This window comes from Schistocerca cancellata, chromosome 1, assembly GCF_023864275.1.
Source record: "Schistocerca cancellata isolate TAMUIC-IGC-003103 chromosome 1, iqSchCanc2.1, whole genome shotgun sequence".
Classification (NCBI taxonomy): domain Eukaryota; kingdom Metazoa; phylum Arthropoda; class Insecta; order Orthoptera; family Acrididae; genus Schistocerca; species Schistocerca cancellata.
In genome coordinates, this window is record NC_064626.1 from 1,018,621,392 (window position 1) to 1,019,166,416 (window position 545,025).

At 40.3% G+C, this 545,025-nt stretch overlaps 2 protein-coding genes across 5 annotated transcripts; one reads left to right on the forward strand and one right to left on the reverse strand.

The window, feature by feature from the left end:
* Positions 1–31,900: 31,900 nt before the first annotated feature.
* LOC126089373 (uncharacterized) lies at positions 31,901–88,330 on the reverse strand. 4 transcript variants are annotated; one of them, XM_049906905.1, is made up of 3 exons: positions 88,119–88,330; positions 77,973–78,158; positions 31,901–33,985 (listed from the first exon to the last, which is right to left on the reverse strand). In XM_049906905.1, the coding sequence occupies exons 1-3, from the start codon at positions 88,155–88,157 to the stop codon at positions 32,993–32,995; spliced, it is 1,218 nt and encodes a 405-aa protein (XP_049762862.1). In that variant the 5' UTR covers positions 88,158–88,330; the 3' UTR covers positions 31,901–32,992. The 4 variants fall into 4 exon arrangements, with proteins under 4 accessions (XP_049762862.1, XP_049762863.1, XP_049762861.1 ...); XM_049906906.1 differs by having other exon boundaries at positions 31,901–33,988; positions 77,973–78,134; positions 88,119–88,329; XM_049906904.1 differs by having other exon boundaries at positions 31,901–33,988; positions 88,119–88,328.
* Positions 88,331–143,397: 55,067 nt separating this feature from the next.
* On the forward strand, positions 143,398–481,333 carry LOC126089419 (ankyrin-1-like). The gene is made up of 17 exons (XM_049906908.1): positions 143,398–143,430; positions 198,397–198,480; positions 201,379–201,585; positions 247,383–247,682; positions 319,991–320,044; positions 327,158–327,466; positions 335,500–335,601; positions 343,770–343,868; positions 343,947–344,039; positions 373,027–373,125; positions 389,922–390,014; positions 427,203–427,322; positions 433,212–433,319; positions 440,432–440,851; positions 446,430–446,735; positions 451,644–451,745; positions 476,617–481,333. The coding sequence occupies exons 2-17, from the start codon at positions 198,421–198,423 to the stop codon at positions 477,073–477,075; spliced, it is 2,931 nt and encodes a 976-aa protein (XP_049762865.1). The 5' UTR covers positions 143,398–143,430; positions 198,397–198,420; the 3' UTR covers positions 477,076–481,333.
* The last annotated feature ends 63,692 nt before the right edge of the window (positions 481,334–545,025 follow it).

Sequence of the window (545,025 nt, forward strand, 5' to 3'; positions counted from 1 at the left end):
TCGTGGAGGGATGATGATGTTTGGTTTGTTTTGTGGGGCGCTCAACTGCGTGGTTATCAGCGCCCGAATCGTAGAGGGAGACCAATAGATGAATACACTAAGCAGATTCAGAAGGATGTAGGTTGCAGTAGGTACTGGGAGATGAAGAAGCTTGCACAGGATAGAATAGCATGGAGAGCTGCATCAAACCAGTCTCAGGACTGAAGACCACAACAACAACAACAACAACAACAACAATAACAACAACAACACCCCTGCACCACTTTTCTCGAAATGTAACCAAGTCTTGGAGCTTATCACACCATATCGATCTATAGTAACAGATCTCAAAGTGTCTTAATTTAATAGCATACTGTTAAGAAGAACAAGAACGGAGCGATATTTATACACAACGTAGTTCGATACATTTTTAAGTAAATCATCCAATCTATCACGTGTAAAGTATTGTTCTAGAGTCCATGATCGGTGCATCGAAGGTTCCGGTAGGAGAGAGAGAGAGAGAGAGAGAGCACACACACACATACACACACACACACACACACACACACACACACACACACACACACACACACACACACCTAAGACTAGAACGTTCAGCACTTAAAAACGAGCAATAACCTTAGATCGCTTACTTTTCCGTCCTGTCAGACATACATCATTCTGCCCGGTCACCCTACGCTGAGCTATCTCTACCCCAATCGTAAAACTTTTCCTTTCTATGATATGAGCCCAATATAGCCCTGCGGGCACACCTAATGCCCAGTGATCACACCAGATCATGAGTCAGAAATAATAGTATTACTCCATCAGGTCCATATAAAAATGATAGTTATTAGCAGCCGGTACATGCTACAAGCAAACAGATACTCATAACAGCAGCGTCCAACATGTGAAAATTACAAGTAATCCCGACACCAACTCTGTAAACACCCGTCTGTCGGGTAAGTGTGTACACACTGATTACAGCCCCTCACAAATACTTACAGCTATGACGCTGAAGTCTCGATTTTACACCAAGCATGCGACAGGGTGCGGATCGCGTAAATCAAAGTGCGTTTAGAGGAATGTGTCAACTCTCATCACACATGAGATGGAAGTCCTCTGATGACCGACGGGTTCACCGTTAACGATCGCAAGTAGACAGTGCTTTAAACCACATACCGAACACGTAGCCGCATACGACTAGAACACTGGCTGTATCACGTGACTAAAGCATCCAAATAGAATACTGGAAAAAAAATCTACCTTCAGCAACTTGTCCTTCTCTAGAATAAATGAGTCAACGTTTGAATCGTACCTAGTTGCAGCTCTGTCTCAATCGATCATCCCGTACACCCTCTGTTATCATTTAACACAGATGTAAGTTTGGATGTGAATGATTCTCTGTCCTCCTGAAAAGCATCAAATACAGTATTGAACTCGCGTGTATCACTGCTACCTCAGTAGACATACACTATAATACGAACTCAACGAGAAAAAATTGACTGCCGTCCTTATTCCGCTTGCTTCCATGTCATCGTTTCCCTGCATTCCTCTTGTTGCCGCATACTTGACTCCATGTACAAATTGCCCCCTGCGAACCAGAAGATAAGCAAATACGTTCTCATTTTCACCGCATTTCGGTGTATATTAGGTTAGTTTATATCTATGCGCTAATCAGTTTTCGCATTTCTTTCGATTTTACGTCAGATCCATCCATGCGAGCGCGACATAAGTTATCGTTCTGTGTTCTAAAATTGCCTCTAAATGTAACCAACGCGTATCCAGTCACCTCCACATTCGGAGAGCGCTTGCTCTGTTTTCTGTATATCTATGAACATGCACGCCTCGCGGAAGGCTCGGGTATTGTATACTGTGGATGTGCATTCGAATACAGCTTCCTACCTTGCACGCGGCGGATCCACCTTCAAACACTACCCCGTGCGCGGCATATTGTGGATCCGCATCTGAATACCGCTCTCGATATAACTCGCGGCGGATCCACATTCGAACGTTAACCCCACTCTACCGCCGGTCCTGGGAGCATACTGATGGACACCTGCAGCCATTAGGATGGACGCCAGGAATGTATGCACGAAAGCATCCGAGTTCTTCTGGCCTGGAGGCAGTCATTTTACCTGCCTTAGAAAACAGGGATATGGCGACAATTCCAGCATCCCACAGCCACAGGGAGTAGCGTACACAAAGCGCTGGGAACTGGCGCGGGGAGGCGTGTGAAAGAAGTCAGCGTTCGTAACATGTTTTCCTCGACAGTGAGAACACTCCTTATATATCACGGACGCCGGCAGATTTTTAGATGGAGTCCAAACATGAGACTGTCCAGGCCTCACGCAGAGAGAGCAGTTATAAAGAAGTGTTGTGTAGCTCTCCCAACAGCCTCGGAATGCAGGAGAACGTCTTAAGACGGTACAGACGGTGTTTAGAAAGAATAGATTGCATGCAGCCGGTGGTGGAGTGTTCGTCGCTGTTAGTAGTAGTTTATCCTGTAGTGAAGTAGAAGTGGATAGTTCCTGTGAATTATTATGGGTGGAGGTTACACTCAACAACCGAGCTAGGTTAATAATTGGCTCCTTTTACCGACCTCCCGACTCAGCAGCATTAGTGGCAGAACAACTGAGAGAAAATTTGGAATACATTTCACATAAATTTTCTCAGCATGTTATAGTCTTAGGTGGAGATTTCAATTTACCAGATATAGACTGGGACACTCAAATGGTTAGGACGGGTGGTAGGGACAGAGCATCGAGTGACATTATACTAAGTGCACTATCCGAAAATTACCTCGAGCAATTAAACAGAGAACCGAATCGTGGAGATAACATCTTGGACCTACTGATAACAAACAGACCCGAACTTTTCGACTCTGTATGTGCAGAACAGGGAATCAGTGATCATAAGGCCGTTGCAGCATCCCTGAATATGGAAGTTAATAGGAATATAAAAAAAGGGAGGAAGGTTTATCTGTTTAGCAAGAGTAATAGAAGGCAGATTTCAGACTACCTAACAGATCAAAACGAAAATTTCTGTTCCGACACTGACAATGTTGAGTGTTTATGGAAAAAGTTCAAGGCAATCGTAAAATGCGTTTTAGACAGGTACGTGCCGAGTAAAACTGTGACGGACGGGAAAAACCCACCGTGGTACAACAACAAAGTTAGGAAACTACTGCGAAAGCAAAGAGAGCTTCACTTAAAGTTTAAACGCAGCCAAAACCTCTCGGACAAACAGAAGCTAAACGATGTCAAAGTTAGCGTAAGGAGGGCTATGTGTGAAGCGTTCAGTGAATTCGAAAGTAAAATTCTATGTACCGACTTGACAGAAAATCCTAGGAAGTTCTGGTCTTACGTTAAATCAGTAAGTGGATCGAAACAGCATATCCAGAGACTCCGGGATGATGAAGGCATTGAAACAGAGGATGACACACGTAAAGCTGAAATACCAAACACCTTTTTCCAAAGCTGTTTCACAGAGGAAGACCGCACTGCAGTTCCTTCTCTAAATCCTCGCACAAACGAAAAAATGGCTGACATCAAAATAAGTGTCCAAGGAATAGAAAAGCAACTGAAATCACTCAACAGAGGAAAGTCCACTGGACCTGACGGGATACCAATTCGATTCTACACAGAGTACGCGAAAGAAATTGCCCCCCTTCTAACAGCCGTGTACCGCAAGTCTCTAGAGGAACGGAAGGTTCCAAATGATTGGAAAAGAGCACAGGTAGTCCCAGTCTTCAAGAAGGGTCGTCGAGCAGATGCGCAAAACTATAGACCTATATCTCTGACATCTATCTGTTGTAGAATTTTAGAACATGTTTTTTTGCTCGCGTATCATGTCGTTTTTGGAAACCCAGAATCTACTATGTAGGAATCAACATGGATTCCGGAAACAGCGACCGTGTGAGACCCAACTCGCTTTATTTGTTCATGAGACCCAGAAAATATTAGATACAGGCTCCCAGGTAGATGCTATTTTCCTTGACTTCCGGAAGGCGTTCGATACAGTTCCGCACTGTCGCCTGATAAACAAAGTAAGAGCCTACGGAATATCAGACCAGCTGTGTGGCTGGATTGAAGAGTTTTTAGCAAACAGAACACAGCATGTTGTTATCAATGGAGAGACGTCTACAGACAAAGTAACCTCTGGCGTGCCACAGGGGAGTGTTATGGGACCATTGCTTTTCACAATTATAAATGACCTAGTAGATAGTGTCGGAAGTTCCATGCGGCTTTTTGCGGATGATGCTGTAGTATACAGAGAAGTTGCAGCGTTAGAAAATTGTAGCGAAATGCAGGAAGATCTGCAGCGGATAGGCACTTGGTGCAGGGAGTGGCAACTGACCCTTAACATAGACAAATGTAATGTATTGCGAATACATAGAAAGAAGGATCATTTATTGTATGATTATATGATAGCAGAGCAAACACTGGTAGCAGTTACTTCTGTAAAATATCTGGGAGTATGCTTGCGGAACGATTTGAAGTGGAATGATCATATAAAATTAATTGTTGGTAAGGCGGGTACCAGGTTGAGATTCATTGGGAGAGTCGTTAGAAAATGTAGTCCATCAACAAAGGAGGTGGCTTACAGAACACTCGTTCGACCTATACTTGAGTATTGCGCATCAGTGTGGGATCCGTACCAGATCGGGTTGACGGAGGAGATAGAGAAGATCCAAAGAAGAGCGGCGCGTTTCGTCACAGGGTTATTTGGTAACCGTGATAGCGTTACGGAGATGTTTAACAAAGTGGCAGACTCTGCAAGAGAGGCGCTCTGCATCGCGGTGTAGCTTGCTCGCCAGGTTTCGAGAGGGTGCGTTTCTGGATGAGGTATCGAATATATTGCTTCCCCCTACTTATACCTCCCGAGGAGATCACGAATGTAAATTAGAGAGATTAGAGCGCGCACAGAGGCTTTCAGACAGTCTTTCTTCCCGCGAACCATACGCGACTGGAACAGGAAAGCGAGGTAATGACAGTGGCACGTAAAGTGCCCTCCGCCACACACCGTTGGGTGGCTTGCGGAGTATAAATGTAGATGTAGATGTAGATGAAGAACGTGAAATCGTGAGAAAGATGCCGATTCAAGAGACAAACGCCAGCCCACACCAGGTAGGAAATTTCCACCCTGCACAGAGAGGCGTCGCTATGAAACGGCGATCTGTCATTGGGTTGCCTTGAAAATGTTGTCCGCCAATGACAACGCTGAAAGGATGAATATTTGGAAGAGGAGTTGAGCTGAGAGATGAAAGAGAAGCGAGGGAAGTCGTGAACAGACGGCGGAAGCGAGAGGACATGAGCACTCTTGCACTCTTCGGCCACGCGACCACCAAGAGTCAGACAATGTGGAGGTCTTACCTGGGACCCGTTGCAAAGCCGCGATTGCTGATGAGGACAGCCTACTCGCGCCGCACAGCTCCGAGGCGACAAGCCGAACTGACGCAGCACCAGCTGCCGACAGCAGTACATGGAGAGCGATAACGAATAATGGCGAAACGATTCATCCCCTCCTCCTTCCCCTTAATACCTGAGTCGTGTCCACGCCCAGTCAAATCGGCCCTGAGAGATATAATTTTGTTTTGATTTGTGGAACAGTACGAAAATAAATACACTTCTTTCGTAGTTTAAATCATATAAGGAACCTTTTACATTAATACATGAACCCCTTAATTTTGTACCCTTTGTATTTGATTTCATTGAATTATTGATATCAATTAATTGTTTGCTCCCAATGTGGAACACTCTCAGTCATCTACTCATCCAATTTCATGTCCGACAGCAGAGAGAATTCTCGAGTTCACTGCAATATTTTGCACATTTTCATTCAGTAACGTCATATGGAATAATGTTCTGGGACAACTCATCTTAAAGAAAGAAAATCTTCAAGAATAATACAGGGTGCTCATCCATGATCATTGGGCATTTGGACCAATTCTTCACAATATTTTTCTTCTTCAATGAAGTTTGTTGTAAATAATCCACTACAGTTCAGAAGGAACACTAAGGTACATAATTACAATCCCAGAAGGAAACATGACATTCATCATTCCATATTAAGGTTGGTGGATTTAAGAGGGGGGGGGGGGGGGGGGGGGCGAAGGGAACAAACGGCGTAGTCATCGGTAGTATTGGGACAACCTGTGTTCTGAGCCACTCTGCATTGTTGTCAAATGTATCTGCGTCGATGACGTCGTCCAAGATGGCGGATTTTGGCAGGAAGTTTGAATTTTGGCGAGAAAGTCTCATGCCCCCTCCCCCCCCCGAAAACAGATTCTATGTCTGTGTTATGTGTTATATCCGTTTTGAATCGCAGTCTATACAGAACGCTGTGTCCTTCAACAAATTCTGTGGGCTACCACCACTAACCTAAGTCACCCGATCACCACTTCCTCCTATGAACTGGTGTCAAGTTTGACAGAGGTCACTTGGGGTTTTTGCTGCTAAGCTAAGAAAATGGCTTGAAAAAAGGAAACTTGTAGTAACCTCAGTCGCCCGACTGCCACCTCCTCCTATGGATTCGTGGGAAAAGGACTTGGACATGAGTCTTTATTTAAAGAATTTCGTGCAGGTGTTTTCACCACGAGTTCCGGACTCCAACTGGCTTAGTACCACCAGAGGGTGCTCTCATATGCGACGTAATCCAAGATGGCTCGCCACGAGTTCTGGGCTCAAACTGACTTAGTACACTGTAGCGGCACCAGAGGGCACTACTGTGACATCAAGTGATGACACAAGAACCGTTATCCAAGATGGAGACATACAATGTGTTCACCACGAGGCCTAGTACATATTGATACCACCAGTGTGCGATACTGTGGACTTGGAATGAGTTTTCGCGAATGCCATGCCCACCTGTACTTGGAAAGAAATAGATAAAGTCTCCACCACGAACCTCAACCGACCGCCTCGTCCCCTTACCAACCCATATTGTTGGACTAACGTGTACTAATGTGCACAGTGCATGAAATCATCCACGATGGTGGGGCAAAATGGTGGGAAAACGACTCTGCCTATGGTGGACATAAGTTTTTATTTTGCAAGCGTTTCTCCAACATGAGATCTAGACTCCAACTGACCTAGTACACATTACTGCCACCAGAGGGTACTGTCATCACTCCTGTAACCTAATCCCAGATGGCTGTCTGCCGGGGAAAAAGGTGCTAAAATGACTCATGCTGCGCTGGGCTGCTGGGGAGAGACAGGAAGGAGTGCAGTATGTTTATTTTGGAACGTTTTATTTAGCGATGGAGTATATTTATCACACTGACACAAAACACTCGCCCTGATGTACTTGGGGTCACAATACACAGGCAGTAGACACGCAAACAACTCCTAATTTTCCGAAATAATTTCAGTACAGACCTGCAAATTGCTCATAACTAATGCAGCACAGTTATGTGCAGACATGCTCCGTACTCATAAACTGTCCAAATAGTGCAGGCTCAGCCTACAGGCCCACTCGCAAAATAATACAATCAACCTGTGCAAGCACCAACCCCCCTCCCCCCCCCGCCACACCCTTTCCACTAGAGTGCGAAGTGATATTGTCATCAGCTGTCAAACCAAGCACAGATGCCTGCATGCATGAGGCAGGGACATCCCTTTCGTACATGGCACCAGAGAAATTCCTATCCGTATACATAATCACTTAGGTGCCGTTGATAATGCGATCGGGTGGGGCAAAGACTTATTTACAGAGCACAGATGCTCCAAGCTGGGCCGAGCGCGAGGGTTTGCCGCTACCCTCCCTCTAAATGTGGTCCAGCAAAGACGCTGCAGAAATCCATTCCAGAATAGCACAAGACGTATGTCTGATGCATCGTCACAATTAACTACTTACCATCGCAAGTGCATCTAGCAACGTTCTGAATGTTACACTCAAGCCACATTGCTATCTAAAATAATCACCAAGTCGAACTCTAGTAAATTGCATAGTGTCTTCAGAAATACATGACGTGTGCTTTTGTTGGAGTTTTCGTCATGTTTCATGCACGGAAATTCTTGCCCTAACACAACCTGCTTACAAAAATAGTGCAGAATAACATCGAATGCACTCTTCCCAGCGGTCCTAACATGATACCTCAGTCCATCACATGTTATCCTTCCTGCTTTGAACACACACACACACACACACACACACACACACACACACACACACACACACACACATTCCCACCGCTATGTAGAGGCACCTATATCCCAGCACAAAGGATGTGTATGAATCGAGCATTATGATTGGCTCTTATCGAATTTAGCCGCCGAATTACTGATACCGCCGATATCGAAGCACTGTCCGCCTTTTTTTCCTTCTGCAGATGACACTTTCAGTGGTTATTTTCCACAGATCGCCATATTGTACTGACAATTAAATCATATACACTACCATACAAATCATCTTACGATAGGAGACACAGTCATCCTCTCTACTCATGCCATAACATAAACATGCAAACTTTACAATACAATATATACACATTTTACACAAACAGTGAAGTTAAATTTATATCGGTACAGCACCCGAAAAAATTATGGTATGCCTACACTCACACAGGCTATAAGTCACGATGCTCCCCAGTCCTAGGGAAGTACCGTCAGCCCTTTCTTTCTTTCTACAGACGTGACATTCGGCACCATATCAAATCACCCCTTTTACATCAGAGCACCCTCAGCGGACCGAAGTCCATGTCAGAACTCTTCTACGAATTGGATTTCGTTTCCCCTCAGCACAAACACGTTACTGTTACTGCTCTCAGCCTGCTCGCTCTTCTACAGTCATCTCCAAACTACAGGATTACAACACACTTATTTTCGCATGGTTCACCATAATATGATACCATTTTTGCTGTACTTCTCGATATCAAGCACTAGGCATCATCCTACCGATCGCTAGCGCAACATAATTCCCAAGATATAGAATTAAAATTATTTCTCTATAAACTCCAAACTTTAGCGAGGTGCAGCGTTCTGTAAACCACCGAGTAACCACAAACAAATAGAGGAAACTGATATTTCCACTCTCGAATACCGAAGTCGGTGATGTAACAGATTCCAAATCACCCCCATAATTTACAAGCCAACTAAGGTCTTTCCCATGTCTAGAGAACAGGCAAACCTGTCTTCCACATGCCACATGCACATACAACAATCGATCTCCTCTCAACTAAATAAAGGCGCGTAATGTGTAGAAAGCAGTCAATCGAACAATTTGCATGGGAGGGAATAACAACCCAGCGCAAACGCACTTCCATACACAATTTTCTCAAATTTCCACTTGATCACTAAAACCATGCAACACATACTGAGTATTAGTTCACTATTTGGTCGTCTAGAGGACGGCAAAGTTAACTCAGATACATTCCTACACTCCAACAGGCCTCTGCATTCGGACAGCTGCTGCAGTTAACGGGAAATGTGAATCGTTCCACCACAGGCCATGCATACACGGAATAATTCCATAAAACAGGTCACTTATATCTTATCATTATACTAACAATTAAATGTTATGATCACGGTCTCAACTGAACGGCATTCGACAATGAGTGAAGTATCGGAAATACACCCTCCTGTTGGCAGTGGCTCTGGAAATAGAAATACCACTACCTTTCTTATGATTTATTATGACTTGACATACTCTTTCCATATCTATTACAGTACTCCAAGTCAAATCGATACCCTCCTAACGGCTGGACATAGTCATTTCCATTCTACAAAGACATACTTTATAAACCTGATGCTCAAATGCGAACATATCATGCATCCCCTACTACTAAGTATAATACTTCGTCAATAACTGATTGCCTACGATACGAAATAATACTGAACGAAAATCAATGACGGGTCGGCATTTCTCTTATGTTTTTCTTGCAAGTGCTACCACTGTGTCTTAGGAATAGAGCCTTAATCGGTCAGATGTTAAAGAAAAATCCGATCGCAAGAACTACCGTATGTTACTGACACAAGCGATCTTGGTTCTACAGGTGCACACAAGTATCCAGGTTAAAAGCTATACCTGCTTTACGAATAGAGATACGACATTACCTGTGAATGAGGTGGTTTTTTCCGGACAAATAGCGTGACGGTGATCGTAGGAGTGTGTAAGCCCATGATGCACCCTCAGGATAAAATTACCTTATTTTGAAAGTGATTCGGCTAAGGAATGTAGTATGTAAGCGGTATTTGCGACTCCCTCACAGCGCCCCAACTAGATAATTCTATAGTATTTCCAGAGCATCTTGTCTGTTCTGCAATATATCTACTGAGGCGATGACTGACTGAGAAGTAACACAAACAGTAGTAGTAGTAGATGATGTGCCGATTAAGGTTGTAAGAAGAAAAAGGTACACTAGCTTCTCAGATCTCTAGTGTTATGCTATCCGCTAGAGATGATGTCAATGATTTGGAATCGGGTCTCTCCATTCAAGCACATACCTGCATCGAATCTCACCCACAAGTGAATCATATTTCTGGCATTCTCATGTCTCGAAATGAGTCGACTTTCCCAAACCTACCAGCTACAGTAAAATTTCAATGTGGCTTTAGTCACTCCCTACACATCTAGCAACTGCTCCCATGTCTACAGCTTCGCGCATGTGATCGTTCCAGTTTAAGTCAGAACTGAGCAGAAGTAGGAGAAAGACATATCCACCACCTTCTGAAAGCTGTGCAGAAACGGAACGACCTGAGTTAGTGCAACAGGACCGTGTTTTGACCATTCGGCGGAAATGCGCGCAATGTGGTACGTCCCCAAACTAGATACAAGTACTACATATCCACATCCATTCGAATCAATCAGCCCAGCATGCTATCATCGTTATTCGCCCCCCCCCCAAACATAGAAAAATTACGAACTGTAAAAGGTCATCCAATTTAGAAGTCAACTAGGCTAGGCACCCATGCTGACGCAATGACGCAAAGCTGCAGTGGACCTCCAGCGCAGAGATGGATATTTCGCAATGCTTCCCAGAATAGCGTGGTGTGCAGCCGTCTAAGCACTGAATTTACACCTCAAACTGCTGCTGCTACTGCTGCCTATTAAATATACAGGCGCCGCAGAGGCTTTAAAGTTTGACCACCTACACTCTAGGCGAATGATCGCATCCCACAGACTATACTAAGTCGCAAGAGACGCTACCTCTGGTCCTGATTCAAACACTGTTTTCTAACACGCTTTTGTACAATGACAAACATTTTGTTTTTCTGCCGCGGCTTAGAGGCCAATGTCAGGATCTAAACTGACATTAAGAAGTTCTGATCCACGGCCTTTTGCAGGAAAGTAGACATTGCAAGGTGTAAATCATATTCTTACAGCAGATAGCATAACACACCACACATCGGTTGATTTTATATAAAAGACACTTACAACATAAGGAAAATGGAAGAGTTCTACGGAGTTGGCGTAGGTCTCCAAACTACAGTCCGAAGGTGATTCACAAGCACTACATTTAAACTCGTCTCTCACACTGACAGAATAACTGATGACTCTGCATTCCCTTTTGACTGATTCCTCATATTGCACTCATGTACACGATCAGTGTTTCGGAGCTATCCACTCCAGAAGTTGCTGTCCATCCACCAAAACTTTTTCCCCAAGCGATATCAGTCAATCATTCTGTGGTAACCAGTGCACGTATGGGATAGAAAAGACACCATCAATGTACTCTAATAATAAGCATCACAGTTGATAGCGCGAACAATTTTACAGTAACTTCAACACCGGCCAATGATGTGACAGTATGTTTCCCCAACTACAGTATCACAGCTAAACCACCCCTTCTCCACTTTGCAAGTATCATTGCGAATGTAGATAGATGACTGCTCAGTACGTCCATTCAGTGTTAATTCTTGAACACATAAATCGTCAAAGTATACCAGACAGCACTCTACATATTTCTAACACCTCGAGCATAGTGCTTAATTTACGATCTACCCCTCTGCATATGAGAGTCACAGAGCATCCTCACTGTCTTAGGGTAAAAGACCCTCCTCACACTGTCATTGACCAAACTGCCCTGCAGCACGATTACCGAATTAATCTGCAACCGACCAGAAGACCGCTACACTCAACCTCTCGTGAAAGAATGGAGCTTTCCAAGTCCTCACCCATCTCGAGACGCGTCCACGTCGAGGTGGTTAGTACTCCTTATCGATGTATAGTAACAGATTTCAAAGTGCCATGATGTAATAGCAGACAGTTAAGAACAAGAAGGCGATGGAGCTCCAGACGGGTTGGAATTCGACGCATTTTTACGTAAATCAACCAAGCTATCAACTCTAAGGTATTGTTCTAGAGTCTAGGATCGGTAACTGGAAGGTATTGGTAAGAGAGAGAGAACATAAACACACGCATTCCTAAGGCTACAACGTTCTGCACTTAAAACGGGCCTATAATGTTAGATCACCTGCGTTTCCAACCTATCAGACATATCGAATGTAGCGTTGTTAATATTCCTTTGCGAGAAATGTACTTCAAGCGCATGACATACATCCTCCTTCCCGGTTTCTCTACAGAAAACCATGTTATCGAACCGTAAAACACTTGCTCTGCATGATACAAGCACAATATAGCTTTCCGGAGACGTATAGTGTCCGCTGTTCACATCTGAACACCGTTCAGAAATTATACAATGCCTGCATCAGAGCTATATAAAATGATCGTTAGTAGCGGGGGATACATCCTACAAGGAACAAATAAACGCATAGCAGCAGTGTCCGACATGTGAAAATCAAAAGTCATTCCGTCAAAAACTCTGCAAACAGCACATCTGTCGGGCAAATGTGTAAATGGGGATTGCAACACCTCACAAGCTTCTATCACTAACTTAGTTATGACGCTGAAGTCTCGATTTTACACCCAAGATGCGATAGGGGGGGATGGAATACATCACATAAATCAAAGTTCGTTTAAAGGAATGTGTCAAGTTTCATCACACATGAGATGGAAGTCCTCTGATGACTGACAGGTTTGCCATTAACGATCGCAAGTAGCCAGTGCTTTAAACCGCATACAGAACTTGTGGCTGTACATGATTAGAACGCAGGCCTGATGCATCTGGAAAGAACACTGGAAAAAAACTGACCTCCAGCAACTTCTCCATCTCTAGAATGAATCAGTCAACCATTAATTCGTACCTCGTTACAGCTCTATCTCAATCGATCACGCCGTCCACTCTCTGTTATCCTTTAACGCAGATGCAAGTAAGTTTAGAGGTGAATGGTTCTCTGTCCTCCTTAAAAGCATCAAATACAGTAGTCAACTCGGCTGTATCACTGGTACCTCAACAGACATACAGTATAATACTGCCTGACCGGAAAAAAATTCACTACCTCCCCGATTCCCATGTAGAAACTGTTCAGCGCGAACCAGAAGATAAGCAAGTACTTCCTCAATTTCACAGCATTTCTGTGCATATTGGGTCAATTTATACCTATTCTCTTGTCATTTTTCGCAATTCTATCGATTTTAGGTCAGATTTATCCATGGAATCACGACATAACATCTCGTTCTGTGTTCTAAAATCGCCTGTAAATGTAACACAGCTGCCAACACCTAGCCCAAATGCACTGATAGGGAGGCGTAATATAGCACTGTACTCGACTGCATCCAGTCACCTGCACATTCGGCGAGCGTTTGCCCTGTTTTCGTAAGGAGGGGATGGATTTGACTTGGAGTACTGTGATAGCAATGGGAAGAGTATGTCGTCATAAGAAAGGTCGTGAAATTTCTATTTCCAGAGCCACTGCCGACAGAAGGGTGTATTTCCGATACTTCGCTCATTGCAGAATGCAATTCAATTGAGACCGTGATCATAAAATTTAATTGTAAGTATAATGATAAAAGATATATGTGACCTGTTTTCTGGGATAATTCCGTGTATGAATGGCCTGTGGTGGGAATGATTCACATTTCCCGTTAACTGCAGCAGCTGTCCGAATGCAGAGGCCTGTTGGAGTGTAGGAATGTATCTGAGTTAACTTTGCCGTCCTCTAGACGACCAAATAGTGAACTAATACTCAGCATGTGTTGCATGGTTTTAGTGATCAAGTGGAAATTTGAGAAAATTGTGTATGGAAGTGCGTTTGCGCTGGATTGTTATTCCCTCCCATGCAAATTGTTCGATTGACTGCTTTCTACACATTACGCGCCTTTATTTAGTTGAGAGGAGATCGATTGTTGTATGTGCATGTGGCATGTGGAAGACAGGTTTACCTGTTCTCTAGACATGGGAAAGACCTTAGTTGGCTTGTAAATTATGGGGGTGATTTGGAATCTGTTACATCACCGACTTCGGTATTCGAGAGTGGAAATATCAGTTTCCTCTATTTGTTTGTAGTTACTCGGTGGTTTACAGAACGCTGCACCTCGCTAAAGTGCTGTACCGATATAAAAGTTAACTGCGCTGTTTGTGTAAAATGTGTATACCGGGTGATCAAAAAGTCAGTATAAATTTTAAAACTTAACAAACCACGGAATAATGTAGATAGAGAGGTAAAAATTGAAACACATGCTTGGAATGACATGGGGTTTTATTAGAATAATAATAAAATAAAAAAAATTGCTTGATGCGTGAAAGATATTTTGCGCGCGTCGTTTGGTGATGATCGTGTGCTCAGCCGCCACTTTCGTCATGCTTGGCCTCCCAGGTCCCCAGACCTCAGTCCGTGCGATTATTGGCTTTGCGGTTACCTGAAGTTGCAAGTATATCGTGATCGACCGACATCTCTAGGGATGCTGAAAGACAACATCCGACGCCAATGCCTCACCATTACTCTGGACATGCTTTACAGTGCTGTTCACAACATTACTTCTCGATTACAGCTATTGTTGAGGAATGATGGTGAACATATTGAGCATTTCCTGTAAAGAACATCATCTTTGCTTTGTCTTACTTTGTTATGCTAATTATTGCTGTTCTGATCAGATGAAGTGCCATCTGTCGGTCATTTTGTGAACTTTTGTATTTTTTTTGGTTCTAATAAAACCCCATGTCATTCCACGAATGTGTGTCAATTTGCATCTCTCTATCTATATTATTCCGTGATTTTTTCAGTTCTCAAATTTATACTGACTTTTTTGATCACCTGGTATATTGTACTGTAAAGTTAGTATAGTTTATGTTATGGCATGAATAGAGAGGATGACTGTGTGTCCTATCGTAAGAGTCTTTCCATGTTTGACGATGTGTATAGTAGTTTGTATGATTTAATTGTCAGTGCAATATGGCGATCTGTGCAAAATAACAGATGACAGTCGCGTCTGCAGAAGGAAAAAAAAAAGACAGTGCTTCGATATCGGCGGTATCAGTAATTCGGCAGGTAAATTCGATAAGAGCCAATCATAGTGCTCAATTTATTCGCATCCTTTGTCGTGGGATATAGGGAATGTTTGTGTGTGTGTGTGTGTGTGTGTGTGTGTGTTGAAAGCAGGAACGGTAACACGAGATGGACTGGGGTATCACGTTAAGACCGTTGGAAATACTGCATTCGATGTTATTCTGCACTATTTTCGTAAACAGGTTGTGTTAGGGCAAGAATTTCCGTGCATACAAGCTGAGACATGACGAAAACTTCTACAAAAGTGTACGTTAAGTTTTTTTGGGATGCTATTCAATTTACTAGAGTTCGACTTGGTTATTATTTTAGATAGCAATGTGGCTTGAGTATAACATTGAGAACGTTGCTTGATGCACTTGCGAAGGTAAGTAGCTACGCGCGGCGATGCATCAACCATTCGTCATGTATAGTCCATTAGGAACTGCTAAGGAGAAAGCAGCTTGTGCTATTCTGGAATGGATTTCTGCAGCATCTTCGCCAGATCGCAGTTAGCAGGAGGGTAGCAGCAAACCCTCACACCCGGCCCAGCTTGGAGCATCTGTGCCCTGTTAATAAGTCTTTGCCCCACCCGATCGCATTATCAACGGCACCTAGGTGATTATGTATACGGATAGGAATTTCTCTGGTGTCATGTACGAAAGGGATGTCCCTGCCTCATGCATGCGGGCATCTGTGCTTGGTTTGACAGCTGATGACCGTATCACTTCACGCTCTAGTGGTCAGGGTGTGGTGGGGTGGGGTGGGGGTGGTGGTGCTTGATTGTGTTGAATGTATTATTTTGCAAGCAGGCCTGTAGTCTGTGCCTGCGCTATTTGGACAGTTTACGTGTACTGAGCATGTCTGCACATAACTGTGCTGCATTAGTTATGAGCAATTTGCAGGTCTGTACTGAAATTATTTCGGAAAATTAGGAGTTGTTTGCGTGTCTACAGGCTGTGTATTGTGACCCCAAATATATGAGGGGAGTGTTTTGTGTCAGTGTGATAAATATACTCCAATGCTAAATAAAATGTTCCAAAATAAACATACTGCACTCCTTCCTTACTCTCCCCAGCAGCCCAGCGCAGCATGAGTCATTTTAGCGCCATTTTCCCCCTACAGACCACCATCTGGGATTAGGTCACAGGAGGGATGATAGTACCCTCTGGTGGCAGTAATGTGTACTAGGTCAGTTGGAGTCTAGATCTCATGGTGGAGAAATGCTTGCAAAATAAAAACTTATGTCCTTTGTAGGCAGAGTCGTTTTCCCGCCATTTCGCCCCACCATCTTGGATGATGCCTTGCGCTGAGCACGTTAGTACACTTTAGTACACGTTAGCCCGACGACATGGGTTGGTAAGGGGATGTGGCTGTCATTTGAGGATCGTAGTGGAGACTTCAACTATTTCCTTCCAAGTCTAGGTGGGTGTGATATTCGCGAAAACTCATTCCAAGTCTACAGTATCACAGAAGGAAAAAAAAGGTGGACAGTGCTTCGATATCGGCGCTATCAGTAATTTGGCAGGTAAATTCGATAAGAGGCAATCATAACGCTCAAATCATTCACATTCTTTGTACTGGGATATAGGAGTCTCTACATAGCAGTGGGAATGTTTGTGTGTGTTGAAAGCAGGTACGGTAACACGTGGTGGACTGGGGTATCATGCTAGGATCACCTGATGTCATGGTAGCACCCTCTGGTGCCGGGTCTGTGAATTAAGTCAGTCTGAGTCCAGATCTCGTGGTGAGCACACTGTTTGCCGCCATCTTGGATTACGTCACATATGAGAGCATCCTCTGGAGGTGGCGATGTGTACCAAGTCAGTTGGAGTCCGGAACTCGTGGTGAACACACCTGCACAAAATTCTTTAAATAAAGACTTATGTCCAAGTCCCTTTCCCACGAATCTGTAGGAGGAGGTGGCAGTCGAGCCATTTTCTTAGCTTAGCAGCAAAACCCCAAGTGACCTTTGTTTCCTGCCAAAATTCAAACTTGGCACCAGTTCATAGGAGGAAGTGGTGATCGGGTGACTTAGATTAGTGGTGGTAGCCCACAGACTTTGTTGAAGGACACAGCATTCTGTATAGAGTGCGATCCAAAATGGATATAACACATAACACAGACATGGAATCTGTTTTTGGGGGGGGGGGGGGAGGGGGCGAGAGACTTTCTCGCCAAAATTCGAACTTCCTGCCAAAATACGCCATCTTGGATGATGTAATCGTCGCAGATACATCTGACAACAATGCAGAGTGGCTCAGAATACAGGTTGTCTCAATACTATCGGTCCCTTATTCCTCAACACCAAGTCCACAAGGGGTACAATAAAACAAAAGACAAATACAGCACAATACTGCAAGGAAAAAAAAAAACGAAGAAAAGGCAACAAACACTAAAAGGAACAAAAGAGGATAAGGAAACAACAGAGACCCAAGAAACAATTAGAAAAGAGTAAAATAATATTACAGTGCCTGGCTGACCACGAGAATAAAAAAGAGAAGGCAGTCACTCTGCAACACATTAAAACTTCCACCCTAAAAGCACTGGGGTGGAGGACACAAGTGGACAAAGGACATGTGCTAAAACTCAGATCAAATGGTAAAATCCACCCTCACAAATAAAACGTAAAATTGGAGCTGCTGTTGATGCATTGTCCCCCAACACCGCAGGTACAGTGCTGGGAAAGTTAAAAGTCCGCCGCAGAGTGGCTAAAAGTGGGCAGTCCAGCAAGAGGTGGACAACCGTTATTTGGGAGCCACAGCGACACTGAGGGGGGTCCTCAAGACGGGGGAGGTAACCGTGTGTGAGCCACGCATGGCCAATGCAGAGTCACAAAGGACAACTGATGCCATATGAGAAACCTGCAGGGAAGACTTCCATACATTTGCAGTCTTCTTAATGACATGAATTTTATTGTGTGTACTGTTATGCCACTCCATCTCCCAAAGCCGAAAAACCTTGGGGCATAAGATAGAATGCAGGTCAATTTCAGAGAGGCTCATCTCCAGAAGCTGTTTCCACGTAGTCTGTTTGGCCAGCCTGTCAGCAAGTTCAGTGCCTGGGATGCCGATGTGTCCTGGGGTCCAGACAAACACCGTGGAACGACTGGACCGTTCCAGGGCATAAATGGATTCCTGGATGGTCGCTACCAAAGGCTGACGAGGGTAGCACAGGTCTATAGCTTGTAAGCTGCTCAGGGAGTCAGTACTGAGGAGACAACTCGCCAGAGCATGAATGTATCTACTCAAGTGTATGAGATAAGGCTACCACATCTGCAGGCAATGCGCTGCAGCCATCAGATAAGGAATACTGTTCAATATGGCCGACGTGAACGTAGGCGAAGCCAACACAAGCATCAGTCATTGGTGTAAATCACTTCATAGCCCCAGAACACTTCAAGAATCGAGAGGAAGTGACAGCAGAGAGCCGCAGGGTTACCAGAGTCCTTAGGGCAACGTGAAAAGTCCAGGCGAAGCTTTGGCCTAGGACTACACCATGGAGGTGTACTTGAATGGACCTCGAGGAGAGGCAAGGCCTCCAGTGCGGACAGGGGCGGCCGCACACAAACCGCAATCATTATCCCTGACCTCGGCCGCCTATCCGGGAGGTGTATCGCTATGGCTGGGTAGAGAAGACGGTAATTATGATGTTCAGGAGAGCTATGAATGTGTGCAACCTAACTGGCGAACAGTTGTGCACGTCTGATCTTCAATGGAGGCACTCCAGCCTCAACCAGTACGCTGTTCACCAGACTCGTCCTAAAAGTTCCTGTCACTAGTTGACCTCCTTAATGGTGCAGTGGGTCGAGCAAACGCAACGTTGATGGCGCCGCCGAACCATAAATAACACTCCCATAGTCAAGGCGGCATTGAACAAGGGCTCTGTAGAGGTGCAGCAGCGTGGAGCAATCTGCACCCCAGTTGGTGTTGCCCAAGCAGCAGAGGGCTTTGAGTTGCTGCCAATATTCCGTTTAAGCTGCCGAAAATGAGGAAGCTAAGTCAAATGAGCGTCGAAAAACAGATCTAAGAATCGGTATGTCTCCACTACAGTTAGTGGATGGTCATTACGGTAAAGTACTGGTTCTGGATGAACGCTATGACGCTGACAGAAATGCGTGACACGTGTCTTCACAGCTGAAAACTGAAAGCCAAGGTCTAGAGCCCATGACTGCGCCTTATGGATGGCTCCCTGTTCACGCCGCTCAGCAACAGCAGTACTGGTGGAGCAGTATGAAATGCAGAAGTCGTCTGCATACAGAGAAGGTGAGATGGATGGCCCTACAGCTGCTGCTAGCCCATTAATAGCCACTAAAAATAAAGATACACTCAATACAGAGCCCTGCAGGAACCCATTCTCCTGGACATGGGAGGCACTAACTTCAACACGGAAAGTATGGAGCGACAGAAAATTTTGGATTATAAATCGGGAGAGGGCCTCAAAGACTCCGCTCGTATAATGCGGCAAGGATATGATGTCGCCAGGTGGTGTCATACAGTTTTCGTAAATCAAAAAATACGGCAACCACGTGTTGGCATCTGGAAAAGGCTGTTCGGATGGCAGACTCGAGGGACACAAGACTATCAGTGGTAGAACGACATTGGCGGAAGTCGCCCCGACATGAAGCCAGTAGGCCACGTGACTCCAGGACCCAACCCAACTGCCAACACACCATACGTTCCAGCAGCTTACAAAGAACGTTGGTGAGGCTGATGGGCCAATACCTATCCACATTAAGCGGGTTTTTACCGGGTTTCACCACCGGAATGATGATGCTCTCCTGCCATTACGATCGAAAGACGCCATCGCACCAGATCTGGTTGAAGATGAGGAGATGTCGCTTGTGTCAGATGAGAGATGTTTAATTATCTGACTGTGGATCTGATCTGGCCCAGGAGCTGTGTCGGGTTAATGTGTAAGGGCACTGACGAGCTCCCACTCTGTACATGGGGCGTTGTAGGATTCACTGTGGCGTGTAGTGAAAGAAACGACTTTCCCTTCCAGCTGGCGTTTAAGAGTGCAAAAGTCTGGGGGGCAATTCACCGACGCAGAGGCTTGAGCACAGTGCCTAGCACAGTGCTTGGCAATCGGGTTTGTGTCAGTAGATAACATGCCATTTATGTTGACACCGAGAACACCTGTTGGGGTCAGGTACCTGAAAACACGATTGATCTTTGTCCAGACTTGGGAAGGTGACATATAGCACACAATTGTCGAGACATATCTCTCCCAACACTCCTGCTTCCGTCGTTTGATAAGTTGACGAATGCGGGCACGGAGCGGTTTAAAGGCTATCGGGTGTTCCAGGGAAGGGTGCCGCTTATGCCGCTGTAGAGCTCCCCGACGCTACTGAATTGCTTCAGAGACTTCCTGCGATCAATAAAGGACTGTCTTTCGCCGGGGGCACCCTAAAGAGAGAGGGATCGCGCTTTCCGCCGCAGTAACGGTTGTTGGAGTCACCTACTCAACCATCACATTGATGTTACCATGTGGAAGAGATCCAATGGTGACTGCAGAGGTGAAAGTTTCCCAGTCCGCTTTGTTTAACACGCATCTAGGAAGGCGTCCTTGGGACTGACGCCAGGGCAGTGGCGGGAAGATGTGGAAGTGGTCCCTGCCACACGGGTCGTCGTGTGCTCTCCAGTGGACAGATGGGGCAAGCCCCAGGCTGCAAAGTGATAAATCAATGGCTGAGTAACAGCAATGAGCCACACTGAAGTGTGTGGCGGCCCCAGTGTTTAGAAGGCAGAGGTCGAACTGAGACAGTAAAGTTTCGACATCTCTGCCTCGGCCAGTAAGAATGGTGCCACCCCACAAGGGACTATAACAGGGTGTATACGGGGACAAGGAAAAAAAAATCTCGGATTATTCCTGGATTTCTCCCGGATATCCCGTTTAAAAAATATGCTTTTTCCCGGGCGAAAAAACATTTTTTCTGTGCTAAGTGACAGTAGGTTTTCCGTAGATTTTCCCTCGGAACTGTAAAACTTATCAATCATTTGAATGGTTAACGTTTTATACAATCACGTAGAACTTCCCGGAAAAAAAAGAAAAGACGGGGCAGAGAAGTTTTTGAGAGACTTTTGATTAAAAAAAGGAGAGAAGTTTTGGAAAGACCTTTGATTTGCAGCAACATATACGCTGCATATTTTCGTATTACGAAAGTATAAATTCGAATTGCACCAAACACAGCGCGTTAGTTTCCTGAGCGTTGAAACCGAGGTTGCGATGTCCTTTTGTAAGAGAGTCATATCTCAAGCCACCACGAGATCTCGCCAGCCAATGACAGCAGCTATTCAAAGCATAGGACACCTGTTATAGTCAGCCAATAGCAAGCTCACTGGTTACATAGCGCGAACACGCAAGACGAAAAGTTAACGGTTTACACTAATGTACACAGTACCGTATATCTACAAGAAAAGCTAAGCTTTCACACATAATTTTGGTCTCCAAGATTAACACGCCACAACAGAAGCTAAGCTTTCACATGTAATATTGATTTTTTTGCGCGTGTTATACTTTAAAAAAGATGCATCACACAAATGTGCCAGTAAATTTAAAATTCTGACGTAAATGTCTCGGCTCGAAATTCTTGTAAGTGGCTGGTCCTCAAACTGTTCAGTTTCGAACGCTCTGTGATTTAGATATCCATCCCACTTTCTCACACGTAACAAAATTCATGTTGCGTAAAAAGAAATTTTCTTCGAAAGTAACACTTTTCTAACCACCGTTCGCAATACTATCCGGAGACTGTTAGAAATAGGTTCGATTTACCAGTTGCCAGAGAACGCCAGGAAACAGGCATTATTGTGCGTGTGCAACTATAGTGGTGTAGGAAGCCCGCATGTTCGTGTGTATAAAGCACTAACAGAGCTTACATTACACCATAAAAGAAGCAGAGCATCAGAGGATACTCCAAAGAGCATCGGAATTTCGTAAACCACACTAAAATGCATAATTCGGCTTGAAGTGCAAATTCGCTTTTTCCAGTTCACAATGAAGTAGGTCCCATCTGATATTAAGCTTTTCAGTGTGGTTTTTGGGATGTAAATTTTCTTGGAGTACCAGTATCTGCGATCTCATTTTAGGTTCTTTATTATGGCATAATGCCATATATGGCAGAAGATGTTAACGTGCACTTGAAATTCAGCGAACAGTTGGAACTAGGCAATACTGTAGAATGAAACACTTCGTTTCAAATAAAATGATTGCCTCAGCGGAAAGATTAATAAAGCCAAATTTCTTTAGCAAACTTGCAAAAATGACTTCACTGTTCTGCAAGGCGATTAATGCTTGACTGCTACTAACTTGGAAATAAAATAAAATCAGAAAACAAATTAATAATATATTTTTGCCCTCCGTAATTATGTGAATGTATTTTAATTCACTTGATAGCTCCCGTCCACAGAAATCCGTTTGTTTTCCCATGACGTGGGAGCTGTACACGAGGAGAAGCAGCGAAATCACGTAAACACGGGTCACGTGGAGATAAACCCCCTCCCCACTACAACCCAGACAACTCTCTGCAAGCGTGAATCTGGCAGCTAGGGCGCGGGAGAAAAATTTTTCTCGTTTGCATCTGGCTGCTTACCGATACAACTAACAGCCAAACTTCAAGTAGCGGGAGAAGGTACTGCTCATACGCGAGTCAAATGCGCTTGCGCAACAGACCGCTGGCAATTGGTCGAACGAACCTAACGTGAACAGTTGTGACGTCATGCTCATAGCAAGCAGTTTATTGTTACGAAGAATTACAGTCTGCGCCCTACGGCCGTTGAAATATTTTTGCTATTTGCAGACGCTTGTGCGTGCACGGTGTTTTGTTGTTGTAAATTGCTCATTTCCTTTGCCACTAAAGTTTTATTTTTTTCCCTCTCGTTTATATTTTATTGCTGCAGTATAATTCTACAGTAGCAGGATACAATAACAATCTTTGCTAGAGAATCAATTCTGCAGTCAAAATTGCAAAAAATTAACTGAAAGCTAAAACAATGAAAAAAAATTCCCGGAATTCCGAAAAATTCCCGCGTTTTGCCCGGGTCGTATACACCCTGTATAAGTTAAAATCTCCCAGTGCGTTCAGGGGTACTGCACCATCCGGAGGAAGATATACGTTGCAGCCAGTTATTTCTTGTGTTGTCCTTATCCTGACAGCCACAGCTTCAAGAGGGGTTTGAACGGGCACAGTTCCACTACAGACTGAGTTTAGAACATAATCGCCAACTCCACCTGACACTCAATTATAGTCGCTACGGTTCCTGTAGTATCCCTTATAGCCATGTAGGGCAAGGGTACAGTTTCTCTGGAGGGCAATGCAGAAAGTAGGTGTAACGCTTAACAGTTGGCGTAACTCAGCCCAGGCAGTGTAAAAAAGCGCCGCAATTTCACTGCAGGATAACATCATCATGAGACTGGGAAGACATGGAACATTCAACGAGGCACGTTATGCCTGAGGGTCACCTGCTGCCACCAACTTATTTCCTGAGCAGTCTATATCCATTGTGTCTGAGCGTCTGGCGAGATCTAGGTCCTTAGCGGACGCCAGAATCTCCACCTCATCCTCAGACACAGAGCCTGTAGATAGCGGTGGTGTGGGTGCCACCGCAGTTTCCTTGTTCTCGCGCTGTTCCTTGCGTTTCTCTAGCTGGGCTTCTTTGATTCAGTCTCCAGGACTGAGGAGGACCATGAAGCCCTATGACCAGCTACCTGTGGCTGCTTTATCCACTGTCGGGGGTCCACTTTCCCACTGGTAGCAACCGAGGAAGGGAGTGACCCAACGAACCCCTTCCTAGCAAGAGGGACCAAAGAAGATTTATGCTTCTCTGGCTTAGAAGTGGAGACTGATGTCCCTAATGGTTGGGGGGGGGGGGGCATGGGAGCAACAGGGAGGAAAGTGCCCCCCACCATCAAGGGGGCAGGTGTAGCCTTACAGCTCTGAGAGCTGACTGGAATTGGTGCAACGGATGGGACTGTAACAGTAGTTATAGCGGCGGCATAAGAGATCATGTACACGGGATGGAGTCTTTCAAATTTTCTTTTAGCCTCAATGTAGGTTAGTCGTATTCCATTATCTTCCTTTCCTTCTCTAGAATCCTACAGTCCGGTGAGCAAGGTGAACGGTGCTCTCCGCAGTTGACACAGATGGGAGGCGGGGCACATTGAGTATTGGGATGGGATGGATGACCATAGTCGTGACATATGCGGCTGGAAGTACAGAGGGAAGACATGTGGCCGCACTTACAGCACCACATCAGGGGATGGATATATGGCTTGACATCACAGCGGTAGACCATCGCCTCGACATTCTCAGGTAATGTGTCACCCTCGAAGGCCAAGATGAAGGCATCGGTGGCAACCTGATTCTCCCTCAGACTGCGGTGGACATGCCAGATGAAATAGACATCTTGTCGCTCTAAGTTGGCATGCAACTAGTCATCGGACTGTAAAGGAAGATCCCTGTGGAAGATAATACCCTGGACCATATTTAAGCTCTTATGGGGCGTGATAGTAACAGAAACATCCCAGAGCTTGTCACAAGTGAGTAATGCCTGTGACTGGGCAGAGGAGGCCGTTTTTATCAAGACTGACTCTGACCGCATTTTGGATGAGCCCTCCACCTCCACAAAAAACTGAGGCGTCATGGGCATGAATGATTCCCCATCAACTCTTGTACATACGAGGTACCGGGGCAAAAAAGCTTCATTGCCATTCTTAGCCTGACGTTCCTCCCGTGGTGTGCCCAGGGAGGGGAATGATTTGGGGTTATACTTTTGTGTGTTGAATTGAGTGCGTGAATGCTGAGAGACCGCTTGTGTTTGACCACCGGCAAGAGATTATGTACAACACTTCATTGCATGTCATCTACCCTGATGCCACCCACTCCGACCAGGGGCCCTTGCCATGGGTGCCACCCGATCGCAGCAAAGGCCACCTGGGAGGATGGCCTTTGTCAGGAGTACCGATGCCCCAGGGTGATAGGAATCTACACCTTGGCATACATGGGGAGTTAATGGTGCAGGCATCAGCAGAGCGATCCCTGTGTGGTCACAGGGCTACAACCAACTGTGTACATGGCGGCCCCACCACAATGGGATGGCTACCATGCTGGATATGTGGTGCAAAGAAGTCCATGGTCATCATCAGCGCAGAAAGCGACACTGCATAGTGCATGGTGGAAAACACACCCAGGAAGGTGTCCTCGCCCAAGAGATGGAGAATGAGCGGGACTGCAATGCAATGACGAGCAAGTGGACTAAAGATCTCAATGCGCGATGGACACAATGCACCATGTAAGGCGCCATTCGCCAATTGGCTAGCTCTTCGAGAAAATTTTGAAGAATGGAGGTCAAAACCTACAGGGGGCCAACACAGAGGCCAAATTGTGAGAGACTCCTTTTAGTCGCCTCTTATGACACGCAGAAATACCTCAGGCCTGTTCTTACCCCTGGACCCATAGAGGAGGGGGGCAGAGGGGGGCGGAGGGGGGGGGGGGGCACAAAATGGGGTGTACAGAGCTGTAACAAAAATTTTATCACTTACCAGTGATATAAAATGTCTGACAGACTGCAAAGTAAAATTTGCTAACAAACTGAGAATGTTCCTCCTTGACAACTGCTTCTATTCCATAGAAGAATTTTTATTACTGTAAAGTGTAAAATACATATGTGTGTGCATTTAAAAACCCCCTCAGAAATCTTCAGAATGTAAATCTTACATACAAATTAATTTGTGATGTGAATGTAAAATGACTTGATCCACATTATGATGTATAGTGCAAAATGATCCTTCGTACATGGAGTTTTTGTGGCATACAATGCTCAAATAATTTACAGGAATGTAGCCAGAAGACATTGTTGACAACTGCCAATATCCTGTTATTTTTAAGCAACAGTACAGCTAGAAAGCACTGTGCAAGGGAATTTAAAACCTTTGTTTGCAGATAAAGTAAGCACTGACCATCACACGACCAAAGATGACCAACATCAGAAGTCAGCAACACGGTTATCAGATAGTGAAATTAATAACAAATGGGGAAGGTAGCATTTAATTCTGTCCCTCAGTTTTTGACAAGGTAGAGAGCAGGATTCCACACACAATTTAAAACAAAAACCTCCATCTCAATTTTTAAGCTTATTTTCCCATTGCTTCCTTGATAACAATATTCCAATAGCTAAAAGTGCTTCCTAGAAGCTCCGTGTTGTAGAGAAACATTGCAATGTGCATCATTTTTGTGGAGTGCTGTGAACAAAATGTTTCTTCCAACATTAGCCAAAGTTGTGCATCATATTAATATGTATGTGTGTGTGTGTGTGTGTGTGTGTGTGTGTGTGTGTGTGTGTGTGTGTGTTGTCGACAAAGGCCATTGGCCAAAAGCTATAAGTGTGAAAATCTCTGTTGTGCCTATCTGAGACCCAGCATGTCCGCTATAATGTGAGTAGCAACTTTCCTTCTCATAATATTGTTCCCTTATTTGAAAATATTTTAATATGCTATACTTTCATGGTATCCTGTTTCTCGTTTGAAGACCTTAACTGAGTCAAATGTGTGTCTACTTATGTTTGCAAAACTCTTTAAATGGGACGTACACAATGGAAACATTGTCCAAATATCAATAATAGGTATCAGAGTAAGAGACTGAGGTCAGATTAACAAAGCAATTGACAGCAACTTGTTCATAGAACAGTTACCAAAGCAATAACCCACGAGACAATGAGATTGGTTATGCATTCCAATCTGTCCTCTATTGTCATATCGCTCTGCCAGCTCAAGTGCTGGTTACCACAGTCAGTTACAGATTAAACTTGTGGCTACTAACATAACAAATGTGATTAATTTCCATTGTTTCCATGTGTCCCATGTACATTTTATATGATAGAATACCCTAAACTAGTTACAAATGTGCACAGGATAATTGGACAATATTGTGGAAAGAATAGATTGCTACTCACCATATGGTGGAAATGTTGAGTCGCGGACAGGCACAACAAAAGTTTGCTGTGTTTGTCTGCGACTCAACATTTCCACCATATGGTGAGTAGTAGTCTATCTTTTTCATAATATTGTCATTATTCTATCCCAATTTGCCAAGGAATAACTGGAATATTCATACAGTAAATAGCTGAGACTGACTTAACAATGTAGGAAAAGATGCACGAGGTGTGCTTGCTTGTGCGTATGAATGATGTGTGTTTCTCTTATGCTGATGAAGACTGTGGCTGAAAGCTTTATGCAAGTGTCTTAATTGTGCCTGTCTGCAACTTAACATGTCTTCTTTATGGTAAGTAGCAATTTATCTTTATCTACATTGTTGATATACCTACCTGGAGTTTCGATTGTTTGAAACTGTCTTATGTGGTTAAACTGGATCAGTGGTGTTGGGCTGATAAAGATAGATGAGGGACAATAAACTGGCTACACAAAAAATGTGGGTAATTTTAGTGACATATAATTTCAGAACACTTATCAAAAATAGTCACATACAGGACACAGTGCATGAATTGGTCTAGGTGCATGGTTCAGTTTAATTACCATCATTACCGTTGTTGTCACCAACGCTGCTGCAAGTCGTCATGCACATGACCCCCAAAACCAAGTGTCTCATTACTAATGGTTACCTGCTTCTCTTACAGCCTGCTGAAGAGGTAGACTGGAGAACTCCTTGATTTGATCCATCCAGCTGGTCCCTGCTCTTCTCCTCTGCTTGTGCCCTCAATGTTTCCTTTCATGATTATTTTCTCTAGATTTTCTCCATCTCCTCTCACAATATGGGCAAATAACTGGAGAATATTTTGGACGACACAAGACTAAAAGGTGCTTGGAGATATGACACTCAATGGACACATTTGTTGTTCTTTCAGTCCATTTTATATGCAGCATCCTGTGCCAGCACCGAAGCTCAAATGCATCACTATGCTGCTTGTCTCCGACCTTAAGGCTTCATGTTTTGCAAGTGTAAAATAAGATGGAAATCAAGAGTGTTTCAACAATCATAGCTACTCAACCTACAGTCATATCATCTTATCTCATCTTCGCAGCTTCCTCCGCTGTAAACGGCTGACCCAAGATGAAAGAATGCACAGTTTCCAGTTTCTTTAATTGACCTGAGAGCTGGACTTGTGCTCCTTTATGAATTATGAGTTTGGACTTGCTGGCAGTGGCAGACTAATATCCTTTACTTTTGTTACTAGCCCAGTAAGTTCATCTTTGCTGCTGGCTGAAAGTTAAAGTGTGGTGCCATCAGGAAATTAGAGGCTGTTTATAGATCTACACCCAATTGAAATGCCTTTAGTCCAACCCTGAAGAGCATTCCTAATGACATGTTCTGACAGGTGTTGTACAGTAGGGTGGGAGGCAGGAGGGAGGAGGGGGAAATATGACAACTCTGCCTGGCACCTTTTGATATGCTGAAGAAATCAGATGTGCCAGCACTTTGTTTCACAGCTGTGAGGTGATTATTGTGGAGACCTGCTGCTATCAAGTGTGAAGGGACACCAAATTCTGCAAGCTCTTGCCACAACTTTTCCCAGAAATCACAGTCAAAGGCCAAGTCAACAAAGCAGTCAATTTAATAACAATCTGAGTATCTGATGTAAAAAAAAAAACCTTTTAATCGTCTGATTGAACACTTTACTTATTCAGGGAAGCAGATTGGGCGTGAAATGTTTACACACTAGAAAGAAAAGGGCAAATAAAACCCACAAAGAAAGGAAAGAACCAAGGCTAGAGTTTAACTTCCTGTTGACAGTGAGGTCATTAGAAAAGGTCACAATCTTGAAAATATGAAAGCATGGGGAATGAAATCAGCCGTGTACCTCTTCAAAGGAACAATCTCAGTATTTGCCTGGCATGATTAACAGAAGTCATGGAAAACCTAAATATGGATGGCCAGATGGGAATTTGAACAGTGGTCCTCCTGAATGTGAGTCTAGTATACTAAACGACTGCGCCATCACTCTCTGTAAACATCCAAGGAAGTTTACAAATGATCAATAACTAAGTGACAATGAACAGTACGAGAACAAATGCCATAAATTTTAGTTTGAAGAAGAAAAATGACACTGATAATTAAATGTAGTCTATGTGTATAAATTGTGTAACAAACACAATTTTTTTTTAAGAATTAACGTTAATTCTCAGCAAAAAGAATATCAACAGCATGTTATGCCCTTTGACCCCTGTCATCAGTGTATAATGTCTTTTAGTTACATGCTGTTCACACATTGTATTGTATTGTATTGTATTGTAGGGAACTGGGGACCTAGAAACTACTGAGCGGCTTCATCCCCGCCGTAGCCTTCAGTGATTCACAACCCCACAACAGGCTACAGCAGTCTACTCGCCCCAATGCTGCCCCACACCAGACCCAGGGTATCTGTGCGGATTGGCCCCCAGTGGACCGCATTGCTAACCAGGCGGGCCTGTTCATACATACTCTTTATTTTTAGCTATGGAATTATTCTCTGATGAAAAAAGGTACAAAATATAAACACAGTGATCCAACTACAGAAAAGGCCATAAGAATAATAATCAAAAATGTAACCTGGATCACTATAAAAAAATTTTCAAAATACTGGAGATTTTAACTAAACCAATGTATCAATTATGTATATTTAACAGTGACGTTGATAATTACTGCATGAACAGCTCTATCTATGGCCACATAAACTGAACAAAGAATAAACACTTACATAAAACTTCGAAAAGTTTTTTTCTACCCACTGAATAAAATTTTATGGTAAGAATCCCAAGGAGATTAAAGAGATTACTAATAAACAAACTTATTTAAAAAGGCAATTACAAGTACCTGTTAAGCAATATATGCTGTATAGTGAAGGATTACTCAGACAAGAAGGGTTTAGTCAAAAAATGTTTCCTTCCACCACGGAAAACATTACGGGAAAGCATTGCAATAGATAACACCAACATCGTATCCTAATTCTGAAATTCACATTTCACACATTATGGAGGGATGCTGACTTAGTTTTTCAGGCACAAATGGGTAGTTGCGGTATTCAAAATGTAAATGAAATACCTCTGTCATGGTGCTGCTGTTAGTTGATAGTATGTATAGTGTGTGCAGTGATTCATGTTGAGAAACGAATGAATGGTATAGCACTAACTTTTTATATTATGAAATAACTTCTTTGGAAGAAGTAAAAAGGAAACAATGTTTTACACTATTGATAGACTGAATCAGATATTTAAGAGGATGAAGGTTCTAATCAGCATCCCACCATTCTGATTTAGTTTTCCATGGTTTCCATAAATAGAACCCAGTACGTTGTCTTCGATGGTGAGTGTTCATCGGAGGTGAGGGTATCATCTGGAGTGCCCCAGGGAAGTGTGGTAGGTCCGCTGTTGTTTTGTATCTACATAAATGATCTTTTGGATAGGGTGGATAGCAATGTGCGGCTGTTTGTTGATGATGCTGTGGTGTACGGGAAGGTGTTGTCGTTGAGTGACTGTAGGAGGATACAAGACGACTTGGACAGGATTTGTGATTGGTGTAAAGAATGGCAGCTAACTCTAAATATAGATAAATGTAAATTAATGAAGATGAATAGGAAAAAGAATCCTGTAATGTTTGAAGACTCCATTAGTAGTGTAGCGCTTGACACAGTCACATCGATTAAATATTTGGGCATAACATTGTAGAGCGATACGAAGTGGGACAAGCATGTAATGGCAGTTGTGGGGAAGGCGGATAGTCATCTTTGGTTCATTGGTAGAATTCTGGGAAGATGTGGTTTATATACAAAGGAGACCGCTTATAAAACACTAATACGACTAGTACTGCTCGAGTGTTTGGGATCCCTATCAGGTCGGATTGAGGGAGGACATGGAAGCAATTCAGAGACAGGCTGCTAGATTTGTTACTGGTAGGTTTGATCATCATGCGAGTGTAACGGAAATGCTTCAGGAACTCGGGTGGGAGTCTCTAGAGGAAAGGAGGCGTTCTTTTCGTGAATCGCTACTGAGGAAATTTAGAGAACCAGCATTTGAGGCTGACTGCAGTACAATTTTACTGCCGCCAACTTACATTTTGCGGAAAGACCACAAAGATAAGAGAGATTAGGGCTCGTACAGAGGCATATAGGCAGTCATTTTTCCCTCATTCTGTTTGGGAGTGGAACAGGGAGAGAAGATGCTAGTTGTGGTACGAGTTACCCTCCGCCACGCACCGTATGGTGGATTGCAGAGTATGTATGTAGATGTAGATGTAGATGCAGATGTAGAATTACTTAGTTAAATCTGAAATGGTTCCTAATACAAGCCCACAGTACACTAGCTGTCCCATCCTTGTCCAGAAGAGCTGCCTGAATAAAGTCTATATACTTAAATTATGTTCTTATAAATGTGATAAATGAAGTAACAAAGCAGCTCTTCCTCCTTCTCCTCTTACTACTACTACTACTACTACTACTACTAGTACTCCAATACTGCTTTCCCTCAGGGTGTTCATGCCAGCATCATTGAACACTGCTGAATGCACCTGCTTTCATTATGAATGCTAAAACATGCATCAGTTTTGCTTCTGTCAGATGAACTCCATATAATTTCATAGGATTTTGTAGATTAAAATCTATTAACAAATCACCTTTGTACAAGCTTAATTTGCTTGCTCTTCGTAAACATTATAACACTTTATTGTGATAAATTTACAGTTTAAATACAATGTGAAAAAGACTGCTAAGATGATAGAAATCAGAATGAAGTTTTTTTGTTTCCAGTGTTGTCTGTCTTTTGTTTAGCAAATATCATTTTAATATATTTCTCCAGCACCCAAATATCATAGCAAAACGATTACAATAAGAGGGCAAAGTAAACTGTTTAGCCCACATGCCAGATGATTTCATTTGCACAAAACATTCACCTCGCAAAGTAGCAAAAGTTGTGGAAGAATAACATGCTACAGAAATACATCATGATTACAAAACACAATATAAGCATTAGTCCTATTATAATATTTGTCCTTTGTGCAATTTCATTTCATAAAGTGGAATAGAATCAATGTGTGATATATGAAACAACAATAATATAGGATGACAAGTTTCTGCATTTTTGCAAGCAATTGTGAATACCTAAATAAATGAAAAACAAAAAGCCGGTAATGACAAAATACAGTATGTGCCACAAAAAAGGTATGCAATCAAATCTTATTTGAAAATCTTGTGATAAATGTAACATGTCTTCATAATAATGTAAACAGGTAAGCTAAGCACAATTAATAAAAGAGCTGTGGTAACATATCCAACACCGATATCTTCACAGTATTTTGCTTTTCTTTTCCATGGGATCAGTATAATGTTATGCTGAGTGTGTCAAGTTTATCTCTGATTACAGCTGAAAATTACACTGAATCACTAATCCAGTACATGATGGTACTAATAGACACAGATTAAACATTATTATCATACACCGTCTAATATTTTTCAGAAATAAAAAGAAAGGATACTGTTCAAATTTGTAATCTAAGATATGATCCTACCTTAGTGCAAATATTTTGTTGTTGTAAAGAAAACTAACAAATAAAACAATATGCACCAATAAAGTATCTTCCTACAGATTCACAAATTGCAGAAAAAATTCTAAAATATATTATTTTCACAACACTGATTCTAGTCAACTCATAAGTATTAAACAATACTCCAAATTTACAGATTTCACAATTTGGAGTAATACTTATCCAGTCAGGGACATGCTCCATTGTGTAATATGTTCAGTGGCAAAGAAATTACATCCTCTGTCAAGCGTGTTATAAGAGCCTGACGTTGATCATTATCAACTTCTTCTCTCCAAATATTGTGCATCACATTTTCTGCTTGCTCCACCACCTTCCTACTGTGCACATTTGGAACACGTAATGTAAAAAGAAATAGGGCCTTTCGAACTACAGGGTTTTCTACATCACATAAGAAATGAAAAGCCATGGCCATTCTGCCAGGAAAATTCTGCAAATTGTTAACTATTACTGAACGGTGTTTCTCAATACGAGGTTTGTAATGGTCTATAATCCACCCATAGTCCCTAGACATATTTTCATTCTGCAACAATTCATCAGGTTTTAAAATGAGAGGAACTTCTTCATCTGATTCTAAGTATTTCATTGCAAGATTACCAATAGCATTTGCCAGGCAAAAAGGTCCCTCACTAGTGTTATTGTGGAGGAGAACAAAAATTGCAGGTTTGGTAGGGTCACTTTCCAATACATTACGTATACCGGCAGAAAGCTGAAACTCAACATCCTCTGGAATATTTTCAAATCGTGACAATGCATTTTTCACTGCTGCAGTTATATTTTCTAAGCCTGTATAACTATTTTCTTCAGAAGAACTTGCAAAAAAAGTTCCATAGACTACACAGAAACCTATTACTAATGAAAAAGCTACAGTCAAAGGCATTTTTAGGTTTCTACTGTCTTTACCTTGCACTGACTCTTTTAAGGCATTGTTTTGTTCATATTTAAGATTCCCATCATCCTGATATTCTGGAACATAAACTTTAGGATGAAATGAGTCATTGCTCTCTCTACAAATCCTGTATTCCTCCGTGACTGCAGCACGCTGATTTATGGGTCTTCTATTCAACACAGGACTTCTCGAGGATTCACGGTATCGATTTCTGCCATCGACTCTATGAAGTTCATAATCAACATATGGTTCCTCATCTTCAGCTTCATACTCCTGCTAAAAAAAAGGACAAGAAAAATTACACAATACACTACACAAACAGATCAATACCCAGTCCACAAAGAGCAAAGGAAATAGGATATGCATCTCTGTACCTGGTAAAAAACCTGAACTGATCTTGAAACTTATGGAGTGCAAAAAGGTGAAAACTCACAAATAAACAGCAAAAGTGGTGGCTGGGACTGTGGAGTTTTAAGTAATGAAAGTACAGTCTAACTTAACTGTGCAGTTTTCCAACTATACATGCTGCATTATTTCTAAGTTGGTAGAAATCTGAACATTTTAAGGTCACAGTATATTTGCTTCAACATCTGCTAACTCAGCTTTGTGTTCAAACAATGCTGTAACAAAAAAAAAAGCAGCCATAGCTCCTTTGTTGAACAAGAGTGAATCATGTGGCATGCAGTGTTACAGTAGCATGTAATTACAGGCACAACTAACATGAAAAGCTTCTCTGCAGCAGTTATGGAAAAAGAAACAAGAGAAGTAAAAGAGCTGGTATTCCTCTTCTCTTGCTACTTCAGCTGCTCTGCATCTCTAAACTGATTGAAAAACTTCACCAAATCCCACCTCAAAAAGAGGAAGGAGAATGTAATTTTTGTCTCACACCCTATAATAACAACAGTGAAGAACAATACTGATAGATATTAATACAAAAATATAACTTTTCTAAACACTGAAGTAACATATAATAACAGATACTATGGTAAGTGTTAACAGTTTTGGAAACTGTTATAAATCTATTACTCCAACATTCCCCCTATTTACACAGTTTATAGTAATTATTCCTTTTAGTTTTCATTATAGTGCACCATTGGAACATTGTCACATGGTCACTGAGCATGTCATTACATTAGGTGACTAAAACACTGGAAGTCAGAATGTTCAAATTTTCACTGCTGTTACACATTAGAACAAAATGTCATATTGGTAAAAATGGAAACTCAAACATTATTTCCAGCACATTACAAATGTGGCACATATGTCACATGTCAAGATGATAATATTATGAGAACGAACGTTGTTACTCACCATATAGCGGAGATGCTGAGTTGCAGATAGGCACAGCAAAAAGGCACAATTAAAGCTTTTGCATCAACAATAGACCCACATAACATGTGTGCGCGCACACACGCATGCGCGCGCACACGCACACTTTGTGGTTTCTGTTGCCCGAGACTGCAGTCTTGTGCGAGAGTTGCATTTGCGCGAGTGCATGTGAGCGCACGTGCGTACATGTGTCTATTGTTGATGAAGGACAATGGCCGAAAGCTTTAATTGTGTGTCTTTTTGTTGTGCCTATCTGTGACTCAGCATCTCCACTGTATGGTGAGATGCAACTTTCCTTCTCATAACATTGTTACATTCCATCCTGGATTCTCCATTGTTTGACATCATCAAGATAATACTCAGACTTGCTAACAAACCCTTCTCTGTCAATCTGTTAGAGAAGTTAAATACAAAAGATTACACTGTAGCCTTGTACTCATGAAGGAATTGTTACTGGCAATGTATTAAAACAGAACACAAGTTCAAAAGCATTGAAATAAGTGGATTTTGCAGAGATTAGCACACAGACATGTGCACTTGTGAATTAATACTGAAAAATATTCCACTTTTAATGGTTACTGTGTATAGATCGCTACTGGGACATTTTTAACTGTTTGTGAGGCATGTTGCATCCTTACTGTGTTGTCTCTCAGAGAGCAACAAGCAGTTAACATTATATGGTGATTACAATGTAAATTTTTGAAAGGATTCTGATAGGAAAAATTATCTAAAACCCATATTTGGATCTTATTATTTAATCTCTGTATTAACTTTCCAACACAGGCAGATAAAGACAGTAGAACTCAAATGTTTTATTTGATGAAGCTCAAAGCAAGAAAATAACTGTATACCCAGTAATAAATTCTCTCTGGTCATGATGCACAATTACTTAGGATAAATAAGACAGTACTTTACAGTACATATTCCCCTCGGTGGAAATCAGTAAGAATAGTTAATGATTCCAAGACAAATATCCAAAACAGTTTACAGGCTGTGTGTAACCTGCGATGAAATTTATAGTAAACCAAATGCTGATATAAAATTGAATCTACTCCATAATAAATTCATATCATTTGAAAACCCTCCCATGAACCATGGACCTTGCCATTGGTGGAGAGGCTTGTGTGCCTCAACGATACAGATAGCCGTACCGTAGGTGCAACCACAATGGAGGGGTATCTGTTGAGAGGCCAGACAAACGTGTGGTTCCTGAAGAGGGGCAGCAGCCTTTTCAGTAGTTGCAGGGGCAACAGTCTGGATGATTGACTGATCTGGCCTTGTAACATTAACCGAAAAGGCCTTGCTGTTGTGGTGCTGCGAACGGCTGAAAGCAAGGGGAAACTACAGCCGTAATTTTTCCTAATGGCATGCAGCTTTACTGTATGGTTAAATGATGATGGCGTCCTCTTGCGTAAAATATTCCGGAGGTAAAATAGTCCCCCATTCGGATCTTCGGGCGGGGACTACTCAAGAGGACGTCGTTATCAGGAGAAAGAAAACTGGCGTTCTACGGATTGGAGCGTGGAATGTCAGATCCCTTAATCGGGCAGATAGGTTAAAAAATTTAAAAAGGGAAATGGATAGGTTAAAGTTAGATATAGTGAGAATTAGTGAAGACCGGTGGCAGGAGGAACAAGATTCTGGTCAGGTGAACACAGGGTTACAAATACAAAATCAAATACGGGTAATGCAGGAGTAGGTTTAATAATGAATAAAAAAATAGGAGTGCGGGTAAGCTACTACAGACAGCATTGTGAACACATTATTGTGGCCAAGATAGACACGAAGATAACGCCTACTACAGTAGTACAAGTTTATATGCCAACTAGCTATGCATATGACGCAGAAATTGAAGAAATGTATGATGAGATAAAAGAATTTATTCAGGTAGTGAAGGGAGACGAAAATTTAATAGTCATGGGTGACTGGAACTCAACAGTAGGAAAAGGGAGAGAAGGAAACATAGTAGGTGAATATGGATTGGGGCTAAGAAATGAAAGAGGAAGCCGTCTGTTAGAATTTTGCACAGAGAATACTAAAAGGTATCAGATAGATTATATAATGGTAAGACAGAGACTTAGGAACCAGGTTTTAAATTTTAGGACATTTCCAGGGGCAGATGTGGACTCTGACCACAATCTATTGGTTATGAACTGTAGATTAAAACTGAAGAAATTGCAAAAAGGTGGGAATTTAAGGAGATGGGACCAGGATAAACTGAAAGAACCAGAGGTTGTACAGAGTTTCAGGGAGAGCATAAGGGAACAATTGACAGGAATGGGGGAAAGAAATACAGTAGAAGAAGAATGGGTAGCTCTGAGGGATGAAGTAGTGAAGACAGCAGAGGATCAAGTAGGTAAAAAGATGAGGGCTAGTAGAAATCCTTGGGTAACAGAAGAAATATTGAATTTAATTGATGAAAGGAGAAAATATAAAAATGCAGTAAATGAAGCAGGCAGAAAGAAATACAAACGTCTCAAAACTGAGATCGACAGGAAGTGCAAAATGGCTAAGCAGGCATGGCTAGAGGAAAAATGTAAGGATGTAGAGGCTTATCTCACTAGGGGTAAGATAGATACAGCCTACAGGAAAATTAAAGAGACCTTTGGAGATAAGAGGGCCACTTGTATGAATATCAAGAGCTCACATGGAAACCCAGTTCTAAGCAAAGAGGGGAAAGCAGAAAGGTGGAAGGAGTATATAGAGGGTCTATACAACGGCGATGTACTTGAGGACAATATTATGGAAATGGAAGAGGATGTAGATGAAGATGAAATGGGAGATACGATACTGCGTGAAGAGTTTGACAGAGCACTGAAAGACCTGAGTCGAAACAAGGCCCCCGGAGTAGACAACATTCCATTAGAACTACTGACAGCCTTGGGAGAGCCAGTCCTGACAAAACTATACCATCTGGTGAGCAAGATGTACGAGACAGGTGAAATACCCTCAGACTTCAAGAAGAATATAATAATTCCAATCCCAAAGAAAGCAGGTGTTGACACATGTGAAAATTACCGAACTATCAGTTTAAGAAGTCACAGCTGCAAAATACTAACACGAATTATTTACAGACGAATGGAAAAACTGGTAGAAGCTGATCTCGGGGAAGATCAGTTTGGCTTCCGAAGAAATGTGGGAACACGTGAGGCAATACTGACCTTACGACTTATCTTAGAAGAAAGATTAAGGAAAGGCAAACATACGTTTCTAGCATTTGTAGACTTAGAGAAAGCTTTTGACAATGTTGACTGGAATACTCTCTTTCAAATTCTGAAGGTGGCAGGGGTAAAATACAGGGAGCGAAAGGCTATTTACAATTTGTACAGAAACCAGATGGCAGTTATAAGAGTCGAGGGGCATGAAAGGGAAGCAGTGGTTGCGAAGGGAGTAAGACAGGGTTGTAGCCTCTCCCTGATGTTATTCTATCTGTATATTGAGCAAGCAGTAAAGGAAACAAAACAAAAATTTGGAGTAGGTATTAAAATCCATGGAGGTTCGCCGATGAGATTGTAATTCTGTCACAGACAGCAAAGGACTTGGAAGAGCAGTTGAACAAAATGGACAGTGTCTTGAAAGGAGGATATAAGATGAACATCAACAAAAGCAAAACGAGGATAATGGAATGTAGTCGAATTAAGTGGGGTGATGCTGAGGGTATTAGATTAGGAAATGAGACACTTAAAGTAGTAAATGAGTTTTGCTATTTGGGGAGCAAAATAACTGATGATGGTCGAAGTAGAGAGGATATAAAATGTAGACTGGCAATGGCAAGGAAAGCGTTTCTGAAGAAGAGAAATTTGTTAACATCGAGTATAGATTTAAGTGTCAGGAAGTCGTTTCTGAAAGTATTTGTATGGAGTGTAGCCATGTATGGAAGTGAAACATGGACGATAAATAGTTTGGACCAGAAGAGAATAGAAGCTTTCGAAATGTGGTGCTACAGAAGAATGTTGAAGATTAGGTGGGTAGATCACATAACTAATGAGGAGGTATTGAATAGAATTGGGGAGAAGAGAAGTTTGTGGCACAACTTGACTAGAGGAAGGGATCGGTTGGTAGGACATGTCCTGAGGCATCAAGGGATCACAAATTTAGCATTGGAGGGCAGTGTGGAGGGTAAAAATCGTAGAGGGAGACCAAGAGATGAATACACTAAGCAGATTCAGAAGGATGTAGGTTGCAGTAGGTACTGGGAGATGAAGGAGCCTGCACAGGATAGATTAGCATGGAGAGCTGCATCAAACCAGTCTCAGGACTGAAGACTACAACAACAACAACAACAACAACAACAACAACATTTGAAAACAGCTTTTCTAATCAGGAATTACATTAAACAACCTTATAAAAAAACCTTGGATTACTAGAGGAATTAAAATATGTGTTGTTGTTGTGGTCTTCAGTCCTGAGACTGGTTTGATGCAGCTCTCCATGCTACTCTATCCTGTGCAAGCTTCTTCATCTCCCAGTACCTACTGCAACCTACATCCTTCTGAATCTGCTTAGTGTATTCATCTCTTGGTCTCCCTCTACGATTTTTACCCTCCACACTGCCCTCCAATGCTAAATTTGTGATCCCTTGATGCCTCAGGACATGTCTCTGACAGAATTACAATGTCATCGGCAAACCTCAAGGTTTTTATTTCTTCTCCATGTATTTTAATACCTACTCCGAATTTTGCTTTTGTTTCCTTTACTGCTTGCTCGATATACAGATTGAATAACATCGGGGAGAGGCTACAACCCTGTCTTACTCCCTTCCCAACCACTGCTTCCCTTTCATGTCCCTCGACTCTTATAACTGCCATCTGGTTTCTGTACAAATTGTAAATAGCCTTTCGCTCCCTGTATTTTACCCCTGCCACCTTCAGAATTTGAAAAAGGGTATTCCAGTTAACATTGTCAAAAGCTTTCTCTAAGTCTACAAATGCTAGAAACGTAGGTTTGCCTTTTCTTAATCTTTCTTCTAAGATAAGTCGTAAGGTCAGTATTGCCTCACGTGTTCCAGTATTTCTACGGAATCCAAACTGATCTTCCCAGAGTTCGGCTTCTACTAGTTTTTCCATTCGTCTGTAAAGAATTTGTTTTAGTATTTTGCAGCTGTGACTTATTAAACTGATTGTTCGGTAATTTTCACATGTGTCAACACCTGCTTTCTTTGGGATTGGAATTATTATATTCTTCAGGAAGTCTGAGGGTATTTCGCCTGTTTCATACATCTTGCTCACCAGATGGTAGAGTTTTGTCAGGACTGGCTCTCCGAAGGCCGTCAGTAGTTCCAATGGAATGTTGTCTACTCCGGGGGCCTTGTTTCGACTCAGGTCTTTCAGTGCTCTGTCAAACTCTTTACGCAGTATCGTATCTCCCATTTCATCTTCATCTACATCCTCTTCCATTTCCATAATATTGTCCTCAAGTACATCGCCCTTGTATAGACCCTCTATATACTCCTTCCACCTCTCTGCTTTCCCTTCTTTGCTTAGAACTGGGTTTCCATCTGAGCTCTTGATGTTCATACAAGTGGTTCTCTTATCTCCAAAGGTCTCTTTAATTTTCCTGTAGGCTGTATCTATCTTACCCCTAGTGAAATAAGCCTCTACATCCTTACATTTGTCCTCTAGCCATCCCTGCTTAGCCATTTTGCACTTCCTGTCAATCTCATTTTTGAAACGTTTGTATTCCTTTTTGCCTGCTTCATTTACTGCAGTTTTATATTTTCTCCTTTCATCAATTAAATTCAATATTTCTTCTGTTACCCAAGGATTTCTAAGAGCCCTGGTCTTTTTACCTACTTGATCCTCTGCTGCCTTCACTACTTCATCCCTCAAAGCTACCCATTCTTCTTCTACTGTATTTCTTTCCCCCATTCCTGTCAATTGTTCCCTTATGCTCTCCCTAAAACTCTGTACAACCTCTGGTTCTTTCAGTTTATCCAGGTCCCATTTCCTTAAATTCCCACCTTTTTGCAGTTTCTTCAGTTTTAATCTACAGGTCATAACCAATAGATTGTGGTCCGAGTCCACATCTGCCCCTGGAAATGTCTTACAATTTAAAACCTGGTTCCTAAATCTGTCTTACCATTATATAATCTATCTGATACCTTCTAGTATCTCCAGGGTTCTTCCATGTATACAACCTTCTATCATGATTCTTAAACCAAGTGTTAGCTATAATTAAGTTGTGCTCTGTGCAAAATTCTACCAGGCGGCTTCCTCTTTCATTTCTTAGCCCCAATCCATATTCACCTACTACGTTTCCTTCTCTCCCTTTTCCTACACTCGAATTCCAGTCACCCATGACTATTAAATTTTCGTCTCCCTTCACTATCTGAATAATTTCTTTTATATCATCATACATTTCTTCAATTTCTTCGTCATCTGCAGAGCTAGTTGGCATATATACTTGTACTACTGTAGTAGGCGTGGGCTTCGTGTCTATCTTGGCCACAATAATGTGTTCACTATGCTGTTTGTAGTAGCTTACCCGCTTTCCTATTTTCCTATTCATTATTAAACTTACTCCTGCATTGCCCCTATTTGATTTTGTGTTTATAACCCTGTAGTCACCTGACCAGAAGTCTTGTTCCTCCTGCCACCGAACTTCACCAATTCCCACTATATCTAACTTTAACCTATCCATTTCCCTTTTTAAATTTTCTAACCTACCTGCCCGATTAAGGGATCTGACATTCCACGCTCCGATCCGTAGGACGCCAGTTTTCTTCCTCCTGATAACGACATCCTCTTGAGTAGTCCCCGCCCGGAGATCCGAATGGGAGACTATTTTACCTCCGGAATATTTTACCCAAGAGGACGCTATCATCATTTAATCATACAGTAAAGCTGCATGCCCTCGGGAAAAATTACGGCCGTAGTTTCCCCTTGCTTTCAGCCGCTCGCAGTACCAGCACAGCAATGCCGTTTTGGTTATTGTTACAAGGCCAGATCAGTCAATCATCCAGTCTGTTGCCCTTGCAACTACTGAAAAGGCTGCTGCCCCTCTTCAGGAACCACACGTTTGTCTGGCCTCTCAACAGATACCCCTCCATTGTGGTTGTACCTACGGTACGGCCATCTGTATCGCTGAGGCACGCAAGCCTCCCCACCAACGGCAAGGTCCATGGTTCATGGGGGGGGCTTAAAATATGTAGTGAAAAAAAAAAAAAAATAGTTCTCTCGGTAAGAACAAGTAAAGAAACCATATATTATGAGAGAAATCAGTAATTCTGACAACAGACTTCAGTCTGTATGGAATGTAGTGAAACAAGAGACAGGGTAACAGAAGTTGAACTGAGAAAAAGTTGATGTTCCGATGACTTCATTTGTCACTGCATTACGCTTGGTAAAATTAACATACTTCACTGACGAAAATATATTTCACATACATGTGTTGGCCCGAGAAAATGAGTTTGCTTTAAGGGTGAGTTTTGCTAGCTCCTATCTTGTGCCATGAATTCAAAAACAGCGCAGCATCTCTTTCTGTTTTGTAAACTGCACACTACTTCTTGAGGACCACTTAACACACTTCTGAGACTAATTTTCATTGTAGTATTAAAGATTGTTCGTTCTCTCTCTCTCTCTCTCTCCCCCCCCCCCCCCCCCCTCTCTCTCTCGCTGGTTGTGCCTTCTTCATTTACCATAATCCGACTAAAAATAATGACTATGCAACTCACTGGAGACTTCTTCAACAACGGAAGTAAGTTTTGAAAATTTTCCGCCACATATTCTTGTAGGTTCATGGTGTGGGTTCCTGTAGTCATGTCCTAGTTCGTGAACCACGGGCAACGTATGAGTGGCCAAGTAAGTGGTCCTGACAGTCGGGATACCAGTTACTTTGGAATAAGGCTGGGCATCTCGGACATATTCTGAGTCGTGGTCACCTTTGTGCTCATACGGCAAAGACTACCAAATCCACCGGTTAGTCCCTCAGCCGTTAGGGGTAAAACCCAATGGGACTCGGGGGCAAGTAAGGCTAGCAACCTGCTTCCCTGGTACTTTAAACATGATGCTGGCAATAATCAGAGCAAAATGCCTCGGACCTTTGGAGGTGACGGAGTACCACCTCTTAACTGACAAACCAGGGACTCCTAAGATACGACTTGGCAAACAAATGGTAATGAGATGGGGAGCTATTAATAGCAATGGGGGCTGCTCTGGGAAGAAGGCAAAGCTGGCAGAGGCTGCAAGTAAGATGGGGCTGGACGCTTTAGCTGTTAGTGACATTCGGGTAAGAGGTGAGAAAGAAGAGGAAGTGGGAGAATACAAGGTCTACCTGTCAGGAGTCAAAGCAGGAATAGCACAATGGGGTGTAGGGCTTTACATCAGGAAAGAAATGGAACCCAGCGTAGTTGCAATAAGGTATGTAAACGAATGACTGATGTGGATAGATGTGACAGTGTCTAGCAAGAAAATTAGGATTGTGTCAGTATATTCGCATTGTGAAGGGGCATATCAAGATAAGATGGATAGTTTTTATGAGGCACTCAGTGATGTAGTTGTTAGAGTAAAGGACAAGGACAGTGTTCTGCTCATGGGTGATTTTAACGCCAGGATTGGAAATCGAACAGAAGGGTATGAAAAGGTTATGGGTAAATTTGGAGAGGATATGGAGGCCAACAGGAACGGGAAACAACTCTTGGATTTCTGTGCCAGTATGGGCTTAGTAATCACAAACTCCTTTTTTAAACATAAGAACATTCACCGGTATACTTGGGAAGGCAGGGGAACCAGATCTGTCATTGACTATATAATAACAGATCAGGAATTCAGGAAGGCTGTGAGGGACACACGTGTATTCAGGGGATTCTTTGATGACACTGATCATTATTTAATCTGCAGTGAAATTGGGATTGTGAGGCCGAAAGTGCAGGAGGTCAGGTCCATATGTAGGAGGATAAGAGTGGAGAAACTTCAGGATAAGGAAATCAGGCACAAGTACATAACAGCGATCTCAGAAAGGTACCAGTTAGTTGAATGTAGTCAATTACAGTCATTGGAAAAGGAATGGACAAGGTACAGGGACACAGTACTAGAAGTGACTAAAGAATGTCTTGGAACAGTAGTGTGTAAAAGTAGGATGAAGCAAACAGCTTGGTGGAATGATACAGTCAAGGCAACCTGTAAAAGGAAAAAGAAGGCGTATCAAAAATGGCTACATACCAGAACCCAGGTAGACAGAGAAAGTTATGTTGAAGAAAGAAACAAAGCCAAACAGATAATTGCAGCACCAAAGAAGAAATCGTGGGAAGACTTTGGAAACAGGTTGGAGACTACGGGTTAAGCTGCTGGAAAACCATTCTGGAGTGTAATTAGCAGTCTTCGAAAGGGAGGTAAGAAGGAAATGACAAGTATTTTGGACAGGTCAGGAAAACTGCTGGTGAATCCTGTGGATGCCTTGGGCAGATGGAGGGAATATTTTGAAGAGTTGCTCAACGTAGGTGAAAATGCGATCAGTAATGTTTCAGATTTCGAGGTAGAATGGGATAGGAATGATGATGGAATAGGATCACATTTGAGGAAGAGGAAAAAATGGTCAATAGATTGCAGTGCAATAAAGCGGCTGGGGTGGATGAAATTAAGGCGGAACTCATAAAATACAGTGGAATGTCAGGTCTTAAATGGCTTCACAGGATAATTGAAATGGCCTGGGAGTCGGGACAGGTTCCATCAGACTAGACAAAAGCAGTAATCACACCAATCTTTAAACATGGAAACAGAAAAGATTGTAACAACTACAGAGGTATCTCTTTAATCAGCGTTGTGGGTAAAATCTTCGCAGGTATTGTTGAAAGGAAAGTGCGAGTATTAGTTGAGGACCAATTGGATGAAAATCAGTGTGGGTTTAGGCCTCTTAGAGGTTGTCAGGACCAGATCTTTAGCTTACGGCAAATAATGGAGAAGTGTTATGAGTGGAACAGGTAATTGTATCTATGCTTTATAGATCTAGAAAAGGCATATGACCGGGTTCCTAGGAGGAAGTTATTGTCTGTTCTACAAGATTATGGAATAGGAGGCAAACTTTTTCAAGCAATTAAAGGTCTTTACATGGATAGTCAGGCAGCAGTTAGAGTTGACGGTAAATTGATTTCATGGTTCAGAGTAGTTTCAGGGGCAAGACAAGGCTGCAACCTGTCTCCACTGTTGTTCATATTATTTATGGATCATATGTTGAAAACAATAGACTGGCTGGGTGAGATTAAGATATTGTTGTTGTTGTGGTCTTCAGTCCTGAGACTGGTTTGATGCAGCTCTCCATGCTACTCTATCCTGTGCAAGCTTCTTCATCTCCCAGTATCTACTGCAACCTACATCCTTCTGAATCTGCTTAGTGTATTCATCTCTTGGTCTCCCTCTACGATTTTTACCCTCCACACTGCCCTCCAATGCTAAATTTGTGATCCCTTGATGCCTCAAAACATGTCCTACCAACCGATCCCTTCTTCTAGTCAAGTTGTGCCACAAACTTCTCTTCTCCCCAATCCTATTCAATACCTCCTCATTAGTTACGTGATCTACCCACCTTATCTTCAGCATTCTTCTGTAGCACCACATTTCGAAAGCTTCTATTCTCTTCTTGTCCAAACTAGTTATCGTCCATGTTTCACTTCCATACATGGCTACACTCCATACAAATACTTTCAGAAACGACTTCCTGACACTTAAATCTATACTCGATGTTAACAAATTCCTCTTCTTGAGAAACGCTTTCCTTGCCATTGCCAGTCTACATTTTATATCCTCTCTACTTCGACCATCATCGGTTATTTTACTCCCTAAATAGCAAAACTCCTTTACTACTTTAAGTGTCTCATTTCCTAATCTAATTCCCTCAGCATCACCCGACTTAATTTGACTACATTCCATTATCCTCGTTTTGCTTTTGTTGATGTTCATCTTATATCCTCCTTTCAAAACACTGTCCATTCCGTTCAACTGCTCTTCCAGGTCCTTTGCTGTCTCTGACAGAATTACAATGTCATCGGCAAACCTCAAGGTTTTTATTTCTTCTCCATGGATTTTAATACCTACTCCGAATTTTTCTTTTGTTTCCTTTACTGCTTGCTCAATATACAGATTGAATAACATCGGGGAGAGGCTACAACCCTGTCTTACTCCTTTCCCAACCACTGCTTCCCTTTCATGCCCCTCGACTCTTATAACTGCCATCTGGTTTCTGTACAAACTGTAAATAGCCTTTCGTTCCCTGTATTTTACCCCTGCCACCTTCAGAATTTGGTTGGTTGGTTGGTTTGGGGGATGAAAGGGACCAGACTGCTACGGTCATCGGTCCCTTTTTCCAAAGACAAAGAACATCCACAGAGAATAAAAACGAGGAACAGAATAGACACAGACGATACAGAACAAAAGAAACGGAGACAAGGACAAGACAAAACGAACTAAAACCACACAGAGTGTGACAGTGGTTGGCCGACCATAGAAATAAAAAAGGAAAAGCCAACCACTTAGAAACACATTAAAAGATCAGTGTAAAATCATAGGCCAAAGGCCAGAATCAAAAGAAAAAATAAAACAAACACTCAGAGGAAAGAATAAAAACTCCCTGCCCGAATAAAACGTAAAACTAAGGCAGCCATAACAGGGTCATCGGATAAAACGGCAGGGAGCGTATCAGGCAGCGCAAATGTCTGCCTGACCACAGCTAAAAGGGGGCAGGCCAACAGAATGTGGGCCACCGTCAAAGCCGCCCCGCAGCGACATACAGGAGGGTCCTCCTGGCGCAGTAAATAACTGTGTGTTAGCCGGGAGTGGCCAATGCGGAGCCGACAAAGGACGACTGAGTCCCTGCGGTTGGCTCGCATGGAGGACCGCCACACAGTCGTCGTCTCCTTAATGGCACGGAGTTTATTGGGTGTAATCCGATCGCGCCATTCAGCGTCCCAAAGCGCAAAAACTTTTCGGCGGAGGACTGCCCGCAAATCAGCCTCTGGGAGGCCAACATCCAGAGATGGTTTATTCGTGGCCTCTTTCGCCAGGCGGTCAACATGTTCATTGCCCGGGATACCGACATGACCGGGGGTCCACACAAAGACCACAGAGCGGCCGCAACGCGCAAGAGTATGCAGGGACTCATGGATAGCCATCACCAGACGAGAACGAGGAAAACACTGGTCGAGAGCTCGTAAACCGCTCAGGGAATCGCTACAGATAACGAAGGACTCACCTGAGCAGGAGCGGATATACTCTAGGGCTCTAAAGATGGCGACTAGCTCAGCAGTGTAAACGCTGCAGCCAGCCGCCAAGGACCGTTGTTCGGAATGGTCCCCTAGAGTTAGCGCATACCCGACACGACCAGCAACCATCGAACCGTCGGTGTAAACAATTCCAGAGCCCTGATACGTGGCCAGGATGGAATAAAAGCGGCGGCGGAAGGCCTCTGGAGGGACCGAGTCCTTCGAGCCCTGTGCCAAGTCGAGCCGAAGGCAAGGGCGAGGAACACACCACGGGGGTGTACGCAGAGGCGCCCGGAAAGGAGGTGGAGCTGGGAAAAACCCAAGCCCACAGAGAAGCTCCTTGACGCGTACGGCGATCGGACAACCCGACCGGGGCCGACGGTCTGGCAGATGGACGACTGACTGCGGGAACAGGACACGATAATTGGGATGCCCGGGCAAGCTTAGAACATGGGCAGCATAAGCGGCCAGCAAACGTTGGCGCCGGAACCGCAGTGGGGGTACACCTGCCTCCACTAGCACACTGTCCACAGGGCTGGTGCGGAAAGCACCAGTGGCAAGGCGTATCCCACTGTGGAGAATTGGGTCCAGCACCCGTAACGCAGATGGGGATGCTGAGCCATAAGCCAGGCTCCCATAATCCAGACGGGACTGGATTAACGCCTGGTAGAGCCGCAACAGGGTAGAGCGGTCGGCGCCCCAGCGGGTGTGGCTCAAGCATCTCACAGCGTTGAGATGCCGCCAACACGTCTGTTTAAGCTGCCGGATATGAGGCAGCCAAGTCAACCGGGCATCGAAAACCACCCCCAAAAACCTGTGGGTCTCCGCCACAGCAAGGAGTTCGTCAGCAAGATAAAGCCGCGGCTCAGGATGGACTGTTCGGCGCCGGCAGAAATGCATAACGCGGGTCTTGGCTGCCGAAAACTGAAACCCATGCGCTACAGCCCAAGACTGCGCCGTACGGATAGCGCCCTGTAGCTGACGTTCAACAGCTGCAATGCCAGTAGAGCTGTAATAAAGGCAGAAGTCGTCAGCATACAGGGAAGCAGAGACAGAATTTCCCACGGCCGCAGCGAGCCCGTTAATGGCTATTAAAAACAGACAGACACTTAAAACAGAACCCTGTGGCACACCGTTCTCCTGGACGTGGGTGGAACTATAGGAGGCTGCGACTTGCACGCGGAAGGTACGATACGACAGGAAATTGCGGATAAAGATCGGCAGAGGGCCCCGAAGACCCCATCCATGAAGCGTAGAAAGGATGTGATGACGCCATGTCGTATCGTACGCCTTCCGCATGTCGAAAAAGACAGCGACCAGGTGCTGACGGCGGGCAAAGGCAGTACGGATGGCCGACTCCAGGCTCACCAGATTGTCGGCGGCGGAGCGGCCTTTCCGGAACCCACCCTGAGACGGAGCCAGAAGGCCCCGAGACTCCAGTACCCAATTTAAGCGCCGGCTCACCATCCGTTCGAGAAGCTTACAAAGAACGTTGGTGAGGCTAATGGGGCGGTAGCTGTCCACCTCCAGAGGGTTCTTTCCAGGTTTCAAAATGGGGATGACAATACTTTCCCGCCATTGCGATGGAAACTCACCCTCGACCCAGAGACGGTTGTAAAGGTCGAGGAGGCGTCGCTTGCAGTCCACTGAAAGGTGTTTCAGCATCTGACAGTGGATGCTATCTGGCCCGGGAGCGGTATCAGGGCAAGCGGCAAGGGCACTCTGAAATTCCCACTCACTGAATGGAGCGTTGTAGGGTTCAGAAGCGTTGGTGCGAAAAGAAAGGCTCCGACGTTCCATCCGCTCTTTAATGGAGCGGAAGGCCTGGCGGTAATTCGCAGAAGCGGAACTCATAGCAAAATGCTCTGCTAAGCGGTTTGCAATGACGTCGGAGTCAGTACAAATTGCTCCATTCAGTGAGAGCGCAGGGACGCTGGCAGGGGTCCGATAGCCGAAGACCCGTCGAATCTTGGCCCAGACCTGCGATGGAGTGACATGGAGTCCAATGGTGGACACATACCGCTCCCAGCACTCCTTCTTGCCTTGGCGGATAAGGAGGCGGGCCCGCGCACGCAGCCGTTTAAAGGCGATAAGGTGGTCCATGGAGGGATGTCGCTTGTGACGCTGGAGTGCCCGCCGGCGATCCTTAATCGCTTCAGCGATCTCAGGCGACCACCAAGGCACAGCCCTCCGCCGAGGGGACCCAGAAGAACGGGGAATGGCAGACTCGGCGGCAGTGACGATGCCGGCGGTGACCGATGTAACCACCACATCAATGGCATCAGTTGAGAGAGGCTCAATAGCGGCAGTGGAGGAGAACAAGTCCCAGTCAGCCTTATTCATAGCCCATCTGCTAGGGCACCCAGAAGAGTGACGCTGTGGTAGTGACAGAAAAATCGGAAAGTGGTCACTACCACACAGGTCGTCATGCACACTCCAGTGGACAGATGGTAAGAGGCTAGGGCTACAGATTGAAAGGTCAATGGCGGAGTAGGTGCCATGCGCCACACTGAAGTGTGTGGAGGCACCATCATTCAAAATCGAGAGATCGAGCTGCGACAATAAATGCTCAACGGTGGCGCCTCGACCTGTTGCCACTGACCCACCCCACAGAGGGTTATGGGCGTTAAAGTCGCCCAGTAATAAAAAAGGTGGCGGCAATTGGGCTATCAGCGCAGCCAGGACATGCTGCGCGACATCACCATCCGGTGGAAGGTAAAGACTGCAGACGGTAACAGCCTGTGGCGTCCACACCCGAACAGCGACAGCCTCTAAAGCTGTTTGGAGAGGGACAGACTCGCTGTGAAGTGAGTTAAGGACATAGATGCAGACGCCACCAGACACCCTTTCATAAGCTGCTCGGTTCTTATAATAACCCCGATAGCCACGGAGGGCGGGGGTGCGCATTGCTGGAAACCAAGTTTCCTGCAGAGCAATGCAGAGGAAAGGGTGAAGGCTGATAAGTTGGCGGAGCTCAGCTAGATGGTGGAAGAAACCGCTGCAGTTCCACTGGAGGATGGTTTTGTCCATGGCTGAGAAAGGCGTGCCGGGACTGGGACGGCAGATTACGCCGCTGGGTCACCTGCTGCCTCCGATTGAGCACCCGTGCTAGTGCTATTGCTATTCACGGCGTCTGAGGGACCGGCGAGATCGAGGTCCTCAGCGGACGCCAGAATCTCCACCGCGTCCTCAGACGCAGAGCTAGAAGGTTGCGATGGGGTGGCTACCACCGCGCGTTCCTTGGGCTTAGAGCTGCTCTTCTTTGATTTCTCACGCTGCTCCTTGGGTTTAACTGGCTGGGAGGGCTTCACTGATTCAGTCTCCGGGACTGAGGAGGATCGGGAAGCCCTTCGACCTGCAGATTGTGGGCACTTACGCCACTGTCTATCGTCAGCCTTCCCGCCGGTGGAAACCTGGGAAGGGAGGGACCCAAGGGACCCCTTGCGAGCGTGAGAAGCCGAAGAAGTTGGACACTTCTCCGGCGTAGAAGCGGGGACCGACGTCCCCGATGGGGGGGATGGTGTTGCTCCTGAGGTAGGTGGCACAGGAGCAATCGGGTGGGTAGAGCCCCCCACTGGCAAGGGGGCAGGAGGAGTTGTACCACTCGTCGATCCGGCCGAAAGGCGCGAAACTGATGGGGCTAGCACAGGTGTTGTAACAGCAGCGTAGGAAGTTGTCATTCTCACTGGATGTAATCGGTCGTATTTCCGTTTGGCCTCAGTATAAGTCAGTCGGTCCAGGGTCTTATATTCCATGATTTTGCGCTCTTTCTGGAATATTCTGCAGTCTGGCGAGCAAGGTGAATGGTGCTCCCCGCAGTTGACGCAGATGGGAGGCGGGGCACATGGAGTATCGGGATGAGATGGGCGTCCGCAATCTCGACATGTGAGGCTGGAAGTGCAGCGGGAAGACATATGGCCGAACTTCCAGCACTTGAAGCACCGCATCGGGGGAGGGATATAGGGCTTGACGTCACATCGGTAGACCATCACCTTGACCTTTTCCGGTAACGTATCACCCTCGAAGGCCAAGATGAAGGCACCGGTAGCAACCTGATTGTCCCTCGGACCCCGATGAACGCGCCGGACGAAATGAACACCTCTACGTTCTAAGTTGGCGCGCAGCTCGTCATCAGACTGCAAAAGGAGGTCCCTATGGAAAATAACACCCTGGACCATATTTAAACTCTTATGTGGAGTAATAGTAACGTTAACATCCCCCAACTTGTCACAAGCAAGTAACCTGCGTGACTGGGCGGAGGATGCCGTTTGTATCAGTACTGAGCCAGAGCGCATTTTAGACAAGCCCTCCACCTCCCCAAACTTGTCCTCTAAATGCTCGACGAAGAACTGAGGCTTTGTGGAGAGAAAAGACTCCCCATCAGCTCTCGTGCAAACTAAGAATCGGGGCGAATAACTGTTACCTCCATCCTGGGACTTACGCTCTTCCCACGGCGTGGCCAGGGAGGGGAACGTTTTCGGATCTTACTTCTGAGCATTAAATTGAGCCCGAGAACGCTTAGAGACTGCTGGCGGCTGGCCGCCAGCGAGAGATGATGTACCACGCTTCATTGCGGGTCATCCGCCCTGATGCCACCTACTCCGACCAAGGGCCCTCCCCACGGGCGCCACCCAGCCACAGCAAAGGCCACCTGGCAGGATGGCCGTTGCCGGGAGTCCTGATACCCCAGGAGGATAGGCATCTACTCCTTGGCATACGTGGGGAGTTAACGGCGCAGGCATCAGTAGAGCGATCCCTGTGTTGTCAGGGGGCTACAACCAAGAGGGTACATGGCGGCCCCACCACAACGGACTGGCTACCGTGCTGGATCTTAGGTGCAAAACTGTCCAAGGTCGTCGCCGCAGTTAAAAGAAACACTGCAGAGGGCAGCGTGGTAATCGCACTCAGGGACGTATCCCCGCCCTAAAGATCGAAAACGAGCGGGACACCATGGCAACGACGTGAAAGCCGGCTAAAGGTCTAATTGCACGACGGATACAATGCACCACGTAAGGCGCCCTTCCCCAATTGGCTCGCTCTTCGGAATAATTTAGAAAGATGGAGGTCAAACCCGAGAGGGGACCATCACATAAGGCCAAAACATGTGAGACTCCTTTTAGTCGCCTCTTACGACAGGCAGGAATACCGCGGGCCTATTCTAACCCCCGAACCCGCAGGGGGGCTTCAGAATTTGAAAGAGAGTATTCCAGTTAACATTGTCAAAAGCTTTCTCTAAGTCTACAAATGCTAGAAACGTAGGTTTGCCTTTTCTTAATCTTTCTTCTAAGATAAGTCGTAAGGTCAGTATTGCCTCACGTGTTCCAACATTTCTACGGAATCCAAACTGATCTTCCCCGAGGTCGGCTTCTACCAGTTTTTCCATTCGTCTGTAAAGAATTCGCGTTAGTATTTTGCAGCTGTGACTTATTAAACTGATAGTTCGGTAATTTTCACATCTGTCAACACCTGCTTTCTTTGGGATTGGAATTATTATATTCTTCTTGAAGTCTGAGGGTATTTCGCCTGTCTCATACATCGTGCTCACCAGATGGTAGAGTTTTGTCATGACTGGCTCTCCCGAGGCCATCAGTAGTTCAAATGGAATGTTGTCTACTCCCGGGGCCTTGTTTCGACTCAGGTCTTTCAGTGCTCTGTCGAACTCTTCACGCAGTATCTTATCTCCCATTTCGTCTTCATCTACATCCTCTTCCATTTCCATAATATTGTCCTCAAGTACATCGCCCTTGTATAAACCCTCTATATACTCCTTCCACCTTTCTGCCTTCCCTTCTTTGCTTAGAACTGGGTTGCCATCTGAGCTCTTGATATTCATAGAAGTGGTTCTCTTCTCTCCAAAGGTCTCTTTAATTTTCCTGTAGGCAGTATCTATCTTACCCCTAGTGAGACAAGCCTCTACATCCTTACATTTGTCCTCTAGCCATCCCTGCTTAGCCATTTTGCACTTCCTGTCGGTATCATTTTTGAGACGTCTGTATTCCTTTTTGCCTGCTTCATTTACTGCATTTTCGTATTTTCTCCTTTCATCAATTAAATTCAATATTTCTTCTGTTACCCAAGGATTTCTATTAGCCCTCGTCTTTTTACCTACTTGATCCTCTGCTGCCTTCACTACTTCATCCCTCAGAGCTACCCATTCTTCTTCTACTGTATTTCTTTCCCCCATTCCTGTCAATTGTTCCCTTATGCTCTCCCTGAAACTCTCTACAACCTCTGGTTCTTTCAGTTTATCCAGGTCCCATCTCCTTAAATTCCCACCTTTTTGCAGTTTCTTCAGTTTCAATCTGCAGTTCATAACCAATAGATTGTGGTCAGAATCCACATCTGCCCCAGGAAATGTCTTACAATTTAAAACCTGGTTCCTAAATCTCTGTCTTACCATTATATAATCTATCTGATACCTACTAGTATCTCCAGGATTCTTCCAGGTATACAACCTTCTTTTATGATTCTTGAACCAAGTGTTGGCTATGATTAAGTTATGCTCTGTGCAAAATTCTACAAGGCGGCTTCCTCTTTCATTCCTTCCCCCCAATCCATATTCACCTACTATGTTTCCTTCTCTCCCTTTTCCTACTGACGAATTCCAGTCACCCATGACTATTAAATTTTCGTCTCCTTTCACTACCTGAATAATTTCTTTTATCTCGTCATACATTTCATCTATTTCTTCATCATCTGCAGAGGTAGTTGGCATATAAACTTGTACTACTGTAGTAGGCATGGGCTTTGTGTCTATCTTGGCCACAATAATGCGTTCACTATGCTGTTTGTAGTAGCTAACCCGCACTCCTATTTTTTTATTCATTATTAAACCTACTCCTGCATTACCCCTATTTGATTTTGTATTTATAACCCTGTAATCACCTGACCAAATGTGAACACAAAATAAGCAGTCTTGCATATGCGGATGACTTAGTTGTGATGGCAGATTCGATTGAAAGTTTGCAAAGTAATATTTCAGAGCTAGATCAGAAATGTAAGGACTATGGTATGAAGATTAGCATCTCCAAAACGAAAGTAATGTCAGTGGGAAAGAAATATAAACGGATTGAGTGCCAAATAGGAGAAACAAAGTTAGAACAGGTGGACGGTTTCAAGTACTTAGGATGCATATTCTCACAGGATGGCAACATAGTGAAAGAACTGGAAGCGAGGTGTAGTAAAGCTAATGCAGTGAGCGCTCAACTACAATCTACTCTCTTCTGCAAGAAGGAAGTCAGTACCAAGACTAAGTTATCTGTGCACCGTTCAATCTTTCGACCAACTTTGTTGTATGGGAGCGAAAGCTGGGTGGATTCAGGTTACCTTATCAACAAGGTTGAGGTTACGGATATAAAGTAGCTAGGATGATTGCAGGTACTAGTAGATGGGAACAATGGAAGGAGGGTGTCCACAATGAGGAAATCAAAGAAAAACTGGGAATGAACTCTATAGATGTAGCAGTCAGGGCGAACAGGCTTAGATGGTGGAGTCATGTTACACGCATGGGAGAAGCAAGGTTACCCAAGAGACTCATGGATTCAGCAGGAGAGGGTAGGAGGAGTCGGTGCAGACCAAGGAGAAGGTACCTGGATTCGGTTAAGAATGATTTTGAAGTAATAGGTTTAACATCAGAAGAGGCACCAATGTTAGCACTGAATAGGGGATCATGGAGGAACTGTATAAGGGGGGCTATGCTCCAGACTGAACGCTGAAAGGCATAATCAGTCTTAAATGATGATGATGATGATGATGATGATGACGTCTTCTTGTTTCAGTTCACAGCAACTTGGGAAATGATTTCCCATATTTAGTTGTTATGTAAACAATATAAGTTTACACAAGAATCCATTAACATCTGCAAACCTATTATAAATAGTGCATTTCTTCCCTTGCAAATGCAAATACAATTCATTTAGATGATTTGTAAAGTCTGTTTGAAATTCTCCCTTTTCTTTTTTTTTTTCTTTTGCTTTTTCTTTAAAAAAAAGAAGAGTGAATCCTTCAGTTTACTCCCAAATTCCGCAGTACCCCATATTACTTGATTACTTCTTTATTTGCAATCTGTAAAAGTTTTTTTTTAAGGTGGGGTGGAGCGGGGATGGTTCCAGATGATTAATGCAAACATCAATACTCCAGAAGCCACCTGACAGAGCAGAGGGTACATACCCAATGCACCATCAATAGACACTGCATAATATTCTTTAAAACCACCAATTTTGTCAACACTGTTTTTGAAAATATCCACACCTTTTGTTCTGAGCAATGGAATTAAAGTGAGTAACACTTCATGCACAGAAAGTCATTTATTATTATTTGAATAAAATTAGCAGCTGACTAAGACCTGTTCAATCAGTACTTCATCCACACAAAGAATAATACCAACAGTTTGCAAATTAAACTGTTCAGTTTCTTTTCTTTTCTTTCTTTTTTGCTAGATCCCATTAGACTTGTGTACAAAGCAGACTTGTGTACAAAGCAGTAGTTTTAAAGTGTTCTTCGGCATAGTCTTAACCAAATGTTTTTGTCATTGTTAGTGCACATTTTTTTTTACACATAATACGTCGCTGAAACGTTTCTGGGCATTTGCTAATTATGAGCAATCAGCATGCAATGTACTTAAAAAATTTTTCTTCTGGACTTGATGGTTCAGGAAACCTTCATTTTATTTTTTATTATTTATTTTGAAGTTATCCAGTAAAGCACACCATTTGTCATGCGAGTAATGCCCGTGTGTTGCTTCATGAAGAGAAATATCGAGAAAGATTGTTTTGATTTATGGTAAGCATTTTGTACATATAGCTATTGGAGTTTTTCGTCAGAATTATTTACAAACGAGTACTTAATCTCCAACTCGTACTGGAATAATATTTTCAGTATTCTTTCTTTTCGCGTTGCCTCACTAGACTGCTGGTGAACAAGTGAATCGAAATACACTCCTGGAAATTGAAATAAGAACACCGTGAATTCATAGTCCCAGGAAGGGGAAACTTTATTGACACATTCCTGGGGTCAGATACATCACATGATCACACTGACAGAACCACAGGCACATAGACACAGGCAACAGAGCATGCACAATGTCGGCACTAGTACAGTGTATATCCACCTTTCGCAGCAATGCAGGCTGCTATTCTCCCATGGAGACGATCGTAGAGATGCTGGATGTAGTCCTGTGGAACGGCTTGCCATGCCATTTCCACCTGGCGCCTCAGTTGGACCAGCGTTCGTGCTGGACGTGCAGACCGCGTGAGACGACGCTTCATCCAGTCCCAAACATGCTCAATGGGGGACAGATCCGGAGATCTTGCTGGCCAGGGTAGTTGACTTACACCTTCTAGAGCACGTTGGGTGGCACGGGATACATGCGGACGTGCATTGTCCTGTTGGAACAGCAAGTTCCCTTGCTGGTCTAGGAATGGTAGAACGATGGGTTCGATGACGGTTTGGATGTACCGTGCACTATTCAGTGTCCCCTCGACGATCACCAGTGGTGTACGGCCAGTGTAGGAGATCGCTCCCCACACCATGATGCCGGGTGTTTGCCCTGTGTGCCTCGGTCGTATGCAGTCCTGATTGTGGCGCTCACCTGCACGGCGCCAAACACGCATACGACCATCATTGGCACCAAGGCAGAAGCGACTCTCATCGCTGAAGACGACACGTCTCCATTCGTCCCTCCATTCACGCCTGTCGCGACACCACTGGAGGCGGGCTGCACGATGTTGGGGCGTGAGCGCAAGGCGGCCTAACGGTGTGCGGGACCGTAGCCCAGCTTCATGGAGACGGTTGCGAATGGTCCTCGCCGATACCCCAGGAGCAACAGTGTCCCTAATTTGCTGGGAAGTGGCGGTGCGGTCCCCTACGGCACTGCGTAGGATCCTACGGTCTTGGCGTGCATCCGTGCGTCGCTGCGGTCCGGTCCCAGGTCGACGGACACGTGCACCTTCCGCCGACCACTGGCGACAACATCGATGTACTGTGGGGACCTCACGCCCCACGTGTTGAGCAATTCGGCGGTACGTCCACCCGGCCTCCCGCATGCCCACTATACGCCCTCGCTCAAAGTCCATCAACTGCACATACGGTTCACGTCCACGCTGTCGCGGCATGCTACCAGTGTTAAAGACTGCGATGGAGCTCCGTATGCCACGGCAAACTGGCTGACACTGACGGCGGCGGTGCACAAATGCTGCGCACCTAGCGCCATTCGACGGCCAACACCGCGGTTCCTGGTGTGTCCGCTGTGCCGTGCGTGTGATCATTGCTTGTACAGCCCTCTCGCAGTGTCTGGAGCAAGTATGGTGGGTCTGACAAACCGGTGTGAATGTGTTCTTTTTTCCATTTCCAGGAGTGTATTTGGTCAGGACATACGACATAGCGTGAGTGGAGTTGGAGGGGGAAGCGCTCAGTGGAGGGGAATGCCTCACGAGCCACGCTTTGCAAGCATACTCTATCTTTGCCAAGCGTGAGGTAATAAAGATTACTACATGACTACAGCAAAACCTGAGGGACGGTATCCATACCCATTCGCAGGATATCTATCTAATAGCTTCCTTATGGATAATAAATGTTTGTTATTCAAAATCCCATATCCCCAGTAAGAGTGACTGCCTGGTAAAAATGTTAAGAAACTTAATCAAAGTGAAACGTATACCTATGACTGATGATTTCCACTTTATTATGAAGCATTCTAAAGTTAATAAACATGGATAACTATTCATTGAAAATGATATATCATTACAATTGTACTGGTACATTACAAAGGCGAATGACATTGATGCTTGTAGTGAGCATGTTACGATGAGTTGGAATTTAAATATTTGTTGTTTGGTTAGCGTTTTGCAGTGGTGATGACATCATTCACCTAATGGGAGTAGTGCAACATATCAGTTTGATGAAGTGATGTGTTGCACAAGCGTTTTTCGAACTGACAAATGATGATCCCAATATGAAAAGTTTATTTCCATAATGTGTTAAATAATCTACTGTTTGGATGTATGGTTTTTTTTAATGTGCATATACCACGAGATGGATGGATAGATGGCCGGGCGGGATACTGCATATGACATCACAGGGACGGGAGGAAACTTGCTACATATTTCACCTTCAAATCAATCCATCCATCCCTCCCTACACATTGGCCCTATCATAATTTGACACCTGTTTCTTCCTTCCTCATGCATGGCAACAGCTTCCGCACAATCAAATATTCCCACGTCACAGAACTACCCTACGGTCACCACTCATTAGCAAAAATTTCTTTCCGCCTTTTCACTCCACAGAACCACTCCCTGTTATCCATAGTTCCCTTTACAACCATTTAACTTATTCAGTCTTCTGGTCCAGACAGTATACCAATTAGGTTCCTTTCAGAGTATCTTGATGCAATATCTCCATACTTAACAATCGTATACTAGCACTTGCTCGATGAAAGATCCATACCCAAAGGCTGGAAAGTTGCACATGTCGCACCAGTATTCAAGAAAGCTAGTATGAGTAATCCACTAAACTGCAGGCCGATATCATTAACGTTGATATGCAGCAGGATTTTGGAGCATATATTGTGTTCAAATATTAAGAATTACCTCAAAGACAATAGTCTATTGACATAGACACACAGACAACACCGAATTATAAAACATTGTTCTTGTGTAACACAACTAGCTCTTTACACACACATTGAGTGCTATTGACAAGGCATTTTAAATTGATTCTGTGTTTCCAAATTTCCAAAAGGCTTTTCACACTCTACCACACAACCAGCTTCTAGTGAAATGCGTGCTTATGGAATATCGCCTCAGTTATGTGAGTGGATCCATGATTTCCTGTCAGAGGGGCCACAGTTTGCAGTAACTGATGGAAAGTCATTGAGTAAAACAGAAGTGATTTCTGGTGTTCCCAATGTAGTGTTATAGGCTGTCTGCTGTTCCTTGTAAATGATTTAGGAGACAATCTGAGCACCCATCTTGGGTTGTTTGCAGAGGATGTGTTGTTTCGCCTATTGAACTCATCAGAAGATCAAGACATATTGCAAAATGATTTAGAAAAGATACCTGAATGGTGCGAAAATTGGCAACTGACCATGAATAGCGAAACAATAAATAATGAAAAGTGTGAGGTTATCCACATGAGGGCTAAAAGGAATCCATTAAACTTCAGTTACATGATAAATCAGTGTAATCTAAAGGCTGTACATTCAACTAAATAATTAAGAATTACAATTACGAACAATTTAAACTGGAAACAGCATACAGAAAATGTTATGGGGAAGGTAAACCAAAGACTGCATTTTATTAGCAGAACACTTAGAAAATGTGACAGATCTACTAAAAAGACTGGCTACAGTACGCTTGTCCATCCTCTTTTGGAGTACTGCTGTGCAGTCTGGTACCTTTAGCAGATAGGATTAATGGAGTACATCGAGAAAGTTCAAAGAAGAGTATCACTTTTGTATTATCACAAAATATGGGAGAGAACTTCACAGACATGATACAGGATTTGGGATACACACCACTAAAACAAAGGCATTTTTCATTGTGACGGAATCTTCTCACGAAATTTCTATCACCAACTTTCTCCTCCGAATGCAAAAATATTTTGTTGACGCTGCCCTACATAGGGAGAAATGATCATCATGATAAATTAAGGAAAATCAGATACAGTTGTTCATTTCTCCATGCACTGATCGAGAGTGGAATAATAGAGAATTATTGCGAAGGTAGTTCGATGAACCCCCTGCCAGGCACTTAAGAATGATTTACAGAGTATCCATGAAGATGTTGATTTCCTGAGCCTACCTCACATTTTCTTATTCAGAAAAGTATCCCCATACCAAACTAAAACCCAGTCCCACATCCTGTTCTCTAAATGCAGCCCCCGAGCTGGGGAACGACTCTTCCTGCCGCCCTCCCCCCCCCCCTCCCTCTGCCCCCCCATTTCATGACCGTACAATGAAAATACTCTTTCCCAGATCCCACCCCTCCTTTTACAATGATTACTGTACTTCAAAATTCCAGCAATGCCTCTTCCTCACAAATCCGGTACTACAGAAACAAATCTCCATGACACAGGGAAATCTCTGCTCCCTCCCAAAGATACTTTTACTGTACACTTCTAACTCCCCACACCACATCTCCCAAAGAGAGAGATTTGCCCTCCAACACCTGGAAGAGCACTTCAGGTACCACCTCCATAAATGATAAAACTTACTGACATCCTACTCCTGCCTTGAAGCACCAGTACCTGTCAACACCTATCCTAACCCCACTGAACCCACTTGTCAATCCCTCATAGAACACAGACTCTGTCTTATGAGCCTTTTCATTTACAACATGCCCCAGAACTATCTTTCAATGTTATACCTAGCTCAGAACCTAAACAATCCCAAAGCAAGGCCAGAAATTTATTCACCAAAACCCGTGTCCTACAGAAGTTTCAGTCCTATCCAACGGCCTCACTTTCACTCCCATACTCAAGTTCAACCTTGTCAATGACCTGCTTCTCCTGATCACTACAGTGGAAACTTGTTTGGTACCAAGCTCTCTAACCAAAGCAAACTTAATCCCAACATTTAACCTTGTCTGCCCCAGTTCATACGCTCAACCAACTGTTTTGTTTTAGGATGCGAAAACACCCCCCCCTCCCCCCCTCTCATACCACCAATCTACTCTTTCGACATCTTCCACAAATTCCTACCTCCAACTTGGACCTTGTCTTCCTTCCCCAGGTCCATTCCCAAGAACAGAAACCTCTCAGCAGAAGAAATAACAGCCATTCACTGCCTCATGACAGGCCCTGATTTAGTCATCCTCCCTGTAGATAAATGCTGCACCACTCTTGTAACGTACCACAGTAACTACTTGACAGAAGGCTTCTGCCCACTGTTTGACTCCTTCACATACAAGGTCTGCCACAGCAATCCTATCCCAGAGTCCAACGTAACCCCCTACTCAAATCCTTAGGCCCATCTCAGAAGCTCTCATTGGAATCCATCTTTCTCCTCACACCAATGATCCCTCATGCACCCAAATTCTACATGCTTCCAAAAATCCTTAAACCCAACAGTCTTGTACACCACTTTCTAGCTGGTTCTGCACTTCACTGAAAGAATCTCCCCTCTCATCGAGGGACACCTCCAACCAATTGCCTGTAGCCTAGCCTCTCACATGAAAGATAGAAACCACTTCCTTCACTGACTGTAACACATTCCCATGCCACCTGAGCCCATTGATGCCACTTTCCTATACACAGAGGATTGTGACTGAAACATAAAAGAATCCTGTTTTTAGTCTAAGTACATTGAAGAGCCAAAGAAACTGGTACACCTGCCTAATATTGTGTAGGGCAGACGCAAGCACGTAGAAGTGCAGCAACATGACTTCGCATGGACTTGACTAATGTCTGACGTAGTGCTGGAGGGAACTGACACCAAGAATCCTGCATGGCTGTCCATAAATCTGTAAGACCATGAGGGAGTAAAGATCTCTTCTCAACAGCATGTTGCAATACATTTCAGATATGCTCAATAATGTTCATGTTTGGGGAGTTTGGTGGCCAGTGGAGGAGGTGTTTACACTAAGAGAAATGTTCCTGGAGCCACTCTGTAGCAATTCTGGATATGTGGGGTGAAGCGTTGTCCTACTGAAATTGCACAAGTCCCTCGGAACACACAATGGACATGAATGAATGCAGGTGATCAGACATGATGCTTACATGTGTGTCAGCTGTCAGTGTAGCATTTAGGCATATCAGGGGTCCCATATCACTCTAACTACACCTGCCCCGCACCATTACAGAGCCTCCACCAGCTTGAGCAGTACCCTGGTGACATGCAGGGTCCAATGATTCATGATGATGTTTTCATACCCATACGCATCCATCCGCTCGAAACAATTTGAAACGAAATTCGTCTGACCAGACAACATGCTTCCAGTCAGAAACACTCCAAAGTTGGTGCTGAAGGGCCCAGGTGAGGCATAAAGCTTTGTGTTGTGCAGCCATCAATGGTACACAGGTGGGTCTTTGGCCCCGAAAGCCCATATCAAAGATGTTTCATTGAATGGTTTGCACACTGATATTTGTTGATGGCCCAACATTGAAATTTGCAGAACGGTTGCACTTCTGTCACAGTGAAGAACCCTCTCCAGTTCTTGTTGGTCCCATTCAAGCAGGATCTTTCTCCAGCAGCAGCGATGTTGGAGATTTTATGTTTTACCGGAATCCTGATATTCATGGTACACTCGTGAAATGGTCATATGGGAAAATCCCCACTTCATCACTACCTCGGAGATGCTGTGCCTCATCGCTCATGCATTGACTATAACATCATGTTCAAATTCACTTAAACCTTGATAACCTGCCATTGTAGCAGCAGTAATTGATCTAACAACTGTGCCAGACACTTGTTGTCTTATATAGGTGTTGCTGACCACAGCGCCGCACTCTGCCTGTTTACGTATCTCTGTATTTGAATATGCATGCCTATACCAGTTTCTTTGGCACTTGAGTGTATATTCCATTGCAATGATTTAGTTAGTTACTTTTTCTTCAAATTACTTCAAATAATTTATGCTGAAATAGATAACAATATACATTTATCCCATGAATGTATGGAATATGCTGTCTGTGTGGATATCACTGTTACACTCACTCAAATTAACAACTTCTCTTTGATCTGTACATTATTTTTCAAATATATATTGTTCCTTTGCAATTATCATTGTTGCCTTTTCTACAAGGCCCCTTCAACATCTGTGTGGTATTGGAAACTCCATACTGCATTTGTAGTGTGTAAAGGAATCTGCTGGCAAACTGCAACTGCTCCACGCTAAATAAGGAATACCTCAAACAAATAACAATACAACACAAAAATTATATACGAATGCTACAATTACTCATTTATATACGACAATGAGGGTACAGAAAACTTTGTTCCTCTGATTCTGGAGGGAAAAGTCCAGAATTTAATTATGTAAAAACTCTGTACCCTCGAACATGCCACCCCATTAAATTAGGGTTGGGAAAAACTGACCGGTTAAATCCAGTATTGGTATTTTAGTTCTGAATATCTGGTATTTTTGGGTATTTCTTTGACCTCACTTATAAGAGGTCTTTTTTTTTATTTTTGCTAATAAATGGGCAAAAATACCAGCATATCAATTTGCCATAGCACAGTTGCTGAAATTTTTTGTTTTTAAATAAAACTTTTTTTTGAAAATGAGTAATGTTTATTTGTAAAATTTCCATTGCTTTGAAAAGTACGATTATTAAAGAAATTGGGAAAAGCAATCAGCACTATTTTAATAACTGCTACAGTTAGAAACCAGCAACAAACAAATGACATAAGAACTGGTATAGCATTGCAGAGCTGATGTACCTGCTGACATGTGGCAAGGCCTATTAAATGGTATACATCTATGTGCAGTGTGGTCTATGGCGTAGTTTTTCCACTTTCATTCTCGGACTTCACTTGTATTGCAGGTGGTCCATCCTTAGTTTGGAAGTATTTCACAAAGCACAGAAGCAGTGAAGTACAATACTTCCTTTGCTTTATAAGATTAAAAAGTGGAGTATGCACAAACTTGCATCACCATATAAGGAGGAAACATCCACTATGGAGAAAACGTCCACAGTGTTCCTTGGAAGAGAACATACATTTTACTGCTATATCTGTAATTCTTTTGAAATGCTACGAATTTGAGATAACAACAGATCCTTTAATTTTGTGGCTGCTTCATGGTGGAAAACTGATACCATCAGAGGGTGATGATGCAAAGAAGTTATCAACTTTAAGACATCTCACTTTTGCTGTCACTGTGCCCATCTCCTTGATTTCTGCAATCTTTGCTGGAGACAATTAGAGCAGCATCAACCACCTATTCATTGTGATCTCCTACCCCTTCCCTCAGCCTTTGTTTGAAGTCCACATTTGTTACTGGAAGCAACAGCAACAAAAAAAACTGAAAATCAGTTATTTCAGAAACCGGTTATTTTGAGCAGTTTTAACACTCAGGTTAAAATGGAGATAAAAAGATCCGGTGTAACAGAAAACTGGTTGTTTCAGCAATAATCATCATCCCTATTGTAAATGAATAAGCGTGCTACTGTTTCTTAATTAATCTAATTCAAATACTGTAATATGAAAATTATTTTCTATATTCATACATATGTACATAATTCATATTTTTATTTCTTTTTCACTAATTAATTATCCTTCTAGTTAATGATTTGCTTCTTATACATACACTGGGTGTCCCTCCTGAGAGTCGTCAGGCACATTTTCTCTGATGTTCCGACAGATATTTGCAATTTTGTTTATGCAACGTGTAGCCAGAGACACCTCAAACAAATACTGCTTATTGTGTCTTTCATGTGATGCCCAGCACTGACAGAAAGCATCAGTTTGATTTCTGTCACAAACAAAATTTTTAAGGTAGCCAATGTGGAGCCAACATAGAACCACAGAGTCCCTGCGAGAGGCCCGCGGGGAGGTCTCCCACACGTTTGTAGTCTCCTTAATGGTATGCAGTTTGCTGTGCGTACTGAGGTTATGCCATTCCGTCTCCCAAAGCCGCAAAATCTTGACGCGTAGTACTGAACGCAGATCAGTTGCAGAGATTCTGATCTCCATAAGCGATTTCCACATAGCCTGTTCGGCCAGCCTGTCGGCAAGTTTGTTGCCTGGGATTCCGATGTGTCCTGAGGTCCAGACAAACACCACTGAATTATTGGATGGTTCCAGAGCATACATGGACTCCTGGATGGTTGCTACCAAGGATGACAAGTGTAGCACTGGTCGATAGCTTGTAGGCTGCTCAAGGAGTCAGTACACAGAAGAAACGACTCCCAGGGCATGAACACATGTGCTCAAGAGCACGAGATATAGCCACCAGCTTGACAGTGAAAACACTGCAGTCATCAGGCAAGGGATGCTGTTCAATATGTCCTCCATGGACATGTGCGAAGCCGACGTGATCATCAGCCATTGAGCCATCGGTGTAAACCACTTCACGGCCTTGGTACATGTCAAGAACCAAGAGGAAGTGGCAGTAGAGAGTAGCAGGGTTATCCGAGTCCTTAGGGCCATGTGAAAAGTCCAAGCGAAGCCGCTGCCTAGGTGTACGCCATGGAGGTGTATGTGAATGGACCTTAAGTATAGATGGTAAAGGCAAGGACTCCAGCCTAGAAAGAAGGGATCGGACACAAACTGCAACTGGAAACCCTGACCTGGGCCACTGATGCAGTAAATGAACTGCTGTGAGTGGGAAAAGGAGACGGTAATTCAGATGCTCAGAACTATGAATGTGTGCAACCTGACTGGCCAGCAGTTGTGCACGCTTCACCTGCAATGGAGGGACTCCAGCCTCCACCAGGATGCTGGTCACCAGACTTGTCCTAAAAGCTCTTGTCACTACACAAATGCCACAGTGGTGCACTGGGTTGAGTAAATGCAACATAGAGGGTGCAGCCGAACTATAAACCAGACTCCCATAGTCAATGCGGGATTGAACAAGGGGTCTGTAGAGCTGCAGCAGAGCAGAGCAATCTGCACCCCCAGTTGGTGGTGCTCAGGCAGTGGAGGACATTGAGGTGCTGCCAGCACTTCTGCTTAAGCTGACAAAGGTGAGGAAGCCAAGTCAATTGGGTGCCAAAAACCAGTGCTAAGAATCGATATGCCTCCACTACAGTGAGTGGATCATCATGAAGGTGAAGTTCTCGTTCCGGATCAACACTACGATTCTGATAGAAGTATATAACACACAACTTTGCAGCCGAAAACTAGAAACCATGGGCTAGAGCCCATGACTGCACTTTGTGGATGGCTCCCTGTAGGCACCGCTCAGCAACACCAGTACTGGCGGAGCAGTAAGAAATGCAGAAGTCGTCTGCCTACAGAGAAGGTGAGACGTATGGCCCTACAGTTGCTGCTAGACCATTAATGGCCACTAAAAATAAAGATACACTCAATACAGAGCCCTGTGGGACCCCATTCTCCTGGATATGGGGGAAATATGGGAGGCACCATCTTGGACACGGAAAGTACGAAGAGTCGGGAAATTTTGGATAAAAATCGGGAGCGGGCCTCTAAGACCCCACTCTTATAATGCGACAAAGATATGTTGTTGCCAGTTCAGATCATATGCTTTTCGTATATTAAAAAAGATAGCAACCAGGTGTTGGCACCTGGAAAAAGCTGTTCAGATGGCAGACTTGAGAGAGACAAGATTATCAATGGTAGAGCAACCCTGGCAGAAGCTGCCCTGACGTGGAGCCAGTATGCCACGGGATGCAGGAGGCGGCTACACGGGTAGCAGGGGCTGTCTGGCAGGGACTGGGCAGTTTTTCAGGTTAGAGGGTTTTGGGAAAACACAAAAAGGGTTTCAGTCACAAAGGGTGCAGGACGAACACAGGAAGAACATAGATACAGCAATCATTGGTATAACAGTTGTAAATTATCGTAGCTGTGTTCCAGAGCTCCAAGAGCTGATAGAAAGCAGTGATGCTCAAATCGTTAAAGGCACTGAAAACTGTCTGAAGCTGGATATAAGCTCAGCCGAAATTTTTGCAAAGAACCTAACGATGTTCTGAAAGGATAGGCTAAACATCGTTGGCAGTGGCATGTTTGCTGCTGTTAGAAGTAGTTTAACTTGTCGTGAAATTGAAGTAGATACTTCCTGTGAGTTAGCATGGGCACAGGTCATTGTTTGCAACTGGAATAAAACAATAACAGGATCCTTTTACCGACCTCTCTATTCAGATGATACAGTTGCTGAAAGGTTGAAAGAAAACTTGAGTTTGATTTCAAACACGTACCTGACTCATATGATGATAGTTGGTGGCAACTTTAATTTAACCTTCATATGTTGGCGAAAATACATGTTTAATTCCGGAGGTACATATAAAATATCATCCGAAATCGTGCTAAATGCATTTTCTGAAAATTATTTCAAGCAGTAAGTTCATGAGCCCACACAAGTAGTAAATGGTTGTGAAAACACGCTTGACCTCTTTGCAACAAATAATCCTGAGTTAATAATGAGCTTCAAAACAGACACAGGGTTACCGTAGCGAAACTGAATACTGTAACCTCCAAATCTTCCAAAAATAAACAAAAAGTAAACCTATTCACAAAAGCAGATAAAAATTCACTTGACACTTTCCTGAGAGACAATCTCTACTCATTCCAAATTAATAAGTGTAGACCAGATGTGGCTTGAATTCAAAGCAAAAGTATCTGCAGCAATTGAGAGATTTATACCAAATAAATTAACAAACAACAGAGCTGATCCTCCTTGGTACACAAAATGGGTTAGAACGCTGCTGCAGAAACAAAGAAACAAACATGCCAAATTTAAACAGGTGCAAAATCCCCAAGATAGGCGATCTTTTACAGTAGCTTGCAATTTAGCGCAGACTTCAATGCGAGATGCATATAACAGTTTCCACAATGAAACTTTGTCTCGAAACCTGGCAGAAAAAAAAAAAAAAAAATCTGCTCATGTGTGAAGTATGTTAGCGGCAAGAAACAATCAATGCCTTCTCTACGCGATAGCAATGGAGATACGATTGAAGACAGTACTGCCAAAGCAGAGTTACTACACACAGCCTTCCGAAACGCCTTCACAAAAGAAGACGAAGTAAATATTCCAGAATTAGAAACCAGAACAGCTGCCAACATAAGTAACATAGAAATTAATATACTCTGAGTAGTGAAGCAACTTAAATCACTTAATGAAAGCAAGTCTTCTGGTCCACACTGTATACCGATTAGGTTCCTTTTGGAGTATGGTGATGCATTACCTCCATACTTAACAATCATATACAATTGTTTGCTTGACAAAGAACCGTACCCAAAGACTGGAAAGTAGCACAGGTCACACCAATTTTCAAGAAAGGCAGTAGGAGTAGTCCACTAAATTACATTAATGTTGATATGCAGCAGGATTTTGGAACATATATTGTGTTCAAACATTATGAATTATCTTTAAGAAAACTGTCTACTGACATACAGTCAACATGGGTTTAGAAATCATCGTTCCTGTGAAACACAACTAGCTCTTTATTCACATGAAGTGTTGAGTGCTACTGACAAGGGATTTCAGATCAATTCCGTATTTTTGGATTTCGGAAGGCTTTTGGCACTGTACCACACAAGCGGCTTGTAGGGAAATTGAGTGCTTATGGAACATAGTCTCAGTTATGTGACTGGATTTGTGATTTGCTGTCAGAGACATCACAGTTTGTAGTAATTGACGAAAAGGCATCGAGTAAAACAGAAATGATTTCTGGCATTCCCCAAGGTAGTGTTATAGGCCCTTTCCTCTTCCTTATCTATATAAACGATTTGGGAGACAATCTGAGGAGCCGTCTTAGGTTGTTTGCAGATGACGCTGTCATTTATCGACTAATAAAGTCATCAGAAGATCAAAATAAATTGTAAAATGATTTCTAAAGATATCTGAATGGTGCGAAAATTGGCAGTTGACCCTAAATGACGAGAAGTGTGAGGCCATCCACATGAGTGCTAAAAGGAATTCGTTATACTTCCGTTACACGATAAATCAGTCTAATCTAAAAGCCGTAAATTCAACTAAATACCTAAGAAATACAATTACGAACAACTTAAATTGGAAGGAACACACAGAAAACGTTGTGGGGAAGGCTAACCATAGGCTGCATTTTATTGACAGGACACTTAGAAAATGTAACAGATCTACTAAGGAGACTGCCTACAATAAGCTTGTCCATCTGCTTTTCGAATAGTGCTGCGCAGTGTGGGGTCCTTACCAGATAGAATTGATGGAGTACATCAAAAAAGTTCAAAGAAGGGCAGCACGTTTTGTATTATCGGGAAATTTGGGAGAGAGTGTCACAGAAATGATACAGGATTTGGGCTAGACATAATTAAAAAAAAAAAAAAAAAGGTATTTTTTGTTGTGACGGAATCTTCTCACGAAATTCCAATCACCAGCTTTCTCCTCCCAACGTGAAAATATTTTGTTGACACTGACCTACATAGGGAGAAATGATCACCACGATAAAATAAGGGAAATCAGAGCTCATATGGAAAGATATATGTGTTCCTTCTTTCTGCGCTATACGAGATTGGACTAATAGAGAATTGTGAAGGTGGTTCGATGAACCCTCTGCCAGGCACTTAAATGTGATTTGCAGAGTATCCATGTAGATTGGTTGGTTGATTGGGGTTGAAGGGACCAAACAGCAAGGTCATCATCAGTACCTTGTTTCAAATGCTGTCCATTCAGACAGTTTGACATCTCAGAAAAGTCAGAACGATAAAAGAGAAAAGGCTAAAAAATGTAAAAGTGCAGTCGTGTTGTCAATGGTAAAAACAAAATGAGGGAAGTCAGCAAGAGAGCAACCCCAAGGCTAGTCTAGAGGCAGGAAATATCCCACCTCTGAAACAGTAGAGGCAAGACCACCTGCTATTACCCTAGAATGTAGAAGTGCGTATGGGAAAAGGAGACTAACCAATTCTAAAAAGTGATAAAAGAATAAAAGGGAAAGAAAAGAGGATCTTGGCCAGGGACGGGAGTCGGGAATCTCCCAACACAGCTTACAGTGGGAGACACCCCAACCCTCACCGTACTGCCCCAACACCAGAGTAAGATTAAAGACCTTAAAACTGAGAATAAAAACCATTTTCACAGAGGAAACTGAGAACCAGTTTGGTTTGACTATCCAGGAACCGTCAGCCAACATTAAAGGTAAAGTGCAGGGAAGTCTGTACTTAGTACGCAGAGCCAAAAGAAGGGGGGGGGGGGGGGCATTCCACCAAAATGTGGGCTACTGACTGGAAGGCTCCACAACCACAAAGTGGGGGTGGCTCATTGCGTGAAAGAAAACCATGGGTCAGCCTGGTATGGCCAATGCGGAGACAACACAGGGTGGTTGAAGTCTTTAGGGAGAGGAGGAAGGAAGAACGCCGTGGGACTGTTGTCACCTTAATCGCACGAAGTTTATTAGACAGGGAGGTAGCCTCCCAAGAGATGGCCCATGATTGTGCAAAGTGGGATTTGATATGAAGCCGTAAATCCGCTGCAGGAGAGGTTACACAGAAAGGGGGGTAAGTGACTGCTCCCCCAGCCAAATGATCAGCAAGCTCATTACCTGGGATACCCACATGGCCAGAGACCCAAAGGAAGTCAGTGGAACAAGCAGCACGGTAAAGATCAGCGAGATGGTTATGGATGGCCGAAACCAAGGGATGGTGAGTAAAACACCAGTCAAAGGCCAGAAGGCCACTCATTGAGTACATAACAAAACGCGGTTGAGTTGGGACTGTTGAATAAAGGTAAGGGCCTGGGAAATTGCCATTAATTCCACAGTAAACACCCCACATGTAGGAAGCAAGAGATGATTTTCCGTGCCAACAGAGGACGCGAAGGCATATCCCACATGATCAGTAGATTTAGAGCTGTCAGTGTAAAAGACAGCAACATCCCGAAACTCCCATAAAATCTGACGAAAAAAACAAATGGAACACCATCGGGGGGAATGGAATCTTTCGGACCTCGGCGGAAATCCATCCGAATTTGGGGCCGAGGAAAAAACCAAGGGGTGGGGTGGGGGGTGCGGGGTGTTGGGGAGGGAGCATCAGTGACAGGACAAAGAAGGAAGCTGAAAATCACAGTGAAGATACGCAAGGCGGAGCCCAACTGGTAAAGCCACCTGAGGGCAGGAATCAGGTGGGTGACGTCCATGGTCCAGGAACAGGATAGAATAGGAAGGATGAGTGGGGCAGGAACAGACAGCGATTGCATAGGACAACAGAAGCTGGGACCGCCAAACAGAAAGGGAGGGTGATCCCAGCTTCAAACAGGAGACTATCAACAGGGCTAGTAGGTAAGGCACCTGTGGCCAAACTGATACCACGATGGTGGACCAGATCCAACAGGTGCAGTGTGGAAGGAGCAGCAGAACCATAAACTTGACAACCATAGTCCAAGCGAGACAGCACTAAAGCCCGATAAATGCGGAGAAGGATGGAGTGGTCCGCACCCCAAGAGGTGTGGGCAAGGAAGCAAAGGACATTGAGTTTACGGAAACATCCTACCTTCAGAAGTCTGATATGAGTCAGCCAAGTGAGCTTGTTGTCGAAAAGTACACCCAGGAAACAAAATTGTGGGACCACAAGTAATCATTGTGCATCGAGTTAGAGCTCCGGATCGGGGTGGATCGTAGTACGGCGACCAAAGTAGCAACCCATGGTTTTAAAGGAGAGAATTTAAACACATGTAATAGGGTCCATGCAGAGGCATGCCATATAGCTCCCTGGAGCTGCCACTCTGCAGAGGCCATCGAAGAGGAACTAACCCAAATGCAGAAATCATCCACATACGGAGCAGGAGCGACCAAAGGACCAACAGAGGCCACAAGTCCATTGATAGCAATAAAGAAAATAAGTACACTCAATATCGAACCCTGTGCGATTCCACTTTCCTGGGTCCATGGAGAACTAAAAACAGTACCAACCCGAACCCTGAATGACCGATTGAACAGGAACTGGCGGATAAAAATCGGGAGTGGGCCCCGAAGACCCCACTGATGAAGTGTAAGTAAGATGTGATGGCGCCAAGCCATCATAGACACTGCAAAGGTCAAAAAATACTGCAACCAAATGGCAGTGCTGGGAAAAAGCCTGCCGAACTGCGGATTCGAAGCAAAGTAAATGATCGATTGGAGACCGTCCCTCTCGGAAGCCACACTGGTAAGGGGACAATAGATCCCGAGATTCGAGGACCCAATTAAACCGATGGGGTACCATCTGTTCAAGTAACTTGCAAACATTTGTCAGACTAATTGGGCAACAGCTTTCAACAAACAGGGTGTTCTTACCAGGCTTAAGGACAGGAACGACGATGCTATCCCTCCACTGAGAAGGGAACTCACCCTGGAGCCAAACACGGTTAAACTCTTGGAGAAGATGTTGCCATTGTGGAGCACCAAGATGTTGAAGCAGTTGGTTATGAATGGAGTCTGGGCCAGGGGCTGTATAATGAGAAAGAAGAAAGTGCGGAAAGAAATTCCCATTCAGTAGAAGGTTCGTTGTAAGATTCTGATTGACAAGGGGTAAAACATAAGGCAGAAGCTTCGGGCTGCTGTTTCTGGTGAAAGAAAGCAGCCGGATAGGAGGCTGATGCTGTTGCAAAATGGGTCACAAGATGTTCTGCGAGAATCAATGGGTCCGTGCAAAGGCCAACTGGGAGGTGAAGGCCTGGGAGGGTAGACTGCCGATGGCAACCTTGGAGAGAGCGAAGTGTAGCCCATACCCGTGACATAGGGACAGTAGAACCGAGGGAAGAAACAAAGCGTTCCCAACACATCCGTTTTCTCTGTTTGATTAAGCAATAGGCTTTAGCGCGAAGGCATTTTGAGGAAGATGGGTGCCTCTTAAGGTGTTGCAAAGCTCGACGGCGATCAAGGATGGCAATGGCAATGATCGTACTCCACCACAGAACTTGCTGAAGGTGAAATGGTCCAGATGAGCGCGGTACAGCAAGGCTAGCAGCGCTAACAATTACGTCAGACACTTCACGTAGGACATCATCAATACAGCCTGACAAAGAGGGAGAAAACACGACCTGTGCAGTATATAGAGGCCAATAGGCGCATTGGAAACACCAACGAGGTAACCTGTCCATCAGGGATTGGGAAGGGAGGGAGAGAATCAAAGGGAAATGGTCACTATCACAAAGGTCTTAGTGTGGTGACCAGTGTAATGAAGGGAGGAGGGAGGGAGGGAGAAGAAACAGAAAGATCAATGGCAGAAAAGGTACCAAGACCAGCACTAAAAAGAGTAGGGGAGCCATCATTAAGAAGGCCGACGTAGTGGTCTGCAAGAAACTGGTCTATGAGAAGAACTCGTCTAGATAGAAATGCACTGCCCCACAAGGGATGATGAGAAGAAGCAACGGAGGAGGAAGTTGCTGAAGAAGGGCAGTTAAGGCAGCAGGTGTAAGAGTCCTGTCAGGAGGGAGATAAAGATTGCAAACTGTAACCTCAGAGTCCAAGTGGACCCTAACAGCAACTGCTTCCAATGTAGTCTGAAGAGGGATCCACATGCTAGCAACATCTGTACTGACCAACGTACAAATGCCACCAGAGGCCCGCAAGGGGCCGACCTGATTTCGATAGAGAACACGGAACCCACAGAGGGTCGGTGAGTGATCATCAGTAAAATGAGATTCCTTTATAACCACACAAGCTGCAGAGTAAGACGAAATAAGGGATTTCAACTCCAGAAGGTGACGGTAATATCCATTACAATTCCATTGGATAACCACAGAATGATGATTCAAATGGGGGTTGAACAGGCTAAAGCCAGTCATGTTGCCGGGTCACCACCCGTCACCGACAAGGAGGTCCATGAACAACAGGTCAGAATCAGGTTGCAAAGGCGGGGATGGGACCTCTGGTGACACCAATGGCTCCTTGTCCTGGGACTTATGTTTCTTCTTCTTTTCTGTTTGAGATTAAGGATGGTTGTGCGGCATAAAGGAGCCAGCTGCAGCAAGACAGGGAACAGAAATAAATTGGGCGACCTGGGGGCCCACAGACTGTGGTTCTCGCAGTTGTCACGTGGCAGCAGATCTTTGGCCTGGAAGGTGCCAGGAAGGGGTATCCCAGGAGGGGTGCCCTTGACCGGTGGATGCCGAAGAAGTGGGACACTTCTCCAGCTGGAGAGGGGGAGCGGCGGCCGGAGGAGAGAGAGTGGGAGATGCAGGGGAGGGGAGGACGAGAGGGGTTTGGGACTGGGGTAAGGAAGGGGGAGGAAGGGGTGAAGATGTAACTAAAACATAACTAGAAGTCATGGATACAGGATGAAGACATGCATACTTCTTATGAGCCTCAGTGTAGGTTAAATGCATAAGGGACTTCTACTCCTGTTATCTTCTTTTCCTTCTTATATACTGGGCAATCTGGTGAATGTGGAGAATGATTGCCATGACAATTAACACACACAGGAGGGGGAACACAGGAACTCCCCTCACGGAGTGGACTTCCACAGTCACCACAGAGTGGGGCCGGCGAACAGCGGGAAGACGTGTCCAAAATGCAAGCACTTAAAACACCTCATAGGAGGTGGGATGTACAGCTTCACATCACATCAATAAACCATAATATTTACTTTCTCAGGGAGGGTAACCCCTTCAAAGGCCAGGATAAAGGCACCAGGATCAAAGCGATTGTCCTTCGGACCCTTCTGAACACGCCGAACAAAGTAAACCCCCTGCCGTCTGAGATTTTCCCGAAGTTCCTCATCAGTGTAAAGGATGAGGTCCCTGTGAAAAATCACACCTCGAACCATATTTATAGACTGTTGGGAGGAGGGGGGGGGGGGGGTAGAGGACATAGGAATTGTGCAAAGATGGTTACAGGCACAAAGGGCCACAGACTGGGCAGCTGAAGCACTTTTGATCAACAATGAACCCAACCGCATCTTCCTCAGAGAGTCCACTTCGCCAAACTTGTCTTCAATGTGTTCCACAAAAAATGAAGGTTTGGTAATGGTGAAAGTATCCCCATCAGTCCTGGTACAAACCAGATAGCGGGGAAAAGGTTTCGCCCCTAGCTGACGGGCCTGATCCTCCTCTCAGGGGGTAGCCATGGAAGGGAAGGCCGAAGCGGCACGAGAAGCAGCACTAAAAGAATCAGTGCCACGCAAAGAGACGGCCGCAGAAGAACAGCCAGAGTTCTGGACCCATTGGCATTTCATTTGCATAGCGTCCACCCTGATACCACCCACCCAGATCAGGGGCTCTCCCCACAGGTGTCACCCAGCCACAGTAAGGGCCGTCTGGCACGGCGACCATTGCCAGGAGTTCCGATGCTCCAGGATGACGAGCAACCACTCCTAGGCTCACATGAGGAGGTCACAGCTCAGGTATCAGAAGTTTGATCCCTGTGTGTTCAGGGGTCTAAACCAAAAGGGTGCATAGCGACTCCACCACACGGGATGGCTACCGTGCTGGCTATGCACCATAGCATCAGACGACGTGAAAGAAAAGGTGGAATGAACTAGGAGGGCACACGTCTGATACACTAGGTAAGGTGCTAATCCTCAAAAGGCTCACATTACAGAATAGAAATTTAGCGATGGAGGTCAAAACCCCAGAGGGGGGCCAGAGAATGCCAAAAAGATGAGGTGATTATGCAACAAAACCAAATTGCAACACCAAGATAACCAGGAGGATAGCCGGGCCAACATAAACAAGGACAGCAAGAGAGGGACAGGAGAGGGCGAAGGGGAAGGAGCAGGTAGAGGAAAGGAGGGGAAGGGCAAGGAAATGCAGCCCTGAAAAGGAAGGAAGGCTGCAATAGCTCAGGGCCCCATGCTCACCATGCACCTACTCACAAAAGAACCGTGAGCCCCCTGGGGGGTATCCATGTAGATGCAGATGCACATGTAGATGTAGACTCCAGGACCCAACCCAACTACCAACACACCATACATTCCAGCAGCTTACAAAGGATGTTGGTGAGGCTGATGCACTGATAGCTACCCACATAAAGTGGATTTTTACCGGGTTTGAGCACCAGAATGATGGTACTCTCCTGCCATTGCGATGGTTGAAGATTATGAGGAGATGTCACTTGTAGTCAGATAAGATATGTTTAATCATCTGACCTTGGATCCGATCTGGTCCAGGAGCAGTGTCTGGGCAATGTGCAAGGGCACTGAGGAGCTCCCACTCTGTAAATGAGGTGTTATAAGATTCACTGTGGTGTGTAGTGAATGAGACGACTTTCCCTTACAACCGCCATTTGAGAGTGAGAAAGGCTGGGAGGTAATTCTCCGATGCAGAGGCTCGAGCCTAGTGTTCGGCAATCACGATTGTGTCGGTAGATAACACACCATTTATGTTATCACCGGGAACACCTGTTGGGGTCTGGTACCCAAAAACACGTTTGATCCTTGCCCAGACTGGAGAAGGTAGTGTATAGCACCCAATGGTCGAGACGTATCTCTATCAACACTCCTGCTTCCAATGTTTGATAAGCTGGCGAATGCAGGCAACAAGCTGTTTAAAGACTATGAGATGCTCCAGGGAAGGGTGCCGCTTATGCCGCTGTAGAGCATGGTGACACTCCTTAATCGCTTCAGGGTCTGTCTTTCGCCGGGGACACCCTAAAGAGTGAGGGATCATGTTTTCTGGCACAGAAATGATTGTTGTAATCACCTGCTCAACCATCACATCAATGTTCCTGTATGGGGGAGATTCAACGGTGACAGCAGAGGTGAAAGTTTCCCAGTCCGCCTTGTTTAAAGCCCATCTGGGCAGGCATCCATGGGCCTGATGCCGGGGCAGTGACAGGAAGATAGGGAAGTGGTCACTACTACACAGGTCGTCATGTGATCTCTAGTGGATAGATGGGAAAAGTCGTGGGATGCAAACTGATAAATCAATGGCCGAGTTACTACCATGAGCCACACTGAAATGTGTGGCGACCACAGTATTTAAGAGACAGAGGTTGAACTGAGACAGTAAAGTTTCGACATCTCTGCCTTGGCCAGTAAGCAAGGTGCCACCCCACAAGGGGTTGTGGGCATTAAAACCTCCCAAAAGTACGAAAGGTTTACGGAGTTGATCAATCAGTGCAAGCTAATACATTCTGGGGTACTGCACCATCTGAAGGAAGATATACATTGCAGACAATTATTTACTGTGTCATCCTTATTCTGGCAGCCACAGCTTCAAGAGGGATATGAAGGGGCACAGTTACACTACAGACTGAGTTTAAGACATAAACGCTAACTCCACCTGACACTCGATTATAGTCGCTACAGTTTCTGTAATATCCCTTATAGTCACGGAGGGCAGGGGTCCGCATTGTCGAGAACCAGGTTTCCTGGAGGGTAATGTAAAAAGCAGTTGTAAAGCTTAACAGTAGCTGTAGCTCAGCCAGGCGGCGGAAAAAACTGCCGCATTTCCACTGGAGGATGATGTCATCTTGAAACTGGGAAGGCATGGAACATTCAATGAGGAAGTTTATGCCTCATGGACACCTGCTGCCACTGACTTATTGCCCGAGCAGTCTATATCCATTGTGTCTGAGGGTCCAGTGAGATATGGGTCCGGCGAGATATAGGTCCTCAGCGGACGCCAGAATCTCTACCTCATCTGCAAATGCAGAACTTGTAGGTAGTGGTGGTATGGATGCCACTGCAATTCCCTTGGTCTTGGGGATCTTCTTTTTGGATTGCTCTCTCTGCTCCTTGGGTTTTCCCTTGCTGGGAGGACTTCACTGATTCAGTCTCCGGGACTGAGGATGAGTGTGAAGCCTTACGACCAGCTGCTTTTGGGCTCCTCTGCCACTGGCAGGTGTCATCTTTCCTATTAGCAGAAACCTGGGAAGGAAGTGACCAAAGAGATCCCTTCCTAGTGAGAGGAGCCGAAGAAGACTTATGCTTCTAGTCAGATGGTAATTAAATGCAGATTACTGAAGATAAAGTTCTTTCAGCAAAAGACCACATCACATTCTTGGACAATCTGAATCTGCAAATTCCACTGATACGTCTTTATGCTCCCTGACAATGGACCATCATTTTTAAAAGTTAACACCCACTCTCCTCAATAGATTCCTGTGAGATGTTGGGAATACTCCTGGCACTGGTAGTCAGCTGCTGGGATTAATGTTTAGTTGACAGCATAATAATGAAATGTGGAAACAAAAACAACATGCTAAAAATTTTGATAACAGAAAGTAGTTTACTTGTGACTCCACAGAAGGATGGGGACTGTCCTCCACTCCATCAACCTCATCCTGGTCTCCATCACAGCTGTTGTCAGACTGCTCAGACCAGTGTAATGGACTGGCACGCACCCCCTGCAAAGGCCCGGCACGCACCTCCTGCATAGGCCTGGCACGCACCTCCTGCATAGGCCTGGCACGCACCTCCTGCAAAGGCCACAACAGTAACTGGAGTTAGCCATAAATATGGTGTGCTGCATACAAAAAAGTGTTTTCCTTCACATCAGATCCGATAAAAGTAACTCAAATTTAATGCCTATCAAACATAAAATGTCAAACAATGGAAACTCCAGGTAGGAGTATCAACAATGAAGGAAAAGGCAGGTTGCTTCTTACTATAAAGAAGACACAATTAAAAGACATTTACACAGTAGAAAGGCCACTGCTATCATCAGTAAAACACACACACACACACACACACACACACAGCAATTTAATGTGTCTGCTGTAAGATAAGCAGCAATCTCTCTTTTCTTACATTGTTAAACGTGAAATGTGTTCTTTCTCATGCATTCACACAACTGTGAATCCCAGAATAAAAACACTACTTTACAGAAATTCTTCAGAAACATTAGCCAAGTCTTAACCTTAATGTGGGATACCACACTTACTGTCACTGGATTTTTAAATTTGCACAACCTGTCAGTTAAGTTCTTTTAACAACAGTAAAGTAGAAAAACTGCTACACAAGTACTGGTACCAATCTAGTGTATCTATGTTATTGGCCCAAATATTGGTGCCCAACTATAAAGTTCTTAGTGCCTACATTTTACAACAGCTGAGTCCAATAGCTTGCAATCCCCATCCCTCCTCTCTCATTACAACCATTGTTACTGAGGGTGTAAGACAGAATATTAATCATAAAAAACTGTTACATTAAAATAGTAAATAATTGCTATGTGTATCTGCATACCACCTGGGGGCAGGGGTGGGTGGGAGAGGGGAGAGAAAGAGAGAGGAGAAAGAGAGAGGGGAAAAGGGGGGGGAGGGGTGAAAGAGGAGAGAGGATATATATATAATTCAGCAATTTATAAAAACAAAAAGCTGTAGAATCTCTGATTTACAGATTGTTTTATAAAAATCACTTAATCACAAGGGAGACAGACATGCAGTAGAAAGGGTAAGGCTCACAGTGATGCTGGGAAGAAAAACACATTCATTTTGTCTCTATTGGTGACCTCTGATTTTGTACCTCTTTAACACTGTAACTAAACATCCAGCACAGTTATAATCTTAAACATTCACATACAAAGAGAAAGTACAGAGATACTGATTGAGTCAAAGGGTACATTTGAGAGAGGCAGCTATTACACACTGTTCCTCTACACTCCACTTCTCACTACCAGTAATGATAGTTTTCTTATCTCATGAATCAATGGCAGTAGTACTGCTATAGCTACCTTTAATGGCTGCAAAACAACAACTTACTCAGTACATGGAAAAGATGCACCTTTCAAAAACTATTTCAGTTGTAATATGCAGCAACACTTTAACTACTGTAGGACACATCACATTTATGTTTGTCAAAATTTACTTATCAAAAAAATTTCTTTTGCTATTGATAAAACACCCACACATCCAAACTTCGGGGTCCTCCACACTGCAGATTTTGGTGAGTAAAAAATTTAGAGGTATATGTTTCCCATCATAGCAATTTTCATAGATGCTGTATATAATAAGCACAAATATATTCACTGGAGATTAATTTACTGCGCAATACCACATTTCTGAATTTACCTTGCAGTTTTAGTGCATTAAATATAGAGTGATCGTAAACCCTCATCTTATCATACCATTCCTTTTAAAGTCCTGTAAAGTTTCTTTGTAGAGAAGATTGCCCATTACACATTTTTCCAAAGAATTTTTTGGTATGCTCATTATATTTCTTCACTTGTAATGGGCATGTCAGAAGTTCTGAAAAAGTATAAAAATCTTTCCTTCATTTCAAGGTCTTTGACAGGCTTCCTTTTCTTTGTTTGGAGCCAATCACAGAGAAGGACAAATGGGAACCTTCCACAATTTCTGTGTGCTTTCAATTAAAGAAAGATACACATTTCGACTGCTGCTAAAAATCTGTAGACAATAACTTTGAACAACGGATGATCTTTAGTAATTAGTGATAGCTCTGTAACTATGTTTGAGCTGTTGTTCTGATCAAATCAGCCTGTAAGGTGTTGTCAGATAAAAATAGTGGCAACGAGTCCGGTAACCCAAGATTTCATCGCTGGGCAAAGTGGGACAGTGAACCAGAATGTGGGCCACTGTCAACTGTGTGCTGCACCGGCACTCAGGTGAGTTTGCACGGTACAGGAGGTAACTGCGGGTTGCCCAAGTGGAGCTGGCAGAGGACAACTGATTCCCTGCGGGAGCCTGCATGGAAGACTTCCACACATTCATAGTCTCCTTAATGACACGCAGTTTGTTTTGTGTACTGTTATGCCATTCCATCTCCCAAAGCCGAAAAACCGTATGGCCTAAATCAGAATGCAGGTCAGGTTCAGAGCTGCCCATCCTCAGAAGCAGTTTCAGCGTAGCCTGTTTGGTCAGCAAGTTCATTGCCGGGGATGCCGACGTGTCCTGGGGTGCCACATAAACACCACTGAACAATGGGACCGGTCCAGGGCATAGACGGACTCCTAGATGGACCTACATGAGGATGGTGAGGGTAGCACTGGTTGATAGCTTGTAGGCTGCTCAAGGAGTCATTACACAAAAGAAACGATTCCCCAGGGCATGAACGGATATACTGAAGTGCACGAGAGATGGCCACCAGCTCTGCTCTGAATGGCCTTTGTGGGTGTAGGCAAAGCCAACATGGCCATTAGCCATGCCACTACTACGAGAACAGTTATCACTCCACCAGTTCCTCGAATTCCTGTCACCTTTCAGAACTGGGAGACTACACCTGGCCCCCTTGATGGTGGGGGCACTTCCCTCACTGTTGCTATGCCACCTACTTTGGGAGAAACACCCCTCCAACCAGCGGGGATTTCAGTCCCCACTTCTGATCCAGAGAAGTGTAAGGCTTCTTCAGCTCATCTTGCTAGGAAGGGGTCCCTTGTGTCACTCACTTCCCAGGTTTCTGCTAGTGGGAAAGGTGACACCCACCAGTGGCTGAAGAGCCCAAAAGCAGCTGGTTTAGGTGTCCTCGCCCACGAGATGGAGAATGGGCAGGACTGCAAAGTAACGACGAGAAAGTGGGCTAAATATCTCAATGCACGATGGACACAATGCACCATGTAAGGCGCCCTTCCCCAATTGGCTCGCTCTTCGGGAAAATTAGGAAAAATGAAGGTCAATAAAAAGGCCGAAACGTGTGAGACTCCTTTTAGTCAAATCTTATGCAGAAATACTTCGGGCCTATTCTAACCCCTGGACCCGCTGGGGGGGGGGGGGGGGGGGATTAGAAGTAGTTCAGGTTATTTTGTTTGGGTTCTTCATGTTTTTTTCTATTTTGAAGGTATGAATGATGTTATTTGTTCATTAAATTACTGTTTGGGTACAGTGTTTAGGAAGGGTATTAGTTGAGGGCGACTGGTGACTTTGAGAGGCGGGAGATGGAACTGGGAGGAAGGGGGATATGTATATTTTATTTTGTTTTTTAATTGTAGTATGTACGGTAAATGTGTTTTTGTGAGTTACTGTGTTTCTTGTATACCAAAACTGGTGTTTATGAATTTTTGAGTTCTGTTGTTGGTTATGGGTTATTATGTTGGCTTGTGACAGTTGGGTAACGTGGAGTTCATTTTACCTACATCAGTGAAGCTACACTTTTGATTTTAGCTATACCAGTGATTGCTGGTTTTGAGATACAGTGAACTTCGCTTTAACTATACGGGTGAAGTGAACTATCTGAGATCAGATTTTTCGTTCTTCTTCTTCTTCTTCTTCTTCTTCTTTTTTTTTTACTGAGGTCTTGTTGAATATTTTGTTTGCTTGACCTCTGCATTACTATTTGTTTTGACATGTCTTTATTATAATGATTGTTGTATATTTAGTTTATCCCTGCCAAAAACCTTCTAATTTCTGTGGCTGCCTTGTTAGTTACACATCATTTCAGCAATTAAATATTTGTGTCTGTTCTTATGGGTAACATATGATGGCATGGTCACCATACTGTGTAAGCTTGAAATACGTGTCTCTGCCATCTTGATGATTTCACAGGTCAAAGTATAGTACCACACATTTTGGTTATTCTAATGAAGGCACCCTTTTAGACAGACAACACAACATATGAAATACATTCACAAGACACACTACTGCTTCACGTTCAGATGAAACAAAGGCCATATGGACTAGTTGGTAGGCTTAACTCCTGAATCTGTTAAATTTTCACCTTATTATGCCATTATCTACCTACTTCCAAAAATAAATAAAGCTGACAATGCAGGTTATCCCATCGCTACTGGCTTCTAATGCTGAAATGAACATATTTCTATGTGGAAAACCATTTGTTTGAAAATTTCCATCATTTACCCAGGACATTAACCACTTACTTGAACTCTTATTCCTACATACTCCTACTGTTGACACATCACAGCATACTAACACTCCACGACTATAAGAAGTGACACAAGCAGTGTGAGGACATGCATTATTCTGTTCCAGGATGATCTTTTCAGGATATCTATTGCTCAACACACAATGGTGTGTGGATGTAGCACACAGCATTTGTGGTTTGTCCATGTTCTAGAAAATCGATCAGAATCTGTTGTTGTGTTCAGTGCAGGCAGTTCAGGGGTGTCTGCTAAGAGGCTTATCATGGGTACCTGTGTTTCCACCTCTGAAATGTTAACCCATGTTAACACTGCTGGCACCCATGTAGATATCTCACTAGGCATGTTTAACTCTGAAGTGAATTTTAGCAGCACATTTTCCACCTTTAACAAAGAATTCAATGACATTATGCAGTCTTAATGAAATATTGATACCTGCCATTTCTGAAGTACTGCTAGTGGTCATTTTATAGACACTGACATCAGAAGATGGGGGACATGTGGTGTAGAATTTTTAGATTAGAATCCTGCAGTCGTATTTGTTATGTTGATGGAATTGGAATTTTAACAATGGGTTCTTGCGAGTTTCAGTTGGTCCTTGTAGCTAACAAAGCAATACCATCCTGATGGACTGATAATATAATTAATGTGACTGGGACACAAGCCTCATGAAACATCCTATGGATGACATCATTAATCACACAAAAACATTATGAGAGAAAAAGTAATGGAACTTCCACAGGAATAGAGAGCTTTCACTTGGGATTGTTTTCATTATGAATGTCTTCAATCAAATAGTTGTTAGCACCAGATCACAATGTGAAAATAGGGATTTTAATCATGGATGAAAATTGAACTGTTGAGTGAGCAATGCATTATCAATTTGGTGGCTTTGCCAACCCACAACAAAATTGTCATCTACCTAATGTGGGCGGTCAGTCTGTCACCGTAACTTCCACAAAATACGTCTGTATAGTGACGTAATTGGTCAAAGCAGAACAGCTGTATCATGGTCTGCAATACACTTATGATCTCAACTAGACCTACACTGATGTAGTAAAGAAAACAAATCAAATTTTCATTCTTCCTCAATGGACAGCCGTAAGTCTAGAGAACTACACGATTCAAATCAGTGACATTGATTTGCAGTAGGATTTTGGAACCTATACTGTGTTCAAAGATTGTGAATTACCTCGAAGAAAAGATCCCTTGTCTGACAGCCAGCATGAGCTCAGAAAATATCATTCTTGTGCAACACAACTAGCTCTTTATTCTCGCGAGGTAATGAGTGCTGTCAACAGATGATCTCAAATTGTTCATGTATTTGTAGATTTCCAGAAGACTTTTGATAACATTCCTCACAAGCAGCTTCTAATCAAATTGCATGCCCATGGAGTATTGTCTCAGTTATACGACTGGATTCACGATTTCCTGTCAAAAGGTAACAGTTCACTGTAACTGATGGAAAGTCATTGAGTAAAACAGAAGTAATATCTGGTGTTCCCCAAGGAAGTGTTATAGAAGCTCTGCTGTTCCTAACCTATATAAATAATTTTGAGACAGTCTGAGGAGCCCTCTTAGATTGTTTGCAGATGATGGTGTCATTTATGGAGTGGTCAATCCATAAGAAGATCAAAGCCCATTGCAAAATGATTTATACAAAATATCTGTATGATGCGAAACATGGCAATTGACACTCAATAATGAAAAGTGTGAAGTCATCCACCTGAGTATGAAGAAGAATCCATTAAATTTCAGTTGTGCAATAAATCGCACAAATCCAAAGTCTGTAAATTCAACTAAATACTTAGGGATAACAGTTACGGACAACTTGGACCGGAACGATCTCACGGGTAATGTTGTGGGGAAGGCAACCCAATGATTGCATTTTATTGGCACAACACTTTAGAAGATGCCACAAATCCACTAAAGATATGCCCACACTACACTTGTCATCCTCTGCTAGAGTACTGCTGTGTGTAGATTACAGAAGTGTCCGTTTCCACCCATCTGCTTTGACCCACGACATCACCAATATGGTGGAAATGACCCTTCTCAACGTCTCCAATATGGCGCCTTTAACATCATTGCATAAATGACAACAAATACGAAAATACATACAAAACCAACCAACACATCTCTCTCCAAAAATATAGTCACACTAACGGGACCAGTGCAGAAAATTGGGGGTTTTTGGGTGGGGACAAACTAAATATAAACACATACAGATGCACACCACAATCCCAAACCACACAAAACTATCACTTCTCTTCTCCTACATAGCTCAACTGCAATTGTCAATACCACAAATTAAGAGACCAACCACTTCAAAAATTATAATCACACCACAATTGTTGATACAACAAAACCAACACCTAAACCAACAAAAATTGGAATCCGACACTTCCCTTGACCTATATAGGTCAACAGCAGCTCACGACAGCAAAACACACACAGCTACGTCACATTGGAATCAGACACTTTCCTTGACCTATATACGTCAACAGCAGCTCACGATACCAAAACACATAACTGTGACGCATTGGAATCTAACACTTCCCTTGAGCTATATAGGTCAACAACAGCTCACAATATCAAAACACAAATAGCTACACTGACAAACTGGAATCAGTCACTTCCCATGAAATATACAGCTGCGATACAACTGACGATACCAAAAAAATTGAAATCGAGTACTCCCCCTAAGATAAATACATCAACCACAAGTGCTGATACGAAAACATCAACCACCAACACATGCAGTAAATAACACCGATCCAACAACACATAAAAACCCCACCCAACATCATAACACGAACAACAGATCCTAAAAAAAACTACTACTTACCATAAAAAAGTTCCAGTGCTACACACTAATCCCCAACTCGCATATTCTACTTGCATACGCCGCATTTCACTATCTCCGTCACAAGCCCAAAAAGTTGCAGAAACTTAATGATGGACAACATGTCATCTCCCATTTCAGCCCACAGACATGCACTATTATACTTAGAAGTCATATCCATACCTAACAAAAGAAGCCACAAATTGAATTAAACGACTTACCACGCGGCAAACAGCAAACCAATAACATCAAACGACACCGTGATAACATAAACACAACGGGAACTTAATTCTTAACTCACTGACACTTTCCATCTTCTATAGCAGTCATGACCGATAAATGCAAACTTCAGGCACCGACACCCAAATGAACCCAGTACATGACACCACTGACCACAACAAGACGACATCTGCAATAACTCAACACACTCAAACTAAACTCTACGCCATCATGACATCACACAACACAACATCCTTACGTCACAGGCCACAGCAGACGCGTGGAATTGGACGCCTCCGTTGATCCGCTGTGTGCTATGGTATCCTTACCATGTAGGATTCAGGGAGGACATCGAAAAGGTTCAAAGAAGTGCAGCTCATTTCTTATTAAGACATAAAGGGGAAAGAGCGTCATGGATATGACATGTGAGTTGGATTGGTTATCATTAAAACAAAGGTGTTTTTTGCTGCAACGAGACCTTTTCATGTAATTTCAATCTCCAAATTTCTCCTCTGAATGGGAAAATATTTTGTTCACGTTCACTTACAGAGGGGCAGGTAATCATTGTCATAAAATATAAGACATGAGACATTGCATGGAAAGAGTTAAATGTTCATTTTTCTCGTGTGTTGTTTGAGAGTGGAAAGGTAGAGAAATAGTGTGAAAATGGTTTAATGAACCCTCTGGGGTATTAACTGTGAACTGCAGACTAAATGTAGATCATGATTCCACACAGACATCTAGGTTGGCCAACCTCTGCTCCCTTCACCCCCCTCCCCCACAAACACCCTATAAAAATAAGACAAGCAGAATCTTCCACAACCTGTACAAATAACTGTAGGTGCTTGATCATAGACAATATTTCTTTGCCATTTCCACAAGAAACGTCCTACTCATATTAATCTCCAACTATAACAGACAAACGGCATTAATAATTCAAAACTCAACAGAGAATCCATCAGCCCAAATACACAAAATCAAAGTAACTGACTAGCAATTTGGCCCAAACGCTTCCAATAACATCTGACACACTCAACTCACAATGTCAAATGACTCACTAACATAACAAACAACTTATAAACATAAACATCCAACATAAAGAACACCCCCAAAAACTGCCACCTAGAAATATGACCCGACTCAAATTGCGATGAATGTGTACGATGATCTGTGATGTTTCTTCAAACTGATTTTGAGGAATACACGTATGCAATGAATCCTCGATGTCTCACTAGGAAATGACAGTTGATGGACAGTTCTGTACAGAAACAAGCCTTGACTTGGCAGGTCCCAAATCAGATTGATAGCAACATTTCTTTGGGGTCCACAAAGGTCAGGGGTCGCTTAAATAAACAAATACCGTTACCAAAGAATGTTATTGTCTACTATTGCACAAGCTGCACAGCATATCCTAAACCCAGTAATGTAACACAACATACAATGGTTTAGAGCATTGGTCAATTGGGGTAGAGAGTGGTGCCACAACTTCTACTAAACATTGATCCAGCATCTGGTCAATCTTGGATCCTCTGCATCACAATCACCTCTGAAATGACAGCAAACTCAATGTGTTCAAAAAAGTACTGTAGTGACTAACCTCAAAGGCTTTAGGAATGCCTACTCATGCTACAGACACAAATATGGCTGCAGTGGAGTGGATGAAACTAATCTTAAATTGAGTTGCATTCCCATGGCATAAATGGGTCAATGTTTTTAACTAAGAAATTTAATTCCCCTAAAGCACACTGAGTTACACACAATTACACACAATTATGGGTTACTTTCTAACTTGCAACCGTATTTATACAGCAATCTGAAAGGTTCATACAGCATAGTTACCATATCTGAGTTCCATCAATTATGTAAATTATATCACACATCATTTTGTAATAATACATGAACATACCACCCCATAACAGTTAGATGTGTGGTAATCCACTGAGACATTCAAACCAATCACCACAGTTAACTGGAATAAAAGTATATGCTGCAAGAAGTTTATGAAGAGAATGAATAACTACTCAATCAATATAATACGTGTGGAACTGGCCAGACACCAGAAATTTTTAAAAAACTGGCCTACTTATCTACAGAAGAACCGACCCAATGCATTTCATCCACATAAATTTACATTACGAACGTACTTATCTCCATTACAATTTCAAAGTGGGTTTCCTATTATCATATTCATGTTACAGACTTATCGGCTACCTAGTAACGTTATAATAGTGTCCGTGAATAAATCCAAACCAGCAGATCAGCTGTCAAATGAAATAAACTGTTATTATAAGAATATATCAGAGAATGAAAACTCTTGCAGTTTCAACGTCACGCATCAACTGAAATAATCACTGGCATTTATTAGACAACTCAGTTTCAAAATAAAATGCATTTTCTTTTGCAACGATACAACCTAATCGAGGCATTTTTTGCAGACAGAAGTTAATTAAATCATATCGTAGTCATCCAGCACATACGTTTGGCTGCATCGCGCAGAGTCGTAGAAGGCCAAATAAATAAATAATAACAACGCACATGTCAACTTACGCGCTCAGGCTGTTCCGTACGAAAGCGATTCCGTGACATTTTACTTCTACTGCTTTGTTTACTTCCACAGGTAATACCAATCTTTCACTATTTCAAGTTTCAACATGTCACAGCACTCCACATTGCATCAGCGAGTGACAGCCGTGAGCCGGGGAAGCACACGAACAGCTGTGTACGCATTGTGCATGTATGGCTGCGTTTCTGATTGGCTGCTGACCATAGCTGAGACTTATGTTTTGATTGTAGCGTCGTCTGCTAGTGACTCGAGCTTACTTTTTCTCGCTGCTCTGGTCTAGGTTATAGTCTGTAGTATCAAATTTTGTGCTGTTTTACCCTTCTTAATCTTCATTTCATTACATAATTTGTTATTGTGTCTCATTGTGCAAGCTGCAGGGGATTTTATGTTTTCCCTCAGTGTACTACCCAAAGATATTCAAAATACGGATATTCCAAAAGATAGACCTATTCTATAGGAAAGAGGCCTTAAGGCCCGTCCACACGCAACGATCTGTCTGCGCAAAAGTCTGCGCACATCACATCTGCGCAGACACATCGTTGCGTGTGGACATAAGATTTGCACCAACCTGAGGTGTGTGCAAGAAGTTGGAGGTTTGAGCGAAACCTCTAAAATCTGTGGGTTCAAACCACATCTGTGCAGACAAGATGGAGCGTGTGGACAGGAGATCGCCGCAAATCTGGCGCGAAACAGCTGTTTGTTCAGTCTAGTGTTTGTATTTGTGCGCACAGGGCATTAAAATGGCTGATACTCGTCAGTGTTCTCGAGAGTTTGTAAGTGAATTCATTGAAATATATAGAAACCACCCATGTTTGTGGAAGATTAAAGTAAAGAATATAGTGACTGAGACAAAAAGACAGCAGCATACAATGCTCTAATTGAAAAATTGCGGGTATTATTTCACTCAACTCTTGTTTCGATATTGCAGTTGAAAATTCCAAATCCTTGTAGCTCCTTCCTGTTGCTAGGAATCTTAATGTTGCCGCCAGCCGTTCATGAGGAGAAATTGCCCTTCTCTATACAAGTATTTTTTTCTCACAATATGAGGGGCTACAACCTTTAAGAGATAATTATAAGTTTCGACATCCATCCGAAAATAATTTTGCCAGTCGTTAGGTTCGCCCTGCAACTCCCGCAGTAAATTTACGTGCGAAAACTGCTTTCGCTTTAGCAGCCACTGTCTACACCATTTTGACCGCATTCTCTGCTTCCTGCGGTTGGTCTGAATGTTTTTTGCAACACAAGTTGCGAACACAGATCACAACAGAACTTCCTCCATCTCTATATTTCAAAATAAGTGAATTAAATTTTTTACGTTTACGGGGAGCGTAGTCGCTTGTTACTGATTTCTTTTCTACACCGACAGCTGGCGGGCGAGTAGTAGATTGGGGTTTGTGTCGTGTGAACACACCACATTTGCAGCGATCTTTTGCATGTACAGACATCTGCGCCGATGTCTGCGCAGACAGATCGTTGCGTGTGGACCGGGCTTTACAATACGGAAACAAATATGAAGCCCACAATATTAAAATAAGGTTGCAAATAGATCAGAATAGTTATGTAACTGAAAATTGGCTCAACAGCAAAACGAGTCAGGCAGAAGAATTACTTATTTTTACGTTGTTTGCCAACTAGAAAGAAAACAAGGTATAAGGATTTACATGGAAAAACACATTTTTCGGCAGCTATTTCATTAATTATTTGTTTTTGCGACATGTGTTTCGGATTGCATAACATAACTGACAAAAATATCATTGAAACAAGTGAAAAATTTTTTTTCTATATTACAATGTTTCATAAAGTACCCACGATGTATTTCATTACAATACACAAAACTGTGCTCTAAAGTTTCATCTCCTGTAATCGGACACGATGATCGCCCAGCCGGGAAGTTATAACTACACAAAGCACCGACCTGTAAAGTCTACATTGCGTAATTAATAAGCACATTTAAATCGATAGAAAGTAGTTTCATGTCACTATTCTTGTTCTTGCAGATCTCAATGCTATGTGGGATTCACCTCAAGAATTTCAAGAACTTTATTCACCATAGATCATTTTACAATGATATTGGCTTCGTCATACAAGATGTACTAGTACATACAGAATAACAAAATAAACTTCTGTCAATACATTATAAATACATTTGAGGCATGGCAGTGTACCAAATTACAAAGGATAGCTTTTAAAAGCTAACACAACAAGCTATCTTATAATCTAATATAAAATGGTATTTTATTGTTTATAGTATAAACTTTGTAATTACACACGATTAACCACAGCACAAAATAATATGTTTAACTACAGACAACTTTTAAATGCTTATATTCTCCTCAGGCATCTCAAAGAATTCTTTAATGTCATAGAATGGATGATTGACAGCCAGCTGTACCACTTAATTTTAAAAGAATTTGTATCCATAGACTGAACATGAATTGGCAGTTTATTGAACATTTTGAGTGGGTTAACTTTGTGGGAATTTCCTGTTCTCGCTAATCTGTGGTGCGATATGTCTAAATTACCATTCGCCCTGGTGTTGTGTTCGTGTATTACCTTTCTGGCAATAAATTCTGAAATATTATTTTTAATATAGAGTACAGACACATAGATGTATAAATTTATAATTGTAAGTATTCTGAGTCTGGAGAAAAGAGGACGACAGTGTTCCCTATGACCTCTTTTACATATTATATGTTTGACTTTTTTTTGTAATTTCAATACGTTTTTGATGTGAGTGGAGTGCCCCCATATAATAAGACCATATGTAATATGTGACTGGAATAGCCCAAAGTATGTCACCCTGAGGTACTCCAAGCTCACTACCTCCCTTAGTTTCAAGAGAAGGTATGCCACTCGAGATATTTTTTCACATACATGATTGACATGTTCCTCCCAATATAGTTTTGAGTCAATGTGAATACCTAAGAGTTTTACCGACTTATTGCCTACTTCATTTGATGTTCCCATTAAAAAATTGTTGTGTTTTGTCAGGGTTGCATAGGAGCTTATTGGCTGCAAACCAGTCCAGGGCCTTATCTAGTGTTTCTTTTGTTAGGTTATTCAGATCTGAAATGTTCTGATGTGTGGTAAGTAGTGTTGTATCGTCAGCATAACACACAACAGGGTGAGCTATATTTTTAGGTAAATCATTAATAGCGACAATGAAGAAGAAGGGTCCAAGGATATACCCTTGTGGTACACCTGTGCTGATTTCCATGATGGAAGAATTTAAATTTCTGACTGAAACGAATTGTTTTCGGTTACTTAAATAAGAATTTATCGCAGATAAAGTGCTCCCTCTCAGCCCATAAAACTCTAGTTTCCCCAGTAGTATGTCAACAGGAATGCAATCGAAAGCTTTGCTTAGGTCACATAATACCAGTGATACCATGTTATTATTTTCAAAAGCTGTTAAGGTTTGGTCAATGATTTCCAAGATGGCCCCTGTTGTGTTCTTCCCCTTTCGAAAGCAAAACTGATTGTTACATAGGATATTGTGTTTTTCAAAGAAGTTGCTTATTTGTGTGTGTATCAGCGCCTCAAATACCTTTGAGAATATTGGAACAATGGAGACTGGTCTGTAGCTTTGGGGGAGATGTTTGTCTCCTTTTTTTAAAAACTAGGACAACTTTTGATACCTTGAGTGCATCCGGAAAAACTGCAAATTCTACACATTTATTAAATATATAAGCTAATGGTTTGGCGATTGAGTGTATTGTCTTTTTAATTATGTTATTTGATAACCAATAACAGTCCATACTTTTAGAACCTGAAAATTTGGATACAGCTTTTATAACATCAGCAGGTGTGACAGCCCTCCATTGAAATGCCAGGTTAACAGGCAGTGGTGTTCCAACAAGGTTCATTGCAGATGAATTTGTTGCTTTGATACTGTTACTTATTTCTTTAACTGAGTTTAAAAAGTACTCGTTTAATTCTTCAGGATCAAGCAGAGCTGTTTCTGTGCATTTCGGTGTATTCTCTTGTTTTATTATTTGCCAGGCTGCCTTTGAATTATTTGGAGCTCTTTCTATATAGTTCTCCACTGCTTGCTTTTATGCCAGAAGAAGTTTAGCTTTATAGTATTTTTTGCATTTCAGATATGGCCTATGAATGTTCACACTCTGTTCTGCCCCTTGATCAGAGGCTTGTTTATGCATCTGGTACAGTATATGCAAGTTTCCTCTAATTTCTACTAGCTCTTGTGTGAACCAGTTCAGACCTTTCTTTTTCATTCCATTTGGATATCTAATTTTTTTTACTGGTGAGCAAGAATACTATAAATCTGTGTACGTTTTAAAGAAGTTACCAAAGCTAATTTCAGCTTCCCTTTTTCCAGATTGACAATTATATATAAAGTCCCAATCTGCACTTCCTAACCTATCAACAAACATATTTATGTACTCTTCCTTCTGTCTTTGTACCACTACTACTTTAGATTCTTCAGTTTTAACTGGCTGCCTCTTACAGAGGGTAAGGAGTAGTGGCTCATGATCTGCAAGTCCACTTCCTGCAAGTCTAACTGTAAAATCCTCCCTATGGAAATTCACAATAATATTGTCTATACAGGCATTCTTACGTGTGGCACAGTTATTTGTACAATAGAGGTCTAATGATCTTAGCATATTCAAAAATGTCCTAGCAACTGGTCTCTGTGTGTTTACCATTTCTATGTTGAAATTACCACATACAGCAATTCTCGTTTTACTCTTCAATATTTTTTAAATTATTAATTCACATTTATCAATAAACAAATTTACATCACCATCTGGCGACCTATATAGACTAACTACCACTATATTTTCATTCATTAGTTTTACACAACTAAACTCCCCATCTAGCTCTGAGGAGTATGTAGATACATCAATTCTGGAAAACATTATTCCTTCTTTGACAAAAATTCCCGCCCCACCATCCTTTCTCTGTTTTCTAAATATCATGTCTCCCACAACATACCCTTGTGGAATGAACATATTTACTTGTTCTTGTGTTAACCAGTGCTCAGATACACATATAACATCTACATGCTCAGTGTTACATAAATGTTCTAATTCTAAAATTTTATTTCTAATACAACATATGTTAACTTGTAGAAAAGTAAGTAGTTTGTCACTGTCTGTATTCCTCTGAGAGCAATTTGACTTTATATTTGAAGTTGTTGGTTCCGTTAATGTCTTTAATCTTGATGCACTGTGATCATGTGTGTTATGATAGTCACATACCTGTTCATCCACTTGATGACTCACTTTGTTAACTGCTTTCGTCTGTGAAACCACAGCTGATCCCACCAAAAATCCTGGTCCCTCGGTTGTGGTTCCTTTTTTCGGGTTGACTCCGTACTCCACGTGTTGGAATTCTCATCCCTTGAGCTTGATTTGCTGTTCTTCTTTTTGCAAGTTGGTCTCTCTTCTTATATGGTGCCTTCTTTCCTGTCACCTCATTTGCTGCTTCTTCAAACTTTTGCACTGTCCTCTTGGGTAAGTTTATTGCTTGAGTAATTGTCCTCTCCCCACAAACAGAGTTCACTTTTAAGGATTCTGTTGTTATTTGTGCTGGAGTTGTGTCAATAACAATTCTCACTGATTCTTTATCTGAGACTTCAGTATCCTTCCATTTAAGTTCTATGTTTTGTACACTTTCCTGTTTGTTTCCATTGATTCATAAATCCTTGTGGCAATTAGTTCTTTACCAGTTGCATTAAGGTGTTGTCCATGTGCTGTATAAAGCTCCTTGTTACTAGGAGTATCAATAAAACAAGTGTTATGGAAGCCTTTCACTGTTTTTTTTTAGTTTTCTGTTTGCAGATTGAATTTCTTGGTTTACACAAGACCATTCAGGCAGGTCATGTCTATGTGGTACACCAACTACAATCACTTTTGTATTTCTATTTTGTAATGCTGACAAGGCTTTATGTAGTGAACGAATTGCCAACTTGGTTTCATTCTTTGCTACATCGTTAGCCCCAACCCAGATAACTGCAAAATCTTCCCTTGTCAACTTATGGAGGTCATTGCATTTTTTTAGTATTACACTAGTGGGGGCACCTGGTATCACCTTCCCTTCAACATCATATTTATTTGAAGCTAAGTTTAAAATGTTCACAGTCTCTGCCATGGCTATCTGAGGCAACGAATAATTTGGGTCTCCTATTCACTGACTGACTCTCAGGAGCAAAGGTTTGCATTTTCATTGCTGCACCCATAGATTGATTTCCTTTTTGAACTGCGTTCTGTGTTGTGGTATGCACACTGTGTTGTGAATCGTGATTTATGTTGGGTGCATCAAATCTGTAGTTTTTGCACATTTCTATCTTGCCTGATTCTCGCTTCTGTAGTTCGTTTGTTAGCAAACATATAATTGTTTTCGAATACTTAAGTTCCTTTCTTACTATTCTGAGTTCATTCTGTAACTTTTCGCACACACACGTTTTTAACGGGTCTGTTTTGATTTCGTCCATATCGTCACCGTCAGTACGAAAACAATCACTGCATTTCCAGCTTTTCACTCTATTTGTTGAATTTACATACGAGTAATGGAATTTCCTGTTACCCTTTACGCAACACACGCCTTTTCTTGCTGTTTTGTTACAGGAACACGGTTTATTCCACGCTTCCTCACTTATTTCGTAAATAGAATTCAAATTTTCCGAACTGGTTCAAAAAATGGCTCTGAGCACTATGCGACTTAACTTCTAAGGTCATCAGTCGCCTAGAACTTAGAACTAATTAAACCTAACTAACCTAAGGACATCACACACATCCATGCCCGAGGCAGGATTCGAACCTGCGACCGTAGCGGTCGCGCGGTACCAGACTGCAGCGCCTTTAACCGCTTGGCCACCACGGCCGGCTTTCCGAACTGGTCGCGGCCTATGATGTAGATCAAGAAAGTCCTTTATGAACTGTACTTTCACTATTAATAAACTCTACTAATATTCCGAGATGCTGACGATCTGCCTCAGCAAATGTCTGTGCACATCACATCTGCGCAGAAAGATCATACTGTGCAGACAGGAGATTCGCGCAGACCTGAAAGTTAGAGTTCGAGGTTTGAGAAAATTGCTCAAATCTGCGAGCTCAAATCACATCGATCCGCACAAAGGACAACACGCAAACAGGAAATCGCTGACAATCTGGTACATGAAATGTGTCTCAATCAGCTGTTTATTCAGTCTAGTGTTTCTTGTCTTTGCGTACACTGTGAACTCTAAAATAGTTTACCTATTTCGAGTTCCATAGATCCATATGTAAACAGTTCACAGGATACAGAATGAGTCGGGTTTTACAAATAATTGTTTAGTGCATAATTACATTGAATTTATGAAATGAAAGATGTAAATAATACGAGGAATAGAAACTTATGAGTTATTTAACATATGAGCTACCACACATTTCTCACTAGGAATAGGCAGATATACATAAATTTGAGTTTAAGTTATGCTGTACATAGACTAGGAATGATATTATGCATGGTGGCTAATAAATTCATCCATACTATAACAACAACCATTTAAAAGTAGCAGCCTTATTTTTTCTGTAAATTTGAGTATGTTTCCAACCGGATCTAATTTGTAATGTAAAGGCTTTACACAATTTTTTTAGATCATACTGGGTAGTAAGCTTCCTCTGGGTGTTGTAATTACAGTATCAGCTATTGATATTGAGTCAGTTGCTGTTTTAATAGCAAAGCACACCAGGGAAGAAATATATTGGGCAGTTGCTGTATAGATATGAATATCTCCAAACATATTTCTGCATGAGTGCCTGGGATGGCTCCTCAAATAATTGTTACAGCTCACCTCCTTGTACAGAGCACTGTTTCGTTTGCTAATGTTAATTTCCGCAAAATTTTATAGCATAGGCCGAAAGCAGATGAAAATAGCTAAATATGCTGTTTTTATTGTGCCTGTTTCCGTATTGTCAGATATAATTCTTAGGACAAATGGTGTTGTGCTTAATCTTTTGCACACGTCTTGAATATGGTATTGTCACTTCAGTTTGCTGTCTATATGCAGAACCAAATACCTGGAGGACTTCAAGACATCATGCTTATACATTTTTAGATTTATTTCGTCTGCAACATCAGTGTTAGAGGAAAAATTAATGTAATATTTCTTTCTAAATTGACTACAAGGTCTTTAATTTCAAACCACCTTACGACATCTACAAATGCGTTATTTACTACTTCACTTAGTATGTTTCTTGAAGGATTATTAATTGATATAGTAGCTTCCTCAGCAAACATGGTAACCTTTCCATGTTCTATGCATAGCGGCAAAACATTTATAAATATCAGAAAAAGCGGTGTGCCTTATGCTGAACCATGAGGCACTCCAAAGGCAGTGGTGGCCTGGTTTGAAGATTTACTGTCATTGTGCATTCCTTCCATGATTATTCTCTGCTTTCTATCTCACAGATAATATTCAAGCCACTTGCCTACTATTCCACTCATTGGTAAGGTTTTGGCTTTATTCAAGAGAATGTGGTGAGCAACACTGCCAAAAACTTTTGATAGCTCACAAAGTACTCCAACTGTCATCAAATCGTCATTTTTGGATCCCAAAACACTGTCAATAAATGCATTTGGTGCATCCTCTGTTGATACCCTTTTTCTGAAAATCAAACTGAATATTGCATAACATGTATTTACTAAGATGCTCAATCATTGTGCTGTGCATAAATTTTTTCTATTGTCTGAGGAAAACCTGAGGGTAATGAAATTGGTCGATAGTTTGTACCATATGTCTTCTCTCCCTTTTTATAAGTTGGCTTTATAAGTCCATATTTTAATCTTTCAGTGATTATTCCTTTCTCAGGTGACATGTTAAAAATATCGCAGATAACTTTACTTATTTATCGACAGTAGTATTTTTAACATTTTACTTGTAATGTTATCAACTTCAGCAGAATTTATATTTTTTAAGGAAACAACTATTTTCTTCTATTTCCTTCACTGTCATTTATCAAATTAGCGTCTGTTTTGTTAATTTGACTGTAAAGTAAGAATTCTGTAGTTTTATTTACAGAACTGAAGCATCCTGCTCGATTTGTACTGTTAAGAAGTGATTGCTGAAAATACTAGCCACCATTTCAGGATCATTAGAAGGAAGGTCAGCGTTGGCCGTAATATTGATGGTTTATTGACAGCAGAGTCGATTTTCAATCACATAGTGATCATCGCCAGTGCTGTAGTGTACAAATTAAACTCATAGGCACTGGCATCAATTTATTATCAGTAACCAAAGCTATGAAACGATCACAGTAACTTGTGATCGTTTCATAGCTTTGGTTACTGATAGTAACTTGAAACTAGTGCTTATGAGTTTAATAACTTGTGATCATTTCATAGCTTTGGTTACTGATAATAACTTGACACCAGTGCCTATGAGTTTAATTTGTACACTACAGCACTGAAGATGATCACTATATGAATGAAAATCGATTTTGCTGTCAATAAACCATCAATATTACGGCCAATGCTGACCTTCCTTCTAATTTCACGTATATGGCCGTTGTGCACGCAGCACTCTATGGAGTCGCCAATCAATTTCAGGATCATCCAGTTTATTGCATCTGTTTATTAAAATAAGCATTTCTTTGGCAGGTGAACTAGTCCCCATCTCATTTTTCACATTTTCCACATGGTCTACGTTTTGTTATTAGAGTTATTAATTTCCTCTTTTTAAAACATGCTTTTGGATTTTGTATCAACTTCCTTAATATCTAGACTACATACTATGTTGCCTCATCATTTGAGCATTGTGAGACATTCAAGCTGATGACACTTTTCTTTTTGTTTTACATGAGGTTTTTATGCCTTAATTAATTCATGGCTTAAACATAGTGTTACGCTGATTTTATCTAAATCTTTTCTTTGGAAATACTTCCTCAAAAAGACTTGATTAATGAATCCATTAAATTATTATTTAACATCTGTTGCATCATATACTTCAGATGCATCAACTAGCTGTAGTTTCTGTCTGTATGTCTTCATTGTTTCTTCGTTTATTACTCTCACTGTTTTCCAAACAGATTTTAATTTAGCTTGAGATTGAATGAAGGGGTAGTAAGAAATACACTATTGTGGTCTGATAGCCGATTTAGGACTTGATTGACTGTCAAGCTGTTGTGCCTAGGAAGATTAAGAAAGTGATATGCATCAGTGTGTTAGGAGTTCATTGCTGAATATATATGAATAATAGGTTTTTGTGGAATGTTAAGACCAAGCATTACAATGAGCGAAATAAGAAGGCAACTGATTATAATAGGTTAATAGAGAAAATAAGAGCTGTTGACTCTACAGCAATCAGAGAAACCGTAATTATAAAAAAAAAGTTGTGAATTCAACCAAAATAATTAGTTTTGCCTACTTTGCACTTAGTAATCTCTCTTATTACATAGACCTGAATAAGAGATACTTTTACTCGATGCTCTCCTATCCCATAACCTTTTGTGGCAGTGTAGATAAAATAAAAATAAAAGTATTTATTCTACCGAAGAGAGCAGTCGGTCTGTTGTGTTGTTAAAGGAACATCTTGAAGTAGTGTCTTCAATGTATTTACTCTTGAACGGAATGTGTAGTGCAGCTGTGGCCATTTGAGCACAGTCTCTGTTGTTGCGAGATGTCCTGCCTCCCCCCTATGATGTCATCAATGACATATTTTGCTGTTGCCAGCTTTCTTCCCCCATGCCTATGATTTCAAAGGAAATTTTCCCTGTGTATAAACTGGTGTAAATTCAAAAATTGGTGGTAAATTCAAAATAGTCCAATTCAGTCACAAGCTTTTTCTCCACTCCTATGACATCACTGCTGGGGTGTAATAGCAGTGCTGAATCTAAAATGGTGAGAAATTTAAAAAATCCAAAATTGGGGACTGTCCTGATGGTGGAAAATCCAAGATGGCAGACTTGGGAATATGAATACAGCCCTAAGACATCTCAATTCAAGATGACTGACCGGGTGTAGCGGGACATTGAATTTCGCCGTGCTGCACTCGTTCCCTCAGACATGAATTGTGCTGTCGCAGTGGTATGAGCGCTCGACGGCAGAGAAAATACTAAAATTGTAACTCTTTTTTGTTTTTCTATCCATTTCATTTGTCTCTCTCGAGAGCGGAAGCTTAATGAAGACGTGATCTGATTAAGACGAAAAAACTTATTAATGTGTAGACATTGTGGAAGTTGTTATGAAATTCGGAGGATGGAGAGAAGAAACTAAAATAAATTCCTGGACAATGAAACTTATTGCAAGATTTCGGAGCAGACTTTTCACGCAGAAATGAAGGAGATCTTTGAAGACCTGGACGCTGCACGAAAGAAGACAAGTTAACCTGGTAAAGGATGAACTCTTATCTACGCCATTTCCCCTGTCAGTTACATTTTGTTATTCTCTGTTCTTTTTCAATAATTTTTGTAGTGGAAATTGGTTTAACTATTGCTCAAAAACGCCACAAGGACCACCCCAACAATAGCTTTTCCGAATCACAAAGTACGATAGCTTTTCTGTAATATGAAGTCCGATTTGCTTTTCATTCCTTCCCTTTTTCACGGTCATTTACGATTTTAAAACCCTCTTTTTACTCTCCATTTCTTCCCACATTTTCAATCTTTTTCTTTTCTTCTCATTTTCTTTTTTATTAACCACTACACTGGCAACATGAGTACGGGCTCTAAGATGTCATGATTCAAGATGGATGACTTGGGAATATTAGCACAGCTCTATGACATCACAATTCAAGATGGCTAACCAAGTTAACTGATGGAATACAAGTGCAGCCCCATGATGTCACAATTCAAGACTGGAGTAAGATTGTAGCCTACATGGTTGCCAGATCACTTGTGCTAAGTACAGAATTTAAGATGGTTGAGTTGAACATATGAGCACAGCCTGCAATGTTGTAATTTCAGTTGGCCCAAGTTTAAAATGATAATAGCGCGAAGTTTAAGTGATACCCCCACCCCTCTGATGTTACATCTTTCACCGTAAGTTAGGAGCTGACTTTCCATAAGTTTAAGTCCACTTGTACTGCATAGGACAGAAAGAGCTGTCTTTATTTAAATGTGAGGGCTTCTTCTGTGGACTCTTGGCTCGCGAAATGTGAAGTCCATCGCTGCCATCGCCAGTGGGACCATTGCTATTGCCATCAGCTGCCTGCATTCGTGCAGTGCCAGAGTACCAAGGCTGCAGCAGTCGCTGCCCTATGCTGTGCTGCGGCAGCTACACTGTGCAGTGAGATATCACATATCTCCACCTGTTCTGAGTTTCCCACCTTCCACCACCCCTCCCTCTCCCCCGCCCAACTGTAGGGATTGTCAGCAGACTCCAACATCTGTCAATGTGCATGTGAAGGCCACCATGGTTGTGTGCTGTACACATTCTGCAGCCTGACTCAGAGTGATAGCTTCCACAGACTGTGAGCCTATAGAGATACTACCTCCACTAGCATATGACACTGGCAGACGCCGTAAGGTGCACCAGATACTTCTGTGACACCTACTGAAGAAAATGCATACTGTATTCACATTCCTATGCATTGAATATCATTGTGCGAAGGCAGGTCAAGGCTGCAACATGCCAGGTCTGCAGTGCTGACAATGATTGCATAGAAATGCGCTGTTGATAGATCCAAGCCACAGCTGTGCAAACAAAACTATCAGAAAACATCTGTGCTCGGAAGTGCTAGTTTATGGATCGAGAGATCTCAGTTTTCAGTCTTATATCAGTCAGTTGTGGGCTTTGTGTCTGTCACGTAGCAGTTCTTTCAGCTCTGTTATGTTTGTTTCTGTAGAGTCGTGCACTGTAGCTATAAATCCTAACTTAATGTCATTTTCTTCTCTAATTAGAGCACTTTATAAATTCTGTAAGATGACTACCGAATTGTAAGTATTGTTAGAGTCAGTGTAATCGATTTCCCCATAGTCTACATCAGGGTTTTCCAAACTGTCTTCTGCTGAATAACATGGTGTTTCCGCTTATTATTTTTAAACTATACTATCTCTGTGTTACTAGCTATGATTTGAAATTGAAGTAATCACTGTTTAAATAAGTTTTTCTCATTTTTCAAAAGTTTTATTAATATTATTAACCTTCAAAATAAGAGGTGTCCCATCAAAGTACCTGGATCCTGAAAGTGTTCCACCAGAGGAAAAGTTTGGGAACCCCCAGTCTACATGTAATTTAACCACTATAATAAAACAAATTGTGATTAATATAGATTTTAAAACTCGGCAAACTGCTTTCCAGCTTACATATGCACACAGTGTTATATTTATAACCCAATGCACACATTGAAGAGCTCTGTTACTCAGTCTGCATCACATAGAAGTATAAAACATAGGATGCATTGCAAATCCTGTTTCTTAATGTGAATAATACCTAACAGCAGTGAGGAATTACAGATAGCAGCTTAACACTATGCTCTTTAGCCACAACACTTTATGAATTTAGTAACATAGGTTCTGAATTGTAAACAGAGCTGCAATCCAACTGTGAGTTCAAAGGCCAGTTGCACTATTTTGTCAATATGTCTGTCAGAGGAAGGAAGGCTACCCCCTCCCCCCTTCCCCAAGTGAAACCCTGAAACCCTGCACCATACTATCGTGTCTGTGTAAAGGACTGTACTATCCTGTCCGTGAAACCAGTTCATTATAACACTGTTTGAGTGCTATCTCCTTCAGGAAAGCATCCCACCATACTGCTCCATCTGGCTACTATCTTCTCCAATAACATATCATACTAACCTGCTCATGAAGTATCACACTGTGCTATGCCACCCGGGTACTATCCTATCCACATAGTGCGTAACTATGACACTTGCTATCCTCCCAAAGACATCTTGATGCACACAAAATAGTGCAATTGGGTTGGGAGTTTACAACTGAATTGCGAGTACAAGAAAATTTAGAAAAAGTGACTGGAAGTGATGTTTGATCACTTGACTGGAGGGCCGTCAACATGGATCTATAGAGTCTATAAGAAGTTTTGACAGCTGATGTTGATTAGTGTTCTGTGATAGTTTAAAATGTCAACATGTCCTAACCTAAATTGCTTAACAGCTTCAACTTCTTGGGAGGAAGACAAGGCCAACTCAAGAACAGTTTCGCTTGTGATTATTATTTGAGAACTTGGGGAGTCTTGTTACTGTCATCTGTATTATAAATTACACTAAAAACTGGACACTTCTTATCAAGAATAATTTTAATGTGTTTACACTCATTACAGAAACATTTGTATTATCTGTATTATAAATTACACTAAAAATGGGACACTTCTTATCAAGAACATTGTAAATGTGCTTATGCCCATTACATAAACATTTTGTGACAATATTATGGTGGTTAAAAATCTGTGATGAATAGAACACCAGGAAAAGGAGAGGAGGAACATCCTGTAATGTTACAGGAGGCAGTGTTGCTTGGTTGATTTGGGGGAGGGGACAAAACAGCGAGGTCATTGGTCCCAATAGGTTAGGGAAGGATGGGGAACGAAGTCAGCCATGCCCTTTAACAGGAACCACCCCAACATTTGCCTGAAGCGATTTAAGGAAATCACAGAAAACCTAAATCAGGATTGCCGAATGTATATGTGAACCATCGTCATCCAGAATGATAATCCAGTGTGCTAACCACTGAGCCACCTCGCTTGGTAGGAGGAAGTGTGTGGGGCATTTAATAGTTATCCACTTGGTGAAATCTGCAAGTTCACCTCTGTGAACATGGTGTCAAGGCAAAAAAACCATTTCTCCTACACAAGAACGACAGTGTGACAGTGAGAGGAATACTGGGAAAAATTGGCAAGGAAGCATAGGAAAATATTTTGAGAAGATATGTAAATCCTATTGCTATATGTATAAAGTGGAATTGGCTGACGCAAAAATAGATATTCTGTTGGATTAACTGCCTGGTGTATTGTAGCGGCTCCATTTAGACTACTGTTACCTTATGTATCTATATTTAACGCAAGATTTTGCTGGTATTTTTAATAAAATGGATGTACATGATTACCTAACATCAAACTACGACCTCTGTGTGGAAAAAGACTATCAAGGACTCAGCACTGTGATTGTGAACAGTGATAAGAAAGTTGGAGCAGACTGTTTAATGTGGATGAACTCCAACTGTAAAGTAGTATAAAAATTTATATGTCAAATCACAAGTCCTTGAGTGAACAAAGGTATTGGTAACAATTTTATCGATTTTATGAAGTGGCCTGTTAAGCATCTATGAAAAACATTTACATCTTACATGGTGAGAGAACATGGTATCACCAGATTGGAATCTATAGTTTATAACTATAGAACTGGTGGAATGTTAAATTCTGTGGAAGACTGTATGGTGTATTAAATGCCACCGAACATTATTTACATTTGTTCTTCTGTACCCTGTGCCAATTCCTTCTATGTGGTGAAAAGTAATGGAGAGCTTACAGAATAACTAACTGTCTCATTTTTAAAAGTATTTTGCAGTTTTTCTATTGGGCCAATTAGAAAACACAAAAACTGAATGGTGAACAAGTAAACTTTTCAGGCAACCAAAACCGAGAAAAGATTTTAAAATATGTTCTGTTTGACTGCAGTTTTAATTATTTCCCTGTAAACTATGTGAAGAGTGTTATCATAGACTAACAAAGGCAGTATAAGCGCTGTATATATATGCTACATCAAGGCTGGAAAAATATTTTTCCCAATCTAGAGCTTTTTCCCTAAAATACGATGTGATAAAGTTACTGTTGAATTAGGATTGGTTCTCACAGATAATGTTATTCCACACGTCGTAAGAAAAGGAACTAAAGTATTGTAGGGGAACTCAACATCGACTTGTAATACACATGACTATGACAGCAGTAAACATATTATTGTATTTACTCACTATACATAGAATACTCAAGTGCACACAATAGAAAACTCAGCCCCATAGTCATTACCAAAGAAGATACGAACATAAGTCATATCATCCAGTACAAAGAAAAATCTAGTTTTTATATCACAGCTATTCATAATGCTTGCACTCACTCCCTATCTACTGACCACTTCAGTCTGCCACATCAACCGCCGCTCTCCACTTTTGGGGGCTGTTGCTTGTCAATTCATGTGTTTAGCGTATTTATTAACATGGTGTGTTGGTCCTCTCATCTGGACTGAACTGAAAATCCCGGCGCCTGCTGGACAAGGGAAGTTGACAAACTGTTTATCTGCCAGACTGTATAAACACAATTCGCTTTTCAATCTGTTCAGGGAGATGAATGTCTCCATCCTTGTCCAACATGTCGTGAGGGGAACATAACAACTGTGATTCTTCATTTCATGGTTTATCAGGACATGTTTTGGAGTGTTTTGCCTTAAGGTGATCAAGAGAAGAAATTTCCAAGGTCATGCAACGTGTCAGTTCGTGGTATTACAGCATAAAATTAATAACAGATAAAAATAAAATGTGTATGAACTCGAAAAAGTCAAGCCATAAGTTTAAGTAAATGCAGACAACAAAATAACACAATAATCAGCTTAATTTTTCAAGGAACTGCTCAACAGAATAGGAGGAGAGACCCCTCAGGAAACTCTTCAGCTTTGATTCGAAAACGCGTGAATTACTGCTAAGATTTTTGAATCTCGTGGTAACTTATTGAAAATGGATGAAGCAGTATACTGCACACCTTTTAGCACAACAGTTAAGGAAGTCTGATCCAAATACAGGTGTGATTTCTGCCGAGTATTAACCAAGTGAAAGCAGCTTATTCATGGGAATAAACTAATATTGGTAACAAGAAAAGACAATAAGGAATATACATATTGAGAGGCCAGTGTCAAAATACCCAGACTCGTGAACAGAGGTCGACAAGAAGTTCGTGAACTCACACCACTTATTTGCCAAACTGCCCGTTTCTGAGCCAAAAATATACTTTTAGAATGGGAAGACTTACCCCAAAATATAATACCATACGACATAAGCAAATCAAAATAAGCAAAGTAGACTAATTTTCGTGTCGAACGATCACTCACTTCTGATGCCATTTGTATAGTAAAAAAGGCAGTATTAAGTCTTTGAACAAGATCCTGAATGTGGGATTTCCACAATAGCTTACTATCTATCTGAACACCTAGAAATTTGAACTGTTCAGTTTCACTAATCATATGCCCGTTCTGTGAAATTAAAATGTCAAATTTTGTTGAATTGTGTGTTAGAAACTGTAAAAACTGAGTCTTACTGTGATTTAGCGTTAGTTTATTTTCTACAACCCATGAACTGAGGCCATGTACTGTACTATTTGAAACTGAGCCAATGTTGCACACAACATCCTTTACTACCAAGCTAGTGTCATTAGTGGCCCCAACACTGATCCCTGGGGCACCTCCCACTTGACAGTAACCTACTCAGACTCCACATCACAGCCGTTATCAACATTGTGAATAATGATCTTTTGCTGCCTGTTGCTAAAGTAAGAGGTGAACCAATTGTGAGCTACTCCCTGTATTCTGTAATGGTCCAACTTCAGGAGTCCACAGAACCTTCCTACTATCGGATGTGTTTTTACCAGTGTGCAGTTTGTTAAGCTGCTCCTACTGCTCTGCCTAATGTGGCTAGTGTCTTCTGTAATAATTTAACATTCCCAGGAAACGTCTAAGGCCTTTATACGTAAAAGGAGAGGGCATGTTAACAATAACTATCACTTCTTCGGGAAGTGGTGAGATACCATGGCGTGAGGGCCAAAGAACTTTACGTCTTATTTTGTAAAAACACATTTGTCCTAATTAATGGTAATAACTTAGCTCTCTCGTCTTTTGAACAAACTGTACAGGCGGTTAATGTGTTCCTCTTCGGTTATCGAGAATACACGCCGTTCATGTAGCAGTGTATAAATGGTAGGCCGTGCAGGACCTCGTGCATGCGATGCTGCCCCGAGAGTGCCCTAGCACAGTCAACAACACTGAAACAGCAAGCATCTTCTAGGTTACCATAAAAGTCAGCAGTGTGAGGCACTAGATAACAGTGCGGGCGTTTAAATCCCAGATCTCCCCGTAAATTCTCCATTATCTGTTTTTCTTTTTTACCGTTTGGAATGAGGCTGCCCACACACTATGCGTTTTTGATATGGCTCCATCAGCGATCATGTTATCGAGTTCCTGTTTTGCTGTGGATAATTTACAGAAAGCCAATCGCCGATGTCTCAAAGCCACTGGCTAACTTTGTGTTGTTCTAATAAAATGTTGAATGGAATGACTTCTGTTGGTCTTGGCCGATACCAGATCCGCCAGCACAGGAAATTCATGCAGCTGCTGTTGGCTGAGGTTAATGCATGATGCACAAGGGGCCTTGGAGAAGGGAGAGGGGGAAGAAGTTTGGCCACCATCTGCCACTGTAGCAACGCAGCGCAGGCGCCGTAGTTGTTCACGTGTGCTCAAAAATTGTTCAAATGGCTCTAAGCAATTTGAGACTTAGCATATGAGGTCATCACTCCCCTAGACATAGAACTACGTAAACACAACTAACCTAAGGACATCACACACATCCATGCCTGAGGCAGGATTCAAACCTGCGTTCAGTCTGGAACGGCGCGACTGCTATGGTCGCAGGTTCGAATGCTGCCTCGAGCATAGATGTGTGTGATGTCCTTAGGTTAGTTAGGTTTAAGTACACTACTGGCCATTAAAATTGCTACACCAAACAGAAATGCAGATGATAAACGGGTATTCATTGGACAAATATATTATACTAGAACTGACATGTGATTACATTTTCACGCAATTTGGTTGCATAGATCCTGAGAAATCAGTACCCAGAACAACCACCTCTGGCCGTAATAACGGCCTTGATACGCCAGGGCATTGAGTCAAACAGAGCTTGAAGGCGTGTACAGGTACAACTGCCCATGCAGCTTCAATACGATACCACAGTTCATCAAGAGTAGTGACTGGCGTATTGTGACCAGCCAGTTGCTCGGCCACCATTGACCAGACGTTTTCAGTTGGTGAGAGATCTGGACAATGTGCTGGCCAGGGAAGCAGTCGAACATTTTCTGTATCCAGAAAGGCCCGTACAGGACCTGCAACATGCGATCGTGCATTATCCTGCTGAAATGTAGGGTTTCGCAGGGATTGAATGAAGGGTAGAGCCACGGGACGTAACACATCTGAAATGTAACGTCCACTGTTCAAAGTGCCGTCAATGCGAACAAGAGGTGACAGAGGCGTGTAACCAATGGCACCCCATACCATCACGCAAGGTGATACACCATTATGGCGATGACGAATACACGCTTCCAATGTGCGTTCACCGCGATGTCGCCAAACACGGATGCGACCATCATGATGCTGTAAACAGAACCTGGATTCATCCGAAAAAATGACGTTTTGCCATTCGTGCACCCAGGTTCGTCGTTGAGTACATCATCGCAGGCGCTCCTGTCTATGATGCTGCGTCAAGGGTAACCGCAGCCATGGTCTCCGAGCTGATAGTCCATGCTGCTGCAAATGTCGTCGAACTGTTCGTGCAGATGGTTGTTGTCTTGCAAACGTCCCCATCTGTTGACTCAGGGATCGAGACGTGGCTGCACGATCCGTTTACAGCCATGCGTATAAGATGCATGTCTTCTCGACTGCTGGTGATACGAGGCCGTTGGGATCCAACACGGCGTTCCGTATTACCCTCCTGAACCCACCGATTCTATATTCTGCTAACAGTCATTGGATCTCGACCAACGTGAGCAGCAATGTCGCGATACGATAAACCGCAAACGCGATAGGCTGCAATCCGATCTTTATCAAAGTCGGAAACGTGGTGGTACGCATTTCTCCTCCTTACACGAGACATCACAACAACGTTTCACCAGGCAACGCCGGTCAACTGCTGTTTGTGCATTAGAAATCGGTTGGAAACTTTCCTCATGTCAGCATGTTGTAGGTGTCGCCACCGGCGTCAACCTTGAGTGAATACTCTGAAGAGTTAATCATTTACATATCACAGCATCTTCTTCCTGCCGGTTAAATTTCGCGTCTGTAGCACGTCATCTTCGTGGTGTAGCATTTTTAAATTGCCAGTAGTGTAGTTCTAAGTTCTTGGGGACTGATGACCTCAGATGTTACGTCCCATAGTGCTCAGAGCCATTTGAACCATTTTTGTTTTTTTCGAACCTGCGGCGGTAGCAGCATCCGTTTCCGGGCTGAAGCGCCTAGAACCGCTCGGCCACAGTAGCCGGCTCACGTGTGCAGTCCAACACTTTTTGCAATACAGAAATTTTCTTTCGCAGTTTAACATTTTCGTCCTATAATTCACGAGCAGTCGACATTTCCGCAGAACACACTCTTTATATCTCAGAAATTTGTGCTTCAAGTATCTTGTAGGTCTCTCGCAACTGTGAATGCTCGATTGTATTATGCAATTAAGTGTTCTGTGTCTTCTCGAGTAAAGCGCATGTGTGTTCTTCGCATTGAGATGGTAGCGATCTCGAATGGCGTATAACTGGCGCAGAAGATGTGCGTAGCCCAGAAATCTTCGCGCAACCGATAGCAGCGGAGTCATGTAGTGCACGTTCCAACGCATTAGTGAGATGGGAGAGAGATGTATTTGCACTAAGCAATGATGCACTAAATCTGGTACAGTTGAAAAATGTCGGAGAAAATCAGCTCCTAAAATTGGCCCAGTCACATCGGCAGCGACAAACGTTAATATAGGGCAGAAGTTGTCATCCAGTTGTAGATTCAAATGGCTCTGAACACTGTGGGACTTAACATCTGATGCCATCAGTCCTCTAGAACTAAGAACTACTTGAACCTAACTAACCTAATGACATCACACACATCCATGCCCGAGACAGGATTAGAACCTGCGACCGCAGAGGTCGCGCGGTTCCAGACTGAAGCGCCTAGAATCGCACGGCCACGGCGGCCGGCCCAGTTGTAGAGTCAGTGATTTGTTCCCATATGTTCTGACTGCAGAATTGTTGGCAGCTGTGACACAAGGAATTTATTCATTTTTGCAAGAACCACTCACCGTTCTCAGATAAACGGTGATTTCTGAACCAGTGGCTACTAGGAAAAATGCACCAGACGTACTTTGGTACGTAATGAGGTGGAGTCCGTAACAGATGATACCACTGCATTCTTTCTGCCTTTTAGGCAATGTAAAGAATCCCGATAAGTGCATACGCCTACTGGCATCCGTAGCTCCTATTAGGCTACATGCAGGGTCTTGTGCACTGCCTCGCTGCAATAGAAAAACTCCTGTTGTACCAACACCACTGCCCCCATCACTGGTTGTTCTTGCCCGTCGTTGTCGGCATTCCTGTATAGCCTAGTATTTAGTTTGGTTAGTTCGTTCATCAACTGTCCCATAGATGGCTCTGCCTGTGGTTCTTGCGTCAGTGTGAGCGTCGGAGCTCCCTGTTGTAGGCAAGTCTTCCGGTCCAGATGGTATACCAATCATGTTCCTTTCAGAGTATGCAGACACAATAGCGCCTTTCTTAGCAATCATATACAACCGCTCACTTGACGAAAGGTCTGTTCCTAAAAACTGGAAACTAGAACAAGTCACGCCAATATTCACGAAAGGAACTAGGAGTAACCCATTGAATCACAGACCCATATCACTGCCATCAATTTGCAGTAGGATTTTGGAGCATATACTGTACTCGAACATTATGAATCATCTTGAAGAAAATTACTTATTGATACATAACCAATACGGATTCAGAAAATATCGTTCTTGTGCAACGCAGCTAGCTCTTTATTCCCATGAAGTAATGAGTGCTGTCGACAAGGGATCTCAGATCGATTCCATATTTCTAGATTACCAGAAGGCTTTTTATAGCGTTCCTCACAAGCGACTATTAATCAAATTGCGTGCATATGGAGTAGCGTCTCAGTTGTGTGACTGTATTCGGTATTTCCTCTCAGAGAGGTCACACTTCGTGGTGATAGACAGTAAATCATCGAGTAGAACAGAAGTGATATCTGGCGTTCCGCAAGGTAGTGTCATAGGCCCTGTGCTGTTCCTGAGTTAAAGAAATGATCTAGATGATAATCTGAGCAGCTCCCTTATATTGTATGCAGATGACGCTGTAATTTACCGTGTAGTAAAATCATCAGACGATCAATTCCAATTACAAAATGATCTAGAGAGGATTTCTGTATGGAGCGAAAAGTGGCAATTGGCACTAAACAAAGAAAAGTGCGAGGTCATCCACGTGGGTACTAAAGGAAATCCAATAAATTTAGGGTATACGATAAATCGCACAAATCTAAGGGCTGTCAATTCGACTAAATACCTAGGAATTACAAGTACGAGCAACTTAAATTGGAAAGACCACATAGATAATATTGTGGGGAAGGCAAAACAAAGACTGCGCTTTGTTGGCAGAACACTTGGAAGATGCGACAAACCACTAAAGAGACAGCCTACATTACACTTGTCTGTCCTCTGCTGGAATATTGCTGCACGGTGTGGGATCCTTATCGGGTAGGATTGACGGAGGACATAGAAAAAGTGCAAAGAAGGGCAGATCGTTTCGTGTTATCGCGCAATAGGGGTGTGTCACTAATATGATACGCGGGTTGGGGTGGCAGTCACTGAAAGAAAGGCGGTTTTCTTTGCGGCGAGATCTATTTACGAAATTTCAATCACCATCTTTCTCTTTCGAATGCGAAAATATTTTGTTGACACTCACCTATGTAGGGGAAATGATCATCATAATAAAATAGGAGAAATTAGAGCTCGAACGGAAAGATTTAGGTGTTCCTTTTTCCCACATGCCTTTCGAGAGTGCAATGGTAGAGAAGTGGTATGAAAATGATTCGAAGAACCCTCTGCCAGGCACTTACGTGTGAATTGCAGAGCAATCATGTAGATGTAGATGTAGATGTAGCTGTAGTAATAATGCGCTGCCTGGGGCCTCCCGCCATAAACTCATTCACAGCGGCGCAGGTTTTATTATCCATGCATGCAATAGTGATCCCATCTGCTTTGTGTGACAATTCGTCAAGGGAGAGATCCATAAAAGCACAAAGAGCAGCCCTCACGTTTTGTGGCAGTCTCTGAAGCCAGAAAAATATTGAAGACTTCTGATAGCAATTCGTTACCCACCATTGAATATAACGGTCAAAGTACTTGGGTTAGGGAATCACTGGCACATGCTTTACTCTCAATGTTTTGTAACTTTGATTCCGGCAGTAGCACAAAATCCTGGAGTACAGCTTCTTTAAATTTTATGTATACAGACAGGGTAGTCCATTGATCGTGACCGGCCCAAATATCTCACGAAATAAGCGTCAAACGAAAAAATACAAAGAGCGAAACTTGTCTAGCTTGAAGGGGGAAACCAGATGGCGCTATGGTTGGCCCCTAGTCCGCAGCTCGTGGTCGTGCGGTAGCGTTCTCGCTTCCCGCACCCGGCTTACCGAGCGAGGTGGCGCAGTGGTTAGACACTGGACTCGCATTCGGAAGGACGACGGTTCAATCCCGCGTCCGGCCATCCTGATTTAGGTTTTCCGTGATTTCACTAAATCACTCCAGGCAAATGCCGGGATGGTTCCTCTGAAAGGGCACGGCCGACTTCCTTCCCCATCCTTCCCTAATCCGATGAGACCGATGACCACGCTGTCTGGTCTCCTTCCCCAAACCAACCAACCAACCAAGCACCCGGGTTCCCGGGTTCGATTCCCGGCGGGGTCAGGGATTTTCTCTGCCTCGTGATGACTGGATGTTGTGTGCTGTCCTTAGGTTAGTAAGGGTTTAAGTAGTTCTAGGGGACTAATGACCACAGATGTTAAGTCCCATAGTGCTCAGAGCCATGGTTGGCCCGCTAGATGGCGCTGCCATACGTCATACGGATATCAACAGCGTTTTTTTAAAATAGGAACCCCCATTTTTATTACATATTCTTGTAGTACGTCAAGAAATATGAATGTTTTAGTTGAACCACATTTTTCGCTTTGTGATGGATGGCTCACAAGTTTAGACGAATAGTTGGTAACAGGTAGGTTTTTTAAATTAAAATACAGAACGTAGGTACGTTTGAACATTTTATTTCGGTTGTTCCAATGTGATACATGTACCTTTGTGAACTTATCATTTCTGAGTATGCATGCTGTTACACCGTGATTACCTGTAAATACCACATTAATGCAATAAGTGCTCAAAATTATGTCCGTCAACCTCAATGCATTTGGCAATACGTGTAACGACATTTCTCTCAACAGCGAGTAGTTCGCCTTCCGTAATGTTCGCACATGCATTGACAATGCGCTGACGCATGATGTCAGGCGTTGACGGTGCATAACGATAGCAAATATCCTTCAACTTTCCCCACAGAAAGAAATCCAGGGACGTCAGATCCGGTGAACGTGCGGGCCATGGTATGGTGCTTCGACGAGCAATCCACGTGTCATGAAATATGCTATTCAATACCGCTTCAACCGCACGCGAGCTATATGCCGGACATCCATCATGTTGGAAGTACATCGCCGTTCTGTCATGCAGTGAAACAACTTGTAGTAACATCGGTAGAACATTACGAAGGAAATCAGCGTACATTGCACCATTTAGATTGCCATCGATAAAATGGGGGCCAATTATCCTTCCTCCCATAATGCCGCACCATACATTAAACCGCCAAGGTCGCTGATGTTCCACTTGTCGCAACCATAGTGGATTTTCCGTTGCCCAATAGTGCATATTATGCCGTTTACGTTACCGCTGTTGGTGGATGACGCTTCGTCGCTAAATAGAACGCGTGCAAAAAATCTGTCATCGTCCCGTAATTTCTCTTGTGCCTAGTGGCCGAACTGTACACGACGTTCGAAGTCGTCGCCACGCAATTCCTGGTGCATAGAAATATGGTACGTGTGCAATCGATGTTGATTTAGCATTCTCAACACCGACGTTTTTGAGATTCCCGATTCTGGCGCAATTTGTCTGCTACTGATGTGCGGATTAGCCGCGACAGCACTAAAACAACTACTTGGGCATCATCATTTGTTGCAGGTCGTGGTTGACGTTTCACATGTAGTTGAACACTTCCTGTATCCTTAAATAACTTAACTATCCGGCGAACGGTCCGGACACTTGGATGATGTCGTCCAGGATAACGAGCAGCATAAATAGCACACGCCAGTTGGGCAATTTGATCACAATAGCCATACATCAACACGATATCGAAATTTCCGCAGTTGGTAAACGGTCCATTTTAACACGGGTAATATATCACGAAGCAATTACCGTCCACACTGGCGGAATGTTACGTGATACCACGTACTTATACGTTTGTGACTATAACAGCGCCATCTATCACAAAACGAAACAAGTGGTACAACCAAAACATTCATATTTCTTTACGTACTACACGAATATGTATTAAGATATGGGGGTTTCTATTGAAAAAAAAAAAACACAGTTGATATTCGTTTGACCTATGGCAGCGCCATCAAGCGGGCCAACCATAGCGTTATCTGGTTTCCACCTTCAACCTAGACGAGCTTCGTTCTTTGTAGTTTTTTCGTTTGTTGCTTATTTCATGATATATTTGGCCTGGTCACTATCAATGGACCAGCCTGTATAGATGAAGCAGCGAGTGAAAATCTGTACCAAGATCGGGACTCAAACCTGGGTCTTCTGCTTAGTAAGCAGGAGCATTAGCCAATAAGCCAGCTTGGCACAGCGGGTCATACAACTGCACGGATTACCCTGGCACAGCTCCCTCCTCGATCCAAATTCTCACTGCTGCCCCAGTTCCCTTTAAATTGCCCGTTACAGATGAACAGCTTTAAATACAGCATAAGCCTGTCGATGTAAAACCTCGTGTAATTGTTCTCTCACATTTAACTTCAACTGTGATATAATCAATGTAAACTGTTCCTTATCAGGTACGAGTCCATGTAACAGATAGCTGGCCTCTACTTGTGTTAGTCAAAGTTGCGCTCAGGTAGGCCAGAAAGGAGGAAATTTTCTGGTGTGGTTGTTGTTGCATTTGCTTAAGTCTGTGTTGAAACACAAAGCAGTTGTCTGCAACATAGTGTTGCTGGCAGATGGCGGGTTATGGCCATTGTTATGTTGGAATCCATGATGCTGCATGCCAAATTGAAGAGAATGATCCTTATTGCTCAGTATGAGGTCACCGCTTTAGACATTACCAAAAAACATAAGAACCTAAGTCATATCGACCAGTTCAAAGATAAATTTAGTTTTTATATCACAGCTATTCATGAATCAATGCTTGCACTCAGTCTATACCGACTGTTACTTTTAGTCAACCACAATATCAAACAGGCTTAAGCTGGTCTCGTTAAAGAAATTACTCGTTCAAGTGCAGTTAATATGTTTTGTGCAGGAAAAAGATAATGAAATGGAAGGGTTTGCTGCCAATAAACGAAAACTCGAATGTTGGATGAAAGCAACTGCCACTGGGAAAAGAACAAGCCATTGAAGATCTGCAAGCAAGACTTACAAATTACTTTAGACACCATAAATGGAAAAAAACCATTATAAGATAAGTTACTGAAAATGGCCACACACTGGTATACTTGCAGAAAATGGTGGATTTGAGGGTGTTTTCTACTTTATAGGATATACGAAAAATCTGTTTATAAACTTCCACTCGCATTTGGATCTGCTTAAAAAGGATGATTATATTGTATCAAAAAATGGTAGACTGGACGAATTTAGAAACCGAAGAGGCTTTTGCAGCGTTTAAAACTGATGAAATAAATAAATTTAACGACTGTTCATTTGCTAAAGTGGTGAACTGAAAGTCCTGTATGTGAATTCCACAAAAATGGGTAGGAGAAGAGCTTTCAATTGACACCTGAGAAGATGTGTAATGCTTTAACAATAGTGTAAAGCAGGGAAAAAAACAGCCGAAATTAAAATTCCCAAAAGCTCTCGGTTAGAGGAATTGAAAGAAGAAATGGAGCTAACTGTTAAGGCCATACAAGAGGTAGTTTATAGGAACAAAATTGGGTATCTAAAAGTTCTAGAACACACCTTCTTTGTTTTTATCGTATAACAGACTGTAGAAAGACTTAAATGATTTGGATGTAGACTTTAATAGTAAGTTAAAAAGTAAGAAGGATGCTTTCTATGTGTAATGCATAATTAAAAACGAATAAAGATTTTGCAGAGGAATATTTGCTTTCTTCATTACCCTACGAAAATCCTAAAATAATATCAACATCTACATTTACATCTATACTCCGCGAGCCACCTTACGGTGTGTGGCGGAGGGTACTTATTGTACCACTATCTGATCCCCCCTTCCCTGTTCCATTCACGAATTGTGCGTGGGAAGAACGACTGCTTGTAAGTCTCCGTATTTGCTCTAATTTCTCGGATCTTTTCGTTGTGATCATTACGCGAGATATATGTGGGCGGTAGTAATATGTTGCCCATCTCTTCCCGGAATGTGCTCTCTCGTAATTTCGATAATAAACCTCTCCGTATTGCGTAACGCCTTTCTTGAAGTGTCCGCCACTGGAGCTTGTTCAGCATCTCCGTAACGCTCTCGCGCTGACTAAATGTCCCCATGACGAATCGCGCTGCTTTTCGCTGGATCATGTCTATCTCTTCTATTAATCCAACCTGGTAAGGGTCCCATACTGATGAGCAATACTCAAGAATCGGACGAACAAGCGTTTTGTAAGCTACTTCTTTCGTCGATGAGTCACATTTTCTTAGAATTCTTCCTATGAATCTCAACCTGGCGCCTGCTTTTCCCACTATTTGTTTTATGTGATCATTCCACTTCAGATCGCTCCGGATAGTAACTCCTAAGTATTTTACGGTCGTTACCGCTTCCAATGATTTACCACCTATGGCATAATCGTACTGGAATGGATTTCTGCCCCTATGTATGCGCATTATATTACATTTATCTACGTTTAGGGAAAGCTGCCAGCTGTCGCACCATGCATTAATCCTCTGCAGGTCTTCCTGGAGTACGTACGAGTCTTCTGATGTTGCTACTTTCTTGTAGACAACCGTGTCATCTGCAAATAGCCTCACGGAGCTACCGATGTTGTCAACTAAGTCATTTATGTATATTGTCAACAATAAAGGTCCTATCACGCTTCCTTGCGGTACTCCCGAAATTACCTCTACATCTGCAGATTTTGAACCGTTAAGAATGATATGTTGTGTTCTTTCTTCTAGGAAATCCTGAATCCAATCACAAACCTGGTCCGATATTCCGTAAGCTCGTATTTTTTTCACTAAACGTAAGTGCGGAACCGTATCAAATGCCTTCCTGAAGTCCAGGAATACGGCATCAATCTGCTCGCCAGTGTCTACGGCACTGTGAATTTCTTGGGCAAATAGGGCGAGCTGAGTTTCACATGATCTCTGTTTGCGGAATCCATGTTGGTTATGATGAAGGAGATTTGTATTATCTAAGAACGTCATAATACGAGAACACAAAACATGTTCCATTATTCTACAACAGATTGACGTAAGCGAAATAGGCCTATAATTATTCGCATCTGATTTATGACCCTTCTTAAAAATGGGAACGACCTGCGCTTTCTTCCAGTCGCTAGGTACTTTACGTTCTTCCAGCGATCTACGATAAATTGCTGATAGAAAGGGGGCAAGTTCTTTAGCATAATCACTGTAGAATCTTAAGGGTATCTCGTCTGGTCCGGATGCTTTTCCGCTACTAAGTGATAGCAGTTGTTTTTCAATTCCGATATCGTTTATTTCAATATTTTCCATTTTGGCGTCCGTGCGACGGCTGAAGTCAGGGACCGTGTTACGATTTTCCGCAGTGAAACAGTTTCGGAACACTGAATTCAGTATTTCTGCCTTTCTTCGGTCGTCCTCTGTTTCGGTGCCATCGTGGTCAACGAGTGACTGAATAGAGGATTTAGATCCGCTTACCGATTTTACATATGACCAAAACTTTTTAGGGTTCTTGTTTAGATTGTTTGCCAATGTTTTATGTTCGAATTCGTTGAATGCTTCTCTCATTGCTCTCTTTACGCTCTTTTTCGCTTCGTTCAGCTTTTCCTTATCAGCTATGATTCGACTACTCTTAAACCTATGATGAAGCTTTCTTTGTTTCCGTAGTACCTTTCGTACATGATTGTTATACCACGGTGGATCTTTCCCCTCGCTTTGGACCTTAGTCGGTACGAACTTATCTAAGGCGTACTGGACGATGTTTCTGAATTTTTTCCATTTTTGTTCCACATCCTCTTCCTCAGAAATGAACGTTTGATGGTGGTCACTCAGATATTCTGCGATTTGTGCCCTATCACTCTTGTTAAGCAAATATATTTTCCTTCCTTTCTTGGCATTTCTTATTACACTTGTAGTCATTGATGCAACCACTGACTTATGATCACTGATACCCTCTTCTACATTCACGGAGTCGAAAAGTTCCGGTCTATTTGTTGCTATGAGGTCTAAAACGTTAGCTTCACGAGTTGGTTCTCTAACTATCTGCTCGAAGTAATTCTCGGACAAGGCAGTCAGGATAATGTCACAAGAGTCTCTGTCCCTGGCTCCAGTTCTGATTGTGTGACTATCCCATTCTATACCTGGTAGATTGAAGTCTCCCCCTATTACAATAGTATGATCACGAAACTTCTTCACGACGTTCTGCAGGTTCTCTCTGAGGCGCTCAACTACTACGGTTGCTGATGCAGGTGGTCTATAGAAGCATCCGACTATCATATCTGACCCACCTTTGATACTTAGCTTAACCCAGATTATTTCACATTCGCATTCGCTAATAACTTCACTGGATATTATTGAATTCTTTACTGCTATAAATACTCCTCCACCATTGGCGTTTATCCTATCCTTGCGGTATATATTCCATTCTGTGTCTAGGATTTCGTTACTGTTCACTTCCGGTTTTAACCAACTTTCCGTTCCTAATACTATATGCGCACTATTTCCTTCAATAAGAGATACTAATTCAGGAACCTTGCCCTGGATACTCCTGCAGTTTACCAATATTACGTTAACTTTTCCTGTTTTTGGTCTCTGAGGACGGACGTTCTTTATCAACGATGATAATGTCCTCTCTGGTAAGCCGTCAGGTATTTTATCGTTTCGCCAAAGGGGGGGTCCCTCTAACCTAAAAAACCCCCGTGTGCACGCCACACGTACTCTGCTACCCTAGTAGCTGCTTCCGGTGTGTAGTGCACGCCTGACCTGTCTAGGGGGGCCCTACAGTTCTCCACCCAATAACGGAGGTCGATGAATTTGCAACCATTATAGTCGCAGAGTCGTCTGAGCCTCTGGTTTAGACCCTCCACACGGCTCCAAACCAGAGGACCGCGATCGACTCTGGGCACTATGCTACAGATATTAAGCTCAGCTTGCACTCCGCGTGCGATGCTGGTTGTCTTCACCAAATCAGCCAGCCGCCGGAAGGAACCAAGGATGGCCTCAGAACCCAAGCGGCAGGCGTCATTCGTTCCGACATGTGCTACTATCTGCAGCCGGTCACACCCAGTGCGTTCAATAGCTGCCGGAAGGGCCTCCTCCACATTACGGACGAGACCCCCCGGCAAGCACACAGAGTGCACACTGGCATTCCTCCCCGACCTACCCGCTATTTTCCTGAGGGGCTCCATAACCCGCCTAACGTTGGAGCTCCCTATAACTAATAGGCCCGCCCTCTGTGACTGTCGGGACCTTGCCGGAGAATCGGCCACTGGCCCAACAGGCGAGGCATCCTGTGGTGGCTCGGAAACGATGTCATCACCACTAGGAAGCACCCCGTACCTGTTGGAAAGGGGTAAGGCAGCTGCCACGCGGCCAGATCCCACCTTCGCCTTTCGGCCAGGCACGCGCGAGCCCACCACTGTCCGCCATTCACCCTGGAGTGATGGCTGACCGGTAAGATGCTCACTGCCGGAAGACGCAGCGACATCAGGGGTTCCATGTGACTCCAAGGCCACCGAAGTAGGCATAGGTCTCACCACAGTTGCCCCAACGCCACTACGAGCCGACGCCTGCGCCTCGAGCTCGATGAGCCTAACAGACAAAGCCTCCACCTGCCCCCGAAGAGTGGCCAATTCTCCTTGCGTCCGCTCACAACAACCACAGTCCCTACACATGACTATGTTTACCCTACTCTGTACGATGACAAATTCCCAAGATAATCTTCTGATGAGCTACTCTGATAATCAAGAAACACTCACTGAAATACGAGACGCGAAAACTACGCTAGGTTTTCCCAGAAAAACTATTTAAAAGCTAAGCGCAGCAAATAAGTACAAAAACGCTTTATACAAACAGTACTCGCTGCTGCTGGTGCTCTCGCTCTGGCTGTCACAAGACAACTGCTGATTCAAGTGACTAGTGGCTAACGGCCGCGAAACAAACAAAAGACGGTTTTAGGGCGCTTTCTGTTCTAAACGATCAAGAAAACACTAAGAAATCTAACACGAAAACTACGTAAAGTTTTATCAAGAACTGTTAGTTACTATGCAGAGCAGATAAACACAAATAGAATCCCTTCCTTAGTGGAAGGTCGTAAACAAAATGCAAAATAAACGCTTTATACAAACAGTACTCGCTGCTGCTGGTGCTTTTTTACCTAGAACTCAGTAGCTACTTTATCAATTTTATAAAGTGCTCTGACATGTGTCTTCTCATCAAAAGAACATTATTTTTCCGGAATGGAAGCTACAGAGAGAATTATAGCTACTATGATTTATCCTACAACTACAATCAATACTTACAATGTACTGCATGTTAGATGACTTTATGTGGTGTTAGCTATAGATCGGTGTTATGAAATGTATCCACTGGTACCATGGTTTTAGGATGGCTTCAGTGTTCTAATGGGAAGTGGTTACTTAGATCTAAACTTAGAAAGCTAGAAACAGTGTTGCTTTCTAATAGATAGCCAGATCTATGCATTCCACCTGATGTGCAGTGGCTGGAGGCGACTACTCTGGTCGAGCAAACTATCCTGACATCAGCTTAGGGGCTGTGGTTGATAGTTGAAAAAATGACACATCTTTGCATGGTTGCACTTGTTACAGCACTTAGAGAACTTGTTACAGTGATAGCATTATCTACTGCTGACGTTTGCGTAATTGAAATAAAACACCCAAATAAATAAAACAATATCCCAATTCTAGAATAAAACGTCAGCCCACATCACCATCCAACAACACATAGTGGCGGTAATTTAAATGAAAGCGATAACTAGCAGAGAACTTGGCGTTTCTCAGGTATTTATTGATAGCTGTGCATCAATGCCCATATCACCAACACCACCACTTAAAGAGAAGGCAGCGGTGCTCTCCGTGTCATGTCACCCCAGTGCACCAGGCATGATGAGGTGCCGCACTGACCAAATCGAGGCACACGCCTTGCAACCTTTCTCAAACGATTTTACAGGATCTATTCGGTATGAAAACTTGATTTCTATGTCACTTGTAGCTTTACATGTCAACTTCATGGTGAAATCCCCATCATTTCTTTAACGGTCGTAGGTATTGTGATATTTCCTATATAAATAACAAATTCGAATACGTTACAGTGAAAGATAGTGGTCCACTGTCAGAGGTATCGGAATGGTTTTCACACATAACTTTCGACTCTGTCGTTTCTGGACCAGGGTCCCTTACCTCAAAGTGATGTATTTACCCTCTCCACCATCCCTGAATGATTGTAAGTTTACCAACGAATCGCTCATCTCTTGGTCTCCCTCTATGATTTTTACCCTCCACACTGCCCTCCAGTACTAAATTTGTGATCCCTTGATGCCTCAGAACATCTCCTACCAACCGATCCCTTCTTCTAGTCAAGTTGTGCCACAAACTCCTCTTCTCCCAAATCCTATTCAATACCTCCTCATTAGTTATGTGATCTACCCATCTAATCTTCAGCATTCCTCTGTAGCACCACATTCGAAAGCTTCTATTTTCTTCTTGTCTAAACCATTTATCGTCCATGTTTCACTTCCATACAAATACTTTTTGAAACGACTTCCTGACATTCAAATTTATACTCGATGTTAACAAATTTCTCTTCTTCAGAAACGCTTTCCTTTCTATTGCCAGTTTACATTTTATATCTTCTCTACTTCGACCATCATCAGTTATTTTGCTCCCCAAATAGCAAAACTCCTTTACTACTTTAAGTGTCTCATTTCCTAATCTAATTCCCTCAGCATCACCCGACTTAATTCGGCTACATTTCATTATCGTCGTTTTTGCTTTTGTTGATGTTCATCTTACACCCTCCTTTCATGACACTGTCCATTCCGTTCAACTGCTCTTCCAAGTCCTTTGCTGTCTCTGACAGAATTACAATCTCATCGGCGATCCTCAAAGTTTTTATTTCTTCTTCATGGATTTTAATACCTACTCCGAATTTTTCTTTTGTTTCCTTCACTGCTTGCTCAATATACAGATTGAATAACATCGGGGATAGGCTACAACCCTGTCTCACTCCCTTCCCAACCACTGCTTCCCTTTCGTGTCCCTCGACTCTTATAACTGCCATCTGCTTTCTGTACAAATTGTAGGTAACCTTTCGCTCCCTGTATTTTACCCCTTACCACCTTCAGAATTTGAAAGAGAGTATTCCAGTCAACATTGTTAAAAGCTTTCTCTAAGTCTACAAATGCTAGAAACGTAGGTTTGCCTTTCCTTAATCTAGCTTCTAAGATAAGTCGCAGGGTCAGTATTGCCTTACGTGTTCCACTATTTCTACGTAATCCAAACTGATCTTCCCCGAGGTCGGCTTCTACCAGTTTTTCCATTCGTCTGTAGAGAATACGCGTTAGTATTTTGTATTCGTGAGCTATTAAACTGATAGTTCGGTAATTTTCATATCTGTCAACACCTGCTTTCTTTGGGATTGGAATTATTATATTCTTCTTGAAGTCTGAGGGTATTTCGCCTGTCTCGTACATCTTGCTCACCAGATGGTGGAGTTTTGTCAGGACTGTCTCTCCCAAGTCCGTCAATAGTTCTAATGGAATGTTGTCTACTCCCGGGGCCTTGTTTCGACTCAGGTCTTTCAGTGCTCTGTCAAACTCTTCACGCAGTATCTCCCATTTCATCTTCATCTACATCCTCTTCCCTTCCTATAACATTGCCCTCAAGTACGTCGTCCTTGTATAGACCCTCTATATACTCCTTCCACCTCTCTGCTTTCCCTTCTTTGCTTACAACTGGGTTTCCATCTGAGCTCTTGATATTCATGTAAGTGGTTCTCTTTTCTCCAAAGGTTTCTTTAATTTTCGTGTAAGCAGTATCTATCTTACCCCTAGTGAGATAGGTCTCTACATCCTTACATTTGTCCTCTAGCCATTCCTGCTTAGCCATTTTGCACTTCCTGTCGATCTCATTTTTGAGACTTTTGTATTCCTTTTTGCCTGCTTCATTTACTGCATTTTTATATTTTCTCCTTCCATCAATTAAATTAAGTATTTCTTCTGTCACCCAAGGATTTCTACCAGCCCTCGTCTCCAAAGCTACCCACTCTTCTTCTACTGTATTTCTTTCCCCCGTTCCTGTCAATTGTTCCCTTATGCTCCCCCTGAAACTGTGTACAACCTCTGGATTAGTCAGTTTATCTAGGTCCCATCTCCTTAAATTCCCACCTTCTTGCAGTTTCCTCAGTTTTAATCTACAGTTCATAACCAATAGATTCTGGTCAGAGTCCATATCTGTCCCTGGAAATGTCTTACAATTTAAAACCTGGTTCCTAAATCTCTGTCTTACCATTATATAATCTATCTGAAACCTTTTAGTATCTCTGGGGTCCTTCCATGTATACAACCTTCTTTCATGATTCTTGAACCAAGTGGCTGTTGATATACTTTCCGGGATGTGTGGTCGTGGTCCAAGAACTTTTCTGCTCCTTACGTGACACAGCATGCAGTGAAAACATCACACTTGCATGCCATCAAAAGTTCATAAATTCCCCAACTGCAGAGAAACTGATATTCATGCTAGTCTTTAACCTATAGGACCCTTTATTATAAGCTTGATGACAAAGGGAACCAAGTGTTAGGTATGATTAAGTTGTGCTCTGTGCAAAATTCTACCAGGTGGCTTCCTCTTTCATTTCTTACACCCAATCAATATTCACCTACTATGTTTCCTTCTCTCCCTTCTCCTACTATCGAATTTCAGTCACCCATGACTATTAAATTTTCGTCTCCCTTCACTATCAGAATAATTTTTTTTTATCTCATCATACATTTCTCCAATTTCTTTGTCATCTGCAGAGCTAGTTGGCATATAGACTTGTACTACTGTCGTAGGCGTGGGCTTCGTGTCTATCTTGGCCACAATAATGCGTTCACTACGTTGTTTGTAGTAGCTTACTCGAACCCCTATTTTTTTATTCATTATTAAACCTACTCCTGCATTACCCCTATTTGATTTTGTATTTATAACCCTGTATTCACCTGACCAAAAGTCTTGTTCCTTCTGCCACCGAACTTCGCTAATTCCCACTATATCTAACTTTAACCTATCCATTTCTCTTTTTAAATTTTCTAACCTACCTGTCCGATTAAGGGATCTGCCATTCCACACACCAATCCGTAGAACGCCTGTTTTCTTTCTCCTGATAACGACGTCCTCTTGAGTAGTCCCCGCCCAGAGATCCGAATGGGGGACTATTTTACCTCCGGAATATTTTACCCAAGAGGACGCCATCATCATTTATCCATACAGTAAAGCTGCATGCCCTTGGGAAAAATTAGGCCGTAGTTCCCCCTTGCTTTCAGCCGTTCACAGTAACAGCACAGCAAGGCCGTTTTGATTAGTGTTACAAAGCCAGATCAGTCAATCATACAGACTGTTGCCCCTGCAACTACTGAAAAGGCTGCTGCCCCTCTTCAGGAACCACACGTTTGTCTGGCCTCTCAACAGATACCCCTCCATTGTGGTTGTACCTACGGTACGGCCATCTGTTTTGCTGAGGCACGCAAGCCTCCCCACCAACGGCAAGGTCTATGTTTCATGGGGTGGCTGGGGGGGGGGGGGCGGGGGGGGGGGGCCGATAAATATTACACAATAATGACAAACACAAATCAGTTAAGGAATGGTATTTGATAGTCAAAGCATACATTGGGCTGGAAGCTATACAAATTCTCCCCTGAATTAATTCTTTTGCAGCGCAATCAGACTTTATTTACGTGAATCCACCGTAGGGCCCATCTCTATTCAAACAGAACCAACTACGACCATCTATATCACAAAAAAACGTTGGTTCACCTGAGAACAGGAAGCTATTAATATTATTTAACAACCCTACACCAATGTAGCAGTACTTTACTCTTTCACCTTGATTCAGGAAGCAGCATAAAACAACGCACTGTGGGTGAGGAGCGGTGTGCTGCGGCAGCTGTAATTTCCTGACATTTCCACAATAATATGCAAACTAAGTGGCCTGGCGTTCTTATTAGCAGAAGGCGGGAAACTTCCCGATCATAGGCCTGAAATCCCGGCAGATTTCAGTGTGAAGTGCACCCATTTGCTGGTGTGGTCAAACCAATTTGACTCACAAGCACTACGGTAAGTGCGAGAGTTGTCATGACGTCAGAGGGCCATCTCAAGACGAATAAGTTCACCCTCATGACACACGATATGTCCGAGATGATATCCAGTTCCACTGTTTGTACAGTTGGAAACTGCCACAGGCTCATAGTCCACCACAAGATACAGACCACAAGACTCACCCACTAAGGGAGACCTGAAGTTCTCCACCAGAGGAGGACCAGAAGACGAGATACTCCGAATCCTCACAACCACTTACCTCCAAGCCTCGGTACAGGAACCAGATTAGCAAAACAAGGCCGTCACCACATTGCACAAACCAAATGAAGTATTCTCCGCTCACTGAATCTCCCCTTAGCCTGGTAGTCAATCCAGACACAGCATCAGGATTCCCACACAGGGAAGCAAGCCTCTACTGCCACCATATCTCTCTTTTATGAAAAAAGAAGGTTGTAAACGCGACAACAGCAGAATTAAAGCCTCCAGTCATAGAAGAAATAAAAGAAATCATAAACGACCTTAAAAATAATAAAGCACCTGGAGAGGATAATATAGGTGCTGAACTATGGAAGTACTCTAGTGAAAACATGATACAACGTCTATCAGAAATACTTAAAGAAATATGGACAACACAAAGCTTACCAGCAGACTGGACATCTACCACATAAAAAAAGAAAGAAAACAGACCCTACCATTTATAGGGGAATCTCCCTCTTACCAGTGACATATAAGATCTTGTCTAAGGCACTTTTAAAAAGAACAGAAGAAATACTTGACAAACAACTAGGAGAGTATCAGGCTGGATTTAGGAAGGGAAGGTCATGTGTATGAAACTTAAAGAACATGACAAAAATGAGGCAAATCAGGAACTTAAAATATGTAATTACTTTTGCGGATTTTGAAAAAGCCTATGATTCAAGTGACAGAAATACACTGCTTGATATATTAAAAGAATTGGGACTTGATACTAAACCGACTGAAATATTTAAAGCAGCTTTGACAAATACAAAATCGAAAGTAAAATTTAGGGGAGAGCTCTCAAAATCTTTTGAAATAAAGTCAGGTGTCCGACAGGGAGATGGTTTGTCACCTCTGCTTTTCAATTGTTTGTTAGAGAAGGTAGTTCGAGAACGGAGTAAGGCCATCAATACTAAAGGGATTCAATTAGGAAGGAATCCAAAAAAGATCACTGTCGACCGTTTAGCCTTCGCAGATGACATGGCATTAATTACAGATTCGCTAGATAATGCCCAAGGACAAACAAGAGAACTGCAAACACAATCAGCCAAAGTAGCACTACAAATATCCTTCGAAAAACCAAAGTTCATGACAAACATCTGTGATGGTCCTCAAAATAATGCAGTTGACAACAATACAATACACAAAACAGATTACATTAAATAACTAGGTGAGTGGATTACATACAATGCAAAAGAAGAGACAGCTATAGAAACTAGAGTGCACAAAATGGAAAGCGTGTTTCATATGACCAAACACGTTTATAACAAAAAATCCTTGTTCTGGAACACGAAATTAAGACAATACCAAACAGTGGCCAGAAACACTTAATCTGACAAGAAATGGAGATCTTGAGAAACTAGAGATGGTCGAAAGAAGAATTTTAAGGAAAATACTGGGAGCTAAAAGAAATGATAATGCTGAATACAGGTTAAGACCAAACAGAGATCTATACTTGAAAACTGGAAAACTAACTGATGTAATGAGGAAGAGAAGACTACAGGTTTTTGGGCGTATATTCAGAATGGATAACAACAGACTAACCAAGCGGATATTCACTTTACTACAAATCCAAGCCCGCATGTTTCATAGGGATTGAAAAGGACATGGAAAACGCTGGAATTACGATAGACACAATAGAAAACAGAACACATTTAAGAAAGGCAGCTCAAAAGGCAGAATTTCAGGAAAGAAAGAAAACAACTAGACGAATGTGGACTCAAGAAGGAAGGGAACAGCACTCTAAAAAGATGAAGGAAATTTGGAAACTAAGGAAATCTAATACAATGAAGGTTAGCAAAAGTTGATTCATCGTGCCCTCCAAATGGGTTATTCGAAAGAAGAAGGCTAGGGAAGGTAAACATGGCCACGGTTTGGCAAAAAACATCTAGCTAAATGGGACCACAGCTGCCATGTACGGAGTGATCTAATCTTTCCAGGTCGACTATTTCCAGTTTCTGGAAGAAGACTGTTAAGCTTCTCAGTCAGTCATGCCCATGAAATATATGTTTTTACCGCTCACTAAAAGAACCTGACGACTTTCTTGTGTCAGAGGGAGTTACAGTCCTACCTCCACTAGATGTTATGCTAGCCACTCTGAGTTTTATGACCTCCCAACAGTTTGCACAAAAGCTCAGTTTACAGCAGTCTGTCTTAAATGACTTTCTCCACTCACTTTCAGCCATCCGGCCATCTTCCATGAGGAACAGGCACTTGACCCAGGTAAAATGTTTTGTGAACCAGAGCCCTGCTGTCCAAGCCTAAGCGGAAGGAGGAGAGAGCTTTGGCCAGAAGTCCCTCTGCAGGTAAGAACTACTGAATATTGTTTCCCAGAATCACTCACGCAGTCAGGTAGCTGCACTCAGCATTTATGGCACCCGATTCATCTCTCTCCCTGTTATTGATCGCTTCTGCTATGGGTCCCTGGGTACAAGCTCTGTACAGGTTACACATGCAGTTATGAGAACATTCTGCCTGCAATTTTCTCATGTAAAGAAAGTCTTTAACTGCAAATAGCAAATGTTGTACTGGGGAACATCGAGATCACGACATGAAATATGGATGTCAATCTGACTGACAATGTGGTCAAAGTGAGAGAGTGGCATGCCACCTCTCACTACCTCCTCGTTATTCAGTAATTTCTTCATGGGGAGTGTCACACTTCAAAGAAGAGGTTATGTGACATGGAGCAGTAGAAATTATGACACTTTAACTGATCTTCGAGAATGATATACTGCAACGTGACTGTTTTGCCAAACATAACTAACCCATTCACACAGAAGCTGAGGTCAGAGATGATTGGTTTCCCGAACCACAACACAGTATCATTGAGCATTGAGCATTCTCTGTCTCATAGATTTTGTTACACCTGCCCAAGCACTAACAGCGATTCAATCCTCCATAGAGACAAATAACATGACAAATTCTATCCAAGCATTCAGGAAATCTAGTCATGTCAAGTGTGTGCTCTTGTGACATGTGTCCTGTTTTAAACTTATTTCATAGTAAGAGGTCTTTCTGTTCTTTTAGTACAACAGAGTAAATCGTGTTAGCACAAAGAAACGACATTTAAATGACATGTGAAATATAGTGATACTTTACACAAATGGCAAAAACAAAATAAAAACATGAGTAAATTTCAAAAGGTGGTTTGAATATTAGTGTATTTGTTGTGTGATGTTTTGTCAATCTTAAATTGACATTGATGTTGTCCCTCATTACACATCTGAAAATGGTGTTGTACCTCATGACAAACTTAGCAGGAAAAAAGTGAAAAATTACGTTTAACCTAATGAAATAAATACAGCAAGGCTCACAAAAATATTTGAAGTCTCCTACTGCCCCCTTCTCAAGGGTCTTTAGGGAGTCCAAAAATTAACTTTACATTAGTCACATGAATAAACACAACACTACACTTATGAGGTGTGTAACATGTTGAACATGGCAGCTATGTGGGATGAACTGGTGGTAAGGGAAGGGTTACCCATTTACTTAACACCATTAGTGGTGACAGTGGCGTCTGTGACAGCGTGTGTCTCCTGTCTATGGCAGCAACAGATAGATATCTGGACTATTGACAGTGAAGAGATAGGTCAGCTGTTGACAGACTGTCGCTCTTCTTGAGGACAGTCCTCCAGTTGTCAGTGTTGTGGCAAGAGTCTGGAGACATCAATCGCTTGGTTCAATCCCGCCTTTCTTGTTTGTTGGCAGTGGCGTTACATTCAGGTGTCAAACAGCGGTCACCTAACGTGGTCGTGTGATGTCAGGGGCAAGCCTCTGTTACCTGCTTGTTGCAGGTGAGGCTCCTCTGCTGATACTTTCAGCCGCAGTGCTGTGAATTCCTTTCCCCCTCTGTTGGCACTTGTGAAAGGGACGAGCAGGACTCAGTGTGCGCCTCTATCGCCTGTGAGCCGCCCCAATGTCGTCACTTCGGCTGGCTTCCTGCCCTGTCCCCTCGGGGGTGCGGGGATGGGTCGCCTGTAACTGACAGATGTCGGTGTGCCATGTGGTGACGTCACATCAGCTGGACGCACACTTCAGGTGGCAGCCATGCAGTGACGTCATGCTGACAGCTGCTTGTGCTGTAGGTCGCCCATCAGGCAAGGTCATATTACATCATGCCAGCAGTGGCATGTTTTCTACAATGAATGTTTACAAAAATACTACATACATAGAAAATCATAAGAAAAATATGACCTGTCTGTAATTGAAACTTTACAATACGATTAATGCAAAGAATCGACATGCCTTACTGCATCCTTTTATTTAAACAATCTTACTACTAAGTTTCTTAAAAAATTTGCAATCCTTTACAGAATTTTTTGATTTTAATAAACTTCGATACTTAATCGCTTGTATAAAAAAATAAACTAATCATTTACTAGTGGTGGAGTCGTGTTTCTGTAGTGTATGTCAGTGTTTTGTTGGTTTCCCAACAACACTCGTGCATCTTAATGGCTAAGCCAGAACAGCCTCCACATTCATACTTCAAGCACTCTCACACTATGCAACACTTAATTCTAATTATATCCTACCCATTACCAAGTCTAGCTACCTCTAACCCTTTCTACTTAACGCTAATCAGGACTTGAAACTTCTCCTGATGCCATCTTATTAGATGATGATACTGATGTGGCTATCTGGCGTAGAATCTGGATCGAATACTGCTCACTGCCATCTGTACACTCCTTACTTTGCTGTCAGGATAGATCAGACTGTGACATGAACTCACCTTTCCCTCTCAAACTGACCTACAACTTTCAAAAATCGACATACAGATATTATCAAATAACAGTTGCTGCAAAGACATAAAATACCGGCTTTTATAATTTGTAATGCATAAGGATATGTGATTATCTTCCGTGTTTATGTGGTCCCATTCACTATTTCCTTCCTATTCATCTAAAAACGTACTACCGTGACTTGCACTCCAGACGCTCACGCCACTTGATACAAAACACGGCCGATGACACGCTTCTGTTGCTAGCGATCCGCAATTGAAAAACCACAAGGCAAACATCATCGTACTACTGGTGATAATCCATGAGTGACAACCACAGACGAAAAAGTACCACCAGCGAAAAATAACGCACCATAGGCGATTATTCACAAGTGTGACCACACTCAAAAACCCATCAACGAGAAAACATCGCTCCACTGGCGATAGCGAAAAAAACATACTTGAACGGCAACGCGCCTCTGGCGTGGGCAACACATATTCACTTCGCAAGATATCACCCTCGGTGCAAAATCCACTAGCGGATCGCAAAACAACTTCTGTGGCACTACTATTGCCTCCTCGCTACGAACTGTGGAACAGGCCGTGCATTTGCCGCACTGGCAAAGCACACAATGTCAAACCAAACCATTACTACATTCTAAGATGAATCTGAGAGTAATTTTGTCTCCAAGACTTGTACAATTATTTCTGAACCAAAAATAAAATTTTCAAGCTGTTCCAATACATACGTTTGCTGTGACGTGACAAGTTACTAATATAGCAATGCTCAAGAGTTAAACGAACCAGTTTTATCATAAACCCAAGAGGTTTCCGCCGAGAAATCGGCACATTCCTGTCCACGAAATAATTTTCTGTCCGTGAAACATGGGAGGATACCAGTATGTCTCAAATTTGCGGTAAATTATGAAAGTGCAAATGCTGTACAGACAACCACGAACACCTAACTCATTTGTCGGATGCCACAGGAGAAGATCTTATCCGCTAATTGTAATATTAAATCACGCAAAAAGCGTAAGGGCAAACAAATGAAGAACAGTGCATTAAATGACTAATTAATGAATGGAAACAAATGATTCTTAACACTAACTTAATGACCGATATTCTGTGCGGCTCCTTTTGGGCTGAGCCAGCAGCGGCCGCCTGTCAGTTCCTACACGGACTACTGCTGTACTGCTGCGGTTCCTCTTTGAGGGGTTATGTGGTCTGATTTCTACTACATCATTCTGGCGATCATGTCCCGGACTTCGCCTACCAGCTGCCTGAATTGGTTAGGATTTTGCTTTTCCCTCCTGTTGCTATTTCTGTTTTCTTGAAAGTCACCACCATACCTCCTCCGTCTACTTCTGTCATTCCACTGAGGCTCATTATTAAATCTTTGGCCTCGATAATGGTTTCTTGTCGCCCAGCTTCTATAAGCATTTTGCCTGTCATTATTTTCATCAGATGCACCTTGCGAATTCTGTTCATTATGTCTCCTTCGGTCCCTCGCGTTTTGTGCTCTCTTTGCAATGTCTAACTCTCTTACGATAAGTCCACAGGATGCCTCTTCCGTCGTACGCAATCGCAGATGCACTGCTATGAAAGGGCATGCACAAAAATTGTCGAGTAAACTCATGTATGCATGGGCGTTCTTGTATCCACACGGTGCCACATTGCACAACCAGTCTGCTGTGAATCCCTTTCTCTGCTTGGGAGCCGTCAGTGTGGCTCCAATTACTACCACAGGTGGTGCAAGTACATGAGAATGTCTTCCATAGCGTAATACTCCTCCCATCAGCCTGCGTTCGTGGCGCGCTGCACATTTCTATTCGCCGTTCACCCGATGATGGTGATTGTGGAGACGACCAGTGACCTAGTGCAGCAAAAATGTTTTTCACCCAGAGAGCCGACACGTTTCCACTGATCGATAGTCGAATCATGATGATCCCGTTCTCACAGCACGATGTCGTTGGGTCAACGTGTGAACGCATAGGAGTGATCTGCTGCGGAGCTCCATGTTCAACAATGTATGATGAACGCTGTGCTCCGAAAGACTTGTGCGTACACCAGCATTGTGCTTTGTTGGAGGAGATGCCACACAGATCACCAACTGTCCTTCTTTATAGAGCAGACAAGCTTCTGACCCCCAAGTTCTGCGAAGAGTCGTGAACGTCCAACTAGTTAGTCCCCAGTGCTAGTTTCACTGTCTACCTCTTTTCATAGATGCTCACGACAATTGCACATGCACATTCGACCGGTTCGCCGGTTTCGAGATACTCGTTCACAGGGTCTACTTAATAATAATCTACCCTTTGTGAAAGTCGCTTGTCTCAATGGATTTCTCCATTTGCAGCCCATACCTTTGGTAGGGTGATCCCCTGTGTGTGACAGTTCCGCTTAAACACACACACACACACACACACACACACACACACACACACACACATATATATATATATATATATATATATATATATATATATATATATATACACTCCTGGAAATTGAAATAAGAACACCGTGAATTCATTGTCCCAGGAAGGGGAAACTTTATTGACACATTCCTGGGGTCAGATACATCACATGATCACACTGACAGAACCACAGGCACATAGACACAGGCAACAGAGCATGCACAATGTCGGCACTAGTACAGTGTATATCCACCTTTCGCAGCAATGCAGGCTGCTATTCTCCCATGGAGACGATCGTAGAGATGCTGGATGTAGTCCTGTGGAACGGCTTGCCATGCCATTTCCACCTGGCGCCTCAGTTGGACCAGCGTTCGTGCTGGACGTGCAGACCGCGTGAGACGACGCTTCATCCAGTCCCAAACATGCTCAATGGGGGACAGATCCGGAGATCTTGCTGGCCAGGGTAGTTGACTTACACCTTCTAGAGCACGTTGGGTGGCACGGGATACATGCGGACGTGCGTTGTCCTGTTGGAACAGCAAGTTCCCTTGCCGGTCTAGGAATGGTAGAACGATGGGTTCGATGACGGTTTGGATGTACCGTGCACTATTCAGTGTCCCCTCGACGATCACCAGTGGTGTACGGCCAGTGTAGGAGATCGCTCCCCACACCATGATGCCGGGTGTTGGCCCTGTGTGCCTCGGTCGTATGCAGTCCTGATTGTGGCGCTCACCTGCACGGCGCCAAACACGCATACGACCATCATTGGCACCAAGGCAGAAGCGACTCTCATCGCTGAAGACGACACGTCTCCATTCGTCCCTCCATTCACGCCTGTCGCGACACCACTGGAGGCGGGCTGCACGATGTTGGGGCGCGAGCGGAAGACGGCCTAACGGTGTGCGGGACCGTAGCCCAGCTTCATAGAGACGGTTGCGAATGGTCCTCGCCGATACCCCAGGAGCAACAGTGTCCCTAATTTGCTGGGAAGTGGCGGTGCGGTCCCCTACGGCACTGCGTAGGATCCTACGGTCTTGGCGTGCATCCGTGCGTCGCTGCGGTCCGGTCCCAGGTCGACGGGCACGTGCACCTTCCGCCGACCACTGGCGACAACATCGATGTACTGTGGAGACCTCACGCCCCACGTGTTGAGCAATTCGGCGGTACGTCCACCCGGCCTCCCGCATGCCCGCTATACGCCCTCGCTCAAAGTCCGTCAACTGCACATACGGTTCACGTCCACGCTGTCGCGGCATGATACCAGTGTTAAAGACTGCGATGGAGCTCCGTATGCCACGGCAAACTGGCTGACACTGACGGCGGCGGTGCACAAATGCTGCGCAGCCAGCGCCATTCGACGGCCAACACCGCGGTTCCTGGTGTGTCCGCTGTGCCGTGCGTGTGATCATTGGTTGTACAGCCCTCTCGCAGTGTCCGGAGCAAGTATGGTGGGTCTGACACACCGGTGTCAATGTGTTCTTTTTTCCATTTCCAGGAGTATATATATATATATATATATATATATATATATATATATATATATATATATATAGTTCGTGCTGCAGTTCGGCGGCATCGTTTGTGTGTGGATGTTAATGGAGAGCATTTCGAACATCTACAGTGATATCTTTAAGTTGGACTTTAAGCTAAACTTTCACCAAAAATGAGACAACTCTGTCGATTAGGTTGCAAGTTATGGACTTTTAAACAGTGGATACATTTTTTTGGACCCCCCCCTCCTCTCTCTCTCTCTCTCTCTCTCTCTCTCTCTATATATATATATATATATATATATATATATATATATATACAAAAAGGTATGGCCAAACTTTCAGGAAACATTCCTCACACACAAAGAAAGAAAATATGTTATGTGGACATGTGTCCGGAAACGCTTACTTTCCATGTTAGAGCTCATTTTAGTACTTCTCTTCAAATCACATTAATCATGGAATGGAAACACACAGCAACAGAACGTACCAGCGTGACTTCAAACACTTTGTTACAGGAAATGTTCAAAATGTCCTCCGTTAGCGAGGATACATGCATCCACCCTCCGTCGCATGGAATCCCTGATGCGCTGATGCAGCCCTGGAGAATGGTGTATAGCAGGGGCGGGCAGGAATCCTGCACGTGTGCGGTGCACTTGCACGCGTGCAGTTAACAGGTGTTCTGCGTGCACACAGGGGCAAGCTGGCCACCCGCGTATCTCCCCTCCCCACCATACCTTCTGTCCGCTCCTTCCTCTGCAATGCGTTTTGTTTCCTAGCTTGCTTTATTGAGTGTAGGAATAAGATTACTAGTAGTAGTGCTTGAAAAATATCGTGGTTTGAAAGAGTACCTATTACCTAAGATACGTTTTATTTAATTATCACAGGTGGAGTGGAACAAAATAAGGTTAGCAGGAGTGCTTGAAAGATGTCGTGTTTTGAAAGAGTACCTATTATCTACGATACGTTTTATTTAATTATCACAGGTGGAGTGGAAGAAAATTTCTACATACAGACAAACGCAACCAGTTACTTAAATTTTCATCACTGATGTTTGCTCTTAACCGACACTTACTAATTCAGCAAATGGTTTTCAAGCTCTCGCTATATTAAGCTCGTACTGCTGGGCTATTATTGTTGTCGTCCTGAAAAATTGAAAACGGTGCTCCATAAAATGTTAAATCAGTTATTATGAGAGACATGACGAAAGGAAGTCGCCGATCTCTCGTGACCACGGCAACTACGACAGATTCATCTAGTATCGTCAGATCGCTCTTCTTAAGCTCAGTCAATTTCCCTATCCGCTCAGAATCGGACAATAAATTGTACTCGTCCTTGTGAAATTTGTTATAATGGCCTTCAATACTAAACTTCCGCTGACCAGCGAGAATACTGCCACATATTAAACATTTTGAATTTTCACGTTTTTGTACAAAGAAAAAATGATTCTCCCATTACTTTTTAAAAGATAGCAAATCTCCACTTCTCCGTTTCCTTGTTTCACTCTGCATTTTCCGGTTCTTGAAATACAACGTTGACTACGTAGTGGTCGCTACGCATCAACGTCCGCAGCTTAGCCTGCTACTACACTGCCGTAACCTGCCGGCTGTCGCCACTGCCCCAGTCGACGATTGCACGCGAGCAGCACACGTGCAGCGCTGTGCACACATGAGCCGCGTGCAACGTTTGCCCGCCCCTGGTGTATAGTATCACAGCTGTCCACAATACGAGCACGAAGAGTCTCTACATTTGGTACCGGGGTTGCGTAGACAAGAGTTTTCAAATGCCTCCATAAATGAAAATCAAGAGGGTTGAGGTCAGGGGAGTGTGGAGGCCATGGAATTGGTCCGCCTCTACCAATCCATCGGTCACCGAATCTGTTGTTGAGAAGCGTACGAACACTTCGATTGAAATGTGCAGGAGCTCCATTGTGTATGAACCACATGTTGTGTCGTACTTGTAAAGGCACATGCTCTAGCAGCACAGGTAGAGTATCTTGTACGAAATCATGATGACGTGCTCCTTTGAGCGTAGGTGGACGAAACTAAAATGAGCTCTAACATGGAAATTAAGCGTTTACGGACACATGTCCACATAACATCTTTTCTTTATTTATGTGTGAGGAATGTTTCCTGAAAGTTTGGCCGTACCTTTTTGTAACACTCCTGGAAATGGAAAAAAGAACACATTCACACCGGTTTGTCAGACCCACCATACTTGCTCCAGACACTGCGAGAGGGCTGTACAAGCAATAATCACACGCACGGCACAGCGGACACACCAGGAACCGCGGTGTTGGCCGTCGAATGGCGCTAGCTGCGCAGCATTTGTGCACCGCCGCCGTCAGTGTCAGCCAGTTTGCCGTGGCATACGGAGCTCCATCGCAGTCTTTAACACTGGTAGCATGTCGTGACAGCGTGGACGTGAACCGTATGTGCAGTTGACGGACTTTGAGCGAGGGCGTATAGTGGGCATGCGGGAGGCCGGGTGGACGTACCGCCGAATTGCTCAACACGTGAGGCGTGAGGTCTCCACAGTACATCGATGTTGTCGCCAGTGGTCGGCGAAAGGTGCACGTGCACGTCGACCTGGGACCGGACCGCAGCGACGCACGGATGCACGCCAAGACCGTAGGATCCTACGCAGTGCCGTAGGGGACCGCACCGCCACTTCCCAGCAAATTAGGGACACTGTTGCTCCTGGGGTATCGGCGAGAACCATTCGCAACCGTCTCCATGAAACTGGGCTACGGTCCCGCACACCGTTAGGCCGTCTTCCGCTCACGCCCCAACATCGTGCAGCCCGCCTCCAGTGGTGTCGCGACAGGCGTGAATGGAGGGACGAATGGAGACGTGTCGTCTTCAGCGATGAGAGTCGCTTCTGCCTTGGTGCCAATGATGGTCGTATGCGTGTTTGGCGCCGTGCAGGTGAGCGCCACAATCGGGACTGCATACGACCGAGGCACACAGGGCCAACACCCGGCATCATGGTGTGGGGAGCGATCTCCTACACTGGCCGTACACCACTGGTGATCGTCGAGGGGACACTGAATAGTGCACGGTACATCCAAACCGTCATCGAACCCATCGTTCTACCATTCCTAGACCGGCAAGGGAACTTGCTGTTCCAACAGGACAATGCACGTCCGCATGTATCCCGTGCCACCCAACGTGCTCTAGAAGGTGTAAGTCAACTACCCTGGCCAGCAAGATCTCCGGATCTGTCCCCCATTGAGCATGTTTGGGACTGGATGAAGCGTCGTCTCACGCGGTCTGCACGTCCAGCACGAACGCTGGTCCAACTGAGGCGCCAGGTGGAAATGGCATGGCAAGCCGTTCCACAGGACTACATCCAGCATCTCTACGATCGTCTCCATGGGAGAATAGCAGCCTGCATTGCTGCGAAAGGTGGATATACACTGTACTAGTGCCGACATTGTGCGTGCTCTGTTGCCTGTGTCTATGTGCCTGTGGTTCTGTCAGTGTGATCATGTGATGTATCTGACCCCAGGAATGTGTCAATAAAGTTTCCCCTTCCTGGGACAATGAATTCACGGTGTTCTTATTTCAATTTCCAGGAGTGTATATTACCGTGCCACATGCCCGCAACGCCACCAGGCGGCATCCAACGTCACGGTGGGCAGTGGTCATAATGTTTTGGCTTATCAGTGTATCCCTTACTTGAACAACGGCTGCATTCATTGTCTTTTTATCCCCTGCTCCCTTGTCACATTTTCTGTTATGAGTGGTGGACGGATGAATGTGAGAACGCAGTCGAGACCAGGAGGAAAGCATGGATGAAATGGCAATCCTGTAAAAAGCAAGAAGACTGGTCGAAATTCCAGAATGCGAGAAAAATTGCTAGCAAAACGATCAGAAATGCCAAGAAAAGTAGTTGGAATGAGAAACTTGAAGGCGCAAACATAGCCTCCAAGAAACACAAATCACGTATCTTTTTCAGAGAAATGGAGAGCAGAATTAAAGGCTTCGAGGCAAAAGAACGCTTCGTAATAGGACAAAATGGCACAATAAAAATTGGCGAGAAAGAGGTGTGCGAGGAAATGGCTAGGTATTTGAGGAATGTGCTGAACGCAGAAGCACCGACAGTGAAGTGGACACACTTACGCTCTAGGGACGAAAGTCAGAATAGTCTAGACCAGGGCTTAACAACTGGCCGGTTTTGAGCGTGAGTACTCGCGTCTGCTCAGGCACGTGCTCGCGAGCAGGTGCAAGGTCGCTGAGTAGGGAGGGAGGGGAGGGAGAGGAAATGCGCGCGCACGTTTGAATGTGATCTCGCGTTCGTAGCAGATTTAACTAGCCATCTGAATGCTTTGAACATTTTACTACAAGGTAAAGATCTGCTAATTACTCATTTCATAGATCGAATACGAGCTTTTAAAATACCGAGCGAGGTGGCGCAGTGGTTAGCACACTGGACTCGCATTCGGGAGGACGACGGTTCAATCCCGTCTCCGGCCATCCTGATTTAGGTTTTCTGTGATTTCCCTAAATCGTTTCAGGCAAATGCCGAGATGGTTCCTTTGAAAGGGCACGGCCGATTTCCTTCCACATCCTTCCGTAACCCGAGCTTGCGCGCTCCGTCTCTAATGACCTCGTTGTCGACGGGACGTTAAACACTAATCACCACCACCACCAGCTTTTAAAATGAAATTGACACTTTGGGTGAGTCAGCTGGAAACAGGAAACCTAGCCCATTTTCCTAAATTATCATCCATGCAAGATGTTCACAGAGACTGTGAACGTTATTCACGTAGTTTAGTTGATCAGCGCTTTCAAGATCTGACAGCACTAGACAGTGATTTTGATCTGTTCTCTCCATATTCAGCGAATATTTAAGAGATTCGTCCTGAGCTGCAGCAAGAAATTATTGACCTGCAGTGTGACAGAAAATACAGAGACAACTTTCAGAACAAGAAAAACATTTTGGAATTCTACAGACACTTCCCTCAGGATAGATTTCCTCGTTTGCACAAACTGGCGGCTACAATAATATCAACGTTCGGTTCCACATATGTTTGTGAACAACTGTTCTCTGCAATGAAATGTAACAAGACGTGCCTGAGAAACGCATTGTCTGATCGAAATTTAAACTGCACGCTGCGCCTAAAATGCGCAAGAACAATTACTCTGAACATAGACGCAATTGTAAAGGGCAAAAAGTACAAGATAACCGAGAATCCCACACTTCAGTGGCACCTTTTATTGTGTAACAGTTCACAAATTAATGCGAATGTAGAGGCATACACTAAGCTAATAAAATTGTGTGGCATGTGTACATTCTCCTTTATTTGTTTCAATTGTCGCAGTAATAATTCGTGAGTGATATCCCAGCAGCTGGCCGCGGATTTACATTGACTGGCGGCAGCTTTTGTGTGCCCCACGTGACTTTCCCCACTCTCCGCTCTGGCCCGGTTGTGGGGGTAGCGTGCTCGCGCTGCTACGTGCTCTCGCCTTGCTTGCTCCGCGAGCACGTATGATGTGAAGCCCTGGTCTAGACAATGTACCCACCAGGCCAGAAGTAGCAGAGGCAATTAAAAACAACAAGGCATCCGGCAATGATGGTATCTGTGCTAAAGAGATCAAGTGGGGTGGACCCGAAATAGAAAGAAGTATGTACAATATAATAATGGATATCTGGAGAAATAAGAAGATACCCATAGACTCTAAAGAAGCCGTTATAATACCACTACACAAGAAAGGGGACAAGAAATACTTGATACCAGAGGAGCATCTCTCTCTTAAACATAGAGAACAAGCTTTTGTCGAGAATCATGCTTAACAAAGTTGAAGAACAACTGGGGTTGACAATAGGAGAGTACCAGTGTGGCTTTAAAAAAGGGAGGAACTGTACAGAAAAGAAATTTGGAATAAAAAGGATAATAGAACACAGACATGGGAAAGGAAAAAAGACAATAGTGACGTTTGTGGACTTTCAAAAGGCCTACGATTCAGTTGACAGAAGTACTCTCTCTGCTTGATGTGTTCGAAGATAGAGAACTGGATGCTACAACACAAGCAGTAATAAAGGAAACGTTAAGCAGTACGCTGTCAGACAGCTTCGAAATAAAAACAGGAGTCCGCCAAGGGGCGGGCTGTCACCAATTTTATTTAACTTGGTTTTGGACGAAGTACTGAGACAATGGAGACAACTGAATAGTAACATGAAGATCAAAGGTGTGCAAGTAGGGTACAAGGTCAAACATAATGCAACAGTGGACTGCCTGGCATTCGCAGATGATATGGCGCTCTTAAATGAGACAGAAGGAGAGGCAAAGAGAGCACCAAAAACTCTAGCCGAAACAGCAGGAAAGGTCGGACTGAAGATTGGATATAAGGAGACCAAGACATTGAACACTGAGTTTGACTGGAAGATAGATGGCCAAGTGGTTGAGAAAGTCAAGAGTTTTCGCTATTTGGGAGAGAAGATAACTGGTGGCATATAGAGCAACAGTAGCGCAGTAGACAGGGCACAGCATTTGCAGAAGCTTCGGTATGCGGTGAAAACAACATATGGCAAGAAAAATGTCATGGAATGCCAAATTGCGACATTACACAGCAACTGTAACAAATGCTGCTCTTTATGCATGAGAAACGATCACACTCGGCAAGAGAGCTTGTATAGAGCTGGAGAAAGAGGAGTGGAAAATTCTGAGAGACATATGGAGCACCAAAAAACATGGGAATATCTGCATATACGGAACACGACAGGAACTGTTTGAAAATATTAAACCCATATCGAGCGAGATACGGAAGAGGAGGTTACGATTTGTTGGACACATCATGAGGATGGACGAGGAGAGATTGACTAAGAAGATATGGAATGCAACATGTCACACGGAAAACAACTGGATGAAGGAAGTCAGAGATGAATGGAAGGCTGTAGGAATAAAAGAAAGGGATCTGCAGGCAATAGTACAGGACAGGGAGAAGTATAAAGGGTTGGTGGTTGGTCACAGGTAGCCGGACACCAAAATCAAAGTTGTCTTAACAGAAGAAGAAAGAAACAGAAGAAGCGAAAGGATGAAGAGGTCTTGGGAAGAAAGAAGACGTGCAAAACAAGCCACACGTGATCCTGAAGGGTCATAATGAAGCAAAAGAAGAAAAAGAAACCTAAAACGCCGCGCGGGTTTAGCCGAGCGGTCTTAGGCGCTGCAGACTGTGCGGCTGATCCCGGCGGAGGTTCGAGTCCTCCCTCGGGCATGGGAGTGTGTGTTTGTCCTTAGGATAATTTAGGTTAAGTAATGTGTAAGCTTAGGGACTGATGACCTTAGCAGGTAAGTCCCATAAGATTTCACACACATTTTAACATTTTTGAAACCTAAAACATTAATAGAAGAACAAATAGAGGAACAGACATACATTAGGAGTTCTAATAAAAAGATAATAACTGCAACTAAAATTCAGTTTGAAAACCAATTCTTAAATAACAGCAAAAGTTATTAAGAAAAAATGGCTACTAGAAAGCAATTCGGATAAGATGACGAACTAGCAAGCTTCTTGTCACCTTACACACCCTGCCACTCGTCGTCTTAACCCACCATTTTGGGTTTCAAATGCTAATTTTTACCCTAGTTTATCGTTAACAACCTACACCATACATTGTTCTTTAAGTTACGAGTTGTATTTTGAGAATAGTTTACGGATGAGCAGAAACAGATTCCCCAAGATGAGAAGTTCCTTATACTGTGAAGTCCAAAAATTACAAACGCACGTAAAGAAGACAGACCTTTGTTGCTGCTGCCAGCAGAACGGTCTGTCCCGACATGCCTTTCATAGAACTTCGTTACTCATCGCCTGAGTCTCAGAAACCGCTTCGACAGGTGCATCTATGAAAGTGTTGAAGAAATACCGTGTTCGTCTTACCCGCTTCGTCACCATAGCTCACCTTACCCCACATATCTCGAGCATAAATAACCAAACGATTTGACTTATTTTCTAAAACGTATACACATACTATTTGGAGCAGTATTTTCCCACACTGACTAAGGAGAGCTACAAAATTCTCTATTTTGAATAATTTTTATGGCTTTTATGGGCAATTCCTAACTTAAATTTTTCTTGCGTATGTTCCCAACTAGAATTTCTCTTGTTTAACAGCGAGCTTTTCAAGACTTGACTGGAAAGTTCACTGCAATAGACTGCTGCTCACATCGAGCAGTAAATGACATGAGGAACTTCAGAAAGTAGATTAGCATGTCCCATGCTAAGACCGTCGCACACCAAGAATGGCGACACATTGTCAGGAGAAAGTTCATGTTCCCGGTTTCCTGCAGCGACAGTTGTGCTGCAGTGCGGGTACTGGGTCCGTGACGAAACTTGCTAAATTCTATGGCACGAGTTGCTAAAACTATGTTTTCTCGTTGTTTCATTCCTGGGGGATGCTGGCGGACAACTAGAGAGTTTATGGACTGAGCTGAGCTTTGTTCATGCATTCGGGCATTTTACCGCTAAAATGGCGTGTAAACTAAGTTATTCTTACACCGTACTGGCTGATGTGCATACTGGAGCTCAAGCACGAATGTTTGAACTTAATGGTAATGCACTGTTTGTATCCCATCCAAACCATTCTCTCATTCTGTGCAACAGTTCATCATGTGTGACTTTATTTGGGGTCTTAGAAAGTTTATAATTAAAACTTCGCCCCAGGTGTCAACCTACTTAGCTACGCCACTGCTGGAAAGGTACTAAAAAGTTGAAATACGCGGACAACTACGATTCTTGTGAGCAAAACATTTAAATTGAACATCTATTCAGCTTGAAATCTGGCGATATATGGACCAAAATGCAATGTCGCGTCCATCCATAGTGAAATGGTGACAACTATTTGACTGAGGCTGCACAGACATGTGTGATGCTGATTGGGAAGCCCAGATTTTGCACTATGAAATTTCTATCTTTACGGCAAGCTGCAAGGAAATCTGTAGAGAAAGACTTTTTTAACGATGAGGATATTCACACAGCAGTTCTCGAATGGCTCCGTGACCAAGGAGCGGGTTTCTTTCGTTGAGTTATTGAACGATTGGTAGAACGTTCCGGGCGTTGCTTACAGATACTGTATTTAGTGACTACGTTGAAAAATAGTGTCATGGATCTGCTTCACCATGACGTGTAGAGCAGCATTCGTTAAAAATAACTTGTACTGCCATAATAATATGGAACTACATAAAGGGGGGCGCGTGAGAGAGAGAGAGAGAGAGTGAGAGAGAGAGAGAAAGATCACTGTTAACATATTTTTTCCTTCGTAATCTTCTTTGTCGGACTAAATTCAGTAGGCCTAACTTTGAAATGTAGCATAAGTATCGAACAAATATTTGTCACAAATTTCTGAAGCAAGAATGAATAGCCAATATCTTCAGAAAACGCGTTATTCCGTTGCAAAAAGTTTTTCGGCTGCAGCTCGAAGCCACTTGGCCGAGAGAGGATGCAGTGGACTTGCATTTGGGAGTATCGAGGCTCGTTTCCTCATCCAGACAATGTGATAGGTTTTGCTAAATAGCGTCAGACGAATGGTGGAATGGTTGCTCGTTCAACAATAGCTTCAACAGTGCGTCACCTGGTTCCTTCTCTTCTTCGCTTCTAATATTAGAAAAGAATATGCAGTCTTATATGCTTGAGCACCTACTTCCCATTCCGGCAATAATCACAGGAATTGTGGCAACTACGTTAATTTTTATGCAATGGATCTTTCTGCTTCATAGTATTTCCGGAAGAGTTGCGCGTGATAGTTTTCACGATCAGCGGGTATTCTTATCCAGTGCTTTCGGCGATGTATCTAAAGATAAGACAAGTCTGTATCGACGTACCGCGTGGATTACAGCAACGCTTGCAACACAAATTACACCATGTGAAGTCACGGAAGAACTCCTACATAAAAACGATTCTCACGTTGTGAAGGTCAGTTTACGTCCTTCCTCGCACACCGCTGGCGCTACAGGACAGACAACGACATCTGGTGAGTACTGCGGCAGGTTTGCAATGATTACTAACTCTCCGACAGATATATTGGCGTATATGGGTCATAATGTTCAATTTGATAGCTGCTGTACTTGAGAGCATGTTGTGCTGTATCAAATTGTCGAAACCAGGACGAAAGTTTTACTTTTTAAGGCAAACCAGAAAATTTCGTAATGTTATGAAACTACGGTATATTAATTCATATGTATGTAACACATATATTTGTGGAATGATGGGTCTTGAGTCTTCAACATGGAACATAAAATATACTTTGCAGTCTTCAGTGACGAACACAGCTGTTATTTTCTTTTAAAAAATCCGCGCATCACAAACAAATGAGTGACCAAAGTGTTCACAGTTCCAGAATTAATTCCATGTAATAAGTAAAATGACGCAATAATAAAAAGGTCTGAACTTTTCTGGAGGATCAAGCCAGTTTGCTTTTCCAGTCCTTTGTACAGCAAAGCCATCAGAGAGAGAATAAGCTCCATTAACAAATTGATCTCTTTCTTTTTAAAGAGCCATTCTGACATTCGCATTTAGAGCGAGGTAAACCACAGAGAACCTAAGGCGTATTCATTACTTAAGAACCGTTGCCGGTAACGTACCCGTTTTTTTCTCATACCTTCGAGATCGACACACAGCGAGAGTAATAGCGGAATTGGGGAAATGAATAAGGTCGAATAACTGCCGTCACACTTTTAGGGATTATAGAAATCTTGGCGCTTCTCTTCGCCACAGCGTCGACGAAGCGTTGAGTTTATATAAATAGAAAATAGCTATTTTGACTGTTATCCATTATTATTCCGCGTAGTGAACGACGAATTCCAGCCTCCTCTGAAATTATTAGTGTACATGGGCACTAAGAAAATCTTGTACGGCACCAATAACTACCCAAAATCTTCTGAATTATTAGGTAGCTTCCTTCCTTTCAATACTCTCCTTATCAAAAATTCGTCTCTGTTGCAGGGATATTCATCATAACTACCTACCGGTATTACTATATTGTGTTCAAAATCACTTTAGGTGACAGCAAATAGTGGGATGCAGGTCTCATGGAAGGTACTGCGCGCATTCAACCAATACTACAAACAGTGGCGAATGTCATGGAGAGGGGGAGCAGATATGGGATTATAGCTGTCCCCCTCCCCCCTCACCCATAATTACACCTGTATTTTCTCTCTCTGTCTCAAACAAATTAACGCAAATACCATTGCTTACTCCAGAGAATTTGGAGAAGCCACAATGATACATAATTTCTTAGCTCACCCCCCCCCCCCCCCCTCAAGATTCGACTCTAACTTGTAACTGTAGCTGCCAACCCTCCTCTGTGACTAAACTGTCATCTGACACTTGTTCTTGTAGGGAGTTGTTGTATGAGATCCATTCAGAGAAATGTTCATCCCTAGTTCGACAAAAGGAAATTAACAAGTTAATAAAAAGAATTATTGCCTGCTTAGTTTGATTTATTTGTGTTTAATTTTAAGAATTTTAAGAATTTTATTCACCATGGATCATTTTACAATGATATTGGCTTCGTCATACAAGATGTATTAGTACATACAGAATAACAAAATAAACTTCTGTAAATACATTATAAATACATTTGAAGCATGGCAGTGTACCAAATTACAAAGGATAGCTTTTTAAAGCTAACGCAACAAGCTATCTTATAATCTAATATAATATGGTATTTTATTGTTTATAGTATAAACTTTGTAATTACACACGATTAACCACAGCACAAAATAATATGTTTAACTACAGACAACTTTTAAATGCTTATATTCTCCTCAGGCATCTCAAAGAATTCTTTAATGTCATAGAATGGATGATCGCACATAGATTGCAGTTTACTTTAATATTAGACATGCTTAATTACAAGTGTTATACAGAATAAACAAAACTGTTTACAAATTTATCTTTTGTAAGACAAAACGACTTTTTTAAAAGTAGTAATTGTGATAACAGATAATCAGCAGTTACCAGATATTTTGGATGTAGCAAAAACACATGTGAAACAAATTTTCTTGGTAACACACAGTAATGACAAACACTAATAGTCTACATTAATTTACCCCTGAGACTGCAGGCTTAAGGAAAATAGACGAAGTTATGCATGTATACAGTTCTGCTGAAAAAATACTAATACATTTATACTTAATTGGAAAAACTATTTTTAAATCATATTTGCACTAATACACAGCATCATAAACACAGTTCCCCACTTGGTCTGTACATTATCTTCTGTATTTTCAGCATGCACTTGGTCTTTCATTTTTCTCTCCCCAGGAAGTTGGTTTTCACCTGAAAAAGAAGTGTTATACACCATTTCCAGTTTTAATTTTATGTTTATTCTGTGAATTACTTGCAAGTACTACTTCACCTTATAGCAACCCCTAGAGATAAGATGCTCCTTCAAAGTACTCATTGCCTCTATGCTCTTTATACTGTGTGACAGTCTGTCATAAAATAAGCTTCATGCATTTGTAGGGTCCCTATCTTATCATTTTCAAACTTTTGCTGCAGATATGGAACTTTATCTAGTTCTTGTGTTGTGGTTATGAAAATTGCAGGATTCCTATGGTGGTAGTTTCACTGTGCCACTGATAACATTCTTTTGAAGTTTTAAAATTCTCTGAATATGTACATCTGCTGACCCTCCCCACAGCGCAATGTGTGTGGGAAATAAGACCGTAGGACTTTTTAACTGAGATTTGTGTATCCACCATTTACAATATTTTCTTCATTAATATTTGTACTTATTTTAGAACAGATTTCATTGATGTGGTTTCCACTGCCAGAGATTTGTCCACATTACTCCTAGAAACTTATTAGAGTTAACTTCTTCTAGGTCTTCATACCAAATGTCCAGAATAAAATCCTCTGAGCAGATAGTTCCATTTGTTACAAATTTTGTAGATTTTGTTTTCTTCCTGTTGATCAACAGATTATTTTCTCAATGGTATGTTTGTATTATTTGCATATTCTCACTGGCTCTCTTCTCCAAATTCTTTACTAAGTCACTACATACTAGTAAGGTTGTGCCATTGATATACATAAATGCTTTTTGGTTTACCACTGTTGGCAAGCCATTTTCATAGAAGACATAGAGCAGAAGTCCTAGTGCTGAACCCTGAGCTACTCTATGTTTTACCTACAGAAAATCAGAGCAGACATTTTTCTCAGTGTTTCCAGCTTAATGTTTTATTTCAACACACAGCTCTCTGTTTTCAACAAAGGTTTTTATATAATGTCCTTGGCTTATTCCCTTATGCCATAGAAGTGCTGTTTCTCTAGAAAAATTCTCTGACACACCCAATCAAAAGCTTAGGAAAAGTCTAAGTATGCACCATAAACTTTTTTCCTCTGATCATCCAGGGCCTTAATTACGATTGTTATGAACATTGTCACTGCAATCTTCATGGAATCTCCCCTTTCTTAACCCATGTTGTGCATTATTTAAGATATTTTGTCTCTTTATGAAGCTTATCTTTCTCTAATTAATTGCTGTTAATAGTACATATTAGACAGAACAGATGTGATAGTTACTGGCCTAGGATTTCCTGGTTCTCATCTCTCCTCTCCTTTAAATACTGGCACTACCTTGCTCCTTGTTAAATATTTTAGGAACACTTCTTTCATTTGCCAAATTTATCTAGAATGTCGAAGGCTCTGCAGGATATATAGCACATTGTTTAACCATTGTTGTTGATATGTCATCCAAATCCTCTCTATTTTTATTTTCAGTGCTTCAATTATTTTGATACATACAGTTCATCTGTAAGGGAAGCCACCCACTTGGGGTTTTCTGTGCTCATTGGTACTCTGTGCTCATTGGTACTGCTATGTTTTGTTTTAGAAGTTGCTTCCTTGTGACTATGATGCTGACTGAAGCTACACTCTAAGAGAAAAAAAAGATGATGCACCACAAATAAATTATTCAAATGGTACAAAATTGATAGATGTGATTTACATGTACAGACAGTCAAATGATTCCAATTTCAGAAAAATAAGACGTTTTATTCAAGAGAAGGAGCTTCATAAACTGGGCAAATCACTAATGTGTTGGTGCACCTCTGGCCCTAATGCAAGCAGTTACTCAGTCTCTGGCCCATATGCAAGCAGTTATTCAGCTTTGCACTGATTGACAGAGTTGTTGAATGTCCTCATGAGGGATATTGTGGCAAATTCTGTCCAATTGATGTGTTAGATAATCAAAATTCTGAGCTGGTTGGAGAGTCCTGCCCACAGTGCTCCAAACATTCTAGCCAAGTAATAGAAACACTTACTGTGTGTGGGCGGGAATTATCTTGCTGAAATGTAACTTCAGGACAGCTTGCCATGATGGGCAACAAAAAGGGGCATAGAATATTGTCAACATAGCACTGTGATGTAAGGGTGCCACAGATGATGACTAAAGGGGGCCTGGTATGAAAAAAAGGGCACCCCAGATCATCATTTCTGGTTGTCAGGCCATATGGCTGACAACAGTCAGGTTGGTATCCCACCAGTGTCCACAGTGTCTCGAGACATGTCTTCAGCCTGTAATCTCATTGACTCGAGTAGTCCTTTGAATTGAGCTCCAATGACAGGGAAGGCATGTGTGGCGAACAGCAGTGGGACACCATACGGTCCAAGAACCACGAGTAATGGTCTGGCGTGCCATTTGTTTCATAGCAGAACCTCTTTAGTTGTCATCTGTGGCACCCTTTCAGCACAATGGCACACTGATAGCACTCTGAGCCATCCTGAGCAAACATTTCAGCAAGATAATGCTCTCCCATAGGAAGCAATAGTTCCCATTGCTTGGCTTCATGTTTGCCAAACCCTACCTTGGCCAACAAGGTCCCTAGATCTCTCACCAATTGAGAATGTTTGGAGCATTATGGGGAGATCTCCAAGCAGCTCAGGATTTTGATGACCTAAGATGCCAGTTGGATGGAATTTGGCACAGTATCCCTCAGGATGACATCCACCAACTCTGTGAATCAATGTCAAACTAAATAACTGCTTGCATAAGAGCCACAAGTGCTGAAACACATTATTTATTTGCTCAGTTTGTGGATGTCCTTCTCTTGAATAAATTGTCCACATTTTCTGAACTTGTAATCATTTTTTTTGGTTTGTAAGAGTACATCTCATCTACCAATTTTCATCCCATTTGGATAATTCCTTTGTAGTGTATATGTATGGTTTTTTTTTTTTTTTTTTTTTTTTTTTTTTTTTTTTTTTGGTCGTAGAGTGTATCACACACCTGTTATGGAACTGTCACTTCTTGTCCATTGCTTGTTAACATCATATTTATATCTTTTAAGACATATGGCTCTTTTCTGTTCTCATTTACATAATTCCAGACTGTTTTAGAGATGTTAGAAGAAGTTTGTATTTTTAGTTTTTGGTAGCTAGCCTTTGCTTCTCTTATCATCCAGGTGCATGCTTTCTTGTAGCACCTGTACGCCTCATTACTTGTGTGTCTTTTGCCTTTCTGGCGAATGTCGTAAAGCACAATCAGTTCGTTTCTTGCTTTTTCATTTTAATAGTCATAAATTTCTTGTTTGTTTTATCACCAGTAGTTCTGTGTACTTCAGGACAAGTTACATTTATGAGGCATCTTAATATGTCACAGAAAGTTTCCCAACTGTGTCACAGAAAGTTTCCCAGCTCTTTTTTACACTGTCCTCTATAAAAGTATCATCTCATTTTTATGGTTTTAGCAAAATTTTCAGCGTTTTATAATGTAAATGAAAACTCTGCTTGAAAATTCACAAGAAAATATGTGAGAAAGAAGAGGAAGCTGGAAAGCAAGGGAAAACAATGTATGGATAAGGGGAGCATCATGATAGATTCATTTGCTGAGTTTCCGGTACATCATCATGTTTAGGACTACTATTGCAAAAAGGATCATTCAATATTCAACAAATAACCAGATAGAATTAAGGAAGCAGATCTGTTTCTAGGTAGCTGCACATTGATATTTTCAGCTGTGCATAACCTGGATTTTCACTACGATTCTGTGGTTGTAAGCTGTTGTTGGAAAGAGAAACTATAGCTGAATGGGTATGCCAATTTGTGAGGCAGATGTGAATGTTGATGAAGGAGTGTGACTATGAAATGTGGAACAGTTCTAGCCATATTCTAAAGAAGAAATGGACAGATGACACACTTAGAGGAACATTGACAATGTTTTCTGACAAGGGAAGCAGACTTATCTTTTGCTGTCAGAAACCTCACAAATTTTCTGTAAAAGTGTCACACACAAGAGTCATACAGAGGTGATGAATGTGAGCAAGCCTTGTAGATGGCAGCTGAATGAACCAAGCCCACTGTTCCCATGTAAACCATGTTGGCAATAAGCATATGCTCATTTATGATGGTTGGTCATGGGTTGAAGACAGGAAAAAGAGGGGTAGGTTAAACTATGTACCTCTCCTGGTTAATTCTTAAATCATCTTTCTTGTTTGTTTTTACAATCCGTTTTTCACCACCCTCTGTGCCTGCATTCTTGCTGGGGCCCATCTTGTTGGCTCTTGGAAAGATGCTGCTGTTCCTGCTTTTTAAATAAAAAAAAGACAGGAGATTATCATTAACAATCATGATATGTTTATTAAGAGGTTCTTATACTCATTAATACCAAATATATGAACACCGTCAATGATTATTGATGGTGCTCCTAACCATTCTGATGACAGGCCACCTCCCATGGTAAAGTGCTAGGGGAGGTGACTGATTTGCTTCAGATTAACAAGGTTGAACTAAGTGAGAATCTTAGAAAGGTGAAGCTTTTTGAATTAACACCTCTCCACAAACCATGGTTCTCCAGATAGATTCTATTAGCTGGCAAAAACATATGTGCATTTGAAAGCTCCTCAGTTGAATTAGAAGAACAAAATATTGTCCTTAGCTCAACCAAAGTTAATGGGTCTTTTACAGAAAGTCAGTAATAACAAAAAGAAAAGGGTTTTAATAGCTGATGATTTCAATACAAATTTATCAAGTGAAACCAGTGACTCAATATGGTTTATGGACCTAATCCAAAAATTTGGGTCAAGGCAAACTTCACAGAATTCACAAGAAAAAATAACAATACAGAAACCTGTATCGATAATATTCTAATAAATTATAAATTCAATAATGCAAGGAAGCTATGTGTAATTTAGGATTTTCGGACCATTCTGCTTTCTTTACTGAAATTACTAATACAAATGAACAAAGTACTAGAAAAACTTCCAACAAAAGACATTTTACTGTTAAAAACGTAAAATTGTTCTTCTCTAAATTAGAAGAGATGGAGTGGCAAGTCCAAGATGAGATGCCAATCTCTGTACATTTCAACATAATTTTTGAAAATTTTTTCCATGTATGTAATGAAATATTTCCACTTAAAGTGTGTCAGACAAAAGTGTTTAATAAGCTAAATTGGCTCACTGCTGGAATAAAAATATCCAGTGAAAAAAAGACAACTGCACAAGGAACTGAAAAACGACAAAGACCCTGTTTCCATTAACTATGTTAAACAGTATAAAAGCATATTTAAAAGCATAGTGAAAGCAGCAACAGAAATTGTTAACAATACATCTCTGCTCATGGAAACAAATCAAAGGCAGCATGGTCCATCGCAAAATCAGAACTGGGCATTAGAACTGACAGCAAAGATATTTCCAAAATTAAGGTGGAATATTTAGTAGAGAAAATGATCACATAATTAAACAACTTTTCATTGTGACTTAAAACGTCTGTTATAGGGATGAGAATAATGTCAATAGAGTTTCCATTGTCACAAAAAAGAAGTGTAGGTAAATTCAGCAGAATGTTTGGAAAGTGTGGCTTACATACCTGCATAGCAAAATTATATTTTCATAATCTCCTTTACTCGGTCCCTTCCAAATAATACAAACTTCTCAACAGGGGGAAGAATAACCACCCATGCCCTGAAGAAAGAACATGGTTTGATCATTCTCTGTGCAAGCAAAATCTTCAACATTGTTGTGATGAAACACAGTGAATACCTGATTGACATCATCTACCAACTGTCTAACTCTTCTACCCACAAACTTGCCCCAGTGATCCCATCTCAGAAGTCCAGCATAACCTCTAATTCCTTCTCAAATCTTTAGGCCAACCTAGAACCTCTTTACTGAATCCATTTCTATCCTCAGTTCATTACCCCTTCTCACCCATTTTCTACATACTTTCCAAAATCCATAAACTAACCATCCTGGTAACCACAGTGTAGGTTTTTATTGCACTCCCATGGAAATAATAATGGCCTTCACTTACCAACACCTCCAAACTCCTTAGAAGAACAGTTCCTGATGGTAGGGACCCTGTATGACATATATGCTCTCCAGGAAATTTCTAAAGAAACAGCAACTACTACACAACAGGTGTGATAGGTCTAAAGAGGCCCTTGACGTGCAGTGTGTGGAGGGTGTAGTTCAGAGGACAGAGGTGGTTTTGTGAAGTTTTGGTTTTGCCATTTCTTCTACATCTTCGTGATGAGTTTTTTGTGAACAGTTCCATCTTCCATGATGACAACAACTGTATTAAAGATCTACATGTATATGTTCCCAAATCAAAAAATGGAAAATCCAGGATGTAATGTGACAATATTATAAAGAGGAAAGTTGCCACTCATCATAGGCCTTACTGGCTGAAAGATTTATTTATTTGTGACAGTCTTTTTGTTGTGCCTATCTGCGACTCAGCATCTCCTCCATATGGTGAGTGACAACATTCCTTTTCGTAATATTGTTCATACATTATTGGCTTGACAAATGCACTGTCATGCCTTGACTGGCTCACTAAATCATCCAATCTCCATTCCACAGGAAATTTGTGGGACTGTATGCATCATTGGGTAAAATGTAGAGGTCATCATCCCTGCAATGTGGTAGATCTTTGAGTTCTTTTAATCATTGAATGCCAGAATGAATTTTTCATGCAGCAATGAAGGGTGTACTTGTATGAAACATACTGGCAAATTAAAACTGTGTGCCAGACTGAGACTTGAACTGGGGATCCTTGCCCTTCGTGGGAATGTGCTCTACTGATTGAGCTACCCAAGGACAACTCATGACCCATCCTCACAGCTTTACTTTCACTGATATCTCATCTCCTATCTTCAGAACTAAGCTATGTCTGTGCATTATTCATTCTTTCAGGATTGCTAGTTCTGCAAGTTATACTGAAGAACTTCTGTGAAGTTTGTGGAAGATAGCAGATGAGGTAATGGCAAAGTAAAGCTGTGAAGACAGGTCATGAGTCATACCTGGGTAGCTCAGTTGGTACAGCACTTTCTTGCCGAAGCCAGTCATGAGTTCAAATAGCAGTCTGGTGCACAGTTTTAATCAGCCAGGAAGTTTCATACAGTGTTTACTCTGGTACAAAGTGAAAAATTCATTTTGGAAATATCCCCCAGGCTGTAGCTAAGCCATGTACTACACTATCCCTTCTTCCAGGAGAGCTGATCCCACAAGCTATGCACGAGGAAGTTTTGGAAGGTAGGAGATGATGTACTGGTAGAATTAAAGCTGTGGAGATGGGTGATGAGTTGTGCTTGTGTAGCTGTCAGCAGAGTACTTGCACACAAAAGGCAAACATCCTGATTTCGAGTCTCAGTTTTAATCTGCCAGGAAGTTTCAATCAGTGAGTGGTCTGAGCTGGATATGGTGTACCAATAGATCCTCTAATACTCTTCCTCACCAAACCAAGGCTGTTATGACACAGTATGACCATGTTTCTCCTGGGGGTCACTATTTTTGTTTGTTTGGTAAACTAACATGATCTGTTGAAACAAAGATCATGTAACTCAAATAACATGGCGTGAGAATCCTATGCATGAATGACATAGGGCTGTGCAAGATTTGGGATTTTAACATTATCACTACACTAGCATGCAAAGATTAGAGCTAAAAGAATAACAAACTGGAATTCTGCAACTGGCTGTTGCATCAATGCAGTAAACAGCAATATTTACTGATGAGTGTACTTTGGACTGATGAAGCTATACCAGGAAAGATATTGTGAACATATACAAGACACATTTCTAGGCATCAGAAAACCATTCTTTAGATTGTGAATAAGGATTTCAAATCTGAAGATCCATTAAAATATGGGCTGGAATTTTGAAAAACTCAAAAATTGGTCCAGTTTGTATTTGCTTAATGAGACTGAATTATATTCACTTCTGTGTTCTCCTTAGAGATGATCTTTCTGTTCTATCATATACCCTTATATCATGGATGTGTTGTGTGACATTGTTTACGTAATGGAAGGTGACTGAAGGATCAGTTGTGATATTCCTGTTTCTTGTTCAACAAGATCTTATGATTTACCTCCAGGGGAGTTCTTCTGTGGGATCCAATCTAACCTCAGGAATGCACAGACAAAATGAACACAACACATTATTACATCTAGGAATAACTTGTACAAAACACTTGCCACAGAGTGGCTACACTATTAGTCCAATAATCCTACTCAAAAGTCAACCTGTAACTGAGGACATAGTTGCTTTCGCGTTTACTAATATAAGTGTGGAAGCATAGATGAAACACATTGAAGATTGTATAGTCATTGTATTTATTACGCTGAATCAGATCATGTAGCACATATCAGCCAATAAAGCACTTTCACAAATAAGAGAAAGAGGTAAATAGCTTGTTCAAAGAGTGAATATTATTTCCTAATACATTTAATATTTCTCAAATCAATAAATATTTTGTAACACATACATTCTCAAGTAGCCGATGTTCGTACTCATGGTTGACGCTATCTCCATACTAAATTTCTTCGAACTCACTTCTGTGGTTCAGTCATGAAAACGTTACAGACAGAGTTACTTTTGCACTTGTGATACCAGTGTGGATAAAATTTTAACTGTTGTTGTTGTTGTTGTTGTTGTGGTCTTCAGTCCTGAGACTGGTTTGATGCAGCTCTCAGTGCTACTCTATCCTGTGCAAGCTTCTTCATCTCCCAGTACCTACTGCAGCCTACATCCTTCTGAATCTGCTTAGTGAATTCATCTCTTGGTCTCCCTCTATGATTTTTACCCTCCAATACTAAATTGGTGATCCCTCGATGTCTCAGAACATGTACTACCAACCGATCCCTTCTTCTAGTCATGTTGTGCCACAAGCTCCTCTTCTCCCCAATTCTATTCAATACCTCCTCATTAGTTATGTGATCTACCCATCTAATCTTCAGGATTCTTCTGTAGCACCACATTTCAAAAGCTTCTATTCTCTTCTTGTACAAACTATTTATCGTCCATGTTTCACTTTCATACATGGCTACACTCCATACAAATACTTTCAGAAACGACTTCCTGACATTTAAATCTATACTCGATGTTAACAAATTTCTCTTCTTCAGAAACGCTTTCCTACCCGTTGCCAGACTTGCTGTCTCTGACAGAATTACAATGTCATCAGCGAACCTCAAAGTTTTTATTTCTTCTCCATGGATTTTAATACCTACTCCAAACTTTTCTTTTGTTTCCTTTATTGCTTGCTCAATATACAGATTGAATAACATCAGGGAGAGGCTACAACCCTGTCTCACTCCCTTCCCAACCACTGCTTCCCTTTCATGTCCCTCGACTCTTATAACTGCCATCTGATTTCTGTACAAATTGTAAATAGCCTTTCGCTCCCTGTATTTCACCCCTGCCACCTTCAGAATTTGAAAGAGAATATTCCAGCCAACATTGTCTAAAGCTTTCTCTAAGTCTACAAATGCTAGAAATGTAGGTTTGCCTTTACTTAATCTTTCTGCTAAGATAAGCCATAGGGTCAGTATTGCCTCACGTGTTCCCGCATTTCTACGAATCCAAACTGATCTTCTCCGAGGTCAGCTTCTATCAGTTTTTCCATTTGTCTGTAAAGAATTCACATTAGTATTTTGCAGCTGTGACTTATTAAACTGATAGTTCAGTAATTTTGACATCTGTCAACACCTGCTTTCTTTGGGATTGGAATTATTATATTCTTCTTGAAGTCTGAGGGGATTTCGCCTGTCTTGTACATCTTGCTCACCAGATGGTAGAGTTTAGTCAGGGCTGGCTCTCCCAAGGCCATCAGTATCTATCTTACCCCTAGTGAGATAAGCCTCTACATCCTTAAATTTGTCCTCTAGCCATGCCTGCTTAGCCATTTTGCACTTCCTGTCGATCTCATTTTTGAGACGTTTGTATTCCTTTTTGCCTGCTTCATTTACTGCATTTTTATATTTTCTCCTTTCATCAATTAAATTCAATATTTCTTCTGTTACCCAAGGGTTTCTACTAGCCCTCGTCTTTTTACCTATTTGATCCTCTGCTGCCTACACTATTTCATCCCTCAAAGCTACCCATTCTTCTTCTACTGTATTTCTTTCCCTCATTCCTGTCAATTGTTCCCTTATGCTCTCCCTGAAACTCTGTACAACCTCTGGTTCTTTCAGTTTATCCAGGTCCCATCTTCTTAATTTCCCACCTTTTTGCAGTTTCTTCAGTTTTAGTCTACAGTTCATAACCAATAGATTGTGGTCAGAGTCCACATCTGCCCCTGGAAATGTCTTATAATTTAAAACCTGGTTCCTAAACCTCTATCTTACCATTACATAATCTATCTGATGCCTTTCAGTATCTCCAGGGTTCTTCCATGTGTACAACCTTCGTTCATGATTCTTAAACCAAGTGTTAGCTATGATTAAGTTATGCTCTGCGCAAAATTCTACCAGGCGGCTTCCTCTTTCATTTTCATATTCACCTACTATGTTTCCTTCTCTCACTTTTCCTACTCTTGAACTCCAGTCACCTATGACTATTAAATTTTCGTCTCTCTTCAGTACCTGAATAATTTCTTTTATCTCATCACACATTTCATCAATTTCTTCGTCATCTGCAGAGCTAGTTGGCATACAAACTTGCACTACTGTAGTAGGCGTGGGCTTCATGTATATCTTGGCCACAATAATGCATTCACTATGCTGTTTGTAGTAGATTACCCACACTCCTATTTTTTTTATTCATTATTAAACCTACTCCTGCATTACCCCTGTTTGATTTTGTATTTATGACCCTGTATTCACCTGACCAAAAGTCTTGTTCCTCCTGCCACCGAACTTCACTAATTCCCACTATATCCAACTTTAACCTATCCATTTCCCTTTTTAAATTTTCTAATCTACCTGCCCGATTAATGGATCTGACATTCCACGCTCTGATCCGTAGAATGCCAGTTTTCTTTCTCCTGATAACAACGTCCTCTTGAGTAGTCCCTGCCCAGAGATCCGAATGGGGGACTATTTTACCTCCTGAATATTTTACCCAAGAGGATGCCATCATCATTTAATCATACAGTAAAGCTGCATGCCCTCGGGAAAAATTATGGCTGTAGTTTCCCCTTGCTTTCAGCCGTTCGCAGTACCAGAACAGCAAGGCCATTTTGTTTAATGTTACAAAGCCAGATCAGTCAATCATCCAGACTGTTGCCCCTGCAACTACTGAAAAGGCTGCTGCCCCTCTTCAGGAACCACACGTTTGTCTGGCCTCTCAACAGATACCCCTCCGTTGTGGTTGCACCTACAGTACGGCTATCTGTATCGTTGAGGCACGCAAGCCTCCCCACCAATGGCAAGGTCCATGGTTCATGGTACTGCATAAATAGAATAGCTAATTCACAGGATAAAGTTAAAACCATATGGCCAGTTGTGAAGGAAGTGTTTGGTCAGTAGCACAAAGTCGACGATATAAAGTCAGTTTGTAATAAAAATATTTATGTTACCCATAAATCAAATATATGTGCAGTATTTAACAATCATTTGCTGAGCATTGCTGCTGAATTAAATAAACATTTAGTTTCTACAGAGAATCATGTAACTCTCTTGGAAAATGCCTTTCCGAGACTGATGTATGAAATATTCCTCTGTAATACTGACAGGGGAGAGATTGAGTCAATAATTGAATCACTGAAGACTAAGGACTCTCACGAATATAATGGAGTGCCTAGCAGATTATTAAAGTACTGTGCTGCACATGTTAGCCTCGTACTCAGCCATATTTATAATTTTTCCTCTAGGAATGGTCAGTTTAAAGTATTCAGTAGTAAAGATGCTTTACAAAAAGGGAGAAAGGGATAATGAAGGCAATTTCAGACCTGTGTCTATGCCATCAGTGTTTGCTAAAGTTATTGAAATGGCTGTGTATGTAAGGATAATTGATCATTTTATATCACGTAATTTGCTATCAGATGTACAGTTCGGCTTTAGAAGTGATTTAACAACTGAAAATGCTATATTGTCTATTCTCTGTGGGGTACTGGAGGGTTAAGCAAAAGGTTTTGAACTCCAGGCATATTTTTTGATTTGACTAAGGTGTTGATCACAAAATATTGCTCCAGAAGTTGGACCATTATGGTATATGGGGAGTAGCTCGCAATTGGTTCACCTCTTACTTTAACAGGCAACAAGAAGTAATTATTCACAGTGTTGAGAGTGGCTGTAATATGGGGTCTGAGTGGGGTATGGTCAAATAGGGGGTGCCCCAGGGATCAGTGTTGGGGCCACTCCTGTTCCTTATTTATATAAATGATATGCCCTCCAGTATTACGGCTAACTCTAAAATATAACTGTTTGCTGATGACACTAGCTTGGTAGTAAAGTATGCTGTGTGCAACATTGGCTCAGTTTCAAACAGTGCAGTTCATGACATAAGTACACAGCTTGCAGAAAGTAAACTAATGCTAAATCACAGTAAGAGTCAGTTTTTATAGTTTATAACTCATAATTCAACAAAACCTGACGTTTTAATTTTGCAGAATGGGCATATGATTAGTGAAACTGAACAGTTCAGATTTATAGGTGTTCGTATAGATAGTAAACTGTTGTGGAAAGCCCACATTCAAGATTTTCTTCTAAGACTTTATGCTGCCTTTTTTACTATCATTTCTTGTTTGAAATATCAGTGTATTCCCAAGAATAAGCAGCTTTCACTCAGTTAATACTTGGCAGAAATCCAACCTGCATTTGGACTGGACTTCCTTAATTCCTGTGCAGAAAGATGTGCAGTATATTGCTGCATCCATTTTCAATAAGCTACCACAAGAATTCAAAAATCTTAGCAGTAATCCACGCACTTTCAAATTGAAACTGAAGAGTTTGCTCATGGGTCACTCCTTCTATTCTGTCGAGGATTCCTCAAAAAATTAAACTGATTCTTATATTATATTGTTGATTGCATTTACTGAAGCTTATGGCTTGACTTTCTTTGGGTTCATAAACATTTTATTTTCATCTGTTATTACTTTTATGTTGTAATTTCATGTACTGACACATTCTATGACCTTGGAGATTTGCTCCTCAATTTGGTCCTACAGAACTCGACATATAAATAAATAAAGATACGATAGTGGGTGAGATCCCTGACAGAAGAGATTGAACATTGTTCTCACGTAGCACTCATGAAGAAGCTCTGCAGGACTATCGAAACCAGTAGGAGTCGTCCGGGTGGCTGTTAGAAAAAACTGTTACACCTCTTTGGTGGGGAAGTCCTGCAAATATTTTTTCACCTGGGTCTTAAATATATGAATCATGCACTTGGCTTCCTCATTAGATTGGAGGCTAAAGGGAGGGGAGCGAACATGGCAAATGACTGACCCTCACACAGAAATGATAAAACACCTGGGACAGTAACTCAGGTCTGTCGTCAGAAATGGGAGTAACCAGGAGACACTCCTCAGATTTTTTTTTTTTTTGAGAGAGCCTGAATAGTGACTTCAGTTTTGGCTGAGGAGCACATAAGCATGTAGGGAAAATGCAAAAATGCATCAATGATAATCAGCCAAAACACATTCAGAAACAGACCACAAAAATTCACATGGCTGCAATCCCAGAGCTGGATTGCTGGAGACCATGGGGTGAAGGAAGCCTTGGAAGCCACCTGTCGACTAGCACTTAGGCGACATGTTACAACCAAATACTTCACCTCCTGGTCAATGATGGGCTGATACACATCTTTGAGCCAAGGTTTCAATGTGACAAATCCCCAGTGACCCTCAAGTAACAGCTGTAAGACCTCCCACTGCAAATTGCGAGGAATAATCACCGTGGGAGCTGTGTCATCCATGGAACAGAAGAGGACCCCATCTAAGACTGAGAGATGATGGTGTAAGACAAAGTAGTTATGAAGTGTATCGGGAGTATTGCATGGAAGATGAGAAGACCAACCCTGCTGAACGAGGTGGACTATCTGCTTGAGAACAGGCCATGGCAACTCAGCCACTATGATTAGAAACCCATTGATCACATGGTGGGAGAAGATATCAAAATGAAAACACATGAGCTTCTCTTGATCAAACTCAGGGTCTGGGCCAACGGGCATCCAGGATAAAGCATCCCCATTGGAATAGTGCCCAGTGTGGCGAAAATGAATGACATATTTGTATTTGGGGAGGAACAATTCCCACCTTATCAGGAACACAGGCAGATGGACTAAATAAGAAAACTAACAGCTTGTGGTCCTTAATGAGTTGAAATTTGGTGCCATACAACAAAACCTGAAATTTGGTGACTGCTTACTCAATGGTCAGAGCCTCCTTCTCGATCTAAGAGTAGTGGACCTTTGCTGGACTGAGAGTTTTGGATGCAAACCCCGGTGGTCACTCCAAGACATCTGCATTTGAATGGGTGAGTACTGTCCCCATGCCATACTGTGAGGTGTCTGTAGCCAGAACCAATGATTTGTCAGGATCAAAAATAGCTAGACATGGCACTGACCTGAGGTGTTCAGAAGGGTGAAGGCCTGGTCTCACACCAGAGACCAGACAAAGGAAGCACACTTGTGGACAAGGAGATAAAGAGGGCATGTAATGTTGTATGCCCCAGGAATGAACCAATAGTAATAGGCAATTTTACTGATGAAAGCCTGCAGTTCTTACAATGACTAGGGACATAGCAGGTCTGTAATGGTCCTGACAGGACCCTCCTTGGAGATGATGCTTTGCCACAATGTGGTGTGGTCCAGATAGTCAATAGATGGTTGGAAAAACTTGTACTTCTGCACATTGCAATGCAGACTCACGGGCTAGAGTTCTTGAACAAAAGGGCCTGGAGATTGTGCATACAGTTGCTCATAGTAGGACTGGTAATGACAATGGTCCAGATAGTTGAAACAGTATGGAATATTGGACATGATCTGTTCCATAGAGCACTGAAAAAATGTAGGAGCATTTTCCACCCCAAACATCAACTGCTGGTATTGATATACAAGATGAAAGGCATATTAAGGAACATGATATGGTTGGATTCCTCATCCGGGGGTAACTGGTGTTATGCTTGGGAAAGCTCAAGTTTGGAGAAGAATTGACCCCTGCTAAGCATGTGAACAGTTCATCTGGATTTTGCAATGGGGATGTGTCAACAACGGACTGTGGATTCACTGTGACCTTAAAATGGCCACAAATCTGCAATTTACCAGAAGGTTTCTTTATAATGACAAGGGGTGTGGCCCATTCACTAGAGGAAGTGTGTACTACAACCACGAGAAAGGCAAGTCAGTCCAGCTCCTCTTGAGTTGGGAATGTAGGGCTATAGGAATCTACCTAACAAAAAAAAATAGTATGTGCTGACTGCTTCAAGGTCATGTGTGCTAGGCCTTCTGCAAAGATACACTAAAATTCTGAGCACAGAGATTCCAATTTCAATAGGAGACTTCGGCAGAGAGCAACTGCACGCATTCCGTGACTGAAAAGCCAAAAGCCTGAAAAGTGCCAAACCCCAAAAGGTTTGCTTCACTAGCATCATGGATGTCAATAAAGGTAACAGATCAAGACACTGATTTATAAGTGGCCATCAAATGGGTAAGCATGGGGAGTTGCTGTTTACCATATTCCTGGAGGCACCTGTTTACTGGTGACAGCAGTGGAGAGCTGAGATCTGAATATGTTTGGACGTTAAGCAGGGAAACTACTGTGCCAGTGTCTACACACAGGTGCAGCTCTCATGAGAGAACCAAAACCTCAATAAAAAAGATTGTTGGAAACCTGATTGGGAACTGGTCCTGACGACAAAAATTCTTGAATATCCATGTCCAAATGTTGCATTTTGAACAGTTTAATGGCAGACTACTGCAATGTGGCCTTTTTTTCAATATTTACCACAGTTAGCCCAATAATGGGGACACAGTGATCAGTCATATTGGGAGTATCAAGACACATGTAATGGCAACAGAGAGTAGCAGCTGGAACGCTGTTTACACATTGTGTGGAAGCTACTGGAATGGCTGGTTTGCTTCTGCTATTTCGTCCTTGGTAAATGCAGTGAATGCAGCTGGTCCACCCTGTACTGCTGCGACATTGCACCAGGCTTCCAGCTGCCGACTAGTGGCATCTGAGACATCATACAGCAGGGCAGTTGACAAAACCTCATTGAGGGAAGGGTTCTCTAATTGTAGGGCCCATTGCCAGACCTCCTTATCTGGGGCAGAGCACTGATAGCATCATGAACCCTGACATTCACATATGAGACTTGGCCATGGAGTTGCAGCTCAGGCATGATACAACTGATGGGGGTGCTTCTTGCATTGGAGAATTCAACCTTAGCTGCCATAACAGCAATAATAGGAAGGCAACTACAAACATAAATTGTTAAACGACAATGAGGAAGGTTCCTGCAATGGGGCCAACTGTCGCAACACCTGATACGTGGTGGGAGAAATCCACAACAGAAATGGTGCACAACATATCTCCACAGCCATAATGTGCAAGGCATGGAAATGTTGCTGTAGGCAGTGTTTGCACACTTCCCAATCCAATCCCCACCACAAACAGCAGGAGAGGATGGGGAAACAGTGTTCACACACTTCCCAATCTTCCCCCATCTCATACAGTGGAAGTGGAGGGGGAAACAAAGCTAGAGATGAAGCTTTAGGGAGCAATGCTGGCAAAGCCTGTTGCATGACTGTGATTCAATTCTTCTGTTATTGCACCAGTGTCTGAAGCAGAGACTCCATGTCACAACATGATGCGAAAAGCAACCTCACAATGAAAAAGACATGAAAATACAACTCTCCTTGACAACAGTGTGTGCTAACCACAAGAACTCACAGACAATAATGGACACAACACCTTGTACGAGAAGGCACTAGCCATGTGTTGCTACATTACAAGTCCAATAATCCTATTCAGAATGTCAACATGTAACTGACAGCAAGGCTGGCCAGGCCTAACTCTGTAAGCTGTCGGCCAGCCAATAGAGTGGACAGAGGAGACACTGTGTGTGCATCCATGAGTGGTGGTCTCTGATCGTTCTAGCATTGCCAACTTCTGTAGTGTGCCTTACAACTGTGCACTTGGATCTCATGTGTGGGATCTATGTGGGTCCCTATAGGATCACAAGAAGCTATAGTATATGATGGGAAGCAGTTGACATTGTTGATTAAGTTGATGGGTCTCCTCCATGCAGCCATGACTACAAATGGCATTAAAAAGTAGCAGAATGTTCACATTCAGAATACCAAAGCCAAACAGGCTCTGACAGGGGAAACCATTTTGAAAAATGATCATGAATTTGAAGTAATTAAACAATGGAAACTCCTGGTAGGAATATCAACTGTGTAGCAAAAGATAGATTGCTACTTACCCTAAAGATATCACATTAAGTTTTAGACATTCCACATAAGCTTTCAGCCACAGCCTTCATCAAAAATAGAGAAACATACACCATTCATTCACACTAACAAGCACACCTCACGCATACATGACCGCCAACTCCAGCAGCTTGGGCCAGAATGCTACTATCAAGTGGGGTGGATGCAGCAATCTGCAGGGGGTGAGGAAAGAGAAGGGGAAGGGATAGTAGTGTGCAGGGACTAGAATGCCAACAGGCACAGCATCAGGAGGTTGCAGGGAAGGGAGGTGGGGAAACCGGAGTGAAAAAGAAGAGCAAGGAAAGATGGGCAGGTGTGTTGGTAGAGGGTGGCAAACAAAGAGCATGGGAGACGAGAATAGGGAGGAGGTGATAGCATAGTGGGAGAAGGAAACTGTTGGGCAGACAGTAGGTGGAGATGGTAAGTTACCATTGATTGGAAGTGGAGAATGTGTTGTAAGGATAACTTCCATCTGCACTGTTCAGAAAAGCTGGTGTGGAGGAGAGGATCAAGATGACTTGGGTAGCAATGCAGCCATTGAAATCGAGTATTTTATCTTCAGTTGCCTGTCGTGCCACAGGGTATTCTTCTTTGCTCTTGATCACAGTTTGTCGGACAGCTGGTTGGTAGTCATACCAATATAAAAAGCTGTGCAATGATTGCAATAGAGCTGGTAAATGACATGGCTACTTTCAGAGGTGGCCCAGCCCCTGATGGGGTAGGGTAAATCTGTGACAGGGCAGGAATAGGAAGTGCTGGGTGAGTGGATTGGGGAGTTCTTGCACGTGGATCTACCATGGGATAGAAGCCTTGCGGCAAGGGATTGGGATTGGGAGTGACATAGGGATGGACTAGGATGTGTGGAGAGTAGTTGTGGGTTAGGATAAACTTAGTAAAGTGTATGAGGATTGAGTTAGTGGGTTTGGAGTCTGAAGGTGAGTGACTGCGTGTGAGATCGCTCTCTAAGTTTTCATATATTTTTAGGTTTCAGATACATATTTTAACGGTTTTTGTGATAATATTTACTATATAAGTGTCGTATTAGTGGTTTCTTCATTCACCTCTGCCTTTCTTGTGTTGTGACCTGATATTTGTGAGTGTTTCGTATCGAGCAACTTAACCTCTTGCCTGTGTTTACATTCCGCGCTGACCAGTTGCAGCTGTAGCGGCGCATCGAAAGCTAAGTACTAATTAATTGTTTGTGTATAGTGGTTTATTTAGGAACATTAGTAGTCTTCAACCGGTGTTCTTGGTGTTTTCTGGTGAAATAATTTCAGAAGAACCTTTTGGGAACTGTTTTCAGCTTTGTTACTGTGTCAGTAGACGTTTGATTCTCTTTCTGTATTAGTTTTTTGTTATATTCACATTTGTTGTTTATTAATATTGTTAATAGTAGTAGTTACTTCCCTTGTAGAGTAAGTTTGTGATTATTGTAGTCAGGTTTTTAACATCTTCTTATTGTAGTAGCGGAACTTAGAAAAGGAAAATTTTACCGTGAGTGAGAAGTGTGGGCTTTGCCGTAGGTTCATGAGTAGTGGATTGCGGTGTGAGACTTGTTCGAAGTATTTTCACTGGGGGGAATGCAGTGGGGAAGCCAGTGGGCATTTCGGTGAGATCCTCTCCTGGAACTGCAGGTTATGTAGCAAGAGTAAGTTGATAGAGGAGCAGGAGCATAAGATCTGTGCCCTTCAGGTGCAGTTGAAAAATGTGCAGGAGGAGCTAGATAGGATGAGGAGGGAGAAGGGGGTTGGGGAATGGGAGCTGGCTGTTGGCAAGAGATCTGCTAGGAGAAGAAGATTTTCAGATAGTTTTACGATTGGTGTTTACAATAGATATGACCAACTGTCAGAGTCTAGTGGAGAGGAATCTCTAGTAGCTGTAGATGTAGGAAGTATGCAGCAGACCTCTGTAGTTACTGTGCCTAGAACAGTTGCAAAGTCGAAGAGGAAGAAGAAGGTTCTGCTGTTAGGTAGTTCCCATGGCAGAGGTGTAGGCCAGCAGTTGCAGGAAGTGCTGGGGAGTGAGTACCAGGTCACCAGCATTGTGAAGCCTAATGCAGGGTTGGCTCAGGTGACTGTTAACATAGGGGGGTTAAGTAGGGATTTTACTAAAGAGGATTAGGTAGTGATTGTGGGTGGGGCTGGTAATAGTATTGATAGGGATGGGGAGTATAACATAGATGGTGACCTGGGAAAGATAGCCACTCAGACTGGCAACACGAATGTGCATTTCATGGAACTGTTTCATCGTCACGATCGGCCTCATCTTAATACAGCCATCAGGCGTAATAACATGAGACTTGGGGGTGCACTGATGACAGAAAGCATGGGTCACATTTCAGTGGTGTCGGTGGAGTCTATCAGCAGGACGGGTTTCACTAGACATGGCCTGCACCTCAACAGGTGTGGGAAGGGGAGGTTGGCAAAGCTTATAGGTGACAGCATAGGTGGGGTTGGTGGGATCACTCATGGGAAAATTCCTGCAGTAGTGGGTGTTAGAGCTGCACCTTTTTTAGATTGAAGTCAGCTGATAGGTATTCCTGCTTAAGGGAAGTCTCTCTAACAAGGGAATCACTTTTGACAGAGCTTAGGTATCTGAGTAATGAGGAAATTAGTATATTTCATCAAAATTACAAGGTATTAGAGATAAAGTTAGTGAACTGCTTATAGATGTTGACTCCAAAATTATTGGTGTATCTGAACACTTCTTAAATAAGGAGATAATTCAGAGGCTTACTTTACCAGGATACAGGTTGGCTGGCTGCTTTTCAAGGAGCTCTTTGTGGTGTGGAGGAGTAGCCATGTATGTGAACAGGGTGTATACGACCCGGGACAACCGGGAAATCCGGGAAAAACCCGGGAATTTTTTCATCCGGGAGAAAACCGGGAAAAACCCGGGAATTTTTCGGAATTCCGGGAATTTTTCATTGTTTTAGCTTTCAGTTAAATTTTTGTAATTTTGACTGCAGAATAGATTCTCTAGCAAAGAATGTTATTATATCCTGCTACTGTAGAATGATACTGCAACAGTAAAATATAAGCGAGAGGGAAAAAAATAAAACTTTAGTGGCAAAGGAAATGTGCAATTTACAACAACAAAAAGCCGTGCACGCACAAGCGTCTGCAAATAGCAAAAATATGTCAAATGCCGTAGGGCGCAGACTGTAGTTCTTCGTAACAATAAACTGCTTGCTATGAGCATGACGTCACAACTGTTCACATTAGGTTCGTTGCCAGCGGTCTGTTGCGCATGCGCATTTGACTCGCGTATTAAGCAGTACCTTCTCCCGCTACTTGAAGTTTGGCTGTTAGCTGTATCGGTAGTAGCAGCAAGCAGCCAGATGCAAACGAGAAAAATTTTTCTCGCGCGCCCTAGCTGCCAGATTCACGCTTGCACAGAGTTGTCTGAGTTGTAGTGGGGAGGGGGTTAACCTCCACGTTAGCCGTGTTAACGTTAAGTGATTTCGCTGCGTCTCTTCGTGTACAGCTCACATGTCAAATGAAAACAAAACGGATTTCTGTGGCCGGGAGCTATCAAGCGAATTAAAATACATTCACGTAATTACGGAGGGCAAAAATATATTATTAATTTCAGTTTTCTGATTTTATTTTGTTTCCAAGTTAGTAGCAGTCAAATATTTGCAGAACAGTGAAGTTATTTTTGCAAGTTTGCTAAAGAAATTTGGCTTTATTAATCTTTCGGCCGAGCAGTCATTTTATTTGAAACGAAGTGTTTCATTCTACAGTATTGGCTAGTTCAAAGTGTTCGCTGAATTTCAAGTTCACGTTATCATCTTCTGCCATATATGGCATTATGCCGTAATAAAGAACCAAAAATGAGAGCGTAGAGTACTGGTACTCCAAGAAAATTTACATCCCAAAAACCACACTGAAAAGCTTAATATCAGATGGGACCTACTTCATTGTGAATCTGGAAAAAGCCAATTTGCACTTCAAGCCGAATTATGCATTTTAGTATGGTTTACGAAATTCCGATGCTCTTTGGAGTATCCTCTGATGCACTGTTTGCCTGTTTCTTTTATGGTGTAATATAAGCTCTCTTAGTGCTTTATACATACGAACATACGGGCTTCCTACACCACTGCAGTTGCACACGCACAATAATGCCCGTTTTCTGGCGCTCTCTGGCAACTGGTAAATCGAACCTATTTCTAACAGTCTCCGGATAGTATTACGAACGGTAGTTAGAAAAGCGTTACTTTCAAAGTAAATTTCTTTTTACGCAAGATGAATTGTGTTACGTGTGAGAAAGTGGGATGGATATCAAAATCACAGAGCGTTCGAAACTGAACAGTTTGAGGACCATCCACTTACAAGAATTTGGAGCCGAGACATTTATGTCATAATTTAAAATTTTTCTGGCACATTTGTGTGATGTGTCTTAAAGTATAACACACGCAAAAAAAGATCAATATTACATGTGAAAGCTTAGGTTCTGTTGTAGCGTGTTAATCTTAGAGACTAACATTATATGTGAAAGCTTAGCTTTTCTTGTAGATACACGGTACTGTGTACATTAATGTAAACCGTTAACTTTTCCTCTTGCGTGTTCGCGCTATGTAACCAGTGATCTTGCTGTTGGCTGACTATAACACGTGCCATATGCTCTGAATAGCTGCTGCCATCGGCTGACGAGATCTCGTGGATTGAGATATGACTCGCTTACAAAAGAACATCGCAACCTCGGTTTGAACGCCCCGGAAACTAACGCCCTGTGTTTGGTGCAATTCGCATTTATACTTTCATAATACGAAAATATGCAATGTATATTTTGCTGCAAATCAAAGGTCTTTCCAAAACTTCTCTCCTCTTTTTTTAATTAAAAGTCTCTCCAAAACTTCTTTGCCCCGTCTTTTCTTTTTTTCCGGGAAGTTCTATGCGATTGTATAAAACGTTAACCATTCAAAGGATTGATAAGTTTTACAGTTCCGAGGGAAAATCTTCGGAAAACCTACTGTCACTTAGAACAGAAAAAGTGTATTTTCACCCGGGAAAAAGCATACTTTTTAAACGGGATATCCGGGAGAAATCCGGGAATAATCCGGGAATTTTTTTTCCTTGTCCCCGTATACACTCTGGTGAAAAACGGCATCGCATTTGAGTCAATTGATGTTTCAAAGTACTGCACTGAAAAGGTGTTTGAATGTTGTGCAGGTGTGGTTAAATTTAATGGAGCTAAACTTGTAACTGTTGTTATTTATAGATCCCCAGACTCCGATTTCACAAGATTTTTGCTAAAGCTAGAGGAGGTTCTTGGTTCACTTTATAGGAAATACAAAAAGTTAGTTATATGTGGTGACTTCAATATTAATTGTATAAGTGATTGTGCAAGGAAGAGGATGCTGGTAGACCTCTTTAATTCATATAATCTTATGCAAACCGTATTCTTTCCAACGAGAGTGCAAGGGAACAGTAGAACAACCATAGACAACATTTTTGTTCATTCCTCATTACTAGAAGGGCATTCTGTTAGCAAAAAGGTGAATGGCCTTTCAGATCATGATGCGCAAATTTTAACTTTAAAAGATTTTTATGCTGCAACACATGTTAAATACAGTCATCAGCTGTTCAGGAAAGCTGATCCAGTTGCTGTAGAGACCTTTGTAAACCTTATAAAGGAACAAGAGTGGCAAGATGTTTATAGCGCTGATACAGTAGACGATAAATATAATGCTTTTCTCAAGACTTTTCTCATGCTCTTTGAAAGTTGCTTTCCATTAGAATGTTTAAAACAGGGTACTAGCACAAACAGGCAGCCTGGGTGGCTGACTAGAGGGATAAGAATATCTTGTAGAACAAAGTGGCAATTATATCAAAACGTTAGAAACAGTCAAAATCTAAATGCAGTAGCCCATTACGAACAGTATTGTAAGGTGCTTAAAAATGTTATTAGGAAGGCAAAAAGTATGTGGTATGCAGATAGAATAGCTAAGTCTCAGGATAAAATTAAAACCATATGGTCAGTCGTAAAGGAAGTTGCTGGTCTGCAGAGACAGGTCGAGGATATAGAATCAGTGCGTAGTGGGAATGTCCGTGTTACTGATAAGTCACATATATTTACAGTATTTAATAATCACTTTCTGAATATAGCAGGTGAACTAAATAGAAACCTAGTCCCAACAGGGAATCATATAGCACTCTTAGAAAAAAGTGTTCCGAGACTGTTACCTGAAATGCTCCTCCATGATACTGACAAGAGGGAGATTGAATTAATAATTAAATCACTAAAGACCAAGAACTCTCATGGATATGACGGGGTATCTAGCAGAATACTGAAGTATTGTTCTATGTATGTTAGCCCAGTTCTCAGCCATATCTGTAACTTTTCCTTTAGGAGTGGTCGGTTTCCTGTCCGATGTAAGTACTCGGCAGTGAAGCCACTTTATAAAAAGGGAGACATTGATAATGTTGACAATTTTAGACCTATTTCTATGCCATCGGTGTTTTCTAAAGTTATCAAGAAGGTTGTATATACAAGGTTACTGGAGCATTTAAATTCACATAATTTGCTGTCAAATGTTCAGTTTGGTTTTAGAAATGGTTTAACAACTGAAAATGCTATATTCTCTGTTCTCTGTGAGGTTTTGGATGGATTAAATAAAAGGTTGCAAACGCTAGGTGTTTTCTTTGATTTAACGAAGGCTTTTGACTGTGTTGATCACAAAATATTACTGCAGAAGTTGGACCATTATGGAGTAAGGGGAGTAGCTTACAATTGGTTCGCCTCTTACTTTAAGAACAGAAAGCAGAGGATAATTCTCTGCAATATTGAGAGTGGTAGTGATGTTCAGTCCCAATGGGGCACTGTTAAGTGGGGCGTTCCCCAAGGGTCGGTGCTGGGGCCACTGCTGTTTCTTATTTATATAAATGATATGCCTTCTAGTATTACAGGTGATTCAAAAATATTTCTGTTTGCTGATGACACCAGCTTGATAGTGAAGGATCTTGTGTGTAATACTGAAACAGTAACAAATAATGTAGTTCATGAAATAAGTTCGTGGCGTGTGGAAAATAATTTGATGCTAAATCACAGTAAGACTCAGTTTTTACAGTTTCTAACTCACAATTCAACAAGAACCGATATTTTGATCAGACAGAATGGGCATATTATAAGCGAGACAGAACAGTTCAAATTCCTAGGCGTTCGGATAGATAGTAAGCTGTTGTGGAAAGCCCATGTCCAGGATCTTGTTCAGAAGCTAAATGCTGCTTTATTTACCATTAGAACAGTATCTGAAATAAGTGACACTTCAACACGAAAAGTAGTCTACTTCGCATATTTTCATACGCTTATGTCATATGGTATTATTCTTTGGGGTAATTCTTCTGATTCAAAAAGGGTATTTTTGGCTCAAAAACGGGCTGTTCGGGCTATATGTGGTGTAAGTTCGAGAACCTCTAGTCGACCCCTATTCAAAAATCTGGGAATTCTGACATTGTCCTCACAGTATATATTTTCTTTAATGTCTTTTGTGGTTAGCAATATTAGCCTATTCCCAAGAGTTAGCAGCTTTCACTCAGTTAATACTAGGCAGAAATCAAATCTGCATGTAGAATGCACTTCCTTGACTCTTGTGCAGAAAGGAGTGCAGTATTCTGCTGCATCCATTTTCAATAAGCTACCACAAGAACTCAAAAATCTTAGCAGTAGCCCAACCTCTTTTAAGTCTAAACTGAAGAGTTTCCTCATGGCTCACTCCTCCTATTCTGTCGAGGAGCTCCTGGAAGAGCTAAAAAATTAAGCAAATTCCAGTGTTACATTGTTGATTTTCTTCATTTAAACTTACGACTTGTCACATGAATATGTTTTTTTTATATTTCATTTTATCTGTTTCTAATATCGTGTTATAATTTCATGTATTGACTCGTTCCATGACCATGGAGACTTCTCCTTAATTTGGTCCCACGGAACAATAAATAAATAAATAAATAAATAAATAAATAAATAAATAAAAGGACATTGGGAAAGGGCATGTTCCATAGTGGTAAGACCATAGGCACGAGGTGTATTGGTGGATAGGGAGATGGTGGCAACAGTGATGAGTAGGGACCCAGGAGGTAAAGGGCTGGGGATGATGGAGAGTTAGTGAAGGAAGTGGTTAGTATCTTTGATGTGGCAGTTTATTGGAGGTGTCAGTCAATGAGTTCAGAAATTCTTTCAGTGGGGGTGCAGTAATCAGCCACAGTGGGGCATCTAGGATTGTTGGGTTTGTGGACTTTGGGAAGCAGGCAGAAGGCGGGTATGTGGAGTATCATAGAGATGAGGAGAGAAATGGACACAACATCCTAGTCCATCCCTATGCCACTCCCAATTGCAACCCCTTGCAGCAAAGTTCATATTCCTGTGGAAGACTGAGGCGTAACACATGACCAATCCACCCACCCAGCACTTCTTACTCTAGTTCTGTCACAGGAATGTCCTACCCCTTCAGGGGCTGGGCCACATGTTAAAGCAGACATGTCATTTACCAACTCTACTACAGTCATTGTACAGCTTTATAGATTGATATGACTACCAACCAACTGTCCACCAGGATGAACGGCCACTGCCAAACTAGGCAAGAGCAAAATAGACCATCCTGTGGCACAACACGCAACTAAAAATAAATTTCTTGATTTTAGTGGCTGCATTACTACCCAAGCCATCTGGATCCTCCCCTCCACCACCAGATTTCTGAACTGCACAGATGGGAGTTATCCTTAAAACAAATTCTCTGGTCCCATAAGTATCCCAACCTCAACCTATGGTAACATACTTCTCCACATATTGTTCACCCAACAGTTTCCACCCCCTCTGTGCTATCACCTCCTCCCATTCTTATCTTCCACCTCTCCGTTTGCCACCCTCTGCCAACATACCTGCCCATCTTTCCATGCTCCTCTCCTTTTTTACTCTGTTTTCCCCATTTTCCCACCCCACAACCTCCTGATGCTGTGACTGTTGGCATTCTAGACCCTGCACACTCTGCCAGACAGTGCTCCTCACTTCCCCCACTTGTACACTGCTATCCCTTCCCCTTTCCCTTCCCATTCCCCTTCCCGTTCCCCTTCCCCTTCTCCTTCTGCTCCCCCTCCCCTTCCCCTTTCCCTGCCCCCTTCAGATTACTGCTTCCATCCCACTTGATAGTTGCATTCTGGCCTGAGCTGTTGGAGTTGTCAGCCTTCTCTATGTAAGGTGTGTTTGCTACTGTGAATGAATGGTGTGTGTTTCTCTATTTCTGAAAGAGGCTGTGGGCGAAAGCTTATTTCTATCTTTTAATTGCACCTGTCTGCAACTTAGTGTGTTAATTAAAAGTAGTTGTTAGATACATAGAAATTGAAAACCATAAATTAATGCCAATACGTTCAGTGATTTCCATTGTGATGTTGTGATAATAGCAATATCGGACCTGATATTGTGTTAAGTCTTAGATCTCACCAACAGAGAATCATAGAGTGTCTTTCATTGTTAACTCAATTAATCTTTTTAATTTGTCATAGATGCCTATTCACATACCTGACTTGATTGCATCATTGTTATACCTTTCCTTCCTATTTTTCATCATACTATTCAGTATCAAGTTAAACAGAACTGCAGAAAGACCATCACACTATTTCACTCCAGTTGTAAAGTTAAAGCTTTTTGTCATGCTTCAGTTCCTTTATTTTTGTCTTTGTACCTTTCATTGTTAACTAACATTCTCATTTTGGCATGGATTCTAAGTTCTTTTAGTGCTTTATATAATGCTGGCCCGTGAATATCATCAAAAGCTTGTTAAAAATAAAAAAAAGGGCAAGAAATGAAGACCTGTGTCATATTTATAATTTTTTTCTATTATTTGTCTAGTGACAAACAGCTAATCTGAAGTACCTCTATTTGACGGAAAACTATATTCGTATTCAGTGCACTTTTTTATACTTGCATTTGACACATATATAAAATCCTTGTAAGTGGTCCCCAGTAATGTAAGGAAACCTTTACAGTTTTCACAAAATAACTTTTCTTCTTTCTCATGTATAAGGCATATTATTCCAGTTTTACAGCCCTCTGGGATGCTTTCATTGTCCCATATGTTATTTGTTAATGTGTATATTTAATGTATTAGGGGTTGAACACCATCCTTTTTGTAATTTGTGGTGCTATCCCATTTTTGCCAGATGTGTAAGTGTTTTACAATCTATGTATCACTGACTCAACCTCTTGCATTATTCCTCTTTTTACTTCTTCCCCTTCCTCTTATTTTACCTTGATATTCTTCTCCTGTTGTTGTGGTTCCCTTGATACATGGTCTGAGCTGATATTCAGTATACTTTTTAAATATACTCTCTATCTCAGCACTATTTTTTTTGCCTCTACTTATATCACCATTTCTATTTATACATGCATTTAGTGTTAACTGAAATTTTTCCACGTCTCTCCTTCTGTTGTCTACTTTTGTGTACTGTTCATAACCGATGTTTCACTTCCAAATAAGGCTATACTTGTGATAAACACTGCACTACATCATACATACATACACGTAAAATCAGTACTGAGGAAGGAAAATGGAAGGCTAAGATTTGTCGGAAGCGTTCTCTTAAGGTGCAGAACATTTTTAATATAAATTTAATACAAGATACTAGTGTGGTCAGTTCTGGAGTATTCTACATCTACATCTACATCCATACTCTGCAAACCACCATGAAATGCATGGCAGAGGGTACATCCTATTGTATCAGGTATTAGTATTACCTCCCATTGCATTCATATATGGAATGCAGGAAGAATGATTGTTTGAACTCCTCTGCTCATGCTGTAATTAATCTGATCTTGTCCTCATTATCTCTACGTGAGTGATACTTATGGGGTTGTAGTATATTCCTAGAGTCATCATTTAAAGCTGGTTCTTGAAATTTTGTTAGTAGACTTTCTCGAGATAGTTTATGTCTACCTTCAAGAGTCTGCCAGTTCAGTTTCTACAACATCGCTGTAACACTCCCTCTTGGGCCAGATAAACCTGTGATCATTAATTATACCCTTCTTTGTATACATTCAGTATCCCCTCGTATCTCCTGATAGTCCTGTCTGGTATGGATCCCACACACTCGAGCAATATTCTAAAATAGGTTGCGTGAGTCATTTGTAAGCAGTCTCCTTTGCAGACTGATTGCACTTGCCCAGTATTCTACCAATAAACTGAAGTCTACCACCTGCTTTACCCACAACAGAGCCTGTTTCATCATTCTATTTCATATCTCCACAGAGTGTTACACCCAGGTATTTGTATGAGTTAGCTGATTCCAACTGTGACTCATTGATATTATAGCCACAGTATACTACATTTTATCATTTTGTGTAGTGCACAGTTGTACATTTCTAAACATTTAAAGCTAGTTGCCAATCCTCACACCACTTTGAAATCTTATCAAGATCTGACTGAATATTTATGCAGCTTTTTTCAGACAGTCCTTCATTATAGATAACTGTATCATTTGGAAAAAGTCTGAGGTTACTATTAATATTGTCCACAAGGTCACTAATATACAACATCAACAACAAGGGTCACATCATGCTTCCGTGGGGCACACCTGACATTACTTCTACATGTCATGACAAAAAGTCCTCAATCCAGTCACAAATTTCATGTGATACCCCATATTATTGAACTTTTGACAGTAAGTGTAGGTGTGGTACTGAGTCAAATGATTTTCAGAAATCAAAACTATTTCATCTGCCTAATTGCCTTGATCCAAAGCTTTCAGTATGTCGTGTGAGAAAAGCACAAGTTGAGTTCCACATGATTGATGTTTTTGGAATCCATACTGATTGGTGTGGAAGAGGTCATTCTGTTTGAGATATGTCATTATGTTCAACAAATCTATGTCAAAGATATTGGATGAAAGTTTAGCGGATCCTTTCTACCACCCTTCATGTAGAAGGATATTACCTGTGCTTTCTTCCAAGTACTGGGCATGTTTTTTTGTTTGAGGGATCTTTGATAGATTATAGTTAGAAGAGGGGCTAACTCAGCTGAAAATTAATATAGAATCTGATAGGGATCCGATCGGGCCCTGGAGATTTGCTTGATTTTAGTGATTTTGGCTGTTTCTCAACCCCACTGACACTAATACTGATTTCGCTCATCTTTTTAGTGGTGTGGGGATTGAATAGCAGCAGTTCTTCTGGGTTTTCCTTTTCGAAGGAACAAGCATTTGAGCTTTCAATTTGCTACCCTCAGGTTCATTTCCTCTCTCATTTTCTAAGGACTGGGCACTAAGTTTGGTGTCACTAAAACCCTTTGCATACGACCAGGATTTCTTTGGTTTTGTGAAAGATCATTTGACAATATTCTGCTGTGGTAGTCACTGAAGGCTTCATGCATTGCCCTCTCACAGCCAGATGTGTTTTATACAGCATCTCTCTATGAATAGTCCTATGCTTTGTTTTACACCTATTATGTAGTAGTCTCTGTTTCTTTAGAAGTTCCTTCACTGTGACTGTATACCATGGAGGGTCTCTCCCATTATGAACTGTTCTGCTGGGTACACATCTATTCAGTGCATGATGGAATATTATTTTAAACTTGAGCCTTGCTTCCTCTACATGCCCCTGCCCTATGCTGAAAGATTCAAGTTCCTCTTTGAGATATGACACTGCCAATTTTTGTACGAGGATAATCCCAAAAGTAAAGTCTCCTATTTTTCTATAAGTACATAGACCTGTTTATTTCTACAATGGTTTACATCAGTTTACAACTTGAACATTTAGCTATTTTTTGACATAATCACCATTTCTGTCAATGCATTTTTGTAGACACTGCGGCAGTTTTTGTATGCCCATGTCATACCAACTCACTGCCATGCTGTTCAGAAAGGTACGAACCTCTTCTTTCACCTCATCGTCAGAGCTGAATTGCTTTCTGGTCAAATGTTCTTTTAACCTAGGGAACAGGTGATAGTCACTGGCTGCCAAGTCAGGGTGGGTGGGTGATTAAGTTCCACTGAAACTGGTGCAGGAGAGCAACAGTTTGCCGAGTGATGTGTGGGCGAGCGTTGTCATGGAGAATGTGTACGCCCTTGCTCAACATTACTCTTCTCCATTTCTGAATTGCCCGTTTGAGTTTTTTCAGAGTCTCACAGTACCTATCAGCATTAATTGTGGTGCCAGTGGGCATAAAGTCGACCAACAATAACCCTTTCCGATCCCAAAAAATGGTTGTCATGACCAGCTGCAAACTCTCTAAACCACTTACGAACATTTTTGACGTCCATGCACGACTCACTTCCATCAATTGGTGATGGATTTCAATCAGCTCAGTGCCCTTTGTGTTCAAAAACCAAATAACTGTACGCATTTCGCACTTGGTGGTAACATCCAATGGGAACTCCATTCTCAATGGCTGCAAGCCAAGGCTGAGCGCCTCAGCGCAGCATGCGCATGTTTACACACAGCGTGCGAAGCAATGTTCATAAGAGTGTGACCAACTGCCACACAAACAGGGTTCTGTACTTATAAAAAATAGGAGACCTTACTTTTGGGATTACTCTCGTATCTAGTTTTTTGAAAAAAAAAAAAAAAAAAAAAAAAAAAAAAAAATATATATATATATATATATATATATATATATATATATATATATATATATATATATATATATATATATAATAGAGGGAAACATTCCACGTGGGAAAAATATATATATATATATATGATGATTGAATATAATAGAGGGAAACATTCCACGTGGGAGAAAGATATCTAAAAAGAAAGATGAGACTTACCAAACAAAAGCGCTGGCAGGTCGATAGACACACAAACAAACACAAACATACACAAAATTCTAGCTTTCGCAACCAACGGTTGCCTCGTCAGGAAAGAGGGAAGGAGAGGGAAAGACAAAAGGATTTGGGTTTTAAGGGAGAGGGTAAGGAGTCATTCCAATCCTGGGAGCGGAAAGACTTACCTTGGGGGAAAAAAGGACAGGTATACACTCGCACACACACACATATCCATCCGCATATACACAGACACAAGCGGACATTTGTAAAGGCAAAGAGTTTGGGCAGAGATGTCAGTCGGGGCGGAAGTACAGAGGCAAAGATGATGTTGAAAGACAGGTGAGGTATGAGCGGCGGCAAATTGAAATTAGAAATTAGCGGAGATTGAGGCCTGGCGGATAGTGAGAAGAGAGGATATGTTGAAGGGCAAGTTCCCATCTCCGGAGTTCTGACAGGTTGGTGTTAGTGGGAAGTATCCAGATAACCCAGATGGTGTAACACTGTGCCAAGATGTGCTGGCCGTGCACCAAGGCATGTTTAGCCACAGGGTGATCCTCATTACCAACAAACACTGTCTGCCTGTGTCCATTCATGCGAATGGACAGTTTATTGCTGGTCATTCCCACATAGAATGCGTCACAGTGTAGGCAGGTCAGTTGGTAAATCACGTGGGTGCTTTCACACGTGGCTCTGCCTTTGATCGTGTACACCTTCCGGGTTACAGGACTGGAGTAGGTGGTGGTGGGAGGGTGCATGGGACAGGTTTTACACCAGGGGCGGTTACAAGGGTAGGAGCCAGAGGATAGGGAAGGTGGTTTGGGGGTTTCATAGGGATGAACTAAGAGGTTATGAAGGTTAGGTGGATGGCGGAAAGACGCTCTAGGTGGAGTGGGGAGGATTTCATGAAGGATGGTCTCATTTCAGGGCAGGATTTCAGAAAGTCGTATCCCTGCTGGAGAGCCACATTCAGAATCTGATCCAGTCCCGGAAAGTATCCTGTCACAAGTGGGGCACTTTTGGGGTTCTTCTGTGGAAGGTTCTGGGTTTGAGGAGATGAGGAAGTGGCTCTGGTTATTTGCTTCTGTACCAGGTCGGGAGGGTAGTTACGGGATGCGAAAGCTGTTTTCAGGTTGTTGGTGTAATGGTTCAAGGATTCCGGACTGGTGCAGATTCGTTTGCCACGAAGACCTAGGCTGTAGGGAAGGGACCGTTTGATGTGGAATGGGTGGCAGCTGTCATAATGGAGGTACTGTTGCTTGTTGGTGGGTTTGATGTGGACGGACGTGTGAAGCTGGCCATTGGACAGGTGGAGGTCAACATCAAGGAAAGTGGCATGGGATTTGAGTAGGACCAGGTGAATCTGATGGAACCAAAGGAGTTGAGGTTGGAGAGGAAATTCTGGAGTTCTTCTTCACTGTGAGTCCAGATCATGAAAATGTCATCAATAAATCTGTACCAAACTTTGGGTTGGCAGGCCTGGGTAACCAAGAAGGCTTCCTCTAAGCGACCCATGAATAGGTTGGCGTACGAGGGGGCCATCCTTGTACCCATGGCTGTTCCCTTTAATTGTTGGTATGTCTGGCCTTCGAAAGTGAAGAAGTTGTGGGTCAGGATGAAGCTGGCTAAGGTTATGAGGAAAGAGGTTTTAGGTAGGGTGGCAGGTGATCGGCATGAAAGGAAGTGCTCCATCGCAGCGAGGCCCTGGACATGCGGAATATTTGTGTATAAGGAAGTGGCATCAATGGTTACAAGGATGGTTTCCGAGGGTAACAGACTGGGTAGGGATTCCAGGCATTCGAGAAAGTGGTTGGTGTCTTTGATGAAGGATGGGAGACTGCATGTAATGGGTTGAAGGTGTTGATCTACGTAGGCAGAGATATCGACCTGCCAGCGCTTTTGTTTGGTAAGTCTCATCATCTTTGTTTTTAGATATATTTTTCCCATGTGGAATGTTTCCCATATATATATATTCTCTGCTTCTTTTGGTTGCCCTTCATACTTTAGTAGTTATTGTTGCTGTAACAGCGCTATAAACACTGATAACACTTTTGATGTGGACATCCCCCAAAGAGGTCAGGTCTATTGGTAGCCATTAGATCCAGTATATCTTCATCATGAGTGGGGTTCCAAACTATCTAGTCTATGTAGTTTTCAGAGGAGACATTTAGTAATGTTTCACAGGATGTGTTATCATGTGCACCACTAACAAAACTGTAATTTTCCTAATTGGTTGTTGGATGATTAAAGTCGCCACTGATGATTACAGTACGACTGGGGAACTTACATACAAGTGAAATGAGGTATTTCTAAAGTTTTCAGTTACATCAGGAGATGACTCTGATGGGCAATAGAAGGATCCAATTACCACTTTATGCTCACCCATGATATTGAGTCCTGCCCAAACAGTTTCACTTGTAGCTTCAATTTCTGTTGATGGATTTGAGTTTCTTGTCTACTGCAGCAAATACACCACTCCATTCCCCATTAGCCTATCATTTTGATATACACTTATTTTCCCCAAAAATCTCACTGCTATCAATTCCAGGTTTCAATCAGCTTTCTGTACCCATGTGAGCTTCATTGCTTTTCAGGAGTGCTTTGAACTCTGGCATTTTGTTGTGAGTGCTTCGGCAGTTAACCACTAGTATTTTAATACTCTCACCTGTGGGAGACATTTCTTTCCATTTTGCACTGATATGTATGGATTTCCTACAACTATCATTTAACTGTATTGGATGGAGAGTCGCCTTATCTAAAAAAATCCCTGTGTGCATTCCATGCACAGTCAGCTAGGAGGGGAGCAGTCTGTGATATGTAGTACACACGTGATCCAATTAGGGGCACCCTGCAGTTCTCAACCCTATGGCACACATCCAGGAAGTTGCAGTCTAGTTTGACACAGAACTTTTGAAGCCTCGTGTTGTCCTTCCACTCAGCTCAGAACCACGGGGCCACACTCCGTTCTATGGAAAATGCTGCAAATTGTGAGCATTGTCGGAACTCAATGCACAGGGCTGGTCTTCTCAACCTGTCATTTGAATGACCCAAGTATGACCATGGAGTCCAGACAATAGGAAGCATTTGTTCTAACATGCACCACAATCTGCAGCTGCTTGCACCCTGTTCCCTTAATAGCTGCCAGAATATCCCCTTCAACATGTTGAATGAGAAGCCAAGGCATTTGTCATACATGTGAACAGCCCACAGTTGATAGACCCCTTCCCTTTTGCTTTTGCCTCCTCTTGACACTGAACAAAACGGTTTTGCCAAAATAGGTAAAATGAGTCCCACTGCCTCAGTTTCAGTTTCAGTGAAAGAAGCAACTTGTACTTGTTGGTTGGGGGGATCAATACAACATGCTGAGACCTCCCTGGTCCCCATCCACACTGTATAGTAGGCCTAGATAATTTCAAACTTCCTGGCAGATTAAAACTGTGTGCCCGACCGAGACTCGAACTCGGGACCTTTGCCTTTCGCGGGCAAGTGCTCTACCAACTGAGCTACCGAAGCACGACTCACGCCCGGTACTCACAGCTTTACTTCTGCCAGTATCTCGTCTCCTACCTTCCAAACTTTACAGAAGCTCTTCTGCGAACCTTGCAGAACTAGCACTCCTGAAAGAAAGGATACTGCGGAGACATGGCTTAGCCACAGCCTGGGGGATGTTTCAAGAATGAGATTCTCACTCTGCAGCGGAGTGTGCGCTGATATGAAACTTCCTGGCAGATTAAAACTGTGTGCCCAACCGATACTCGAACTCGGGACCTTTGCCTTTCGCGGGGAAGTGCACTACCAACTGAGCTACTGAAGCACGACTCACGCCCAGTACTCACAGCTTTACTTCTGCCAGTATCTCGTCTCCTACCTTCCAAACTTTACAGAAGCTCTTCTGCGAACCTTACAGAACTAGCACTTGTGAAAGAAAGGATACTGCGGAGACATGGCTTAGCCACAGCCTGGGGGATGTTTCCAGAATGAGATTCTCACTCTGCAGCGGAGTGTGTGCTGATATGAAACTTCCTGGCAGATTGAAACTGTGTGCCCGACCGAGACTCGAACTCGGGACCTTTGCCTTTCGCGGGCAAGTGCTCTACCAACTGAGCTACCGAAGCACGACTCACGCCCGGTACTCACAGCTTTACTTCTGCCAGTATCTCGTCTCCTACCTTCCAAACTTTACAGAAGCTCTTCTGCGAACCTTGCAGAACTAGCACTCCTGAAAGAAAGGATACTGCGGAGACATGGCTTAGCCACAGCCTGTAAAGTTTGGAAGGTAGGAGACGAGATACTGGCAGAAGTAAAGCTGTGAGTACCGGGCGTGAGTCATGCTTCGGTAGCTCAGTTGGTAGAGCACTTGCCCGCGAAAGGTAAAGGTCCCGAGTTCGAGTCTCGGTCGGGCACACAGTTTTAATCTGCCAGGAAGTTTCATATCTGCGCACACTCCGCTGCAGAGTGAGAATCTCATTCTGGAAACATCCCCCAGGCTGTGGCTAAGCCATGTCTCCGCAGTATCCTTTCTTTCAGGAGTGCTAGTTCTGCAAGGTTCGCAGAAGAGCTTCTGTAAAGTTTGGAAGGTAGGAGACGAGATACTGGCAGAAGTAAAGCTGTGAGTACCGGGCGTGAGTCGTGCTTCGGTGGCTCAGTTGGTAGAGCACTTGCCCGCGAAAGGTAAAGGTCCTGAGTTCGAGTCTCGGTTGGGCACACAGTTTTAATCTGCCAGGAAGTTTCATATCAGCGCACACTCCGCTGCAGAGTGAGAATCTCATTCTGGAAACATCCCCCAGGCTGTGGCTAAGCCATGTCTCCGCAGTATCCTTTCTTTCACAAGTGCTAGTTCTGCAAGGTTCGCAGAAGAGCTTCTGTAAAGTTTGGAAGGTAGGAGACGAGATACTGGCAGAAGTAAAGCTGTGAGTACTGGGCGTGAGTCATGCTTCGGTAGCTCAGTTGGTAGAGCACTTGCCCGCAAAATGCAAAGGTCCCGAGTTCGAGTCTCGGTCGGGCACACAGTTTTAATCTGTCAGGAAGTTTCATATCAGCGCACACTCCGCTGCAGAGTGAGAATCTCATTCTGGAAACATCCCCCAGGCTGTGGCTAAGCCATGTCTCCGCAGTATCCTTTCTTTCAGGAGTGCTAGTTCTGCAAGGTTTGCAGAAGAGCTTCTGTAAAGTTTGGAAGGTAGGAGACGAGATACTGGCAGAAGTAAAGCTGTGAGTACCGGGCGTGAGTCGTGCTTCGGTAGCTCAGTTGGTAGAGCACTTGCCAGCGAAAGGCAAAGGTCCCGAGTTTGAGTCTCGCTCGGGCACACAGTTTTAATCTGCCAGGAAGTTTCATATCAGCGCACACTCCGCTGCAGAGTGAGAATCTCATTCTAGATAATTTCAGTTTACAGGCCACTTCTCAAGTAAGCATGACAATAGAATCAAAGAAATTAAAACACATACTGCTACGATTGGAGAGCATAGTCCAAATGTGTGTGGTGTAACTGTAATGCTCTGGGAACTTAAATGGGAATTCTTGTAAAACCCTGAACTGTATAATTTAGGTAACTTGTATTTGAGGAATACTTTACAACCATTTTGCTGCCATCACTGTGTATTTCATATAGGGTTTTAGAATAAGATAAAGAGAGACTGGAGTGCAACATGGTGTACAGGCAGTCGTTTCTGCTCAATACGCAAATTCAGTACGATGAAAACTGTTAATTGCAAGGTAGATGCTACTATGCAATGTACCATGGCTTGCAGATTATGTATGTAATTTAATTGGATAGATAAAAAAACTACTCACAAAGCAGCGGCAGAACACACATGTAAAAGGAGCTTATAATTAGGCAAGCTTTTGGAGCCAGTGGCTCCTTCTTCAGGCAGAAGGGTTGAAGGGAAAGGAAGAGGGGTGGAGGAAAAGGCCCAGTGAGGTCTAGGAAAGGGGTAGATTTTGGGAAAGACACCCAGAACCATGGGTCAGGGGAGACTTACTGGACGGGATGAGAAGGAAAGACTGATTGTTGGAGACTGTGTGTGTTCTGCTGCCACTTAGTAGATTTTTTATCCATCCAATTAAATTATTCTGTCAATAATGGTGAGTATATATGTACCAGGCCTCAATCTCCACTAATTTCAAGTTGCCGCCCCTCGTACATCACTTGTCACTCAACAACGTCTTGCCTCTGTACTTCCACCTTGACTGACATCTCTGCCCAAACTCTTTGCCTTTACATATGTCTGCCTGTGTCTGTATATGTGCGGATGGATATGTGTGTGTGTGTGTGTGTGAGTGTATACCTGTCCCTTTTTCCCCCTAAGGTAAGTCTTTCCGCTCCCGGGATTGGAATGACTCCTTACCTTCTCCCTTAAAACCCACATCCTTTCGTCTTTCTCTCTCCTTCCCTCTTTCCTGATGAAGCAACCGTGGGTTGCGAAAGCTTGAAATTTGTGTGTGTGTTTGTGTGTTTTTTATTGTGTCTATGTACCAGCGCTTTCTTGTTTGGTAAGTCACAGCATCTTTGTTTTTAATATATTTTTCCCATGTGGAATGTTTCTTTCTATTATATTCAGAGTATATATGTAGATTTATATGTATATTAGTCACTCTCAGACGGAATGTGTCTGACATTTATTATTGGAAAAATCCTCTGGGCTGCATATTTTCAAAGAAAGACATACCAACCCTAAGCTAAGTTTTAAATCAGAACTTCTAGCTCTTTGGAAACACATACACAGTGATGCAATAGCATAGTCAGTAAGTGTATGCTGTACCTCCTGAAAACACATAAACAATGACCATAAAAATTTACTAACACAAGAGGGAAAACAATAAATGTGAAACATGAAGTTCAATTGATTCAAGCCCCCAAAAACGTTTGTAATGAATTTTTGCTCTCCATCAGAATATGTGCTAATTTGAAACTTCATGGAAGAGTAAAAGATTAAAACTGTGTGCTAGATAAGAATCCAAGCCTGGGATCTTTGTCCTTCTTAGGCAAGTGCTCTACTGAACAGCTATCCAATTGTGACTCACAACCCAATGAGAAGCCTAGAGTAGATGACATTTTGTCAGAATTACTGAGTTCCTTAGGAGAGCCAGCTTTATGAAAACTATTCCACCTGGTGTGCAAGACTTATGAGACAGGCAAAATGCCCACACACTTCACAAAGAATTGAACTCCAAAGAAGGCAGGTGCTGACAATTGTGCCATCAGTCATGAGCCCAAAATACTGACATGAATTGTTTATACAAGAATGGAAAAACTGGTGGAAGCCAACTTGGGGAAGATAAATATGGAGTCTGGAAAAATGTAAGAACTCATGAGACAGTACTGACCATATGACTTATATTACAAGATAGGTTAAGGAAGGGTAAACCTATGTTTATAGCATTTGTAGATTCAGAGAAAGCTTTTAACAATGTTGACTGGAATACACCCTTTGAAATTCTAAAGATAACAGGGATAAAAAGAAGGGAGTGAAAGGGTATTTACAGCTTGTAAAGAAACCAGACTGCCGTTCTATGAGTCTAAGAGTATTAAAGGCAAGCAGTGGTTCAGAAAGGAGTGAGGTGGGGTTGTAGCTTATCCCTGATGTTATTCAGTCTGTACATTGAGCAAGCTGTGTAGGGTACCAAGGGGGGGGGGGGGGGGAATTAGAGTTCACGGGAAAGAAATTAAAACTTTGAAGTTTTCTGAGGGCACTTAATTCTGTCAGTAACAGCGAAAGAAATGGAAGAGAAGTTAAATGGGATGGATAGTGTCTTGAAAACAGGTTATAAGATCAATGTCAGAAAAAGTAAAACAAATGTAATGGAATGTAGCCATTTTAAATCAGCAGTCCTGAGGGGAGTATTAGGAAATGAGACACTAAAAGTAGTGGATGAGGTTTGCTATTCGGGCAGCAAAATAATTGATGATTGCCAAAGTAGAGGGGAAATGAAACACAGACTGGCAACAGCAAGAAAATAATTTCCAAAAAAGAGGAATTTGTTGACATATAAATTTAATTGTTAGTAATTATTTTCTGAAGATATGTGTATGGAATGTGGCCTAATAGGTAAGAGAAATGTGGATGGTAAGCAGTTCACTTGAGAAGAGAATGGAAGCTTTTGAAATGTGTGATTGCAGAAGAATGCTGAAGATTAGGTGGATAGATCAAATAACTGATGAAGAGGTATTGAATCAAATTGTTGAAAAGGCAATTTTTGGCACAACTGGACTAAAACTAGGGATTGGTTGATAGATTCATACTGAGGCATCAGCGAATGGTCAGTTTCGTAATGGAGGATAGTGTGGGAGTACAAAGAGGAAGACCAAGGCTTGACTTCAGTAAGCAGGTTCAAGTTGATGTAAGTTGCAGTAGTTATATAGTTATAAAGAGACTTGCAACAGTTTTTGGACTGGAGATAACAACAACAACAATCACACCTTGAAAAGAAAATAGTGCAAATTAACAATGATATCTTAGAACTGCTTTACATTTTATTGTATTTATTGCAGTTGAAGATGACAGATAGACGGACAGGAATGAAATAAACAGAGGAGTATAAATGGTCTGGAATGATTTTGGTAAATGAAAGAGAGTTTTCAAATCTAAGTTACAGAATGTCTAAGTGCTCAAAATGAAATTTTAACGGTCTGTTTGTGTTATGAGACTGAATTGTGGCAGTGAGAAATAGCCTATTGATTCAGCAAGCGCTAAAAGACAGAAGGTTTCTCTAAAATGAAAAGGGAAAAGCACTTTTGACATTACTGGTAGAGTAATTATCTCTATAATTAAAATTATCAAACAGTGGAAAATCTGAATGGAATGTAAAAAAATTATGAAAAGGAAAGTTGCCACTCACCATATAGTGGAAATGCTGGGTTGCAGGTAGGCACAACAAAAAGACTGTCACAAATGGGCTTTCAGCCAACAAGACCTTTACCAGCAGAGGCCTTGTTGGTCAAAAGCTTATTTGTGACTGTCTTTTCATTGTGCTTATCTGTGACTCAGCATCTTCGCTAGATGGTGAGTGGCAACTTGCCTTTGTATAATATTATTGTAACGAAAATAAAACAAAGTTTTATTTCACATAGCTTGGTGAAGGGATAGTAAATGGAAGTATTTTTTGTATGTCAAGAGCTAAAGAAAGACTTAGATGATGAGCTAATGATAGGTAGTTAAATGACATAACTATGTAAGCATAGATCAGACGTAGTTTAAATTCAAAGAAATAGTAATGATGCAGTCGAGAGATATATATCAAATAAATTAATAGGAGATTGTGCTGGTCCTCCATGGTATGAAAAACAGGTCAGAGCACTATTACAGAAGCAACGAAGGAAGCATGCCAAATTTAAAAGAATACAAAATCCCCAAGACTGGAAAAGTTTTACAGAAGCTCAAAATTTAGTGCAAATTTCAGTGCAAGATGTTTTAGTAGTTTCCACAATGAAACTCTGTCTCAAAATCTGGGGAAAAATCCAAAGAGGTTCTGGTTGAATGTAAAGTACACTAGTGGCAAGACACAATCAATACCTTCACTGCATGATAACAATGGTCATGTTATTGATGACAGTGCCAGTAAAGCAGTATTATTAAACACAGTTTTATGAAATTACTCCACAAAAGAAGACAAAGTAAATACTATAGAATTCAAATCCAGAACAACTGCCAGTATGAGTAACTTAGAAGCATATAACCTTGGTGCAGCAAGGCTTCCAGTCCAGATTGTGTACCAGTCAGGTTCCTTTCAGAGTATGCTGATGCAACAGCTCATTACTTAGCAACCATATAGAACCAGTCACTCATAGAAAGTTCCATACCCAAAGACTGGGAAGTTGTACAAGCCACACCAATATCCAAGAAAAGAAATAGGAGTAATCTGCTGAATTACAGACCCACGTCACTAATGTTGATTTTCAGTAAAATTTTGGAACTGATGCTATGCTCAAACATTATGAATCATCTCAAAGAAAACAATTTATTGCCAAGTAGCCAACACAGTTTGAGAAAATATTGTTCTTGTGAAACAGAACTAGTCTCTATCGTCACGAAGTAATGAGTGCTATTGACAGAGAACATAAAATTGATTCCATATTTTTGGAGTATCATCTCAGTTGTGTGACTAGATTTGTAGTTTCATCTCAGAAAGGTCACAGTTCATAATAACTGAAGGAAATTCATTGAGTTAAAGAGAAGTAATATCTGATGTTCCCCAAGAAAATGTTATAGGACTTCTGTTGTCCTAATCTACATAAATGATTTTGGTGACAGTCTGAGCAACCTTCTTAGACTGTTTGCAGATGATGCTGTCATTTACCATGTTGTAAAGCTATCTGATGATCAAAATGAATTGCAAAATGATTTAGATAAGATACCTGTATGGTGCAAGAAATGGCAATTGACTCTAAATCATGAAAAGTGCGAAGTCATCCACATGAGCATTAAAAAGAATCCACTAAATTTCAGTTACATGATAAGTCACATAAATCTAAAGTGTGTAAACACAACTAAATACTTAGGTATTACAATTATGAATAACTTAAATTGGAATGATCATGTAGATAATGTTGTGGGGAAATCAAACCAAAGACTGCAAATTATTGGTAGAACATTTAGAAACTGTAATGGGTGTGCTCAAGAGGCTGCTTATGCTATGCTTGTCTGCCCTTTTCTGGAGTCTTGGTGTACAGTTTGGAATCCATATAAGATAGGACTGACAGAGTACAGCAAAAAAGTTCAAAGAAGGGAAGCTCATTTTGTATTATTGTGCTCTGTAGATTAGTTCAGACGTTCTTTGCACAACAGTTTTTAGCATTTGATAGGGACTGTGACTGCTGTGTTCGGATGCCTGCTGAGTTGGCATCCCTTCGCTCCCAGCTTCGGGAAGTGTTGGCTTCGGTCACGCAGCTTGAAGCTGTTGCCAATGGTCATGACTGTGGGGGTCCGGATGGGGGTTTGTTGGGGACGGCCAGCTCGTCCCACGCATCCCCCGATCAGACTACGGCTGTGGCTGCCCATGATACTGCTCACATTGAGGCTGATCCCTCACCCGTAGTAGAGTGGGAGGTCGTCTCGAGGTGTGGCAGGGGGCAAAAGGCATTCCAGAGGGCTGAACAGAAGGCCTCTCCAGTTTGTCTGATGAACCGGTTTCAGGCTCTGTCTCCAGCTGATACTGATCTTCGGCCGGACATGGCTGCTTGTCCTGTTCCAGAGGTTGCCCTGCAAGATCCGGGTGGTTGCAGACAGTGGGCTTACTGGTAGTTGGGAGCTCCAACATCAGGCACATAATGGGGCCCCTTACGGATATGGCAGCAAGAGAGGGGAAGAAAAACAATGTGCACTCCGTGTGCATACCGGGGGGAGTCATTCCTGATGTGGAAAGGGTCCTTCTGGATGCCATGAAAGGTACAGGGTGCACCCATCTGCAGGTGGTCGCTCATGTCGGCACCAATGATGTGTGTCGCTATGGATTGGAGGAAATCCTCTCTGGCTTCCGGTGGCTATCTGATTTGGTGAAGACTGCCAGTCTCACTAGCGGGATGAAAGCAGAGCTCACCATCTGCAGCATCGTTGACAGGACTGACTGCAGACCTTTGGTACAGAGCCAATAGGAGGGTCTGAATCAGAGACTGAGACTGTTCTGCGACCGCGTGGGCTGCAGGTTCCTCGACTTGCGCCCTAGGGTGGTGGGGTTTCGGGTTCCGCTGGATAGGTCAGGAGTCCACTACACACAGCAGGTGGCTACACGGATAGCAGGGGTTGTGTGGCGTGGACTGGGTGGTTTTTTAGGTTAGATGGCCTTGGGCAAGTACAGAAAGGGCAACAGCCTCAAAGGGTGCAGGGCAAAGTCAGGACATGCAGGGACCAAGCAGCAATTGGTATTGCAATTGTAAACTGTCAAAGCTGCATTGGTAAAGTACTGGAACTTCAAGCACTGATAGAAAGCACCGAAGCTGAAATCGTTATAGGTACGGAAAGCTGGCTGAAGCCAGAGATAAATTCTGCCGAAATTTTTACAAAGGCACAGATGGTGTTAAGAAAGGATAGATTGCATGCAACCGGTGGTGGCGTGTTTGTCACTGTTAGTAGTAGTTTATCCTGTAGTGAAATAGAAGTGGATAGTTCCTGTGAATTATTATGGGTGGAGGTTACACTCAACAACCAAGCTAGGTTAATAATTGGCTCCTTTTACCAACCTCCTGACTCAGCAGCATTAGTGGCAGAACAAGTGAGAGAAAATCTGGAATACATTTCACATAAATTTTCTCAGCATGTTATAGTCTTAGTGGAGATTTCAATTTACCAGATATAGACTGGGACACTCAGATGTTTAGGACGGGTGGTAGGGACAGAGCATTGAGTGACATTATACTGAGTGCACTATCCAAAAATTACCTCGAGCAATTAAACAGAGAACCGACTCGTGGAGATAACATCTTGGACCTACTGATAACAAACAGACCCGAACTTTTTGACTCTGTAAGCGCAGAACAGGGAATCAGTGATCATAAGGCCATTACAGCATTCCTGAATATTGAAGTAAATAGGAATATAAAAAAAGGGAGGAAGATTTATCTGTTTAGCAAGAGTAATAGAAGGCAGATTTCAGACTACCTAACAGATCAAAATGAAAATTTCTGTTCCGACACTGACAATGTTGAGTGCATATGGAAAAAGTTCAAGGCAATTGTAAAATGCGTTGTAGACAGATACGTGCCGAATAAAACTGTGAGGATGGGAAAAACCCACCGTGGTTCAACAACAAAGTTAGGTAACTACTGCGAAAGCAAAGAGAGCTTCACTGCAAGTTTAAACGCAGCCATAACCTCTAAAATGATGTCAATGTTAGTGTAAGGAGGGCTATGCATGAAGCGTTCAGTGAATTCGAAAGTAAAATTCTATGTACTGACTTGACAGCAAATCCTAGGAAGTTCTGGTCTTGTGTTAAATCAGTAAGTGGCTCGAAACAGCATATACCGACACTCCGGGATGATGATGGCATTGAAACAGAGGATGACACGCATAAAGCTGAAATACTAAACACTTTTTTCCAAAGCTATTTCACAGAGGAATACCACACTGCAGTTCCTTCTCTAAATCCTCACACAAACGAAAAAATGGCTGACATCAAAATAAGTGTCCAAGGAATAGAAAAGCAACTGGAATCACTCAACAGAGGAAAGTCCACTGGACATGACGGGATACCAATTCAATTCTACACAGAGTATGCGAAAGAGCTTGCCCCCCTTTTAACAGCCATGTACCACAAGTCTCTAGAGGAACGGAAGGTTCCAAATGATTGGAAAAGAGCACAGGTAGTCCCAGTCTTCAAGAAGGGTCGTCGAGCAGATGCGCGAACCTATAGACCTATATCTCTGACGTCGATCTGTTGTAGAATTTTAGAACATGTTTTTTGCTCGCATATCATGTCGTTTCTGGAAACCCAGAATCTACTCTGTAGGAATCAACATGGATTCCGGAAATGGCGATCGTGTGAGACCCAACTCGCTTCATTTGTTCATGAGACCCAGAAAATATTAGATACAGGCTGCCTGGTAGATACTATTTTCCTTGACCTCCAGAAGGCGTTCGATACAGTTCCGGACTGTCGCCTGATAAACAAAGTAAGAGCCTACAGAATATCAGACCAGCTGTGTGGCTGGATTTAAGAGTTTTTAGCAAACAGAACACAGCATGTTGTTCTCAATGGAGAGACATCTACAGACATTAAGATAACCTCTGGCGTGCCACAGGGGAGTGTTATGGGACCATTGCTTTTCACAATATATATAAATGACCTAGTAGATAGTGTTGGAAGTTCCATGCGGCTTTTCGCGGATGATGCTGTAGTATACAAAGAAGTTGCAGCATTAGAAAATTGTAGTGAAATGTAGGAAGATCTGCAGCGGATAGGCACTTGGTGCGGGGAGTGGCAACTGACCCTTAACGTGGACAAATGTAGTGTATTGAGAATACATAGAAAGAAGGATCCTTTATTGTATGATTATATGATAGTGGAACAAACACTGGTAGCAGTTACTTCTGTAAAATATCTGGGAGCATGCGTGCGGAACGATTTGAAGTGGAATGATCATATAAAATTAATTATTGGTAAGGTGGGTACCAGGTTGAGATTCATTGGGAGAGTCCTCAGAAACTGTAGTCCAACAACAAAGGAGGTGGCTTACAAAACACTTGTTCGACCTATACTTGAATATTGCTCATCAGTGTGGGATCCGTAGCAGGTCAGGTTGACAGAGGAGATAGAGAAGATCCAAAGAAGAGCGGCGCGTTTTGTCACAGGGTTATTTGGTAAGCGTGATAGTGTTACGGAGATGTTTAGCAAACTCAAGTGGCAGACTCTGCAAGAAAGGCGCTCTGCATCACGGTGTATCTTGCTGTCCAGGTTTCGAGAGGGTGCGTTTCGGGATGAGGTATCGAATATATTGCTTCCCCCTACTTATACCTCCCAAGGAGATCACGAGTGTAAAATTAGAGAGATTTGAGCGCGCATGGGGGCTTTCCGGCAGTCGTTCTTCCCACGAACCATACACGACTGGAACAGGAAAGGGAGGTAATGACAGTGGCACATAAAGTGCCCTCCGCCACACACCGTTGGGTGGCTTGCGGAGTATAAATGTGGATGTAGATGTAGATGTAGATGTAAAATAGGGGAGACAGTGCCACAGGTATGATAGGTGAACTGGCAGTCATAAATTTCAATCACTAACTTTCTCCTCAGAGTATGAAAATATTTTGTTAGCACACACCTACATAGGGAGAAATGATCATCATAATAAAATAAGAGAAACAGAGAGCACACGGAAAGATTAAAGTGTTCTTTTTTCCAGTGCCCTGGTTGAGAGTGGTATGGTAGAGAAGTAGATTGAAGGTGGTTCAATGAACCCTCTGCCAGGCACTTAATTGTGAACTGCAGAGTAATCATGTAGATGTGTACGTAGTTGTAGATAATATGCAGGTGCAACAAGGATTCCTATTGCTGATAGAATGTAATGCAGAGGGAGGTTTGGAGAAAGTCTTCGTGCAACATTACTTTCTTTGCAGGTCATTCAGTCTTCTGCTATCACTGGAACGCCCATGCAGGCCTTCTCATAAATCAGAAATTTTATTGCAGTTCTTTTGTTGTTGGTAGTAGGTTCCAAATGAAGTGTTTCATTTAATAGTCTTCCAGAATTGCATTACAGCTTTAATACTTATTATAACAGTCAATAATAGTTGATGTCAAATGTATAAGGAAAATAACTAACAAGAATGTACTTGGGAAGCAAACTTACTGAAGTTACTCAGCCATGTTGTTGTTGTGGTCTTCAGTCCTGAGACTGGTTTGATGCAGCTCTCCATGCTACTCTATCCTGTGCAAGCTTCTTCATCTCCCAGTACCTACTGCAACCTCCATCCTTCTGAATCTGCTTAGTGTATTCATCTCTTGGTCTCCCCCTACGATTTTTACCCTCCACGCTGCCCTCCAATACTAAATTGGTGATCCCTTGATGCCTCAGAACATGTCCTACCAACCGATCCCTTCTTCTGGTCAAGTTGTGCCACAAACTTCTCTTCTCCCCAATCCTATTCAATACTTCCTCATTAGTTATGTGATCTACCCATCTAATCTTCAGCATTCTTCTGTAGCACCACATTTCGAAAGCTTCTATTCTCTTCTTGTCCAAACTATTTACCGTCCATGTTTCACTTCCATACATGGCTACACTCCATACAAATACTTTCAGAAATGACTTCCTGACACTTAAATCTATACTCGATATTAACAAATTTCTCTTCTTCAGAAACGCTTTCCTTGCCATTGCCAGTCTACATTTTATATCCTCTCTACTTCGACCATCATCAGTTATTTTGCTCCCCAAATAGCAAAACTCCTTTACTACTTTAAGTGTCTCATTTCCTAATCTAATTCCCTCAGCATCACCCGACTTAATTCCGCTACATTCCATTATCCTCGTTTTGCTCTTGTTGATGTTCATCTTATATCCTCCCTTCAAGATACCATCCATTCCATTCAACTGCTCTTCCAAGTCCTTTGCTGTCTCTGACAGAATTACAATGTCATCGGCAAACCTCAAAGTTTTTATTTCTTCTCCATGGATTTTAATACCACTTCCGAAATTTTCGTTTGTTTCCTTTACTGCTTGCTCAATATACAGATTGAATAACATTGGGGAGAGGCTACAACCCTGTCTTACTCCCTTCCCCACCGCTGCTTCCCTTTCATGTCCCTCGACTCTTATAAGTGCCATCTGGTTTCTGTACAAATTGTAAATAGCCTTTCGCTCCCTGTATTTTACCCCTGCCACCTTTAGAATTTGAAAGAGAGTATTCCAGTCAACATTGTCAAAAGCTTTCTCTAAGTCTACAAATGCTAGAAACGTAGGTTTGCCTTTCCTTAATCTTTCTTCTAAGATAAGATGTAAGGTCAGTATTGCCTCACGTGTTCCAGTATTTCTACGGAATCCAAACTGATCTTCCCCGAGGTTGTCTTCTACTAGTTTTTCCATTCGTCTGTAAAGAATTCGTGTTAGTATTTTGCAGCTGTGGCTTATTAAACTGATTGTTCGGTAATTTTCACATCTGTCAACACCTGCTTTCTTTGGGATTGGAATTATTATATTCTTCTTGAAGTCTGAGGGTATTTCACCTGTCTCATACATCTTGCTCACCAGATGGTAGAGTTTTGTCAGGACTGGCTCTCCCAAGGCCGTCAGTAGTTCCAATGGAATGTTGTCTACTCCGGGGGCCTTGTTTCGACTCAGGTCTTTCAGTGCTCTGTCAAACTCTTCACGCAGTATCGTATCTCCCATTTCATCTTCATCTACATCCTCTTCCATTTCCATAATATTGTCCTCAAGTACATCGCCCTTGTATAGACCCTCTATATACTCCTTCCACCTTTTGCTTTCCCTTCTTTGCTTAGAACTGGGTTTCCATCTGAGCTCTTGTTGTTCATACAAGTGGTTCTCTTATCTCCAAAGGTCTCTTGAATTTTCCTGTAGGCAGTATCTATCTTACCCCTAGTGAGATAAGCCTCTACATCCTTACATTTGTCCTCTAGCCATCCCTGCTTAGCCATTTTGCACTTCCTGTCGATCTCATTTTTGAGATGTTTGTATTCCTTTTTGCCTGCTTCATTTACTGCATTTTTATATTTTCTCCTTTCATCAATTAAATTCAATATTTCTTCTGTTACCCAAGGATTTCTACCAGCCCTCGTCTTTTTACCTACTTGATCCTCTGCTGCCTTCACTACTTCATCCCTCAAAGCTACCCATTCCTCTTCTACTGTATTTCTTTCCCCCATTCCTGTCAATTGTTCCCTTATGCTCTCCCTGAAACTCTGTACAACCTCTGGTTCTTTCAGTTTATCCAGGTCCCATCTCCTTAAATTCCCACCTTTTTGCGGTTTCTTCAGTTTTAATGTACAGGTCATAACCAATAGATTGTGGTCAGAGTCCACATCTGCCCCTGGAAATGTCTTACAATTTAAAACCTGGTTCCTAAATCTCTGTCTTACCATTATATAATCTATCTGATACCTTTTAGTATCTCCAGGGTTCTTCCATGTATACAACCTTCTATCATGATTCTTAAACCAAGTGTTAGCTATGATTAAGTTGTGCTCTGTGCAGAATTCTACCAGGCGGCTTCCTCTTTCATTTCTTAGCCCCAATCCATATTCACCTACTACGTTTCCTTCTCTCCCTTTTCCTACACTCGCATTCCAGTCACCCATGACTATTAAATTTTCGTCTCCCTTCACAATCTGAATAATTTCTTTTATTTCATCATACATTTCTTCAATTTCTTCGTCATCTGCAGAGCTAGTTGGCATATAAACTTGTACTACTGTAGTAGGTGTGGGCTTCGTATCTATCTTGGCCACAATAATGCGTTCACTATGCTGTTTGTAGTAGCTTACCCGCATTCCTATTTTCCTATTCATTATTAAACCTACTCCTGCATTACCCCTATTTGACTTTGTGTTTATAACCCTGTAGTCATCTGACCAGAAGTCTTGTTCCTCCTGCCACCGAACTTCACTAATTCCCACTATATCTAACTTTAATCTATCCATTTCCCTTTTTAAATTTTCTAACCTACCTGCCCGATTAAGGGATCTGACATTCCACGCTCCGATCCGTAGAACGCCAGTTTTCTTTCTCCTGATAACGACATCGTCTTGAGTAGTCCCCGCCCGGAGATCCGAATGGGGGACTATTTTACCTCCGGAATATTTTACCCAAGAGGACACCATCATCATTTAATCATACAGTAAAGCTGCATGCCCTCGGGAAAAATTACGGCCGTAGTTTCCCCTTGCTTTCAGCCGTTCGCAGTACCAGCACAGCAAGGCCGTTTTGGTTATTGTTACAAGGCCAGATCAGTCAATCATCCAGACTGTTGCCCTTGCAACTACTGAAAAGGCTGCTGCCCCTCTTCAGCAACCACACGTTTGTCTGGCCTCTCAACAGATACCCCTCCATTGTGGTTGTACCTACGGTACGGCTATCTGTATCGCTGAGTCACGCAAGCCTCCCCACCAGTGGCAAGGTCCATGGTTCAACCATAGGAAGTGAAAATACCAATGTGGAATGTGACAGATGTAATAAGTATATTTGGAGCCTTTTATTTGTGTTAATTTTTCTGACAGAAGACATGTGGAACATATCTTGAAGAAAATTAAAATGTGTTTGATAAGAGCAAAGCAGTCATTAATCTGTAAGTGGATTTGATTACCACAGTGCTTTACATGACATGGTGCTATTAGCGATAGTGTGCCTTTGCCTTCCTCTGATCTGAGAAATAATTGACCCTGCCACTTACAGATGGAATTACAGTATTGATTGACAGTTCTGTTGGTTCTTTATAGAATATTTTATACATTATGAATTAATTGTAGATATTACATCAGTGTTGTGAGTGTTTCATTCATAATGGAATTACAGTGTGCAGTAGAATTCAGATGTGAGTGCAGCTTGGTGTTCTTGGCATACAGAAGCCATTTGTTGAGGTGAAAGTATGAAGAAGGCAGAAAATGTGGAGCAAATGGAGGTTTAATCACAAAGGTTTTGATTTATAGTGTGATATTTAACCAATTAAACACTAAGACTATTAAATCAGGATTACCTGATACACCATGTACTCAATATAACTCTATACTTTCCTTCTTTCTATTTGCTGTCTTTTATCAGTAATCCACTATTACTACATTGGGCCATTCTTTCATCTGCATATTGGAGTAAACTAATGTATTTTACAAGCACTATATTATTCTTTTACACCAGCACAGGAGTAAATAGATAAAAATAATCTGTGAAACTTTTTATATTTTTTAAGCCTTCACTAGCAGTTTCCTTTGCTCAAAATATTATCATAAATTTAGTTCCCATTTCTGTAAAAGACATGTAGTATTTTAGATATAGTTATCTGATATATTGTCTTCATTTTTTGTTTTAATTTGTTACTATATCAAGTGTGACAATTATTTTTTTGAAGTGAGGACAAAGCATCTAAGAATGCATACCGTCCATTTGGATAGTTGACTGTAATCCAGTTTGTAGTATGAATATGGTAAATGACCTTAATTTTATATTTAACATTGCAGCAAAACCATATAAACAGCCTTACAAATAGGAACTTCTACTATGGAGTTTGTAGAGGTTGTTATGCAGAAATAACTTTATTTTTTCAAATTAAATTTATTCCATTTTAGAATCTTTACATCACAGTGTAATAAAATCTGAAAATGTGTTAGTAGGTTTCTTAATGCAAAAATTTGTCTATGTGAATTCAAATATGAAGTGAAACTTTAATTATTTCAAAGTAAGCTGTTGGTCATTAAAAAGTAAAGGTAACATGCTCTCATACTCATAATTATCATTGTCATTAAAGATAATGAACATCCAGCAAATTGTAGAAACCTGCAGAAGATTGGTAGCATGAAATAAGTATTTTGCCATTTATCAGATGCAAACAAATAAAAATCACTGCAAGATAAGTAATTATTGACTAACTTCATTGTGAAAAGGAAAGTTGCTACTCACCATATAGAGGAGGCACTACAAAAACACTGTCACAAATAATAGCTTTAGGCCCGTAAGGCCTTCATCAGAACTAGACAGCCAACACACATATACACACTCACGCAAACGCAACTCACACACGCTTGACTGTAGTCTAGGCAAGTGAGGCCACACTGCGAGCCGCAGCACTGATGCATGATGTGAGTGGTGACTGGGTGGTGGTAAGGAGGAGGCTGGGGTGGGGAGGGGGAGGAATAATAGGGTAGGGTTGGCAGACAGTGACTTGCTATTGGGGAGCACACAGGGACGAGGTGGAAAGAGGGCAGGGCAGCTATGTCGGGAGGTTAGGTTGACGAAGGGAGTAGAGAGGTGGAGAGGGGAATAGTGGAAAAGGAGAGAATCAAAAGGACTGAGTGTGATGGAGGAATGAGGCCTGTGTAGTGCTGGAATGCTGGAATGGGAACAGAGAAGGGGGTGGATGGCAGAGGACAATGACTAATGAAGGGGATGTAGAACATATTCTAAGGAAAGTTCCCACCTGCACAATTCAGAAAAGCTGGTGTTAGTGGGAAGGATCAATATCGCAGCAGTCTGTGAAGCAGTTATTGAAATGAAGGATATCATGTTTGGCAGCATGTTCAGCAACAGGGTGGTCCACTTGTTTCTTGGCCACAGTTTGTCAGTGGCCATTCATGTGAACAGACAGCTTGTTGGTTGTCATGCCACATAGAATGCACAGTGGTTGCAGCTTAGCTTGTAGAACACCTGACTGGTTTCACAGGTAGCCCTGCCTTTGATGGGATAGGTGATATTTGTGACCGGACTGGAGTAGGTGGTGGTGGGAGGATGTAGTGGGCAGGCCTTGCATCTAGGTCTATTCCAGGGGTATGAGACAAGAGGTAAGGGGTTGGGAGCAGGGATTGTGTAGGGATGTATGAGTATATTGTGTAGATTCAGTGGATGGCAGAATAGCACTGTGGGATGGGTGGAAAGGATAGTAGGTAGGAAATTTCTCATTTTGGGTCATGATGAGAGGTAGCCAAAACAGATGTGAACCCACAAAGAGTAAATAAAATGTTCAGCTTACATCACTGGAAAGCTACAGTGATATCCTTCATATCCTTCTTCAAATGAATGGTCACAGACAAAGAATGTACACTGTAGCTTATGCTTTTGTAGAGCATACAGGGGAATATCGATCCCTGGTTCAATACTAGGCAGTTTAGATTCATTCTTCCAGAACTAGTACCTCATGAATTTCACTTGACTAACTACTCACATGAACAATATACATTTAGTTATTTCTTTACATAATTACAGTGTCTGAACTCAATTTAATTAATTTATGATAATTGTTTGATTGTGCTCAAGTTTACACAAACATTATTGAGTTACAAGAATGATTTACATTTTTAAGAAACTGACACAGCAGATTATTTCATAGCTTGATTCACTTTATGATCTTCCTGTCTTATGCATGTGATATTGTGCCAATGATATACAGATATAAAAACTAATTACAGTAAATTTGAAAGTGTACAGTTTTTGTATTTTAGGCACATTTTGTCTTAAAACACAAAATGGGAGCAATGGAAGATGATTGGCGTTTGAGACAGGCAGTATTCAATGGAGATATCAAGGTGAGCAGATAAAAGCGTCTTGTTCACTGGTCATCATAAGAAGAGCTGCACCCAGAAGTGCCTGACTGATCCACTGCAAACTGGGTGGATATGTTGCACACCATCAGCTATGACAGTGGTTACTTTTGTATGGTTGGCCGTGCACTCAGGGACCTTTGGCGGGGGCGTGAGGTCATACCTGTAGTTTATATAAGGGGGACCCAAGTGGCCATACCAGCCAGTATGACAGCTATTAGAATCACTAGCATATCACCTGAATCTGCACTATGCCAAAACAACATGTTAGACAGCAGACTGTTCAGCTACATAAGTTCAAGAGAGGTTGGATTGTGGTGCTGCGGGGGGTAGATGGTCCCATCACTGTATTGTGCACCACATTTGACATACAGGCACCCCCATTGCATGTTGGTGGCAGCAGTGGATGAAGGAAAGCACACATGCACACATTGTAGGTTCTGGACAACTGACATGAATCACATGGAAGGATGGGTCAATGGATTGTCCACTGCACATGTGCAGATCCAACGCAATGATAGAAACCATTCAGTGAGCTGACCTGCCTTCTATGGAACATCCTCAAAGTGCTAGTATGACGGCTATTCAGAAAGTAGAGAACGTTTTGGCATTAAAAAAAAACTAAGTACAAGAAACACATTTTATTATATACATTTGAAAGAGAGGTGGACATACTACTTTTCCACATAGTCACCAAACACATTGAGGCACTTATCATAGTGGTGGACAAGCTATGACCTTCGTCATAAAATTCTGCCGCCTGAGGCTTTAGCCAGTCAGACACGCCTGCCTGCAGTTCCGCGTCATCATCAAAGCATTGTGTTGCAAGCCAGTTCTTCATCTTGGGAAACAAGTGGAAGTCGCTTGGTGCAAGATCGGGGCTGTAGGGCGGATGAGGGAAAATTTCCCATTTGAATGAATTAAGGAGTTCCTTTGTGCGGTTTGCCATGTGAAGTCGGACGTTGTTGTGCAAAAGCAAAATTTTGGATGTCAGGTTTCCTCGGCGTTTCTTTTTAACTGCTCTTCTAAGGCTGTGCAAAGTTTGACAGTACCGAGCAGAATTTATGGTTGCTCCACATTCGAGAAAATCAATAAGAAGCACACCTTGCCTGTCTCAAAACACTGTCACCATCAACTTCCTTGCTGACAAGGTTTTTGGGGGGACCTTGTGTGCCTCCATTCCATGGACTGTAATTTTATCTCGCAATTGATGTGTTTCACCCAAGCCTCATCACCTGTTATGATTTGATCCAGTAATGAATTACCTTGTTTGTGGTAGGCCTCCAGAAATGTCAACATTGCCCCCATTCGCTGTTCTTTATGGTGCTCTGCAACCATTTTGGGCACCAATCATGAACAAAATTTATGGTAGCCTAGCTTTTGAGTGACAATTTCAAACAACAAAGTCTGTGAAACTTTTGAAAATGAAACAATGCTAGGGCATCCAGTCTTTTCTTCATCATGAACATTGGTTCGGCCATTTTTAAACTGAATGCACCATTTCCAGATGGAACATTCACTCATTATGTTGTCTCCATACACTTCGCGCAGTTCATGATAAACTTCTATAGGTTTTAGGTTTTTTGTGAACAAAAACTGCACCTCACAACTGGTGTGATTTTCGATTGCAGCGCACATTTCAAATTCGAATATTGAAAGAACCAGATGTGCAGAGACATTCCCGCTGTCATGGATGGATGCCAACTGAGCTGCTGAGCATGCACATACCAGAATAAACACAATCAGTGCTTACCTAGCGGCATCAGATGGAAACGTTCCCTACTTTCTGAATAGCCCTCATACCATTGACAGACAATCGCATCAGGCAGGGCTTGCCTCATGCTGACTGTTACAATGGCTGCCCACTCACATCCTCCAAGACATTGTGCCCAACTCACTTGGTGTCAGCAAGTGATTGACATGGAGCCCTGCAAGTTGACAGTGGGTCATCTTTAGTGACAAGTTCCACATCTGCCTTGGAGGTGGTGACCATTGGGTCTGTTTCTGGAGGCACAGTGGAGAGTACCACAAGGAGCAGTTTGTGGTCTCCCAGTACACATCCCACCAGCCTGATGTGATGTTCTTAGGAGAGATATCTAGTGATGCCCATTCACCATTAGTATTCCTTACTGGCCCTGTGACAGCTGCACTATATATGGAGGAGGTCCTGCAACTGATAGCTTTGGCATTTATGAATATCCACACCCATGCTCTATTTCAACAGAACAACACTAAACTTCATACCACTGCCATCTCCTAGCCTTGTAGCTGTGGATTCACTGTCATAGCCAATTGCATTGCCTGATCTCTCACTGAGTGAGAATGTGTCAGGTACCATGTCGCATGCCATGAGGCCTCCAACTCCACCCATCAATCTGCAGGAACTACACACTCAGGTGCAAGTGGCATGGGATAGAGCATCACAGGACTATATGTGAGATCTGTACAACTCCAAGCTGTGACATCTGGACCCTTATATTCAAAACCATGGGGGTGTGACATTATACTAACACAAACATTTTGTAGCCATGTAGTGCAATAAATATTGGTCCTTCAAAGATGAAAGTGGAATCATTTTGTGTGTGAGGTACCATCTGCCTGCATGCCAGTGATTGCAATCTGCCTTGCTTTTCTGAGTGCAGCTCTTTTTGTGATGATCATTGTAATTAAAGTACAGCATTTACAGGATTAAATTTAGTGAAATGACTCAGTTGACTGTTTTTAAAGTATAACTTTGAATATTGTTGATTGCTGAGAAACTGGTGTCTTCGATTTTCTATTTTATTACTTATGACTGTTGTCATTTCTGAAATTTGGCACTTACTTTAATTTCCTTACTTACAGCCAGTGGCTGTTCCAGACTATAATTTAGTTTGTTTTTAGACTCTGAGGGAAATGATTTCCAATGGTGCTGATCCAAGAACTGAAGATAATGAAGGTACATCCATTTTAATGCATGGAGCATGCTTTGGACATTTGGAAATAGTTAAGTTCTTGGTAGAGGAGGTTTGCATTCCACTGGAAAAATGTGATAAGAATGGAAACACAACCCTCTTGAGTGCTTCATTACCAATATACCCCAATCTTGAGGTAAGTTCTTGGAAAAAAACTTTTACTTATTCGTATTTCAGTTTGTCTAGTCAGGTATTCTTTCAGCATTCAGTAAAGTATTCCCCATTCCCCTTGCTCATTCTGAAGCTAGTTATAATGGTGCAAAGCTATTTGAATTTGATATATTACCCATGATGGAGAGAAAATGTCTTATTACTTGGCAAAAGAAATAGTTAGGTGTGGCACCTTGTGAGGTGCCCATTTGAAGCCTTTATTCTGCTCTAAGTGTCTTATTGAAGAAAGTTCATTGAATAAGAGTGTTACAGGAAATATTGCAGTAATATACATCACACAACTTTTAAATAACATGACTTTTTCCACATTTATTGCCACTTTCAGCAGTATGATAACCAGTTTTGATCTTCATATTAAAGACTGGTTACAGGCAGTCACTTTCACAATCCTACAAAACAGTATGACAGTGGAAAGTTAAACACAGTGCACTTTAACATATGAGTTCTTACCACATAAATCATGACATTGGCTTCAGTTTATACTGTCAGTGAACACATCACACTTCTTGATAAAATAGTACAAATAAATGTATGTCTGTGTCAAGACAATAGGTAGCCAAAGTCTGAATTATTCACACATTGTCTCAAGGAAAAAGCTCTTAAAAATTAATACTAGTCACTAGTTGAATTTGATATGTTAACTATGTCACACGGATACACTGAGCTTGTGACTACAGGCTAAAGACATGCACTTATTTTGTGAACTTGTTACATAGATGTTACTGCTAAGATTTTGGAACCCAGACTTTCGAGGAGAGATTAGCATGTTAAGAGTGGTGTGTGAACTTTCAGGACTTGTAACATAGTTCTGGCCTGAGTGCTTACTTCACATGGACTCAGAATATTTTGTGGTGAGGTAGGCCTTATAAAGAAAAAGAAAGGCAGTAAGAGTGGTAGCTAAGGCAAACAGGAGAGAGCCTTGTAGAGAAATCTTCAGAAAATTTGAAATACTAACCATCTACTCTAAGTACACCCTGCAGGCAATAATGTTTGTGAAACAAACTCCAGAATATAATGTAACAAACGCATGTAGCTAAAATACAAGTGGAAGAGAAAATTTTCGCAGAATTACAAGTAAAGAAAAGGCTGCAAACTGTAATCCACATACAACCAGAATCCTCTTTTATAATAGACTTCCATCTGGCATCAAACAGTTAATTTAAACACTTTAAAGAATAAACTTCAGCATTTATTAATAAAAAACCCTTATTCAGAGGAAGTTGTAATATCTCTTTGCAAAACAGTGTGTATAGCATAAGTTTGTTTTTGCAACACAAAAATGATGATTTCTGATCTTCAAACACTTTGGCAATGTATGCATTTATATTTCAAGCTGTAAAGTCTCTCTGCACAACAGTGTATATGGCATAATTTCTGACCTTCACTATTTATATCAGTGTGTGCACATATGTACATTAACCAAACCCTTGTGTATGTGAACTAAAATCTATGACAATATCTGGAAACTGATTTTTATAAGAACAGTAAACAAACAAATAAACTAATAATTTTAATTAAGTAGCTAAGGATATCATTTGCTCTAGAACAATTGGAACAACAAAGTTATAATGTCACACTTGGGAATCTAACAGTCATAACGGCATAAAAGGCAACAGTAGTTTTGGATGTTTTTGCTATTTGATTGCAATCATTTCTTAAGATAATTACTTTTAGGAAAACTGAAATAGCTCACTGTGAAGAGTGGATTCAGGGTTTTGTCATAAGTGGTTACTTTTAATTAATAGGGTTTACAGAAAGACTAAATATACCATTTAAATCAGTGGATCAAAAAATTATCATAGCAAAATTTCAGCTTGCTCTGTTTCAACCTGACTGTGAAATTTTATTTGAGTGGCAGCTGCACATGGCTGGTAAAACAACATTTAATAATAGGAGTTCAATTTGAACTTTGATTTACACAACCATCACACTAGAATCAGAATCAGTTTCATTGTAGACCTTGGTTTCTTGTCTATGACACTGATTGGAGTTGTTCAAATATTAAGCAAGACACTGGGAATTCCCACAAAACTAAAAGAGAGTTAAAATGGTATATCACTAATTCTCCATTACAAATTTTCTGATTATCAAGGTTCATGAATGGAAGATTACTGTTAGTTGCATGAAAATTAACATTGTTCATTGTAGTCAGGTCTCTGTTCTTGCAGCATTCTTGGTGTTCTTACTTGTTAGATAAATATCAATATGACCCTGTAAATATTAAGCTAGCCACAGAAGATAAACAGCAAATTTTTACGTAAATAAAGCTGCATTATTTTTTTGAAGTAGTGGCCTTCCTGCTAATTTTGGTTGTTAATATTACCCTACGTAAATAAAAGGAATATATAGTAGTTTAATGATAGTTACCCTCTATATCAGTGTATATATAAGTGATTAAATGTATATTTCTGAGAATTTCTGGAAGCTTAACAGTGTCGTGCATAATGTAGTCCAACAGTTATGAACTACATGTGCATATTCTATAAATTTTAGTAGTAGTATCTTGTTAAGAAAATAATTTCCCCAATAAAAATTACAGTTCTCTTAAGTGTGAGACATGAAAAGACATCTGGCAAAGCAGGTCTCTGAAAATTACTTAGGACAGATAGTTCAGAAGTCCACTCAAGATGAACATATATATCATCTAATGCCAAAAACTTAGATTGAAATCTTTGACTGGAAACTGGTATCTGTTACCATGAGGTGATTGTTGCAGTGATCACCAAAGTACAAAGAGCAACTGAATTAAGTGGAAAGATTTACACATTCACTAAACTAGATGAGGGACTGTAGTGTCATATCTCAAATATTAGCTTTGGGCTGAAGCAAGCAGAGGAAATGTGGCTCAACTTTGAAACAATAGTTGAGCATGCAGTGGATAAATACATACCTAGTAGAACAATTTGTTATGAGAGGGACCCTTCTTAGTATACAGTCTCTGCGAAGAAACTTCTAAAGTAACAATGGCTATTGCACAATAGGCATAAGGCATTGCTTAAGACTATAGATAGAGATATGTGTAAAGAATGGAAAGTCCAGGATGGAATAACAACAATATGAAAAGGATAGAGTGCTACTCATCACATAGAGGAGGCATTGAATCACAGACAGACCCAGTGAAAAGACAGCTAAACTTTAAGCTTTTGGGGAAAAAAGTCCTTCATCAGAAGCCTAAAAAAATGAAACAGGTACACACAACTATTGTCTATCACTGCTCAGCTCCATCTGCAGGCTGTGCCTATGTCTGACATGAGCAGCAATCCAAGGTGGATGGTGAGGGTAAGGAGGAGGCATGGGACTGAGAGGGGGAGGTATAGCAAGGTAAGAGTAGGGGAGCAAGTAGGGCATGGTGGGGACAGGATGGGGCTGCTACCTGCAGAATCTGGACTGCATGCTGCACAATATTCCTGTCCATCTTGTCCACACTCCCAACAAACCATAATTACCCTCCCAATATTGTCCAGAAATAAATCATTCATCACATCTGCAGTGATGAGCAATCTGTCTCCATATATGGCAAAGGTTTCACTGAGGCCTTCACAGACTGAAATTACCTTCCCAACTTTGTTCATAAACAGATATCCCATACTTTGGCTTTCCATTCACCTACCCCTCCCACAAGGCCATAGTCTGGCACAAAGGAGCACTCCTCTCATGACTTGTATCACCCAAAACAATCACATTCTCTGCAGTGGTTTCAACTACCTCTCATCATGCCCTGAAATGTGGAATATCCTACCCACTATTCTCCCCACCCCTTCCTCAGTGGTATTCTGCCACCCACTGAACCTAAACAATATCATTGTCCATTACTATTCCACCCCTGCTCCCCACCCCTTGCCTCATTGTTCCTATCCCTGCAAGAGATCTAGATGCAAAACCTGTCCCATACATCCTCCCAGCACCACTTACTCCAGTCTGGACAGAGGTATCTCCTGTTCCATTGGGGCTACCTGTGAAAGCAGCCATGTGAGCTACAAACTAATCTTCAGCCATGGAGCTACTCTCTACTTGTACACATGAATGTCCATATTTATATGAATGTCCATCACCAAACTGTGACTAAGAGACAGCTAGACCATCCATTTACTGAACATGCTGCTCAACACCAAGTGCTTCACTTCAGTTACTGCTGCACAGCCTGCACCATCTGAATTCATCCTACCAACACTTCATGAGTCCATATCCTCCAGCTCATTTCCAACTCCCACTTCAGCACTGTCCACACCCTAGTCTCTTCTCCTTTCCTACATCTATCCTCTGCCCTCTCCCTTCAGCTCTCTCCCAGCAAAGCCTTCTGGCTCTGTGACTGGCAGCCCTATCCTGTCCCTAGCATGTCCTTGCTCACTCCCACAGCAGCACAACATATTTCCCTGCCCATACCTGCTATCCCTTCCTTCACTGCCCCATGCCTCCTCCTTACCCCCACCATCCACCTTGGATTGCTGTTCACACCAGACATGTAGGCCAGTCCGTAGTGGGGCCCAAGTAGCCACAGACAGTGGCCATATGTGCGCGTGTGTGTGAATTATGCTTGTGTCAGTGTGTGTTTTCTGTTTCTGAAGAAGGACTTTTTTGTCTGAATGCTTAAGGTTTAGCAGTCTTTTCCTTGTGTCTGTCTTCAACTCTGTGCCTCCTCTACGTGGCCAGTAGTAGTCAATCCTTTTCATATTGTTTATATGTTTAAAGACATGTGTTCGGCTATCAAAAGGGCACTATGAGAATACTTCAATCACTATAGTACCAAAATATTATTAAAAGATCTGTCAAAACACTCAAAGAAATTATGCTCATGTAATATCTAACAGATTCACCAAAGTTTGTCTGGTACTCATGGTTAGCATACAAACTACAACTGAATGTATCAAAGCAAAAGCGAAGAAGTTGAACTCCTTTTTCAAATGCACCTTTACAAAGGAAGATACAGGAGTACTGCATCCAGGCTAAATCTCATACCCTTGTAAAGATTAGTGATAAAGAAATTAATGTCAGTGGCATTGAGGAATAGTTAAAATTGCTAAAATGGAAATGGGGCTCCTTTTCACCAATGTGTATCGTAGATCCCTCAGGTGGAGGGTATGGGGGTGGGGTGTGGGTGGGGTGGGGGTAGGGGTGGGGGTGGGGGTGGGGGGGAAACAAACAAACCTGTCCCTAGTTAGACAAAAACAAGAAGGGTAGCATAACTGATCAACACTTCGTCCTTTTGTTTTAGAATTACAGAACATCTTTTGAGCTCAACATTAATAAGGTATCTCATACTGAAGCACCTGTGTCATGCTGACCAACATGGATTCTAAAAACATCAGGTACATGAAACACCAAATCACACTTTTCTCACATGACATTTTAAAAGTGATGGGTCAAAGTAAGAAAGTGGGTGTAGTATTTCTTGACATCCGAAAAGTACCACATCAACTTTAAATGGCTGGACTGAGGACTATTTTGTAGCAAGAACACAGCAAGTTACATTTGATTGAAAGTCTGTGACAGATGCAGATGTGCCTTCAGGTGGAGTTTGTTGAGTCTATTGCTGTTCATGTTGTATATTAATGGCTTGGCAGAAAATGTCAGCCGTAGCCTCAAACTTTTTGCACGTGATTGTCACCTATAATGAAAGTATCTTGATAAGATTTTAGAGTGGTGCAAATATTGGCAATTTCTGTTAAGTCTTCAGAAATATAATACTGATGTATCAAAATTGGCTTCAACAGCTCATACAAATACCTGAGTGTAATCATTTGTGGGGATATGAAATGACATTATTATATGGCTTCAATAGAAAGTTAAGTAGATGGCAGACTTTCATTCACTGTAGGATACTAGCAAAATGCAGTCAGTCTAAACACTGATGTTGTACACAAAACACTTATGTGTTTCATCCTAGAATATTGCTCCTGTATGTCGGGTTCATACCAGATAAGACTGACAGATAATACTGATTGTACACAGTGAAGGACAACAAGAATATAACAGGTTTGTTTGTATCGTGGAAGAGCAATCCAGAAATTCTTGTAAACTGGAACTAACATATGCTTGAAGGCAGTTGACAACTATCCCATGAAGTCCTACTTACAAAGTTTCAAATACTAGTATTAAATGAAGGATGTAGGAACGTACTGCAGCCCTTTGAGTACATTGCCACTGTGGAGACAACAAAAAAAATGTCAGACCAATTACAGTGTGCACAGCATTTAAACAGTCATTCTTCCTATGCTCCATATAAAAACAGAAGTGGAAAATATATACAATTTGTGAATGTTTTCTTCGAGATCATTGGACCCAGGTACATGAAGCACTACTCCACTTAAGTTCTCCTTGCACTTGGATTCAACAAGCCATTGTGATAAGTGTCTACTGTACCATAACTGACTGATTAAACACTCAGCAGCTACTGAGGTTTCTAAACTATTAAGCTTTTGGACAAAGTCTTTTACACACACACACACACACACACACACACACACACACACACACTCGCGCGCGCACACACACACAACTTACGTACACATGGCCAATGTCTTCCAGCATTACAGTCCAATTACGGCTGCATGTGGTATGAGCAATCTGCTGGGGTCAGTGGTGGTGGATAAGGAGGAGGCATTGGGAGAGGAGGGGGGGGGGGAGCAGGGTAGGGATTGGGGAAGATGTTGCAATACCTGTGGGAGCCTGCAGAAACGTGGTGAGGACAGGATAGGTACTGCTAGGTGAAGTGGCAGGAGGCTGTTCTTGGGTGGGAGGGAGGGGGGAGGTAGAGAAGAAAGAGGGGGAGAGGAGAGAAACAGAGGAAAGGAGAAAAGAGCAGAAGGAGCATTGGTGGAACATGTAATGGTCGCCTGGTCGTAGATATTGCTAATTGCTATAATCGCACTATTTCACTCCCATTTACGGAGCTTGTTAGCACTTGATGTTAGGTTGGCGCCATTAAAATGCATTGTAGTAATCACTGCTGCTTGCTGGATCGCTGCTGTGTCTCGATGTTGATGCTGGCTCGAAATCTGGTTGTCTAGGGTTAAAAACATGAGGTCCCGTGTTTTTTATGTGCTTTTGATGATAAAGAACGAGCGAAACCAACAAATATGTAAACTTCAAATATTTATTACTCTGGTGGCCATCTTAATTCCACTGTCCACCAAAGACCATGACACAACACAAAGTAGTATTTCCGTTACATGATCTTTGCATTGTTTATCCACCTCAAACAATAACACACAAACACACTTTACCAAAGTGACATTCCGACTGCCTCCCGACCATTCTTGCTGCTTGTATTTATAACATTGTCAAAGAACTACTAAAAAGAGATATAGTTTACAAGTCACATGTACATCTGTTATCATAATTTGTGCAGAAAAGTTATTAATTTGCATCGAGTGACATAATTTAACATGTTATTAAAATGACAGACAGATTTGTTGACTTGACAGAATAATTCTCTGTTACAAAAAGGCCGTTTTTTAGAAGTTTGTCAATTGACTTCTCTAATTTGCATAAATAAGTAAATAACATGAATTATTAAGAATTACATTGGTTTTCGTCTAAAATAAGATTGCTTACGTGAATACTGAGTGAAAACGCTCCTAGTGAACAAATAGGTTTCACTGGGTGATTTTTATTTAAAGAGATCCAAAATACCTAAGTTGGCCACTATTTTTCGTACTTCATATTAATTATTTAAGATGAACTTAGTGTTTTTACATGATGACATTTGCTGTATCAGTGATCAAGTGATATAAACTTTTGTGTGGGTCAGTTATTCAGTATAATTTAATGGGTTGACTGTTTATGCAGACATGTTATGCAATCATTGTTAACATACACAATATCTTTTCTATAATCATAAATACTCGTTAAACTGGTTGAATTTGGAAGGTATCGCATATTTCGGTAAAGTAAAGCCTTTAATATGTTCCGTTACAATACCCCCCTTGGGTAATATCATTTACAGAACGTTAATGATATTAGCCGACTAGGACAAATGTGTCAAATTGTTAAAATTTGGAAACTTACTACTTTAATATTTTTTTTTGTTTTTTTTGTTTTACTATGCATAATGTGTATGTATACAAGGACCGTTACAACGTTTCAAAATGACTTTTTCCTGCAAATATTTTAGTTGTGTTGTTTCAAATGCGCTTTGTGTTATGTCATTCAGTATGACAGCATAATAAAAATATTTAGTAATATAAGAAAGTAAAAAAAAAATGTTAATCTTTGCTCCCAGTGAGCCACATGGAAAATGATCAAAAACAGACACAAATATATCACATGCGATTTTAAGATATATAAAAAATATATGTAAATTATTTCAAAGTCAGTCCTCATTGAGTCACAGATTACTCAAGATAATAGAAGGAACATAAATATATTACATAGATGGACAGGTCATATGTCCATAGGAAAATATTGCAACTGTCTGTTCTTTTTGAGCCACATAAAGGAAATGAAAACAAAGAACATCATTATAAGTATGGACATGATATATAAACACAAACACTAGAGAAGTCACACGTATGAATATAATATGCATTTTTTAAATATTGTCTCCCATTGAGACACATTCAAGATAGTACAAGAACATATGAATACCAAAATTGAACACTTAAATTTGTCACAACATAACACAAACATCAAACTTGGTGAACATCTGATTAGCTGTAGAAAATTGTACACAAATCTTATGCCTAAGAACACAATAGTATCAAAATGATGGGTCTTGCACAAAAATTTTTACATTGTCTTTTATTTAGTGCAATATGTCCCATATTCAATAATACAAAAGGAAAGTAATAAATGTTTGTCACCTCTTTGGGTGCATGGTTAAACTTGCCCATTGCAAGTAAAGAAGATGTCTCAAAATTCAATAGTGACAATAAAAATATAAAAACATTCTCTCAGATATCTGGAACTTCTCCAGGGTCTGTAGGATGAGTGGTAGTTGCTATTTGACACACCCAGTAAAAACTTTGCTGATAACATGCTTTACGGAAAATGGGTAAGTAACTGTATTCAAACAGGGAAATGTGCTTAATCATGTTTATATGGTTTCAATTCAGTGATGTTTCTTAATCCAAATAACCTTCTTGACCTGGGAAAGATAAGTCTATACGCATTAGGATGTGGGCTTTCTTTTATTTCAAATGGACCAATGTAAATATCAAAAAACTTTTTAAGTTCGGCTGACAATAATTTTGATTTCTCTTGTGTCTTGACGAGTACAAGGTCCCCTGGTTTGAACTGTGTAGCTTTTCCCTTGGCTGCATGTTGCCTTTTTCTCAATTCCCCTTGTTTTTTCATGGTTTCCCATACACAGTCTTCTCTTTCTTGGGGTGACATAATTTTGCAAGGTGGATACTCTATGTTTTCAGTGAAGAAACTAGCGGGGTATTGGTTGTACATTATTTCGTGTGGGGAAAATCCAGTGGAAGAGTGCTGTAAGCTGTTCATTATTTCTTCAAAACTATTTATGTACTCTAACCAATTAGTGTGGTTCTGGCTACAGTAGGTTCTGCACAGTCTTCCAATCTCTCTCATGTATCTCTCAGCCGGGTTGCTTGGCGGGTGGTAAGCAGATATTAAAATGTGTTTAATTCCCGTGTCTTCAATAAAAGTTTTCCAGTATTTAGAGGTGAACTGAGACCCATTGTCTGAAGGTATTGCCTTAGGTTTTCCCACAGTGTTGAAATAATTACTTGTAATTTTTGAAACTATCTGTTTGCTGATAGCTTTCCGTAAGGGATAAAGCTTTATAAATTTGGAGAAGATGTCTACCATGACATAAATATAACTGTAACCCCCCCTTGTCTTGGGTAACGGTCCATAGATGTCAGTTGCAACGAGATCGAGTTTATTTGTGGGTAATATGTTCTGCATTATTCCCCTGGTGGTTTGGTTAGTCAGTTTTACCCTCTGACATCTGTCACATGTTGATAACTTTTTCTTTACTCTTCTGCTAATGTTGTAAAAATAAATGTTCTCCTGTATTTCCTGAATACACTTAGTGGTGCCACAGTGGCCAAAGCTTTCATGTACATAAGTAATGAGCTTATCTATTTGTTGCTCAGGCCAACACAGTTTCCAATAGTCTAAATCCGGTTTAGGTCTTCTGAACAGTATCCCCTTGTGTACTTTATAATATGCTTCTACTTTTTCTCCCCCAGTTTTTCCTATGTAACTTTTGACTAGTTTCCAGTTGTCATCGTGGTTCTGAAACCTCCTAATGTCGTTACAGATTTTTTGTATTTCCTTTTCCTCTTTAATGCCCTTTAGATACATAGTTTTGAAAATTCTCTCATCCTCCCCACTACTTCCCTCCAAATCACTTCCCAAAGGTAGTCTTGATAAAGCGTCTGCTACCACGTTTTGTTTTCCCTGAATGTACCTCACTTCGTAATCAAACTGCTGGAGAAACATGGCCCATCTGGTGAGTCTGTTATGGTATAACCTGCACTCTTGGAGATAGCTTAATGCTTTGTGGTCTGTCTGTACTATTACTTTATGTCCCAAGAGGTAATTTCTAAATTTTGTAAAATCCCAATGTATAGCTAGTAATTCCTTTTCTGTCACTGTGTAGTGTTTTTCATGTTTTTGAAGAATTCTGCTGGCAAATGCGATTGTTCGGTGTTCCATTTTTCCATTTACTTCCTTTTCTTGAAATAAATGTACTCCTAACCCTGCATCGCTGCTGTCAGTAGCTAGCCAGAAAGGACTTGACATGTCTGGTCTATGTAGAAGTTGGCTGTTACATAGTTGCGATTTGATTTTGTTAAAAGCATCTTCACATTCTGGTGTCCAATCCCACACTACATTTTTCTTAAGTAAGTTGTACAAACAAACTGCATTTAATGCTTGATTACTGATGAATTTTCTGTAAAATCCTGTGAAGCCGAAAAATGATTTGAGTTGTTTCTTGTTTCTAGGTGTTGGAAAATTTTCTATGGCTTTTATTTTGTCTTTGTCTGGCAAAATCCCTTGTTCTGTGATGATGTGACCCAAAAATTTTAACTCCTCTAGCCCAAATTTACATTTTTCTAATTTTAATGTCATTCCTCCCTTTCTGAGTTTCATAAATACCTCCCTTAATAGTTCAAGGTGTTCTTCCCAAGTTTTCCCAGTGATTAAAATGTCATCTACATAAATGGTTAATTTTGAACTAGTTTCATGACCAAGTACAAAATCTAATGCTCTGATGAATTCCGCAACTGATACATTGAGACCAAATGGTACGACTGTATACTGATAACATTTACCATTATATAAAAAGGCTGTATATTTTCTCGAATCAGGACTAAGTTCAACTTGATGAAAACCAGCGGTGAGATCTAGGCTTGACATATGTTTGACACACTCAAATTTACCTAACAGCTCATCTATACTTTCTAGGTGGTCGTTTTCTCTGATAAGATACTTGTTCAGATGTCTGGAGTCTAATACAATCCTAACACTATTGTCTCCCTTTTTTACAATGACCAACAGATTGTTGTAGGCACTGCGACTTCTTTCTATAACTTCCCAATTTTCCATTTTTTGTATTTCTTTTTCCACAGCGTCTCTTTTTGCAAATGGTATTCCATATGGTTTTATAAAGAAAGGCTCAGGAGGTTTTAACTGTAATTTACATTGATAATCTTTCACTCTACCAGGTCTATCAACAAACACATCCTGGAATTCCCATAATAACTCTTTTAATTTTTCCTTCTGTGTACTATTTAGGCTTTCAGCTTCCCCCAGTCTTTTCTCTACTAACTTCTCAAACTCGTGACCCTCTACATCTTCCTCTAAGTTCTCATCCAGGTAATAAACATCCTCATTTTCATGATACACTGATTGAATGTGGTTACAGCTGTCACCACAGTTTAAAATTAACAAATTCACTACACAGCTTTGTTGGGTAACAGGTTCTATAATACACATTTGTTTTGCTGTAAAATTAAACCCAGCATTCACTTTTAATATCCAATCCATACCTAAAATGAAATTTTCATTCAGGTCATCTACTACTAAGCATCCATGTTCAAAATTTAGGTTATCAATTTTAAAAGTAAGTAACACTTGTTTCTTAACTACCTTGCTGGCTCTGCCTGTAGCTCCTTTCACTTTTAATCCAACAACTGGCATCTCAGGAAAATGTTGAGAATTTCTGAGCTTATCTCTAAGTCTAGAAGTGATGGCAGAAACAGGACTTCCTGTGTCTACTAACACTCTTCCTTCCCACTTGTCAATGTTTACTTTAACATATGGACAACCTAACTCAACATCTTTGTCTATTTCTGTATTTTCAAACAGTAGATCATTTTCAATTTCTTTAGTTCCTAAGTCTAATGTCTCTTTCCTACACTTAGACACATCCCTCTCTGTTTGCAAAGCATTGACATTTAAACATAAACCTTTGTTTTCATCTGTTCCTTTTAACACTGTGTTGTCACTTAACAACCTACTGTTTTCACCCCATTTTTTAAAAGTCCACTACGGATTCTTGTCCACCATGTAGGATACAAGGTTGCACTTACCTTTGCTAATTCTTTCCAAAAGGCATCTTTGTTTATACAGTTTCCATAGTTGTTCCACAAAACTTCTAAAAATTTTTCCCCTTTCTCTTGAAAACACACATTTACATTCCATCCCTTTATATTTTCTTTAATATTATTATTATTACCATTCTCATAGATTAGTGTTTCATAGTTCCCAATAGGCAATAGCTTGTCCTCAGATACACATTTCCTAGTCTGCATTTCACTTACATTAACCTCATTATTACCTATGTTTGTCACATCACTTACCTTTACCTCATCATCACTTTTCAATTCTACAAATACTTTTATTTCTCACTCCACACTCTCATCAATAACATCACTTGATTTAGGATCATTATTTAAATGTCCCTCTATTACTTCTTCCTCCTCCTCCGCAACAACCCCATCTTATGTTTCCCCCCTATGTATCTGAATCTCAGCAATTGAGTCTTTGGCTCCATTAAACACTTCGTCATCCCCCTTCTTATCAAATAAACCCCCCAAAATAGATTCTATTTGTGGTGTGTCTGACTTGATATTAACACCAGTATCTTTTTCAGCCCAACTATGGAACTCTGCAATACCTTCAACTTCTGCACTTTCACTAACTACCTGTGCTTGAACACTGTTTTCATTAACTGTATCACTTTTACTCATAGTATCCCAAAACCTTTTATTAAATTCTAATTTATTCATTCTAACAACATCAGTATTTTCATGGTACTTACTCTTTACATTGTATCCTCTCCTTTTCCAGTTTCGGTTATGTGTTGTCCTGTCATAATATTGTCTAGCCCCAAAACTACGGACATCTAGTGGGACTGTCCACCGTTTCCCGGCTGGTTCCCTCGGTCTGTCCGTTTGTAGTTGTTGTTTTGTTCACTAGTTTCAGCAAACCCCCTTCTATCTTGTTCTCTTCCCCAATACCTACTTCTATCATTCCTGTTATCTCTCCTCCATCCTCCCTCCTGTGTATTGTTTCTGAAATCATTTTCATATCTCCTATCTCCCCTATTTGGAGCATTATTTCCAGAATTTTCAAAGTCTCTCCTCCCATAATAATCTCTATTTACATTCCTGTTCCACCCCCCCATACTGGTTGTTGCCAGAGCCAAAACTTTGGTTATTTTCTCTTTCCAAGGCCCTATCTAATCTATCTACAAATTTCAGGAACTCTTCCATTGAATCGTCTGGTCCATGGACCAATTCCCACTGCAGTCTCTCTGGTAACCTTCTTTTTAAAACATCAATTTGTGTCATAATATCAAAAGAGTTATTCATGTGAGCAAGTTTTTTCAATTGATCTCTGCAAAATTTTTGCATTCCCCCTACTTTCCCTCTATACACTGGTCCATTTAGAAATTCTGACTTTAATCTGGCTTGTATGGATTGTGACCAAAATTAGCAAATAAATTTAGCTTCAAACTCTTCAAAAGTGTTCCAAGAATCATTATTCTCATTTGCCCAGGATAGGGCCTCCCCTTCTAGAAACCGTTTTACTAACTTAATTTTTATGTTATCTGACATTCCTACAACAAACATATCCTTACATTGGTGAATAAAGTCAATAGGGTGCAGATTTTCACCAGGAAAGCATTTCACTTGGATGTGCCCATACATTGTATTTTGATTGTAAATCGTTTGTTTGGACATCAATGTGTCCTCCAATTGTGTACATTTAGTGTGTATATTTTCTACTTTTGTATCTACATTAGTGGTATACAGGTTGTATTCTTGTTTAAGGTTTTCTTAAGTTTTGTCTATTCTCTGATCTAATCTTTCAACTTCAGTATCTACTCTGTTGTAGATGACAGCAATGCTGTCTGTGTTAGCTTGTATGTTTTCATTTAAACTTTCAACTTTAACTTGAAATTCTTTTCTGAAGTGTATCAACTGTTCTCTAGTGTCCTTACTGAGGGTAGTTTTAATTTCCTCACACTTCTCATTGAGATGAGTACTTAATAGATCAAAATCCAAACTTAACTTATCCAGTCTATCTGTGAGTTTCAAACTTACTTGTTCACTTGACTGTTTAACATCCAAACGTACTTGCTCACTTGATTGTTTAAAATCCGAACTTACTTGTTCAATTGATTGTTTAAGTTGCGAGCTTATTTGATTGGCAAACCCTGCTAGCCACTCTATTAAGTTTAATTGTTCACCATCCCCTGGTTCAATTTTTACATTTCCTACCATCTCATCACTCTCAGGTAGAGAGATGTTAACTAATAATTATTTTAAATGACAACAACAACAAAATACCTTGTTATATGTAGCTATGCTAAGATGTCGTGATCGGTGTTCCTGTTGGCTTTCTTCACTTCTATTCAGTTTTATTGAAGCTGAAGTCTTGATTGATGAATTCCATTGACATAATCCAGACGTTAATCTTCCGAGCGGCATAGTCGCACAAACACACTTTATTTATTTATTTAATTTTGACATATTTTCACTGTTGCCACACTGCGCAAATAAACTTTTTTGGAATGATAAGCACTTACGAAATTTATCGCTGCACTATTATCATCGATGCACTTAAAAGATCCCGGCTGAGCCCCCACTTTTGTAATGGTCGCCTGGTCGTAGATATTGCTAATTGCTATAATCGCACTATTTCACTTCCATTTACGGAGCTTGTTAGCACTTGATGTTAGGTTGGCGCCATTAAAATGCATTGTAGTAATCACTGCTGCTTGCTGGATCGCTGCTGTGTCTCGATGTTGATGCTGGCTCGAAATCTGGTTGTCTAGGGTTAAAAACATGAGGTCCCGTGTTTTTTATGTGCTTTTGATGATAAAGAACGAGCGAAACCAACAAATATGTAAACTTCAAATATTTATTACTCTGGTGGCCATCTTAATTCCACTGTCCACCAAAGACCATGACACAACACAAAGTAGTATTTCAGTTACACGATCTTTGCATTGTTTATCCACCTCAAACAATAACACACAAACACACTTTACCAAAGTGACATTCTGACTGCCTCCCGACCGTTCTTGCTGCTTGTATTTATAACATTGTCAAAGAACTACTAAAAAGAGATATAGTTTACAAGTCACATGTACATCTGTTATCATAATTTGTGCAGAAAAGTTATTAATTTGCATCGAGTGACATAATTTAACATGTTATTAAAATGACAGACAGATTTGTTGACTTGACAGAATAATTCTCTGTTACAAAAAGGCCGTTTTTTAGAAGTTTGTCAATTGACTTCTCTAATTTGCATAAATAAGTAAATAACATGAATTATTAAGAATTACATTGGTTTTCGTCTAAAATAAGATTGCTTACGTGAATACTGAGTGAAAACGCTCCTAGTGAACAAATAGGTTTCACTGGGTGATTTTTATTTAAAGAGATCCAAAATACCTAAGTTGGCCACTATTTTTCGTACTTCATATTAATTATTTAAGATGAACTTAGTGTTTTTACATGATGACATTTGCTGTATCAGTGATCAAGTGATATAAACTTTTGTGTGGGTCAGTTATTCAGTATAATTTAATGGGTTGACTGTTTATGCAGACATGTTATGCAATCATTGTTAACATACACAATATCTTTTCTACAATCATAAATACTCGTTAAACTGGTTGAATTTGGAAGGTATCGCATATTTCGGTAAAGTAAAGCCTTTAATATGTTCCGTTACAAACAGAAGACATATGTAGTGCTGGAGTGGAAGCAGGGAAGGGGATGACAGATGGGTGGAGGACAGGGATTATTGAAACGTGGAGCCAGAGGTTAAGAGAATGAAGGATATGTTGTAGGGAGGGTTCCTGTCTGTAGAGTTTAGAAAATTAGGTGTTGGTAGGAAGAATCCAGTTGGTGCAGGCCATGAAGCAATCTTTAAAGTGAAGCACATTGTTTTTGGCAGCTGTCTCTTGATTACAATTTGCCAGTGGCCACTAGCTGGGAGAGTGCAGTAGTTGCAGGCTAGTTTGTAGATCACACAAAGATAGGACATGCTTGTGGCAGGAATGGATAGGTGGTATTTGGAGGATGTATGGGACAGGCTTTGCCTCTAGGTCAGTTGCAGGATATGAACCATGAGGCAAGGGGTTGGGAGCAGGGTTGGAATGGGGATGGATAAGGATATTGCATTTTTCTCCTTAGTGGGCCGACAGTGGGTGTGTTGGAGGTGGTATGTGACTGGAGAGACAAGGCACAGGAGATCTGTTTTTGACAATGTTGAGAAGGTATTTCAGTCTGTGAAGGCCTGGATGAGACCCTTGCGATATTTGGAGAGGGCCTACTCATCACTATAGATGTGATGACCACAGGTGATGAGATTATATGGAAGGCATTCCTTGGTGTGGAATGGATGTCAGCTGTTGAAATGGAGATATTTTTGGTGGTTGGTAGTTTTGAAATGGGTGGAGATACTGTTGTAGCCCTCCTTGAGGCAGAGGTCAACATTGGGGAAGGTTGCTTGTTGGGTTGAGAAGGACACTTCTTGGCAAATAGGGAAGAAGTTGTCGAGATTCTGAAGGAATGTGGATAGTGTCTCCTCACTCTCATTCCAGATCATGTAGATTTCATCAGTGAACCTGAAAAACATGAGGATTTTGGGATTCTGGGTTGTTAGTTAGGGTTCCCCTAAGCAGCCCGTGAATCATTTGGCATAGAATGGGGTCATGTTGGTGCCCATTGTTGTAACACAGCAATTCATAAATAACACAGATTTGTTTGAAGGTGATGCGTGCAAGGAGACTTAGTATGTGGATGAGGACTTAGTTGGCCATGGTGACCATGAATGATGTCCAGTTACCTCAAGGTTGGGTACATCATTTCCTTTCTTCACAACAAATCTGCCAGTCACCAATAATGCCTCCACTTCAACTGCTGCCACTCATTCTATAGCAAGAAATCGATTCCATACAGCCTAGCCACCTATGGTCATGGCATCTGTAGTGATGAGCAGTCTCTCTTCAAATATGCCGAGAGTCTCACTCAGCCTTCACAGACTGAAATTATGCTCTCAACTTTGTTTGGAAACAGATAACCCGCACCTTGTCTCTCCAGTCACCTACCGCCTCCCAAATACCCACTGTCCAGACACAAAGGAGCACTCCTCTCATGATAAAGTACCACCAGGTCTGCAACAGTGGAATCACGTTCTCCACCAGGGTTTTGAGTTACCTCTTGGCATGCCCTGCAATGCAGAAATGCCCACCCCCTCCCCCCACTATCCCCCCACCCCTCCCACAGTAGTACGCCCGCCAAACCCAATGCAATATCCTTGTCCATGCCTATTCCACCCTTGCTCCCACTCCCTTGCCTCATGGCTCATATCACTGCAAGAGACCTAGATGTAAATTCTGTCCGTACACCCTCACACTACCACCTATCCCATCACAGGCATCTCTTACCCAGCAGAGGCATGGCCATCTGTGTAAGCAGCCGTTTGATCTGCAGACTAAGCTGCAACCACTTGCCTTTTCTAAGTGGGCATGACCACTAACAAGCTGTGTGTCCACTTGAATGGCCACCACCAAACTCTGGCCAAGAAACAGTTGGACCACCCAGTTGCTGAACATGATGCCCAATATGATATGCTTCGCTTTAATGACTGTTTCACAGCCTACACCACCTGGATTTTTCCTACCATTACAAGGTTTTTTTTTACTGTGGAAGTGAGAACTCCCCCTACATTATATCTTTTGTTCACAAAGCCCTCCTGGCTTCAACCTTCACTAGTCCCTGTCCTGCTTCTCTGCCCCCACCCAGCACCACACACACCTTCCATACCACCAATGCTCTAGTCTTTTCTTCTTCTCTGCTTCTCTCCTCTCCTCCTCCCCATCCTTACCCCCCCCCCCCCCCCCACACACATACACACAGTCATCACAGCCTTTTGTCAGTGTACCTATCAGCCCTATCATGTCCGCACCATGTCCCTGCATTCCCACACAGGCACCAGAGCATCTTCCCCCACCTCTACCCTCTACCCTGCTATCCCTTCACCTTCTTACCCCATGCCTCCTCCTTATTCCTACTACCCACCCTAGCAGATAACTTTTCACATCAGACTCATTTGTAAGAGCACTCCAGTGCTTGGAGAGAGTCATCATGTGTGCATGAGTTCTGCTTGTGTGAATGTGTGTGTGTTTTCTATTTTGGAAGAAGGACTTTGTGTGTAAGCTTAATATTTTTGCAGTCTTTTCCATTGCACCTGTCTGCAATTCAACACTTCTGCTATGTGTTGAGAAGCGATCACCCTTTACATATTGTTGTCATTCCATTCAGGACTTTCTATTATTTGATGTTCAAGTTTTTTTATCCTCACAGTAATCTTAGCATCAGGAAGAGAAGGTAATAGTGCGCAGGAGTTGATAATTTATTTCTTAATCCAAATTTAATGAAGTAGATGTGATCCACATAATAAATAGTTCTTTTGACCGCAATAGTCAAGCAGTATTAACAAAATATGCATGTCAAACAGCTTTAACTGGTAAGGGAACGATTTAATTACATAGAATGATAAATGCTGAATCTTTTACACTATCCAGAGTGAATTTACAGTATGAACAATGGGAAGATTTAACAGAACACAACAATAGAGGAGAAATTTATTTCCAAAAATATGCTTGCAATATTATGAACCCAGTTTTTCCTTGCAACAAATTTGGGACAATTACAATAGAAGCCAAGTGCTGTTGTAGACTTACATAAATTACTTATCCAGGACAATGGGAAACTCTTCAAAATGTATGATGCTTGATGATAGACATGTGTAAGTCTCCTAATAAATGGCCCAAACACTTCCATACCATACACAACCAGGAGAATAATAAAGAAGGCGTACAGCTGGTTCACTGCAAACTCAGATTAACACTTAATCTTATCAGTACTCATATTATGCAGTTCCATGTAACCAAAGACTAATTACAAGCACCAGAAGTAGAGATCAATGGGCACATACAAGGTAAAGCACCATGTATGAAGCTCCTGGGCATTCAAGTGGATAATAAACTGAAGTGGCACCAGCACATTGTTAATGTAACCAAATTCTGCTAGCTTTGCACTTAGAAAGAAACATCTCTAATTTTGTTAATCAGCAAACGATATTGTTAACATTTTTTAAATTCAACTTCATCCTATGCTATAACCTTTAGGGGCAGTATAACTTAGATCAAAAAATATTTATTGTAGGGGGTGTGCAGTAAGTATATTTTGTGAAGCTGGTAAACAAACACCAGAAGTGCAGTGTGAAGTGAAGAGTAGTGCTATGCATACAACACACAAGTAATCACGCCATGCAGTAATTACCTTTGACATCTCATTGATTTATGTTTGCTCTCTATTTTGCAATCATTCTGTTGTTTGATTCTATATCTATAAAAACAGTGAATGAGTTAACAAAATAGTTTCAAATGTTGCAATAAAGTGGACTTATTAAACCTGTTAGTGACCCAACATGATATTTGAAAGTCACTGACACCTCACAGCATGCTGTGTCAAGCTAAGTAAGGAACATCCACATCAGCCTTATTGTGAATCTTTCACATTATTTTCACCATAAATACATGATATTTTCTACCAACTGAAGACATGCTTACAGGTGCAGTAATCAAACAGATGATGGTGAAAATTCCATCTTATTGGCAATAGAATCCTGTCTTTTGGCTCGTGCAGTTAGAAAGCCAATTTGTGTTAGCGCACATAACCACGGATGGCACGAAGTTTAGTGATGTTGTTGCAGCACTAAACAAAGATAGGGCCATGGAGCTGGAAAACATTCTGACTAACCACCAAGCACTTATTGCTACTCAACTATCAACAACAACCAGATTGCCATCCTCTCACAATCTGAGATGAAGAGATTGGAGAAGCTACTCTGCACTGAAGAGCCACAGGGTTGCACTCATCGCAGCTACTGTGCCACCTGCATATGTTAGTGAGAAATGCTATTAACAAAGACATCCTGCAGAATATCTGTTTATTGAGGCTGCCACCTGACATGTGGAAGATATTAACAGTGTGCACTGGCCATCTTGATGTGCTTACACAAACTGTGGTTTGCATAGCAGTGCCTATCTGTCCTTGTGTGTTGCCATAGTTTGCCTATAGCCTCAGGCAAATAATACCCTAACTGCAATACAAGCACAGATTGCTAAGCTTAATGCACAAGTGGAGGAGGCAAAAAGGAATACAAATGTCTCAAAAATGAGATCAACAGGAAGTGCAAAATGGCTAAGCAGAGATGGCTAGAGGACAAATGTAAGGATGTAGAGGCTTATCTCACAAGGGGTAAGATAGATACTGCCTACAGGAAAATTCAAGAGACCTTTGGAGAAAAGAGAACCACTTGCATGAATATCAAGAGCTCAGATGGAAACCCAGTTCTAAGCAAAGAAGGGAAAGCAGAAAGGTGGAAGGAGTATATAGAGGATCTATACAGGGGCGATGTTCTTGAGGACAATATCATGGAAATGGAAGAGGGTGTAGATGAAGATGAAATGGGAGATATGATACTGCGTGAAGAGTTTGACAGAGCACTAAAAGACCTAAGTCAAAACAAGGACCCGGGAGTAGACAACATTCCATTAGAACTACTGGCAGCCTTGGGAGAGCCAGTCCTGACAAAACTCTACCATCTGGTGAGCAAGATGTAGGAGACAGGCGAAATACCCTCAGACTTCAAGAAGAATATAAATCATCCCAATCCCAAAGAAAGCAGGTGTTGACAGATGTCAAAATTACCGAACTATCTGTTTTAATAAGTCACAGCTGCAAAATACAAACGTGAATTCTTTACAGACGAATGGAAAAACTGGTAGAAGCCGACCTCGGGGAAGATCAGTTTGGATTCCGTAGAAATGTTGGAACACGTGAGGCAATATTGACCCTACATCTTATCTTAGAAGAAAGATTAAGGGAAGGCAAACCTACATTTGTAGCATTTGTAGGCTTAGAGAAAGCTTTTGACAATGTTGACTGGAATACTCTCTTTCAAATTCTGAAGGTGGCAGGTGTAAAATACAGGGAGCGAAAGGCTATTTACAATTTGTACAGAAACCAGATGGCACTTATAAGAGTCGAGGGACATGAAAGGGAAGCATTGGTTGGGAAGGGAGTGAGACAGGGTTGTAGCCTCTCCCCGATGCTATTCAATCTGTATATTGAGCAAGCAGTAAAGGAAAGAAAAGAAAAGTTCGGATTAGGTATTAAAATCCATGGAGAAGAAATAAAAACTTTGAGGTTCGCTGATGACATTGTAATTCTGTCAGAAACAGCAAAGGACTTGGAAGAGCAGTTGAACGGAATGGACAGTGTCTTGAAAGGAGGGTATTAGATGAACATCAACAAAAGCAAAACAAGGATAATGGAATGTAGTCGAATTAAGTCGGATGATGCTGAGGGAATTAGATTAGGAAATGAGACACTTAAAGTAGTAAAGGAGTTTTGCTATTTGGGGAGCAAAATAACTGATGATGGTCGAAGTAGAGAGGATATAAAATGTAGACTGGCAATGGCAAGGAAATCGTTTCTGAAGAAGAGAAATTTGTTTACATAGAGTATAGATTTAAGTGTTAGGAAGTTGTTTCTGAAAGTATTTGTATGGAGTGTAGCCATGTATGGAAGTGAAACGTGGACAATAAATAGTTTGGACAAGAAGAGAATAGAAGCTTTTGAAATGTGGTGCTACAGAAGAATGCTGAAGATTAGATGGGTAGATCACATAACTAATGAGGAAGTATTGAATAGAATTGGGGAGAAGAGGAGTTTGTGGCACAACTTGACTAGAAGAAGGGATCGGTTGGTAGGACATATTCTGAGGCATCAGGGATCACAAATTTAGTACTGGAGGGCAGTGTGGAGGGTAAAAATCATAGAGGGAGACCAAGAGATGAGTACACTAAGCAGATTCAGAAGGATGTAGGCTGCAGTAGGTACTGGGAGATGAAGAAGCTTGCACAGGATAGAGAAGAATGGAGAGCTGCATCAAACCAGTCTCAGGACTGAAGACCACAACAACAACATCAACAACAACAACAATGCACTAGTTTCTGCCTTAGGAACTTAGAGTACCAACCATCAATCTCGTCAACACCACACTCCAGGAAAGTACAGCCAGTCACCCTTGTCAGCAAGAGCCTGCTGGTACCACTTACAGTTTGGTTCCAGGGTGTGGAAGTGCAGTCCATTATGCAGATACGTAACAAGTAGTTAGTGATGGTGGCCACTCTCTCTCCAGATGGCAACCATCAATTGTTTGTAACAGAGCATAATACAAAGGTACACTTTCTGGTAAACACAGGTGCTGACATGTCAGTTTATCCATCTGCCCATCTGCCAAGCTCAACTGTGAGGACTGCCACTTTTTTGCTGTCATTGGTTCCACAATCTCAACATATGTTGAGTCAAGTTAATGTTAAACATAGACCTGTGATGCAAATTCAAGTGACAATTCTTTGTAGCAGACATAATGTACCTCATACTCAGAGCAAACTTCCTATTGGTCTATGGGCTCCTACCTACCTCTGTCACTGATGCCTCCTTGATACCACTATCAATCTGATAAGCCAAGCGTGAGTACGTCATGCGGACGACCATTTCATGTTTGATCATTCCGCCTGACGCTGGAGAAACTGAAGGTAGCAAAGCGGGAATTCTTGTTTGTGCCCACACAGGGAATATGGCGTCCTTCGGGCAATAGTTGGGCATCTCCACTGCACGTGGTAACAAAGAAGAATCCCTGACTGGTGTCCTGTTGTAGTGGCCTCTTGTCAGTTAGAGGGGCCGCACAACAGACAAACAAGGGTGGGTGGGCTGCTGACCTCCCTTCAAGAGCTCTGATCAAAATATTGCCAGTGGATGTAAACAACAACAACAGACTTTCCACATAAACATGGAACTACTTCATGGAAAGCCATGAGACAGAGATCCACCAATTGGAACTAATGTGACTATGTGTAGCACTCTGCCGAAACGGCGTTATAAGCATGCCAGCAGAGTCAGACTGGCATTGTGTATCTACAGCTAGGACAGCTCCGGCCAATACCTATGCTGGCTCTAGCATAGTAGACACTTGCTGTAGCCTTCAGTAGTAAGTTGTATCTTTGTAATTGTGTAGAGTAGTGTTTTGGTTATTATTTTCTTTTCATTGTCTTATTCTCTTATCTGGTTTTGCCACCATAAGAATTGTTGTGCCTCTTGTTGTTCTTGCATTTGGAAATTAGTGCATGCCAAGAAGGCATTTTAGTTATAATAAGGTGTGTTCAAATTTGATCATTAGCTCTTTCCTGCTGACCACAGAACACTACATATCCAATATTAAGATGTTGCATTCAACGTCTGTGCTAAGTGCATTCTGACTATCCTGGTTTTACTATGTGCATTTTACCAAATACTTGTGGAAAGAGACAACATTGCTAAGAGTGCTGTCTGCACACCATTTGGATTGTTTGAATTCACTTGAATGCCTTTTGAGCTTTGGAATGCTGCCCAAATGTTTCAACAATTCATGATCGACATTACACGTAACCTAGATTTTTTTATGTGTACATCGACTATATTTTTGCTATCTCAGGCTCTGAGGCAGAGCACCTGGCACACTTATGGCAAATTTTCACTCATCTTCATGCACATAGTCTGCTTATGAACCTGTCAAAGTGCATTTTTGGAGCAGCAGAGGTTCAATTCTTAGGCTAAACTATCAATGCTCAAGGCCACAGCAGAAAGTCAAACTGTAGTTAATTTTGTCCATCCTAAGACAGTTAGAGAACTATGACAATTTCTTTGCATCACCAATTTCTATCGTTCTTTGTTCCAACCATGTCCTCCTGGCTGCACCATTGAATGAATTCTTGCATGGTGTGCAGAGGCCAAAGGGCAAACTGCCATGGAATAATGAGGCCAAGCTGACATTTACAAGGTGAAGACTGCCATCACAGAAGCTACTCTGTTAGCACACCCAGTTCCACAGGCATCTCTCACTCTAATGGTTGACATATCTGTCACTGCTATCTGTGCTCTGCAACAGCAAGTAGGGGGACACTGGCAGCCCTTGTCCTTTCTCGAACAAAATTTATCACCGTCACAGCATAATTGAGTCCACATATCATTGTGAACTGTACTGGCATGTGCCTCCGGTAAGGAGATTTGCCATTATGTTTGAGGGACGGCAATTCATCCTTGTCACAGACCACAAGCCTCTGACATACACTTTCTGCCAGCGTCCAGAGCTGAACCATCTAGACAATATCAGGCAGTTCGCCACCCTCATATTCCTATTTGAGGGAGACCTGACCTGAATGTGCCAGGAGACGCTCTCTGTCAGATCAAAGTGATCATTGACGTAGCTGATTTTGAAGCTCTTGCTGCAGTGAAACAAGCACTCTGTGAGCTGCAAGACTTTTGGATACAACCATCAGGCCTACTGTTACAACATTCTACAGTAACTTTGTCATACATGCTGCTGTATTGTGACTTTGCAATTACCATACCGTGACCATTTGTGACTGTTGATTTTCGGCAGCAGGCAATCACCTCCTTACATGCCCTGTAGCATCCTGGAGTATGGGACTCTTTGAACATGGTGAAGTGAGCTTCTGTTTGGCCAAACATGCACAAAGAGTATAAGGAATATGTGCACAAATGTATGGCCTGTAAATGGAAAAAGTTAGGCGACATGACAGGGCACCTCTTGGCATGTTCATTCTACTGAACTTAAGATTTGAGCATGCGCATCTGGACATTGCTGGACTGCGCCCACAATCAGAAGGGTATACCTGCTGTCTTACAGCCATTGATCATTTCAGATGCTATGTGGAGGAGTTGCCTATGGCTGACATTACTGCCAAAACCATCATGATCATATTCTTCTGCTGATGGACCGCCTATTTTTGTATACTACTAAAAGTTACAGCAGACCAAGGAAGACAGTTCAAGTCATATCTGTTCAAAGGCCTCACCATTCTTTTGGATATGAAGCATATTGGAACCACAGCTAACCACTTGGCGCTGAATGGCATAACTGAGTGAATGCACCAGAAATTGAAAGTGTCTCTTTGGTGTCATTAATTGCAATGGTTGACAGAGAGATTGCCATTGTCCTCATGCACCTCCGTGTGTCACTGAAAGAAGATCCGAAAGCCATGAGTGAAGGACATGTATATGGACAGCCTATAGAAGTGCCCAACGAGTTCTTCAAAACATGTCAAACGATCACTATGAACTTTCAAACTTGTACACATACCATGTGCACAAATCCAGCAGCTATGTCCCATTGCTCCGAAATACAGCAGACCTGTGACCCCTTTGTTTCTGATGAGCTGCTGAGATGTGATTATGTTTTTTTATGGCATGATGCAGTGCATAAGCCACTGCAGCCATCTTACAGTGGACCATATCATATACAAATCAAAAAAAGTTTTGCATCACCTTGGTTCTGAGAGTTCAGGAACCTGTACAGAAAAATGGAACAGAGATCAACATAAACATCATTTCTGCCCTTTTTATTGCTCATGAAAACCACACATTGCATGTTGTATCAACACACAGTGAGACCTTCAGATTTCGTGGTACAGACTGCTGTACACACTGGTACCTCTAATACTCAGTAGCATGTCCTCTTGCATTGATGCATGTCTGTATTCATTGTGGCATACTATCCACAAGTTCATCAAGGCACTGTTGGTCCAGATTGCCCCACTCCTCAAAGGTGATTTGACATACATCTCTCAGAGTGGTTGGTGGGTAACGTCATTCATAAACAGCCCTTTTCAATCAATCCCAGGCATGTTTGATAAGGTTCATGTCTGGAGAACATGCTGGCCATTCGAATGATGTCGTCATCCTGAAGGAAGTCATTCACAAGACGTGCATGATGGGGTTGTGAATTATTATCCATGAAGACGAATGCTTCGCCAATATACTGTCGATATGGTTGCACTATCAGTCGGAGGATGGCATTCATCTATCATACACCCGTTACGGTGCCTTCCATGACCGCTTGTAGCTTACGTTGGCCCCACATAATGCCACCCCAAAACAGTTGGGAACCTCAACCTTACTGCACTCACCGAACAGTGTGTCTGAGGTGTTCAGCCTGACCGGGTTGCCTCCAAAGACGTCTCCGACAATTGCCTGGTTGAAGGCATATGCAACACTCACTGGTAAAGAGAATCTGATGCCAATCCTGAGCAGTCCATTCAGCATGTTGTTGGGCCCATCTGTACCATGCCATGGTTGCAAAGATGGATCTTGCCATGGATGTCAGGAGTGAAGTTGTGCATTATGCAGCCTATTGTGCACAGTTTAAGTCGTAACTTGATGCCCTGTAGCTGCATGAAAAGCAATATTCAGCATGGTAGAGTTGCTGTCAGGATTTCTCCGAGCTGTAATCTGTAGGTAGTGGTCATCTACTGCAGTAGTAGCCCTTGGGCAGCCTGAGTGCGGCATGTCGTCGACAGTGCCTGTCTCTCTGTATCTTCTCCATGTCCGAACAACATCGCTTTGGTTCACTACGAGGTGCCTGGGCACTTCCCTTGTTGAGAGGCCTTCCTGGCACAAAGTATCAATGCAAAATCAAACTGCGGTACTGAAAGTCTATGCATGGTTGAGCTACAGAAATCATGGGTTTCCACAAGGGTCAGTCTTGGGTCCTTTGTTGTTCTTAATATATATTAATGACTTGCCATTCTATATTCATGAAGAGGCAAAGTTAGTTCTCTTTGCTGATGATACAAGTATAGTAATCACACCTGACAAACAAGAATTAACTGATGAAATTGTCAATACTGTCTTTCAGAAAATTACTAAGTGGTTCCTTGTAAACGGACTCTCACTGAATTTTGATAAGACACAGTACATACAGTTCTGTACAGTGAATGGTATGACGCCATTAATAAATATAGACCTTAATCAGAAGCATATAGCTAAGGTAGAATATTCCAAATTTTTAGGTGTGTCCATTGATGAGAGATTAAATTGGAAGAAACACATTGATGATCTGCTGAAACGTTTGAGTTCAGCTAGTTATGCAATAAGGGTCATTGCAAATTTTGGTGATAAACATCTTAGTAAATTAGCTTACTACGCCTATTTTCACTCATTGCTTTCATATGGCATCATATTTTGGGGTAATTCATCACTGAAGAATAAAGTTTTTATTGCACAAAAGCGAGCAATCAGAATAATAGCTGGAGTCCACCCAAGATCATCCTGCAGCCATTTATTTAAGGATCTAGGGATATTCACAGTAGCTTCTCAGTATATATACTCTCTTATGAAATTTGTTATTAACAACCAAACCCAATTCAAAAGTAATAGCAGTGTGCATAACTACAATACTAGGAGAAAGGATGATCTTCACTATTCAAGATTAAATCTAACTTTGGCACAGAAAGGGGTGAATTATACTGGCACTAAAGTCTTTGGTCACTTACCAAATAGTATCAAAAGTCTGACAGATAACCAACAAGTATTTAAGAAGAAATTAAAAGAATTTCTGAATGACAACTCCTTCTACTCCATAGAGGAATTTTTAGATATAAATTAAGAAAAAAAATATTAAAAAAATAAAAATAATAAAAAAAAACACAAAAAATAAAAAGTTGATATATTAACTTAAGTATGTTGTTAAATTAACTTAATTATGTCATGTATTGGAAAATTTGACTCGTTCCACATCATTACGAAATATCGTATTCATGATCCATGGAACTAGTATTAATCTAATCTAATCTAATCTAATCTAATGTACCGTGTACCTCCTTCCTGATGGAATGACTGGAACTGATCGGCTGTCAGACCCTCTCTGTCTAATAGGCGCTGCTCATGCATGGTTGTTTACATCTTTGGCTGAGTTTAGTGACATCTCTGAACAGTCAAAGGGACTATGTTTGTGATACAATATCCACAGTCAACATCTATCTTCAGGAGTTCTGGGAACTGGGGTGTTGCAAAACTTTTTTTTGATGTGGGAATTATTGGTAGGGAGAAAAATGTGTTCAATGTCAACATGATGGGTACACCAAACACCATCACCACCAACAGGCTCACATCAGCTTTCAGAACTCCCTACACTGGTACAGACTCATCCACAGACACACCCACTATGGACTCTACAAAAACACCATCTGCTCTGCGGCTCGCCATGGATAAGCTGCAGTGGATGTTGGAGGCTACCTCTGATGACTCAGCAATAGCCTGCACAAAATATGTTGTGACCTGATCCAGATGAAATGTCTGATTTAAAAGGAAATATTGTTGACATTAAAGGGTCGGAGGTGAAGTGCAATGTCAAGTGATTATCTTTGACACAATCTCTCTTTGATTTATGCTTTTTCTTGTCTTATAATCATTCTGTTGTTTGATTGTCCACCTAAAAAATTGTCAAATGAGTTATGGGATAGAATAGAATAGAATAGAGTAGAATAATTTTATTGTCATTAGTTCATTAAGGCAATAGACAAAGTTATACGTATAATACAATATAATTCATGTTGCAATACAATAGGTTTGTTATTACAGTGTAATATTACAATTGATGAAGTCCAATAAAGTCATATTTATAACACAATGTAATTCCTGTTGCAAAAGAGCAATAGATTTGTTATTACAGTATAATATTACAATTGACAAGGTTATACATATAATACAATATAATTCATGTTGCAATAGAACAATAAGTTTGTTATTACAGGGTAATATTACGGTTGGTGAAATTCTACAGAGTCATACTTATGTTACTATATAATTCATGTTGCAAAAGAGTAATCAATTTGTTATAGCAGTATAATATTACAATTGATGAAATCCTTTATGTCGTAGAATGGGTGGGCAACTAACCGGTCATACAGTGCTTGTTTGAATGGTTTCTCTGGTAAATCTTGCATAACTAGTGGAAGTTTACCAAATTGTTTGTGTCCCATTAGTTCATAACTGTTCAGTGATTTTGAGAGTCTGTGGAATGGAGTATAAATAAATCTATTCATCCTAGTGTTGTAACAGTGTATATTTTCTCTGCATTTAGCTTCGGATAGTTACTTTTTCATGTAGATTAAGACATAGTATATATATAGGTTTACTACTGTCATAATTTTTTGCTCAGAAAACAAAGGTTTACAGTGTGCCTTATATGATGAGCCTGTAATTATCCTAATAGCTTTCTTCTGCAGTAGGAGGATGTCACACACACAACTGGAGTTTCCCTATAAAATGATACCATAGATTATTATGCTTTGGAAGAATGAGAGATAGGATACTCTAACATAATTTTTAGATACAAAATCCATTAGTCACCTTAACAGATAGATTACCCTAGACAATTTACCACTAAGATACTTGACATGTTGACCCCAAGATAATTTGTCATCCAAATATAGCCCTAACAACTTAACATAACTAGGATCATCAGACGGTAGCTTGTATTTTGGACTAAATACTATCTGCTGAGTTTTATTTTCATTAAGCAAAAATCCATTTGCTTTAAACCAATATGATGATATCCACAGTCAACATCTATCTTCAGGAGTTCTGGGAACTGGGGTGATGCAAAACTTTTTTTTTTGATGTGTGAATTATTGGTAGGGAGAAAAATGTGTTCAATGTCAACATGATGGGTACACCAAACACCATCACCACCAACAGGCTCACATCAGCTTTCAGAACTCCCTACACTGGTACAGACTCATCCACAGACACACCCACTATGGAAAGTTCAGTTCATCAACACAAGTTTTAAGGCTATTGGGGTCATTACTGCTGTTCAGAAAAGTTGTATCATCTGTATATAGTACAGTTTTTGATTTAATACATGACAACAGGTCGTTGATCATTATTAGGAACAGGAAAGGGCCCAGTACAGATCTCTGTGGGACACCTACTGTAACTAGTTCTAGACTGGACAATTCTTTGCCAACACAGACAGCTTGCTCACGGTTTTGTAAAAATGATCGTAATAGTTTAAGGCTATTACCTTTAACACCATAGAAGTCCAATTTTTCAAGTAGTAGTGTATGTTCTACACAGTCAAAGACTTTGCTTAGGTCTCAAAAAGTGACTTGAGCAAAGTCTTTATCCTTAAATACTTGATGGATGCATTTTACAACAGCATCTATCGCATCAATTGTTGACATGTTTTTCCTAAAACCATATTGAGATCCACTAATAATTCCTATATTATCAAAGTAATCAGATAATTGTTTGTAAATTGTGCATTCCAGAACTTTAGAAAAAGATGGGACTATGGAAACTGGCTGGTAACTTAAGGCATAGTCTTTATCCCCCCTTTTATAAACTGGAACTGCCCTAGACAGTTTAAGCTCATCAGGAAAATATCCTTCAGCTAGACTTTTGTCTATACAATGTGTTAAGGGGTACACTATACTGCCTATGACTTTCTTCAGTATGTTACAGGATAAGTCATATATGTATAGACTGTCTGATGATTTTAACTGTTTCACTATTCTTAATACAAAATCTGGTGAGACTTCAGAGAAACTGAAGATACTTGTATTTGTTGATGATCTAAAACTATTTTTTGACAGTAACTGTGATGAGCTGATTTTGGGTTTAGCAATACTAGTTCCTACTTCTTCAACTAATTTAACAAAATAATCATTGAGTTTTTGGGGAGAGATATTAATTGTAACATTTCTTTCATCTTGAGCGACACTATTTATTAATTTCCAAGCAGCTTTGCACTTGTTGATGGATTTCTCAGTACTTCTGAGATTGTGTGCTTTTTTGGCTTCTATGATCACTTTTTTATATTCATTCCTACATGTAGCATTGGCTAGTTGAGCTTGATTAGTCTTCAATCTACAATAAACATTGTGCAACAACATAACTTGGTTTTTCAAAGTGGTCAGCTTTTCTGTATACCACATATTTTGTCTTTTTGCAACTTTAGTTTTCAGGACTCAATCAGTTAGGCCTACTTTGAATTTCTTTGTTGGAATGCAGTTATTAAAGTGTGCCAAAAATACTTTCAAAAACCTATCAAATAGTATATTTGCTGCAAATTGTTACTTTAAGTATAGGGTGTGTCTCCATAACACTGGCCAAACCAGACTCTGTCAGCAACGGAATTATAAAATCTATGAATTTTTTCATCTGAGACACGTCTGGTGATCACAATTTTTGGGAAAGGCTTAGTTATACTAGTCTTATCAGGAGGGAACCTACTTGTACAATTTAAGGTTACAGAACTATGATCAGAAAATGCAAACTCTGACACATCACATGATTCATCTGTTCTTTTAAAATTCACAAAAATATTGTCAAGACATGCTTGTTCTCTTGTAGGCCTGTTATTGACACAGTGTAAGTTGGATTGTCTTAGTAGATTTTGAAGTTCAGTGACTCTAAAGTTGTGTGTTGTTACATCAAAATCCGAATTCAGATCACCACCTATTACAATATCACAAGTTATCCATCTAGTTTCGCCAAGTACATGTAACAGCTGGTCCAGTTTCTCTATAAATACACTGATGATGCCCTTAGGTGATCTGTACAGGGATATTACCAATAACTTAAAACTGTCTAAAACTATACCAGCAGCTTCAAAGTTCAGTTCATCACACAAAAAATCTAGATCCAATCTATTGATTGAACATCTAAGTGACTTGTTAACATAGATTGCTACACAACCTCTTAAATGCAATTTTCTGCAGTAGCTATTGGCTATATGATAATTATCAAATTTAACAAATGTTAGGTCACTCTCAGTAGCCCAGTGCTCACTCAGACACAAAATATCAAACCCATTTTCTGTTCAAAGATTATTGACAATAAGTTCCTTATCCCTCCCTCCTTGAATGTTAAGATAGTATATTTTAAGATCAAGCTTGTCTTTCCTCACAGATGTTCCATTATGGTGAGGGGCTCTTAAATCTCCTGCACTATTTACCTTATGACCTTCTTCTCCTTGCTTACTTTGAGTAAACAATCATTTAGATGGAGAGCAGGAACTGTTTTTCACTTACCCACAACACTTGACACTGCTACTGCTTGTTGAACTCTCATCCCTTCTTCATGTTCATGTCTTGATCTCGATGACTGGGTTCCTCTTGTGGGTAGTTCAGATGTTGCTGCAGAATGGATATTTGTACCACTTAATGGAGCAATAGTTTTTGTAGCTGAGTATGCTGCCACCCTTGCTGTTTCTGTTTTCTCTGTTCCTTACTGTGTTGTTCCATCTGTTGTAGCTGTTAATATGCCTGCTTCTCTCCCAACACGTTCCTCTGTAATCAATGTTTCTTCAAGTTGTGTTACTGCAGCAGCTGGGGTAGTTGGCAGGCATGATACATTGCAGCTCTCCTTCGCCATCGGCAATTGGATTGGATTACATTTTTAGCTTCTAGTAGAAATACTTTCCACTAATGCCTTGATCTTCTGGCTGAGTAGTGATTTGCTCCATTTATTTAAATGCATTCCATGTGTAGTGAAGTGCTTTCTCTCCAGGTCATCAATATTAAGGAAAACGCATTTGTAGTGGCCTTGCAGATCTTTTTGTACATCCTGTTTGCTCTCTGTTCACGCAAGAAGATTCAATAAGATCATACATGTGTGGTATGCCTACCTCGATCACGTTTTGTTTCACTAAACTACATAGTGCATTTATTAACACACTGTTTGCCGCTATTAGTTCATTCTTATACACATCTTTTGTGCCGCCCGTTATTACTCTACATTCACTTTGGGACATGCAGTTATAGTTTTTACAGTCTTTTAAAACTTCTGTCAGACCTGCTCCATGTTTCACAACACTTGTAGCAGAGACATCTTGCTGGAGGCGAAGAATACCCGCAGCTCCTCTCCCGTGGCTGTCAGGAAGCAAAACTGTAGGCCTATTAAAGTTTATTTTCGTCATTTTATTTGCATTGTCACGGCAGTTACGTTTTTCTGACATTTTGCGTATACTACCCACCAATTCAGATAAGTTATCTTGGTACAGGTTGCCAGAATCATCATTATTAACTTCACAATCTGTAATGAGACACTGAAATCTGTTTCTTAACGGAACTTTAAAATCGTTTGAAGCAGATTCAGGTTTTGCACACTTCTTTGGTTCATTCTGCTCCTGAAATTGTCTGAGTTCTTCAAGTGGTGGATCATACCGGCTTTTAACCATATTTTCCAACAACTGAACATGTCCTCTTGTTGCTTTCAGTTCATTCTGCTGTGTTTCTAATACTATAAGTTCATGATTTGCATGGTACATTTCAGTTGCAGCCAAACGTCCATCACAGTTTGTTCCACAAGCACATGAAAGGTGTTCTTGATTTATTTTCGTGAAGCAATCTGAGTAATACCATGTATGCATCACCGAGCATGTTCTAATACCACTTGACACAATTTTGTCACATAATATGCACCTTAAAGACGCTAAATACTTGCAATTTATGGAGTGATTTACTACCACATCTATACTCGTCGCCATCTTAACTATAATTTCAAATGTTGCAATAAAGTGAATTTATTAAACCCACAACACATCTTACAGTAATATCTTCAGTGATCTACAGATTCTTACAATTATTCTGTCAATCCTTTGTAATTGTATCTATGTCTACACTTTGCAACCACTATGGAGTAGATTTGTAGTTAATGACAAGAGTGAATTAATTAATGAACTGTGTAATTCAAAACTGAAAAAAAAAAACAGAGAGAGAGAGAGAGAGAGAGAGAGAGAGAGAGAGAGAGAGAGAGAGATAGATAATTTCCATGTACACCACACTTTACTGTGTAGGGTTAGAAAGGAATTTTACATTTTGTTTCTATAGTTTATAATAGGTTACCAGCAGACATCAGGCAGGAAATTGTAAATTCCCACTCCTAAAATTTATCAGATGATTTGGACTCAGGAAAATAAATTTCACATGACTTTAATGTTTACATTAAACATGCGTTTACTCTCCCCGTATACAAACAGCTAATTATGTTCTTTGTAAACTTAGCTAAACGCTTTGTTCCAAGTATTAAATAAAAACAGCAGCTGAGTAAAGTCAGTGTAGCAGTGTCTTTTTTCAGTGCTGCTGTTTTTATCCTAAGATGCATAGAAATGAAGAAAGTTGTCAGTGTGAGTAGGTCAGTAGAGTTAATAATTTGTTGTTTGTATACTTTAAAGTTATAGTTTGCAGTGGTTGCTTCTGTCTGTTAATGTATAACTAGACTTCTTACTCATTCCTGAAGATTCTTAACCTCATGGTGGGAGTTACAGAACATAATTTGTGAATGAATGAATGAATGAATGAATGAATGAATGAATGAATTTTCTTCTTTTTGTATTCAGCATCTGAGTTCACATAGTTGTTATGGTGAAGTAACTTGGTGCAAAGGTGGCAAATAAATGGGTGGGTATGGCTTGGCCATATGGAACAGTCTTCATTCCATTTGGACAACACTGGAAACTAACAACAACAATTCATTCTTTCACAGAAATGGCCATCCATTTGTACATATTTTGTTAACATTACCATATATTGCAGCAATTTCTCGAGTGAAGGTATTTTCCTGAAGCTGAATGTGGCTGTGGACCCAAGCTTGAAAAATATAATTATTACAGCAATACTGATGGCATCTTTACTGAAATTACAAATCTCTAGAATATGGCACATATTGCATTGGTAAAGATTGTGGAAGTGAATAAGCCTTGTATCGTTTCAGAGAAAACTGGCTGAGATGATAGCAAAATCTTTAAGGGGGTGGGGGTGGGGGGACACTGAAATTCATTGGAGTACCTCTTTTTTAGGCTAAGATCAGTCTCCAATGATTCAACATAGAATTAAATTAAGCTTAATGAGAAGCACAGACAGGAAGGTTCTAGAGATGTTAAAATATCACAAGATTTTCATAAAATTACAATAAAGGATAATGTTAATATGTCATAAGGTTCTCATAATTGCACAGTGAAAAATAAAATTTAAAAAAGATTTAGAAACTGAGGGTGGAATGGATGTACTACGCCTGTTTGAATATTATATAGTCACAAATGTGGAAAAGGTAAATGTATGTGGATATAGGCCTTCAACACGTGTAAGTAGAGACACTATGGAGAGAGGAGGAGTTGCCATGTATGTCAAAATTTATCATAGTGTGAAACGTTTAGAAACTAAAAAAAAAATGAGTAGAGCAACATAGAGAAGCATGTGCATGTGATCTTAAACTAAATAATGGTACTTTTATAATTGTAGCTGTGTGTAGGTCCCCATTAGGAAATATTCAGCTATTTTTGAAAAACTTGCATTCTTTGTTGTGACATCTGTCAGAGGGAGGGGAGTAAATTAATGTTTGTGGGGATTTAAATGTAGATTTTCTGAAAGATTCTGATGGAAACATTGACCTTGAAGTGTTACTTGCTTTTTTAATTTGACATCAATTTGGTTTTCCTACTCAGGCAGTACAGGAAAGCAGTGCATTGATAAATAATGTTTTTATAGACAAAGATAAATTTAATCAAACGAAAACTTTTCCTGTTAAGAATGGTCACTCTGGTCATGATGCAAAGCTACTTACAGTATACAAAATAGTTCCATACAGAAATATGAAACAGTCCTTCAAAATAGTGCGTTCAGTTAATGATATAACAATTGGAAATTTTAGTGAAAGCTTGCAACAGTTAGACTGGGATGAGGTTATACCACTATCACTGCACAATTTTGCTATGTCAGCATCTAGATAATATGTAAGTTTGGTATTTGAATACAGTACAATGTTACCCACTGGGAGGATTTTTACAAATTTAACCATGAAATGCCTAAAGGATTTTTGCTTATCAGACTTGAAATTAAAGTTATGTAAAACAACAGAAAGTATCAGATCAAATTTAGATAATTTTTTTAACTAATCAAATTTATTCAAATGAAAAGGAATATGGTCACCAGCCTAATTAGGCATAGAAATGTGAAACATTTCTTTTAAAGAAAAGTAAATAGTTTTGGTGGAAAAACACCACCTACATCTATATCTACATCTACATCCATACTCCGCAAGCCACGTGACGGTGTGTGGCGAAAGGTACTTTGAGTACCTCTATTGGTTCTCCCTTCTATTGCAGTCTCCTTTCCTACGAAAGCGCAATGAATCCTATCACAAGCAGAAAAATGTTATAGTGGATAAAAGCAGTTATTGTGAGATATTCAAGATCTCACAAACACAAATGACACTTTAACACTCATCAGCAGTAAATACTTCACCAAACCTGAATTATTTCATCATCAGAGCTATTGCAATTCATTACTAAACTAGAAATGGACATGGACCTAGTCTTATTTCATCAGATATTTTCTACACAGCATGAATTTAATTAAAATTCACTTGCATTAAGATTCACAATTCCTCAGTAAGAAATGTTGTAACTGTTTTTGCAAACAAGGAAACTCATAGTAGATTTACCTTCAGTAATAAAAACAGTAAGTAGGGGGCTCCCAACTGATATTACACTTTTTATCACACAATGTGCACAAAACTCAACATAAACTTTAAAAGCAGTTGGTATATTGATTAATCTAGTAACTTAAGCATTTTGAACAACTTTCAGTGGGGAAAGCCCTTAATCTTGACTGCTATTATAAAACTAACTGGACACACTTTCTGAAGAACATTAAAATCAGCAAACTTTGGTAACACGCTTTCATAAATTTGACTCACCTTATATGCCTTTTCAACAGTTAATACAGTAAATATTTTTGCCAGATACTGAATTTCAAATCTGCTTTTGAAAACATTTACTTTAACTAACTTCAACATAACTTGTTAACTGTTTGTCATCAGCACAATCATTGATAGCCAGCATTTAAGCAAATAATCATTAAAACCACAAAAACTTTAAACTGAAGCAGTTCCATTACTAGGGAGGCTTTCATGAAAGCAACACTTACTTCCTGCCTCAACTTCAACAAAATCTGCAGTAATTTTAGGCAACTTTTTGCACTCAATTTCAAGCAAGAGTAATCAAACACTTGTTTTTGATTATCAGTTCTCATACTCAGGGCACTCCTCGGAAATCATTGTTCAAAAAGAGAGTATCCTAAGAGGTATTGTGATAGGAAACAATTCAAGGTAAGTACATGAATTTAACATGAGTTAGCTTATATTTGCACGTACTAGATGTGCTTTTCCTCCTCTCTGATGAAGTGGTTGTGCAAGGCTGGTGGCAAGTACATAAAAACAGGTGGACTTTCCATTGGAAGTGATGTGCTCTGTTATTTTCTTCTTGGTGATGATCATCAGCTTTTATGGTATTTTCCAGCAACAGAGCCATTCGTTCACCCTAGGCTTTTCCATAGTATCTCCAAGCACTGAAAGCCTCACTCAGCACCTGCACAATGCACCTTCAAATTACTAGCTGCCGACTGTATGGTTGCTAGTCTCCAACTGTATTGTTCCACCTTTTCCCTTGCACCAACCTCATTTTGTGTGCCTTACTCACTTTCATTTCAGAGGGGAAGCTTACCAAGTTTTCATTTATACAATTCAAAAGTCTTAAGTGTTAATCAGCATATACATAGTTGTATATTCATACCTTTTACAAAATCCTTTCATTTACACATATTAGTAAATCAACAAAAAAATACATATAATCAAAGTCTTCCTCCTCCAAATGATGAAAAGTATTCTAACAGTGAAGAGAAAATACAGTGAATATCGTTCTACATCTTTACAGCATATCAAAGATTACATACTGAAGGAAACACACTTTATATAAAGCATAATTAATCAGAAAAAATATTTCGGATCTTAACTACGGTGTTACAAGGCGTAGGGGGAACTTGATGCCAATTTAAAATTTAATGTATTTTGTGATACCTTTGTGAGTACACCTGAAAACAGTTCCTCTAAGAAAAACTTAATTATAAGAAACCATCTAAAAGACCATAGCTTAATAAAGGGATCAAATATCTTATAAACAGGAAAGGGAAATGTATCTTATAGCTATAAAGAATAATGGTACAGAAACAGTCAAACACTAAAAAAACTACTGCACTGTATTAAGAAAAGTTATTAAAAAGTCCAGAAGTATGTGCATTATGTCTGAGATTAGCACCTTTGATAACAAAATTAAACAATTTGGAATATTGTTATAAGGGAACCAGGGCAACTGAGAGCGCACAAAAACTGTATTTCTATCAAACTCAGTGAAAAGTTTGTTCCGAAAAAGTAACAAGAGAAAATATTTTTAATAATCATTTTTTAAGTGCTGTGGAGAATATAGGATCCAGCTATTCATTAGAAAATGCAAGGCTGTATATAGAAGAGGTAATACCTACGTAATTTGATAAAGTTGATATTCAACCCCCTTCTCCTACTGAAATTAGGAAAATAATAAATTCACTCAAAAGTAAAAGGTGACATGGAATTCCTAACAGAGTACTAAAAGCTTGTTCCCAACAGATAACTGTGATTCTCAGCCACATGTGTAGTAGCTCACTGAAACAGGGCATTTTTCCAGATAGACTGAAATATGCTATTGTTAAACTACTGCATAGAAAAGGGGATAGGTCTGACAACTTTATCCAAAATTCTTGAGAAACTAATCCTTTTCTCTGGAAAATGCTATGTAAGCTTTCTCTTATCAAATATTAAATGCTCTGAGCAACTGAACATGACCCAGTCGGATATTTTGTGATCTCTCAAAGGCTTTTGACTGTGTGATTCTTGAAATTCTTCTAGATAAGTGTAAGTATTGTGGTATGAGTGGAACAGTGCACATATGGTTAATTTGTATTTAAAAGGAATAATGCATTTGCCAGAAGAAATTTAGGGAAATAATTGAAAACTTAAATCAGGATGGCCGGACATGGATTTGAACCACTGTCCTCCAGAATTCGGGTCCAATGTGCTGTGGGGATTGAGATGTTACGTACGGTAATATCGAACCCAACATTAAGCATTTGCTTGTTTATAATGAATTAACTTTATTTTGATCATGTCAGTACAAACACATCCACTCGAATACAGAGTTCATTCTCAAAGATGAAGCGGTCGACTCTTGCAGTCGATAACTGCCACAGTGCTAATCACTGTGCCACCTCACTTTGTCTTAATATGTACGCTCTATATTCATGAAGATGCAAAGCTAGGTCTTTTTGCTGATGATATGAGTATTGTAATCACATCTAAAAAACAAAAATTAGCTGAGGAAATTGTAAATAATGTGCTTCAGAAAATTATTAATTGGTCCTCTGCAAATGGACTCTCACTAAATTTTGAGAAAACACAGTATATAAAATTCTGTGCAGCAAATGGCTTAACATCGTTGATAAATATAGAGCCTGAAAAGAAGTCTGTTGCTAAGGCAGAATATTCCAAATGTCTGGGTGTGCGCGCTGATGAGAAATTGAATTGGAAGAAACACATTGATGATCTGCTGAAACGGTTTGGTTCAGCTACTTATTCTACTAGGGTTATAGCGAATTTTGGTGATAAACATATCAGTAAATTAGCCTACTATGCCTCTTTTCATTCACTGCTTTCATATGGCACCATGTTTTAGAGTTATTCATCATTAAGAGAAAAAGTATTCATCGCACAAGAGCATGTAGTCAGAATAATAGCTGCAGCCCAACCAAGATCACCTTGCAGACATTTATTTAATGCACTCAGGATATTCATGGTACCTTTGGAATACATATATTCACTTGTGAAATTTGTTGTTAATAACCCAACCCAGTTCAAAAATAATAGCAAAGTGCATAGCTACAACACTAGGAGAAAGGATGATTTCACTATTCAGAAAGGGGTGAATAATGCTGGCACAAAAATCTTTGTACATTTACCAAATAGCATTAAAAGTCTGACAGATAGCCAACCAGCATTTAAAAACAAATTGAATGTCAACTTCTACTCAATAGATGACTTTTTAAATATGAAGTAATAACTGAAAAGTTGGTGAAAATAATAATAATAATAATGATAATAATTATATCATGTAAAGATAACTTATGGTTTGTTAAACTGACATCATTTTGAAATGTCATGTTCATGATCTATGGAACAAATATCAATGTAACGAGTAATCGTCATGCAGTTCTTCTTAATCACTTTAGAGAAAACATAAATCTGCATTGCTGGGTGGAGATTTGAATCCCGCACCTCCCTAATGTGCATCTAAAGTGTTAATCATTGTACCACCTCAATTTTTATTTGTGCTAACACTGGTCAAATGTTTGTTCTGTAATATTATACTAGGGTAGCCTCAGTTAAAAAAGAAAATTTAACATGTAACAGAAACATAAATAAATGACCACCTGTTTTTCTGGAATATGCAGTACCTTATAATATCTCAGTCCAGACTGGATCCTCAAATAAAATCACCATGGTCTTATAATTTATGTGAATCTATTACCATACAATTCTCCAACAACTCATTGTAGGCCCCTTTTCAAACAGCTACAAACACTGACAATACCATCACTGTATATATTTTACAAATACAAATGTTTTATTCCACCGCTTAGCATATTTGCATGCAATTGGTATCATCAGTGTTTACATAATAATAATAATAATAATAACAATAATAATACTATAAACCTTGACATGACAAATGTTACTAACTACAATATAATAATCCAGGATGGATGCAATACATATTTGTGCAAGTGTAAATGACAACAAGAAGTTTCCTAATACATCAATTACAAGATAAATGAACTACACAGTTCAATGAATGACAAATAAATAATCAAACAGATAATTAACAATAAGTACATGAAACAGTAATAAAATAGTTGCACAGTATGGCATATGTATAGTTTTCAGTTAATTTATAGTTCATTCTCATAAGGAAAGTGGGTCATTTGTCACATACTCAAGGAACTCTTGATCAGAGTAAATTACTTTACTTTTGATGCACCTTGAAAGACTAGTTTTAAATTTATTTACCGGCACTGTGTAGGCATTTTCAGGTAATTTGTTGAAGTAGACAGTACCAAGATGTTTGTAGCTGTTATGTGTCTTTGCAAGCCTAGCATATGGCATATTAATTGTATGTCCACTTCTTATGTTATGGTCATGAACTGTTCTCCTTAAGTCAAATTTACTCAGATTTTTTTTAACAAAGACAAGGTAGTTGTAAATATACAGGCTAGGCACTGTCATTATATTTAGTTTCTTGAAATAATCTCGACATGATTCGTATGGGCTACATTCTGCTATGCACCTTATGACTTTCTTTTGCCATTTAAACACTAATTTTGAGCCTATGGAACTGCCCCATAATAGTATTCCATAACTCAGGTGCAAATGGAAGAATGCAAAATACGCATACAACTTTACTGACACTGCTTCTCAGCTTGTACAGCAGATATGTGCCAATTTGCCACATATCTTCCCTGTGTGAGTATCCCAGCTGAGCTTTTGATCTATATGAAATCCTAATAATTTTACTGTTTTGTTACCATGACTGGGAGCTTTCAGATTGAATACAATAGCTTCAGTTTTACTATCATTCTCCTGCAGTACATTTGCCTCAAACCAAGTAGTGCACCTCTCCATTGCCACTGCCTTGCTGTGTTACATATTTTCAAGATTGGTCCCATGTGTGATGAGTGTTGTGTCATCAGCATATAGCACTGCATCACATGATACAACTGCAGGTAAATCATTTATATAAATAATGAAAAGGAAAGGTCCAAGAACAGATCCCTGAGGAACACCCTTTACAACTGGGAGGCATTCTGACATTTGATTATTTACCTTAACTAACTGTTTTCTATTGTCCAAGTAGGACATCATTAGGCATAGAGCATTCTCTCTCACTCTGTAGTGGTAGAGTTTTTTTATGAGAATATTGCGGGAGACCATATCAAAAGCTTTCCTGAGGTCCAACAGTGTTGCACAGATAATATCTTTATTTTCAAAACAATTGTATACTTTTGCTACCATACTCTCAAGTGCTTTGACTGTAGAAAGGCTGGATTTGAAACCATACTGTGAGGGGGTGAATATATTATTATGTTCAAAATATTGACTCATCTGTTTGTGCAGGCAGTATTCTATTATTTTTTATATTATGTGTATAAGTGATATTGGTCAATAGATATCTGGTGATGCTATATCTCCTTTCTTATGTACTGATTTAACTACAGATATTTTTAAACATTCTGGATAATTACCTTCATTTAAAATTTTATTTATTATTTTAGTCTGTGGCATTACAATTTGATTTCTGATGTATTTAATAACATAATTTGAGAGACCATAGTAGTCCTCTGCTCTAGAATTACTGAGCTTAGCTATTGATTCATTGACCATCTTCTCAGTTATACAAGTCCAGTGAAAGCTGCTGCTTACTGTTAATTTTGGCAGCAGTGCCTCTGCCTTGCTCACATTCTCCATTATGCTGTTATCTGATTGAGGACTGACAAAATGCGCATTTAGAATATTGGGTGGAATTGGTGTCTGGTGTACTTTATCATCACAGTTATTTTCTGTTTTAATAATTTCCCATGCAGCTTTGAATTTATTTACTGAGTTCAGTATATATGCATCATTTGCTTTGCACATAGCTGCCTTGATTTCAGACCTGTAAATCTTTTTCACTTTCATGTGCATTTCCTTGTCAGCATTATTGTGCTTGGACCTATCATGATAGAGTAGCATTATGATTCTTATTCTACTTAGATGTGGGGTGTACCAGCTTTTTAGATTTTGTGGTTTGGTGTAACGAATTTGCTTTGATATTTTCTTGCAGTGTTTAGAGCAACATGCTTCAAAATTTTCAGATAACAGTTCTAAAAATTTGTTGGTGGATTCATTTGCACCTTCAGTGGTCATTATTTTATCTGATTTCATTAAATTCAATTTGCGTATAAACTTGTGTAGCTTTGATTCGTTAATTGGTCTTATAATTATTCTACAGTCTGTGGAAGTTTCAGTTGCTTTACTGTTAAGAGTTTGTCTGAGCCATAGTTCCTCATGATCTGAGATGTCTAGCTTGATTGTGTTGAATCGTGTTTTGTTTAGATGAAAATTACAAATTATGTTATCTAGACATGCTTCCTGTCTTGTGGGTTTGTCATTTATGCAACTGAAGTTAAGGGATGTTAATGTATTTAGCAAGTTATCAAACTTTCTATTCTTAAACCTAATGTCTAAATTGATATCACCAAATATTAGTACTCTTTAGTTTTTGTATTTGCATAGCAAGAGTATCAGTTTCTCCAGAAGCTCCACAAACAGATCTTCATTGTGTTTTGGGGGGCGGTATACTGAAGCTATTATAATTTACTGGTTTGGCAACGTTATGGCTGCAGCTTCAGATTTTTCTTCTATGCACAGTCCACTTACATCTATAACTTCATAGATTAGGTTCACACTATTTTTAACATATACAAATACACCACCATGTTTAATACTTGTTCTACAGTAGCTGGTCGCCAATTCATATCCAAATGGTACACTTAATTTTAATTCCTCATTGCTAAGCCAGTGTTCATTTATTAAAATAACAGTGCAGTTTAAGTTTTCCAGCCAATACTGAAGTTCATTAAGTTTGTTTTTAAGAGACTGCACATTAATATATAAGAACATTATCTTAACCAATTTATTCTGTTCATTAGTAATTTTCTATTATTGTAAAATATATTGCACAGAGAGACTAACTTAAAATACACTCCTGGAAATGGAAAAAAGAACACATTGACACCGGTGTGTCAGACCCACCATACTTGCTCCGGACACTGCAAGAGGGCTGTACAAGCAATGATCACACGCACGGCACAGCGGACACACCAGGAACTGCGGTGTTGGCCGTCGAATGGCGCTAGCTGCGCAGCATTTGTGCACCGCCGCCGTCAGTGTCAGCCAGTTTGCCGTGGCATACGGAGCTCCATCGCAGTCTTTAACACTGGTAGCATGCCGCGACAGCGTGGACGTGAACCGTATGTGCAGTTGACGGACTTTGAGCGAGGGCGTATAGTGGGCATGCGGGAGGCCGGGTGGATGTACCGCCGAATTGCTCAACACGTGGGGCGTGAGGTCTCCACAGTACATCGATGTTGTCGCCAGTGGTCGGCGGAAGGTGCACGTGCCCGTCGACCTGGGACCGGACCGTAGCGACGCACGGATGCACACCAAGACCGTAGGATCCTACGCAGTGCCGTAGGGGACCGCACTGCCACTTCCCAGCAAATTAGGGACACTGTTGCTCCTGGGGTATCGGCGAGGACCATTCGCAACCGTCTCCATGAAGCTGGGCTACGGTCCTGCACACCGTTAGGCCGTCTTCCGCTCACGCCCCAACATCGTGCAGCCCGCCTCCAGTGGTGTCGCGACAGGCGTGAATGGAGGGACGAATGGAGACATGTCGTCTTCAGCGATGAGAGTCGCTTCTGCCTTGGTGCCAATGATGGTCGTATGCGTGTTTGGCACCGTGCAGGTGAGCGCCACAATCAGGACTGCATACGACCGAGGCACACAGGGCCAACACCCGGCATCATGGTGTGGGGAGCGATCTCCTACACTGGCCGTACACCACTGGTGATCGTCGAGGGGACACTGAATAGTGCACGGTACATCCAAACCGTCATCGAACCCATCGTTCTACCATTCCTAGACCGGCAAGGGAACTTGCTGTTCCAACAGGACAATGCACGTCCGCATGTATCCCGTGCCACCCAACGTGCTCTATAAGGTGTAAGTCAACTACCCTGGCCAGCAAGATCTCCGGATCTGTCCCCCATTGAGCATGTTTGGGACTGGATGAAGCGTCGTCTCACGCGGTCTGCACGTCCAGCACGAACGCTGGTCCAACTGAGGCGCCAGGTGGAAATGGCATGGCAAGCCGTTCCACAGGACTACATCCAGCATCTCTACGATCGTCTCCATGGGAGAACAGCAGCCTGCATTGCTGCGAAAGGTGGATATACACTGTACTAGTGCCGACATTGTGCATGCTCTGTTGCCTGTGTCTATGTGCCTGTGGTTCTGTCAGTGTGATCATGTGATGTATCTGACCCCAGGAATGTGTCAATAAAGTTTCCCCTTCCTGAGGCAATGAATTCACGGTGTTCTTATTTCAATTTCCAGGAGTGTATTATGTGAAAATCTTTTTAATAGTACCCTCCTATTTTCAGTTTATTGGTTGATTGCTATCACTCTTGACATATTATGTTATGATTAGAACAGTCACCTTAGGTTTAATTCAATTATAAATATTATGGGAAAAAGGGAATCACAACTTAACAAAAATTTTGTCCAGAATCTTATAGTTTCTTTGTGCTACAGTTATTTTTTAGATAAATATATCATGTGACCTCTACCTTGAGACAGTACTTTTTGCATACAGGTTTTGCAGTACCTGGTCTCATCTGGAGCTGATCTCCAGGCTAGAAATTTTATGGGTGAGACGGCACTGCACATTGCTTCTCGCTCTCAGTCCCTGGAAACTTTTAAATTTCTGCAGCAGTCAGGTATTCCTATTGACTCTCAGGACCTCCAAGGAAAAACTGTTCTTCATCATGCTGCTGAACTTGGGGATGCTCAAATGGTGAAATATCTACTAGATCAGAAATGTCTCCCTGTTGACTGCAGAGACAAGTATGGTCAGACTCCATTAATGTTAACAGCAGAGTTTCCAAGAAGTGAGGTGTGTATGTTGATTGTAGATTGTATTTTATTGGTCCTGTTGTCTACATAGCAGCTTACGCATAAGACATTGGACAAGTCAAGTTATAAATATACAGGCTGAAAGTCATTTCAAGGCATACATATTTAAGCTTACAATAATACACTTTACACGTAAGTATTTATATAACACATTTCATAAATTTAAATATTCTTCAATAGAGTAAAAGCAGTGATGCTGTAAATATGAGTTTAGAGATTTTCCAAATGTATTGACCTCAGTGATAGCTTTTATGTTTTCAGGAAGTTTGTTATAAAGCTTAACTCCCATGTGAAAAGTACCTTTTTGGCACAGTGCTGTGCTGATTTGAGTCATATGTAAGTTTCTGTTTTGTCTGGTAAAGTGCTCATGTATATCACAGTTTATTTGCAGTCTCCGGTCCTTGCGTATTACATTTAATTTAAAGAACAAAAAGGTTTCCATAATGTATACACATGGTAATGGAGGAATACCGGATTTCTTAACCAGGGGTTTACAAGAGTCTCTAGGCTTGCAACCAAACAAGATTCTAATGGCCATTTCTTGTAGTTTAAAAGTGCTATTAGCTGTTTTAGAGTTTCCCCAGAAGGTGACCCCATATCTAAGACGAGAATGAAAGTGCGCATGATATGCATTCAATACTGTTTTCTCACTACAGCATGATTTTAATGAACAAAGAAGGTAACATGTTTTGCTCAGTTCTGCATTGAGATATTCAATATGCTTATTCCATCTGATGTTACTCTGCAGCCAAAGTCCTAAGAATTTGGTTTCAGTACTGTTATCAACTGGTTTGTCATTGATAGAGACTGATGGGATAAACATGTCCTTGTTAGGAACATTGTGGAATTTTAGAGCAACGGTTTTCTTACTGTTACAAGCTGATTACTCTGTGCCCAGCTGCTAAGTTGTTTTGTGACCGTGTTTACTGTCTGCTGTAACTGTTCATCGTCGTCTCCTTTTTAGAATCGTGGTGTCATCTGCAAATAAGATTGTTTTGTGTGCATCAATATTTATGTACAGAAGAAACAGAAGGGGTCCAAATACTGATCCTTGGGGTACACCACATTTTATTTGTTTACAGTCAGATAAGTGATTAGATACAGTTTTTAGTTCAATATTTGTGTGCTTGACGCACACTGGCTGCAAACGATTAGCCAGAAAGGAACTGATCCACTTGTTGGACAGACCTCAAATACCATATCTTTCTAGCTTTGATAGCAGAATTTTATGGTCCACCATGTCAAAAGTTTTTGACAAGTCAATAAAGACTCCTATTGTTTCCTGTTTTTTGTCCATCAGGTTTAGAATGGAATTGATGCACTCATAGACAGCAGTTGTCATTGACCTCTTATTTCTGAATCCATGTTGTTCATTACATAGGATGCTGTTTTTATTTATAAATTTCATAAGTTTCTCATACATAACTTTTTCCAGTACTTTAGAGATTCAGGAGGAAATTGTGATGGGTCTGTAGTTATTTACATTGTCTTTATCCCCTTTTTTCTATACAGGAATAACTTTTGATGTTTTCAACACATCAGGGAAAGTGCCTGCCTGATGTGAGCAGTCGCATAAATGTGTGAGTACTTCAATTAGGTTTGATGCGTTCTTCTTTAACATTGTTGCAGGTATAACATCAATACCTGCCGGTTTGGAATTTTTTAGTCATTTTATTGCTTTAGCTACTTCATCTTGTGAAACAGAACTGATGTACATTGATCCTCTACATGCACTTATTTTATATTCATTTGCCTGGGTGCTCTTAAAGTTTGATTGTAACATATTTTCAGCAACACCTGTGAAAAAGTTGTTAAATGTGTTGGCTACTTCCAAGGGGTTTATTACTTTTTTATTTTTATGTGATAGTGTTATATTTTTGCAAGGTTGTCTATATTCTCCACATTCTTTTTTTATAACACTCCACATAGCCTTTGATTTATTAGCTGAATTATAAATGATTTCATCATTATGCATTATTTTTGCTGCTTTTATTACTTTTCTTAATATTTTGGAGTATTTTTTATAGTATGCGCGTACTACAGGTGAGGAATTTTTTGAGTTACATATTTCATGAAGTAGTCTTTTCTTCTGGCATGAAACCCTTATTCCCTTTGTGATCCAGCTGTTTGTTCTAGAGTTTCCCCGTATGGTTAATGTTTTCAGTGGAAATGCAAGTTCAAAGAAATGGGTTAATGTATCAATGAAAGTGTTGAATTTTTCATTTATATCCTTCATTTTGTACACTCCTAGCCATTTTTCTTTCTGTAATAAGTTGTTGAAGTAGTTCACATTATGCTGATTATAACTTCGATATGCTGTTCTGAAAAACATGTTGTTAAAAATACTGTGTTGTACTTTTATGCTTAATATTTGAGCAAGATGATCACTAAAACCTGCATTGAAAATTTTTAGTGAGGTGTTGTGTAAACTCTTCTTGACTAGAAACTGATCAAGAGCTGTTTGGCAAGTTTCTGATACTCGGGTAGGTGCTTTTACTTCAGCCTTTAAATTGTAGGACGTTGCAAGGTTCAAAATGGTCTCCCTATTTCCACTATTCATGAGGAAGTCAATACTGAAGTCACCACAGATTATCAATTCACAATCCATTTTATTTACTTTATTTAGCAATGACTCCATTTTGTTTAAGAAAAGTTCAAAATTCCCGGATGGTGATCGGTAAACTGTAGCAATAACCAGGTTGAACTGAGTAATTTATATAGCTGCAATTTCATAATCCTTTTCAACATTTGCCCTTGTTAAGTCAGGTAGTGTAATAAAATCTACGTTATCCTTTGTGTAAATTGCTACCCCACCCTGCTTGCTGTTTCTCCTGCAGTAGTAAGCAGCCAAGACAAATTTGTTTATTTTCGTATTCTGGATTAATTCTGGGTTAAGCCAGTGCTCAGAAATGCATAACACTGAGATATCATTAAGTTCATGTGTTAATAGAACGTTAATTTCATCGATCTTATTACGCAGGGATTGCACATTATGCTGATAAATTTTTAGTTTGGGCGTATTCACTATTTGGTAATTGGGAATCATATTTACAGCATCACATACCTCTAGTTTAAATTAGGAACATCAGCAGTGTTGTATTTTCGTTCTTGTTTGTTGTTTATTTTGTTTTCCTCGCTGTTGGAAGGATGTTCAGGAAGCTGATAAATTGTTCTATACCTTACAAGTCTTTCTTCAATTATTTCACTAACACGATCACAAACAAATCTTTTCCCTTCATAGTTCAAATGCATTCCATGCTTCTGTTATAACCTTTAATCACCAATAATTGCGTGTATATTCAAACACACTCACTTAAAAACAATAGCTGGTTACATGATAACAACTCAACATCTCTCATTCGACTGCCGTGCCGTGACATGTGGCCAGCGCCATTCGTAGCTAGGTGGCATTCCCGCACTCAGCCGAGTTGCGGAGCGCCTCTATCGCCGTTTGCACGTACTGTCATGGCGGCACTGTTAAATGTCATGGCACTGTCACAACACTTTCCCCCCCTTGAAAAAAAAAACACTCACTTCCTTGGAGACATGGACAGTGCGGAGACATCCATGGCCTCTTGTGAGGCCCCGAGAAGATCCCGCAGAGAGACACGAGCGTGTGGTCAAAAATGTCCAGGACGGAAGCTCTTGCGTGGAACGTGCCTCCTGGATGAGATGATGGGTGAAAACTCCGGAGCAGCATCCATAGGTGTCGTGGACCTGGGGGTGTGCTCCAGCGAGATGGGTCCCGGAGAAGGCGGTGTCGCGACTGGGGCCGGTTAGGGCATACTTGGAAACGGTAGCGATGTCGGCTGCATCAATACATATGGTAGATCGGCAGCAGCGACAGGCTTCTCGGGCTGGTGGAGGCGAAGGAAGGGGCGGTGGCACCGGTGTAGCCACCACTCGTGGGCGCATCTGGTCGTAATGGCGAACAACCATGCCGTCGTCCGTACGTATTTCACAAAGCCGGCGACCGCGAAGAGCCTTGACCACCCCTGAAATCCATTTAGGGCAAGATCCATACCCTCGTGCCCACATGTCGGCGCCCACCGAGTATTTTCCTGCACTAGGGGACACAGCACAAGACCTGACAGGGTGAAACAGGTGCAGTTGAGTGCATGGTTGGCGGCCATGCAAGAGTTCAGCAAGGCTGCGATCACCCAGAGGCGTGAAGCGATAAGAACTCAGAAATTGCAGCAGAGTGTCATCTGTGGAAAAATCACTAAGGAATTTTTTCATCTGGCTTTTGAAAGTGCGGACAAGGCACTCGACCTCCCCATTCGATTGCGGATGGAAGGGCGGTGCTGTAACATGATGAATCCCTTGTCCAGTACAAAAATCACGGACGGCCTGCGAAGAGAACTGAGGGCCATTGTCCGTGATGATCGTGGATGGAAGACCTTCTAGCGCAAAGATTTTGGACAAAGCCAGCGTCGTCGCCGCAGTGGTGGGCGACGGACATCAAACAACAAACGGAAACTTCGAGAAGGCGTCAATCAACAGTAGCCAATAAGTACCGAGGAAGGGGCCAGCAAAGTCAGCGTGCATCCGTTCCCATGGCTGCGCTGGATCAGGCCACAGAGAGGGCATTGTACGAGGTGCAGCCAGTTGTTGAGCACACTGACCACACGCAGCAACTATGTGGCGATGTCCGAATCAATACCGGGCCAATAAACGTGCCTGCGGGCCAGGGACTTAGTCCGAGAAATCCCCCAATGGCCTTCATGCAACAGTTTGAGAACATCTTTGCGAAGAGAGGCTGGCACCACGACCCGAGGAGATGCGCCATCCGTGGCCAGAAGAACAACACCATCACGAACAGACAGACGAAGGTGCAAGGCATGGTACTTGCGAAGGGGATCCGATGCCCGGCCCTTGGTCCTGTCCGGCCAACCCCGTTGAACAAAACTGATCACCTGACGCAGGACCGGGTCCCGATGCGACCTGCGAACCTGTAAGTGGAAAACCCTTGACCGCACGACATCCTTCCTCATCAATGTGGAAACAGAGTAGTTCATCACGATCGAAAACCGGGTCGGGGCCCATCGGCAATCGCGACAATGCATCAGCGTTGGCGTGGAGGGCCGTGGGGCGATAGTGAATCTCATAGTGAAAATGAGACAAGTATTAGGCCCAACGTTGCAGGCGGTGAGCTGTCTTATCCGGAAGTGACACCGATGGGCTGAACAGAGAGACCAGTGGCTTGTGGTCGGTGATGAGGTGAAACTTAGAACCATACAAAAAAACGCTGAACTTTTTTAGGGCATAAATGATAGCGAGCGCCTCCTTTTCGATTTGAGAGTAACGCCATTGCGCATCGTTGAGGGTCTTGGAAGCATAGGCGATGGGTCGTTCTGACCCATCCTCATACCGATGGGCAAGAGCAGCCCCTAGGTCATACTGTGATGCGTCAGTCGCCAGAACCAAGTGCTGACCTGGATGGAATGTGGCAAGACAAGGTGCCGACTGCTAATGAGCCTTCAGGGGGACAAAAGCCTGCTCACACTCATTGGACCAACAGAAAGGGACGCTTTTGTGTAACAGCTGATGCAGAGGATGAGCTACCGCTGCCATGGATGGAATGAATTTGTGATAATAAGCAATCTTGCCTAGAAACGCCTGAAGTTCTTTGACCATAGACGGCCGGGGTAGAGCGTTAATGGCCGCAACGTGCTGATGTAGAGGACGTATACCCTCACGGGACAAGTGGAAACCAAGATACACAATGGAGGGTTTGAAGAACTGTGACTTGTCCAGATTGCACTTCAACCCAGCCGAATGCAAAACCCGAAACAGTGAACGCAAATTGCGAAGGTGCTTCTCAATGGAGGCCCCCTTGACAACAATGTCATCCAGATAGTTTATGCAGCCGGGAACGGAAGCCGTGAGCTGTTCCAAAAACCGCTGAAAAATGGCTGGCGCGCTAGCAACGCCAAATGGTAACCGCTGGTACTGATACAGCCCACAAGGAGTGTTGATGACGAGAAATTCCTTGGAAGAAGCATCCAACAGCAACTGATGGTATGCATCTGATAAGTCAAATTTGGAAAAGAACTGGCCCCCAGCGAGCTTGGTGAATAACTCCTCAGGACGGGGGAGAGGATAAGTGTCAATGAGGCTCTGAGCATTGACGGTGGCTTTAAAATCACCACACAATCGCAGACTCCCGTTTAGTTTAGAAACCACCATGATTGGCGATGCCAATTTGCTGGAGGTAACAGGAAGGAGAAGCCCGGAAGCTGTTAACTTGTCTATCTCAGCCTTGACAGGTGCACGCAACACCACCAGAATAGGGTGTGCCTGGAAAAACTTAGGGCGAGCTGTAGGTTTAAGAGTAATGTGTGCTTCAAAATCCTTGGCATGACCCAGAGCAGCAGAGAACATGGACGAAAATTCAGAACACAATCCATCCAGCTGTTGATACGGAATATCCTCAGATATGAGGTGCACGTTATCATCAATGGAGAACCCGAATAACTGGAAAGCATCATAACTGAACAGGTTTTCAGTGCCCGCATGATCAACCACATAAAATGTGAGGGCCTAACAACTCCTTTTAGGCAGTGGAAGCATCAAACTAGCCAATGATAGGAATTTTCTGTTTATTATAGGTTCTCAGATTTTGCGTAACTGGAGACAAGGGAGGGGAGCCCAACTCCAAATACATGCGAGAATTAATGAGAGTTACTGCAAAGCCAGTGTCCACCAGCATGCGAATGTCTTTATCCAGAACACGAACAGTAACAAACAACTTATTTGTTTGAGAAAGCACACAGTTAACATCCATGTCCGATGCCTCGTCCTCGTCGACAGGAACTTTAGGGGATTGACACACAGAAGCAATGTGGCCTTTTTTCCTACATGAATTACACGTGGCCCAACGTTTTGGACATGCAGCCCTGTCATGCTGTACGAAACAACGTGGACAAGAAGGAAGTGCGGAACGAACCTGCTTCTGTGGTTGCTGTTGTCGCTGCGAGCGTTGCGGCCTGACGCGACGTTGTTTACGCAAGTGAACCGCCGCCACATCTTCATTCTCCTGTGAAACAGGCAAATTGTCCATGTCAAAAGTTGACTGTACAGCACCTACATCACACCACGCATCTATTTGCGCGCCAGCAGTGTGAAACATTTCAAAGGATTGAGCGATGCTTAGAACTTCCGACAACGACGGGTTTAGCAGTTGTAGGGCACGTTGCTGAAATTCTTTATCAGGAGCAAGCCGTAGAATAGCATCCCTAACCATCGAATCAGCATAAGACTCGTGATGAGTGTCCGTGACAAACTGACATTTCCTACTCAGACTGTGTAGTTCCGCCGCCCAAGCCCGGTAAGATTGATGGGGATGTTTATGACACCGGTAGAACGCCATGCGGGCGGCAATGATGTGGGTGTTTTTGCGATAATAGTTAGACAATAAGTCACACATTTCTTGGAAGGACAGGTAGGCAGGTTCCCGCAGAGGGGCTAACTGAGATAGCAGCTGATAGATCCATGGGGAAATCCAAGATAGAAATAACAACTTACACATAGGAGCATCGACAATGCCGAAAGCCAAGAAGTGCTGCCGCAAACACTTCTCGTAATACTCCCAGTCTTCAGCGGCCTCGTCGTAAGGAGGGAATGGAGGCGGAGAAGGGGAAGACAGACGATGAGTAAGTGACGTCGACAATGCCTGAATAGCAGCCGTCAGCTGTGTTTGTTGTGCCTGAATAGCAGCCGTCAGCTGTGTTTGTTGTTCAATGAGCGCTTGCATAAACTGTTCCATGTCTGCCCCATCACGAACACACAAATCCACAACGCAGTGAAAATATCCGACCTCGTTGCCAAAAAGTGTTATAACCTTTAATCACCAATAATTGCGTGGATATTCAAACACGCTGACTTAGAAACAATAGTTGGTTACATGATAACAACTCAGTATCCCTCATTCGACTACCTTGCTGTGACATGCGGCCGGCGCCGTTCGTAGCTAGGTGGCGCTCCCGCGCTCAGCCGAGTTGCGGAGCGCCTCTATCGCCGTTTACGTGTACTGTCGTGGCGGCACTGTTAAATGTCATGGCACTGTCACAACAGCTACGTGTGCAGATTTTGATGCAACTTGCTTATATCCAGTACATCGCACTTAGCGTATTGAGACATAGTTTCCTTATTTTAATGTTTGTTTTATGAATTTCTTTGTTTACACACAAACTATAAATCAGATCAAAGCCTATGAGGAAGTGTGGCAACTACTGTGTTTCTGCATTTATTAGCTTGTAAAAAATTCTGTAGCGTTTTCACGCAAAACTCTGCTTCATTTTTTGGCACATCATTTGATGATATTATTATTGCTGAAGATCACTTCTCATAGGGAATAAACAATATATATTAACAGCTGCTTTGTATTTGCTAACTTATGGTACTAACTACAGCATGCTCCAGTGACTTTTTGTCATTTCCAAGGTCTGAGGCTTTAGATTTTCATATTAAGTTTTGGTGATGCAAGGTTCTGCATTTTTAACAAAGTGTTTATTTCCCTGAAAAGTGAAGAAACAGCTAAGTAGGCCCACACTGTTAAAAAAATATTAAGCAAGTTGAAGTAATAACAATGACTATATATATATATATATATATATATATATATATATATATATATATATATATATATATATATAAATAATAGAGGGAAACATTCCACGTGGGAAAAATATATTTAAAAAGAAAGATGATGAGACTTACCAAACAAAAGCGCTGGCAGGTCGATAGACACACAAACAAACACAAACATACACACAAAATTCTAGCTTTCGCAACCAACGGTTGCCTCGTCAGGAAAGAGGGAAGGAGAAGGAAAGACAAAAGGATATGGGTTTTAAGGGAGAGGATAAGGAGTCATTCCAATCCCGGGAGCGGAAAGACTTACCTTAGGGGGAAAAAAGGACAGGTATACACTCGCACACACACACATATCCATCCACACATACACAGACACAAGCAGACATTTGTAAAGGCAAAGAGTTTGGGCAGAGATGTCAGTCGGGACGGAAGTACAGAGGCAAAGATGATGTTGAAAGACAGGTGAGGTATGAGCGGCGGCAGATTGAAATTAGAAATTAGCGGAGATTGAGGCCTGGCGGATAGCGAGAAGGGGGAAAAAAGGACAGGTATACACTCGCACACACACACATATCCATCCACACATACACAGACACAAGCAGACATTTGTAAAGGCAAAGAGTTTGGGCAGAGATGTCAGTCGGGACGGAAGTACAGAGGCAAAGATGATGTTGAAAGACAGGTGAGGTATGAGCGGCGGCAGATTGAAATTAGAAATTAGCGGAGATTGAGGCCTGGCGGATAGCGAGAAGAGAGGATATGCTGAAGGGCAAGTTCCCATCTCCGGAGTTCTGACAGGTTGGTGTTAGTGGGAAGTATCCAGATAACCCGGACGGTGTAACACTGTGCCAAGATGTGCTGGCCGTGCACCAAGGCATGTTTAGCCACAGGGTGATCCTCATTACCAACAAACACTGTCTGCCTGTGTCCATTCATGCAAATGGACAGTTTGTTGCTGGTCATTCCCACATAGAACGCTTCACAGTGTAGGCAGGTCAGTTGGTAAATCACGTGGGTGCTTTCACACGTGGCTCTGCCTTTGATCGTGTACACCTTCCGGGTTACAGGACTGGAATAGGTGGTGGTGGGAGGGTGCATGGGACAGGTTTTACACCGGGGGCGGTTACAGGGGTAGGAGCCAGAGGGTAGGGAAGGTGGTTTGGGGATTTCATAGGGATGAACTAAGAGGTTACGAAGGTTAGGTGGATGGCGGAAAGACACTCTTGGTGGAGTGGGGAGGATTTCATGAAGGATGGATCTCATTTCAGGACAGGATTTGAGGAAGTCGTATCCCTGCAGGAGAGCCACATTCAGAATCTGATACAGTCCCGGAAAGTATCCTGTCACAAGTGGGGCACTTTTGGGGTTCTACTGTGGAAGGTTCCGGGTTTGAGGAGATGAGGAAGTGGCTCTGGTTATTTGCTTCTGTACCAGGTCGGGAGGGTAGTTACGGGATGCGAAAGCTGTTTTCAGGTTGTTGGTGTAATGGTTCAAGGATTCCGGACTGGAGCAGATTCGTTTGCCACGAAGACCTAGGCTGTAGGGAAGGGACCGTTTGATGTGGAATGGGTGGATGCTGTCATAATGGAGGTACTGTTGCTTGTTGGTGGGTTTGATGTGGAAGGACATGTGAAGCTGGCCATTGGACAGGTGGAGGTCAACATCAAGGAAATTGGCATGGGATTTGGAGCAGGACCAGGTGAATCTGATGGAACCAAAGGAGTTGAGGTTGGAGAGGAAATTCTGGAGTTCTTCTTCACTGTGAGTCCAGATCATGAAAATGTCATCAATAAATCTGTACCAAACTTTGGGTTGGCAGGCCTGGGTAACCAAGAAGGCTTCCTCTAAGCGACCCATGAATAGGTTGGCGTACGAGGGGGCCATCCTGGTACCCATGGCTGTTCCCTTTAATTGTTGGTATGTCTGGCCTTCAAAAGTAAAGAAGTTGTGGGTCAGGATGAAGCTGGCTGAGGTAATGAGGAAAGAGGTTTTAGGTAGGGCGGCAGGTGATCGGCGTGAAAGGAAGTGCTCCATCGCAGCGAGGCCCTGGACGTGCGGAATATTTGTGTATAAGGAAGTGGCATCAATGGTTACAAGGATGGTTTCCGGGGGGTAACGGATTGGGTAAGGATTCCAGGCATTCGAGAAAGAGGTTGGTGTCTTTGATGAAGGATGGGAGACTGCATGTAATGGGTTGAAGGTGTTGATCTACGTAGGCAGAGATACATTCTGTGTTGGCTTGGTAACCAGTTACAATGGGGCGGCCGGGATGATTGGGTTTGTGAATTTTGGGAAGAAGGTAGAAGGTAGGGGTGCGGGGTGTCGGTGGGGTCAGGAGGCTGATGGAGTCAGGTGAAAGGTTTTGTAGGGGGCCTAAGGTTCTGAGGATTCCTTGAAGCTCCGCCAGGACATCAGGAATTGGATTACCTTGGCAAACTTTGTAAGTGGTGTTGTCCGAAAGCTGACACAGTCCCTCAGCCACATACTCCCGACGATCAAGTACCACGGTCGTGGAACCCTTGCCCGCCGGAAGAATGACGATGGACCAGTCAGCCTTCAGATCACAGATAGCCTGGGCTTCAGCAGTGGTGATGTTGGGAGTAGGATTAAGGTTTTTTAAGAAGGATTGAGAGGCAAGGCTGGAAGTCAGAAATTCCTGGAAGGTTTGGAGAGGGTGATTTTGAGGAAGAGGAGGTGGGTCCTGCTGTGACGGAGGACGGAACTGTTCTAGGCAGGGTTCAATTTGGATAGTGTCTTGGGGGTTGGATCATTAGGGGTAGGATTAGGATCATTTTTCTTCGTGGCAAAGTGATATTTCCAGCAGAGAGTACGAGTGTAGGACAGTAAATCTTTGACGAGGGCTGTTTGGTTGAATTTGGGAGTGGGGCTGAAGGTGAGGCCTTTGGATAGGATAGTGGTTTCGGATTGGGAGAGAGGTTTGGAGGAAATGTTAACTACTGAATTAGGATGTTGTGGTACCAGATTGTGTTGATTGGATTTTTGAGGTTTTGGAGGGAGTGGAGCTGGAAGTGGGAGATTGAGTAGATGGGAGAGACTGGGTTTGTGCGCAATGAGAGGAGGTTGAGGTTTGCTGGAAAGGTTGTGAAGGGTGAGTGAGTTGCCTTTCCGGAGGTGGGAAACCAGGAGATTGGATAGTTTTTTGAGGTGAAGGGTGGCATGCTGTTCTAATTTGCGGTTGGCCTGTAGGAGGATGCTCTGAATAGCCGATGTGGATGTGGGAGAGGAAAGATTGAGTACTTTTATTAAGGATACCTTCTTCCTAAAATTCACAAACCCAGTAATCCCGGCCGCCCCATTGTAGCTGGTTACCAAGCCCCCACAGAATGTATCTCTGCCTACGTAGATCAACACCTTCAACCCATTACATGCAGTCTCCCATCCTTCATCAAAGACACCAACCACTTTCTCGAACGCCTGGAATCCTTACCCAATCCGTTACCCCCGGAAACCATCCTTGTAACCATTGATGCCACTTCCTTATACACAAATATCCCGCACGTCCAGGGCCTCGCTGCAATGGAGCACTTCCTTTCACGCCGATCACCTGCCACCCTACCTAAAACCTCTTTCCTGATTACCTTAGCCAGCTTCATCCTGACCCACAACTTTGTCACTTTTGAAGACCAGACATACCAACAATTAAAGGGAACAGCCATGGGTACCAGGATGGCCCCTTCGTACGCCAACCTATTCATGGGTCACTTATAGGAAGCCTTCTTGGTTACCCAGGCCTGCAAACCCAAAGTTTGGTACAGATTTATTGATGACATCTTCATGATCTGGACTCACAGTGAAGAAGAACTCCAGAATTTCCTCTCCAACCTCAACTCCTTTGGTTCCATCAGATTCAACTGGTCCTACTCCAAATCCAATGCCACTTTCAATGATGTTGACCTCCATCTGTCCAATGGCCAGCTTCACACGTCCGTCCACATCAAACCCACCAACAAGCAACAGTACCTCCATTATGACAGCTGCCACCCATTCCACATCAAACGGTCCCTTCCCTACAGCCTAGGTCTTCGTGGCAAACGAATCTGCTCCAGTCCGGAATCCCTGAACCATTACACCAACAACCTGACAACAGCTTTCGCATCCCGCAACTACCCTCCCGACCTGGTACAGAAGCAAATAACCAGAGCCACTTCCTCATCCTCTCAAACCCAGAACCTCCCACACAAGAACCACAAAAGTGCCCCACTGGTGACAGGATACTTTCCGGGATTGGATCAGACTCTGAATGTGGCTCTCCAGCAGGGATACGACTTCCACAAATCCTGCCCTGAAATGAGATCCATCCTTCATGAAATCCTCCCCACTCCACCAAGAGTGTCTTTCCGCCGTCCACCTAACCTTCGTAACCTCTTAGTTCATCCCTATGAAATCCCCAAACCACCTTCCCTACCCCCTGGCTCCTACCCTTGTAACCGCCCCCGGTGTAAAACCTGTCCCATGCACCCTCCCACCACCACCTACTCCAGTCCTGTAACCCGGAAGGTGTACACGATCAAAGGCAGAGCCACGTGTGAAAGCACACACGTGATCTACCAACTGACCTGCCTACACTGTGACGCATTCTATTTGGGAATGACCAGCAACAAACTGTCCATTCGCATGAATGGACACAGGCAGACAGTGTTTGTTGGTAATGAGGATCACCCTGTGGCTAAACATGCCTTGGTGCACGGCCAGCACATCTTGGCACAGTGTTACGTTGTCCGGGTTATCTGGATACTTCCCACTAACACCAACCTATCCAAACTCCGGAGATGGGAACTTGCTCTTTAATATATCCTCTCTTCCCGTTATCCACCAGGCCTCAATCTCTGCTAATTTCAAGTTGCCGCCACTCATACCTCACCTGTCATTCAGCAACATCTTTGCCTCTGCACTTCCGCCTCGACTGACATCAGGAAGTAACAGATTATGGCTCAGAGGAACCCTGACAGCAATGCTACCACACTGACATCTCTGCCCAAACTCTTTGCCTCTGTATATGTCTGCGTGTGTCTGTATATGTGTGGATGGATATGTGTGTGTGTGTGCGAGTGTATACCCATCCTTTTTACCCCCTAAGGTAAGTCTTTCTGCTCCCGGGATTGGAATGACTCCTTACCCTCTCACCTAAAACCCAAATCCTTCCGCCTTTCCCTCTCCTTCCCTCTTTCCTGATGAGGCAACCGTTGGTTGCGAAAGCTAGAATTTTGTGTGTATGTTTGTGTTTGTTTGTGTGTCTATCGACGTGCCAGCGCTTTCGTTTGGCAAGTCACATCATTGCATCTGTAACCAAGTAAATTACTCAAAACACTTAAAATATTACTGGCTTGCACAGTTACTATATTAAATGAATTGAAAACATTCATTGATTCACTATCCAATTTATAATAGCATACACTGCTTGTTATTTATGCTATTGCTATATCTTTATATCCTCCACCAAATTTATTCAGTGGGCTTTGTTTAAATGATGGAAGAACTTCAGAAAATATTTGATGATGTGAATGAATCATTTATATTGTGTGTGTTATAAGAAACTAGTGTGAATTTTTGATGCCATGTTTGATGCATGCATCTATGTTTTCCATTGTGTTTGATTTGAAGGTCTCTGTTAGTTTGTCCTTCCTATGAAGGGAAACATGGCTTGTATGTTGTTTTATAAGCACACATAAAAAAAGTTTTGCGTCACCTCAGTTCCAAGAGTTCCAGAACCTATACAGAAAGTTGGAATGGAGATCAACATAAACATCATTTCTGCCCTTTTTATTGCTCATGAAAACCACACATTGCCTGTTCTACCACCATACAGTAAGATCTTCAGAGGTTGTGGTCCATGTTGCTATACACACTGGTACCTCTAATACCCAGTAGCATGTCTTCTTGCTTTGATGCATGCCTGTATTCATCGTGGAATACTATCCACAAGTTCATCAAGGCACTGATGGTCCAGAATTGTCCCACTCCTCAATGGAAATTTGGCATAGATCCCTTAGAGCGGTTAGTGGGTCACATCATTCACAAACAGCCCTTTTCAATCCGTCTTAGGCCTGTTCGATAGGGATCATGTCTGGAGCACATGCTGGCCAACCTAGTTGAGCAATGTCATTATCCTGATGGAAGTAATTCACAAGATGTGCATGATGGGGGCATGAATTGTTGTCTATGAAGATGAATGCCTTACCAATATGCTGCCAATATGGTTGCACTATCGGTCGGAGGGTGGCATTCACGTATTGTACAACGATAACGGTGAATTCCATGACCACCAGTGTTGTATCTCGGCCCAACGTAATGCCACCCCAAAACAGCAGGGAACCTCCACCTTGCTTCACTTGCTAAACAGTGTGTCTAAGGCATTTAGTCTGACTGGGCTGCCTCCAAACACTTCTCCGATGATTGTCTGCTTGAAGGCATATGGGACACTCATCGGTAAAGAGAACATGATGCCAATCCTGAGCAGTTCATTCGGCATGTTGTTGCGCCCATCTTTACCATGCTGCTTGGTGTCATGGTTGCAAAGATGGCCCTCACCTTGGACATTGGCAGTGAAGTTGCACATCATGCAATCCATTGTGCATAGTTTGAGTGATAACAAAATTTCCTGTGGCTGCACTAAAAGCATTATTCAGTGTGGTAGCATTGCTGTCAGGGTTCCTCTGAGCCATAATCTGTAGATAGCGGTCATCCAATGCAATAGTAGCCCTTGGGCGGCCTGAGTGAGGCATGTCATTGACAGTTCCTGTCTCTCTGTATCCCCTCCATGTCCAAACAACACCGCTTTGGTTCACTCCGAGACACCTGGACACTTCCCTAGTTGAGAGGCCTTCCAGGCGCGAAGTAACAATGCAAATGTGATCAAACCACAGCATTGACCATCTAGGCATGGTTGAACTACAGACGACACGAGCTGTGTACCTCCTTCCTGGTGAAATGACTGGAACTGATCGGCTGTCGGACCCCCTCTGTCTAATAGGCGCTGTTCATGCATAGTTGTTTACATCTTTGGGTGGGTTTAGTGACATCTCTGAGCAGTCAAAGGGACTGTGTCTGTGATACAATACCCACAGTCAATGTCTGTCTTCAGGAGTTCTGGAAACTGGGGTTATGCAGAACTTTATTGATGTGTGTATATGCTTCTCCATATAGATTTTGTTTGAATATTTTCCGTGAAAATTGCTCTTCCAGTGATGGAAGTGTTTTAAACTGTTTTTGAAAGAACAGTAGTCATCATATTATAAGGTGTTTTGATGGGGAAGGAAGGAGGGAACAGAGGAGAAAAGTTTACATGATCATTAAAATGGAAATAAAATATCTTATTTGTATAAAAAGAAAAAAATTCCTCAAGGAAACAGTACTTACCTTCTAGAAGCTATATTATAATTACTATTGGTAAACAAAAATAAAAGTAAAAAACAATTTTATACAGTTTGTACCTTCCAGAGAGAGGAAAGAGGGATAAGTTGGTCCCTCAGACACCAGGTTGGAAGCAACGTTCCTTATGTGGTACCAAAGGAAGACAAGGATGAAGAAGGAGGAGGCATTAGAGAGAGAAAGAAGTCAAAAATATACAGTGTACAATGAGGTGCTCCCTGCCAACTACAGTTCAGAGATAACAGAAGTACAATATAGAGACTGGGAAACATTAAGATAAAACACATAAAAGATCACAAAAGTGAAGCTGAGAAACTAAATAACAAAGTACTGCAAAAACATTATAAATGTACATAATTATATACTAAACAAACGCTGCAAATAAAACTGGGGAATACATTAATGAGACTGAGTATGAGTAGGTGGTAGAATGTAAGGAAATGTTGGAGGAAAATTTTTTCAGTACTGGAGTTCAGGGAAACTGGTACCGGGTAGGAGGATCCCTTTCTCATCTCTAATCACTGTGTTCTTTGGTCTGTGCTACCCGAGGTGGTTATTTGTAAATACTTAAGGAGTAAAAGAGACCACTCACCAGAAAGGCAGAAGCGTTGAGTCATTGACAGGTGCACACAAGAAAAGAAGAAAACATGCTAGCTTTCAGAGTAATCCTTTTTTGGGCTAGAAAACCAACAGGCATGTAAAACACAGAAATACACACATATCAGTGGCTCTACATGGCACAGGTTGGATGCGCAATGACAGTGCTGCATTTTGGCTGGTGGACTAGATTGGTATGGGTATGTGTTTGCCGAGGCATCCAGCCGGCACCATGTAGGGACATAGGTGTGTGTGTGTGTGTGTGTGTGTGTGTGTTTATGTTGTATCAGAACTTTCCTACAAAATTGTATCAAGGCGATTATTTGTTGGTCAGTGTGCAGCATCTACATTATTTTTTATCATTCCTACATCCTGAGTGTTGCTGTTCACTTCCAACATTTTTACATCTTCTTCATTTCTTTATTAATCTCACTAACTGATCTCTTATTCATACCTATGTCTGTTGTACGATTTTCAGTCCTAGTCTTTCTACTGCTTTTGTTGCACCTGTTTTAAGGTAATTTCATTAGTTTTCCACTCCTTCATGACTTGTTGTTCATTTTGTTTTCATATGGTTTCCATGGCAGTCTTGAGATTTTGGTCCATTCAACTTGTCTATGTTCAGACATTTCAACTACATACTTCTTAACTTTTGACTTCCAACTGGCATTTCACTGCTACTAGGTTATGATCACTTTCAGAATCAGTAACCAGATAAGTCCTGCATTCACTGACTGTTTTCCTGAAACTAGTGTTTTAACAATATGTAGTCCATTTGATATCTTCCATAATTACACTGCATAATTCATGATGACTTCTTACACAATGTGTTCTTGAAATGTGTTTTGAGAATGATGGACTTTTGTGCAGCACTTAATTCATTTAATCTTACTATTCTATTATTTTACACATAGGGGGCAAGTTTTCTGTATGTTTTCTGTTCCCTTCATTCAATAATGGCTGGAATCTTATCTTATGTTATGATTAAATTTTCATCACCACTAAAATATTTTGTGAGTTCATTAATGCAGTCATAGGATTCTTCAGTTTCACTATCATCCACATCTTTAGTATTCAAATATGCTTATATATTTACAATGTCTGTTGGATACCCATTCAATTTTACCATCAGTGCTCTGTCATTTTTCTGCAGATAATCCTTTAACCTACTCCTTATTGTTGCCACTCCTTTCCAGAATGAATGTTTACACTGCTGTGGAGTGTGAGTTGAGTTGAAACTTACTGATAGATTAAAAATGTGTGCTGTATCAGGATTCAAACCTGGAAACTTTGCCTTTCATGGGAAAATGGTCTACCAACTGAGCTATCCAGGCAAAGTTCACAACTGTACCCCATTCCCCCCCCCCCCCTCCCCGTTTAACTTCCACCATTTCCTCCCTCCAATTTTCCAAAGTTCTTAGAAGTTCTCCTGCATATCTTGCAGAATTTGAACTACTGGAAGAGAGCATATTGTGGACAAATGGGTTGGGGGTTGGTAGAAAGATTTTAATTCTACTGTTGAATGTGTGTTGATCTGAAACTTACTGGCATATTAAAAAGTGTGGTGCTCTGCGATTCAAACCCAGAAGCTTTGCCTTTTGTGGGAAAACACTCTGTCAACTGAGTTGTTGAAACTGTATCATCATGTGACCAAGTAGGAACAATCCCCTGATCTCCAACTCCAAGAACTTCCTTTTCTGCCTATTTTATGTCACTGATTCATAAAATATCAGTTGATATCCTTTTCATTTATACTTTAAGATTTTATAATTTCCTTCACTGATTTAGCACTCTAATATTTCATGGGCTCATTCTAATAAGGTTTGTCTTTTTGGCTGGTGGCACATAATGTGCAGTCCTCATTCAGAGATCCAAACAGGTGACTATTTTACCTCTAGGATGTTTTAGCCAGAGGAAACTGCAATAACATTGTTAGTTGTGACCTGCATATAATGGAGCAAGGTAAGCTGGTTGCATTCTGTTGCCTCAGCCTAAAACAATACATGTTGGTGATTGAAAAGGTAACTCCAAACCTCAGTGAGGGGAGAGAATGCCATACAGGAACCATATGGAAACAAAAATTGGTACGGCACTTGGAGCTAATATTCCGTGCTAAAAATAAAATGAGGCAAGGGACTTATGAAAGATTAGAATTAAAACTTCTGAAGAAATTGTATTCTGTAGGTGGGAACATAAGACATTGTCATCATCTTTTAAAGGCTATGCCTTGCCACTGCAACAATATTTGTTACTTTCCTGCTGAGTGTTTCAGTTCAGCACACTGTTTGAGTTTAATTCCATCCATCACAGAATCTACATGATTCATTCACTGACTTCCTTTTCCTTTCTTATCTAAAACCTTTCATTCGAATATGGTGGTCAAGAACGCATTGTGACACATCATGCCACCAGTGAATTTTGTTTTCCTCTTTTCTATGGTATTGATCAGTATCACTGTTTTATCTATTTCCTTGAGGACTTCTCTTCTCACTTTCTCTCTCCAGCTTATTATCAGCATCCTTTTCCATTTCTACATTTCTGCTGTATCCAAGAACTAAATACCCTCTTTCATTAGAAACCATGTGTCACTGCAATATATAAAAACACTTTAGACAAATGATTCTATAAATTCTTTCACAATCTTAATATTTATCTGCCTACTGGGATGAAGCTGTTTCTTGTTACTGAAAGCTGTTTACTGAGGACAATTCTCCTTTTGATTTACATGGTGCAACTATTGTCTTGACTGACAATGCTTCCTAAGCAGCACAACTGACTGCATTATTGTATGATTTCAGCATCTATTTGGATATTTATTTGTTTCTCTTGGATTTTTGGACAGTTATTACTTTGGTTTTTGAAGTGTTGACTTTCAGATCTACTTTCTTTAGTGCTGATAAAAAGAACTCACAGGATTTTGTTTTAGTTCCTTCTCCAAATCTGCAGTTAATGCAGTGTCATCTGTAAACCTTTACAATGGATTTCTTGTCCATTATTTGATAATGCTGATCTTTTGCATAAATTAGCATATGGCCTCAACAGTGAACATATTGAATAAATATACAGGTAATGTGCAACCTTGTCCCATTCCCTGCTAAGGAATGGTTAACAAACACTTGATAAAAGTATGTGTTTTCTAAAGAAGAGTGGATAAGAAACAATAATGAGTAGTAAGCAAGCTCAGGAGGAGTACACTAGAAAAATACAGAAGTAAAAAAAAAAAAAAATTAAAAAAGGAAATGCATAGATGAATGTGAAAAGAAGCTGCTGCTGCTTATAATCAACTGAATAGAGCCAGAAGCACTTACCCTTTGAGAGTAAACCCAAATGGCCTGAGTTGTAAGTTTGTTATCCATACTGTTGGTTTTGTGTTATAAAACACGTCCAATGACTTGGTATTATTAGTTTCTAACACAAAAAGTTTGTGAAAATTTGTTCCTCTTGACAGTTTCTAGCCCACCCCTTGATCTGTTAGATACAGTAATCATAGTGAATGCTGACAGAAGAGGTGGGCAGATAAATAATGCAAAATGATTAATAATTGCTGCTTGAATAATTAAAAAAAATTAATTGCAAAGAAATTGGAAGGTACACATATCCTAGGTAAACTTTAACTGGTAACAGACCTTCAATGACAATACATTTAAGATCACTATTCATCATTTAAGTTATGAACTTCTTCACATTAATTCCATTGTGTGTAGTCCTGATTATAATGATGTAGGATTGCTCCTCTGCTGCTTATGCAAATTCCTCTTGTCTGCTCTGAACCTCCTGATGCAGGATACTTGGCACAGGCAAAATGATGAACAGACACCTGTGGTCAATGTGAATGTATTAATAAAACTTTGCTTTCCTAATAACTTTTTCTAACACTTTTAATGCACACATGAAATACATATTTTTAAACAATACTTGTATGGCAGATCTTGTCGTATGTCCACCACTACCACTTATAAAAATGAACAGGTGAAGATACAGAAATTAATCAATTGAAGAGCGTATCTCTTATATTTTTTGTATCAAAACATTATCTCTGCAACAAAGCAACTTGTTACTTTACCTTTGGCTTAGTGTATATATATATAGCTTATGTGCATAAAAGGAAAACAACGAAGAAAGAAAAAAGTAATATGATCCATTATAATTGCCCCCCACTGTGCCCTGACGTCATACAGTGGTGCACAGTGTCTGAGCTTATTTCCCTTTGTGAGGGTTGATAACCCTGGCCGGTATGGGCATAGCCGTTATTTTTGGCCTTTGGATTTATTCTGTATGGTTATCAATGTATATATGGGCATGTCAGCTTCTTTTAACATACCCACATAGGTTTTCTCTCCTCACAAAGTACTTGTTCTAACCGCATAGTACCATAGTTGTCAGTCAGTATCTGCACAGAATTTAGCTTGTGAAACATGCAGGCACAGCTCAGTGTCCATTCCCATCACAGTTCACGCCCACATGTTCGATATGTGACAAGAGTGCCCATTTCATGCGTTTACAGTAGCTTTCACTGCACAAATTCTTGAAGCCCGTGTTTTCAATGTGGTGACAACTGGTTTCCATATCAGTGGCCCGAGGAATTTATTTCACCTCGTTGCTCTCACTTATTCAGTGGGGACACCAGCCATACATCTGACATCTGTTGACAAGGTAAGTTTCTTGCCACTTTTACAACAACTTCAAACACAGAAAATTCATGTTACACAAAGTATTGCCATCTTTAGCTTATCATGCTCACATCCATGTATATCACACACACACTTAACACTTTTCAGCCAGGTTTTGTATAGTTTTTGCACTTTGTTTTTGAGTGTCTTTCATACAGTTGCATTACATAAAGTTTCTATAGTGTCCTTTCCATATACTATACACATAAAAAAAATACAGATATAATTACAAAATACACTTATCCTATTCATTTGCTGACATGCCATTATCGTTGCTTATATACATTATAGTCTCTAACATATTCTCTTCCCTTTTTATATATACAGGGTGGTCCATTGATCATGACCATGAGATGTTTGTATTTTCCCACCTCTGTGTTGCAAATGTTTTTTTTTTCTTGTTGTGTGAAATGCCCAGTCAATGCGTTGTTGTTTTCACGTCAGTTCTACCAACAGAGAGAGTTGTATAGTTCTCGGGGTGTTGTAAAATTCCTGGATTCGTCTCATCGCTGTGCAGCCTATGAAAAGGATTGCGGAAGACTCCCAAATAAATTCCAAAGTACAGTGCAGTTTTAACACCAATATATTTTCAGGACTCTGGTGTCCGAGCCTGGTGAACTGTACCGGTTACATCACATGTACCCAAAGTTGACATCAATCGACACAGAGTTCACAACAATCAACAAACGAGTGAGCCTACAATACATTTGCTCGCAACCCTAGCCAAAAAACGAGTGCCCCAAGTCGTTTGCGTGACCTCTATTTATACTTTTGTTAACAATTACAGACAATGAAAATTACAATTTTATGTAAAATCACAGTTAAAAGTTAAACCGAATATGAGATACACATTGCTAAAAATTTACAATCACAGTGCTGAACAAGGTGAACCTATTTTCAACTTAGTTATGAGTTAATATAACATTTTCTGACTAATTATGTTACAGGTAACAATTACATTTCTAAATTTGTTTATAACAAATCAACTAGTGTCTGAATTTAAGTGCTAACATATATCAGAGATTCAATTAACATGCTTTATTTATATGTTCTATTTAATTTGCTGTAGTAATATTATAATGATAGGTTTACTGGTACATCCTGACCATGTGCTACATTTCTTTCGATTAGTTACAGTATTAATTCCACATTTATATCGTGTTTTTCACATAAGAACAATGTTAAGAAGCAAAGCATCATTTTCGAATTATATGTATACTGAAATAGTGGTTATTTTTGTATGTAATTTGGAAACAGGCCACTTTACAATTGGACAATTAGGACTGGTGTTTATCTTTAATGCTCTCTGAGGGGCTCTGGTAGGGCAATGAATTACAGTAATGTTTCAACTGGGCCAAATATCTCACGAAGTAAGTGTCAAATGAAAAAACTACAAAGAACGAAACTCGTCTAGCTTTAAGGGGGAAACCAGGTTGGCCCGCTAGATGGCGCTGCCATAGGTCAAATGGATATCAACTGGTTTTTTTAAAATAGGAACCCTCATTTTTTATTACATATTCGTGTAGTACGTAAAGAAATATGAATGTTTTAGTTGGACCACTTTCTTCACCTTGTGATAGATGGCACTGTAATAGTCACAAACATATGGCTCACAATTTTAGACATACAGTTGGTAACAGGTAGGTTTTTTAAAATTAAAATACAGAACATAGGTATGATTGAACATTTTATTTCAGTTGTTCCAGTGTGATACATGTACCTTTGTGAACTTATCATTTCTGAATACGTATGCTGTTACTGCGTGATTACCTGTAAATACCACATTAATGCAATAGACGCTCAAACTGATGTCTGTCAACCTCAATGCGTTTGGCAATATGTGTAACAACATTCCTCTCAACAGCTAGTAGTTCGCCTTCCGTAATGTTCGCACATGCATTGACAATGCGCTGATGCATGTTGTCAGACGTTGTCGCTGGATCATGATAGCAAATATCCTTCAACTTTCCCCACAGAAAGAAATCCGGGGATGTCAGATCCGGTGAACGTGCGGGCCATGGTATGGTGCTTCGACGACCAATCCACCTGTCATGAAATATGCTATTCAATGCCGCTTCAACTGCATGTGAGCTATGTGCCGGGCATCCATCATGTTGGAAGTACATCGCCATTCTGTTATGCAGTGAAACATCTTGTAGTAACATCGGTAGAACATTACGTAGGAAATCAGCATACATTGCACCATTTAGATTGCCATCGATAAAATGGGGGCCAATTATTCTTCCTCCCATAATGCCGCACCATACATTAACCCGCCAATGTCGCTGATGTTCCACTTGTCACAACCATCAGTGATTTTCTGTTGCCCAATAGTGCATATTATGCCCACTTACGTTACCGCTGCTGGTGAATGATACTTCATCGCTAAATAGAATGCGTGCAAAAAATCTGTCATTGTCCCATAATTTCTCTTGTGCCCAGTGGCAGAACTGTACACGACATTCAAAGTCATTGCCATGCAATTCCTGGTGCATAGAAATATGGTACTCGTGCAATCGATGTTGTTGTAACATTCTCAACACCGACGTTTTCGAGATTCCCCAATTCTCGCGCAATTTGTCTGCCACAGATGTTCGGATTAGCCGCAACAGCAGCTAAAACACCTACTTGGGCATCACCATTTGTTGCAGGTCGTGGTTGATGTTTCACATGTGGCTGAACACTTCCTGTTTCCTTAAATAACATAACTATCCAGCGAACGGTCCAGACACTTGGTTGATTTCGGCCAGGATACTGAGAAGCATACATAGCACATGCCCGTTGGGCATTTTGATCACAATAGCCATACATCAACACGATATCGACCTTTTCCCCAATTGGTAATCAGTCCATTTTAACACGGGTAATGTATCACAAACAAATACCGTCCCCACTGGCGGAATGTTACGTGATACCACATACTTATACGTTTGTGACTAATACAGCGCCATCTATCACAAAGGGAAAAAAGTGGTCCAACTAAAACATTCATATTTCTTTATGTACTACACGAATTTGTAATAAAAAATGGGGGTTCCTATTTAATAAAATGCAGTTGATATCTGTTTGACCTATGGCAGCGCCATCTAGTGGGCCAACCATAGCGCCATCTGGTTTCCCCCTTCAAGCTAGATGAGTGTCGTTCTTTGTAGTTTTTTCGTTTGATGCTTATTTCGTGAGATATTTTGCCTGGTCACTATCAATGGACCACCCTGTATTTCCATTGCTCATCACTTTGTTTTAGTACATTTTGTTAAATTACAATTTTGTTACATTATTCGATTCCAATTATATGAGTACACATATTACTCTCATTTGGTGGTACATTCTTCATATAAAATTCATTCAATAATAGATTCCATTTTCCTTTATGGCATAAATTGACATACATTTAATTTCAATTTATGACTTCCTGTCAGAGCATATTTATCAGTTCCAACAAATTACAGAAGTAAAGAATACTTGCTACAAGAGCTACTATGTGCTGCTCAGATAACTATGCATGGCCTCACCTCTCTGGCATTCTCCAGGAAGGATCTACTCACTACAGGGTTGAGGAAATTCCACAGAAAGGAATTTATATGCCCAGTTACACCTGGTTAATAGACTTATCCATGATCCCAAGAGCAAAATAGGTTGTTGTTTATAAACACAACTCAATGTGATGATACCAATTGTATCAAATACGTATTCAGTGTTTAAAAGTGCATCTCAGTATTTAATTGTTATGTTCATTGTATGAAGGATAACCATTACATATGCTAAGGTATATGGAGTTGTATCATCAATACAATATGGTATGTACAATGAGTGTAAAACAGTGTTTACATAAGTAGCCAATGTGCATAAAGATTTCAATGTAAATCAGGTGTTTGGCACATTCATGGGTAGTCGACGCTCACAGTAGATAGGTTTTGACCCCTTGATTATTTGGTAGTGCACAACCTTAGTTCAGAATTGTCATATGTGATGTACTGCAACTGTTTTCTTCTTCACATATTTTCATACTATCACATTCATACATATCATAAACTTATAACTACATTTATTTTGTGGTGTGGTCATCTTTTATGTTTTTATGGTACCTAACATTCTACAAGCATCTTTTTTCTATTTTCAGTTATGTATTCATTCACTTCAGTGTGCATTCACACTGTCACAAAACTTATTTAATGTCATGTGTGCATCTCTACTTACCTTATAAATCTGAAAGATAATGTGTATTAGAGGCATGGTGCGACCTCTCATTCAGTTTTCCACTTATACTGTTCTCGCTTGTTTACCTGCAGCAAGACTTTTCTCATCCATCAAGTGTAATTGGTGTGTGCACTTTCAGTAATTAAATTTGTAAATGTCGTACATATATAGATATAATGTATATAGTAGCATAGACTAAGTAAATATCTCGTAGTTCAGCTGCCCTTTCCTGTGTATATAATCCCTTTGTATGTGTGTATTGTGTAGATAGTCTTAGTTGTAGCATAGACTCTCCTTTAATTTTCTATGTCCCTTTTTATGCAATAGGCTTTACTAATGCTAGTGCAGCCTGTAGCTCATTAGGGTTTGTTTGTTTTGGGTGCTCCAACATTCCCAGCTGTGCTTATTTGGCATGGACGTGCTTACGGTTTGTTGACTAGCTTGCTCCCTAATGCGCATGTGCTGTGTCACTCTGATACCTTCTACAACGTGGCAAGTTGTGTATTCCATTGCACGCTACTGTGCACTTCACAAGTTTGTTTATTTGTTTACAACTGGGCTGTGCGCAAGTTGGAGCATTGTATTTAGAGTATCGTCATCTCTAGACACATTAAAGTAAAATTCTTCCTTGTGACAATCTCTCATCTTTTTATTTACACATTTGACACATAAGAAAAAATACAAACAAAAATTTTCCTTATCAACTAACAACATAAATTCTGGAATGTGACTCTCCTGCATCCTAAAAGTAATATTATTATACATATATCTGTATACAACTTTGAGGGTATACAGCCCATCTTCACTATATAAACGTTCCCAAGTCTGTGTGTGGATAAAGGCCCTTGTCTTTACCCGTGTTCGTGTGCAACAATCTGTATGGTCCTGGGTAGGGGATTTAGTAATTATGTAGGGTCCGGTGTATAGTAATTGTCACTTATGGTTCAGTTTTCCAATTTTTGTGGATTTGGGATGTGTTCTAAGTAACACCTTTTGTCCTATTTAAAATTGTGTTGTATGTTTCAGCTTTCTGTCGTAAGTTCCTTACCTCTATTTAGCCCAGCCTTCAAGGTTGATTGCTGCTTGTCATATTTTATCATCCAGTGATAACATTCAGTATTGGTATCTTTGGCAAAAGTTTTTCCCACTCGTCTACTTGCTTGCTATTGAACATCAGCTCATGCAGTGTAAACCCAGTTGATGTATGGGGAAGGTTACTAACAACTTGTAAGAAGGGAGTGACATAATCAATCCACTTGGTATGTTTATGAGGTATATAGGTCCTCACAAACCTGTTTTCCTCTTACCTTACTCCAGCATTTGTGTTCCTGCTGTAATTACTCCATGTGTTTACACATGTGGACACTATATGGTCAGAGTGTTTTGTCTTCCATCAACCTAGCTCTTATTTCACCTTCCTGCTCCGAAAGATTGTTGAATTCCTCTAAGCCTTGTGGTAATCAAGAAAGAGCATAAGCTATTATATTTTGGTTTCCTTTTATGTATGCTGTTACAAAATTGATTTCTTGAAGATACATACTCCACCTGACTCTCTGTTGGTGTAGCAATTTACAAGTTAACAAAAGTGATAGGGAAATCACTTTTGTGAGTTTATCACAAAGGAAATATTCAAACATTTTAAAGAACCAATTTACAGTCAAACCCTCCACCTCCGTAACTGAATATGAATGTTCAGCTTTGGATAGATGTGGCTGGTGAAGATAATTACTTTAGGGATGAGATTTCCCTCTTCTTCTACCATTTGAAAAAGTCATGCACCCAGACCTCGAGAAAACACGTTAATGTATGAACAAAGATTCTTCTTCATGTCTGGTTGAGATAAAATATTAGTGTTTAATAAGGCTTGCTTAATGTTCTTGAAATCGGTTTGACATTACTTGTTCCATAACCAAGGTCTGTTTTCCCAGAGAAGACTGAGTAAAGCATCACTGTTCATAAGTTGTTTGGGAATGAATTTCCTGAAAAATGAAACAAGGCCTAAGTATGCCTTTAACTGCCTCTTGGTTTGAGGAACAGGGCAGTTCCTAATGGCATCAGGTTTTTTAGGATCTGGCAGTATGCCTTCTGAAGAGATTATGTGTGCTAAAAATTTTACCTTTTGTTGTCCGAAATTAGATTTCTTGAGATCTGCTATTACTCCATATTCAGAAAAGCAGCTCAATACTTGTTCAATTAATCTTAAGTGTTCTACCCAAGTGGGTGTAGCAACTAAAAGGTCATCCATGTATACTATTACCTTACTCAAAAGTTTGGGCCCTAGTACTTTGTCCAGTGCAGAGATAAATACACCTGCACTTACGTGCAATCCAAATGGTGATATTTGAAATTCAAAGCTCCTGGCCCCATATATGAAGGCGATATGTTTTCAACTTTCTTCATGTAGTTTTATTTGCCAATACGAGGACCGGAGGTCGATTATAGTAAGAAATATAGCGTCATGGAATTTCAAAAGATGTTCCTCTAAATTGTCTGGATGTGTTTGGACTGTTACAATAATCTTATTATTGTACACACATTGAGGACCAAGCGCACCTTGCCATCTGGCTTACTCACAGCCAAAATAGGACTACAATGAGGGGAAAATTGTGGTTGTATTGTGCCCCCATTTAAGCATCCTCTTAATCTCTTTACTTGCTGCTTCCCTCTTTGTCCATGGTGTAGGGTATGAAGTAGAATAAAAAGTTTCATGAGAATATACATCCATTTTGTACACAAAATCCTTAATGATACCTTTTTTTCCCCTCAAATACATGTGTATACACAAGTATCAGTTCCCTAAGTTCCCCACTTGCTGTTCTTCAGACAATCACTTTGATTCGCTTACCTTTGTGTTTATTGTGTTGACATTTACTTCTTCTGCTGCTGATTGTTCATGATTATATGTGTTGACAAACATAACTAAGCGATTTACCACTTGAACTTCAAAATCATGAGTAACTTCAGTTTTACGTCTATTAGTACTTTAAGTGTATTACAAATAATTGGTTATTTACAGTGAAATAACTTTGTCCCTTTCCTATATCAATTTGTACATGGTATGTCCTAAATGTATCCATACCAATTAAACAATTAACTATTAATTTCTCTACTGTCAAAAAACTGCATTGTACAGAAAACTGTCCTAATTGTACGGGAATTAAGGCTTGTATTTTGACCCCTTTCTCTTTCTGACCAGTGGCAGTACCTTTCAATTTTGCATCGGCAGTGTGGGTATATGCCCACATTTCTTCAGTTCTTAAAAGAATCCATGTGACATCAAATTAGTCATAGCCCCTGTGTCAAGTACAATGGGTATGTCAAGGTCAAATATTTTGGCTTGTATCCTGCTCTCTGTCAAGTTTTTCTGTGTACCCTCATTACTTTGATACAGATCATCTTTCACATCACTACGTTGATCATGTCTGATAAAGCAAGTGTTGATCAAGCTCATGGCCCCACTCTACTCCAAGGTCACAGAACAGGAGCCAACCGTGACTGGTTCAGGTTTTCCAGTATTGCAGTGGCATTGGTCTCTGGGCTAGGCGTAACTTCCACTATATGGACTGTTGGTGTTTGATTACGCCAATTAGTATCCTGTGAGGCTCTCAACTTAAATTCTCTTTGCCTTTGCACAGTATTCGCCATATGTGTGTTACTCCTATCTGTGGATTATTCAGCTGTCTGCTATTGTTTTGTGTTTGCCAAGCGATTGGCTGATTATTTCCAGTTGCTTGTGTCTGTACATATTGTATGGGCTACCCATATGCTACTTGTACATTGTAGTTATTTTAGTTAAATTTTTGCCCATTTCTTTTATATCCACCTTTGAATTAATGGCTTTCTCCATTGCCGTTGTATTTACCATTGCTGTTGTTGTTGTGGTCTTCAGTCCTTAGACTGGTTTGCTGCAGCTCTCCATGCTACTCTATCCTGTGCAAGCTTCTTCATCTCCCAGTACTTACTGCAACCTACATCCTTCTGAATCTGCTTAGTGTATTCATCTCTTGGTCTCCCTCTATGATTTTTACCCTCCATGCTGCCCTCCAGTGCTAAATTTGTGATCCCTTGATGCCTCAGAACATGTCCTACCAACCGGTCCCTTCTTCTTGTCAAGTTGTGCCACAGACTCCTCTTCTCCCCAATTCTATTCAATACCTCCTCATTGGTTATATGATCTACCCATCTAATCTTCAGCATTCTTTTGTAGCACCAAACATCGAAAGCTTCTATTCTCTTCTTGTCAAAACTATTTATCGCCCATGTTTCACTTCCATAAATGGCTACACTCCATACAAATACTTTCAGAAACGACTTCCTGACACTTAAATCTATACTCAATGTTAACAAATTTCTCTTCTTCAGAAACACTTTCCTTGCCATTGCCAGTCTACATTTTATATCCTCTCTACTTCGACAATTGTCAGTTACTTTTCTCCTCAAATAGCAAAACTCCTTTACTACTTTAAGTATCTCATTTCCTAATCTAATTCCCTCATCATCACCTGACCTAATTCATCTACATTCCATTATCCTCGTTTTGCTTTTGATGATGTTCATCTTATATCCTCCTTTCAAGACACTGTCCATTCCGTTAAACTACTCTTCCAAGTCCTGTGCGTTCTCTGACAGAATTACAATGTCATTGGTGAACCTCAAAGTTTTTATTTCTTCTCCATGGTTTTTCAAGGTGTATACGGCCCGGGACATCCGGGAATTCCGGGAAAAACCCGGGAATTTTTTCATCCAGGACAAATCCGGGAAAAACCCGGGAATTTTTTAGAATTCCGGGATTTTTCGTTGTTTCAGATTGCAGTTAAAGTTTTGTAGGTGTGACGTGTAAGATCTGATACGCTGACAAAGAACTTTAGTCCACTACTCCTAAATAATATTGCAGCAATGAAACACAAATCACAGAATAACACCAAAATAAAAGTTAAGTTGCATAGAAAATGGGTAAATAGTGTCAAAGGATTTAGGTCGAAGATTATGCAGTATGTCCATAACAACTAACATGCATTCGATGAAAGTGACGTCACAATTGTTTACATTTCTAACAGATCACCAGAAATTATTACGAATAGTGGCTTGAGATGCGTTACTTTCGAAGTAAATTTCCACACAAGATGATTTATGTTTTGTGTGAGAATGTGCAGTGCATTTCTTAAATCACAGGGCGTTATAACTCTCATTCAAAACGTAACACTTTGAGGATCAGCCATTTGAAAAATGTTGGGCCCAGAAGATAAGTAATTTATGCCACTATTTAAAATTTTACCGGCACATTTGTATTTGATATGACTTAACGTGTAACACACACTAAAAAAAGACCGAGCTTCAAGTTAGTTTTCATATTTAATGTTGTTCTTTCATAGATAAAAAATTATGCAATCGATGGCAAAAAGTTCCATTGACCTTCACAAAAATGTGCATAATGTGTTACTGAGCAATGTCACAAGTCCCTTCATGCCAGAACACTTCGACTTTTTTAAGCAACTGATAATCATTATGGCACGATTTTAATTGCCAAATTAGAGCCTGTTAGTAGGCCTACGGACTTCCTATCATTGTAGGACTAATAACAGTGGATGCCAATAGAGGATGCAATTCTCGTTCGTACATACACATCTGATTACGAGTTAACCGGTGTAGAAACGCACTTTTCTGAATTGAGCGAGCTCGGCCTACCTTCGTAACGTACGCGCCGCGGCCTGTCTTTCTCGTAGGCCTCGTGCTCTGAATAACTGCCGTCATTCGCTAGCGAGTTCACGTGACATGAGCTGTGACTGGCTGACAAAAGTGCATCGCTCAACGCAATCTCTATTTTAGAGTTTCGGAAGCTACCGTGCTGTAATTTGTGTATATACTTCAGCAATACGAAAATAAACTCTGTGCATATTGTCTCGCATCAAACAACTTTCCAAACGCATTGTTTTTCCTGGATTTCGTTTCCTAAAGTGCTGGGACTTCCTCTGCCGGTATAAGACCTTTAAGATTCAAAGGACTGATAGGTTTTACACCTCCGAGGGAAAGTATACTGTTACTTAACACGGATGTATTTTCACCCGCTTTATACGTAATTTCATCCGGGAGAAATTGTGTTTTTAACCGGGAAATCCGGGTAAAATCCGGGAATTTTTTTTTCTTGTCCATGTAGACACCCTGATTTTAATACCTACCCCGAATTTGTCTTTTGTTTCCTTTACTGCTTGCTCAATATACAGATTGAATAACATCGGGGAGAGGCTACAAACCTGTCTCACTCCCTTCCCAACCACTGCTTCCCTTTCATGCCCATCGACTCATCGACTCTTATAACTGCCATCTGGTTTCTGTACAAACTGTAAATAGCCTTTTGCTCCCTGTATTTTACCCCTGACACCTTTAGAATTTGAAAGAGAGTATTCCAGTCAACATAGTCAAAAGCTTTCTCTAAGTCTACAAATGCTAGAAACATAGGTTTGCCTTTCCTTAATCTTTCTTCTAAGATAAGTTGAAGGGTCAGTATTGCCTCACATGTTGCAACATTTCTACAGAATCCAAACTGATCTTCCCTGAGATCAGCTTCTACCAGTTTTTCCATTCGTCTGTAAAGAATTCATGTTAGTACTTTGAAGCTGTGACTTATTAAACTGATAATTCAGTAATTTTAACATCTATCAACATCTGCTTTCTTTGGGATTGGAATTATTATATCCTGCTTGAAGTCTGAGGGTATTTCGCCTGTCTCATACACCTTACTCACCAGATGGTAGAGTTTTGTCAGGACAAGCTCTCCCAAGGCCGTCAGTAATTCCAATGAAATGTTGTCTACTCCTGGGGCCTTGTTTCGACTCAGGTCTTTCAGTGCTCTGTCAAACTCTTCACGCAGTATCATATCTCCCATTTCATCTTCATCTACATCCTCTTCCATTTCCATAATATTGTCGTCAGGTACATCACCCTTGTATAGACCCTCTATATACTCCTTCCACCTTTCTGCTTTCCCTTCTTTGCTTAGAACTGGGTTTCCATCTGAGCTCTTGATATTCATACAAGTGGTTCTCTTTTCTCCAAAGGTGTCTTTATTTTTCCTGTAGGCAGTATCTATCTTATCTCTAGTGAGATAAGCCTATGCATCCTTACATTTGTCCTCTAGCCATCCCTGCTTAGCCATTTTGCACTTCCTCTTGATCTCATTTTTGAGACGTTTGTATTCCTTTTTGCCTGCTTCATTTACTGCACTTTTGTTTTTTCTCCTTTCTTCAATTAAATTCAATATTTCTTCTGTTTCCCAAGGATTTCTACTAGCCATCATCTTTTTACCTACTTGATCCTCTGCTGCCTTCACTATCTCATCCCTCAGAGCTACCCATTCTTCTTCTACTGTATTTCTTTCACCCATTCATGACAATTGTTCACTTATGCTCTCCCTGAAACTCTGTACAACCTCTGGTTCTTTCAGTTTACCCAGGTCCCATCTCCTTAAATTCCCACCTTTTTGCAGTTTCTTCAGTTTTAGTCTACAGTTCATAACCAATAGATTGTGGTCAGAGTCCTCATCTGCCCCTGGAAATGTCTTACAATTTAAAACCGGGTTCCTAAATCTCTGTCTTACCATTATATAATCTATCTGATACCTTCTAGTATCTCCAGGATTCTTCCATGTATACAACCTTCTTTTATGATTCTTGAACCAAGTGTTAGCTATGATTAAATTATGCTCTGTGCAAAATTCTATCAGCCGGCTTCCTCTTTCATTTCTTACACCCAATCCATATTCACCTACTATGTTTCCTTCTCTCCCTTTTCCTACTCTCAAATTCCAGTCACCCATGACTATTAAATTTTTGTCTCCCTTCACTACCTGAATAATTTCTTTTATCTCATCATACATTTCATCAATTTCTTCATCATCTGCATAGCTAGTTGGCATATAAATTTGTACTACTGTAGTAGGCATGGGCTTTGTGTCTATCTTGGCCACAATAATGCGTTCACTATGCTGTTTGTAGTATCTTACCCGCACTCCTATTTTTTTATTCATTATTAAACCTACTCCTGAATTACCCCTATTCGATTTTGTATTTATAACCCTGTATTGACCTGACCAGAAGTCTTGTTCCTCCTGCCACCGAACTTCACTAATTCCCACTATATCTAACTTTAACCAATCCATTTCTCTTTTTCAATTTTCTAACCTACCTGCCCAATTAAGGAATCTGACATTCCATGCTCTGATACGTAGAATGCCAGTTTTCTTTCTCCTGATAATGACGTCCTCTTGAGTAGACCCTGCCCGGAGATCCGAATGGGAGACTATTTTACCTCCGGAATATTTTACCCAAGAGGACGCCATCATTATTTACATTATTTATCCATACAGTAAAACTGCATGCCCTTGTGAAAAATTACGGCTGTAGTTTCTCTTTGCTTTCAGCCGTTCACAGTACCAGCACAGCTAGGCCGTTTTGGTTAGTGTTACAAGGCCAGACCAGTCAATCATCCAGACTGTTGCCCTTGCAACTACTGAAAAGGCTGCTGCCCCTCTTCAGGAACCACATGTTTGTCTGGCCTCTCAACAGATACCCCTCCATTGTAGTTGCACCTACGGTACGGCCATCTGTATCGCTGAGGCATGTAAGTCTCCCCACCAACAGCAAGGTCCATGGTTCACGGGGGTGGATTACCTTACCCCACACAGACCTATGGGAATGGATTACCATTACCATTGGTCTGTGTGGGGTAAGGTTGCTATCTGTGTTGTACTATGATTTCATTGTTCACTTGTTTGTCCATAAATCTCTGTGGCACTATCTGTGTATTAACAGGGTTGGGTTGTACTGGTCTCTCTTCGTATATCAAATCTATCGAGTCCGATACAGATAGAAATTATTCAATGTCACGTTCCAGGATGGTAATGAGATTTTCCCTAATGTGGGAAAGAAGATGGCTCTTTGAAATTTTCAGCATGTCTACTTGAGATACTGAGTTCATCCAGTATCTGGTTTTATTCAAATATTTTTCAAAATAGCCCCTTAAGCTTCTATGTTTGCTATTGAATTGAGATGGATAGAATACTTCACATCTGAGAGTCTCTTGTATGCCCCCAGACTAATATTTATCCAGACTCTCTCAAACTGTTCATAGTAGTGGCAATGTGCTGCAATGTCCGTAGCCCATAGCAGAACATTACCAAGTGTGTATCCAACAACAAATCTAATTTTCTGGGCTTTGGTCCAGGTACAAGGTAAAACATTTTGATAAGACTCTGACAAAGATCATGGGGTTTGTTCTTTTCCATTCAGAGGCAAATACTGGAAATTGTCGGTGCCTAAGGAATCCCTCATTTGCAAGTGATGTTGACAAACACGCTGTGCTATTAGTAACAGGCATGTTTTTGTTTGCTTGTGGCGTAATGCATGGCAACTGCACTTGCACAACAGGTACAGCTGCTGGCAAGTGCTGTTGCATTCTGCAGCCTTCACTATTTTCCTTCGACCGGATAGCCATGTGTTGCGGGTAACCAGTGAAAGTATCTAACTTCTCTTAAAGCACAGGTTTCTTTTATGTCAAATATTGTTCTCGAATGCCAGTAGTTTTAGCAATACTGCCTCATAACCTTTCCTTTGCTTCCTTTAAACCTGAATCTATTTTAGCCAGAAATTGACTTTCTTCCTCTTTTAGAGCTTCTTATATTGTATCTATATAAATCTTGCACTTTGGTGCTATCTTTTCAGCAACGGTGGTGCCCTTATCCAGAATCCTGGATTCATCTTTTTTCCATTATTTTCTTTACATCTGCACATATCGTATCCCTCTGTTTTTGGCAAATTTGGACACTAAACTTAACTGATCTACTTTTAGACTTAACTTTTGTATTTCTGTAGGTAAGTTTTTGACTATGTCTTGCAGCTCTCTGACTGCATTCGTCACATTTTTTACTGATGCATCCACTTGGGATTGTGTCTCCTGAGTTTTAGAATATCCTTAACTAAGGTTTTGTAACTCACTTGCAAGTTGTTCCTATTTATTGTCTGTGGATGATACTTTTTCTTTAACATATTTATATTCTGGGATATGTTGGCAACTATTTCTTGTTTTAGTTCTTTACCTAGCTCTATCGACTTCCCGGATTGTTCATCAGATAATTCTGTTCATATAGTTTTGCTCATCTCACTGAACTGTTGACTAATACTATTCTTGAAATCGTTAAATGCCTGATTTTGCTGTGTAAGCTGTTGTCCTGTATTTTCCTGATATTTTGTGAACTTCTGTGTAAACTGTTGTGTTATTAGTTGCATGAGTTGTATCAAATTGTGTGTCTCACAGTATTTACATTGCTTTTATGAAGTGTTTACTGTTCTTGCATTTGCAACTTTGTGAGCAAATAATCAAAGGAACTTTTGCCGTTGACCGTTTCAGTTTCACTATTTGGCAAAATGTTTCCTGGTGAAAACTGAGAAATTGCTCACCAAGTGTCATGAAAGTAACATCGTGGTTAGTTATATTACCAGTGTCATCATTTTCTGATAGTGGGATGCCAGCCTCATTGTTTTGGTTGTCACTGGACAGTCATGAGTTGCATGTTATCTTCAGCTGTTGCCAAACTCGGATTTCCGAAATCTCGGTATATTGCATTTTGTAATGAATTTTCAACAATGCCCATTTTATTTCACTCAATTGTCAATCGTTTTTAACCAAATTATGAACAAATTTTTTTAAAAATGATATGAACACAGGCAGACAGTGTTTGTTGGTAATGAGGATCACCCTGTGGCTAAACATGCCTTGGTGCACGGCCAGCACATCTTGGCGCAGTGTTACACCGTCCAGGTTATCTGGATACTTCCCACTAACACCAACCTATCTGAACTCCGGAGATGGGAACTTGCTCTTCAATATATCCTCTCTTCCCGTTATCCACCAAGCCTCAATCTCCGCTAATTTCAAGTTGCCGCCACTCATACCTCACCTGTCATTCAACAACATCTTTGCCTCTGCACTTCTGCCTCGACTGACATCTCTGCCCAAACTCTTTGTCTTTAAATATGTCTGCTTGTGTCTGTATATGTGTGGATGGATATGTGTGTATGTGCGAGTGTATACCCGTCCTTTTTTCCCCCTAAGGTAAGTCTTCCCGCTCCCGGGACTGGAATGACTCCTTACCCTCTCCCTTAAAACCCACATCCTTTCGTCTTTCCCTCTCCTTCCCTCTTTCCTGATGAGGCAACAGTTTGTTGCGAAAGCTTGAATTTTGTGTGTATGTTTGTGTTCGTTTGTGTGTCTGTCGACCTGCCAGCACCTTCATTTGGTAAGTCACATCATCTTTGTTTTTAGGTATATATATATATATATATATATATATATATATATGATGTGACTTACCAAACGAAAGACTGGCAGGTCGATAGACACACAAACATACACACAAAATTCAAGCTTTCGCAACCAACCAGGACCAGGCGGAAACCATCCTTGTAACCATTGATGCCACTTCCTTATAGACAAATATTCCGCATGTCCAGGGCCTCGCTGCGATGGAGCACTTCCTTTCACGCCGATCATCTGCCACCCTACGTAAAACCTCTTTCCTCATTACCTTAGCTTCATTCTGACCCACAACTTCTTCACTTTCGAAGGCCAGACATCCCAACAATTAAAGGGAACAGCCATGGGTGCCAGGATGGCCCCCTCGTACGCCAACCTTTTCATGGGTCGCTTAGAGGAAGCCTTCCTGGTTACCCAGGCCTGCCAACCCAAAGTTTGGTACAGATTTATTGATAAAATTTTCATGATCTGGACTCACAGTGAAGAAGAACTCCAGAATTTCCTCTCCAACCTCAACTCCTTTGGTTCCATCAGATTCACCTGGTCCTACTCCAAATCCCATGCCACTTTCCTTGACGTTGACCTCCACCTGTCCAGTGGCCAGCTTCACACGTTGGTCCACATCAAACCCACCAACAAGCAACAGTACCTCCATTATGACAGCTGCCACCCATTCCACATCAAACGGTCCCTTCCCTACAGCCTAGGTCTTTGTGGCAAACGAATCTGCTCCAGTCCGGAATCCTTGAACCATTACACCAACAACCTGAAAACAGCTTTCGCATCCCGCAACTACCCTCCCGACCTGGTACAGAAGCTAATAACCAGAGCCACTTCCTCATCTCCTCAAACCCAGAACCTCCCACACAAGAACCCCAAAAGTGCCCCACTTGTGACAGGATACTTTCCGGGACTGGATCAGAGTCTGAATGTGGCTCTCCAGCAGGGATATGACTTCCTCAAATCCTGCCCTGAAATGAGATCCATCCTTGATGAAATCCTCCCCACTCCACCAAGAGTGTCTTTCCGCCATCCACCTAACCTTTGTAACCTCTTAGTTCATCCCTATGAAATCCCCAAACCACCTTCCCTACCCTCTGGCTCCTACCCTTGTAACCGCCCCTGGTGTAAAACCTGTCCCATGCACTCTCCCACCACCACCTACTCCAGTCCTGTAACCCAGAAGGAGTACACGATCAAAGGCAGAGCCACGTGTGAAAGCACCCACATGATTTACCAACTGACCTGCCTACACTGTGAAGCTTTCTATGTGGGAATGACCAGCAACAAACTGTCCATTCACATGAATGGACACAGGCAGACAGAGTTTGTTGGTAATGAGGATCACCCTGTGGCTAAACATGCCTTGGGGCACGGCCAGCACATCTTGGCACAGTGTTAGACCATCTGGGTTATCTGGATACTTCCCACTAACACCAACCTGTCAGAACTCCGGAGATGGGAACTTGCCCTTCAGCATATCCTCTCTTCTCGTTATCCGCCAGGCCTCAATCTCCGCTAATTTCTAATTTCAATTTGCCGCCTCACCTGTCTTTCAACATCTTTGCCTCTGTACTTCCGCCTCGACTGACATCTCTGCCCAAACTCTTTGCCTTTACAAATGTCTGCTTGTGTCTGTGTATGTGCGGATGGATATGTGTGTGTGTGCGAATGTATACCCGTCCTTTTTTCCCCCTAAGGTAAGTCTTTCCGCTCCCGGGACTAGAATGACTCCTTACCCTCTCCCTTAAAACCCACATCCTTTCGTCTTTCCCTCTCCTTCCCTCTTTCCTGATGAGGCAACAGTGTGTTGCGAAAGCTTGAATTTTGTGTGTATGTTTGTGTTCGTTTGTGTGTCTGTTGACCTGCCAGCACTTTCATTTGGTAAGTCACATCATCTTTGTTTTATATATATATATATATATATATATATATATATATATATATATATATATATATATATATATATATATATATATATATATATCAGGTGTTCCTGACAGCAGAGAACAACATGTACGTAGTTTTCACTTTATAAAAAAATGGTATAAACACCAAACCTTTCTTCACTTCACTTTTTCTTTTCCATGTCCCTGATATTACCTCATCTCATTACATGTAATGTATCAGTCCTTTTCACCTGTCAGCTTGGTAGAATGTCCTTTACATGAGTGTGAACCCTTGTGACATCTCAGCTTAATAGAATTTCCTTTCCATGAATGTGAACTCTTCTCAAATCTTGGCTTAAGAGAATGTCCATTAAATCATTGTAATGTCAGCTGCAAAGAACATCACTAATTAGTTTCTGGTGACGTTACCGGTTATAGATTGGTTAATGGGAATAAGATTTAAGTACCTGGCATTGACTTAATTTCAGGGAGAAACAGACTAATATGAACTTTTTCTCAGAGTAAGATATACTGGTAGAAATAATCCCCCAAAACAATGCTCTCCACTTTCTCGATCATGTCGTCAGACCGGCTTGTGCGAGCCCGAGGTTGTTTCGGTTTGTTGTCACACAATGTTCTGCCTTCATTAAACTGTCACACCCACGAACGCACTTTCGACACATCCATAACTCCATCACCACATGTCCCCTTCAACTGTTGATGAATTTCAATTGGTTTCACACCACGCAAATTCAGAAAACAAATGATTGCACGCTGTTCGAGTAAGGAGAATGTCGCCATTTTAAGTATTTAAAACAGTTCTGATTCTCGCCGCTGGCTGTAAAATTCCATCTACCGTACGGTGCTGCCATCTCTGGGACGTATTGACAATGAACGCGGCCTCATTTTAAAACAATGCGCATGTTTCTATCTCTTTCCAGTCCGAAGAAAAAAAACCTTGTATTCGGGAGGACGATGGTTCAATCCCATGTCCGGCCATCCCAATTTAGGTTTTCCGTGATATCCCTAAATCACTCCAGGCAAATGCCGAGATGGTTCCTTTGAAAGGGCACAGCCGACTTCCTTCCCCGTCCTTCCCTAATCCGATGAAGCTGATGACCTCGCTGTTTGGTCTTCTCCCCCAAACAACCCAGTAGCTTTCTACACAAAACAATGTACTTGTTAATGGACATCTAATGAAAAATTCTTCAGTACTGTTTCCATCAAAAATCGTAAATTATGTATGCCATTTCAGAATCAAGTTACTGTTGTTTTAAAGAATGGCAGAAGTTTATCTCACAACTCACACAGAATAAAAAGATATACCACAACATAACTATTTACTTTATGCAAATTACTAAAAATCATATTATGTTTCATTTTATAGTACTAATCATCCTACAACATAGTTATCACAAACAATAAGCGTAATAAAGGCAAAAGCATCAGGTAATTACTGTACGATATCAATCCTACCATCATATAGGTTCAAATATTAAGTGTTCTGTTCACACCATTAGTTTATTCACAAAGTATAGCCCAATAATTCAAGAAAATGTTCATTACCAAAAACATAAGTAAAGTCTTTTGCTTTGTCTGTATGAGACAAACATTTTTAAATATCACTGTTGCTTCTCTGAAGCTTGACTGTTCAGGGGCTTTTAATCAACACAAACTGTGGCACTATAATTGTGTGCTCTACTACTGTTTATATTAATTCATACACATTATGGTTCATAACTTTTGAGAATAAATTGGACATATTTACTGTTACAACTTATAGTTTTTCTGTTTCTCAGAACAATTTGGGTCAGAATCAATCAAGTGCATGTAAATTAATTCGCACATTAATATTACTACAATGTTGCTTGGAATTGTCCCTGCTTAATGTTTATCAGACACTGAAATTTGTGTGTTTAAATTATAAATTTTCATGTATACCTGAGTACTGTAAATATTACATTCACTGCCACAAGTTTGTAGGCTGCAGTTCAACAACAAAACTATTAACATAACTGGTTTTGATTAATTGTCCACCAATTAAGCTGTCACAGACTGCAAATATTAATAACCTTTCAGCAGATGTGTTTTTGAAAATTTGACACACTTCTGCCCACACAGCTTGTTTTCTAGGTAGTCCAAACAGTCCTGAGATATTAATGTAAATGTAGGCTTCTGCGGCCGTTGTCACAGTCAATAAAGGTCTTCTGGGTTCAAGGGTACATTGTCAACTATAAAATTCCAAAGTTTTGGTGACTATTGCGAGACGCCTTCCTCAGGGTGTATTGAACTGAAATATGCCCTGAGGAAGGCATCTTGCAATAGTCGCCGGAACATCAGAATTATATAGTTGAAAATGTGGCCTCAAACCGAGAAGAATGTTATTGACTCTGAGATATTATGTTCAAAACTACTTCATTGTAAAGTTCAGGTAATGTCATGCTGCAATGGGCATGGATTTTATTTCATCATCAGTACAATCAACAACAATTAAACTCTTTTTCTCTCTCTCTGATCATTAAGTTATCTTTCAAAACACAAAAACAGTTATGTTCTTCATTATTGTTTATTATTTTATTCAAGTTATTAACATTTTCTGTTTCATTTAATGAATTACTTGCTTATTTAATCTGTACATCCTGTTATTTAGGAACATTACCTATCTCTTCACCAGCATCAGCAAATCCTATATTTTTAGCTTCTCATTACTTTATTTTTCATCAAATTTGGCTGCTTGAAGGATTTATTAGACTGTCGTTCCATAGTACAAGGATACTTTCGCAAAATTCTGCCATTAGTTGTTCAAATGATTTTTCATCCTCCTTCATTTTTACATTTAAGTGTACCATGTCTTTGTACTTCTTTACTATTTCAGTAATGTTTATGATCTCAGAAACTGTCATTTCTGCTAATTGTTCTTCACATGCACACAAGGTAAAAAATTAAAAAGAAACTGAAAATCACTATTTAACTACACATCTCCATCTGTACTGTTGTTATTGGTGAGGACAATACCTTATTTGTCCATCATAATTATCAACCTTTGTCTGGAAAAAATTCTTTTTACTTCAGTTAACAAAATTTCATTTTCCTTAATTGCCTGCAACGTACATATCATTTCAGTACATGTCTATGTTTATTTTTACACCTGACATTGAGACCCCAATTTCTAATTTGCCCTTGCTCTGATGAATTCTTCTCGGTTTATCAGCTGAGTGGTGGCGTTGTCTTGTCACAATATTTCAATGAGTTTCGTACCCGTCACTTCGCCAGAAGATGATGGGTACGAAACTCACTGAAATGTTGCGACAAGACAATGCCACAACTCGGCTGATAACCCGAGAAGAATTCATCAGTGGAATACGCTGAGAAAGACTCCACTCATATATATTGCCCTGGCTCTGTTAACTGCAATACTTATAGTAATAAAGAATTTTTGCAAGCTTCACAAACCACTTATGTTGCATGCATTTGCTCATTAAATACAGACTAGTATGAACAAGTGCAGATAGAATAAACCAAAGTGATTCTTCTTTCTGTGAAAGAATTTGAAAATATGTATACTGAAATAACATTATGATGCAGGTTTCTTTCTTCACATCAGCTCTGTAATAAATGTCAAACTCTTTTTAACACTATATAACACACAGTAGCTTTACAACTTTTTCAGTTTACAGACTAAACATTCTAGCTTCACGAACCAATCATGACAGATGACAACAACTTACTCCATTACTGCATGTTGTTGTTGTTGTTGTTGTGGTATTCAGTCCTGAGACTGGTTTGATGCAGCTCTCCATGCTACTCTATCCTGTGCAAGCTTCTTCATCTCCCAGTACTTTACTGCAACGTACATCCTTCTGAATCTGCTTAGTGTATTCATCTCTTGGTCTCCCTCTACGATTTTTACCCTCCACGCTGCCCTCCAATACTAAATTGGTGATCCCTTGATGCCTCAGAACATGTCCTACCAACCGATCCCTTCTTCTGGTCAAGTTGTGCCACAAACTCCTCTTCTCCCTAATCCTATTCAATACTTCCTCATTAGTTATGTGGTCTACCCATCTAATCTTCAGCATTCTTCTGTAGCACCACATTTCGAAAGCTTCTATTCTCTTCTTGTCCAAACTATTTATCGTCCATGTTTCATTTCCATACATTGCTACACTCCATACAAATACTTTCAGAAATGACTTCCTGACACTTAAATCTATACTCGATGTTAACAAATTTCTCTTCTTCAGAAACGCTTTCCTTGCCATTGCCAGTCTACATTTTATATCCTCTCTACTTCGACCATCATCAGTTATTTTGTTCCCCAAATAGCAAAACTTTAAGTGTCTCATTTCCTAATCTAATTCCCTCAGCATCATCCGACTTAATTCGACTACATTCCATTATCCTCGTTTTGCTTTTGTTGATGTTCATCTTATATCCTCCTTTCAAGACACTGTCCATTCTATTCAACTGCTCTTCCAAGTCCTTTGCTGTCTCTGACAGAAATACAATGTCATTAGCAAACCTCAAATATTTTATTTCTTCTCCATGGATTTTAATACCTACTCCGAATTTTTCTTTTGTTTCCTTTACTGCTTGCTCAATACACAGATTGAATAACATTGGGGAGAGGCTACAACCCTGTCTTACTCCCTTCCCAACCACTGCTTCCCTTTCATGTCCCTCGATTCTTATAACTGCCATCAGGTTTCTGTGCAAATTGTAAATAGCCTTTCGCTCCCTGTATTTTATCCCTGCCACCTTTAGAATTTGAAAGAGAGTATTCCAATCAACATTGTCAAAAGCTTTCTCTAAGTCTACAAATGCTAGAAATGGAGGTTTGCCTTTCCTTAATCTATCTTCTAAGATAAGTCGTAAGGTCAGTATTACCTCACGTGTTCCAGTGTTTCTACGAAATCCAAACTGATCTTCCCCGAGGTCGGCTTCTACTACTGCATAACAGACTGATTCCTACTGCTTGTTGGCAATTACATATAAAGTTTACTTACAAAGATATACATGTAAGGTTGATATAATTGAAGTTTTGTAACCAAAGAGATAGAGTCTATTAATATTTTGTACAGAGAATAATTTTTTTATCAATTTTATCTTTTTGAATAATTATGGAGAGCAATGAGCATAATTATGATACTAAATTTAAATATTACAACTTGATAGTACCTATGCAAATAAAAAAAAAGAGAGTACACTCTTTAAATTGACAGATAGCTCACCTGCATGCTCTCAGAAGTTTCTTTCCTTTTAGTTAAGTCAGTTTGTTTGTGTATGGCTACAGTATTTGATTGTAGGCTATTATACTGGGGAGATTTTAAAGCTGAGACACCTGAATGGAGATGATATGTGCCCCACTGCATTCATACCTGGTATCTGCATGCTAATACTTGTCTAAAATATTGAAAATGATCAGGTGTTTCACAAACAATTGCTGCAGATTTAGCCCAATGGGCAATCAGCCCTTGTGGAGCATCTGTCAGTGTCTTGTACACTCCTGGAAATTGAAATAAGAACACCGTGAATTCATTGTCCCAGGAAGGGGAAACTTTATTGACACATTCCTGGGGTCAGATACATCACATGATCACACTGACAGAACCACAGGCACATAGACACAGGCAACAGAGCATGCACAATGTCGGCACTAGTACAGTGTATATCCACCTTTCGCAGCAATGCAGGCTGCTATTCTCCCATGGAGACGATCGTAGAGATGCTGGATGTAGTCCTGTGGAACGGCTTGCCATGCCATTTCCACCTGGCGCCTCAGTTGGACCAGCGTTCGTGCTGGACGTGCAGACTGCGTGAGACGACGCTTCATCCAGTCCCAAACATGCTCAATGGGGGACAGATCCGGAGATCTTGCTGGCCAGGGCAGTTGACTTACACCTTCTAGAGCACGTTGGGTGGCACGGGATACATGCGGACGTGCATTGTCCTGTTGGAACAGCAAGTTCCCTTGCCGGTCTAGGAATGGTAGAACGATGGGTTCGATGATGGTTTGGATGTACCGTGCACTATTCAGTGTCCCCTCGACGATCACCAGTGGTGTACGGCCAGTGTAGGAGATCGCTCCCCACACCATGATGCCGGGTGTTGGCCCTGTGTGCCTCGGTCGTATGCAGTCCTGATTGTGGCGCTCACCTGCACGGCGCCAAACACGCATACGACCATCATTGGCACTAAGGCAGAAGCGACTCTCATCGCTGAAGACGACACGTCTCCATTCGTCCCTCCATTCACGCCTGTCGCGACACCACTGGAGGCGGGCTGCACGATGTTGGGGCGTGAGCGGAAGACGGCCTAACGGTGTGCAGGACCATAGCCCAGCTTCATGGAGACGGTTGCGAATGGTCCTCGCCGATACCCCAGGAGCAACAGTGTCCCTAATTTGCTGGGAAGTGGCGGTGCGGTCCCCTACGGCACTGCGTAGGATCCTACGGTCTTGGCGTGCATCCGTGCGTCGCTGCGGTCCGGTCCCAGGTCGACGGGCACGTGCACCTTCTGCCAACCACTGGCGACAACATCGATGTACTGTGGAGACCTCACGCCCCACGTGTTGAGCAATTCGGCGGTACGTCCACCCGGCCTCCCGCATGCCCACTATACGCCCTCGCTCAAAGTCCGTCAACTGCACATACGGTTCACGTCCACGCCACGGCAAACTGGCTGACACTGGCTGACACTGCTCAGAATGGTCTACGGCAGTGGTCAGCAAACTTGTTAGTCAATAAAAGCCAAATGTCAACAGTATAACCATTGAAATTTCTTTTGAGAGCCAAATTTTTTAAAATTCAAACTATATAGTTAGGTACATTGTTATTAACATACAAACTACAAAGCAGGCCTTTGATAAAAACATTCTCAATGTGATTGATATTTGTTCGCTGAGGTTCACCCTTCCCAACTCTCCCATATACACTGTTCTTTTATTCTTGTTTAGCCTATCTCCTTGTATTCAGCCTCTCTATACATTATGTCCAAACCATCTCAAAATACCTTTCCTAGCACTTGGCACTAAATTTTCTTCCATGCCACAATATTACCTAAAATTAACTTAATAAATTTTACTTAAAGTTTTAAGGCTTTGTTACAATATTGGTATGTTGATTAAAACTTTGTATCATAATAAACAATAAAAAATGTTTTTCATCTGATTCTATAAGTCGGGAATAGTAGTTCAGGTGTTAAAAATCAACAGATCTTACTTCTCTAGTCTTTCAAATGGATACTTGTGCTATTTGGCTCTCAAAAGAAATTTCAATGGTTATACTGTTGACATTTGGCTTTTATTGACTAACAAGTTTGCTGACCACTGCCGTAGACCATTCTGAGCAGAGACTGGTAGACCTTTCCGTGTGCAAATGGCTCAATCTGGGATAGCTGTGTTACAGCACATTGACAAAAACACCAACACCTAGCACACAAACCATAGCCAAGGAACTAAATACCCAAACAGCAATGTGTAGAATATCCTGAATGAGATGTGCATGCACCCAGGCGAAATACCCTCAGACTTCAAGAAGAATATAATAATTCCAATCCCAAAGAAAGCAGGTGTTGACAGATGTGAAAATTACCGAACAATCAGTTTAATAAGCCACAGCTGCAAAATACTAACACGAATTCTTTACAGACGAATGGAAAAACTAGTAGAAGTTGACCTCGGGGATGATCAGTTTGGATTCCGTAGAAATGTTGGAACACGTGAGGCAATACTGACCTTACGACTTATCTTAGAAGAAAGATTAAGGAAAGGCAAACCTACGTTTCTAGCATTTGTAGACTTAGAGAAAGCTTTTGACAATGTTGATTGGAATACTCTCTTTCAAATTCTAAAGGTGGCAGGGGTAAAATACAGGGAGCGAAAGTCTATTTACAATTTGTACAGAAACCAGATGGCAGTTATAAGAGTCGAGGGACATGAAAGGGAAGCAGTGGTTGGGAAGGGAGTAAGACAGGGTTGTAGCCTATCCCCGATGTTATTCAATCTGTATATTGAGCAAGCAGTAAAGGAAACAAAAGAAAAATTCGGAGTAGGTATTAAAATCCATGGAGAAGAAATAAAAACTTTGAGGTTCGCCGATGACATTGTAATTCTATCAGAGACAGAAAAGGACTTGGAAGAGCAGTTGAACGGAATGGATGGTGTCTTGAAGGGAGGATATAAGATGAACATCAACAAAAGCAAAACGAGGATAATGGAATGTAGTCGAATTAAGTCGGGTGATGTTGAGGGTATTAGATTAGGAAATGAGACACTTAAAGTAGTAAAGGAGTTTTGCTATTTGGGGAGCAAAATAACTGATGATAGTCGAAGTAGAGAGGATATAAAATGTAGACTGGCAATGGCAAGGAAAGCCTTTCTGAAGAAGAGAAATTTGCTAACATCGAGTATAGATTTAAGTGTCAGGAAGTCATTTCTGAAAGTATTTGTGTGGAGTGTAGCCATGTATGGAAGTGAAACATGGACGGTAAATAGTTTGGACAAGAAGAGAATAGAAGCTTTCGAAATGTGGTGCTACAGAAGAATGCTGAAGATTAGATGGGTAGACCACATAACTAATGAGGAAGTATTGAATAGGATTGGGGAGAAGAGAAGTTTGTGGCACAACTTGACCAGAAGAAGGGATCGGTTGGTAGGACATGTTCTGAGGCATCAAGGGATCACCAATTTAGTTTTGGAGGGCAGCGTGGAGGGTAAAAATCGTAGGGGGAGACCAAGAGATGAATACACTAAGCAGATTCAGAAGGATGTAGGTTGCAGTAGGTACTGGGAGATGAAGAATCTTGCACAGGATAGAATAGCGTGGAGAGCTGCATCAAACCAGTCTCAGGACTGAAGACCACAACAACAACAACGCTTGTGCTATTAAATATGTTGACATTTGTTTTTCTCCAATAATTCTATATCAACACAAAGATATGCAAATTTTGGGCTCCAGAATTCTTTCTTTTTTAAATCCAGCAATTGCATTTCATAGTGGCCAATGTCAGCATCAAAGGGAGAACAATATGGTAACATTCAGAGGCTTTTTTATTTTTTTATTTTTTTTTTATCAAATCTAATGTTGCTTTTCTGTTTCTGAATTTATGAAACCTTTCAAGAAAATTTCCCTGTATATTTGAAACTGTTGTTCTGAAATATCAAATCTCAATATCAGAATTACGTTGAAGACAATGTTTCAACAAACTTGGAAAGTACAGCAATGTTTTTTCTTTCAAAATCTTGAGCAAATAGAGATAATATGTTTTCAGATGATAAAAATGTGTTTACTTTACCTGTAGTATACAGTTAACCTGATTTAGGTGAAATACAGTGTCTACAATGAGATAAAATTTTTGAATCCCCTTATTGTTTGTTAGTTCTGGATAATGAAGACACTTTTCAAGGAGAAATACTACAATGGGTTCATAGAATTGTTCCATCCAAATGCAGTAATAATAATAATAATAATAATAATAATAATAATAATAATACCACATACATTAAGACATTAATCCACTGAGAGATGAGACAATCAATTACAGTTGCACAGAACACAGTCGGCCACTATAGGATCCACAACCACACCCATTCTTGCACTTCCTCATTAAACTGAAACCGACGTTCACAAATATGTGAAACTCACATGGTGAAAGATCCAGTCTGCATGGAGGATGTTGCAGTGTTCCTCTACCAAATTGCTGAAGCATAGCTTTCAGATGATTGGCAGTATGGGTGTGGGTATTATTGTGCAACAGGATGATTCCGTCCAACAGAATTCTGACAATATGAGGGCAAACAGTAAATCAAACAGTGGAAACACCCTACATTTCCCCCAGCAAAGAAATCCAAAGCTGACCTACAAGCTCCAGTAAGGTCATCCTGTTGCACAATAACACCTGCCCATCCCTGCAAAGGCTACGATTCAGCAGTTTGCTTGGGAAACACTACAACATCCTTTGTACAGCCCGAATCTTTGCCTGTGTGATTTTCACATCTATGGCAACCTGAGGAAAGGCCTGCATGGACTTCGGTTTCAGTTGGATGAGGAAGGGCAAGAGTGGGGTGACTGTCGATCCATCAGATGGCAACTGCATTCTATGTAACAGGTATTGATTGTCTCGTGTCTAAGTGGATAAATGTCTAACATATGTGGTGATTACTTTTGAATGGAAACATTCCATCGTCCTACTGTGGCGGGTGTTCAGTTTTCATTTGATGCTCCTTATATCAATGAGGAAGTGAAACCTTTAAAAAAAATTCTGATAACCAACCTATCTTATTATGTAGGTAAAGACTTGCATACTTATTTTCCATTTTAACAGTTTTTTTTAATTTTCAATTATTAAGAGCTTAAGCTATAATGGAGCAGAAATCTAAACCTGCAATTGCATAACTTTAAAAATTTCTTCTGGAATTATCTGCCCACAATGTTGTTCTTTATGAATCATGTGATGGTAAGTAAATATCTAATAATTTATTTTTTCTTTCAAAATTGTAACATACCCATTTCTTGCACTGATCATCTGTGGAAACTGACAATGAGACAGTTTCATAGACTGGAATATGATCTTTTTAAATGCACTCAATTACAGCATTTCCTGCTTCCTCTCCACATGATTCCACATGATTCAAAGTTGTTCAACACCTGCAGGTGAAATAAATTGTACAAAAAGTGGAATTTGCACTGCATCATTTATGTCACAAGAGCTGTCAGCTGTATGAAGTGAAACCAATTTAAGATCTTCAACTTGTTGGTTGATTATATTCAAAGACGTTTTCACTGTTGTTTCTGTCACTGTTTTAGCAAACAATGGTAACTCCTTAACTTTCTTTAGAATATCTGATTTGTTCTTAAAATCCTGAAATTGATCTTTGGATGCATTAATAAACAACTTTTCATGTCACCATCTGTATATGGTTTTTTGTCAAAGAGCTGCATGTGGCTCATGAGCCATGATTTTCCAACCACTGTTTCATAAAGGCAACCATCAACTATTTAAATCTGGCATCATTCTGCATACAGGTGCCATGCTGATCAACTGTTGCATCATGCCTAGCCATAAATGAGATACTGTTAGCTAACTTGTTTCAATTGGAATCAGTTATCAAACACCTGTAAAGATCAATAAAAACTTTAAACTAAACACAGCATAACATAAACAATAACAATGTAATTGTTTATCCTGGGATGTAGAATTTGCTAACAGTAATGAAAACTTACCTTTGCTAGCAGTAAAATGTAAGCATGTTGCAAAATAGATTCCAAATTTTTACTCTCAACTTTTTGATTTATTGCAATGTTTTCTTGCATGACCACATTGACAGATAAGTTTTGCCGTCCTAAAGAGAAGTCCATATATATTGTACTTCAATATAGACTCAGTCTTACAATAGGTACATAAAGCAGCAGACATAACTTTTTCTACAATATGGCTGACTCAGAACAGAATATCCACTGCACTTGACCAAAGATATTAATATGGCAAAGAAGCATTTCAAAGCATTGACAAAGATATAAATATAAGCTGTGACGTGTATTGCATGCAATAGAAAATAGGAATTTATGTGTTACTGTGAAGTAATACTTGCATAACTTTCATAATTATGTTTTTATTTGTTTTTGATAAAATTGAACATAAAAGTATCAGGATGACTAACTATCCAGAGTTTTCATATTCTTGCATTCTGAGCGTAGAAAATAAAAATATCAAGCCCTCTTACAAAAACTGAGTATTGCACAAATTTGACCAAAAGTGGAATCATATTATTCATAGGAAAAGATGACATTGAAAGATTCAGTTTATTCTCTTGAATATATTTTGTTGAACTGTACAACTTTGACAGTGTGCAGCTACATTATGAAAGATGTCCTTTGTGACTCCATTTTTATTTTGCCTCTGGAACCTCCATTACTTTGTTACCGTTTATTTCATCTCCACAGCCCAGTTCTATCTTTCATCCGCTGATATGATCATGGATTCTCATAATTCCCTATTCCTCTTGTACCCTCAATTCCCTTTTTTACTTCTCCTTCAAATATCCTTTCCTTACTTCTGTTCTCTTTCTCCCTTATTGTTCCTTAAATTTCCTATATCACCTCTTTACTGCATCTTTTATTATTTCCCAGAACATCCTCCGGTTCATCTTAATTTTGGCATTACATTTACATCTACATCTACATAGCCACTCTGCAAATCACACTTGAGTGCCTGGCAGGGCCTTCATCACACCACCTTTTGATTTTTTGTGGCTTTTCCTGTTTGGTTTGAGTATATTGAAGAACAAGCAAATAATAATAATTAATGATAATAGTATGTGATCAGTTTATACAAACTTTGCATGTTTGGCAATGGCTTTTTACATAAGGTCCGTTCATTGTAAATTGACCATGATTTTCTGAAAATAACAGACTTTATAATTTGAATAATTCTAAAGATTTGGTTTGTACTGGACCTTGATATAATTTGTAACACATGACCTTTAGCCTTGCCAAGATGCTGTTTATCTGGAACAAAAGCTTGCAACATAAATGAAACACAAGCTTAATTAATATCAATGTAGTCACAATTATTAAACCATATAGACACTTACATTAATTCGGTTGCTGTGTGCAACTATGAGTATGCCTAGTGAAATTGCGTCTCCTACAATGATGGTGGTGTGCCAAATAATCATCTGCAGCAATGGCAGAAAGGCGTCTGGTCAAGATGGCTTCCAGAGCAAAAATGGTGCTGTCTTCTCGGCAAGTCAACTGAACTGCATAATTATTCTAATGTTTCAGTGGTTGCATGCCACAATCGATACAACTGCTTATACTAATTAATATTTTATGTAATTCTATATTTATATTCTGAACTTGTATCTATGTGTTTGCCATATATCCATGCCCATCCTTTAAAACCTTCATGATAATTCTCTATCATTCCACTCTCAAACAACACGTGAAAAAAATGAGCACTTAATTGTTTCTGTGAGAACTCTGCGTCCCTTATCTTATTATGATGATTGTTTCTCCCTGTGTAGGTCAGCATCAACAAAGTATTTTCACATTTGGAGGAGAAAGTTGGTGATTGCAGTTTCATAAGGAGAGGATGGACAAGTGTAGTGTAGGCAGTCTCTTTAGTAGCTCTGCTGTATTTACTAAGTGGTCAGCCAATAAAATGCAGTCTTTGTTTGGCCTTCCCCACAACATTTACTATATGTGCTTCCGAATTTAAGTTGTTCATAACTGAAATTACTAAATTTTTAGTTGAATTTGTGGCCTTTAGATTTGATTGATTTATCATGTAACCAAAATGTAAACGGATTCCTATTACCACTTGTGTGGATGACCTCACACTTTTCATTATTTAGTATCAATTGCAAATTTTTGCACCATATATCTTATCTAAATCTTTTTGCAATTAGTTTTGATCTTCTGATGACTTTACTAGTCTATAAATGACAGTCACCATCTGCAAACAACCTAATATGGCTGCTCAGATTGTTTCCTAAATTGTTTATATAGATAATAAAGAACAGAGGGCCTATAACACTACCTTGGGGAATGCCAGAAATCACTTCTAATATAACAATGAAAAAAATCATTTTTTGACAAAATAATTTAACTGGGTGGATAAAAAATCTACTCAACAAGCAGTGGCAGACCACATACATAAAAGAAGGTTTAATTATGAAGCTTTCAGAGCCAGCAGCTCCTTCTCCAGGCAGAAGGATTGAAGAGGAAGGAGGAGTGGTGAAGAAAAAGCACTGGAGAGGTCTGAGAAAAGGGGTAGATTTTGGGAAATTCACCAAGAACACTGGGTCAGGGGAGACCTACTGCACTAAATGAGAAGGAAAGACTGGCTGTTAGTGACTGCAGTGGACAAGATTTGAAAACCTGAGAGCTTAAAGTTGGAAGGCAGGGTAATATGCAAGACAGAGAGTACTGCTTAAACATCATACATGAGTTAATAAGAGTGAAAAGCTAAGTGCATTGTATGTACAGAGGTGGGCGGGGGCAGTGAAAAATAGACAGGTAAGACAATTGGCTCCTTCTTCATGCAGAAGATCTATTTTTCACTGCCCCCTTCCCACCTCGGTTATGCACAACGCACTTAGCTTTTCACTCTTATTAACTCATGCATGATGTTTAAGCAGTACTGTCTTGCTTATTTCCCTATCTTCCATCTTTAAGCTTTCAGTTTTCAAATCTCGTCTGAAGCAGTCCCCAACAGTCGTCATTCCTTCTCATCCTGTGCATTAAGTCTCCCCTGACTGGTAGTTCTGGGTGATTTTCTCAAAATCTTCTCCTTTTCCTAGACCTCTCCAGTCTTCCTTCACCCCTCTTCCTTCTCCTCCAACCCTTCTGCCTGAAGGAGCCACTGGCTCTGAAAGCTTGCCTAATTACAACGTTCATTTATGTGTGTTTTCTGCCACTGCTTAGTGAGTGTATTTTTTTATCCATACAGAAATCATTTCTATTTTACTTGATGACATTTCATCAGTTACTACAAACTGTGACCTCTCTGACAGAAATTCATGAATTCAGTCACATATCTTAGGCGATATTTGATTTGCACGCAATTTGATTATAAGCCACTTGTGAGGTGTGGTGTCAAAAGCTTCCTAGAATACTAAAAATATGGAAATCCATTGCCGATAGCCATCAAAACTTCATGTAAGAAAAGAGTTAAATGTGTTTCATAAGACCAATGCTTTCTAAATTGCAACAACTTTACTTAATACTTATCACATCATCTGGAACCCACAAAGTTAAAAAAATTCAGCCTCAAGAATCTAACCGTAGATGTGACGAACTGCAGCCAACAACAAGAAAATGGAGATAAGAAAAAAAGTTATTTATTTATTTGTCCAAGAATCATTTTAGTACTTTGGGCCAGTTTTTCATGTTTTCACTTGCATATTAATTAGTAAAAAATATCATAAATGGATTATCAATGTCAACATTGAGTTTTAACCAATTAACAAAGTATAAAGAAGTAACTGCATCAACTTTTTTTGAAGAAATTATCTATTTTTATTTTTTATTTTTATTTTTAATGTAGCCCCTGCTTGGGGCTACTTTGGACCACTCACTTATTTTAATACAAACTGAATACAAATCAAATGTTGCACTATTGTAACCCCTTACACAATGATCAGGTAATGAAATGACAATACAAAGTAGCAAATAAAATTATTTACTTCTTGAAATGCCTATAAAGAAAACAAAATTTTGGATTTGATGTGAAGAACATGGAAAACCTGTATTTTTGTTCTACAGACTTTTTTAATACTAATTTCTTATACCAACTCAAAACCAGCAATCCCAGGAATATTAAAGTGTCCTTGTTTCTTGAACATGTCAGTCCACTCATAAACAAGAATATCATTTTCTTCAGATCACTTCCAGGACTTTTTGGTCTTGCTGATACAGTCTACTGTAGGGCCTAACTCTCCCCCATCAGGTAGTTTTGTTATTGAACCTGGATAGTGCTTTCCTTCATACATGACAATAACAAAGTCGCGTTCTTTCAAGTTACTTTTGAGTGATTCTAGGTCCGGTGCTGGTGGTGCTTCCTTGATAGGCTTGATGGTACGAAATTCTACATCGAAATCTTCAGATTCACTTTCAGTTAAAGAAAGGTGTGAGCCATAACCAGAAGCACTGTCATCATGAATATTGTAAGAACTAGAGTTATCTGATTCACTTGCTGGTTCTTACTTTCTTTGATGGGCCCCTTTTTTTTTGCCTTAGGTGTAGAAGTTGATGTGCCTTCAAAGTCCATTTCCTTTTCGCTCGACTCATCAAACAACTCTGAACAAAAACTTTTTCCAGCTGGAACATCCAACTTCTTATGTTTGTTATTTGACCTAGTACATTTTGTCATATCCTTCCTTTTTCTGCGAAGTGTTGCATGAAACTTGCTCCAATTACACTTTTCATAGGGCTGTTTACCATGTTGAGGCAAGCACCCCAGTACTTTGGTTCTGTCAAAAGGCATGATACCGGTTTTTAAAAATCCAGATATCATATTTTCCTTCTTCTCTAGATTAGATTAGAGATTAGATTAGATTTACTTTCATTCCAATTGATCCATAGTGAGGAGGTCCTCCCGGATGTAGAACATGTCAGAAAAACAATAATACGTGACAAATATTTACAACTGAAACAAATAAGCTAATTTACCTTCCACATGTCCCAAGTGGAATAATTGTCATTTTTAAATGAACACTATAGGAAATAATCATTTTACAAACACTAATGCACTGAATTTAAAATAAAATAAAAAAGTTTTTTTATTTATAAGGTAATACACATGTAATAGAACTACTATAATACTTATTTACAATGAACACATTACTGCACTGAAATTGTGCAGAAGTTATATATAAATCAGTTGGTTCTACTGAGAAATTCATCAATGGAGTAGAAGGAGTTGGCCACCAATAAATCCTTTAGGCTTCTCTTAAACTGAATTTCATTGGTTGTTAAACTTTTTATGGCTGCTGGCAAGTTATTGAAAATGTGTGTTGCTGAATAATGCACACCTTTTTGTACAAGAGTAGGTGACTTTAAATCCTTGTGTAGCTTATTCTTATTTATATTGATTCTATAAATTGAGCTGTTGGTTTGAAAAAGTGATATATTTTTAAGGAAGAAATATATTGGGAAGCAGTAGTTAGTATCCTTAGTTCCCTAAACAGGCTTCTGCAGGACTTTCTTGAGTTCACACCACATATAACTCTTACTGCCCGTTTTTGTACCTGGAAAACTTTAGCTTGGCTTGATGAATTACCCCAACAAATAATCCCATATGACATTATGGACTGAAAGTAAGCATAGTATGCCAGCTTTTTCATTTTTTATCCCCTATGTCTGACACAATTCGCATTGCAAATAGAGATTTGTTAAGACACATCAGCAGCTGTGTGGTGTGCTCCTCCCAGTTGAATTTATTAACAATCTGTAATCCCAAGAATTTAACACTGTCCACTTCTTCTATCTGCTTGTCATTGTATGTTAGGCATATACACGTGGGATGCCCCTTACAAGTTCTGAACTGTATGTAGTGGATTTTTCAAAGTTTAGTGACAAAGAATTGGCTAGGAACAAGTGATTAATGTCTATAAATATTTTATTAGCCAATCTTTCTAAGACTACACTTGGTTTGCTATTTATTGCAATGTTTGTATCATCAGCAAACAAAATGAACTTGGCATCTGGTAATGTTACAGATGAAAGGTCATTGATATACACAAGAAAAAGTAAGGGCCCCAAAATGGAACCTTGTGGGACCCAACATGTAATTAGTTCCCAGTTGGATGATGCCTGATAGCGAAATACGTGTCTCTTTCCTAATAACACCCTTTGTTTCCTGCCAGAGATATAAGATTTGAACCATTTTGCAGCATTTCCTGTATTCTAATATTCTAATTTACTTAAAAGGATATTGTGATTTACACAGTCAAATGCATTTGAAAGATCACAAAATATACCAGTTGCCTGCAATTTTTTGTCTAATTAATTAAGCACATTTTCACTGTAAGTGTAGATAGCCTTCTCAATATCAGAACCGTTTAGAAATCCTAACTGCAACTTTGACAGTACATTATTTGAGATAAGATGGTTATAAAGCCGATTGTACATTACTTTTTCTAAAATTTTTGAGAATGCAGGCAAAAGTGAAATTTGATGGAAATCTGATGCTGTTTCTTTATCTCCCTTCTTAAACAATGGCTTAACTTCAGCATATTTCAATCATTCAGGAAATATTCCACTGATAAATGACTGGTTACACAGATAGCTTATTATGTTACTTAACTCAGAATTACATTATTTAATTAACTTTGTTGATATTTAATCATACCCACTAGATGTTTTTGATTTTAAAGATTTTATGTCGAACATTATTTCTGCTGGGGTAGTTAGTATCAAATTCATATTATGGAAGTTACTTGAAATGTCTGGTCTGAGGTATTCCATAGCAGCAGCTACAGAACCTGACAACCCCATCTTTTCAGTAACAGGTATAAAATGTTTGTTAAAAAGTTGTGCAACACTATACATGTCTGTCACCTATGTATCATTTACTCTTAATGCTATTTGTCCCTCTCCATGTCTGGTTCTACCTGTCTCCTCCTTCACTATATCCTATATTGTCTTTATTTTGTCATCTGATAAGACTATCTTTTCATTGTAGTATATTTGCTTTGATGTCCATATTACAGTCTGTAATATTTTGCAGTATTTCTTGTAATGTGCTGTAGTATCAACATCAGAACTGTTTCGAATTGACAGATACCGTTTTCTTTTTGCTTTACAAGATACCCCTATTCTTTGAGTAATCCATGGCTTCTTTGTAGACTCTACATCTACATCTACATCTACATTCATACTCCGCAAGCCACCTGACGGTGTGTGGCGGAGGGTACCTTGAGCACCTCTATCGGTTCTCCCTTCTATTCCAGTCTCATATTGTTCGTGGAAAGAAGGTATGCCTCTGGTATGCCTCTGTGTGGGCTCTAATCTCTCTGATTTTATCCTCATGGTCTCTTCATGAGATATACATAGGAGGGAGCAATATACTGCTTGACTCCTCGGTGAAGGTATGTTCTCGAAACTTCAACAAAAGCCCATACCAAGCTACTGAGCATCTCTCCTGCAGTCTTCCATTGGGGTTTATCTATCATCTCCATAACGCTTTCGCGATTACTAAATGATCCTGTAATGAAGCGCACTGCTCTCCGTTGGATCTTCTCTATCTCTTCTATCAACCCTATCTTGTACATATCCCGCACTGCTGAGCAGTATTCTAGCAGTGGGTGGACAAGTGTACTGTAACCTACTTCCTTTGTTTTCGGATTGCATTTCCTTAGGATTCTTCCAATGAATCTCAGTCTGGCATCTGCTTTACCAACGATCAACTTGATATGATCATTCCATTTTAAATCACTCCAAATTCGTACTCCCAGATAATTTATGGAATTAACTGCTTCCAGTTGCTGTTTCTTTCTATGTATTCGCAGCACATTACACTTGTCTACTCTGCTTTAACCTTGGTTAGTTTTGGGGGAAAACAGTGTTCAAATAAGGTAATCACTTTATTAGCAAAACTGTTATATTTTTCATTCATGCCATGAGCACTGTAAACATCAGTTCAGTGAATGTCTCTGAGAAGTGTCCTAAAATAATCTATTTTTGGCTTATTGATTACCCTCTTGAACTCAGATTTAACAGATTTTATATCCTGTTCAGTATTAACATTTAACTGAAGGAACTGCATGTCATGGTCTGAGAGGCCATTGACTATTGATTTTGTAATATAACTTTGTTCATTGGACTTTTCTATAAAGATATTATCAATGTCTGTTAGTGGGCAATTGGCTACCCTAGTGGGGAACTTTACAGTGGGAATTAAGTTGAATGATAGTGTTACTAACTCAAATAAGTTCTTATTGATAGAGTCTTTAAGGAAATCTACATTGAAATCACCAGCAACCACTATTTCTTTGTTTTTGTTGTTAAATGGGCCAGTACAGCTTCAAGGTGGTTTATGAACAGGTTAAAGTTACCTGCAGGTGCTTGATATACACTTAATATTATGAAGAATTTTTTGTGAAATTCTACTTCTGTTGCACATGCTTCCATATGCTGTTCTAGGCAAAATTTATGAATGTCTATGTCCTTAAATTTATGACAGTTCCTGATGAATGTGGCAACTCCTCCTTTCTCCATTTCTGCTCTACAAAAATGAGATGCTAACCTAAACCCTGTGACACTTAAAAGTTCTATACCAGTGGTCAGATGATGTTCAGATAGGCAGATTATGTCATTTGGGTTTGAAGACTCTAATTCATCTATGCAGATAATTAATTCATTGATTTTATTTCTCAGTCGTCAAATATTTTGATGCAATAAAGATAGCTGACATTTCACAGTGACTGAGTTAAAATTGGGTAGAGTTGAAATATTTGCTGAGTGTTGAAAATTCTTAACCAGTAGCTGTTTAGGCTGATGTAATAAGCTAGACTTTTGTTTTTTGGTTTTTTTCTCAAACTGAAAGTTTGTCTCGCTCCTAACTTCTCTTAAAATTAGGTTTCTTTCTGTCCTCCCTACCCCAAAAAAGGGTCTTTTCTGAACCCTATAACCACTGGTATTTTATCACTCATGGCAGTGCCTCCCCCCTTTAACTTTCCTGCTATTTTCCCAGCCAGTTTATCCTTCCATTTCCTGTTGAGGTGAAAGCCATGTGTAGTATAAAGCCACGCGTAGTATAATCCCACCTATTGAGAGAATCAACAGGAACCACACCAATGTATGACCCTGCACCCGACATAAGCAGCCGTTCCAACTCCAAATTAACTCTCTTAATGGAAGAGTTCAAATGAGGTGGGTCATGGCGCCAAAGAACAGATACAAACTCAACTCTAGTATGCTTCAATACTGATGCAATCTTTGCCAGGTCACACTCTGTACTCTACCTAGGATCTTTGTCAATACTATTACCTGCCCCACCCACTATAACCTCAGTGTCTTCCTTAGTGAAATCTTTGCAAAGTGATCCTAAATCCTCTGTCACCTGCTCCAGACGAGCACTAGGTTTAAAAAAATTGGTGACCTGATATTCTGATCCTAGTTCATTCTGCAAAAGTTGGCCAATACCTCTTCCATGGAAACTACCTAACAACAACACTTTCTTTCTCTTTACTGATTTCCCTACATTCTTACTTTTAAATTTTCTGCTGAAAGTTTGTTCTGCCCTGTCTACACCTGCAACTGCTTGAGGCTCACCAGCTTCTAACTAAAGCAACAGGTCAAATCTATTTTCCACATTCACCACGAAGCTGTCAGAAAAAGTTCTAGGCCTGTTCCTCCCGATGCCTGTTGCCACTTCCCACCTTTCTTTACCATTCTCCCTCCTTAACCAGTCAAGATTCTCCCTGGCCTTATCTAACTCAGGCTGAAGAGTGGCAATTTTCCCCTCCCATTCTAGTATCTTCTTATCTCTACTACATATCCTACAAAACCACTGATGAGTCTCATTTACTTCCCCTATTCCCACGCCACTACAGTCAGCCACATGGAGAAAACTACAGCACCCATCACACCAAAGCCCCGACCTAACAATTCGATGACAATTCAAGCACTTTTCACTCATGATAAACGTAATAATTCATTAAGAATAAGACAGTTAAATTACAGATAAACATGAAAATATGGTTCCACAAATTTGGCCTATTCGCAACTGAGTGTAAACAAAAATAACAGTGCACAGTTTCTGAAAGAACAACTTAAAGTTTACGCTACTTTCCAGAAATGTGAGTTAAATAATGAAGGGGTATGCTACAGTTAAATTGCTGGAGAGAGCAAAGAACAACTAAACAAAATTCTATAGATTTGATGCAGCAAAACATAAACAGAAAATATGACTGTACGATCTTTTTGCATTTCCTGCTATATTACGTAAAGAAAAATGAAACCTTTAATGGTACACTTAAAAGGCACTGTATTTGTATTGTAGTGTATTTTAACCGGGGACCTAGAAATGACGGAGAGGCTCCATCCCCGCCACAGCCGCAGTGGTCCACAACCCACGACGACTACCGCAGTCCACTTCACCCCTCCGCCGCCCCACACCGAACCCAGGGTTATTGTGCGGTTCGGCCCCTAGTGGACCCCCAGGGAACGTCTCACACCAGATGAGTGTAACCCCTATGTTTGCGTGTTAGAGTAATGGTGGTGTACGAGTACGTGGAGAACTTGTTTGCGCAGCAATCGCTGACATAGTGTAACTGAGTCAGAATAAGGGGAACCAGTCCGCATTTGCTGAGGCAGATGGAAAACCAACTAAAAACCATCCACAGACTGGCTGGTTGACCAGACCTCGCCACAAATCCACCGGGCGGATTCGTGCCGGGGACCAGGCGCTCCTTCCCGCCCGTAAAGACGTGCGTTAGACCGCACCGCCAACTGAGCTGGCCCTTAAAAGTCACACTAATACACATATTTACGATGTAATCAGTACTAAACTATATGTTTTTATAATCTAAAATGACTTATCTTTATGAGAACACCAAAACTCTGGCTAGTTGCCTGGCTGCAGGGCTGCAGGCTGCTACATACAAACAATCAACCAGCTGTTTTAGCGGTTTAGGAAACTGATCCTTGGGCAAGCCTGTCATTGACTTGTTTTTTTTTTTCTTTCCACAAAGTCAATATCTTATGCCACTACCTTTTCATAGGCCACAGTAGGTGACATCCAGCAGTTGGGTGATATGTTTCGAGTTCGGTGGCAGAGACACAAACTTCACATCATTATCCTCACAAGCTTTTACAATTTCTAATTTGATGTGGGAACTTAAGTAGACCCAAAACACAACCTTGACACCAGGCAGCTTTTTCAACTGAGGAAGTTAGGTGCTCATAAACCACTCTTTGAATGTCCCCGAATCAAACCACGCACTTTTTGTTCTGTTGTACCTGCATCCCACAGGACCACCTTTGGTCTATGTAGACCATAAGTGCTCAGACTTAGACACCACATAGGGTGGTAACATCCCTCAACAGCCACTTCCACAAAACTTTAAAGAAATACAAGACTTTGTTGATTACATTTTGTGTTCAACATACTTCTGCCCCCTTTTACAAATGATCTTGCTTGCTCCAGGGTCATCTCGCAGGTTTGGCTCATCATAATTCCATATGTTCTCATCTGGAACGTTACTGAGAATAGTTTGTATGTTGTCAAAATTAACATTGACTACCATTTCATCAATAGCAGCCCTTACTCTTTTAATGTTGCTTGCTGTACACATCGTTAACTCAGGGTCACATTTTCCAAATGACGCTGCCCAATGTGGACCTGGAAAGTTGTTTTTAAAACTCTTTACTATGCACCCCTGTTATTTATTATTGTGCTTCTAGGTACATTGTAATACTGACTTGCACTTTGTTGTGTTCTTAATCCACTTTGTATGCCCTTCAAACAACCTTCCAAGGTCTCAGCATTATAATCAATGTACTTTCTTGAACCTGGCTTTCTCTCGTAGGTTCTCGTCATTCTGCAATCAGAAACTGGAACAGAAAGTACCAAAATAATCTTGCACAACAGTAACATATACAACAATGTTAGTAAAACTATTTTTGTTTTTAATTTGGAAGTAAAAATCGTATTTGTAAATTGATGGGGCTGCTTTAGTCCAAATTAGGCCTGGTGCAAAGTAGCCCTGAAAAACTAGTTTTTAGATGAAGTTAATAAAGAGTTAAACATGTACTGTTTAAAAAAAGAATAAGGAAAAACAATTACACATTGGTAACAGATTATGAAAGAAAGTATTTTGACACTTACCCTATTTTTATCTTGTTACTGAATTTGTCCATGATGAAAAGTTTGGAGGTAATCAGATCACACATCAAAGCAAAGGTTTACAAAAACTCCATTGTTGCCAGTGGTAAAAATTTTAAAGTACCCAAAACTGTTAAAATACCATCAAGTAGCGTATAAAATATATTTTAAACCCAAAAATACCAATATAACTTGTTTTGTTTGTTCAGCACAAAAATTTAAAACTTTTTTTTGATGTTGGACCAAAGTAAACCCGCAAGGACCAAACTAACCCCAGTTGACGATACATTGTTTGTGCATGTGATGTAGGACAGTGGTAAACCTAGTTAATTTAGAGTGCTGTAGTCATTTTGACTACATTGTTAACATAATCAAAATGGTTAATAAAGTAGGTTGGTGTACTACATTGCTTCTACATGTGATAATAGCAGTTATTAAGTGAGATGACATGATAAGAACAACATAAACTATATTATGAATTGACAATTAGTAAAATTTGGTTTACTTATTATGATGTTTCATAAATTCAGGCAAAGAATAGAAGCAGTGGTCAAACAAGAACTGTTTTAACTTTATTGTAAATGCATTTATTGTTGGTATGCATTTTACGTAAGAAGGCAGATGGTTATATAACACAGTTCCAGTATGATACACTCCTATTTTGCATAATTTTGTATTTACTGTGTTCATGTGTAGGTTTATCTTCTGCCTAGTTTCATATGTGTGTATATCATAGTTGTGTCTGAAGAGACTTTCCTTTTTAAGATGCTCCCTTTTGTGAAAATCAGTATTTTGTATATATACAAACAAGGCAGTGGCAATGTTTTGAGAGTTTTAACAAGAGGTCTACAGGAATCCTTGCATGTAGATTCTTTTATCACTCTCAGAATCTTTTTCTGTATTTTAAAAGTTTTTGTATAATTTGTGGAATTTTCCCAAAAAGTTATTCCATACATAAGTAGCGACTGTGCACTACAATGGTACATTGTAAGCACTGATTTGCAGCTTGTATTCTGAGTGAGGATCCTATCAGCTTATGCTAGTGAATTCAGTCTCTTATTTAAATTGTTTAGGTGTACCTTCTCCTTCAGATCTGCCTGAATATGAATGCCTAGAAATTTTGTATGACTGACCTTCAACACATTCTTTCCTTATCCCCCCCCCCCCCCTCCCATGATCCCCTTGGACCTTGCTGTTGGTGGGGAGGCTTGTGTGCCTCAGCAATACGGATAGCCGTACCATACTTGCAACTACAATGGAGGGGTACCTTTTGAGGCCAGACAAATGTGTGCTTCCTGAAGAGGGGCAGCAGCCTTTTCAGTAGTTGCAGGGGCAACAGTCTGGATGACTGATTGATCCGGCCTTGTAACACTAACCAAAACGGCCTTCCTGTGCTGGTACTGCGAATGGCTGAAAGCAAGGGGAAACTACAGGTATAATTTTTCCCACGGGTATGCAGCTTTACTGTATGGTTAAATAATGATGGCATCCTCTTGGGTAAAATATTCCGGAGGTAAAATAGTCCCCCATTTGGATCTCCGAGCGGGGATTACTCAGGAGGATGTCATTATCAGGAGAAGGAAAACTGGCGTTCTACAGATCGAATCGTTGAATGTCAGATCCCTTAATCGGGCAGGTAGTTTAGAAAATTGAAAAAGGGAAATCGATAGGTTAAAGTTAGATATAATGGGAATTAGTGAAGTTCATTGGCAGGAGGAACAAGACTTCTCCTCAGGTGAATACAGGGTTATAAATACAAAATCAAATAGGGGTAACGCAGGAGTAAGTTTAATAATGAATTAAAAAAATAGGAATGCAGGTAAGCTACTACAAACAGCATAATGAATGCATTGTTGTGGCCACGTAGACATGAAGCCCATGCCTACCACAGTAGTACAAGTTTATATGCCAACTAGCTCCGCAGATGACGAAGAGATTGATGAAATTTATGATGAGGTAAAAGAAATTATTCAGATAGTGAAGGGAGACGAAAATTTAATAGTCATGAGTGACTCGAATTCGATAGTAGGAAAAGGAAGAGAAGGAAACATAGTAGGTGAATATGGAATGGGGGTAAGAAATGAAAGAGGAAGCTGCCTGGTAGAATTTTGCACAGAGCATAACTTAATCATAGCTAACACTTGGTTCAAGAATCATGAAAGAAGGTTGTTTACATGGAAGAGGCCTGGAGATACTGGAGGTTTTAACATAGAATGTATAATGGTAAGACAGAGATTTAGGAACCAGGTTTTAAATTGTAAGTCATTTCCAGGGGCAGATGTGGACTCTGACCACAATCTATTAGTTATGAACTGTAGATTAAAACTGACGAAACTGCAAAAAGGTGGGAATTTCAGGAAATGGGATCTGGGTAAACTGACAGAACCAGAGATTGTAGAGAGTTTCAGGGAGAACATTAGGGAACGTTTGACAGGAATGGGGGAAAGAGAAACAGTAGAAGAAGAATGGGTATCTTTGAGGGATGAAATAGTGAAGACAGCAGAGGATAAAGTAGGTAAAAAGACAAGGGCTAGTATAAATCCTTGGGTAACAGAATAAATATTGAATTTAATTGATGTAAGGAGAAAATATAAAAATGGAGTAAATGAAGCAGGCAAAAAGGAATACAAAGTCTCAAAAATGAGATTGTCAGAAAGTGCAAAATGGCTGAGCAGGGATGGCTAGAGGACAAATGTAAGGATGTAGAGGCATATATTACTAAGGCTAAGATAGATAATTCCTACAGGAAAATTAAAGAGACCTTTGGAGAAAAGAGAACCACCTGCATGAACATCAAGTGTTCAGATGGAAACCCAGTTCTAAGCAAAGAAGGGAAAACAGAATGGTGGAAGAAGTAGAGAGTCTGGTCCCTTTAATCCCACAAACCAACCAAGTATATAGAGGGTATATACAAGGGCAATATACGTGAGGACAATATTATGGAAATGGAAGAGAATGTAGATGAAGATGAAATGGGAGATATGATACTGTGTGATGTGTTTGACAGAGCGCTGAAAGACCTAAGTCGAAACAAGGCCCCGGAAGTAGACAACATTTCATTAGAACTACTGACAGCCTTGGGAGAGCCAGCCCTAACAGCCTTGGGAGAGCCAGCCCTAACAAAACTCTACCATCTGAGGAGCAAGATGTATGAGACAGGTGAAATACCCTCAGACTTCAAGAAGAATATAATAATTTCAATCCCAAAGAAATCAAGTGTTGACAGACATGAAAATTAGCGAACTATCAGTTTAATAACTCACAGCTGCAAAATACTAATGTGAATTCTTTACAGACAAATGGAAAAACTGGTAGAAGCTGACTTCAGGGAAGATCAGTTTGGATTCCGTAGAAATATAGGGCACGTGAGGCAATACTGACCCTACGACTTATCTTAGAAGCTAGATTAAGGAAAGGCAAACCTACGTTTCTAGCATTTGTAGACTTGGAGAAAGCATTTGACATTGTTGACTGGAATACTCTCTTTCAAATTCTGAAGGTGGCAGGAGTAAAATACAGGGAGCGAAAGGCTATTTAAAATTTGTACAGCAACCAGATGGCAGTTATAAGAGTCGAGGGGCATGAAAGGGAAGCAGTGGTTGGGAAGGGAGTGAGACAGGGTTGTAGCCTCTCCCCAATGTTATTCAATCTTTATATTGAGCAAGCAGTGAAGGAAACAAAAGCAAAATTTGGAGTAGGAATTAAAATCCATGTAGAAGAAATAAAAATCTGGGGGTTCACCGATGACATTGTAATTCTGTCAGAGACAGCAAGGGACTTGGAAGAGCAGTTGAACAGAATGGATAGTGGCTTGAAAGTTGGATATAAGATGAACATCACTAAAGGCTAAGTGAGGACAATGGAATGTAGTCGAATTAAGTCAGTTAATTCTGAGGGAATTAGATTAGGAAAAGAGACACTTAAAGTAGTAGATGAGTTTTGCTATTTGGGGAGCAAAATAACTGATGATGGTCAAGGTAGAGAGGATGTAAAATGTAGACTGGCAATGGCAAGGAATGTGTTCCTGAAGAAGAGTAATTTATTAACATCGAGTATTTAATTAAGTGTCAGGAAGCTGTTTTTGAAAGTTTTTGTATAGTGTGTAGCCATGTATGGAAGTGAAACATGGACGATAAATAGTTTGGACAAGAAGAGAATAGAAACTTTCGAAATGTGGCGCTACAGAAGAATGCTGAAGATTAGATGGGTAGATCACATAACTAATGAGGAGGTATTGAGTGGAATTGGAGAGAAGAGAAATTTGTGGCACAACTTGACTAGAAGAAGGGATCGGGTGGTAGGACATATTCTGGGGCATCAAGGAATCATTAGTTTAGTATTGGAGGGCAGTGTGGAGGGTAAAAATTGCAGAGGGAGACCAAGAGATGAATACATTAAGCAGATTCAGATAGATGTAGGTTTCAGTAGGTACTGGGAGATGAAGAGGCTTGCACGGGATAGAGTAGCATGAAGAGATCTGCATCAAACCAGTCCCTGGACTGAAGACCAGAACAAGAACCATGACCTTTGACACATTCTTTCCTTCGATAGTGAAAACAGGGTTTGCAGGCTGGAGGTTATATATGGTGTGGAAGCTAACTTCCACAGTTTTTTCAGAATGTATGAGAAGCCTATTGGTCCTGAACCAGTGCATTAAGGTATGCATAACTGATATTGCAGCCTCCTATAGAGTTTCCTCATTCTGGCATTTAATTAGAATGTTAGTTCCCTTTTCAAAGAGTACAGTGGATCCATTATATATTTTACTAGCCAAGTCATTTACATATAGGAGAAATAGGACATGTCCCTGAACTGACCCTTGTGCTTGATTTCCTCCTCATCACTGTAAAAACTAGTAATTTTTTTGTGTTTCACTATCTTTGTGTTTTATTTCTGTAATCTGCTGATGGTTACTAAGGTATGACTGGAGCCACCATTAAGACTGGCCTCTAATTCCATTATTACTTAATTTATGCAAGAGATTGCCATGATCAACAACATTGAAGGCTTTACTTAGATCCAGAAATATCCGAGAGACATTTTGCTTGTCATCCACTGCTTTTAATACTTCATTTAAGAAGGCAAAATTTGCTGTCTGTGTTGACTTTCCAGCTATGAACCCATGTTGGGAGTCACTTATCAACCTCACTTTACTTAAGAAAACTTTTAATCTTCTAAGGAACATTTTTTCCATAATTTTGCTAAAGCCTGACAATACTGAAACTAGCCTATAATTAACTGTTTCGTGTTTTGCACTCTTCTTATGCAAAGGTGTTACTTTTTCAGTTTTTAGAGTACTTGGAAATACATCACTCTCAAAAGATGGGTTTACTATCTCTATTAGTGGTTCCACAATAATGTTTTGCTTACTTTGATTGTAGCATCTGGTATCTCATCAACACACACTGAATATTTATTAGGTAATTCTTTTAGGATTCTTGACAGTTCCTCAGGTGTTGCTGGATACATGAATAATGTGTTTGGATGAATGTTTTGATCTGAGTGACTGGCTGGCTCTTTTTCAAGGTGTGTATTTATTAATTGCTGTACTGTATTAGAAAAGTAATTGTTGAAAACTTCTTACATTTCTCGAAGTTTTGAAACAAATTAATCTTTATGAAGAGACTGAAAATTTACTTGTGATATGTGGGTGGATAAGATTAGCAAGCTATACAGTTTTCAATACAGATGGACAACAGTGGATCCAATCTTAATTATGAGACAGTTGATGGAAAGGTATTCAGAGTAGGGGAAAGATCTTGTGATGACATTTATTGACTTTCAAGGGGACAGTACAGACTTCCCTCACTAATCTGATTCATTTGATAGGGTGTTTATGGAATGACTATTACTGTAACATATGTAAACATGAAGAAGCAACTTTCACTTGGTTTTGAGAAAATCAAGTTTGAGAATTATTGATATGCTTATGCTGTAAGCTTTGTTCATGGAATTCACAGCGAAGGGAGTAAGTGCTTAGTTTCATATGGGCAAGGTCTCTGCATCAAATCTCACTGCTGGTAGTTTATTTTTCATTCCCACAAAATACTAACAACAGATTTATTATGACTTGCGAAAAGTATCGATAACTAGTCATTAATTTACTATTTTCCTAATCTTTAATACAAAAAAAGAGGAAGTATTTTCTCAGGGAGATTGGAAATGAAAAAAAGGGTATATGATAACTTATAGTCAAATCAGTGTAGTCATTTTATTTATATCATTGTATCTACATTTGTTACATGTATAATGGGTAACCTATGAGGCACTGCATGAATCAGGATGATAATAGTTGTAGGAATATGGAAAACAGTAATTATTGTGACATAAAGCAGATGGAAGAAACACCAAATTTTTGTTCGTCGATGGTGTTTCTTCAGTGTGTATATTGCAAAACAAACTTTTGTTATGTTGATAAATGGTTCTTGGATGTCACACAATTTTGTGGTGTGCCATGCATATTGAATTATAGCACTGAATATTGATGCAGATAACTCACCAAAAAAAGTAGTACCAGCAGCAAGATTCAATCCAGAAACCTCATGCTTATGAAACTAAGGACTTACTCACTCATTTGTGGACACATACAAAATATGTAAGTACACCTAAAATTTTCAAACTCGGTTTTCTCAAAAATGGTTGAGAGTTGTGTCTTCTTATTCACACATGTTTGATCCTGGTCATGCCTTATACACCATGTCAATATGAATCAAATCTGTGAGATGAAGTTCATATGGTGTCCTTGTTAATGGAGATATACCAATAGTTTTCCTAGAGAAAATGTGCAGGGAACTTCCGAAAGAAAGTGAGATGGAAAACATACTACAAAATATTAAAGGCAATGTATGACAAAAGCTCCAGCTGTGTCCATATTCAAGTTGGAAGAACTGACTGGTTTAACAATGTTACAGTGTTGAGACCATAAGAAAGTGGTGACACCATTATTATTTACAGTGGTGATGGATGAAATTGTCAAAGAGACATAAGAAACTCATGGAGGAAGGGAGATGGAGTTAGTGTTATTTGCTGGTGATATTGTGCGGTAGGGAACCAACAGTAAGGACATACATGCACAACTAGATATTTTAAATGAAAAAAATTGAGAAATATGGCATGAAATGCAGTGTGGAGAAAAGTAAGTGTGTGGTCTACATCTACATCTACATCCATGTTCTGCAAACCAAGAGAAGTGCATGGCAGAAGATACGTCCCATTGTACCATTTATTAGACTTTCTAAATGTTCCACTCACATATGGGATGTGGTAACAATGATTGTCAAATGCCTCTGTGTGTGCTATAATTATTCTAGTCTTGTCCTCATGATCCCTGTGTGAGTGATTTGTAGGGGATTTTAGTATATTCCTAGAGTCATCACGGAAGAGTGATAATACAGTGTGTGAGGATGAAGGCAGAAATTAGTAAAAGAGTACAACAGAGAAATGCATTTTACCATGGTGTAAGGTGCTTAGTCTGGGGGATGGAGGTGTCAGTGAAGTGCAGGGAAGTGGTGTACAAGACTTACTTTACATCTGTATTGACATATGCATCAAAGATCTGGACGATGACAAGAAGAGAAGAGAGCCAGCAAAATGAAATTCCTAAGAAGTATGAGTATGTTAGGAAAAATTAGGAAACACAGAGTGAGGAATGAAGATGTTAGAAAAATTGGACTGAGAGAAATGAAAAGAATAGATTAAAATTGTTAGGATGTTTACAGAGAATGGAAGGTGGACGAATATATATAAATCAATCTTATGAACAGGGATGCTTTCCAGAGGTATTGAAATATGGTGAGATCAAACCTCTATTCAAGAAAGGATCGACAGAAGATATGGGGAATTACCGCCCTATCTCTCTCTTGCCGGTCTTCTCTAAAGTATTTGAAAAGATTGCAGCAAAACAAATTAATAACTTTCTTACTGTAAATGATATAATTTTTAAAAACCAGTTCGGATTCCAACAGGGTAAAAGCACTGTGAATGCTATAAATGAGTTTATCCAAAAAATATGCTCCACGTTAGATAAAGGTAGAAAGGTCACAGGTATATTCTGTGATCTGACTAAAGCTTTTGATTCAGTGAACCATGCATTACTCCTCCACAAATTACAGATGTATGGAATCAGAGACACTGCTTTAAAATGGTTTAGCTCTTACCTGTCAGGTAGGAAACAAAGAGTAATTTTAACTTCAAATGGAACCAATTATTCATTAGACTGGAAAACAGTTTCCCAAGGAGTCCCACAAGGTTCGATATTGGGTCCCTATCTGTTTCTTTTTTACGTAAATGACCTACCACTTGCTATTGATGTTCATTCAGTCTTATTTGCTGATGATACATCAGTTCTAATTGAAAATGAGGCATCTGAAAATATTCCAGAAAAAGCCAAAAATACTTTAGAAAAACTTGAATCTTGGTTCTATCAAAATGGACTAAAACTAAATGTAACTAAAACCAAAATGATGCAATTTGAAGCTAAATCAGTAGAAAGGAGTGAAATAAAGATAACTTGCAATGATCAGGATATAACAGAAGCAAACCACGTGAAGTTCTTATGCCTAAATCTTGACAAAAATTTAAATTGGAAGGTACACATAGATTACTTAGCAAATAAACTGAACAACTTAGCATTTGCAATGTGTATTTTGTCAGGTGCCACAAACATGGATACCAGAAAGATAGTTTATCACTGCTACTTTGAGTCAGTTATTCGTTATGGCACAATCTTCTGGGGAAATTCAGCAAATGTCACTAGGCTCCTAGTATTACAAAAGAAAGTAATTAGAAACATGTGTGTTGCAAAAAAAATGGGAATCCTGTCGACCACTGTTAAAAAATTTAAAAGTACTATCTATCCCCTCACTTTACATATATGAGATGGTGGTGTTCCTATATAGAAATCAACATACACTAGACAATTTCCGTTTTGACCACAACTACAGCACTCGCCACAGAGATAACTTCAAACTTCCAACACATCGTTTAAAGCTTTATGCCCAAATGCCAGAGTATATGGGGTTAAAAATTTTCAATAAAATAAAAGGCAGTAATATATTTAAAATGGAGATTGGTTCACTGAAAAGATTGCTCTTTACTCTACTGGTGGAAAACTGTTATTATTCTGTCGATGAATTCATTGAGGACAGCTTCACAATCTGAACACAGGGATTGTAATACATTTATTATTTTATGTACATGTGTAGCTGAAACTTAGAAATGTAAAATATAATGTAAACTTTTGTATTTCTCTTAAAAAAGTGAAAAAAGTTTCTTTTGTAAACCTTGACATGTCTCTTGTACATCAAATCAAATGATTTGAAAATTGTATGTAATGAGATGAATAAACCACATAACACATAACATAACATATGAAAATAAGTTATGGAGGCCTACCTTGAGGACAAGAGGAAGATCCACACAAGCGAAACCAATTTCATCAAGACCAGTTTAAGAAGAAACTTGGACAGAAACAAACAGTTATAGAAGACAGAAGAAGAATGGTGAAAAATTGGGGAAAGTAGAGAAGTATCATAAATTTCCCAAGCTGACCTGATACTGAATAAAGGGGATAACTATCATCATTAATGAGTGAAAGTAATTTTGGGACCGTACCCTAAATGCTCTCTTGTCACTTATTTTGTTTTCAGTTTTTAGTTTAAAAGTTCTTCCAAGCTTTTCTGTCTACTCTATCCTCATTTCCTTATGCTTTTCCTCCTCCACTTATCTGAAATAATTGTCCGCTTGTAATGTATGGATATGGATATCGTAAGCTGCAACTATTATTCTGTTATTATTTTCCGTCCAGCTCTTCTCTTCTTGTCCTTATCTTCTTCTTCTTATTCTTCTTTTCATTCTAAGCATTCGTTTTCAAACTTAACAATTGGCATGCACATTAGCTAACACTTTTTCAAGATAGTTTTGCTCTGAGTCACTCTCTTTTTTGTCCTTGCTTGTCATGACTTTTTCTCTAATGTCTTTTTTCACATAGATTACCAATTAATATTGAATCACACAAATAACTACTATAGCTCCTCCACTTCCCACCTTGAAACTGATTTGTTTCAATTCTAGATTTTGATACTGATCCGTACCTCAATTAAAAAACTTTACAGTCTCATTAAGTCCTGTTTGAAATTGCTCTACAAAAAAAATTAAGAGTAGTAACTTCCTGAAACATAATATTTGTTTTCTGCTTAATATGTTTTAGTTTTATGATGTTTTCTGTTTCACTTATCACTTCAGTTATCATGTAAAACTTGATTATAATGTGAAATCTAGAATGTGTAATCTTATATTTCTTTTTATTCCAGCAAGATCCTGTAAGACATGGGGAATGGATTGACCATACAGATTATGTCAGTAAGGTTAGTATGAAACTATTAGAAACAGCAGTAAGTCATTTAGATATTTTACATATGATGTTTATAATGAAAAGTCTATTTTAAATATCTCTATAAATGTTTCTCAATCAAGGGAGAGGAGAAAAATGATGCATAGGGGCAAGACAGGTGCCATTGTCATTATCTGAAATAATAAATTAATTCTCATTTAGTTCTTTAAAATAGAGTGGCCACATTTTAGAAAGAACAGCAGGTCTTGCCGATCTGAAGATGGCTGGCAATGGCCAAAACTAGTTATTATTCCTTGAAACTGTCTGTGGTTGTTCAAGATGAGAAAAGTTGTCAGAAAATCAAGAAGTATATTTATTAGAGGTGCAATTAACAACTCGAGCAATAAAATCAAATCAATATGGAATGTTTTTAGAAGGGATACAGGAAAAGTAACCACTGGGGTAGGTAGTGCTACAATTAAAGAGAATGATACCATTTTAACCAACAGTACACAAGTAGCTACTGTATTTAACAACCATTTCTTAAGTGTAGGTGAAAAAAATTGGTGAGAATAGTTCAAAAGAAAAAGCCAAGCAGTACATGGAAGAGCCAGTTTTGAGAAATCTTAATCAGATTAATTTTCACCTAACAATCTCTTGTGAAATAAGGAAAATCATTAAATCTTTGAAAAAGAAATGTTCTGTTTGAATGGATGACATCTCTAACAAAATATTAAAACAATGTGAAGCAGTTTCAGCTGGTGTTCTGTCACATTTCTAATGCATCACTAACTCAAGATATTTTCCCAGCCAGTTTAAAAGATGCCACTGTCAAGCCTCCCTGTGAAAAAGGGGACATCACAGATGTCAATAATTACCAGTCAGGATCCTTGCTTTCAGAATTTTCGAAAATCATTGAGAAAGTAATGTACTCAAGAGTGGTTAGCCATCTCAACAGTAATGGGATACTTAGTAAATCACAGTTTGGATTTCAATAGTGCTGTGCCACTGAGACAGCAATATGCAATTTCACTGCCCACATAATAGAGTCTTTAAATAGTAAAATGTCACCAATAGGAATTTTCTGTGACTTATCCAAAGGATTTGACTGTGTGAACCCTGACATTATGTTACAGAAATTACAATTCTATAGTATAAATGGAACAGCATAAGAGTAGTTGAAGTCATGTCTACAGAACAAGAAGCAAAAAGTTTCTTTATATGGTTTAAGTGATTTAAGGAAGTTTCCCACATCATCTAACTGGGGTGAAATTACATTAGGTGCTCCACAGGAATCAATCTTGAGTTCCCTTCTGTTCTTGATATATGTGAATGACCTTCCTCCTTATCTGAATCAAGAAGTTAAACTGACACTGTTTGCTGATGATACAACTGTCGCAATTAATCCAGTAAAGAAACTCCAATAGAAAATGAAACAAGTAATGTCTTTGGAAAAGTTATTAATTGGTTTTCTGCAAAAGGGCTTGCTCTGAAGTTTGAAAAAACATAGTACATCCAGTTTTCTAGTGCAAGGAACATCAACAGAAGTCAGTAGTCAGGGTAGAGCATACTCAGTTTTTGGGTGTATATGTAGGTGAGAATCTCAATTGGGAAATTCATATTTTGGATCTCCTAAAGCGACTTGGTTCAGCAACTTTTCCGATCAGAATAATTGCTAATTTTGAGGCCATAGAAATTAGTAATATAACCTACTTTGCATACTTTCTCTCTCTGATGTCATACAGGATAATATTTTGGGGTAATTCAACACTTAGGCAAAAAGTATTCACTGCTCAAAAGAAAGTGGTGGTTAGAATAATGTTTGGAGCTCATAGCTGCACACCTTGTAGGCATCTGTTTAAAAGGTTAGGAATTCTTACAACACCCCCATAGTACATTTACTCAGTAATGAAATTTGTTCTCAACAACATGGACCAGTTTAAAAATAGCAGTGACATTCATGATTATTATACCAGAAGAAAGAAAGACCTACACTATTCTCTACTTAACCTATCTTTGGCTCAGAAAGGTGTAAAATATGCTGCTGTGAAACTTTTCAATAAATTACCAGGTGAAATAAAATGTCTGACAGACAATAGTAATAATTTAAAAAATAAATTGAAATCATATCTCCTTGACAACTCCTTCTATACTACAGATGAATTCCTGAATAGGAATAAATAATTCCATAGGTACAATATGACATTTAAGGGAATGGGGTAGGTAATAATATTAATAATAATAATAATAATAATAATAAAAATAAAAACATGATTCATGTGCGCATCTATTTTACACTTGACATGTTCCACAGCATATGAGACTGATCAATGGAACATGTAACTAACTAACTAACGAGAAGAAATTGTTTTCAAAACAAGAGACAGTACATGTTTGTCAGTAGAGCTCTAAACTTGGTTTCATTATGTGATGCTCCTATGGTTTCTGGAAGGGTGATTAAAACAGTTCACTGTGTTGTATGCATTCCATGGATTGTGAGTATTGTCTCTCCAAATTCCAGCTATACCTGGCAACAGAGACAGATGAAGTTTCATGAGCATATGCTGTACTAAATTCTTCTGCTGAGGATGGTGATAGTATCAAGGAAATTTTGTGAAAGTAATTAAAAACTTTTTTCATTCATTAGGAGCCCACCATCATAGCCTGGGGTAAATAGTGTCTGCAACACTTGGATTTGCTGTTCAGCAGTCTCTCTCTCACAGCTACAAATCATTGATTCAGCCAACACTGCACCTCATTGTTCACACTAAAATCTGCTCTAATACTTACTTTGTACATTACTATTATAAAGAGGTTAGATTGCTGCTCTCTGTATAGACATAGCAGATGGGCACAACAACAAGATTGCTATACATTTGAGCTTTCAGCCAAAAGGCTTTCTTCTAAAGTAGAAACACACACACAGATTCACACAATTACAGATCATATATACATGACCACTGTTTTTGGTTGCTGAGGCTGGACTGCCTACAGCAATGGTGCCCAATGGAGAAGCAATGTGTGCATGTGAGGGTAAGGAGGAAGGAGGGTGTGGGGGGGGGGGTCACAAGAGGAGGGAGGGATAGCAGGGTAGGGATGGGGGAAGGCATAGTGCTGCTTGTGGAAGCGTGCAGGGACTTTGTGGAGACAGGGTAGGGCTGATAGTGCAGTTGGAAAGTTTGAGGGAGGAGAAGGGGTGGGAGATGGGGGAATGGAAAGGGAGAGAAGTTGAGGGGAAAGACGTATGGGGAAGGAGATAGGTAGGTGAAGGACAGGGACTAGTGAAGGTTGAGGCCAGGGGGTTATGGGAATGTAGGAAATACTGCAGGGTGAATTTCCACCTGTGATATTCACAAAAGCTGTGTTGGTTGGAAGGACCCTGATGGCATATGCTGTAAAGCAGTTATTGGAATGAAACACATTGTGCTGTGCAGCATGTTCAGCAACTGGATGGTCCCACTGTTTCTCTGTGACAGTTTGTCGGTGGCCATCCATGTGGACAGAATGAGAATGTCATCTAAATATAACAGAAGGGCAGCTCGAAAAAGATACTATGAGCTGCATTTTTAGGCTGCACAGCATAAAGAAATATTCAAACAGGCAAAACAGTGTAATGACAGCCATCTTCTGAATATACTCTGCATGGGTGAGTATTTGGTGATAATCCTGTTTACAGTCTAAGATACTAAAGACAAATGTGCCAGTGATATAGTGGGTAAAGTCCTGTATGTTGAGTATTGGGTAACTGTCAATGATAGTACATGTTTTAGCGATTCTATAACTGACATGTAAGAGCATAGTATCATTGTTTTTTGTGCTAGTTTGTGAGTGAAGCCCATGGGCTTCTAAAAGTTCCTTGACTGTATTTTTTGCCATGCAAAGTTTATTGGTTGGTGGCTGTTGTGGTCTGTGCTGAACTGGGACTCTGGTATGGTAAGAATTTGGTGCACTGTACCATTTGTGATTGCACATAGGGAGAAGGTCACACATAGAGGGGCTTTGGGAGGTTTCAGATGCAGAGTGGGTATGGGAGAAATGGACTGCTCATGCACAAGAAGCACGTTACTGACTTCGTTGGTATGTGAAGGTAGTATAGGCAGTGGTGCTTGCTGCAAGTTGGGCAGAGGTGTGGCGAGGTTGTGTGATGCCTGCATAGTGCTGTCATTATCGATGGATGGAGTTTGTCACAGGTTGTAAAGACAAAGATGTGCTGCAGTGAGCTCATTGGATGTCATTTGTATCCCCTATTGAAACATGTTGTTGTCCGTCTGGAAGTGGAGTGATTCTAAGCATTCTTCAACATAACAGAATTGCTTCTGTGGAATTTGTTTAAGTGTGGTGACACAGTCAAGGAGACAGCAGTAATGTTTATCAGTAATGATACTGTGTCATTCATTGTTAGAGATGTTCAGGCATGTGCTGCTTCTGAGGGAGATCGTGGCTGATGACACCAGCGACTTCGTGGTCAGTATCATATTAGATGCCCATGACTTTGGCTCAGTCAGGTAGGAGCTTGTAATGTCAGAGAAAATATGCTCTGAGGATGGGTTCAGTAACTTCTGAAATTTGAAAATTCCCTTGAGGCCATTTTGAATACAACATTCAAGGTGCATGTTTTGAAGCCATAAACAGTAATGGTCAAATTTTTCATTGCATGAAGTTGAATGGCTGTTGATCCATAGGTTGCGGTGTTGCCAGTCAGGGGTGCCCCACTAATTTCTGAGCCAGAGTTGAATTAGGTCAGGGATGTAGAGTCTGTTGGTATTCCTTGTAGGTGGAGCTTGTGCTGAATCCTCAATGCACAAAATGAGGTGACTTGTGTGGGTGTCACACCTCAGTGGGCCTGTTGCTTACCATGTGAATTTTTTGGGTGGTCACAGGACAGACAACAGTTATGTACGGCATCACTGAATTGTGTGTGGTACTAGTTGTAGTGCAGTGCAGTACCCAGCAGAGCATCATTGCCAGTTGTTGTTGTGTTGTCTCAACTGGATAGAGCACACTGTTCTGGGCAGAAGCTGTGACATTGCAGTTGGCAGCCGTCTAGTGAAGTTGAGTCAGCTCAGTGAGGGCAGAAAGTGGCATGCAGCAAGGCTTGTGCTGGTGGCTTTGCATGGTGGCTTTGTTACTAGCTAAATTCATGCATGCCTGTGTCGCATAACAGCAAAAATTCTGTCTGTCAATGTAAGTTTATGATCAAATGGCTCCCATTCATTGCTGATTGTGGCAACTTGAAGATGGGGTAGGAGCTTTGCTACCTACAACAGCCAGAATGTGCAGTCAGGTTGACTGAAGTTTGAAGCTGCCACCATAGTTGAGACAGCTTGTTGTTCATGAAATATTCATTGTATATTACATGTTGTAATTGTTCTTCCATTGTCCTGGTAAAACATTGTAGCAGTTTGATTGTCCAGTTGAATACACCTTTTTTTTGCCGTTGGCACCAAGATGATGTTGCTAATCATGTCATTGAGTTCCTCCAGGTTGGCAGAAGAGTTATGAATTTAGTTGTGTGTTTGTGATATTATAGTTGGCAAGGATGCTGTCCACTTACGCAAACCATATGAAAGGCTGATCCGATGGAAATTGTAGAAGCTTTGGCTGAAAACCAAATCATGAAAGGTTGAAATCATTGGTTGGGTGTACCTGTTGCCATGGAGGCATGTGCAGCAATAGTGCAGTTGAACATCCCATTGCTGCATCCAAGGCGATTGGTAGCACAAGCAAACTGTCTGAATGCTTGGGCAGCTATGGCAGCACTGGTTCAAAATTTGGCTGACATGGCATGGTAGAATCATTGGTCACCGTAGGTGCTTGTGAATATGAAAGATGGTGAGGTAATTGGTTAGTATGTGCCACATGTGAAGGGATGATGGTGGCAAGGTTGCACAATAAGAATTTTGTAGGACACCATTATTTGGCATTGACGTTGTTTCTTGATTTGTTGCACAAGCGAGTGTCACCATCATTTTTTACTAGAAAACTTCATTAAAAGGTTGGATTCAGAGCACGGGGTGACATAGCATTGCACACATGGATGAACATTGTGAATTGTGACACACAGTGGTTGCATGTTGGCTGCACTGCTGTTGTGCAGTATCCAGTCGAGGACATATGTGGTTCAAATGGCTCTGAGCACTATGGGACTTAACATCTGTGGTCATCAGTCCCCTAGAACTTAGAACTACTTAAACCTAACTAACCTAAGGAGATCACACACATCCATGCCCGTCGCAGGATTCGAACCTGCGACCGTAGTGGTCACGTGGTTCCAGACTGAAGTGCCTAGAACCGCACGGCCACACCGGCCGCCCGAGGACATATATGCCACAATTTGTGGTCATTGTGGGTCACCAATGTAGTCCTGTACAATACAGGGAACAGTACGATAGGGACACAATAGTGTGTGATGGAGAAACAGCACTTTATTTTCCACAGTTGATGTGCAGTGGCAAGACATGTCCGTGTTACAACAAGGCATAGACCATAATGTCTCCCCGCATGACAGGGTCAGAAACTATACACTGTGAGGTGGGGTCACTTATCACCTGTTATTTTGTTTGGAGTTCCCACAAACTTCACAAGCTGTTCTTTATCACAGTCACAGCATGACTGACACATTTGGCATCAAGGAAGGGTAATACAGACCATGTGTATTGTTCCAGGAGCTTTCCAAGTACCTAGGGGACTTCCATTTTCAAGTTTTACCATCATTTCAGTTTAATACATATATTTTAAAGTGTATATTCTTTCTCATTGCTATACATAACATGGTTGCTAGTATGAGCACTCCATATTATGAAAATGACAGTATTGTAAAAGTAGTTTTACATCCAAAGTCATGAATTCAATATCGTAAAAATGAAAATAAGTTCAAACACGGCCAAAAACCAGGTGTTATCATAGGTTTCTGTAGTTGAGAGACATTCCATCAGGTCACAATTTATTACAAACTTTCAGACTAAACAAATGAAATGACATAAAATATCAATCTTTGCCCCCGGAATTTGGATGGGCCAGAAAATGCTAATAAAAGTGAGCCAGCAATCTGATTTTGGACTTTTGTAAATAGTTTGAATATTTATTTTAAAAATAATTTGTAAAATCATGTTGCATGATATCTAATGTTGCATTCTGACTTTTTCAGGCTCTCAAGCTTATTGTAGGTGCTGGAGCAGACCCTACAGCAAAAGATGTTGTTGGTAGAACAGCACTCCACAGAGCACTTGGATGTAAGGAGAATTTTCAGTACCTTCAGAAAATACATCCTAATTTCAAGGATGGTCTTGATAAAAAGGGACAATCAGCCATAATGAGAGCCATTTCTGCATTTCGATACCACTATGATATGCCCCATGTGATAAAACTGCTAGTGCAGGGAGGTGCAGATGTCAATTTATGTGACCGAGATGGAAAGACAGCTTTGTGCCTGGCTATAGAGAAAGATGCTTTCTGGGTGAGACTATATTTTTAAAGCACTATTTATATCATTTGGTATGATATCCACAGGAAGAGATGAAAAACTGTGACCGATCTCTAAGATAGAGCTTGTTTTGTTACTCTGATTTTGTTGATAGCATTTACCATAAGTCATTATATAAATGTAGTAAGTAAATACATGTTATAATAAAATGGGTATTTGTCAAGTAAGGTATGTGGAATTGTTATTATTGGATTAATGAAAGGTGACAGATTGGTGACTATCGCAAGTTGAAATTTCTTTTCTCATTCTTTTTGCCTGTTGTAAAAGTATACATTCTTCTGTAGCTTGTTTAAGCATTTTTGAGCACCAGAATATCCACAACTTTCATGAGTGTACATCATAAGTTTGTCAATATACTATTTGGGCCAACACAGTCTGCATTGCTCTGAGTCAAAATTTGTTCTTCTAAATGGAATTCACTAGTATATTTTGTAACATTGGTTAACTTCCTCATAACTCCTTTTCCCAAAGTTACTTTTCACTAGTTTCCCATTATCCTCACAATTCTGCTTTCTGCAAATGTAATTACAGATGTTCTGAATTACTTTCTTGTATTTAATCCCTTTCAAATACACAATCCAGTACTCTTTGTCTTTCTCTTCCTCATGTTAGTTTCATACATCCCTATTGGCACTAAGACATTGTATCTGCAATTAGATTTTCAGATCCCATTACATAATTTCATAGTCAGTAGTTTTAAGAACTTGGCTGATCTTGTTAATGTGCTGTGATACAATTTGCACTCCTTATGGCCTTGTGCTTTGAAGACACAATAGTTATATGCCTTGACAAGTAGTTTCTAAATTTGGAAATGCTAAGTGTACAGCTAACAGATCCTTCTTGGTTAGTATGTAGATTATTTCATGTTTTTGGAGGGTCCTACTCATAAAAGCAATTGTCTAGTGTTTATGTTCCCCATTCCATAATCACTAGCATCATATGATACACAAAATGATAAGAGTAACTCTGCTCTCTACGTAATGTTGCAGTTACACAGAGCACTTTTTATAGCATCAAAAGATTCCTAACATTCTTTGTCCCATGACCAAATGAAATTATTTTTTTTTATAAATTATGCAGGCATGGTGCATTTATGCTCTGAAATTAAGGTACTTCTTATAATATCCACATATTCCAAAATATGATTTCAATTGTACCTTATTTTTGGTGTCTGGAAACTGAGTACTGACTTTAACCTTATCAAAATCCAGAAGTTTACCTCTCTTGGGAACACAACATCCCAAAAATTTCAGGTCATAAATGACAAATTTACATTTTCTGATTTTAATGTCATCCCTCCTGATCTCAATTTGTCAAACACTCCTTTTAGTAACAAACAATGTTCATCACACTTATGACTGCAAAGCAAAATGTCATCAACAGAAACTTAATTTAGAAGGCAGTTCCTAATCTAAAACATGATGCAAAGCTCAGATAAATTTAGCTACAGAAACATTTAAACCAAATGGTAAATGCAATACTTGTAAAATTTACCACTGTATAAAAATGATGTGTATTTCTGAGATTCTGGAGCAAGTGCAACCTGATAGAGGTCCAGACATTAAACCTAAGCTTGACATCAATCTAATATGCTCTAACTTATGTGATAACTCATTTGCATCCCCAGGACGATCAATTTCTCAAATTTGTTCAGATGTCTAGAGTCTAAAACAAATCTAGCACATCCAGCACGTTTTCCTGCTACTACTAGAAGGTTATTATAATTGTTGCTGTTTCTCTCAAATATACCATAAATTTCTATCTTTTGCAACTCATTTTCAACAACTGTTCTCCTTGCTTTTGGTACATTATATGGTGTTATAAAAACTGCTCGTAAGGTTTAAGTTGTAGTACACATTCAAAATTCTTTAAACTTTCTACTCTATTGCTGAACACATCCCCATACTTCCATCACAAACCCTTTAACTCATTTTTTTCATCATTCAGACACACATTTTTCATTGACTCCTCTTCTTCATCTTCCAGTTTCTTGACTGTTCTCTACTAAATAACATTCATCTCTCACAAATGACAAGTTGTTCATGCTTTCACAACCATATTTCTTTCCCTTCTTCTAGAATTTCATTTGGATTATGTTTTCTTTCTTGTTTGAACATATAACTATCTTTCTCTTTCAGTTCAAGAGCTGTACTAATCTATTTCCAAAATAAAATCTTCACTGTTTCTGGAAGTATCCCACCTTACTATGTATACAGCTACATCTACATTTACATCACTAATCTGCAATTCTCATTCAAGTGTCTGATAGAGGGTCCAACAACTAATTTTCAAACTATTTCTGTACTTTTTCATTCTTGAAGAGGGCATAGTTAAAACACACTCTAAAATCTTTTTATATGCACACTTATTTCCATTATTTTATTATGATGGTCATTTTCCTCTAATTGGTGGATCTCAGCAAAATATTTTTGAATTTGGAGGAGAAAGTTGGAAATTGAAATTTCATGAAAAGATGTCACCACAACAAAAAAGTCTTCATTTTAATTATATCCACCACAGCTCTTGTATCATATCCTTGACACTCTCTCCCCTTCTTTGAATCTTTTTGATGTCCTCCATCAGTTCTGTCTGATAAGAATTACGTACCACAGAGAATACTCTTGCAAAGAACAGACAAGCATAGTGTAGACTATCCATTTATTTAATTTTGTATTTTGTTATAGTTTATTGATCCAAGAAATCACAATATTATACAGTTTGTACAATGATAATGGACCGGTCATGTATAAATTTTTACAGTGTAACTGGATAGATAAAAAATCTACTCACCAAATGGCAGCAGGAGAACATACATATAAAGATATTTAAAGGTATAAATATAAACTATGATACATTAAATTTAAATAATTGATTATTTTTGTTGATACACATTTTCACAATTTATTTTTTACAATTTTCATTTGTCTGTTCATTATTACAAGAATGTAACAGACATCTCATAGTACTTTCACTTGTTAGGTGGGTTGTAAATTCTTTTAAGAATATGATGAAATCCAATGGAAGGTGGTGGGAAAAAAAGGAATAAATACAGACCATTGCTTTACATACTTTAAGGAAGAATGCATATTCACCTTATTGAATGAAGTCTCTGTGAAGTGAATGACCAGTAGAGTCTCCTCTTTATACTGTTGATCATATAAATGTGCATTTCTTAATGGATTGCTGCTGCCATGTGTGCTTACTGATGATAGTTCATGCACAGCACATTTCACCACTGCTATCTCCAGTTGCAGGGCTTTGACCCAAGTACATATTTGCTCACATCACTGCAGGATGTCATGCTTTAACTCAATCTTAATCTGCATCAAATCATTTTTCACTAAAACATTAGAGGCACTGTACTCACCCACCCTCCTTGACTCATGCTTTGTGCAACAGGATATAATTTGGTGTTGAGCAATTCATTAATTTGTAGCTCTTGTGTCCTCAACCAGGACAAAAAGTCATTCACAGATTCCTTGCACTGTTCAATAAAATTTCTTCTGAGCTTATCCTCTAGCTCCACAACTAAATTCTAAAATCAAATTGTGAGCTGTTGAACTAATGTTTCCATTTTAGTTTTCACCATTTTAGTGAGCTCACATCACTTGATAATTGTGGTATCATGTCTGGTACAACTTTATACACATCTTTTAATGATGTAATTTCAGAACATATTGCCAAGAAATTCATGGTGATCTGATTGGAATGTTCTTTCACAACCTGACCAAGCACTGATTTGATTTGATCCAATTGTTCTTTTGAAACTTTATGAAAATTCTCTTCCATCCACATCTGTAAACCGTGTGCTGAATGGTCACTCTTCATCATAGTCTCTAACTTCTGATATAGCATTGTGAATGGATCTGCTATTGTAAATGTTTGGAGAACTGTTTTTATTGTGGGTGGATGTACTTGCACATCTGTCTCAATGGTGGCCATGTCTACATTTTCAATGGTTGACTCTCCCACATTGCCATTTTCAACATTTTCCTAATTTTGTATTTCATCTGCATGATCAACATTTTGTACTCAGCCAGTTTTTGTCCTGATGCAGTTAGTAATTTTGAGAAATAATATTATTCACTTCACTTGCATTTGCATACATATAAGTAATGCGGTTAGCAACACCGAAATTTTTCCTGAACTTTCATGAAGAAGCATGCAACTAGTCAAGACAACATTACATCAACATTTTAACTTAGCATTGTACAGTAGTGGCTGTCATAATGCCACAATCCTTGAGAATCTAACAATTACCATAATTAAAATTTTTAGAATTGCCAGTTAAAAAATTAATGATGTATGTGTTACATATACCCTGCTGAACCGCAAGGTCCATGACATCTGCTGGCAAGCGATAAAACAAAGACATACTTACTGTGTATTTTTGGTGTGATGACCAGAGTAATTTAGTAGTAATGCCACATAATTTTCCTTTTCTTTCAGTAAATGTAAATAAATATTCCTGATTTTGTTCCTTCCTTCTCATTGTGGTTTATATCTTTTTATGGCAACAGGTAAAAGACAGAGAAACATTTAATTTAAGAAAAAATATGCTTTGCATGAATAAGAGTTACAAAAGCAATGGCACTATGTGGTTAGAAATTTAACACAGATCAATATATGTATTCAATCTTTTTAGACTACTCAGTCACTATTGTTTTAGATTTTTGTGCTATTGACGATTATATATCTTCGACAAATCAGGCTCTTGTAGCTTTTGAGCACTGTCTTTGTTTGATGTCTCATTGACTGTAAAATACTATTGTGACTTCGATGTGAAAGATAGTAATGAATATTCAACCAAGCTTTGTGAAAATAGATCTGTAGGTCCAACACATTAGCAATAAAATATTTAAATGACATGACATGATAAACATTTAGTCGCTTTGCCTTCAAAGAATTTGAGCACAATTTCCTGTTATATCCATCTCTAATGAATAAATTCATCAACCAATTCAGTATTGTGATATCAAAGGGTTAGATACCATAACCAGCAGACATCGGTACTTGAGAATGAATAAATTATTATTCCATAAAAGTGTAAAACACAAGATTTAGCCACATTGCCTCTTTCTACGTCAACAGCAAAAACAGAAATAAGCCACAGGAATATGAAGTGTCTGCTTCCTTAAAAAATCATTTGTTTCTTCAAGTAAAATTAATGTAGCTTTTCCATAGACATCAATTCTACCTTTCATGTAGACAGTCTCTGAATTTTCTTTAATCCTGTTAATTAAACATTTACATTATATGCTAGGTCTAATACCCTCATGCTCATAAATTATGATGGAGTATTATAATCTGGTGCAGCAGTCTATAAGAGTTTGCCAAAGATATGTCAGGCTAAAAAGTGAAAAGCAACATAGGAGAAGAATCAGTACATTTATTTACCATTGACAGCAGAATAGACATTGCCTTTTATATGTTATTACAAACATATATAATTACAGATGTACTGTAATTACAAACCTACAGTATTGTATATATATATAATCATACACATTGAAAAACAGAGTAACAGCATAAATTACAAGCCCCACCTTGTACAATGTACAAGGGCATTTCAAAAAGTAAAGATACAATGGCTCGCAGTCCTTAAATAGAACATTTATTTAGAAAACATCACTTACATCCTATTAATGGGATTATTTCTTATTTTTCGACATAATCACCCTGTTATCCAAACATTTGTTAAGTCGGTGCACAAGCTTTTGTATCCCACAGTCATAGAAGGTTGCTGCCTGTTGTCGGAACCACATTTCAACTTCATCTTAGATCTCTTCATCATCGTGGAATGATTTTCCACCAGGATGTGACTTAAGGTAACGGAAGACATGGAAGTCGGTGGGCGCAAGGTCCAGGCTGTATGGCAGATGGACTAATACGTCGCATTTGAATTGTTGGAGTAGTGTTTTGGTTATGAGCACTGTGTGTGGCCAAGCATTGTCATGAAGCTAGTGGACTCCACTTGTCAGCATTCCCCTGCATTTATTTTGAATTGCCCTTCGAAGACATTTCAAAGTCTGGCAATATGCAGCAGCATTAATTGTCATTCCAGGAGGCATAAATTCCAACAGAAGAATGCCTTGTCTGTCCCAAAAAACAGAATCCATGATTATCTTTGCTGAAATCGATGTTTTGCATTTCTTGGCTTTTAGTGAATTCGAATGGTACCATTGCATTGATTGTTGCTTGGATTCAGGTGTATGGTGATAAACCCACGTCTCATAACCTGTCACAATATGATCAAGGAACTCATCACCTGCTTCAGCATAGCATGTGAGGAAGTCGAGTGCAAAGCCCATCCTTTCTTTTTGTGTTCCTCCGTTAAGAGTTTTGGAACTCAGCGCGCACACAATTTCCTGTACCCTAACTTGATAGTTACAACGTCATAAAGAGTTGCCTTTGACACGTCCGGTATGATCTGATGCAATTCTTTCAATGTGAGACGTCTATTCGCACGAATTGCTTCCTCTGTTCTCCAAAGAAGGGCATCAGAGATGGCTGACCTGTTATTTGTTGGTCATGAACATCGATCCTATCTTCAGAGAAATGACATCACCATTTCATTACATTTTGTTGATTCATAATGTTCCCATAAACAAAAACAATCTCTTTGTGAATATTCGCTGGTTGCTGACCTTTTCCATGAAGAAAACATATGATGGAGCGCACTTTGCATTTCGCGGGATTCTGAATCGGTGCAGCCATCTTAAACACGACCTACTCCAACCAGAAGTAACGTTCAACTGTCGAATGACCATGAGGAGAAAGCTAACAGTTCAAGGTTAACACCAGTGTTGCTAACTTGCTCGCCAAAACTCTTCTGTTCCTCTGGTGTATGGTGTATCTGTACTTTCCAAAATACCCTTGTATCATTACATTTGGATTCAGTTATGTGAATTTTACTTAATTGTAATCTTAGTATTGTATGGGTTTTGAAAGCTTCAGACATGTAACAGCATTCTGTGTTAAGTTACTTAAAGTATTTTTTTTTAAATATTAGACTAAAACACTATCTGAATAGGCTAAAAGGAGGAGCACTGGCTTTTTTTACTGTAACTGTTTTTGTCCTAATATACATATAAATGTATAAAGTACTCTAACCATAATTCCTTAACTGTCGTTGTGAGTCAATTCACACTCATCATGTGAGAGTCACTCCAAAACAAATTCACAATATTTTTTTAAACATCCAATTTATTTTCCATGTCTTTGATATTTTTAACATCCTGGAACAAAGGGCTATATAGTGGCATGGTAGAAGTCAGGAGCAGCACATTTGAGTTACTATTTAGCAGCCTTCATAGCATCTTCAAATCTTTTCCTGCTTCTCCTAGTCCCACTCAGATTGCCAATTCAGTCACTATTATGCATTTGTCAGCCAAAATCATATTGTGAATATGCTACACATTCTCAGGAATCTGTGCAGTGCTTGGTCTGCTATCATGCAGGATTTCTTGAAAATTCACCAGATAATCAGCTTGTCCAATGACTAATAGTACTGGAGTCAACAGCATCGTCAATGTAAAGTTCTGCAGCCACTTATGAATGTTTGTCACTGTCTTGTTTTTACAACACAAACAAACATAAAATGCAGCTGCTACCTCAATGGAAAGCTGTGATAACATGTCTGGGAAAACATGTTGAATTAAATTTGAATACAGGTGGGAAGAATTTTTCTATGACCTCTGTGATTAGCAAGGATGCAGATCAAAATTTTAAGAATGTAGGAAAAGACAGATTGCTACTTTCTGCATTCTGGCCCTAGCTGCTGGAGTTGGTGGGAGAGGTGTGCTTACTTGTGTGTATGAATGGTGTTTGTTTCTCTTTTTCTGATAAAGGTAGTAAGCTTTTGCTTGTTAATGTATAAACTGACTGTATCCACAGTCCTGCAGGCTGTCATTCATTATGGAATTTATATGTGAATGAACTAATAAAGAAGACAAGTATTTTATTTACACTTTACTTATATCTTTTTAATGTTTATGATTTTTTAGGCATTGAGGGAACTAATAGAGGGCGGAGTCACTTTATCATCTTGCAGAAAGGATGAGCTTACAGATATTCTCCACATGGCTGTGTGGCGCCATCAAGATGAGGTAATTTGGTAGAAATAAGAGTTACAGATCATAAAGTTTAGTTCATAGTAATGTGTATTAATTATGTTTAGAACAACGGTGTCTGCTTAATAAAGGATATAACATGAACAATTGGAGAAGGGCTGATTAGTTACATTTTGGTGAAGTCTGACACATTATGAAGGCTGCACTGCATCCAAATATCAGTGTATATAAAAGTGTGTATGATATGCACTTAATTTTGAAAGAAGGAAGTACAGGATATAGCCAACTAAAACTTTTAAAATGCAGTCAACATAAATATGTTGATAATGAAGATAAAACTAAAGATAGGCGAAAAACTGGACCAAATCTTTGCATAAATAACAACAATGTGGGAAAAGATAGATTGCTGCTTACCATAAAGAAGACCTTTCAAGTTGCAGACAGGCAAGATTAAAAGACACAAAGAGTGTCTTTTAATAGTGCCTGTCTGCAACTTGACATGTTTTCTCTACGGTAAGTAGCGAACTGTCTTCTCCTACATTGCTGATATTCCTACCTGGTGTTTCTATTGTTTGATATTTGCATAAATAAAGTTTTCTAAGTAGTTACTCGTTGTATTTTTCAGATAGTTTAGTGAACTACTTTGAATATTTAGCTTTTAGAAGTTTTAAAATTTGTCTCTCTTCACTACATGGAATCATATCTAATATGATAAAGGGTGTTGAACTGTGGAAAAATTACCCTGGATCAGTAGACATGGAAAGAATCATCTGCGCTGATAGACTTTTGTCTACTTTATTTTGAAAAAAAGGGGTTTACTTTTACAGTAATATATGACTGTAAGGTATAGACTTTTCTTGTGCTCTAGTACCACATGTCACTGATGTGATCCAGTGTGGCTAAGCTAACATTTTCATTGGTGCCAGGTAAAATATGTGAAGTGATGTTGTTCCATAAAATTTTGTGTGAAATGCAGGATGTCAATAACTTACTTCCTTAATATTTCAGTGAAGAATCTTCTGGCTATCTTCAAGAAGCTATGTAAATATTCAGTCAGATCTTGATAAGATATCAATGTGGTGCAGAGATTGGCAACTTGCTCTAAATGTTCAGAAATATAAAATTCTGTACTTCACAAAATGAAAAAAAAACATAGTATTCTATGACTATAGTATCAGTGAGTCACTGTTGGAGTTGGATAACTCATACAAATACCTGGGTGTAACACTTTGTAGGGATTTGTAATGGAATGATCGCATAGCTTCAGTCATGGGTAAAGCAGGTGGTAGACTTCACTTTACTGGTAGAATACTGGGGAAGTGCAGTTACTCTATAAAGGAGATTGCTTACAAATTACTCATGTGACTGGTTCTAGAATATTGCTCAAGTGTGTGGGACCTATACCAGATTGAACTAACAGCGGATATTGAAGGTATACAGAGAAGGGCAGCACAAATGGGCACAGCTTTGTTTAATCTGTGAGAGAATGTCGCAGAGATTCTGAAGGAAGTGAACTGGAATACTTTTGAAGATAGATGTAGGTGATCCCAAGAAAGTCTGTTGACAAAGTTTCAAGAACTTGCTTTAAATGATTACTCTAGGAATCTACTAGAATAATTTGTGCACACACAGAGCCATTCAAACAATCAATCTTTCTGTGCTCCATATGTGATTGGAACAGGAAGAAACCCTAATAACTGGTGCAATGTGATGTACCCTCTGCCATGCACCTGACAGTGGTTTGCAGAATATAGATGTAGATGTGTGCTGGCAAAATTAGTCTAACATTATTAACAGACATGATATCATGGCCTGTCTATGATTGTAACTTGCATGTTAGGGCAGTATTAACTAATAATATTGTGTCTTCAGTAATAATGTTTTCCCAGAATGAACTTTGATTCTGCAGCAAAGTGTGCACTGATATGGAACTTCCTGGCAGATTAAAATTGTGTGCCAGACTGAGACTGGGACCTGGAATCTTTCTTCCAAAAGGCTAATGTCCCAGGTTTGAGTCCTTATCTAGCACTTACTTTTAATCCACCAGGAAGTTTTGTATCAGCATACACTCCAGTACAGAGTGATACTCTAATCTGGAAATAATCCCCAGGCTGTGGCTAAGCCATCTCTCCACAGTGTTCTTTCTTCTAGGGATACTACTCCCACAAGTTATGCAGGACAACATACATAAAATTTTGAAAACTTGAGATGAGGTAGTGGTGGAAGAAAAGCTGTGAGGATGGGACATGGATTACGCTCAGATAGCTCAGTCAATAGAGCACTTGCCCACAAAAGCAAAGGCCCTGGGTTCATGTCCCAGTCAGTTGCACAGTACTGATTTGCAAGGAAGTTTTACAATATATTTATGTTATAATTACTGTCCAACATGTTTTTTGAGCTATAGCTTCATTTTCAAAGACTGTATACATGTAATGGGCATTACATCTGCTTATAAGAATATAGAACTGTACAGAAATGAGAGAAATAAAATCTCATAATATATTATGTATGTTTGATCACACAACACTTGTCTTCTGCATTGTTGAAAGATTACATATTTGCATTTACATTTTGAATGATCTAACATGTTTATGGCAGTACTATATGACCCTTATGATATGTACTTAAACCATGTTACAGTGATAATTTCTATTTGCATAGACTGAAGAAATAAAATAATTCAGTGGCTGGTTGTTTCTGCGTTCATCTACATCTACATCTACACGATTACTCTGCAATTCACATTTAAGTGCTTGGCAGAGGGGTCATCAAACCACAATCATACTATCTTTCTACCATTCTGCTCCCGAACAGCGCGCGGGGAAAATGAACACCTAAACCTTTCTGTTCGAGCTCTGATTTCTCTTATTCTATTTTGATGATCATTCCTACCTATGTAGGTTGGGCTCAACAAAATATTTTCACATTCGGAAGAGAAAGTTGGTGACTGAAATTTCGTAAATAGATCTCGCCGTGATGAAAAACGTCTTTGCTTTAATGACTTCCATCCCAACTCGCATATCGTATCTGCCACACTCTCTCCCCTATTATGTGATAATACAAAACGAGCTGCCCTTTTCTGCACCCTGAAAAAAAAATCAGGTTTGTGTACAACATATGCCTACAAACATCAACAGCATGTACACCCTGATGTGACTGCTGATTTCAACAATAAAAAATAAGGTCTGATGCTTTTTGAAAAGCCCACATATATGGGGGGACTCAAAAAGTAATGGGACTTTTGCAGCTTCTTGTTTCAGGGCTTGGTACACTGCTTGTATCCAGGGTTGAAGTATTGTTGTCTGCAACAATTCTGTCTGATGTGTCACTGTTTTCCTGTGTTAGTCGCTGTATTGTAGCAGATGGCTCCATTGTCGATCTGTGCAGAGGGGGAAATGAGGGCAGTGATTTGCTTTTTGTTTGCAGAAGGTATTAAACCTGTGGAGATGTCAACAACTGAGGACAATTTTGAAGTCATTGACAGTATGGTGATGGAAAACTGATGAATCACAGTTGACAAATCCCCAAGATTTTACCTATCAGTCATGGTTCAGTGTATTCTATCTTACACGACAGTCTAAATCTTCAGAAAGTATGTTCAACATGCATACCAAAAGAATTGTCAGTGCACTATGAGGCACAAAGGTTGGATATCTCTTGTAAACATTTGGCCTTTCATCAATGCGAGAGAGCTGGATTTTTACAGAAAATCTTAACTGTAGATGAAATGTCGGTGCATCATCATGAACTAGAAAGTAAGGCTGTTAGCAAGGTTTAGAAACACCCATCAATACCAGAAATTGAGATATTTAAACATCAACCATCAGCTGTTGAGATAATGCTAACACTATTCTGGGACATGGAAGATGTGGTAGCTGTTCATTTCACTCCAAGAAGCAATATGGTGAACAGTGAGAACTATTGCGATACGTTGTGAACTAAACTGAAACCTGCAATCAGATCCAAACACTGCAGAAAACTGTGGAAAAGTGTCATCCTGCAGCAAGATAACATTTGGCCATATTCTGCAGAACAGACTGCCAAAAGAATAAAGGAGTTGGAATTTGTTTGCTGGAACACCTGCCATGAAGTCCAGACCTTGTCCCAAGCAATTTTCATATGTTTGGACCATTGAAAGCTCTCGGGTGAAGAATATTTGCAACTAATGCAGAAGTCATTGATGCAGTGCTAAATTGATTACAGGTGCAACTAAAAAACTTTTTCTCCAATGGAATCAAAAAACTTGTGAAGTTCTGGAAAATTTTGTTGAAGCTCAGGGACACTTAAATTTATATCTGTTGTGATCACAAACTATCTCTTACTTTATTTATGAAGTTTTTCTAGGAAATATTAAAATTTAGCTAAGAACACCTTTGTTACAGCACTCCAGAAATTCTATAGATTGATACATCACTGTCTTCAGATCACTTAAATCTGTAGGGCAACACTTGAATACACTCTTTTCATTTAAATAATTAAAAATGTATCATACTTTATAACTTGTCAAAGAATCTAAAAGAAAGCAGGAGCCTCCATGATGTTTATTTCTTGAGCAGCTTCTTCACTACACAGGCCATCTGGGTACCCCCTTCTAGCACAAGTTTCTCAGAACTGTGCAGATGGGAATTGTCTCTGTGACACATCCCCTGCTCTCTCTATCCACCTGACCTATACTTTCACTAACCTGTACCCACTGCCTCACCTAGCCTTTTCCTTTCTCTCTTCTGTCCATATCATTCCTTCTCCATACAGATCATGGAATGAGTTCTCCTACCACTTTTCCTCTCTGCCCCAACACCATGTGGGCACTGTTCTTCCCCCACTCTCTTCTTTTTCTACCTCCTGCCCTTCTCTCTCGCTTCCCTTTCTCCCTCTTTGACTTCAACATGCTCTTGTTCTCCCCCTTCCCTCAGTCCCACTCCGCTCTCCCTCTTTCTACATCTCTTTTTGTTATATTCCGTATACTCTTTTCATCTAGTTGTTTAAAGATTTGACCTTTTTCCTCACCTCCTCCTATCATCTTATCTTACCCTGTTTCCACCTCCATCAGCTCAGGCAACTGCTTTCATTAGTTGAGTGTCAATAATTAGTCTTCCCCTGGCCTTGGGAGTATGCATTTGGGTATTTCAATTATCTCAGCAGCACAACTTCCAAAGACAACACTGTTAATCAGGAAATACTCAGTTGGACACAGAAAGCATCCAGTTTTTACATTCAAATCAGAAAACCTTCTATGTGACCACGAAAAATGACAATAACAAAAACAACCATATACCTCACTACTTTGTGCCTGTTGCCATTATGGTTTAGAGACATGTAACCTATGGAGAAAGACTTCATTGAATTCAAGTGACAGAAATGAGAATTACAAAAAAAGTATGAACCAAACTACTAAGAAGAACAAAATCATAAATGAGGTGAATAGGAATGTAGCCAGCATCCAAGGTCCTCTTATTAGTTTAATAAAGAAACACAAACTGCAGTGGTGTGGGTTCTACATGAGAAGGACAAGAAAAGATGGGACATAAAATATTTTGAAATTAATGTCCAACACAAAAGACTGTGCAGAAGGCTGAGAAAATGTGGGATAGACACGGAGCAATCATGCATGGACAAGAGGGAATTCCATTCGAAAGTTGTCCACCAACAGAAGATCTATAAAAACAGGATGAGATGGCAAGCACTTGTACACCACACTGCAGAAAATCCAGATGAGAAATGATGATGATAATGGTGATAATATAGGGTATATAAATTGCAGAGGTAGATTTAGGCTCAAATACAGTAAGCAGGCTCAAATGATTGTAGGATGTAATAGTTATGCAGAGGTGAAGAGACTTGCATAGGATATACTAGCATGGAGAGCTGCATCAAACCAGTCTTCAGAATTACAGCCTCAGAACAACATCAACATAAGGCTTTTTCCTGTTATTATGCCAACAATAATGGGATACTCACTTTGCATCCATTTATGTTGTGTGTCAAGTTTCTTTGAGTTTGTAATGATGTTTTGCTGTGCCTAGCTCATCTGTAAACATAATTTTAAGATTTATTCAGGTTCCTGTAATGATAACAATATTTAACAAGCTCCGCACATTATGATGAGAAAGTAGAAATCTGTTACCCTTTCTGATGCCAAGCTGCCATTTTTAGGCTCCTCTAGTGAATTTTGCAGCTATATCTTGAATAGTTCATTGGGTCTGCCTTTCAAAGACATTACTCTAACACAAAAAGTCCTGGGAAAATACTGGAAATCACAAGGATTTGACAAATAATGCTCTGATTATAATTAATGCTTCTGGAAGACTATGTTTGTTGCTGCAGTGGTTGGTAATAGGAGCCTCTGAACCTGGAATCCAAAAGTATTAATAATTATTGGAGTGTCTAATGAGATACGCTTTTGATTTAATTTATGACATATTAATGTTCCTATCTTTTGTCTGTTTCCGTGGGCAACTTTGTAATTTCCTTCATCACTAGAATAATGGAATCTAGGTTGTGTAATAGGAAGGCATGGGAAATCTACATGAATATTATATTTACATCTTTTATTGGGGTAATGCATTTCAAAGCCCATAAGAAATGAGTAAGGTTATTTACTGTGAGGGAAATTAACAAATAAATCTACTGCTGGTTGCTGCACAATTGTTGACAGGAGTGTGTCACATAAATTATGGGAAAACCTGAATATGACAAACCCTTAAGGATAGGTGGCAACTATCGCATGAAACCCCGAATATGAAAAGTAGTCAGAGAGGAATATACTACTGCCTGCTACATACTGCTCCAATAGAGACAATGAAGGCAAGATTGCACTAATTATCATGCATGTGAAGGCATTTAAGAACTCTTCTCACACTCCATACAATAACAGTGATTTGTAGAATATGGATGTAAATATAGAAAATTCCAGATAAATGTAAAGTCCTCTCTGAAGTCATCTGTTTACTGTTATATGTGATATCAATAATGTTCAGATACATTACTAGATTTAGATGCACTGGTTTGGGAGATTACCTCATAATGTGACAGGATAAGAACATTTGCAAGAAATTGTGCAACTTTGGTCTGAAGGTTAGGGCAGTGGCAGATCGTTATTAGTGTCAAAACATGGCTGAAATAAGTGTTTTGATCAACTTATCAATGTCTCAATTCTATTTTTTATCTTCTTGTATCAGGGCACCAGACAGTTTTATGTACTCAATTTTTTTAATGGACTATAAAAATTAAGGATAGAGTACCACCTCTAATGACTGTTAATTAATTTTGAAATAATTAAATGTACCCCTGCTTGCTTCCTGCATTCATATTTAGATCTATTGTTTCTGTTAAGAAAATCTCACACTTATGTTAATCCAGCAAATACTGCACATACATGACACTTAATCCAAGCCAAACATTCATCTGTTGAGCCAAAAACTGAACAAATGTCGTAATGTTGTGAGGAAATACAAGATACAAAGAAATTAGGGTTGCCACAGGTTTCCAAGACGGAATTAGATCTGAGACAAAAATTTTGTGGAGAAAGGAACAAAGATGGTTGCAGTGTGTGAGAATAAAAGAGTTCTTCACAATGGTCTGAAATAACATGATCCATAGATTTCTGGAACAAGATGAAATGGAATAAAAGTCCAGTGAGCTGATCAAGCAAACTGTAATCAACATGAGGCCAAGTTCAGAGGAACAGTGTCACAGCCCTTCAAGATCAGAACTGGAACCAGGCAGCAAGATGGACTGTTCTGTATGCTCTTTAGTTGCATTATTGATAAGGTGATTAGACAATGATTGTGAAAAACGTGAGGAGGGATAAATTTAGTATTTTGAAATAAATGTGTGGTTTGTCCTACAACTACAAAATTTTCATAAAACCGCTGTCAACGTGTGACTAGTGTTCAATGCAAACTTTTGACACTATTTTGTTTCTTGTATTTGGTAACTTAACACTGACATGCAAGGGGAAACATATGTTAACACAGATTTTGAAGTGCATGTCATTTCATAATAATGCATGTGATCCCATTATTTTGTTCATCATGTACTATGCATCTTACTTTAACCTAGAATTATTTAAATTTAAATTTTTGTTGTTTATACATTATTTTATGTAAAAACTAACAAAGGAAAATCAGGTGTGAAATATATTTCTAAGTCATGTGTTTATACTATTTCATTAATGTATGCTTTATGTTCTCTCCTTTTTGTAGCTAGTCACAAGATTGATTGCTGCAGGAGCAGATGTCAATAGCAAAGAAACAGGGGAAGCTGAGAAGTCAACATTACATGGGCACACTGCTCGATGTTTGGTATGCTCAGACACTTATAGCTTATAATTAATTTGGTTGAGATAAGTATTAAATGTTAATAGTGAAATTTCTTTGCAGGAAATCAATGAATTGTCATATAGAGGAGAAGGTTGGATTGATGCAGAATTTTCTGGCAATTCCCCACTGTTCAAATCTCTTGAGTCAGAGAAGGTAAAGTAATTATTTTGTATTTATAGCAATAAATGAATGTTTACTCATTATCATGTCAGGCAAGCAAAAAAATAATTTCATTAGATATATCTTCCATTTTTCATTGACGATGTGTGTGTGTGTGTGTGTGTGTATATATATATATATATATATATATATATATATATATATATATATATATATAATAGAGGGAAACATTACACGTGGGAAAAATATATCTAAAAAGAAAGATGATGAGACTTACCAAACAAAAGCGCTGACAGGTCGATAGACACACAAACAAACACAAACATACACACAAAATTCTAGCTTTCGCAACCAACGGTTGCCTCGTCAGGAAAGAGGGAAGGAGAGGGAAAGACAAAAGGATTTGGGTTTTAAGGGAGAGGGTAAGGAGTCATTCCAATCCCGGGAGCGGAAAGACTTACCTTAGGGGGAAAAAAGGACAGGTATACACTCGCACACACACACATATCCATCCGCATATATACAGACACAAGCAGACATCTCTGCCCAAACTCTTTGCCATTACAAATGTCTGCTTGTGTCTGTGTATATGCGGATGGATATGTGTGTGTGTGCGAGTGTATACCTGTGCTTTTTTCCCCCTAAGGTAAGTCTTTCCGCTCCCGGGATTGGAATGACTCCTTACCCTCTCCCTTAAAACCCAAATCCTTTTGTCTTTCCCTCTCCTTCCCTCTTTCCTGATGAGGCAACCATTGGTTGCGAAAGCTAGAATTTTGTGTGTATGTTTGTGTTTGTTTGTGTGTCTATCGACCTGCCAGTGCTTTTGTTTGGTAAGCCTCATCATCTTTCTTTATATATATATATATGTATATATATATATATATAATAGAAGGAAACATTCCACGAAGGAAAATTATACCTAAAAACAAAGATGATGTGACTTACCAAATGAAAGTGCTGGCAGGTCGACAGACACACAAACGAAAACAAACATACAAACATACGAAAACAAACATAAATATGTCTGCTTGTGTCTGTATATGTGTGGATGGATATGTGTGTGTGTGCGAGTGTATACCCGTCCTTTTTTCCCCCTAAGGTAAGTCTTTCCGCTCCCGGGACTGGAATGACTCCTTACCCTCTCCCTTAAAACCCACATCCTTTCGTCTTTCCCTCTCCTTCCCTCTTTCCTGATGATGCAACAGTTTGTTGCGAAAGCTTGAATTTTATGTGTATGTTTGTGTTCGTTTGTGTGTCTGTCGACCTGCCAGCACTTTCATTTGGTAAGTCACATCATCCTTGTTTTTAGGTATATATATATATATGTGTGTGTGTGTGTGTGTGTGTGTGTGTGTGTGTATATATATATATATATATATATATATATATATATATATATATATATATATATATATATATACCTAAAAACAAAGATGATGTGACTTACCAAATGAAAGTGCTGGCAGGTCGACAGACACACAAACGAACACAAACATACACACAAAATTCAAGCTTTCGCAACAAACTGTTGCCTCATCAGGAAAGAGGGAAGGAGAGGGAAAGACGAAAGGATGTGGGTTTTAAGGGAGAGGGTAAGGAGTCATTCCAGTCCCGGGAGCGGAAAGACTTACCTTAGGGGGAAAAAAGGACGGGTATACACTCGCACACACACACATATCCATCCACACATATACAGACACAAGCAGACGCTTGTGTCTGTATATGTGTGGATGGATATGTGTGTGTGTGCGAGTGTATACCCGTCCTTTTTTCCCCCTAAGGTAAGTCTTTCCGCTCCCGGGACTGGAATGACTCCTTACCCTCTCCCTTAAAACCCACATCCTTTCGTCTTTCCCTCTCCTTCCCTCTTTCCTGATGAGGCAACAGTTTGTTGCGAAAGCTTGAATTTTGTGTGTATGTTTGTGTTCGTTTGTGTGTCTGTCGACCTGCCAGCACTTTCATTTGGTAAGTCACATCATCTTTGTTTTTAGGTATATTTTTCCTTCATGGAACGTTTCCTTCTATTATAACTATATATATATATATATATATATATATACCTAAAAACAAAGATGATGTGACTTACCAAATGAGAGTGCTGGCAGGTCGACAGACACACAAACGAACACAAACCTACACACAAAATTCAAGCTTACGCAACAAACTGTTGCCTTTATATATATATATATATATATATATATATATATATATATATAAAGGGGCAGGTATACACTCTTGCGCACACACACACACACATATCCATCCGCACATGACAGACACAAGCAGACAAGCATAAATGTCTGCTTGTGTCTGTGTATGTGCAGATGGATATGTGTGTGTGTGTGTATGTGTGTGTGTGTGTGTGTGGGTGCGCGCACAAGTGTATACCTGTCCCTTTTTCCCCCTAAGGTAAGTCTTTCCGCTCCCGGGATTGGAATGACTCCTTACCCTCTCCCTTAAAACCCACATCCTTTCGTCTTTCCCTCTCCTTCCCTCATTCCTGATGAAGCAACCGTTGGTTGTGAAAGCTTGAATTTTGTGTGTATGTTTGTGTTTGTTTGTGTGTCTATCAATCTGCCTACACTTTCATTTGGTAAGACACATCATCTTTGTTTTTGGATATATTTTTCCCATGTGGAATGTTTCCCTCGTTTTCGTTTGCCACGAATACCTAGGCTGTAGGTAAGGGAGCATTTGATGTGGAATGGATGGCAGCTATCAAAGTGAAGGTACTGTTGTTTGTTTGTGGGTTTGATATGGACAGAGGTGTGGATGTGAGCTTCAACAAGATGAAGGTCAACATCCAGGAAGGTGGCTTGGGTTTTGGAGAAGGACCAGGTGAAATTCAGATTCGAAAAGGAGTTGAGGTTATGGAGGAAATTAAGGAGTGTTTCTTCACCATGAGTCCAGACCACAAAGATGTCATCTATAAATCTATACCAGGCCAGGGGAAGCAGCTGTTGGGTCTTCAGGAAAGCCTCCTCCATGCGGCTCATGAAGAGGTTGCCATACGATGGAGCCATCCTGGTTCCCATGGCAGTTCCCCTGATTTGTTTGTAGGTCTGGCCTTCAAAAGTGAAGTAATTATGGGTGAAGATGAAGTTGGTAAGTGTGATAAGGAACGAGGTTTTTGGAAGATCTTCGGGTGGGCGTTGGGAGAGGTAGTGCTCAAGGGCAGAGAGACCATGGGTATGTGGGATGTTTGTGTAAAGGGATGTAGCATCTATGGTGACAAGAAAGGTTTCAGGTGGGAGAGGAGTGGGAATGGATTTGAGGCGTTCTAGGAAGTGGTTTGTGTCTTTGATGTAGGATGGGAGTCTGCGGGTGATAGGTTGGAGGTGCTGGTCTACCAGAGCTGAGATACGTTCGGTTGGGGCTTTGAAGCCTGCTACAATGGGACGGCCAGGATGGTTCTCTTTGTGGATTTTGGGTAATAGGTAGAAGGTAGGGGTACGTGGCTCAGGTGGAGTGAGTAAGTCTATGGAAGCCGTTGTGAGGCCTTGTGAGGGACCTTGGATTCTTAGGATTTTTTGCAGCTCAGTCTGGATGGAGGGAATGGGATCCTGTGTAACAGCTTTGTAGGTTGAGGTGTCGGAGGGTTGACGCAGTCCCTCTGCCACATACTCCACACGGTCAAGTACAACAGTTGTGGAGCCTTTATCTGCCGGGAGGATGACAATAGAGCAGTCTATTTTCAGCTCCTTAATGGCACGGGATTAAGCTGGGGTGATGTTGGGGGTTGTCGGGATGTTCTTCAAGAAGGACTGGGAGGCAACACTGGATGTGAGGAATTCCTGAAATGTCTGCAAGGGATGGTTTTGGGGGAGGGGAGGAGGATCCCTTTGAGAAGGCAGTCGGAACTGTTCTAGACAGGGTTCAACACTGGGTCTAGTATTTGGGGGCTGTGTTTGGGTAGTGAAGTGGTATTTCCAGTTGAGGTTCCAGGTGAATGAGAGGAGATCTTTAACCAGGGCAGTGTGGTTGAATTTAGGCATGGGGCTAAAGGTTAAGCCTTTGACAGAACAGATGTCTCTGGAGGAGAGAGGGATCTGGATGAGAGGTTTAGGACTGAATTGGGACTGGCGATATGTGGCATTTGACTGTGGTTATAGTTGAGATTTGGTCTGTGTGGGGTATGTGCTGGGATGGGGAGATTGAGTAGGGTGGCTAGGCTAGGTTTGTTGGCTATGAGGGGGGTTTGGTGAAAGTTCTGTTGTGGTTGGTGTTTGTGAGGGATAGGGTGAGGGACCCCACTTCTTAGGTGTTGCACTAGCACTGTGGATAATTTTTTCAGGTGGTGTGTGGCATGGAACTCAAGTTTGCAGCTGGCTCCTAGGATGTGTTCCTGAGTGTGTTCTCCAAGCAAGGGTTTGAGAGGTGGAGGACTTTGAAGAGAGATAGGAGCTGTTGGGAGTGGTGGTTACATGAAGTAATGTAGAGATTCAGGACAAGTTGGGTAAGGGCTAAGGATTGAAGGTTCTGGAATGCATGTTTCCGGAATGAATGTAAATAATGTGGTATAGGATTAGGGTACATAGTGGGTAACTGGTGGGTACGGAAATTAAATAACTAAAATTGAAATAGTAATCATAAGAAGGAATAAAACGTGGAGGGAAGGACGAGAAAGAAAGAAATTGTGTTGGTAATGTTCAATACCAAAGGAAGACCGCTAAATAAGAAAAATACGGAAAAAGTTGAACAGACTAAGCAAGTATGTCCCAAAAAAATTTTCTTCTGGCAGAGAAAGATAGCCAATGGCACAAAAATATCGCCAGCAACAAGAAATCGACGGAAATGGATGATACTGGTAGGTGTGGAAGAGATTGTTGGCAGTGATTGTTGGCTGGAAAACAGCGAATAACGAATGTTAAAACTATGGAATGTTGAATAAATAAATCAATAAATAAAAAAGAGAAGAGGACTATAAATGGAACAAGATAATAGGAGGAAGATGAAACTAGCACAGTTGGTGACGAAAATATTTATATATGTATATATAAAACACTGAAGAAGAGAAAATGTTAAGATGACAGACATAAGTGATAGCTAACAAAAGGGACGAAACAATGAAGGATGTGGACCATATGTTGTTGTTGTTGTGGTCTTCAGTCCTGTGACTGGTTTGATGCAGCTCTCCATGCTACTCTATCCTGTGCAAGCTTCTTCATCTCCCAGTACCTACTGCAACCTACATCCTTTTGAATCTGCTTAGTGTATTCATCCCTTGGTCTCCCCCTACGATTTTTACCCTCCACGCTGCCCTCCAATACTAAATTGGTGATCCCTTGATGCCTCAGAACATGTCCTACCAACCGATCCCTTCTTCTGGTCAAGTTGTGCCACAAACTTCTCTTCTCCCCAATCCTACTCAATACTTCCTCATTAGTTATGTGATCTACCCATCTAATCTTCAGCATTCTTCTGTAGCACCACATTTCAAAAGCTTCTATTCTCTTCTTGTCCAAACTATTTACCGTCCATGTTTCGCTTTCATACATGGCTACACTCCATACAAATACTTTCAGAAATGACTTCCTGACACTTAAATCTATACTCGATGTTAACAAATTTCTCTTCTTCAGAAACGCTTTCCTTGCCATTGCCAGTCTACATTTTATATCCTCTCTACTTCGACCATCATCAGTTATTTTGCTCCCCAAATAGCAAAACTCCTTTACTACTTTAAATGTCTCATTTCCTAATCTAATTCCCTCAGCATCACCCGACTTAATTCGACTACATTCCATTAACCTCATTTTGCTTTTGTTGATGTTCATCTTATATCCTCCCTTCAAGACACCATCCATTCCGTTCAACTGCTCTTCCAAGTCCTTTGCTGTCTCTGACAGAATTACAATGTCATCAGCGAACCTCAAAGTTTTTATTTCTTCTCCATGGATTTTAATACCTACTCCAAATTTTTCTTTTGTTTCCTTTACTGCTTGCTCAATATACAGATTGAATAACATCGGGGAGAGGCTACAACCCTGTCTTACTCCCTTCCCAATCACTGCTTCCCTTTCATGTCCCTCGACTCTTATAACTGCCATCTGCTTTCTGTACAAATTGTAAATAGCCTTTCGCTCCTTGTATTTTACCCCTGCCACCTTTAGAATTTGAAAGAGAGTATTCCAGTCAACATTGTCAAAAGCTTTCTCTAAGTCTACAAATGCTAGAAACGTAGGTTTGCCTTTCCTTAATCTTTCTTCTAAGATAAGTCGTAAGGTCAGTATTGCCTCACGTGTTCCAGTATTTCTACGGAATCCAAACTGATCTTCCCCGAGGTCGGCTTCTACTAGTTTTTCCATTCGTCTGTAAAGAATTCGTGTTAGTACTTTGCAGCTGTGGCTTATTAAACTGATTGTTTGGTAATTTTCACATCTGTCAACACCTGCTCTCTTTGGGATTGGAATTATTATATTCTTCTTGAAGTCAGAGGGTATTTCGCCTGTTTCATACATCTTGCTCACCAGATGGTAGAGTTTTGTCAGGACTGGCTCTCCCAAGGCCGTCAGTAGTTCCAATGGAATGTTGGCTGCTCCGGGGGCTTTGTTTCGACTCAGGTCTTTCAGTGCTCTGTCAAACTCTTCACGCAGTACCGTATCTCCCATTTCATCTTCATCTACATCCTCTTCAATTTCCATAATATTGTCCTCAAGTGCATCGCCCTTGTATAGACCCTCTATATACTCCTTCCACCTTTCTGCTTTCCCTTCTTTGCTTAGAACTGGGTTTCCATCTGAGCTCTTGATGTTCATACAAGTGGCTCTCTTATCTACAAAGGTCTCTTTAATTTTCCTGTAGGCAGTATCTATCTTACCCCTAGTGAGATAAGCCTCTACATCCTTACATTTGTCCTCTAGCCATGCCTGCTTAGCCGTTTTGCACTTCCTGTCGATCTCATTTTTGAGACGTTTGTATTCCTTTTTGCCTGCTTCATTTACTGCATTTTTATATTTTCTCCTTTCATCAATTAAATTCAATATTTCTTCTGTTACCCAAGGATTTCTACTAGCTCTTGTCTTTTTACCTACTTGATCCTCTGCTGCCTTCACTACTTCATCCCTCAAAGCTACCCATTCTTCTTCTACTGTATTTCTTTCCCCCATTCCTGTCAACTGTTCCCTTATGCTCTCCCTGTAACTCTGTACAACCTCTGGTTCTTTCAGTTTATCCAGGTCCCATCTCCTTAAATTCCCACCTTTTTGCAGTTTCTTCAGTTTTAATCTACAGTTCATAACCAATAGATTGTGGTCAGAGTCCACATCTGCCCCTGGGAATGTCTTACAATTTAAAACCTGGTTCCTAAATCTCTGTCTTACCATTATATAATCTATCTGATACCTTTTCGTATCTCCAGGGTTCTTCCATGTATACAACCTTCTATCATGATTCTTAAACCAAGTGTTAGCTATGATTAAGTTGTGCTCTGTGCAAAATTCTACCAGGCGGCTTCCTCTTTCATTTCTTAGGCCCAATATATATATGGACCATATAGATGATGTAAATGATTAATGGAAAATCTCATATAAAGATGTGAAACAAATACTAACAAAGAGATAGAGGGGCTGGCCAGTACTTACCTCAGCTCAGTACAGCCGATAGATACACATAAAACAAAACCGAAAATTTATGTTCCTAGCTTTCGGAACAAATGTTCCTTCATCGGGGAGGAGAGAGGGGAAAGAAAGGGAAGAAGGGAAAGGAGATTCAGTTACTCACAACCCAGGTTATGAAGCAACAGGGAAAGGAAAATAGGGAGGGTAGCAAGGATGGAGGCATGGTTGTCAGAGGGAGGATGATGCTAAGTTCACCGGACTTGGATACGATGTGACGTCATTATGACATATCACGCTACATCGAAAACAATAGAAGCCGTATATCGACTATTTGACTTTTGTGAACTTTCGAGAGGTTGTGACAGGGTAGCGCTGTGCTCTGCGCCATTCGTTTAAATGTGTTTTGCGTTTCTTGCGTTTAAATCGTGTATTGTACTCTGTGTGTGTCCTGTGCATTGTTTTTCGTTGCTCGTCTCTAATTATGTGTTCAGCATTCGAGAGACTAATGAGAGAAAAGCTGAAAAGAGTTCAGCATCGATGACGACGGGCAATTGCATGGTTATTGTGAAGCTCAAGCAGAAATTGATGTACTTCTGACCCAGCTGAAGTGCGTCAGTTATTCGTACTCGGTGAGAAGAAGCACTCAGCAGCCAAAATCTTTAGATGCGTCAAGACATTAACCTTTCGTTAAGATTACAATAAGAAATCCACTTCCCCTCGTATTTCATCTCCGGTTGATGATTTTTCTTCAACAATGCCTCATATATTTCTTTTTAAGTTCGAAATTCAATCATTCTACGCACCAGTCATTACTGGACACTAAGGTACCTGTCTCTGCAGTCCGAGTGTAAAATTACTTGGAATTATGGTTGATAAAAGACTATCTTGGGATGGACATATAAATTACTTAACTAACAAACTTGCACGAGTTCTCTTTCAGCTATATAAATTAAGAAAAAAAAGTCAGCAAGACTATGCTGCAACAATCCAATATGTACTGTCAAGACCAATTCTATGAAACCATACTAAAATATTGATAATAAATAAATATTATTTTCGGCGTAAGCATTCAATACAACAATCACACAATCTAATCTGGTCTGGACATAAGAAGACTTCACTTTTTTACGAAACGTGTAGTCCGTGGTGTTTTCAAGGCCACGGTCAGGAATATTTCTATTAATATCCAGCACTTTTATTTTGGCAAAATACATATACGCTGCCAAACTGAGCTGTTAATCAGAATCGAACGTGTCTAAAACAAACCACTAGCTGACGACAGTTTAGAATCTCGAACGTTCGTAAAAGTCGATAGGTGTGTTAATCGACTAAAGCATATATACGTCATAATGACATCACATCATATCCAGGTTGGGTGAACTTAGCATCCTCCTCAGAGGGAAGCCAAAGATATTCTACTGTAAGTACTGTGCCCGCTTCAAACCAAAGAGGATGCATACAGAAGTAAAGAGGTATATCGTATAAAGATAAACACAACTATGCAGGATGAAAAGATGCGTGAATGGCTAAGAGGAAAGGGAAAGAGGAGAAGGCTGAAGAGTAAATGGGAGTGAGGTTGTTTAACGTAGGTTCAGTCCAGGGGGATAGTGGGATGAAAGGATGTGTTGGAGTGCAAGTTCCCATCTCCGCAGTTCAGAGGGACTGGTGTTGGGTGGGAGAAGCCAAATGGCACATACGGTGTAGCAGGTTCCTAGGTCCCTAGAATTATGCTGGAGGGCATGCTCCGCTACTGGGTATTGGGCATCTCCTAGGCGGACAGTTCGTCTGTGTCCGTTCATGCGCTCAGCCAGTTTAGTTGTTGTCATGCCGGTGTAAAAGGCTGTGCAGTGCAGGCATGTCAGTTGATAAATGACATGTGTAGTTTCACATGTGACCCTGCCTTGAATTGTGTACGTTTTACCAGTAGCGGGGCTGGAGTAGGTGGTTGTGGGGGGATGCATGGGGCAGGTTTTGCAGCGGGGTCGGTTGCAGGGGTAGGAACCGCTGGGTAGAGAAGGTAGTCTGGGAATATTATAGGGTTTAACAAGGATGTTACGGAGGTTAGGGGGCCGACGAAAGGAAACTCTGGGTGGTGTGGGGAGAATTTTGTCAAGGGATGATCTCATTTCAGGGGTTGACTTGAGAAAATCATATCCCTGGCGGAGTAATTTGTTGATGTTTTTGAGGCCAGGATAATATTGGGTGACAAGGGGGATACTTCTGTGTGGTCTGGGGGTAGGAACATTGTTGTTGGATGGGGAGGAATGTATTGCTTGAGAGATCTGTTTGTGGACAAGGTCTGCAGGATAGTTGCAGGAGAGGAAAGCACTGGTCAGGTTATTGGTGTAATAGTTGAGGGATTTGTCACTGGAGCAAATACATTTGCCACGAATACCTAGGCTGTAGGGAAGGGAGCATTTTATGTGGAATGGATGGCAGCTATCAAAGTGAAGGTACTGTTGTTTGTTTGTGGGTTTGATATGGACGGAGGTGTGGATGTGAGCTTCAACAAGATGAAGGTCAACATCCAGGAAGGTGGCTTGGGTTTTGGAGAAGGACCAGATGAAATTCAGATAAGAAAAGGAGTTGAGGTTATGGAGGAAATTAAGGAGTGTTTCTTCACTATGAGTCCAGACCACAAAGATGTCATCTATAAAACTATACCAGGCCAGGGGAAGAAGCTGTTGGGTCTTCAGGAAAGCCTCCTCCATGCGGCCCATGAAGAGGTTGGCATAGGATGGAGCCATCCTGGTTCCCACGGCTGTTCCCCTGATTTGTTTGTAGGTCTGGCCTTCAAAAGTGAAGTAATTATAGGTGAGGATGAAGTTGGTAAGTGTGATAAGGAACGAGGTTTTTGGAAGATCTTCGGGTGGGCGTTGGGAGAGGTAGTGCTCAAGGGCAGAGAGACCATGGGTATGTGGGATGTTTGTGTAAAGGGATGTAGCATCTATGGTGACAAGAAAGGTTTCAGGTGGGAGAGGAGTGGGAATGGATTTGAGGCGTTCTAGGAAGTGGTTTGTGTCTTTGATGTAGGATGGGAGTCTGCGGGTGATAGGTTGGAGGTGCTGGTCTACCAGAGCTGAGATACGTTCGGTTGGGGCTTTGAAGCCTGCTACAATGGGACGGCCAGGATGGTTCTCTTTGTGGATTTTGGGTAATAGGTAGAAGGTAGGGGTACGTGGTTCAGGTGGAGTGAGTAAGTCTATGGAAGCCGTTGTGAGGCCTTGTGAGGGACCTTGGATTCTTAGGATTTTTGGCAGCTCAGTCTAGATGGAGGGAATGGGATCCTGGGTAACAGCTTTGTAGGTTGAGGTGTCGGAGAGTTGACGCAGTCCTTTTGCCACATACTCCACACGTTCAAGTACGACAGTTGTGGAGACTTTATCCGCCGGGAGGATGACAATAGAGCGGTCAATTTTCAGCTCCTTAATGGCACGGGATTCAGCTGGGGTGATGTTGGGGGTTGTCGGGATGTTCTTCAAGAAGGACTGGGAGGCAACACTTGATGTGAGGAATTCCTGAAATGCCTGCAAGTGATGGTTTTGGGGGAGGGGAGGAGGATCCCTTTGAGAAGGCAGTCGGAACTGTTCTAGACAGGGTTCAACACTGGGTCTAGTATTTGGGGGCTGTGTTTGGGTAGTGAAGTGGTATTTCCAGTTGAGGTTCCGGGTGAATGAGAGGAGATCTTCAACCAGGGCAGTGTGGTTTAATTTAGGCGTGGGGTTAAAGGTTAAGCCTTTTGACAGAACAGATGTCTCTGGAGGAGAGAGGGATCTGGATGAGAGGTTTAGGACTGAATTGGGACTGGTGATATGTAGCATTTGACTGTGGTTATAGTTGAGATTTGGTCTGTGTGGGGTATGTGCTGGGATGGGGAGATTGAGTAGGGATGTCAAATGCCACATATCACCAGTCCGAATTCAGTCCTAAACCTCTCATCCAGATCCCTCTCTCCTCCAGAGACATCTGTTCTGTCAAAAGGCTTAACCTTTAGCCCCACGCCTAAATTCAACCACACTCCACTGGTTAAAGATCTCCTCTCATTCACCCGGAATCTCAACTGGAAATACCACTTCACTACCCAAACACAGCCCCCAAATACTAGACCCAGTGTTGAACCCTGTCTAGAACAGTTCTGACTGCCTTCTCAAAGGGATCCTCCTCCCCTCCCCCAAAACCATCCCTTGAAAACATTTCAGGAATTCCTCACATCCAGTGTTGCCTCCCAGTCCTTCTTGAAGAACATCCCGACAACCCCCAACATCACCCCAGCTGAATCCTGTGCCATTAAGGAGCTGAAAATAGACCGCTCTAGTGTCATCCTCCTGGCAGATAAAGGCTCCACAGCTGTTGTACTTGATCGTGTGGAGTATGTGGCAGAAGGACTGCGTCAACCCTCCGACACCTCAACCTACAAAGCTGTTACCCAGGATCCCATTCCCTCCATCCAGACTGAGCTGCCAAAAATCCTAAGAATCCAAGGTCCCTCACAAGGCCTCACAACGGCTTCCATAGACTTACTCACTCCACCTGAGCCACGTACCCCTACCTTCTACCTATTACCCAAAATCCACAAAGAGAACCATCCTGACCGTCCCATTGTAGCAGGCTTCAAAGCCCCAACCGAATGTATCTCAGCTCTGGTAGACCAGCACCTCCAACCTATCACCCGCAGACTCCCATCCTACATCAAAGACACAAACCACTTCCTAGAACGCCTCAAATCCATTCCCACTCCTCTCCCACCTGAAACCTTTCTTGTCACCATAGATGCTACATCCCTTTACACAAACATCCCACATACCCATGGTCTCTCTGCCCTTGAGCACTACCTCTCACAACGCCCACTTGAAGATCTTCCAAAAACCTCATTCCTTATCACACTTACCAACTTCATCCTCACCCATAATTACTTCACTTTTGAAGGCCAGACCTACAAACAAATCAGGGGAACGGCCATGGGAACCAGGATGGCTCCATCCTATGGCAACCTCTTCATGGGCCGCATGGAGGAGGCTTTCCTGAAGACCCAACAGCTTCTTCCCCTGGCCTGGTATAGTTTTATAGATGACATCTTTGTGGTCTGGACTTATGGTGAAGAAATACTCCTTAATTTCCTCCATAACCTCAATTCCTTTTCGAATCTGAATTTCACCTGGTCCTTCTCCAAAACCCAAGCCACCTTCCTGGATGTTGACCTTCATCTTGTTGAAGCTCACATCCACACCTCCATCCATATCAAACCCACAAACAAATAACAGTACCTTCACTTTGATAGCTGCCATCCATTCCACATCAAACGCTCCCTTCCCTACAGCCTAGGTATTCGTGGCAAATGTATTTGCTCCAGTGACGAATTCCTCAACAATTACACCAATAACCTGACCAGTGATTTCCTCTCCAGCAACTATCCTGCAGACCTTGTCCACAAACAGATCTCTCGAGCAATACATTCCTCCCTGTCCAACAACAATGTTCCTACCCCCAGACCACACAGAAGCATCCCCCGTGTCACCCAGTATTATCTCGGCCTCAAAAACATCAACAAATTACTCCGCCAGGGATATGATTTTCTCAAGTCAACCCCTGAAATGAGATCATCCCTTGACAAAATTCTCCCCACCCCACCCAGAGTTTCCTTTCGTCGGCCCCCTAATCTCCGTAACATCGTTGTTAAACTCTACAATATTCCCAGACTACCTTCTCTACCCAGCGGTTCCTACCCCTGTAACCGACCCCGCTGCAAAACCTGCCCCATGCATCCCCCCACAACCACCTACTCCAGCCCCGCTACTGGTAAAACGTACACAATTCAAGGCAGGGCCACATGTGAAACTACACATGTCATTTATCAACTGACATGCCTGCACTGCACAGCCTTTTACATCGGCATGACAACAACTAAACTGGCTGAGCGCATGAACGGACACAGACGAACTGTCCGCCTAGGAGATGCCCAATACCCAGTAGCGGAGCATGCCCTCCAGCATAATTCTAGGGACCTAGGAACCTGCTACACCGTATGTGCCATTTGGCTTCTCCCACCCAACACCAGTCTCTCTGAACTGCGGAGATGGGAACTTGCACTCCAACACATCTTTTCATCCCGCCATCCCCCTGAACTGAACCTACGTTAAACAACCTCACTCCCATTTACTCTTCAGTATTCTCATCTTTCCCTTTCCTCTTAGCCATTCACACATCTTTTCATCCTGCATAGTTGTGTTTATCTTTATACTATATACCTCTTTACTTCTGTATGCATCCTCTTTGGTTTGAAGCTGGCACAGTACTTACAGTAGAATATATTTGGCTTCCCTCTGACAACCATGCCTCCATCCTTGCTACCCTCCCTATTTTCCTTTCCCTGTTGCTTCATAACCTGGGTTGTGAGTAACTGAATCTCCTTTCCCTTCTTCCCTTTCTTTCCCCTCTCTCCTCCCCGATGAAGGAACATTTGTTCCGAAAGCTAGGAACATAAATTTTCGGTTTTGTTTTATGTGTATCTATCGGCTGTACTGAGCTGAGGTAAGTACTGGCCAGCCCCTCTATCTCTTTGTTAGTATTTGTTTCACATCTTTATATGAGATTTTCCATTAATCACAGTATCTTGTTTTTATATTCTGCAGTCACTGTTTCCTTTAATTCCACTGTTAAAGGAAACTAAAGTTGTTTTTCAACAATTTTTTCATTAATAACCCTTTCCCTTAATGTTACTGGCATGTAGAAATAGCAAATTTTCTTATTGGAAATAAACATTTCAAAGAAATGAATATAATTCAGTATATTAACACAAAAGCTGTTCCAATTAATTTCAAACTTAAGTAAATGTAATCACATTCTTCTCCCAACATACAAGTTGCAATTGTTTGCAGAATTTAGATCATCTTTACCACACTGATTCTTTACAAACTATAGATTTTGGATAAATTTCTGCTTCCATTGTTGAAAACTCTACTGTTGCTGACAAACCAAATACCTCATTTCCATTTTCCTCAGACACAAATTCATGTTTCAAAACAAGAAAACAGCTTATCTCCTCATCAGCATCATCTACTTCAATCATCAAATTCTACATAATCAGTACATGAAGTAACTCAACTGAGTCACATTTTTGTCTAATTTGTTTATTTTGTCCTGAACATTGTCAATACAAAATTTATCACAATTGTTGTCTGCCATTAATTTTTCATTTTTGTCAGTTGTTGTCTTCTGTTAATTTTTCATTTTTGTCTTATTGCTCAGTAATGTCTTTCAACTTTTTAAAATTATCTAATTCTACTTCAACATTAGTTTCTGATTTACTGGGTTTTCCATCATATTCTACGAATCTGCTGCTTGTTGCTTTAATTTTGGCTAATTGTTCAGTACATCATTAACCTCTTAATTACTTTTTAAAAACATTCTCCATTTTCCATTGTAGATTATCCAGTGCCCCTGCCCCCCTAGGATGAAATTCATGTACCACATCTGTCTGTATCTAGAGTCAATCACATTAAGGTTGGATGTTACACTGGCCCCCGCATTGTTAATTCACCAGTTGGATTCATTCCAGGGTGTGCAGGTGGATGTGATAAGTAATTGATTTATTCTTGCAAACAAATTAGTTAGTACATTTTTATAAGTCTCTCGCTTTCTTTAATGTTTGATGATTTTGTGTACTTATATATTCAACTGCCTTTACCTCTGCTTCTGATTTTGGTTCATTTTTTGTCATGGTTGTTCACTCTTTACACATGAAAAAAATTAGAGAACAATAAATACAAACGCTGCAATGTTAAAAATTTTATAATGCTTGTCTCAATACCAATTCACATGTCCTAGTTTGTTGTTGCTGCCATCAGTGTTAAGTTTCTAGTCCACTGTTAATTTCATAAATTTTTCAGTACACAAGAATTCCTTCAGACACAATTTTCTGTTATTATTCCTGTAACATTTAATTTAATTAGTACATATTATTGTTTGTTTTATCAAAGCAGACACTCGCTATTCTAATCTACCATTTATTGTATCAAGTCAAAAATTATGATTTAGTCAAGACATTTTAGATAACAAACCTCAAAAGCATCGTCTGTGATTTTTTTTTTTTTTTTTTTTTTTTGTTGCATACGAGGTGGTATCCATAATTTTCAGGATTGGTGCTGCCATCTGGAAAGTAGGAGTAGCAGATCTTCGCAGCGCTAGGTGGTGAGAGCTGCATATCTGATGAGTCAGTGTGCAGAGTGGTATTCAGCTGGGTGGATGTGTTGTGTGTCCACAGTGATTTCCGTAATATCTGGGGTGTGGCGATTTTACGATGGATCCACAAACAGAACAGTGCTTGTGTATCAGATTCTGTGTGAATCTCAGAAAAAGTGCTACGGAGACCCTTGTAATGATTCAACAAGTGTTTGGGGGACAGAGCATGAGCTGTCCCAGTAAAAGAGCCCGGGCTCTCCAAGACCCAAAAAAGCGAGACAGGTCAAGAGCAAAGTGAAGAGCATGATCATTGTTTTCTTTGATACCAAGCAAATTGTGCACAAAGAATTCATCCCACCCAACCAAACAGTGAATTTCACGTACTACCATGATGTTTTGCGATGGCTCCATGAAAACATGTGGTGATGATGGCCCAAACTTTGGCATCAAGGGAACTGGCTGCTTCATCACGACAACATGCCCTGTCACACGTCCTTCTTACCAGGACCTTTTTGGCAAAAAACAACATGGCATTTGTACCCCACCCACTGTACTTGCCAGATTTGGCACCTTGTGACTTCGCGGTATTCGCAAAATTGAAACTCAAGTTGAAAGGCCATAGGTTTGACACTCTAGAGAGGATTCAAGAGCCATTGCTGGTGGTGATAAACACCCTCAAACAACAGGACTTCCAGAAAACGTTTGACCAGTGGCAGAAGCACTGGGACTGGTGTGTACATGTCAATGGGAACTACTTTGAGGGTGATGGTGATGGTGAGCATTAGTCCGAAAGTAAAGTTTTCAACAGATGGCAGCACCAGTTCCAAAAATTTTGGGTAGCACCTTGTATTTTGTCATATTTTGACAGCCAATTAGAGGAAAAGGTTAAAATAACCACGAATTAAAAGTGATATTCTACTTATTTTATGTTTGTTGTCCATTACATCTTGATGTTATTATTGGCAGTGTTTTTTGTCTGAAGAGGTGATATTCCTGCTTGCAAAATTGGTTCCTTGTTTTGTAAATATGCATGTATGCCAGTAACAGAAATGATACAGGCCTATACTTGACATTCCACATTTTATTAACACTTCCAATATTTTCCTTCTCAGACTATGTCCTGCCAGGCGGATTATGTTACATTTGTTATATTATAATAATATTCCAGTGGTTTCAACATTAACTTTTTTCATAAAAGATTTTTGTACAGCTCATTTTTAATTTAGCATTTCCAGTTATTTCAGTAACCAATATTAATACTACTGCTTCTACTACTACAACAACAACTACTAAAAAGAATAATAATAATAATAATAATAATAATAATAATAATAATAATAATAACTATAAAGATAATTTCCATTGTAACCAGTTTCACACTTAAATGCAAAATATTCTTAATGATTTGAAATAAGTGTCTTTTGAGTCAAAATAATGTATATATACATTTTGGGTTAACGTGTACATGAATGTCATGAAAATAATATCCTAGGTAAAAATGTAGATGTGAAAAATATTATGAAAAGGTTTGACTGCTATTGCCTTTATAGTGGAGATGATGAGTTGCAGACAGGCACAACAAAGAGACTGCTAATGTGTGTGTTCGTGATCTAATTTTGATGAAGACCTTACTGGCTGGAAGTTATATTTGTGGCAGTCTTTTTGTTGTGCCTATCATGACTCAGCATCTCTGCTATACGGTTAGAAGCAACTTTCCTTTTTGCGGTATTGTTACATTCCAGGCTGGTAATCAAGTAAGCTTTTGGCCAAAAGGCCTTCTTCTGAATTAGGCAACATTCACAAGCTCATTTACACAAACACACCTTTCACACACCTGCCCAATGTGTCTTGCTGCTGAGGCCAGACTGTGAGCAACAGCACATGATGGGAGAAGCAGTTTGGGTGCTGAGGGTAAGGAGGAGGTTGGGCCAGGGATGGGGGAATAGCAAGTTAGTGGTGGGGAATGGTAAAGTGCTGCTCGTGGGACCATACAACTGGATGAGGAGGAGAGAGGCTAGAGCAGCTAGGTATAGTCAAGAGGTTAGATGGATATTGGGGGCGGGTGGTGGGGGTGCAGAAATGGAGAGAAATAAAAAGACTGTGAGAGCATTGCTGGAATACAAAGCTGTGTAGTGCTGGTGTGGGAACAGAGAAGAGAATAGGTGGGTGAATGGCAGTGACTAATGAAGGCTGAGATCAGGAGGGTTATGGGAACACAGGGTATTGCAATATATCCTATATTCCCAGAACCCTCCTGGAATCAGCCTTAGTTTGTCACTTTCGTTCACCTGCATGTCATCTTCCCTGTTCCCACTCCAGCACTACACACCCTTCTGTTCCACCAATGTAACCCACACTCTTTTTGTTTCTTTTCTTTTTTTCCCCCCTCCCTCCCTGCCCTCCATCTAAACTCACAACTAACTAGTCGCTCTACCCTCTCTCTACCTCATCTCTGCTTGCTCCCCAAAGCAACACTTTACTGTCCTCCACCCCTACCCTGCCATCCTTCCCCTCCCTCTCCAACCTTTACCTTACCCCACCACCAAGATTGCTTCTCCCTTCATGTGCTGTTGCTTGCTGTCTGCTTCAGCAGCCAGAGGCAGTGGTCATATGTGGAAGAGTTTTGTTTGTGTGAATGTGTGTGTCTGTGCTGTCTAATTCACAAGAATGGCTTTCGGCCAAAAGGATACTTAATTAGCAGTCTATATGGTGAGTAACTATCTGCACTTTCCATAATATTGTCATTATTCCAGCCTGGATTTTCCATTGTTTGAAGTTGTGAAAAAAAGTTATTGTAAGAAATTTTACTGGATTGTGTTGTTTACAGATGTAATGTATTGTGTTCTTCAATACAGACTGAGAGTATCTGAAAAGAGTAGTTGCTACTCACCATACAGCGGAGATGCTGAGTCTCAGTTAGAAACAACAAGAAGACTGTCAGAAAGTAAGCTTTTGGTCAACAAGTCCTTCATTGGAAATAAACAAAAACACACACACACACACTCATTCACACTTTGTAGGGACACCACCTGAAAAAACTTTCCAGTCTGTTCACTTCCTAATCCCGCCTTGGACTACCACTATCCACCATCTCTACAGCAACCTTCAAACCTCCCCCAAATCCCCTCATATCTGACAAACTCTGCCACGTGGGCCTACTACATTTACCCCATCCTCAAAAACTACCTCCCAGAACCGGCCCGAATTCAGAACCTAAACAGACCCAAAACACACTCATGAACATTTCCTCCAAAAGCCTTAGTCCCACAGAAGTATCAAACAATTCCAAAGATCTCACCTTTTGCCCCACTTCCAGATTCAATCATGCAGAACTTGTTAAAGACCTTCTCTCCTTCAACTGGTCTCTACAGTGATAACACTTCCTTCTGATGTATTCTATGTGGGCATGACATGCTCCTACAGTGGATATCCCCCCCCCCCCACGCCCCCATCAACTGTGCCAATCAGACACAAACAAAGTACAGTGTTGAACCCTGCTGACTCAGTTCACTACTCTATCCAACCGTGATTCACCCACACTGCCCCCAAATGTCCCTATGTTAACTCCAGTATTTCTTAAGACCAAAACTTGCCTCACCATCATTCTCCAAATCACTCAATGTGCAAACTAAGCTTACATCCGAAGAAAGAACCATGATCCACCACCTTAAAACTGATCCTAAACTTATAATCCCACCTGCTGGAAAAGGCTGCACATTGTCATTTTGAACTGTAAGGATCTACCTACAAACCCTGTCATGGTGACCCCATTCCAGAAATCCAGCTAGATCTCCATCTCTCTTCAAATTACTTAGGCCCATCCCAGAACCTCTCGCCACAGTACATCTCTCTCCTCACCCCTATCACTCCCTGCACTCCTATGTTCTACATGCTCCCTAAGATCTGTAAACCCAACTGAGAGAATCCCTACTCTCATAGACCAGCATCTTCAGCCTACTACCCACAACCTACTCTCCTATATGAAACATATCAACCATTTCCTCCATTGACTCCCCACAGTTCCTATTTCTTTGCTATATTGTCCCCTGCTTGTCATTTTGATGCCACCTCACTTTACACTAACACACCTAATGTCCATAACACTACCTTTTGCAATGCTCGATGGGTTCCAAACCCACAACCTCCCTTCTGCTCACCATGATCAACTATATCCTCACCCACAATTACTTCCACTTTGCCAGCATCACCTACAAACAAATCTGTGGTATGGCTATGGTCACCTGCATGGCACCATCCTACACCAACCTATTCATGGGCCATCTGGAGGAATTGTCAGTCCAGACACACGGTAGAGGCAAGTCTGCAATTTCCATGCAGTGAGGAGGTAATGGAGAAAGACAAATTTCCAGTGATGGCAGGTTGACGACTTGGATCAGTGCACCAAACACTGTCAGAAGGCATCTATGAGAGATGCAGATTTTGTTACTCGACAAGAGGCTTGCAGCAGGAGACTCTTGGAATTCAGGGGTCTGATTAACACTGTTTATTTGCGATCAGACTAACTGATACACTGAAGGCCAATTCTAAAGATTAGAAAAAGCAAGGGAGGCAACTGGCCACACAGCAAAAGACAGTGTCTAAAGCCATGGGAGTGGATGCTAACTGAAACAGCAAACACTAACAGCAACTAATTAAAAATTGAGAGTACCACTTTAAGTGAGGAAGTGAGGAAAACAGGCGTGTAAGAGCTTACTGAAGCTGGCCATGAGTTATATGGAGTCAGTGCCCCAGTAATCTGACTGGGTTTTTAAAGAATCATGGTGGTATACCATTTCTACCACTCTATAGTCAACCCACCGCTCCACTGGCACTTAACAAGCTTCAACCAATCAGGTGAGTCGTTCTGACCAACCATAATTGGATTCCTCCCCTACTCCTATTTGGTAGGTAGGGATGCTTCTTGACTTTACATCAACAACCTCCAAGTTTGGTATCAACAGCATTCAGCTGAAAGCTAAACATCACTGCTGCCCCTATTATGGCTAGCAACAACATTGTTTTACGTCACTTGGCCCCACACTCCATCCTTCTAAGGGTAGAGTTCTTTGGTAGCACTCTAACCTGTGTAAACCCCTGATGCTGCAATTCTCAGGAGCAAGTACCAAGCTTGCTGCCTCAGCTAAGAATTGTTTCTTCATGGCCATCTTCTACAGTGAAGCCTTACAGCAGCATCTAGGCAGTGGATGGAGTTACCAGCTAATTCTCTGAACTGAAAGTTTTCCCCTGGGACAGCTGCCCAGGGCGTCTGCAATTTGCATGGCTCTACTGTTACTATTTATCTATGGTAACCTAAACACTACCACTTTTGCCTCCTCTCTGCATTGTGTCTCTGATTTCTTACTTTGGAGTGCCCTTGATGGCTCCATATACCTTTAAGCATAACAATGCGGAAGTCGTTATGTTGTCAACATATGACAGAATCCTTCCTAACCACCCAGAATCCCAAACCCCTCACCTTGTTCAGATTCATTGGTGACATTTTTGTGATTTTGATCATGTTTGAGGACACCCTACCCACATTCCTCCAGAAACTCAGCCGTTTCTTCCCCCCCCCCCCCCCCCCCCCCCCCTCTTCTGTTCCTACTCAACCCAACAAGTCACTTTCCTCAATTTTGACTTCCATGTCAAAGATTGCTACATCAGTACCTCTGTCCATATCAAACCTAACAACTACCAGCAATATCTCCACTTCATGGGCTGCCACCCATTCCATACCAACAAGTCCTTCCATACATCCTAGCCACCCATGGCTGTCACATCAGTAGTGACTAGCAGTCCCTCTTGAAATATAACAAAAAGTCTCACTGAAGCCCTCACAGACCATAATTACTCTCCCAACCTTGAACAAAAACATATATCCCATGCCTTATCTCTCCAAACACCCACCACCTCCCGAAGTCCCATCATTTGGACACAGAGGAGCATTCCCCCCCTGATTCCGTACCACCCAGTACTGGAGCAACTGAATCACATTCTCTGCCAGTGTTTAAACTACTCATTGTGCTCTGAAATGAGGAAAGCCCAACCCAGTATCACTTCCTACAGTGGTATTCCTCCACCCAACAAACCTACATAATATCCTTGTCCATCCCTATACAGCCCTTGTTCCCAACCCCTTGTATCATGGTTCATATCCTATAATAGAGCTAGATGGGAATCCTGTCCCATACATCCTCTCACCACCACTTACTCCATTACAGTCACAAGCATCACCTTTCCTATGAAAGGCAAGACTACTTGTGAAATCAGTCATGTGTTCTACAAGCTAAGCTACATCCATTGTGCTGAATTTTACATTGGCATTCCATCAGCTGTATGTCTGTATGAGCGGCCACTGACACACTGTGACCAAAAAACAGCTGGACCATCCTGTTGCTCAGCATGTCTCCAAACACAGTGTTTTTCATTTAAACGACTGCTTCACAGTCTGTGCCACCTGGATCCTTCCCACCAACACCAGCATTTCTTAGTTGCACAAGTGGGAGCCCTCCCTGCAATATATCTTATGTTATTCCATCAATCCACCCACAGCCTTTTTATTTCTCTCTTTTTCCACTGCCCCCTATTTACAACACGTATTTTTCGAGCCAATGTCAAATAAACAGGAATCAGTGATGTAAAGAGAAGGTAGTGGTATATGTAAACCTATTCCTATAAAATTGTTATGATGAAACTGTTTACTAGATTATAATTATATTGAAGTATGTAAGTCCTGTGATTGGTAGGAATATTTAGGATTAACATAAGTAGGTGAAATCTGGAACAAATGATCAAGTACCTTGGTCAAAGTCATTTCTTTGAAACTGAGATGGATTTGTGTTAAAACAGTGTCTAAATTAAAGTCTGTGGTATTTAAATGAAAAACCAACTGAGAGAATCAAAACTGATTACAAAATTAAAAAGTAATTAGCGAAAATGTTATAAGTGGTGTGTAAACATAGGCAGCTCCTTAGGTGTTTTGTCAATAATAAATAAAAGTTCTATTTTGCCACATTCAATGGGAGACTTGGAAACATATTTATTGGTACAAACATTTTCCAAATCATGTATCTTTTGCATTGTGTAAAAATAGTAAAACTATTGTTAATATTACATATTTGAGTGTTTACACACTCCTAAAATGATAAATGCTTGAAAATCGATAAATGTATTTGCTCTGTAAGAGCAACTGCAACTGTTGAAATATGTCATTAATTTTGAGGCAACAGTTTTAATGGTAATTTTATTAAAAAATGCTTTATAACAATACCGAGGATTGTTCGGATTTCTATGTAAAGGGTCAGCCATGTTGGCATTAGATGGCAGTGTCTTACAAGATGTTGTGCAAGATGCATATAATTGCTTAAGTAAGATGTACATCAGTGTTGTAAGCATGTCAGTATTTTTGAGTTTTGTCAAAGTAACATAATAATTATGACGTGATATAGAATAAAGGTTCTAAAACATAATGTTTGTATTGGTCATTCTTCATGTGGAAACCAAGTTACAGTGGACATGAAAGAACACAGTGTTTGCTGCAGCAGCAGATGAAGACAGTTGGATGAGTACATCCTACATAATTATAAGAATTTTTAATAATAATTTCACACCACCCCTCCCTCTATCTAACTGGACAGCACCTTTCCCTCTCTCCACCTTTTCCCTGTATGCTCCCAAAAGCAGAACTTTACTGTTTACCCCCCCCCCCCCCTCCCCCCTACTGAACTGTGCTATCGCTCCCCCTCCCCTCCTCCTTCTAACCCTCACCAATCGTTGCTCCTCCCATCATATGCAACTGCTTGCAGTCTGGCCTCAGCAACCACAGACCGTGCTCATGAGTGTGTGTGTGTGAGTCACACGTGTGTGTGTGTGTGAGTCACACTTGTGTGTGCGTGTGCGTGTGTGTGTGTGTGTGTGTGTGTTTTGTGATTTCTGATGAAGGCCTTGCTGGCTGAAAGCTTACTTTCTGACAGTCTTTTTGTTGTTCCTATGTGCGACTGTGCATCTCCGCTATGTGGTGAATAGCGGCTATCCTTTTCACAATATTATCATATTCTGTACAGATTTTCCATTATTTGAATGAGAGTACATCATAGACCAGTTTAATTGCATGGTTCAAACATCTGTAGGAGGAAATATAATGCCTACCAAGTTCTAAATTCATTCACTTGATGATGGCTTTCTGCACCAAACTGGCTACTCAAAGTTCTTTTTCATATTTTCGTGAGATTAGTAGAGTTTGACATCATTGTGTATGAAGTGTAACAAAGCTTTCATAGTTAGACTTTTGTCAAGAGATGCACAATGGCTGGAGTGTTTTTACTGACAAGTTGACATTTTAGTATTTTCATGTATTATGACTCATATGCAACTTTCAGGTTCAAGGTACAAGCTTAATTTCTTCATCATCATTTATTGCCTTATCGGGCCTTTAAGGCCTACAGCAAGAAGAACAAAAGGAAAAGTAAAGACAAAAAGACTTACAAAAGTACTCTATACAGTAGTAAAAGTTACATATGTACATTACAGCTTAAAGAAGAAACGAAAAAATAAACAGGGCATTCAATCAAAGGTTTAAAAGGCAAGAGGGATACATTACAGAAACAAAAAAAACAAAAAAAAAAAAAAAAAAAAAAAAAAAAATTTCTTACAAAATTTATTGTCAATTAAAAAAATGGAATTATAGAATGCAAAGTAGAATTTAATTGAATTCAGAAACAAAGTGGATCAAAGTAACCATAGATATATGTTCATCAATGTACTTTCTCCTCTTTTTGCAAACTCATTACTTATTGAACATTAGATGATGACAAGGAATTGCAAAACAATCCTTGGTGGTTGCAGATATGCATATTACTCTGAAGATCAACCTCAGCAGAGGTTACAGCCAATTCACTTCATTGAAATTTTGCAAAGGCATGCATAAGCTATTTTATAAGCTATTTTTAGGATAAGGCACCCTTCGGTTAACAGAAAGCAGAAGAAGCAATTTAACAATTTAATAAGGAACAAGTCCACCCAAAAATTTTCACAGATAAACTTGATTTCAGCTGCATAACAAAAGTCTCCCCCCAATGAACCATAGACGTTGCCGTTGGTGGGGAGGTTTGCATGCCTGAGCGATAACAGATAGCCGTACTGTAGGTGCAACCACAATGGAGGGGTATCTGTTGAAAGGCCAGACAAATGTGTGGTTCCTGAAGAGGGACAGCAGCCTTTTCAGTAGTTGCAGGGGCAACAGTCTGGATGATTGACTGATCTGGCCTTGTAATAGTAACCAAAACGGTCTTGCTGTGCTCGTAATGCGAATGGCTGAAAGCAAGGGGAAACTACAGCCATAATTTTTCCCGAGGGCATGCGGCTTTACTGTATGGTTAAAGGATGATGGTGTCCTCTTGGGTAAAATATTCCGGAGGTAAAATAGGCCCCCCATTCGGATCTCCGGGCGGGGACTACTCAAGAGGATGTCGTTATCAGGAGAAAGAAAACTGGCGTTCTACAGATCGAATCGTTGAATGTCAGATCCCTTAATCGGGCAGGTAGTTTAGAAAATTGAAAAAGGGAAATCGATAGGTTAAAGTTAGATATAATGGGAATTAGTGAAGTTCATTGGCAGGAGGAACAAGACTTCTCCTCAGGTGAATACAGGGTTATAAATACAAAATCAAATAGCAGTAATGCAGGAGTAGGTTTAATAACGAATAAAAAAATAGGAGTACAGGTAAGCTACTACAAACAGCATAATGAATGCATTATTGTGGCCAAGATAGACACGAAGCCCTCGCCTACTACAGGTAGTACAAGTTTATTTGCCAACTAGCTCTGCAGATGATGAAGAAATTGAAGAAATGTAGATGAACTCAAAGAAATTATTCAGGTAGTGAAGGGAGACAAAAATTTAATAGTGATGGGTGACTGGAATTCGGTAGTAGGAAAAGGGAGAGAAGGAAACATACTTGGTGAATATAGATTGGGGCTAAGAAATGAAAGAGGAAGCCGCCTGTTAGAATTTTGCACAGAGCACAACTTAATCATAGCTAACACTTGGTTCAAGAATCATAAAAGAAGGCTGTATACGTGGAAGAAACCTGGAGATACTGACAGGTTTCAGATAGATTATGTAATGGTAAGACAGAGATTTAGGAACCAGGTTTCAAATTGTAAGACATTTCCAGGGGCAGATGTGGATTCTGACCACAATCAATTGGTTATTAACTGTAGATTAAAACTGAAGAAACTGCAAAAAGGTGGGAACTTAAGGATATGGGACCTGGATAAACTGACTAAACCAGAGGTTGTACAGAGTTTCAGGGAGAGCATAAGGGAACAATTGACAGGAATGGGGGAGAGAAATGCAGTAGAAGAAGAATGGGTAGCTTTGAGAGATGAAGTAGTGAAGGCAGCAGAGGATCAAGTAGGTAAAAAGACAAGGGCTAGTAGAAATCCTTGGGTAACAGAAGAAATACTGAATTTAATTGTTGAAAGGAGAAAATATTAAAATGCAGCAAGTGGAGCAGGCAGGAAGAAATACAAATGTCTAAAAAAAGAGATCGACAGGAAGTGCAAAATGGCTACGCAGGGATGGCTAAATGACAAATATAAGGATGTAGAGGCTTATCTCTCTAGGGGTAAGATAGATACTTCCTACAGGAAAATTCAAGAGACCTTTGGAGAAAAGTGAACCACCTGTATGAATATCAAGAGCTCAGATGGAAACCCAGTTCTAAGCAAAGAAGGGAAAGCAGAAAGGTGGAAGGAGTATATAGAGGATCTATACAAGGGTGATGTACTTGAAGACAATATTATGGAAATTGAAGAGGATGTAGATGAAGATGAAATGGGAGATATGATACAGCATGAACAGTTTGACAGAGCGCTGAAAGATCTGAGTCAAAACAAGGCCCTGGGAGTAGACAACATTCCATTAGAACTACTGACGGCCTTGGGAGAGCCAGTCCTGACGAAACTCTACCATCTGGTGAGCAAGATGTATGAGACAGGCGAAATACCCTCAGATTTCAAGAAGAATATAATAATTCCAATCCCAAAGAAAGCAGGTGTTGACAGATGTGAAAATTACCAAACAATCAGTTTAATAAGCCACAGCTAAAAATACTAACACGAATTCCTTACAGACGAATGGAAAAACTAGTAGAAGCCGACCTTGCTGAAGATCAGTTTGGATTCCGTAGAAATATAGGACACGTGAGGCAATACTGACCCTATGACTTATCTTAGAACCTAGATTAAGGAAAGGCAAACCTACGTTTCTAGCATTTGTGTACTTGGAGAAAGCATTTGACATTGTTGACTGGAATACTTTCTTTCAAATTCTGAAGGTGGCAGGAGTAAAATACAGGGAGTGAAAGGCTATTTACAATTGGTACAGAAACCAGATGGCAGTGATAAGAGTCGAGGGGCATGAAAGGGAAGCAGTGGTTGGGAAGGGAGTGAGATAGGGTTGTAGCCTCTCCCCAATGTTATTCAATCTTTATATTGAGCAAGCAGTGAAGGAAACAAAAGCAAAATTCGGAGTAGGTATTAAAGGTATTAAAGTAGTAAAGGGGTTTTGCTATTTGGGGAGCAAAATAACTGATGATGGTCGAAGTAGAGAGGATATAAAATGTAGACTGGCAATGGTAAGGAAAGCGTTTCTGGAGAAGAGAAATTTGTTAACATCGAGTATAGATTTAAATGTCAGGAAGTCGTTTGTGAAAGTATTTGTATGGAGTGTGGCCATATATGGAAATGAAACAGGGACGATAAATAGTTTTGACAAGAAGAGAATAGAAGCTTTCGATGTTTTGTGCTACAGAAGAATGCTGAAGATTAGATGGGTAAATCATATAACCAATGAGGAGGAATTGAATAGGATTGGGGAGAAGAGAAGTTTGTGGCACAACTTGACTAGAAGAAGGGATCGTTTGGTAGGACATGTTCTGAGGCATCAAGGGATCACCAATTTAGTATTGGAGGGCAGTGTGGAGGGTAAAAATCATAGAGGGAGACCAAGAGATGAATACACTAAGCAGATTCAAAAGGATGTAGGTTGTAGTAGGTACTGGGAGATGAAGAAACTTGCACAGGGTAGAGCAACACGGAGAGCTGCATCAAACCAGCCTCAGGACTGAAGACCACAGCTTCAACAACAACAAAAGTCTCTTTAGGAAGGTGTGGCAAAACATTATCTACTATTAAAGACAATCTTTCTGGATGAGATTGGGTGAAATAATGTGTGGAAAGGTATCCGCAGCTATTAATAATATTTGCTGAAATTATAGAAGTCCTAGAGCAGGTGTTCAAAAAAAGATTATCACAGAATACATAGACAACCAAGATATGTATTGGCTGATGTCCCTCATGAGAATATATCCAGTTATGATGAGACAAATATGAGTAATGATCCAGGGAAGATGAAAGTTATTTGCCATTAAAGTTATAAACATCTTGAACGAATAATTAATTTCACAAATGCCAGTGTTAATGTCATGTTTTTTGGAAATACAGCAGTTTTGTCACTTACTGTATATTTCATTTATATAGTGTATATCTATGGCCCAACTAGGCTGAAAATGAGACTAATGGGATGTGGTGCAATAGGAAAAGATATGGGTGTATTGATTTAGCAGCATATGAAGGTGGACTTTCATTTCATCGTCTACCAATTCTTAGAAACCTGACAGGTAAAATGGTTCTAATAGGCAACCGTTAGTCATCATATATAGATCTGAATGTGAAGGAAATGTTCTTTTTGTCTGTTTGCCAGAAAATTCATCTTGCCTTACACAAGCTCTCACTATGACCATGTCAGACCTCTCAACATGAAATGGAGGGAAATACTGAATAAATGCAAGCAATCTGAAAAGAGAAGTCCCAGCTTTATCAAAGAATCAGTTTTCCATGCTTCTTGGAAATGTGGTTGAAGAATTTAAACCAATCTGCAAATTTTCTGACTGGATTTAAGAAAACACGGATTTTCCATTTGAATAGCAGGCCATATTTTAACTAAACTGTCAGGTCACAAAATTACTCCAGGCCTGAAAATTGGAAGAGGTTAATTAGTAATGTAGGTGAAAGAGAACAAATACTACTGCGGCTTCTAATCTGTTTAGTTATCATTTTCAGTGAAATTTTTCAATGTGTGAAACATTATCAGTATGCAGTGGAAACCTGGAGACAAGATGTGTTCTTTCCATTTCATTTCTTTGTTAAGTAAAATTTGAGTCTTTGTATAATTTCTAATTAATATGAATGATTAACTTTTCTTTTTTCTGATACAACAGATAGTCACTAATTTGATTGCTGCTGGTGGAGATGTGAATTTCAAGGATGACAACGGTTGTACCCCACTGCTTGCAGCTATTCATAAGGAGCATTTGAAGGTACGTTTTGCTTCCCAAACAGAAAAGAATGTAAGTAATTAATAAAGTAACAATAACTATGACATCACAATGACACAGTGCTCTGCCAGTCATTCTCCATTAAGATATTTTGTAACATTATGCAATGCTGTAAGTTGAAGGCTTGCGCAACAAACTAAACTGTCTGAAGTAATCGCAAAAATCTCAAAAAGCTCTTGACCATTTTACTTTAAATTCTTACACAGTACTCAAATAAATATTCAGATGGTCATGGGATACATATGTTTTTAAGCAACGGTCGACAGGTGTTCTGTTAAAACTAATAGCAAGAAAAAAAATACTGTGCTGTGAAAATGTGCAGTTTCATTGTCTTTCTCCTTGTACTCTGTTTCTACCATGATAGCTTGAATTGAATGGGTAAATTGGTAGGGACCATTAGTATACAAGGAATGAGACAGACCTCTCCAGGTGCTGAATCTGTGACATTATTTCGCATAGTTTGATTCTATAAATAGGGACCATTACAAAGTTTTGGATGGTTGAGATTGCGTAGTTACTTACCATAAAGGTGACATGTTGAGTTGCAGAGAGGCAGAATGAAAATATCCTCACACATTTATTTTCAGCAGTTTTCTCCACAAAACAAAACACACACACATTCATTCACACAAGCAAGCACAGCTCACGCACACATGACCATCATCCAAGCATCTTGAACCAGAGCCAGAAATGGCAGTCAAGTGTATGTGTGAGGTGCGTTTGCTTCTGTGAGTGAATGTGTGTGTGTTTCCTTTTCTGGAGAAGGCGTTGGTTGTAAGCTAATTCGTAAGTGTCATTTCATTGCACATATCTACAACTCAGCGTGTCACCTTTACAGTGAGTAGCAGCCTATCATTTCCTTGTACTGTTGCTATTCCAACCTGGAGTTTTAATTATCAGATTGGGTAATAATATTCTAATCACAAGCTGATAAGCTTTCCTAAAATACAGGTTTTCTGTGAAAACTGACTGCAAGGAAGAAAACAAAACAGCACATTGTTGTCCATTCAATTTTTTTCTTAAAATTATATATACAGACAAACAAAATGTGTGGGAGAAACAATTTATATTATGGTTTAAATTCCTTGCCATAATACTTAAAACCAAATGTGAGAAACAAAAATGAAAGAGCACATTTTCATAGCACAGTGCAGCACAGCATTTTCTTTCTTATAGTGGATTTTAAAAGAATTCCCATACATTGTTGTTTAAAAAAATGCAAAGCCTTTGTCTGCCCAAATATTTATTATTGAAGTAAAGCTCTGCGTTCTGGCCCTGGTGGGTTAATTGGGGTTGATGAACTGTGGTCTTCTGCCAATTGCACCATTTGGATGTGGGGGCCATTGGGTCAGCACACTGCTCTCCTCATTATTGTTAGCTTGAATGATTTGAGTATTTTGTAAAAATTTGAAGCAAATTGGTCAAGAACTTTTTGAGATCGTTTTAATTCATTTTTTCTTTCTTTCTTTCTTTTGCTTACGCCATAGTCCCGCAGCAACTGCAGGGTCGGCATGGCTAGAACAGATTTGGCAAGGTTAGTTTTAAGGTTGGCAGGCTGCCCTTCCTGCCACCACCCCCTACCCCCCAGGGAGGGAATAAGTGTACCCCAGCTGTCTGCATCTAGTGTAAATCATGAAATAGTGTGAACGTGTTTCAAATGTCTGCGACGTGTGTAACTGAGGCGGAATGTTGTGGACCAGCCCAGTATTCACATAGCGGGATGTGGTAAACCACCTAAAAACCACATCTAGGCTGGCTGGCACACCGGCCCTCGTCGTTAATCCACTGGGCAGATTCGATCCAGGGCTGGTACGCGTACCTGAGTCCAGGAAGCAGCGCGTTAGCGCTCACGGCTTCCCTGGCTGGTTAGATCTTTTTCATTTATATTCTATATAATTTATTGTAACTGCAGTCCTACATCTTCAAAATGTGCAAAGTCACAATAAGGAGTCAAAGCTTGTGTCCTGACACAATTCCCATCAAATAAAACAAAAAAACCCTCAAGAACAAACTGAATAGTGACAATGGATATGGAAGTTGAATAAAGGCAGAAATGTATTGTCTTTCATGAGATGTAAATGAACTAGTGTGTCTCTTCAGTTTCTCCATTCTTGGAACAAATAAGGGCTAAAGTTTGATAAACAACAAATTTTGATGTATTTAGAGACTTACTGGTAGCTTGAATTGAGCAAAGATAGTGAAGGGATCAGCTATGCCAACATTATCTTCTCAGAAATGAGAAATTTCAAAGTAATCTACCTGAATGAACACTGCCTTTCAAATACTCTATCACAAATTCAAATAAATGGTGAAATTTCAAAGGAGCCAATATCTTTTATAGATACAGCAGAAGTTGCTCAAACCCCTGTATACCTGTTGAAAATATGTTAGAATGTCCATGGTATGAGGACTGTGAATGAAGGACTTATATCAGAAAATGGCAGTATAAAATTAAGGAAAAGTGTTGTACATATAAGTATTTAGTGCTGAAATAATCAAATTATTTTTAACCAAACTTCAATGTGTTTTTGAGGAGCTTAAAGGCAAATGAAAGAAAAAGTGTTTATTGCTTTTGTTTTCAACATAGATGCAGCAAGTGAATCAAACATATCAATACAAGTTCTTGATCTGTTTCAGGCTGAAGTTGATTGATTTCAACAGATCAAGTGGGAGGTCAGCGGTGTCTATGAACAACATTAAAAATATATATATGCGAGGGTTGGAACTATTTATTTACAGCTTGTACAAAATGGATATGTGTTTCATAGTTTTACTGACCTTCAAAGTAATCACCAGCATTGTGTATAACCCATTGCCATTGATGTGGAAATTGTAAGATACTCTCAGCAGTGCCAGTTGTGTTGACAGTTCAAGCAGCGCAGTCTATTGCCTGACAAATTTGTAGCAGTTCTGAAGCAAATGCCGTGAAATGTTTCCTTCAAATTAGAAATCAAGCTGAACTCAGAGGGCTTAGTCATGGGAGTGCAATAGGTGGTATAGACTTAGCAGCCCCATCAGTCAAACAAGTCAGTAACAACTTGCACTGAATGTGCTTGAGCATTGTCCAGCAAAATGAACAGCATATAGACAGAAGTGATTACTGGTTACCTCCCAGGAATTCCTTACCTTCACTTGGCCTCACTTTGCTTCCCCAGGTCCCTCTGTGAGAACACTACCCTTCTGGCAAAAGAAAGTACACCACACACTACCTGAAAACACATCCTGATCAAATAATACAACTTGCAGCCAAAGGCTTGCCCATTGTCGTAATGAGTCACTGTGACTGCCTGTCAGAAGGCCTCTGCCAGCTTTACACTGCATTCCATTGATTCATATTAAATTTTTAACAATATCATGACAACTTTGACACCAAGAAAGCTATGTCTGGTTGAATCCTCTGTAAAAGGTAAAGGATTCTGCTTATAAGCTCAGGATCTAGGAAATTTTTAACTTCATCATTACACTTCTCACCAATGAAATTTGGTTTCATTTCGATTGGGTTCTTGGCTCATTTAGCATTTTGAAGTTTGAATCTGTCAAGTAGTTGATTAATATATTCCCCCTGAGAAATACTAATTGTTCCATCTTTTCAGTTTTCAAATTTCATTCCTAGCATGTGTGACATTATGCCCATGTGCTTGATTTTGAAGCTGTTTTGCAGAAGAGTTTCCACCTTTTGACTCATCTATTCATTCTGTGCAAATATATGCCTTTCATCCACATATAATGACTGAATACCTTTCTCTTCCTTTGCACTAAATTTGTACACACTGGGTTGTATATAATTTTGAATAAATCCTTGTTTTTTAGTGACATATTTAAATGGTCGTTCCAACATATGCCACTGCATTTAAGTCCGTATATTGTTTTGTTTAACATGCAAATCAAACTTTCTTGGTCCTTCTTAATAAAACCTTCTGCTTGGAGAATATATACATTTTCCTTTAATTTGCTATGCAAATGTACATTCTTCACATCATCATACTGATCAGTATGCCAATTTTTCTCAACACTTGGCTGCTATCAGTAGATGATTTGTATAAAAATTTGTAACAGGAGTTTAAATCTCATTACAGTCTACACCCTGTACTTGATTGAATCAATTTTCAACTATACAAGCTTTAAAAATTTTTTTTATCACCAGTTGTCTTCTTTTTAAATCCCTATCTGTTCTTTACTGGAGTTACATGAGGTGGTACATCAACCAATTACTTCAAGGAGTTAATTTCTTCATTCATTGCAACCATCCATTCTGCATTTTCATCAGAATTAACTGCTTCATGTTACAGCAATCCTTTGCACATTGTTACTTTCTGCTTCTCTGGTTTAAGCCTTCCCTTTGGAATGAAGTGTCATTGGATGACATTTGCTAAAACTCACATTCTCTCTTGTTATGTTCTTCATTGGACTGGATCAATTTTGTGAAGCTTTACCTCATTCCACAAGTTTCTGAGTACCTTCAGCTTCCCTCAAATTTTTCTCTTGGTCTGAGAAACAACAAAATTTCTGTTTAGTGTTAGAATTTTCTTTTACATTTTATATTCCCTCTTCAGATCTTGAAAATGGTAATGCTCCTTCATTGCATTCCTTTATGCCATCCATATCCTTTATCAATGGCCATAAAGAGAATTTCCTATAAGAATGCAGTTTTTTGCTCTTGTAGGTAATTTACAATTATTTGTTTTTTGGGTGTTCTGACCCAGTCCCCTTATTAACCTATTTAAAAAATGTTCAAAAATTATTATTTATATGAAGTCATCCAATCCATGCAACAACTGGGTCTATGTTGAAATCAGAAAATGTTCAGCTATGTTAACCATGAACCTGAGAGGGATTAGGACGGTTAATTCTCTTCTGTGATTTTACTAAAAAAAATGTGCTCGATATTGCTTGTTTGTTGATGATAATTGTAGATTCTTCTCATTCTTGTTTTTGGCACATCAGTCTTAGTGGATAATTCCTTTCTGCAATAGCTACAAAAATATCTCCAGACATTCTATCTGCATACATTAAGCAAACAATAAGTCATTGAAGGATTGCATATTGTATGTATGGGATATTCCATTGGTTCTTGGAGTAACTTAGACAGGTTAATAACTTGAATACAACGTATTGATGTTTCACAATAATATTTATTAGTTCCCCCCCCCCCCCCCCCCCCCCCCCCCCCCCCCCACACAAGACTATGGACCTTGCCATTGGTGGGAAGGCTTGCGTGACTCAGCGATACAGATAGCCGTACTGTAGATGCAATCACAGTGGAGGGGTATCTGTTGAGAGGCCAGACAAACGTGTGGTTCCTGAAGAGGGACAGCAGCCTTTTCAGTAGTTTCAGGGGCAACAGTCTGGATGATTGACTGATCTGGCCCTGTAACACTAACCAAAACGGCCTTGCTGCTTTGGTACTGCGAACGGCTGAAAGCAAGGGGAAACTACAGCCATAATTTTCCCCGAGGGCATGTGGCTTTACTGTATCATTAAATGATGATGGCGTCCTCTTGGGTAAAATATTCCGGAGGTAAAATAGTCCCCAATTTGGATCTCCGGGCGGGGACTACTCAAGAGGACGTTGTTATTAGGAGAAAGAAAACTGGCGTTCTACGGATCGGAGCGTGGAATGTCAGATCCCTTAATCGGGCAGGTAGGTTAGAAAATTTAAAAAGGGAAATGGGTAGGTTAAAGTTAGATATAGTGAGAATTAGAGAAGTTTGGTGGCAGGACGAACAAGACTTTTGGTCAGGTGAATAGAGGGTTATAAATACAAAATCAAATAGCGGTAATGCAGGAGTAGGTTTAATAATGAATAAAAAAATAGGAGTGTAGGTAAGCTAATACAAACAGCATAGTGAACGCGTTATTGTGGCCAAGATAGACATGAAGCCCTCGCCTACTACAGTAGTACAAGTTTATTTGCCAACTAGCTCTGCAGATGGTGAAGAAATTGAAGAAATGTAGATGAACTCAAAGAAATTATTCAGATAGTGAAGGGAGACAAAAATTTAATAGTGATGGGTGACTGGAATTCGGTAGTAGGAAAAGGGAGATTAGGAAACATACTTGGTGAATATAGATTGGGGCTAAGAAATGAAAGAGGAAGCCGCCTGTTAGAATTTTGCACAGAGCACAACTTAATCATAGCTAACACTTGGTTCAAGAATCATAAAAGAAGGCTGTATACGTGGAAGAAACCTGGAGATACTGACAGGTTTCAGATAGATTATGTAATGGTAAGACAGAGATTTAGGAACCAGGTTGCAAATTGTAAGACATTTCCAGGGGCAGATGTGGTCTCTGACCACAATCTATTGGTTATGAACTGTAGATAAAACTGAAGAAACTGCAAAAAGGTGGGAACTTAAGGATATGGGACCTGGATAAACTGACTAAACCAGAGGTTGTACAGAGTTTCAGGGAGAGCATAAGGGAACAATTGACAGGAATGGGGGAGAGAAATGCAGTAGAAGAAGAATGGGTAGCTTTGAGAGATGAAGTAGTGAAGGCAGCAGATGATCAAGTAGGTAAAAAGACAAGGGCTAGTAGAAATCCTTGGGTAACAGAAGAAATACTGAATTTAATTGTTGAAAGGAGAAAATATTAAAATGCAGCTAGTGAAGCAGGCAGAAAGAAATACAAATGTCTAAAAAAAGAGATCGACAGGAAGTGCAAAATGGCTACGCAGGGATGGCTAAATGACAAATATAAGGATGTAGAGGCTTATCTCACTAGGGGTAAGATAGATACTTCCTACAGGAAAATTCAAGAGACCTTTGGAGAAAAGTGAACCACCTGTATGAATATCAAGAGCTCAGATGGAAACCCAGTTCTAAGCAAAGAAGGGAAAGCAGAAAAGTGGAAGGAGTATATAGAGGATCTATACAAGGGTGATGTACTTGAAGACAATATTATGGAAATTGAAGAGGATGTAGATGAAGATGAAATGGGAGATATGATACAGCATGAACAGTTTGACAGAGCGCTGAAAGATCTGAGTCAAAACAAGGCCCCGGCAGTAGACAACATTCCATTAGAACTACTGACGGCCTTGGGAGAGCCAGTCCTGACGAAACTCTACCATCTGGTGAGCAAGATGTATGAGACAGGCGAAATACCCTCAGATTTCAAGAAGAATATAATAATTCCAATCCCAAAGAAAGCAGGTGTTGACAGATGTGAAAATTACCAAACAATCAGTTTAATAAGCCACAGCTAAAAATACTAACATGAATTCCTTACAGACGAATGGAAAAACTAGTAGAAGCCGACCTTGCTGAAGATCAGTTTGGATTCCGTAGAAATATAGGACACGTGAGGCAATACTGACCCTATGACTTATCTTAGAACCTAGATTAAGGAAAGGCAAACCTACGTTTCTAGCATTTGTAGACTTGGAGAAAGCATTTGACATTGTTGACTGGAATACTCTCTTTCACATTCTAAAGGTGGCAGGGGTAAAATACAGGGAGCGAAAGGCTATTTACAATTTGTACAGAAACCAGATGGCAGTGATAAGAGTCGAGGGGCACGAAAACGAAGCAGTGGTTGGGAAGGGAGTGAGACAGGGTTGTAGCCTCTCCCCAATGTTATTCAATCTTTATATTGTGCAAGCAGTAAAGGAAACAAAAGAAAAAATCAGAGTAGGTATTAAAATCCATGGAGAAGAAATAAAAACTTTGAGGTTCACCGATGACATTGTAATTCTGTCAGACAGCAAAGGACTTGGAAGAGCAGTTGAAAGGAATGGACAGTGTCTTGAAAGGAGGATGTAAGATGAACATCAACAAAAGCAAAATGAGGATAATGGAATGTAGCCGGGTGATGCTGAGGGAATTAGATTAGGAAATGAGACACTTAAAGTAGTAAAGGGGTTTTGCTATTTGGGGAGCAAAATAACTGATGATGGTCGAATTAGAGAGGATATAAAATGTAGACTGGCAATGGTAAGGAAAGCGTTTCTGGAGAAGAGAAATGTGTTAACATCGAGTATTGATTTAAGTGTCAGGAAGTCATTTCTGAAAGTATTTGTATGGAGTGTAGCCATGTATGGAAGTGGAACATGGACAATAAGTAGTTTGGACAAGAAGAGAATAGAAGCTTTCGAAATGTGGTGCTACAGAAGAATGCTGAAGATTAGATGGGTAGCTCATATAACTAATGAAGAGGTATTGAATAGGATTGGGGAGAAGAGAAGTTTGTGGCACAACTTGCCTAGAAGAAGGGATCGGTTGGTAGGACATGTTCTGAGGCCTCAAGGGATCACCAACTTAGTATTGGAGGGCAGTGTGGAGGGTAAAAATAATAGAGGGAGACCAAAAGATGAATACACTAAACAGATACAGAAGGATGTAGGTTGCAGAAGGTACTGGGAGATGAAGAAGCTTGCACAGGATAGAGTAACATGGAGAGCTGCATCAAACCAGTCTCAGGACTGAAGACCACAACACCAACAACAACAACAACAGTTTATAAGTTTGTTATGACCTGGCTTTCAACTTCTCAGATCATTGTCAGATAACTTAATGTTGAACAGATAGTCCACACAATTTCAGCGAGAATTCCCAGCTGTGCAAAGATATGTAACATTTTATGACTATATTGATACAAAACACAAGCATGTTGTAATACCTAAAGAGACACTGAACCAAAACATATTACATTACAGTATATCCAAATATTAAAACTATGTAAGTGTTTAAAACAGAAATTCTCTACAAGTCAGTAATGGAGCAGGCTATTATGTCATATGGACAAATTGATGAATGTGATGAACAGACCAAATATCGGGAGTGGAAGAAAGACGTCTATGAGATGTAGGTGTGGGACAGTTATATCAAGTTTATTAGCTAATGTTGAGAGGAATAATAACTGGCTGCTACTTTAATCAGTGTTAGTAGAGGAACCGTGTTTGGTCATTAAGGATCAGGCCAGGATTCTTTGATTGGTGTTTATTAATGGTCAGAATTTCTAGAAATGTTATTTTCTTGCCTTTAGTTCCTTTATGGAGAACACCACATTTCCAATCACATGAATGACACTCATTCAGAACGTGTTCAGCAAAGGTGGAATCTTTCTTTCTCAGTCTCCAACTCCTTTCATACTCAGTTAGTCTAGTGCTCATGAACTAAAAACTGTAAATACAGGTATGTTTATTGCTAATTATAGAGAGCAAAAAGTGTTGTACATATTAAAGAAAAGCTGTCTTCTCAAGATGTGATTGCCACCCAGGGTGACAAGGGGAACAATTTAGTGTTACTTAATAAATAGGAATATATTGAAAAAATGTTTACCTTCATCAACCCTGTAGAGTTCCCTGTGTTACCTAACGAACCCACAATAAAATATGTTGTGGAAGTGATGAACCTTATTAATACTTGCAAACCCATATTTACTGAGAGTGATGGCAAATACCTCACAAACATGAATCCAATAGCACCCAGGTTATATGGGTTACCTAAACTTCACAAAGAAAGTGTTCCAGTAAGGCCTGTAGTGTCTTCGGTTTCATCACCTTGTCATAAATTAGCAAAAGAGTTAGATTCACTAAGTAAAGAAAAAACAATTTCAACCAAGATTTGGAATACCCAGTTCACTTGCATTAGTGAAAAACTAAAATCTGTAACCATTCCACCTAGTACAAAACTAGTCTCATTTGATGTTACAAGCCTGTTTCCTGTTGCAGAGACAATGGAAACTTCAACAGAATGGTTACATAAATTTGGAACAAATCCAGTGGAGACAGAGGATACCAGGACGGCAACTGAAACATGCTTAAAGCAGAATTATTTCCAGTTCCAACAATCTCTTTACACTAAGTCAGATGAATTATCAATGGGGTCCCCACTGAGTCCCTTATTAGCTAAAATGTTTGTGAGTAATTTTGAGTAAACATTTTTAGATAAAGAGCCTCTATGTTCTAAAATACAATATTGGTGCTACGTGTATGCATGATGTACTGAGCTTGTGGACAGGTACCATCAGACAATAAAATAAATTTTTTCATCATGTGAATTCACACACAGTAAAACCAAGTTTACAATGTAGTTGGGAGGAGACTCCATCAGCATTTTAGACCTCATCATTGACATCAGTAACCAACAGCATTTATTTAAGTTATACAGGAAAGTAACCTCAACAGACACAATAATACCAGCCAGTTCCCAGCATCCCATAACACATAAACATGCAACCTTCCACTCCATGATGCAGCACCTACTATCTATACCCCAAACCAAACCAGATTTTGAAAATGAGTTGAAAATAATTGAAGATCTAGCATTCAGTAATGGTTTTAGTCCTAAACCATTGACAATATACTCAGCAAAAAGAAGAGACAGAGAATAACAGATCTCCTTTATCCACCTCAGATAGCACAAAACCACACTGATAGCACATGGGCCCCAATGCTATATGTAGGTAGGAATTCACAGGTTCTCACCAGGAAACTAAAGTCCAGGAAGTATACTCCAGCTTTTTACACTGGAATACTGTTGCCCATCTTCTGTTCAGTGGCAAAAACAAGATTCCACCTTTAGAACAGAGTGGAATTTATAGAATTTCCTGCAATCTGTGTGGCAAATTATATGTAGATCAATCAGATTGGGCTATAACCACTAGACTGACTGAGCATGAAAGGAGTTGGAGGCTGAGAAAGAAAGATTCCATCTTTGATGAATATGCTCTAAATGAAAGGCATTGGTATGATGTGAAATGTGGTGTCCTCCATAAAGGAACTAAAGGGAGAAAACTAACTTTACTTGATTCTTTGGCCATTGATAAACACCAGTCGGAGAATCTTGACATGGTCCTTAATGGACAAACACAGTTCCACCGCTCACCCTTCTTAAAATAGCAGCCAGTTGTTATTCCTCTCACCATTAGCTAATAAGTTCATTATGACTGCTCCACACCCACATCCCATAGACGTCTTATTTCCCCACCCCTTATTTGGTCTTTTCATCACATTGACCAGTTTGTCCATATGACTCACTTGTAGAACATTTCTGTTTTATACACTCACATAGTTTTAATATTTGAATATACTGTAATGTAACATTTCTTGGTTCAGTGTCTCTTTAGGTATTACAACAAGCTTGTGTTTTGTACCGATTTAGTCATAAAATGTCACATATCTTTGTATAGTTATGAATTCTTGCTGAAGTTGTGTGGACTATCTGTTCAACATGTAATTATCTGACAATGGTCTAAGAAGCTGAAAGTTGGTTCATAACAAATTAATAAATATTATCATGGAACATTAATATGTTGTATTCAAGTTATTAATTGTATACACTTTCCAAGGCACATTTATTCACATAAGGCACATTTAACATAATACAGTCCTTCCAACTCACCACTAAAACTGATGACTTGCAACCAACAATTGCAACCCCCTCAGGCCAAAATCTTGCTTATGCTGCTTTTTGACAAGAACAGATATATAACAATTTTAGTACAAAGATGTAAGTATACAATCAACAGAATCAGTATAATGAAAGAGTTACACTCTGTTAATATTTCATTGAGAAAAACATAGATCTATTAATTTATCTTTTGGAATGATTATGGAGACAATAAGTATGATCATAATTTGAATTTTAAATATAGGGTCTGTCAACCCTTTTGGGTCAAATGAAAGCAGGTGGCTTGTTGAGATAGGGAACCAGTTGTTATCGAATAAATGCAAATTTATTGTGTTATGTACATACACAGCATACATTGCATAGCAACAACATAGTTCATAGTAATTGTTCAAAGTGACAACTGCCAGTAACAATGCATTTATTGCAATGGAACATGCAATTCTGATGCACTCTCGCAAATATCCCAGATGTCTTTTGTACACTGTAACAGGCAATGAGTGATAAACAGTGTACACATTTACTGCTTGTGACTGTGTATGTGCGGATGGATATGTGCGTGTGCGCAAGTGTATACCTGTCCTTTTTTCCCCCTAAGGTAAGTCTTTCCACTCCCGGGATTGGAATGACTCCTTACCCTCTCCCTTAAAACCCACATCCTTTTGTCTTTCCCTCTCCTTCCCTCTTTCCTGATGAAGCAACCGTTGGTTGCGAAAGCTTGAATTTTGTGTGTATGTTTGTGTGTCTATCAACCTGCCAGCACTTTCATTTGGTAAGTCACATCATCTTTGTTTTTAGATATATTTTTCCCACGTGGAATGTTTCCCTCTATTATATTTATATCACTATATATAGATATAGTGGGAATTAGTGAAGAGGAACGAGACTTGTGTCAGATGAATACAGGGATATAAATACAAAATCAAATAAGGGTAATGCACGAGTAGGTTTAATAATGAACAAAAAGATAGGAACATGGATAAGCTATTATGCACAGCATAGTAAACACATTATTGTAGCCAAGATAGACACAAAGACCATGCCTGCCACAGTAGTACAAGTTTATATGCGAACTAGCTCAGCAGATGGTGAAGAGATTGACGTGAAAAAGAAATTATCCACATAGTTAAGGGAGATGAAAATTTAATAGTCATGGGGGACTGGAATTCAATAGTAGCAAAAGGAAGAGAAGCAACAGTAGTAGGTAAATATGGACTGGGGTAAGGAATGAGAGAGAAAACCCTTGGTATAATTTTGCACAGAGCATAACTTGATCATAGCTAACACTTGGTTTAAGAATCGTGAAATAAGGTTGTATATGTGGAAGAGGCCTGGAGACACTGGAAAGTTTCAGATAGATTATATAATGGTAAGACAGAGATTTAGGAACCAGATTTCAAATTGTAAGACATTTCCAGGGGCAGATGTGGCCTCTGACTACAATTTATTGATTAAGATCTGTAGACCAAAAGTGAAGAAACTGCAAAAAAGTAGGAATTTAAGGAGATGGACCTGGATAAACTGAAAGAACCAGAGGCTGAAGAGAATTTCAGAGAGAGCATTAGGGAACAATTGACAAGAACAGGGGAAAGAAATAAAGTAGAAGAAGAATGGGTAGCTTTGAGATATGGAAAAGTGAAGGCAGCAGAGAATCAAATAGGTAAAAAGACGAGGACTAGTAGAAACCCAAGGGTAACAGAAGAGATATTGAATTTAATTGATGAAAAGAGAAAATATAAGAATGCAGTAAATGAAGTAGGCAAAAAGGAATAGAAACATCTGAAAAATGAGATCAACAGGAAGGGCAAAATGGCCAAGCAAGGCTGGCAAGAGGACAAATGTAAGGATGTAGAAGCATGTATCACCAGAGGTAAGACAGATACTGCCTACAGAAAAATTAAAGAGACCTTTGGAGAAAAGTGAACCAACTGTATGAGTATCAAGAGCTCAAATGGAAAACCAGAGCTAAGCAGAGAAGTCAAAGCAGAAAGGTGGAAGGCATATATAGAGAGTTTATACAAGGGTGATGTACTTAAGGGCAATATTATGGAAATGGAAGAGGGCGTAGATGAAAATGAGGTGGGAAATATGATACTGCGTGAAGAATTTGAAAGAGCACTGAAAGACATAAGTTGAAACGAGGTCCAGGGAGTAGACAACATTCCATTAGAACTACTGATAGCTTTTGGAGAGCCAGCCATGGCAAAACTCTTCCATCTGGTGAGCAAGTTACATGAGACTGGTGAAATACCCCCAGAATTCAAGAATAATATAATAATTCCAATTCCAAAAAAGTAGGTGCTGTCAGGTGTGAAAATTACCAAACTATCAGTTTAATAAGTCACAGCTGCAAAATACTAACGCAAATTCCTTACAGATGAATGGAAGAACTGGTAGATGCCAACCTCGGGGAAGATCTGTTTGGATTCTGTAGAAATGTTGGAAATTGTGAGGGCATATTGACCCAATGACTTATCTTAGAAAATAGGTTAAGGAAAGGCAAACCTATGTTTCTAGCATTTGTGGACTTAGAGAAAGTTTTTGACAATGTTGACTGGAATACTCTGTTTCAAATTCTAAAGGTGGCAGGGGTAAAATACAGGGAGCAAAAGGCTATTCACAATTTGTACAGAAACCAGATGGCAGTTATAACAATGGAGGGGCATCAAATGGAAGCAGTGGTTGAGAAGGGAGTGAGACAGGGTTGTAGCCAATCTCCGATGTTATTCAATCTGTGTACTGAGCAAGCAGTAAAAGAAACAAAAGAAAAATTTGGAATAGGAATGAAAGTCCAGGGAGAAGAAATAAAAAGTTTGAGGTTTGCCAATGCCATTGCAATTTTTTAAGAGACAACAAAGGACCTGGAAGAGCAGCTGAATGTAATCTACAGTTTTGAAAGGAGCATATAACCTGAACATCAACAAAAGCAAAACAAGGATAATAGAATGTAGTCAGATAAAATCAGATAATGCTGAGGGAATTACATTAGGAAATGAGACGCTTAAAGAAGTAAATAAGTTTTGCTATTTGGGAGTCAAAATAACTGATGATGGTTGAAGTAGAGAGGATAGAAAATGTAGACAGGCCATGCCAAGGAAATCATTTCTGAAGAAGAGAAATTTGCTAACATCAAATATAGATTTAAGTGTCAGGAAGTCTTTTCTGAGAATATTTGTATGGAGAGTAGCCATGTATGGAAGTGAAACATGGATGATGACTAGTTTGGACAAGAAGAGAATAGAAGCTTTCAAATTGCTGAAGATTAAATGGTTTGATCACATAACTAATTAGGAGGTACTGAATAGATTTGGGAAGAAGAGGAATTTTTGGCACAACTTGACTAGAGGAAGGTATCAGTTGTTAGGACACATTTTGAGGACATCAAGGGATCACCAATTTAGTACTGGAGGGATGTGTGGAGGGTAAAAATCATAGAGGGAGTCCAAGAGATGAATACAGTAAGCAGATTCAGAAGGATGTAGGTTGGGCCAGTAGTTATTCAGAGATGAAGAGGCTTGCTCAGTATAGAGTAGCAAAGAGAGCTTCATCAAACCAGTCTGTGGACTGAAGAGCACAACAACAACAGCAACAACAGAGAAAAGCATTTCTCTGTCAATTTTAACTTTTGAATGATTATATACAGTAATAAGTAGGATTATAATAACGAATTTTAATATTTTTAACTTTAAATTATAGTGCCTTGGCTACGTTGATACTTCATGAAAATGAAATGTGTGTAGCAATTCTGTTACAAGCTCAATCTTCAGTTTTGTAAGCAATTTACTCTACATATGCTACAGTTTTGTTTATAAGTCCTAGATAATTTCCCATGGGTTCAGAATTCTTCAGTTTTAGTGAATATAATTTCCATCTCAGTTATGTAGTGTGAAATATGCTGTCGTTTGGAGCATACCATTTTCTAAGGTCTTCTCGTACTGTTTTTGGGTTTGTCAAATTTTAGTATATGCTATTACTGTTCATTGCAATTGGAGAGTACAATTTTTGTTTGTGCCTTACATTGAAATGATATACTAATATATGTCTCTTTATGAGCAAATGATGCATCTTCATCAGGTTTCATCATGACAGACTTGATTACAGTCCACAAATCAGAATCTGTTAAAATAATTTTCATTTGGCTTGACAAGGAAGTATAATTCACTCAGTTTAGTTTCTCAGTGCTGTGTATGTTCTCCATCATATCTGCAAATTTCATTAATTGTCTTACTGTTGTTAAGAGAGCATCATTTCTTTTCTTTGAAATTCATGAACACAGCGCGGTGTCAGTTAATGTTTTCCAAATGCATTGCACCAAGAATATACAGTTATTATTGGCAAATGTTTTACCTTTGTCACACATACAAGTTTTAGATCAGCTAACTGACACTAACACAGTTTTCTGGTTTCCTTATTAGCGTGCTTGGACCCATAACCATTGTTGGAGAGGAATAAAATTGTTTTATCAAACACAGTAATATGTATTGATAGAAAAAAACTGTGTACACCATCATATCAGAGAAAACTAAACTTCTTTTTTAAGAGGATAAACTTTGATTGTCTTTTTAACAATATCAAGGATAATCCATTTATGTCATAGGAGTAGAATAAATAAAGGAGCTCTTGTCTGCTTGTTTAATTCTTAATACTGCCATATTTGGAATAAATTTCATCTAACAGTACAGTGTGGCCACAGAATTAAGATAGGAACTGCTTTAGTGCCATTTAAATAATTATGTATTGTATGTTATATACTTTCACTATTTCTACTTGTTTCATAATGTCAAAAATAGACATTTTTGTTCTTAGTAGAACATTGTGTATATGTTAGCTTTTATTCCATTGGAGGTAAGCAGTGTGTGTTATGATTTATTGTTTCTTAATTTTGTAATTAAATTAACACTTCCTGTCAATATCCATTGCTTCAGTTTCCTGAGAATTAGTGAGTTATTATAATTTTTAATTGGTAGAGTATTTAACTTTTTTTAATTGCAAAGTACTGACTAAATGCTTAAATTTTTTCAATCTTTCATTTTTGGATCATTAATAATATGTTCATTTTTACAGACTATAGTTGGTTTTTACATTTTCTTGTGTTGTCATTTAATTGAAGGATTAATGTTTTGTCATAAGAAATGAATATTTTAGGCTGAAAATATTAATGCACATTATAAAATTCCAGAGTTGTATTTCATTTCTGGAGGTGTGTGGGGCTAAATACAAGAATTGTACAAGATATTTATGATTTCCTCCTTTGAAACAAAGTGATACAAAAGACACGCACACACATCAGTAATAGTCAATTATAGCACAGTTTGTTCTTATGATTCCACATCCACAAATTTAGATGTATCTCTCTTTTGAATCTATCACTTATGTACAAGAATGCTTTATCCTGTGTGATCTGTCACAACTGTACATTTGTAGGCACTGGACCTTTTGCTGAAGGCTGGTGCTGATCGAAATGCAGTGGATAACTGTGATGTGACAGCTCTTCACTTGGCTGCCAACTGTCGGAAGGTAAATTCAGTTAATCAGAAATTCTTGTCTTTCAAAGCAGTACGGTACTATTGTTCTCATACAGTGTATATAACAATTATTGCTACAGTTACCGAAGTGGTGTGAGAATGTTTTGTAATAGAAAAAGGACTATTTTTTTCTGTAGCTAAATTAGAACTTGAATTTTCTGTTCTAGTCTCTGTTGACACCATCAGCTTCCCACGCATATTATTCCTATTGTCTCCATTCCCCTCCATACTTACAGGCCACCTTTTCCACAGCGTTGTGAATGAATTAATCTCATGTATAGAAGTACTGGAACTCTTGACCTTTGACTCCATGTATTTTATATATCATAGTTCATGATTATTAGGTGAATTATAGACAACACATTTTGTTGTTAATGATTAAATACTTGCTGAGTATTCAGTTTTGCCCGGATATGTACTCATTCCAGTTTTCTATTATTGCATCTCCTCCTCCCCCCTCCTTCTGTCCAGCTCCTCCACTCGCAAGTTTCTGTCCATTTCCTCCTGTTCCCGCCTCTGTCCATCTCCTTACCTCTCCCCCCCCCCTTCCCCTCCTTGTACAGCTCCTGCTCCTTCTCTCTCTGTACAGCTCCTTGTCCTCCAACTCTCTGTCCATCTCCTTCTCCACCATCTCTCTGTCCACTGAAATGATTAAACTACTTTGATACAATTATGAAAAAGACATTAAGGAAGAATTGTGCACTGAAGTAAAAATAGCGTGGACTATCTCATTCTGAGTTGGGTTACACTTTTTTACTTTAGTGCACAATTATTCCTTAATGTCTTTTTTGTCATTGTCTCTAAGCAGTTTAATTGTTTCATGTCAGTTTGCATTAACCTTGATCTGCATACTGTCAGTACTATTATAAATATTGTCATTAGAATAATTAATAATATGAGTATTTTGTGTTGCAGTAATTGTGTTTTTTGTGTAGCTCCTTGTGTAGACACTTAAAGTAGTAAATGAGTTTTGCTATTTGGGGAGCAAAATAACTGATGATGGTCGAAGTAGAGAGGATATAAAATGTAGACTGGCAATGGCAAGGAAAGCGTTTCTGAAGAAGAGAAATTTGTTAATGTCGAGTATAGATTAAAGTGTCAGGAAGTCGTTTCTGAAAGTATTTGTATGGAGTGAAGCCATGTATGGAAGTGAAACATGGATGGTAAATAGTTTGGACAAGAATAGAATAGAAGCTTTTAAAATGTGGTGCTACAGAAGAATGCTGAAGATTAGATGGGTACATCACATAACTAATGAGGAGGTATTGAATATAACTGGGGAGAAGAGAAGTTTGTGGCACAACTTGCCTAGAAGAAGGGATCGGTTGGTAGGGCACGTTCTGAGGCATCAAGGGATCACCAATTTAGTATTGGAGGGCAGTGTGGAGGGTAAAAATCATAGAGGGAGACCAAGAGATGAATACACTAAGCAGTTTCAGAAGGATGTAGGTTGCAGTAGGTACTGGGAGATGAAGAAGCTTGCACAGGATAGAGTAGGATGGAGAGCTGCATCAAACCAGTCCCTGGACTGAAGACCACAACAACATGACCATTAGTATTATAGTGTGTCTCTTGTGGGTTTACTCCACTCTTCTGCATGCCATGATTCCATTTTCCACTCCCATTATGGGTATTAGTATTTGTCCAGTGTGAATCATGCATGTGTTGATTACCAATTCATTTTGATGCCTTCCTGTATCAGGTCAATTGAATCTAACTGACAGAAAATTTTCTAGGTCAGTTTCCCTTACACTGATCAATTTGTCTTGGATACTCAAAGGGAGTTTCAGTTTTAAAATTCTTATTGCATTTTTACATTACACTAGCTCATCTCAGTATTTTGTTTTATTTATATACTTTTTGAAGTACTCCCTGTGAGAACCTATTTTGCAAGTATATGGTTTGAGATTGTACACTTCTTTCCTAAGCCTTCCTTGCATTATTCCAAAAACGCTTTTTCAAATTGGTCAGAGGTATGACATTGTTCTGCAGCCTCTGTCACATCTCCTTTTATGAAGAAATGCAATCTTCCTGTTCATTCCACACCTTCAGAAGCACACCTCTAAATGATTTTATAAACATCATTAGATGAGGTGTTTTTCTGTCTTGAATGAAGATTGGCAATTGTCTGTGTTTAATTAAGCTATCCTTTGCTAATATATTTGTAGTCTGTTGCATTATGTTGCTTGTGTCTGGCAAAATATTACTTAGTGTGTTTTGTTTTTTACAGGTCCTCTATATGAGGAAACCATGTGATTATTGCTGTAACATTTATCTCTTTCCTGAGAAGCAGGAAGATTATCCTGTTTGAAACTTTTAATCTCTTGCATCTCCTGTAATTCTTTTACTTTTCCTGATGTTTGTTGAAATTCAGACTTAAAATTCTCTACTTTATCAATAGAACCAGATGATACTAGAACACCTGCCTGCTTTGTTGCCCAATAGCAATTCATTATTTAAATTCTCCATGATCTCTATATCCGTTTGTTCTAACCACTGATTAAATTCCATAACTATTTCATATTCTTGGTTAACAAAATGCATCTGAATCTGTTCTGCGATCTGTAGTGACAAATTCTGAATTTTTTCTGAAATTTGACTAAGTGTTTTCTTTAAAGTTGACTGGGATGTCTGCACATCAAGCAGATCAGTACCAATCTGTGTTACCTTTTCAGGTAATTTTTGTTAGTCTTGTTTAAATTGTTTTAGCTCATTGAGCTTGGATCTGAACTGTTCAGAAAATTTATCAAGTGTATTCACAATCTGCTTTGACTGCTGTTCTGTGAATGATTTTAAAGTGGCATCAATTCGCTCATCATGACCTTTAGCCTGTTCTATCACATTTTCAGGAAATGCTTTCAAAGTACTATCAATTCATTCTGCCTGGTTCGCTGCAGAAAATGTTTTTAAAGTATTGTCAATTTGTTCATATTGCTGGTTCAGATGCTTACACACATCAGATAAAGATATTTTCTTGTATTTGCCAAACTTTACCATTACCTGTAACAAGTGTACAGTTCTCCAGATACTTCACACACAGTTATTTAACCCTGATATTTTATCAAATTTCAGCTTGTGAAAATGGCTTTTATTGTGAGAAATTCTTCTGCTTTAGTTACTATGTTCATGAAAAAAATTGCAATCACCATTCACCCCATTGTTCACACATTGTATTTCAGAACTTAAACAAATTATCCAACACTTTTATCCACTATTAATATGAAATTAGAATCATTTATCTTCACTTTCTGAGATGCATTGCATGAAATATAAAATTCCAAAAGCTATCGCCTTACTTTTTACAGCCATGTGTAGTCAGTTCCAGGAAACTCATCAGTCATCAACTGAATGCTACCTTCCATTAGTCCACCAGGTTGGTTGTACATGAAAAAGAAAATACACAAAAATTACAAAATTGTATAATTTAGCGCAGATGCTGAGTCACAGATAAGCACGACAAGAACACTGTCGCAAAATGAGCTTTTGGCCAACAAGGCTGTGACGTTCACCTGCTTTATTTCTTCATTGATTGTCCTCAGTTTCGACGTACTGTGTTGCTATACTGGCTGAAAAACAGGGGGGTGGAAGTTCAACACTGACTACTATAAATGATGTCGCTGACAGGTGCACAGTTGGGTTTCATAGTTCTTTACTTTCACTGTTCACGACCCCCCCCCCCCCTCCCCCTCCTCCCAATATTACACAGTTATATGGTCAGTTAACTACTGGCAAATTTTGATAAGCCTCATTAACAGTTTGCACGCAGACATCAATACATCAGCATGTACAGGTTTCTTGTCCGAAAATCAACCGTGGACTGACTGTCTTGGGACCAAAAATCTGGCCCTTATATATCATCACAATAACAGGCACTGAAACTACACGTTGTTCAATGTTTAATTTACAGAAATTACAATTAAAATATACGTCATTCAATTAACTGAATACATCAAAAATTTCCATCTTTTTAACAGTATCTCCTACCACGAGAGTTAAGCCAAATTATTTGTTTAAATTATGAAGTTAACAGATGTAGTTACACAAACAATACTTTTGACAAAACTGGTAATTACTTTGGAATAAATTAAGGGCTGGCTTTGCTAACATATTTTCAAATAGAGCCAAGTAAATACTTAAAGAATGCTAGTGTTTTGTCTTCCAAATGTTTATAATTAGTACAGAATTTATATTTGTTTATAACTCAACAATAGAATTTGAGTTATGAAACAATTACTGATTTCACCCTATAACAAAAGATACTAACTAGGAATAGTCAAAATAAATTAGAAAATCAATTACACATATAAAACTAAGCACAAAATTAGATCTGCTGCTATATTCTTTAAAACTGAGGGCCAACCTTTCTCTTTTATGAAAATGCAGATTATACCCATGTATGGCAACAGTAATTAGTTAAGAATTTCAAAAAATGTAGGTTAAGGAGTCATATGGCAAAACAAGAGAGGAATTAAAAAGATCCCAGCTTGCTTCATCACATCACCCCCTCATTAGATTTACCAGATAGATATTGCAAACAGCTAACTGGGCAACTGCAACTGACCCAAAAGATGGGTTAAAAATCTATGCACAAAAAATGTTACATAAGAAATTGTTTCAAAACTACAGTACTTATGTTTTTTTTAAATTTATATTTATATGAACTGGCCATATGAAAATCCTCATACAAAATATTTACACACAGTGTAGTGTACAATGGCACAAAATATCCACAAGTTATACTTTTAATAAAAATGTGGGCATGTTCATCATAAGTGATGTCCTTTTTGGGTAAACAAAGATTACATCCAAAGATACATATGACTATATATAAGTCCTGTCTTGCTTAAAAAAATAAATCCTCGTGGGTTGCAAAAAGTTAAATTATGCTGCACATTGCAGTTCATTTTTAGACAGAAAATTTCACTTGCTCAATGTTTAGTATTTTTTCACAAGCACTTTCACACTTTTAATGTGCTTTTACACATTTTCTCACCAAGTTGTCCCTGCCGTCAACAGGTCCAAGTGGCAGTTAGTAAGAAAATGCACTGCTATCAGTTCCCTTAGAGGTGGTTTTCCTCCACCACATAACATGAAAAAATGAGACAAATTACCCTACTGTAGTACACTTACTTTTACTTCTAACTAAGTCAAACAAATGTTTCACACTAAAAATGATAGTCATTACTTCATAAATAGATACATTACACACTTCTTGTAACATCACAATAATTAGCACTAAAATTGACTAAAGTACGAAAGGTGTGGACTAGAAGAAATTTTAAAATCAAGTGCACTACAAAACATTACTCTCACTCTTAACTCTGTCTGAAACTGGTTAAACTTGAAATACTTTTGTTTCTTTCCCATTTGCTAAGTAGCAAAAACTTAAGATTGTCAGTAGCATAGATTTACTAATCATTACATTATGAAAAAGAATATAGTCACTATCACATAACTTAATTACTATTCAACTCAAAATTAAGGGGATGGAAGTTGTACCAAATCATTGCCCTGATTCTCCTCTCAACTTGAGTACTACTCTCATTCAACAAGAAAATTAAATCATCACAAAATGTTACCAAATAGTTGACCTGTCAGAAATACTCACATTGGTCTAGCATCCCAGTTATCAGTTAATCAGCAAGATTACTTTTCATTTTCCAATATTACCACTTTAAGCTCGTAATTCCTCAGAACACAAATAGAAGTTTGCGGATAATCTATAGATCCAATGATGCAGCATTAAATGACTTGTTGTTGTTGTTGTTGTGGTCATCAGTCCTGAGACTGGTACCTCACTAAAATATTGCTCTTTCTGTTAAGCTCTCATTCCCAGCTGCAGTGTCATGAATTGCACAATATACACAGTACCAAACGTCGCCTAGTTCAAAATTTAGATCATTAATACAGTTACACCACATTTGCTTGTATACAGTCATCTTTTGCATTACTCATGTCTGTCAGCTCCATTATTTTACTTTCCTTTCTTACCTCATTAACTAGTGGAGTACATAAATAATCCCTAAATATAGCCCTATTGCAGAGACAGGCTCCCTAACCATTAAGACCCTAACATTGTTCATTATTTTATTATTTCATTATCTAATAAATATACACCTGCTCTCCTTATCGAAAGCAAAATTGATTCTACTGAAAAACACTCCACTGTAATAGATCCTTTTGCTAAGGTGAACTTAACTCTCATTACTGATTGGACAAAATTATCAGTTGGGAAAACTAGTATTTCACTGTACACCATCAAATTGCTTAAGACTCTAGCCTGAAGCGCATTATACATACAAATCTTGCTTATTCTTTCCTCATACATTAGTCCAGGCAACTGTGTTTAAAGTTGTAATTCGTTAATATTAGAAAATGCTGTACCATGACACAGATGGATAGTCATCTCCATACACTGATTGCACAGAACACAAACACTTCTATTATACCACAATTAATATTAAGATCTAGTATCCAAGATGGTTTTTACTGCATATTGCCTGTGCTGCTGCATCAAATTTATGTAATTTCACACATGATCTGATTACTTCCAGTGTTAATTACAGTTTTTACATAACCTGCTGAAACGCCTGAGCTTACAGGCCAGATTGTGGAAAGGGACCAAAATGGGGTTGCTATCAGTTGCACTCAACATACAAACTTTATTTGTCCACAAACAAAATTACACAAGGATGCAAAACACTCAAAGTTGTAATGGATCTCCTTTGATTAACTTTAGATCAGCTGAAGGCCACACTCAAAATCCAAGACGCAAAGTCTAAGTAAGAAACTGACAAAGAAGGTTCTTTTGGAGGTGTCACCCAAAAATAGTTTCTATATGTTCAATCTAAACAGGCTGAAGGCCTTAGCACTTTAATTTTAATGGAACTCAGCTTGAGGCCACATATTAAGCAATAAGAAGTGTTTCAATCCAATGGCAGAAGGCCTTATCTTAAAACAATTGAAGCAAATATGCCCCATACAAACCATCACAATCATATGCCTTAAGGGCAAGACAAGAACATTAATTTCAAGAGATATTAAAACTCTGCTGAGGGCCACACATCAACACAATAACTTAATGGCTTAAGCCCTTAAAAGATTTGATGTAAAATTCAGCTGAAGTCCCCTATAAGAACAAGAATTCCATGCTTTAAGGGCAAGACAAGAACATTAACCCAGGATATATAAGAACTCAGCTGAAGGCCACACATCAACCATATAACTAAAACTCAAACAGTGAAGTTACTAAGTAACAGACATAGAATGACACTCAGAAGTTCCCAGGATTGGCCTGAAATTGTAACACTAGCACCCGTTTAGGCAAGACAGGCAGCCTGACCAACAATCTCTTAATTGGAAGGCGTCTCAACCAACAGACAGCCAACCAACCAATCAACCAAATCAGTTCTGCTCCATGCAACCAGCCAAACGACCACAAGATTTCAATACAATGACACATAGTGAAGAAATCTAAACTACTGAGGCTCAATAGTAAGTTAGGTGAGGACTCAACTTTCATGTCCAAGATCGGTGGGCGACGAACTTCATAGCAATTGCAAACAGCACCTCACACTCCAACCATGCATGCATGCCACCAGTGGCTCCAGTCCAACTCCACGTGATGGGAGGGCGGGTTGACTGCTGCTCCACGCCAATCGACTGACTGGGCTGCTGGTCCATCCACGACTGCTGCTCTGTCATGATTGCACTGCTAGGGCGTCTCCCACTCACTGACTTTCTTTGGACGGACGATGTCCCAGAGACACTGACTCAGACCCAACCATGCAGAGGGAACACAACCAATATCTCTGCACATGAAGGAACCGACCAAAATACACATCGTCGATGAGACGACTGACTGAATGACTAATCAATGGTCATCCACACTGGTACTGGCTGTGCGGACCTCACTGGGGCTCCATGCCCGGCTGCAATGTTGCTGCATCGCGACCACCCTGCTGGTCCTTCACCCACTGAACTGATGTCCTTCAGACCAACGACATCCTGGAGACACTGGCTTTGACCCAACCATGTAAAGGGAGCACAACCGACGTCTCTGTACAGGCAGGAACCGACCTAAATACACATTGTAGATGAGATGAACAACCAACCAACAGTCATCCCACTGATAATGGCTGTGCCGACCTCACTGGGGCACCATGCCTGACTGTACTACTGGTCCGTCTCCAACTCAGTGACTGCCAGGTCTCTCCGTGACACACCATGACCAGGAAGTCATAGCTGTCCAGCAAATATACTATGGCAGAGCAAATATTGATATGCACTGCTGCTGCCACTCATGGGCAGGCAAGACAGTAATCCAGTGACACCAGTAATGGAAATTTAAAATGACGAGGCAGCCATACGGTAAAACAAGATCTTACATAATAGATGGCACAAACATGAGCCACCATGGCTCACCTGCACCTTCTTCTCCACATATGCTGACATCTTTCATTTTCTGTTTTCCTTACCTCTTTGTTTGACAGATATTCTTTAACCATGGTACCAATTTACTTTCTTCCATCCTCTTGTGATTCCATTACTTATAACTAACACAACATAATATACACATAGATAACACAAGAGAAACCTTTTGTAAAATATTTCTAAACTGAAGTATCTTTCTGTACAAAATCACATGAAAGTTGAAGATAGGATGTCTCTGATTCACTTATAAACTACAGATAGGATAGGAGAAGAGAGTGAGTGTCTCAGGGAACATGAAGAATGAGACAGATAGCTGGGGTAAGCATTATCACCACATAATGAAACCAACACAGAATACTGAACCACCTACTTGCTTTTAGGTCTTACTTCTGATTCAATGCACACTATAGTAAGTTCCTCCTCTCCTTGTATGGGACAAACATTGCTACTCACACCATCATTCAACATCTCACTATAATTAGAAATTGTGCTCCTCTTACTACTATCACTTACATTGCCCTTACCTGTGATTACAGCACATTTATATACAAGTGGCTCTTCGTCGCTACCTGCTCTAGTGTGAGGCAAAACTGGAGCATTATCTAGTTTGTAATATCTCTTTATATTCGATGAATTATTCTGATACAATTCTACCCTTGAATGACGTTTACAAATTTTCTATCTTCATACTCGCAGAATCCATGCGCAAAATAGTTTCATACAATAGCTATGCCATGAGCGCATAAGTATTCTTTGTAGTACTCTCTCTGGTGGTTGTTAGAAAAAAAAGAGGGGAACTTCCGAGATTGTCTTCGTGCCGATTAGCATGAGCTTGGTTTTGAAGAACTGTAATTTGATTATTGAGATTTATCACAGAAAATAACTGATACGAACTGTACGATTAAAAAGGAAATATACATATATTGCTCCTTCAAAAGAAAAAGGTGTGTATGTGACATTTGGAAATTAATGATATTTATCGATATATTGCATAGTTGTTAATCAGAAGGGACTTCCGAAAGACTGGATACGAACCTGCATTTAATAATCCAAGAGCTCCATTACTTCTTCAGAAGGTTAAACTTCATCAAAGCCAAATATCCGCTTGATCTGAGGTTTCCCGAGTGATTATACAATGCTCCCAAAATTACGAGGCATTTTATTTGTACAGATTAGCAGACTGCCGCAAAGCACGAGCCTGCAGAGAAGAAGAATCATCGCCTGATTTCATTCTAACAAGTAAAATTTCAGAATCATTTTTGAGTGACTGAGCTATGACTGTGTTTCCTATCATGAATGATTGATTGCTCAAACGAATTGAGAGCTACAGAATTGCGTAGATGAGGAAAAAAAAGTTACAAGTTTAAACAGTTTGATCCAGAATTAATATAATCTCCTCCATTTCTTTTACTTGAATTCCTCCATTACCATTTCCATGTCCATTCTAGCTATTCTCCACCCAACCATTCCTTGAATTTCTACTGTAATTAATCCTGTTCATCATTTTTACCTGAAATTATCTCCCTTATTCATTATGGTCATCAAAATTCCTCCTATGACCTTCCACCGAGGACTTCACCCTCTCCACTTTATCAGCATATTTCAAGAAATCACTAGTATTACCACTAGGGGCAGGTACAAGCAATTCTCTATCTTTCTGAGGCAACTTAGTTTCTAAACCCATAATTATTGATTCACTACCTAGCTCTTTGTCCATATATTTCAGTTTATTTATCCAAAGCTGACAGAAACCTTTCACAATACCCTTCCTAGAGTCAAATCTCTCTCCGCCCCAAAATTCACTCAAAATTCTTTGCTGCTTCTCTTTGGACCAATATTCTTCTAGAAATGCTTTCTCAAAGCTTTGCCATGAAGTACAGCTATCAACTACCTGAGCTGCCCATCCATAAGCATCCCCTTTCAAAAAAACCACTCACAAATGACATTTTCTCTTTGTCATTCCATGTTTCAGGCAAATCATTAAATTCCCTAATGCAATCCAGTGGATGAACTTCCTCATAAGGTTCAAAATTATTAAATTTCTTATAACTTACAAATGAAGGACTTTTTAGTACACTACATACTCTATGCTTTAGATTTTGTACTTCTACCATCTTTTTCTCTATTTCAGATAATTTTGAATCTACATTTTTATTTACTTTTACCAGTTTTTCCTCTACCACTACTGCACACATGGTTTCTACCTCTGTTTCAAAAGGATTTTTAATTTGATTGATTTGGTTCTAAAGTTTAACCCTATTTTCAGCACAAAATTTCCTGGCTGCTTTGACTTCATCTTTACGTTGTTTTTCAGAAGCCTCCACTCTCCTACTACAGTTATCACAAAGTTCTATTTCCCTCTTATACACATTTACTACTCATAAATGTTAATTTCTCGTTAGTATTCTGCTCTACTTTCTTTATCTTCTCATCGCAATCTTTAACTGGCACCTGAACCTTCTTATTTAATTCTGAGCGATTAGAGCTGACCACCTTAATCTCCTTTTTAATTTCTTTCTTCAGTTCATCCTTCAAGTTAACCATGTCAGTTCTAATGCTGTCAGTTTTATTTTTACACCCTGCTAATGTCTTTTTTCATACTAATAATGTCTTCTTTCGTACACATACTACTCATAATTTGCCTCAACATCGCTTCCAGTTTTCCGTCTACCATAAACTGTTGCCTTTGCTGACTTTCGCTACTAGCTTCATCCCCCTTAAACTTAATGATTTCATCCACTTCAGTATTGTTTTTGTCCATTTTGCTCACATCACCATACAATATAGATGACGTTTTTATCATTCCATCTATAATAGGACTTAATTCCCATCATTCAAAGATACATTCATGTCTGATTTATAGCCACTATTGTTTACAGAACCAGTTCCACTTAGTTCTTTCTGTTCATTTAAAAACTTAACCTCTACAGGTTTGTTCTCAGTTGCACTGTCTTGTTCTTTAAAGCCACTCATTATGTATCACTTAATATAAAATGGCTTTTGCTATGAAATTATCTTATTCTTATTCACTCTTCCTCTTCTTCTGCTGCTGCTGCTGCTGCTGCTGCTGCTGTGGTTGTCATCTTGATTCGTCGTCTGCACAGCTGCTGCAGGTACAAGTTGTAATTTTCTCGGGGAGACATCTTTTTATCCCAGTTGGCTGTGCTGATTGGCTGCTCCTATACTCAGTGGCTGCTTCCATAGAACCCGCTCACTGATTGGCTGCTGTCCTAATGTGGCCTTGAAATCCAAGTGGTGATTGGATGTTGCATCTCCTTCAAATCACTGCACTGTAAACTTCTCTTGGGTTCACTGGTTCAAAGTTTGTGAGTCCTAGTTTACCATGCCTTCATACAATATTCCTCACCCGCAAGGCACCATATGTTACATTTGCCTACTACATTTCTTTGTTGATGGTCCTCGGTGTCGAAATACTGCATTGTGATACTGGCTGAAAAATGGGGGGTAGAAGTTCAACATTGACTGCTATAGATGATGTAGCCAACAGGTGCACGGTTGCATTTCATAGTTCTTTATTTTCACTGTTCACGACCCCTCTCCCAATATTACACAGTTATATGGCCAGTTAATTATTGACAAATTTTGATAAGCCTCATTAATAGTTTGCAGGCATATGTCAGCATACTGCTACAATAGTTTACCGCTGAACATCTGTGAGCAGTAAAACCTAACCACATAGTTCACAGTCTTTCAAATAAGTTGAACAGACACTGTCATTCTTTTAACACAAGGCCTATTTGTGATACACTTATTTCACAGTTAAGATGAAGCTTTGTTGTTGTTTTGACTAACACGGTTTCTTCTCTGAAAATCGTCCATGGACTGACTGTCTCAGGATGAAAAAGTGGCCCTTAAATATCATCACAATAATAGGTACCGAAACTACACATTGTTCAATGTTTAATTTACAGAAATTAAAATAAAAACATACCTCATTCAATTAACTGAATACATAAAAAAAATTGCCTTCTTTTTAACAGTTTCTCCTACCATGAGGGTTATGCTGAATTATTTGTTTGATCATGAAATTAACAGATATAGTTATGCAAACAATACTTTTGAGAAAACCAGTAATTACTTTGGAATTAATTAAGGGCTGTCTTTGCTAACACGTTTTCAAGTAGAGCCAAATAAATACTTAAAGAATACCAGTGTTTCATCTTCCAAATGTTTATAATTAGAACAGAATTTATATTTGCTTATAACTCAACCATAGGATTTTAGTTATGAAACAATTACTGATTTCACCCTATAACAAAAGATACTAACAAGGAATAGTCAAAATAAATTAGAAAATCAATTACATACACAAAACTAAGCACAAAATTAGATCTGGTGCTATATTCTTTAAAACTGAGGGTCAACCTTTCTCTTTCATGAACATGCAGATTATACTCACAAATGTTAATAGTAATTAGCCAAGAATAAAAAAAATGAAGTTTAAGGAGTCAGATGGCAAAACAAGAGAGGAATTAAAAAGATCCCAGCTTGCTTCATCACAAGGCCATTGTCGAACTTAGACAAAACACACACACACACACACACACACACACACACACACACACACACACACACGACCACGACGACAGTCTCTGGTAGCTGAAATGAGACTGTGAGCAACAGCACATAATGAGAGAGGCAACTGTCTGGGAGTAAGGAGGAAGATGGGCCACAGAGGGGGAGGGATGGCAGGGTAGTGGAGGGGGACAGTAAAGTGCTGGTGCAGCTGTGGGAGTGTGAACAGGGATGAGGTGGAGAGAGGGTCGGACAGCTAGCTGCAATTGGGAGGTTAGATGAGGGTGGAGGGGGGATTAGCAGAAAAGGAGAGAAGTAAAAAGACTGAGTGCACTGGTGGAATAGAGAACTGTGTAGTGCTGGAAGGGGTACAGGAAAGGGTCTAGATGGCTAAGGACAATGACTAATGAAGACTGAGGCCAGGAACGTGATGGGAATGTAGGATATAATTCGGGGAGAGTTATCACTTGTGCAATTCAGACAAGCTAAGTAGAATATTTTACATTTTGTTAAGATTTAAATGATCAATTAATTTTGGATAATTTTTTTTATAATGGAAGAAGGTAAATAAGCGTGATATAAAAATTATGGGTCCAAAAACATCAAAATAAACCAGTGGATTGACATTGAGAAAAAATGTATTATCAGTATTAGAAAATATTAAAAGGGCAAAAGATGTATCATGTTGTATGACTCATTACAGCTGTATTCACATCTACTACTCTCCAGACTCACTCATGTGTAGTCATCTTATAGAATCCACCAGAAAAAGACCCCCAAAAAATCCTCTCCATGCTCTCAGTGAGACCCAGGACCAGTTGCTCTAATCAGAGTCCATATACTGACAACTACATTTCATTTCAAACATCCATTTATGCTTAACATTTTAGCACACACTATTCAAGACCCTTACTTTATTTACTCCTGCTATTTCCACACTGTATTACTCAAATGATATATTTTATAATACTACTATCCAACTTTTCATACAATAAGCATGTAATCAGATCTCATCATAACCACCAATGCAGAATTCTAACTGTTTCTCAGCAGATGATTTGTGTTGGCACATAGAATTAATATTTATGTTTTTTGTTTAAAACAAATTTAGTTTATGCTGATGTTGATGTATGTATTATTTTTCAAATCTCATACATTCACAGTTGTGATTTTAATAGCATTGGCAATATATTGCAGTGAATTTTCGGGACTAGTGCTGCCATCCGGAAAGTAGGAGTTGTAGATCTTGCACCAATAGGTGGCAAGAGCTACATATCTGATGAGTCAGCATGCGGAGTGGCATTCAACTGGGAGGATGTGTTGTGTGTCCATAGTGATTTCCGTAATACTCTGTGTTTGGTGTGAGGCAATTTTATGATGGATTTGTGAACAGAACAGTGTGTGTGTATCAAATTCTATGCGAATCTTGGGAAAAGTGCTACAGAGACCTTGAAATGATTCAACAAGTGTTTGGGGGACAGAGCATGACCCAGAGATAAAGCAACAGTCATCCCAGTGGAAGAGCCCCCACCAAGACCCAAAAAAGTGAGACAGGTGAAGAGCAAAGTCAAGAGCATGATCATCCTTTTCTTTGATACCAGGGTAATTGTGCACAAAGAATTCATTCCACCCAACCAAACAGTGAATTCCATGTACTACTGTGACGTTTTGAGATGGTTCCGTGAAAATTTGTGGCGACAACGGCCCAAACTTTATCATCAAGGGAACTGGCTGCTCCATCATGACAACACGCCCTGTCACACATCCTTGCTCACCAGGACCTTTTTGGCAAAAAAACAACATGGCGGTTTTACCCCACCCATTGTACTCACCAAATTTGGCACTTTGCGACTCCGCTCAGTTCCCAAAACTGAAACTCAAGTTGAAAGGCTGTTGGTTTGACACTCTAGAGAGGATTCAAAAAGCATCACTGGTGGTGATAAACACCCTGTGATGTTACAAAATAAAAGTGATGTTGTTATTCAATGGAAAGTTGGAAATTGAGATTTAGCTTACTGTTTTATCAATCACAATTGGCGTAAGAATCATGGATTGACCATTGTCATAAAATATTGCATTATGAGATGTGATTAGTTTTTACTTGCAGTTTCGCGTGGCTTGAGGCAGTCACAACTAGCGTGCTATTGATTAAGAAATCGCATTATCATCTTTCTAGTTATTTCATGATCGTAGATACGATCATACCCGGTTGTGAAGTTATTGTTATGACAAAACAATTTCCTAAGGGACCAGAAAGTTCTTAAGGGCGCAAAAACAACTGTAACATCACACAAAAGGGAAATTCAATATTAAAGCTACATCTACTACATCTACATTTATACTCCGCAAGCCACCCAACGGTGTGTGGCGGAGGGCACTTTACGTGCCACTGTCATTATCTCCCTTTCCTGTTCCAGTCGCGTATGGTTCGCGGGAAGAACGACTGTCTGAAAGCCTCTGTGCGCGCTCTAATCTCTCTAATTTTACATTCATGATCTCCTTGGGAGGTATAAGTAGGGGGAAGCAATATATTCGATATCTCATCCAGAAACGCACCCTCTCGAAACCTGGCGAGCAAGCTACACCGCGATGCAGAGCGCCTCTCTTGCAGAGTCTGCCACTTGAGTTTGTTAAACATCTCCGTAACGATGCAAGAAGACGATAAAACAGTTTTCTTTTTATCAATGTAACACACACATTGGACTGCTGATCTTGGTGCCTGTAATATTAGCAAAATGCATAATTAAAATGAAAATAATACTGAGGAGATAATAGAAATGTGCACTGCTAAATGATTCAGTATTCCCAGAACAAATATTTATTATAACTAAAACATATATTGTAACTTAAGCTTAATACTACAATGACGGTAGATTTTTATGTCCATATCCTGTCCATTGAGCGCTCTTTTATCTATCCATTGTCTTCTTTGAGTCGCTCGTGCGTCGTCAGGGTAAGTTATAACAGTTCTTTACACTTCACTCAAACTTAGACATAACACGTTTATATACATTTAGTAAAAATTAGATCAGACTGCCACAAATCGGCGTCCGTCTTACTTGAGAAAAACAGTACAAGTCTTTAGCGCTCAAGGCTTCATTTGTTCTCCAGCGAACAAAATAGTGAAGGATCACATATCTATCCGTATTTTTCTGTTTATATTGCCGCCCAAAGATGACGAATTAAATTATTTAGAAAATTCCACCATCGCCATGCGATGCCTCATTATACATTAATCATTATTTATAAACAAGTATTTGCCTTCTGGCTGAAAGTATTAACTACTCGTATTTGCTGTTTTAATGAAGTCAAAAATAGCGAATATCACAACCCTCAAAGAACAGTACTTCCAGAAAACGTTTGACCAGTGGCAGAAGCACTGGGACTGGTGTGTACATACAGATCAGAACTACTTCAACTGTGTCCAAAGGTAAGGTTTTCAACTGATGGCAGCACCAGTCCTGAAAATTTTTGATAGCACCTCGTATGCTGATAATCCAAAACATTATGACTATTGACCACCGCAATCACGGATGCTGCCTGGTGGTGTTGTGAACACATGATGTGGTAACAAAAGTATATAAATGGAGCAGGCATGGACAGTGGATCACCCTAGTGACGATATAGGTTGCAAATTGGAAAATCCATCATACCAATGTAGAAGGCTGTGCAGTGCAGGCATGTCATTTATCAAAATGACATGTGTAGTTTCACATGTGGTCCTGCTTTGAATTGTGTATGTTTTACCAGTAGCGGGGCTGGAGTAGGTGGTTGTGGGGGGATGCATGGGGCAGGTTTTGCAGCGGGGTCGGTTACAGGGGTAGGAACCGCTGGGTAGAGAAGGTAGCCTGGGAATATTGTAGGGGTTAACAAGGATGTTATGGAGGTCAGGGGGGCGTCGAAAGGCAACTCTGGGTGGTGTGGGGAGAATTTTGTCAAGGGATGATCTCATTTCAGGGGTTGACTTGAGAAAGTCATATCCCTGGCGGAGTAATTTGTTGATGTTTTCGAGGCCAGGTCACCTTTGGGTGACAAGGGGGATGCTTCTGTGTGGTCTGGGGGTAGGAACATTGTTGTTGGATGGGGAGGAATGTATTGCTCAGGAGATCTGTTTGTGGACAAGGTCTGCAGGATAGTTTCGGGAGAGGAAAGCACTGGTCAGGTTATTGGTGTAATTGTTGAGGGATTCGTCACTGGAGCAGATACGTTTGCCATGAATACCTAGGCTGTAGGGAAGGGAGCATTTTATGTGGAATGGATGGCAGCTATCAAAGTGAAGGTACTGTTGTTTGTTTGTGGGTTTGATATGGACAGAGGTGTGGATGTGAGCTTCAACAAGATGAAGGTCAACATCCAGGAAGGTGGCTTGGGTTTTGGAGAAGGACCAGGTGAAATTCAGATTCGAAAAGGAGTTGAGGTTATGGAGGAAATTAAGGAGTGTTTCTTCACCATGAGTCCAGACCACAAAGATGTCATCTATAAACCTATATCAGGCCAGGGGAAGCAGCTGTTCAGTCTTCAGGAAAGCCTCCTCCATGCGGCCCATGAAGAAGTTGGCATAGGATGGAGCCATCCTGGTTCCCATGGCTGTTCCCCTGATTTGTTTGTAAGTCTGGCTTTCAAAAGTGAAGTAATTATGGGTGAGGATGAAGTTGGTAAGTGTGATAAGGAACGAGGTTTCTGGAAGTTCTTCGGGTGGGCGTTGGGAGAGGTAGTGCTCAAGGGCAGAGAGGCCATGGGTATGTGGGATGTTTGTGTAAAGGGATGTAGCATCTATGGTGACAAGAAAGGTTTCAGGTGGGAGAGGAGTGGGGATGGATTTGAGGCATTCTAGGAAGTGGTTTGTGTCTTTGATGTAGGATGGGAGTCTGCGGGTGATAGGTTGGAGCTGCTGGTCTACCAGAGCTGACATACATTCTGTTGGGGCTTAGAAGCCTGCTACAATGGGACAGCCAGGATGGTTCTCTTTGTGGATTTTGGGTAATAGGTAGAAGGTAGGGGAACGTGGCTCAGGTGGAGTAAGTCTATGGAAGCCGTTGTGAGGCCTTGTGAGGGACCTTAGATTTTTAGGATTTTCTGCAGCTCAGTCTGGATGGAGGGAATGGGATCCTGGGTAACAGCTTTGTGGGTTGAGGTGTCAGAGAGTTGATGCAGTCCTTCTGCCACATACTCCACATGGTCAAGTACAACAGTTGTGGAACCTTTATCCGCCAGGAGGATGACAATAGAGCAGTCTATTTTCAGCTCCTTAATGGCACGGGATTCAGCTGGGGTGATGTTGGGGGTTGTCGGGATGTTCTTCAAGAAGGACTGGGAGGCAACACTGGATGTGAGGAATTCCTGAAATGTCTGCAAGGGATGGTTTTGCGGGAGGGGAGGAGGATCCCTTTGAGAAGGTGGTCGGAACTGTTCTAGACAGGGTTCAACACTGGGTCTAGTATTTGGGGGCTGTGTTAACATTCGTTATTCGCTGTTTTCCAGCCAACAATCACTGCCAACAATCTCTTCCACACCTACCAGTATCATCCATTACCATCGATTTCTTGTTGCTGACTGAGCGAGGTGGCGCAGTGGTTAGCACACTGGACTCGCATTTGGGAGGACGATGGTTCAATCCTGTCTCCAGCCATCCTGATTTAGGTTTTCCGTGATTTCCCTAAATCGTTTCAGGCAAATGCCGGGATGGTTTCTTTGAAAGGGCACGGCCGATTTCCTTCCCCATCCTTCCCTAACCCGAGCTTGCGCTCCGTCTCTAATGACCTCGTTGTCGACGGGACGTTAAACAACACTAACCTAACCCAACCTTGTTGCTGGCGATATTTTTGTGCCATTGGCTACCGTTCTCTGCTGCAGGAAATTATTTTTGGGGTATTTCTGCGCCACCTGCGATATCTTTTGCGGCACGCACGATCTTTTTTGCGGCACGCGCGATCTCTTTTGCGGCACGCGCGATCTTTTTTTCGCCACTCCATATCTCTGTTTTTGAGTAACATGTGTTCTTTTCCCCTGATCTGGACATACTTGCTTGGTCTGGTCAACTTTTTCCGTATTTTTCTTATTTAGTGGTCTTCCTTTGGTATTGAACATTACCAACACAATTTCTTTCTTTCTCATCCTTCCGTCCGTGTTTTATTCCTTCTTATGATTACTATTTCAGCTTTAGTTATTTAATTTCCCTACCCACCAGTTACCCACTATGTACCCTAATCCTATACCACATTATTTACATTCATTCCGGAAACATGCATTCACCGTAGCCAAACTGCAATCCCACATACTTTGGAATTACCCCTAAAGGACTTACCTTAAAAGTTCCCATCTCTGGGTGAAATTCCTCCTTCCACCAGTCTCACCTGGACTTCCAGAACCTTCAATCCTTAGCCCTTACCCAACTTGTCCTGAATCTCTACACTACTTCATGTAACCACCACTCCCAACAGCTCCTATCTCTCTTCAAAGTCCTCCACCTCTCAAACCCTTGCTTGGAGAACACACTCAGGAACATCATCCTAGAAGCCAGCTGCAAACTTGAGTTCCATGCCACACACCACCTGAAAAAACTATCCACAGTGATACTGCAACACCTAAGAAGTGGGGTCCCTCTCCCTATCCCTCGCAAACACCAACCACAACAGAACCTTCAACAAACCCCCCTCATAGCCAACAAACCTAGCCTAGCCACCCTACTCAATCTCCTCATCCCAGCACATACCACATACAGACCAAATCTCAATTATAACCACAGTTAAATGCCACATATCACCAGTCCCAATTCAGTTCTAAACCTCTCATCCAGATCCCTTTCTCCTCCAGAGACATCTGTTCTATCAAAAGGCTTAACCTTTAGCCCCACGCCTAAATTCAACCACACTGCCCTGGTTAAAGATCTCCTCTCATTCACCCGGAACCTCAACTGGAAATATCACTTCACAACTCAAACACACAAATACTAGACCCAGTGTTGAACCCTGTCTAGAACAGTTCCGACCACCTTCACAAAGGGATCCTCCTCCCCTCCCCCAAAACCATCCCTTGCAGACATTTCAGGAATTCCTCATGTCAAGTGTTGCCTCCCAGTCCTTCTTGAAGAACATCCCAACAACCCCCAACATCACCCCAGCTGAATCCCGTGCCATTAAGGAGCTGAAAATTGACCGCTCTATTGTCATCCTCCTGGCGGATAAAGGCTCCACAACTGTCGTACTTGACCATGTGGAGTATGTGGCAGAAGGACTGCGTCAACTCTCCGACACCTCAACCTACAAAGCTGTTACCTAGGATCCCCTTCCCTCCATCCAGACTGAGCTGCAGAAAATCCTAAAAATCCAAGGTCCCTCACAAGGCCTCACAACGGCTTCCATAGACTTACTCCACCTGAGCCACGTTCCCCTACCTTCTACCTATTACCCAAAATCCACAAAGAGAACCATCCTGGCCGTCCCATTGTAGCAGGCTTCAAAGCCCCAACAGAATGTATGTCAGCTCTGGTAGACCAGCACCTCCAACCTATCACCCGCAGACTCCCATCCTACATCAAAGACACAAACCACTTCCTAGAACGCCTCAAATCCATCCCCACTCCTCTCCCACCTGAAACCTTTCTTGTCACCATAGATGCTACATCCCTTTACACAAACATCCCACATACCCATGGCCTCTCTGCCCTTGAGCACTACCTCTCCCAACGCCCACCCGAAGATCTTCCAAAAACCTCGTTCCTTATCACACTTACCAACTTCATCCTCACCCATAATTACTTCACTTTTGAAGGCCAGACTTACAAACAAATCAGGGGAATGGCCATGGGAACCAGGATGGCTCCGTCCTATGCCAACCTCTTCATGGGCCGCATGGAGGAGGCTTTCCTGAAGACTGAACAGCTGCTTCCCCTGGCCTGGTATAGGTTTATAGATGACATCTTTGTGGTCTGGACTCATGGTGAAGAAACACTCCTTAATTTCCTCCATAACCTCAACTCCTTTTCGAATCTGAATTTCACCTGGTCCTTCTCCAAAACCCAAGCCACCTTCCTGGATGTTGACCTTCATCTTGTTGAAGCTCACATCCACACCTCTGTCCATATCAAACCCACAAACAAACAACAGTACCTTCACTTTGATAGCTGCCATCCATTCCACATAAAATGCTCCCTTCCCTACAGCCTAGGTATTCATGGCAAACGTATCTGCTCCAGTGACGAATCCCTCAACAATTACACCAATAACCTGACCAGTGCTTTCCTCTCCCGAAACTATCCTGCAGACCTTGTCCACAAACAGATCTCCTGAGCAATACATTCCTCCCCATCCAACAACAATGTTCCTACCCCCAGACCACACAGAAGCATCCCCCTTGTCACCCAAAGGTGACCTGGCCTTGAAAACATCAACAAATTACTCCGCCAGGGATATGACTTTCTCAAGTCAACCCCTGAAATGAGATCATCCTTTGACAAAATTCTCCCCACACCACCCAGAGTTGCCTTTCGTCGCCCCCCTAACCTCCATAACATCCTTGTTAACCCCTACAATATTCCCAGGCTATCTTCTCTACCCAGCGGTTCCTACCCCTGTAACCGACCCCGCTGCAAAATCTGCCCCATGCATCCCCCACAACCTCCTACTCCAGCCCCGCTACTGGTAAAACATACACAATTCAAGGTAGGGCCACATGTGAAACTACACATGTCATTTATCAACTGACATGCCTGCACTGCACAGCCTTTTACATCGATATGACAACAACTAAACTGGCTGAGCGCATGAATGGACACAGACGAACTGTCCGCCTAGGAGATGCCCTATACCCAGTAGCGGAGCATGCCCTCCAGCATAATTCTAGGGACCTAGGAACCTGCTAACCGTATGTGCCATTTGGCTTCTCCCACCCAACACCAGTCCCTCTGAACTGTGGAGATGGGAACTTGCACTCCAACACATCCTTTCATCCCGCCACCTGCCTGGACTGAACCTACATTAAACAACCTCACTCCCATTTACTCTTCAGTCTTCTCCTCTTTCCCTTTTCTCTTAGCCATTCATGCATCTTTTCATCCTGCATAGTTGTGTTTATCTTTATACTATATACCTCTTTACTTCTGTATGCATCCTCTTTGGTTTGAAGCTGGCACAGTACTTACAATAGAATATCTTTGGCTTCCCTCTGACAACCATGCCTCCATCCTTGCTACCCTCCCTGTTTTCCTTTCCCTGTTGCTTCATAACCTGGGTTGTGAGTAACTGAATCTCCTTTCCCTTCTTCCCTTTCTTTCCCCTCTCTCCTCCCTGATGAAGGAACATTTGTTCCAAAAGCTAGGAACGTAAATTTTCGGTTCTGTTTTTTGTGTATCTATCGGCTGTACTGAGCTGGGGTAAGTGCTGGCCAGCCCCTCTATCTCTTTGTTGGTATTTGTTTCACATCTTGTAAGAGACAGAAGGACAGTGAAGATATCACTAGGCACTGACTGATTGATTATCCATGACTCTTCACAGAACTTGGGGTTTTTAGACTTGTAAAGTAGGATAGGTGGTGATCTGTGGCATTTCTGCCAAATGAGCACAATGCTGGTGCGCACAAAAGTGTTTTGGAGCACACCATTCATTGTACCTTGTTGAACATGGAGCTCCACAGCAGACCCCCCCCCCCCCCCCCCCCGATGTGTTCACGTGTTGTGACCCAATTACATCAGTTATGATTGCAGTGGGCACAGGACAATCAGGATTCGACTGTAGATCAGTGGAAATGTGTCGGCTCTTCGGGTGAATCACATCTTTGCTACACTAGGTCGATGGTTGTCTCCACAAATGCCATCATCGAGTTGAACAAGGGCTTGAAATGAGCAATGCACCACAGAAGCAGACAGATGGGAGCAGTATTATGCTATGGGAGTCATTCTGCTCCACTTACATGGGACCTATGGTAGTAATCGAAGAAATGCTGACAGCTGTGAACCACCTGCAGCCATCCATGCTTGACATTTTCCCCGATGGTGAAATCATCTTTCACAAGTATAACTGTTCAGGTCTTGGAGCCAGAACCATGCTACAGTGGTTTGAGGAGCTTTATAATGAACTCATGTTGATGCCTCAAAGACAAAATTCACCTGATGGAAATCCTGTGGAACCCACCTGGTTTCCTATCGGGTGCCATCACTGCATACACAAATCAGTGGCCCATTATTTATGCAAATTGCATGACCTTTGTGTAGATAGCTAAAGTCACATACATCCCCAAACCTAATAACAGACTGTCAGATCCCTGATACACAGAAGCAGTGATATATATCATTCCAAAGATGGGCAAAAAATCTATTAAGCAGGTCTTACTGGTTTGGCTCATCTATTAAGCAGGTCTTACTGGTTTGGCTCATCAGAATATGGGACAGTACTGTACCTATACCATAGGGGGATCTATCAGTTCCTACTACCAGCAGCAGGCAAGGGGTGCTTGCTGTCAAGTGTGGTACCTACTTGTGGTAATCTTTCAAAGTCTGAAAGCTTGCTGACATCAAGGTGAGCATTCAAAATGTATACCTTGGAGTCAAAGCTGGTTTATTGGATAAGAGATTTTAGCTACATTTGCAGTGAAGTGGTCATAATAGTTGACCTTACACAGAATTATTATAGATATTTCACTTTCATGGGTGGCTGCATGCAGTCTGATCATTGTGAAATAATTTTCCATTTGTCCGAGTGCATCACGCCAGATTGTGTGAACCCCAAATATGTGAAGGATGGTTTCCTGAAAGAAAATTTGTGCAGGTTGCATTTGAGTCCTTTTGTCACCAGACCCTGCAAAAAGAGTTTGAGTTTGTGAAGGTGGCCCTGTGGAGTCTAACCTGAACTAAGATATCTTCATGACATGCAGCACAGCTTGGAATGCCTTGAAGTAATTGGTCCATAAAATGTGTAACCAAGATCTCGTTGTGGTAAGCAACACACTTGATAATACTGTGTAGTAATCAATGTACAAAATTATGGAAAATGGTAGGGGCTGGTGAGATTCCAAAAGGTAACTGATTGTAATAGTAGAGGTCATATAGTGTCTTGAGCATGAGAGAATGCAGGTGATGATGTGTCTCAGGGAATTTGAAAATATTCCTCTGTGAGCTTGATTTTTCTGGGTAAGGTGCCACAGTCTAATTTTGCAAAAAGTCCTCCTCGGTTCCACTTCAGCTGGTACATTTATCATCTCATAAAATGGAATGAACTTCTAAGGACAGGAGTAAGGAAGGCAAATGGTTGACTTCAATTTATTGGGAGAGAAAGAACACTTGTGCAACCCGTTCTTGACTGCTTGAGATTCTGGGATCTCCACTAGGTCAGCTTAAAGGAAGACATTGAAGCAACTTAAAAGCATGCTGCTAGATTTACTACCAGTAGATTCAGTTAACATGTGAGTCTTATGGAGATGCTTTGTGAACTTGAATGGGAGCCCTGGAGGGAAGATGATGTTCTTTTTGTGAAACATTTTTGATAAAGATTAAAGAACAGGTATTTGGATCAGACTGCAGAATTACTACTGCCACTATTGTACATTTCATATAGGGCATGCAAAGACAAGACGAGAGAAATTGGGGCTTGTACTTAGACATATGAACAGTTGTTTTTCTCTTCCTCCATTTGTGGGTGGAATAGGGAAGGAAATGACTAGTAGTGGCACATGATACCCTTGGCATACACCATAAGGTGGCATGTGGAGCATGTAGATGAAAGTCATCACTAAGCCTCATTGTACCGGTGGGCTTGGATATTGTTACCAGTGTAAAGCCCCACTGACAATGCGGTATAGCCAGTAACACATTTTCATGAGTGAGTCTGTCTAGTTCTGTTTTGAGGACATCCTTTAGAGCTAGTGGCACCAGATGAGATTTGAAGAAACACAGGGCAGCCATGGTTTTAAGGGTGATTTGAGATGCAAAATCAGTTGTATTCCCTAAACCAGGTATGAACATTTGAACATATCTAACTCACAAAGCCTTTATGGTGGTGCAATGTCCTTCTATGACATGACATGACAAATAGATAACAGACAAGAGGTGGTTTGTTTTGGTTCTGCATGGCAGCTTGTCTGTGTGCCACAGTACTGCTACAGGCCTGTAGGCAGCTCTGGTTTTTATCGGAAGGCTGGGTAGGCATGGAACCGGTGAAAGACTGCTGCAGGTTGCACACCTGGGGCTGTCAAACTTGCTGAGATCTGAATGTGACACCATGCAGGCTGTTGCACTCAGCACAGTGGGTAGCCAGGATTGTACGCACCTGCACATGTACAGCATAAACCACAAAACTTACAACAGAGTTTGATATACCAACTTTGAGAGCTCTGCAAGACATTTCTTGTGATAGATGGATTGACTGTGTGGATTAGATTTCCTGTGCACATTAATGTATCTAATTAGTTATTGAACTAAGAAAGAATTTTTAATGAACTCTATCTTTAATAGCAGACTTACTAAATGAGCTATAGGAAAGTTTGACATATCATATGAAGGCCCTCATGGAGACAATTCAGAGAGCTATTTACATATTTATATGTACTTAATTAGCCAATGAGATGCAACTGAGTGAAATGTTTAATTAAAGTCAGTATACGTAATTGTACAAGACAGCTACACAGTCAACATGACAGTTTATGGTGGATAAAGTAAGCACACATCATAAACAACATCTGCATTAGAAGTTTTCTGTGTTTAATTGCCAATTTTAATTAATTAGAATTTTCCATAGTTTTGCCCATAATGTGCTATTAAATATACATAAATTTCGATAGCAGCAATGTAAAAAAGCAGGTGATTTGCTACAAGACTTATGTGCCATTTGTGTATATATTGTAAATGTTTGATGCACAGTTAACAAAAACTAAACATTGTTGTCCTGATATGAAATGTGTAATCACTTTAATTAAGATTATTGGAGTACAACTTAGCCAAAAATGTATTGTAATATATTATTTTAACCAGCATTTTAGTGTGTACTTCTGTCACCTCTAGCTCTAATAAGCATGTTTAAATCAAAAGCTGTATTTTGGACTGGTGAAATCTCCTACTAGCTGAATGACGTAAATTCGTGGAATTTATGGAGTTCAGTTCACTTATACGGTCACATGAACTTAGAATAATTACGTCAAGCATCAATTTGATATGTGTCCTCATGAGTACAGCCAGTCAGAATGAAGAATAATTCCATAGTGAGTTGGACTCTGACTGTTCAGTATGAACCCTGAAATATCTTGTGCATGTCGACTAATAAATTTGTTCAGTGTCAGTTGCGCTTACGCTCTTGCAAGTAGCCCTGGTTGGTCTTAGAGCACTGTCCTCTGGTGAAATAGTGTTGCAGTGTTATTGGATTTAATCAAAATTTATAGTCAGTTTCTAAATTCTACATGGGGCCTCAAATTACTTATAAATCTAATTAACGCCACAATTAGGCTCCACGAGTCTGCTGTTTATTTTGTGGGGGAGTGAATAAGAAGAGACTATTTTGAACTTTAAAGTCATTGTTGGGAAACATTATTTACATGTTGCACCTGTTGTTGAATGTAACAGACATTTTATTCTGATTATGTGTATCAGGTGAAATTAATTTAATTTTTTTGTTAATAAAGCAACCACTGCGACCATAAAATCTACGATGCAGAGACAAATCAAAGGCTTCAACCAATGGTAACATGTGCATGTATTATTATCATACTGTTACACTTCAAATTACGTGGCATGTACTGTTTCATGAACTGTAAATCCAAAATTATGGAAAGAGTCTAACCCTGAAACATTGTCCACTTTGGAGTCAGCAACCACAAAGATATTTACTAGATGAGTGACTTTGTTGTAAATGAGTAAGACTGAAAGTTTTCCTAGCAAGTGCACATTATATAGTCCATAGGGCCAAAGATTAGTCTTGACTGCTTGCAAGGATCTGCAGTGGATCTGCTAAAACATACATGCTTTAAGAGTTCCCTTTTGTATTTATGGTACATTGCAAGCCTATGAGAGCACATAATGCATGTGTGCTGAAGGAAGCCAGGAAATGGTGCTGGCACTGATGTGGCCCATCACTTCTCATGTAGTTGTTGACAGGGTTGTCTGGCTTCTGGAGAAAGTGAGGGCTCTGCCAGTGGTGGCACTGTGTCCACATAACTGGTTTCAGAGAACTCATTGCTGCAATGTCTTCTTCCATTCTAAGAAAAATCTGGCTATGTAGGGTGTTTCATAGGCAGGAGTTACTCACATCACTTCCAACAGAAAATGATCCATTTTCCTCACTGCATGGTTCCTTGCCTTTGAGTTGGGAGTGAGACACATTATAATGTCCCTGATTGGAAAGTCGCCTAGATCAAACATTCAAAATTGCAATTCGGCAAGCTGTAAAATACAACTGCAATTGTTGGTGGCTATGCATCCCACACTTCACGTAGTGGAAAAGCCATAAACACAGGTAGCATGGAAGACATACCTGTTGCATTTGCTAACACTTATGCTGTCTGTAATATTGCTGCCATTAGCTCTTGATAGCTCCAAATAGTTTGTGTTAGTAGCTGTTGTAGCTCCTCCATGGCTGAAGATGCACACTCATGCCTGGTCACAAAATATTCAAAGTCCAATTTGCATGGCACAAAATATTCAAAGTCCAATTTGCATGTGTCAAAAATCAGTTTTGTAAAGACAATCTACCCACAAAACTAACAGGGACTTGCTCTGGTTTATACAACAAATTGTGATCCATTACAGTATGTCCCCAAAGCAGTGCTATCTTTAAGTAAGAAGTCTGCAGATTGTCAGAGACCAACAAGTTACTAGTACAGCCAATAGAGTCTGAAAAAGAGAAAACGCCTGTAAACCATGTCCTGAGTGAGAGCCAAACTATTAAATTTACTAGCAAATCAATTCCATTGTGAAAACATTGCTATAGGATCACATCTGTCTAAGACCGCCACTGGGCTGGCTCATATGCAGGATTCTGGAAGATGTGGCCATATCAGATGGCACTCCTGGTGACAAACACCATCTAGCTAGTGGTGCCACAGCAGTCAACAGTAATTCTGCATCAGCTACTCGGTGACCATAGTGAGGTCAGGTGACCCAATATATCATCATGAAGCCACCACTGTAGCATTTGTACATATAATAGTAATTTATGATCTTCAGAAACAATGCAAAGTGTTTGAGGCAAAGATGAAATTAGCTAAATCAGGAGAAGTAAAGCTGCGAGGACGGGGCGTGAGTCGTGCTTGGGTAGCTCAGATGGTAGAGCACTTGCCCGCGAAAGGCAAAGGTCCCGAGTTCGAGTCTCAGTCTGGCACACAGTTTTAATCTGCCAGGAAGTTTCATATCAGCGCACACTCTGCTGCAGAGTGAAAATCTCATTCTGGAAACATCCCTTAGGCTGTGGCTAAGCCATGTCTCCGCAATATCCTTTCTGTGAGGAGTGCTAGTTCTGCAAGGTTTGCAGGAGAGCTTCTGTAAAGTTTGGAAGGTAGGAGACGAGGTACTGGCAGAAGTAAAGCTGTGAGGACGGGGCGTGAGCGTGCTTGGGTAGCTCAGATGGTAGAGCACTTGCCCGCGAAAGGCAAAGGTCCCGAGTTCGAGTCTCAGTCCGGCACACTGTTTTAATCTGCAAGGAAGTTTCAGCTAAATCAGGAGTCAACAAATGTGAGGCTCTTACATATGAAAGTATGAAAGTATTGGACAGTGTATTCTCTCAGTTCAGGTTGCAGAATGTGTGGACCAGGGGTGGCAGGATAATCATAAAGACAGCTGTGCAAAAGCACTCTATGTGCATTCTCTCAGTCAGGTTCTAGAATGTGTGGACCAGGGGTAGCAGGATAATCATAAAGACAGCTGTGCAAAAGCACTCATGAGCAATGACATAGAGCTGTGAGAGCCCAAAATGATATTTGTTAAGAAAAATTTTATTTTGTAGTAGTTTCTTTGAAAATAGTTTCCGAATACCATCATTTGTTTGTGTAGGTTTACTTTTAGTGCTAGCTATAATTCTTTGTTCAGTTTTCATATTTTCAACACAAATATAGTCATTATTTCACTATTACTTCATATTCTCACAGAGTTTTGATTCAGATGATTAATTTACTGCCAAATTATAATTTTATTCATTAGTAACATAACCTTAAATATTCTGTTTCTCGACTGCTCTTGCTGTGTCCTTTTACATTATTATTTTATTCCTGTTTTAGTATAACCTGTTGCTTTAACTGTTTCCTTGTACAATATTATTTTCAGCATAATCACTTTTTTATTACAATTTGTCATACTGCCATACACTGCTAATCTTGCTGCCATGTTCTATTGATCTCCAGAAAATTTAAGCAGCTTCAACCTTCACACTTTGTGTCAGTCAAGCTTACGTGACCTTCGAACTTCCTCTTCCTTCGACCTCTTTCTCCCATTTACAACCTGCCTGTTTACAGTTCCCTACACCCCACCCCCCTGCATTCTGCAAGATGCTGAGCTGTGACTGACTCTGGGACAGTCATTCTCTTTATGTGCTGGTTCATAGTGGAAACAACCCATGATAGCTGTACACTACAGCTTGTTCACACAAAAGTGCAGCCCTTACCATACCACCTGTTGGAATTGCACTGCATGTTTCAGGAACTCACCTTTCATGTCATACTCCTGTCAGAAACTTGGCTGAACTGAGTATCCATTCCAATTCCATGAGCCTTGGTGGTTAAATTTTTCTGAGATATGACAGATGTAACAGACGATGGGGTGGAGTGGCAGCATATGTAAGTAAAAGTTTGCTCCTCAAGGCAGTGCTCAAATCTAAACATGAGGACAAACAGCCCAAATACATCTCATTGAAATTAAACTGCTCAACAGACAGTGTCTCATATGTGTAGTACACAATATGTCTAAAGCTGGACAGCTCCCAACTTTGACTCTGCACTATCAAGTGCTGCTCCTTCATATGAACATGTAATTGTAACTGGAAATATCAACATAAATCTACAAACAACAGCTTTACACGCTCTTACATTCCTGCTCAAACCTTACTCTGATTCCACTTGAGCCTACTCACTGTACAGCAAACACTCATGTGTTGATTGCTGTATTTGCAACCAGGAATCTGACTAGGATAATTTGCATTGATCAGATTTCTGCACCTGGTTTGTCTGCTCATGATGTAATATTCATGACATACTCATTGCAATGGTCAAATAACAAACCACAAGTTGTGACTTTTAGGGATTTTAAGCTCATGAATATGTCTGAGCTTACAGCTTCATGATATTTCTTTGCATACAACAGCAGGAAATAACTTTGACATACATAACGTATACCTACATTCAATAAGAGACTCAGTAATTTATACGATAAACATGCTCCTCTAAAATTAGTAAGAGGAATGAGAAAATCTGCACCATGGCTTACAGACCAGCTCAAACTCCTTATGAATATCATAGATGCAGCACACAGGACATGACACAAATGGCACCTGACATCTCACCTACAAGCAACTACACAACTGGGATAGTCAATCTGTGAGGACTGCAATGCTCAGGTATGGTCACTCTCGAACTGAGGACTTCCACAAACCTGCTGTCCCATGGAAAAATCTGCAAGGCCTATGAATAGCAAAGCCAAATCTGCGACTATTGAAGATCTAAATGAGTATTGCACCATACCAATATCTTTACTTGACCATCACACAAGGATGCAAACTGTTGATTTCTTTGATATATAAGTGGTTGGTACAAATGAAAACTTTTTCTGTAGCTGGTAAGCCCTAACATAGTCAGGAAGTCAATTGCCCAAATTCATTTGTGAGCTGCAGGACATGATAATGTTACAGTGCAAATGATGAATTTTCTCTGTGATCTCCTACTGCCAAAAATAACAGTCATTTTTAACCTTCAGTGCAGATGCACATTTCATTTGAGCTCCAGTGGGAATCTAAAAAATTAATGAGCATGGAGGACATGGACAGTAATTGCAGATAGGTGGCACTGGGTAGGGAGGTGAGTCATCCAGGGAGCATACCGAGATAGTCTGATCATTTGAGATAAACACTGTGTCTGGATGGTATAGTGGTAAATGCAACTGCCTAGTGAGCCCAATAAGCTGGTCTGGCACACATTTTTATTCATTGCCACTGATTCCATGCAAAACCCTGATGCAGCTGATATTGTCACTTTCTTCCCTTCCCTTTCCTTCCCGTTTCTTCACCTCCTCATTCAATTGCATAATTGCTAATCATTTAACTTCATATAAGCTTTTAGATGAATACCAGTGTGGTTTCCAGCAAAATCACTACACAACAACTGCTCGTATCAAAGTGACTGATGAATTGAAATGGGCTATGGACAAACAACAGGTGACTACTATGTGTTTTTTGGATTTCAGCAAAGCTTTTGAAGCTGTTGACATGGACATTCTACCTGCTATCTCGTAAGTCAGAATTTTTCTGCAGGTGCTGTACAGAAGATTCTCCTCACACATTACATCTTGCCAATAATGTATATTGATTGGAACAAAAAGATTGCAATGGAGGGATGTAGTACCAGGGGTCTACAAGGAACAGAAGGATCAGTATTTAGCCCATTAATCTTCTCATTATAATATATTATGTTAATTATGTGTCAACTATTTTCTCCCACTACAGATATCTCCTATAAGCTGATGACCTTCAGTTATATTTAAGTACAAGTCCAACAAATCTGTTCACAGATGTCCAATGTGTAAATTCTTATTTACTTGCCCTATCAGAATGTGCGAAGAATGTTGGTTTGAAACTTAAAGCACGTAAAATGCAAGCAATCTTAGTCACTCACAGCAGACTTATTGCACCTCAGATCAGAGAATCTCTTCCTCCATTAATCCGAAATAGCACAGAAATAACATTTTCTTCTTCTTGGGGATAATTCTGGACCATCACTTATACCGGTCTGAACACACGACTTCAGTCTGTAAGAAGGTGTCAGTGTCACTTCCCTCAGTATAGAAATATAAAAAAAAGTATTTCCTTTTGAGCTTATAAAGAAACTACTATTCCCAATACTTGACTGTGGTGATACTATTCTCTAATGACTCTTGAATGAAAGCTCATGCACTCTGGAAGTGGTAATGAATGCTTGTATACAATACATATGTGATGTGCACTTTTTCAGCCATATCACTCTACGAACAGTTATCATGTCTGAATGCCAATAAGCGTAGAGACTATCATACTCGGTGTTTTCTCAATCATTGCACCACCTCTTTCGTCCTCAACTCTTACACTACTATCTGAACAGCATAGCAGAAATACATGTTCTCAACAAAGTAAAATCCTCTCTGTATCATCACATAACGCTGACATGTTCTCTAAATCATTTTCTGTGTTATGAACACAGCTTTGTAATAATCTTCATCAACATATCAGATAAATTAAATTCCTTCCTAACTTCAAAAGACAGCTAATTGTCCACCTTCAGTCACAATAGCTGTCTGTCCGATAGTCTACACAGATCACTCTTGTCAGTGTGCTCCCTGACACCTTTTCTCTACCCCTTGTCAGCAGAGCTGTCTCTTTATATCCTTTTCTTCCCTAACAGCCACTGTCACAATCATTTCAATCTTCTTCTCTTTCTTTATCCCCTCCACTTCTGGTAGAAGTAAATATGACTTCAAATGTGCTAAACTAATCTACATCATTCTAAATCTCGTTTATGTTACAATTATTATTATATTCCTTTCTCAGACATTATGTCTGGTTAAAAATGGAAAGTGACACGGACCTTGATCAAGTGTCACTTCCTTTTAACTGTGTGGTATATGTTACATTGCATTTAGGAACTTTCGGGTAATTGAACATGTATCAATAATTACAGATTTCTGTAGTTGTATATATACGTTTGGATGTAGCTGTATCGGGTTGATGTACTGGTGGATATTGTGTGGAATGACTCCTGTAGTTGATAGTACAATTGGTACAATGTCAACTTTATCCTGATGCCACATGTCCTTGACTTCCTCAGCCAGTTGGATGTATTTTTCAATTTTTTCTCCTGTTTTCTTCTGTATATTTGTTGTATTGGGTATGGATATTTCAAGTAGTTGTGTTAATTTCTTCTTTTTATTGGTGAGTATGATGTCAGGTTTGTTATGTGGTGTTGTTTTATCTGTTATAATGGTTCTGTTCCAGTATAATTTGTATTCGTCATTCTCCAGTACATTTTGTGGTGCATAGTTGTATGTGGGAACGTGTTGTTTTATTAGTTTATGTTGTATGGCAAGTTGTTGATGTATTATTTTTGCTACATTGTCATGTCTTCTGGGGTATTCTGTATTTGATAGTATTGTACATCCGCTTGTGATGTGATCTACTGTTTCTATTTGTTGTTTGCAAAGTCTGCATTTATCTGTTGTGGTATTGGGATCTTTAATAATATGCTTGCTGTAATATCTGGTGGTTATTGTTTGATCCTGTCTTGCAATCATGAATCCTTCCATCTCACTGTATATATTGCCTTTTCTTAGCCATGTGCTGGATGCGTCTTGATTGATGTGTGGCTGTGTTAGATGATACGGGTGCTTGCCGTGTAGTGCTTTCTTTTTCCAATTTACTTTCTTTGTATCTGTTGATGTTATGTGATTTAAAGGGTTGTAAAAGTGGTATGAAATTGCAGTGGTGTAGCCGATGTATTTATATGAGTGATTGCTTTGTGTATTTTGCTAGTTTCTGCTCATTCTAGAGCCACCGAGCGAGGTGGCGCAGTGGTTAGCACACTGGACTCGCATTCGGGAGGACGACGGTTCAATCCCGCGTCCGGCCATCCTGATTTAGGTTTTCCGTGATTTCCCTAGATCACTTCAGGCAAATGCCGGGATGGTTCCTTCGAAAGGGCACGGCCGATTTCCTTCCCCATCCTTCCCTAATCCGAGCTTGTGCTCCGTCTCTAATGACCTCGTTGTCGACGGGACGTTAAACGCTAATCTCTTCCTCTTCTTCTGCTCATTTTAGAAAGAATTTTCTTAAATTGTCTAGCTGTCCATAATGTAGGTTTTTTATGTTGATAAATCCTCTTCCTCCTTCCTTTCTGCTTAATGTGAATCTTTCTGTTGCTGAATGTATTATGTGATGTACTCTATATTTGTGGCATTGTGATCATGTAACTGTATTGAGTGCTTCTAGTTCTGTGTTGCTCCATTTCACTACTACAAATGAGTAGGCCAATATTGGTATAGCAAAAGTATTAATAGCTTTTGTCTTGTTTCTTGCCGTCAATTCTGTTTTCAGTATATTTGTTAGTCTTTGTCTATATTTTTCTTTTAGTTCTTGTTTAATATTTGTGTTATCTATTCCTTTTTTTTTGTCTGTACCATAGATATTTATAGGCATCTGTTTTTTCCATCACTTCTATGCAGTTGCTGTGGTTATCCAATATGTAATCTTCTTGTTTAGCATGTTTTCCCTTGACTATGCTATTTTTCTTACATTTGTCTGTTCCAAAAGCCATATTTATATCATTGCTGAATACTTCTGTTATCTTTAGTAATTGGTTGAGTTATTAATTTGTTGCTGCCAGTAGTTTTAGATCATCCATGTATAGCAAATGTATGATTTTGTGTTGGTATGTTCCAGTAATATTGTATCCATAATTTATATTATTTAGCATGTTGGATAGTGGGTTCAGAGCAAGGCAGAACCAGAAAGGACTTAATGAGTCTCCTTGGTATATTCCACGCTTAATCTGTATTTGCTGTGATGTGATATTGTTTGAATTTGTTTGGATATTAAGTGTGGTTTTCCAATTTTTCATTACTATGTTTAGGAACTGTATCAATTTAGGATCTACTTTGTATATTTCCAATATTTGTAGTAACCATGAGTGGGGTACACTATCAAAAGGTTTTTGGTAATCAATGTATGTGTAGTGTAGTGACCTTTGTTTAGTTTTAGCTTGATATGTCACCTCAGCATCTATTATCAGTTGCTCTTTACATCCTCATGCCCCTTTGCAACAGCCTTTTTGATCTTTGTTTATAATTTTGTTCTGTTTTGTATGTGTCATTAATTTCTGTGTAATGACTGAAGTTAATATTTTGTATATTGTTGGTAGGCATGTTATGGGGTAATATTTAGCTGGGTTTGCTGTGTCTGCTTGATCTTTAAGTTTCAGATAAGTTATTCCATGTGTAAGTGTATCAGGGAATGTGTATGGGTCTGCAATGTAACTGTTAAATAATTTAGTTAGATGTGAATGTGTTGAGGTGAATTTCTTTAGCCAGAAATTTGCTGTTTTATCTTTTCCAGGTGCTTTCCAGTTGTGAGTAGAATTAATTGCTCGGGTGATTTCATGTTGCAAAATTATCACTTCAGGCATTTGTGGTATCATCTTGTATGTGTCTTTTTCTGCTTGTATCCACCGTGCATGCCTGTTATGTTGTACTGCGTTTGACCATATGTTGCTCCAGAAGTTTTCCATGTCTGTTATGTTTGGTGGAGTGTCTACTTTAATGTGTGTGTTATCTATTGTCTGGTAAAATCTCTTTTGGTTTGTGTTGAATGTTTGGTTTTGTTTCCTTCTATTTTCACTTTTTTTGTATCTTCTAAGTCGTTTGGCCTTTTCTTGTAATTTCTGCTTGTTTTCATCTAATTGCTCTATCGCTTCTTGTTGTGAGATTTTACTTAACCTTTTTCGTTTTTTTGTCTGATACTTCATTTCTTATAAATTGTGATAGCTGTCCAATGTCTTTTCTCAGTTTTTCTATTCTGATTTGTAGCCTGTGTTGCCATTCTGGTTTTGCGGGTTTCTCCTGTGTGTTGGTTGGTTCTGATCTCTGCCTAGTGTGTATATTTTGTGTAGTGAGTGCCCCTATATAAACCAGCAGCTGTAACTCTTCCACAGTAGTATTTTCATTTATTTTGTTGTGTATGATTGTGTTGATAGTTGTTATTGTTGTTTTGACTTGTGGGTTATTTGGTGGTCTAAGCAAGAATGGTCTAATGTCTGTATTTGTGTCTTTGTATTCTATATATGTCAGCTGAAATTTTTCTTCTATATCTAACATGTGTGACACTTTGTGTTCTATTTGTGCTTGTTCTGGTGACTGTCTTAAGATTTGGTTTTCTCTGATTGTTTAATTGATGTGTTTTGTTCTTTGTTTGTTTGCTCTGGGATGTTTGAGTTCATTACTGTATTTTCTTCTTCTTCTGATTGCACATTATTTTGTTCCAGTATTTGTTGTATTTTTTGTTTGATGTTTTCTAATTCTGACTGGGGTATCCTGTTATTTTTTATTATTACACAGATCTGATCAGCTAGTCGTTGTTCTGTTAAAAATTTTAATTCTGGGTATCTGGTAATAAATGTTGTGTATACTTGTGATCTGTATCCAGTTGTGTTGGTTCCTAAGTTTGTTGCTTGGTAATAACAGAACATGAGGTGTCGGTTAACTTCGTCTGACCATCTCATCCTCTGTCTTTGTTTTCCTTCTAGAGTGGTTGCAGGAAGCATATCCTGCAAAACACCTCTATTTGCATTTAAATCATTTTCTGTGTGGATAGCAGTGTATTTACCATTGTGGACGGGCATAGGGTTCAAGCGTCATCCCCGACCATGACAGCGCTTGTCTGAGGCTTCATTAGTTCTGTCCTGAACCAACTGTTATTATTATTATTATTATTATTATTATTATTATTATTATTATTATTATGGTTATTGTTATTATTGTTATTGTAAATGTTTTTTTATTACTTTTGGTACGTGTTGTTCCTGTTCAAATGCAAGAGAGTGCCTTAAGGCCCTAATCTGGCCAGGCTAAATAAGCAATAAATAAATAAATATAATAATCTGTGATAATCGGTATTTGAATCTAAGGTGGTAAAAAAAGGTAATGTTGAACATACTACTATTTGTAAAGTTCATTACCACTACTGGATTGTTACAGTTGTAAGCATTACTGTTTATTGATTGATATTTATATTCCATGTATTGACTCATTCCATGTCCAAGCAACTTCCCCAGACATCTAGGTATGCAGAACAAGTATGCCATAAATAAAATAAAGCAATTAGGTAGTGGTTTAGGTATGTCAGACCCTGTACAGTTTCTACACTTTCTTTATTATTTGGTAAAAAGTTTCAAGAGAGAGAGAGAGAGAGAGAGAGAGAGAGAGAGAGAGAGACAGACAGACAGACAGACAGACAGAGAAAAATTCATTATCACTCAAGACCCAAGAAAATTGTATATATTTATTGTTTCATTGCAGGTACCACCTCAAATCATAGCATTTGCTAAAGAACAGATTGAACAGGGTATGAGACTAGACATCATGGATCATCAGGGCAGGACACCTCTTCATTATGCTGCACTGACTGGAAATCACAGAGTACAATATTTTAATTTTTCACTAATGTATTCATTTATTGGCTTGATCATAGAGTATAACATGGTTTAAAGAACTTAATGTTTAATAATGCAAGCATTTTAATATTTAGATACATTAAATATATAATGCAATTACTGAACATAATTTGAAATGATGAAGGGAAACTGGAGAACACAAATATTTGTTACTGGGATTTTGAATTTTTATTGGCTATTTTCTGCATGATAAAAGATTTTGCATAACAGAACACCCATCTGTTTGGTGGCTATCTTGTGTAATAGATGTGGCTGCATAAAATGTAAATAATGGGTTCATCTTGCCACAATGAATGGATCGGGCAATGTGTTACCTCTCGAACAGCATTTTAGATGTGTAGAACACAGGGCATTTGCCCAAGAATGTATAATATGAAGGGAAAGTGGAGGATGTATTTAGTGTACTGAAACACAATGATTGTTAATGTATATCACAATTTTGTGCTTGCACACTTTCTATGAAACACAATTAAATAAAGGTAGAAAGAATATATGTTTATAGAAATTGCCATCTACAGAATACAATAACCTCATCATTTGGAGGACTATAAAAGGTGATAACCACTACTACATAAAGAGTTTACTGTGTCACATCAGTGATATTTAATTTAGGATTGTGTATTTACAATTTTAATTGGCATCAAGTGTAAGGGAAATCAATATCATGAAAAGACAGGTCATATTTGCTGGGTTCTGTCTTTATTAGTACATAACCAATACTGAATGAAACTATCACAAAACATAAACCACTACAACTTCCAAATATTTATTTGTAATGCTCAGAAATTTGAGGGCAAAGTTTATTAAAAACCAGAAGATAACAAATTATACAGTTCTTTATGATGATGGGGAAGCAACTGGAAACTATGCATTATCATTAAGTAACATCAACCTACATCCCTGCAGGTAGTGCTACGTTATAATATGAAACTGTCTGATGATATGTCACCAAGTCACTGAATGAAACATGTTAGGTTCGACTGAACTTACTACAGTTCAGGTTTCTGATACTGTTTTCTTGATCTCACACCCTGTTAATCTGATTTACTTAGTGGCACGAAACAACAGTAATCTTAGCCCACTGTTGCCCACACCAAAACTGGGTTTACGGTACAGTTTCTATCTGTGTCATTCTAGTAAAGTCAGCCAGTGCTCTTAAATAGTTGTAGGAAATCCTTTACTAGGTCTTGATCACACACAGTTTCTGAGAAATTAATGGTCCCAAATATTCTGTGTCATTTGGACTCCAGTGCTTCACATTGGATGATTAAACAGGGTGTGGTTTCATCTCCCACACCACATAGTCTGGATTTGGGAGCTTCTTGCTCTATACCCACTATATGCAGGTGTTTCCTGAAGTTCCTGTAGTCAGTCATTAGTCCTGAGTTTAATCTGCTTACTATTCAACCTCATGATTGCAGAAATTTTATTAAAATGTGGTTCTGGCATATTAGCCTGCCTTGTTTTTGTTTTGGGATTTTAGTCCAATATTTTATGTGCTGCCTCCTGATCCAGCTACAAAATTTTAGTTTGAACATAAACTTAGTGAAGGTTAAGACAGTTCCTAGTCCAACAAATGGAACCATTGCTCCTGCAGGGGCTGGCCAGCCTATCAATTTGTTCATTACCACTAATTCCTGAGTGATAAGAAATCCACAGTGAATTTACCCAGTTGCTTTCCCCTAGCCTCACAAGGGTTTCATGGCATTCTGCAACAACTCTGCCTGAAATACTATGGCCAGTTTCCTTAGAGAGATTGTGCTCTTTATTCTAGGCTGCAGTCCAGCACCCTAGCCCCAGCATCTCCACCTGTATTCAATCTAACAGTTTTTGTGTCTAACAGTATTTGTCTCCAGAATGGTAGTGTTGTTCATTCTTCTGCTGCTCCTTACTTCGGATTGTTACACTGAAAGCTGGAAGCTGTTGTATAGTCAGCTGTCATTTTTCCAACCATTCCTAAGTTTACCATGTAATGGTCACCTGGTTGTAGATATTGCTAATTGCTATAATCGCACTATTTCACTCCCATTTATGGAGCTTGTTAGCACTTGATATTAGGTCGGCGCCATTAAAATGCATTGTGTTGTAGTAATCGCTGCTACTTGCTGGATCGCTGCTGTCTCTCGATGCTGATGCTGGCTCTACATCTGGTTGTCTAGGGTTAAAAACATGAGGTCCCGTGTTTTTTATGTGCTTTTTATGATAAAGAACGAGCGAAACCAACAAATATGTAAACTTCAGATATTTATTACTCTGGTGGCCATCTTAATTCCACTGTCCACCAAAGACCATGACTCAACACAAAGTAGTACTTCCGTTACATGTTCTTTGCATTGTTTATCCACCTCAAACAATAACACACAAACACACTTTACCAAAGTGACATCCCGACTGCCTCCCGACCGTTCTTGCTGCTTGTATTTATAACATTGTCAAAGAACTACTAAAAAGAGATATAGTTTACAAGTCACATGTACATCTGTTATCATAATTTGTGCAGAAAAGTTATTAATTTGCATCGAGTGACATAATTTAACATGTTATTAAAATGACAGACAGATTTGTTGACTTGACAGAATAATTCTTTGTTACAAAAAGGCCATTTTTTAGAAGTTTGTCAATTGACTTCTCTAATTTGCATAAATAAGTAAATAACATGAATTATTAAGAATTACATTGGTTTTCGTCTAAAATAGGATTGCTTACGTGAATACTGAGTGAAAACGCTCCTAGTGAACAAATAGGTTTCACTGGGTGATTTTTATTTAAGGAGATCCAAAATACCTAAGTTGGCCACTATTTTTCGTACTTCATATTAATTATTTAAGATGAACTTAGTGTTTTTATATGATGACATTTGCTGTATCAGTGATCAAGTGATATAAACTTTTGTGTGGGTCAGTTACTTGGTATAATTTAATGGGTTGACTGTTTATGCAGACATGTTATACAATCATTGTTAACATACACAATAACTTTTCTATAATCATAAATACTCGTTAAACTGGTTGAAATTTGGAGGGTATCGCATACTTCGGCACAGTAAAGCCTTTAATATGTTCCGTTACAACCACATTCATTCAGTATGCTGGATATCCTAAAGGTTTCCCATTTTTAGACTGTATGCCCCTGATGTTGCCTCCCCTACAGCCCAAAGATGTAATGGGGGTATGTCTAACATGGTCTTCATCCAAGTAGTCTGTATGCTCCTAATTCAACTTATTATGACTGCAGAATCGCAGGTTCTTCATTGACTTTCAAGGGCAGCGTAGTCGATGGAGACTACAGAAGAATGGCCTCCCACAAGGAAGTGTTTTGGCTCAAATTCTGTTTAATATATAAACGAACAACCAACCTATAGCCCCAAACACCAGGAGCTTCTTATATGCTGACAACCTCACTCTAGCCACCCAGAGCACAGATTTTTAATCAGTGGAGAACAACCTCACAAATGCCCTTGAAGATCTATCCAGATACTACAACACAACCCAGCTTAAACCAAACCCTTCAAAGACCCAAGTGTGTGCTTTTCATTTGAGAAACAAGGAAGTCACTTGCAAGTTGAAAATAGTATGGTCGGGGGTCAAACTGGAACACTACGAGACTCCAAAATACCTAGGAGTGACACTTGACAGATCTTCAAAGCACATTGTGCCACCGTTCTAATGATACTTGCAAATTTGCAAAGTATTACTATGACTAAATCAAGTGCATATCTTTGGTGAAAACAACCTCTAGTTCATAATGCTTTCATGAATTCTTTCACCATCAGGTTGCACAGCAGTGGGAATAAAACCCCTCCTATGGTCAAGCTCTGGTGGTGTTGATCACCATTTTCTCATTCATCATGGTGTCTTGTGCATTTTATCAGCTCAGCATTTTCTTAATCCACCTGCATTTAGTGCCATGCTCTTCTGCAGCTCTAACCATGAATTTGAAAGTTGTGTTGCCAAAAGGGCACCTCAGTATTCAGGAAGCTGCAGACAGCAATTTTCTGAAAGTGTAGAACTTTTCTCATCTCACAAGAGGTTGGTGAAGTGCTATATCAAATGATTTGTCTGTTTGGTATGCTTTTTGGTTTTCATGCAAGGGAACCTCAGTTAACCCTCTTTCTCAAATGTACACATTAACAAGTTTTTCTAATGTCTTTAAAGGAAAGGAGGGCAGGCTGATTAATCTCATATCCTTAGTTTTGGTATGATTGCTTCTCCCTGGCTTCAGAATAAAAGCAACCTTCTTAGTCTTCCAAGCATTATTCCGTCATCATTAGCTGAACGGTCAGCACGTTGGAATGCCATGCACAGGGACCCAGGTTCGATTCCCGGCTGGGGTGGGAGATTTTCTCCCCTCAGGCATTGGGTGTTGTGCTGTCCTCATCATCATTTCATCCTCATTGTTGCTGTGCAAGTCACCCAATGTGGCGTTGCACTTAATAAGATTTGCACTTGGCGGCCAAACTTCCTGCTTGGGACCTCCGAGCCACTGACGCCATACGATCATTTCCATTTTCTTTCCAAGCATTAGAAATAATTTCTGCTGCTTAACTGACTTTAAACAGTCTATGTAGGATTCTGATTAATATCTCTCCTGATTGGTGCAATAGAACCAGAAAAATTCCATCTGAGCCTGGTGACTTGAATAGCTGAAATATTTACACTGCCCACTGGATTTTCTTGAAGTTGTTACATTCTCTGACAGATTCACAGTTCTCCTGATGGTTATTTGTAAAACAGTACTTCACAGGTACTGAATCTTGGTCTGTGTCATATGTCAGTGTGCATTGAGGGAAGTAAGTCTGGAGGAACACTTGCAGAATCTCATGTACTGACCTTTTATACCCACCACCCTACTTACTTAGTATGCCCATAGGATTGGTTGGGAGTTTGTGTTTGGCAAGGGCCTCCCAATATTTTACCCATTGTCCTTTCTTCTTACAAAGTTGAATACTCTCTTTATCTGCTTCCTCTGCTTTTTCAGATTATTGTTCCACCTAGATACATGCCTGATGGTGCACTTTTTGGTAATTGGGTAATTTTCTAAGGATGAAATCTTGATGGCATACATCATGTCATCTTCCATTTCCTCTAAATCTACGAGATTTCTTATCGAAGTTTTGACTTCAGATGAACATGAGTTTACATGTTTCCTATGTGAGCTCCACTCTGTTGTTTAAGGGTCTTTATAGGCCAAGGTATGCTTAACACACATTTCAACCCCAAACTTAATAGACTTGTTATCTGATGAGGATGACCCCATCGGCACATGACACTTTTTGACACAACTACCCATAAAGATGGCTCCAAAAGTTATGTGAGTTACTTCTTTCCTTCTTCTGTTCCTGAAGATGGTTTTCCTGCCCTTATTCGAGATCTCTAAATAGCTCTCCAATAGATATTCAAGTAGCTGTTCACTTCTGCAGTTGGTTTTGCTGTTTGCCCACATCAGGCTGTGAGCATTGGCATCACAACCATCAGCAGTTGTTTATCAGCTGCAAAAAGCATTCTACCAGACACTTCCTAGGAAGAAGGAGCATATGCTAAGAAGGGAGATAAGCTGAGGCCAATACAAATTCCCTTGTGCTCCCTTCCTCATGCAGTTTCATCCTGATGGTCACTAAGTCCTAGGAACAGAAGTTCATGATTGGTGTATATGAAATACCATTCTTGACATAAATGTATCACTTTTTATAAAGCATAAGTCATGGATTATCCATTATAGAGTATGTTACAGAGATTTTGATATAAGATATTATTTTTTAAGAACTATGTACGAAGTTGATACAAGTTACATAAAGTTGATATACTTAATCAAAATGTTTCCTTGTGGTTCAAATACCTGTGTGATTGTTCGGCAGGTTATGAAACTCCTCATCAGTTTGGGAGCCAATGTAAATGCTTTAGATGTCTATGGTAAGACTCCCATTGTCATGCCAGCCATACATTCACTTAAGGACTGTAGGTTGGTAAGTGGCTGACTTATCTATTATACTTTATTTCTTTTCTACGTGTTTAGTCCATAATTATTTCAATATTTTTACCAAGTTAATTTTTGTTTTATTTTATTCATCCCCATTCCTCTCGTCCAGTTCATTTAGACACAGCCTTTACCTGTAAATGTGCTCTATCTCCTGTCATTCACTGAGAGTGAACTTGCATTGCATTCGGGAAACTAGTTGGAAGTGGGCATGTATTTTGATTCTTGTGTTACAGTGTTAATTTGCAGTGCTGCTTTCGTGAATGTACAATATCTAGCTATTCACATGTTATGTTCCTTGTAGGAGTATTAATTTTTATCCAGTCTGAAAACTGCCAAATGTTGTTCACTGCTAGGCAGCACTGTCTGAAGTGATGAATTCTGTAGACTTGTCACTAGCTGTTACAAATTGCCACAACTTGCAGAGTAGACACTGAGTCAGAGACAGGCACAATGAAAAGACTACTAAACATTTAAACATTCAGCCAAAAGGCCTTCTTTGTCCACACACACACACACACACACACACAGACACACACTCTCACACACACACACACACACACACACACACACACATGGCCACTGTCTCTGGCTGCTGTGGTTTGACTGTGGACTGGAACTGCATCTGATGTGAGCTGCAATCCAGGATGGACAACAGTGGGGGATAGGAAGAGGTATGGAGCATGGAGAAGGAGGGCTGGCAGGGAAGAGGAGGGGGAAAAGGTTGTGCTGCCTGTGAGAGTGAGAGCATGTAGGGAGATCATGGGGACAGGATGGGCCAATGGGGCTACTAGGTGCAGAGTAAGGACACTCTGCTTGGGGGAGGGGGTGGGAGAGGAGCAAGGAAGGGACAGGGGAGAGGAAATAAGTAAAGAAGGTGAGAAGACCAGGAGGAACGCTGGCGCAATGAAGGTATATATGGTGCTGGAGTGGGAACAAGGAAGGGGATAGGTAGATGGATGGCTGATACTAGCAAAGGTTGAGGACAGAGTTTGTGGGAATGAAAGGTATGCTGAAAGGAGAGTTACCACTTGCACAGTTCAGAAAAGGTAGTGATGCTAGGAAAAATCCAGGTGTTGCAGGCTGTGGAGCTGTTACTGTAGTCAAGCACATCATATTGGGTAACATGTTCAGGGACTGGGTGGTCCAGTTGTCACTGGGTCACAGTCTGGCAGTTACCATTCATGTGAACAAACATCCTGTTAGGTGTCATGCCCACATAGAATGGAGCACAGTGGTCGCCGCTTAGTTTGTGTATCATATGGCTTCTTTCACAGATAGCCTGGCCTTTGATGGATAGGAGATGAATGAGGGATGGAGTAGGTGATGATTGGAGGATGTGTGGGACAGCTCTTGAAGTAGAGATGGAAAAGGTTATTGCATAGATTTGGTGGGTGGTGGAATTCCACTGTGGGAGAGGTAGTGAGGATAGTGGTTATGATATTTCTCATTTCAAGGAATGACAAGAGATAGCTGAAAATCTAACAGACGATATAATTCAGTTGCTCCAATCCTGGGTGGCTCTGAGTCACAGGAGAAGATTTTCTTTGTGGCTGAACAGTGTGTATGCAGGAGGCAGTAGGGGCTTGGAACAACAGAGTGTGGGAGATTTGTTTCTAAAAAATGTCTTGAGAATAATTTTGGTCTGTGAAAACCTCAGTGGGATTCTTTGCATATTTGGAGAGGGACAGCTTGTCACTACAGATGCACTGACAACTGGTACCTATGCTTTTTGGAAGAGACCATTCAAAGATAAGGGAAATTAGAGCTCATACTGAGGCATTCAGACAGTTGTCTTACCCTCACATGATCCACGAGTGGAACAGAGGGGGGGATATGGCTTTGGCACTAATTGATCCCTCTGCCACCACTGCTTGGTGGCTAGCAGAGTATATATGTAGATGTAGATGTAGACTTCTTGGTTTGGAATTGGTGTCAGATGTCGAAGTGGAGGTATTGTTGGTGGTTTTGGTAGGTTTGATGTGCATGATGGTATAATGTAGCTACCATTGAGATGGGGTTCAGCATCAGGGAAGGTGGCTTGTTGGATTGAGGAAGACCAGGTGAAGAAACTGGAAAAGAAGACATTGCAGTTCTGGAAGGATGTGAATAGGATTCTCTCACCCGCAGTACAGATCACAAAGACGCTATCAATGAATCTGAACCAGGCAAGTGGTTTATGATTCTGGATGGTTAGAAAGGATTCCTCTAGATGTCCCATGAACAGGTTTGGATAGGATGGTGCCATGCAAGTGGCCATTGCTGTACCATGTATCAGTTTGTAGATAATGCCTTCAAAGGAGAGGTAATTGAGGATAAGGTTATAGTTGGTTAAGATGACCAGGAAAGAGCTTGTAGGTTTGTAGTCAGTTGGGCACTGTGAAAGGTAGTGTTTAATAGCAGCAATGCCATGTGCAAAGTGTAGAGGTAAGGTGGCATCAATAGTGATGAGCAGGGTATGGTATGGTAAAGGAACAGGAACTGTGGAGAATCGGCATAGGTAGGTAGGAAGGTAGACTACGGGTAATAAGTTGAAGGTATCGTTTCATGAGAGCAGAATTTCTCTCAGTGAGGGTACAGTAACCACTCCCAATGGGGTGTCCTGGGTGGTTGGGCTTATGGACTTTAAGAAGTATGTAGGAGGTAGGAATGTGGTAGTGGTATGGTTGAGCAGAGAAGGAGACAGAGGGGGGAGGGATTGGAATAGGCCCAAGGACTTGAGGTGGGTCTGGAGATCCTTCCGGATTTCTGGAATATGGTCACAGTGGCAGGGCATGTAGATGGATGTATCTGACAGCTGACCGTGTCCTTCTGCCAAATAATTCCTGCAGTTCATAATAACAGTGATAGAAACCTTGTTGGCAAGTAGGATTATAAGTTCGGGATTAGTTTTTAGGTAAGCGATTGTGCCTCTTTCTGCAGATGTAAGGTTGGTTTCCATGTTGAGGGATTTCAGGTATGACAATGAGGCAGACCTCATGGTTAGGAATTCCTGGAAAGTTCACAGGGGGTATTCTGTGGGTAGTTGGGGGTGAATCAAAGTAGGATGGAGGAGTGAACTGAGTCAGGCAGGGTTCAGTATTGGTTTTGGATTGAGTCTGATGCACAGGGTTTGTGGTGAAAAAGTGTTTCCACTGTATGTACTGGGAGAAGGAGAGAAGGGGTTTAGCAAGTGTAGCATGGTTAAATTTAGAAGTGGGCAAAAGGTAAGGCCTTTGGAAAGGTCTGATACTTCCGTTGGACTGAAGCTTTAGGAAGACAGGTTCATGACTGTGTTTTGGGTCTGTTTAGGTCCTAGATTTTATGTGGTGGTTAAAGAGAGTTTCTGAGGTTGAGGTAAATGTATTAAGTCTGGTTTGACGGCTGTGAGAGGATGTGGGGAGAGGCTTGGAGGCTCTTGTATAGGTGGCGAATAGCAGTTGTCCAAGGTGGCAGTAGGAGATGTGGAAGCAGTATTTGCAGCTGGAGATACATAATGTGATGGTCAGGCCATCTGTGGAGGATTCCATGAGGTAGGCACTAATGCAGGAACAGTGTTTGGGACTGAGTTCTGACTAAGGACCAACACCTTCAGCCTGTCACCCATTTAAGACCCTATATGGAAGACACCAACAGTTTCCTCCACTAGCTATCCGCAGTTACTGTTCCTTATCGCCTGGTATCCTTCTTGTCATTGTTGATGCCACCCACCACACTACCATCCCCAATGGGCTTGCTGCTATTGAACAGTAACTTTTCCAAAGCTCAACTGGGTACAAACCGACAACTTCCTTCCTTGTCATCATGTCCAATTATATCCCCACTCATAATTCATTCTTCTTTGAAAGCATCATCCTCACTCATAATTCATTGAAAGCATCACCTAAAAACAAACCCATGGTACAGCAATTGGCACCTTCGTGGCACATTATATGCCAATCTGTTCATGGACCATCTAGAGGAATCCTTCCTAACCACCCAGAATCCCAAACCCCTAACTTGATTCAGATTCATTAATGATGTCTTTATGATCTCAACTGAGGGTGAACACCTTCTTTCCCATTCACTTCACCTGGTCCTCCTCAATACAATAAGCCATTTTCCTCAATGTTGACCTCAATATTGATGATGGATACATAAGTACCACCATCCACGTCAAACGTATCTACCACTAACAATAGCTCCACTTTAACAGCTGCCACCCATTTCGTATGAAGAAGTCCCTTTCATACAGCCTAGGCACCAGTGGTCGTCACATCTATGGTCCCTCTCTAAGTATGTCAAGGGTCCCACTGTCGTTTTCACATATCAAAATTATCCTCAAAACATTGTTCAGAAACAAATCTCCTGTGATTTGTCTCTCCAGTCCCTACCACCTCCTACATACCTACTGTCCAGCCACAAAACAGCACTTCTCACATGATTCAGTTCCACCCAGGACTGGAGCAACTGAATTACATTCTCTTCCAGTGTTTTGACTACCTATTGTCATGCCCTGAAATGAGAAATATCCAAACCACTATCCTTCCCATCCTTCCTACAATGGTATTCTGCCAACCACTGAACCTGCACAATGTCCTTGTCCATCCCCACTCCAAGACCTGTCCCATACATCCCCTGACTGCCATCTGCTCCAGTCATGTCACTGTCATATCCTATCCCATCAAAGGCTGGGTTACCCATGAATGCAACCACATGATCTACAAAGCAAGCAACAGCAGCTGTGCTGCTTTCTATGTGGGCATGACACCTAACAATCTGTCTCTCCGCAAGAATGGCCATTGGCAGACTGTGGCCCAGAGACAGCTGGACCACCCAGTTGCTGAACATGGTGCGCAAGAGGGTGTCTTCACTTCAGTGACTGATTCACAGTGTGCAACACCTGGGCCCTTCCTGCCAAAACCACCCTTTCCAAATTGGGCTGGTGGGAACTCTCCCTTCAGCATATCCTTCATTCTTGCAACCCCCCCCCCCCCCCTCTCAACCTTTGCAGGTCCCAGTCCTCCACCTATCTATCCCTTGCCCTGTTCCAGCCCCTGAAATATACTTGCATTCATTCTGCAAGTGCACCTACTAGTCTGTTCCCCTTCTCTACCTCTCTCCTCTCACCTCTCCCCTTCCCCAACCCCCAGCACAACCTCACAACTCTGCACCTAACAGCCCTATCCTATCCTACCCTCCCCTCCTCTCTGCCCCCCAAGCCTCCTGCTTACCTCCACCACCTATCCCAGATTGCTGCTCACATCAGATGTAGTTCTAGTCCACAATCGGCCACAACAGCCAGGTACTATGGCTGTATGTGTAAGAGTTGTGCTTGTGTGAATGTGTGTTCTTACTATTTCTGAAAAAGACCTTTTGGTTGAAAGGTTATAAATGTTTAGTATAGCTGCCGTCATGAAAATAGGCACCTCAAGGTCATCTCACGACTTTACAGCATTGCCAGTTAGTGATAATTTCAGATGTTAGTAAAAATTCTGAAAAAAGATACATCTTTATTTTTAGTCCAGAATATGATAGAGTACTTTCCAAAAGAAAATTATTACCAGCTGCTGTGAAGGAAAATAAAAGCTAATTTTACAAGAAATTTTGAAGAAAGTAATCCTTGACTTCAACATGTTGAAAATACAGAACCACTAAAATATTTAGACGGAAAAAATTTGTGAACATGCTAAAAGTTTATAGACATGCATAATACATGTTTCGTCATGAAACCATAAAAGTATTCCAAGATAAAAAATAAAATACTGTAAAGGTATGAAACTTTTCTGCCTATGTAACAAAAAATGGTGTTGCTGATGAATTTGTGTCATCTTGGACCTTTAGAAACTTCTACTGAGAAAATTGTTAAGAAAACTATAAAATTAATTTTCCTAACATCTGAAACATCATTATCGTATTGTGTGACTCATGAATGCATTTTATTTATGAGAGATTCCACATGTGACAGCATGGAAATACTTGTCTGCCACTGCCAGTATTTCTGTTTTCATGGCTCATGTCAGTGCGACTGATAATATTCCCTACATCCTGAAAATATTTTATTTGCACCGCTTACTGACATTTTGTCACTTCACCATCACCTAAATTGTCAATATATGCTATATAAAAGAAACTATAGGTACTTGCAGGCCATTATTTCCATTGAAGTCCACCAAAATTCATTTGTCTATATGGTTTTGTGTAATCCAGGTTTTATCAAAGTTTATTACAATAAGTGCTTTGTACACAAAACTTTATTCTCCCTGTTACAGTGTCTCTGCAGTCCATTAAAAATTTGCATTCATCATTACACTACCTAAAATCAAATAAGTAGGGAAGATAAGCGACAGAGATCTTTGAGCAAGAATAGTTAATTTTTTCATGGTGATCTCCCTGTATTTTAGTAGCCATCAGATACTCTCTTCTGTCATAGTATTGAAGTACAGTTGTCTGCACTAATTTCTTGTCAAAATCATCAAATTCCATAGATTTCAATTTCCATTTATATGGAGAACCAAAATATGTGCTTGCATCTACAGATTCTACTGATGTTACTGCACTGTTAATGTTGAGTACAGTCAATTCAGAACTAACAAGGTTTTGTTGTTTTTCTTGTCTTTTATGAATTTGTGTTGAATTTAAATTATTTGTGGCTTCTTAGATTGTTTTTAAATGTCTTTTTTTCCCTTTACACATACATTACATGTGGGCCCTTGCCGCTGCATTTAGCTTACTGCCAATCACATGTCAATGCACTATTCCATAGAAGACTGAAACTACACGAGAACACACAATATCAAACAGAAACACTGAACATTCAGCTGGTGGTGTTCTGTTAACAGTGAATATGTGACAACAAAGCTATGGGGTGGGCAATTCACTATGGATTGCAGGCAGCAGGTGTGATGACCTAGAGGGGTCTAATTTTGTGATGGCCACTGTGGCCCTTTCCTTGTGCTTGTCTGTGATTCAATGACTTCTCTATGTGGTGATAAGCAATCTAGCCTTTTCATAATATTGTTGTTGTTCCATCCTGGACTGACCATTGGTTGAAACTCCCACATCTATCAGATGTATTGTGTATAACTGTTGTTTTATTGTAGTCTCTTATGTATGAAATTATTTTGGTATTTTTCTTTACAGGTGAAACAGCTATTGATTAATGCTGGAGCTGACTTAACAGTAAGAGATAAACATGGCAAGACAGCCTTACATACATCATTTGAGAATGATAATATTGAAATCACTAAGTTTCTCATGAAGAAGCATCAACAAGAGATTGGTTGCGATAATGATGGTAATAATATCCTACATTGTGCAGCCAGAGCTCGAAGAGATGCACTTGACAAAGTGAAGTATATACTGAATAAAAAACTTACTACACTTGAAGAAAAGAATGAAAATGGAGAGACAGCTTTAATGTGTGCTGTACAGTTGCCTTCATGGCACACAGAAAAGCAGACTCTTGTTCAAATACTATTGACATCAGGTGCTAGCCCCAATGCTAAAGACTCGCAAGGGAAGACTCCTCTCCATATTGCAGCTGCAGAGGGAGATGCAAAGGTATGGCTGAGTCTCAGAGAGGCATTTGAAAATATGTTAGTGTTAGGAATAAGTTACTTTAAAATCCCACAAATAAGTAAAGCTACCTGTTGCCTGTTAGAAAATCCCACATATTTTACAAATGATAGTGAAATTTAGATTTTTACTTTGATGGTACAGATATGAAGGAGCAACTAAAAAGGTGATGCAGTTATGAAAAGCATTGTGTGATGATAAACAGATATCAATTGTTCATTACAGACATAAATCCAGTATCTGTTGGGTCTAAGTGTTGATTTCTGTGAAGATTGTTCCCCCAAGTACCATTTCTAAATTTATAGTATCTCTAGAAACCACATAAATTTCTGTTTCAATTTTCACATCATCTGTCTCAACAATGCCTGTAAAATATGCTTGTGGAGAGATGAAGTTTTTCCCAACTCCTGCCAAGACTACATCTGTTTATAGCAATTTTGAAGCATTTATAATCTCATAAACATCCTGTCTTGATTAACTGTGTTGGCTGCCACAGTCATCCAACACCTTCATCTCTTTGGACATTTTTAAATTTACAGTTTTTAGTACTCTTCTTAACAATGCTTATGTTCATTTTCACCTTTTGGTTATTCTTTTCTTTCATGCATTCATAAGAAATATGGCCAAAGTCACTACAACTGAAGCATCTTGTTCCCTTGCTCTTGTGGTTGCAATCACTTAACCTGTGACCACTGGCACCACAATTGAAACACTTTTTGTTTGGGTCCCAAGCTGCACTTTTAGTATTTATGTTGCTTGAATCCTTGCCATCTTTCTTATGAAGTTTAAATTATCATTGCTTAACTTTTGTCACCAGCATTTCTTTTCGGCACTGACTTCACAGCTCTTTCATAATGCCTTTTTTTCCCGTAAACACTTTCACACTTCCAGTGCCATCAACTAGTAGTTTTATGCCTGAGTCATATCCTAGCTCATCAATCACATATTGAAATAGTGCGTCATTATCAGTACCAGTACAGCTGGCAATTTCCTTCACAATGAGAAAATATTCTCGAAGAGACTCTTCCCATTTCTTCTTTCATCAAGACAACAGTTGGTGGATCTCCACAGCACTTGTTTTTATGTTAAATTCTTCCTGCAAAGCTTTCTTCAGTGTAGTTCATGATGTAGGAATCTTATTACCTAGAATAAAAAGCTTAGCCAAACCTTAAAGCAATTTTTTTTCTCTTTTGTAAAAACAAGAATTTGCAATGTAATGAATGACAGAGAAAATTTACATTGCTCTTCTGAATGTGGTGAGAATCATGTCTCGCTTTTGTCACCTGTTTCTAAATCAGAAACTTTTGTCATCATCTTTTCAAGTACACTCAATCTTCTATCACTACCCATTTGCATCCTCTTTTTATCATCAGTATCATCACCATCATCTTCACATTGTATAGCATCTTTAATTTTCACCGCAAGTCCATGAATGTTGGGTAAATAATAACAAATGTCAGTAGTAATTTCATTTTTTGTCCCACTGCCTATACACAATATACAATTTGTGATCAAACGTATCCAGACACCTGGCTGAAAATGACTTTCAAGTTCGTGGTGCTCTCCATCGGTAATGCTGGAATTCAATATGGTGTTGCCCCACCTTTAGCCTTGATGATAGCTTCCACTCTTGCAGGTTATATGTTCAATCAGGTGCTGGAAGGTTTCTTGGGAAATGACAGCCCATTCTTTATGGAGTGTTGCACTGAGGAGAGGTATTGATGTTAGTCAGTGAGGCCCGGCATGAATGATTCAGATCAGGACTCTGTGCAGGGCAGTCCATTACAGGGATTTTATTGTGGTGTAACCACTCCACCACAGGCCGTGCATTGTGAACGTGTGCGCGATTGTGTTGACAGATGCAATCGCCATTCCTGAGTTGCTCTTCAACAGTGGGAAGCAAGAAGGTGCTTAAAACATCAATGTAGGCCTGTGCTGTGATAGTTCCATGCAAAAGAACAAGGGGTGCAAGCCCCCTCTATGAAAAACATGACCACACTATAACACCTCCACCTCCAAATTTTGCCGTATGCACTACACACACTGGCAGATGACATTCACCCAGGGATTCGCCATACCTACAGATCACCACATTGCGTACTGTGATTTGTCACTCCACACAATGTTTTTCCAGTGTTCAGTCATCCAATGTTTACGCTCCTAACACCAAGCGAGGTGTCGTTTGGCATCTACTGGTGTGATGTGTGGCTTATGAGCAGCTGCTCAACCATGAAATCCAAGTTTTCTCACCTCCTGCTTAACTGTCATAGTACTTGCAGTGGATCCTGATGCAGTTTGGAATTCCTGTGTGGTAGTCTGGATAGATGTCTACCTATTACACACTACAACCCTCTCCAACTGTCGGTGGTCTCTGTCAGTCAACAGAGGAGTTCGGCCTGTACACTTTTGTGCTGTATGTGTGGCTTATGAGCAGCCTCTAAACCATGAAATCCAAGTTTTCTCACCTCCTGTTTAACTATCATAGTACTTGCAGTGGATCCTGATGCAGTTTGGAATTCCTGTGTGATAGTCTGGATAGATGTCTACCTATTACACTTTACGACCCTCTCCAACTGTCAGTGGTCTCTGTCAGTCAACAGAGGAGTTCGGCCTGTACACGTTTGTGCTGTATGTGTCACTTCACATTTCTACATCACTATCACATCAGAAACAGTGGACCTATGGATCTTTAGGAACTCTCACATACAGACTTATGACACAAGTGACACCCAATCACCTGACCACGTTCGAAGTCCATGAGTTCTGCAGAGTGCCCCATTCTGCTCTCTCATGATGTCTAATGACTACTGAGGTCTCTGATATGAAGTACCTGGCAGTAGGTGGCAGCACAGTGCACCTAATGTGAGAAACATATGTTTCTGGAGGTGTCTGGATACTTTTGATCACATGATGTATTTCAGATTGCTTCTAACTCTGCTTTTGAAAAAGATTCTTCAATGAATGTCTTCTTAGCTTCAGGTTGATGACATGCTGGTATTGATTGAAAAATAAAGCCAGAAAATTCTCTCAAGCATTTGTGATTTCTTATATCATCTAGAACTGTTCTGAAAACTGACTTACGTAGAGATTTAATGGTATTAACCAGCGCAGAAGTTATATTTCGATTCACTTTTGCAATTTCACCTAATGTTACCATTTCTATATTTATGTATTTTTTTGTCTGCTATTTCTGATTTTATGACATTTAACATTTTTCCTTTTATTGCTCTGCTACTGCTGATCATTTTTAAATGTGAATCCTTGTCTTAGATCCAAAATCAACACAATTACATGTAACTACATTATTGCAGGCAAAATGGCACTCAGAGAAGTTCATCAAAAATGTCATAGGTAGGTGGCAAAACTGCATCATCACTTGTTCAGTTGACCCCTTAAAGCCCCCCAAATTTGTGGGAAAAATTGAGCTGATTTTCATGGAGAACCACTTATTTACCTCCTACTTACAAACTTTAATACCATACTGTCAAAAATAAGCAACAGAACTTAACAAACAAACGCATGTTTTAACAAATGCATGTTTTTTCAGTGAACATTATTTCTCTAGGAATACACAAAACTACTGTCCAATATTCAGCTCCTCCAGCATGTTATCAGTCTCACCCTTAAATTCCTTAGTTTGAAGTAAATTGGTCAAGAACTTTTCAAGGTTTCTACAACAATATTTGCCATTTATGTATTATATAATATGTATGTATTTATACATCACATACTTAAGAAATGTAGCCTATGATTGTCTGAACATTTATTAGATAATTGTATAAAAATTTGAAGTATATTGGTCAAGAACTTTTTGAGATCGGGAATGAAGTTAAACAACATCTTGGCTTAATATATTAGTATAGAAGTACAGATTAAAATCCCCCACCATGTGTTTCTGTCTGTATGTAAGTGCCAACCCCAGTAACTAATGCAGGGATTTTGAAATGGTTATCATTAATAAACAGAATGATCGTTTGTGTATAAATGTTCAAATGTGTGTGAATTTCTAAGGGACCAAACTGCTAAGGTCATCGGTCCCTAGACTTACACACTACTTAAACTAACTTACGCTAAATACAGCACACACACCCATGCCTGAGGGAGGACTCGAACCTCTGGCAGGAGGGGCCGCGCAATTAGTGAGATGGCACCTCCAACCACGTGGCTACTCTGCTTAGTGTTTGTGTATACGGTATCCAAACATATTATTAATCAAAGTCCTCCTCGATGTTTCTCTGTCTGTTTGTGAAGGCTAATTTCAGGAACTAATGGAGTCCCGATATGACTTTTAGTAATAGGCGGAGCATTTCTTGAGAAAGGTTTCCGTATACTACTACATATTTTGGACACTTTGTCCAGCTGTAGATATTTAGTGCTACCAAAGTGAGGCCATGGCAGGCTGCTGGTATTATAATAATTAGTATCTTTATGACATTTTGTTATATTGCCCTTTAATTGGGATCAATTTTTTTCCTTCTTTCCCCATTCAGATGATTGGTGGAATACGATGTGTATCATGGAATATAAAAATAATATTGCTTGTTCATAAGGAAATTACCTGTGCACTAAATGTTACTGATGTGCAGGTGTGTCCTAAAAACAAGTTAAGACCTCTCACTTGTTAAATCTTCCTAATAAGAAAATTAATTTTTTAAGACGTGGTTTGTGTATGCTTGGAACTTACAGAACTTCCTGTGTAGAGGTTGCTGCCCTATGAAATTGACAAAGCGTAGAAAAGATAAACAGCAGTTGGAAATGAAGGAAATTGTGTTTGGAGGAGAGTCACCAGACCCTGACATTATTTCTCTCCATCTCTGTAACCTTCACTGTCCCTCTGCACTTTTGTCTTGGCATTGTTTTCAGCAGCACCATACCTTGCGCCCTGCCTTGTTATTTACCGTATTTCTGCATATAACTACATGTTCTATACTGATGTGATGTTTCTGTTCTCTTTTTGTTCCTCCCTCTTCCCACTTCATGCCACTTCTATTTCCCCATCAGCCATTCAGCACATGCAAAATTACTACCTGCACAGCCCAGGCTGCAGGATTTTGAGACAATTTGTATGTGTGTGTGCGTGTCTGTGTGTGTGTCATAGCTGAGGAAAAGGACTTTGATATATGTGATTTATCATCCTTTCCATGTGTTGCTAAGCACCTTTCCTATTTCCGCTCATAGACATGTTATATTACTTCCTGGGTTTTCCATTGATGTAACCTTTTTTCCCTACAAGTTGATTGAACATGGTCATATGCTAGATCTGTGTTACCTTTTATTAAGTAATATAGCATGATTTGCATAATACTTACACTTTATAATATTTACACTTTATTTTTTAATGTCATTTGTTTTTTTTCCTGCATAAATATGAAGTAGAATTACAATTGATGCATTTGGGACTCGCTTGTAAGATATTTGTAACAAAAGAAGAATTATTGTTTGAGATTTGCTATTCACTTGATCAGAACAACATGATCTCTTCACATTAATTCTAACAGTGACAAGGCTAATTTTTTCATAACAATCACCACATTATAAACATTACAAAGGAAATTTTTTTCAGACCGTGGAAGCTCTGATTGCTGCTGGAGCGGATGTAACAGAGAGGGATTTAAATGGTCGGATGCCTCTGCACTGGGCAGCTCAGTCCTACAGTGCTGAGGCAGTGGAATTACTGCTGAATGAGAGAAATGAGCAACATGAAATGGTGATCAATCAACAGGACAATGGTGGGCAGACCCCATTGATGCTTGCTGTCAAAGAAAAACAGTCTGTAAAGTTATTGCTAAAAGAAGGTGCCAATGTTAATATGCAGGATTGTGCTGGAAGAACAGCACTCCAAGCAGCAATTGAGTGCAAAAATTTTGATGTAAGTAATTATGTCACATTTTTTCTAGAAATGCTTACTTGCTTTAAACCACTGGGCAACACAACACATTGTTTTCTCTTTATGGATACACTCCAAGCAGCAATTGAGTGCAAAAATTTTGATGTTAGTAATTATGTCACATTGTTTTCTATACATGCTTACTTGCTTTAAACCACTGTACAACACAACACATTGTTTTCTCATTATGGATACACTGAGTCATTTAATCTTGCATCCTTGTTGATACAAATTTTTTGTGATGCTCATTATTACTTGGATGTCAATTTGTTCAGTATTTGAGTATATATTGGAGAGCATATTTGTAGACAGAATATTTCATTGTGAATAATACAAATAAGGATTTATGAAAGTGGGATATATTTTGCTGAGGGCATAATATTTGACAAGAACAATTCATCTAAATCTCAGTGACTTACATAGAATCTGGAAGTTACACACTGAATTTATTTGTCTGAACTTAATTTTATCATTTTCAGTATTAAATGAGAACCTGTGTCATTGTAATTACCTGGATGTAATCACACTTGGAAAAACATTTACCTGACATTCAAAACATAGGAGTTCCAGAATATTACAGTTAGGGAGAATGAGAATGAGAGAAAGAGGACCTACTCACTCATGGTCTTAACAGCAATAACCAAAGCAAGACATAGCTAACAAGACAAGAGAATAACATTGATTTTTTTTTGTCACCAGTCTCCTGACTGGTTGATTATTGAAAGAAAATGTCTATCCTAACCTTGAATCAGGAAGATGTTTAGAGTATCCATATTCCCCGTTCACCAGCATAGCATATTTCAAGACTTGCACTAATAAAATTCAAGCATTTGTATGTGAAGATCAGTGGTTGGAATAGTCCTCAGTAGCTTTAACAGCTTGTGTGCTTAAACTAACATTTGTGAATTTCATCTTATAATTAGTTTTGTAGATTTATTAGTATTAGTTAGCAGTTTTAAAGTTGTGTATTTTTTAACTTATTGTGCTATTCTGCCTCTTGCATACAACTTCCAGTGCTGCTTCATTGTGAATAACTTGTGAGATAAGTCATGCACCAATTTTGAAATATCTGTTTATTAAATTGAGGACTAAACTTTCCACAACACTGAACTGTTTAAAATATTAGAAATTTGTTTGTGCAAATATGTAACTTCACTGACATCTCTAAACACTAACACATATTAAGATACTCAAAAAATTAAAAACCTGTAAAGTGTAACTGCAGGTGTGAACTGGAATCTAAATCCCTAGCTTTAAATATTTTGTCACATCAAAGGTATTCCTTTGTTTTTGAATGTTAGTTAATTTCTAATTTTCTGCCTGATGTCTGCAGTCAACATGTTAAAGATAATAGCACAGACTATAAAGCTCTATTATGAACCTTACAGACAGGGTCTGTGTTACTTTTAGTTCTAAAACAAGCTGAAAAGAACCCGCTTAATTTTTCAGTTTGTTTTCTGAATTGAAAATAGTTTGATTAATCATTTCATTTGTGTAGCATTTAACTTACTCATAGTATGTTCTTATGAACTACACTGCTTATGAACTACATTGCCTATAGATGCAAAGATGAACAGTTTTGTGACTGTCCCACATGTGAACAATGTATGTTAAAAAACACGTCTTTTAAATTCACTCCACAACACTGTCATTCTCTTCACTAATCTGTCTAGAAATTGAAGTCTTTTAAAGCTGTATGGTAAGTTAGTTTAAACAAGTGGACTTGTGGTATGAATAATTATTTTTGTGACCCAGTTAGTATTTCCACTTCCGTGATTCTATTTAGAATTGTTTTTGTGATGGCCTATTGAGAAAATTGAGTGACATTAGAAATTCTTTTCGGAAGTTAAGCTTTCATCTTGGTTCAGTGGATTTAGATACTTTTCTTTCCTTGGTATCATATTTTGTACTTAATGATTTATTTGTTGAAAGACATAATTTTTGAGAACAAAGTCTATCATGATGGCACTGTTGTACAAAACTTTCTGAGACTTCTTCCTCTGTCAGTTCAAGTTAAAGCCTCAAGCTTTTGATGATTACCTCCATTGTCTTCATCAGAAGCAACTGACTATCAAAACTGTCGCTGTGGTGGCCTTATGTAGCCTGTAGGTGGCTTCCAATTGGTTGGTAATTGCTTAATGCTGTTGAAGATGGTGTCAACAGCTGTGCTGCTGATGCCCCACTCTTGTAGTAGCGTGAACATTGTGATGAATATCTCTCTTTCTTCTCCACTCCAAGAGCTCACTTCCATGCACTGCTAAGATTATATCAGCTATCACGGATGAAGTTCTTCTCACACATTCATATTTCTACATCCTCGTTAATTACAGAATTTCAGTATGCATGAGTATGTTTCTCACTAAAATTATTTGCTCACACAACTGTTCTTCATTTATGTAGTTTTTCTCTATAAGCAGATACATTTTTTCAGTGAGTTGTTCCTCTGTCTTTACTATGTTGGCTCAACCCATCAGTTAAGATGATTTCACCAGATTGTGGATCAATGTAATATGTGTAATTTCCAGTTTGTATGTTAGAACATTCAAGAGTATTCCAGCATACCCAAAAATTATTTGTAAATGTTCAAGAATATTCATAAAAGCTCAAGAACATTGTGCAGTGATCTTGAATTTTTCTCTTGAAAAACAGATTAATATAAAAGAGACAGAAGATCTCCTGATGGTCACCCCAATGTGATGGAGACCATGTCAAACTCTCATATCTCCACAACTATAACAACTACAGCCAAACAACCACTATGGTGAGGTGAAGAAACTGAAAGCTAAAGATCTGGCACCTTTCACTTTTTTATATACTACTTTCTATGATGATTCTAGTCTAAATAATTCATCAAAAGGTGCTTATGCTGTGTTCTCAGTACCTAAGCCAATGATTTAAGAGTTTGGTTTAAGTAAATATTTTCATAAATGCAATCCACAGCATTCTCAGATTTCATCTATAACTTCAAATAAGTATAATAAATGGTATTTTGAAAATCATTTATTGTCTGGCACAATCACAAAAATTTCAGTTTGAAATTTCTGTTTGTGGTTGTCACCAGCAGTATTCAGATCAGATGCTTCACATGCACTGCTGTAAAAATCACATTGTTATCTATGTACATTTGACCACAGGAGGCTTCAAACTTAATTCAGCCAATGCTTTTTGTCTTTGTGTCTCCATGTTGAGAAGTAGCACAGACTGGATGCTTACAAACTGATAGGAGAATAGTGAAACAGGCTGACAGCTGATACACAGCTTACATGTATTCCTGAGTCTTATAAAGACTCATATTTGGCAAGTGCAAAAACATTAAAATGAGCTCCATTTATGAACTCTCTAACCTATCAGGATGGAAAATAAACTGTGGCGTCCCCAGCATATGAGTAAGTTAATCAAAGGCTGAGGTCTGCCTCTTTTGTGCTTAAAAATCTCTTTCAGATCAGCTGACTGGATTTATAGTATATTTTGAAAATTTGTGCTCAACAGTATGATGTATCATAGGTATATCAGATGTTGCTAAGGTGAAAAAAGTATTTGTTCATCAGAATTTTGTACACTTGAGACACAAACACCCTTTGGAAAAATTTTCCGGGTCCTTGGAAATCTTACATTTATGTGCCAATTCATTTTCTTCCTGTTAGTATTTGTGGTTAATAATAAGAGTAAATTTAAGATGAATTGTGGAATTCACAACCACAATAGTGTAAGTAAAATAATTCGATTGTGCACCATCATGTAAAGTTCAGAACGGAGTTCCATAATCAAGTGCAATAGTCTGTGACAGGTTGCCAGTAGACATCAGGGAAAAAATTGAAAATCATCAACTGTTCAAAAACAAAGTAAAAGAATGCTTTATTAGCCACTCCTCCTGCAATTTATCAGAATATTGAAACACAGGATTGTAAGACCTGCTTTACTGTAATGCTTTTATTAAAATGATCTTAGCTTTGCCAGTATATAGGCAGCTGAAAGTGTTCTGTATGAAGTTACATAAATACTTTGTTTAAAGTACGAGAGAAAACCAGCAACAGTGCAGTTTAAGAGGAGGAGCAGTAGCTGTTTATGTCTGAATATACATAAACTAATTACTGCTTGTGTCTGTGTATGTGTGGATGGATATGTATGTGTGTGCGAGTGTAAACCTGTCCTTTTTTCCCCCTAAGGTAAGTCTTTCCGCTCCCGGGATTGGAATGACTCCTTACCCTCTCCCTTAAAACCCAATCCTTTTGTCTTTCCTTCTCCTTCCCTCTTTCCTGACGAGGCAACCGTTGGTTGCGAAAGCTAGAGTTTTGTGTGTATGTTTGTGTTTATTTGTGTGTCTATCGACCTGCCAGCACTTTTGTTGGGTAAGTCTCATCATCTTTCTTTTTAAATATATACATAAACTAACATATATAAGATAAGCTACAAGTGATTCCCCAATTTTCAGTGTGAGTAGATATCACTAATCATAATTTGTTGTTAATACACTTTACAGACGTAGCCTGAGTAGTTACTTCTACATGTTACTGTATAACTGTTATTGCTCCACGTCCATGAAGGGAAACTTTTATGGTGGGATCTATGAAATACAATGTGTACATGAATGAATGATACCTGGATTTGTTATGATACCTGGATTTGCTATGATACCTGGATTTGTTATGATACCTGGATTTGTTATGATACCTGGATTTGTTACACATTCCTTCGTGATGGTTTGCAGGCACATAAATATACATTCTAATTAATCATAGAGAAACCTTAGCAAAAATCGGCTATATAATGTACACAGTGGTTTTATATCAGAAACAACAATTTATTATTCTTTAAAAACTAATATATAATCAGCTCATACGATTCTTATGAGGCAAAGGAATAAAAATGTAACTTGGCTCTCTGATGCAGGCAATGAAGCTACTGCTGATTGCGGGAGCAGATTTCTTACCTGCTCAGAGGGAGTATCATGTTAGAGCAATCCATTTGGCTGTTGCAGCAGGGGATACTAAGGTATGCTAATACAAATTATATATATATATCTTACATTACCATAGAGCTGCTTTTTGAAACAAAAAAGTCCTGTCCTGCAACAGTGATTACAGAAGCCTATGTTTCCTTTTAATTGTTTTCATATGATTTCTGTTTTGTGAAGCTTTCATAGTATGTCAGGTGTTATATACATATTTTATGAAATTGTAAAGTTCTTGATAGAAATTGTGATAAAAAATGAGGATTGGCAACTGTTATCTTTTGTCTGACTAATGTAATGGTGTTTGACTTACAGCTAGTTTTCCAGGACACACACACATACACACACACACACACACACACACACACACACACACAAATGCATCCATTCACAGCTGTAAAGACACTAAATTTTAGTTGTTCACAAGCTGACTGATATGGTTTGAGGGAAAAGGAGAGTGTGAAAAGTGGACAGAGGTAAGAAATGCAAGGTAAGAATGAGATGGATAGATAATGGGAATCAGGGGGCAGCTGACTCTCAGCAGCATCCATATACCCAGCTGCCAACATCTGGAGCCCTGAATCATGCCTGTGTTTACCAATGTCAGGTCTGTGACTGCATCAGAAAATACTTCTTGAATGACCCCTGTAATGGCCCAAGCTGTGATAGAATAACAGGAGCTATGGTAGTGGTGGGTCTGCAGAAGGATGAGATGGGTGAGTGTAGAAGGCAGGTCTTGCAACTGAAACATCCATGAGGGATTGACTTGCAGGAAACTGGAATATAATCAGAGGTAGCTTATTTGTAAGTCCATTGTTGTCTGGATTACCAAAAAACCTGTGACCTTGTGAATCAGTTCCAGACCAGTGCTGCTCTTATAACAAAGCCTGAGAAACCTTGGTCACATCCTTTGATTACCATTTTCTGTGTCTTGAGATGAGAAATATCCTCTGTTAAATCTTATCCTCATGCTTAAAGTGGTTTTATGTCACCCACTCAACTTACTGAACATCGTCAGCCATCCATGCAACATTCCTGCCCTCAATCATGCATCCCACAGGTGGACAACGAAGGTTGTCCTATACGCCCTTCCACCAACTACTGTGATTCAGTCACTGGCATATTCTATTATATGAGAGAAAAGGCTACATGTGAAAGCAACCAGCTGTGCTACAATAACTACCCAGTTGGTTATGTGCATGTTACAACTAATCTGCGTACCCATAGGTCTGGTCTCTTGTACATAGTGGCTACTGCGAACTTGACCACTTGGTTGTTTAATATGCTGCACACCACAATGCCATTGATTTTCTCAACTGTGTTTGTACTCAAACCATTTGGGTCCCCTCCACCCAATACCAGAACCTTCTGGACTATGCAGGTGACTAATATTGTGGCAAACCCTCTGACCTATATCTCTCATTGTCCCCCTTTTCCCCTGTACTGTTACCCTTTCATCTCATTATTTTCTACCCCCATTCCTCCTGTGTCTAGACTGTTACCCCTTTTCTCTTTCTCGCTTTTTCTCCTGTCCCCTCTCCCCCTCCCCCATTCCCCTCCTACACACACGCACACACACACGCGCGCGCGATCACACACACACACACACACACACACACACACACTTACGAATGTGCACACATCACCCAATTTCTCCCTCTCCCTCTCTCTTAATGATTGTTGTCTTGTTCAGTCATCATTCTGGACTGTTACTAAGAGTGCCCTTCTGCCCTTTCCTGTCTCCCATTACTTCTGATACCCTGCAAGTGGTCAAGCTATCTTCTCTCTCCACAATACTGAACCTCCCTGGTCAACCACTCATAAACATTTAGTAACAATGTGGCTTCATTTATGTAGATCTGTGTTTGTGTGTATGTGCTTAAACTGCACTATTATGAGTTTTTGTGTGCCATGCATTAATTAAATATAGATGACTGATTGCTTATTCTTATGTTGTATTCATATCGGGTCTCCAGGTCATCTGGACACAATATGTTGGTGGTCCACCTGGCCGCCATCTTCAGGGGAGTAGGCCATTACACTACCTCGACAGAAGTGAAATCAAACACGACACAGCGGCTCCTGTATACACCAATCGTGCATCCACCGTGCATGTGCAAAAATAACTGCCCTCTAATGACAGGCACAACAGTGTACCAGTGCTGAAAGCTCGTGAAAACAATAAATCGATATCAAACACTATTAACAGTTTTTGAAGACTGAGACAATGACCGTTGTTTCTTAATGTCAAACAGAACAGGGTTCTAACTCTTACTTAAAGGATATTCCTTATCTCTATTTATAATATTGTCAGTTAGCCAGATTTCAAAGGCTCCTTTCAGTACACAGTCCCAACACTGTGACGCAGAGGCAACCGCTTGTGTCTCATCATACAATGTTTTATGTCCTTCCATAAGACAATGTTCCAGAACTACAGATTTTTCTGGCTGAAATAAATGCGTGTGGTGATGATGTCCCATGTAATGATCCTGGACCATATGAGTTGTTTGTCTAATATAGACTTTCCCGCAATGGCAGGGAATCTTGTAGACACCAGGCTTTCTCAAACCTAAACCATCTTTGACTGAGCCTAACAGGGCTATGGTCTTAGCTGGTAGACAGAATAAACTTTTAATATTAAATTTCTTTAAAACTCTATCTATTTTTGAAGATAGACTCCCTACAAAAGGTAGGGAGTTCATTATCACCCATAGTTGCCAATTTGTTTTGGAAGATTTTGATGACATGGTGCTGAAGATCGCATTCTTAAAACGAACTAGCTTCTGGAGATATGTTGACGATACATTTGTAGTATGGCCACGTGAGAGGGATGCTCTACATTATTTCCTACATCATTTTAATTACCTGCATCCCAATATTAAGTCCATGATGGAAGTTGAAAAGGATGGAAAACTTCCATTTTTAGTTGTCTTGGTCTATGGGGGAATAATGGGACATTAGGACATAGTGTTTATCATATATATCCATGTATAAGGACCAATATCTTCATGCATCAAGTGGTCATCCATCGTACCAATGCAGCGGGGTCCTACATACATTGGTGAAAAGAGCTTATGCCATATCAGATGCAGATAGTTTGACACAAGAACTGGACCATCTAAAAGCTGTGTCACAAGCAGAATGGTTACACTGACAATCAGATGCATCATGCTCTAATATTTTACCTTTGCAGGAACCAACAGAAGATACAAGCAAATCGGTGGCTTTCCTACCTTTTGTGGAGAGCATATGTTAAAAAATAGGTAGAATTTTAAAGAAATTTAATATTAAAAGTGTATTCCATCCACCAGCTAAGACCAGAGCACTGTTAGGCTCAGTCAAGGCTGATTTAGGTTTGACAAAGCCCAGATTCTACAAGATTCCCTGCCATTGCAGGAAAGTCTATATTGGACAAACAATTCGTACAGTCCAGGATCCAGGATGATTGCATGGAGCATCATCACCACACGTGTTTATTTCAGCCAGAAAAAATTGCCATGCTGGAACATTGTCTTACAGAAGGACATAAAATATTGTATGATGAGACACAAGTGGTTGCCCCTGCATCACAGTATTGTGACTCTGTAGTGAAAGAAGCCATTGAAATCTGGCTATCTGACAATGTTATAAACAGAGATAAGGGGTATCCTTTAAGTAAGAGTTGGAACCCTGTTCTGTTTGACATTAAGGAACAACAGTCCTAGTCTCGGTCTTCAAAAACTATCAGTTGTGTTTGATATCGATTTTTCGTTCCTGCGGCTTTCAACGGCAGTGTGGTGTTGTGTGTGTCACTAGAGCACAGTTATTTTTGTGCACGCATGGTGGACCCACAGTCAGTGTATAAAGGAACTGCTGTGGCATGTTTGATTTCTTTTTTGGCAAGACAGTGTGACAGCCTACTTACCGGAAGATGACGGACAAGTGGTCCGCTGAAATATTGTGTCCAGATGATGAGATGTTCCAGCTGGAGACTCAAAATGAATTCAATGAGTTATTACGCTCGAAAGGTTTATAGATCCACATGCTCATTCTTATATTTATTTTTATACTCTATATTTGCATCTATATTACACAAGCCACCTTATGATATATGGTTGTTGGGGGGGGGGGGGGGGGGGGGAATCTTTATATACCACTGTTACTTTCACTATTTCTTTGTTCCAATCACAGATGGTGTGTGGGAATAATGATTGCTGTTGCTGGTAAGCCTCTGTGTGGACTCGAATCTCTGTAATTGTTTACAACTTTCAGTTCATAATTTTCTAAACTACTCCACCCCCCCCCCTCCCTGACCACCACCACCACCACCGCCACCACCCCAGCATCACATTCCCTAATTCAATCACACACCTTTATTCTTGTTTTATTTGTGTCTCTTTTTATAACCTCCTTCCAAGACAACTACTCATTCAATTCAATTTGCCATTTCTGACAAAATTCTTGTTACATCAGCAAACAGTGAAGTTTTTATTTCTTCTTCCATAATATGTATTCATTTTTAAAATTTCTCTTTGGTCTTCTTTACTGAATTGTGAATGCAACTAACTGAATAACAACAATGTCTCAGTCCTTTCTCAGTTACTTCCTGCCTTCCACGTCCTGTGACCCTTAGAATTGCAATCTGCTTTCTGTAAAAGATTCAGACAACCATTTGCTGCTCTATTTTTATCTCTCATGACTTAAAAATTTCAAAGATTGTATTTCATTCAATATTGTCAAAAGCTTTTTTCTAAAATTGCAAATGCTATGAGTGTGAGTTTGCCTTTCTTCAACCTATCTTTCAATGTAAATAAAAGGAGTAGGGTTGTTGGTTCCTGCATTTCTCCACAATCTGCATTTAAGCATTCAGGCAGTTTTTATCTGGTAAAGGTCATGTTGGTGTTAAGTGGTGAGTAATAACATGTGAGAAGATAGTCCACAGCTTTGACTAATGGAAAGGTCACACAAAAACTTAATTTATGATGTAAATGATGTCTTGGATTATTTTACTCAAACTGCATTTTTCTCATTATTTTGGGATATCTTACAATTCCAAAACAGCACATAAAAATTTACCAAGTTAAAGAAATTGGAAGAGGTTTTACTTTCTGTCAGTGCTATGGTCATTAAAGACTTTGAACAAGTTATATTGCACACTACTGTCACTATACTATTCCATAAAATTGAAGTGTTTTAAGATTTGTACTGATTTGTGTGGATAAGGCCTGTAGCACAACCAGCTGAAAACTTTGTTATTTGTCTGATACAGATTAATCTCTCACCCTACTTTTTGTATCTGAATGAAATGTTTTTACAGGTAAATACAAAATACAAGTGCTTGAAAGGTGACACATTAACTCGCAGATAGGCACAATTAAAAGATATTTATACAGGGTGTTACAAAAAGGTACGGCCAAACTTTCAGGAAACATTCCTCACACACAAAGAAAGAAAATATGTTATATGGACATGTGTCTGGAAACGCTTACTTTCCATGTTAGAGCTCATTTTATTACTTCTCTTCAAATCACGATAATCATGGAATGGAAACACACAGCAACAGATGGTACCAGCGTGACTTTAAACACTTTGTTACAGGAAATGTTCAAAATGTCCTCCGTTAGTGAGGATACATGCATCCACCCTCTGTCGCATGGAATCCCTGATGCGCTGATGCAGCCCTGGAGAAAGGCATATTGTATCACACCCGTCCACAACACGAGCATGAAGAGTCTCTACATTTGGTACTCGGGTTGCGTAGACAAGAGCTTTCAAATGCCCCCATAAATTAAAGTCAAGAGGGTTGAGGTCAGGAGAGCGTGGAGGCCATGGAATTGGTTTGCCTCTACCAAACCATCGGTCACCGAGTCTGTTGTAACACTTCGACTGAAATGTGCAGGCGCTCCATCGTGCGTGAACCAAGTGTTGTGTCGTACTTGTAAAGGCACATGTTCTAGCAGCACAGGTAGAGTATCCCGTATGAAATCATGGCGGTGAATCGAGGAACTACAGTACATACTGACGAAACTAAAATGAGCTCTAACATGGAAATTAAGCGTTTCCAGACACATGTCCACATAACATCTTTTCTTTATTTGTGTGTGAGGAATGTTTCCTGAAAGTTTGGCCATACCTTTTTGTAACACCCTGTATATAAGCTTTCAGCCACAGCCTTTGTCAGGAAAAGAGAAACACACACCATTCATTCACACAAGCAAACACGTTCATGCACACATGGCTGCCAAATCCTTCAGTTCTTGCCAGAATGAAACTATCGTGTGGGATGGAAGCAGCAGTCTGGAAGGGGCACAGAAGGGGAAGGAATAGCAATGTGCGGGTGGGGGGAGAGAGGAATGTTCTCTGGCAGAGTGTGCAGGGACTAGAATGCCAACAGAAAAGGGGAAAGTGGGGTGAAAAAGGAGAGAAGTGAGGAAAGATGTGCAAGTGCATTGGCAGAGGTTGGCAAATGAAGAGGGTGAGAGATGAGAACAGGGAGGAGACGATAGGACAGAGCAGGTAAAAACTGTTGGGTGGAGAGTGTGGGAACAATGTTTTACCATAGGCTGAGGCTGGGATGATTATGGGAACAGAGACTGTGTTGTAATGATAGCTGACATCTACACAGTTCAGAGAAGCTGGTGTTGGAGGGGAAGATCCAGATGGCTTGGCTAGTGAAGCAGCCATTGAAATCAAGAATGTTATGTCCAGCTGCATGTTGTGCCACAGGGTAGTCTACTTTGCTCTTGGCTGCAGTTTGATTGTGGCCTTTCATGCTGGTGGACAGCTGACTGGTAGTCATACTAATGTAAAAAGCTGTGCAAGGCTTTTAACAGAACTGACAAATAACATGGCTGGTTTCACAGGTGGCCCAGCCTCTGGTGGGGTAGGAGAAACCTGAGACAGGACTGAAGGACTGGAACAGGGAGTGCTGGGTGCATGGATTGGTCAGGTCTTGTTGCACCTGGGTCTTCCACAGGGATATGATAATTGTGGCAGAGGTTTGGGATTGAACATGGCATAGCAATGGACTAGAATGGTTGTGGAGGTTGGGTTGGCTATGGAACACCACTTTGGGAGAGGTGGGAAGGAATTCTGTAGACGTCCCTCACAGTGCCGGCTTTAGGGTGGGGCGACCCGGGCGGTCGCCCAGGGCGCCGGGGCCCAAGGGGCGCCACGTACTAAACGCATGTAAAAAAAAAAATTACAATTTACAATCACCCATTTCGCGAAACTAAAATATTATTCAGTCTCATTCAACATACGACACTAATCTCAGGAATGCACAATGAATTTGGGGTAGCAGAAGAGAAATCATGCTGAATGCAATCTTCGTATTGTCTGCAACCATCCATGTTTGACGCGGGCTAGCACGGGCTCTACCAAAGCGCCTCTCTTATTTGTTTCAAGAACTGCAACAAGGAAGAGCCCATGCAGCCACACCATCTCTCGTTCACAACAGAAACTACCGGTTGCTCCAAATAAAAGAAAATACAGACTGTGAAATATACATTACATTATGATTTAATTAATACGAATGTATTTATATCGAATATTTGTGACTTAATGACTCATGTACATTAATTAATAGATCATGCAATGCGTGCACTTCATTCATAGAGAATTCTCTCCTAACGTACTGAAATGATACAGCGCCACACAATGTTTGTTAGACTGCATATGTTGGCAGCGCTACGATTTGCACCCACATGTCAGTAATTGTCAGTAAGAGTCGGAGGCAGCGGTCATGTTTTCGTGGCTGAATAATTGTGAGTGAAACGAGTGTCGTGACTGTGTCAACATTTTAATTTTCTGGTAAGTGCGAAAAACATTTTTATCTTTCAGTTCAGGTTTTTTTCTAGTTACGTCTACTGATAGGTGAATTTCTTTATTTGTTATAGATCAAAAATTGTGGTCGCGAAATAGAGCAGTGTCCAAGCAATAATTTGTCAAATTATTAAATCATGCCAGAAGAGAAGGAAATGATTAAAAAAAAAGCTTCCTGGTTCAGAAAATCGGAAAAGAAAAGCTGAAAAAGAAAAAGTTCTTGAAGAAACTAAAAAGCACATGAATATTTATAAGTACCTTAAAGGAAATTCTAAGGCAAATACTTCAGATATTGAATCAAAAGTCCATGTATCAGCAAATATTTCTTCAGACTGTGAACAATTATACACAAAAAATATACAAACACCTATTGAAGGTGATCAAATTGACCAGCGCAGTACATCTTTGCATGAATCCTCTGATATTTCTCCAAGTCAAAATCAACACATGACATCTGTGGTCGATGAAAGTATCAACGTACTTGCAATAAAAGAATACAATGCTTCTGATGTAGGTACGTGGCCAAAAGTACTTAATGCTAGAGATATAGATCGTATTATAATATGTGGACCCTCACAAGTATGTCTAAATAACTTTCCAAAAGATGAAAATGGGCGTCATTTCTCTTCAACTCATTACACAAGAAAACTATCAAACGAAGAAACTATCAGACGACGGTGGCTAGTTTATTCTGTATCAAAAGACAGTGTCTTTTGCTTTTGTTGTCGACTGTTTGATTTAAAATCAACTACTAATTTGACTACCACTGTGGGTTTCAGAAATTGGAAACATTTAAGTGAAACTCTGAAACTGCATGAAAATAGTCCTAACCACAAAAAAGCATTTACTCAATGGACTGAAGCTGAAATCAGGTTTAAAGCTGGATTAACTATTGACAAGGAAGAACAAAAGCTAATTTCTAAAGAAAGTTTACGATGGAGCAATGTGCTTCAAAGATTGATGCACATTACTTTGTATTTGGCTGAAAATAATACGGCATTCAGAGGGTTATCAGATAAATTATTTACCCCAAATAATGGAAAATTCTTAGGTCTTGTACAGTTATTGGCAAAGTTTGATCCAATCATGGAAGAGCACGTCAGACTGGCATTGAGTGGTGATTTGGCTGACCATTATTGCGGCAAAAATATACAAAATGAATTAATAGAACTCATGGCATCACACGTTATGTCTACAATCGTATCCCGCATAAAGGGTTCAAAGTATTATGCAATCATAGCTGACTGTACTCCAGATATAAGCCACAAAGAACAAATTTCGATAACTTTAAGATGCGCCGACATAACAGAGGATGGCGCAAGTGTAAAAGAACATTTCATCTCATTTCAGCAAATAGATGATACAACCGGTGGAGGTCTCACAGAAAGCATTTTAAAAACATTGAGTGATCTTGACCTTAACATTAATGACTGCAGAGGACAGGGCAACGATAACGGCGTGAACATGAAGGGGAAAAATAAAGGTGTCCAGAACAGAATTAAGAAGTTAAATCCACTAGCTTTTTTTGTGCCATGTGGATGCCATAGTTATAATTTGGTATTGTGTGATGCGGCAAAATCATCAGTAAAATCTGTGACACTGTTCGGAATGTTACAAAAAATGTTTAATCTATTTGCTGGATCGGTAAATAGATGGAAAATTTTGACCGACCATTTGAAGATATACACCCTGAAAAATGTAAGTGACACACGCTGGGAAGCTCGAATTGATAGCGTCAAAGCGGTCCGTTATCAATTATGCGAAATGCATGACGCTTTGGTTTCCTTGGCCGATGCTACTGAACAAAGCGATGCTGCGGTGTCACACGAAGCGACAACACTAGGAGGACAATTAAAAGACTTCAGCTTCATTGTTTCTCTCGTGACATGGTATGATGTTCTGTTTCAAATTAACGTTGTGAGTAAAGCAAGTCAGTCACCCACAATCAACTTTGTCGAGTTTATGGGAATCCTTGACAAATGTTGCTCTTATTTGGAAACATATAGACAAACAGGTTTCGAACAAGCTATTGTAACAGCAACTGAACTGTCTTCGGATCTCGCAGCCATCATTTAAACCACAAATGCGATTAAGACGTATTAAACGCAGGCCGGGTGAAGAGGCTGTTGATGATCAAATAACTGACCCAAAAAAGAAGTTTAAAGTAGAGTTTTTCAATGCACTGTTGGACACTGTGCACATATCCATGAAAGAAAGATTTGAACAGATGCAAGAATTTTCTGCGACGTGGAGTTTCTTGTTTGACATTTAAAAAAAATCAAAATAAAGAAGAACTAATACAATGCTGTTCTAAATTACAAGAAAAGTTAACTGTCAACATGAAGTCAGATATTGATGGAAATTTGCTGTGCGACGAAATTTTAGGCCTGCAACACTATCTCGAAGACAGCCAGGCAACGCCTATTGAAGCCTTAAACTTCATAAAAAAGCATAATCTTCAAGAGTTATATCCCAACATCTGGATAACATTACGTATTTTGCTAACAATACCAGTGACTGTCGCAAGCGGCGAACGCAGTTTTTCCAAACTGAAGTTGACAAAAAAGTACTTGCGGTCTACAATGTCTCAAACAAGACTAACCAGTTTGGCCTCACTGTCCATTGAAAATGAAGTTGCAGAAAACCTGGACTTTGCTAATCTGATCAGAGACTTTGCCGACAGAAAAGCGAGAAAAGTAAAATTTTAGTTGTTTATAATTGTTTTTCATTAGGCGTAATATGTTTTGTGTTCAGATGACTGACAGAAAATATAGGTTTATGGCTTACAGTTATATTAAATTCAATAAAAATATGGTACCCAATTCAAAATTAGTGTTTTTTCGTTATACATATTACCTCCTATATGTAAAAATCAATTGTTGTGTGTTAGTCTCACCAAAACAAAGAAATGGTTTGACCAATTTGAATAATTTTTGTTTTGTTTTGTTCGCTTTAGTACAGGGGTGCTTCAGAAAAGAAAAGAAATATTTGGGATATACGAGCCTGTTTCAACCACATTTTACGCATCTTTTCTTTGTTTGGAACACGCAAAAACAATTTTCTGGAGTTTTTGTAGATGTACAGTGCAGTACTACACAATATTTTTAAACAATTTCCCAAAACGTGAATGCCCAAACAATATATCACTGCTATACTGACTGTTACGGCAGCGACAGCAGCATGCTGGACTGATGTCACAGGCTACACAAGACTCACATGGAGCGTCTTAGCGGGCTTTCAGATTATTTGGATTTCATTTCCATTTTAAAAAATAAAATACTCAAATTTACGATGGAAAAAACCATGTTAATGATTAATGGAAAATCTCATATAGAGATGTGAAACAAATACTAAAAAAGAGATAGAGGGGCTGGCCAGTACTTACCTCAGCTCAGTACAGCCGATAGATACACACAAAACAAAACCGAAAATTTATGTTCCTAGCTTTCGGAACAAATGTTCCTTCATCAGGGAGGAGAGAGGGGAAAGAAAGGGAAGAAGGGAAAGGAGATTCAGTTACTCACAACCCAGGTTATGAAGCAACAGGGAAAGGAAAATAGGGAGGGTAGCAAGGATGGAGGCATGGTTGTCAGAGGGAAGCCAAAGATATTCTACTGTAAGTACTGTGCCAGCTTCAAACCAAAGAGGATGCATACAGAAGTAAAGAGGTATATAGTATAAAGATAAACACAACTATGCAGGATGAAAAGATGCGTGAATGGCTAAGAGGAAAGGGAAAGAGGAGAAGACTGAAGAGTAAATGGGAGTGAGGTTGTTTAACGTAGGTTCAGTCCAGGGGGATGGCGGGATGAAAGGATGTGTTGGAGTGCAAGTTCCCATCTCCGCAGTTCAGAGGGACTGGTGTTGGGTGGGAGAAGCCAAATGGCACATATGGTGTAGCACGTTCCTAGGTCCCTAGAATTATGCTGCAGGGCATGCTCCGCTACTGGGTATTGGGCATCTCCTAGGCGGACAGTTCGTCTGTGTCCGTTCATGCGCTCAGCCAGTTTAGTTGTTGTCATGCCGATGTAAAAGGCTGTGCAGTGCAGGCATGTCAGTTGATAAATGACATGTGTAGTTTCACATGTGGCCCTGCCTTGAATTGTGTACGTTTTACCAGTAGCGGGGCTGGAGTAAGTGGTTGTGGGGGGATGCATGGGGCAGGTTTTGCAGCGAGGTCGGTTACAGGGGTAGGAACCGCTGGGTAGAGAAGGTAGTCTGGGAATATTGTAGGGTTTAACAAGGATGTTACGGAGGTTAGGGGGCCGACGAAAGGAAACTCTGGGTGGTGTGGGGAGAATTTTGTCAAGGGATGATCTCATTTCAGGGGTTGACTTGAGAAAATCATATCCCTGGCGGAGTAATTTGTTGATGTTTTCGAGGCCAGGATAATATTGGGTGACAAGGGGGATGCTTCTGTGTGGTCTGGGGGTAGGAACATTGTTGTTGGACGGGGAGGAATGTATTGCTCGAGAGATCTGTTTGTGGACAAGGTCTGCAGGATAGTTGCGGGAGAGGAAAGCACTGGTCAGGTTATTGGTGTAATTGTTGAGGGATTCGTCACTGGAGCAGATACGTTTGCCACGAATACCTAGGCTGTAGGGAAGGGAGCGTTTGATGTGGAATGGATGGCAGCTATCAAAGTGAAGGTACTGTTGTTTGTTTGTGGGTTTGATATGGACAGAGGTGTGGATGTGAGCTTCAACAAGATGAAGGTCAACATCCAGGAAGGTGGCTTGGGTTTTGGAGAAGGACCAGGTGAAATTCAGATTCGAAAAGGAGTTGAGGTTATGGAGGAAATTAAGGAGTGTTTCTTCACCATGAGTCCAGACCACAAAGATGTCATCTATAAACCTATACCAGGCCAGGGGAAGCAGCTGTTGGGTCTTCAGGAAAGCCTCCTCTATGCGGCCCATGAAGAGGTTGGCATAGGACGGAGCCATCCTGGTTCCCATGGCCGTTCCCCTGATTTGTTTGTAGGTCTGGCCTTCAAAAGTGAAGTAATTATGGGTGAGGATGAAGTTGGTGAGTGTGATGAGGAACGAGGTTTTTGGAAGATCTTCAGGTGGGCGTTGGGAGAGGTAGTGCTCAAGGGCAGAGAGACCATGGGTATGTGGGATGTTTGTGTAAAGGGATGTAGCATCTATGGTGACAAGAAAGGTTTCAGGTGGGAGAGGAGTGGGAATGGATTTGAGGCGTTCTAGGAAATGGTTTGTGTCTTTGATGTAGGATGGGAGTCTGCGGGTGATAGGTTGGAGGTGCTGGTCTACCAGAGCTGAGATACGTTTGGTTGGGGCTTTGAAGCCTGCTACAATGGGACGGCCAGGATGGTTCTCTTTGTGGATTTTGGGTAATAGGTAGAAGGTAGGGGTACGTGGCTCAGGTGGAGTGAGTAATTCTATGGAAGCCGTTGTGAGGCCTTGTGAGGGACCTTGGATTCTTAGGATTTTTTGCAGCTCAGTCTGGATGGAGGGAATGGGATCCTGGGTAACAGCTTTGTAGGTTGAGGTGTCAGAGAGTTGACGCAGTCCTTCTGCCACATACTCCACACGGTCAAGTACGACAGTTGTGGAGCCTTTATCCGCCGGGAGGATGACAATAGAGCGGTCTATTTTCAGCTCCTTAATGGCACGGGATTCAGCTGGGGTGATGTTGGGGGTTGTTGGGATGTTCTTCAAGAAGGACTGGGAGGCAACACTGGATGTGAGGAATTCCTGAAATGTCTGCAAGGGATGGTTTTGGGGGAGGGGAGGAGGATCCCTTTGAGAAGGCAGTCGGAACTGTTCTAGACAGGGTTCAACACTGGGTCTAGTATTTGGGGGCTGTGTTTGGGTAGTGAAGTGGTATTTCCAGTTGAGGTTCCGGGTGAATGAGAGGAGATCTTTAACCAGGGCAGTGTGGTTGAATTTAGGCGTGGGGCTAAAGGTTAAGCCTTTTGACAGAACAGATGTCTCTGGAGGAGAGAGGGATCTGGATGAGAGGTTTAGGACTGAATTGGGACTGGCGATATGTGGCATTTGACTGTGGTTATAGTTGAGATTTGGTCTGTGTGGGGTATGTGCTGGGATGGGGAGATTGAGTAGGGTGGCTAGGCTAGGTTTGTTGGCTATGAGGGGGGTTTGTTGAAAGTTCTGTTGTGGTTTGTGTTTGTGAGGGATAGGGAGAGGGACCCCACTTCTTAGGTGTTGCACTAGCACTGTGGATAGTTTTTTCAGGTGTTGTGTGGCATGGAACTCAAGTTTGCAGCTGGCTTCTAGGATGATGTTCTTGAGTGTGTTCTCCAAGCAAGGGTTTGAGAGGTGGAGGACTTTGAAGAGAGATAGGAGCTGTTGGGAGTGGTGGTTACATGAAGTAGTGTAGAGATTCAGGACAAGTTGGGTAAGGGCTAAGGATTGAAGGTTCTGGAAGTCCAGGAGAGACTGGTGGAAGGAGGAATTGCACCCAGAGATGGGAACTTTTAAGGTAAGCCCTTTAGGGGTAATTCCAAAGGTTAAGCAGGACCGGAGGAAAAGTATGTGGGATTGCAATTTGGCTACGGTGAATGCATGTTTCCGGAATGAATGTAAATAATGTGGTATAGGATTAGGGTACATAGTGGGTAACTGGTGGGTAGGGAAATTAAATAACTAAAATTGAAATAGTAATCATAAGAAGGAATAAAATGCGGAGGGAAGGACGAAAAAGAAAGAAATTGTGTTGGTAATGTTCAATACCAAAGGAAGACCACTAAATAAGAAAAATACGGAAAAAGTTGACCAGACCAAGCAAGTATGTCCAGATCAGGGGAAAAGAACACACGTTGCTCAAAAACAGAGATAGCGAGTGGCGAAAAAAGGATCGCGCGTGCTGCAAAAGATATCGCGCGTACCGCAAAAAAGATCGCGCGTACCGCAAAAGCGTTCGCGCGTGCCGCAAAAAAGATCGCGCGTGCCGCAAAAAGATCGCGCGTGCCGCAAAAACGATCGCGCGTGCCGCAAAAATGTCCCAAAAAAAATTTTCTTGTGGCAGAGAAAGATAGCCAATGGCACAAAAATATCGCCAGCAACAAGAAATCGACGGAAATGGATGATACTGGTAGGTGTGGAAGAGATTGTTGGCAGTGATTGTTGGCTGGAAAACAGTGAATAACGAACGTTAAAACTATGGAATGTTGAATAAATAAATCAATAAATAAAAAAGAGAAGAGGACTATAAACGGAACAAGATAATAGGAGGAAGATGAAACTAGCACAGTTGGTGACGAAAATATTTGTTTATGGATATATAAAACACTGAAGAAGAGAAAATGTTAAGATGACAGACGTAAGTGATAGCTAACAAAAGGGACAAAACAATGAAGGATGTGGACCATATAGGTGATCTAAATGATTAATGGAAAATCTCATATAGAGATGTGAAACAAATACTAAAAAAGAGATAGAGGGGCTGGCCAGTACTTACCTCAGCTCAGTACAGCCGATAGATACACACAAAACAAAACCGAAAATTTATGTTCCTAGCTTTCGGAACAAATTTTCCTTCCTCAGGGAGGAGAGAGGGGAAAGAAAGGGAAGAAGGGAAAGGAGATTCAGTTACTCACAACCCAGGTTATGAAGCAACAGGGAAAGGAAAATAGGGAGGGTAGCAAGGATGGAGGCATGGTTGTCAGAGGGAAGCCAAAGATATTCTACTGTAAGTACTGTGCCAGCTTCAAACCAAAGAGGATGCATACAGAAGTAAAGAGGTATATAGTATAAAGATAAACACAATTATGCAGGATGAAAAGATGCGTGAATGGCTAAGAGGAAAGGGAAAGAGGAGAAGACTGAAGAGTAAATGGGAGTGAGGTTGTTTAACGTAGGTTCAGTCCAGGGGGATGGCGGGATGAAAGGATGTGTTGGAGTGCAAGTTCCCATCTCCGCAGTTCAGAGGGACTGGTGTTGGGTGGGAGAAGCCAAATAGCACATATGGTGTAGCACGTTCCTAGGTCCCTAGAATTATGCTGCAGGGCATGCTCCGCTACTGGGTATTGGGCATCTCCTAGGCGGACAGTTCGTCTGTGTCCGTTCATGCGCTCAGCCAGTTTAGTTGTTGTCATGCCGATGTAAAAGGCTGTGCAGTGCAGGCATGTCAGTTGATAAATGACATGTGTAGTTTCACATGTGGCCCTGCCTTGAATTGTGTACGTTTTACCAGTAGCGGGGCTGGAGTAAGTGGTTGTGGGGGGATGCATGGGGCAGGTTTTGCAGCGAGGTCGGTTACAGGGGTAGGAACCGCTGGGTAGAGAAGGTAGTCTGGGAATATTGTAGGGTTTAACAAGGATGTTACGGAGGTTAGGGGGCCGACGAAAGGAAACTCTGGGTGGTGTGGGGAGAATTTTGTCAAGGGATGATCTCATTTCAGGGGTTGACTTGAGAAAATCATATCCCTGGCGGAGTAATTTGTTGATGTTTTCGAGGCCAGGATAATATTGGGTGACAAGGGGGATGCTTCTGTGTGGTCTGGGGGTAGGAACATTGTTGTTGGACGGGGAGGAATGTATTGCTCGAGAGATCTGTTTGTGGACAAGGTCTGCAGGATAGTTGCAGGAGAGGAAAGCACTGGTCAGGTTATTGGTGTAATTGTTGAGGGATTCGTCACTGGAGCAGATACGTTTGCCACGAATACCTAGGCTGTAGGGAAGGGAGCGTTTGATGTGGAATGGATGGCAGCTATCAAAGTGAAGGTACTGTTGTTTGTTTGTGGGTTTGATATGGACAGAGGTGTGGATGTGAGCTTCAACAAGATGAAGGTCAACATCCAGGAAGGTGGCTTGGGTTTTGGAGAAGGACCAGGTGAAATTCAGATTCGAAAAGGAGTTGAGGTTATGGAGGAAATTAAGGAGTGTTTCTTCACCATGAGTCCAGACCACAAAGATGTCATCTATAAACCTATACCAGGCCAGGGGAAGCAGCTGTTGGGTCTTCAGGAAAGCCTCCTCCATGCGGCCCATGAAGAGGTTGGCATAGGACGGAGCCATCCTGGCTCCCATGGCCGTTCCCCTGATTTGTTTGTAGGTCTGGCCTTCAAAAGTGAAGTAATTATGGGTGAGGATGAAGTTGGTGAGTGTGATGAGGAACGAGGTTTTTGGAAGATCTTCGGGTGGGCGTTGGGAGAGGTAGTGCTCAAGGGCAGAGAGACCATGGGTATGTGGGATGTTTGTGTAAAGGGATGTAGCATCTATGGTGACAAGAAAGGTTTCAGGTGGGAGTGGAGTGGGAATGGATTTGAGGCGTTCTAGGAAATGGTTTGTGTCTTTGATGTAGGATGGGAGTCTGCGGGTGATAGGTTGGAGGTGCTGGTCTACCAGAGCTGAGATACGTTCGGTTGGGGCTTTGAAGCCTGCTACAATGGGACGGCCAGGATGGTTCTCTTTGTGGATTTTGGGTAATAGGTAGAAGGTAGGGGTACGTGGCTCAGGTGGAGTGAGTAATTCTATGGAAGCCGTTGTGAGGCCTTGTGAGGGACCTTGGATTCTTAGGATTTTTTGCAGCTCAGTCTGGATGGAGGGAATGGGATCCTGGGTAACAGCTTTGTAGGTTGAGGTGTCAGAGAGTTGACGCAGTCCTTCTGCCACATACTCCACACGGTCAAGTACGACACTTGTGGAGCCTTTATCCGCCGGGAGGATGACAATAGAGCGGTCTATTTTCAGCTCCTTAATGGCACAGGATTCAGCTGGGGTGATGTTGGGGGTTGTCGGGATGTTCTTCAAGAAGGACTGGGAGGCAACACTGGATGTGAGGAATTCCTGAAATGTCTGCAAGGGATGGTTTTGGGGGAGGGGAGGAGGATCCCTTTGAGAAGGCAGTCGGAACTGTTCTAGACAGGGTTCAACACTGGGTCTAGTATTTGGGGGCTGTGTTTGGGTAGTGAAGTGGTATTTCCAGTTGAGGTTCCGGGTGAATGAGAGGAGATCTTTAACCAGGGCAGTGTGGTTGAATTTAGGCGTGGGGCTAAAGGTTAAGCCTTTTGACAGAACAGATGTCTCTGGAGGAGAGAGGGATCTGGATGAGAGGTTTAGGACTGAATTGGGACTGGCGATATGTGGCATTTGACTGTGGTTATAGTTGAGATTTGGTCTGTGTGGGGTATGTGCTGGGATGGGGAGATTGAGTAGGGTGGCTAGGCTAGGTTTGTTGGCTATGAGGGGGGTTTGTTGAAAGTTCTGTTGTGGTTTGTGTTTGTGAGGGATAGGGAGAGGGACCCCACTTCTTAGGTGTTGCACTAGCACTGTGGATAGTTTTTTCAGGTGTTGTGTGGCATGGAACTCAAGTTTGCAGCTGGCTTCTGGGATGATGTTCTTGAGTGTGTTCTCCAAGCAAGGGTTTGAGAGGTGGAGGACTTTGAAGAGAGATAGGAGCTGTTGGGAGTGGTGGTTACATGAAGTAGTGTAGAGATTCAGGACAAGTTGGGTAAGGGCTAAGGATTGAAGGTTCTGGAAGTCCAGGAGAGACTGGTGGAAGGAGGAATTGCACCCAGAGATGGGAACTTTTAAGGTAAGCCCTTTAGGGGTAATTCCAAAGGTTAAGCAGGACCGGAGGAAAAGTATGTGGGATTGCAATTTGGCTACGGTGAATGCATGTTTCCGGAATGAATGTAAATAATGTGGTATAGGATTAGGGTACATAGTGGGTAACTGGTGGGTAGGGAAATTAAATAACTAAAATTGAAATAGTAATCATAAGAAGGAATAAAATGCGGAGGGAAGGACGAGAAAGAAAGAAATTTTGTTGGTAATGTTCAATACCAAAGGAAGACCACTAAATAAGAAAAATACGGAAAAAGTTGACCAGACCAAGCAAGTATGTCCAGATCAGGGGAAAAGAACAGACGTTGCTCAAAAACAGAGATAGCGAGTGGCGAAAAAAGGATCGCGCGTGCTGCAAAAGATATCGCGCGTACCGCAAAAAAGATCGCGCGTACCGCAAAAGCGTTCGCGCGTGCCGCAAAAAAGATCGCGCGTGCCGCAAAAAGATCGCGCGTGCCGCAAAAAACTGGCTGAGCGCATGAACGGACACAGACGAACTGTCCGCCTAGGAGATGCCCAATACCCAGTAGCGGAGCATGCCCTGCAGCATAATTCTAGGGACCTAGGAACGTGCTACACCATATGTGCCATTTGGCTTCTCCCACCCAACACCAGTCCCTCTGAACTGCGGAGATGGGAACTTGCACTCCAACACATCCTTTCATCCCGCCATCCCCCTGGACTGAACCTACGTTAAACAACCTCACTCCCATTTACTCTTCAGTCTTCTCCTCTTTCCCTTTCCTCTTAGCCATTCACGCATCTTTTCATCCTGCATAGTTGTGTTTATCTTTATACTATATACCTCTTTACTTCTGTATGCATCCTCTTTGGTTTGAAGCTGGCACAGTACTTACAGTAGAATATCTTTGGCTTCCCTCTGACAACCATGCCTCCATCCTTACTACCCTCCCTATTTTCCTTTCCCTGTTGCTTCATAACCTGGGTTGTGAGTAACTGAATCTCCTTTCCCTTCTTCCCTTTCTTTCCCCTCTCTCCTCCCTGATGAAGGAACATTTGTTCCGAAAGCTAGGAACATAAATTTTCGGTTTTGTTTTGTGTGTATCTATCGGCTGTACTGAGCTGAGGTAAGTACTGGCCAGCCCCTCTATCTCTTTTTTAAAAAACCATGTTATGATCATAAGATGATGCCATTAACCACTTAAGGCGATTTCTAGAAAACAGTCAAATACCGTGTTGCAAAGCACTGCCAGGTTCGCTATTTATACAATAAAGGGCGCCAACTGGACGACTCGCCCGGGGCACCTGGATGGCTAAGGCCGGCCCTGGTCCCTCATTTCAGGGCTTGGTGATATGTAATCAAAGCCCTGCTGAAAGATCTGGTTCAGTTGGTGCCATACACAACCTCAAAACAAATCCTGACCTACCTGCCCACAAAGCTTGTGCCACTGTTGTTGTGAATCACAGTGACCATCTGGCAGAAGGCCTCTGCCAATTATCTTACTCTTCCACCTATAAACTCTACCAGAGTGATCCCATTCCCATAGCCCAATACAACCCCTAGTCCCTGCTTAAAGCCTTAAGTCCTTCCCAGAACCTCACCACTGAATTCATTTCCCTCCTCACCACCATGACACGCCACACACCCACCTTCAACATGCTCCCCAAAATCCACAAGCCTAACAATCCTCGACATCCCATTGTGGCTGGTTAGTGTGCCCCCACTGAAAAAAACTTCAGGCCTCATTGACTAACACCACCAACCAATCCCCTGTAATCTACTCTCATGTCAAAGATACTAACCACTTCCTTCACCAACTCTCTAGCACCCCCACCCCTTAACCTCCTGAATCCCTACTCATCACTGTAGACACCACCTCCCTTTACATCTACATCCTAAGTGCCCATGGTTGTAACCCTATTGAATACTACCTTCCTCAACGTCCTTCAGACTTCAAACCCACTACCTCATTCATCATACACCTTACTAACTTTAACTTATCCCACATTCCTTTGAAGGGAATGTATACAAAAATATCCATGGCACAGCCATGGGTCCACATGGCACCCTTGTATGCCAACCAGTTTATGAGCCATCTAGAGGAGACCTTCCTAGCCTCCCAAAACACCAAACTGCTAGTCTGCTTCAGGTTCATTGATGATATCTCCATGATCTAGACTCAGGGCTGACACCCAATCTTCATTCCTTCACAACCTCAACATGTTCTCTCCCTTCTGCTTCACCTAGCCCTTCTTAACCGTGTGCCACCTTCCTAGGTCTTGACCTCCTCCTCTCTGATGGCTCCATCTGCACCTGCATCCACTTTAAACCTGCCAGCCACCAACAGTACCTGCATTTCTACTGCTGTCATCTCTTTCACACCAAAAAATCCCTCCCATAGAGCCTAGCTACCTGGGGACAGCGTATTGGCAGTGACAAGAACACCCTTGCCCAATATGCTGACAATCTCACCAAGGCCTTCACAAACAGAACTATCCTTCAGATGTAGTGAGCAAACAGATCTCCCGTGACATTTCCCTTTGCACCCCCAATCCTCCAACCACCCGCCATAAAGGAGTGTTCTCTTCATCACCCAATACCACCCCAGACTGGAACAATTAAAACACATCCTTCACTAGGGCTTTGATTACCTATCATCATGCACTGAAATGAGGAATGTCACCAGAGGCCCTTCCCACCCATCCTAAAGTACTGTTCCACTATGCCAGTCCCAATCCCAACCCCTAGCCACAAGGATCATATCCCAGAGGAAGACACAAGTGCAACAAGACCTGCCAAATCCATGCACGCAGCGTTTCCTGTTCCAGTCTTGTTTGAGGTTTATCCTGCCCCATCAGAGGCTGGGCCACCTGTGAAACCAGCCATGTCATTTGTCAGGTCTGCTGAAATCGTTGCACAGCTTTTTATATTGGTTTGACTACCAACCAGCTGTCCACTAGCATGAAAGACCACTACCAAACTGTGGCCAAGAGCAAAGTAAACTACCCTGTGGCACAACATGCAGCTAAACATAACATTCTTGATTTCAATGGCTGCTTCACTATCCAAGCCATCTGGAACCTCCCTTACACCACCAGCTTTTCTGAACCGTGCAGCTGTGAGTTATCATTACAACACATTCTCTGCTCCCGTAATTATCCCAGCCTCAGCTTATGATAACACACTGTTCCCACACCCTGCACCCAACAGTTTTGACCTGCTCTTTCCTATCACCTCCTCTCCATCCTCATCTCCCACCCTCTGCCAACACACCCGCCCAACTTTCCCCGTTCCTTTCCATTTCCCCTCCATTTTCCCCACCTCCCCGCCCTACAGCTTCCTGATGCTGCACCTGTTGGATTCCAGCCCCTGCACACTGTGCCAGACAGTGCTCCTCTTTCTCCCCACCCTTACATTGCTATCCCTTCCTCTTCTGAGCCCCCTCCAGATTGCTGCTTCCATCCCATGTGATCGTTGCAGCCTGGCCTGACCTGCCGGATTTGGAATTCATGTATGTGTGAGGTATGCTTGCATGTGCGGATGAGTGATGTGTGTTTCTCTTTTCCTGGAAAACTGCAAGGCTTAAAACTAAATGTATGTGTCTTGTAATTTAATATGTGATCTTTACAATATGTAGCAGTATATCTTTTCCTACATTGTTGACAATCCTACCTGGAGTTTCCATTGTCTGAAATAGAAATTCTTCCCTTTTAAGTACATTGTCAGATGTCAGAATATGTCACTAAGTACAAGATAGGTGCACTGTATAATTAAGTAAATGACAATAATAACTTATAATTACGGATTAGAGCAATTGCAAGAAAAATTATCTACATAGGTAAATATTTGACAAAGACAATTAGTAGTTAACAAGGTAATTGACAGTAAATAGAACAGCAATAAAATAGTTACATGAAACGAAAATGGTTATAAAATAAAGTTTTCTGTTTATTTGTAGTTTAATGAAATTAAAAATCATTTACACACACTCAAAAAATGCTTGAGAAGAGTGAAACAATTTACTTTTCATCCATTTCACAATACTAGTTTTAAATTTATTTACTGATACTGTGTAGATATTTTCAGGCAATTTTTTGATGTAGATAAGACCAAGATATTTGTAGCTGTTATGGGTCCCGACCTATGACACGTTGATTGTATGCCCACTTCTTGTGTTATGGTGTTGGATTTTCCTCAGGTTATACTTACTTAAGTCTTCTTTAAGAAAAACAAGGCAGTTACGCGTATAGGCTGCAGGCTAGGTACTTTTATTATATTTAGTTTTTTGAAATAATCCCTATGTGATTCACACAAGTTAAGTCCTGTAATGCACCTGATAGCTGCATTCTGCAATTTAAACACTAATTTTAAGGCTACGTAATTACGCCATAGTAGCAGTCCATAACTCAGATGGGAGTGTAAGAATGTAAAAGATGTATGTAATAGATGTACTGTATTGACACTGCTGAGCAGCTTGTACATCAGACAGATGGCATGATCTTGTATACCATATAATTTACCTCTGTGGGTATCACCATGTCTAAGTGAAATGCTTGTGGTGACTATCAACCACTCATACAGCACCTCTGTGCTTTGACTGAACAGACGCTTTGGTTTAACTTAATTTTTGTTTTCGTGCACTGGTTGGTTTCCATACAGTGTTTTTGTGTGTTCAATATTTGCAAATAAAATTGTCTTCAACAAGTTAATGTGTGTTGGTGCTACTATTTCCTCGTCTACTGCAAGGGGAAGAAATCACCAAATGCTAATAGTTTGGCAGTTTCGTTGTCATGACTGTGAGCATTCAGATTAAATTCAATATCTTCAGTCTCACTATCATTTTTCTGCTGTACATTTGGCTAAGACTAAGTAGTAAATATCTCCACCAATACCACTATGCTGTGCACATTTTTGAGGATAGTATCACACATGCCTACAGCATTTCATCACATTGTCAATATCTCCTCTGATTAGCTTAGTAAATTTGTGTATGTCCAATAATACCACATGGAATTTCTGTACTAATTGGCAATATTATAAAGTGTCAATGTAGTATGCGATTCAGATTTGGTTTTCAAATGAAACTGTTCAAGGAGATTTTTCAACTTGTACTGAATATTATAAGAAATATCACTTGTCATTTCTTTTTTATTTATTTAACTTTATTTATTTATTTATTTATTTTTTCATGTAGTCCTCAAAAGACAACTTTTGCTAATTTCATATTGTGTACAAATATAGCTTAGAACTCTTTCCATGAAGATGACATCTGTGTACAAGAAATTATTTTAGGTGTGGTGCTCTTGCTCTTATTGTATTAATTACAAGAAAATATTTGAAATGGATCTACAGGCAAGGAATCAACAACTAGAATCAAAATATACTGATAAACATTTATTAGAAGTCATACATGAAGTTTGTTTATTTATTTATTTAGCCATCCATGGACATTTTAAAATGCATGGATGTTGTCAGTTGCGTACATTCATATATTTATACAGTTTGTTGTTACATGTAGTTAAACATTGTGACATATAAGTTATTTACAATCATTTTTGTTCCTTATCAAAATATTGTGAAACAAAAGCTACGTACAATCATTTTGTACTAAGGAATTCACTTATAGTGTAAAAGCAGTGTTCCTGCAAAAACAATTTAAGATTTTTCCTAAAGTGGTACACGTTATCTGCTTCTTTTATTTTCTGTGGCAGTTTATTACAGTATACAGTTTTACACCTTCATACAAGAAGCTATTTTGAGTCTTATGTTTATTCTTCCTGTCTACGTGAAGATGTGTTCTTACACTATAGTTATGGAAACTGCTATTTGTGCTATAATTTTCTATATATTTCTTGTTGTACACTATGGTTTGGAATATAAATCCACAAGGAACAGTTAGAATTTCTAACATTTTGAAAAGTTCTCTGCAGTGGGCCCGCTTACTGCTTTTTGTTATAATTCTTACTGCTCTCTTTTGCATTTTAAATACTGTTTGTAAATTCTGATCACTGTTTCCCCAGAAAATAATACCATAACTGATTACTGAATGAACATAACTAAAGTATACAATTCTCAAACATTCACTACTGCATGTAGTGCATAACAAGTTGTGGATATCTTTTTCGAGAGTTTCATAGCATGTTCATTCCACTTCATTTGGCTGTCAATGTGCAACCCTAAGAATTTTGTTGTAGGTACATCATCTATGGAAATGTTATCTTGTTTTAAATTTAAGGAACTCTGTTTTGTGTTCATTCTAAAGCATATTGTATTTGTTTGCTTTACGTTGAGAGTTACTTTGTTTTCCTGAGACCATTTGTGAACATCCCTCAGCACTTCAGTAGAATTTTCCAACATTTGTGCTGGTGTCTTACTGGTGATTACTATGTTGCTGTCATCCACAAACAATATCTTCTCTCCACGGCTGTTGCACTTTGTTTTTTACACACTGAATATTTTGGTGGAGTACTGTTATATTTGGTGGAGTACTGTGATATTTCAATAACCTTAGCAATACTACATGTACAAATTTGTAACTAGTTGTACCTATTGTTTCTAGAACTAATTTTTTTCATACTTTATGTTACACTGTAAACAGATACTAGAGCATCTCATTTCAATGGGAATGGACCTTTTACACTGCTGGTGGGACCCTGAACACAAGACAACCCTGCTACATGTTGCAGCTGAAACCAGTGTGGAAATGTTGAAGCAGGTATTGAATGTGGGAAAAAGTGTAGACACCTTTGATAATGAAGGGTACTCTGCCTTTCATCGTGCAGTTCTGTCTGGAAATTGTGCGGTCATCAAATATTTTTTAGAAGAGATACAAACTCCTGTGGATCAAAGAGATGCAAAAGGGAGGACATCCCTCATTCTAGTGGCTGCAAGTGACAATTGGCTCCTAATGGAATCAGCAGTTCCAGACATTTTGCTTCATGCAGGTGCTGATGCTAGTGCACAAGACAATGAAAATATAACTGCTTATGATCTGGCACTTCAGAGTAGGAATCAAAAATATGCAGATCTTTTAGAAATGGCACAACACCTTTGTTAATTTCACTGAACAGTGTAAAGCTGGTGGTGCATAATTGCATCTATGTAATGTTTATGTGACTTCTTAACAAGTGGCTAATGGCTTCATATTAAAAGGGTACTTAGAGAGTTGTTGCATGGTACAAAGTGCACATTTCAAGTTTACAGGATATCAAAAATGCAGTCTATAGTCTATAAGTGATATAAATTAATTGTATTTGAGCCAAAACAAACCATTGTTCTCCAGATGCACCTTTGTTCATTGGACACTACCAGTAATCGAAATGAAGCCAAGTTTTTTTCTCTTCTATTAAAACTAATACAATGGATTAAATTCATCCAAAATCATAAACTAGGTAATTTCACCATGCTTTTGTACCCAGACAGTTAACATATCATCAGGTCTATGTTTGCTTCCTCTGTGTGTGATTAAAATATTTCACTAAGCAGTAAAGTTTTATAAATAAATGCGTCTTATGGAGGCACTTGTTCCAAATTCATAGAAGTCTGAGTAGTCTATTTACCATAATTAATAACAGTAATGCTAACCTAGCTGTGATCATTGATAATGTCAGTCATATCCAGTGAGACAAGCTCATTCTTCAAGCAATTATTTACATTTTTTAACTGAACCTGGCATATTACAATCTCATCCAATATCATAAATTAACTTATAAATAATTAGACACCACCTGCATTTGTGATAAATTGCCTTGAGCGACATTCTAGAAGGAAAGAAAAGGGTGTAAAATGGTGATGACATACTTTTCTGAGTCAGTGCTATCGACAGAACACAAGATACTTCAGCACCAATTGAGTGCATTTTGAATGGAGTTCTAGAGTAGTACTCTTTCAAAATCTGACGAAATCTCAATGTGATCTTTATCCCAATGAATTACAACTTTTATAATATGGGAACAGGTTTTTGGTTGTCATTTATTTCCAAACCATTCTTCTTACATGAATATTTTTAAAAAGTATTAAAATATCCACAGTCTATCACTTGCTTCCTATTGTCTTGTAGGTGGCATAAAAGTGACTCAAATTCTGACAAGAGTATTTGAAATGGTCCCAGTGGTGATCTACATCTTATAACAGTTATAAATAACATTTCTGGTAGCTGCAGTTCACAAGCACAGACTTACAATTCTTGATCTAAGTAGAAACTACTGACGTCAATAGATCTGAACTTGATTCAATGTTTTACTTATATGACAACCAAGAATCAAGAATTTTTATTCACCATCAATCATTTTACAATGAAATAGGCTTTGTCATTATAATATAATACAGGATGTAGTAATACATGTGGGGATATAATAATAAAATAAACTAGCACCCATTAACTATGGTATCCATATTAAGCACGGCAGTAATAAAATACACAGTAGGAAAATTTCTAAAAGCTAGGGTCAATAAGTCATAGTATACTGTAGTATGGTACAAAACCTTTGCAATAATTGGCTAGAGAATACAAGACATAATTATACAAAACATAAAGACATATTTATTCAAAATGTAAACATAGCACATAACAATACAGTAAACTATAGGAAAATTTGCTAAATACTAATATCCTCTTCAGGCACCTCAAGGAATTCTTGAATATTATAAAATGGGTGATCTGATAGCCAGCTGTACCACTTAATTTTAAAAATTTTTAGCTCCTTAGACCAAACATAGACTGGTAATTTGTTGAAAATTTTGATAGGATATTTCACAAACATGGTTGATATTTTCCTCCAATTGGAGTTTGGAGTCAATGTAGATGCCGAAAAGTTTTCATGAATTATTTTCTACTTTATCTGACATTTCCATTAGGAGTAGTTGGGCTTTATTGGGGTTACACAGGAGTTTATTAGTTGCAAACCAGTCCAAGGCAGTATCAAGAGTTTGTTTTTTTGTTCTGTTCAGATCTGAAATTCTCTGATGTATTGTAAGTGGTGTTTTATTGTCAGTATAACATATGACAGAGTGAGCTGTGTTATTAGGTAACTCACTGAGTGCTGTAATGAAGAATCAGGGACTGAGAAGAGATCCTTGTGTAACACTTGTACTCATTTTCATTAAAGAGGAATTTACATTTCTGACTGAGACAAATTGTTTTATGTTGCTTAAATATGAACACATCACAGCTAATGTGCTCCCATGCACCGTATAAAACTCCAGCTTCCTTAGTAGTATGTCAATTCCTCCTCCATCCGTATTTTCTCTACAGAACTAGGCTGCCAATGTATAGACCTCTGTGTTTAATATATGGATTCCTGTATTTAAAAGGTTGTTGGACATTATACATCAACTTAGCAATCTAGATGCTAGAAAGAGATAAAATGTTCCTGAACTCTGTATTTAAGTTCGCTAACATTCTGATACATAGATAAGTTTCTTTTGTGTGTGACACTTCATTTATCTGCACCTCCTTTAAAGCAGTGTGTCTGGATGAGGTGTTTAAGCTAAAGGAGTATTACCTCTCAAACCTGCAAGAATGGGAATTCTACTATTGGAGACAGTGCCCTCCACACATCTTCCTCCTCTCCACCTGCCTGCCTTATGTTTACAGCTATTAATTCAGCTAAACCCATGTAATATATCTATGTGCAGGTTGTGAAGTGTAAAAGCTCAAACCTGTAGACCTGTGAGGCCTTTTTCATTACATCCACAACATTTGATCTCATTTTGCTAACAGTTTGGCATTTGTAAGAGATACTCCACAGAGAGAGCTATGTTTAGCCTAACAGATGAAACTCTAGCCAAATTAAATCTCAGAAGGTATCCAGTGGGGATCTTTTGTGATCTTGCTTAAAGCTTTCAACTGTGTAGATCATAACACACTGCTAAAAAAGCTTCCACACTATGGCATCAAAGACAAACCTCTGATGTGGCTAGAATCTTATCTACACAACAGGAAGCAAAGATTTATCATAGTGGAGGCAGGTGTAACAGTAAACTCAGACTGCAGAAATGTAAAATACAGTCTCCCAGGCTTGATCCTTGGACCACTGATTTTCTTTTTCTGATCTACATTAATGATCTACCAGTTACAATCAACGACAGAGCAAAAATAGTCAGGTTTGTGGATGATACAAGCATTCTGATAAAGGCTTCCAACTCTATAATGCAGGATACAGCCCTCACAGCCAAAAACCAAGTATCCAAATGGTTCACAGCAAATAGCCTAACCCTAAATTTAGCAAAAACTAACATTAAATTTAGCAGAAACTAACATTATACAGTTTCAGTCAGTAAATGAAAAAGACTTCAAGTTCCTGAAGTGGAGATCAACGACCAACAAATTTATGAAACCACACATACAAAATTCCTGGGCCCCCAGACAGACAGACAGCTGAGATGGAAAGAGTAAATTGATCAACTGGTTAAGAAATTGGCACAGTTCGTTTTGCCCTAAGAGACTTCTCTCATTGAAGAGAAATATTGATTTTGTCATATTTTGCGTATTTCTTATGATATTATCTCCTGGGGAAATGTTACAGGAGTTGAAAACGTTTTCAAACTACAAAAATGAGCAGTGAAGTTAATATGTGGGATCTCTAACAGAACATCCTGCAGAGCTCTCTTTAAGACTCAGAATATTCACTGTTACAAATCAATACATATACTCACTGATGATGTTCATAGCCAGCAACAGGAAATCATTCCAAAAAAACTGTGACATTCACAAGCATAACACCTGACAGAGAAAAATCTTGCACCAAGGCTCTGCACCTCTCACAAAAGTCTATAGGGAAGTAACTAAACCAGGAATAAAAGTACACAACAAGCTTCCCATCAATATGAAAAAGGAAATTAATAACATACAGGTATTCAAAAAGAAACTAAAAACATTCCTCAGAGAACATACTTTTTATATGCTGAGAGACTTCCTGGAGTAATAAAGCATCTTTTTGAATAAAAATGGAGGAAACCACTTCAATTTTTTTTAAAAAAAAGAACCATACTTAAAATAAAATTTTTACTTATGTCATGAAGACAAAACTGTGTATTCTTAATGTAAATTATAATGATAAAATGTAAATTTATTTACTTGATAGGTTAAAATGTGTACTACCATTTTTTTCACTCTATTAAGTATTTACCTGAACTGACTTATGCGTTGATGATAAAAAAATTGTATTTTAATTTAAATGATAATGATAGAAAGTAAATTTATTTATTTGTGGCACTGGGATAAAACTGTGTTGTTCTATTTATTATGCTATTTTAAGCATTATGCTCACATAATTTTGTATTGTTTTACTTGACTTGTCCTATATTATTAGTACACCCTTTGTATAACATGTAATTAACAGGACGAAATAAAAAACCAAATTAAATCAGATCAAAAGTTGTTCACATATACTATCAAGATGACATCTGATAAAGAAGAATTCTAAGACTCTAAAGCCATAGAAACATAATTTTTTAGCAGAATCCTATGGCTCCTGTAATGATTCATGTTGAATGTTAGTTAACTTAAGTTTCTTCTGCCTGGTCCATTGATGAATGAATGCGAAATTTTCATGCTTAACAAAATTTATTCACATTAATTGACATCGGAACTGCACACTTGTCATGTAGACAAAACAAGGACAGACTTCACTCATCTCTTTGACTTCCAAAAGTAACTTCAAAACTGACTAACAACTCAACAACTAACTCACAGCCTCGCTGCATCGACTTATATAGAATTTAACATTAGCTTCCAAAATATTCTATTATTAAATTTGTACAATTTTAATGTTACAAATAGAATCTACAAAATGTAAATAAAATGATGTTACAGCTGAATAAGGTATAAAATACAATATTTGAATAACAATCTTTTCTATTAATATCTTTAGTTTTCCACAAGAAAATCATTCTGAACTTTAATTACAATAATGTCTCTCAATGTTATTTCAGTTATGTAACTAATTACAGTTTGGATTAGGTTCCTAACATTCGATAACACTATATATCTTGTGCTTTATCCGACTGCTTATGAGAAAGTTACAAATAAGGCCTCAAATTCTGCAACTGGTAAACTGTGAGATGTAAAAAATTGGAGAGTTAATTAGAAATGTAATTAGAAAGGATGTTAATTACAGTGGAGGACATAAAAAGAGATAACAAATCAAAATTCATCACTTAATAATAACCTTTAAGTTGTTTCTTAAGGTAAAGATGTTCTTTGTGTTAACTCATTACTCAATTGTAGTTATGGTAATTATAGGCACCGGCCATCTTAGCCATCACTTCCACAGCATTTTATATTTTCTGCCAAATATTTATCCCTTCAATTTCTTTACTATACATTCAGTCCAGCATTTGTATGTAATTTTGTTAATGACGACAATCTCTTGATAATGATGACAATATACGTTCCTCCAAAAACATTTTTCAGGTCTTCACAAAATATTCAGCTTTTTAGTATTTTGAGTCAAATGACACTTGTATGTGTATCTCTATAACATCCTGGGAAGCACCAAATCGTCTGACAACCACCCAGATGCATACAAAAAGGATGGTATCAGACATTTCCTATGACTTTTGAGGAAGCCCATTTCATTATACTCTTATAGTCAAATACAGTGATGAAATCTGTAAGCATAGCATTGTCCAATATTTTGGATTTAAATGAAGATAGAACTGAACTGAACTTTAATTCCTTCTCCAAAATTTTCTTTGGTTCCCTTTACTACTTGTTCTAAATATAGATTGCATTACATCATTGATAGCCTACAATATTGTCTCACTCCCTTCTTGGCTAGAGCTCCCCTTTCATGCCCTCTCTTTTAAATGGTGTCTAGTTACTGTACAAGTTGTATATAATCTCTTGCTTCCTGTATTTTAACCCTGCTACCTTCAGATTTCAAAGAGTGTATTCAAGTCAAGACTGTCAAAACTTTTCTCAATACTACAAATGTAGGTTTGTCTTCCTTTAACCTATCTTCTAAGAGAAGTTATGGGGTCAGTATCACCCTTATTTGCCCTCATTTCTCCAGAAAGCAAATTGATCTTCTCTGAGGTCAGCTTCTATCAGTTTTCCATTCTTCTGTAAATAATTCATGTTAGTATTTTGCATACTATGAATTATTATTATACACACCCGTCAGCTTCTGCTCCCTTTTGAGCGGGAATTATTGCATTTTTCTTGAAGTCTGAGAGTATTTTGCCTGTCTCAAATATCTTGTACATCAGGTGACATACTTTTGTCATGGCTGGCTCTCCCCAGGATATCAGTAGTCATGATGGAATGTTGTCTACCCCAGAAGCCTTGTTTTGACTTAGGTCTTTATGCTCTGTCAATTCTTCTTCCAGTGTGATATCTCCTGCCTCATCTTCATCTACTTCCTCTATAATGTTGCCTACAAGTTCAAGTTTGTTTCCCTTGTATGGTCCTCCTATATATTTCTGCACCTTTCAGCTTTCTCTTCTTTGCAATGTACTGCTTACACTCTGGACTCTAGATATTCAAGCAGTTGATTCTCTTTTTTCTACAGGCCTCTTTAATTTTGCTACAAGTGATATCTACCCTTCCCCTAATTATAAAGTCTTCTATTGACATGCATTTGTCCTCTAGCCATTCCTGTTGGCCATTTTGTACTTCCTGTCAAACTCAGTTTTAGATGTTTGTATTCCCTTTTGCCAGCTTCATTTGCTGCCTTTTTTATATTTCCTCCTTTCACAAATTAAATTCAATTTCTGCTGTGATATCCAATGATTTCTACTAGGCCTTGACTTTTTACCTATTTGGTCCTCTTCTACCTTCATTATTTCATTTCTCAAAGCTACCCATTTGTTTCTACTGATTTCCTTTCTCCTGTTTCAGAAACTTATTGTTGCCAAATTCTCTCTTTGAAACTCTCAGCAACATCCAGCTCTTTCAACTCATCCAGGTCCAATCTCCTTAATTTCCTTTTTTTTTTTTATTTCTTCAGTTTTAAGTTACAGTTTATAAATTATGGTCAGATTCAATGTCTGCATCTGGAAATGCTTAACAATTTAAAAGCTGCTTCCAAAATCCTTATCTTACCATTATATTATCAATCTGAAACCTTTGAATGTCTCCAGGTCTCTTCAACATATACAACCTTCTTTCATTATTCTCAAACAAGGGTTAGGATTGATTAAATTACGCTGTGTGCAAAATTCTACAAGGTGGCTTTTTTTTCTCTTTCATTCCTTTCCACCTGTCCATATTCTCCTAATATTTTTCTTTCTCTTCCTTTTGCTACTATTAAATTCTAGTCTCCCATCACAAATAAGTTTTCTTCTCAAAATTATCTTAATTATTTCTCTTATCTCATCATACATTCTGCATTGACTTCACATCTATCTTAGCTATGATAATGAATTCACTATACTGCACAGTGTAGTGTACACACATTCCGATTTTCATTCATTATTAGACCTACTCCAGCAGTACTCCTACTTGATTTTTTTATTTGTAACTTTGTACTTACCTGACCAGAAGTCCTTTCACCCTACACCAAGTTTCACTAATTCCCACTATATCTCAGTTCAGCCTATCAATTTCCTTTTCTAAATTTTCTTATCTGCCTATTCCACACTCTGACTCATAGAATGTCAGTTGCTCCCCCCTCCCTGATGATGACATACTCCTGTGTAGTCTCCACGCAGATATTTGACTAGTTATCTTCAGAATATGTTACTGGAGACATACCATCATGATTTAACCACACAGTAAAGCTTCATGCTCTCAGGAAACGTAATGGCTGTAGTCACCGATAGCTTTCAGCTGTTTGTAGCACCAGCGCAGCAAGGCCAGATCAGTCAATCATCCAGAACGTTGCCATGTAATTATTGAACAGGCTGCTGCCAATCTTCAGGAACGTTTGTTTGTCTGTCCTTTCCACAGATTCCCCTCTATTGTGGTTGTACCTGCAGTACATCTATCTGTATTGTTGAGGCACACAAACCACACCACCTCGGCAAGATCCTTAATTCATGGGGAGGAGGCTGCGGAGTTGCCCCTTATATTTAATTTCAGTTCTTCTTAACTGAGTACGAATGTTTCTATAGAAAATATGCTTTACATTTTTCCTGGAGGAATTGATTCAAGATGATCCATAATTACTTTAGATAATGTGTTTTACAGCCCAAGTCCCTGGTCTCCTACTTAATTTTTTATTTATAGTTTGTGTTTTTTTTTCCTAGGTACAGGCAGTCACTGGTTCTTGTGATGCTGTTTTTGTTTACTGATGTTTCTTTGTATTTAACTATTCTAGTGTGTTACTCCATTTGAAGGTGTATTATGCCAATAGGTCAAAGCATTGGATTAAAGGAGACGACCAACCAAGGAAACCAGTGTTGAGTTGGTGTTAGAATCCCACAAAAATCAAGAAAACTTGTTACCTTTTGGAGTTATCCTTTTACGAGCTAGAGTAAAACATTCACACATATATATACATGCGCGTGTGTGCTCCAATGCTCCTACATGGTGCTGGCTTGGCTCCAGCTAGAACCCTGTAGGATCTAACATCACTTCATTCACCTGTGTTAATACCCTTCAGGCATGACCACATTTTAGTAATAGTCTTCTACCCTAGAGTATCTAAATTTTGACAACATGAAGAAGAAATAGCTCAAACAATTGTACTTAGCTTTATGATGTTGAAGTTTTAATGATAATCTCCCAAGTTGCTCCTTCTTCTTGTGCAAGCTTGTAAAAATAGATTCTGGTAGCTGGTTTATATTTGATGTTTGCTTGTAAATAAATAGTTGTGGCCATGATGTTATTTTTACCAGATGGTTTAGTTTCAAATTTTGATACACGTAGACAAATGAAAAGAATATTCAGTTATATTAATAGTCATGTACTACAGTTGAATTCTTTTATCTTGGCGGCTCGCGCATGCCCGCCCAGATGCAGGAGATTGCTGCGTTGCCAGTTGCACACAATGCATGCACCAATAGAAGCAGCGCCATAGTATAGCATAGTTCTCAAGCTTACGTGTAGGGGGGAGCGTGCAGTTCATGAAGTAAAGCCACCACGACCGCATTAACCCTTTCGCTGCTACAAAGACGTGCTCCCTGCATTCCGAGCTGTGCAGGATTTTGTCACTGCACTGCTCGCCTGTGCAGACACGTGTTCCGACTGCTTTGACCCTCTTATCAATCAATTCCACAAAAACTATTTGGCCCAAAAATTAGATTTTTACACATCTTCTTGACTGATACCTTCCCCCCATAAATGACTTAATTTTGTTTCGATGTTCCACGCAGTTATTATGCAACATTAAATGTAGTAAACCATTGCACGAAATTTTGAAGAGTTTGCAGAGGTAAAAGTCCATAGAGTATACTTTCCGTATTGTCGATTTTAGCTGCCACAATGTTGAGAATGAAATGTGGACAAGATACCTAAATTTCATATAAAATTTACTGTATAACAATAGCTCATTTAAGTACAACATAGGTGTCGTATGTAATATTGAGAAATATTCCGTCTTTAGCGACTGTAACAAAAGTTTTATTTACACTGAGCACGTTTGGCTTTATTTTAAAGCACTTCAATCAATCAAAAGGAAGTAGACAAAATACATTAAACAAAACTGTGGACTTACAAAAACATTAGGACTTGAATATACCGTCTATCAGTGAAGTGCTTTGAGCTATGTCAAATATAATTTTTGTGTGTGGCACATACAAACATCATTTACTTGCTAAAACACTGATCTGTCAACACAAACGTTGAATATTGTGTTACCGCAGCACAAAACTACGAAAGATGACTTGGCAATGTAGGAGACAAAATACTGTACACTGAAGATGCTTCAATAGAGAGAAACGCGTCTGGTCTAAATAAGTCCCTTATTACAGTTGCAGAAGAGGAATATATTTCAGTACCATTGGTGAAACTGCGACTGTGAAACAAAAACGACAAAGACAACATGAGTACCATTGTGTATGTGCCATACCTTTCCTTGATTGAAGTGCTTTAAAATAAAGCCAAACGCATCCGGTGTAAATAATACTTTTATTACAGTCATGAAAGACGGAATATTTCTCAATATTACATACGACACCTATGTCGTACTTAAATTAAATGAGATATTGTTATACAGTAAATTTTATATGAAATTTAGGTATCTTGTCCACATTTTATTCTCGACATTGTGGCAACTAAAATCGACCATACGGAAAGTATACGCTATGGACTTCTACCTCTGCAAACTCTTCAAAATTTCGTGCACTGGTTTACTACATTTAATGCTGCATAATAACTGCGTTGAACAGCAAAACAAAATTAAGTCATTTACGGGGGGGAAGGTATCAGTCAAGAAGACGTGTAAAAATCAAATTTTTGGGCCAAATAGTTTTTGTGAAATCGAATGATAAGTGTGTCAAAGCAGTGGGAACACCATGTGTCTGCACAGGCGAGCAGTGCAGTGATGACAAAATCGCGCACAGCGCGGAGTGCGGGGAGCACGTGTCTGCAGCAGCGAAAGGGTTAATGAAGAGACAAAGCACTAGAAATTTCAAAAAATTGCATTCAAACGAATATAATTCGTGAAGTAAATAATGAAAATATGAAGCACCGCATAAGGTTTAAACTCATAACCTCTCCTGTAGCAACCCAACACCTTAACTGTTACGCTAACGCACCTCGTCTGACTACAGAACACCATGAGGAGTATAACACGTCACGCAAAATACTGACAAACACTGTTGGTATGACTATGAATTACTCACGCTTCGTCGAAGTACAATAGGAAATAAACAATTACCGCTGTTCTTTATTGCGAAAAAGCGATTCATGAGAGTGATACAAACACCTTTCCTTGCTATCGCCTGAATTAGGAGTCTTATTGCTTGTTTGGTTTAATTAATTAATAGAATATGAAGAAATTGGTATAAAGAAAGCTTTTTCCAAACTTTCTATAAAAGAATGTCTGCTATCAAGACATTGCTTTTGTTCTATTACTTTATTTATGACTTAATGTTTCTAAAACTGAAGACACTCGTCCGACGTCCATGCTCTGCACTGTAGTCGAGAGGTGGCAACGTCATTCTCTGTTCATTGGCTGACTGTGTTTTGTGACGTCAGATGCGCAGAACGAACCTAAGGCCGGTATTACACTATTTCTTTGTCAAAGATTTGATCAAAGATGTGATCCAATATTCCGTCCAATATATTTGACAAAGATCTTTGACGTAGCGCTAGATGGGGTATTACACTGTCATCAAATTTTTCGTCAAAGTTCAAGATGGCTGACAACAACTTGTTATTAACCGCAGCAGTTCTACGTACTCCAATTGCATTGTGTGCACATGCGGAAAAGAAGTGGGGGGAAAAATGGAACCATACATACGAGGTTGACAAGTCTTAAAAGTCCTGGGATTACAACTTGATAATAAATTCAGTTGGGAGGAGCACACCACAGAACTGCAGAAATGCCTTAACAAATCTGTATTTGCAATTCGAGTGTTAGCAGACATAGGAAACATAAAAATGAAAAAGCTTGCATACTTTCATTCCATAATGTCATATGGGATAATATTTTGGGGTAAATCTTGAAGTCAAACAAGTTTTCAAGGTCCAAAAGCGTGTAATACGTATTATTTGTGGAGTAAATTCACGGACCTCCTGCAGAAACCTCTTCAAAGAACTGGGTATACTAACTACTGCCTCTCAGTATATTTACTTCTTAATGAAATTTGTCGTAAATAATATATCTCTTTTTCCAACAAACAACTCAGTTCATACATACAATACCAGGAACAAAAATGATCTGCACAAGGACTTAAAAGCGTCTGTGATCTATTCTGTTACTCGTTTTTATTCTCTGTGGGTGTTTTTAGTATTTGGAAAAAGGGACCGATGACCATCGCAATCTGGTCCCTTTAATCCCACAAACCAACCAACTTACTTTAGTTCAAAAAGGGGTCCACTACTCAGGAACACTCATCTTCAATAATTTGCCAGGAAACATAAAAAATTTAGTTAGAAATAAAGATCAGTTTAAAAGGAGCCTGAAAGACTCACTACTGGCCAACTCCTTCTACTCCATTGGCGAAATTTTTAATAGAAACAAATGATGTATTGTATTTATTCATACTAATAGTATTGTTATTTCAGCTTAAAAAAATCGGCATGTTCCACATCCACGAGGCTCTCCTCAGCACGGATCTATGGAATGAAAAACTAATCTAATCTGGGTGAAGCCATGGGTTTTACGACGACACGATAAAAGCATTCAACAAAACTTGTTACGTGAGCTTACAGTTGAAGACGTCAAGTCGTACATCAATTACTTAAGAATGGATGAGCATACATTTCTGTATGTGCTCAATGACGTGTATCCGGCCTTAGGCCGGTATTACACTATCAAATTTCTTTGTCCAATATCTTTGTCCAATATCTTTGTCAAAGATATTTGATAGTGTAATAGGGACTTTGTCAAATGTCGTCCAATATTTGATCAAATCTAGGGCCTCGCTGTATATTTGATCAAAGAAACCGCTTGTCTTCTGTTCACTGCAATGTGACATGTTACCACATGGAGCGCTAGCATCGCTGCAGCGTACTGTCGTCTGTAGTGTTTTTATAACCATTGCCGGTAAATACAATTAGTGTGTGCCGACAACTACAAAATTAATAGAGATGTCTGAAGCTGATGAGGCGCTTTACAACGTGAGGCACCCTGAATACAAAAATAGATTAAGAAGATTGGAGACCTAACGTAACCTAACCTAACATAACGTAACCCTCTCCTGTAGCAAGGTATCGGAGTGTTATAGTGAGCCTGTCTTCTGAAGATGTAGCAGTTCTTAAGTGAATATTGTGCTTTGTGATATGAGGATACACTTCATTGAGCACATACAGAAATGTATGCTCATCCATTCTTAAGTCATTGATGTACGACTTGACGTCTTCCACTGTAAGCTCACGTAACAAGTTTTGTTGAATGCTTTTATCGTGTCGTCGTAAAACCCACGGCTTCACCCAGATTAGATTACTTTTTCGTTCCATAGATCCATGCTGAGGAGAGCCTCGTGGATGTGGAACATGTCGATTTTTTTAAAGCTGAAATAACAATACTAATAGTATGAATAAATACAATACATCATTTGTTTCTATTAAAAATTTCGCCAATGGAGTAGAAGGAGTTAGCCAGTAGTAAGTCTTTCAGGCTCCTTTTTAACTGATCTTTATTTCTAACTAAATTTTTTATGTTTCCTGGCAAATTATTGAAGATGAGTGTTCCTGAGTAGTGGACCCCTTTTTGAACTAAAGTAAGTGATTTTAAGTCCTTGTGCAGATCATTTTTGTTCCTGGTATTGTATGTATGAACTGAGTTGTTTGTTGGAAAAAGAGATATATTATTTACGACAAATTTCATTAAGAAGTAAATATACTGAGAGGCAGTAGTTAGTATACCCAGTTCTTTGAAGAGGTTTCTGCAGGAGGTCCGTGAATTTACTCCACAAATAATATGTATTACACGCTTTTGGACCTTGAAAACTTGTTTGACTTCAAAATTTACCCCAAAATATTATCCCATATGACATTATAGAATGAAAGTATGCAAGCTTTTTCATTTTTATGTTTCCTATGTCTGCTAACACTCGAATTGCAAATACAGATTTGTTAAGGCCTTTCTGCAGTTCTGTGGTGTGCTCCTCCCAACTGAATTTATTATCAAGTTGTAATCCCAGGACTTTTAAGACTCTCAAACTCGTATGTATGGTTCCATTTTTTCCCCCACTTCTTTTCCGCATGTGCACACAATGCAATTGGAGTACGTAGAACTGCTGCGGTTAATAACAAGTTGTTGTCAGCCATCTTGAACTTTTAAGAAAAATTTGATGACAGTGTAATACCCCCTCTAGCGCTACGTCAAAGATCTTTGTCAAATATATTGGACGGAATATTGAATCACATCTTTGATCAAATCTTTGACAAAGAAATTTGATAGTGTAATACCGGCCTAAACTCGGCCGCCAACATATATGATGCACACTTTAGTGTACAGAGCAATCCTTAACACACATCAACTTCCTAGCGTCCCTGACAATCAAGCACTTCATCTGCACTGATATGTCAATATTATGTGGAAGCATATGAGTGTATGTTACTTTTATTTGTTTTACGTTTAAAAATAATCTATCTACTTCACTGAACATTTCGTCTATTTCACATTGTACAGCCACACAAAGACACACATTGTCAAAGACCTAGTTTCTAGTACTTGTCTCTCCAAAGACTCTAGAGCAGAAGTGCTGCCAACTTTTGTCTGCCACTTAATTAAATACATACACATATAACTGTAACACTTTCCCTTATTTAATTAAGAAAAAAAGGGGACACATGAACATGAAAGACCCATCTTATGATATAAATCTAACAGTCTTGGTTTTGCCAGTGGCTTCGTCAGTATATCTTCTAACTGGTCCTCAGTTGAAATATGTTGAATGCCTAACTCTCCTTCCAATACATTTTCTCAGATGAAGAAATACTTTATTTTTATGTGCTTAGTGCGATGATGGAACTCGGGGTTTTGTGCGAGTTTCACTGTTGCCTTGATTGTCAATCATAAGGACTGGAACTTCACTCAGCTTTCTCATTCCTCTAAAAATTCTACACTGATAGATTATCTCCTTCACAGCTTCTGTTGCAGCTACCAGCTCTGCTTCTGTTGTAGATGTTGCAGTTACTGCCTGTGTTTGGCTGAACCAGGACATAGCTCCACATGCATGTGTAATAAGTACAACAGATGTTGATCGTCCAGTTTTGTTGCACCCTACAAAGTCTGCATCGCTGTTGCAATCTAATATGCCACTGCACAAACTTGGACGATAGATTATGCCTAGGTCACATGTACCTGCTACATACTGGAGTACTCACTTTAGTTGCACTACATCTTCTGTTGATGCTGGGTCAAGAGTTTGAGACAGGAAGCTCACACTATAGGCCAGGTCAGGTCTCGTTCCAAGCATCAGGTACATCAGTGCTCCAACTACTTGCCGATAGGGAAAGTTACACTTCTCTGCGTTCTTTCCTTCTACCTGTAATGTATCTGGTTCCTTTAAAATTGGTAGTGAGACAGGTTTGCACTCTTGAAAACTGAAACGCTCCAGAATCTTCTTTGCATAGGCTTGTTGACTTATCTTGATTGCACCATCATCAAAGCGTTTTATCTCAAGTCCAAGGAAATATGATACCAGTTTCACAGTGATCTTAAATTCAGCCTTCAACTCATCAACAAATTTTCTGGCATCCAGCTGATCATTTGCCATAACTAACCCATGGTCTACATAAAGAGCAACTAACAGTTTCTTGCCACCTTCTTCTCTGATATGTAAACAAGGATCTGCATCACTTGCATTGAAGCCTGCTGACATGAGAAATGCTCCAAACCGTTTACTCCAACATCTTGGGGCTTGCTTAAGTCCATACAAACTTCACCTTAATTTGCAAACTCGCTTTGTGCCATCATTATACCCTTCTGACTGCTGCATGAATATTATTTCTTCTAGTTCTCCATATAAAGGGAAATTAAAAGAATTTCTTAATAGCAACTCCTTCTACTCATTAGATGAATCTTTGGATATGGTAAGTGGGTAATTTCCCCATCCTCCACCAAAAAAAAGAAAAAAAAATATTTTATTAAGTCTCATGTAATATTTTGAGTAATGTAATATCTTGTATAGACACTATAGCGTCCCCAGTGCTATATTACGAAAAGACTCAAAAACTGAATAATATATTTTTATCATGTAGCCGTAAAATAATAATTTCTCTGTGTAGGTTTAGATTGCAAAGAAATAATTTATGACAAAATGATCTAAAGAGACGACAAGATACGCTCTTTTGTTAATTTTTTAGTCGTCTTCACTTCCTCTTTTGTCTTGAGTGTATATAGACGGACATCTTTCGAGTGCTGACAAATGTAAGCATATTTGTATGAGTTAAGCAGATAATATATTAATTGAATATTATTGTGCACTTTTAATTTGTAAGAGGTGATCCCGATTTCATGTCTGCCTTCCTTGAATTAACCTGCATTCAAGTAATTTACAGTTCAACAATCGCAGTGGCCGATGCAGCCAACGACGCCATTACGTGGCGATATTAACTTATGAAAATTAGCAGAAGCAAAATACTCGCCCGCTATTAATATAATATTAATTTTTCTCCACAGCCGCCCGACGTTGCAGAAAATACTTAGCTTTAAGATTCTTATTTTCAATACCATAGCCAAGACCCAGAGCCAGGACTCCGACTACAATACAATGGTTAACGGAGGTAAGAAAAATACTCTCGCGCGTGTGTGGGCCGCAATTGTAATTAATAACTAAAGATCTTTTGCTTTAAAGTGAATTGACTAGCCGAGGAAATTAATATGAAAAGTTTATTACATTGTTCAGCTTGTATGCTCATGTTTTAAGATGCAGCAAGTCTAACATTCATTAACGTAACAAATAATTTGAGATTAATATTGTTAAAAAGGAGAACTTCAGGAAAGCATTTAACCGTAAAATCAAAATTAAATGGAATATCATTTTTATTCAGGCCCACCACGTAAGTCGGCAACAATCAAAAAATAATAATAATAACCATAATAATATATTACATAACCACGGCCGACGGATGCGAGATTCCACCAAAAAAATGACAAAAATTTATTTTATTAAGTGTCATGTAATATTTTGAGTAATGTAATATCTTGTATAGACACCTTTTATTAACCTGACACGTTCCACATCATTATAAAGTGTCGTATTCATGATCTATGGAACAAGTACTAATCTAATCTAAACAAGAATGCTGAAGACACATCAAACTGTATTAGATGCATCTTTTCAGCAGCAGCAACACTTAACATTGAATGAATTGTGCTCAACTTAACTAATGGACTGAAGGTGTCACTGTAGTCTACACCGTAGCATTGATTAAATCCCTTGATGACAAGTCTTGCTTTATATTTCTCAACACTTCCATCAGGATTAATCTTTACATGAAAAACCCACTAATACGGTATAGCTCTTGCTCCTTTTGGTAGAGTAGTCAGTTCCCATGTCTTATTCTCTTGTAGTGACTTCATTTCATTTTTCATAGCTTGCTTGGCCAGTAAACAGTTTGTGTACTATTTACAGCTTCCTCATATGATTCTGGTTCTTCATTTGTTTCATTAATCATCTCTTCAGTGAACATTACAAAGTCATTTAGCCACGAAGGTTTCATTAATGTTGAACGATTTTGCAGTTGTCGATGAGGCTTGATAAAGATTTCCTCTTCTCTGGTATCAGCACTGCCCTCTTCAGTCTCCGATTCTTCAGACTCTTCCTTGTTGGAGTTTACCTCATCTTTTCTTCAGCTCCATACTTTCCCTGATTACTTTGCTCAAAATCCTGCAATGGTAATTTGACTTGTTCTTTACAACTTGCAGGCTTTTCATGAAAGATTACATCTCTGCTGAGAATGACTTTGTTTTCTTCTTTCTCTCAAATTCTGTAATGCTCATCTCCATCATACCCAACGAAATAACCCTTGACAGCTTTCTTATCCATTTTCAATCTTCTTTGAATTGGAATGTGGGCATAGTATGTAGAGTCTATTATACATAAATGTTTTATTCTTGGCTTCTTGCCAAACCACAGCTCAAATGGACTAATTCTTTCCACAGATGATTTTGCAGTTCGATTAAAAATGTACACTGCTGCTCCAACCGATTCTGCCCTATGGCTGCTGGGAAATTAGCTTCTTTATTTGAATACTTGAAGGTTCTTGTCATTTCAACTATAGTTCGCATGTCCCGCTCACGTCCACCACTTTGTTGAGGTGTGTACTGTGCTGTCAGCCTCTGAGTAACGCCTTCTGCTTGCAGTATGTCCTTAACGTCCTTACTGTCGAATTCTCCACTGTTGTCACTCAGCAGCTCTTTGACTGTATGACCCAGCATCTTTGAATGTTGAAGAACATATTTCAATGCATCTTTAACTTCAGAGTTTTGTCTTACAAGGAAGCAATACCGAAATTTTGTGTAGCTGTCTTTGAACACAACCAAATACCTCTTCTTCTGAAAAGATTCATTGAAAGGTCCACAGACATCAGCTGACATTAGTTCACCTGGGCAGGTTGACTTCTCTCTGTGACCAAATGGTAAGTGATGTGTTTTGCCATAAAAGCATGGCTCACAAAGTGACTTCTCCAAGGGAACATTTATGCCTAATCCCCTTTCTAACATTCCTTTGACGTGGTGTTTATCCTGATGCCCCCACCTCTCACGATACAGCTGCAATAATGTTTCTTCAATAGCATTTACTTCAGCAATTTCTTTGCGGAAATTTGGTTGAATGTCTGCCTTGTACAAGGTACCAAAGGGCTCACGGGTTCCATGCAGCACTACCTTGTCATCAATTATAAGCCAACACTCTCTTGTTGAAGACTTAAATTCACTATTAGAATTCCTGTCCTGTGCAGCTAACATTGAAAACAAATTTCTAGATAATTGTGGAACATACCACACATCCACCAACATCACATCTTGCCCATCAGTCAGAGATGATAACTGAATATTGCCTTTTCCCACTGCCATTAGAGTTTCTCTTCCGGCTGCCTTTACACCACATGGAGTGTCAAATTTTAGAAAGCCTGTAAAATACTGTGAACAGTTTGTTACATGCCTTGTAGCTCCATTATCAACCCACCACGATGCTGAATCTGCCTCAACTGTATAGGCCTCTTCACAGACAGACATTAGCACAGCACTAGCAGCAGCACAACTTTCTTGACTTCTGTTTCGATTTTTATTTGGTCTTCCATCAGAAATCCACTTTTTGCAGTCTTTTACCCAGTGGCCCTTACGCTTACAATAATTGCAAAGGTCACCTTTTCTTGGGTCATTCTTGATGAACTCGCCTTTGCCACCTGGTTTTGTTTACTTACATTCACCATTAATGCTTCCTTTGGTGTTTTGTCAATGTTTGGATTCTTCAAGAAATTCCTTTCAAACGTATATAACGGCATTGTTAACTCATCACATGTTCTTTTTTCGTCCTGTGTTAACAACATCTAACTTGATAGAAAAGTTTCAAATTTACTTGGCAGAATATGCAACGTTTTGCACACTGGCATAAGGTCTGGTAAAACACTTTCGTTTTTAGCTCTGAGTCCACTGTTTAACTCATTCCACAAACTCTTCAATTTTGCTATGTGGGTAGAAACATCATCACCTGGTATCCAGCAGAAGGAGAAAAAGTCTGTGCAGATTTTGAACAACTGATCCTTGGATGAAGCTTCAAACTTCTGCTTTAAGGCATCCCACATATCACTAGCTGTTTCCTTGTCCATTACCTTTTGATATACTTCATCACTGATGGCCCTAGTTATCATACACTTTGCATAACTATTTGCCTTTCGATAGAAATCGAACTGTTCCTTGTGTTTCTTTGCTTGTGCATTTGCTGCGCCGTCTTCCAGTGGCTTGGGCTTAACTAACCTCTTGTCAATAACATCCAACGCACCTTCATGGTAATCCAGCAATCCTCTTATTTTTCGTTTCCAAACTGGCCAGTCCATTTATCCGTTAAGTGGTTTTATATTTTTTGACATATTCATTTCTGCTGAATCTTTGCTTCAAGTTACTTACTGAAAACAAATCTTAAAACCTAAAATTCATATGTCGATGTTTCTGACCTCAAGTCTCAGCTGGCTGTACTCCACTCAAAACTCAGTTTACGACAATTTAACCTCAAATTCTGACTACTGTATTTTCTACTGGGCGTAAAAACTCTCATTTCTGGCGCTTACTTGCACTAACACAGTTCAGCAAAAGGTTTTACAACAACGGTTTTCACTCTCAAGCACACGTAATCGTATTTTGTTAACTTTTCGTCACTGTTTCGAGTCTTTAATTCACTTACGACACTTAAGCGATACTTGGTCCATAACCTGTTACTTTTACTTGTTTTAGGTTTAAAAAGAATCTGTCTACTTCACTGAACATTACGTTTATTTCACATTGTACAGCCACACAAAGACACACATCGTCAAAGACCTGGTTTCTAGGACAGAACAAGAAAAAGGAGAAACGCAACTCCCGTATTAACACTTTCGAGACGAGCGACGTAGCTCCTACGTCGGTCCGACAGTACCCCAAAAAGACGATCGACGTAGCTCCTACGTCGGCCGATTACAAGCGATGTTAACGACTCCTAGAGCATGGCTTTCATATTCTGTAAGTTTAAAAGTACTCTCTGGTAATCCTAGTATCAAGAAAAAATTATAGATGGGAGCATATGTCACTGTTGGAGGTGGTACAGGAGTATATTTTGAGTCATTTGCTTTGCCGTGCTCACGCTCGACTTACAACATGCGCGCAGCAGTTCGAAACTTTAGATTGTTGTTGGCTGATAGCTTTGCGCTTTATTTTCGTCGTGGCCTTGCGAGATGAAGAAATAGAGTTTTTATTGAACAATAGTGGTTCAGAATTAGATGGAGAAATTGCAGATTTTGACATTAGTGATAGTAAGCTATTTCTTGTCTGAATTTTCCGTAATTCTGTGGTTTGATTCCTGGTCAGTAAAAAGATAATCTTTACGAATTTCCTTATCGATGAAAACGATCCCTCGGATGGTGAATCGTCAGGGAGTCCTGAAGATGAAGCTGTTGACATCGTTGTCACAACGAACACAACTGGTCATTGCCATTTGCCTCAATCTTCTGGCCAGTGGACAGATGACGATACAGTCACTCCCCAGCTTCCCGTACTTTTCTGAATCCTGTGCAATTCAGGATGGGATTGAGCAACATTCTTCAGTGTTTGACTGTTTCACGTACTTTTTCGATGAAGAACTGGTGAGACTGATCAAACGAGAGACAAACCGCTACGCTAAAATGACAATAGAGACAATAAGTGCTACAGGAAAACTGAAGCCTCAGTCAATGTGGCATAAGTGGACAACAGTGAAACTGTATAAATTTTTTGGTATTATTTTGCATATGTGCCTAGTCAAAAAACCAAAACTGTCTGACTACTGGTCAACAAATCCCGTGTTGCAGTCCTCTTTTAAGGCAAAGTGTCTGCCAAGAGACAGATTTTTGTCAATTCTACGAATGTTACATCTCGTAGATAACGCAACATATATTCCTAAAAAACAGGTAGTTAACGATCCTGTTCATAAGGTAAGACCTATGTTCGACAGATGCGTGACCCAATGTGGAAAGGCTTACAAGCCAGGCGAAAATATTACTATAGATGAAGGAATTTGTCCTTTTCGTGGTAGACTGAGTTTTAGAGTGTATATGAAAAATAACTGAACCATGGACCTTGCCATTGGTGGGGAGGCTTGCGTGCCTCAGCGATACAGATACCATAGATGCAACCACAACGGAGGGGTATCTGTTGAGAGGCCAGACAAACTTGTGGTTTCTGAAGAGGGGCAGCAGCCTTTTCAGTAGTTGCAGGGGCAACAGTCTGAATGATTGACTGATCTGGCCTTGTAACACTAACCAAAACAGCCTTGCTGTGCTGGTACTATGAACGGTTGAACGCAGGGGAAACTGCAGCTGTAATTTTTCCCGAGGGCATGCAGCTTTACTGTATGGTTACTGATGATGGCGTCCTCTTGGGTAAAATATTCCGGAGATAAAATAGTTCCCCATTCGGAGAAAGAGAAAGAAAACTGGCGTTCTACGGATCGGAGTGTGGCATGTCAGATCCCTTAATCGGGCAGGTAGGTTAGAAAATTTTAAAAGGGAAATGGATAGGTTAAAGTTAGATATAGTGGGAATTAGTGAAGTTTGGTGGCAGGAGGAACAAGACTCTTGGTCAGGCGAATACAGGGTTATAAATACAAAGTCAAACAGGGGTAATGCAGGAGTAGGTTTAATAATGAATAAAAAAATAGGAATGCGGGTAAGCTACTACAAACAGCATAGTGAACGCATTATTTTGGCCAAGATATACACAAAGCCCATGCCTACTACAGTAGTACAAGTTTATATGCCAACTAGCTCTGCAGATGATGAAGAAATTGAAGAAATGAATGACAAAATAAAAGAAATTATTCAGATAGTGAAGGGAGACGAATATTTAATAGTCATGGGTGACTGGAATTCGGTAGTAGGAAAAGGGAGAGAAGGAAACGTAGTAGGTGAATATGGATTGGTGTTAAGAAATGAAAGAGGAAGCCACCTGGTAGAATTGTGCACAGAGCATAACTTAATCATAGCTAACACTTGGTTCAAGAATCATAAAAGAAGATTGCATACATGGAAGAAGCCTGGAGATACTGACAAATTTCAGATAGATTATATAGTGGTAAAACAGAGATTAGGACCCAGGTTTTAAATTGTAAGACATTTCCAGGGGCAGGTGTGGACTCTGACCATAATCTATTGGTTATGAACTGTAGATTAAAATCGAAGAAACTGCGAAAAGGTAGGAATTTAAGGAGATGGGACCTGGATAAACTGACTAAACCAGAGGTTGTACAGAGCTTCAGAGAGAGCGTAAGGGAACAAATGGCTAAACTGGGGGAAAGAAATACAGTAGAAGAAGAATGGGTAGCTTTGAGGGATGGAATAATGAAGGCAGCAGAGGATCAAGTAGGTAAAAAGACGAGGGCTAGTAGAAATCCTTGGGTAACAGAAGAAATATTGAATTTAATTGATGAAAGGAGAAAATATAAAAATGCATTAAATGAAGCAGGCAAAAAGAAATACAAACGTCTCAAAAATGAGATCGACAGTAAGTGCAAAATGGCTAAGCAGGGATGGCTAGAGGATAAATGTAAAGATGTAGAGGCTTATCTCACTAGGGGTAAGATAGATACTGCCTACAGGAAAATTAAAGAGACCTTTGGAGATAAGAGAACCACTTGTATCAATATTAAGAGCTCAGATGGAAACCCAGTTCTAAGCAAAGAAGGGAAACCAGAAAGGTGGTAGGAGTATATAGAGGGTCAATACAAGGGCGATGTAATTGAGGACAATATTATGGAAGAGGATGTAGACGAAGATGAAATGGGAGATACGATACTGCTTGAAGAGTTTGACAGAGCACTGAAAGACCTGAGTCGAAACAAGGCCCCCGGAGTAGACAACATTCCATTAGAACTACTGACGGCCTTGGGAGAGCCAGTCCTGACAAAACACTACCATCTGGCGAGCAAGATGTATGAGACAGGCGAAATTCCCTCAGACTTCAAGAAGAATATAATAATTCCAATCCCAAAGAAAGCAGGTGTTGACAGATGTGAAAATTACTGAACTATCAGTTTAATAAGTCACAGCTGCAAAATACTAACGCGAATTCTTTAAAGATGAATGGAAAAACTAGTAGAAGCCGACCTAGGGGAAGATCAGTTTGTATTCCTTAGCAAATTTGGAACACGTGAGGCAATACTAACCCTACAACTTATCTTAGAACCTAGATTAAGGAAAGGCAAACCTAGGTTTCTAGCATTTGTAGACTTGGAGGAAGCTTTTGACAATGTTGACTGGAATACTCTCTTTCAAATTCTGAGGGTGGCAGGGGTAAAATGCAGGGAGTGAAAGGCTATTTACAATTTGTATAGAAACCAAATGGCAGTTATAAGAGTTGAGGGGCATGAAAGGGAAGCAGTGGTTGGGAAGGGAGAGAGACAGGGTTGTAGCCTCTCCCCAATGTTATTCAATCTGTATATTAAGCAAGCAGTGAAGGAAACAAAAGAAGAATTCGGAGTAGGTATTAAAATCCATGGAGAAGAAATAAAAATTTGAGGTTTGCCGATGACTTTGTAATTCTGTCAGAGACAACAAAGGACTTGGAAGTGCATTTGAACGGAATGGACAGGGTCTTGAAAGGAGGATATAAGGCGACCATAAACAAAGGCAAAACGAGGATAATGGAATGTAGTCGAATTAAATCGGGTGATGCTGAGGGTATTAGATTAGGAAATGAGACACTTACAGTAGTAAAGGAGTTTTGCTATTTGGGGAGCAAAATAGCTGATGATGGTCGAAGTAGAGAGGATATGGAATGTAGACTGGCAATGGGAAGGACAGCGTTTCTGAAGAAGAGAAATTTGTTAACATCGAGTATAGATTTAAGTGTCAGGAAGTCGTTTCTGAAAGTATTTGTATGGAGTGTAGCCATGTATGGAAGTGAAACATGGACGATAAATAGTTTGGACAAGAAGAGAATAGGAGGTTTCGAAATGTGATGCTACAGAAGAATGCTGAAGATTGGATGGGTAGATCACATAACTAATGAGGAGGTATTGAATAGAATCGGGGAGAAGAGGAGTTTGTGGCACAACTTGACAAGAAGAAGGGACCGGTTGGTAGTACATGTTCTGAGGCATCAAGGTATCACAAATTTAGCATTGGAGGGCAGCGTGGAGGGTAAAAATCGTAGAGGGAGACCAAGAGATGAATACACCAAGCAGATTCAGAAGGATGTAGGTTGCAGTAGGTACTGGGAGATGAAGAAGCCTGCACAGGATAGAGTAGCATGGACAGCTGCATCAAACCAGTCTCAGGACTGAAGACCACAACAACAACAATGAAAAATAAGCCTAATAAATATGGCGTAAAACTTTTTATGCTATGTGGAAGAGAAAGTGGGTACGTCCTGAACTGTGAAATTTATTCTGGGAAACAGTCTAACGCCGATAACAGCATTTTACACATTGTAGACAGATTGTGTCATTCGCTTCATGATAATGGGCACATATCATACATGGACGGATTTTACACCAGCCCTGATTTACTCGATTATTTGTGGGGGAAAAGAACTAAGACAGTTGGTACTGTGCAGAATAATAGAAAAGGACTACTAAGGGTTCTTGTTGGCCAGAATTTGAAAACAAAATGAACTTTCGTTTTTACTGTTTGTAAAATGGAAGGACAACAGAGACGTTTTTCTTTTGTCAACAAAGCATAAAATGACGGCAACAAATGTCATGAAAGGGTACAGTACTGCCCGACATTGAAAATAGGTACAACATTCTTCGTTATTCTTGTCAGTACAACATATTTTTTCTAATAATAACTCAATTTCAATTAATACAGCGAAGCCAGATACCTGTGTGGGAAAGAATGACAATTTATTTATTTAATTGATTACATGTGCACTCCCACAAAATAGATCCCTACATCCAGTTTCGTGAGATCTGTGAAATGAATGAATGTATGGCCGTCTGCTAACCGCAGATAGTGAATGTGAATATATGATCATCTATGAGACGATCCTTTGGCCACCTTTGGTGCAACCAAAGAGATGAAACTTACCGGAGCTTTGAGCGCCTGAATTGTGGCTGACCAATACAGTAGCATGGTTATCCCCCACCTCGACGGAGGTGCGAGATGACTGGAAGAACGGCCATGTTTCAGCACTCTGCCGCTGGATCTAGTGTTGGTAAGACCTGTCTTAGGCGAGCTCCGTAAGGATAAAAGAGTGGAGACATGGTATGCATGTGAAATACTTAAGAGTAGTTTAGAATAATAATTTCTCTATTTCAGGAACTTTTGTGGGGAGAATCAAATGTCAGGCAGGTAATATTAATGGGATCGTAGTAATCTTCGGAAGTGACCAACGGTCACAATGAAACCACGTGTAGCAATAAGTTGAAATACTTCTGAGTGCTTAAGTTAACCTGAATTACTAGCGTGTGTACTATAAGTTCGAAATATTTAAGAAATGGCGTGTGCAGGACTTGAAATTAGAGACGAGTACTTTCACGTGGTGAGTACTGTGTGAGTCTCAATCTGTGTATGAGACAAAGCATAAAGAGAAGTATTTGTCCATGGTATCAGTTGAGGCTCGCGTGTGTGATGAATATGTTCTTAATATTACTTTGCGTGTTGTGTTTCCGTGTGACGCTTGATTCAAACTATAATACTCTGAGAGAGAAGCAAGGTGAGTCAGCCGTCTATCCAGCAACGCCGCTTGGCTTGTATTGCACAGGAAGACGTGCATATAACGTCCGGAGTTCGTAGTAGGAAAGAAAAGTTATGAAGTGGGGCAGTGTCGTGTGGAACTGGGATGAATACTAATTGAAGTGGGAAAGCTGAAAGTGATGTGATTATAACGTTGTGATTATTCCTTGTTTTGTATTGTATGTTGCCAGTGTGATGTATTTCATGAAATTTAAGTATGTGTGGTTTGCATGGGAGAGTAGCAAGGTAGTTTCAGAGGTAGTGGGTTATGCATGTTCCTTTTGTACCACTCGGTCTTGAGGAAAGTTTCGTGATGATGGTTGTGAGAGCCGAAGTGTGAGATATAGCAAAAAGATCCACCATCCTATCCAGAAATTGCACTGTAGCTTTAAAGAATTACGAGACCATAAGATAGAGAATCACCAATGTAAGGCCATGCCCTCAGGGCGGAATTTCTCATGTGTTATTGTTGTAGGTTATAGAATTTGTGTGTTTAGGTTATAGAATTTATCGGAATAAGTAAGATAGTGAAAAGAAAAAGATTGGTGGCCTTTTACTTCGAATTGTACGTTGACATGATATCCAGAATTTATAATGTGTGCTCCATTCATATACAGTGGGATGGGCACGTGTTGATGAAAGCCGTTAAATAAGAAAGAAAATGTGGTATTGCCAGTGCATAGTGAACAGTCAGTGTTGTGTAAATTACTAATAGTCAGATGTGCGTTTCCATTGCGTAATATCCAAGCAGGAGGATAACTTTTAACTTAATTGTGAGTACTAGAGTTCATGTTACTTGATAAATAAAAAATGAATCCACTCGCTTGGCAGACCACTCATCTTGCTGGCCTGACTGCTTGATGCCACAGTATGAGCAAGGCATGTGGGTGCCTCTCATAATTTCGACCCTGCCAGGATTTTGCTGGTAGGGTTTGGTGTTAAGATTTTTTTTTAACGGAATATATTGTGATAGTGCTAAGAAGTAAAATGTTTTTGATTGCAATTTCTTTCTGGATTGGTGAGGATCTTTTATTTTTTTATGTAATTAATTGCTATATCGCCCAAGGCTCGAAGATCATTGTATAAAATTTTTTGCATAATGTCCGTAGTAAATAGGTCACAATCGAAAAGTGTAGTCACCATGGAGGAGAGTGATTCTGGGGTGAACGTAGCAGTGGAACAGGAAGTAGGTGTCGACCTTGGGTAATTGAGCGAGAATGGCAAACACTCGGAAGGGGCTGAATTGGTCAGCGGACCGTGGCGAAGTGATCCTTTAAGCGGCGGGCTTTGTCCACAATCGGGGGCTTTTCCCGACGACGCGGGCGAGCCGGGACTAGGTCAGGTACATCTACATCTATCTACATCTACATCCATCCACCTGACGGTGTGTGGCGGAGGGTACCTTCAGTACCTCTATCGGTTCTCCCTTCTATTCCAGTCTCGTATTGTTCGTGGAAAGAAGGATTGTCGGTATGCCTCTGTGTGGGCTCTAATCTCTCTGATTTTATCCTCATGGTCTCTTCGCGAGATATACGTAGGAGGGAGCAATATACTGCTTGACTCTTCGGTGAAGGTATGTTCTCGAAACTTTGACAAAAGCCCGTACCGAGCTACTGAGCGTCTCTCCTGCAGAGTCTTCCACTGGAGTTTATCTATCATCTCCGTAACGCTTTCGCGATTACTAAATGATCCTGTAACGAAGCGCGCTGCTCTCCGTTAGATCTTCTCTATGTCTTGTATCAACCCTATCTGGTACGGATCCCACACTGCTGAGCAGTATTCAAGCAGTGGGCGAACAAGCGTACTGTAACCTACTTCCTTTGTTTTCGGATTGCATTTCCTTAGGATTCTTCCAATGAATCTCAGTCTGGCATCTGCTTTACCGACAATCAACATTATATGATTATTCCATTTTAAATCACTCCTAATGCGTACTCCCAGATAATTTACGGTATTAACTGCTTCCAGTTGCTGACCTGCTATTTTGTAGCTAAATGATAAAGGATCTATCTTTCTGTGTATTCGCAGCACATTACACTTGTCTACATTGAGATTCAGTTGCCATTCCTTGCACCATGCGTCAATTCGCTGCAGATCCTCCTGCATTTCAGTACAATTTTCCATTGTTACAACCTCTCGATACACCACAGCATCATCTGCAAAAAGCCTCAGTGAACTTCCGATGTCATCCACCAGGTCATTTATGTATATTGTGAATAGCAACGGTCCTATGACACTCCCCTGCGGCACACCTGAAATTACTCTTACTTCGGAAGACTTCTCTCCATTGAGAATAACATGCTGCGTCCTGTTATCTAGGAACTCCTCAATCCAATCACACAATTGGTCTGATAGTCCATATGCTCTTACTTTGTTCATTAAACGACTGTTGGGAACTGTATCGAACGCCTTGCGGAAGTCAAGAAACACGGCATCTACCTGTGAACCTGTGTCTATGGCCCTCTGAGACTTGTGGACGAATAGCGCGAGCTGGGTTTCACATGACCGTCTTTTTCGAAACCCATGCTGATTCCTACAGAGTAGATTTCTAGTCTCCAGAAAAGTCATTATACTCGAACACAATACGTGTTCCAAAATTCTACAACTGATCGACGTTAGAGATATAGGTCTATAGTTCTGCAGTGAAAGTGTAGCTACCCTTAGCAAAGCTACGGTTTCTCAGGCGAACGAGGTGAGCGCACCGAAAGTAGCAAATGACAATGTGCTACTGCAGTCTTTACAGAGGACGGATAGAGATAATAAGGAAAGATTGGAAGCAATGGATAGAGATAATAAGGAGAGAGATAGGGAGACTAAGGAAAGACTGGAAGCAAATAAGGAAAGATTGGAGGCAAATAAGGAAAGATTGGAGGCAATGGATAAGGGAAATAAAGAGGCAATGAGGAACCTACACACAGTTATCGATGAGCGTCTGTCCACAGTTAATAATCGGTTAGATCAGGGAGAGAAGAATCTGGATGCGTTGAAGCAAGTATGTGATGCCGTGAAAGAAAAAGCCAATAATTTGGAGGTACGAATAAGTGCAATAGAGAGTGATATTACAGAACGTCGGGACGTGTTGCCGGATGAGCGAATCAAAGAGATAGTGAAGGACTTACTTGCAGATAAACAAGGGGCATTAGACAGCGTGGAAGCTCAAGTCACCCGGCAGGAAGTGGCGCTAAATAAACACAGGGATGAAGTTGCGGAGGTAGTGGTCAGAATGAATACGATTAGCGCAGATGTAGAAAAGATCAGTATAAGAGGCGAGACGGGTTCTGACAGTACACAGCGGGAGGTTTATGCCGACCAGGAGGAGATACAATCACCGTTACAGTTTAAAGAGGCACAATTAGAAATAAATAAGAAACATAGGGAAGAACTAGCACAGTTGCAAATAATGTGCAGTGGCGAAGGTGACACACCACCAGGTAGATTGCAGACGGAGGGTGAGATAAATTCAAAAAAGGAAAATAGGCAGAAAGAGGAAGAAGAATTCAGAGAGTCAGAAGAACGGTTGTGTCGGATAAAGCAGGTGGCAAACCCAACTGGGAATAGTCCAAGGCTGTCTCAACTTCAAGATTCATTACCTTTATCGTGGGGACCGCTCCTCAAAATGAAGTTTGTGTGTAATCATTTGAGGGACGAGGCTAGAGCGAAAATGCAGGAAGATATTAAAGACTGTAGTAGCTACAAGATATTTTGTGACAAGTTTTTAAATGAATTCTGGTCGAAAAGTATGCAGGGCAGGTTAAGCAAAGCATATTGATGATGCCTAATTGTAACGAAGGCGGTATAAGAGATCCAGTGGCGTGTTATCAGGAAATGCTGAGACGAAATAGGTATTTGGATGTGCCATACGAAACTGGGGAGCTCATTAGGATCTGTATAACGAAATTGCCAGTGAGATTGCGCAGAGATATAGTGATAGCAGGCAGAGGCTTAGACGATTCCGCGTCATTTCAGCACTTGTTACAGGAACTGGGTAATGAAAGCAACATCGTGAACGGAGACACAACTCATAGGTCAGACAGTGTCGAGGATAGGAACGGCAGAAACTATCAGAATGACAGGAGAGCATGGAATCCTGGCATTTCTTTCTTTTCGTAATAGATTGATGGATCCAACATATCAACATATCAGACCTTAGCATTTTGCCTTAAAACACTTGCCACTGGCACTGAAAATTGTCTATGTAGCAGACATACTCTACTGATATGTAGGAGTGCAAATACCATACTTCTGATCACAGAATAAAACACCAGTAATGGAATCTGTTAGGCTGGTCTCTCAGAGCAAAATTTGCAAATTTTTATTTGGAACACTAAAGTAAAAGGACTGTTTCCTCAAAAACCATTTGCGAAAAATGCCATGTAATAATGCCAATGAGTCCAGTTTAATTAGTGCGATTTGACTATTGCAGGTACTTAACACGTAATGTAAAAAGTCAACAGTGTGATCTGTATGGCATGGGGTTCATTTACACTGCTGTTACAGGTAATATCAGCAATGTGATCGAAGTTTTTTAGATCAGCTGCCATCTGATCTATAGTATGTCATTGTCATGATGACAGTTATAATGAAGTGCTGTGTATGGTTGTTCAGAATCTGGTGTTAGGGAAAGAGGCCACTAGCACCAAAGTTTCTAACACTTGTGCTGTACCTTTCTCCCAGCTTGTATATTCTCTGCACACATTTAATTTTCATGTAAGCACAGATTCCTAATTAGCAAATTATTTGATGTGTATAGTGGACCATTCAGAGTGAGGCGGATTGTCCATGAAAATGCTGTACTGATTGAGACAATCAAGGGAAAACAATCGCGTGGGCTTTATCACATTTCTAACATCAAATTATGGAAAAGTTAAGGATAGATCGAAAGTAGGCAAGTTATGGTAGATAGTGTATTTAGTTGTGGTGTGTAACGTTGTGCAGGGTCAAATCGAACATAACAATTTTCAGGCGGGATGTCAGGAAGTATGACGGAATAGACTGGTCGAATGAGTCATTAACAGGAGTCGACAGAGTGGTGTATGTACGTATTTTTTGTCATATGAATAAGGATCAAGCAGAAACGACGTGATGATTAATGAGTGGATATAGATGGTAGATACAGAAGCGATGTGATAAATAGTAGCGGATGAAGGTGATATTTAAGGAGAGAAGTGACGTGAAGCAGTGTGATTAATAAAGAGAGATTCGACGTGATGAAACAGTGGTAAATAAAGGTGAGTAGAATTAATAATGTGGAGATGTCTTAGATGTATGTTACAGAGAGGCCTTTGTATGCTGCAATCGAGATTGATGCCAATGGCGAAGGAAGACCAGGAAATGATGGAGTAATGGACGGACGGAGAGCCGAAATACGAATGAAGAGAGGAGGACAGCTGCACAACGTGAAGGGACATAAAGGGAGTATGAGAGCCAGATGGTGAACGTTGTGGCATACTGACGTAAGATGTAATATAAGTGTAAATCTAATTCTTACCATAACATTTACAATATTAAAAAAAAATTTCTTTTGTTGTTGTTGTTGAAGCCTGATACCAGTGTAACTAATCAAAACGGTACCAAGAATGTGTACAGTTATTTTTCAGGATGAATAATTTGTGTATTTTTTGTTCTTAGATGAAATGTCGCAATTCTAAAGTGATATTTAGCAGGATGAATAATCGGTAAAGTGAATGCAGACGTAAGCCAATGGAGAGAGGTGCCAGAGTGAAAGGACGTAATCAGAGACTGGAATGCTATCTCCGAAACAACTCCATGTGTTATGTGGTTGAGTATAAGGGAGCAAAGGTATGGTATGTTGTCGTGAGTGTGGTGGTGTTAAGGTTAGCTGACTTCTAGACATATTCTGTTAGTGTATTAATGGATTGAATGAGAAGGAAAATGTGATGTCTGGTGAGTGAGAGTCATAGAGTAGTGTGATCAATGCGCACACTCCTGTAAAGGGGATGCTACCGATCCATAACTAAAACATTATTGTGCTTTATTGTTTGATCTGGATGAACCTCGATGGCAGGTCAGGATCTGACATCATGTGGATGGTACATACATGTCCTAGAAATGTTGTTATATATAATAAAAAGGTAAAATATATAAAGAGATACTAATTTCAGTCTGTCACAAGCACAAAGTTGCATTGTATGTTGTAGATTTAGAATCAACAGTTTCTAATATTTTCACTGTGATAGGATGTTAAAGTAGTCTACTATTTGATATTGTAATTGTGAGCTGTATAGATTGTTTCTTATTCCCTTTTAGTTTTTTTGACACTTTTATGTTTTGTATGAGGAACGACAGGTACAATCAATAGCACAAGTGTGGGCTGTATATAGAAAAGAGATAAATGTTGATGTTGTATGTGTAGAAAACTAGGGTGTATGATTTTATGTTTTTTAGAACAAAGATTCTTTTATTACCAATGTATCTAATAGATGATACATGTAATCAATGAGTATTTAAATACTGTAAGAATATCCAATTGTCTGTAATGTTGCGAGATGCACGGAAGGGTCTGATTGATTGAGTGTCATAGCGATGAGGTGCCCACGCAGAACGCGCCCGTACCTAGACAAAAACAAAGCGGGAGGCAAAGCTGATGTCGCCATGGGAGAGGCGACAGAGCCGCGGCGCTCCCCACTCCACTGTCGGTCGGGGTACACTCCACGTGCCCACTACAGCAGGTCAACGGCCTGGGGCGACACGCACGTACCACTGGCCATTCATAAGTTCCTCCACCCTTACGACAGGGAAAAGTATCCCGTGGAGGCAACAGCGGGTGGTTTCTTCTGCTCAACGGCTCATGCGACGGCGGTGCGACGGCAGACTGAACGACGCACGGCAGAGTCTGGCGGGCATTTTTTAACAGCAACTATTAACTAGTACTGGACTGTGGAGCCGTGAAACAAGATGAACGCTGGTGTGTCTCAATAAGTTGGAAAGTGAAGGACTGGTGTTTCCACGGTGTGAGTGGTGGAAAAGATTTTGTCTTTAGCAGACAGGACGATTGTTTTGTTTTGTCTTGACCACTGAACTGTGGGATCCATAAACTTTTGGCAGTGACTTGTTAAGTGTGCTTTGTAGATTGCATGTGGGACGCTTGTTATACTTAAAGAGGACAGTTGTCGTATGGTGACTAATTATTGTCTGAACGCAAGAAACTAAAGTGGGACATTGACATTTGCATTTGTAGTAGGAGACATTTCTTTAATTGGTGCGGGAATAAGTGCTGGATGTTGGAACTTACGACTTTTAATTACACCATGAACTGAAAGGACAGAACCGTGGGTAATAGTAGTTGTAGGGCCATTTCTGGACGACCAGATTCGTGTGGATGGTACTCTGAGAGTGACTATGACATTTGTGTTTAATGTGAGATACAGTTTACTGTTCAGTGCGTGTTCAAAATGCCGATTTGAGTGACCTAAAGACTTTCGTCCGGGTTACCATGGGAGAGCTTTGACACCGAGACAGTGTTTCTAGGAAAACTATCAGTAACTTTTTGACCCCAAGAAAATCACAGTATGAAATGTTTCCGTGTCACTCGCAAGATAGGGAATAATGTATTTGTAATTGTGTAAAATTTGTAAAATTTTTTTATACGTTTCATTCCTGAAGGGACAGCAAGTGTAATTGTATTTCATTAACATCTGTGTTTAGAATAGTTAGTGTTGTTTTATTTTCTTGTTGTTGTTCTGGGTTATCAAGTTCACGTAGCATGTTTATTAGAATATGTGGTACAATGATGCTTTAATTATTAGCCAGTGGCGTAATACTAATGTAGCGGCTCTTGTTGCATTGGTCAGTAAGGTTGTCACAGGGGACAAGAGTTTGCGTTGCACAACAAATATCGGAATTAACTGATGCATTTTGATGTCGTGGACAGTAATGATCTTGCTGGTGTGTTGACTGAAGCCACTTATTTTCATTATCACAGTGGTGATATTTCACATTAAAGTGTAATGAAGACTAGTCGAAATGCAAGCACTTATTGCTAAGTATTTACTGTGTGTATTGATCAAAGTTGATGGACTGACTAGCTCAGCAGCAGGTATTTGTACTGGTGGACAAGGATAAGGTTAAACTCACAGTCGAGTAGTGGTGGCAATTGCCTAAGTAAATATAGTTAATGAGGTATGACATGATGTCTTAGATGAACTATATTATGTAACCAGTATGTAACTTGTGGTATATATCATTGTTTTTCTTCTCAGTTTTATTTCTCTGTAGGTTTGATGTATATTTTAGAGTAATGGTATGGAGCCTGACATTATACATGGAACTAGTGTACGCAATTTTTTTGCTCTTGTTGATTTTGTTTTGTATTTAGACATCGCCGTGTAAAGATTATTACAACGCAATTTATGAATGTCAGATTACTTGTTCTGTGTTTGGACGGTGAGCTATTTAAAATTTTATGAGTACAATTAGTATTTTTTATTTGTTTTAGAATTATTGAAGTTTGCATTACTCCTAAAAATAACGGAGATCCCGGTAACTAAGCAAATTTTTATCTCACCATTATTTTTTATTTGTATGATGTAAAGTTTTATTTGTCATTTGGATTGATGTAAATTTGTATGTGTACGTTACTCCGGATTGTGTAGAGTACAATAATACAACAACTGTGTCAATAATTTGGTAAGGTAACAGCATTTGGTCATCTATTTGAGGTCACCAGGGGCTAAGGTCTCCTCCTGGTTATTTTGATGACTTTCTACGTTTGTTCTAATACAGTTTTCTTAAAAAAATGTTCAGAACTACCCTCGCGTTGCAAGGATAGTACCGTGTCATTTTTTTCTGCATGGGTAGCTGGTGGTGAAAGGGTACAGTACTGCCCAACATTGAAAACAGGTACAACATTCTTCGTTATTCTTGTCAGTACATCATATTTTTTCTAATAATAACCCAATTTCAATTAATACAGCGAAGCCGGATACCAGTGTGGGAAAGAATGACAATTTATTTATTTAATTGATCACATGTGCACTCCCACAAAATAAATCCCTACATCCAGTTTCGTGAGATCTGTGAAATGAATGAATGTATGGTCGTCTGCTAACCGCAGATAGTGAATGTGAATATATGATCATCTTTGAGACGATCCTTTGGCCACCTTTGGTGCAACCAAAGAGATGAAACTTACCGGAGCTTTGAGCGCCTGAATTGTGGCTGACCAATACAGTAGCATGGTCTTCCCCCACCTCGATGGAGGTGCGAGATGACCGGAAGAACGGCCATGTTTCAGCACTCTGCCACTGGATCTAGTGTTGGTAAGACCTGTCTTAGGCGTGCCCCGTAAGGACAAAAGAATGGAGACATGGTATGCATGTGAAATACTTAAGAGTAGTTTGGAATAATAATTTCTCTATTTCAGGAACTTTTGTGGGGAGAATCAAATGTCAGGCAGGTAATATTAATGGGATCGTAGTAATCTTCGGAAGTGACCAACGGTCACAATGAAACCACGTGTAGCAATAAGTTGAAATACTTCTGAGTGCTTAAGTTAACCTGAATTACTAGCGTGTGTACTATAAGTTCGAAATATTTAAGAAATGGCGTGTGCAGGACTTGAAATTAGAGACGAGTACTTCCACGTGGTGAGTACTGTGTGAGTCTCAATTTGTGTATGAGACAAAGGATAAAGAGAAGTACTCGTCCATGGTATCAGTTGAGGCTCGCGTGTGTGATGAATATGTTCTTAATATTACTTTGCGTGTTGTGTTTCCGTGTGACGCTTGATTCAAACTATAATACTCTGAGAGAGAAGCAAGGTGAGTCAGCCGTCTATCCAGCAACGCCACTTGGCTTGCATTGCACAGGAAGACGTGCATATAACGTCCAGATTTCGTAGTAGGAAAGAAGAGTTACGAAGTGGGGCAGTGTCGTGTGGAACTGGGATGAATACTAATTGAAGTGGGAAAGCTGAAAGTGATGTGATTATAACGTTGTGACTATTCCTTGTTTTGTATTGTATGTTGCCAGTGTGATGTATTTCATGAAATTTAAGTATGTGTGGTTTGCATGGGAGAGTAGCAAGGTAGTTTCAGAGGTAGTGGGCTATGCATGTTCCTTTTTTACCGCTCGGTCTTGAGGAAAGTTTCGTGATGATGGTTGTGAGAGCCGAAGTGTGAGATATAGCAAAAAGATCCACCATCCTATCCAGAATTTCTCATATGTTATTGTTGTAGGTTATAGAATTTGTGTGTTTAGGTTATAGAATTTATCGGAATAAATAAGATAGTGAAAAGAAAAAGATTGGTGACCTTTTCCTTCGAATTGTATTTTGCCATGATATCCAGAATTTATAATGTGTGCGCCATTCATATTCAGTGTGATGGCCACGTGTTGATGAAAGCCGTTAAATAAGAAAGAAAATGTGGTATTGCCAGTGCGTAGTGAACAGTCAGTGTTGGGTAAATTACTAATAGTCTGATGTGCGTTTCCGTTGCGTATTATCCAAGCAGGAGGATAACTTTTAACTTAATTGTGAGTACTAGAGTTCATGTTACTTGATAAATAAAAAATGAATCCACTCGCTTGGCAGACCACTCATCTTGCAGGCCTGACTGCTTGATGCCACAGTATGAGCAAGGCATATGGGTGCCTCTCAGTCAGTGTAAAAACTAAATTTGGAATGGTGGAAAAAATGAAGCCAGACTGTTTTGGACTACAATAGTAAAAAAGCTGGTGTGGATCATAGTGACCAACTAATGACATACTATCCTTTTGAACAAAAACAAATAAAGTGGTGGGAAAAAGTTTTCTTTCACATTGTCAAGCTCATGATTGTAAATTCATACATTTTGTACAAAACGTCGTGAAATACAAGCAAACATCTGGTTACAGAGTTAGCAGAGAACTTGGTTCACAAAGCTGGCCTCTTAGACTCATGCACTTCTCAGAATAGTTCACCCATCAACAGACTACGCGGAAGACATTTTCCAAAATTAATTCCACCCACAAACTTGTCTAAGTGGCCTCAGAGAAGGTGCAAAGTATGCGCAGAAACAAGCAAGGCCAGATATGGTAAAGTTTCAAGGAAAGACACGCGATTTTATTGTGAAACCTGTGACGTAGGGCTTTGTTTTCCAAAATGTTTCGAAATATTTCATACAAAAGCCACTGTAACTGTGTGATTATTAACAAATAAAAGTTCATATTTCAACAGTTATTTAAACTTAACAGCTTGAATCCTATGACCCTTAGAAGTCCTAAAACCTAAAAAAAAAAAAAAAATTGCACTGTGAAAACAGCATACTCTCAAATTAATATACAACCCTTACTAAATAAATGTTTATTTCTTTGCAGTACTCTGAAGGGAATGGATGTAGTTTAACTGCAAAAGAGCAATCTATTTTCTGTGGTATAGAATCTGCTGTAGAAAATTCAGAAAAACTGTGAAATCGCTCAGTACCAGCTGGTTGAGTGTCCACACTCTCGCTCAGTTGGTTGTTTTGGGGAAGGAGACCAGACAGCGAGGTCATGGGTCTCATCGGATTAGGGAAGGATGGGGAAGGAAGTCGGCCGTGCCCTTTGAAAGGAATCATCCCGGCATTTGCCTGGAGCGATTTAGGGAAATCACGGAAAACCTAAATCAGGACGGCCGGACACAGGATCGAACTGTCGTCCTCCCAAATGCGAGTCCAGTGTCTAACCATCACACTCAGTCCTCAAAGTGTTAAAAGTGGGAAACACAGACCGACAGCAGAGCATCAAGTGGTATGGAGATGAACTACAATATGAAAACATTGTGGGTTGCATCCCCCCCCCCTAGTTTATTTAATATTGCCACGGTTCGGAAATATAGTAAATCTGGCGCAGATGCCCAGAAAAGTCTGAGTTGTGGTAGGGAGATGAATCGTCTCCACGTGACCTGTGTTTACGTTAAGTGATTTTGTTGTTTCCTCTTAGTTTATTGCTCTCACGTTAAACAGGAGTTATCAAATGAATTAAAATACTTTCGCATAATTACAGAAGGCTAAACTATGTTATTAGTTTTAGATTTTATTTCCACCTTCCTGACAGTCAAGCATTAATCGCCTTGCAGAACAATGAAGTAATTTTGTCGGTTTGCTAAAGAGGTTTGGCTTTCATTAATCTTTTCCGTTTTATTTGAAACGAAGTGTTTAATTTCACACTATTGACTAGTTTCAACTGTTCGCTGCATTTCAAGTGCACGTATGGCATTATGCCATAATAAAGAATCAAACATGAGATAATACAGTACTGGTACTTCAAGAAAATTTACATACGAATCTGGACATACGAATGTGCATTTTAAGCCCAATTATGCATTTTAACATGGTTCACGAAATTCCGATGCTCTTGAAGTATCCTCTGATGTAAGATCTTTTAATGTTTTACACTTACGAAGATATGGGCTTCCTGCGTCATTGTAGCTGCGTAAGCGCGGTGACGTCTGTTATCTGGCGCTCTCTTCCGATTGGAAACGAACTTTTTCTAACAGGTCGCAGGAAAATATTGCGAATGGTGGTTTGAAGAGCGTTACATTCAAACCAAATTTCCTTTTACGCAAGATGAACTATGTGCGAGAATGTACGATGAATTACTTAAACCACAAAACGTTTGACTCTCATTTAAAAATCAGCTCTTTGAGGACGACCATTTAGAAGAATTTCGAGCCCACAAGATCAAACACTTACGTCGTTATTAAAAATTTTACTGGCACATTTATGTGATGTATCTTAAAATGTAGCACGCGCAAAAAGATCAAAATTAGATGTGGAAGCTTAGCTTCTCTTCCATCATTAATCTTCGAGACCAATACTATATGTGAATGCTATGAATATTAATTTAAACCATTAACTTTTCTTATTTTTGTGTTCGCGCTACTTAAGAGTGATCTTACTATTGGGCTACTACATCACGTGTCCGTGCTGCCATCAGCTGGCGAGATCACGTGACAATGAGCTATGACTGGCTTACAAAAGCGCCTCGCACTCTCGAGTTCAATGCTTCGGAAACTGACATGCGGTGTTTGGTAGAATTCAACTTTATGCCTTCGTAATACGGAAATATGCAGCGTACATGTTGCTACACATAAAAGGTCTTTCAAAACGTCGGTATATAAAAACGTAAACATTCAAAGAATTGATGTGTTTTACAGTGCCGAGAAAGAATATACTGTCACTTAACACGGGAAAAGTGTATTTTCACCCGGGAGAAAGTGTATTTTTAACTAGGAAACCCAGGATTTTTTTTCCTTGTCCACGTATACACCCTGTATAGCACACTGTACGACAGCAGAGATAAAATTAATCAGTAATATTTTCAGTCTATTTTCGACGTTTGCGTCTGACAGACAAGAAAACATGATAGAAGCAGCGACTGTCAGGCGCAAACGTCAAAAATAGACTTTTAAATTGACATGCTTATATTGTTATCTATCAACATGTAAAAGCTCCAGCATGTTTTATGGCTCATAAGAACTAGATGCAACACTTGAAACTGAGAGTAAGTCGAAACAAGCTTGTAGCGTAAATAATTGAAGCAAAAGAAAAATGACATTGCAGCAGCTAAATTGGACTACAAATATTCCTGAATAATGTCACAATTTTTACATCATACAAGCTGCTGGATCAATGGAGAAGAAAAGCCTATTATTAAGAGAATAAGCAGCAGTTCAAGAGGTTTAATTAAGAAATATTTATCAAAGTATTAATTAATGAGGAATTCTAAAATTTATTACAACTATGTATCAGGACTATAAGTTCTGAGTAACTGCCCAGCAAACTTGCACTACTGACCATTAATTTCTTAAAAAGGTTCCTACATCTTACTACTGTAAATGCTTCAACACAAAAAAGAAAACATCAATACCAAGTACCAAAAGCAGGAAACGTGGATAAAAACAGTGAAATGAAAACAAAACTTACTTTTTATTTGTCAAGCACACAAGAAAAAATTTCTTTTAACTGTTATAAAGCTTTAAACCGTTTACTGAATTTGTCTTTAACAATATCAAGTCTTTTATTGCTGATGGTGTGTTTCCAATCTTTCACATAGTTGTAAATCAATAGAGGTACACATTATCTTAAAATATACTGCTCAGAAAAATGGGCCTTGCAAAATGTTATTTCCTCTGGAAACTTAAACAGTGAATAGAATGTTGTCTCCAATTGTTCCTGGTGTCCACATTTATCTAAGAATGCATACAACTGACTATGAACATTTGCTACAAAGGACATGTAGCATGCGTTAAGCCTTATGCCACCATCAATTATAAGGATGTTTGTGCAGTAAAGTGTGTTATAACAGTTCTTTAGAGAAGTGTGGTCAGTGTGGCGCATTTGATATCGTTTAGTGGTTGTTGTTGTTGTGGTACATTTGTTTCATCGGTTAACAGCATGTACAATGATAAATTCTGTCAGGTAGTGGTAGCAGATTCAAACTAAAGATTCGAATTTGTTCCCAGCTATTGTAGTAATTCATTCATAACCATAGATTCTCAACTAGCTGTGTGGCGACCACCACACGCCCTTTGATGTGTGGCAATATTATTCTTCAACTATCACTGATTCTCTTTGTAGGTATGATGGAAATCTGGCATCGATATAGACAAAACGTTATGCTCCTACCATCCTTCCTATAAACAGAAAGCGATCTAAAGCCTAAGTTAGCATTACATTTTTAACCGATTTTTAAGCGATTCTCCACATAAACTAGAAGTGTTTTACATTATACATCAGACATCTAACATTTCCAGTGGGTTTCTATATGGTGACAGATAAAGACTCTGAAGATGTGAGAAAATTGTGAAACATATCGATAATTGATTGGCGGGGTAATAGGACTTCTATTAGGAAGTTTAAGAGCTTTCCCAAGATTTCTAAATAATTTTCTGATGAATGCCTTTATTTAGCCTTTCTTGTGTTATCCTAGTGGTATATTTCTCAAATTTCGTGCATATTTTTCTGTTTAAATGGTTTACTCTCGTGTTTGTAACTGTAAATGTAAACTCATTCAGTCAATAGCACAATAGTTCTTCTTCTTGAAGGTAAGTGTCGGTTTGTTTTAGAAGCCAGTCAGTCAGGCTCTCAGCTGTCACCTATTCACTTCTCCACAGTGGCAAGTTACGCATTTAGCTTTTCTTGGGTTTTCCTAGCAGTATATTTCTTAAATTTCATGCAAGTTAAGAGCTTTAATCTTGCGTTTTTACTTTTCAGTGTAAATTCAGGCAGTTTGTGGCGCAGTTTTCATTTCTTCTGAACAGCCAGCTACACAACTCATTAAGACATCAGCGTCCATTGATGACACTTCAGAAGGGTAGCAAGTTACTATCAAGGTTTCTGTCTGCTTTTATAGTTTACTTCTTTGGTTAGTCTTGCTAGGATGGCTATGATATGTGCACAATCTACATCTACATCTACATCTATACTCCGCGAGCCACCTTACGGTGTGTGGCGGAGGGTACTTATTGTACCACTATCTGATCCCCCCTTCCCTGTTCCATTCACGAATTGTGCGTGGGAAGAACGACTGCTTGTAAGTCTCCGTATTTGCTCTAATTTCTCGGATCTTTTCGTTGTGATCATTACGCGAGATATATGTGGGCGGTAGTAATATGTTGCCCATCTCTTCCCGGAATGTGCTCTCTCGTAATTTAGATAATAAACCTCTCCGTATTGCGTAACGCCTTTCTTGAAGTGTCCGCCACTGGAGCTTGTTCAGCATCTCCGTAACGCTCTCGCGCTGACTAAATGTCCCCATGACGAATCGCGCTGCTTTTCGCTGGATCATGTCTATCTCTTCTATTAATCCAACCTGGTAAGGGTCCCATACTGATGAGCAATACTCAAGAATCGGACGAACAAGCGTTTTGTAAGCTACTTCTTTCGTCGATGAGTCACATTTTCTTAGAATTCTTCCTATGAATCTCAACCTGGCGCCTGCTTTTCCCACTATTTGTTTTATGTCATCATTCCACTTCAGATCGCTCCGGATAGTAACTCCTAAGTATTTTACGGTCGTTACCGCTTCCAATGATTTACCACCTATGGCATAATCGTACTGGAATGGATTTCTGCCCCTATGTATGCGCATTATATTACATTTATCTACGTTTAGGGAAAGCTGCCAGCTGTCGCACCATGCATTAATCCTCTGCAGGTCTTCCTGGAGTACGTACGAGTCTTCTGATGTTGCTACTTTCTTGTAGACAACCGTGTCATCTGCAAATAGCCTCACGGAGCTACCGATGTTGTCAACTAAGTCATTTATGTATATTGTAAACAATAAAGGTCCTATCACGCTTCCTTGCGGTACTCCCGAAATTACCTCTACATCTGCAGATTTTGAACCGTTAAGAATGACATGTTGTGTTCTTTCTTCTAGGAAATCCTGAATCCAATCACAAACCTGGTCCGATATTCCGTAAGCTCGTATTTTTTTCATTAAACGTAAGTGCGGAACCGTATCAAATGCCTTCCTGAAGTCCAGGAATACGGCATCAATCTGCTCGCCAGTGTCTACGGCACTGTGAATTTCTTGGGCAAATAGGGCGAGCTGAGTTTCACATGATCTCTGTTTGCGGAATCCATGTTGGTTATGATGAAGGAGATTTGTATTATCTAAGAACGTCATAATACGAGAACACAAAACATGTTCCATTATTCTACAACAGATTGACGTAAGCGAAATAGGCCTATAATTATTCGCATCTGATTTATGACCCTTCTTGAAAATGGGAACGACCTGCGCTTTCTTCCAGTCGCTAGGTACTTTACGTTCTTCCAGCGATCTACGATAAATTGCTGATAGAAAGGGGGCAAGTTCTTTAGCATAATCACTGTAGAATCTTAAGGGTATCTCGTCTGGTCCGGATGCTTTTCCGCTACTAAGTGATAGCAGTTGTTTTTCAATTCCGATATCGTTTATTTCAATATTTTCCATTTTGGCGTCCGTGCGACGGCTGAAGTCAGGGACCGTGTTACGATTTTCCGCAGTGAAACAGTTTCGGAACACTGAATTCAGTATTTCTGCCTTTCTTCGGTCGTCCTCTGTTTCGGTGCCATCGTGGTCAACGAGTGACTGAATAGGGGATTTAGATCCGCTTACCGATTTTACATATGACCAAAACTTTTTAGGGTTATTGTTTAGATTGTTTGCCAATGTTTTATGTTCGAATTCGTTGAATGCTTCTCTCATTGCTCTCTTTACGCTCTTTTTCGCTTCGTTCAGCTTTTCCTTATCAGCTATGATTCGACTACTCTTAAACCTATGATGAAGCTTTCTTTGTTTCCGTAGTACCTTTCGTACATGATTGTTATACCACGGTGGATCTTTCCCCTCGCTTTGGACCTTAGTCGGTACGAACTTATCTAAGGCGTACTGGACGATGTTTCTGAATTTTTTCCATTTTTGTTCCACATCCTCTTCCTCAGAAATGAACGTTTGATGGTGGTCACTCAGATATTCTGCGATTTGTGCCCTATCACTCTTGTTAAGCAAATATATTTTCCTTCCTTTCTTGGCATTTCTTATTACACTTGTAGTCATTGATGCAACCACTGACTTATGATCACTGATACCCTCTTCTACATTCACGGAGTCGAAAAGTTCCGGTCTATTTGTTGCTATGAGGTCTAAAACGTTAGCTTCACGAGTTGGTTCTCTAACTATCTGCTCGAAGTAATTCTCGGACAAGGCAGTCAGGATAATGTCACAAGAGTCTCTGTCCCTGGCTCCAGTTCTGATTGTGTGACTATCCCATTCTATACCTGGTAGATTGAAGTCTCCCCCTATTACAATAGTATGATCACGAAACTTCTTCACGACGTTCTGCAGGTTCTCTCTGAGGCGCTCAACTACTACGGTTGCTGATGCAGGTGGTCTATAGAAGCATCCGACTATCATATCTGACCCACCTTTGATACTTAGCTTAACCCAGATTATTTCACATTCGCATTCGGTAATAACTTCACTGGATATTATTGAATTCTTTACTGCTATAAATACTCCTCCACCATTGGCGTTTATCCTATCCTTGCGGTATATATTCCATTCTGTGTCTAGGATTTCGTTACTGTTCACTTCCGGTTTTAACCAACTTTCCGTTCCTAATACTATATGCGCACTATTTCCTTCAATAAGAGATACTAATTCAGGAACCTTGTCCAGATGCTGGAGGGGCCGGATGCAGTTCACGAACAGCTGAATGTGCTTTTGGCTATAATCAGCTGCCTTGTTGCTTGTTTCGTCCGTGGGCCTCTGTTGCCAAGACACCTCCCAGTGTACCCGATGTGATGGGTACACCCTCACAGCAGGGTGACTATCGGGTGGTAACATGATCATGTCGCTTGATATGGAGAGTCAGTGTGGAGGCTAACAGTCTGGTCACGCCTATTTGCACTGTGAATGAAAAGGTGGCCATTCCGTCCAAGCAAGCACATGTGGGCAGCAGGTTGCCAGTTATAGGGAGCTCCAAAGTTAGACACATTATGGAGCCACTTAAGAGGATAGTGACCAGGGCCAGAAAGAAAGCCAATGTACACTCAGTATGCCTGCTGCGGGCCTCATCCGGGATGTGGAAGGGCCCTTGCCTGTGGCTGTAGAGCGTGGAGGATGCAGTTGTCTGCAAGTTGTGGCTGACTTAGTCATCAACAAGGCTGGTCACGTGGGTTCTGAGGCCACACTCAGTTCATATAGGCGGCTGGTGGGGGAGATAAAGACTGCTTGCCTTGTGCATGATGTGCAGGCAGAACTCAATATTTGTAGCAATGTTCCCAGAGTTGATTGGGGTCCTTTGGTTTGGAGCAGAGTTGGAAGTCTCAACGAAAGGCTTTGGAAACTCCGTGACAGTCTTGGCTGAAGATTCTGGAAATGAATTATTGGGTGGGGAATTGTACGACTCCAACTGTTATGTCAGGGGTGCACTACACAAAGGAAGCAGTTACTGGGGAATCAGAGTACTTGTGGAGTGCAGGTGGTTTTTTTTTTAAGGCTATGTGGTAGTTTGAGGCACTCTGATGAACACTCACCAGTAGATACTCAGATAATGAAATCAGAACATCTTCAGAAATAAAGACACTTTAAGTGTCAAAATTTTGAGATGCCATTGCAGTTCGTATTAAATTGCTAGTGACATTGAAATATCTGGTAACTGGAGTCACTGTAATATATGTATTTCATTCCAAAGAGCATTATTTCTAAATTGTTATGTTATCTACAATACACTGAAGGTTCATCGGAAAGTAAGGTTTTTGTCTCAGCAGTTCAGCTTTGTTTTTTGTTTTTTTATTTATTTTCAGAGCTAGTCAAAGTTCTGATATGTCACAGATGCTGGAAATACACGTTTGTTTTACCATTCTGGTATTAATCTTGTAACCAAACTACTGTGCAGAACAGTCATTACTCAATGGTAGTGCCAATATGAACACTGTTATATTTACTAGGGATAGTGTACCTTTAAATCCCTTAAGCCACAATTAAATTTCCATCTTACAGTAATATTTACACTGAAAAACTGAACAAAAAGTTATCATTATTATACTGAAATAAAAAATACCATTACAGTATTGGCTGTTCTGCAATAATATGAACCGTAGCAAGTTCACACATTCAGTTTCAATACTTTTTAATCCATTTCGTAACTCCACCCGACGTGTGTTGCTCTGTTATAAATAAGCGCTGTAAAGAATTGCTGAATGCTAGAATGACATTCCTACCATTCTGTGTAAGAACATTTTGCCACTTTAGAGAATATTCATTTATTTAGATGAAGACTAAGACCATTATTTTGGTATGATACTATCTTTTAATGTACACAAACAAACAATTATAGATCTGTGCTGTTGAACAAACCAGAGCAGAACGAGAGTAGGGATCGCCAGCGACAGTTACTGGAGCTTGTAGGCGATGGGGCGGGACGCGACGCCAAAAAAAGTAGAACACCTTTCAACTTTCGTGACTTATGCCTGAGTTGGCATGACAGTGTGCAAGTAGGGTGTTTCCACATGTAAGCTGACTTATGCGAGTAGTGGTAGGGAGATGCATGTGTAAAATTTCATCCCTGTGGAAACGTAGCTTTTACGCATTCTACCTTACCTTCGACTCTCGAACGCTGGGAGAAAGCATATCAATTCACACTGAACTGCAGCATGTAGTTCATGGTCATTTAGATGTATGTAAACGTTCCCAAACCAACATGGCTTTTTTGCGTTCATTACTGTGTATCACACTAATCGAATATTCCTTCTGTTCCATATCTAATGACAGATAGCTGTAGATTCATTCCCACGATTTTAAAACATGAAAATTAAAGGGACACTTATTTTAACCTTTTATGTTCGATAAAAAATTTAAACATTGTTATCCCCTCTTGAATTGTGAAACACACTTAATAAGAAAAAGAGTAATTTTCATCCTACACCTGAGTAAGATGACGAAGGGGAATAGAAAAGATGACAAATATAGAGGGACAGTCCATGATGATATGGGTATCTTTTCTAACGAAATAGTGCTAATAGCTTTTAAGATATGTATTTTAGAACGCATGTTTACTAGCCATCTTCTTCTTGTTTTGGTCCGCGCTATCACGCCTTTATAGTTGCTTAGCCTAAAATCTTAGCAACAACAGTACCGGTACATGTATTCCACAGTCAGAGGTATCGGAATGGTTTTAACATATAACTTTCGACTCTGTCATTTCTGGACCAGGGTCCCTTACCTCAAAGTGATGTATTTACCCTTCTCCACCATCCCTGAAAGTTTGTAAGTTTACCAAGGAATCGCCCTGTAAAACAGTTGCATTAAAGCACAAAATTTTTATTTGAAAAATGTAGAGACGTAATTTCACTTACTAGCCTGTGGCTTGAGGTAGAAAAGTCAAAGATAAAACACAAACATACAGTTACAGATTGCTCATAATGAAACTAAATTACGAAATATTAGTCACAACAAAAAGTTGCTAGAAAATTTGCAAGTCGTTGCTTGCTTTAATCATAAAGTGAAGCTAAATGTTATTATCTTTACATAACACAATATATTACCTTAGCAGTAACCTTCAAATCGTTTGCTACTCACGTGAAGCTTCTAAGTGAATTAGTGAATTTACTCATGGCAATTTTGTTGCCCTTTGCGTGTAATTGTTTTCAGAAGTCAAATTAATAATCAAATTAACTAATTTAATAATATTGAACCTTCAACTGCAGGTGTATCGCTGTATCTGCCCGCGAAAGGCAAAGGTCCCGAGTTCGAGTCTCGGTCCGGCATATAGTTTTAACCTGCCAGGAAGTTTCATATCATCGCACACTCCGCTGCAGTGTGAAAAATCTCATTCTGGACCAAACAGGAAGCTATACTTAAAAACTGAAAAACTAACTGATGTAATGAGGAAGAGAAGACTACAGTTCTTTGGGCATATATTCGGAGTGGAAAACAACAGACTAACCAAGCGGATATTCACTTTACTACAAATACATGCCCGCATGTTTCATAGAGACTGAAAAGGATATGGAAAACACTGGAATTACAATAGACACAATAGAAAACAGAACACATTTCAGAAAGGCAGTTCAAAAGGCAGAATTTAAGGAGAGAAAGAAAACATCTAGACAAAAGTGGACTCAAGAAGAAAGGGAACGACACTCTAAAAGGATGAAGGAAATTTGGAAATTAAGGAAATCTAATACAATGAAGACTAGCCAAAGTTGATTCATTGTACCCTCCAAATGGGTTATTCGGAAGAAGAAGAAGACTAGGGAAGTGTAAGCATGTCGATGGTTTGTCAAAGAACATCTACCTAGGTGGGACCACAGCTGCCATTTACAGAGTGATCTAATCTTCCTTGTATCAGAGGGAGTTACAGTTCTACCTCCACTAGATGTTATGCTAGCCACTCTGAGTTTTATGACCTCCCCACAGTTTGCACAAAAGCTCAGTTTACAGCAGTCTGTCTTAAATGACCTTCTCCACTCGCTTTCAGCCATCCGGCCATCTTCCATGAGGAACAGGCACTTGACCCAGGTAAAATGTTTTGTGAACCAGATCCCTTCTGTCCACGCCTAAGCGGAAGGAAGAGGGAACTTCGGGCAGAAGTCCCTCTGCAGGTAGGAACTACTGAATATTGTTTCCCAGAGTCACTCACACAGCCAGGTCGCTGTGCTCGGCATTTATGGCACCCGATTCATCTCGCTCCCTGTTCTTCATCGATTCTGTTTGGCCTCCTGGGTAGAAGCTCTTTACAGGTTACGAGAACATTCTACCCGCGATTTCCTCATGTACAGTAAGTCTTTAACCGCAAATAGCAAATATAGTGCTGGGAAACACCGATGTCATAACATGAAATATGGATGTTAATCTGACTGACAATGTGGTTCAAGTGAGAGAGTGGCATGCCACCTCTCACCACCTCCTCGTTATCCAGTAATTTCTGCATGGGGAGTGTCACACTTCAAAGAAGAGGTTATATGACATGGAGCAGTGGAAATTAATGCACTTAAACTGGTCTTCGAGAATGATATACTGGACTATGACAGTTCTGCCAAACAAAAACATGATTGGTTTCCCTTACAACAACAGAGAATCATTGAGCATTCTCTGTCTCATAGATTTTGTTACACCTGGCCAACTAACTAACAAACGAACTAACTAAGCATTAACAGTGATTCAATCCTCCATAGAGACAAATAACATGACAAATTCTATACAAGTATTCAGGAAATCTAGTCATGTCAAGCGTGTGTTCTTGTGACATGTGTCCTGTGTTAAGCTTATTTCATAGTAAGAGGTCATTCTGCTCTTTTAGTACAACAGTATAAATCGTGTTAGCACAAAGAAACAACATTTAAATGACATGTGAGACATGGTGATACTTTACACAAATGGCAAAGACAAAATAAAAACAGGAGTCAATTTCAAAAAGTAGTTTGAATATTAGTGTATCTGTTGTGTGTGATCTTTTGTAAGCCTTAAATTGACATTGATCTTGTCCCCCATTACACATCTGAAAATGACATTGTACCTCATAACAAACGTAGAAGGATAGAAAAGTGAAAAGTTACACTTAACCTAATGAAATAAATACAGCAAGGCACACAAAAATATTTGAAGTCTCCTACTGCTCCCTTCTCAAGGGTCTTTAGGGAATCCAAAAATTAACTTTACATTAGTCACATGAATAAACACAGCACTACAATCATGAGATGTGTAACAGGTTGAACATGGCAGCTATGTGGGATGTACTGGTGCTAAGGGAGGGGTTGCGCCTTTACTTAACACCATTAGTGGTGACAGTGGCGTCTGTGGCAGGATGTGTCTCCTGTCTATGGCCGCAACAGATAGGCATCTGGACAATTGACAGTGAAGAGATAGAGCAACTGTTGACAGATTGTCGCTCTTTTTGAGGACAGTCCTCCAGCAGTAGTTGTCAGCGTTGTGGCAAGAGTCTGGAGACATCAATCGCTTGCTTCTAGTCCCGCCTTTCTTGTTGGCAGTGGTGTTATATTCAGGTCTGGTCCACCGAGACTCTTGTGTCAAACTACGTGGTCAGGGGCAAGCCTCTGTTACCTTCTGACTGCAGGTGAGGCTCCTATGGTGATGCTTTCAGCCACAGTGCTGTGAATTCCTTTCCACCTCTGTTGGCACTTGTGAAAGGGACGAGCAGGACTCAGTGTGCGATTGTTAGCCGCTCCAAAGTCGTCACTTTGGCTGGCTGCCTGCCCTGTCCCATCAGGGGTGTGGGGATGTGTCGCCTGTAACTGCCAGATGTCGGTGTGCCATGTGGTGACCCCAGGTGGTAGCCATACAGTGCATCATGCCGACAGCTGCTTCTGCTGTAGCTCGCCCATCATGCCAACAGTGGCATGTTTTCTACAATGAATGCATACAAAAATACTACATACATAGTAAGTCATACGAAAAATATGACCTGTCTGTAGTTGAAACTTGACAATATGATTAATGCAAATAATTGACATACCTTATTGCATCCTTTTATTTAAACAATGCTACTGCTAACGTTTCTTAAAAATGTTGCATTCCTTTTCAGAATTTTTTGATTTTAATAAACTTCAATAATTAATCGCTTATCTAAAAAAATAAATTAATAATTTTCTAACTGTGGAGTCGAGTTACTGTAGAGTATGTCAGTGTTTTGTTAGTTTCCCAACACCACCCAGTCATCCCAATGGACTAAGCCAGCACAGCTTCCACATTCATACTTCAAGCACTCTCACACTATGCAGCATTTAATTCTAATTATATCCTACCCATTACCAAGTCTAGCTACCTCTAACCATTTGAACTTTATGCTAATCAGGATTTGAAGATTCTCCTTATGTCATCTTATTGGATGATGACGCTGATGCGGCTATCTGGCGTAGAATCTGGATTTAATATCGCTCACTGCCATATGTACACTCCTTACCATGCTGTCAGGGTAGATCAGACTGTGACATGAACTCACCTTTCCCTCTGAAACTGACCTACAACTTTCAAAAAGCGACGTACAGATATTATCAAATTAGAGTTGCTGCAAAGACATAAAATACCAGTTTTTATAATTTGTAGTGCAAAAGGATTTGTGATTATCTTCCGTATTTATCTGGTTCCATTCATTATTTCCTTCCTATTCATCTAAAAACGTACTACCGTGACTTGCACTCCATGTGGTTACGCCACTTGATGCAAAACACCGCCGATGACACGCTTCTGTAGTTAGCGATCTGCAACTGAAGAACCACAAGGCAAACATCATCGCACTACTGGTGATAACCCATCAGTAAGAACCACAGACGAAAAAGTACCACCACCAGAAAATAACGCACCATAGGCGATTATCCATAAGTGTGACCACACTCAAAAACCACCAACGAGAACACATCGCTCCACTGGTGATAGCGAAAAAAACATACTTGAACCGCAACGCGCCTCTGGCGTGGGCAACAGATATCCACCGCGCAAGATACAGCCCTCGGTATCGGTGGCCCGATCAAAATCACTCTAAAATGCACTAGCGGATCGCAAAACAACTTCTGTAGCACTACTACTGCCTCCTCGCTACGAATTGTGGAACAGGCCGTGCATTCGCCCCACGGGCAAAGTGCACAATGTCAATGGAAGAAACCAATCCAGTACTACATCCCAAGAATAATTTTGTCTCCAATACTTGTACAATTATTTGTGATTCAAAAATGAAATTTTCAAGTTGTTCCAACACATACCTTTGCTGTGACACGACAAGCTATTAATATAGCAATGCTCAAATGTTAAATGGGCCAGTTTTATCATAAACCCAAGAAGTTTCCACCGAGAAAGGGGCACGTTCCTGTCCACGAAATAATTTTCTATCTGTGAAACATGAGAAGATACCAGTACGTCTCCAATTTGTGGTAAATTATCAAAGTGCAAATGCTGTAGGGACAACTGCAAATGCCTAACTCATTGATCAGATGCCACGGGAGAAAATCTTATCCGCAAATTACAATACTAAATCATCCAGAAAGCATAAGTGCAAACAAATAAAGAACAATGCATTGAATGACTACTTAAATAAACAGAAACAAATGATTCTTAACACTAACTTAATGACGGATATTAAGTGCGGCTTCATTTTGGGCTGAGGCCGCAGTGGCCAACTGTCAGTTCCTACACGGACTACTGCTGCGGTTTATGTTTGAGGGGTTAGGTGGTCTGATTTCTACTACATTGTTCTGGCGTTCACGTCGCGGACTTCGCCTGCAGTCCGTCCATTATTCCTTGTTTGCCCTGAGTTCCAGACCGGCTGCATGAATTGGTTAGGATCTTGCTTTCCCTCCTGTTGCTATTTCTGTTTTCTTGAAAGTTACCACAATATGTCCTCAGTCTGCTTCTGTCATTCCACTGAAGCTCACTATTAAACTTTTGGCCTGATAATGGTTTCTTGTCGCCCTGTTTCTACAAGCGTTTTGCCTGTCATTATTTCCATCAGATGCACCTTGTGAATTTTGTTCATTATGTCTCCTTCGGTCCCTCGCGTTTTGTGCCTTCTTGACAATGTCTATCTCTCTTAAAATATTTCCACACGATACCTTTTCCGTCGTGCGCAATCGCAGACGCACTCCTATGAAAGGGAATGCACAAAAATTGACGAGTAAATTCATGTACACATGGGCAATCTCGTGTCCACACGGTGCCACATTGCACAATCAGTCTGCTATGAATCCCTTTCTCTGCTTGGGGGCCGTCAGTGTAGCTCCAATTACTACCATAGGTAGTGCAAGTACATGAGAATGTCTCCCATAGCGTAATACTGCTCCGATCAGCCTGTGTCCGTGGCGCGCTGCACATTTCGAGTCGCCGTTCACCCGATGACGGTGTTTGTGGAGACGACCAGCGACCTAGTGCAGCAAAAACAGGGTGTAGTGTATACGCAGACAAGGAAAAAAATTCCCGGATTTATCCCGGATTTACCGGTTAAAAATACACTTTCTTCCAACTGAGAACACACTTTTTCTATAGGTGACAGTATATTTTCCCTCGGAACTGCAAAACTTATCAATTCTTTGAATGGTTATGGTTTTATACAAGGGTGTAGAATTTCCCAGCACTTTAGAAAACGAAACTTAGGGAAAAAGACACGTTTTGGAAATATCTTTGATGTGAAGCAACTTGCACGCTGAGTATTTTCGTATTACGAAAGTATACATTGGAATTCCACCAAACACAGCATTTTACTTTCCGAATCATTGAAATCGAGATTGTGATGTGCGTTTGTAAGCCAGTCGTAGCTCATGTCACATGATCTCGCCAGCGGATATTCAAAGCATAGGACAAGTGATGCAGCCAGCTAACAGCAACATCACTGTTCAGTAGCACAAACACACAAACGAAGAAAGTTATAGGTTAAACTAATATACATAGTGTTGCTACAAGGAAAGCAAGTCTTTCACATATAATATTGGTCTCTAAGGTTAATAAGCTGCAAGAGAAGCTAAGCTTTCGCATGTAATGTTGATCTTTTTTGCAGGGTTTACACTTCAGATATATCACACAAATGTGCCAGTAAAATTTTTAATAATGACACAAATGTCTGATCTTCAGGGTTCGAAATTCTTCTAAATGGCTTGTCATCAAAGAGTTGATTTTTAAATGAGAGTCAAACGCTCTTTGATTTAAGAAATTCATGGTACATTCTCGCACATAGTTCAACTTACGTAAAAGGAGAATTACTTTGGAAGTAACGCTTTTCAAACCAACATTCGCAAAATTTTCCCGCAACCTGTCAAAAATAGGTTCGTTTCAGCAGTTGCCAGAGAGCGCATATAATAGATGACACCACACCTGCACAGCTACCATGACGTAGGAAGCCCGTATGTACGTACTTATAAAACATTGAAAGATCGTACATTACGTCATAAAAGAAACAAGACATCAGAGGACACTGCAAGAGCGACGGAATTTCGTGAACCATGCTAAAATGTGTACATTCGTATGTCCAGATTCCCAATGAAGTAGACCGCGACCTGGTATTAAGCTTTTCAGTGTGGTTTTCAGTATGTAAATTTTCTTGGAGCACCAGTACTGTATTATATCATGTTTGTTTCTTTATTGTGGCATAATGCCATACATGCTACAAGATGAAAAGGTGCACTTGAAATGCAGCAAACAGTTGAAACTAGCCAGTACTGTGAAATTAAACATTTCGTTTCAAGTTCATTGAATGCCTCTGTGGAAAAGGTTAATAAAAGTCAAATTTCTTTAGCAAACAGACAAAAATAACTTCATTGTCCTGCAAGGTGGTTAATGTTTGACTGTCAGAAAGGTGGAAATAAAATCAAATCTGTAACTAACATATTTTAGCCTTCTGTAATTATGTGAATGTATTTTAATTAACTTGATAGCTCCCGGCCACAGATATCCATTTGACGTGAGAGTAAAGGAAGGGGAAACAGCAAAATCACGAAATGTAAACACGGGTCTCGTGGAGATTGCCCACTAGGAACTCAGACTGCTCTGCACATCAGACCCGGATCTACGATATTTGCGAACCGGTTAAATACTAAAAAAAACGAATTTTCAAAAATATGTTCATCTTGTAGCGCACATCTTTCTGAAAAGTCTGAAACATAAAACATACGTGTTCGAGGAAATGTAAGACATGTTATTTGGTCTCAAGTGTGCCAAAGTGCAGTGCCACGCCTCTTCTTACAGCATTCTTCTATAGCATGTCACTGTATTTCGCTCTGTGGAATTGAAAGGTGTATATCTTGTCATGGAGTCTATCAAACCTACACAGGACAGTGGAAATTGAGATGTCCTATGGTGCCTCTCCTGCTCCCAGTTGACCCGTTTGACAGCCAGTCCCTCTTGTTTTTTTTTTTTTAACTCTCGCAATTAATAGCGAATGGGATTATTTGTAATCGGGAGAACAAGAAGTCTTGAGAAAATTTGCACTCTTTATTGTCTATTAGCTAATGACTTGCTGTTTTGTGTGACATAAAATTAAATACAGGATGCATAAAATCAATAAAGACAAGAGACAAGCAGCAACGTACACATTTCTTGAATCCTTAGCTCCTACCACTTCTTTTTCTCCCTAATATTGCTACAGTTTTATATGGTGTGCTTTCCTTTCTGTGAAAGAATCTATTACCTCATTTAAGTTCGTCAAACATTTTACTACATGAAAAATCGAAATGTTGTTATCTAATACTGAAAAAGCTGTTAATACAAATAATATCCAAGACTGGTGTGCTTTATCGATCTGATTACGTTTATTTTGTCACTGTCTGCTAGATAAAACAAAATAGGCCATTCTAATATATGCAGCAATTTTGTAACACACACCAAATAAACAAGACTGTTTTGGCACACATAGTCATTTTTATAACACGACAGAACATTCACGAAGTACCAATATCAAATGCCTATATGGGCTACTACAAGCAAAAAGCCTTATGTCAGGAAACAGTTTCACAATTCATTCATATGGACCAGTTTCTCAAGCACGAGATTGAAAAGTAGTATTACGAAGCTTTTATATAAATCTGTAATCGTCGTATTCTTCCATAATTTGTGTGATGTCCCCGTTTCTTCTCCTTCCTGGTTCTAACAATCTTGTCATGAAGAATTCTGTAGCTATTCCTGCCATTGTTAAAATATGTTCGCCGATTAACTTCACAAACCCTGCCACAATCACAGGTTTAGTTATCCAGCGATTAATCTCTGGTTAGGCATTGTTACATATTCGTACCAAACGTTTTCCGTGTTACTTTCAGAATAGAACTTAAGTGGCTGCTAGCTGGGGACTGTACAACTTGTCCTCACTAGTGTAGCGATCTGGTCAAAAATTTGTCAAAATTTCATTTTCTTGGACACACCGAGAAGATAACACATTATCTTTCTCACCTGTCATTCCTGTTAGTCGTTTATTTCCACTCTGGTAATCTGAATGTATGGATTTCGCTAGTGATTACAACGACGCTGAACATTTGCAAACCCAATCAACCACATAATCAGACAGCAATTGGCGTTCATCCGTTCGGCTTTACTCCACTCAGCTCATATGGCACCGCCCCTTTTGTATGCGGAAAGTTTATTTCTAGATGCGACAAGGATTTTCCTGACAGAGAAATCATGTACACCATGCACGCATTCAAAAATCAACTTATGATTCATTCATAAATCAACTTAAAATAAGTTCAAAAACCTACAGGGATGCGTTTCAAAATCATATGAATAATCGACAGAACAATGTATGCTGGATGCTAGGCACTTTGTGAAACAAGTTTTTTTCCCTCCACAAGAATACGAATTTGGCGCCCTCTTTTCCCGGCAGCATCTAGCTGCTTGCTGCGACTGCTTGCACAGCCAACAGCCACATTCCTGTAGCCAGAAGCGGGAGAATCCACTACTCAAACGCGACTCAACTGTGCATGCACATGTGCCCGCTCATAACTGCTAAAACAAATCTATTGTAAACAGTTGTGACTTCACACTCATCAGAGGCCGTTATGTTGTTAGGAAGCATTGCATAGTCTTCCTAAAGCCTTGACATAATTTACTGTTGGCAGACACTTGCATGAGCACTGTGTGTCGTTGTTGTATATACCGCATTTCCTTCGTAATTTAAGTTAGTTCCGTTTTTTTCTCTCATTTACGTTTTATTGTTGAAGTATTATTCTGCAGTATGGGAATACAGTAATATCCTTTGGTAGAGTACCGGTTCTTACCAGTCAAAATTACAAAAACGTAACTGAAAATTACACAATGAAAAATTCCTGGAATTCTAAAAAATTCCTGGGTTTTTCCTGGATCTCCTGGTTGTCCCGGGTCGTATACACCCTGAAAAATGTTTTTCACCCAAAGAGCCGACACGTTTCCTCTGATCTACGGTCGAATCTTGATGATCCTGTGCCCACATCACGATGTCGTTGGATCAATGTGTGAATGCATAGGAGTGATTTGCTGCGGAGCTCCATGCTTAACAATGTATGATTAATGGTGTGCTCCGAAAGACTTGTGCATACACCACCACTGTGCTTTTTTGAAAGAGATGCCACACAGATCACCATCTGTCCTACGTTACAGAGCAGACAATCTTCTGACCCCCAAGTTCTGTGAAGAGTCGTGGACGTCCAACTAGTTAGCGCCTAGTGGTAGTTTCACTGTCTACCTCTTTCCATAAATGCTAACGACAGTTGCACGTACCAACTTCCCAATGTTCGAGATACTCGTTCACGGGCTCTATTTAATAATAATCTACCGCTTGTGAAACTCGCTTATCTCAATGGATTTCCCCATTTGCAGCCCATACCTTCAGTACGATGATCCTGTATGTGTGACAGTTCCGCTTACATACTTTATATCCGCCACCAGGTGGCATCCAACGTCACAGTGAGCAGTGGTCATAATGTCTTGGCTTATCAGTGTATCTCTTACTTGAACAACAGCTGCATTCATTGTCTCTTTATTCCCTGCTCCCTTGTCTCATTTTATTTTATGAGTGGTGGACGGATGAATGTGAGAATGCAGTCGAGACCAGGAGGAAAGCATGGATGAAATGGCAATCCTGTAAAAAGCAAGAAGACTGCTGAAATTCCAGAATGCGAGAAAAATTGCTAGCAAAACGATTAGAAATGCCAAGACAAGTAGATGCAATGAGAAACTTGAAGAACCAAACACAGCCTTCAAGAAAAACAAATGACATATCTTTTTCAGAGAAATTAAGAGCAGAGCTAAAGGCTTTGAGGCAAAAGAACCCTTTGTAATAGGGCAAGATGGCACAATAAAATTTGGCGAGAAAGAGGTGTGCAAGGAAGTGGCTAGGTATTTTAGAGATTTGCTGAATGCAGAAGCACCGACAGTAAAGCGGATGCACTTACGCTCTAGGAACGAAAGTCAGGATAATCTAGACAATGTACCCACCAGGGCAGAAATAGCAGAGGCAATTAAAACCTCAAAAACAACAAGGCATCAGACAATGATAGTATCTGTGCTGAAGAAATCAAGTGGGATGGGCCTGAAAGAGAAAGAAGTATGTACAATGTAGTAATGGATATCTGGAGAAATAATAAGATACCCATAGACTCTAAAGAAGCCATTATAACATCACTACACAAGAAAGGGGACAAGAAAGTACTGAATAACCAGAGGGGCATCTCTGTCTTAAACATAGGGTACAAGGTTTTGTCGAGAATCTTGCTGAACTGAGTTGAAGAACAACTGGGGTCGACAATAGAAGAATACCAGTGTGGCTTTAAGAAAGGGAGGAACTGTACAGAACAGATATTTGGAATAAAAAGGATAATAGAACACAGACACAGGAAAGGAAAAAAGACAATTGTGACGTTTGTAGACTTCCAAAAGGCCTACGATTTTGTTGACAGAAGTACTCTGCTTGATGTGTTAGAAGATAGAGAACTGGATGCTACAACACACGCAATAATAAAGGAAACGTTAAGCGACACTGCTGCCAGGATCAGGCGACGCAGTACGCTGTCAGACACCTTCGAAATAAAAACAGGAGTCCGCCAAGGGGACGGACTGTCACCAATTTTATTTAATCTGGTTTTGGACGAAGTAGTGAGACAGTGGTGACAACTGAATAGCAACATCAAGATCAAAGATGTACAAACAGGGTACAAGGTCAAACATAATGCTACTGTGGACTGCCTGGCATTCGCAGATGCCATGGCTCTCTTAAATGAGACCGAAGAAGAGGCAAAGACAGCACTAAAAATCTAGCCGAAACAGCAGGAAAGGCCAGACTGAAGATTGCATATAAGAAGACCAAGACACTGAACACCGAGTCTGACTGGAAGAAAGATGCCAAGTGGTTGAGGAAGTCAACAGTTTTTCCTATTTGGGGGAGAAGATAACTGGTGGCATACAGAGCAACAGTAGCGCAATAGACAGAGCACAGCTTTTGAAGAAGCTTTGGTATGCGGTGAAAACAACACATGGCAAGGAAAATGTTACGGAATACTAAATTTACACAGCAACTGTAAGAAATGCTGCTCTGTATGCATCAGAAATGATCAAACTCGGCAAGAGAGCTTGTATACAGCTGGAGGAGAAGGAACGGAAAGTTCTGAGAGACATATGGGGTACCAAAAAACATGGGGATATCTGCATACACAGAACACGACAGGAACTGTATGAAAATATTGAACCCCTTATAGAGCGAGATACGGAAGACGAGGTTACGATTTGTTGGGCACATCATAAGGATGGACGAGGAGAGACTGACCAAGAAGATATGGAATGCAACATGTCATATGGAAAACAAGATGACTGGAAGGCTGTAGGAATAAAAGAAAGGAATATGCAGGCAACAGTACAGGTCAGGGAGAAGTATAAAGGGTTGGTGGATGGTCACAGGTGGCCGGACACCAAAAACAAAGTTGTCTTAACAGAAGAAGAAAGAAACAGGAGAAGCGAAAGAATGAAGAGGTATTGGGAAGAAAGAAAACATGCAAAACAAGCCACATGTGATCCTTAAGGGTTCTAACGAATCAGAAGAATAAGAAGAAACCTATAACATTAATAGAGGAACAACCACACATCAGGATTTAAAATAAAAAAGATAATAACTGCAGTTTCAAAACCAATTCTTAAAACACAGCAAAAGCTATCAAGAAAAAGTGGCTACTACAAAATAATGCAGATAAGATGACGAACTAACAAGCTTCTTGTCACCTTACACATCCTCCCATTCGTCGTCTTACCCCACCATTTCCAGTTTCAAATGTTAATTTTTACCCTAGTTTATTGTCAACAACCTACACCACACATCGTTCTTTAAGTTACGAGTTGTATTTTGAGAATAGTTTATGGATGAGCAGAAACAGATTACCAAAGTTGAGAAATTTCTTATACTGCAAAGTCCAAAGCCGGCCGGAGTGGCCGTGCGGTTCTAGGCGCTAGAGTCTGGAGCCGAGCGACCACTACGGTCGCAGGTTCGAATCCTGCCTCGGGCATGGATGTGTGTGATGTCCTTAGGTTAGTTAGGTGTAATTAGTTCTAAGTTCTAGGCGACTCATGACCTCAGAAGTTAAGTCGCATAGTGCTCAGAGCCATTTGAACCATTTTTTTTTGCAAAGTCCAAAAATTACAAATGCATGTAAACAAGACACACCTTTGTTGCTGCTGCCTGCAGAACGATCTGTCCCAACATGCCTTTCAGCTAGGGTTGCCATAATCCAAGGACGAAAATCAAGGACGAAATTCGGTGGTTATAAAGATGTGGTTGAAACACGGACCGATATGTTGTGCAAGTGACCATTGGTTTGCATTTCAGCTGAATCTTCGTCATTACTTTACAGTGATGATTATGAAGATGTGGTTGAAACCTGGAATCACACAATGTCCTTTCACCTTTCTGCACATCAGCCAAATCTTCATAATTACCATAATTCAAACAGTAATTCTGTCAGCAAAGAAGTTGTAATTAACAAGGAACATTAATCCAAGCATTAATGGTGTCTATAAAGGAGTGGTCAATGTTGAAGAAAATTAATTGCAATTGACATTAAATAACTTTTTAATTAAAGCTCAGAACACTAATTATTAACATGTACACAATCGTGCTACTACAATCGATATATATTTTTCACTTTATGCTTTAAACCAGTCATATTTCTCTGAGCCCTGGACAGAAGAAAGAAACTCGCTCCGGTTCTGAATTGGTTCATGAAAATCTGTGCAATTTGTGTCTTTCATGTTTTATTGGATTTGGAGCATTGCATTGACTGATGTTAAAGCTAGCCTGTTTATTTCTTCTGTTCATTGTGCATTCACTAGGGAAAACAGTCTCTCCACATCGGCATTATCCCCTGAAATGGAGAAATAGTACAACACAACAGCAAGCAGTTCTGAATACTGCTCTTTAGAAACAATTCTCAAAAAATTTAACCCACTTTTTATGATGTATCATCTCCAAATTCTGGTTATCTTCCTTTGTAAGAAAATATTTCAGTTTCACTATGTGGTCAAATAGCAAACTCTCATCCACTTTGTAGGTTGTGTTTTCTTGCATTCCACTTCAGTGTACATTCAACTTTTTCCCAATCAGGCAAAGCCTTCCACAGTATCCAGTCAAAATGTTCAAGTTCGGATAAAGTCTTGCTCCATTTTATCAGATAATCTGTAACTGTCTGATAAAATGCCATGACATCATCTTGAAATTTTGACTGCTGATGCTGGGAGAGATCTGACGTTAGCTCTTTTACTTCCGTGGCCATGAATTTACATTTCTTTCTTTCCTCTAAAACATGCATGAAGTTTTTAAGTTCCAACCTAACCTCATTCACAGAGATGTCCTCCTTTTCAGTGTTGGCGATAGTATTTTGAAATGGACTCATCTAAGATAGCAGAAAGTGTAAATACATCTCTCCACAAGCATAAAAAAAAGACTTGAGAAGACTTGCACACTTATCGAGAGACAGGAAGTATGATTTGAGAGCTTGAAACATGTATATGAATCTTTCAATCGCAGGAAATAAGCTCGTCCACATAGTTTTGACATGCCTAAGTAAATGCTGCTACACGAACAGTATAAATTGAAAAGTAGTTATAGACCTTAATAATGATTCTTTGCAAATCTTGTGAAAGTGTGTCGGTTCCACTTTGAATAGTGTTATGAAGTATATGAACTGGGCAACCTACCCCAACTATGGGCCTGTTTAGTTCGTTTTCAAGTTTCTTGAATATATTGTTTTTTTCCTTTCAACACCTCCAAAGTTAGTATTTGTATGATCCCCACCAAAAGCACAAACTTTGTCACTCAGGTTGAATTCTAAAATTATTTTATACACACACCCACTGTACTGGAGGTTTCATTGTCACACTCATTCAAATGTAATACATGCTTGTGATTACTAGCATCCGTACTGACCCCTCCATAGCTAACTTTTGATAGACTATTTTTAACATTGACTTTTATGAAAGGTGCTATAACATTGTTAACAATTGCTTCAGTTTTAGTTTTTGCACTTGAAAACTGAACTGCTACCTTTGAATCACTAAAAATTTCACTAATGCTTTTTGATGTACAAGATGAAGAATTGTATGAATGGTGGTATTTCACAGCATGGAACGCGAATGTTGCTTCTGCAGCAGCAACCTTATTGGGTTGTTTGATTAGCACTAAAAAAAACTGGTCAACTGTTTGGAAGTTGAAGCAGATTTCACAGCTCTTGGGTCTTTCTTGCTTGTTATGTGGTCATTAAGAGCTCGTTTTCTCCATTGGCGATTGAAATGTAGCAACTGTAATGAAATAATTTAAGATTAGTTGCCACTTAACCAAACGCACACGAATTAATATTTTAATTTATGTATGGTATTGCATAAATGTGCACAGTCTATTGCACTTTGTTTAGAAGTGTCAAACTACTAAATTTTTACGCCTTAAAACACACATTTATGACAGCTTTTTCATTCTATGGTCACATTGAAAACTAAATTTGATGTCACAGTGAATATTTTTTTTAATAACTGAAAACTATCGCCAGAAAATAAAACTGTAGGAGACTTGGTTTTTAAACACGTTTAGTTGAGTAATTTGATCAATTATAATACTCATTTGTGTGCTTTCTACAAATGATAGGCATTGTTTACTGTTACATACTTACAATGCATTGTATTTACCCACACACCTCAGAAATAGCCTCATGTTTATTTCTTCCATGTTTAATATTTACATAGTTGTTTATTTATTTATTATCATCCCAATGATCAGATTTGTGATATAGGATTTGTCAGGATACATTTAGCAACTATATAATATCTTTACAAATTTTTTTATATGCTGAATTCATGTGAATCTATCTTATGTTTAATACAATATACAACTAATAAGTGTTCTTATAACATTATTTCTTATGTGCTTGATGGACATATTCATTGGTGTAATTTCATTTGTCACATTAACTTAAACATATATTCTTATACAGTTGCACAGAGATATTCACTAATGCTGTAATAACATTTGTCAAGCATGTGGTTCTTTATATTCTAATACAGTTGAGCACAGAAATTCACTTACACTGTAATAACATTTGTCAAGCATGTGATTCTTTATAACAGTTTTAAATTTATCCTCATTTTCCAGCTCTTTGATATGTTTTGGTAGTGCATTAAAAAGTTTGATGCCTTGATTACATACATGTTTCTGACTTCGGGTCCTTGTTACAGCTTGTAAGTGGATATCTTTACATTGCTGTGTATCATAATTATTGTAGTCTGTATTGGTTTTCATTTTGTTCTGATTTCTTTTGATCACCAACAGACATTTCAGAATGTATAATGATGGAATTGTTAAAATTTTCAATACTTTAAAAAGGGGCCTACAATGTGTTTGAGGTAGGCTCTGGGTCATTATCTGAAGAGCGCGTTTTTGTAATTTGAAAATCTCATTTAAATGACAATTTGTTTTCCCCCAGAATACTATCCCATAGGATGCAATGGACTGAAAATATCCAAAATATACTAATCTGGTACAGTCATTACTACAAATTTTTGAAATTATTCTAAGTACAAAACATGTTGAATTGAGTTTTAATGTTAAGCTCACCACATGGTCCTTCAAGTTTACCTTCTCATCAATGGGCATACCCAGGAATTTTGCACACTATACTCTTTCAAGTTGTTTGTCCTCCATGGTGGAATTTAGTTAGTCATGTTCACTTATTTTTCCATGTTGCACATAATTAGTTTTTTTGCATTCATTGTTAGCTTGTTAGCATTAAACCATTTTCGTATATCTTGTAGGACATGGTACACAGTACTGTGCAATGACTGCTTCATATCACTAACTATTAAACTAGTATCATAGCAAATAACATGATTCTAGCTTTTTTCTATGACACCTGAATATCATTAATGTAAATTAAGAACAGCAAGGGTCCTAATTCACTTCCTTGGGGTACTTCTACTGTGATCTCCCTTGGGTCTGATCTTAGTTTAATTTTTTGGTTAATATTTGGTGCTGAAATTTCAACCACCTGCGTCCTCTTTTCCAGATACGGCTCAAACCACTTTTTACCGGGTCCTCTGATACCTATAGCTTCAAGCTTTTCCGAAAGTATGCTGTGGTCAACAGTGTCAAAGGCTTTTGACAAATCTAGATTTATCTCAACTACACTTTTTACCTCTTCCAATTTACTGATTATTTCTTTTGTGTATTTCAGTACAGCTATTTTGGTACTTCTCCCAGCCTGAAATCCATGCTGATTATTGTTTATCAGATTGTGGATATTAAGACAATGTGTGACTCTATATTTCATTAGTATCTCTAAAACCTTAGAGAAAGTTGGAAGAACTGAGACAGGTCTGCAGTTTTATATTTCAGGCTTATCACCCTTTTTCAACAGGGGAACAACTTAAGAAATTTTCAGTTTCTGTGAAAACAGGCCCTCAGCCATTGACAAGTTTGCTATGTGTGCAAATTGCTTCGCTATTTGATTAGCTGTTTTCTTTACTAGTATTATTGGCACCTCATCTACTCCAGCTGACATCTTGGACTTCAGACTTTTAATCACTTTTAAAACTTCCTTTTCGTTTGTTGGGACTGCCATCAAACTGCTGGTTACCTTGTGTGCTGCCATCTTAATCTGCTCCCCAAAATTCCTGCTTAACATCTGGGGTACATATAAAAAGTAATTATTTATATAATTAGGCATGGCATATTTATCTAACATTTTATTCTCCTGATCTTTTAGGATAATTTCCTTATCTTTAATAGGTACCCCAGTTTCTTTTCTCACAATTTCTCATGCTATTTTAGTTTTATTTCTGGACTGTTTTATTTCCATATCATTAATTACTAACTTTGCATTTGCAGTTACTCTGGGGTATATTTTCCTACATTTTTACATATTATATAAAATCAGTATCTACACACTCCCTCAACTCTGAATTCAGTTTTTTCATGGTTTCACAGGACTTCTTAATGCCAAGCGTCATCCAAGAACTTGACTTTAAGTGTCCAGTAGACTTAATTCTGGTCAGTTTCTTTGGAAAACACATCTCAAAGTTCATCATGTAAATCGATGAAAATACACTATATGCCTCATCTGCACTTGTTTGTTTCATAACATCTAACCAATTTTCATTTTCTAAGATACTTATGAACTGATGACAGCTGCCCACAGAGAAGTTTCTTTTGTACATATTATTTACACCTATATATTCCTTTAACCTTAAAGGGATTTCAACGGTGAGAGCATAGTGGGCAGACAATCCTAAATCTATGTTTGTTACCTCTATGTCAGTTGTTGATATATTTGAGAAGATGTTATCTATGAGGCTACTGGAGGTGTTCGTTATTCTAGTTGAATTGTTTTTGTGTGGTGACATGTTGAAACTCTTTAGTATGTCCAAAAATAGCTTTTTTGTTGACTTTCATCTAGAAGATTAATACTGAGAATAATCACAGTTTGTTTTTTTGTAAAAAGTATTTAGCAAAAATTCTAATTTATCAAAAAAGACTTCTATGTTTCCACATGATTGTTAAAAGAAAAGAAAAAATTCCTTGACGTCTATATTTATTTGCTGCTCCATGACTCTGCTGTCAATATCTTTACTCTTGGCTTGTGTGTAACTTCTGTGTTTTTTCTTACAGTAAATGTGTTTTTTTCCGTATCCAGGGTGTAATTACAAAGCTAATAAAATGTTTTCTTGCCTTTAAATAATATTTTTCATCAGGTTATGGGCCCAGTACACGTGTAAAGGCAAACAACACAGTTTAATTAAAACAATATTTGAAATGAGCGTATGTATGTCTGTAAAGAAACATGACTGCTAGCGGCGATTATAAGGTCAGCATTGATAAGCTTGGAGGACCTGACGACTGGGCCAAATGGAAATGGCATATTTCTATGGTGCTACGTTCATATGGACTAGAAGATATTATTAACGGTACACGTGAATGTGTAGAGTTGCTGCAAGATGCGACAAGTGAACAAAAAGAAGCGTATGTGGAATGGCTCAAGGACGACGCAAAGGCAGCAAGTCTTATAGCAAGTGCGCTAAGTAAACCTGTTGCAGAACTCGTCTTAACGTGCAAGAATGCTAAAGAAATCTGGGACAAATTACGCGCCCGATTTGAACGTAGCAGTACTCAGCGTTTGAATATGTTGATTGAAACATTTTTCCGTGTTAAACGTGATGAATCGGAAGATATTAGTGCACATGTGGCCAAACTGCAAAAGTTATTTGTGGACCTGAACGATGAATTAGCAAAACATGAAGAAAATACGCTATCTGAAGGAATCTTAAATGGTCGAATTTTGTCTACACTGGGAAAAGACTACGACAATTTTAAGGATCTCTGGGATACGATACCGACAGAAAAGCAAAGCTTGAATTTATTGATTGAAAAACTCTGTACTATTGAACTGCGTGAACAAGACGTTAATGGAAGTGCAGCTTTTGTCGTTTCTAAAACAAGAAAACGGCAAACAAGTAATCAGCAAGTAAAGATGAAGAAGTCACAATTAAAACAGAAGTTTCCGTGTAATAAATGCAATAAATTAGGTCACTGGGCAGCAGAGTGTCCACAGAACACTCGTGACAGCAATAAAAGAAAAGAGAAGAAGCGAGACAGTGAACACGCTGCATTTACTTCATACGCTATGGGTGTGTGTACCAGTAATCACAGTGACCCAAATAAATGGTATTGCGACAGCGGCGCTACAAATCATATCACTCCCAACAAACAGTATTTTGTTTTGTATAGTGAATTTGATGTTCCTCAAGTAATTTCATTGGAAAAACAAGATGTCAAAATGTGTGCGTACGGTCAAGGAACAGTTTACATCCAAATCCGACGAAACAATAAATGGTACAATGCTAGAATGGACAATGTTTTGTACGTCCCTGATGCAAGTGCTAATCTGTTCTCTGTGAGAGCCATTGCCTGCAGAGGCTACAGTACTAATTTTAGTTATAATAATGTCTGTGTTCGAAAACAAGTCAGTGGCAATATTGTTATGACAGGTTATGTGAAAAATGGACTTTATGTGTTAAACATGTGTGTTGTTAGAAATGCAAAAATGAATCGTATGAGCTTGATGACTTCATCCGAAACATTGCAAGTGTACCATGAAAGGTTTGGTCATCAGAATAAACAACATGTGAAGAATATTTTAAAGGGAATGAACATTAATGTGGAACATGCCAAGAGTGAATTTTGTGACGGCTGCGCGGTTGGAAAGATGCATAGGCTGCCATTCAAAACACGAACAATACGCGCTACCAGTACTGGTGAATTAATCCAGGCGGATGTAAATGGACCAATGAGTACGAAATCTTTTGGAGGCAAGCATTATTATGTATGTTTCAAAGACGATTTTAGTAAATTTCGTCGAATTTTCTTTTTAAGACACAAAAGTGAAGTGTGTACTGTGCTTAAGCAGTTTTTAAATGAAGCACGAACTAATGGACATGTTGTCAAACAATTTAGATGTGATGGTGGCAAAGAATTTAACAATAAGAATGTCAGTGAACTGCTTGCAGACAGGGGAATAGAGCTACTGATTCCTCCTCCTTACACTCCTGAACAAAATGGTGTGGCTGAACGGGAAAATAGGACCATTGTTGAAGCTGCCCGGTCATTGCTAAATCCGAGTAAATTACCTAAAGGGTTGTGGGCAGAGGCATGTAACACAGCAGTCTACCTAATAAAGCGTACTGGAAAATCTTCAGTTGAAAATAAAACCCCTTATGAACTATGGTTTAATCGACCAGTAGGACGACTTGATCATCTCAGAATTTTTGGCACAGGCTGCTATGTTCACATTAACAAACAATTCCGTTCCAAGTTTGATGATAAGGCAGTTTTTGGACGACTTGTTGGATATTTTAATGACAAAGATGGGTTCAGAGTTTGGATTCCATCTAAAAGAAAAGTGGTGTTGAGTCACGATGTAAAATTTAAGCCAGAAATTGTTTGTGATTTACATAGTGATCATGTTGAATTTGAAGTCCCTCGGGAAAAATTTAATGATCCGAATTCATCTAAAGATGACCAATGTAAATCTCCTAGTCTGTACACCTCTGGAGGAAGCCAAACTCAAGAAAAAATTGGCACTCTCGATTCTAGGGAAAGTCAAGAGTCGAGTGAATCCGAAGAAAATAAAGAATTAACAGAATTTCTAAAAGCAGAAGCTGCTGAATCTTCTACTGAAGAGAAACAGAAGAATAAAAGACAACGAAGAAAACCAACCATGATGGAAAGTGGTGAATTTTGTATGGCAACAAAAGTTGATGCACTTGGATACAAAGATCCAAACTGTTTTTCAGAAATATTGCAGTCAAACGAGAAGGAAAAATGGATGCAAGCTATTAGTGAAGAACTTCAATCACTTAAGGAAAACAATACCTGGGTGCTGGTTGACCGTCTGAAGAATGCCAAAGTATTGCAAAACCGCTGGGTTCTACGGCGAAAGGTTGCAGTCAATGGAGGTACTCGCTTTAAAGCCAGATTGGTTGCAAAAGGCTGTATTCAGAAAGCAGGAATTGATTATTACGACGCCTTTAGCCCTGTGGCACATTATGACACCATACGAACTCTGTTGGCTGTAGCTGCTTCAAAGAAAATGCTGCTAGAACAATTCGATGTAAAGACAGCTTTTTTGAATGGAATACTCG

Coding starts and splice junctions, on each gene's coding strand:
- LOC126089373 (XM_049906904.1), bottom strand. CDS start 88,157: ATGTCACGGAATCGCTTTCGTACGGAACAGCCTGAGCGC. Junction 78,159..88,118: donor GTACGGAACAGCCTGAGCGC/GTAAGTTGACAT, acceptor TGGCCTTTGCAG/GAGGTGCGTGCCAGGCCTAT. Junction 33,989..77,972: donor ATCCTTCTGTGGAGTCACAA/GTAAACTACTTT, acceptor CCTTTTTTTTAG/CAGGAGTATGAAGCTGAAGA.
- LOC126089419 (XM_049906908.1), top strand. CDS start 198,421: ATGGGAGCAATGGAAGATGATTGGCGTTTGAGACAGGCAGTATTCAAT. Junction 433,320..440,431: donor CACTTAAGGACTGTAGGTTG/GTAAGTGGCTGA, acceptor TTTTCTTTACAG/GTGAAACAGCTATTGATTAA. Junction 451,746..476,616: donor TTGCAGCAGGGGATACTAAG/GTATGCTAATAC, acceptor CACTGTAAACAG/ATACTAGAGCATCTCATTTC.